The 576,716-nt window shown below is 36.3% G+C and overlaps 3 protein-coding genes and 1 pseudogene across 8 annotated transcripts; 3 read left to right on the top strand and 1 right to left on the bottom strand.

Annotated features, from left to right (window-relative positions):
* Window positions 1-115,946: 115,946 nt before the first annotated feature.
* PODXL (podocalyxin like) lies at window positions 115,947-135,309 on the top strand. The gene is made up of 8 exons (XM_031940222.1): window positions 115,947-116,075; window positions 121,545-121,992; window positions 123,133-123,584; window positions 124,100-124,171; window positions 127,734-127,887; window positions 128,073-128,134; window positions 129,296-129,463; window positions 129,962-135,309. The coding sequence occupies exons 1-8, from the start codon at window positions 115,947-115,949 to the stop codon at window positions 130,160-130,162; spliced, it is 1,686 nt and encodes a 561-aa protein (XP_031796082.1). The 3' UTR covers window positions 130,163-135,309.
* A 3,805-nt stretch (window positions 135,310-139,114) lies between these two features.
* MKLN1 (muskelin 1) lies at window positions 139,115-428,568 on the bottom strand. 6 transcript variants are annotated; one of them, XM_031941074.1, is made up of 21 exons: window positions 427,981-428,227; window positions 383,392-383,461; window positions 374,035-374,133; window positions 323,513-323,582; window positions 314,181-314,283; window positions 287,173-287,315; window positions 285,594-285,682; window positions 274,608-274,717; window positions 266,560-266,752; window positions 242,971-243,048; window positions 240,352-240,417; window positions 215,343-215,455; window positions 202,603-202,815; window positions 196,010-196,231; window positions 195,003-195,132; window positions 171,799-171,946; window positions 170,477-170,591; window positions 164,754-164,893; window positions 158,437-158,539; window positions 151,920-151,974; window positions 139,115-147,183 (listed from the first exon to the last, which is right to left on the bottom strand). In XM_031941074.1, the coding sequence occupies exons 6-21, from the start codon at window positions 287,205-287,207 to the stop codon at window positions 147,062-147,064; spliced, it is 1,932 nt and encodes a 643-aa protein (XP_031796934.1). In that variant the 5' UTR covers window positions 287,208-287,315; window positions 314,181-314,283; window positions 323,513-323,582; window positions 374,035-374,133; window positions 383,392-383,461; window positions 427,981-428,227; the 3' UTR covers window positions 139,115-147,061. The 6 variants fall into 6 exon arrangements, with proteins under 6 accessions (XP_031796934.1, XP_031796932.1, XP_031796929.1 ...); XM_031941073.1 differs by lacking the exon at window positions 314,181-314,283 and adding an exon at window positions 428,485-428,568 and having other exon boundaries at window positions 139,961-147,183; window positions 427,981-428,121; XM_031941072.1 differs by lacking the exon at window positions 314,181-314,283.
* Window positions 428,569-429,043: 475 nt separating this feature from the next.
* Window positions 429,044-507,882, top strand: LOC100918401 (annotated as a pseudogene).
* Window positions 507,883-526,955: 19,073 nt separating this feature from the next.
* Window positions 526,956-528,691, top strand: LOC116419529 (cuticle collagen 13-like). Its single transcript, XM_031940221.1, has 4 exons — window positions 526,956-527,002; window positions 527,282-527,364; window positions 527,860-528,026; window positions 528,104-528,691. The coding sequence occupies exons 1-4, from the start codon at window positions 526,956-526,958 to the stop codon at window positions 528,689-528,691; spliced, it is 885 nt and encodes a 294-aa protein (XP_031796081.1).
* The last annotated feature ends 48,025 nt before the right edge of the window (window positions 528,692-576,716 follow it).

Below are 576,716 nucleotides of genomic sequence, written 5' to 3'. Positions count from 1 at the left end.
TATTACTTACCAATGGTTACTAGGTTAAAATAAGAAGACATGTCACTGGTGAAATTTTCACTATGTCCAGTGGGTGTTAGGTGGCAAAATGGATAGAGAACTGGACTTGGAGTTGGGAAATCTCATCTTACTGAGCTGAAATCCAGTCTCAGACATTTACTAGCTGTGTGACCCTGAACGAGTCATTTAACCCTGTCTGCCTCAGTTTCCTCATCTGTAAAATGAGCTGGAGAAGGAAATGGCCAACCACTCTGGTATCTTTTCCAGGAAACGCTCCCCCTCCAAAACGGGACAATGGAGTCAGCCACAATTAAAATGACTATACAACAATACAACAACCACTGGGTATTTGTCATGATAAAAATTCCATATACTCTGTTCTAACCTTTCTCATGCGGATGGAACTTTAACCAGCCATGCTATATACAGAGAGCCTCATCACTAGACTAACCGTGAGATGATGAGTTTTTCTGCCACAGGCAATCTGAAAAGCTATTTACAAAGTCATGGATAGAAGCAGTATTCACATCAACGAAATCCTAAGCTCTTTTCAGCAAATAGTAACTGAACGAATCGTCAGGAATCATTACCATATAAATCTATACAAGTCAGCAGTGATGGAGAGCCGTAAAAGATGCAGTATCACAAACTGAAGAAATAGGTTTAGTTATTAAAAAAAAAATCCAAGCCCTATTTGTACTGAAAGGGATTGATTGTGATACAGTGAAAGGAGCTCTAGACTTGGCAGCCAGAAGACAAGTCAAAGTCTCCACTGGCTCATTCATATTAACTGTAACTCTGGACAATCACCAGACTTGGGATCAGAAAAGGTCTGGTTTTGAATCTCACCTTTGATGCTTATTAGCCATGTGATCCTTTATGTCCTCTTAAGTTTAGTGTTCTTCATCTGTAAAATGATAGCAAGAGTCCTTACAAGATCAAATTTGCCTCACAGGGTTGTACTATTTTGCAAAGATCTTTCTAAATGTGAACTTTTCTGAATGCATGTAGTCTGTGCAGCCCAGGACCAGGAGGTGAACACTGGTGTAGATTTGTTCCTCCTGGTCCAGCAAGGTTACTTGTGTTAATATGAAACACACACACACACACACACACACATACATACACACACACACACACCATACACACACGTATGGTTACAAAGCAAAATTGGCTAAACCTTAGACTAGATTTTGGCTCAGTAATATGGTGATGTCTTCACAAGGTTCTTGCAGAAAGTGAAAGGACGGGATTATAATAACTAATATGGTTAGTATCCTCAATTTTCTTTTTTTAAATTACTTTTTATTGACAGAATCCATGCCAGGGTAATTTTTTACAACATTATCCCTTGCACTCACCTCCGTTCCGATTTTTCCCCTCCCTCCCTCCACCCCCTCCCCCAGATGGCAAGCAGTCCTATACATGTTAAATAGATTACAGTAGATCTTGGATACAATATATGTGTGCAGAACCGAGTAGTTCTCTTGTTGCTCAGGGAGAATTGGATTTAGAAGGTATAAATAACCTGGGAAGAAGAACAAAAATGCAAGCAGTTTACATCCATTTCCTAGTGTTCTTTCTTTAGGTGTAGCTGCTTCTGTCCATCCTTGATCAATTGAAACTAAGTTAGATCTTGTCTTTGTTGAAGAAATCCACTTCCATCAGAATACATCCTCATACAGTATCATTGCTAAGGTATATAATGATCTCCTGTTTCTTCTCATTTCATTCAGCATCAGTTCATTTAAGTCTCACCAATCCTCTCTGTATTCATCCTGCTGGTCGTTTCTTACAGAACAATAATATTCCATAACATTCATATACCACAATTTACTCAACTATTCTCCAATTGATGGGTATCCATTCATTTTTTTTTTATTTAATAGCCTTTTATTTACAGGATATATACATGGGTAACTTTACAGCATTAACAATTGCCAAACCTCTTGTTCCAATTTTTCACCTCTTACCCCACCCCCTCCCCTAATGGCAGGATGACCAGTAGATGTTAGATATATTAAAATATAACTTAGATCACAATAGTATACATAAAAACATTATTTTGCTGCACAAAAGAATCAGACTGAAATATTACAATTAGCGTGAGAAATCAAAATGCAGGTGGGCATAAATATAGGGATTGGGAATTCAATGTAATGGTTTTAGTCATCTCCCAGAGTTCTTTTCTGGGTATAGCTAGTTCAGTTCATTCTGCTCCATTAGAAATGATTTGGTTGATCTTGTTGTGAGGATGGCCCTGATCCATCAGGACTGGTCATCATCTAGTATTTTGTTGAAGTATATAATGATCTCCTGGTCCTGCTCATTTCACTCAGCATCAGTTCGTGTAAGTCTCTCCAGGCCTTTCTGAAATCATCCTGTTGGTCATTTCTTTTTTTTTTTTTTCTTTTTAATTTAATAGCCTTTTATTTACAGGATATATACATGGGTAACTTTACAGCATTAACAATTGCCAAACCTCTTGTTCCAATTTTTCACCTCTTACCCCCCCCTCCCTAAATGGCAGGATGACCAGTAGATGTTAAATATATTAAAATATAACTTAGATACACAATAAGTATACATGACCAAAACATTATTTTGCTGTACAAAAGAATCTACTCTGAATTATTGTACAATTAAGCTGAAGGAAATCAAAATGCAGGTGTGCATAAATATAGGGATTGGAATTCAATATAATGGTTTTAGTCATCTCCCAGAGTTCTTTTCTGGTATAGCTAGTTCAGTTCATTACTGCTCCATTAGAAATGATTTGGTTGATCTCGTTGCTGAGGATGGCCTGATCCATCAGAACTGGTCATCATCTAGTATTGTTTTGAAGTATATAATGATCTCCTGGTCCTGCTCATTTCACTCAACTCAGTTCATGTAAGTCTCTCAGGCCTTTCTGAAATCATCCTGTTGGTCATTTCTTACAGAACAGTAATATTCCATAATTTTCATATACCACAATTTTTCAGCCATTCTCCAACTGATGGACATCCATTCAGTTTCAGTTTCTAGCCACTACAAAGGGCTGCCACAAACATTCGTGCACCTTGGTCCCTTTCCCTTCTTTATAATCTCTTTGGATATAATCCCAGTAGGAGCACTGCTCGATCAAAGGGTATGCACAGTTTGATAACTTTTTGAGCATAGTTCCAAACTACTCTCCAAAATGGTTGGATTCGTTCACAACTCCACCAACAATGAATCAATGTTATGGGCATCCATTCATATTCCAGCTTCTAGCCACCACAAAGAGGGATGCCACAAACATTCGTGCACATACAGGCCCCTTTCCCTTCTTTATGATCTCTTTGGGGTATAAGCCCAGTAGAGACACTGCTGGATCAAAGGGTATGCACAGTTTGATAACTTTTTGAGCATAGTTCCAAATCACTTTCCAGAATGGCTGGATGTGTTCACAATTCCACCAACAATGTATCAGTGTCCCTGTTTTCCCACATCCTCTCCAACATTCCATATTATCTTTCCCTGTCATTCTAGCCAATCTGACAGGTGTGTAGTGGTATCTCAGAATTATCTTAATTTGCATTTCTCTGATCAATAGTGATTTGGAACACTCTTTCATATGAGTGGTAATAGTTTCAATTTCATTATCTGAAAATTATCTGTTCATATCCTTTGACCATTTATCAATTGGAGAATGGCTTGATTTCTTATAAATTAGAGTCAATTCTCTATATATTTTGGAAATGAATCCTTTATCAGAACCTTTGACTGTAAAAATGTTTTCCCAGTTTATTGTTTCCCTTCTAATCTTGCCTGCATTAGTTTTGTTTGTACAAAAAACTTTTCAATTTGATATAATCAAAATTTTCTATTTTGTAGTCAATAGTGATCTCTAGTTCTTCTTTGGTCATAAATTCCTTCCTCTTCCACAGGTCTGAGAGGTAAACTATCCTATGCTCTTCCAATTTATTTATAATAATCCTCAATTTTCATGGGGCAATGTTTCTAGAAAAGAATACAAAAGGGAAAAATACAAACACTGAACAAAGAAAGAAGGAGTTAGCTTTCTGCAACCACCCAAAACTATGATAGTAATTGCTAAAAAATACATTTTCCTGCATACAATTCTTTATAACAATGGTGATATGCTCTTTTCTAAATAAATGAAATAATCCATGAAAGGCAGTACATAAAATAAAATTGGTAACATGCAAAACATTTTCTCACTAGTAATTCCCAAGAATTCTGTGATTTGTGCTAATGTCTCAAATTTTAAAAAGTGATTTCATATTTTTCATAACATATGAAATCTATAGTACTCTAAATACTGCAAAAAATGCAGCAAATAGAATTTTAAAAATTAAAACTTTTTAAACTACATTTTTATCTTCCACTGTGTCAGATGGAAGTATGAGAACATTGGACTGTATAATATACTGCTGTATGCCTCTTTATCTTGGATGGCCCCTGGAAATCATGGGAGAGTTTACTAAGACTTCAGCTACTGCTGCTGGAAAACACGTATGGGACCTCATTAGAGGTCTCATCATCACCTCCAACACTCTCCTTCATGACTGGTGGATGAGGTTGGATATAGTGAAGGATACATATTTTCCTCCTTTATTGTGGATATATGGGATCATCTATTTGTTAATCCCAAACTCCAGCCATTCCAGCATGAAGTGAAACTACTGCCTCTGTTTTGTTTTGTTTTGTTTTTCAATAAGCCACATCACGGACTCCGCTTTCTTGGACTTAGAGTCCAAGAAATCAAAGGATTTGGACTATGCTTTGGGGGGGGGGGGTTAATGGCATCATAGTCTCAAGGATGCTCTAGAACACTTTTTTTCCCAGCTGCCTTCTCAGTAGCCCTGCGGAATGAAGGCATGGCTGGGGCAACCTCAAACCCCTCAGTTCCCCAGCTCAGCTTCAGGACTCTGGGTGCTCTGCTTTATTTAAACAGATGCTTCAGAGATAAAGACAGGGAGAGGGGGTAAAAAGCTCAAGGCCATGGAAAGTCTGAGAGTCTGGAATGGATGGAGGAAATTCAAATAGAGTGAGCTGTGTTCCCTAAGAAACCTGAAAGGAAGTGCTGAGATGCTCTCACGTGGAGGCAAAAACGTAGCAGCCTTTAGGCTCTAAATCTAAAGGCCCAGAGACAGGTGGCTGTCATTTGGGGAGAACTGGGGCTGGCACCAGTTTGGAGACTGTCTGGCTTTTCCAGGTCTGCCTGTTCAAGCTCAGAGGCTTGTCAATGAGTCCAGGAAAAAAGAATCTCAGGGAGAGGGATGAGTCATCGATGCTCAGCCATCTGTGGCGGGCTGCTCACCAATCGTGGGGACTACTGGCCCCGAGCCTCCATTCTGGGGAAAAGGGGCTTGGAGAATTCTCCTTTGCCCAATAACTTGCCATATGATCCCAGAGATGCACTTGGGGTTCCCAGTCTGCATGAATAAAGTAAGTATTCTTCATGCCCCTCAATACCCAAAGCCAGAATAGATTAAAGTTGCACTGTTCCTTCACCCTGACAACTCCCCTTATTTGAAAAATCTTATATGACAGGCTCTGAGGCTTTATTCTTACATAGTCAGGTTGCTGCTGCTGAGTCATTTAAGTCCTGTCTGACTTTTTGTGACCCCATTTGTTTTTTTTTTTTTGGCAAAGACAAGCCTTCAAAAATATCAACCAGGCAAAAAGGATGGGATTTCTGATATTAAAAAAAAATGTGTTTTTCATCCCATGCCCTGACATAATTTGCCAGCATCTTCCCTAGCTTTTGGACAGGGAAAAGATAGTTTTTCAATATGGAAGTAATAATAATTGATGACACTTATATAGCACTTGAAGATTTACAAAACACTCATTTAATTCTCAGAATTGTATTGTGAGATAGGTGATACAAGTACAATTAGGCCAATAGCATTGCCCTGAAGTCAGGGGAAACTGAGATCAAATCCAGCCTCAGACAATTGACATTATTTTTGTGACTGGGTAAGTCCCTTAATTCTGACTGATTCATCTAAAAAAGCATAATTAGCCCCATTTTGCAGATGAATTAACTGAGTAGTAAAGAATAATTATCTTATACAAATTCATCCAACTAATAAGGCATAGAATTAGGACTTAAATGAAGATCCCCTGACCTCCTATGGCAGGTCCAAATCTATTCCATATTGTCTCTAGGGACACATCCTTGGAGATAGAGTCTTACTTAGTTCCCCTGAGCCTCATATAAATTTGTATTCACAAAAATGGGACATTGATGCATTGTTGGTGGAGTTGTGAACGAATCAAACCATTCTGGAGAGTAGTTTGGAACTATGCTCAAAAAGTTATCAAACTGTGCCTACCCTTTGATCCAGCAGTGTTACTACTGGGCTTATATCCCAAAGAGATTATAAAGAAGGGGAAGGGACCTGTATGTGCATGAATGTTTGTGGCAGCCCTTTTGGTGGTAAACTGGAAAATGAGTGGATGCCCATCAGTTGGAGAATGGCTGAATAAATTGTGGTATATGAATATTATGGAATATTATTGTTCTGTAAGAAATGACCAACAGGATGATTTCAGAAAGGCCTGGAGAGACTTACACGAACTGATGCTGAGTGAAATGAGCAGGACCAGGAGATCATTATATACTTCAACAACAATACTATATGATGACCAGTTCTGATGGACCTGGCCATCCTCAGCAACGAGATCAACCAAATCATTTCCAATGGAGCAGTAATGAACTGAACCAGCTACGCCCAGAGAAAGAACTCTGGGTGATGACTAAAAACCATTACATTGAATTCCCAATCCCTATATTTACGCCCACTTGCATTTTTGATATCCTTCACAAGCTAATTGTACAATATTTCAGAGTCTGATTCTTTTTCTACAGCAAAATAACGGTTTGGTCATGTATACTTATTGTGTATCTAATTTATATTTTAATGTATTTAACATCTACTGGTCATCCTGCCATCTGGGGGAGGGGGTGGGGAGTAAGAGGTGAAAAATTGGAACAAGAGGTTTGGCAATTGTTAATGCTGTAAAGTTACCCATGCATATAACCTGTAAATAAAAGGCTATTAAATTAAAAAAATATTTGTATTCACAGCAGGTTATAAGAACAGCCAGAACTTTTTCACATATGCATGGGTAATTTTTCAGCATTGGCAATTGAGAAACCTTCTGTCCAAATTTTCCCCTCCTTCCCCCCACCCCCTCTCCCAGATGACAGGTAGACCAATACATGTTAAATATGCTAAAGTATATGTTAAATCCAATGTATGTATACATATCTGAACAGTTATCTTGCTGCACAAGAAAAATCAGATCTAGAAAGAAAAAAAAACCTGAGAAGGAAAACAAAAATGCAAGCAAACAATAACAGAAAGAGTGGAAATACTATGCTGTGATTCACACTCAATTCCCATAGTCCTCTCTCTGGATATAGATGGCTCTCTTCATTGAAGACAGTTGAAACTTGGTTTGAATCATATCATTGCAGAACTTTTTCTTTAAAAAATTTTAAATTTTTTTGTATATTCTCATATTTTCCTTAAATATCCCTTTCTATCCCACCTTTCAAGAGAGCCATCACATGTATCAAACATATAACACACATGTCAATATTTTCTAATAATATAAGCAGCATTCTGCACTTATAATCTTCCCTCCTTTCCAGCAAAAGAAGAAATTTGCACTTTTGTATTTCCTCTCTGGGGTCAAAATTGGTCATAATAATTAAATACCATTATCTTCATTTTGTTGCTCACTTCACTTACGTTATTATAATCATTTATATATTATATATATATATATATATATAATATATATGGTGTTGGATGGTTTCTTTGTCTTAATTCATACAAAGTCTCATGATTTTCTGTATTCTTCATATTCATCATTCCTTATTCTGTAATACTATTTCATTATGTAAACTACTATCATATCTATTAGAATAAATTAATAAAGAAGGATTTATTAAGCACTTACTATACTCCAGACACTCTAATAATTACTGGAGATACAAATATATAACGTAAGATAGTCCTTACATTTTAAGAGGGGAAGACAGACAATAATGGGAAGCAGTAGCCAGAGAAGGCAGTTTGGGGATAGTCATATGGAGAACAACTTGGTCCAAAGATCAGTCAATTGACATACACTTTCCATGGATTTGATTCCTGTGCTCAGAGTTATAGCAGATGGCAAAGTTGTCCAAACTTTAGTTTGATAGTATATAAAAGTGGACTGGTCGGGGGTCTGAGACCATAAAAAATGTAATAAACTAGATAACTCATTCACCAATTATATGACTGGGCCTAGGAATTCCAAAGATGGATGGGCTAATTTCCAGAGAGACTAGGGACATGGATTCTGGAGGGCCAGCGTGGTAGTTTGGTCTGGAGGATAGTTGTCCAGATGAGAAGAAATATGGCAGCAGTGGAAGGGAGATGGCAAAATGGCTAGTTCTTTTAAAATAAATACATCTGTGAGAAGGTCAGTAGCCACAATTTTGGAATACCTACTTACAGAATAAATTAAAATTGAAAAAATGATCATTTGTGGCACAATGTAGGCTATGATTATTTCTAGAAATAATCTTTTATTACCAGCAAATTTTTAAAGGCAGAAATTTTGTCTTTTCTCTCTCTGGAGTCTTCTTACTATAGACCATCAATATAGTCTCTCTATATCAATAATTATTATAGACCATAGTTATCGATAAACTGTTGAATCAATCAATAAACATTTACTAAAAACCTACTATATGCCAGTCACTGTGCTAAGCACTTGGGATACAAAAAGGGGCAAAAGACAGTCCCTCAACTTTGTTATAATCTAATGAGAATTTACCATCTGATCTGAAAAATAAAACTGAATCAACTCCTAGAGTCTAGAAGAACCTGTATCTACTCTAACTTCGTTCAGTGCCTTGTATAAAAGAAGCAAATGATTTCTCTCTCCTTTTCTCCCTTCCTCATCCTCCTCTTGTCTCTTTATCTCTCCAGTGTGTGTAGGTATGGATGTGTGTGTGTGGATGTGTGTAGAAAAGGATATTTTTTTAATCCACAGATAAGCCCCAAACCTCATTTTAATAAATCCCATCTTATATTAAAAATGAATATTTTTATCAGAGCTTATCTAAAGATTAATAAGAAATAACACAATTAAAAGATAATCAAAAACAGGTAAGAAAACCTGTATGATATATTCCCAGTATGAACTACCTCTAAATGAATGAGAGTTGATTATAAACAATAAACCTTTCAGGGGTATAGGGAGGAACCCCTGGTCAGAATTTCCATGCGCTTCTACTCTTTCTAAGAATTTAGATTTTTTTTTAAAAAAGAGCAGACATTTATATAAGTGTTGCAAAGTTTTACATTCATTGTCTCATTTGGTCCTCCTAATTCTTCAAGACAAAATATAAAAGTGTCATTATTATTATTCCCATTTTTATAGCTAAGGAAAATGAGACTCAAGAGTTTTATGATTTGCCTATCATTATATTTGCTGGTAAACGTCAGAAGCAGGATTCAAATCCAGGTCTTCCTTAACTAAAACTCCAGAACCAGTAGAGGATGCTCATTTCCCTCTCTTAAGTTCCATAGCAGAGCAAATGCCTGTTAATTCCCTGGGTACATCTGGCCCTGAATAGGATGCTCCAAAAAGGATAAACCTCAGCAAAACAGCTTCACAAACAAGGCACTCCTTCTTCCTAACACCTTAGCGAGAATTGAGATTATACAATTTTTATATTTTTATGGGTTAGATCCATCTGGGATTCACAACACCAAATCCTCAATACGTCTGTCACATTTTTGTACATCTATCCTTGACACAGTCACGTTAAGCCGGCACACGCCAGCTGAACACACGTGTATATTATGGCTCATTTATCAATACTCAAGGGGCTCTGCAGCTTGCCGCTCCATGGTCCTCGGGGTCCCCAGGACAGAAGGAGGGAGGGAGGAAGGATAAGGTGGTGATGTCTCATGGAGGCCACGCGTCGGCCAGACTCTGCCCGGGAGCCACCAGTCACCCTCAACGGAGCCTCTGTTGTATCCCTCCCTCATGAAAAGTGCTTGTGTTGTGGGACAGAGTTCTGTTGAGACTTGTATTACAAGGCCCCCTTTCACGCCACGAACGCCCGGCTTGGCTCTACAAGCAGCCTGCACTCCCCGATGGGCATGGGCAAGGGGCACCGGCAGGGGAGAAAGGCCCTCTCCGTCTCTTCCACGGTCCTGCCGACACTGCCCGCCTCCCTCTCCTGCCTCCCTCAGCTGCTCTCATCTTCTCCTGGGAAATCCTGACAAGGGACGGATCAGTATGACAGAGGGATAACCCCAGCTCCTCAGGGAGCCCAGCCCCTTTCTGTCAACAAGCATCCAAGCTCCCATCTGCCAAAACATGACAATTAGCTGCAGAACGCAAACGAAGCAAACAGAAGGTATCCTTTTCCACCAAGTAGTCAAAAGAAAAGGTCTAAGAGATTCCAGTCTGAGAGACTGCATAGACCACCGAACTCCGGAAATTATTTAAATGATTTAGATGGCAGCAAGCGTTTAGTGAGCACCTACTGGGTACCACATAAGAAATAGAAAATCAGAACTTCTTTACCTGGTATCCACAAAACCTACCACCCCTCCCAAGGAGTTCATGACTAGACTTCGGAGTCTGTGAATCTGGATGGAAGAAAATAGGCTTTATTTTCACTAAATGTAGCATTTCTTTCCATTGTGAATTTAAAAAACTATCAAATTATTCTGAGAAAAGGTTCGCAGACTGCCAAAGGACAGAGAAATATAGATGATGCGAGGAGAAGAAAGTAAAAGAGAGAACAGGGTCCCCCAAACTGGATTAGAACAGGAACTATCTCTCTGCTCCCCAGAATGTACAAGCTCCTAGTAGGCAAGATGGAGATGCATGCATCCCTGACCCAGGGAAATTACAAGTCCGATAACATTTTCACTGACCATCTCCTGTGTCTTGAGTTCTCTCATCGTCATCATCTCCATGTCCTGGTTTCGCGGGGCTTCCTCCAAATCCCCGCTAACAATTCTACTTTTGTGAGACCATGAGCTCCTTGAGAGCCCAGGCAGGTTTCTGCCTGTCTGTATTCTCAGCATTTAGCACAGTGTCTAACATACATCAGATGCTTAATAAATGCCTTTTGCTTTGATTTAACACAGTAACATATTTAACAAATTAATATAAATAATAATGTATTTCTGTCTGTAATAATCTTTATCTCCTTGGGTACTGAGATGAAAGTCGATAGGGTGCTACACAAGGAGTTGGAAAGTGTATGTGAATTTGAATAGAAGGAAATGTTTTATTTTCACTAAATGTAGTATTTCTTTCAATCTTGCCTCAAATACTTACTAGCTTTGTGATTTGGATTTGATACAGTTGATAATAAAAAGATTCTATGTGGCCAAAAAGAGATGAATGCATAGTGGTTTATGTCATGCTATACACAGCATATTGTGCTATGGGATTTCTTCCCTTCTAGGGGAATCCAGTCCAATTCAAATCCAATAAGCATTAGCTACAGTGCCTAAGGCACCTTGTAAGCCTAGAGCTACAAAGCTAAAGCTAAATAGATAAATAACCCCTGCCCTTAAGCTGCTTACATTCTACTGGATTGTGGGTATGGATTCTCTCTCTCCTTTCCACTATAAGAGATCAAGCTAAATGATCTCTTTTCCTTTCTGCTGTTCTGTGAGTCCGTATGCCTGTGAAACAATAATTATGAACAGTTCCAATGTCTAGCTTAAAAGGAGAGACCAGACATTGAAAGATCAATTAGTTATTCATCCTCCCTCCCAACATTTTCAATTAACTGTTGAAAATATTCAGACATTTGCATGGTTAGGAGGTGAGAGGTGATTCATAAAATCATTCCCAAAGAATTTGAACATAATAATTACAAGCTATCACAGACAGGAAGTGCTATTAAGTTGTTTAGCTTGAGATTTTCAGTCTCAAAATGGTTTTAGACTAATTGATTTCCCTGTTTTTTGTCCCTTCTCACTCATTCTCAAACTGAAACCTTGTAGTGAGCTACAAGAGGGAACAGCTACTCAGAGTGAGGGAGATTGGGAATAATGACAAGATCAGTAGATGTTTCCCTCCCAGACTTCCAATGCCCATTTAGCATCCCGCAGCTATAATCCTCTTCTTCAGGATCCAGGATCATGGGATCCTATAATATCTTTTTTAAGTCTGGAAGCCTCAGGAAGTCCTTTCTTGATTCAGAATCTCCTATTTCAATGGAAATCCATTTCTTCTTGCTCATCTCCTAATAGAGATAAAGAAAACATGAAACCTGGAAAGACCATGTTAGTTCGACATAAAAATACAGATGAAACAATTATTTACAGCCTTTGTTGGTATAGTATTTTATGCTGTCAAAATCCTTACGTTATTGTTTCATTTGGTTCTCACAAAAAAAAACTTTTAACAGTGAGAGACAATAATGCATTGCTGGTGGAGTTGTGAAATGATCCAACCATTCAGGAGAATAATATGGAACTGTGCCCAAAGGGCACACCCTTTGATCCAGCAGTGTCTCTACTGGGCCTGTATCCCAAAGAGATCTTAAAAGAGGAAAGGGATCCACGTGTGCAAAAATAATCATGGCAGCCCTTTTTGTAGCGGCATGTAACTGGAAACTGAGCAGATGCCCATTAATTAGAGAATGACTGAATAAATTGTGGTATACGAATATTATGGAATATTATTGTTCTGTAAGAAACGATCAGTAGGATGATTTCAGAAAGGCTTGGAGAGATTTACATGAACTGATTCTAAATTAAGTGAGCAGAAACAAGAGAACATTGAACACAGCAACAAGATTATGTGATGATCAACTGTGATGGATTTGGATCTTTTCAACAATGAGGTGATCCAAGACAATTCCAACAGACTTGAGATGGAAAGTGTCATCTGCATCCAGAGAGAGAACTATGGAGACTGAATATGGATCAAAGCATAGTGTCTTCACCTTTTGTTGTTGTTTGCTTGCTTGCTTTTTCTTTCTTGTTTTTTTTTTTTCTTTTTGATCTGATTTTTCTTGTTCTACATGATGAATATAGAAATATGTTTAGAAAAAATGTACATATTTAACCTATAACAGATTGCTTGCTGTCTTGGTGGGGATGGAGGGAAAAAATTTGGAACACAATGTTTGCAAAAATGAATGTCGAAAACTATCTTTGCATGTATTTGGGAAAAACAAAATACTATTTTTCAAAGTAGGCAATGCATGTTTTATTGCCCTTTTTTTTTATAGATAAGGAAACTCAGACTCAAACAAATGGTCTCCAAATCACACAATTAGTAAGTAGCAGAGCTGGAACTTGGAGTCATTTTCTCTTTTTATTTTTAATAAATTTTTTATTGATTACTTTTGTTGTTTTATTACATTGCAAACATTTCTCCCAGCAAACCTCTTTCTTCTCCCTCCCAGAAAGCCAAAAAAATAAAAAATAAAACAAATATTTTTAAAGAAAAAAGAGAAAAAAATTCAGTAAAACTGATCAATACATCTCCCCCCAAATAGTTTAAAAACATGTGCACTGTACCATAGCTGCAGACTTCCCACCTTTGCAAAGTTAGGGGGGAAGAGAGGATATTTTCTTATATCTCTTCTTTATAATCATCATTCTTTGTCATTCAAAACCATTTTCTACTGACTCCTAAGCCAATGTTCCTTCCACTATACTAATGTTCTTAGTGATATAGGTTTTTAATCATTCCTGGGGCTACAAAAGGGAAATGGCTCAGTGCTCCTGAACTCTATTACTGGGAAAACTGCTCAAAATACATCACCTTACTACCTGTCAGTCTATAGCAACACTGTCACTCATGAAGAAAAGTATATTAAAGTAAATGGAGAACCTCGATCTGACATCTGGCTTAGGTACCACCTGCCAAGCCTTGGGGAGAAGGGGGTTAACTGTGTGTTGAGGGGCAGACTAGGCAGCATATAGATAAGCTGCCATTTCCCCCACAAAGCAGAGGGCCAGGGAGCTAAGCTGGAGGGCTGGGGGAGAAGCTGTTTGAAGGAGACTCTTTGGAAATTCTTTAGATTTTTCTGCCTTTGTCTCTGGGCATTGAGTCAAAGAAAAAGAGACCTGCAGACTCACTCTGCTAATGTTGCCAAAAGTACAGGGCTTCTCTCTTCCTAGAATACCAAAGAAAGCCTTAGGCTAGGAGCAAATACAGTGTTTTCTGAGTTTCCCATCCATGTTCCACGTTCCTACCTGGGACAAATTTTGTTAGTGGTGTTGGAGAAATCAGGATTTTTTTCTTCTTTGTAATGATAACACATTTTCACTCTGACATCCCATGACTTGCCCAGCATCATTGTCATTCATTCATTTATATTATCAAATATCTTTTGAACACAATCCACTCTGTCCTAAGGAAACATAGAAAAAACAGTTTTTAAAAAAAAGTTGAATGATATAGTTCCTGTTTTCAGGGAGATTACAGTTCAGTAGGGAAGAGAGGACATGAAAACAGATAAAAATAAATGAATTATTGCTATAAAATCAAAGGAGGGAAAAATAGCTCCCAGCTTAAGAAGTCAGGAAAAGTTTCTTGGAGGTGACTAGGATAGAGGGGAAAGAGTTAAATGTGGAGTCACAGCATTTGACATTTACTACCTGTGTGACTTTCAACAAGTCACTGTATAATGAAAAGACTGAATGATGTAGTCCCTTCTACCCATAGATCTAAGATTAATAATCATAATTAATAGTCTATCATTTAAAGCATGGGTAGATGCATGGGGTAGGTGCCAGCCCTACTTCAGGAGAACCAGAGTTCAAATCTAGTCTCAGACACCTACTAGCTGTGTGACTGGTCACTTAACCTTTGCTTGTCTCAGTTTCCTCACCTGTAAAAAGGACCGGAGGAAAAAATGGCAAACCCCTCTAGTATCTTTGCCAAGAAAAACCCCAGTGGGATCATAAAGAGTTGGACATGACTGAAAACAACAAGATGTCAATAGACTGAGATGTGTGGAGAGGTTTGGGGAAGAGCAGTCCAGGTCAAGCATATAAGGCACAATATATTCCAAGGCATCAAAGTTAGAAAATGTAGGAAGTATTTGAGAGGCAAAAAGTGAGAGTTTGACCAGAGAATACAGAGAATGGTCTGTGAATGGGAATCTTGTGAGATCAGGAGAGAGCCAGATTTTAGAGTATCTTGAAATAGATAGATAGATATACTACAAATGTATGTATGTGTGTGTGTATATATATGTGTGTGTGTGTGTACGAGTTTGTATATTTGTAATTTTGATCAGAAAGAGATCTCAGAGATCATCTAGCCCAGAAGGTCTTAACTTTTTGTGTGTGTCATTCCCCTAAAATCCCCAGATTTCTTCACCTTTTCCTTAGGACTTTCCAGTCTTTTCTTTTTGCTTTTTTTTAGGCAATTGGGGTTAAATAGCTCACCCACATCAAGTAAGTATCTGAAGCCCAGTTTGAACTTGTGACCTCCTGACTCCACAGGGTGCTCTATCCACTGTACCACCTAGATGCCCCCAGCAGGTTTTTCAAAATAACTTTTTTAAAATTCATAAAATACACCAAATCACAAAGGAAATCAGTCTTGTATGTTAAAATCATTATAAAAACATTTCTTAAAAAAAAAGTCTATGGACTCCCAGTTAAAAATCCCTCATCCAGTCCAACCTCTTCATTCTACAAACAAGAAAACTTTGTCAGAGAAAATTTAAATGATCAGACAAAATCCCATATTTCCTAATTGGCAGAAGACAGATTTAAACCTTTGATGCCAGATCCAGATTGCCAGACTCAGGAATCTGATATTTATGCCAAAAGCAATAGGGAACCATTGCAGGTTTCATAAGCACTAGGACCATAGTTTGACAGCAGAAACACAGGACGGAAGGTAGATTATTTTAGAAAAGGAAAGACAAATCTACTGACTGTGGGTAGAGAAGAATTGATAAGTAGAGAGGAAAAGATCAATTCAAGAAAGATAAAGGTTAACTGATAAAATAGGAGCAGACTGAATGGATAAGATAGAGTATACCAGGTCAACTTTGCCAAAAGACAAGGCAATAAGCATTAATTAAGCTCTTACCACGTGCCAGGCACTGTGTTAAGAGCCAAGAATACAAGCAAAAGAAAAAAAATCCTCAAGGAACAGAAATTTCCCTAAAGGGAGAAAATGGTGCAGTAAAGGGAGCTGAGGTGTATATGGTGGAGGAAGGAGGGGCTGGCGATGATGCATGGGTAAGCCAGGGCAGGGGCATGATGTTGGTGTCTGCAAAATTATCTGGGAGGAGAGAGAAGAAGGTTTTCTAACATTCTTTAAAGATACCCCTCCCCAAAGGGGAAGTACCAGGATAATTCATCAATAGGACAACAGAGGCTGGTATAGAAGAGAGATATCCCAAAATGAAAATATGGAAGGGGCAGATGAATGTTCTTGTGTGAAAAGGCTCCAGGTGGCGGAGAAAGTTCCAGGGCAACACTGCAGCAGAAAGAAATCATTGTGAAGGAAAAGATAAGTGATGATACAAAGAAATTTCAAAGTGAAGAAAAGAGGCATTGAGAATTTTTATTCTATTTTTGAAGATCAAAATGTGGCTTTTTGTGACATTCCCCTCTCCCCCACCCCAAAATCAGAAGCTCAGAATCATTAAAATCTCAGATTGAGAAAGACTTCAGAGGTCATTCTGTACATCCATCCCTGAACAAAAATGCCTTGTACTACTGTTTCAGTCTCTGAAAGTAAGACCTCCAATGATGGGGAGCTCACTACCTACAAAAGAAACCCATTGGTTCGAAAAGCTTTATATTTAGCCTCTGTTTGACCCTATATTTCTCTTCATTGTAGCCTGAGATTGAATTATTAGCCTTTTTAGCTTCTATGGCACTATGGGATTCTTACTAAGCTTGCAGTTTCCTAAAAACTCAAATCGTTTTCATAGGAACTATTGGCTAGCCTCCTCACTTCCACTGTAATTTTCTGCAGTTGACTTTTTTTAACCCAAATATAGGACTTGACATTTACTCCTTTTAGCTTTGTCCCATTTATCTAACCTGGCTCACTGATAAGACTGCTTAATCTTATTCAAGTGAATTACTTTGCATAAGCCATTTCTTGGTTCTCTATAAATCAGTTTCTAACTCCAGTTAAAAAAACTGGACTTCCTTCCCTGCTTCTCTACTTACTACCTGTTTAACCTTGAACAATCATTTAACCTCTCTAAGTCTTAATTTGTTATTGAGTTGTACAATTTTTCATAACCCCATTTGGGATTTTCTTGGTAAAGATTAGAGTGGTTTGCTATCTGTTTCTCTAGCTTATTTTACAGATGAGGAAACTGAGGTTAAGTGACATGCCTAATGTCATACAATAAGTGTCTGAAGCTGGATTTGAACACAAAATTTATTTTCCAGATTTCCAGCTTAGAGATCGACTAACTGTGCTTTCCTGGTTGCCCAATGAATCTTAGTTATCTATCTGCACCTTATACTTCTCGGGATTCCTGGGAGTATCAGAGGTGATAATGAATTGCATTTAGATAATTCTAAGCATTTCATAAAATAGGAAAGGAGTGAGCAGAAAATTGTGAGCCCTCCTAAGGCAATGGGAATGAAGTGTCCAAATTTTCTTGTATAGCCACAGAGAAGAGAGAGCTCCATGGGAGAAGTAAATTTTAAAAACACAATAATTTAAAAAAAAAAAAAGTTTAGACTATAATTGCACTTTTCCCAGGTGAATCTTTTGGAGAAAGTTTAACAAGGTGCAACTCATACTGCTTTTATTTCTCTTACTCAGCCTCATCAGAGACGCTATTGATCATCTGCCATCTGACCCTAATCCAACCTCAACCTGAAAACTGGAAAATTCAAATAACAACTTGTTTTGTTTCATTTTCCCTACACAAACTGAGATGACCTGTATGATGTTATTTTCCCATTTCACTCTCTGCTTCCTCCATTGACAAGTTTCTGTAGCATCCATTCATCTTGGGTATATAGTTTGCTTACCTAGGACATTTCTGTGTTGTTTATAGTTAAAACCAAATGACTTTGTTGTACCTTCTAGGTTATAGGCAATGTCTCCAAAAACATATCCAATCATATTTTTAGCCTAAGGGATAGGGGAAAGAAGCTACTTTTCCATGAGAAGAGATTTTATAAACTCACCTGATTGAATACATAGCTGTGACCTCAACTTGCACTTTAATGGGAAAAAAAATCAGGACCATCTGTCAAGATTCCCTAGCTATTATTCCTTTTCTCCATCTCAGAAAATCTCTTTAAACATCCTTTCCTTTTCCCTCTTTGTCTCAGGGGAAGAAGTGTCACTCCTTTTTCTTCCCAAAGGTAATCCCCCTTCACTTGTACCCTTAATTTCTTTACTTCCCCTGGGACTTGATTCTATGAACTAAATCTCTCTTTCTCTCCTCTCCCCACCTCTCTCATAGATAGATAGATAGATAGATAGATAGATAGATAGATAGATAGATAGATTCTCTCCTTTCTTTTACATGTGTGTGTCTCTGTTTTGATGTCGCTGTCTCTGTGTATGTGTGTCTATGAGTCTCTCTCTTTCTCTATTCTTTCTTATTTCTTTCCCTTTCAAACTGATGTTTTCTTTTTCTCCTTCCATTTGCATTCCCAAACCTCAAACCATGAGGTTCTCCGCCCCCCCCCCCCACCCCTCAGAGTCAAAGCCTTTTTTCCTGCATTGTTATTCTCCAAACACCCTCTTTGGACCCCAGTTGACGGGCCTTTTGCTGTCCAGTGCTGAACGTTGGCTCCTCTCCTTCCAGATCTGCTTTGGGTCTGCTTTGTAGAATATGCAGACAGCCTGTTGAGTTTGAGCTCTTAGCCAAAGGGAGTGTTTCCTTCCCCACTAGCACAGTTCCTGGCACATGGCTGGTGCCTGATAAATATGCCTGTTGCTTGATTGACTGATCATACATTTCCTGGAGGCTATCTTCTATGCAGCTTCTTGTGCATGCATAATCATGGATGCTGGCACTTCAGCTATATTAATATGCTAATACTTTCATCATGAAATAAAAAATTCTTTTTCTTCAGAATTAGAAGTGACCAAAAGGCATCACGTACAGAGACCTTGTCTCCCTGGTCTTTCCTGGTTCATTTATGGATTGGCTCTAAGTTAGGGAAAAATTCTAATCTATCCTCTAATTGCCAAGGATGAATGGAAAGGGAGGAAATATGACTGTCCTGGGAGCAGAATGGTTGGGTTCTAGTCCTGGCGCTGCTTTAAACCAAGTGGCCTAAACATGCTTCTTTCAATTTTGCATTATTCCCACCCCACTCTCATCAATTCACCAGTTGAACTGACCATGAAGTGAGATGTCAATAAGTCAGTCAATAAACATTTATCAGAACTCACTTTGTGTCAGGCACTGTGGTAAGCTTGAAGACATAAAAAGGGACACAAGACAACCCCTCATAATCTCATGGGGAAGACAATAAACGAACAAATATGCACAAACAAACTATAGACAGGATAATAGGAAAGAGTTATAGAAGGAAGGCATTAGAGTTTAAAAAAAAGATAGGGAAAGTCTTAGAAGATGGGATTTTAGTTGGGACTTGAAGGGAGCTGGGGGAGTCAAGATTGAGGCATGAGAAAGGAAAATATTCCAGGCTTGTCTGGGGCTTAGAGATGGCCATCTTGTTCATGAAACATCCTGGAGGCTACAGCCACTGAATCAAAGAGTATATACATATTGGATATTGGGTGAAAAAAGATTGGAAAGGTATGAAGGAGCTAGGCCATGAATGGCTTTGAATGCAAATCTGAGGATTTTGCATTTGATCCTGGAGGCATTAGGAAGCCACTGAAGTTTGCTGAATGAGATAACATACTTAGAGCTGCACTTTAGGAAAATCACTGGTGGTTGAATTAAGGATGGAATGGGGAAACTTAATGGCGGCAGTCCCACCATAAGGCTACTGCAATAGTTCGAGTATGGGGTGATAAGGGCCTTCATCATAGTGGTAATGATGTCAGATGAGAGAATGGAGTATATTGAGGGATATTGCAAAGGTAAAATTGTCAGACCTTAGCAACAGAGTGGCAACAATGAGGAGCCGAGGATGACTTCCAGATTGTTGCCTTCAACAACCCCAGATAAGGTAAGAAGTAGGGAAGGTTTAGAGGGAATAAAATAAATTGAATTTTGGTCATGTTGAGTCTATTGGATATATAGTCTGAAAGGCAATTGGAGATATGAGACTGGAGGAGAGCAGAGAGATTGGAACAGGATATATGATCATCAAATCCATGGGAGCTAGTAAGATCAGCACATCTGAGATCATCTCATGAGCTTCCATGACCATACCTTGTGGCTAACCCTCTCCCTGGACTTGATTAAAATTTGAAAAGTGTACAGCATTTGAAGTCAGAAGATTGAGATTTCAGATTCTGGTTCTGCCGTTTCCTACCAGAACAACCAAAAACCTCTCTGAGCTTCAGATAATTCATCTGTAAATAGGATAACATTGAATGAAATGACCTCTAAGATTCCTTCCAGCTCAAAATCTATGACACAGAATTGGTTTCTAGGCCTCTATTCTAAACCTTTCCAACTTGGTAGTTCTGCCATTGTCTGTGCTATGCTGACATACAACTCAAGAACACAGAGTCCCCTCCATGCCCAACGAGGAATCATAGCAGAATGTTAGTAGAATCAATAGGACCTTGAAATGATCTCAGTGCTTAATGAATATTACTCAACACATAAATACTGGACTCTCTCTTCCTTGATAATTCATAAATAAACTAGCAACTCTATTGAGTAAATGTACTGTCTTTTCTACAGGAAAATGTACCACTGTCCACAGGACTTTTATGTTGATTTTCTATTTATAGAGACAGAATACATTGAACCATGCACACTCCACCCTATGACAAATGGCACCCATTTAGAAAACAATTAACTGACCATAAGAGTATTGTCAGAACTTTTTCTGGACAGGAAGCTGACTGACCTGTGTAAGGATCTAAGAACATGACCATATCCTCATTACCTCTGAATCATATTCATCACTTTCTCCTCACCCCATAGAACCAACAATGGCCAAGTTTCATCAATCCTACTTCCACATCCCGTTCTCTCTCTTCATGCATCACTGATACCCTACTTCAGGCTTCCTTCACCTTTCACCTGACCCATTAAAACAACTTTTTAATTGGTTTCCCTGCTTCAATTCTCTCATCTTTCCAATTCATCTTGCCATAGCTGCCAAAGTGATTTTCTCACATTATGAGTCTAACCACATCATCCCCCTTTCTTGAACTAGTGATTCCTCCAATAATCTCTAGGACCAAATATAAAATCCTCTATTTAGTATTTAAAGTTCTTTATTGCTTGCCCCAATCTATCCTAATCATTATACATTATTCGCTTTGACACATCATAATCCAGTAAAATCTTTCTTATTCTTCCTCACATGTAATATCCCACCTTTCTTCTCTATGCCTTTATACTAGCTGGTCACCCAATGCTTGGGATGGCCACCTTCCTCATCTCTACCCACTTTGAATCTCTAACTTTTTTCAAAATTCAATTTTAGGGCCATCTTCTCCATGAAAAATTTCAAGATTCCCCACCTTCTGCATCATCCATATACATGATATGGATGGATACATGATATATTCCCTGTAAACAATGTCACCCTGATAGAAATTTAGCTCTTGGAGAACAAGAATAGTTTCATTTTTTTCTTTTGTCATAAGTGCCCCTGTCCTACTTATTGATCTGTCAATGAATTGTTCTAATGATGAAGGTTAGGGTAAACCTGCTCTTACTAAAGTCACTAAGATTTTTATTAAATTCTTGTCATTCTTCAAATAAAAATAACCTCAGAAATGATCAGCCATTTGTGTGACACAGAAGGATTTTTAACGAAATGTAAAAATTTGGCTCAATTCATCATTTCTAAATTAGAAGTGATCAGAATGCATGATCTACCGTAGGGGTTCTTAATCTATGATTCACGATTTTTTTTAAACTGGGTCTTCCTATTTCATTCAAGCTTGAAGTACAGGGGTTACTCATGGACCAATCCTGCTGCTAATTGAGAAATCAGTGGTGCATTAGATAAAATGCTGATCCTAGAGTCAAGAAGAGTTTGTGCAAATTCAGTGTCAGACACTGATTATATCACCCTAGGCAAGTCACTCTGATTGCCTCAGTTCCCTCAGCTGTAAAATGTGAATAATAATAGTAGCAAGATTCTTGTGAGGATCAAATGAGGTAATATTTGTAAAAAGCACTTAGCACCAAGCCTGAATAGTCGATGTATATCGATGTATATGGATGTATAAGTATATAAATACTTATTCCTTTCCCTTCTCTTGATTGCCATGGAAGGTCTGATGTGTTCTGTTTTGTCCTGAGCCAGTTGTATTCTCTGATGGGCGCTCCCCTCCTCCAAATCCCTTCCTCCGAGGAGTCAACATACTGATGCCAGACAATACACATACCTATTCATTATAGCCCATCATAGCTCAGACCTCAAGAGATTTATACAAGTTTCTTTTTTTTTTTTTTGTATTTCTTTTTTTTTGATTTATACCAGTTTCAATCACCTCCCTATCACTGAGAATCATGAACGTGTTTTTTAAATATTTAAAAATTTAAATAATAAATTAATTGTATTTCAATCTTATTGGTTTCTTTTGTAATCCTGTATATTTTATTTTGTGCAATTAAATATATTTCATAGGCACCACCATACTAACAAAGGGATCTGTGACACTAGAAGGGTTAAGACATTTGACCTACAGAAACCCTGCCTCCTCATCCTTTTCAGATTTTTGTGTAAATTCCCAGATAAGGGAAAATCCTAATCTATCCATCCTCCAGGTGCCCAAGGTAAGCTTAACTAGGACTCTTCTCTCCAGGATTCACCTCTTCTCATGAGTCATCTCCTCCTGTAACCAAGTCACTTTGTTATGACAGGACCCTACAGTTAATGGGGAGTGAAATTGGAGAAGAATGTCTGGAAGTTTGGGGCTTTCATCTCTAAAACAAATAACAAATTCCTTTGGGCTACTGCCGTTGGAACGAAACAATGATATGCTTTGGGAGATTGTAAGGCGTTACCCTAGCAACTCCCAGGCTGTTTTTGGGCAAAATCTAGTTAAAGAGGAAAGGGAACAAAAATAATAAAGAGGAGGGCCTGGATGAATTCCAGGAATTGGGGGGGGGGGAATCTTCTTGGCTGTGTTGTTATGGTGTACAGACGTGTTTTGTTAGTCCAATTTTTGGCTCAACTTCCTTCTTGCTCTGGGATCTTGTTTGATGGTGGGTAAAATCCCCTTACTAGAATGCTAATCAAAGACCAAGGGATAAAATGGCAGTTGTATAGAAGAAAAGCATTGTTGGGAAACACGCCATGACGTCTTTAGGACTGATCCTAGAAATCACAAAGGTCCTTCAAGGAAGGGTTATGGGCAAGAAAGCCACTGACATGTTAAATTTAAACTGAAGACCGAGGGGAGCTCCTCCAAACTTGGGAAGTTGGACAGCCCTTGTTTCTCAAAGCGGGGGAGACTCTGGGTCATCAGGAAAATGTGTGGCAAAAATACATTTTTATTGGCAACTGAAGGAAAATGGACAGATTATTCAAAGAGGATTTTTCCAGGAAGGTACTCCCAAGGATATGGCACTGATCACAAGGAGGAGGGGAAAGGAGAGGGCCTATGCATTTACTCAGCATCTACTCAGAGCAGGCACTGTGCCAACCAAGCACTTTTGTGGGTATTCTCTTATTTGATCCTCATTAGAAACCTCTAAGATAAGTGTTATTATTCCCCTATTTCATCATTGAGGGGATAGAGGAGGCATACTAAACTGGGAATGGCTCAGCACAGTTCATCCTCACTCCCAAGAGGAAAAAAACCCCTCAGAATAGTAGCAACAACTCATCTAAGAACAACAATCCCTGGCTAAGATGACAGGAAAAGATAATGATGAATGTTGTGGGGGATGTGGAGAAACTGGGACATTGATGCATCGTTGGTGGAACTGTGAATACATCCAGCCATTCTGGAGAGCGATTTGGAACTATGCTCAAAAAGTTATCAAACTGTGCATACCCTTTGATCCAGCAGTGTTTCTACTGGGCTTATATCCCAAAGAGATATTAAAGGAGGGAAAGGGACCCACATGTGCAAAAATGTTTATGGCAGCCCTGTTTGTAGTGCTCAGAAACTGGAAAGTGAGTGGATGCCCATCAGTTGGAGAATGGCTGACTAAATTGTGGTATATGAATATTATGGAATATTATTATTCTGTAAGAAATGACCAACAGGATGATTTCAGAAAGGCCTGGAGAGACTTACACGAACTGATGCTGAGTGAAATGAGCAGGACTAGGAGATCATTGTACATGGCAACAGCAAGACTATATGATGAACAATTCTGTTGGATGAGGCTCTTTTCAACAGTGAGGTGATTTAGACCAATTCCAACGGACTTGTGAGGGAGAGAGCTATGTGCATCCAAAGAGAGGACTATGGGGACTGAATGTGGATCACAACATAGTATTTTCACTTTTTGTTATTGTTTGTTTGCATTTTGATTTCTTTCTCATTTTTTTCTTTTTGATCTGATTTTTCTTGTGCAACATGATAATTGTGGAAAGATGTATAGAAGAATTGCACACGTTCAAGATATTGGATTACCTGCCATCTAGGGGAAGGGGTGGGGAAAAGGAAGAAAAAAAATTGGAACACAAGGTTTTGCAAGGGTGGATGTTGAAAATTATCTATGGAAAAAAGAAAATGATCTATGCATGTGTTTTGACAATAAAAAGCTTTATTTTTTTTAAAAAGAACAACAATCTTGAAAAGTAGTTTTTATGAGTATTGCATCCCTCCCTTTTTAGATAGGGAAACTTTAGCACAGAAAAATGACTTGCCCATTATCACTGTCACAGTTAGTAAGCTTCAGAACTGGTATTCCAATCTATGTCTCCTGATTCCCAGGTTCTTTGTTCTTTCTACTACATCAAAAATGCATGAAGTTGTAGAACTCCCAGGAAAGTTCCAAATTAGAGTAGTCAGAAGAGAAGAGTAAGAACAGAAAATCAATGTTACCTGATTGATTATTTTTGCTGACCTTGAACACAAATTTGGGGATCATCTCTTGCACCTTTGGCTGTAACACTACCAAGAACCATTTTCCCACTCTCTCTACTGGTTTCCCCAGAGCACTAATTGCGACTCCAAAAGATTAGTTTTCTTTCTGTTGCTCTCCCAGCACCTTTTCCCCAAGGACGTCTAAGCTCTTCTCAGAAAACCAATCTACAGCATCAGTGAGCAGTTCCCACACCAGTCCTGAGGGAATAGGGAATGTTGGTTGGAGGAGTAGTTGGGGGAGGTGAGAGAGGATGAGAAGGGAGACAGTAAGAAGCAAGAAGTGGAGGCTCTGGGAGCATCATCCTTCTCCCTCTTCCAGCCCTGCCACTGCAATGGAAAGAGTAGAGCTCAGATCTTCCCCTCCTTTAAGGAAAGGGGGAGGGATAAAGTCAGAAGGAGTTAGGGTTCTGCTCTCAGAAGAGTTTACAAAGGTCTGAATCGGGAAAACATTTATGTCCACAAAAATCACATTGTCCACCCACATACCACAAAAGCCACAAATGTCCTTTTGGCCAACTTGAGCATCTCATTCCAAGCACATGCAAAGCCCAGCCACCTGTCACTGGAATCATCTCAAAATTAAGCCGAACAACGGTTCTGCAAGAATCAGAAGAGGTCATAGATGCAACCTCAGTGCCACAATTGGTGAGAAATGTTAAGGGGAGCATACTAACTTTGTCAGAAGATCTGAGTTCACAGTTCTGTGCCTTAGTTTCTTGATCAGTAAAATGGGAGCTTGGCAATACTTGCATTGTCTACATTACTGAATTGTTAGTTCCCACATTTCTGCCTGTTGAAATCCAAATTACCTGTTCCTCCTCAATTGTCTTATACCAATCTTCAGCATATTACAGCCTGTGAAATCATTATTCATATATTTGTCTTAAGTTCCCTGAAGGGAGAAAACATGTCATTTTTTCTTTGTTGCATCTCCAGTAGCACTTTGCACATAATAAGTAATTAATGTTTGTTGAATTTATTTTTTAAAGAGGTAATTGGGATTAAGTGATTTACTAGTAAGTTAAGAGTCTGAAGCCACATGGGAATTCAGGGTTCCCCTGACTCCAGAACTAGTGTTCTAACCACTGTGCAATCTAGCTGCCCCAATATTTGCTGAATTTAAAAGAAAAAAAAAGTTGAGTATACCTTAATCCAGTCACAACTACAGGAAAGGCATAAAGGCTTCTTCTGCTCCTAGGAATCAAGCAATCGACAGGTTTTTATTAATTTGTAGAGAATACTTTACTCCATAAAAAACCCTCCCTAATAATAATTAATTTTTCTATATACTAAAACTTTTTACTAACATTTGTTTTTGTTTTTTTTAATAATTAAATATTTTATTTTCCCCAATTACATGCAAAAAATTTTAGCATTCTTTTTTCAAATGTTTGAGTTCCAAATTTACTCTCTTCTTCCCTGCCTCGCCCCCACTCTTTGAGAAGGCAAGCATTTTGATATAAGTTATACATGTGTAGTCATGCAAAACGTATTTGCATGTTTTTACTAACATTTTTAAGCTCAAAATAAGCCTTTGAGAAAGGTATACAGCTAGCATTTTACAGAGGACCATTAGCTTTAGAGATTAAGTGACTGACTTGTTGCTCATGGATAGACAAGCTAATATAATAAAAATAACAATTCTACCTCAATTAATCTACTTATTCAGTGCCATTCTAATCAAACTGTCAAAAAATTACTTTTTAAAGCTAGAAAAACGATAACTAAATTCATCTGAAAGAATAAAGAGTCAAGAATTTCAAAAGAATTAATGGGAGAAAAATACAAAGGAAGTTGCCTAGTTATATCAGACCTAAAACTATATTATAAAGCAGTGGTCATCAGAACCATTTGGTAGCTAAGAAAGAGAGTAGTCAATCAGTGGAATAGGCTAGGTTTACAAGACATAATAGTCAATGACTATAGAAATCTAGAGTTTGATAAACTCAAAGATTTTAGCTTCTGGGACAGGAACTCACTATTTAACAAAAATCACCAGGAAAACTGGAAAATAGTAAGGCAGAAGCTAGGCAGTGACCAATACCTAACACACTATATCAAGATGAGGCCAAAATGGATTCATTGATTTAGACATAAAGGAAAACAAAGAATAGTCTACCTCTTAGATTTCTAAAGAAGGAAGCAATTTATGGCCCAAAAAACCTAGAAAACATGAAATGCAAAATGGATAATTTTGATTATGTTAACTTAAAAACTTTTTGGACAAATAAAACCAATGCAGCCAAGATTAAAAAAGAAACTGGGGAAAATTTTACATTCAGTGTTTCTGATAAAGGCCTCATTTCTAAAATATATAAAGAATTGATTCAAATATATAAGAATCCAAGCCATTCTTCAATTGATAAATGATCAAAAGAGATGAACAGACATGTTGAAGTTAAAGTGATCTGTAATCATATGAAAAAATACTCTAAATCTAAATCTAAATTAGAGAATACAAATTAAGGCAACTCTAAGGTACTACCTCACACCTCTCAGATTGACTAAGATGACAGGAAAAGATAATGATAAATATTGGGGGGATGTGGGAAAACTGAGACACTGATACATTGTCAGTGGTCTTATGAAATGATCCAACTATTCTGGAGAGCAATTTAGAACTGTACCCAAAGGGATTCCAAACTGGAAATAACCCTTTGATCCAGCAGTGCCTTTACTGAGCTTGTATCCCAAAGAAATTATAAAACAGGAGAAAAGACCCACATGTGCAAAAATGTTTATAGCAACCCTTTTTGTAGTGGCAAGGAACTGGAAAATGAGTGGATGCCCATAAGTTGGAAAATGGCTGAATAAGTTCTGATCTATGAAGGTAATGGAACATCATTGTTTTATAAGAAATGATGAGCAGGCTGATCTCAGAAAAACCTGGAAAGACTTACATGAACTGATGTTGAGTGAAGTGAGTAGAACCAAGAAAACATTGTACACAGCAACAACAAGATCATGTGATGATCAGTTCTGATGGACTTGGCTCTTTTTAACAATGAGGTGATTCAAGGCAATTCCAATAGACTTGAGATAGAAAGTGTCATCTGCATCCAGAGAGAGAATTATGGAGACTGAATGTGGATTACAGTGTAGTATTTTCACTTTTTTGTTATTCTTTGTTTGCTTGTTTTTTTTTTCTTTCTCATATTTTCCCCCTTTTGATCTGATTTTTCTTGGACAACATGACAAATGTGGAAATATGTTTAGAAGAATTGTATATGTTTAACTTATATTGGGTTACTTGCTGTCTAGAGGAGAGGGAAAAAGGAGGGAGAAAAATTTGGAACCCAAGGTTTTGCAAAAGTAAATGTTAAAAACTACCTCTGCATATATTTTCAAAAATAAAAACTCTTAGCATTATTTTTAAAAGGGATTAAATGACTTGTACCAGGTCACAGAACTAACTTAAGAAGAGAGAATAGAATACACATCTTGCTGAGCTGCTACTTCTTTTTAGGGAGCTCATAGATGGAATGATTTCATTTTTGCCTTAAGATTCCAAAAACCTATAAGGATCCTTGGCACACAGGATGGGATGAGAATGGACCTATCATGTTTTGCATAACTGCACATGTGGTTTCTTAACTATGTGTGAGGATAAGGGAGAGAACCCAGTACTCAAAAATCTTAAAAATAAATGTAAAAAAATTGTTTTGAATATAACTGGCAAAAACCATTAAATAAATAAAGAAATTTAGAGAATGGACCTATGATTTCTGGTTTAGGGAATATTCCTAATGAGGAAATTCCTCCTGCTAAAGCAAATCTTTCCCTACTCTACAATTTATACTCTTGAGAGAACGGAAAAGGATACTGAGATGTTAAATGACTTGCACAGGGTCACACAGCAGGAAATTGGCTCTTCCTGAATCCTGAGGCTGAGCATTTCTCCAATTTGCACCCTGCCTTTGTAGTTTGTGCACAGTAGGCACTTCATAATTTCCTGTTGATTGAACTAAAACAAACAGCACATGAAATCAAAGGTCACCAACAATATCCTGCAGTTTTATAATGCTTTATACTCAGTAAGTGGGATGGATAATAAATGCTGTAAGATTTTGGAGGAGAAGTCAACATATATTTCCAGCCAAGAAGAACTTCACAGCTTCAACAAGGAGACAAAATCTGAGCTGAGTTTTGAGGGATGGGTATGTTAGATTGAAAAAAAAGAAGGGGAAATGGACTTTAAGCAGAAGCAATGAAGTAAATAGAAGAGAAAGACATAAGCATTTCTTTTTCACCTACTCTGTGCCCCAAACAAAGCAAATACATTTTACAAACACCTCATTTGACCCTTGCAACAATCCTGGGAGAAAAGCACTATTATTCCTATTTCACATTTAAGTAAACTGAAGCAAACACAGGCTAAATGATCTGGCAAAGGTCACACACATAGCATGTGTCTGAGTCTGGATTTGAATTCGGATTTTTCTTCAGGCTTAATGTTCTATCCACTAAACACAAAGAGAAAAAAAAAACTAGAACACATTTGGGAACTGTATGCAAATTTATTTTACTAGAGAAGATGGCCCATCTAAGGGAGAAGTAGGAAGATTGTGGAAGTTGGAAGGGACTTTAAAAAAACGCCAACAAAGTCAAATTGTAGACAAATTGTTTGAAGGGCTTTTGGATATCAGGGTGGGGAGTTTTGATTTTAGGTTGTAGAGAATGAAGAAAAATTAAAGGTTTTGGAGCAGGGGAATGACAGGAAGAAAGAGATATTTTATAACCCTCCCATTTAATCCACACTTCTCAAATTGGAAAAGATAATAAAGGATGGAAATAATCAATGTAGAGGAAGTAGGGGAGGACAGGTACACTAATATGCTTTCAGTAGAATTGTAAATTGTTCCAACCATTTTAGAAAACAATTTGAAACTTTGAAGGAAAAATGACTAAATTGTTTATACCCTTTCGCCCAGCAATTATCACTACTGGATCTGTAACCCAAGAAGGTTGACAGCAGACGAAAAGGCTCTCTATATTCCAAGATATTCCTAGCAACACTTTTTATGATGACAAAAAAGAAAAGGAAAGAAAATCTGCACCCATCAACTGGGGAATGGCTGAATAAATGATAATATCAGAGTATAATGCATATTATTGCACAGAAAGAAACAATGGTTATATAAGGAATTCAGAGAAACATAGGAAGTCTTCACTTTTTGGCCTGATGCAGGCCATACATAGTGAGTACAAGAATATATGTGTATGTGTACATATATGGCATATATGTTTTGTTTTTACTTAATAGTATTTTATTTTTTCCAATTACATGTAAATATAGATTTCAATATACATTTTTTGTAAGATTTGAGTTCCTATGCCCAAAAAGCTATCAAACTGTACCCCCTTTAATGTCTCTACTGAGTCTGTTTCCAAAAAGATCATCAAAGAGAGAAAAAGAACCACATGTACAAAAATGTTTGTGACAACCCTTTTTGTAGTGTCAAGAAACTGGAAATTTGAGTGGATGCCCATCAGTTGGGGAATGGCTAAATAAATTATGGTATATGGATATCATGGAATATTATTGGTCTGTAAGAAATGCTGAGCAAGCTGATTTCAGAAAAGCCTGAAAAGACTTATAAGAAAAGATGCTAAGTAAAGTGAGCAGAACCAAGAGAACACTTTACATAGCAACAGCAAGATTATGTGATGATCAACTCTGATGGACTTGGCTCTTCAACACTGAGGTGACTCAAGGCAATTCCAATAGATTTGGGATAGAAAGAGCCATCCCCATCCATAAAGAGAATTATGGAGACTGAATACGGATCAAATCATACTATTTTCACTATTTTGTTGTTGATTGTTTGCTTGTTTTCCTTTCTCATTTTTTTTTCTGTTTGATTTGATTTTGTTTCATCTTGGGATGAAAAATTGTTTAACCTATTATTGGATTGCTTGCTGTCTAAGAGAAGGGGGAGGAAGGGAGAAAGGGAGAAAAATGTGAAACAATGTTTTTCAAAAATGAATGCTTAAAAACTATCTTTGCATGTATTTGGAAAAATAAAATACTATTTTAAAGAAGATTTTTGAGTTCCAACTTTTGTTTCTCCCTCCCTTCTCCCTCCCCAAGCCAGAAAGCAAACTGATGTAGGTTATACATGTACAATTATTTTGAACATATTTCCATATTAGTCATGTTGTGAAAGAAACATCAGAACCAAAAAAAAAAAACAGTAAAAATTGTATGTTTTTATCTGTATTCAGTCTCCATAATTCTTTTTGTTTGTTTGTTTTTTGTTTTTTTTTTAGTTTTACTATTTTTTATTTTTTTTTATTTAATAGCCTTTTATTTACAGGATATATGCATGGGTAACTTTACAGCATTAACAATTGCCAAACCTCTTGTTCCAATTTTTCACCTCTTACCCCCCACCCCCCTCCCCCAGATGGCAGGATGACCAGTAGATGTTAAATATATTAAAATATAAATTAGATACACAATAAGTATACATGACCAAACTGTTATTTTGCTGTACAAAAAGAATCAGACTCTGAAATATTGTACAATTAGCTTGTGAAGGAAATCAAAAATGCAGGTGGGCATAAATATAGGGATTGGGAATTTCAATGTAATGGTTTTTAGTCATCTCCCAGAGTTCTTTTTCTGGGCATAGCTAGTTCAGTTCATTACTGCTCCATTAGAAATGATTTGGTTGATCTCGTTGCTGAGGATGGCCTGATCCATCAGAACTGGTCATCATCTAGTATTGTTGTTGAAGTATATAATGATCTCCTGGTCCTGCTCATTTCACTCAGCATCAGTTCGTGTAAGTCTCTCCAGGCCTTTCTGAAATCATCCTGTTGGTCATTTCTTACAGAACAGTAATATTCCATAATTTTCATATACCACAATTTATTCAGCCATTCTCCAACTGATGGACATCCATTCAGTTTCCAGTTTCTAGCCACTACAAAAAGGGCTGCCACAAACATTCGTGCACATACAGGTCCCTTTCCCTTCTTTATAATCTCTTTGGGATATAATCCCAGTAGTAACACTGCTGGATCAAAGGGTATGCACAGTTTGATAACTTTTTGAGCATAGTTCCAAACTACTCTCCAGAATGGTTGGATTCGTTCACAACTCCACCAACAATGCATCAATGTCCCAGTTTTCCCACATCCCCTCCAACAATCATCATTATTTTTTCCTGTCATCTTAGCCAATCTGACAAGTGTGTAGTGGTATCTTAGAGTTGTCTTAATTTGCATTTCTCTGATTAATAATGACTTAGTCTCCATAATTCTTTCTCTGGATGTAGATGGAATTTTCCATCACAAGTGACTACAGGAATATAAATGAAAATCACATTAAAAGTTTTTTGAACTCCAATTAACTCTAATAAGTCAACCTCAATCCAGGAGAACTAGTAATGAAATATACCTCCTTTTTTTTCAATGTGAGGTAGGGGACTATGGGTGTGAAGTATGCCGTGCATCTCAGGACATCACTATGTAAATGAGTTTTTTTTAAATGTAGGAAAAAATTAAAGAAATAAAGGATTGTTTTAGGAAGATTCATCAGGTAACAGTGGGCAAGATGTTAGAGAGAGGAAAAGGGCAGGCAAATAATTTGAAAAACCTCTAAGATATTTTAGGTATGTGATGACAAAGGCCTGGATCATAGTTATGGGAATAGAAAGGAAGGAGTGTAAACATTGTAGAGAATCTACTTTGTGACTTACTATAGCTTAGGAATGAGGAAAGGAGAGAGTCAAAGATAAGTCCTCAGATTTCATGCCTTGGTAACTAAAATAATGATGGTACCATTGAGGGGGAAAACCAGAGAACTAAATCATAGGGGAAAGGGAGAACAGGGAACTGATTTGGGGAAAACTATATATCTGTATGAGACCAGATTTTCCTCATATACTTTAACCAAAATAATATATCACAGCAGATTGAATGCAAAAACACATATGAGAATCTGTCTTCTATTAAGCCAGATTTGCAGAAATATGTAAAATAATGCCATTCATGATAATTTTTTTAGTTTGAAAAAATACTTATTTTTCATGAAAAAATGTTAACATGTAATTTGTTATTATTATTTGTAATGAATTAATAACAAACATTTTAAATTATTCATTTTAAATTTCTAATGCAGTAAATATTAATAGATATAAACTACACAAACATAAGTTCTTCAGGGTCCTCAATAATTTTGAAGAGTATATTTCAGAGTAAGGGCAGCTAGATGGCACAGTGGATAGAGCACAAGTCTATAATCAGGAGATTTTTGAGTTCAAATCTAACTTCTAACATGTACTAACTAACATGACCCTGGGTAAGTCACTTAACCCCAAGTGCCTAAAAAATAAAAATTAGGAACTTAGAGTCCAGGATGAGAAAGGTGATAGTGCTGCCTGAACCACTTCTAAAAAGCCAATTGATTAAGATGAAGTGTTTACAGATAATGGGGTAAAGGGACTTGAAACTAGGCTAAGAATCCCAATGAAAGGATGCAGATGTTTTGTATAGAGAAGAGCAGCTCACACCTAATAGCTATCTTCAGCCATCTGAAGGGATAGTTCAGGAATTGGGAGCTAGCCTTTACTTCTACTACTTGAGATGACATAAAATGTAAGCCCTTCAAGAATAAATTCATCTCATTTTTTGAAATTTTGTATTTCTAGCACCTTGTACACTGTCTTAGCATTTCAAAACTGCTTATTGATTGCTCAATTGATTGAAGAGGAACTGAAAAGAGGTCAATTTCAGCCAGACCAAAGAAAGAATTTCCTAATACTTAATATTTGTCCAAAAGTAAAAGGATCCCTTCTGGAGGGAAAGGTTTGCCCTTTGCTGAAGGTCCCCAACAGATACTGGATGCCCACTTTACAGAGATCCTGTAGAAGAGATTCCTATTCAGATTAGAGTTGGTAACAAGACCATCAATATTCCTTCTAACTTGAAGTTGCTGCAATTCTAATGTATATCACTTAAGTATTTTTTTTGTTGTTCAGTCATTTCAGTACTGCCTAAATTTTCCATGAACCCATTTGGGGTTTTCTTGGCAAAGATACTAGAAGGTTTGCCATTTCCTGCTCCAATTCATTTTACAGATGAGGAAACTGAGGCAATAAGGGTTTATGTGACTTCCCCATGGTCACATGGCTAGGAAGTCTCCGAACTTAGGACTTGCTGACTCTAGTTGTGCCCCCCAGATACCCCTAAATATTCTTAGGTCTTTCATTTTTTCTCTCTCCTAGATAGTCTGTTCACTTCTACTCACCATATAGAAATACACCTAAAAAGGTAGATATTGCTTATAAATACAATTGACTACTAATCAAAAACATGGAATAAAAAGAAATCTCTGTAACTTTGGAAGGATAAGATGGTTAAAGATTTCCCTCCCTCATTATATATGGAGCTTAATGAAGATTTGTTTAATTGAGTTAAAAATGGATTGATTGGAATTCAATTAAATTGATCTACTGTGACTCAAATCCCTAGTATTCTAGCTTTTGTAAAGTTAGACAATTCCGTTACCCAACTATCCAATCTAATCCAAAAAGCATTTATTGCATGCTCAACTTCTGAGGGGTACCCTACTGTAGCACACACAGAGAGCCAGTCTTAGACTCAAGCCTGTTTCTGACACCTATTATCTGTGTGACCATGGTCAAGTCATTTAACCTTATAGCATACATATCAGAAAAGGGCCATTTCCCTTTTTCATCTTTCTCTTCCCCCCACTTTCCCAATTTCCCTTCACCTATGAAATCACTTTGGGGGGATCCAAAATCCAAAATTCTATCTAGCTGGAGGGATAAATTCTTTTTCTAATTTCATTTCCATTCCAGCACACTTGCTCCCTCCCAGTTTAGCATCTTTCTGTCTACAAGAGTTAGGATTCTGTTCCCTACAGAACCCCCTTCTTGCTTTTTCTCATGTAAAAGCTCAGGTTATCTATCTATCTGTCATGTTTATCTTTGCTGGGCTTTCTTCCTGAAATAGCCCTGGGTTATCTGGCCCAAGAGAAAGCCGGAGACAGAGTCAGAAAGACCTAAGTATCATAATTCACTCCTGTGCTCCTCCCAGGGTTAGGGGAAGCTCAGCCCCTAGCAGTTCTATGTTCCTTCCTTCTTTAATCTGAGTCTGAATTCCAAACCTTATTACCTAGCATTGAGGCTGTATCTATGAAGGAACCTTTAACTCCTACCTCCTAAATGGAGGTATTCCTCTGGTCTCTTTTCTTGGCTCTCTGTTTGTCTCCTTACCTTAGGAAGAATTCATTCAGTACTATTTTAGAAAAGTAAGCTGTTTATAACCCATAATAATAATCATTATTATTAATAATTATGATGATCACATTCATAGAACCTATTTGTAACACACAGTATTTATGTGTATTTCACAATCTAAAAATATGTGGACAGGCTAAAATTATTAGTGAATCTAATAAGGAAGAAAGGAAATAAGCATAAAAAGTACCTAATATATACCAGACACTATGTTAAGCACTTTACAAATATTATTCCATTTGATCCTCATGATAACCTGGGAAATATCTGCTATTACGATCCCCATTTTATAATTTGGGAAACTGATACAAATATACTTGTTCAGTGAGATTATAAATAAATTAGATGAACATAGGATAATTTACCTCTCAGAATTGTGGAGGAGGAAGGAATTTGTGACCCAAAGAAGAACTAGAGATCATTATTGATCACAAAATAGAAAATTTTATCAAATTAAAAAGCCTTTGTACAAACAAATCTAATGCAGACAAGATTAGGAGGGAAGCAACAAACTGGGAAAACATTTTTACAGTTAAAGTTTCTGATAAAGGCCTCATTTCCAAAATATATAGAGAATTGACTCTAATTTATAAGAAATCAAGCCATTCTCCAATTGATAAATGGTCAAAGGATATGAACAGACAATTTTCAGATGATGAAATTGAAACTATTTCCACTCATATGAAAGAGTGTTCCAAATCATTATTAATCAGAGAAATGCAAATTAAGACAACTCTGAGATACCACCACATACTGCTCAGATTGGCTAAGATGACAGGAAAAAATAATGATGAATGTTGGACGGGATGTGGGAAAACTGAGACACTGATGCATTGTTGGTGAAGTTGTGAACTAATCCAACCATTCTGGAGAGAAATCTGGAATTATGCCCCAAAAGTTATCAAACTGTGCATACCCTTTGATCCAGCAGTGCTACTCCTGGGCTTATACCCCAAAGCAATATTAAAGAAGGGAAAGGGACCTGTATGTCCCAAAATGTTTGTGGCAGCCTTATTTGTAGTGGCTAGAAACTGGAAACTGAGTGGATGCCCATCAATTGGAGAATGGTTGGGTAAATTGTGGCATATGAATGTTATGGAATATTATTGTTCTGTAAGAAACAACCAGCAGGATGAATACAGAGAGGCTTGGTGAGACTTACATGAACTGATGCCAAGTGAAATGAGCAGAACCAGGAGATCATTATATACTGCAACAACGATACTATATGAGGATGCATTCTGATGGAAGTGGATTTCTTCGACAAAGAGAAGATCTAACTCAGTTTCAATTGATCAATGATGGACAGAACCAGCTACACCCAAAGAAAGAACACTGGGAAATGAGTGTAAACTGTTTGCATTTTTGTTTTTCTTCCCCGGTTATTTCTACCTTCTGAATCCAATTCTTCCTGTGCAACAAGAAAACTGTTTGGTTCTGCACACATACATTGTATCTAGGATATACTGTGACATATTTAACATGTATAGGACTGCTTGCCATCTGGGGGAGGGGGTGGAGGGAAGGAGGGGAAAAGTTGGAACAGAAGTGAGTGCAAGGGATAATGCTATAAAAAATTACCCAGGCATGGGTTCTGTCAATAAAAAGTTATAATTATATATATATATATATATATATATATATATATATATATATATATATATACTTGTTCAGGGTCACATAACTTATAAGTGTCTGAGGCTAGAGTTGAATTAAGGTTTTTCTGACTTTCTGACTTCAGGCCTATCATTCTATCCATTGTACTATAAGCTGCCATCTGTTTTGCACCCTAAGGACCACAGGGCCTTTCCAACTGACTTGTAGCTAAAACCTCCCATATGTACTGTCTTGCCCTATTAGAATGGAAGCTCCTTGGCAAAAAAAAAAAAAATTGTCTCACTGTTGTATTTGTATATACGGTCCTTAACACAGTTCTTGATAGATAGCACACACTCGATATATGCTTTTTCATTCATTCATACATTCATAAAGCTCTTTAAGTTTTAAGAAATGCGTGTGTACCTTATCTCATTTATCTGATCCTCACATAGTAGTACTATGGGAGAAGGTTCTAATTATTCCCATTTTACAGATGCAGAATGTGAAAATGAGAGGGTTTAAGTGACTTATCTAGGGCTACACAACTATTAAGAATTAAAGGTAGAATTCCTGACACTACTTCAGCATTCAATCCATTTTGTCATACACTTACCATAATTACAGGTCAAAGATTAAAAAGTCTCCATAAATACCAAGACATTCAAAGCAATACTTTGTCTAGAGAAAAGGGGAGAGGCAGCTAAGTGGTGCAGTAGATAGAGTACCTGCCCTGAAATCACTTCATAGCTATGTGACCCTTGGCAAATCACTTAACCCCAATTGAGAAAGAAAGAAAGAGAGAAAGAGAGAAAGAAAGAAAGGGAGAAAGAGAGAAAGAGAGAAAGGGAGAAAGGGAGAAAGGGAGAAAGGGAGAAAGGGAACAAGGGAGGAAAAAGGGGGACGGGCATGCAAAGATTAGGAAATAACTGAACAAATTGTATGAATATAATGGAATAATAATAATAGTAGTAATGATAATATGGCTAGCTAGTAAATATAGTGCACTAAGAATTATAAAGTGCTTTGCGAACATCTCATTTCATCCTCACAACAATCCAAGGAGGTGGATGCTACTATTATCCCCATTTTATAGGTGAGGAAACTGAAGCAGACAGAAATTAAGGGTCTCCAAATTCTATCTAAGGCAGAATTTGAACTCAGGTCTTATAGTTCTAAATCCATTCTAGGACTCTATCCACTGAGCAACAAGGAATAAATCTAAGGGATTCAGAGAAATTCGGAAAGACTTTTTTTGAATTGATATAGAGCAAAGCAAACAGGACCAAATTACACCATAACCACAATGATATAAAGGAAAACAAGTTCTGAAAGACTTGACCATTGTAATCACTGAAATGCCCAGAAATGACTCTAAAGGACTGATTGATAATGGCACATAGCTGCATTCTCCCCATGGGAAGGCAGGATTACACTCTGTTGTTATGCATGCATGGTGAATGTGAATGTATATTTTGCTTAACTGTGTACATAAGGAAAAAGCTCTGGGGAAAAGATGGGAAAAGTTTTGGGGATGACAACAATGAAGAGGAAAAAAAGACATCAATAAAACTTCTTTCACCCAGATCACTACCAGTCCTTCAGTACAGACCAGATCCCCTTTTCTCTTTTCTTATGTCCTGAAAGTCCCCAGAGACTGGCCTGCCTGTTTGCTGTCTTTTAGAGTTGACCACCTGCATTTCTTTCTCCCCAGGTCATTATAGAACTCAGGACATTATCATAACTTTTCTCCTCCTACTAACCTATCCTTAAAAGCAAGCACAAGCTTTCCAGCTATTTTTAGTTTTTACAGCTAGTAACTGCAGAGAACAGACAAAAGATAACAAACAATTGGGAAAGTTAACGAGAAATCTTAAAGGTCTCCCAATAAAAGTTATCCCTGGTGTTCACTGGAATGTAAATAGAGCTGCTCCAGATGAAGCCTAGATTTCCTCTTAGTTACCACATTCACCTATTCCTTTATTCTTACCAATTGCATTGAGTTCTTCTTATCACTCTTTTATCTGTCCTAGTAACAACTTAGATTTATAACACTTTAAGAAATTTATAATTTTCCTCGTACAATAACAGGGTGTGTATCGTTATTTCCACTGTATAGACAAGATAACTGAAGCACAGTGAGTTGCCCCTAGTCACTCAGTAAGTTTCAGAACTGTTACAGTCCCTGATGTCAGATGGCGTGTTCTTCCCACCCCATCAGAGTTGCTTCTCCAAACCTCCCACTTAGGGATCTATTTTCTTCTTTCTTCTCCTTCCTCACCTTAAAAATGTGTTGGATTATTTATTTTTAAATAACGTTTTATGTTTCCCAAATACATATAAAGGTAGTTTTTAATATTCATTTTTGCAAAACATTGTGTTCCAAATGTCTCTCTCTGCCTCTTCCCTCTCCCCAAGACGGCAAGCAGTCCACTATAGAATAAACATATACAATTCTTCTAAACATATTTGTATATTCATCATGCTCCACAAGAAAAATCAGATCAAAGTGGGGGGGGGGGGAACCACAAGAAAAAAAAACAAGCAAGCAAACAAACAACAATAACAAAAAGGTGAAAATATTATGCTTTGATCTACATTGAGTATTCATAGTTCTCTGGATGCAGATGGCACTTTCAATCACAAGTATGTTGGAATTACCTTGAATCACCCCATTGTTGAAAAGAGTCAAATCCATCATAGTTGATCATCACACAACTTTGCTATTACTGTGTATAATGTTCTCTTGGTTCTATCCACTTCATTCAGTATCAATTCATATAAGTCTTTTCAGGCTTTTCTGAAATCAGGCTGCTCATCATTTTTATAGAGCAATAATATTCCATTATATCCATATACCATAACTTATTCAGCCGTTCCCCAACTGATGGACATCCATTCAATTTCCAGTTCCTTGACACTACAAAAAGGGCTGCCACAAACATTTTTGCACATGTGGGTATTTTTCCTTCTTTTATGATCTCTTTGGAATACAGACCCAGTAGAAAATGCTTAGATCATTTCACACCTCCCTCAACAATGCATTAGTGTCCCAGTTTTCTGACATTCCTGCCAACATTTATCATTATTTTTCCTGCCATCTTAGCCTATCTGAGAAGTGAGATGATTATTTACTTTTTAAAAATAAGTTTTACTGGTGCCTTTCATTTTTAATATTGGTGTATTTTCACATACAGCTGTGCCCCACCTCTAGCACTGAACCCTCCCTGGAAACAAAGAAAAACCTTCCAGCTAAAACCATCAATATAAAGAGACCATGTTTGGCAGTCTAAGCAACACTCTGTCCCATTTCTTTGCTGTCAGAAGCAAGGTCATTTTTATGATCTTTTCTCCACTTCTCTCAGGATAAGAATTGGTCATTTTACTTACTCAGAGTTGGAGGGTTTTTTGATTAGGTTTTTTTTTTTTTTTTTAGTATTCTCTTCATTATAAATCATGATATATCAGAGCTTCTAAAACTATGAGTCACAGCCTGTCACATGGGATGATGCAAGTGAATATGTGGGTTGTGAAATCATGATTTGTGATCATTAAATATTTGATTTGTATATTTATTTTATATACATAAATTATCCAGGGGTCATGTAAAAATTTCTTGGCGAAAAGGGGTCTCAAGTGGAAAGAATTTAAGAAATGCTGGTATAATTGTTTTCCTATTTCTCCTTCCCTTATTGCCCATCTCTTCATCCAAGTGTCCCCTCCCCTTTGCCATTTCCCTGAATCCTTCAAACCTGTCATTTCTTCCTGCATAATAATGTTCCACTATATTGATATTCTCCAGCTTGCTTCTCCAATCAAAAGGATCTGCTTTGTTTACACAAGTACTACTCCTGGGAACACCAAGGTCATATACTCCAAGAAGGTGAAAGTCAAAAAGAAAACTCCTTTTATAACATGTTGTTTTGACTGGTCTATAGGTACGCATTATACCATATTCATCAAATTATGCCTATAACTGGTACATGTAAATTACTCTAGATATAAATATATATATATATATATATATGTAACTGATGGATAGACAGACAGACAGATATAGGTGTACATGGTCTTCCCTCATGACACAGTTTGTTTGTTCTATATGAACCCCAATTGCTGGTCCTGCCTTCCAAAATTATCTGGTAGTTAAGTAATTTGTCTTTACATTTTTTGTATATACTTCTATAGATATTTATCTCCACCCCTGGAATATAAATTCCTTGAGACTAGGGACTTTTACTCTATTCTTGTATCCCCAAAATCTATCATAGGGACTGACAGAGAATAGGAACTTAATAACAGATTGATAGTCAATTGATGTTACAGCATTGAATGATGTTAAAACTGTATAGTCTGGACCAAATATATAGCTTACATTCAGGCACATATTATTTATCATCACATGTCCTAGCTGTATACGATATACTTCTATTACCTGGATGCTCATAGTTACCTTTAGGTTCCATCGGATCACAAGATGATAGATAGGCAGTCACACAGTCATACCCAGGGTCCAATATGTCACTCTAGCCTCCCCAGCCTGATAATCAAATGACTTCTGGCTCAAACTAGTAAAGTTTCACTGAATGGATTTTTGTAATCCCAATTCTGGACCCATGTTTGACTGTGTCTATGTCCTAAAGGTCAGATCTTGCAATTGGCCTGTATTCTTGGGGAGCATTAGGAGAGAAAGGGGCTGTTCTCCATCATACCAAAACCTCCTTGGTATGCTTTCTCCACACCTAATGCTTCATGTTGTTCTTCATCTGGATTTTTTCCCTTTTCCACATTGGGTATAATCTAGAACCAATTGTCCAAGCAAGAACAATGAATAGACTTATCTCAGTGTTCCCTGCACCAATTTCCCCCTCAGTTCTACTCTCTCATTTACCAGAATTTGACTAATAGACAATAAATACAACAGATGGTGGCAATATTTCATTTTTACAGGGTCCCAGAGTCTCTCTTATTTTGTTGACTGACAGATTATCCAATCTCTGCACTATCTGATATGTCTCTACCCTGATCCACCACCTTGTGTTTTCCCAGGACACCAAGATTTCTTAGCAAGGATCTATCCTCTGACTGAAATTCTCAACCTTTATACTGTGTTGGCTTTGTATGTTTATTCTCTTGAATTGAGACCACAGATTAGAGAATAATCCTCCATCAATTGAGCATTCAAGCAAGTGACAAGACAGTCACGAATCTCTTTCTTGTCTTGTGAGACTCCAGTGTCAATAAGCAAGCGAAGATTCTGCCCACGTACACCTCTACAGGTGTAGGAGAAAGCCTGTGGAGTCATTCCGAATAGCGTTAAGGCAGACACGTCCACCAAGTCTCTATGTTTCGGAACCCCAAGAGCCCATCCTGTTCAGGGTATAATGAAGTACTTTAGATACAATTTTCTTTAGAGATAGCACATATAGTGCTAGATTTCTTGATTTCTCCTAGGCTGAGCATTTTCTTGAATACCTTGCTCTCAAAATCTCCGTCTTGATCAAAATAAATCCTGGCAGATAACCTCAAAATGCGTAAATATAGTCATTTTCAGAAATAATCTCCCTACTCTTTAGAACTGATTTGTAACTCAATCAACTAACATTCATTAAATGTGTTTAATGAAACACCTACTATGCTCCAGGCACTGTACTGAGGTCTGAGACTACAATTAGTTCTGCTATAACCCAACAAATGTATTCCCCAAAAGCACCTCTTTATGCAAAAGCAGACAATTAAAACCACAGATTTTATGTGGGAAATGGGATTAGGAACAAAACATCCAGGTGATAAATAAACAAAAAACAGGAACCTAAAAAAAAAAAAAAACTACACAGCTTTACATAAATTAAATGATTAAGAAATTTATATATACTACCATAAATCGCGTTGCCATCCTCAACCTTGGGCTACTGCTAGGTCAGAAAGAGGAAAATGTGGGGGGAAGATTAATGCTGCCCTTTTTTCCTCCCCGTTTATAATGTACCTGCAGATATACAATAATTTTAGCACTTTACCTTCACTAAAACCTGAAGATTGAAGTCAGTGTTGGAATTTCTAGGTCCCATAGGAAGCTGCAGTCTTGACAGGAGGCTCCTGGTCACTGACAACTCCAGCTGCTGCCCCTTAAGGAGAACATTGTCTGAGGACCTTTGTGAGGGATGGGGGATGGGAGGACACCATTTCCACACAGGTACACCGGGACAATCTCCTGGGCTTTTCCTTTAGCAAACCCTGCAGGGGTCCTCAAACTACAGCCGGTGGGCCAGGTGCAGCAGCTGAGGAAGATTATCTCCCTCACCCAAGGCTATGAAGTTTCTTTATTCAAAGGCCCACAAAACAAAGTTTTTGTTTTTACTATAGTCTGGCCTCCAACAGTCTGAGGGATAGTGAATTGGCCCCCTATTTAAAAAGTTTGAGGACCCCTGCTACAGGTTTGGAGTCAGAGGGAGTGTTGTCAATCTGGTTATGGGGCTGGGGCAAGGAAGGAGAGTTACCTGTCTTCCCACATAACTTTCCCTTCTACTCAGGCCCCTGTTTCTGGCTCTCCCAAATATTATGGTCCCCCCTCCCCAACAGGCTTTGCTGACCCCATCTTGGCAGGGCCACCCCCCTCACCCCTCCACCCTTGCATCCAACCAGTCCAAAGAAGAAATAAGCAAACACCAAATTCACATTATGCCCAAACCATTCCTTAATACATCAATCATATTGAAACAAACCCATGTTTTTAAAATAAGTGTTACAGTAGAATTGACCGTAGAAAGAAAAGCAAAAAACGATTCCTGATCCCAAGAAGCTCACAGCCTAATGGGAGGGACACGAGATGCAAACATCTATGTCCAAATGAGACATGGATACAGGATAAATTATTGGTAGTCCCAGAGTGAAGGCATTAAGATTAAGGAAGACTAGGAAAGCGTTCTTGCAAGAGATGGCAGAGAAAGCCAGAAAAGCTTAGGAAGCAAAGATGAAAAGGGAAATAATTACTAGCAAAGGATTTTATATTTTATCCTGAGATGATAAGGAATTACTGGTGTTTTTTTTAATAGGACAGTGATATGATCAAACCTATACTTTAGGAAGACACTTTGATAGCTGAGGGGAGGATGGACTGGAATAGAAAGAGGCATGGGGCAGGGAGATCAGCCAGCCATAAGGAGAGATGGCCTTGCACCAAGTCATAGGAGTGCCAGGGGAAAGAAGCAGCAGGTTTTATCACCTGTTCTCTAGGAAAGAGATTTGAATTCAGCTTTTTCATAGTGTTGTTTTCATTTAATTTATTACAGAGAGGTAGCAATTGAGAGAGAGAGAGAGAGAGAGAGAGAGAGAGAGAGAGAGAGAGAGAGAAAGAGAGAGAGATAGAGAGAGAGACATAGAGACAGAGACAGTGAGGGAGAGATAGAGAGAGAGACAGACAGAGACAGAGGGACAGAGACAGAGACAGAGAGAGAAAGGAGAAAAATTTGCACAAGTTTTGCAAAGTTGAATATTGAAAACTATCTTTGCCCATATTTTGAGAAATAAAAAGCTATTATTATTAAATAAATAAATAAGCAAAACAGAGAATTTTATTTTTGATCCTGAAAAAAAAGTTCACATCAGTAAACTTGTCTGTGAATTCTTTAGTCAAGGCAACTCAAGAAACAAAGAAATATACAAAATGACCCTTAGTCCTAGGTAACGCCTTCCTCTTTACTGTGATAGCATCAGAATGATAGAAAAAGAGCTAGTGGTGGTTAAGAATTACCCAGTTTTGATATTAATATCTGCTGGCACTATAAATGTGACAACCTTATCAAGTGGTCAATGGGATCACTCACTCCTAGGGGGATTAAATCATTTTAGTCTTCATATAACCGAAACCAAAAGACAAAGGGAAGTGGTAAATAAATAGAAGAAGAGTTCATAGGTTCTCCTTAGAGAAGTTAATCAAACCAACTTCATCAATTCCTTTACTGTGAATCCAAGGACAAAAATGAATACCATTTCATGGATTTATTCAATCATTTCCTATATTTCAGTAGTCCTTATAAAAATTTGCAAGAAGATCATGAAAGTAACCATGAAAATTATCGTAACCTATATAGTTTATATATTGCAGAGCATGAGAAAATAGGAAAACTCTACAAAGAGCTATGAAAAGTATGAAATTAAACCAACATATGCTTTACTACTCTGTGACTTCAAAGGCAAATGTAAAAATGAACAATGAAAATTTTGTTGAGAAACATGGTTTGAGTTAGAAAACATGAACATTAAGATCTATAGATAATACAAAAACTTTTTACATATAATATTTCTTCAAGAAATGAGTCAGGACAGTTCCAATGATCTTGTAATGAAGAGAGTCATCTACACCCAGAGAGAGGACTATGGGAACTGAGTATGGTTCACAACATACATTTTCACTTTTTTTATTGTTGTTTCCTTGCATTTTATTTTCTTTCTCATTTTTTTTCTGGTGCAGCAAGATAATTGCATAAATATATATGCCTATATTGGATTTAACATATATTTCTACCATGTTTAACATGGATTGGACTATTTGCTATCTAGGGGAAGGGGTGAAGGAAGGGGTGAGGAATTGGAACACAAGTTTTGCAAGGGTTAATGTTGAAGAATAATCCATGCATATGTTTTGAAAAATAAAAAACTTTAATTAAAAAAAAGAAAGAAACGAGTCAGGAAGTGGCTAGAAATGCCAAGCACCAAACATCATCACAAAATATGAAATTGGCTATATATTAATGAGGTATGATAAGTTACTAATATTAAAATATTTCACAATTAACTGTCTATATACAGTCAGTATACTTCTCTACGAGTTATTAGAGAAGACATGTAAATCAATACCAAATTAGAAGGAATTTTTATAAAAGATATGGCTTAACTCTAATCTGACCTATTTAAATTATGCTGAGAAATGAGAATTAGATAAAGAATAGACAAAGACTGACAGATCCCATAAGCATTTCCTAAGAATGTTTAGCCATGTAAATCATTCACAACAAAGAGATCAAAAGATACTAGAAAGTATCTCAAACAGGAGATATTTCATTGCTTTAACATGGGAAAAGATAACAGTAGTCAAAGATATCATAATGTCATTTACAAGATCTTGCAGAGGAAGATAGTGGTAGATTAAGAGTAGTATCATCTCAAAAAGCATCCAAAAGCAGTCAAGGGAAAAAAATGTTCAAAAAAGCTTCTTGACAGATCCAAAATTATCCCAATGGCATTTAAGAATAAAACCAGAAAAAAGGCCACAAAGAGACAAAAATGGGAAAGATTATTTTTTTAACTTTCATTATTTTATCTGTTTATTGGCAAAGAAAATTGGAGGTTTGTTTTCAGATCAGTCTTTTTTTTTTTTTTTTTTAAATTTAATAGCCTTTTATTTACAGGATATATACATGGGTAACTTTACAGCATTAACAATTGCCAAACCTCTTGTTCCAATTTTTCACCTCTTACCCCCCCCCCACCCCCTCCCCTAAATGGCAGGATGACCAGTAGATGTTAAATATATTAAAATATAACCTAGATACACAATAAGTATACATGACCAAAACATTATTTTGCTGTACAAAAAGAATCAGACTCTGAATTATTGTACAATTAGCTTGTGAAGGAAATCAAAGATGCAGGTGTGCATAAATATAGGGATTGGGAATTCAATGTAATGGTTTTTAGTCATCTCCCAGAGTTCTTTTTCTGGGTATAGCTAGTTCAGTTCATTACTGCTCCATTAGAAAATGATTTGGTTGATCTCGTTGCTGAGGATGGCCTGATCCATCAGAACTGGTCATCATCTAGTATTGTTGTTGAAGTATATAATGATCTCCTGGTCCTGCTCATTTCACTCAGCATCAGTTCGTGTAAGTCTCTCCAGGCCTTTCTGAAATCATCCTGTTGGTCATTTCTTACAGAACAGTAATATTCCATAATTTTCATATACCACAATTTTCAGCCATTCTCCAACTGATGGACATCCATTCAGTTTCCAGTTTCTAGCCACTACAAAAAGGGCTGCCACAAACATTCGTGCACATACAGGTCCCTCAAAAATGGGAAAGATTATTAAAGAAATATATTATTCTTTTCATCCTCAACAACATAACAGTAAAGCTACCATTTTTTTTAACTCAACATGACAGTCTCCAATGTGCTATGTGATGAGGAAGAGCAGTAAAATTAGGCAAGATATACATAGCAGAAGTCCATGTTTGAGACAAAGGGTTTTTAAATTTTTTTTATTTTCCCCAGCTACACGTAAAACAATTTTTACATTTTTTTTCAAACTTTGAGCTCCAGAGAACCAGGAGATCATTATACATAGCAATAACAAGACTATATGATGATCAGTTCTGATGGACATGGCCCTCTTCAACAATGAGATGATTCAAGCCAGTTCCACTTGTTCAAAGATAGAAGAGAGCCATCTATACCCAGAGAGAGAACTGTGGGAACAGAATGTGGAACAGAACATAGTATTCTCATTCTCTCTGTTGTTGTTTGCTTGCATTTTGTTTTCTTTCTCAGTTTTTCTTTTTCTTCCTCCATGATCTAATTTTTCTTGTGCATCAAGATAACTGTATAAATATGTATACATATATTGGATTTAACATATATTTTAACATATTTAACATGTATTGGACTCCCTGTCAGCTGGGGGAGAGGGTGGGGGGAAGAAGGGGAAAATTTGGAACAAAAAGTTTTGCAAGGGTCAATGTTCAAAAAATATCCATGCATTTGTTTTGTAAATAAAAAGCTATAATAAAAAAGAAAGAAAGAAGGAAAGAAAGAAAGAAGGAAGGAAGGAAGGAAAGAAAGAAAGAAAGAAAGAAAGAAAGAAAGAAAGAAAGAAAGAAAGAAAGAAAGAAAGAAAGAAAGAAAGAAAGAAAGAAAGAAAGAAAGAAGGAAGGAAGGAAGGAAGGAAGAAAGGAAAGAAAGAAAGAAAGAAAGAAAGAAAGAAAGAAAGAAAGAAAGAAAGAAAGAAAGAAAGAAAGAAAGAAAGAAAGAAGAAAGAAAGAAAAAGAAAGAAACACAAATGCCAGACCACATAGCATATGGACATTATTAACCAAATTTTTCCATGGTGACATTTGGTATCCAATAGCCCTATGCTGACAATTTCATTTTTTAACAAAACTTTTTATTTTCAAAACAAAACAAAACAACAACAACAAAAGCAAAAAAACAAAAAACTTTGAGCTCCAGATTCTCTCCCTTCCCTATTCTTCCCCCATTGAGAAGGTACATGTGAAATTGAGCAAAACATTTCCATAAAAGTCATATTGCAAAAGAAAACTTAGATTTCCCCCCCCAAAAAAACCCTGAAGAAAAAATAAGGTTTTAAAAAAAGAAAGCTCCAATCTGTATTCAGACACAATCAGTTCTTTTTTCTAGGCAAGAGTAGCATTTTTCATCATAAATCCTTCAGAGTAGTCTTGTATCATTGTAGGCAATACAGTTTTGAAAGCATCAAGGGATCAGTTCTAAAAGAATCTTTTAAAAAGAGAATATCTAGCACTTGGAGGGAAAAAAACAACTCAGACTTATTGTAACAAAAAGGGGGGGGCAAGCAAATGTTAATAAGTATCAAACAATATGCCTACTTTCTTAACTCCACAAAAATATAAGAATAAGTTATGAGACAGATGCATTGAGAGAATCTTTATAGAATGTGTGAAAAGGAAATAATGAGGCTAAGTTCTTTTCAGAACTAAGCCCACCATGAGGTTACTCCCTCTCTCTCCCTTCTCATAATGCCTTTCCTCTAATGGTATCTTTCTCCTTACTCTAGCTAACTCTGGTTAGTCTCTTGTACAAATCTAACCTGCCAGTCAACGGCTTACTTCCACCTCACAGAGTATTTCTTTTCTCCTAGTTAATTGTGACTTCCCTTGGGGAATTTAGCTTTCATATACTCTCCCAACTCTATTTCATATTTACCATTCCTGGGGTCTATTGTATCCCTTCATGTTGTCTGTAACCTATTCCCCTAAACAAATCTACCTTTTCCAAAGAAAAAAAAAAGAAAAAGAAATAATGACCAATCTTTCACAAATTAAATTCTACAGAAGGTTGTATCTTTGCATCATACAATTGATTGAAATGTACAGCAGATATGATAGTTTATTGTGTTAACTACTAAAAAAAAAAAGTAATTTAGTAAAACAAAATGTCTTTTTTTCTAAAAGGCTCTTTCCCAATGAGGTATTTCCCATACAAATAAAAATTCAGACACTCTTTGAAATATATAACAGAAATAAGTTTGCTTGCTGACACCCTCCCTTTTCACATGCCTTTTGCAAGGCATAAAACAGGGACAGGTAGGGTTGACAAAGGTATTTGTCATTGTCATGGGAGAGGTGAAGAGTCCAATGGAAAAGGAACTCCCCAGAGAAGATGAGTTCTTCCAGACGCCCTTGTTTGTAGATGCCATTTTCCTGATTACATCAAGTGTTGGATTACCGTAGACCCTTGTAAATGAGCTGGAAAACGGATTAGTATACAGAGAGACAAAAGAATTTGGAATCCAAGGCTGGGACAGCCCACTTCAGGAACAGAACAACTTTAAACACACACACACAAACACAGAGGGGCTAACTTTTGTTTTCTTCCATTGATCACAGATAAATACATTCTGGGTACAACTGATTGATAAAGGAATCTGAGGCTGGTTTTCCAGAAAAGTTGAATTCTACTGAATCAGCATAGGGAAAATGGAGATGGAACTGAGGATGGAGGTTACTTCAGACTCCAAAGAACTTAGTCCTTCTCTTATCCACCATTCCTGCATCCCTTCCATTTGGATTTGAAGGATCTCAAGCTGCAGTAAGAACTGAAAGCACAGGATGGCATTCTATTGATGGACATTGAATCTCAAGTGACAATTGTATTTTAGCCATTCTCTGAGGGATACATGTAGCACATATCTCTAAAGTCAATGCAGGGACCTGGCCATTCCATAGTAAAATTTGTCCATGGAATGAGCTTGAATTACACTCCAGAAATCACAAATGGTAGCAAGAAGATGGTCTTCATGTTCCCAATGAGATTTTACCAGTTTGATCGCTTGCCCAAGCAATCTCTGGGGTCCCCATCACTTTTCAGCAGCTATTTATTAATATAAACTACTTATAATAATTTATGTGTTGTCTGTGTGATCTCATATGGAAAGAGGTCTGATGGAATGTGGATTTAAAACTAGAAGGGTCTAAAAAGACATTTAGTGCAACTCCCTCAATTTGCAATTGCTGAGCTCCAGTCCTAGAGATGTTAAGCAGTTTGTCCAAGCCTTCATAGGTAGTAAAAAGCAGAGTCAGAATTTGAACTCAGGTTTTCTTACTCCAGTTTCCAACACATTGCACCAGACTGCCTGAAGAGCACAAGTTAGTATCTTAGTAGAGAAGGAGGGATGACCCCAAGAAACAAGAAGAGTTCATCACATGGCTATTCCAGGAACCAGCAAGATTCTACTATTGCCAGGCCTAGTAGGGAAATGTTTCCATGTGTGATTGCTCTGCCAGGATTCATTCTGACTAAGGCCGACTAAAGCTTGAGAGTAGACAGGAATTAAAAAAAAAAAAACCAGAAATAACAGTACCAGCCTCAAGAAGATCTGCAGGCAGAATATTTGAATCTCACTCCTTTGAACGTATTAGGCACCTCAAGGTCTGAGCAGAAGGCTCCTGGCCTTTCTGGTGTGTATGAATTCCAATTAGCAGCTACACAATACCAACATTAATGTGAGCTTTTGGAATTTAGAATAGATTATACCTGATTTGGAAAGTATCAAAACAAAAACTTGTACAAAATTAACGAAACATAAGGTTTCATCACTCAAAGGCAGAATTTCTTTGCCAAAAAAAAAAAAAAAAAAAAAAAAAAAGGAGGAAGAGAAATGAAAGCTATTTTTAACCAGGTTTTTCAAAAACTATAAAAATAATTTTGGGAAAAAAGCAAACATCACATAACTGAGCCATGGTTAAGCCTGATAATAGGTGTGTCTTATTATTTCTTCCATCTGGAGATTTGGGTTTTTCTTAAAGAATATTAAAAAAGAGAAAGGTCAGAACCCCTTTGAAAAAGATGAATTAAACACAATAATGACTAATGTCTATATATATAGTGCTTTAAAGGTTTTCAAAGTACACATTAATCAGTTTTAACTCTAATACTTGTCCTTGGAGGCAGGTGATATTATCTAAATTTTCTCTAAATGAGAAAACTAGGGCAGAAGGGCTGAATGACTTAGCATGGGGAGCATAGCTATTGAGACTGCCTCCAAAACAAGTAGAGAAGGAAGTAGGTGGATGAACTCTGTTTTGAAAAACTGCCTTTCCCCATGGTCTATAAGAGCAGTCTGAAAATTTGGAACACAAGGTTTTGCAAGGATAAATGTTGTAAACTATCTTTGCATATATTTTGAAAGTAAAAAACTATTATTAAAAAAAAAGAAAGAGTAATCTGTTAAATTGTTCTCCTGTAGTCTTTTTTCATGCCTTATATTCCTTAGATTTCCAGGACAAGTGAGTCAAAAGAATGAAGATTCTCCCTTCTCCTTTACTTCCAGTCAACCAATCAACTTCTACCTCCCTTCCCTACCTTCTACTAAACAGAAAATGGTGGTGACCAAGAAAAGAATCACATAGCAAGCTCTCTATTGAGTCCTTGAAAGGGAAGTTCCTGGATCTGCTGGCTACCTTCTGCCTTCCTGTTTGCTTTTCTGAGTATAAATCAAAAACAACAGTCTGAGAATAGACATTTCCAGATTGGGAATTGCCATATAAGTAATCCTGAGTTCTAGAGCTCCCAAAAGACCAGTAGTACTTGAGCTAAGAGTAAGATATTAAATTACCAGAAGGAAAGTATTTTCAAAGTAGCGTGACTTTCAGAGGAAGGAAAAGGATTCTCCAGGACTGTATTGTGCTGAAGAACTAAAGCCCTGCCATAAGGATCAAGAAGATTCAGACCTTTGAAAACCTCCATGATGTAGGTATGAGTTTCTTAGAGGATACAGGTCCAAAGTAAATAGGAACCATTTATTCAGCACTCTCATAAATGTTTTTATCTCCCTAGGGGAGCCTAATGGGCTTTATATTTGTCTACTTGTCCATAGGTTCCTGTGAATTCTTTGTATCTTATGTCTTTCTACTTTGGAGAAAATAAAGGCTGTCCCATATCCAGAACCCATGTGGCAATCTATAAACAAGAGTTAACCATGTGTTAAAATCTAAATACAAGTCATATTAACCTTAATTCAGGTTTATCTGGAGTTTTTTCTCTAAATTTAGAGTTATAAGACTCGTTGGGGACCAGTCCCACATTCATGTAAACCCAGAATCATTGAGGGCAAGGGGAAAACTAGGCCATAGACAACAAAAACAATAATAATCTTAACAATTATTTTATAACTCATACAGAACTTCAAAGTATATAAAAAGAAAGAGAATGGTATTCACTGGGGTACATATGCTAGACAAATGTAAGCTTGATGAATATGAAAAATGCAGAAAATTAGGGTTAATTATATGTACTGATAGAAAATAAAAGAAGCAGAATCAGGAGAAAATATAAAAGATGGGCATGAGGATGAAGATGCAGCAAAGGAAAAGAATACTTTTCAACATTTGAAGACCTATGATCAATACTATAACCATTACTGATGTCAGAGAACTGATAATGAAACATATCCCTGTCTTCTTGGCAAAAAGATGGTAAATGATAAATTATAGTACATATTGGAATATAAGTTTTCTCACACATCCAATGTATTTTTAGATTTTATTTAACTATATTTCTGTGCTACAAGGGAAACATTAGGGTAGTAGTTGGAAATATTAGAAAGAAACAGCAATGTAAAAAAAAATAGAGCATCTATAAATAATACTTTTTTATTTTCAAAAATATGCATACATAGTTTTCAACATTTACCCTTGTAAAAAACCTTGTGTTCCAATTTTTTTCCCTTCACCCCCTCCTCCAGATGGCAAGTAATCCAATATATATTACATGTGCAGCTCTTCTATACATATTTCCATAATTATCATGCTACACAAGAAAAATCAGATCAAAAAGGAAACAATGAGAAAGAAAACAAAATGCAAGCAAACAGCAACAACAAAAGGGGAAATATTATGTTGTGATCCACACTCAGTTTCCACTGTCCTCTCTCTGGATGCAGTTGGCTCTCTCCATCACAAGACCATTGGAATTAGCATGTATCACCTCATTGTTAAGAAGAGCCACATTCATCAGAATTGATCTTCCCGTAATCTTGTTGCTGTGTATAATGATCTCCTGGTCCTGCTCATTTCACTCAGCATCAGTTCATGTGAGTCTCTCCAGGCCTTTCTGAAATCCTCCTGCTGGTCATTGCTTACAGAACAATAATATTCTATAACATTAATAAATCATAACTTATTCAGCCATTCTCCAATTGATGGGCATCCATTCATTTTCCAGTTTCTTGCCACTACAAAAGGGGCTGCCACAAACATGTTGCACATGTGGGTCCTTTTCCCTATTTTATGATTCCTTTGGGATACAGGCCAAGTAAAGACACTGCTTTGGAGTTTGCACAGTTTGATAGCCTTTTGGGCCTAGTTCTATATTTCTCTCCAGAATGGTTGGATCACTTCACAACTCCACCAACAATGTAGTAGTGTCGCAGTTTCTCCACATCCCCTCCAACACTGATCATTATCCATAAAAAAACACTTTTTAAAAAAGATTATAAGGAATTTGAGCAAGTTCTCTGTCAAATCTGTTCTTATATTCCCATCTAGCTTTGTATCCTCAACGCAATTCTCAATTCAATTAATATTCTGCTTTTATTAACACTCCATCTGAGCTATTTCCCCAACCTGATATTCACAGGCTTTCAGGTTAGGTCCCCAGATGGCAACTATTACCTGAGTATTCAGATTATATTTGATTGAGGTGATACAAGGAAGAATGTGCCCCAAGTATTGAAGAGAAATATTTGTTCTTATGCTTTATTATAGTATCTTCATAGTAAGTACCCCATATGAAAGTTAATTGGAGAATCAGAGCTGGAATGCTAAACATTGATGGTTAGCAGTTAGGGGAAGCACCCAGAAATGGGCTCATACTTCTCAGGAGTACTCTAGAACCCCGAGGGAAAGGTATACTCATCCCATTCTGAAAGAAGGATTTGTTTTGCTAGATTTAAAATTATTTAGAGCATGAATGACTAAATGAATGAATGATGGCACTAAGAGAGAGCCTTCTCTCCGACTTCTCTCCCAAGATTATTTGCAAAAAGCTAGTATCAATTTACATTATTCAGATATCCATCTATTTTCTGACAGGCATTTTATGAAGTGGAATTATTTTTGTGGCTGTTTGTCAGAGTTGGAAGGGAAGGAGAAGTATTTCAGCTGTTTTCTGCATAAGGAAACTGAGTCAGAAAAAGGGGATAAAACCCATGTAAGACCATGGAGCGAGTCGATATCAGAGCTGACAGTGGAGCTGAGCCCTTCGGCCTTTGGGTTTCCCCTTTGGAGCCTAGTGGGCCCACTACTGCTCCCCCTGCCCAGCCCTGTCTCTGCCGGCCTCCCTTGGGCCTCATCTATTAAAGATCATCACTCCCTGGACAGGGAGAGAGAGAGAACTTTTCCAAAGGATGCATGTGTGTATTGTTGGGAGCGGTAGAGCCTTAAGTGAAGTTCGGGTCACAGCACAGACTGACAAAGGGCAGGAAGTTCAGGACTTGAGGCTGACATTTTGTGCACAAAAGCCTTCTGGCCCAGCCAGGTGAGCTGGGGCCTGGTGGGCCGCCACACTGCATTTCCTCCTCTTTGTTGGCTTGTGTCACAACCTTCCTCTGACTCCAAACAGCATTTTCTTTTGTATGTGAGTGTCTGTGTTTTTTTTTCCTTTATTTATGAGAGAGAAGCACCTCAATATAGAAACGGGTGGACCCTCGTATTGACAGGATGTGAGCATGGAGCTGGGCAAGGTGCCCATCCAGGCCGGGATCTTCCAATCAAAATAATGTGGTCATGAAGACTTAATAATAATCAGACCTGGTATTTATATACCTCTGAAGTAAAGACGATCCAAGCATTCTATCGGCATGTTTTCATTCACCTTTTATAAAACATTTTTATCCACAGTCTAGTGGAAAGAATAATGAGTTTGACTGCAGAAGTCACAAGCTCCAATCCTGACTCCAATCTGACACTTATTGCCTGTGCAATCTTAGGTAAATCATATAACCTCTTCTGTAAAAAGAAATTAATAATACTTATAACACCTGGCCAGAAGGTTGTGGTGAGAAAAGCAATTTGTGAAGTATTTTTGGAATCCTTGGCAAATAACGATATGGCAAGTCACAATGGAAAAATAAACAAACAAAAATCCCTTTTTGTGCTTCAATTTCCTCATGTGTATAATATTTGGACTGCCCATCTCATAGGGTTGTTGGAAGGAATGCATTTTGTAAATTGTAATGTGATACAGAACTATCAGTCAGTCAATAAGCATTTATTAAGTATTTATTACGTAATAAGCACTGGGGATACAAAGAAAGGCAAAAAACATTTTCTCCCTTTCTCCTTCCCCAGTTTGCAATGAGCTATGGTTTTTACTCTGCATAGGCTATTGAATTCTTTTTTTATTAAAGCTTTTTATTTTTCAAACATATGCATAGATAATTCTTCAATATTAATCTTTACAAAATCTTGTATTCCAATTTCCCCCTCCTCTTCCCCCAACCCAACCTCTAGATAGATGTCCAACATTTGTTAAACATGGTAGAAGTATATATTAAATCCAATATATGCATGCATATTTATACAATTATCTTGCTACACAAGAAAAATCAAATCAAAAAGGAAAAAAATGAGAAAGAAAATAAGATGCAAGCAAGCAACAAAAAGAGAGAATATTATGTTGTGATCCACACTCAGTCCTCTCTCTGGGTGTAGATGGCTCTCTTCATCACAAGATCATTGGAACTGGTCTGAATCATTTCATTGTTGAAGAGAGCTACATCCATCAGAATTGAAGATCTTATATTCTTAAGGAATTTCATGTATGAGAGATATCTCCTCAAAAACACTATGGATTCTTTCCTTTTGATTCAATTCAACAAATGTTTATTTAGGACCAGACATTGAAATAATCCCTATCCATACAAAGATAAAAAGGGACCAGTCCCTATCTTCAAGGAGCTTACTACATTCTATAGAAGGGCAGGGAAGGAACATTGCTTTTATTTTTTTTTTTTTTTCCTTTTCCCATTTTTATTGTAGAAGGCTTAATAAAGATTTGTTAAATGAATGACTTCTCTGCCCCTAAAACATCCTTTCCCTTCCATCAACTCAAATCTTTTTCTGTCAAACTTCACTGCTAAACTTTCCTACCAAAAACCTCTTTTTGGAAGCATCCAAAATGAAACTATTGAGTCCAGAAGCATAAATAATGCTGGTACTGCTTCTTCTAAAACTTGAAAATTATGTGGTTTCTCTTTCTCTCTTTTATAACTGCATCTGACTCTTTTCCTTCCTATCACCCTAAAGAAGAAAAAGATATTAATGGATTTTGTGGGGAATTTCCTTTTGTTTTCTCTCACAATAAAAATCAGAGGATCAAGAGAGGAACTTTGACCTCAGGTTATTCTAAATTAGACAGGATTATTTTGAACCAGAAATTGCAAATGGATTGGGAAGCATGGGCAAGCAGATGGTGCAATGCAAGAGTACTGGGTCTGGGGTTAGAAAGACCAGAATTCAAATCCAGCCTCAGATACTTACGAGCTGTGTGATCCTGGGCGAGTCACTTAACTCAGTTTACCTCAGTTTCCTCACCTATAATATGAGCTGGAGAAGAAAATGCCAAACCATCCCAGTATCTCTGCCAAGAGAACTCCAAATGGGGTTGTGAATAATTGGACATGAGGAAATGACAGAACAACAGAGAAGTGAGGGCTATAACAAACTGAGCACTGGGCTGAAGTCAGGAAGGAAGCTGAGTCCTAAGCCCAGTGCTGCTACTTCTTGGTTGCTTGTCTTTGAGCACTCCACTCTAAACACCCTGTGCCTCAGTTTCCTCATTTGTAAGATTAGGAGTATAGGTTGGACAGAGGAGCTGAAATCTCTTCTAGCTTTTATAGAGGTCTACTCTAACTGTCTATTCTGTGACAAAGATATTCTGAGGAGCTCTGGACTAAATATCCCACAGAGTTGGAAAAGACTTTAGGGGTCCTAATCCTTAACAAACCTTCATAAAATTCCCTCTGTGACATTTCATATCACTAAGTAGGCATCTAGCTTTGGCTTGAAGACTTCCAGCAAGGGGAAAAACGTTTCTTTTTGAGAGAGCCAATTCACTTTTGGATGCTTTTACCAAGCTGAATGTGGTTCTTTTCAACTTACATTCATTGATCCTGGTTTACTTGGGGAAAGCCACACAAGTCAAATCTATCTTCTGGATGAAAGCCCTTCAGATCCTTGAAGCTCTATATCATCTGTGCAAACTCTTCAACTTATCAATGTCCTTTCTAAAAGGTATATTCCAGAACAGAAAACAATTAATACTCCAAAATACAAAAAAAATATATTTATCACCTCTTACTCCTGGATACCATACCTTTCAACTCATGCTAAAGGAATTTCCCACCTACCCCCAATTGTCTATTTGCATTCTGCAACTTTAAACATTCCTTACTCATCTAGTGTTTGATAAACCCAAAGACCCCAGCTTCTAGGATAAGGACTCACTATTTGACAAAAATTGCTGGGAAAATTGGAAATTAGTGTGGCAGAAACTAGGCATTGACCTACACCTAACACGGTATATCAAGATAAGGGCAAAATGGGTTTATGATTTAGACATAAAGAGTGGTGCTATAAGCAAATTAGAAGATAAAGGATAGTCTCAGATCTGTGGAGAAGGAAATAATTTATGTCCAAAAAAGAACTAGAAAACATTAGATTAGAAGGGAAGCAGAAAACTGGAGAAAAAAATTTACAATTTTAAAATTTTGATAAGGGTCTCATTTTTAAATTAGAGTGATAATCAACTCAAATTTATAAGACTACAAGCTATTCTCCAGTTGATAAATGGTCAAAGGATATGAACAGATAATTTTCAGATGAAGAAATTAAAACCATTTCTAGTCATATGAAAAAATGCTTTAAATCACTATTGATCAGAGAAATGCAAATTAAGACAACTCTGAGGTACCACTACACACCTCTCAGATTGGCTAAGATGACAGGAAAAAATAATGACCAATGTTGGAGGGGATGTGAGAAAACTGGGACACTGATACATTGTTGATGGAGTTGTGAACTAATTCAACCATTCCGGAGAACAATTTGGAACTATGCCCAAATTGTGCATCAAAGGATCCAGCAGTGTTCCTATCGGGCCTGTATCCCAAAGAGATCATAAAAAAGGGAAAAAGACCTACTTGTGCAAAAATGTTTTATAGCAACCCTTTTTGTAGTGACAAGAAACTGGAAACTGAATGGATGCCCTTCATTTGGAATGGCTGAATAAATTACAGTATATGAATATTATGGAATATTATTGTTCTATAGGAAACGATCAGTAGAATGATTTCAGAGAGACTTAGAGAGACTTACATGAACTGATGCTAAATGAACTGAGTAGAACCAAGAGAACATTGTACAAGATTATATGATGATCAATTCTGGTGAACATGTCTCTTTTAAAAAATGAGGTGATTCAGGCCAGTTGTCAATAGATGAAGAAAGCCATCTGCATCCAGAGAGTGGATTATGGGGACAGAGTGTGAATCACAATATAATATAGTAGCCATTTTTTCTTGTTTGCTTGCTTTTTGTTTTCTTTCTCATTTTTTTTTCTTTTTGATCTGATTTTTCTTGTGCACCACGATCAATGTGAAAATATGTGTAGAAGAATTGTACATGTTTAACATATATTGGATTACTTGCTATCTAAGGGAGGGGATGGGAGAAGAGAAGGAGAAAAAATTGAAACACAAGGTTTTGCAAGGGTGAATATTGAAAACTATCCATATATTTTGAAAATAAAAAGCTTTTTGAAAAATTCCAAACTCTAGAATGAACAGCCTTTATCTCAGAACTTCCAAACAAACCTCAAACACCTCAAACAAGAAGGGATAACTCATATAAAGAAAGTATCTGAGGCTAAGAATATGTACTAACTTTATGAGAATTAAATAAATGTTCCTATTTTGAAAGTTCAGGATAATGACATAGTTTTTAAAATTATTATTAAATAGATTCTTTTTGATCTCTTTGCTTTTTAAATCACTTAAATATCCCCTTATACTCCTCCCTCTTCCCACTGTCATGGAGCCATTCCATATAATAAAAAGAAAACAAAGAGGAAGAGAATAAAAATTTAACAAAATCAATTAACAAATTGAAAAATTCTGATATTATTGTATAACATTCCATATCCAAGGACTTATCCCAACTTTTCTATAAAGGGGTAATAGGAAATATCTTTTCAATGACCTTCTTATATATGCTTATATGTGAATCAAAAGGTGAGGACATTTCAACTACTTTATCTGCATAATTCCAAATTACTTTCCAGAATTGGTGTACTAATTTAATAACTTTACTAGCAATTCTTTAGAGTGCCTAGCCACTGTTTTCATGGATTTCCAGTGAAGTATAATTTGTTTTCAAAGAGTTAGTTGAGCTGGTGAAGATGTTAGTTGACAAATATTGCTGTTTCTTAATGGGTTTTATTTGATCTAATACAGGGAGAATGTATGATAGGAAGAGAAGACAGACTGCTGAAGTGATAAGGGCAAGTTGGAAAGGTGAACAGAGTATCCCACTAGTACCCTTCAGATGTTAGGAAAAAGTAAGGGAGTCTTTGAGTATGTTGGATGGATCCCCTATGGAGAACCCGTGGGAGAACATGAATAAGAGTCACACAAAATAACATGGTGTGGATAGTCTATGATATGCTTCATTGAGGGGACATCTCAGATAAATGAGATGCTAGATCCATTTGAGTAATACCAAGAAGCTTCCTAGTCTAAATAAACTGAGGAAATAGGAAAGGGGAAAAGGGAAAAATGTTGGGTTATGTCCTACTTTTGAAAATGTTTTCAGTAAGAGAATAGTACAATCATCATGGCCATTAACACCAAATATTTATCAAGCAGCTAATATGGTAAATAAAATTTAAAGTCAATGGAAGGAAAAATTATAAATGGTTAAAAAACAAAGTTCATTTAGCTGAACAATTTTTTTTATGAGACCTAGCCTTTCTAAATTTTAAAAAGTCAAAAAACAAACAAATCCCAAACTATTGTTAATTAAATGTCTGGCTAATGTTTGTTATAGCTAGAAAATTAATTTTAGGTCAAATTTATGATACATTAGAGTTGTATTTATTATATACATTATAATGCATTTAAGGCCTTTGTACAAAGAATGTTTATAGTATAGATATTTCTGAGATGTAAAAGTTACAGAGCCTAACTTTATTGTTAGCATTTTATAGATTTACAGGTACTATATCTTTGTTTTCATAATATGCTATTGATTACACGTCAAAATATCTATATTTTGATTTCATCAACCAAGCTCACAATTACGCTCTATCATCTTGTCCTGTATGATTCTTTTCCATGTCTTCCCAAAATACTTTCATTTTTAAAAATCTACCCAATATGCTAGAAGCTTTCCTCTGATTTTTTTTTTTTTTACTATTTTGTAGGGTATGAGACCAGAACTTGAACTGCCCATCTACTAAGTGACTGCTCACTTCTTTTTCTGGTCACATATGTTATTGATGACGACATTTATAATAACAATAAGGACTATTTACATAATGCTTTAAGATTTACAAAATATTTTCTATGGAGCATCTTAACAAAGTATTATGATAGAGATGAAGGAATATTGTTCAATTCTAGAGCAAAAGCCAAGATTTTAATGTGAGTCTCTAGAACTTCAGGTCCAGAATTCTTTCCATTATAACATGCTTCCTTGATGCTATTTCTCACATGCAAATCATCTTTAGGAATGTATTACAGCATATTTGTACCCATTATGCATCTTTCCATTTCTCTTTGGATAATCTCTAATTTGATTTTTTTTTTTGGTATTATTATATTCTGTGATTTATAGCCTGGTAGATCCACCAAGAAAATATTGAATTTTTTAAAAGCCTTTGAAGTTTCTTTGATAAAAGTCTCTTATCCAAATTATATAAGGAACTGTTTTAAATTTATAAGAATAAGAGTCATTTACCAATTAATAAATGGTCAAAGGATATGAATAAGTGTTTCTCAAAAGAAGACATCTATAATTTCAAGAGAAAAATAGTACAAATCATTAATAAGTAGAGAAGTTAAAAATTAGAATAACTCTGAGATTCTACTTCACACCCATAAGATGAGTAAACTTTGTTTTTAAGGAAAATGACAAATGTTAGACTGTGGGAAAAACACTGATAGTGGATTTACAAATTAGTCTGATTATTCTAGAAAGAAATTTGGAACCATGGGCAAAAAGTTGCCAAATTGTGCATATACTTTTACTCAGTAATAACTCTACCTCAAAGCAATCAATTAAAGAGGAACAGAACCCATATATACAAATATATTTATATCAACATCCTTATATTGGGAGAAAATTGGAAAATAAAGCTGTATCCATCAATTAGGAAATGACTAAATAATTTATGAATATAAATATTATTCCATTAACTGTGTGACCTGTTTACCTCATTTTCTTCAATATATAAAAAGTAGGACCTACTTTGAAAGATTGTATGAAGATCAAATAAGAAAATATTTATAAAATACTTAGCACAAGCATATTTGTGTATAAATGAACTGCACATGTTTCACATATATTGCATTACTTGTCAACTTGCCTTACAAGATTTTGTAAGGGTGAATGTTGAAAATTATAAAAAAATTATCAAAATTATCAAAAGTTAGCAAAATATCAAAATTATCAAAATATGTACAAAAAATTTTGAAAATAAAAAGCTTTAATTAAAAATAAGTAAGTAAAATGCTTAGCACACATAGAGGGTACTATATAAATGATAATTATTTTCCTTTCTATTTTAAATTAGTCTTGGTAGTCTTGAAACTACAATAACAAATCTCCCTTTTAGGGAGACTGTCACTTAGAGAAAAGCAACAAGTTGGAGCAGCACTAGACCTGAAATCAAGAAGACTCATCTTTGTGGGCTCAATTCTGGCCTTAGAAATTTATTTGCTATATGACCCTGGGCAAGGCACTTGACCCTATTTGCTTCACTTCTTTATCTGTTAAATGAGTTGGACAAGGAAATGGCAAATCATTCCAATATTTTTGCCAAGAAAACCCACAAAGAGTCAAAGACTATGAAAAAAATTAAAACAACAGCAATAAATATTTGTCAAATTACTTGTCATTCTTATTGTAAAAGACATCAGTCTATGTTACTCTTATGTGTGGAATTTTTGTTTTCAGCAGACTGATGCTTTCATTTTAATAAAATAAACTTGAATGAAAAAAATAACTATGCCATCTTAATAAATGCTTTTCCCTAAAATCTAATTAAATCTACTAGCTGATTGTTAAATGAGGAAATACAACAGTAGGAGCTCATGAGTTACCATAGTAAGAAAAGCCACACACAAGGGTTACTCCCAGAGTCTACAAAGAGAGTGAAAGAAATTTCCACATTTCTTAGAGAGAAATCCATTTTCTTTATATTCCTGTTTGTTTTCAAAGTCGAGTCTACCCTGAGGGTAGAGGCAGGGGCAAGCCTGGACAAACTTTGCTGAGTGATGGGAGGGAGGGACGGGGTGTTAGAGCTATTGATTTATTCCTTGTTAATCCCTTCCCCCTACCCATCACCCACACTGACGCTTCCCATTAAACCTGGGGCTCCTCAGAGTTTTTACTTGCTGGCTCTGGTTACATATTGGCCATCTCATTCCTTTTCATGTGTCCAGCAGCTGTTTAGTAAATATTTGTTGCTGAAGTAATTCTATATTAAATTTATCTGTGTATTCCCCAGTGTTAGAACCATAAACTGCATATCAGTAAATGCTTAATGGTTTTTTTATGTTGATTTTTCAATGTGTAATTCTTTGGATACCGGAATTGCAGCTGGACAGGTGGCCTGGGAAAGAAAAAACCTAATCTGCACTTAGGAAGACCTGAATTCAACACTAGTCCGATTTTACTAGCAATGTAATCTTGGGCAAATTATTTAATCTCTGCCTTAGTTTTTTTTTTTTTTTAACTGTAAAATGGGAGATCATAATTGCACCTAGCTCTCAGGGTTGTGATGAGATAATATTTATAAAGGGCTTTATGCAGTACTTGGCATTTATTAGGTGTTATGTAAATGCTAATTTATTATTATTATTATTATTAATTCCTACTCTGACCATGATAGAAAGAGATGCAAATTGGGTGCTTAAGTGACTAGAGAGAAGAGTTACAATTCTGGGGAAAATTTTGTTTTCTATTATACCAATGTATTGGGGAGGGTCAAAATCAGAAAGGACCCTTGAAGGTCCAGAAAGAAACTCCAACCTATTCGGTACCAGGTGGATTTGGGGCAAGGAAATAAAGAAAAAATAAAAGCCAGAGGAGATGGTGGAGTCCTGAAAGGTTAGGGTGGTCTAGAACTGGACTTTGAAGCAGCATCCCTCCACACCTGGAGGGAAGAGTAAAGAAAGTATCAGAGATCAATTATATAGTAAAACAGTTTAAAACTGTGACAAAGAAAGATAATATGAGTGACACGAATGTTTGTGGCAGCCCTTTTTGTAGTGGCCAGAAACTGGAAACTGAATGGATGCCCATCAGTTGGAGAATGGCTGAGTAAATTGTGGTATATGAATATTATGGAATATTACTGTTCTGTAAGAAATGACCAACAGGATGATTTCAGAAAGGCCTGGAGAGACTTACACGAACTGATGCTGAGTGAAATGAGCCGGGCCAGGAGATCATCATATACTTCAACAACAATACTATATGATGACCAGTTCTGATGGACCTGGCCATCCTCAGCAACGAGATCAACCAAATCATTTCCAATGGAGCAGTAATGAACTGAACCAGCTACACCCAGAGAAAGAACTCTGGGTGATGAGTAAAAACCATTACATTGAATTCCCAATCCCTATATTTATGCTCACCTGCATTTTTGATTTCCTTCACAAGCTAATTATACAATATTTCAGAGTCTGATTCTTTTTGTATAGCAAAATAGCGTTTTGGTCATCTATACTTATTGTGTATCTAATTTATATTTTAATATATTTAACATCTACTGGTCATCCTGCCATCTAGGGGAGGGGGTGGGGGGTAAGAGGTGAAAAATTGGAACAAGAGGTTTGGCAACTGTTAATGCTGTAAAGTTACCCATGCATATATCCTGTAAATAAAAGGCTATTAAATAAAAACAAAAAAGATAATATGAGTGACAATAGGAAAACAATGAAATTTTTCTTCCTCTAGGCTAAATTTAGCTCCTGAATAATAAGTCTGAAAAAGCCCAGAGGCTAATGAATGATTATTTGTAGGCTAACTTCTCCCAGGATTGCTTTGAATAATAATAGGTCCAAGGTTAGCTTGTCCTTTCTTCTTAGAAGCATCTCACTCTCCACATCTCCCCCAGCTAGAGATTTCCTTGGAGCTGCAGCCAATGAGCCTCCACTGAAGAGTGGAGTGGAAATGGCGAGCAGGAAAGCTAAAGTTATTTCTCAGGTTCTGCGGCGTCCTTTGATCTGCAAAAGTCCACTGTTGTTGGGCCTGTTTGCTGCTGGCCAACTGGAAAGGGACAAATAGAGGGGCAGACGTGTCAAACGCTTCAGCAGATGGCTGCACGCTACCCACAGAATTGCCGAGTGCTGCCCGAACTAGATTAAACGGTAATTAGGAAAGATTAAATAAAGAAAAACATGATAATACACTGATAATATTACATGTTAAAACTAAGCATGCAGCCCACAGGGACCCTAATGTACAGTTTAGTGGCCCTGTTTCTACTTAATTCCCCTGAACTATACAACAATAGGAGGAATAATACAGCAAAATCTGTATTAGGGAAAAATTCACTTTATTGAAAGGATCCTTTGTGGATTAGGAGTGGTACTGGAGGTAGAGATAAATTGGTCACCGTTGTTACAGAGGAGACTCAGGAATTTTATTTCTTCATGCCCTAAAATTTTGGAAAGTCTCTGAAATGGGGTTGACATTTTCCTTTCCACGAAGGGAAGCAAATGAGACATATCTAGTGACAGAACTGTGATATACAATGGGGACGACAAATTTTATTGGCTATTCCATTACTTTATATCTTCAAGATAGCAATATATATGTCACTGATTTTGCCTTGCCAAAAGCAGATTTGGATTATTCCCACCATCCTAGTCATGTGCTGCTGAAGGAAGCTATGCTGACCAGATACATTACAACTTACCTTATATAAACTTACCTGGGTTTTATTGTCAGTCAACAAATATTTATTAAGCACTTACCATGTGCTGAACTGAAATCTAGCCTCAGACAGTTATTGGCTGTCTGACCCTGGACAAGTCACTTAACCTGTTGCCCTCAATTCCTCATCATAGTTGGAGAAGAAAATGGCAAACCATTCAAGTATGGCTGGTAAGAATGGGGTCAAAAAGAACTGACATAACTGAAAACAAACAAAAACAAAAAAAATACTGAATAACAATAAAGAGCTAAGTGCTGGAGGTACAAAAAGAGGCAAAAGAGGCAAAAGAGCCATTGCTTTCAAAAAGCTCACAATTTAACAGGAAAGACAAATATGTTTAAACAAGCTAGGTACTGGATAAGTAGGAAAACCTAAGAGAGAAGGGTCTCTAATTAAGAAGGATTGGGGAATGGTTTTTGTAGAGGGAGGAATTTTAGTTGGGAATTAAAGGAATTTAGAAGATCCAGTAGATGGAAATGAGTGGGAGAACATTCCATGCATAAGGGACAGCAGATACAATGCAGGATCCAAGAGATGGATTGTTTTGTCTTGTTTGCAGAGGACAAGAAGGGAAGTATCACTAGATCAAAGAGCATGTGGTCAGGGATGAAGACTAGAAATGGAGGAAGGGGCTATGTAAGGGTCAGTGTTGAAAAATTATCCGTGCATATGTTTTGAAAATAAAAAAGCTTTAAAAAAAAAAAGAAATGGAGGAAGGGGTGAGAGAGGTATATAAAGACTTTGAACAAAAACAGAGAATTCTACATTTGATCCTGAAGGCGTTGGGAGCTACTGAAGTTTATTGAGTGTGGGGCTGGGAGAAGGAGGTGATATAGTTAGAAATGGACTTTAGGAAAATCACTGGAGTGGCTCCATGGAGGATGGGTTGGAATGGCAGATGCTTGAGGCAGGCAAACCCACCAGCATACTATTGTAACGCTCTCCAGGTTGGGTGCAAAAGCTGGCACCAGAAGCAGTGTCAGAGAAGAGAAGTGGGCATGGGTGGGCATGGAAAGGTGAAACTGGCGGGCCTTAAGTGAGGGACAGTGAGACAGATGGTGGTCCCGTGGACAGTATGGAAAAGTTAAGGGGCAGGGGAAATTGTAGGGGAAAAGATACTGAATTTATTGAAAGAAAAATTCTTCATACAGGCTTTCACCCTGATTAATGAAGAAAAACTCAGGACAAAGAGAATTAAAAAGATTTTATTATGTCTTTCATTATAAGTACATCAAGGTAGCAACACATTGATGACCCGCTGAAAATCAGCAATGTCATCAAAATGAGGATGACTCTTATAAGTAACTAAGACAATTCAGATCCACTTCAGGAAAGAAAAAAAAAAGTTGGGTCACTGCATCTCAGTTCCCCAAGATAGCAAGAACTTGACAATTTGCAGGTAGGGGTACTTGACACAGAGCAGGTGATAAAAAGACTGCAGATTAGGTGTTTCCTTCCCCATCAGAACTCCTCCAATACTTTTGAGAAGCAGGACTGGGAACAGTGGGTAATTGAGTTAATTTAACTTTTAAGTTCTGTTTGGGACTTGTTAAGTTTGTAATGTCTGTTGTATGTCCAGTTCGAGGTATCTAAAAGGCAGTTGGAGATGTGAGATTGGAGGTCAGCAAAGAAGTACAGGTAGATTTGGAATCATCAGCAGAGAGATGGTAATTAAATCAACAGGAGGTATGAGATCAGAAGGCCCAGACAGAAAGAATCCTGTGTGATACCTACAATTAGAGGAGGTGATCTTCATGAGTATTCTGGCAAAGGGAACTGAGGAGCACTCAAAAAGGTAAGATACCAGAAAAAATGGCATCCAGAAAACCTAGAAAAGAGAGTATCAAGAATAGGAGGATTAGTAATGTCACAGGCTGCAGAGAGGTTGAGCAGAATAAGAATTTAGAAGAGGTCATTAGAGTTGACCATTAAGAGATCACTGGTAACTTTGGGAAAAGCAATTGCAATGGGATGAAGTTGGAAACAGGATTTTGAGTTAAGAAGAGAGTGAGAGGAAAATAGAGACACCAATTGTAGACAGCCTTTCCTAGGAGTTTAGCCACAAAGGACAGAAAAAAAATACGAGACAAGTCAGTAGGAAGGGGAAGATCAAGTGAGGTTTTTTGGAGAATGAGTAAGACATGAGCATGTTTGTCTGTGATTGGAAGGAGCCAGTAGATGTGGATAAATTAAAGATAAATGAAGGAAAGAAGGGGGAAGATAGGCAGCCAACCTGGAGGAAATGGGATGGATTGGGATCAGCTGTGCAGGTAGAGGGAGATGAGATAAGCCACCTTTTCACATGAGATAGGGTGATGGAGAAAAGAATGGCAGAAGGCAAGAGTAAAGGGAGAGGGAAGAGGGAAGAAGAGGGAGTTATCAATATGAGGCAAGGTTCTCAGCTGAGAAGGGGAAGGGAGCCTTGGAGGAGGTATGGTGAGGTTTGGAAAAGTCTCTGTGGGGAAGATAGTGAGTTGAAAAGGGATTTGCTCTATAGGAAATAATGAACAGGTTAATTCAGAAAAAGTCTGGAAAGACTTAAATGAAGTGATGGTGAGCGAAGGGAGCAGAACCAGAGAACATTGTACACAGCAACAAGAAGATTGTGTAATGATCAACTGTGATGGATGTAGCTCTTTTCTACCGTGAGGTGTTTCAAGATAATCCCAATAGACTTGTAATGGAAAAAGCCATCTGGAGACAGAGAGAGACAGAGAGAGACAGAGGGAAACAGAGGGAGACAGAGAGAGACAGAGAGAGACAGAGGAAGGGAGGGAAGAAGAGAGAGGGAGGAAGGGGGAGAGAGACAGAGAGACAGAGAGAGGGAGGGAGAAAGAGAGGGAGGGACTGGGGAAAGAAGAAGAAAGGGAGAAAGAGAGGGAGGAAAAGAGGGAGGGAGAGGGAGAATTATGAAAACAGAATGTGGATCAAAGCACAGTATTTTCACCTTTATTGTTATTTGTTTGTTTGTTTTTCTCATTTCCCCACTTTTGATCCATTTTTTCCTCTCAATATGACAAATATAGAAATATGTTTAGAAAAACTGCACATGTTTAACCTATTTCATATTGCTTGCTGTCTTGGGCAGGGAAAAGAGAAGAGAGGGAGCAAAATTCAGAACACAGTTTTTTGCTTGTGTTTGGAAGAGATGCATCTGAGTTAATGACCTTCATATTTCACTGAAAAAAAAAAAAAAAGACTTTTCACCCTCTGTCTTCTCCCTTCCTCATCTTATACACTCAGATGACATGTCTCATTATGTCCTCCTTTACTGGTCTCAGATAAAGAACTGACCCTTGTTTTTGCTGACATCCCACCTTTCCTGACAGATTCAACCTTATCTTTTCCTTTCTGTAGAAGGCTTCCCAACAGCCAATAAACATTCTCAAGTCTTCCTCTGAATCCAGAAAAAACAAAACAAAACAAAACAAATAAATACACAAAAACCCAACTTTCTTGGATCCACCCATCCCCACTATCTTACCAAATCTTTGCTCCCTTTTGTGGATTCTACTTCTTTCAACTTCTTAACTCTATATTCTTCCTTTTAATCTTATCATTCAACTGGAACTTCTCTCTCCTAAGTTAAATGAGTTCTTAATTGCCAAATCTAGTGACCTTTTTTCAGTCCTCATCTTTTTTGAAATCTCTGTAGCTTTTGATACTTTATCACTCTTTTTTACTTCATATTCTCTTCTCTCTAGATTTTCGTGACATTGCTTTCTCCTATTTCTCCTTCAGTATGTCTACTCCTCAATCTACTTTTCTGGGTCTTCATCTGAATTCTATTCACAGAATAGGTACTACCTCGGGCAAACTGAAACCTTTTGAAGACTTTAGCTTAAAAAGCCACAGTCTCCCATTTCATCCAGGACCATCTTCAGTCACTGACCCAGATGGTTCTGGAAGGGAAAGTGAGATAGGTGACCTGGCACAGACCTCCCTCAGTTAAATCCAATTCACTTGCATAATCTCCCTAGTGACAACAACCATCAACAACAGCAAACAATCTACTAACTATGGGTATCCCCCAAAGATCTGTTCTGGGATTTCTTCTCACTTTCGTTTCCTGTGGTGATCTTATCAGCTCCCATGGATTTAATTATCACTTCTATGTTGTTGACTTTCAGATTTACTTATCCAATCCTAACTTCGTTTCTAACTTTGAGACTTGTATCTCTAATTGTTTAGTGGATATTTTATACCCAATAGATCTAAATTTGAATCCATTATCTTTCTTCCCAAACTCTCCCCTCTTCCAAATTCCCTCTTACCCGAGTCTGACTATATCACTCCCTTTTCAGTAAACTTCAATGGCTCCCTGTAACTTCTAGATTTAAATGTAAAATCCTCATTTCACAAATAAACTGACATTTGGAGGAGTTATTCTCTTTTGCTGCTCCCAAAGAGCCCCAGGTTCCCCAGGATTCCAGTGCTTGTGAGCCTTGAAAACACTGAATGAGATGAACTTCACCGACCACAACCAACTTTAGAGACCAAAGTTTTACGTTCCAGTAGAGCTTGTAAGGTCTACCATCCCTAGGACTTTTGAATGATCTTCTCCCTATCACTATGACCTCTATAAGGAAAACGCCATACTTTTTCCGATGCCCTGATGGATTCTAAAGCTCCTCCAAGAGCATCCTCACATCCCTTCTTCTGACCTCTCTGTGAGCGTTTGCCATATGTGAGTTCTCCTTAAGGCTGGGGACTATGTCATTCATAGAAGTGTTTGGCAAAAATTGTCCAATCACTCTACAGGACCCCTTGGACTTGTCAAAGATATACGCTGACATTTTTTCCAAGAAAAATCCAAATGGGATTAACAGGAACAGCTGAAGTAAGTGGGGGGTTAATTGATAGCTCAGGATTACACATGTTTGAGACAGAATTTGAACTCAGATCTCCCTGGCTCCAAACTTAATACTCTATCCAGTGCATCATGTAGGTGCTTAATAAATGCATGCTTGTCTCTTCATTGCCCAAAGTGCCCCAAGAAAGTCAACTGCTCAGGTCTCAGTGCAACCCCTCGAGGGGGCCTCTTTGGATTTCCATCTGGGCTAGAGAAGTATTTTCCTGGTTTTGTTTTAATAGACCTATTTACAAATGCTTCGGCTTCTGGGCTGCAGATCTGCGCTTTGCTCTGGACTATCTCCCGACTGCAGGTTGCTGGAATGGGGCAATTCAAACTGCAGTTGTGAGCTTGTAATGTTATCAAATTGTAGTCGTGACCCCGATAAGAACACTGCTTCGGAGGTTAATGAAGTCATGGGAACCTCCAGGCTCAAACCCCAGCCCTCTCGTGTTTATTACTTTTAGTCAATACGGATGGCGAACCCATTTATCTCTGTAGCGTTGCAGTACTCTTAGCCAGGGGACCCTGACTGTGCTGATAAGTGCTTAGAGAGACAGTTATAACGGATCCTTGCCTCCCAAAGACTTAGAGCCCCTGAGAAGGGAGTGTAGATACTAAAAGGATGGAGGGGGGATAATGGAAGGGGACAGATCTGCATTTTACAAAGTTGGCTGCAAGGAAGTATGAATTTTTTTTTTAAAAAAAGCCTTTAAAATCACTCAGTAGCTAAAATATCCTAAAAGACCCATGGGGGTGTGGAAGAGATGTGGTTTGGGTTTTGGGGACAGGTGGGAGTAGGGAGTGGGAGGAAGATGAGGAAAGAGGCTCAAAGACCTAGAATGATTTATCTTTTTTTTTTAATTTAATAGCCTTTTATTTACAGGATATATACATGGGTAACTTTACAGCATAGAATGATTTATCTTAAAAAATACCCCCCTCTCTCACCAAAGGCACCAAGCTCAGCACATATTCTGAAGGTCTCATCAGCTGCTAATGAAAACAGTTGGATGTTACAAGATGTCAGATAATTCAGCCATCACCTGTGGGTGGGTAAGATTTGTTGCAGTATTCCCAGTGCCTAGGTTATAATAGGAGCTTTAAAATGTTGGTGGAATTAATGTGGGTTTTTTGTTTTGTTTTGTTTTACGTGGAGTAGAAGGACAAGTTTGGATCATAGAGGTGATGGAGTTTGGACAAAGCATCAAGAATATATGCATATAGGAAAAATAACTGCACGGATATGTATACATATGTTGTATTTAACATATACTTTAACATATTTAACATGTATTGGTCAACCTGCCATATGGGGGAGGGGGTGGGGAGGAAGGAGGAGGAAAATTGGAACAAAAGGTTTTGCATTTGTCAATGCTGAAAAATTACCCATGCATATATTTTATAAAAAGCTATAATAAAAAAGAAAGAAGAAAGAATATATGCATATATCAAATATGCCTGTGAGTTAAGAAAAAAAAATCTGCTTGTCTATGTGATAATATTTTCCTTTAACTAAAAATAAGGAATGCAACTGGAAAAATTAAATTCAATGAATCCATTTATGAAGAAGGATTTTGCAAAATGAAACTATTTCTGAGAATGTCCAGATGAGTGGACAGCCACAGAAGCTATGCTTTGTGCCAATCCTGCGCCTCCCTCCCCCAAATACATACACAAAACTCCTGTAAAAGAACCAGTCCCTTTCAATAAATGTTTTCACTGGTCTTTGTGAAGGGAGAAGTCTTAAGTGATTTCATGCCCCTTTCTTCCTCTGCAAAATAGATAATTGTTGTAAGGGAAGCACTTTGTTCTTTTAGATTTTATTTTGTTTTGTTTTTAGCCAATAAATTTGTTGCTCCAGATCAGTAGCAAAATAGAAGCCGTAGAAAGTATAGCGAGAAGAATATACCGAAGAAAATACAAAGTAAAAGAACTCTCCCACCGGAACAAGCTCAACCAAAAGAGTTCTAGATCTCACCCTGGGAAACGGGACAGGATGGAGACTTCTAGTTTTCCTCCTGCTGACTTCCCCCCCCCCCCCCCCCGCAGTCTTTTTTCACCAATCTAAAGCAGAGCTTGCATCTTCCAGTTTTTCTCTCAAAGCTGGAAGCTGGAAGAATCCCAAGTGACTGCAGAACCTGAAGGGACTAGAAGGAACTGCCAAAGAGAATCTTAAGCTCAAAGAGAGCAAAGCTCTTCTTTCTCCCCTTCTCCTCTTCCCTGGTCCTCCCAAAGGCTGGAAGCACTGATCTCCACCAAGGAAGAGAGTCCCACACCGATGGACTTTGGGACTCAGGTTGCATTCCTCCTTCCCTTCCTCAGTACAGGGGTACTGAAATTCTTTTCAGGCCTTTGTAAAGATCAGCTTGGGCAAGTCTAGAACTTATGACTATACAATATAAACACATGCATCAGTGCTTTAAAATGAGAGTTTTTTTGGGGGGGAAGTCTAAATTATGGTACCATTAAAACATATACAAATACATATTAGCAGTAGATGCAGTAAGTAGACATAGCACTATATAGAGTGGGGGAGAGAACCTTTTTTCTGCCAAGGGCCATGTGGATATTTATATCATTTGAAGGTCATACAAAATTATCAACTTACAGAACTCAAGCAATAGGAAGTTGCTGTACTTAGCTTTCAGCTCATCATCATTTGTGGTTGCTTTAGCAAATGATTTGGCCAGATGTTCCCCACCTTTAATACAGAGCATCAATTGGGGGAATATTCCAGTGACATGTGTGCATGCAAATTCTAAAAGCCAATGATGAGAGTTTTAAAGTATTTCAAGTTATTATCATTTTTTTTACATTATTATAATTATTGTGTTAATTGTTATCCTGGTTCTGCTTATTCAGCTCTGTATTAATTCGTGTCTTCCCAAGTTTCTTTGAATCTTCACATTAATCATTTCTCATAGCACAATAATTATCTATTACATTTACATAACAGAATTTGTTTAATTTGTTCATAATTTGTTCCCCAGTTAGAAATCACCCAATTTGCTTCCATTTGTACAACTGCAACAATATATAGGTGTGTGTCTATCCTTTCCCTCTTTATTACTTTCTTAGATTCTAATTTTGAATAGCAATTACAATTATTTACCTTTCTCCTTTTTACCTCAGACTATCTATCCCCTTTCCACTTCTGAAATGAGGGGTGATGGAAGAGGGAGAAGATGAAGATTAAAAATAAGAACAGTCAGTAAAAGTTTGGAAATTGGTTGAGGATACTTGAGTTTATAGCAATTAAATCTGATTCAGTAAACATTTATCAAGCGCCTACCAGGTGCTAAGCAAAATGGTGCTAGGCTCGCTCTGGCTTTTTCAAAAGAATATAATCTCCTGGCTAAAATAACAGGAAAAGATAGTGATAAATGTTGGAGGGGATGTGGGAATATTGGGACAGTAATACATTGTTGGTGGAATTGTGAACAAATCCAACCATTCTGGAGAGCAACCTGGAACTAAGCCCAAAGGACTATCAAACTGTGCATTCCCTTTGACCCAGCAGTACCATTATTGGGTCTGTATCCCAAGATATCCCAGTGGATAGAAGGTTGAGCTTGGAGTCAGGAAGACTCATTTTCCTAATTTCCTCATTTCCTTCAAATCCAGCCTCAGACACCTAGACCCTTGCAGTTCTGTCCAAGAACATGATGGGTTGAAAAATAGACCTTCATCAGTTGACCTCACTGGAAAAAAAAAATCAGAAAAGGAATTATTCTCACAAGTCAATGGAGTTGAATATTCAGTTCCAATAAGAAACAAAAACATGGTACTATACCCTGGAGACACGAGACAAAAAAACCCAAACTCCCTTCTCTCAAAGAGCTTTTTGAGTGGTTTTTTGAAGGGGGAAACCTAGGAACAGATATAAAATCTGTTTACTTTTTAAAGAAATTTACATCTTGTCCCCAACCTATTTCCAACAACAGTGGACGTAACTCTGTGATGCAGCCAAATAAACCTTTTCTTTCTTGCTCACATAAAACACTTCCTCTTCTGTATCTTTGAACTGGTTATCTCACATGCTTGAAATGCTCTCCTTACTTCTACCTTCTTTCTTTAAGGGGAGGTTCAATACTTTCTTCTGCAAGAATCCTTTCTTTGTCCCTCTGTCCCCATCCCCATCTCCCAACCCAGAGGTCCTAAGAACCTCCTGGAGAATTAATTTCTCCCATTGCAGTTGATTTGACTGCAAATCAATAAATCTGGGAGCCAGGCTAAAAGGCGAAAATTTTAATTAACATTAACTGATGGGCAATTGCTTGGTAGGTAGCAACTCTGGACAACAAAGTGAGATATACGTAAGATTCAGGGTTTTCAGGCAATGTTACCAGCAGCAAAAAGCTTTTTAGTGAAGCTGCTCATTTAGTTTATTGAGAGATTAATATGGCCAGTTTCGTGACCCTAGGCAAGTCACATAATCCTGTTTGCCTCAATTCCTCATCTGCAAAATTAGCTGGAGAAGAAAATAGCAAACCATTCCAGTATCTTTGTTAAGAAACCCTCAAATGGGATCACAAGAAAAAAAAATTAATCCATACAAGATGTCACATGATGGAATGTGGGAGAGTGGGAAATAAACAGCTCAATCTTGGATTTGTACATTTTTAACCTTGTCTCAAAAGTCACCAATGATCAGATCTGTTTGGGTTGGGGATATTTCCCAGTGGTTAATCTCATCTGATTATCTTTCGGGGAGGGCAATTTCCTAGCTGGTAGTGGAAGTTCTTTATGACAAAATCTGAGTCGAATATGAACTGAGAATTTGTCTTCATTTACAAAACCCTAAAATCTTCATTTCTTTAACTACTAAAACTCTTTCTGGAGAGATGTTTCCCAACCCCGCCTCCCAAAGGCACAGCATACAGATTTTAATTTGTATATATTTATATTTTATATAATTTTATTTTTATTTAATATTTAATAATGATCTTTAACATTTACATAATACCTACTATGTGCCAGACATTATGCTTCCCATTTTACAAATATAATCTCATTTGATTTTTATAACAACTTTGGAATCATTTCTATTTTACAGATACGAAAACTGAGATAGGCAAGGATCTGGGATCACTTGGTTTGTCAGCATTTTAGGCCATTTTTGATCTGAGGCCCTCATGACTCCAGGCCCAGTTCTCTGAAAGTATGTCACCTATTTTTGCTATATATGTGTGCATATATATACATATACATATATATATATATATATATATATATATATATATATATATATATATATATATATATATAGGACTGCTCCATTGCTCCATTATCACCAACTCCTCCCTCCATTTGAATACTCGTTCCTAGTAAGTAGGAATTGTTTCGTTCTAAGTGCATCCCCAGTGTCTGGCACAGACTCCTGGAACAGACAAGCAGCTTAAGTGGTGATTGATTGGGCTGAGAGGCCACAACAAACAAAAGCTGTGATCCCCAAAAGCTGACATGATGTTTGAAACAACTTGGACTTTTTTGCATATTTCTCTTTCTGTGTTTCTGGCTTTCTCTTTATTTTCTCTTTTACCCCTGCACTGTTGGGCACAAACTATTTGGCTGATAGTTACAAAGTTAAATTAAGGCTGTGAGCAAGTCAATTGTCAAGCTGTAGGCTACCTTAAAAGAGGAAGTAGAATAGAAATTTATGGTGTAAAAAGAGCAGCCGTTGCAGTGAGGGTCAGAATTCAGAGCTATTGGGTTTGGCTTCTTTCAACTGTAATCTTGACATTGATATGACACTAGGGAAAATAATTTATTTCTGCCTCATTTTCCCCTTCTGTAAATTATGGCTCACCAATCCCTCCCCTTCAGCATTCATTCACTGTTGAAGTATTTATTGAGCATCTACTATCTGCGATTCACTGGAGTAAATGTTAAGTGCAATAGATAAGTCACTAAGTCATGGCTCGGATTTTTTAGAAATTACAAGGGGGACTGACGGGATGGAAGTGGGAAGAATCAGAGAGAAGACATATATTCAACTAATTGTAATGTTGTGAATATCAAAAGAGTTTATGGAATACTATTTACAATCATGCTTTAATTTTCTACCAGATCAATCAACCAATGCTTATTAAGTACCCACCCTGTGACAAGGCACATTGCTGAGTGCCAAAGTTCACACCTGTCCTTGGGGAGCTTACACTCTGAATAAAGCTCTAAACAGGAAAAACAGGAATTGAGAGAGAAGGCACTGGAATTAACAAATTTCCTGGAAAAGGCAGTATTTTATTTTTAACTTGAAGGCAAGGAGGTCCAGAATAAGAGCTGAGAGGGTAGAGCATTCCAGGATAAGGTTTCCTGGGGGAGAGTTAGAATAGCTCAAAGTCCGGTTCACTTTTGAGTTGCTCTTTGTGGCTCCCAAGGGCAGAACTAGGGGCAGCCGTGGGAGAAGTGGCAAAGATAGATTTCAGCTCCTCCTAAAGAAAGACAAATTTCCTAACTACAAAGGCTTTCTCAGGGGGGAATGGGATAAACATTTCCATCACTGGAGGCCTTCAAATAATGTCTCACTGACCAATTTGTTGGGGTTGTTACAGAAGATTCTCGTTTTAGGAATCCCTGAGATGAGAGGACTTCTGAGATCCCTTCCAAGTGATAGACTCTGGAGGCAGCTAGATGGCACAGTGAATAGAGCTACAGTCCTGGATTCAGGAGGACCTGAGTTCAAATCTGATCTCAGACACGTTGACACTTCCTAGCTGTGTGACCCTGGGCAAGTCACTTAACCCTAATTGCCTCAGGGGAAAAAAACCAAAAAAAAAAAAAAACCCAAACAAGTGTTAGACTCTGATTCTGTTCATTTTGTAAAGTGGATGGACCTTAGTCACTAAATACATCTACCATCTCTGACCCCTGTTTTGCAAATGCTTTACCATTAGTATTGGGAGGGGGTACAGATCAGGGAGATGGCAATCTATTGTTGGAGACAAAAAAACATTTTTTAATAATTTTTATTATGTAGTTTATTAACACATAATTATTAGCACTTATTAGCACTGTTTTATTAGCAGTGGGCAGGCAGCAACATCTTTATAGATGAAGGACAAAATATTTATTAGTTTCTACCTCTCCCTTTTATTTTAAAGTTCACACAGCTTGGCAATTAATAGCACATGTATCCCAATTCCAGTCTTTTCAAAATACCATCCTTATGACTTGTTATTGCCTATAACTGTCATTTTTAGTGGGAGGGGTTTGTTTTTTTTTAATTTTTTTTTATTAAATAACTTTTTATTGACAGAACCCATGCCAGGGTAATTTTTTACAACATTATCCCTTGCACTCACTTCTGTTCCGATTTTTCCCCTTCCTCCCTCCACCCTTTCCCCCAGATGGCAAGCAGTCCTACACATGTTAAATAGGTTACAGTAGATCTTAGATACAACATATGTGTGCAGAACCGAACAGTTTTCTTGTTGCTCAGGGAGAATTGGATTTAGAAGGTATAAATAACCTGGGAAGAAGAACAAAAATGCAAGCAGTTTACATTCATTTCCTAGTGTTCTTTCTTTGGGTGTAGCTGCTTCTGTCCATCCTTGATCAATTGAAACTAAGTTAGATCTTGTCTTTGTTGAAGAAATCCACTTCCATCAGAATACATCCTCATACAGTATCATTGTTGAGGTATATAATGATTTCCTGGTTTTGCTCATTTTGCTCAGCATCAGTTCATGTAAGTCTCTCCAAGCCTCTCTGTATTCGTCCTGCTGGTCATTTCTTAAACAACAATAATATTCCACAACATTCATATACCACAATTTACTCAACCATTCTCCAATTGATGGGCATCCATTCAGTTTCCAGTTTCTAGCCGCTACAAATAGGGCTGCTACAAAGATTCTTGCACGTACAGGTCCCTTTCCCTTCTTTAGTATCTCTTTGGGATATAAGCCCAGTAGTAATACTGCTGGATCAAAGGGTATGCACAGTTTGATAACTTTTTGAGCATAGTTCCAAATTGGTCTCCAGAATGGCTGGATGTATTCACAATTCCACCAACAATGTATCAGTGTCCCTGTTTTCCCACATCCTCTCCAGCATTCTGCATTATCTTTCCCTGTCATTCTGGCCAATCTGACAGGTGTGTAGTGGTATCTCAGAGTAGTCTTAATTTGCATTTCTCTGATCAATAGTGATTTGGAACACTCTTTCATATGAGTAGTAATAGTTTCAATTTCATTATCTGAAAATTGTCTGTTCATATCCTTTGACCATTTATCAATTGGAGAATGGCTTGATTTCTTATAAATTTGAGTCAATTCTCTATATATTTTGGAAATGAGGCCTTTATCAGAACCTTTGACTGCAAAAATGTTTTCCCAGTTTATTGTTTCCCTTCTAATCTTGCCTGCATTAGTTTTGTTTGTACGAAAGGGAGGGGTTTGTTGAATGTCTGTGTCTTTGTACACAAATGCACAAACTTATGTTTTGTGAGTCAGGCAACATGCCTTGGATACAGAACTGGTGGGTTTGAGTTTGGAATCTGATACATTTCATTTGGTGAGCACAGAGTGGGGCTGGACTGAGAAGCAAATCTGCTGACATGAAGAGGGAGGTTTTTGTTTTTTTTAACCATTAAAGTCCCATATGCACACAGAGAGAATCGCAGAAAACATCCTCTCTCCTTCCTCTATGGTACCTGGCAAATGAGGCCAGAATGAGCCATGCAGAAACTTCCTGTTAAAAACAAGCCAGTCAGCTAGTTCCCATGCTCAGAGCTTGGAAAACAAGACACTGCTGCAGATCTAGCTGCTTTTGCACAGATGGGAATCCCTAGATCAAACCCCTGAGCTCAGAGGATTTTCAAGGCTCCCGGACCCCTGGATTAAACACCTCTATCCCATGTCTGAAGATATCACTTATCCCTTGTCTGGCAGGGTGGTTCCCTGCATCTCAACTATCTAGTCTTCTCTCCAACTAGTTATCTTGCCTTGCTCAGGGAGAAAAGTAAAATTACTGCCCTTTATTAATTGATGAAGTTTCCAGGCCCTTATCTATTTTCATGACTAATGGAAATACAACTTCCTTCTTGTTCTTCCCCCTATCCACACCACTAGGACCCCTCCCTGCCCACTTGAATCCCTCAGACCACTCTGCTTGATTTCACCTCTCTGTGGACCTGACCTAACTTGCATTAGCGTTTTATTATATGTGTTATTAGTATCCTTGATAGAAAATTTCCTAGTAGGCATGGAATAGGTTCCGTCTCAATCTCTCCCTTCCCCCTAATTTCCACAGAAAAGCAAACTCCCGGGAGGCTGGGACTTGGCATTCTGGTTTCTGAACCCCAGCCCACAGCACGACGTGCTACATAATAATTGCTTGGTGATTGATTGACTTTTTCCTCCCGAGTTAGCTCGTTTCTCCGTCAGCAGTGTGTATAATAAATCTTTATTGTATCGAATTGGGGGGGTCATAGGTACAGGAATCTTTTCTAGTTTGAAAGGAAGCCTCGCTTTATCAGGCTTCTTTAGCCGACTTTTGGGGAGCTAAGTTCTATTTACCGGTAAAATCCAACTGTAGGACTTTCCTTCAGCTCGCCGCACACTCAGAAGTTGGGAGCGATTTTTAAAACAAAGCCCTACTCTTTGCCGGGCTCTTCGGGAGTCTCAGGATGCGAGTGAATTCCTGGGAGATGCGAGCCGCCGGTAAAGCATCGCTGGAGGACGTTGCGCGCGGCGCTGGGCAATGGGGCCGCTGCGGAGAACGCGCCTCGGTGGCATCTGGCTACCCCCGGGGCAGAGCGCTCCGAAAAGGCCGGTCCCCGCGGAGCGGGTGCCCGGGCGGCGCGCCCGCCCCACCTGCGCCCCTGCCGCGGCTCTCCCGGGCTCCGACTCCGCCGCCCCTCTCCCCGCCCTCCCGGCACCGGCGGAGGGGCCCCCGGCCCCTCTCCTCTCGCCCAGGGCGGAGTTTCCTCCTTGGGCTCATTGTTCCAAACCGGAGTGCCCGCCCAGCCCCGCCGCCGCCGCCGCCTCGGGCGGCTCCGGGGGAGGGGAGGGGAGGGGAGGGGGTGGGCGGGGGAGGGCCGGCACTACGTGAAGAAGCGCCCCGCCGCCGCCGCCCCCCGCCCGGCACTGCCCTCCCCGCCTCGGACGCGGCCGCAGTCAGTTCTCGGGCTCCCAGGCGGCCGCCGGCTCCGCGCCCGGACTCTGCGCCCACCCCGGCTCTGCGGCAGCAGCGGGAGGAGGAGCAGGAGCCCGAGAGAGGGGCCCGCGGAGCAGGGGCGGAGAGCGAGACGCCCCAGCGAGCCCGCACCGCCTCCCCCGTCCGGGAGCCGAGCCCTCCAGCACAACTCCCGCGCCACCTGCCCCGGAGGCCCGGCCGCGAGCACAGGATGCGCCCGCCGCCGCTGCTGCTGCTGCTGCTGCTGCTGCTCGTGCCCAGCGGACTGGGTGAGTGCGTGCCCGCCGGCCCGGCCGGTCCCCGGCCGTCCCCCGGGGCTTGCGGGGAGACCCCGCTTCGCCGCCTCCCCCCGTTTCCGTCCCTCAGCCCTCATCCCCGCGCCAGACTTCGGGCGCGCACCCCCGTGGGAGCCCCGGGGCGGGGGCGCTTCTCGGCCGCCCCCCTAACCCCGCAGAAGGGGCCGGCGTGGCGAGGGCCCCGCGATGGTCCTGACCTCGCATCTACCGGATCCCCACGCCCCACCCCCGCCCCGAGAAAGCAGGTGCAAATCTTCCCGGGTCTCCTTGAGTCTCTGCGTCCCCGCCAGGAAATAGCTGGGAGAAAAGGCCTCGGGGAACTGCGGAGGGGCTCCGGGCTGAGGGGCCGTTCTTATGCCTCTCGGGTTTCATCTAATCCATGGTTCCCCGCCCTCCTTCCTCCGAACTGACCACTTTCCTTTTTGTGAGCTGGAGGCAGTTCGCCCCCCTGCCCCCCACGATTAACCCGGGGTGGGAAGGATGGGGATTGAGAAAGCACGGGTGGTGGGGAAGGAAGTTTCCAAGGTAACTCACCTGCAGGAAGATGGCCTAGGTGAGGTAGCTCGCCTTAGTCAGGGAGCGTGTGGGGAGGCAGGTAATGGGGCCGGTTGTAAGTAAATTTTTGGTTAAATAATTCTGACTGGCCACTCGGGCATCCGGAGTGCTGACTGTGGTCCACACGTGAGAGCCTTCCTTAAGGGAACAAACTCCTTCAGCAGGTAGAGGCCACCTGGATGGGACTCTCCAGCTCCTCTATCCACACAAAGGAACTTAATTATCGCACATCTGTAGGGCCCCCGGGCTTCGCCCTTCCTGTACCTCCCTATTAGTTCTACTTCTGTCCTGGGGCAACCTAGGGAGGAAGATGAGGATGATGCAAGGAGGAGGGAGATCCAGGTTAGTACTGGGGCATCTCTCTCCCTTCGAAGGACACTTGAAAGCTATGATCATTTCCAGAGGGAGGAGAGCCATCAGCCATCGTTACCTCCCTCCCCGGGAGCCACTGGAGTGATGGTGACACAGCAGGGGCGGAAGGGAAGAAGAACCAGAGAAGTGGAGTTGGGTGGTAAAAATGCCGGGCTGAGAGGTCGACGTGGTGGTAGGCTGAAACAAAGTAACAGCCGAGAGACTGAGGCCGGGAACGCTGGCGAGAGGAGCTCGCGATGGGGAGCTCTCCGCCACTGGCAGCAGTTTAGGCAGCAGGGAGAAAAGGGGGGAAAGCTCATGTTCTTGATGCGGCTGACAGGTTCTGGGGAAGTGGCACCCCACAGCGCCCCTCAAACCGGTGTCCAGTTATAGGGTGAGGGTCACTTAGCCCCGGGATTTGTCCGTCCGTATTGTGTTGGAAGCCCCAGTCCAGGGCTCCACAGGAGCCGAAAAGGCTGCCTGAGAAGGGCTAGCTCTTTGTCCTTTCTGGGTGACCTTGGACCGGCCAGCATCTTCGTGCCTCAGTTTATTGTATTTTAAAATGGGGCATTTCACACCATCTTCCTGAGGGAGACACATGAGACTTGCCCTTCTGATCTGAAGAGAGGGGAGACAAATTTTATAGACTGATAAATCCAATTTACAGGATGTTCAGTGCATAAAGAGATGCCGGCGGGGCTGTCAGACTTTGCAAAGTGAGCAGATGCAGCCTACCTTGGGGTCTTGTGCAGGCTATGGTTGTTTTTATTAATTTTTAAATAGTAATCGCCCTACCAGTTTGAAACGGTTATTGTGTGGAGGAGATGATAAAATGCTCGTGAGAAACCACAGGAAAAAAGCGTAGCCGCTGCACAAATGTCAGCTGATGTTACTCTTACTGAGAACAGTCATATAGTGAGTGTTTCTCTTGGCCCGAAATATCCATCCCCAGTTAAGACATGTGGATAAGGTGTCATTTCTGCCCACCTCCTCCCCTGGAGAACACAAAGTAAAAGTGTTGGATGCAGGGCATGCACTGGGGAAAAATGGGGGGTGTAGGATGGAGAGGGAAAGAAAACTTCATGAGGAAAGGGGATTGGGGTGAGGAACCTTTTGAATGCAGCATTTCTGGGGTGTGAAGCACCTGGGTATGGTAGGGGCCAGCCAAACCTTTGGGAAACCTTATAAGGTCCTGTCTCCTGTCCTCTTTTGTCTACGTGGGGACGGTGGGATGCTCCCTTGGGTGTTGGTGGACAGGGAGGAGGGAGTCTGGAAGCAGCACCTCCATCACCCACTGTTGCAAACAGCTGGGAGCTTCTAAGGGTGGCAGGGAGGAGGGTGTGGCTGCAGTAAACTGCCTCTGGTCTCTGGCCAGGCATCTGCATGAATCCCTGGTGTAGACCCTGGGAGAAAACCAGAAGATGGAATACAAGTTTAATGTAGCAAAGATTCATACCACTTTTTCTGATAAAAATGAAACCCATGCTTTTATTTATTTTAAAGGCAGAGACCTTATTTATGAACCTCATCTTGTAGACATTTCCTAATTCACAGCAAGTACTTAAGATTTTCCGGGGGGTAGGGTGGAGGGATAGTGGTGGTTCTCTCTCTCCATAACAAAGTTTTATGCTGAAAATTAGCCAGGCAGATTGTTCCTATATGGACACCATTTAAACCCACATTGGGGCAGCTAGGTGCCAAAGTGGATAGAGTGCCTGCTTGGAGTCAGGAAGATTCCTTTACGCCAAGCTCAAATTTGGCTTCAGACCCTTAATTGTGACTGTGACAAGTCACTTAACCATACTGGTATCCATTTCTTCATCCATAAAATGAGAAATGGCAAGCCACTCTATTATCTTTGCCAAGAAAACTCCAGCTCTGAGTACATGATAAGGTATACACTTGCCCCTTCTGCTCAAATTGGAAAGCAGGCTGAATAGAAACATGGAACCATTTAGGTAAAGACGTCTTTCCTCAGCTAGTGACCCCCCTTCCTGACTCCAAGAAAGATGGAAACATCCATCCAAAGGGATTAAATGATTTTCCCCAAGATCTTCTAGGAAGGGAAGTTTCTGACTTTGGATTAGAATCCGGGTCCAATTGACTCCAAATATGGTGAGTAGGTTTTTCCCCAATACATGTGAATAATTCCCCAATGGTGTGAAACCAAAGTCTTGGGACTCTACTCTTTTGGGGTCATTTGGGATGGGATACTTCATTGCAACTGCTTTGTCTGGCGGAAAAACTTTTTCCAAACTCAGGTAATAGCTCAGGCAGCAGTGTCCAGTGAAAAGTACACCTTAGTAAAAGACTCGGTTCTAGTTAGTATCTACCCTCACTTAGCTTCTTTTTTTGTTTCTTTTTCTCCTTCAGTACTGTTCCCTCTAATTTTCAACATTTCATGGAATCATACTGAAAGGGATGTTAATAATCCAACCTTCTTATTTTACAGATGAGGAAACCGAGTCACATTGTAGTTTTAGGCAACTTGGATGAAGATCACATGGTTAATAAATAAATGAACCCTAAAAAAAAAATTAAAAAAAATAAATGAACCCTGGTCTAGTTGACTTCCAAGTCCAAGATTTTGTTCACAATTATACTCTGCCTTTCTATGTGTCAGATTCCTTCAGTATTTAAAAAATGGTTATCATTCAGCAGTGTAGGGATTTCCCTAACCCTCACTTAATGAGAGAGTTCATGAGTTTCTGGTGGGCTAACCCAACTATACAACAGTTGGTAGTGTTGCCTATTCTGCAGTGTTTGCCTAGTTTTTGAGAATACAGGGTCATTGTCAACGGAAAGTATTGGAGTAAGACCTAAGCTGGATCGCCATACTTAACCAAGTTTCTTACATACATACCAGAAATATTTGCATCTCAAAATAAATTGATAGCATAGTTAACCTGATAGACTCAACAAGTATTCTTTTAAAAATTAATTTTTTTTTTTTACAACGTTATCTCCATTTCCCAGTATACCTTTCCTTCCCAGAGAACCCGTCACTTATGATGGAATAAAATGGTGGAGGGACAAATTGAGAAAAACCAGGTAAAACAAAACTGATGCTCCAAACTCATAGACTTCTGTGTTATGAAGAAGAAATGCCCTTCTCTTATCTCTTCACTGGAGCCAAGGTTAGCCATTTTTAATGTCACAGCATGGAGTTTCCTAAGGATTTTGTTTTTGTTTTTTAAAACACTTGCCATCATTTAGTTGCTATGCTAGGCTATCATCGCTGTCCACTGATGAGAAGTGGGTGGGCAAGAATCAGGAACATCTGCTTTCTTCCCCACCTCACTTCAGCTGAATATATCTGTCCCTGGCCAAATCACCTTTGTTGCCAGTTAAAATACCACCTTTTGGCTTGTATTTGTATTCTAATTTAACATGATTCCCGATACTTAGTAACTGCTTAATAAAAGCTTATTGATCTATTGTGATTAAATAAAATAACCTTAAAGCACCATCTAAATATGAGCTATTACTATTATCTTTCTACAGTTATTCAAATTGTGCTAAAAGCAACAAGACTAAGGATGTATTTGGGCATAATCAGGGAATGTTTCCTAAAAGGCTCATTTTTTTTTTCTGGGTTTGATAGATAGAACGTTTGTAGAGTGTATATAGTAAATAGTACTGCAATAGGCAGGACTTTGAACTTTTGAAGGAAGGCATATAAGCAAAATTCTTTACTAATAAAACATTTTATCTCGTGAGGTGGCTTTTATGCTCATTTTAAGATTGAGGAAACTGAGGCAGACTGATTAAGTGAATAGCCCATCAAACTATAAAATTCTGAGGGTGAATTTCAAGGCTGTTCTTCGGATGACAAGCCTGCCCTTATCCACTGCACCACAGCTGATACTTTTGAGACTGAAAACATGAATTCCTGCCCAGTCTTTTGGACACGTTTGTTAATCCATATGAGTTTCTCCAGAAAAATAGTTACACCTTCTACCTCTAAGTTACTGTGAGAGTCAAAAGAGAATATGGATGACAGTCAATAAATGTTTATTAATCAACTATTCTTTTTGAGGAATTCTCCTAAGGTTTGGGCAAAAGACATCCCTTCCCTCAAGAAGTTTGCAATTTAATTGGGGAGGGGGACAAGAAAGGGAATGACCCTACAAAAGAAAGCTAAAAAGCTTTCTGTTTAGGGACATGGTGGGGAATTCTGGAAAAGTGGGGACTGAATGCATTCCCATTCAAAGAGTGCTCCTTTGTAAACCTATGTAAATGTAAACCACTATATAATGGTGACTGCATTCCAAAGGAAAGAATGGGGTTTATAAAGGGATGGAACTGGTAGGGGGCTTGGGGAGACGATGTGGCTGAGTCCTAAGAATGCAGTCTAGGAAGATGGGGACCACAAAGCCTAGAAGGGGATGAATGGGAGTGATGGGCTATTGAGGGAGGGAATTCCCTTGGTGGAAGCTCCACATCAGGAGTACACTGGGATGTTTTGTTTGTGAGATGAGCACAGACACCTTAGAGTCACTAACTCCAATCCATCAAGTGACAGATGAAGAAGGTTCTCAGATCAAAATGACTTGTCCAACAATTCCAAAACTGAGGACTCAGATGAACTCTTGGAGAATGTGTGGGATGTAATTGTAAATAGCGGGTTAGCGGAGGTGGTGGAGATTTTAAATGGCAATCTGCTTTATCTTTTGGAACTTTTCCTAACTATTCAGTGAGTATCGTTGGACTTGTTTGTTGTTCAGGCATTTACAATCTGCGTCTGACTCTCTGTGACCCCTTTTGGAGTTTTCTTGGCAGAGATACCCGACTGGTTTGCCATTTCCTTTTTCAGCTCATTTTGCAGATGAGGAAACTGGGGCAGACAGAAGTAAGTGACTTGCTCAGGGTCTTGCAATTAGTAAGTGTCTGAGGCCAGGTTTGAACTCTGGAAAATGAGAATTTCTGACTCCAAACCTGGTGCTCTATCCAGTGCATCACCTAGGCAGCCCAATGTCAGACCAAGCATGGGGAAGCTTTGTTTATTCTGGAGTGTGAGGACATCGAGAACGGGGGCTCAGATGTGATGGTTTGGGCAGGAGCAGTACGGGAACCCAACTGGCTGATACCGGAAAAGAACCGCCCCCCAAGCCTGGAGTCCCACTGTAGGTGGTGGGAAAGTTATCTATTAACATCACTCTCAGTACTGTGTATTGTTCCTCTTGGGCTTTTCCGCAAAGGAAACTAGAGTGAAACTAGTATTTGATCTGAGACTTGAGTTGCCTGCTGGGTGGGGCTCTCCATCTGATTCCTCTTTGGGAATTGGGAAGACTGGGGTGAGGGTTGGGTAGAGCAAAAACACTGGAGGAACATTGAGGCAGAATTAATTAAGGATTGGGAGAGGAAGGTTTCCTGGCTGATTCAGGCCCCTACCAAAAGGATTTCTTTCATATGAGTTGTGCATCCTGGACTGCAAGATCTGCTCACAAGCCTCTGGCTGTGTCTCCCTAGAGATCAATTCTCCCAGTATCATCTTGGTACTTGGAAAGAGCACTGGCTTTGCCAGCTGGGCCTTGTTATGTTATTGTTGTATATATGTGATATATATTTATATTTAAATTATACAATATATGTATAAAAGTTAAATTATACATATATATATATATATATATTTTTTTTTTTTCCCCCCCTGTTATATTCTACTCCTGTGACCTTAAATAATCTGCTTAATTTCTTTGGGATTAAGTTTCCTTATCTGTAAAATGAGAGCAGATTACATGAGCTCTAAGATTTTTTGTTTCCTTTTCTCCCTCCCTCCCTCCCTTTCTTCCTTTCCTCCCTCCCTCCCTCCTTCTTTCCTTCCTTCCTTCCTTCCTTCCTTCTCTCCCTCCCTCCTTCCTTCCTTCCTTCTTCCTCCTCCCTCCCTCCCTCCCTCCCTTCCTTCTTTCCTTCCTTCCTTCCTCCCTCCTTCCTTCCTTCCTTCCTTCCTTCCTCCCTCCTCCCTCCCTCCCTTCCATCCTCCCTCCCTCCCTCCCTCCCTTCCTCCCTCCCTCCCTTCCTTCCTTCCTTCCTTCCTTCCTTCCTTCCTTCCTTCCTTCCTCCCTCCCTCTCTCCCTCCCTCCCTCCCTCTCTTCCCTCCCTCCCTTCCTCCCTTCCTTCCTTCCTCTCTCCTCCTTCCTCTCTCCCTCCTCCCTCCCTCCCTTCCTTCCTTCCTTCCTTCCTTCCTTCCTTCCTCCCTTCCTCCCTCCTTCCTCCTTCCTCCCTTTCTCCCTTCCTTCCTTCTCTCCCTTCCTCCCTTTCTCCCTTCCTTTCTCCCTTCCCCTGCTTCCCTCCCAGGCAAGTGACTTGCCCAGGATCACACAACTCTCTATCCACTCCACCACCCAAGTGCTCCCTCTAAAGTTTCTCTGTGCCCCAAATCTGTGATCCCACATGCATCCAGAACTGCTTTGGGGTCTGATTGAATTCCTCATGTTTTTAGCTGAGCATATCTATTTATGGGCCACATGTCTCCAAGATTAGTCCAGATGGGGGGGAGAGCAGAAGTGGTCATCTAATTAGCTGGCACACATGAACCTGTGGGCCTGACCACCTGCTCTGGTACCCTTGAGTAATTGACTTGTCACCAGGATGTCATGCTGGTCTGCTTAGATTAGTTAGTAATTAGAATTGAAGCCAAATATAATTATGTAATTAAATTTATGTTGTACCTCTTGCCTCCCTTCTCCCACCACTCCCCCAGTATTTTTTATCATATGATTCACCTCTGGAAAACCTCTGTTTTCCTCCATTTCGGTGCATTTTAACTACCCCCACAAGGAGTAACCTAGAGCCAGCTGAATTGAACTGATTGGCAAAGTCGGAAAAAATCAGGGCTTGATTTGTCATTTTGTTGATTGTCTAGACTTAATAAAGTGATAGGAGAGGATAATGTTTGTAATTTTACTAATGCAGATTAAATTTAAAAGGACATTCTGTGCACATTTTCTTTCCCAGAGTTAGTTTACCAGCACACCCTGGCTCTCCCCCTAGAGAAATAGAAGGGTATTATTGTTTGATATGTCCAAGATTCCATCATCTCTAACACCCAGAAAGCAGTAAGGAAGTTAGAACCTGGAGGAAGATCTCAGATAGCATTTTACAAAACCCCAGAGAGATTTAGGGATTTGTCCCCAAGAAGGACTGGCCTTTGAACGCAACTCTCTTGACTCTTTCATTCACTTATTTTTAGTTGCACCCAACTCTGTGACCCGATTTGGGGTTTTCTTGATACAAAAGTGGTTTGTTGGTTCCTTCTCCAGCTCATTTCACAGATAAGTAAACCGAGGCTGACAGAATTAAGTGACTTGCCCAGAATCATACAGCTGGCAAGTGTCTTGAGGCTTCCTGAATCCAGGCCATGTACTATTGATAGGGCCACCTATCTGCTCTCTTAATCCTGTCTTTTCTCATTTGTAAAATGGAGATGATGCTGGTCATTTCCTCCTTCATTGTACTGTGAAGGTTTTTTATTTTTTAAATAAAGCTTTTTCTTTTTTTTTTTTTTGTAATTTCAAGATTACTTTATAAATTATAATATTAGTTAATGTGAATACTTCTCTCCAAATATATAATTATGAAAAAACTAATAAAATGTGTTATTTTTTTGAAATGTGAGTTGTTTTTTTTTTTTTTTGAAAAGTGTGTTTTCAGTCACCACTGTCTTGGATATAACTCCTATATTGTTGTAACCTTTTTTTTTCTTTTTTATACAAAATTTTTTATTTCTAAAACACATACATAGATAATTTTCAATATTCACTCTTGCAAAACTTTTATGTTCCAGATTTTTTTTCTCCCTCACTTCCCCCCACCCTCTCTCCTGGACAGCAGTTAATCCAATATATGTTAATCAGGTGCAATTGTTCTATACTATTTCTGCAATTATTATGCTCTACAAGAAAGATTAAAAAGGAAAAAATGAAAAGGAAAAAAAATGCGAGGAAACATTAAGAAAAAAAGGTGCAAATGCTATGTTGCGATCCACATTCAGTCCCCACAGTTCTGTTTCTGAGTGCAGATGGCTCTCTCCATCACAAGTCTATTGGAACTGGCTCTAATCATCTCCCTGTTGAAAAGAGCCGAGTCCATCAGAATTGATCAGTGTATAATCTTGTTGCTGTGTACAATAATCTCCTGGTTCTGCTTATTGTGGAGGTTAAATGAGCTGATGTACAGCAAGTGTTTTGGAGCTTTAAAAGCCATGGAATCCTTAGTAAGGGGGAACAGAGGTGATAGAGTGCTGGTCTACCAAATCCGGATGATCCAGATTCCAATTCTACCTGTGTGGTTCATTAGCTTGTTGTCCTGGAAAAGGGATTTAGCTACAGCAGGCCTTAGATCAGAAGCATACACTTAATGTGGCTTTCTTATTCAAAATGTGGCCGCAGGAATTCCCAGCACGGACAGTGGTCCATGTTTCTGCTTTGCAGATCGTTACCATCATACCAGTTAGCTACCCCATGCTTTTGGCATTATCACAGGGTCCCCAGTGTGGCAATAACATGAGTCTGAATGTGAGCATCACCCCTAAATGAGGACAGGAGTCTGGTCCTCCTTTCCCCCCTCACCAATTCCACCTGTTATTGAATTGGAATCCTTGCTTTGCCCCATTCCAGTCCAAACACTGGGAATTTTCAACATTTTTTTTTCTTGTTCAAAAACTGTCTTGTTTTTCTGTCAGACCAGAATGTCCCACTGTGATTATAGATTCAAGTTCTGATTCATATCTGAGCATGGAGCTTTTTTCTTTTGTGGGGTGGAAGATGGCTTCTATTTTTTCTTTTTTCTTATTTTTTCAAATACATGTAAAGTAGTCTTCAATATTCATTTTTATAAGATCTTGTGTTCCAAATTTTTCTCCCTCTCTCCTTCCTTTACTTTTCTCCTCTCCAAAATATCAAATAATCTGATATAGGTTAAATACATGTAATCATTTTAAACACATTTCCATATTTGTCATTTGTGCAAGAAAAATCGAACCAAAAGGGGAAAAAAAGCATGAGAAAGAAAACAAACAAGAAAGGTGAAAATACTATGCTTTGATGCACATTCAATCTCCATAGTTCTCTCTTGATATGATCATCATTTTCTATAGGGGACTCTTCTTCCCTTCCTCCCTTCCACCCTCTTTCCTTCTCTCCTTCTCTCTCCCTTTTTCCTCCCTTCCTCTTTGTCTTCTTCCCTCTCTCCCTCTCTTTCCTTCCCTTTCTGCCTCCCTCTCTCTTTCTCCTTCCTTCTCTCCCCTGCCCTCCCACCTCTCCCAAGAGATTCAAACCTTAGAACAAAACTAACCCAACATGTCAGCAAAATCTGACAGTAGATGTAAAGTTCTACATCTGTTTCCCCATATAAAAGAAGTGGTTGGTTGCCTTCTCATGTGAGCTCCTTCCTTACAAGAGAGTAAAAAGGATATTGTATATACAGAACTACAGGTTTTCTGTGTTCCAGGCTGAGCTGAAAGCTAACCCAGCATCTTCAGGATGCACTAAGGTTATCTGTAAAATCGCCAGAGCAATCTCTCTCTTTAGGTACTTCCTGGAGATCTCAGCTTTCCTTGGTGACCTGTCCTGCAGGACTGATGTGGCTGTGATGGATAGATTTCTTTGCTTGAAGCAAGAACAATAGATGGATATTTAGTCTTTGTGCTACAGAAAGATCTTATTATAAAAGTTTGCACAATTTCCTTTTTTTTTTTTTTTGCCTTCACTCTGCATCAGTTCATAGACATTCTTCCAGATTTTTCTGAAGCTATCCCTTTTATCATTTCTTATGGCAGAATCATTCTACTAGATTCATAAACCATAACTTTTTCATTGTTTTAAATTAGTTTATTCTTCTCACCCCCTCATTTAAACCATTTTTAAAACAAGTATATAGAGTAAAAGAAAATAAATCTCTAGCCACTAGCTCTAAAAATGTATTTTTTTATTTTAAATCATCACTAATCCACTAGGAAGTGGTCAATATGGCACATTCATTATCAGTTTTGGGGAATCCTGACGGGTCCTCATGATCAGAATTCTGTGTTATTTTTTGTTTTCAAGAGTTTTTAATTTTTCATTTTTTTCACTTAAAAGTTATCTTGGGAAAGAAGAATTGGGGAAACCTTTAAATAAATACTACATATTCAAATAAAACAAATTCTAATATTGATTGTATCCAAAAAATAAATCTTCTCAATCTGTACTCTGAATCTATCACTTCTCCATCAAGCGGGGTGGGCAGCATGCATTAATGCCATCATTGGATCTTTGTAATACTGGCAAATTTCTGCATTGGTTGGAGTTCTTATTAAGACTTTCAGGGTTGTCTTTACAACCTTGTTATTGTATATATTTTTCCTCCAGGTTCTGCTCAGTTTACTCTGCATCAGTTAATATTGATCTTTTCTATAGACTTCCCAACATTTGTGTTGATTTGACATATTTGCCAACTGGATGATACCTATAACTTTTCTATGAAGTATTTTTTTCTTAAAGTGAAGTATCTGCCCAATATGTGAATCTCTTCTTCTGTTTCAAAACTCAAGACACTCATCCAACTCTTTATGAATCTTGTGGTTGAAGACCAACTTGGTTGTGATCATCTTGTAGCTTATAGGCTACTCTTCAGAGATATGTGGTACCAAGCCTTTAGACCTTGCCATATTTTGTATAACCTTTGAAAACCTGGGTCAACAAATCAGTTCTAATTGTTCAATAATGAAGAGAACCAGCTACACCCAGTGAAAGAACACCGGGAAATGAGTGTGGACCACAGCATAACATTTGCACTCCTTCTGCTTTTGTCTGCTTGCATTTTTGTTTTCCTTCTCAGGTTATTTTTACCTTATTTATAAGTCTGATTTTTCTTGTGCAGCAAAATAACTGTATAGATATGTATACATATATTGTCTTTAACATATACTTTAACATATTTAACATGTATTGGTCTACCTGCCTTCTAGGGGAGGAGGTGGAGGGAAGGAAGGGAAAAGTTGGAACAGAAGGTTTTGCAAGAGTCAGTGTTGAAAAATTACTCATGCATATGTCTTATAAATAAAAAAGCTATAATAATAATAAAAAAGAAAACTTGGATCAAATGAAGTTCCAGAATAAGGCTCTCTTAACACATGAACACATGAACTATAATATAATATACAATTTAGTCCTTCCCTCCCAACTCGCTGCCTTTCTCCATCGTATCCATTTCTCTTTTGGGACATAAAAAGCACTCAGCTAGTATTAATCAAAGTGTCTTCTCTATGCTAGGCAGTGTGTTAAGTTCTGGAGTGCAAGAAAGGTGGAAAATCGGTTTAATAGAGGATGCATAAAAACAGCTGTGAATATAATTTTTACCATTTGGGTAAACTGAGGCACTGAAGTGCCAGTCTTGTGCTGCAAGTCTATTGCCTCTTCCCAGCCTTTCCTGGCTCCCCAGTCATGGGAAGGGTCCTGGGCTTGACCCAGCAGTGTGCCCATTGGCCACACCCAGCCTCCTGCTGTTCCACCCGGTTGCATTCTCATTCTGTTTCACAAGTTGGGCTCTGTGTTTCCTTGGGCTCAGGGTTGCACCCCATCCGCCAATTGTAGTGGCAGGAAGACCATGCCCCTTAACGTAGTGAGAGAAGAAGATCTAGGAGAATGATGCATTTGGAGATTTGGGAGCTAGGGAATTAGAATGGTGGGGGACTGTTAGAGGGCCCTGGGGGAGCTGGCTTCTGGGAACTTGTTGGTTAGATATAACCAATGATCAAAATATGGGGATTTAAAGTGGGTTTTTAAAAATAATTTCTCAAGATTTCTAGCCTATTTTCCTTACAAGAATTCTGAATTTTGTAGTGCAAGTATTACTATTCCCATTTTATAGATGAGAAAATTGAGACTTAGAAAAGTTTAATAAGTGTGCCAGAATTTGAACCCTGATCTTCTTCTTAAGTCCAGGATTCTATCTGTGTAATTCCAGGCAAGTCACAGAGTTCTAGGTCTGCCCTTGTTCTTAGGAAAGAAGCAAATTTAGATTTGAGCTATTCAAAAGTGGAATGGGCTGCCTAGAGAGATGAGAATGGTCAGCCTTAATGGAGATTTTAAAGCAAAAGCTGGAGATAAGTTCTTATACTGTTTATATCTCAATGAATTGAGATACGTTCTCATCTAGACTACAGGACTAGAAGGCAACAGAATTCCTCTTCAGATTCTGAGAAACACTGTAGCCCTTCCCTAGTAACTCCCGAGGAAATTGGGAAATGCAGGGTTCCTAAGGACAAGCTGTTGTAATATATGAACATCCCAACCAAGCGCCCTGCGGCGGTCAGCAGCCATTTCCCAGAACATTTCGGTCACAGTGGGAGATGCTTCTTACCAGGTCCCCCCCATCTCTGCCAAGGTCCTACTTTTTTCTGAGGAGACAGCCTACAGATTTGCCCAAGCCCCAAGCTTTGCAGAAAAAAGTAGCATTAGTTGCAGGCTGATTGTACTGAGTCCAGTGTTCACAACACTGGGCAAGGCATACCCAGCCAGCATTTATGTTAGTAACATTCTGCAATCCAGAATATTGTGCATCAAAAGTCTTTTGGGAAATGATTTTGCACAGCAGATCTCCTGTCTTTTGGGATTCACAACCGACTGAGAGGCAAAGAAAAAATACAACGTGTCTTGTTGAGTGGGAAGTTTTCTAACAAAGTGTTTCCCATCCATGTGTTAACAATGATAGAAGCTCCAGGGATACAAGGGACTCGACAGAAATAACTTTGTTCAGGGATTTCACCAAGCATCGAGTTAAAGTGTTAGTAAAACAGGAGTATGATGTTCTAGTAGTCTAGTAGATGTCCTGACTGATGGAGCAAGAGCCATTCTAGCTGAGTGCCCTTGGGCAGTATGACTCTGTCCAGGACTATAAATTAGAGATGGGTTTCCTCTCTGCATTAGGATAAAGGTCTTTTTTTCCAATGAAAACAGGTCTTGCCCATCCTAAAACTGATTGTGGGAGGTTTTTCCAAATGGCTTTGAGCTGCAGATGTCATTGTATTAATTAGGTTGCTTCCCCAAATGGCAAAATATATAAGAACTCAAAATTTATAAGTAACCATCAACTTAAAAAAATCATATATTGTAAGTTGAAGACATGAAATTCCACAGGTCCAAAGGCTGACTGACAAGAAGACCGATTTGCTTTGCATTTGAAAATTTGTGTGCATTGCTTTCATGGGTCCCAAATTCTTGCTGTTGCCAAAAAATTCTTGCTTTCCTATCACAAGACCAAAGTTATATGTTGAATTAATTATATATTAAAAAGGAAAAACTCTACATAAGGTTTTCAGTTTCATGTATAATTTCCTTCCTATTCCACAATGTATATAGAAGCTAATTTTATTACTTATTAGCTTAAGCTTAAAATAAAAAAAAATATACTATCATAGATTTCAAAACTGTTGGAATCATTTCCCTCCTGTAGTTGAGGAAACCGTCCCCACGAGGCTCACTCAATGTTCAGGTAGCATATGGCAAAACCAGGCTATGAATTCAGGATCGTTGGCCCCCAGAGTACTGAGCCATAATTTCCAGTCAGCTTATGGATATGAACCATCAGGTATATTACTGTCTCAGAAGGGAAGAAGAATTACAGGTAACCCAGGGGACAGTGGAAAGGTGCATGGTTACATTTAGTAGACTGCACCATCATCCCCAACAGAGAATTGGTCTTAGAGAAAAAGCTTAAAAAACACAGGACCAGAGAACGGGACAGATGGATCTTCCATCAAAATGGAGAACAACAGCCTGAGAGCCAATGTTCTCAGAGAGTAAAGGCGCCAGAAGCTTGGCCCATGGAGGATGTAGAAACAGAAATGGAACAGTAATTGCCCGGGCATTTTGTGTACCTAATCAGTCCCATTGATTTAACTATTTTTCTTTCTTTTTTTTTAAAACCAGCACTAAATGATTTTTATGATTACAGCTTTGCAGTACTTCCCTTTCTATCCCACTTGTTTTTTTTTTTTTTTTTTTATCATTTCCCTTGAGACTCTTGATTTTTTTTTTTTTTTTTATTGTTTTTTTTTTTTTCCTTTTTTTCCCCACTTTTTTTTTTTTTTTTTTTTTTCATCATTTCCCTTGAGACTCTTGACCTTTTGTTCATTTGAATAAATTTTGTTTTTTTCTCTCTAGCTCTGTAAAGTTATCCTTTGGTAGTTTGATGGAAATAGAATGTAATTTAGATAGCAGAAGATGAGTCCACAACCATTTACCACTAAGCTGTCTAGCTGATATTGATGTAAAACCCAAAGAAGGACATAAAAATTTTATTATGTGTACCCTACAAAGAAGAGCATAAAAATTCTGTGCTCTGCTCCTTGTGGGCAGGGACTATCATTTGTTTCTGTGTTAGGTATACTTGTGGTATATTAGTAAATGTTTATTGAAAGAATGAATAAGAGATATTCTGTAAATTACATATAAGATAAGTGAGTTCTTTCTGTGATCGCTGTTTAATAAATGTTTATTGAAAGAATAAATAAGAGACAATCTGTAAATAATTATTTACATACAAGATAAGTTAGTTCTTTCTAGAGTTTTTGTACCAGGTGGTGGAAAATGGCACAAGATAAGGTAACATTTCTGTTCCAGTTTGATTGCAATATAGAATTGTTAAATAGAATAGAAAATATGAAAAAGTCAGAAAAGATCAATTAAAGCCAGATTGTGGAGCTGTTTGGAGAGGGATTATTATCCTCTGAGTACTTGGAAACCCCTAATTTGCTTTTAATTAATTAATTTTGGTTGTTCATTTACATTCTTTTTTTTCCTGATAAAAGCCTCATGTCTCTTTTTTATTTTTTTAAATTATAGCTTTTTATTTACAAGATATATGCATGGGTAATTTTTCAGCATTGACCCTTGAAAAACCTTTATTCCAACTTTTCCCCTCCTTCCCCCCACCCCCTCCCCAGATGGCAGGTAGACCCATACATGTTAAATATGTTAAAAGTATTACATTCATTTTTTACATATTTTCTTATAAATCATGTTAGGAGAGAAAAATCATAACAAAAGATCAAAAGGGGAAAAAAAAGGGAACATAGCACATATTGATTTACATTCAGTATCCATAATTATCTCTCTGGATGTGGATGACATTTTCCATCCCAACTTTATTGGAATTGCCTTGGATCACTGAACCACTGAGAAGAACCAAGTTTAACTTGCACAATCTTGCTATTGCTGTATACAATGTTTTCCTGGTTCTGCTTGTTTCACTCAGCATCATTCCATGGAAACCCCTAATTTGTTACCAGGAGAGGGACCCACAGGTCAGATCTGTGCAATTCATTTTCAAGATGGGCTGGCTCAGTGTGGGCAATAGTTTTCCTACTATAACATTGGGTTTCCCCAAGCCATGAAGCTCTCCTCTCCCTTCATTCTGTCCATCTCCTCTTAAAAGATGCATGTTCTCTATAGTCTCTGCTTGGGGAATGCCTGCCTTCGAGCTCCTGAGCCATTCCCAGATATTCTCACAACTTCAGTCCTGTCTAACATTACCTGGAACAGCTTACCTGTTGTTGTCTCATCCCAGCCCTTGTCCCCTGCTTTTTCTCCATGTCATCACGATTTTATTAGTCTTGATGTTAACATTTTAAAAAATTTCTCTTTTACGGTGATAACTTTTGGTATAAGGATTAATGCCATTCTTTATGAATTTGGGAAGGGGGATTTTTTTTTTCCTACGGGGGAAGCATGGAAGAGCTGGACTTCGTAGAGATGCAGTACTGTAGCATCTTGCTACCTAGCAGGGGTCTGGCGGTAGGAGATGTTTCATACCTTAGTTTACTCATGGCAAAAATGAACTTTTAGAGCTCTTTAAAGTAATTATGCATGATTTTCTTCATTCTGAAAAGATTAAATAGAAGTGGACATTCTATACACAATATATTTTTCAAAATATAGTTAATTGTGTCCTGTATTAGGATCTTTTAGTCCTATCTCCTGTAACACCATTTCCAGGCCCAGGAGCAATCCTAAAGTTCAGAAAAATGTAGTAGAATTAAATGGGGAGGTCCTTCCAATAATGAGAAAGTTAGAGGTATTTTTTTTTTTTTGCATTTAGTAAGCACACATCTTTATGACATATAACTGATTTAGAGATATAAGCAATATAAATCATACTTTTAAAATTGAGTTTTATTAATACACTTTAAAAATTGATTAGCTTCCTTCATTGACTTTCAAAAGCTTTCTCATATAAACTCTGACCTACTTCCCTCAAAATGAAGTAAAATTAAGAAAAACATGGGCCATCCGTGTCTGGTGGCAAATTCCTAGTTTTGCATCTCTGCCAAAAGGAGGGAGCTCTGTTTCAAGTCAAGACTACTCACTGCATTAGAATTCTGACATCTTTCAAAAATGTTTTCCTTTACATCCTTGGTCATTAAAACTGTTTTTCTTGTTCTGTTTACACGTCTGTCCGACTTGACCTGAACTCTCCGCATTCATTATTTCTTAAGCCTTAGTAACCTGACATTTCCTTCATAAATCTTGTCAGCCACTTCCCTGTTGAACAAGCAGCCATTTCACCCAAGCCCCTGCCCAGAACTCTGTCCATTTTGGTGAAGCTCCCAGTGCTACCATAGGGGTGGCTGGTTTTCCAGTGAACTGTTGATCATTTATTGGAAGGGTTTTACAACAACACAGTGCTGACTTTTCCTTCTTCTGCTCTGGTGGGCAAAATAGTGATTTCTAGTTTTGTTTCTGCCTTATTTCCTGTCCTATCCCCTGTTGCTCTGAAACTCCAATTCTGCATTTCGGGAAAAATCCCAGGCCTGGGCTCAGAATCCAGTTTTTGTTTGTGTCAGGGCTGTGATGTCACAGTCTGACACCACAGACAATGCAAAGCACAGAATGCCGGAGCTAGATAGAGAGGGGGAAAAAGGAAATTCATGTTACTATACTGGAAGGTTTCCTAAGTGCTTCTCTCCCTCTCCCCCAGATACTCCGTGAAATAGCCAGAACATGAATTTTTAAATTTGTCTTATTTCAGAGGAAAAACTGAAGTTCTGAGATGTAGAAAGATAAGAGATCAGGGGCAGATGAGACACTCCATGGTGCTCTCAGCCTTAGCCCATAGATTGATTTGAAGAGGGAAAATTGGCTCCAGTGAATATGTTTCTTAAATAAATTTCCCCCCCCCCTTCCCCCACCCATTGAGAAGGCAGTTATACATGAGAGATCATGTAAAACATTTCATATTAGCTATGTTGGAAAAAAGTAAGAGAAATAAAATATATTTCAACAATTCTAGATTACTTTTTTTCCCCACAAAGTCCTTCGAAATTGTCTTGGGTCATTGTATTGATCAGAATAACTAAGTCATTCACCATTGACCATCTCACAGCTTTGCTTTTACTGTGTACCACGTTCTCCTGGGCAGTGAATACTTTGAAATAAATTAGCCAAATTGTTGATTTGCAACATCTTTAAAGGATCCTCATCCTGCCTTTGGAGGTTTGCTTTGCCTTTATACCTTAAGAGGACTAACCTCAATGGGGACTATGTTATTTTCCCTTTTAATCTCTAAACTTGCTCCATCCACAAGTTGTTTTTGTCCTTATTGTTCAGTTGTATCTTTGTGACCCTATGGATCATTGTACCCCAATACTGTTCCATTCAGTTACCTTGGCAAAGATACTGGACTGTTTTGCCTTTTTCTTCTCCAGGGAATTACCAGTAAGTGAATTGCCGAGGGTCACATAGCTAGTAGGTGTCAAATTTGAAATCTGATTCCAGGCCCAGTACTCTATCCATTGAGCTACCTGGCTGCTCCCTTGACTCTTGCACTTGGGTTCAAATTATATTTTTTATAAAGCTTTTTATTTTGAAAACATATGCATAGTTTTCAACATTCACCCTTGCAAAACCTTGTATTCCAAATTTTTCTCCCTCCTTTCCCCCCTCCCTAGACAGCAAGCAATACAATATATTTAAACATGTGCATTTCTATACATATTCCCACAATTATTATGCTGCACAAGAAAAATCAGATCAAAACGGAAAAAAAAATGAGAAAGAAAACAAAATGCAAGCGAACAGCAACAAAAAAGGTGAAAATACCATGGTGTGATCCACACTTGTCCCCATATTCTGCTCTTCATCACAAGATCATTGGAACTGGTCTGAATCATCTCATTCTTGAAAAAAGCCACGTCCATCAGAATTAATCATCATATAATTTTGCTGTTGCCATGTATAACGATCTGGTCCTGCTCATTTCACTCAGCATCAGTTCATGTAAGTCTCTCCAGGCCTTTCTGAAATCATCCTGTTGGTCATTTCTTACAGAACAATAATATTCCATAACATTCATATACCACAATTTATTCAGCCATTCTCCAATTGATGGGCATCCACTCAGTTTCCAGTTTCTGGCCACTAAAAAGAGGGTTGTCATAAACATTTTGGCACATACCCTTTCCCTTCTTTAAGATCTCTTTGGGATATAAGCCCAATAGAAAAACTGCTGGATCAAAGATTATGCAGTTTTATAGCCCTTGGGGCATGTTTCCAAACTGCTCTCCAGAATAGTTGGATCAGTTCATAACTCCACTAACAATGCATCAGTGTCCCAGTTTTCCCACATCTTGGGTTCAAATTCTACCTCTGTCCTTTAATATTCCTGTTTCCTTGGACAGACCAGTAGAACTCTCTGGGCTTCTTAATCTGTAAAGTGAATTCACCACACATTCATTAAACATCAATGCATGGAGCCCTGTGCTAGGCCCTGGAGATAGGCCTTTGATTAGTGAAACAACCTCCTGCTAAATGGTAATTGGAGGAAAAAATGATCCTTAAGTATATATAGAATAAATGTAAAGGTAATAGGGCCTTAGCGGTTGAGACTCCAGCAAAGGTTTCAAGGTAAGGATTCTCAAACTAAGGGAATAAGATACATTCCAAGGGAGGATGGCCAAGTCTATATGGGAAACAAAGACAATTCTTGGGCTCTATTTTTTTTCCAAATATTCAGTAAGGCTGGAAAGTTAGATGAAGGCCAAGTTGTGAAAGACTTTTAAAAGTTGAAAGGGAGATGCTTAAATTTTGTTCGAGGCAATAGAGAGGAGCTGGAATTTATCAAGTAGGGATTGTCATGTCAGATGTATTTAAGGAAAATCACCTTATCAGTAGTGTGGAGAATTGATTGACATGGTTAGAGAATTGAGGACTGGAGGGATTTACTAATGGGGGGAAAGAGGGAAGAGATAATAAGAGTGTGAGACAAGAGGAAAGGATGTGATGTGGGAGAGAGTTAGGAAGATAATGCTGGGGTTGTGAACCCGGCATATGGGGGAAATTGGTTTGGACTGGCTGACTGTTAGAATCTGTCCAGCTCTAAATATATAATCTGTGAATTACAGCCAAATAACATGACTTCTTGCCCCTGCAGAGTAGAAGTGGGGGAGATGTGTTTACATATTTCTTCTTTGGGACCATGCTTATTCTTTATAAATTTGCAACCTTTGTGTTTTATTGTTTGGGACTTTTTTCTTTTTATTGTCACACTCATTGTATGTGCTGTATTTATTGGCTGTCTTTATTTCATTATTCATCAGTTAATACAAATTTATTTAACCATAGCGAAGACTTGGACAATTAATGTCCATTAATTGGAGAATGGCTGAACAAATTGAGGTACATGAAGGTAATGGAATAGTATTGTTCTATAAAAAATGATGAATAAGCTGATTTTAGAAATATGGAAAGATTTACATGAACTGATGCTGAGCAAAACAAGCAGAACCAGGAATACATCTCACACAGCATCAGCAAGAATCAGCTATGAAAGACTTGGTTCTTAGGGGTTTAATGCTCTAAGGTAGTCCCTGAATAGAAAACATCATTTGCATCCAGAAAGAACTGTGGAGACTGAATGTAAGTCAACACGTTAGGTTCACTTTTTTGTTTTTTTTTTTTCTTCTCTCCTGTTTTTTCCCCTTTTGTTCTGATTTTTCTCTTCTGACATGATTCATAAAGAAATGTGTGTTTAAAAAGTTAACATATGTATAACCAGAAAAAAAATTATTTAACAATTCCCCAGTCAGTGGGTATTTACTTGGTTTCTAGTTCTTGGATACTACAAAAAAAAAGGTAATGCTATGAATATTTTAGTGTATATGATTTCTTCTTTTTTTTCTTCTCAGTGATTGCCTTGTGATAGAAGCCTTTAAATTCAAAATTCCATCTATAATTTTTTCCCCTTAGTTCTCAGATTCTCTTGTCATTTTTCTCTTCCTTTCAGATTCTCCCTTGAGTCTCCTGGCTTTTCAAGATAATTGTCTAAGAATGTGTCCAGTTTTATAGCTTTTGTGCCATCATAGACAGTCACATTAGGGTAGTGAGGAATATGGAGAATGCTATTCACCTTAGAATCAGTTGACCTACCTAAATTTCTATCTTCCCCCATTAATGACAATTAAAATACTTATTTAATCCCCTCCATTTAAAATTTTCTATTGTTTCTTTTTTTAAAAAAAACTTTCAGTAATATTTTATTTTTCCAAATACATTTAAAGATAGTTTTCAATATTCATTTTTGTAAAATTTTGTGTTTTAAATTTTTCTTTCTCACCTCTCACCCTTCCCAAGACAGCAAGCAATCTTATATAGGTTAAATATTCTTTTAAACATAGTTCCATATTTGTCATGTTGTGTAAAATATTCAGACCAAATTGGGAATTTTCCATCCCAAGTCTGTTGGAATTGCCTTGAATCACAGCATTGTTGAGGAGAGCAGAGTTCATCACAGGCGATCATGATTCACTGAGCATCAGTTCATGTAAGTCTTTTCAGGACTTTCTGAAATCAGCCTGCTTGTCATTTCTTTTTATTATTTCTTTTACCATTCCTTTAAAATGTTGAGTTCCAGATTCTCTCTTCCTCCAACCTACTCATTGTACAAAGGAGACCCAAAGAGTTTTAGGTTGATTGGTCCAAGATAACTGGAGCAATTGGAATTTGGCTCTGTAAACTGTACCATCATGGTAGGGATGGGGAGAGTGGGGAGGGGAGGAGGAATGTAGGCTGTCTCATTGCCCTCTGCTGTGTACTAGGTGTGTATCAATTTCCCTGCCCCTCAAAAATTCATGTCTTAGGGTTCGGAGGGGGAGAGGACTTGCCTTTAACATTCTGTGGTCTGCTTCTGTTTTGTGGATAGGACGGTTATTTCCCAGGGAAGAAGCTCTCAGTAGTTCATGGCCACTTCAAGTGTTTCCTTCACTTCAAAGGGTACGGATGCTTTGGTGGTTTCCCTCCCAGTGCCCTGAGTAAGGGTGTAGCCAGACAGAATCCGACTCAGCATCATTAGGGGTTCAGGACCTTCCAGGTTTAGACAGCTAGGCCAGTTAAAAAAAAAAGGAGGAAGGAAAACGGATGAGGAAGAAAAGGGAATGGAGGGAGGAAGGGTAAGAAAATGAGGGGCAAGAGGAGTCAGCCTTTCTTATCCCTTTCAAAGCTGAGTCTTGATGGCCTAATTCATCCTGTGGGCTAATTAGCAGCGGCGGGGGGTGATGAGCAGGCACTGGAGTGTTTGGGCCATCCCCTGTGACTTACAGAACTTCACAGAAGAATATCTCCTTTTGAACCCCATTTCCTTTGAGCGGAAGGGTTAGGGAAGAGCCGCGTCATTCTGTATGGGGTGTCCATTCCTCTGACTCCCCCATGATGTCATAAGCAGCTGGCTCTTCCCTGGCAGCCTGTGGAGGACCCGCCGGCTCCCTGCTCTCAGGACACCTGGCTCCAGCACAGGATTCTAGCTGGGACCTGAGCCTTAGCCCGCTTCCCTGGGCGGCTCCCAGAGGAAACTCCGGCTTCCTTAGTTAGTTCCAAAGTCTCAGGAACAGTACTTGCCTTGGCTTTGTTTAAAAGGAGCCCTGCCTAGCTCGCAGCGGAATTCTCCACCCCCCTCCACGGGGAAATGGGGAGCGATTTTTCAGTTGTTGGATATTTATTTACCTGTAAGATTTCTTTTCAGCTGCCTCAGTTGTCTTCAAAGCACTGCATGAGTCTGATTATTATTATTATTGTTACTGCTTGTATCAAGAGAAATGCTAATCCAGGTCCCTTTGGAATTAAAGGAGTAAACTCCAGCTTAAGGAATACATACTCTTGGTTTCCATTTATGTTTCATCTTGAAAGTGGATTGAAGATATGGCTGTTTGGGGCAAAAGTTAGTCAAACCACTGCTGAGCATCTGTGAGACAAAGTCAATAAATATTAATTTTATCTAATAAGTGCCGGACATTGGGCTAATTAAATGCTGACACCTCATCTCTACTCTTTCCTAAAAGTGATGAGGAAAGAGGGGAAAGGAAGGCAAAGAAGGGGGTGGGTGGGTAAAAGGAGAGCAGAAAGAAGAGCCAGGAGGAAAGAAGGGATATGAGGATAGAAGAAAGGTAGGGGAGAGATAAGGAGGTAAGGAAGAGGTGAGGGCAGAAAGATGAGAGAGAAAAGGATTCATGGACATAGCCAGCCCTATGATATTTTGAAAACTGGGTTCCTTTTCAGAATGTTTAAAATGCATAGAATCATATGTACACATGTGTGTATAAATACATATATCTAATATATATATATATGCTTACAATGAGTGAAATGTAATTATCAAAGTATATAGATAACAGGTTAGTCCTAAAATTATACAATTCTTAATCTAGATCAGTCCCCTAATTTTATAGGTGAGGAAACTGGCCCGCAGAGATGAGATGCAACTTTTCCATTGCCACATAGCAAGACAGTAGCCAAGCTAGGATGGGACTGTTTTACAGTAGCCAAGCTAGGATGGGACTGTTTTACAGTAGCCAAGCTAGGATGGGACTGTTTTACCCTAGGCAAGCTAGGATGGGACTGTTTTACCCTAGGCAAGCTAGGATGGGACTATTTTGTCCTTGCCAAGCTAGGATGGGACTGTTTTACCCTAGTCAAGCTAGGATGGGACTGTTTTACCTTAGGCAAGCTAGGATGGGACTATTTTGTCCTTGCCAAGCTAGGATGGGACTGTTTTACCCTAGGCAAGCTAGGATGGGACTGTTTTGTCCTTGCCAAGCTAGGATGGGACTATTTTACAGTAGCCAAGCTAGGATGGGACTATTTTGCCCTAGGGAAGCTAGGATGGGACTGTTTTACAGTAGCCAAGCTAGGATGGAACTATTTTGCCCTAGGCAAGCTAGGATGGGATCGTTTTACCCTAGGCAAGCTAGGATGGGACTGTTTTGTCCTTGTCAAGCTAGGATGGGACTTTTACAGTAGCCAAGCTAGGATGGGACTGTTTTACCCTAGGCAAGCTAGGATGGAACTGTTTTGTCCTTGTCAAGCTAGGATGGGACTGTTTTACAGTAGCCAAGATAGGATGGGACTATTTTACAATAGCCAAGATAGGATGGGACTGCTTTGCCCTAGGTAAGCTAGGATGGGACAGTTTTACTAAACTACAGTTACCTCTTTCTTCCTTGACACTAGGCCTGGGGTACTAGGTCTTTCTCAAAGCTTCATGGAAAAGTAGCTAATGCAGGGACTAGAAAGCCTTCATTTAAAAGTCAAAGAAATCATGTGAGCCCTCCATTGCGAGTCTCTTCCCTTAGAGCCTTGGGGAGGCCTAGCAAAGGATCAGTGAGCAGTGTTCCCAATTACCTACTTCCTGAGAGTGGGACAAAGAGGTCAGGCACCCTGCAGAGAGCATCCTGCAAAAGCAAAGGATTAGGTCTCAGGTCAGTGGTTTATTGAAAAGCTATGCTATTAGATGCATGATACTAGAAGGGCTATTCTTGTGTTGATTGGAGGGGTTAGATCCTTTTGCCCCTTCTCAATCAGATGGACTTCCTGGAAGGGAGATGATGCTGGAAGATTAAAGGACAGTAATTCATTGGGCCATGAAAAGAATAATTCCTGAAAAGCTTGAATCTTATTGTCACACATACAGGAACAGGTTCTTCTGGGAAAACTTCAGATACCATTGAGAGCTTGTTAAATTGCAGGAGAATTCAAAGATTATCCTGAGGGAAATTCATGGGGCATTAGATTCTGTAGCCAGAAGAATACTCTGAAAGGAGGACCAGAAGTCAGTCTCCCGACCTATCTGGTTCCCTTTTTACTTCACACCTTGCTATGTGACCTCTGGAGGCCTCATTTATAGAATGAGAAAGGTCTAGATCGTTTCTGAGGCTCCTTCCAACTCTAAATCTGATTCTGTCATTCATTCTGGACCCTAACAACTCAGATTCTGTAAAGGATTGTCCTTGAACCTGCAGGAAATTCCTGGAAGGGGGAGGATTCCCTCCAAAACAAAGCTAAAAAAGATTGGAAACTTGGAAAGCTGTGCCTGACTGGTTTGGTCATTAGTGTCCGCTGAACGGAAAAGGGTCAGTCACTGGGGAACTCAGAGGCCGTATTTCAGAAAACTTTCTCACTGTCCCAGCAGCGCTTTTCAAAAGTTATTATCCTTGGACTGCCCCCAGTCTGTTGGGGACTTCCCTTTGGCCTTGGGTGGCTGTTGGATTAAGGCAAGGAATGGGAGCCTGGCCAGTGAGATCTCTAGCAACAGCACCAGAGCCGGGGCTGCTGGCAGGTTGTTTCAGAGCCTTGGGCTCTGTGTGTGGGATGGGGTAGTTTGGGGACCAGGGATGGGTGAGTTCTGATGGAACTGAGCAAGGTTGTTTTCAAACTAGATTCCTCTGGGGGCTGTGTGTGGGATACTGAAAGTATGTGTACTTTAGGTATGGGAGGGGTGAATGTACTGGGATACTTTCACACTGAGTAATCCATGATTTCATTGCCATGGGTGACTTCCTCCACAAGTGCCCTTTCAGTCCTCTTCCTGCTCCTTCTTAAAACCTGCGACTCCTTGCTTACCTGTAAATCCTCCTAAAAGGTGTGTCCAATGCCCTTTCCCCTTGTATTGGTTATGTTCGACATCTTTCTCTCCCTCTTCCTCTCTTCCTTCTCCTCCTCTCTCTCTCCTCCTATCTCCCTCCTCTTCTTTCCCTCCTCCTTTCTCCCTCACACTCTCTTGCTCTCACTCCTTCCAACTACCTCAATACCTGAATTCTTACTGCCTGCTCCCCCTTTTTTTCTGATCACACATAGCCTCAATATGTTTTCCCCCTAAAACTGATTGGCAAATCACCTGTAGAACCATGGCTGCTGCCCATGTAGCTCACACAGTGGACACTAATTTACTCTTGACCATCAGTTGTCCCCTTTGAGGATGGCTGTTCCTGGAATCATATAGCACTCTCAGAATTCTAATCACACATCACCAAAGGGAAAGGTGTTTATATGCTTTGGGATCCGTCAGGAAAAGAGTATGATTTCACATGAATGGTCTTGTTCTACAATTCCTTGTACACACAGATCTGCTTTTTTTTTTTTTTTAAACCACCTCTTCTCCCTTCCTCCTTCCTCTCAACTGTTTCATTCATATCTCATTTTATCTTTTATCATTATATCAATTTATCTTTATCATTCATATCTCATATCTTGTCTGTAAGAAAGATGTTAGTGTTGATCATGAACAGATTGAGAAACTGAGACAGAGTGGTCGTGTCACACGTTCACACAGCTAGTTATTAGAAAGAGTTGATACCAGAAATCAAATTTATGATCTTTTCTGATATCCTGATCCCCTGTTTCCCCTCCAGACGTGGCTGTTTATTCAAATGAGATGATAAAATGTAAAGAGCATTTTAAATGTTTAGTTATTATTAAAAACCTCTATGGGGAGACGGGAGGTAAGGAAGAGAGAGTTCTGCTCTTCCTTGAAGAATTTGCCTCACAGTTAATTCCTTATCTATCTATCTACACAAATACACATAAACATACATATACAGTATATACATATATATATATATATATTTAATATTGGCAAAGTATTTTACAAACATCATCTCTTTGTCCTCAGGACGACTCCAGGAAATGTTTTCCTTTGCAGATGAGCTTGGTTAGTGCGTAGGACCTCCTCCCCACCCCATCACCTCCCCAAAGCCCTTCCCTGCATGCTGGCCAGGCTGGCTGCTCTTTGGGCATGCTGCCCAGAAAGACAGAGCAGTTGAATATCTGGATTCACATGGTCTGGAGCAAGGAAGGGGATTAGGAGGCACCAGGAGGGGTATTGTTTTAAGGAGGTTAATATGCTCTTTCCAACTAAAGACAAGACCCAGCAGGCAGAATGTTGGAGCTTGACTGACCCTTAAGAAATTAAAATTGACACCTCCATTGGCAGGAGGGGAATCACTCAGCAAGGAATTGGGCCCCTTGGGAAGGGAAGACCCTTAGAACTGGCCCCTTTATTTCCCCCTCCTTCTCAGTCTAGCCTTAGAAGGGGATACTGGAAGCAAATCTGGCTCATTCTGAGTCATGGACTCATGGTCCATTGTTGCGTATCCTGACCATGTCCCCCTTACCCTTCACTCACCAAATTATAATAATGAATAATCCAAGGAATTTATTTTGTAGTTTCCTCCTGAAAAGCTCAGAGTGTTTTCCGTTTATCTTCTTGCCAACATCCTCTAAGGGTGTTTGCTTGGGGGACTGGTCTGAAAAAATTGAGTCATTAAGGCCTTTACTGCATTTTTAAAAAAGTACAGATAGCTTTTGCATGAAACAACAGAATATCCCCTCCTTTTACATATGAGAGTACAGAGAAGTGAATTGTTGGTGGTTGAACTGAGACCAGGGTTCTTGAGACCCCAATATCATTATGGATTATCCCTAGGCCCCAATTGGGGCTTTTAAAAATTTCCTTCCACCTGTCCTATTTCAAAACTGTTCTGCTTGTCTTTGCTCCACTCTATTCCCTTCTTTGCATTTTAAAGTGTTTCAGTGGCTCTCTTTTGGGGGAATCTGTTGCTAAATCCTTCATCCCACTACTCTTTACCAATGACAAAATGAATCCGAAGTCCCAAAATGTTTCTCTGCACCTTGCATCCATCACCTGGTAAGAAATGGATAAAAAAGCTTCCTCATTGGTCCTCTGGAATCATAGTTGGTTACTGCATTTAGTAGGGCTCTTAAACTTTTCAGAGTTGTTTTTCTTTACAATACTGCCGTTTTGGTATCAATCTTCCTGATTTTTCTCACTTTGTTGTCATTTCAAACTAGCTAACCATGATTTTCTTAAATCTTCATTATTTTTTTTTACAGTGCAACAATTTTTCGTTACATTCATGTGTAACAATTTGTTCAGCCATTTCCTAGATGCTAGTTCTTTGCTTCCCCTCTTTAATTTCTTTTCCTCCCTTTAATTTAAAATGAAATAACGTGTGTGTGATGCTTCAGAAAATCTCTAGGGCTACCTTAATAAGTGGTGGCTGTAATCTGGAATGGAACTACTTGTGCAAAATGATGGAGAAGATGGAAGATGAATATTCTGTATAGGGAACTGGCGGGCCAGTTTGATTGGAAGAGAAAGTACAAGAAGGTAAATAAAATGAGATAATACAGAAAGGATAGGTTAGCATTGTGGAGGAGTGTGTGTATGTGTGTACACACTCTCAAACTTGCCTATTTGAGAAGTTCTTCAAGAAGCTTTAGGGAGCCATTGAAGAGTTAAGTGATGGATGTGGGATACCAATTTGCTTACTAGATTGGAGACTAGGAAGGTGTGAAATAATCTGAGTAAGACCCTGCTGAGGGTTTGAGTGTTTTATCTTTCTAGTAAAATATAAACTTGAAGGCAAATGTTATGTTTGTATTCTCAGGACCAAGGAGAGTGCCTTACATATGGTAGCCACTTAACTGAATACTAGTTGAGTTAGTAATATTGTTGGAACCTATTATCCCATCTCCCGGGTGCTAACTTATAGAGGACATGTGAGTGAAAATTATGAATTATGAGGGAAATTGAGAGATTTTGAGTTAGAATTCTCATCAGCAGATTGACCATAGGGGATGAGAAAAAAATCAAAAGGTGATCGCAGGGTTGTGAATCTGGAATGATGGGGTTGCCTACAAGAACCATATGGAACTTTGTAAAAAGAGGAGCATGCATTTGGGGACATTGAATAAGTTTGATTTGGTATAAGGACTAGTTATATAAAGCATCCCATATTGGGCATGGAATTATAAAGGTCCTACTCGTGAGTGGCTCTAGTTGAGAGAAACATAAAAAGATAAGTCATATTAATAGCATAAGGAAACTTCCAAATGAATGTTGACATTTAAATGCTATAGGGTCCAGAGGAACAAGTAAATGTGTCCTATTATCAATACTCAGACTCAGTTTTGCTTTGAAGGTCTGGACACTTAAAGATTGAAGGGAAAGACTTGAAGCTAAGTGGAGAATAATTTACATTGATCTTTCTCATCTAGCTCTGGCTTTTTAAATCCTTTTTGCCCAGCACATTCCCCAGGCAATCTCCTGTCTTGTCAAAATGCACTCAAGGAAATCATAAAGCATATTCTAAAACCAAATATAAAATGCTCTTTGGATTACCTCCTCTTAGACTGTCTGCTTAGTCTCTAAATTTGCTTATAGTCTTAAATTGATTATAATACCAGGGAAAGAGGTGAATTCTAGCTAGCTGCTTATTAGCTTGTATGTCTTTGGGCAAATAATTTAAATTTATGACTTGGTTTCCTTATTTGTAAAATGAAAAAGTTGGATTAGAATATCTTCACTCCCTTCCTACTCTAAATCTAGAGTATATTAAATTTATTCTCTACTTCCAAGCTAAATTTGTGGGAGGTATAGGGCTGAAGGATGTTGAAATGGTGTGGTAGAGAAAGAAAGCTAATTAAATAAAGGCAATAATTCATAAGTAAACAAGTGTAATACAAGGAAATTTGAGAAAGAAAAGGGCAGTAAGACAATTCATGATTTGGGAAGAAAACTTCTAGATGAGGAACTTGTCCTGAACCTTGAAGAAATTTCCAGGATTCTGAGGGAGAGTTGCATTTCAAGCATGTGCTAAGTCAGGAGGTAAAGTGCTGAGTGAGAGGTGAAAACTTCCTTGATTTCTGGAGCCAGTTTTAATCTAAAATTGGAGCTGGATTGAGGGACCTTTCAAGCCTAAATTTGTACTTGCTTTTTTAAACATTTAAGTGGAGACACTGAATATTTTTGAACAGGAGAATGGTCACATATATTTATTTCTGGAGCATGGGTTGGAGAAATATATAATTAATAGCTATTATAATGTCTTGCATGTAGTAGGTACTCAATAAATATTTCTCAACTTCACAAAGAAATTTAATAAAGGGGCCATCAAAGTAGTCCAGGTCAAAAATGATGAGGGTTTGAACTAAGATAGAAACCAATGTGAGAAGCTAAGAGATGTGTAGAAGTAATTTGATTTGACTGAATTTCTGGAATGAGAGAAGGAAGAATGAAGTTTGACTTAAAAAGTTATAGACCTGGAAGGATGTTGGTTTCCTCAACAGGAGGGGTAAGAGGAAGAGGAGGGGTCAAGGGTGGAAAAGAGTCAATAATTTTTCTTGAATAGTTTGAAATGTCCACCCTACCCCCAAATTAAGGACTCCTGTGTTGGTGAGATTATTTTTGTTTGTTTGTTTTGAATCTATGAATTCATCCCTTCCTGGAGTCTAACCTTAAATTTTTATAAAGTTGTCTGGGGCATTGAGCTTTAGTGATAAAAAGTATGTTTTAGAGCAGAGAACCTAACTTTTTTGGTCTCTAGTTCCTTCTGGTTCCTAGTACCAAATTTAGGAACTTCAGGTTAAAAATCTCATCTAAATGATACCCAACAAGCCATAGTGGCCATAGGCCATACCACTTGGTAGCCAAGTGGCTACCATATGCCATAAGTGGCATACCAACAGGTTCTTGGTTCACTGCTTTTCAAGAGCTATTAGGATTGTATATGTAAATTTGGAACTCATTTCAGCCTATACAGGAGGATCTAAAACCTCCAAATGAGAAACGTGTATGGAAGAAAGGGCTTTCATTTTTTTATTGATTGCTGTGATTGTTGTCTCTTTTGATCAACTTATTTTCACTTTGCATTAGTTCATGTGAGTCTTTTCAGGTTTCTCTGTGTTCATCACACTTGTCAAAGATGTCCTTTGTTTTATATTTTGTTAGATTTATGTTTACAGAAGAACTGAGCTAGAGAAAACATAGTTAGATGTTCTTAGAACGCTTTTGATGGGGGTGTGCAGCAGAGTTATTGAGAAACTTAAGACAAAAGTAGTTCTAAAAGAGGGAGAGGAGAGAGAGAGAACTATGTGCAGTCCTTTTTGCTTAGGTGGAATCTTTGCATGGAATCTTGGGTAGCATGGTTGAGTGACATTTTAGGGACAGTTCCAAATTGCTTTTGAGAATTGCTGGACCAACGAACAGTTCTATTAGCATTGTATTAATGTGCCTGTTTTCCTCCAGAACATCCAACGATTGCTATTTTCCCTTTTTGTCATCTTTGTCAGTCTGATATTTATAAAAACAAAGCACTGCTTTAATTTATGGTTCATTAATTAGTAGGGGGGTTGAGTTTTTCCCTTCAGTATCTTTGCAAGTGTTGAGTCTAAGATGGCATCAAACAGAACAGGTTTATTTCACACACACACATACACACACACAAAATACAAGGACTTAAGAAACCATTTGATAGTGATTGCGTTTTCTTAGAGTTGTGTATATAATTATTGCAATTAATATTTAAGTTTCCTTGTCATTGGGGAAAAAGAAAATTGAGTTTGTCAAGAAATCAAGTAACATGGATACCTGGTGAGTCCCAGTATTGTAGTTATAGTGACAACTTGTCATGGAGTCCTCCCACAAGAAAGGAGAGATCTCATCTGTGTCCTCCTTCAGCCGGCACTGTACACATTTTTGGGTACAGGTGTGTTCCTCTGTGGTTCTGTGCCTCATAACTTATTAGTTCAGGGACTTCCTAGTTTTTTTGTCTAGGAATTGGGCTTGGATTTGCTTCCCTCCCTGTTAGCCCTTCCTCCCCGCAACTAGTTTATCCCCAGTGTTCATATTGAGTTTAGCCTTGAAGGCCCTGGACCTGTACCTTCACTATTTAAATCTTTTGCTGATGAACAGTAAGGTAACATTTTGGGACTTTTTCCCCATGATGTTCCCCAGTGTCCTAGTCATTCTCAAACCCCCAGAACTTCCTTACTGCTCTTCAAAACAATTCAGGTCTTATTAATTCAGTGCCCCTCTTCTACCTCCTCCCTTGATCTACCTCTAATTAACTCCATTGGTCTTTAAGTACTACTGAATGGAATTGAGCAAGTTTTTCAGCTTGAAAAGTCAGTGGGATCCAGAATAGGTTGTATTTCATTAATCAGTCATTAACTCTAGCTCTCTGGGTAGTTGGGGGGGGAACAGGGTATAGAAATTAGACTTCTCTTCCATTCCAAACTCTTAGTGGCTGTGTAAGTAAGCTCTGTTCATCAGCTGTAAAATGACCTAAAGAAGGAAATATCTAGTATCTTTATCAGGAAAGTCCCCCAATAGGGTCAATAATCCCATTTTCAATATATCCTCTTCTACTGAACCCTCCCTTCTAAGAAAAACAGCAAAGAACAAATTGGCACAGGGGCCACTTCCTACATCTCACCCCAGTAGTTCGCTTCTCCAAATGAGAGGAAGGATCCCAGATGGTTTATTACATTTCATCTGAGTTGGCTGCCTTTTAGTGTTTGCATTTACATTATTGCATCATTGTGGGATTTGTCTATTTGTTATGCACCACTTCATGCTTGTTTCTCTGGTTTTTCTTGGTTCAGTGATATTTGTCAAGCACTTAAGCCAGTGACTGGCATATTATAGGTGCTTAATAAATGCTCACCATCTCCCTGCTTCCTTTACATAATTTGTACTTAAAACTCATTTTCTCTCAAAAATTTGTGTCTGGGATTTACTTTCCCTCTTTATCACCAATAGTACTAGAAAGATTATTTTTGTAAGGAGACTTTTCTATCATTAAATTCCCTTCAGATTTAAGCCAAGAAAGGAGAATTGATAATTATTATTAAATATATCTAGAGTAAAATAAAATATTTTTGGGAAATATTTAACAAAACAAATGTCATAAAACAGCTGTTTTCTAAATCAGTAGGCTACAGGCAGGAATCCTTATTTATAATATAGTAGTTTCCATTTCAATTTGAAAAGGACATCCCTGTTCCAGGAGACTTAAATAGCCTGCAGGGGAAATATTGACCAGTTCATATTCCTATTTCCTTGGTATAAAATGCTGATTTAAACCTAACTTGTCCAGCTTCCTAGTTGGACAACATGGGTCTGATATGGGTTATACATATACAATCAAGTTGAACTTACTTAGTCATGTTGTGAAAGAAGAAATCGGAAGGGAAAGACCACAAAAAAGTTAATCATCCCCTCGTATTGCTCTTTGTATAATATTCTCTTGATTTTGCTCATTTCACTCGAAATCAGGTCATGTAATTCTTCCCAGGCTTTTCTGAAATCTTGTTGAAGTGACGAATAAGTGATTTGAACTTCTTTGGGGCTTTGATGCCTTTTTCAGAAACTCCCTTGGCGGATGCTACCCTTCCCAGAGGCACAGAAGAGTGGGGTCCAAAGGTTGTTGTCCCCTTTTCTCCTAATCAGAAATATTTCCTTGAATAAGGCCCATAAAGTTCCATCTTTTCTCCAGTCATTTGAATTAAGATTTCATTCCTTGTTAAACAACTGCAGTACTTTTTAGAAGTAGAATGGATTGAATAATGTAAGTCATTAATTAGCACTTGCTTGTAAATTATTGAATTAGAGCCTTTCTTAAAACAGCTCTCAGAAAAGATAGGGTAGGCAGCCTCTGATGTATAGGGGTGATTGGACTTTCCATGGCTCTGAGCATCCTTCCATTCCAGACCTCTCAGGTCAGGAGGCAAGAGAGCTTTGGGTCTCAATTTCTTCAGGTGAAAAATAGGGAGCTTGGATTGTGTGTATGTGTGCTTACATATATGTATTAAATATTTATTTTCAGAATATATGCAAAAATAACTTTCAGCATTCACTCTTGCAAAACCTTGTGTTCCATATTTTTCTCCTTCCCTTCCCTCATCTCTTCTCTTATACAGCAAGTAATCTATCTATTACAGGTTAAACACGTGCAGTTCTTTTATACATATTTCCATACTTATGTTGGGTAAGAAAAATCAGACCAAAAAGGGAAAAAAGGAGGAAAAAAAGCAAGCAAACAACAAAAAGGTGAAAATACGGTGTTGTGATCCATACTCGGTCCCCACGGTTCTCTTTCTGGATACAGAAGGCTCTCTCCAACACAAGTCTAACGGAACTGGCCTAAATCACCTTATTGTTGAAAAGAGCCACTTTGGACTGTTTTAAAGGCTTCTTGAGGCCCCAGATCCTGTGCTCTTAGCCCACGGGCAGCAAAGGGGACGCCAGATACGAGGTTTCTTTCATCGGTGTCGTAGTGGGCTCTGAAGGGGCGTCCCAGGAAGGGAGGCAGCCCCTCGCACCGGCCTTTGGGCCTGCCTTTGTAAGCGGGGTCCTTGGTTCTGGACACCATGGCGCCCGAGTGAAGCGGATCTAAATGAGGGAGGCTGGGCCAGGTCCCCTGTCTGTCTCTCAGCCAGATACAGCTGGGAGAGGGCCCTGGACGCAGTGGGACACGCAGCCTTTGTAAGCCCAGCCTCCAGGCCGGGGGATGCTCCGGCCCCACCACGGGGCTCCCAGGCGCCTGCGCCTTCCTCCACCCACCTTTAAATAGCTTTCAATAGAAAAGCGATTCAGGCGGATCCCCCTTCCCCCTGGAGCCTCTCCCTCTTCCAAGAATGGGCCCCAAGGTTGCTGCCAGGGCCAAGCCCTCTCCAGGGGGAGGGCAGGGGAAGGAGGAGCTAGTTTGTTCTCTCCGTGGCCCTTCTTTCCTGGCTTCTCCGTGGCCTCTTGGGTCCCATTCTCCATCCCGGCGGGACTCGGAGCCTCCCTTCACCACGGCCCCGCTGACCGGGCCTTCTCGAGCCGCTCTCTCCCTCCCATCTGCCGGGTCCCAGTGTGTGCGTGGGGTATGAGGGGAACATCCTTGGGCCGCAGCTTCCCTAGCCCCGAGCGTGGGCAGGACTGATGGAGGTGGGAGTTGGCAGAGAGGAGCAGTGGGGAGGACTTGGGATGTCCTGCTCCCAACTCCAGCCTTTCCCAGAGTATTTGGGTGCCGGTTGTATCTGGGAGGGCTACAGGTACAAGAGAGAGATAAGATTAAGAATGGGCTGTGGGGAAAGCTGATAACCAGAAGAAAGGGGAAAGGCCTCAGGAAGCAGCTGGGGAAGGCTGATGGCCCAGCAGATGAGTGCCCCGGGAAAGAGGGACCGCTCTGGGCATCCCCTGGGGACTTTCAGAGGTGGCAGGGCCCAAGGCCGGGATTACACCTTCACCTGGCCTGGAGGAGCTTTTCGAACCTGGGTATCTCTCGCCCTGAGGCAGGGACACAATCAGATTAAGTCCGGGCCCTGACTAGGGGGCTTGGCCAGCCAGCTGAGCCGAGAGATAAGCCAGAACAATTCTCCTTTTGAAGAATTCCAGGAATTAATCTCCCCTGAGGGGAAGAACCCGGGGCTCCTCTGGGAACAGGCTGAGGTCCGAGCATTGAGAGGAGGCTGCCTCAGCCTTTAATGGTGACTGCATGGGAGGGCCTGATGTGGAGCTGTTCATTGATGAGCAGTCACAGACAACACTTTATACAGAGAAACTAGCAGGGGAGACAGAGATCCTAGACAGAGGCTGGCCGGCTGGGCAGGACATTATTATTTCATACAGCTTCCCTCTGATCTTGATAATGCTCCGGCCCAACTGGGCTGGCTAAACACTCTCCCCCAAACACCCCACACTTTGATGCAAATTCCCAGGAGATTCTGAATTCAAATCCCCTCCCAGTAGGTCTAATTCCCTAGAAGTAAATATCCAAATAAATACAAACCAATTTTCACTTAAAGCCTGTCTCGGAATTTTTCCAGAAAAACTTCCCACACTGACCTTACATTTTTATTCTTGGACAAAATAAAAAAGAAGAAAATGTGTTCTTGGAGCTTCTGTCACTTGGGAAAAATTATAAACATCCCCAAAGGGATGATTAGTGAATCTCTGTAGTGATCACTTAGATAGCGGGACTTCATCAAGATCAGGCCACGTGGACTAGATTGTTTTATGAGGGGACTGCTACATTTGTTAAATATAGTTTAAAAGGTTAAATAATTGCTCTGTGGTTTAAGAATAATGGTCCAAGGGCAGGTAGAGCCAGGAGGATATCAGCTTTAGGTTGCAGCTACAGAGAGGATGGTTAAGTTCCCCTTGGGGCAGGAAGAGGGCCTCTCGGAGCAGTCTGCTTTTTACAGGCATTTATCGAGGAGCAATTTGTGCATTGCTGGATTTTTGGTGTTTTAGAAGATGAATTTCCCTGCCCCTGCAGAGAACTTAGTGGTCTGGCTAGGAAATTCTACACGTGCTTCAGGAATAGCAGAACCTTATCAGGCAAGATCAGATACAGCTCTAACTGCTGCTAAAACTAGTCCAGAAGGCTTTCCTAGGAGGTAATGAGTATTAGCAAGTTTTGAAATTGAATATTATGTGCAAGCAAAAGACACCAATAAAAATTTAGTTTTGTAAAGTTTTATAGGAATGGGGCTAAGGCAATGTGTTGGATGTCCTTCCAGTATGAGATCTTTGGATGGTCGTAATAATCTCCCACACTGACAATGGTCCTTTTTTCTGGACAACTGTAAAAGATGTGCTTGTGGCGAGACCAAGGTAATAGGGATTGGGTGTCTTCTAGAATCAGACAAATTAGCTTCGTAGAAAGGGATTTATGAACGATGGTTAACAAGAATGCTGTGGGGTTTATATATGACAGCCCCTGGGGAAGGCTGTGACAGGCCAGACCCAAGTTAATGAAGTTTAACCCTGATCTCCATCTGCTGGAGAGCCGCAGTATAGTGGAAAGAACGTTGAATTTGCAGTAAAGAGATTACTTACCTAATCGCCTGCTGTCTTTGGGCTGGCAAAGAATTATTTTCTTGTAAAATGATGGCGTTAGATAAGGTCCTCTTGCTGCTTCAGGGGGGTGATAGGATCAGGAATCCCCACCATCCCTTTCCTCCTGTTCCCCAAACCCTGTTTTGTGCCGCTGCTGAAGGGAATGATAGCTTTGGTTTGGAAGAGCAGCCGTTTGCTCCATTATAGAGACAGCCATTCAGATAATGGTAAGAATTGAATTTATAAGAATTATTATAATAAGAGTTGATCATATGTGTATATATATACACATACACAGTACATATATACACATACATGTATACATACATGCCTACACATATTATTCCAACACACTTTAAATATGTTAATGCATTTGATGTTTGCAATAACCCTTTGAAGTAGGTGCTATTATTTCCATTTTATAGATAAGGAAATTGAGACTCCCTAAAAGTTAAATGACCTGGACTGAAATGGGATTCAAACTGGTCTTCAAGGCAACCAAGTGCCTATAGATGAGTTCTCATTTGGACTTCCTAGCAACCTTGTGAAATTGTCCTCATCATTCAGATTGGGAAACTGAGACCCATAGAGCTTCAGGTGGTTCATCAAGGGTTACAAGCCAGTGCCTGGCAATTTGAACTTGGGTTTTCATGACTCTTAAGTCATGTACTCAAACTGCTCTAGGATCAAAGGATTGTACTAGGGCAGAGCTGGAAAAGGACTACCACTAATCTAGCCCCAGCCCCTCTTTCCATGGAAGAGGAGAAACAGATCCAGAAGGATGAAGGGACCCACTAGAGATTAAAGAGCCAGTTAATGGCAGAACCAGGATTAGAAAGTTCAGATTGCCTGCCCAACTTCTAGTCAGGGGGAGTGAGGGGGGAGGAAAAGGGAATGGGGGTTTTCATTTCCTATTTTACTAAATTTCTTGATTTCTATAGGTTTATCCTTAGATGAGAGAGGTGGAAATGCTGGCTCAGAACCAGCAACAACCTCCTCCCCCATCCCTCCACCTCCCACTTCCCCCCAAAACAGTCACTCCCACCACCAGGCCCCCACATCCTGGGGCATTCTTACATATTTCCTTTTCCAGCTATTAATAGTCCCAGAGTTACTCCTCGTATAGGAGGAAAGCATCCAGATCTGAAGTGAGAGGAAGCTGGTGCTCCCCTAAGGGTGGAGGGCTGAGAAGGGACCCAACAAAGAGAGCTGATTGGGCCGATTTTTTCTCCCCAGCTCCATCCCTGCCTTCCTGACAGGTGGAGCTCCCAAAGGAGAGCGGAAGGTTTTCCACTTTGGCCATATCCAAAAACAATTCACTAAACCTTGTTAAGACAAATGAGTGAAAAGATGGAAATATGTCTAAAATGATATACACATTACATGTATATCAGATTGCTTGCTCTCTGGTGAGGCCGGTGGGGAGAAGAGGGAAAGGATAAAGGGAGAAAAACTTTGAAACTTTTTTTTAAGCTTTTCTAATTGAATTTATTTTTTTAATAAGGTTTTTTTAGTTTCAAAATACATGGAAAGATAGTTTTCAATATGTGCCCTTATATTCCAAATTTTTCTCCCTCCTGCTCCCCCAAGACAGCAAGTAATCGAATATAGGTTAAATAGGTGCAATTCTCCTAAACATTTCCATATTTATCATGCTGCACAAGAAAAATCAGATGAAAAAAGAGGGAGGGAAAAAAGCAAGCAAACAACAATAAAAAAGTTGAAAATACTATATTGGGATCCACATTCAGGTCACATAGTCCTTACCCTGGATGCAGATGGCTCTTTCCATCACAAATCTATTGGAACTGGCCTGAATTGGAACTCAAAATCTTATAAAAATGAATGCTGAAAACGGGGCGGGGGGGAAGTGAGTGGAAAAATTTTTATTTAACACTTACTGTTGATCAAACCCTGTGCTAATTAGGCATTAGGGACCCCCCCAAAAAACTGTCTTTATTCCTTATTCTAATTGATTATAATGGGGGTCCAGTAGATAAAGCAACAGGCTAGCTTCAGAAATTTGCTAGCTGTGTGACATTGGGTAGATCACAACTCCAGTTTGACTCAGTTTCCTTACTGATAAAATAGGAATAATAAAAGCACTTACCTCCCAGCATTGTTCATGAGGTTCAAATGAGATACTTGAAAGGTGCGAACACAGTGCCTGACAGTGTGCTGACGCAGATGCACATAGTAGGTGCCATGTAAATGATGTTGTTGTTAGTATTATTTTTATGAGACACTTTGAAAAGGCAAGATAGGCTTTGTTTTTTTCTGCCTTTCATTTCTTTCTTTTTCTTTCTTTTTTTTTTAAATTTAATAGCCTTTTATTTACAGGTTATATGTATGGGTAACTTTACAGCATCAACAATTGCCAAACCTCTTGTTCCAACTTTTCCCCTCCTTCCCCCCATCCCCTCCCCCAGATGGCAGGATGACCAGTAGATGTTAAATATATTAAAATATAAATTAGATACACAATAAGTATACATGACCAAAACGTTATTTTGCTGTACAAAAAGAATCAGACTCTGAAATATTGTACAATTAGCTTGTGAAGGAAATCAAAAATGCAGGTGTGCATAAATATAGGGATTGGGAATTCAATGTAATGGTTTTTAGTCATCTCCCAGAGTTCTTTTTCTGGGCATAGCTGGTTCAGTTCATTACTGCTCCATTGGAAATTATTTGGTTGATCTTGTTGCTGAGGATGGCCAGGTCCATCAGAACTGGTCATCATATAGTATTGTTGTTGAAGTATATAATGATCTCCTGGTCCTGCTTGTTTCACTCAGCATCAGTTCGTGTAAGTCTCTCCAGGCTTTTCATTTCTTGACCCCAACCTGTCTTTCCAACCCTATTAGACATTGGTCTTTACACCTTTTGTGGTCTGTCAGGCCCTTATAAAAGCCCTACTGTGTGTCAGCCACTATTGTGAGTAGTTGACTAGAGCAAAAAAGGCTAAAGGATCCTAGTTGACTGTGTGTGTGTGTGTGTGTGTGTGTGTGTGTGTGTATGTGTGTATATATGTGTCCACTGTTCCATTAGGGACAGGCTAGGAACCGGCAAACTCCATACTTTGTACTTGTTGATTGGCCAGTTCCTTGCCCATTAATAATCTAGAAAATGAAGTTAATCATAGCACTTACCTCCTACTTCACAGGGTTGTTGTAAAGAACAAAGAAGATATTATGTGTAAATTGCTTTGCAAACCTTAAGGTACTATCAAAATATTAATTGTTAGCGAATATCCCATTCTGCACATCAGGATAAGCAGAGGGATATAATGGAAGGAAGAATCCCAAATTTCTAAAGCTTGAAGCTTGACCCATCATGAGCTCTTCACAAATTAGAGATTGATTCTTCAGGATAAAATATTAAGGCTTGGTGGGGAATCATTACCCTTCATTGACATCTTAAATGAAGAAGATTTATTCAGATATTTGGGGGTCAGGCTAGATGAGCTCTGGGCCCAGGAGTAGAGGAAAAAAAAATACTCTTCAGCTTTATCTAGAGCCATGTTTCTTTCCCTTCTTCAGATGCACAAATTAAGAATCAGGTATGAGTTGTGCAAGCTTCTTTCTGGCCTTTGTACATTTGTGTATGAGTAAGGGAAAGAGAGGTAGAAAAATCACAGAAACATGGAGGGTAAATTCATCAGTACTTTAAAAAATGTATTGATCTCTCTGTGTCTCTCTGTCTCTCTCTCCCTCTCTCTCTCTCCCGTCTCTCTCTACCTCTTTATCACAATTTTCCCCTAGTATCCTTCCTCCTTCCATAGAGCCATCCCCTAAAATAGATAATATTTGGAAGAATAAAAACAGCAGGGCAGATCAGTGCTTTGAAAAGTCGCCTCACAAACATATTACAGAACAAGGATGACAATTCCAGGTGATCTAGCTTGTCGCTCACTTGTCTTTTTTATTGGAATTATCAACAGGAAACAATGAGCCAATCTCCAGCACAGCGGCAGTTGCCACCACCATCTCTGCTGAAAGCCACAAGACCACCGGCAAACCTCAGACCGTCGCCTCCCCCCAGCCAACGGGCCCTTCAGAAACCAGGAAGCCGACCACTGCTGCCATAAGGCCTACCACCACTCTCCAGCCTACAAGTCCAGCACTTCCCATCGTCCAGACCACTTCCAAGCCCAACCAGGAAGGGGGGGACCTGACCACAGTGAGGGGAGAGCTGACCACTAAGGCACCTTCCAGCACAAGTGCTTTAAGTACTACCTTGGAGACTAAGAAGGAGACCACCGTGGCACCCACTGCAGCCCCCGGGGCTCTGGGAACCCAGGCACCCGTTTTGTCCTCACTGACGACAGGGCCCTTGCCTTCACCATCAGGTAGGCAGTTGTTATTTTTTGTACGGGCTGGAGGGTGAGAGTTCCAATAAAGACCTAGCAGTAAGAAAACGTGAGAACCTGCATTCTACTTCCATCCTTCTGAGGCGAGAACCTCATTCCGCTCTCACCTTAGAAGGATGGAGAATTGAATTAAAATTGGAGGCAGCCTGTTCTCTCTCTGTCTCGGTCCCAAATAAAAAAGTTAACCAGCACTCCTGGAGGGAGTCTGATGGAACAATGAGCAGACTTGCTTCTCTCTGTCTCTCATTGGTTCCAGGCCTCCTACCGCGCATGGTAACCTGTAACGACGGACCCCCTTATCCCAAATTTAAAAAGTTAACTTGGTTCCAAATAAAAAAGTTAACTAGTTCATGTCCTAGATATTTTGTGAGAGATTGTCCATGTCCTCTGAAAATCATAGCTTTTTTCTCCCCTTTTTCTTTTGGGGGGGGGGGGCCAACAGGATTAAATGACAGCCCCAACCCTCACTCTTAAAGAATCCCCATTAACATGAGAATGCCCTTAACAATCATTTGTAAGACACGATCTAGTTCACAGCAAAGATATTTAATTAAAATTTCTTTGTAAATCCAAGAACTGAAGAATATTTCCCTCCTAAGCCTTAAACTTACTCTCCCACATTGCCAGTAATTAGTATTCAATAAGAATTTATCACCTAAGCCTCTACTTGACTAAAAGCTATAGCTGCTCTAATATTTCTGATTATAAGACTTGTGTGAGATAGATTAGAGATTTTAATTTGATCTCATCCTTTTGGGGATGTAATCTTCAACACCGCAGCCTCCCCAGGTCTTCAAGCCCATGTTTCCTGGCTTGAGTCAGGAAGAGCTATCTGACTTTGAAAGGAAGACCTGAAGTTGATCTTCGTCCCTTACTAATTGTGACCCTATTTAGGCAAGTCTGTCTGCCCCAGTTCCCTTATCTGTCCTATGAGGATTCTGCCAGCGGTTATGAAGAAGAATTGAGATTCTGAAGCACTCAGCCCAGGGCCTGGCACATGTGCTACCAACAAGAGGAGAGATGGTGTCAGGATTTGTTCCTTTGGGCTGTGGAAATAAGAGAAGCGGGGGGTCTTCCTCATTCCAGGGCCCTCAAGACATCTGTTTCTTTCCTCTGCAGCTACACCAAAGCTCCAGGAGGGAACCACCTTGCCAGACGCTTCCATCCCGCAGACCACATTGAATCCCACTGCATCCACCCACAAATCTGAGAGTCCACCTTCTCTGACCAGTGCCACCCCAGTGCCAGGAGCCTTTCCTTATCCTGTCTCGACGGGGACCAGCGTAACCTCCAGAACTCAGCCAACTGAAAATACCTCAGAGACTCCAGTGCCCAAGAGCACAATTTCAGTTTCCTCTGAGCATCCCCCAGCTTCAGTCTCCTCTGAGGGTCCCCCAGCTTCATTTACTTCTGAGGGCCCCTTGGCTTCCGCTACCCCTGAGACGGTTCCCAGGGAGACAACGATAGTTTCTGAGAGTTCTACCTTCTTTTCCACCAGCCCCTCTTCTTCCCTCAGCGAGCCCCCTGCCACAACATCTGAAGCTGAAATTTTTTCACCCATACCCAACAAGGTAATTACTGCCGGTGGCTTAAGGAATGTGAATATTGGGGTGGAAAGAAGAGACTTGTATAGAAGAGACTGTGTTTCTCTTTATCTTCCTCCTTGTAAAAATGAATCATCTTCACTCCAAATGATAGCAGATCACGTGGAGCCCCTTCTAACTTTGTCGAACTTTTTTGACCCTGATTCCACACAGGAATCAGCCCCTGAGGGGCACAGCACTGAGTTGAGGCCATTTTTAGCAGCCCTTTCTCTTCTTCCTATGACCATGGGTGCCTCCAAGACCCCGAAATCATTTGGTGATCAAAACTAGAAGGTCAGAGTGACCACTTACTCTCTACTTCCCTTACCCCATTTGTGACAATAAGGGTTGTCTGAATTTCACACTCCTCATGCAGTGACTTGACCTTCACTTAGGACAAGATTGACTGGGCTTTCTCCCCCCAAGGATCATAGCTGGGAGCAGTGATGGGTGGGGGTAGAATTGCAGGGTTTGGTGCTAAATTCACGACTGCTTGCTTTCAGATAACCTGTCAAGCTGACAGCTACACAACAGAGAATCTGCTTATTCTGAAGATCACCAACTTCAGCGTCTGTGTGAGTATTTCTCGCCCACCTGGCTGGGCCAGCTTTAGTGCTGTGAACCAAGGGTCCTTTCCTTTACCCCTTTCCCCTCATCTTGGTCCTTTCAATAGGGTCAGAGAATCCAAATGCAGTTGGGAAGAGCTGGTCGCTTGAAAGCAACTTAGAAAGATGTTGGATCAGTTTCCCCATCAACCTTTAGGGAAAGGTTCTAAGATTTTGTTTTATTCCTCTGGTCTGGACCTGTTATTTTATTAGGGAAAGGAACTAGTGAGGGCATCATTTACCAGTGTAAATGCACATGTTCTATAAGCTGAAAAATTATCTGGCCACTGAGATATTTAATAACTTGTCAGGATGACACAGCCAAATTTGAAGCAGATTTTCTGGAGGAAAGTGGACATCCACTACTCCATCCACCAGGATTTAAGATTAGGGACAGCCTATTATAGTAATCACTTTTAAAACACACACACACACTCCAAATTTCAATCCATAAAATCCAAAACAAAATTTTCTTTAAAAGGGTAAGAAATGGAGGCTAGAATACTAAAATTTTTATCAGTGCATTTTAAAAATTTGATGCAATTGTGTGCCCTCCACCCAACCTCCTAGTAAGCAACACTTTAAAACTTTAAATAAAACTCTAGTTTGGAGTTCAAATTCAGTCCCAGACACTTACTAGCTACTTTTTCCTTGGGAGGTCACAACCCTTGTTTGCTTGAGTTTCCTAAACTTACCTCTCAGGGTTCTTGTGAAGAAAAAAATGAGATAATAATAATTGTGAAGGACTTAACGTAGTGCTTGGTACATAGCAGGAGCTATAGAAACATGATTATCATCACAAGTGTTGCCCTCATCACGCTGTAATTTGTGTCCTGCTATACTATATCTACTGTGTATGTCACAGCCTCCCCTCCTTCGCTCCCTTTCGCTTTCTTTGAAGCGAGCAGAGGGAGTCATTTTTCATCATTGCAACCTCAGTCCCTTCTACCTTCAGCTTCTTGCTTCTCATCTCAGTGGCTCAATGCTCCCCTCTGCTGGCAGTCTTCTGTTTTTGTAGCTGCCTACCCCAAATAAGTAGGGAAAGCCTTTAGGCATCCAGATCCACATTTGTTCAACAATCATTTATTACAAACCTGCGATGTGGAAAGGTCTAAGACAGAGACAAAAGGTACCTCAGACTGTTCTCTTAAATTATTGATAACCTGCCCTTAGGGAGTAGAGCCGGTTACAAATTGCAGAGAAATACAGCTCTACAAAAGAGAAATCACAGCTCTGCAAAAAATTCGGAATTCCAAGGGCTCAACTGGGATCCCAGGGGATGCTTTATAGGTCCAGTAAAAAGTTTAGTTTTCTGTTTAACCTACGCCAGACTGCTTGCAGCCTTGGGAGGGGAGGAAATAAAGGAGGAAGGGGAAAAAATTGGGACACAAAATCTTATGAATGTTGGAAACTATCTTTAGGTGTTCTGGGAAAATCAAATACTATATATATTTTTTTAATTTAATAGCCTTTTATTTACAGGATATATACATGGGTAACTTTACAGCATTAACAATTGCCAAACCTCTTGTTCCAATTTTTCACCTCTTACCCCCCCCCCCTCCCCTAAATGGCAGGATGACCAGGAGATGTTAAATATATTAAAATATAACTTAGATACACAATAAGTATACATGACCAAAACATTATTTTTCTGTACAAAAAGAATCAGACTCTGAATTATTGTACAATTAGCTTGTGAAGGAAATCAAAGATGCAGGTGGGCATAAATATAGGGATTGGGAATTCAATGTAATGGTTTTTAGTCATCTCCCAGAGTTATTTTTCTGGGCATAGCTGGTTCAGTTCATTACTGCTCCATTAGAAATGATTTGGTTGATCTCGTTGCTGAGGATGGCCTGATCCATCAGAACTGGTCATCATCTAGTATTGTTGTTGAAGTATATAATGATCTCCTGGTCCTGCTCATTTCACTCAGCATCAGTTCGTGTAAGTCTCTCCAGGCTTTTCTGAAATCATCCTGTTGGTCATTTCTTACAGAACAGTAATATTCCATAATTTTCATATACCACAATTTATTCAGCCATTCTCCAACTGATGGACATCCATTCAGTTTCCAGTTTCTAGCCACTACAAGAAAATCAAATACTATTAAGAAGAAAGAGAAAGTTTAGCTTTGGGGCCACACTAAGGTCCATTCTCCTCCTTATGAACTCCCCTGGCATCTTAGGGAACAAGAGATGCTGTTTTCTTCCCAAATATAATTCAGGTCCTTCCTTATCATCTGAGGATTAGGAAAAACGAGGCCAAACAGGCCAAGGGAGCAATTCCCATGTGTTTTGTGTCTACCTATCACTTTTCCTTTACCTCATCCCTTTGTTTTCTAGATTTTTAGAAAAGAAATAAGACCCTCTTATTCTTCCCGTCTATAGAGTTGACTTAACTGTTCCAAATTAATTCTTTTCTGAGATTAGACATTTCAGGATGTGATGGGGCAAGGCGGTTAGTGGAAGAACTTTCTCTCTGCCTTTCCTGTGGCGCAGTAGATAGAGCCTCAGCTCTGAAGTCAGGAGGACCTGAGTTCAAATGTGGTCTCAGACACTTAACACATCCTAGCTGTGTGACCCTGGGCAAGTCACTTAACCTCAATATCCTCAGCAAAATAAAATAAAATAAATGTCCTCCTGATGCTCTTTCTCCCAGCCACTCTGATAGCAGAGAGGGTAGCAATCCTTAGCATTTGTAGCAACCCTTTTATTTTATTTTATTTTATTTTGCCCTCCATCTTTTGATCTTGACCATTATATGTAGTAGTTTGGGTGAGTAGCATTAAACATATTTTCTAGATACGACAACAAATGGTCACTTAGTTGAGATTAAATATAGAAGTATCTCAGATGCGGGTCATCAGGTCTGACTCTCTATCCCCAGTTTTATATCTAGATAAAATTTTTTCATAAGGAAGTAAATGGCAGAGCTGGGATTTCAACTCGGGACTTCTGACCTATAATATTAGGTTCCACTGTCAAACTGTGAAACCTCCAAATGATGCTGGTCAGGTAGCTTCTGAGGCAATCCAAGTTTCTCCTTTGGGATGAGGGAGAAGCCAGGAGGTTTGTCATCAGCCGAGGGAAGGGATGAGGTGCTAAAAGTAAAAGGCAAACAGGAGGTTTAACTTTGTGCTTAAAATAGAACCATCACAAGGCAGTAATAAATCCCTAAGAACAAGCACCTCATTCCTTTGTGGTGTCCACAGAGGGAATTCACTGCATACCTTGCCAGACTATTTTGAAATAATGTTTTTTCCTCTTGCTTATATGGGACGGCTCTCTTGGAGAGGCAGGTGGCGGGAGTGTTTAGGAAAGTTTAAGTGATATTTTAAAAATCTTAAATTTAAAAAAAATTATGGCTAAAAGGAGGGAACTGGAGCAAAGGGTTAGACCAGGACACACCCCCTTTTAGTTGCTAATTGCACTGGGGGGAGATCAGGTGGAAGGGAAGATAATTCATTCCTGTTTGCTCCCGGATCAGGAGCTAACCTTAGGAGAGTTCCCTTTGTTTTCCGGCCCAGGATGGCGTCAAGGATTCCCGAAACCATCCCCTCTACACAGCCCTGTGCCGAGCGGGAAAGCCCAACTTCAACAAGGACCGAGATCTGTGTCACGTGCAGCTGATCTCCCAGCCAGAGAAGCAAGAGGTGGCAGTCCTCAATGTCTCTGTGCAAAGTGAGTAGGGGTGGGCACGGGCTGGAAAGGGGTACACGAGGGCGGACCTTCATTCCCCCTGACTGAGCCACAGAGAGACCCTTCCCCGTCTGGTCTCTTGGAGCCTCACGCAATGATCGCCTGGCCCCTGCCCCCAATCCCCCCAAGCCCAGCATCTTCTGTTCAATGTCCCCTTCTCTCCACAGCACACCTGCAGCCCAAGGAGCTGTATGAAGTACTGAAGAAGCGATGGGATGATCTGAAAGCGGTAAGCAGCCCATTGGGAACTTCACAGGGCTTCTTTAGAAGTGCCTTCCCCTCCCTGCATCTCTTCCCCTGTTCCCAGAATCTTGGAGAAGGGAAAGCCCTCACTACTGCCTCTTTAAGGGGTTCAGGACATGTCTAGAGTGAGGTGCTTGGGAGGAAAGGTCTCAGCTGCTTCCTCTTGGCCAGCTTCAAGCTGGTGTGAAAGAGCTAAAGGGAAAAAGAACAGAGTCAAGGAACACATTTTTTCAAACAAGCATTTATTAAGTATTTGCTGTATGCCGGGCAGTGGGGATACAGGGACAGGTACAAAGAACAAAAGAAAAAGGCAAGGGACTTAAAAGAACAAAAGAAAAAGGCAAGGGGCTTAAAAGAACAAAATAAAAAGGCAAGGGGCTTAAAAGAACAAAATAAAAAGGCAAGGGGCTTAAAAGAACAAAATAAAAAGGCAAGGGACTTAAAAGAACAAAAGAAAAAGGCAAGGGGCTTAAAAGAACAAAATAAAAAGGCAAGGGGCTTAAAAGAACAAAATAAAAAGGCAAGGGACTTAAAAGAACAAAATAAAAAGGCAAGGGGCTTAAAAGAACAAAATAAAAAGGCAAGGGGCTTAAAAGATAGCAAGAAAATTTGATGACGTTATTACTGGTTTCCTTTGCAATCGCTTATGCATTTAAAAATGCAGAAATGCATTCTGAGAAACCCTACTCGATGCCCAAGGGGTCGATGACACACAAAAAGATTGTCTCTCCCTGCTCAGTTTCCCCAAGTACAAATAAGAACATGCAAAGTTGTTAGAAATACAGGGTGGTTTTGGAAGGAAGGAGGGCACTGTTTGGTGGGTCTGGAAGGGGTTCAGGCAGGGAATAGTGCGTGAGTCCAGTTTTAGGACTGGAGGGAGCTGTGAGGTAAAGGTCAGGGTGGACGTTGTTCCAAGCAGCGGGCAGTCCCAGATGGCGTCGGGCCCCACGAGGAACGCCTGTTTGACTGGATCAGGGCGTGCCAGAAGGGTACAGATGCCCGTGGAGGCTGGAAAAAGGGACTTTTCTGTATAGTCCCAGAAGCACGGGGAGCCACGTCTGTTCAGTGGACAGGCTTGAGGCTTGAATGCTTGATGCAGGTGTGATGGGGGTCCCAGAACCCGACTAATGAATTCCTTCCTGCGCAGCTGGGAGTTAGCAACATGACCTACGGAAAGGAAAGTCTGGACAAGGATGTGGAGGACCGATTCAGCATGCCTCTTATCATTACTATCGTTTGCATGGCGGCCTTCCTGCTCTTCGTGGCCGCCCTGTACGGCTGCTTCCACCAGCGGTTCACTCAGCGCAAGGACCAGGTGAGAGCCCCCTGCTTGTTTCTCCCCAGCCTCCCTCTGGGACACTGATCTGAGATGGGCTGAACCCCAGCACTTGCTCACCTCCAGTCCCTCCCCCTGCCCCTTCCCGCCTCCAAGGGCCTCGGGCCTCTCTCTTCCCTTAAATGGTCTGAGGATGCTTGTGTTTTCAAGTGTATGTAAAAATATGTATGTATATATAAAAAAAATAAATATAAAAGGAAGGGCAGTATCTCTAAAGGCTTCCACTAAAATGCTGAAACAAGGATTTAAAGAAAAAGGGCTGGTCCCGATTCATTTCCTCCCCTTTCCAGGAAAACAAAACCAAGCTCTCTGTGGAGGTCACCGCCTAGCGTTGCCTCTAGAGGGAGCCGGCCGCTTAATGTTGTGGCCAGAGACTTGGCCGTTGTCACGGGAGAGGGGGCTGCAGTCGCCGGGTTCGTGAGACACTCCAGCCCCCTCCCCGGCTTTCCCTTAGTCATCTTCCCATCCCTTTCCCAGCAACGCCTGACCGAGGAGCTGCAGACTGTGGAGAATGGTTACCATGACAACCCCACCCTGGAAGTGATGGAGACTTCTTCGGAAATGCAGGAGAAAAAAGTGGCCAATCTTAATGGCGAGCTGGGGGACAGCTGGATAGTCCCCCTCGACAACCTGACCAAGGACGACCTGGACCAGGAGGAGGAGGACACGCACCTGTAAAAGCCGCCAGCTCGGACCACCGCCCCGGGACTCTTGAGACTTAATCACCCAAAGTGCCACTTGAGCAAGGGGAGGAAAATCAACTCTCCTTCCCACCTTGAGAGAGACATGAACAGGGAAAGAGACCAGGAGGGAGCAGATGCTGCCGCGTTTTGGCCACCCTCCCTCTCCGCCCCTCCTCATTTCAGGGGGGCTTTCACTTTTTCATTTTCTAGCCAATGGAAACGATTCAATTTAATATGCTAGAGGGGGGAGGGGGGAAGGAGGTGGGGATGGGGAAGTAGCCACTGCTCTTTGGAACGGCCCTAGAGTTTGTGGTCAGGACAAGCCAGAAAGATGTAATGGAAAGCAAAGATGGTGGCAGTTTATATCCATGTGGAAGTATGGGTGGATGGAACCCGTTTTCTAGTCTTTTCTCCCCTTCTCAGGAGCAAAGCTATTTGTCCTCCCTCCTTAGCCTCCTGAGGGGCCCTCCTTGCCCCTGGACTCATAAGCCAAGTTCTGGTGTCCTCATCACTTTTCTGGAGGTGGGGATTTTTCCCACCAGACAGACCCAAGTGTGAATTGCTCCTGTTCAAGGAAATCCATCCCCAGGGGAGAGGCAGGATCGAAACTTCTGGAATTGACACTGGCTGGCAGGAACCCGGCACCCAGCACCCGTCTCTCGCCCACTACCCTGTGGGTGCCTGCCTTGCGTCCAGCTGACATCTCTCCACTCTGCTGAAGCCATCGCAGACATCACGCTCGCTAACCTGCACATCGTACCTGCCAGGGAGAATGATCCCAGAAGCCACGTGGCCCCTCTCTCCAACCACTGAAAGAGAAGCTGCTTGGGGGGACAAAGCTCCCCACTCCTGGGGATCCTCTGTCGGCGCAGTGTCTTTTAAGAGACAATCAATGCAGCAGGAAAGGGTAGGACCCATCCCACCCTACATGTGAAACTCAGGGACTCAACCAAGTTGCTGGGAATTATTTATGAAGGAGGGGAGAGCAAGTAGCAGACCCTTACCTCTTCCCCCCACAAACCACCCCAAGATCCAGGCGTGCAAAGGTTTTCTGTCTCTCATCAGTATGGGTCTTCTGTCTCCATTGGTGGGTATCACAAGCCGTCCTTAATACCTTCTGGCCATTCTTGTCCATATTCTTCTCTAGAGTTTTCCTACAAAAATCTACTTAGTGGGTTAGCAGCTTCCCCCCCCCCTTTTTTCCCCCTAATCTCTTCTGGTAGATATCAGGATGCTACTTGTTCCGTAGCTACTCACTATGGATGGTGTCTGAGAGCCCATGTATGCTTGCCATGTGAGTCACACTAGAAGATTTATTTTCAGTCCCCAAACAGCACACACACAGGGAGGGGAGTAGTTGCATCCAGGGAGGATGTCTACTCAGAAATCCCTAATGTAGACCGCATCACGATGCTGGCAAAACCTCTACTGAAAAAGACTAAGAAATGTAGTCATTGAAAAGTTACCAGAAATGGCAGCTTTTATTCACATTATGTTCTTACAACGGACAGGAATGCGTCTACTGCCAGCCTCTGGTGCGAGTCGGTGGGAATTCGGAACCTTTTCAGTTGGGGCGCGGCATCTCAAAACTGACTTCAGGTTTCTATGACTGATGGTGGTTTAGAGCTTCAGTTTATGGACTTTCAGGAAGATCAGGTGCCCCTGAGCATCCCAGTCTAGTCAAAAAAAAAGTTGGCCCAGTTTTCTGAGGTAATTATTATTAACTTTTAAGTTGCTAAGTCAGCTGCACTCCAGGTTCTAGAAACATGTCAGTTCTTACAGTTTAGCACCACTGAGTCCTGGGGAGCAGTAATTAATATTCAGTATTTATATTTTAGCCTATTTTCAGCCCTATTTTGATGATCTGCTCTAGGTTTCGTGTGGAGTCCCTGAGGGTTTCAGAACTGATCCTTCGCCATCCCCCACCGAGGCCTGCACATTTCCTAAAGCTGCCTTTCTAGGTCAGAGCACACTTACCCTCTTGTTTTCTTGAAGCGGGAGTTTCAGAGGAGTTTTGCATGGAGTTTGCACCTGTGCCCCAGGCCTCCAAATGCTGAGGCTCTGGAAGTTGTGGAGAAGGAGCTGTCTGAGTGCCTTTCGTGGCATTAATCTAGGGGATGCAAGCTGGTGGTCTTTTAAGTGCCTCTTTGTCCAGGAGGCAGCAGGCCCTTTACACAGTTCTGACTTGAGTCCATTTGAACATGACTTCCCCAGAGAAGGATGTGTCAGTATCGTCTGATAGGGGATATCAGAATTCTGGTTGAATTCACTTTTTTTAGGGATGAGATTTTTTTTTAAAATACCAGACTTGTGATTGCTTTGGAGAATTCCCAGTCAAGATTTTGGACAGATAAGCAGTTACTTTGCAATATAGAGGTTCAGTGACTTGGGACAGAGCACAGCACCCAACAGTCAATGCTCGACCGTCAGGTTTTGAACATAGATCTTCCCTATTCTGAGTCAGACTGTTTTATTGCCACTGCCAAAGTTGCCTCTCTTGGGCTAAGTTTAAAGTGTCCAAAGCACAAAGCCCTCCTCAGCCCCCCAATGGCCTCCTACCTCTGACCATGAGGTGGGATGACCCCAGGAAAAAAGGATCTTTTCAGCCCACATCTGGCTTTCAGACTCAAGGGTTCTAATGGGCCCTTGGAGCAAGCCCAGATTTAGAGGGATGTTAAGCTAGCCAGCACCCATTTACATACAACCACATGCCTCTTTTCCACTGCTTTTTTGGGCTAGACTGGTGAAACAAAGAAAGGAGATGTATCGAGTAAGTTGGTACAAAATGAAGAGGTCTGTTCCCTTGTGCTCAGTATTAAGACTTGCTCTTTCTCAAGTGGCCATGCCTTATTAATGGGTGAAAAAAGTCTGCGTTGTCCTCTGGAAACTGGCTTACTTTCCTAGGAAGAAAGACCAAACTAGAGGAACTCTTGTTGAGTCACAGGAAGCTTTTTTTAGGTCTTCAGGGTGAAGCAGCTGAAAGAGCAACTGAAGCACTGACTGGGAAAAGCATATATAGCTCTGTTGGAAGAAGTTTTGGGAGGCTGGAAGACCTCAATCATGGGCATCCTTCTGAAATTCCCCAGAAGGCTCCAGGATCTGGAAGGTTTTTTTTCTTTAATCTAGTAGTACTATGCCTAGGGTACAAAATCTAATTCCCCCCCCCCCCCTCCAAAGAAAAGCCAGTTGAGAGGTTAAGATCTCAGTTATTGGTTTGAGGAACACAGTTCAATTCAGCATAGGTACCCAAGAAGGCCATGTTAAAGAATCTTGAATTTCATTTTTAAAAAATAAAAATTGTCTTTATCTTTTGTTTTTACACTGCTTCAATTTTCCTCTGGATCTTCCCCCTCCCTTCCTCTTCCATAATCTGTCTCATAACAAAGCATTCTTTTTTCTTTTTAAGAAAAAAGAAACTTGGCAGATGACAGGTTTCCGGAGGCTGCCTGATAATTGAGCTAGATGTCATGAACAAGCCACCAGCTGCCATCCAGCCTCAGCAAGTAAACTGGGGAGAGTATTGACAGATCACTAACTAGAAATATAGAGCTTTCCTTCCCATTTAAAGGAAGCTAGGTCATTATATGTAAGTCAGTATACAGATCTGATCTCCAGAAAGGTTTTTTGGTTTCTTCCCTACTATCAGTGAAGCTCTGAGAAGTGTTACTTAAATGCCCCAATTCTTGATCTTCCTAACTTGAGCTGTAGACAGAATTTTTTTGGGGGGGAGGGTGAAGTCCACTGTGTACACATATTTTTGGAGATATAGATATATGTACTACATGCACACACGTGACTATCATTCTGTCAAAATTAAACGATGCATTGGGACAGACCTAGAATTCCCTCTGGGAGACCCCCCAGAACAGGGCTTCTTCTCTATTCTCCAGGGTTTTTTTTTTTTTTTTTTTTTTTTTTTTTTTTATCAATAGCATGTCCAGAGGGACTATCAATGATGGAGGAAAGCCAATGTACGGCCTGGTATCACGTATTTGTCATGGAGGGTTCACAGAATTAGAATTTGTCTTAACTCTAGATCATACTATTTCCATCCTTGTTGGCCAGAAGGAAAGAAAGGTTCTTCCTATTCTCTGGGAGCCTCAGAAACTTTCAGGTCACTGCAAAGACATGTATCTTTATTAAGTAATAAGTAAGGAGCTTAATCTCAGACTCAATTTAATTGTGACTCAGCAAGTGGGATCAATTTAATTGTGACTCAGCAAGTGGGATTACCAGGGTTTCTGGAATATTGGCAAGGCAGGTATCTCATAGCCGGGGGTCTCCTGCCTCCCTGGCTTGAGACTGGTTTAGTTTCTCCCGGCAAAGCTCCAGCCCAAGTTGGGGGGTTCCTCCTGATAAATGCTTCAGACTTGTTGTGGTCTAATCATTCACCCACAGAGAGCTTGTCCTCTTTGTGGCTCACCAAATCTTTTGAATTAGGTATAAATGCTGATCCATCTGAAATCAATTTGTTAATGGTTTCTCTAAATCTAAGAAACCTTCTGAGATTTGCATGAGGGCAGAATAGTGTGGTTGATATATCTGAGCAAGGGAGGAGAAAGGACCCAGAAGGCTGAGCAGAGATTCAAGAGGGCACAAAAAGATAAATATACATCAATCGCTGCCTTCTTGCTGCCTCTTGAATCAAGCAGCCCCCAGATCACAGGTCAGACTGAAGGGAACATTGCTCTTGGTTAGAAGGGTTGAGGCAGATGGAATTTGAAAAAAAGCAAAGTTTTTCAGATATATCTTGGGTGGTTGAATTCTTTAAAATCATTCTCATAATTACACATGGGAAAAGAGTCCCTGTTAGGTCCAGCATTTTGGTTAGCTAGGTTAGAAATGGGTGGGGGATGAGGAGAGGACTTGAATCATTCCTTAAGCTTTCTCACTATAGAACTCCTAAGGCCCAGACATAAAACTAAAAAAAAAAAAAAAAAAAAAAAACTGTTCAGAGGGGTCTTACATTTTTTAATGTCATCTATACTCTCCTGGCTGCTGAGAGTGAGCAGGAACAGACGTCTGAAGTACACTGGAATTTACTGAGAAACTGGATTGTAGAGATTATGGTGAATTCTTTCATTTTCCTATAAAACTATATTTTGGAAAACTATGCTGTCAATTAAAGTTCTTTTGTGTAAAGTCGGTCTCCAGCTCTGATGTTTCATTCTGATTGGTTAAAACTGCTAAGATTGTGTTAGGGGGTCCGGTAATTTCCTTTCTTCTGTGTAATTTTAAGGGAGATCTGGGAAGACACCCTTAGGAAGAACTGCAGAAGAGAGTCCCCAACGATATTCCATCATGTAACCTTGATTGGCTACAGGATCTCAACATCCAGCTGAATGTTAACTTTGCTGATTCACAAAGGAGAAAAACGTGAATGGCTCAGCCGCAGGAACTATGTTTATTTTAAATAATGGGACACCCTAATGTGGAATGGTTGGAGCGAGCAGGGCACTGCTTGGGATTCAGCATGTTCTTTACCATAGTAGGTTAGCAGTAGGGTGTGAGATAAATATCCTTTCCTGATCCTGCCACACTTTGAAAATTTAGACATGAAGGAACATAGGGAGCAGGATCTTGGCCATCCAGATAGCAGATATTGTTCTAAAAAAAATGACTCAGTTTATTGCTGGTCACAGATTGGACCAGAGGCTCTGTGGTGTTCCTGAACAAACCCGTCACCTTTACTTCCTGCTAGCCAAGAAGCAAGGTTCTAAGTATTGTTCTGACCCCTGCAGCTTGCTTTTCCTGTACCGAAAATAACGTAGGAAAAGCAGCTAGTGCTATTCATTTTATGTGGCCTGGGTTCTGACAGTCCCAAAGGTATCCTGGGTGAGTCACTTACGGGTTTGATGAAGGAAGTTTTAATCCAGTATTCCAATCAATTTAAAAGCTCTTAGTCTGCTTTTAATTTTTGAAAAGTAATTGCAACCCTTGATACAACCCTATCTTGTATTCCTCCTTAAGGATACTTAAGCAGCTGGGTGCTGTAGTAGTCAACTAAGCTCTGCCTTCCTGACAGATGTGGAACAGCTTCTTAATGAAAGTCAAGGCAGAAAAGTTGAATGGCTTGTTCAAGGCCATAGCATCATTGATAGTAGTGTTGGGGATGATACTTGTTGGACAGATCTGACCCAATAAATAAGTGCTGTCGTCTGTCCTAAAGGCAGTTTTTAAACGAACCGCGCACACATCTCGGTGTGCAACACTGGGAATGGGCTATCATCTTCTGCCCTTCTGTGGGGTCACCAGCTGCCTCCACATAACAATACAGATCTTGGATTGGTCATTTCTAATTCCTCTTTTGCAGCAGGGAAAGATGGATCGGGTGCTTCTCTCGATGTTGGCTACTCTACTAGGGAGGCAGAGGAAATAAGTGGTACTGATCACTTTATTTGGCCACTAGAAACAATCCCAGGACTACACAAAATCCCCACTTTCCCATTCCAGTATTAAAATGGTACAAATGTACCAAAAGGTCATTTAGATTTAAAAGATTTAAGAGGAACATAACTTTCCAGATATTCAGTCATTCCAAAGGACTGTCGATAAAGAACGTGGGCTATACACAGCAGAGCATATAAAGAAGCTCTGAGCTTGGGAGTTGGGAAGGCCCAGGTTTATAAAAAACAAGAACCACATCTTAAGACACTTGCTGCAGCACCTTGGGCAAGGTTTTTAACCTTAAGTCTCGAGTTCTTCATCAAAAACCAAGAACAAAAGCATTTATACCCAGGATTGCTTTGAGAATCAAGTGAGAATTTGTATGAAAAAGATGTTGCCGTGCTCCAGCACTATATTAAGTGTGAAATAGTGAGTAGGCTGGTCGCCTTTCCTGACTTCTCTAGTAGGACCACAGCACTTCTGAGGGGAGAGGGTAGATTCTCTTAGGAAGGATCTGCATTTATGCCTATGGAAGTCTCCCTACTTTTTGCCTGTTGTGATGAGGGATTCCATCCTAGGAGCATTAATTAGGGAAGAATTTATGGCCAACATTATTGAGACTGCTAAAAGTCATCCCAACTAGAGCCAGTAAAAATAAAGTAAGGGAGAATAGACCATTTATTTCCCACGTTCCTGGCTTTATCCTCCATCACTCTTTCCTGTAGCAGCTTCCAAATGAAGTAGGGAAATTGATTTACAAATTTAAGAAATTTTCTGCCCCAAACAAGCAACATCCCATCCTAGAAGAGCTAGATATGATATATGCAGGAGAACACAAGCCAGATAAGAAGGGACAGGAAAAAAAAAAATCTTTAGCTTAGAATCATGGAAGTAGCTTACGGGATTACATGTTTCATGCAGCCAAACCTGAACCATGTACAAGAACCTAGAGAATTAGTGCAGCAATTAAAAACAATTCTTTAAAAACTCAGGACCTTTATGACCATCCCACCCCATTTCTAGAATATTCTTTTTCTTTCCCCGAGAAGCCATAGGCAGAACTTCAAGGATCACTACACCCTTGACTTAAATTCCTTTTATAGGATGTACTGCGAAAGAGATAAGCTCTACCTAAAGAAAACTCAGTATATAAGGATTTGATTGTGAGATCAGATTATTTATTTGCGTTAACTTCACAAAAGAACTTACTACAGAGGATCCTTTAACTACAGAGCCCCCCTAAGTGTTTATGAAAGTTCAATCCAAATCTGTCTGTTGTGTTAAGTGAGTTTTTAAAACCTACTTCTTTATTTCTATGTGTTGTAGTTTAGACAATTCTCAATAATTTGTTTAAGGACATAAATTATCTTCCTCCCCTACTTTCTTGATCTCCCTGTTAGGAGAGCCTGAGTAATATTTAATGGTCAATTTTAAAGGGAACTCTTAAAAAACAAGAGGAAGAAAGACACATTTAGCATTTCCCATATACAATGTTTTATTAAGAAAAAAAAATGAACAAAATACATTCTTTCTCCATATGTACATTACATACAACATAATTCTACAATTAAGTGTTCAGCAGATCGCTCATTCGTTTATTCACAAAGTAGTGCTCACATATTCACCAAACCAGGGATCAGAAAATTATTTGTGCTCAAAAGAAAAAAAAAAACCCACAAAGAATTAAGTATTTTACTGCTCACAAGAGAAACAGGAAATGTTGGAGAGGTGGGGAGGGGGGAATGGTGTAAGAAAGAGGAGAAAAGAGTGTTCCGGGAAAAGAGCCCAGCACAGATGTCCCAAACCCTCAGTGAGACAAGATAATGATGTCTAGTGAGATCTGGTGTACTACAGTCTGACCTGTTTTCCAGGTGCAAGCCCACCTCCTATTTGTTTTGGCTTTCTACAGTTCCTCCTGCCTTTCATTGATGGCCGGGGCATCCTTGGATACAGCCCTGAGTGCATAGGTGCAGGGAAGCAGGATTCGAGCACTAGACAGACCACAGTGGTTTTTCTCTTCTATACAGTGATGAGTCCCATACTAATAAAGATGTGGGGTTCTGTCCAGGTCATCAATGCAAACTTCTTAAAGGGAGAAAGTTACCGGCTTTCACTAAGATCTTTATTTCTCATCCACATAATTTAACCTCTATTTCTCTAAGAGAAAAACTTTGACAGCCTGTGAAAAGAAAAGTACTTTTTTTAAAAAAAGAGACATTTGTAGTTTTTAAGCCATAAGGGGTAGTTTCTATCTGAAAGTTTCACCTTGTAAATGAAGATGACTCAGATGTTTATGTCAATACATAATTCTTTAGTCCAACCACTTGGCAGAATAACCTGTTAAACTGCAACATCTACCATAAGCAGGACAGCACACAACCAACAAAAGTGATTTTGTACTGGCAAAAAATTTCCCAAGATCCCAAGAGAAATGGGAATAACTTCAAAGTACATAAGCTTTATCCTTGACAGGCACCAATGAATGAATCTCCAAGTATTAACAATGAGACTACAAATAAAAGTTCTCTTGCAAAATCGGTTTATCACAAGCTTTCTATCATTTCTAGGATGCTTAAAAAGCTAAAGGAAATATAAAACTAAGAAGTGTCATTAAAAATTTTCAGCACTAAAAAGTCATATGATCTAGAAGTATGTCTGTCAGATCTAAGATCCATTACAATGTGTTGAGGTGTCAAGACAGATTTTGGAAAAAGGCTTCTGGCTATAGATTCCATGTGATTTCCCTATTGGGCCCTCTGTTTTCGCGGCTTATGGGCTCTAACTCCACCTCAAAGTATTAAAGGTTCTTCCTACTGGCTGTGGAAAAAGAGTTGATTCTTTTACCCTACCTTATCTCCAACTTGCCAGCAAACATGTTATTTTACACCAGGATGCCCAAGTCAATTAAAAAGACAAATATGACTCCATGTATTAAAGTCAGCTTTCTTTGATTGCCAGTTTCCCTCAAGTCAATTTTTTGAAAAACAAGACCCTACCTTATCACACATGGTCTTTTGAGTGCACCTAATAGAGCTTTATTAAGGACTAAATGCATCAAGCCCATATAGAAAGCTGATCAAACACACATATAGCTTTCTAAATTAAGAAGATCAAAATAATGACATTATTGTGAAACTTCTACTGGGCTGTATAATCCATGAGGCAATAATTAACACAAATCATTCCTTTCAAAAGGCACCTTATACATTCTAGAAGTTTAAGTTGGTTTGAGGACCACCACAAACACCACATCTCAGGGGCAGAGACAATTTCTTGAGAGAGGAAAAAAGCAAATAATGTTTTCCTCTGGCATACTTTCAACTGACAAAGCACTCATTTTGCAAACCAAAGACTAAAACAGCCACTTTGCTTTTGCCATCAGAAGGATGCAACTAGGTGAATTCTATTTTTTTGCTTTCCTCCATCCCAATTTAGTTGTAAAAACAAAATAAAGCCTTTAAAAAGCAGATGAGCTTCTTTTGCATATGAATTAAGACAGGTGTGGGCAGATATTCATTTCACTAAATCCCAATATCACCAAGTGGCAACAAGATTCTGTCCTTGTGATCACACAACTTGTAAACTTGACTTCTGAAGCTATTGAAGGGCTTTCATAGTGCCATCACATGCGTGCCAATGAGCTACCAAACTGACAAAAGCAATTTCAGGGCTTCTGGGGACAAGAGTCTGGGTGGCCTACCCTAAATGCAAGAGCAAATCCTTTGCATTTTGTACATTGAAAAACATTTTTCTGAGAAGGGGTCTGTGACAAAAAAAAAAAAAAAAAAGGTAAGAACTTCTATGACTTTTAATTAATGCTTCAGACAAAGGCATAATCATCTTAAAAGGAAAAAGATAAACAAAACCCAAATCACTTAGGATCTTGATGCCAAAGTCAGAATTCATACATTTCATGGAAAAAATAAACAAAGACCCTGAATTTATATATGATTAGTTTATTTTAAAACATGGGCACGAGCTTTATTCTAAGCAATTTAGTCTAGGATTTATGTAATCATGAAATGACAATTCTCCTTTTCCCCTCCCCTCTTCATCCAGCTAGAAAATGAAGGCTAACCAGATGCCAATAATTAAATGCAATAATTACTTTTTTTTTGAGAGCTGTTTGAAAATTGCGGTGGAGGGGGAGAGAATTTGGATTGGCTATTTGAGCAGCCACCTTAATCATAAATACAGGCCTGCTTAGTATATCAGAACACTTTTTCTTTGTTGCCAATTAATTTGGCATTCATTAAGCATCAAATGGAACTGAAGACTGGTGACATTCGCATTCATTAAGCATCAAATGGAACTGAAGACTGGTGATATTGTCAGGCTAGTATTTATGTGGCAGACAGCACAGAGATCCAGACCAACTGCCATGAATGCCAGCCACCCAGATGGTACACAGCTCACTACAGCACAGGGTTCCATAGACAACCAAGTTCTCTGGGACACCAAAATTTGCACAAGAAAAGTTTTATTTCTGTTTTCTATCATCAGCAAAGGTCTGCATGACTATTCATCAGAAAACGCTCTCACCTAGATCAGATCAAGACTCCACATCACCTGTGTCCCTGTCCCTTCATCAAGACCTCTAACAGCTATTTCAAGTACAAGACAAATAATTTCCACATCAGACCAGTAATGAAATGCCATTCTCCAAAGTTATAGTGTTTAAATGGACATTTTGGAGGCAAAAAAACAAAAAAAAAAAGTCCCTTAAGTCACCTCTTTTCATAACAATGCAGCACAAACTAGAAATTCCAGTTCCTTATTCCTACTAAATCATTTGTATTAATGTTTTCTAGTCCAAATTAAACTGGCTAATTATCTTTCTAGTGACTACTCAGAAAATTAACAAATTTTTCACAAGGAAAAGTTTTTTTTCTGGAGGAAGAAATAAAGTCAGTGTTAATTTCAATTACTTCTTGGACTAATACTTTTAGACCCCACCTTGCTCAGGGAAGAGTGCTAACATTCCCCAAAATGTAATCACGTGGAAATGCAGCACTCTTAGTGCCCAAAGAGTTCAACATTAAACCCAAAACATGGTCTTTCCCAATCCCTTGTTCTGCCTTTATGCTCTATTTCATATTTCTTGATAAGCCCTGACTCCTTCTAGATTCTTTCCTTGTCCAAATCTAGACTGGAGGATGAACAAATCCAAACTCATTACTGGAAGTGAAATTCTAAAATGGTAAGCAAGATGTTAGCTTTTGTATATGGTACCTCTGTTACCATTTTAAACATTCAGCATAGAGGAGAGCAGTATTGACCAGGTCACTAGCATACATATAATATTTTGTCCTCTAAAGTTTATTTATTTCTTCAAGTTCTTGTCAAAACAATCAGCTGTGTGGCAAATTAAAAAAACCATTAACATTTTTTTTCCCCTTGATCAAACCAGACAGTTTTTGGGGAAATGCTGAGATCTTATTTACAAATAACAAAATACTCCAATATGGAGGATGTATTAACACCATCTTTAATTCTGGGTTCCAGTTCAAGTTCTAGAAGGTTTTATTTAGGACAATAAACATAGATTATTATTTCCCCCTTGGAAGAAGTACCTCTTATTAGATCCCTCTGATTTACTGCCTTTATGCTATAGTTTATGAGTTTAGGGACACTGACACTTATCTGAAGATTAGAATCTTTGTTGAGAATAAGCTGTGGCCACCCAAAATTTCATCTACTATCAAAACTCCCTTCTATTCTTCTGGTGAAAGGGTACATATTTTTTAAAGAAGAAAAAAAATGAACCATTGAATATGATGACTAACTAATCCACAGCGATTTGTGCTGTTGCTCACATTTAACACTTACCAGAAATAAAAAGAAACAGTTCTCAAGTCACAGATCTCAAATCTACTTACTTTTGTGGCTAATTTTAAAGACAGACAAAATACCACTGACACTTAAAACCCAGAGGTAGTTTGATTAGAAGAAACATTATTAAAAACATAGGAACAAGAACATATAAGAAACTATACACCCCCTCCCCCCCATTGTGACTTGAGTTTCACTAACCTCTGATCTCAAACATACAAATTACTAAGATATAGAGCAAATGAGTCTTAAAAGCTAATGTTTTTTTTTACCTGCCCTGGGGAACTCTTATTATTACTAACTGACCCCACCTCTATTGCTTTTAGATGATTCCTAAATGTTAAGAAATATTTTCCCCGTTTATCTGCATATAAGGAAACGAAGGAAGCAGATTTGTTTCATCAGAACAATTGTTTCTATTTTCTTCTTCTTTTTTTCTTTAGATAGTTTCTCTCTTCTGGGCAATGCTGACAAGCTAGTATGGACTTGAGGAAACCAAGAAAAAAAAATCTAAGAGAAATAGGCTTCTCTTTAAAAATGATGTTTTTTTTGTCACTATTAAAACTTTTTTGTGAAATTTCCCAAGATGTTACCTCTTCAAAGAGACATAGGAAATCAAAATGATTAAAGCAAAAGGCAAATAATTAAGGGTTGCCTAATATTAAAAAAAAGCCATTATTCCCAGGAAACAAAGCTGCCAAACTAGCTTAGACATACAAGTCTGCTCTTTAACATTTAAATTTTCATCTCTAAGCTATAAAGACCCTCTCTATTTACAACACTGTATCACTAACTAAGCCTTTGGCTGAAGGAAATGTGAAAATTCCTAGGAATTTTAAACCTAGTGGAATGCAAATGGACTGAATTCAATAAAAGATATAATTGAGCCAATTAGGTGAATTCTTGAAGCGAATCTCAGGAAATAAGCAGACTAAGATATGGTTAACTGAAAAAGTTTTAATGAATAACTAGTGCCAAGAATGGTGTACTGCTGTACTAAGAGCCATTAATATCAACTCTTCAAGTTGTAGGTGTATAGTTTTGTGCTCTTCTCTGAATCACTAGAAATCAATCATTCCTCAAATGGTATTAAAAATGTTCAAATGGCTAAGGAGGTAAGTTCACTTTTACAATATTCAGCTTTTATGTAAATATTCTTCATAATACTTACACTTAAATGACCTACAATTACCATTTAGATCCCAAGTGCTGACAAATAAGATTACAGGATAAATCTACTACGTAACTACTATCACAAGGTAGAATAATACAGCAATCTTAAACCTGAAACACATTCCCTATGAACTACTTACATCCCCTACTAAGAGTAAGGGTTGGACATAATTTCTCTAAAAACTTCTAGCTCAACTTCTGAAATTTTATTTGTTTGTTTTCAAATTTCTATTCTCTGAAAAGGCATTTTCTCTGCTAAGTTATCCTGAGGTGGCCCTTATAAAGCAGACAGAGAAATTTTCTGGAATGATTAAGATGTCTACAAAATAATTCTTTTCCCCCCACTACGTTTAGTACCCATGAAAACCATTCAAGAATGCAGTCTTAATGGCTTAAATAAATCACCATGCTGTGCTATAAAATCAACACTATATTAATGTTTCCTATCCACTTTTATTAATGAAACATAGTTTCCTTATGCTTAGACACAAAGCTAGCCTAAGAAAATGATTTGTTTGATACGTACATTAATACTGATGGTCACATTTAACAAGAAGAGGTAGGTACATCAGCCTGAATTCCTTTTGCTCAACCAAAGAAAAGGTCAACTTTTAATTAGCCATGCTGGCCACATGAGGTCTCTGTCACTCTATTCTATAAAGCTGCAAGTGCAACTAGGATGTGTATCTGCAAATAAAACCATTTCTTGTAAAGCATAAAATCTGTAAATAGTTTCAGAGATCTGATTCATTCCTGGAAGAAAGTACCTATTTCATTGCAAAAATAAATGGGACTGAGCTGAAAGATATATACATTAGTTTTTGGAATAAAGTGATCACCAAGTCTGTTTGGGAGTATTACAAAAGTGTCACTCACTAATGCTTCTCCCATCAATATTGGAAGCACTAAACTAAGGAATTAGATCAAGTTGTAATTTACATAAGTTAGGCACTCTGAACAATATGTTTGTTATAACAAACTGGCTTCCCTATTTTAATTATAATATGACAATCATTCTTTTGGGGAAATAGACACATAACCCCTTCCACAGATACACCTGCAGGTTTCAAATCAGGCTTCATGTACAAAATGAAGACTACACATCTTCCTGAGATTACTTGGCATTATTAAACCCCCAAGCAGAGATATCAAAAATATCATGTTTTGATGACATCTAAGCAATGTCCCTTTCCCTGACTGCCTAATATTTTAAAATTTACTTGGAACCCACCACCTCACTGAAAGAAAATCATGTAAAAATTACATCAGAAAAGGAAAAGAATAAAATCCAAGTATAGTTCAGTAAAAGATGAAGCTAAGAAAAGCTCATCTGTCCCCCTCCCCTCCATAAAAGTGCTAAGGAAAAAACTGCAAAAAGATAAAAGATCACTAAGGATAGGAACTCAGTTTCCTCATCAAAACGATCCACAAATGAATTAATGAAATATAATAAAGATCCACAGCACTGTGATTATAAGCAATGGAGTGCAGCAGAATTTCATTTGGCTATATATCTAAAGTATCTTATAACTAATCATTTCATCAAGTGAAATAAGCCAATTCCTATTAGGGACGCTAAAGATTAAGCACCCAGTAGAATATAAAGTAACCATCAAGTTTAGGTATTTTTCTTCATCTGAAACAAAACTCAATGGGGTATAATGAAATCAATTGGTTAGTAGCAAAGCCCAAGTATTACGTTTCTAAATGGCATAGAGTACAATGAATTTTATCAAATTTCTCAAATGTGTAAGTAAACTACATTTACTCAATTGGAAAGCCAGTTGGTTTTGCAGACATAATTGATGATGAACCACATGACCATTTGACAGATAATCTATGTTACCATTAAGTTATTAAAATCTAAAGTAATTTCCCCCCCACAAAATAAGATGTATATCTAACTGCTTAATAAATCTCTGATTGCTCTGGGGTATTCAGAAAATTAAAAAAAAAACTTAAAGAATTAGAATCTATTGTAGTGAGAGGAAATGTACTGCTATTAATTTTCAAGAGAGGTAAAATCATGTGTTAAGGAGAGATTAAAAGAGGGACCTTTGAGTTTTATTCCTACATGATATTTTTTGAAAGCACAGGTCAGTTTCTTCTTTCCTTTCCAATACTGCTACCCAGGGACATAATTTCTTTAAGTGACTCTCATACTGAAGAGTAGTATCTCTCTTTTTTTTAATGTTGAGCCTGTTTTAGTTGAGCCTGCATAGTAAGTCATATGCTGTATACATACTATCCAAGGATGAGCATAAGGCCAAATGCAGGCTTCTTACATTATTTTCCATTGACTCACAGCACCACATATGAAAAATTTCATGGAAAAAAAAAGTTGAAGTAGAAAAACCTACTTGTCATACCTGTATTTGAATTTATTAAATGAAGTGATTTCTGCACCATTTCTTTTCTCCTATTTAAAAGAAGGGTCTAGGTACTCAAGGAAATGACTGTAAACTGCATTCCACTGGACAATGACAAAAAGAGCCTTTTTACCTTTTTAAACTATTTTCACAAATCAAGCACACAGAAACAAGTACAAGGAGTTAAAGGGTGGGTGGCTCTGCCAGTCCAAATGAAAAGCCGTGGCGCACAGAAGGGCAGGTTGCAGATGCTGCCCTGCGCGCTCCACAGGAGAGCGAGTGAGATCTATTTTAAAGTTACCTCATGGAGGCCCTTGGACTCGACAAGCAGGCTTTCTTCCTTCTTCAGCTATTTCTCAAATGGTTACCTTGTTCAAACTTGACCTCTACTTTCTCAGTTTAAAGCTTATATGAGCAAAAGCCAGATGTTATCAACATCAGTAACTACAAAATATACTGTATTTTAAGATGGTATGCCAAACTCAGCCAGGTGCCTGGGTCAAAGTTTCACATTCTAGTTGAGAAGAGCAGGAATCTGAGCCCTGTTTTTTTTTTTTTTTTCTCATATTGTACAATGTAAGACTCGAGTCAACATGGACATATACATTACCTTAACAAATACCAAGCATCCTGCAGAATTACATAATCGCCACGAAAAATGTCAGGAGTTAAAGCAAATGACACAGCTGCTTACAAGTAGCTGTGAGAAATAGAGTGAAGGAGCAAAGGGCACAAGAAACCAAAACAGCCAATTAAGACACACAAAACAGTCTGTTGCAGAAAAAAGTATTTTAAGTGGTGCCTATCCCATATGCCCTAACCATTCCCTCCTCAAGATAAAAAGGGACAGCTACCTGAATTTTTTTTTTACATTCAATAACTCTTAAAAGTCAAAGGAAAAAAAATTAAATGGAAAGAATACCAATTCTGTTTTATTAGCCTAATTAGGTAGAGGGTGAAGAAAGTGTGGTGAGCTGAGGGTATGAAGGAAGAGGGTCAAAACTTAAAACAGTGAGATCCCTTCAAAGATCTGCATCCTCTATCACTGCAACCTGTCAGTCAACACAGTCAAAATCCCAAATACTGAACGTAGACTTCTTTTCTTCATAGGTATGTGTCAAATGATTCTTCAGTTACAGTGTGATGAGGTCTACCAGGTTTCCTTTGGGAGGGGTCATGCTGTCTGGAAAGAAATTTACTAAGATATCAAAGAGCTGAGTTCTTTGAGCGTAGGTGTGATCCACGTCCGAAAAACCTAATGGGGAGAAGCACAAAGAAAACACATCCAATCTATTTGAGAACTCAACCCATGAGAGACAGTAAAAATAGTTCCAAACTCTCCTTGTCTGGGCCACTAAAATCATCAGACATAACTACTTCTCAATTTTCATACAAATAATATTTTCATACAAATAATTGTCATACAAAAAAATGTACATTCATGCTTGTTTTCAGACATACTAAAAATTAAGAAGGCTTATATAGTGAAGTTAAAATGAAATGAACTTCTGGGAATGGAGAAGAGGCTAAAAACCAGAAAAGTGTCAGCCAGAAACGGTTTTAGGAAGTTCTGAGAATGAAAATACACTTGGTTCAGGTAAAGATACTAAAAAATGACTGAAGTTTCCCCAAAGTGAGCAACAACTTATCAAAAATGTATTTCCCTTTATCTTTCTCTACTATTTAATTCTTGGATTTCAACTCATTCTTTAGTATTCAAAATGATACTCAATTTTTTTGGAAAATGGGTTATCTCAATGAAGGCATAAATATATCTGGCATTACTTAGAAATGGTACCACAAAAGAGCCATACAAATCATACTTTTTCATGTAGGCTGTTTCAAATGGATCAATTTTTATTCAAGTTTGGGAAGACCAGACTCAGGAGTACAATTATGAGTCTACTATATTTTACCTTACAAAATACAAGAGCAGAACATAACTTTGCAAGGATAATGGTTTCCTGCTGCAAGATAATCATTACAGCAAGATAAGTCCATTCAATTTTAAGAAAGAAAATATGGATCCAGTTTCTGTGTTCTAGTGTTATGGTATTTTGTGAAGAACAAATTACTCAATGACTAAAATGGACTTATAAGACTTGTGATTTTGATCTCGACGGTTTACTTTCAAGCTCTGTTTGTAACATAAAGGACTAATGCCGGGAAATCTCATTTTCCTCCCAAAATGGCACACCAATTGTTTCATCTATGCTTCCAGCATTCAATACTAAACCTATGGACACGAAATTTACCAAGAAAAGCACGAGGCTAAGTTTAGTCTGGTATTAACAGTAAAAAATGAAGCCTCAAGCATAGTAGTATTGTCATCTGTAAAATTCATAAACATTCATTTAAGACTGTTAGTATGCTTTTGCCAAAAGACACTGTGCCCCTTCCAGAAGTAGCAGAGAGAGAGAAAACACAGAGAGAATATACATTTCATTGAGTTATGCACTTAGGTAGCATGAGATAGTATTAACCCCTTATTAAATGTTATAGAATTTCAGGATTGTAAATTTTTCCAAGGATAGTGTGAAAACTGGGTAATACCAATATGCCCTTCAGGCTCTGGATTTTTCCTATTTGTCACATGCCTTGCAAAAAAACAAAACAATTTACTAAATCTCACCAGTGGTCTCCAGACTTTACCAGAATTCTACAGGACATAGCTTCCAAAAATGGGCTGAGTCTAATCTTAACACTCTTGCAAAGTCATTATTTTACCAAAAATAACCAAAGAAAAAGGCTCATATGTTATTTAACTGTTTCCCAAAGAAACTCACTTTGAAAATATATGACAATGACTAACATCCATAAACTACTTTCTACTCTTTCACCTTTATAAATACCGAATAGACAATGGAAAATATTTAAATATTATTTAAATCCGCCAAAGAAAAATGTATAATTTGGGTTTATATCTGACCAAGAAGAATCAGGTACATATTTAAAAAAAAAAAAAAACCTCACAAACTGGGAATGTAATTGAGGTCAGCAGTTTGAGAGTGAAGTAAAAGCAGTATTCATCAAAACCACACAGTATAAAGTGATGATGAGTAACATCTGATTTTAATTTTGTTTCTTGATAGTAAAAAAAAAAAAAAAAAAAAAAAAAAACAAACAAACAAAAAAAAAAACCGTCCAATATAAAATGAGATCTCTAATAATTCTAGAAGCTTATGAGGAGAAAGAAGTGTTTCATCTTTAGAACACAAGTATTCGTGAGGGGAGAAGGGGAGAAGAAATAAAAGGGGTGGAAAGAGAATTATTGTATCAAATGTTTACTTGTAGTAAAGCTGGCATGAAAACTCAATTCTTGAGCTCTCATATTGGATTTCTTCATGCTTTTCATTCAAATTCACCAGTGTTAAAAATGAGACATTACAAGTAAAAAGGACAAGGCAGTGGAAAACATGGTAGGGATTCTCCTCTTGTACTGTTTTCTTCTAAGCTTGTACTGTTTCATGAGCTGCTGTGGCCAACCTTCTCATATAGATAATTTGGTCTAAAATTTAAGTACTACATGTAGAGCAAACTAGGATTGCCTTGGTGCTATAATGAAACATCAGAATAACACATTGTGTGTTATTCTCACTATATGAGAAACATAGACAACTAAAGTGCTATAATAATAATAACTAATAATTACTATTGTTATTCTAATTACTGCTAACATTTATATAGCACTCTGAGGTTTGTGAAAACAGTTTACAAATATTACCTAATTTAATCCTCACAAAAATCCTGGAAAACAAGTTACTTTCATCTACATTTTACAGATGAGAATACTTTCCCAGGGTCCTAAAGCTAGAAATTATATGAGGCTGGATTCAAATTCTGATTTTCCTGACCCGAGGCCCTTCCCCCTATCCACTGAACAACCAGCTGATACCCCTGAGATAGTAAAAGAACAAGATAACCCTCAGAATACTATGTAGGATCTTTTCTGGAGTATTTGGGAAAACTGCATAGTATGAGAAAGCACTTAGTTCTGCATCAAGATAGAGACTATTCACAGCAATAAAGTCTCCCCAAAGTATCTGCAATGAATCTGGCTATGTTGGGTCATACCAAGGGGAATAGGAGATATTACTGGGTATAAAATACATTATCCATGGGGTGAAAACTAACTCTTTTGAGGCAAAATTCCTGGCATTTAAAACTATTTGCCACAATCACTTTATATCCAGTTACTATCTAGAAATGATTATTATCCTGGAGGCTCTAATAAACCAAATGAAGATATTTTAGCACGCAGACCATCTCCTAATATCATAAAAATTATGGCAACTGGTTGAGGTACTTTGGGCTCTTTTGCTAGACCACAACTAGGCACCAAGACACCCCATTTCTATTAATAAACATGCAGAGGGTACTTCCTAAAGAATGGGACCCAATGGTCTCTCATATAGCACTGAGTTAGAAAATTCTTGTGATTTCCCAAAGTGATGGGGAATCACAACTACTTTATTATCATATTTCTTAAGAACTCACCAGGACCATACTTTGCAGAGGCAGGTGTCAGACACTCCTGCAGCATATTACTTGAAATGAAGCTAAGGGCACATGGCTAAGGGTTTCTAGGTACTAGGGGAGGTTCCAAGCGTTGATTCTACAGCAGCCATTCACTACCTTTTTTCTCTCTCTATCCCACTAAAAACAGTGGAATGAAGAAAACAATAAAATGTAATCAAATTGTTTCAATAGAATAATGTGAGAAAAAAATGACATTTAACAGATGCCCCAAACTGTCATTTGCAATAGGTATTCCAAAAGAAAGGTAGTTATAAAATCAGCTAACCATAAGTTCACTTCTACTATAAAATTAATTCAATAGATCAAATATTGGCCAAATGCTAACACTAAATAATTCCTTAACAACAGTGGGTCAAGTTAAATTATTTCATGAATATAGTTTACATTAGTACAAGAAAGTTGTAGAATTCCAACATGTAGTGTCTAGATATTAATGATTAAAACTCAGAATAGTGAGATAGATAGCAATTAATGCATTTTCCTAATAATAAAAACTGAAAAAAACCCCCAAAAAACTACATAAGATATGAGTGCTAGATAATTATCATTATTAATAATAATAACATGTTAACATTTATCAAATACTACATGCCAGGTGCTGTGCTAAGCACTTAACAATTATTATCATATGAAAGATAGTGCTATTAAAATGCCCATTTTACAGTTGAGGAAACTAAGGCAAATAAAATGAAGCAATGTGTCCAGGGACACAAAGCAGTCTGAAATCAGGTCTTTCTGTCTCTAGGCCCAGCAGTCTATCCTGCGTCCCAGTTAGTTGGCCCCAGACTTATGATTTATAGCTTACAATATTACAAATAATTCATGTTTTGGTGTTGGAAACCATTAGCATAATATAATAACACTAACTAAAGCAGCTTAACAATGGAGACCTCAAAATGTACAAAACAGAGCTCTGAAAAAAGATATTTCTGAGTACTTTCAAACATTAGCTGGTAAGATCCTGAAGAATTGGTCTCCATGTCTGTCCTACATACACTCTTTGCTACCTTCAATTTCACTGCCCACAGAACAAGCTTCAACCATCTGCACACTTATCACAGTAAATGCATTAGCAATACTGCCGCTGGATTCCAAAGCAACGTGATACAAATTACTTTGTTTTGACCAAGCTTCTGTTGCCTTCTGTTTGCATAATAGCACAGCATCTGGTGTAACAGGAGCTGCAAACTGATCCATGGAGACCCAGATCTTAAGAACACTGGTGACTGACACTTGGAAAATAAACTTAAAGCAAGAATGCTACAGGGACCAGACATGTTGCCTTGAAATTGTGTGTATTCCACACCCTAAAATAGTAAAGGAGAAATGCCATTTGTTTGATGGATTAACATCTAACCTCGAAGACAATGTATTTGAAAGATACCCAAATGCAGTCTTCCCCAAAGTGTATGACATACTGAATAAATGAATAGTGCTTTAAGATATACATACCCAGTGCTGTGAAATCTGAGCCAGACTTGAACAGAGCTGAAGCTAGGAGCTGAAACTGGAAAGAAGAAAAAATTAGAACCAAGTGTAAAAGCTCATATTAGAGCAATAACCCTGATAACTCTAACCCTTGAACAGCAATTGAATAGGCCTATCTGTACAATTTTGATCAACTTTATCACTGAAAAGTGGAAGGAAAAGTAGCATATATGCTTATTTTGCTGCTGGACCACTTCTCATCTGTACACACAAAGCAGAATTTATTTCCTCTTAAAAATCAATAGTATATTAATGTATTCATATGTAGCACGTCTTTGGATTTCAATAATTATTAATTTTTATATGAATACACATTCTTACTTTCCCTGTCATCTTACTCTAAAAATAACTTCATTAACTGCACAAAAGACAATAGTTTTAGAAGAAAAAAATGATGTCAAACCAACAACTAACAAATGGATTACATATTCCAGAAAGTTGTTTATAAATTCATGGTCATGTTCTCAGAGCAGTCCAGCAATCTCTTTAGCTCTTACTGAACTTATCAAATATTTTATATTTATTACAAATCTTACAGAGGCAATGAAAAATGATGGGAACTTCTAGAATACTAGCAATCAAGCAAAAGTGGGCAAAAGAAAACTTTTCAATATACTTTGAAAGCTGGCATTTGAAGAAAAGATTTAATTGGAGGGTGGGTTCATATAGTTCTTCACTTGAGACACCGGTGTCACTAGGTTAAGGCAGTTAAAGTTATTGGGGGTGAGCAATTAGTCTCAGTTGTTTGGATGTATGTGGTGCTTACAGGCAAACCTTTGAAACTCAAGGACTATTTTAGAGATTTGGCAAGGTCCTGATTGAAAATGAAGTGACATCAATTTTGATGATAGCTATATATAAAATAATTATTAAATAAATTAAAATTGTAGAAATTTAAAATTTAGACAAATCATTATGCATATGAAATAATTATTAAATTATGTATATAAAGTAGTTATTAAAGACCAGTCATGATGCTTTTTCTTTTCTATGAGGCCTATTTGGGATTTCCAAGAATTTGCTTCACCAGGAACTATGATGAAACGCACACATACACACACACACACACACACACACACACACACACACACGTGCGCGCGAGCATCTCACTGTGACATGAGCTGGTCCATGGCTAAAGGAAAAGGAGGAAAAGAACAGAAAAGAACAACTGAGATTCAAGTTGAAAAGCAAGGACACAGTACTGGCAAAGAACTTCCAGATCTTCTCAGACTCCTGCCTGATCACTAACTGGTCCTGCATCCTGTCCTACGATTAATATCTCATTTGATGCAACTTTTTCTATTGTTAAGAACTTACCTCCAGCTTAACATTACATATAATGAAACTTGTCTTGACTTTATGTCATGTCATTTGGCCCTACTGTTTTCCAAGGCTTCATTTATGAAGAAAGAAGATATTTATAAACTGTCTTGTTCTGGACTCATTAATCACAAATTTATCATCATCTGTCTCTTCTAAGATTTATGACCCTTAAATTCTTTTAGTATTTTGTTTGCTTTTTTCCTGCACATCAACACATTATCCCTTTGTCCATGACTCTTTTAATCCTAAGAAGCTTTGAAAACCAAAATGTTAGAAAGCAATGCCTTTCCCCTCCTCATGAATAGGCTCCCTTTTATTTATAATTAATGACCAAAATGATTTTTCCATAATTAAAGGATATATTCTTTTTTGTTTGTTTGTGTCCTAAACTCTGCAATATCATTAACATAACCTCTCCATTTTGGCGTAATTAAATATTATTTCTCAATTCACTGTATTAATAAAACACAAATACTTTTCAAAACTATTAAATTACATAAGAACATAGGGAGAAAAACTACCAAACATATAATTAAGTAGGACCTATGGCCATGGTATAGTAGATAATTATTAATAATTCTAATAGACAACATTATAGAAAATGGAAGGCTAGATAATATAGGTTATTTGGGGGAGAAAGAAATATTGTTTTATTTGGAATATTGAATTCCTAGGTTAGTTGCAAACAAAAATAATTTTCACCAAGCAGTTCTGGTTTCTTATCAATTACTGATCCCTTCCCCCTGTAAAGTATAGATAAACACTATCAATGATCTGGATATTGCTTCTAATGGTATGTTCTGGAGAAATTCTCATGGGATTAAGATTTCAATTTTATCTTAAAAGAAATATTGTTTTATTTGGAATATTGAATTCCTAGGTTAGTTGCAAACAAAAATAATTTTCACCAAGCAGTTCTGGTTTCTTATCAATTACTGATCCCTTCCCCCTGTAAAGTATAGATAAACACTATCAATGATCTGGATATTGCTTCTAATGGTATGTTCTGGAGAAATTCTCATGGGATTAAGATTTCAATTTTATCTAATCTAGAGTTTAGATTTTACAGACAGCAATAGAATAAAGAGCCACTTCTAGTACATAATAGTAAGAGGTTGGCAGTCAGGAGCAGATTAATGAAAAATTTTAGAGGATTGGAAGAGATCTAAGCAATTAACTAGAGCAACACATTTTTAGGTGAGGACACAGATTTAAACAGATGAAAATGGAAGAAAACTATACAATTAACTAACATGACAATGGAAATAACAATCCATATATACAAAAACATATACAAAACATAGCATAACTTCAGCAGAGAGGAACAAAACAATGAGAATTAAGGCACAGAAAAGTATTGGCAGTTATTCTGGTTATAGCCAGTTTCTAATACACTAGTTGAATTTAAAAAATAAGAGACCTAAAGTGTTTTGCTAACAATTCAGAAGATGGTTATCTCCAGATATTTACACATATTACCAGATTGCTGGCCCAAAAATAATATACTGTATTTTTTTCCCACAGGAAAACAACAAATGAATGAGAATGTAGTCTTAGCAGGATTAAAAAAAATTTAGTATAATGGGCTCATTGCTTGAGAAATATTACCATCTAGGTTCTAGATGACATTGTTCACCTTCTCTATTGTCAATCAATAAAGAGAACAATTAAGACATAAATAAAAAGTAGCTTTGTCTTAATCTGGGGTACTATCTTTTTCTGATTCTGTTCTTATTTTATTCTTATATTAATCTGTTCTTATTATCAGCCATTTGCACTGCTGAGCCAAACAAGTGCCTTAAGAACAAGCTGTCTATTTTCTTTGGCCGACTTATAGCCAACACAGCTGAAATGATTTATTTGCAATGCTGTTATGGTTTTTGTTTTGTTTTGGTCTGGTTTTTTATTTTACTTTTTAAGAAAGAAAAAAGTTAATAACAGTTTTCGGGGTTATGAATTCTTCTTCTACAAAGCATCAGCCTGAAGAAAATGCAGAGACCTCTCTCTAAACCTCAATCGGTGATTTATAAAATGGATCCTCCACAACAAAATGGCAGGCATAAGATATAACAGGGATGGGACTGAATAGTTTGCCACTGGGAACAACCATAATAATCTTTCCTTTCTCCCATGTATCCTAAGTTGTCTGGAGGCTCAAGGGGAAAAGAAGACTATTTCCTTTTAGATGAGTTCTAAATGGAAACATGCCAGGCAATCCCATAGCCCAGGCTTTTAACCGAAGGGACTAAGTGATAAGCTATCAGATTCTTGTTTTCACAGGACACAACCAGGAGATAGTCTCATTTGTTTTGGTGCTAGGATACCTGCAGACCTTGGTGTTTGCAACTGCAATTTACCTGGTGCTTGGAAGTGATTTGCGAAATCTGAAACCTGTCTTAGTGCAGAACAGAGCAAAGGACCTGCAATGAGGCTTTCCAGATACCAGAAAAAGAGCAGAGTGAAGATAGTTTGGAAGCATGAATGCCAGGGACAAAACTTATTCAGCCAGTATCAATTCTATAAGTGGCAGACAGAAAGATTTTGAACTGCAGTTCAAATGATGCAGAATTGAGTTGTGAGTAGTGTCTTCAGAATGAGTAAAGACAGAAAAAAGCACAACAGCAGACTCTTATAAACTGATAGAGAGGCTGTAATGCAACTCATTAGGCAAAGCTAAATATGACCTATCAGTCAATCAGGCAAAATAATCTTGAAGAATTCTGCCCTTTATGTTTGTTGTATAAAACAGAACTGACAAAATGAGAGAAAATGAAAAAATATTTCTCATAACTTGGTTATATTCAAATTGGACTGTTATATTACAGCAAACTTGGTAACCGTTACTTAGGCTACAATGACTATTGGCATTCCTCCTCTTTCTATTTCCTCAGAACCAGAAACAAGAGTACATATTAAACGACTTAGCAACTCCTTAAATAAAAGAAATGAAAAAATAAAAATTTTGAGGTTTTTTCTTACATCCGCATGCAAAAAGTTTCTCAAAGCAAAACTTTACACTCAGAAAGACTTTCTGTGAGGATCAAATCTTTGCTTTGTTATTTGCGATTTACAAAGTTGTGTTGTATTAAAATATTTTTATTCAATGAGGTTCTCTCCTATATGCCATTTTGACATTTAGTGACATCACATTTTCCTTCCATCTTTCTTTAAAATCATATTCCTGACTGAGACATCTGTAAATTAAAGGAAAAAGATAATATAAAATCTATAGTTAATGTAAGGTTTGAAAATGTATTCTTTCTCTGTTTTCTAAAGATCCTGTAGAATATATTGGATTCTCAGTTTGGGACACAAATTAATAACTTATATTTGAATTTAATGGTCATCTAAAATATTAACTTCTGGATTTTTTCTCTAATTTGTATCAATCATTCTACATTATTGGATGAAAATAAGATTAACCTTGCTTTTGGGGGGGTTTATCTACAAGAATTCCAAAGGCTGTCAACCAGAAAGTAATAGATATATTTGCAAACCAGCATAGCAATTTGTTACTATTCTTCACAATAAAGAAACGAAAATATTATAACAAAGCAATATTATTTTAATTTTCCCCAAGAGTCACCCCAGAATTTCAGACAAGGCATGCAACAGTTCATAATTTATCATTCTGGTTGCTAGGCTTAATTTTTTCCTCTACTAAGAAAGAGGAAAATTAGTCAAATTTGATCGTATCAAAATTTCACCATTTAATGCCCAATATTAGTATAGTCCTTAGAAAAACACACCAGAAAACTGTAAGATTGTAAATGACCAATTATCATAATCAGATTAAGATGGTTCTTTATTACAGTATCAACCATGAGAATATACTTTTTCAAATGTTTTATAAAATGGTCTATGATGTCTCATTTACTTCATTTGCTTCAAAAGCAAATTTCTGAATTATCTACAGAGCTTGTCTGATTGGGGGAAAGAAATGAGAATTTATATAGTCCCTACTACATGCCTGGCACTGTTCTAAACACTTTACAAATATCATCTCATTTGATTCTCACAACAATCTTGAGAAGTAGGTGCTTTTATTATCCTACTTTTAGAGTTGAGGAAACAGACAGAAAGAGATTAGATGACTTGCCAAAATTAACACAGCTATTAAGTGTCTGAGGAAGACTTATACCCAAGTATTCCTAATTCCAGGTCCAGCACTCTATCCACTGTACCAGCTAACTGACTCAAATTAGAATGGAGAAATATCTGAAAGGCATTATAATTCCTTTTGCCTCTTCCTTAGTAAAGGGATATAACTACTTTGGAGAGAGACTGCCCATGTCTCTTCTGGGATCTTGGATATGGGATTATTCACCTGTGCCAAAAGGTAAAGCAAGAAAAAAATGAGATGGTAGTCCTGGAACACATTAAAGCAAATTTGTCAAAAAGAAAGCAGTGAAAGGAGATTTTTAAAGGTCCGAGCAGAAACTCACAAAAGGTTCAAAGACAAAGACAGTAGGGGAAAAAAGGGGAGTTAAAAACAACCAATGAAAAAAATAAAGTTTTCTATAGATAATTGAACATTTGAGAAAATACAAAAGAGGTCTAGAAGAGGAAGAACTCCAGAGAAAGGTAAAAATAGTGAACTGAAACTGTCTCAGGGCAGCCTCAACCACACAGTTTGTTTAATTTGGCATGGATTATGATATTTCACCTTTAAGAACATTTTGTTAATGAGTTCACAGCCTACTTCTTTTCATGTAAATAAAACAATTATATTGAAACAATAAAAACAAAATCATGGAATAGTATGTTAGAACCATTGTAAGTAATAACAACTTCCTCAGTTATTGGTACGATCAACTCTTTGTAATCTATACTAAAAGAAAGGAATTATGGCACAGAAGACACAAAAATAAGGAATAATGCTACCCTATCAAGTAGTTTGTATTTAGTGTTGGAATGAATTTATGATTTTTGGAGAACGAGATTTGTATTCCTATGCTAAAATAACTTTCCATTTTCTGCAAATACACCAAATTACAGTTTTGGGGTGAGAGTGGGGGAAAGCAACCCATTGGTATGCCAAGCAGTGGATGAAAGCTGTCTGGGAACTGAAAAGATAGTCCACAAAATGGATAATTCACAAAAATACAATTGAAAACGAATTAGATTTCAACATAATTTTCTGAGGTTTGTTCCTCACCTCTTTTGTTTCCTCTGGGTCTGAATGATCCACAGTTACATAAAGGTCATTCTGCAAATATTTCAGAGCACTAAGAGGATCAGTCTGGGCTTTTTCTTCAAACCTAGAAAATGATAAACAAACAAAAAGGATAATTGGATATAATCAGTGATATAGGAGATGTTCTTCAATTACAGGGAAAGTAGGGGCAGTGGGGGAAGGAGAAGAATACTAAGCAGTGAATGTAGTTTACTCACAAATTTTTGTTATGAGGATTGAAGCCAAAAGGATGTAAGAGCTATACAGTGTTCTAAGGCAAGAGGTAGTTTTGAAGACGGTCTTAGATCATCTAGTATTAGTGACATTAAACCCAAGTTACTTTTCAAATCTGCCAGTGATTGGGTGGGAATATTCCTTATGAAAACTGTCAAGTTTATTCTTTGATAATACCATTAGGTGGGTTATAAAATACTATAAAACTCAAAGCACTAAATATTGTTCATAATAGTAGGAAGATAATACAAAGAAGAAACATTCTAAAAGAGACAAGTTAAAAAATGTCTCCTATGGAGAACTGAACCTATGATTTTTTTTTACTACTCTAAAACTCCTACCATGGAAACCCCTTACATTCATATAGCTTCAGCAACTCATCTGTCTTAAGAGTCTTAGTTGCCTTGGGCACTGAAAAGTTAAGTGATTTGGCTAAGGTCTCACAGATCAATTCACAGCTCCAGCAGCAGTACTTTCTCATAGCTCTTTCAGTATTTACTCTTTTTTGTTTTTTATCATCTTTGTCAATGTTATGGATTTTTAGAAAAAAAATCTCATAGTTGTTTTAACATGCACTTCTCTTATTAGTAATCTGGAATATTTTTCCACATGTTTCTTGATGGTATCCATTTCTTTTTCAGAAAACTGCCTGTCTATATTCTTTTACTACCTATCTGTTGGATTAGGGTTAAGTTCTCATTCATAAGCTTGTAACAATGTACTATATCAGACATTTAGTGGAGATTTGCCATGAAAATTTTGTTCTAATCAACTCTTCTTGATTTAGCTGCACTAAATTTGTGTATACTTATAATTTTTATATAATTTTGTATAGTTTATATAATTAATAAATTATAATTATATATAATTAATATACTAGATTTTGTCTCTTATGATTTCTTTGTCATGTTTATCTAAAAATGCTTTTATAGCCTTAGTTGTAAAAGTTAACTCCTTCCATTCTGCTGTTAATTTTTTTACATGATGTGACCTTTTCTATTTAAGTCTAGCATCTATTTAACAAATTGTTTTAAATAGAATAAAATATTGGTCTAAAATGGATTTCTACATTGTATTTTCCCCAATAGGTCTTACCAAATAGGTAGCCTTTACCCTAATAGTTTGTTTTGATGTTTTGTTAAATGTTAGACTACTATGTTTGATCATTTATTAATACAGTCTATTCCACTTTTCTATTTTTCAATAAGCATTTTGATGATAACTGTTATATAATAAGCTTGCAAAATTCTCAGTTTAGCTGAAAGAAATAAATCTGGAGGAAAACATCATTGATCTTATCATTATATGAAAGGATGACAGAAAACATGAATAACTAACATACCTCTAAAAGACTTTTCTGATCAATAATCTTATTTATGCTTAAGGTATCAATTAAAAAGAAGTTATTGAGTATTATTTTTAAAATAAAATTTTATTGACATCTTTTGTTTTTATATACTCTACATTTCCTAATATATCCCTCTCAATATTTCCAAGTCATATTTTATTTTAAAAAAAAGAAAGAAAAACAAGTTTAGCAAAACTAACAAATACATCAAAAAAGTCTGATAATATTTTCTGTTGTCTATAACCCTAGTCAACTAACTACCTCTTTCTTCAAAGATGGAAGGGAAGTGACTTCTCCTATCTCCTCTCTGGAATTAAACTTGGAGGTTAATTTTTTTTTCTTTTCTTTCTTTCTTTTTTTTTGCTGAGGCAATTGGGGTTAAGTGACTTGCCCAGGGTCACACAGCTAGGAAGTATAAAGTGTCTGAGACCAGTTTTGAACTCAGGTCCTTCTGACTCCAAGGTTGGTGCTCTCTCCATGGCGCCAGCTGCCCCAGAAGTTATATTTTCACAATATTTAATTTCTTATGAAAATAAATTTTCATTGTTGTCTTTTGTTTACATAGCATCTATAATTCTCACTCTATTACTCTATCACCTCCAGCCTTCTAGGGAACCATCAGCTATAACAAAAAATGGCAAAAAAAAAAAAAAAAAGTCCAGCCATACTGTCCCATGTACCAACAAGCTAGAGCCCCACCTCTGCAAAGAGCAGGGAGTCAGACCATCTTCCAGCTCTTCTTCAGGGACTAGTCATCAGAGTTCCAAAGTATTCTGTTTCTATTGTTTTGCTGTTGCTATTTTTTTCCATTCATATTGTTGTAGTCATTTGTTATAGAATTTTCCTGGTTTTATTTACTTTACTGTGTATTGGTAAACACATTTTCTATGTTTCTCCATATTTATCATATTGATGGTTTCCTATAGCATAGTAATATTTCATTATATTTGGTACATTTTGTTTGTTTAGCTATTTCCCAGTGAATTGGTACCTACATTATTTCTAGTTATTCACAACTACAAGAAATGTTGCTACAAATACTTTATATTGACATCCTTTGGGAACATACTTACCAGCAGATTCTGTGTCAAAGGGAAGAAACATTTCAGTCACTTTCTTCAAAAAATCCCAAACTGCTTTACAGAATGGCTGGCTTGGTCAATTTACAGTTCCACCAATAGTGCCTTATCATGCCAGTCCTTCTACAATCACGCCAACATTGATTATTCTCTATTGTCACCTTTGCTAATTTTCTGCGTGTGAGGTGACATTCCAGAGTTGATTTGATGTTCATGACTCTCAGAAATAATTTGGAGCATTCTTTAATATATTCATTAGCAGCCTGCAATTTCTTTTGGAACTGTTCATATTTGACCACTTCTGCTGGGATCTTAACTATTTCCTAAAAAAGCATTTGGTGGGGCAGCTATGTGGTGCAGTGGATCCTGTGGATTCCTTTTAGATGCACCAACCCTGAAGTCATGCGGATCCGAGTTCAAATTTGACCTCAGACATTAACATGTCCTAACTGTGTGACCCTGGGCAAGTCACTTAACCCCTATTGCCTCAAAAAAAAAAAAAAAAAAAAAAAAGCATTTGACTTGGCAAATCAAAATTCTCTGGTTACTCTCTTCTCCAATCCAAAAACGGAACTTTCATGCACATGTCAAAATTATATGAGATTTCTCGAAAAATGTAACAAAAATACCTTTGTTCAATAACCATCTGGTTATATGTGAAAAGGAGACCTATTCTTGCAAAAAAAAACATCTCCTTCAAGAATAATGCTCAGTGTCCAAACTGAAGAGTGATTTCCCATGGATGAAGAAATCCCCCAAATGTTTATGAAGAACATTGTGCTGATTTGCAAGGAGTCCCAGAACAGTGTAGAGTGGAAGATACATAATGAACTAAGAATTCAGCCTAACCATCCACATGGCAAACATCAAGTAGATGAAGATGCCTAATATTAGACTATGATAGGCAATTGAATGAGCAATCTAAACAATTTATCCATCAGCACATATAACTTTTTGGCTGCAAATAGACAATGGACTGAGTCCAGAATGCTGCACTCACTGCCTCTGGAAAAATGTATGTTTTTTGAAAATGACCCCAAGCTTCTATCTGAAACACAGATTTGTCTTTTTAACATTAATATTCTTCCAGGAATGCTGCATAGTTCATGGGATAGCATAGGCTCTGAAGAATTATAGTTTCGAGTCACTGAGAGGTCCACAGAGACACATCATGGGCCTAAGTAAGCTGCAACACATCACCAGCAAAACATTATGTAAGGTAAGGAGCTTTAAAGATATAATCAGAGAAATGTATGTCTGGAAAGAGAGCCAACTAAGACAAACAGTGAGAGTGATAGATGAACAGCGTGCATTGGTATCTTTTGACATTAAATAATATTAATCAAATCAATCAAAATTAATAAGGTTAAAAAGAACTTGAGGAAGGTCCTCAGCAAGGGGAATGGCTTCCATTGAGGATTTCTAGGAAGACACAGGCAAAAGGCCCTGTGAGAGAGTAATGGTTGAATCAAAATCTTCAATGTTGAAGGGAGCACTCAAATTAACATGATCACAAATCCACTGAAGTGCCAAAGTATTGAACTCCAGGGGCAAATTGAAAAATATTATCAAACAAACTTCTGCTCAGTATGCCTTCAAAATCCCAGATTCTGTCTCTTTGGTCCATTAATCTTTGTTGGGGGAAAGCAGTCCTATGGATTCCAGCTGTTTCTACTTGACATTGCAATCAACCTTCTGGTGTTCTGGCTTGGATAAATAATAAATATGGTGATCATATATATATATATTTTAAAAATTCATTTTTGTGTTTTTCATTGTGATTTTAAATCAGCAATAGTCAATATGCTTTTTTAAAAAGTTTATATGACTTGCAGTTCTGGGTCAGCTTACAAGTCATTTCATGGATCTTTGGATACTTTTTATTTTTAAAGTTGAGAACAGGTTATCACCCCTACCTTCCATCAAAAGAGAAGTTAAGCAGAACAATATCAATAATAGCTGAAAGATGTATGACACACAGGCCAGCTGTTATTGTTATTATTATTGACAGGATATACATGGCTTTTATATTTACAAAGTATTTTACACATATTATCTCATTACCTGCACAACCCTCTGTGAGGGGTATTATAGCTGTTATCCCTATTTTACATGTAAAAAAACAAACTAAAAACTTGAATATTCTCAAAGAAATCTTAAGGACTAGAAATGAGACTACTTTTCCTTCCATCATATTACAATGTTCCTTTCTTTTCCTCCTAATAAATTATAAATAGGAAGGCAAGGCCTACATTCCTTACAAACTTTACTTTCCCTGGAGACCAACACAGTGTTGGGCTGCAAACATTATGCCCCAAAAGCTTTAGGGGAGTTTTAAAAGTTATCTATTTATACTTATTAAATGGTTAGTTGTTTTTTTTTTTTTTTTAAGATAATGGCTTTATCTTTTTTTCCTAATCCTCACATCCTGAAGATGAAGTAGAAATCTCATGTCATTCATTTCAACTCAATATATTTTCCATGTATTTTTCCCACATATTTTTAAAAGGTCTCTATTTTCCATTATTTTGATATTTGAATTCTGTAGGTTTTTCTGGTTTTGTATAAATTTAATATAAACATAACCGTCTTATTTAGTAGAAAGATAAAGCTTTTGTGGACCCACAGATATAAAGGAAATATCCACGTAAGGAAACTATATAAAGTGAGAGTCCCATATATTTTAATTTAAGTTCATATAGTATTTAATACAAGTGTTTTTATTTCTTATACATATCAGGACCTGTTTTTTTTTTCTTCACTTTCCACCACAAATTTCTATAAAAGCCTAATGTAATGGTAGCAGGAAAAAAAAAAAAAAAAAAAAAAGATGCACTTATAAAGTTAACCAACTGATAATATCTGATTAATGTTACCTCAATTTATGCAGCTGTGCTATGTTTTCTATTAGCTGGAAAAAAATACACCACATGTAAAGCTATGGAAAACTATGGAAAGTAAGACTTGGCTACTGACCCTCAACTAATAATAATCAATAAGGATAACCCTCAGGCTAACAGAACAGAGACACAGCCAGACCTGCATTTTAGAAAAGTCATTTTGCCACTCTGTGAAAGATGACATGGATAGAGGAGAAATCAGAGGCAAGGAAACCAATTAGCAGAATATATCATAACAATTAAATTGGATGTGATTAGGGACTGAAGTAGGCCATGTGAATGGAAGGAAAGAGAGGAGTCAGAGATGACCTGGAGGCTACAAAATTAGATGACTGGAAAAATCATGGTGCCTTGGACAGAGTAGAAAAGGAAGAAAAAAGGTCAGGTTTAAGGAGAAAGAAAGAGTACTATTCTGTATATGCTATGCTGAATTTAAGTGCATATGATATGACATCTTAGAAAATTTAATTTTCCTCCTAAGTTACCCAGTTCATAATAAAACTAGTCACTTTTTTCTAGTTTTGAGCATTGGAAATAATGTTTTAATCTTAATTTCAAGGTGGGAGCAAAGGAAAGTGAATGAAACTTATGATAAATTATAACACAAATACACTGTAAGGTTATTTGATTTTTTTTACAGAATATGTCTTCTAAATAGCACTGGCAGGTATGATAGGTTCAAAAGATAATGTTTTATAGGAAAAAAGAAAATCTTTCAGATGACTATTGCTTTTATACCTATGTTTCCTGATGAGGTATTTGCAATGCCTCAACAAGTATTCCTTTGAAGGACGGCAGAGTTTTAGTGACCAGAAGTCATCTAATCTCATCTTTGGAGAACAGGATTTGCCAGGATTTCCACCAAACAAATAATGAACCTACAATAGAAGAAACAAATGAGATTTCAAAATACTTTGCATACTCAAATATGTCCATATATCATAGCAAATTTAGGTATTTAAGTTTAACAGAAGTGACTACCAGAGAATTTCCTTATATCAGTAAGCTAAACATTTTTAAAAACAAGCTAAAATTTTCTGCACAAATTAACTCTCTATTCTCCTTAATTAATTTGTGTAAAAGTTCTATTTCTATACCTCTCAAAGTCTTCATTTTGCTTGGCAAAATGTGTGTTGCTGACAGCTACATAAATTTCTTTATGTATAAAGATAGTTTAAAAGACAAACAGAAAAGAAAATGAGACAATCCCTTCCTAAAGTAGTTTACACTTCAGTGTGTAACACTAAATTGGAAACAAGTTGAGAATTCATTTTTAAATGTCTAGACAAAAGACATCATCAAAGCCGGTTATTCATCAAATTCTCAGATCATCTAATGTTTATTGTGATAATACAAACAAATAATACAGAGAGCCATAATAACAAAAGATAACTTTTTCACAAGTTTACAATCCAGCTAAGCAAGTACATAGAATATAAAACATATCAGAAAATAAAAATAGTATTTGTACATGAGAATATTTATTCCTGTTTCAGCATATTATGCTTTCACTTCTGGAAGCTGCAACCAGATGAAAAGTGGTTCTATTTCCAAGCTAGCCCTTGTAGCCATTTATGAAGGAAGCAAACCTTAGGGGAAATGGGTAAATCCAAAAGCCCCACAACTAGCAGTCACTCCCTCAGCCCTTTTTCTACTAAGCCCTCGTAGTTATCACTTACAGAAGTCACTCTCTCCATCACTACCAACATGAATTGCCCTAGCTAATATAGGAAGCTAGCCCAAGGGACAGAGAGGAGGCAGCATGTACCAGGAAGACACTTCTCCCTGGGGGAGATAGAACAGGAATGACCTGAACCTAAGGGCCACAGAAACAGCAATGTTCTAAAGACCACTTGTCCTCACTTCATATAGCCAATCTTTTGCTAAATCTTGTCAATTCTTTCCCCATCGCATATCCTGAACCTAACCCCATTCCATTCAAACAACCATTTAATTTGGGGTTCTTATTACCTGTTGCCTGGACATCCTTTAACAATCTTCTAATTGGTTTCCTTATCTAAACAATCTCTCTCTCCACTTCACTCCACCCCATCTACCAAAGCTTCCAATGAGATATTCCTGAAGCACAGGTCTGGCCATATCACTTTCCTACACAGTAAAAATTCTCACACATTCCCATCACTACTGTTTCACTTTTTACACAATTCTCTCCTTCACACTTTGGTTCAGCTAAATTGTTTCTCAAACATGACATGCTATCTCCTGCCTCTGTGCCCTGACACCAGGTGTCCCCCGTTTCTGACATAAGCTTATACTTCGCCTCTTAAAAACCCTAGTTTTTGTGCTTCAGAACCAATATCTACATGAAACCTTTCCTGACTCCCAGTTTTCCTTTCTCTTCCCAGGCACAAATAACTCTGTATTTATTTTGTCCATAATTGTATATGTTATTTCCCCTGAGAGAATATAAATTCCTGTAGGCAGGAATTGTTTCATTTTTGTCTTGTACTCCCAGTGCCAAGTACAAAGCAGGTATTAATTATTTTTGGCTGATTTTTAACTTAGTAGATAAATTTTGGAACATGTATGGGGCCCAAAGAGGTTAAATTACTTGCTTATAGTCACCAAGCCAGTATCAGAGAGTAGATTTGAATTCAGGTCTTCTCAATGCACATTAACACTTATCAATTACAGGATGCTGCCTCTTTTTTCCCTCCATAATAAAAATAATAAGAAGAGAGCCTTTTCTCACAAGAAAGTTTATAATCCAACTATATATATATATTATAAAATAGACCAGAGACTATAAACAGCATATGTAAAAAGCACCAAGAGAATATCAGAGCAAAGTAGTTATTACATGGGACTAAGCTAACGGAAAAAGATTCCTATAGGAGATATCTCAAGTTATGTCTTAGAAAGTGATGGGTATAAACTTCATGTCAGCACCCTTACACCAACTTTTAGCTCTGTTTATATCAACTACCATTTTTGAAACAGGTTCTAAAACATGTTGGGCTTCAATAAGAGCTGGCAGGAGTCAAAGACAACTTTCATACAGGATCATGAAACTGCAATTTTTATACCATCAAAATCACTTTATTTTAATTATTTTCTTATAAAACTACCTCTTCTTCTAAGAAACCATATGGTTGTCCATATTTAGTTCCGCACAAACATCAATTTCTTTCAAGTAGGTGAAAACTGAACTTCTTTCGCCCTCACACCATATTCTGAGCCAAATTTCTACATCCAAAAAACAGCTCCCTTAAAGCTTGGGACAAAACACATATTTTTGGCATCTTTCCACGGAAATGTTCTTTTAAAGAAAGAGAATAAAATCCACAGCAAAAAAAACAAAAACAAAAAAACCCCACCTAACGTTAAAATTTATAAGAGAATCTAGTTTGAAAATCATGTCTGTAAAATATGTAGAAAACAACACACCTTTTTAAATATACGAATCTGAGAGGTAAAAATCTCAACTCGAAACATGACTTAAAAGACGTTTAATAAAGTGCTCCTATAGACTACAAAGAATAAGTTGTTGAACATGTACTAAAAAACTTTAAAATTCACTACTGAAAATCTGCCATCAATAATATTATTAATTTGCATTCCACAGAACCATTTTAGGAACATTTATTAAATGTCTATTAGGTACAAGTTGCTAAGTACTGTATGTGAATACACACACACACACACACACAAATATATATATACATATACATATATACACATATATATATATATACACATATATATATATTATATATATACATAAACAAAAAACTCATTTCTTTCTTCCAGTTTTTTATTTTTTCCCCCTAAGAATCTTTACATTAATATGCAAATTACATGGGTAATTTACCTAAGGTGTTCTACAGTTTATGAAGCACTTTACACACATTCATTAAAATTTGAGGCTTGCTAAATCCTTGCTAAAATAGCATGGATATTATTCTTTCCATTTTATAGATGAAAGAACATTACTTCTTCCAAGTTAAGAATAAGAAGTAACTCAAGAGCAAGCTTGTCTTTATTTCTAAGTCCAGTGGCTCTAGTTTCTATGTTGCTTCTCCTTATCAATGATGTTAAAGGAGAAAAATAATGTCAAAGGTGATTCTGAAACTAAATTGCAGGTAGAGGATTTTTTAAAAAGAACAAAAAATTTCAACATTTATTTTTACTATTTATACTTGTCTTGAGAATACACACTCTAAGATTATTATTTTTTACCTATTATGTTTGGTGCAGTAAGGAAGAGAAGCTTCAAAACCATGAAGATCTGGATTCAAGTGGTGACTGACTGATTCTGGGCAAGTCATTTTATTTTTTAGCTCTCAAAGTGAGAAAAAGTGACTTAAGTTTGTCATGATTTGAGCTTATTTAAATAGAAGATGCAGAACAGCTATAGCTCTGCATGACACTATCCTTCAGCAGCAGTTCTCTACATTAAAGAAATTATGATCTGAACCATTCACCCTCCTTTCAAAACACATTAATAATTGAATTTATGTATTAGAGTAGAAATACTAAAAGTGGACAAGGTGATCTGAGAACATGTTGCAGAATCCATAAAAAATTTATACAAAGCTAATCAAAATCTGATTCCAATAGTAAGTGACAATATTTCTCACTTTTAATTTACTGAAATCCTATACTGATGTCCTAGCATAGCATAGAAATGTCCAGGATTCTAGGGCAATAGTGTTAAATTCATATTGAACTGGATCCTAGATCCAAGTTAGAAAATCACAAAATAGTATCACTTATGTTGTACTGACTTTTTATTTATCTATGTAAATATTTTCCAATTATATTTTCATGTGGCTCAACCCATGAATTTTGACACCTCTGTTATAGGTAAATCAGATGATTGCAAACTTTGTTGGATCCTACACCAACCAGAAAAGGACTAATGATGGAAAATTCATCTGTCATCCGAAGGTAAGCCAACCTAATAATAACTATTAATAATTGGCTTCAAAGTTTATAAAATACTTTCTTCACAACAAACCTGAGGCAGATATTTTTAAAGGACACTGAATTCAGAGAGCTCAGATGAGTGAGTTACTCTTTCAGAACTAGAAAAAGCCTTTGAGGTGAGCCAGTCTGATCCCTTCATTGTACAGCTAAAGAAGCAACAGTAAGATAAGTGACTTCCTTATAATCACACAACTAGGAAACCTTAATACAATCTGGATAGAAATGCTGATCTCCTGCCTCCAGATTCTGTGGTCTTGAAATTCATCAAGAGAAGGTTAACCATGAGATGAATTTTGGGGCCACAACTATTCATGAAAAATATTATGAAAAGGCTATGATGTGTCAGTGGAGTAAGTATTCAAATCATTGGGAACTATAAATCCTTAAAAGTACTTTTAATTATATTTAATTTAATCATAATTGTAATGGAAACACAGCTTGTAATTGTTACATGATCTGATTAAGCAAATTAATTTTAGGGTTCCTATGGGAGCTTGCTATTAATCATATTGTCTATCAGATATAATGACAAAATAAACAGCACACTTTTGGGAAAAAAAATTTTTTTTAAATGTTATGCTATTATTTGGATAAGACCAAATTAAAAAAAAAAAAACTTGTTTAAAAGGAATATTAATAACTACATATTGCAATAAAAAGAATCTAGGAATAATTAGCCATAGTATTAATGGGCATGCTACTTATATACAAGCTTTTCATTTATATATAAGCATTCTTTGAAATTTCAAAAATATTAACTAGTTTTCAATGACATTATGGAGTAGTGGCTCCTTGTAGAATAAAAATTATTTACTTTCAACTCAAGACTAAGATAAAGAACTCTTACTGAAATCCGATGTTGTTCTTTCACTTGTAGATGTCAGATCATGGCCCATTTATTCACTTTCTCTCCAACTAAGAGCAAGATTATTGGTTCTGTGAAAATACAAACCACTAAACTAGAGCTAATGGCTTTGGTAAGTCAAAAGAAATCTTTTCAAACACTTGAGCACTATTAGATGTCAGAAGCTATCAATTACCCTTGCCTTCATTGTTGTTACTGGGACTGATAGAAGAACAAATGACTCATTCCAACCAACAGACATAAAAAAATTATTCCTTTGGATGAAAGTAAGAATTTATATGATTTATTTCCATGCAAACTAGAATTTACATCATATAATTATGAAAAAAAGAAAAAACTCAACTTTTACCTGCTTTTACAGAGATGGTAAAAGTCTCCCCTTATGACACATCATTTATCAGTTGTGAGCAGCTGACAGGCAATTTACAATTACTAAGGAAAAATATGTCCTATACCTCACAGTGCTGTTAGCACTGACTGAATCCTAAAAAAGTTCAGGGAGAAAAAATATCAAATGCCAATCATGCTGCTTATATTTTTCTCCAATAAATTTTAATACAACCAAGAAAAACCCAATGGCCACAATACCTTGGGGAGGCTAGTTTGTAAGCCACAGATATTTTATATGTAGGCAACACAACAGTACCTTGTGTAATTCATCATACACAAGTTGGTGGGCGAATCTTGGGCATGGTTCCTCTTCCTGTAGACTTTTACTGGGATTATCCTTTGCAGCTTGATCATTTTTATAGACACAAGACCTGCAAGACAAATTGCCATTAAAGCACTGCCTCAATAAAATTGGTGTTACAAACATACAACAAATGGAATTCAAGCACATTAATAAAACCACATATTTAATAAGCAAATTATTAAACTACATGCTGACAGATGGGAAATTCTATTTTTGTGTGATTTTTATTTTTAAAAAATTTTATTGTCATACTGTTTTTACAACATCTTTTATTTCTTAGAAGATTCCTACTTCCTCCATCTGCATCCCTTGTTATAAAAGAAAAGAAAGAAGAAAGAAGCAGGTCAGCAAAACTAATAGATGAACCCTATGTGATGCAAGAAAGTATGAGCTAACCGTTCATTTTGAAGTTCAGATCTTAATCAGAAAGGCAATCTTAAATTTCTCATTCAAGTTTGTTCCTGAAGCCCCAGGCTCCTTCAAGAATACTTAGAGAAGTAATATATAAGAATTCCAAATAGAAATCAGCACCTATTATAACATCTTCTATACAGTAGGTGCTTAATAATATGCTAAACTGAAGCAACTCATTTCCAGGGCATTTTCTAAGGTAGTTTAAAAAAAAAAAAAAAAAAAAAAAAAAAAAAAGATGTTTTTGGAAAGGTCAGAAAAAAAGAAATAAAAGGAATGTTGTGCTTAATGGCAATAAAAGGCTTGCATTTAGGTTCTTTTGCTTTTCCATCACCAAATAAATGACCTATTTTGAAAGCAGTTAATTTTCTTGTTGCTGAGTCCTAGCCTAAATTATATTAGGATTTTTTGAAACTTCTGTATTCATTGGCATATCAGTTCATAGATCAAAGAATAATCAAAGTGGACCATCTAGGTAAACTTTATCACTTTTCAGATGATGAAATTCAGAGATCAACCTCATGAAGGAACTGAGCGGGGAATACAAATCCAGGTCTTCTTACTCCCAGCCCAATATTCTTCTATGCTTACTTAAGCATATTGATAAATTTATTTTCATGTGTAAGACTTTTAGGTGCTATCCAGCAATGTATTTAATCTTTTCATCTCCCTACACAAAGAGTAAGGTATTTAATAAATACTTTTTAATTGAACTATATTGTGTGTAAATTGGCACAATGGTAGTCTTTAAATGTATTTCTTTATAAATTAACAGATCTTCCATTCTTTCTTCTAAGACTGAATAGATGCCTATTACAAATAAGATCTGTCCTGGGATTTCAGCCCATGAAACTGTTTCTTACCAACTATTCCTCACAATATCATAAATCCAGAAGGAGTTCCTGACATTCTCTTCTCTCTTCTCTTTGTCTTTGCTGAGTCCAGACAGGACGTGTATTTCATTCAATTCTGGATCAATGGTTGCTCTCTGTGTAAAACCTGTCATTGGAACTATTAAATGGGAAGGAAAAATAACAAAAATTCATATTAGATAATGAATACAACACCAAAAAATTAATTCTAAGAAGAGAAATATACTTGTTTCTTGGATTAGTGGGGAAAGGGGGAAAAATTGAGCAAAGAGAACAATTTGATAATTTGAATCACTTTTGATAAAAGGCAAATGTTCAAATGTCCAATTTACAGGCTGAAAATAAGAATCCAAACCTGGACTTGAAAGAAGCAAATCTTCATGAAATGTAGAGAGAGGGTTACATTCAAGTTCTCATAATTCATATAAGTCCACTAAGAACAGTTTTTCTGTGTTGTTTTTTGTTTTGTTTTAGACTATGATTTTAATGGTTTAGGAACTCTCAGCATGAGAAAAAAAATCCCTCTACTAATAGTTATATGACACTTTTTTTCCCCCAAATTTTATACAACTGAGAGGAAACCAATAGCCAAAATATCTTGGGGGAGGCTAGTTTGTATGCCATTGATTTTTTATATGTAGACAATACATACTATCTTGTATAATTCATCATAAACAAATTGGCGGGTGACTCTTGGGCATGGTTCCCCTTCCTGAAAACTTTTACTGGGATTATACATAATATGTATATGTATACACACACACACACACACACACACACACACACGTATGTATAATAGTGTTTTAACAATGAAAGGCTAAAGATCACAGAACCAATACATGTCCAAGGTGGGACTTGAACCAGTTATTATGTGCACATACCCACACCCACATGTCATGTTGAAATACAGCCAAACTGAGAAGTGGAGAATGTTTCATGTCAAAAGAATAAAGGAAGGTTGAAAACACACACACACACACACACACAAATATCATAGTACAGAAATATATCTAAACTCAGAAAAATTGTGTGTGTGTGTGCGCGCGCACGCGCGTGCGTATGTGTTTATGTGTGTGGAAGAAACAGGCAGGGAGCAAAATATTGGAGTGGGAATAATTTAAAGCAAAACAAACTTCATGATTTTAAAAAAGGAAATCAGAAGTGGGAGGGGACAAAGAACCAAAATCTAAAAGTTGACCTTAGACTGCTTCTTAGGTGAAGAATGGCTGAACAAATTTTGAGTTATAAATGTTATGGGCTATTATTACCCAATTATTAGGAATACAAAAGAGAGACTGTCAGAGAATCCTTAGTCGTCTGAACTGAAACAAGAGTGAAATGAAGAGAATCAGGAGAATAATTTATATAAGAATAATGCTGAAAAACAATTTTTAAAGTCTTAAGAATTCTGATCAATGCAATTGTCAACCATGTCTCCAGAATACCTCCGATGAAGCAAGCTAATCACCTCCTGACAAGAGAGGAGATGGACATAAGGTGCAGGAACACATGGCCACCATGTGGCTTTGTTGATTTGATGATGCTTATTTGTTTTGAGGCTTTTTTTTTTCTGAGTCAATGATAGAAGCACAGAGAAAAAGACAGACAGAGCTACAGAGAGTGGAAAAACTCAGACACAGAGACAGAAACAGAGAGAGGGATAGAGGGAGAGATAGGATTAATAGTGACACAAAAGATGGCCAAGAAAACATTTTAAAATGTGCAAAAAAGGAAAGAGAACTTTTATAAATTTTGAGTATTTCTTCATAATATTTTTGGGTGTCCAGTTTTTTCAAATTACATTTTATTTTTAGTTTAGAAAGGCAGCACAGCATAATGGAAATGGAATTCTTCAAAGCCTAGGAAGATGGGATCAAACTTAATAAAATTTGACTATGTAACCACATAGATAAATTTCATGTATGTTAGTATATAAAATGCTTAAAAAGTGCCTCATTACTCTACTGTGAGGAAACAAGTTTATTTTACTATCTGTAGTTTCTCAATTATCCAGACTCTTGGCTTCCTTTAGTGATTTTAAAAATTTACATTTTTATAGTTGTTATACATATTTTAATGGGATGATATTCTGTTTTATTTATATATCAGTTTTTTTTTCATTTAACTCCCAAATGATGGCAATGTTGCTAGCCTTTTCTTACCAATAAAACTATACATACATACATATATACATATATTTTGGGCCTTTTTTTTTAACCTCCTTAGGATATACGAGCAATTAGTTTAAAGGGAAAAGTAGGTTAAACGGGAAAAATTTGGTCCTTTTTAAAACTCAAAACTGCAAATTGTTATCTCAGTTCAACTTCTAGCTCCAAACAAGCATATTATTGTAACTATTTTCCCAGAGATCTATTAACATTGAATATTCTTGTCTTTTATATCATCTTTGACAAACTATAAGAAGTGAGGTAAAACCTCAGGGCTGTTTTAATTTTTACTTATCTTACTATTAATTATTTGGGCATACTTTCAAAGACCTTTACTAGTTTGTAAGAATCTTAAAATTTCTTTTTTCATGTCCTCTGATCATCTAATTAGTGGAAACTGCTCTTGGCCTTATATAGCTTTGTCAGTTGTCTATGTATTTTGGCTCTTTGACTTCTGTTAGTGTTATTTGGAGCAAATTTTTTTTCCTTATTACAAGAATTTCTCTTTGCCCGTTTTATCTTAAATTAAAAAAAAACTAATCCTTATTTTTTCTCAATTAATAAACATCTGCATTTTTTCTCCAACCCCCAGTGAAAACATGAAAGAGAAGCAATATCATGTCAAGCAAAATACCTTGTCCAAAATTTATTTCTCATTCACTCTATTTAGATCATCACTTCTCTATAAGGATGTATGAAGCACAGTATATAAATCATTAATCTTCTAAAATTGTGGTTGATCATTATATTGAAGAGAGTCAATTTTTTCAAAATTGTTCATTTCAAAATTGTTCATGTTATAGTCTAAATTATTCTCCTGGTTCTTCTGTTCATTTTTCTCAGTTTAAAGTGAGGTTCATGTGATCCTTGCTCTTACTCAAACCCCTTGAAAATATGAAATTAAGTTCACCAATTGTATCCTTCCCCTAACCTCTCTGCTTTCCCTCTTAAGGTAAAACCTAAAAAAGAAAAAATTCCGAGGTTACCAGTCTATGGTTCATTTTTCTCCCCTCCCTAGAATGCAACAACTGATCTTTTTTTTTTTTTCCTTTCCTTTTCTTCTTCTTCTTTTTTTTTTTTTTAAATTTAATACCCTTTTATTTACAGGTTATATGTATGGGTAACTTTATAGCATTGACAATTGCCAAATCTCTTATTCCAATTTTTCCCTTCCTTCCCCCCATCCCCTCCCCCAGATGGCAGGATGACCAGTAGATGTTAAATATATTAAAATATAAATTAGATACACAATAAGTATACATGACCAAACCGTTATTTTGCTGTACAAAAAGAATCGGACTCTAAAATTTTGTACAATTAGCCTGTGAAGGAAATCAAAAATGCAGGTGGGCAAAAATATAGGGATTGGGAATTCAATGTAATGGTTTTTAGTCATCTCCCACAATTCTTTCGCTGGGCGTAGCTGGTTCAGTTCATTACTGCTCCATTGGAACTGATTTGGTTGATCTCATTGCTGAGGATGGCCAGGTCCATCAGAATTGGTCATCATATAGTATTGTTGTTGAAGTATATAATGATTTCTTGGCCCTGCTCGTTTCACTCAGCATCAGTTCGTGTAAGTCTCTCTAGGCCTTTCTGAAATCATCCTGTTGGTCATTTCTTACAGACAATAATATTCCATAATATTCATATATCACAATTTATTCAGCCATTCTCCAATTGATGGACATCCATTCAGTTTCCAGTTTCTGGCCACTACAAAGAGGAACAACTGATCTTTAAAAGACTTTTCTGATTGCACTGATGGTGGAATTCTGAATTGATCCAACCATTCTGAAAAACAATTTGGAACTATACCCAAACAGTTGGAAGGTTGTACATATTCTTGTATATAGTACATACTATACTACTGCACATACAGTAATATTATTAATAGGTCTGTATTCCAAAAAAAATCAAAGAAAAGCAGCTCTTTTTGTTGTGGCAAATTTTTTTTTTTTTTAATGTTCTAGATTTTTTTTTAAATTAAAGCTTTTAATTTACAAAACATATGCAAGGGTAATTTTCCAAACTTTGACCCTCGCAAAGCCCTCTGTTCCAAATTATCTGCTCCCCCCCTTACAGATGGCAGGTAGTCCAATATATGTTAAAAACATTAAAATATATGTTAAATCCCAATATATGTATACATATTTATAGTTATCTTGCTGAACAAGAAAAATTGGATCAAGAAGGAAAAAAAAAAAACGGGAAAGAAAACAAAATGCAAGCAAACAGAAAGAGCACAAAAGAGCAGAACCAGAACACTGTACACAGTAACAGCATTACTGTATAATTATCAACTGTAAATGCTTCAATTATTCTCAGCTATATATTGATCCAAGATCATTTGAAGACTTATGATGAAAAATACTGTCCATCTCTAAACACAGAATTGATGGAGTTTAAATGCAGACTGAAGCAAACTTTTAAACTTTTTCTTTATTTTACTGATAGGTTTATTTTGTTTGTATTTTCTTTCATAACATGACTAATATGGAAATGTTTTACAAGAGTACACATATATAATCTATATGAAATTGCATGCCTTTTCAATGAGAGGAAAAAGGAAGGTAGAAGGAGAGAATTTGGAACTCAAAAGTTTAAAAAAATCGTATGTTATAAATTGTTTTTACATATAACTGGGGGAAAATATTAATTAAAAAAAAAAGGATTTACTGAAATCTGCATAGAGGCCAGCCTCAGGTCTCTAGGTAAATTTCTCCACCAAAGCCATCTTCATATAGTTTACACAATGCATCTCACAATGCATTACACTAATTTAAGTATAACTAAAAAGAGGCACCTTTAGGTTTTTCTGTAAAAGGATAAAGCTCAGAAACAAATTACTAAAATTTCTTTAAAACATTAAAAAAAAGTTTGTGATACTGTTTTCATTGACACATAGAATTTATTATTCCATTATTCATATAAAATATATGAATTTGTAATTGTGATAACTACAAAGGTAAAGATTTTTTTACATGCAATATTAAAATATTTTAGGTTTATTGCCCCAGGGATACTGATAAGAATGTAGATATAGAGATATGAAATGCTGTGGCTGGAAGATTTGAGTCAATACATCACTTATACATTTCCATGTTAGTGGCTTATCGTCCAAAGTTTACAAATAGTTCTTTCTAAATCAATTCCAATCCCAATCCCCATTTATAATCCAAAAATTGCACAAAAGGAGGAAAAAAGTATTCAATTTCTTTATCCACACTGCTGAGTATTCAAGATATTTCTAAAACAAGAAAACAAACACTAAGTATCCTTCCTCAAATATAAGTTTTTTTTTTTTAAACAAATTATTGCTTTAATAAATGACAGAAGTCACTCCTGTGTACTTCGAATTCATTTTTACTAATGGGAAATGAATGTGAAATTACATAGTACTATTTCTCAAAAAAAAAAAAAAATAATCTGGAGGAGTTCCTTTTTCACTGTCCTAATGAACAATTTCTTATTGATTAAAAGAGTGACTAAATTGTAACAAAGTCAACATAATGAAAAGTTCAATTAAAATTTTAAATGAAATGCAATATTAAATATGTGTGTGTGTGCGGATATATACATAGAGATAAAGGGGGGGAAGGGATTTTTCATACACACATTCACTCTAATAATTATTAGAACAGTGTTATTTCCTCCCTTTTACCAAAATACCAAGATTTATATGCAGAAATATAGTTTAACATGGATAAGAAAAGAAACTTAAGTCTTTAAATTTTGCTGCTAGGAAACTTAACTGAGTACCAGAGACTACCAATCTTTGTAAATTGATGCAGAAAGAAAAATGACACAGAATAAGTAAACAAATATCACGTGTTAGTCATAAACACATTCTGAAAGGATGGTTGTCTGGGGAAACAGGATTAGGAATTATATAACAATTATTACTGTCAACCTATTTTCATAGAAACTCTTTAGGAGATCATGATGATAACCCTCCAATCCCTTCAACATTTTTATTCTATTATAAGAATTTTGAAAACTTTCAATAGCATAATTGAATACGAAACAAAATGACTGGATATTTTATATCACACATACTGTTCCCCCCCTCCCCGAAATACAAATAAGCCAGTCATTCTTAAAAAGCTAAACAAAGTTTTACAGAAGTAAATGGAGGAGTAGGAAAATGTTTTTCTGATTTTACCCTAGCCCCATTAGATAAATCAGCTTTTTATGAAGACAAAGAAGGTTCAAAAAACCACAAATTAGAGTTGAATCTACCATCACAGCACTGTTCTATATCAGCGTTCTAACAAACAGAAATAGTATTATTAAAAAGTACAATTAGGAGATTTGGAATTTTTACTACAAATTCAAAGACTACAGAATGTCAGGTAATGTGTAAGCTGTAAAGATAGGATATATTTTCTAAACCAAAATTTGATTATTTAATGAAGAAATAAAGCTGCCAAATATCTTGATAAATGATCTTGATTAATGATCACTGCTTTTAAGTTTTTATTGATTTTTTTTAACATCTCATAAAATCCAGTATCCTCTGTTTCCCTCCCAAAGAGTCATTCCAAAGTAACAAATTTTTCAACGACAAAAAGAAAAAAAAATTAACAAAAAAGTCTAAAAATATGTGTAGCTATTATGGACCTTCCACCTCTACAAAAAGGTGGCGTATGTATATCTACTCAAAGCTTTTTTTGGGAGCTGTTTGTTATTTACAGCATTTTGCTTCTGATTTTTTATGGTGGTTCTTTCCTTTTTTATTGTAGTGACTGTGTATGTTATTTTCTTAGTTCTGCTTACTTCACTCTCTATTATATAATTAAGAGCTTCTATGCTTCAGTGTTTACTACATTTATCATTTCCTATAGAACAATTACATTCCCGTACCACAATTTGTTTTATCATTTCCCAACTGCTAGGTATCAATTGTTTCTAAATCTTTGCTATTGCAAAAAAAAAAAAAAAAAAAAAAAAAAAAAAAAAAAAAAAAAAAAAAAAAAGTGCTATTGTAAATATTTTGACATATATGACTTTCTACTCAATGACCTCTTTGGGATATAAACCTACAGAATTCTGAATCAGAACAAACATTTTGGTATGCAATTTCAAATTTTGAGGAAAAAGTGATTAAAATGTCAACATACTTTGATAAAGATTCTACTTCTTAGGATAAATACAGAGAAAGTCAGTAATTAAAGGAAAGGTCCTATATATTTATAAAAAAAATTATAGCAGCAGTTTTTGTAGTATAACAGAACTGGAAGTAAAGTAAATGCCCTCTAATAAAGGAAATGGCTAAACAGAGTAGTACATAAATGTACCAATGAGGTGTTCTAAGAAATGCTGAATATAAAAACTTTAAAAAAATAGGAAGTGTTAAACAAATTCCAAGTAAAGTAAGCAGAGGAAAATTACATAAAATGAATACAGCAATGTAAATGGAAAGAATGGTAAATTCTTGCAAAATTAAAAATATCAAGCTTGGGCCATAAAAAGACATCTCCTACTTCACTACAGAGGTGTAAGATAATAGGTGTGTAAGAGCGAATATAAAATCATATTTGTTCAACATTTTATTTCTGCTGAATAATATGAATAATAACTAATATGATTATTTAGCTTTAATTGTTTAAATAAAATTTCCAATTTCTTTAAACAAAATCATTTGCCTTTACTTTGTCTTGTCAATTTGTTCTCTGAAACATAAACATCCAAAATTGTAACTTGTTCCCTGGGAGAACACAGTTTATAACAAATCAAAGTGTCAAACTAAAGATTTATATCATATTATGCTAATACTGAAGAAAACAGCATATTGTTACAGCCCCAGAAGGTTAGATGAGATGAAATTTGAGAGGTTTAAATACTATTTATTTCTTGCTACTAAAAAGAAAAATTAAGCTAAAGATTCTTTGGAACATTAGACATTCTGGCTTAGATAACCCAGTATACAAGGATGATGAGTGAAGTTTGTATGGAATCTGATGTTAAGTATGACTAAGTAACATAAAACTACAAGAAATCAAAATTCTACAAATGCATAAATGTAACACCTAATTTGAGATGTAACAATCCAACTAATTTTCTCCTTTGGTTTCAACAGTAAGATCTGAAAAAAATCACAATGACTCATTAATAGTAATTTCTAACAAATAATGAAGATTACTGAACCACAGCAAAATGTGATAATTACATGGTAATCCTTTTAAAATACCATTATTACACTGGTATTTCCCTGGAAGTATAGTTAATATGTTTTTTTTTTTTTACAACCATTCACCTAAAATTATTAAAGAATTACAATAGTGCATTTTATATTACTTTGTCATCATCTTCCATAATCAGTACTTTAAACTCACCTGTGAACTACTAAATCATTAAAAGGTCATTTTTAAAATAACATATTCTTTTGATTAAGTACTGCTCCAATGTCTCATTATGGCATGGAATTGACTCTCACTTCTTTTTCTCCCCAACATTTTTAATTAATGCCTTTTGTTTTTCTTTCACATCAGTTATTTCCCTTTACTACTCTATCCTCTACAATGAATCTCTCCTCATAAGAAAGAAAAACAATTAAACAAAATTGGCTAACAAAACAATTAAGTCTGACTAAATATGCTACACTTCACACTCATATAATTCTCTCTCTTACTAAAAAGAAGGGATTTATTACATCCTCTGTACTCTGGATCTAAAATTATTCACCTCAATTCATTTGAGTTCAGCTGCCTTACAGTGTTGTTTTAATTTTAAAAAATTATTGTCATGAATACTCTTGGGTTTTCTGTTTTTTTTTTTAAATAATATATATATACACATATACATATATACTTATACATAGTAACATATATACATATACACTCATATATACATGTATGTGCATGTAGTACAAATCTTCCATTTCTCTGAATTCCTTCTATACCCTGTTGATTATAGTGAAAGAATATTTTGTTGCCATCATTTAAATTTTCTGGTTCAGTGATTCTGAGTTCCCAAAAGCTATGCCTGGAGAGTTCAAATTATAACAGATTGGCATTTTATGTTTTGTTTTGAAATACCAAAAAAGTTAACCAGTATCTTTTTCCCCCTTTTCCAAGAAAGCCACCCAACATAACAAAATATTTTTAAAGAAAAAAACATAATCAGCATAACAAATAATCTAAAAATACTACAGTGTACTACACTAATGGACTTTTCACTTCTACAAAGGACTGGGGGTGGGGTGGGGTGGGGTGTGGTCTTCTCAGATATCTTATTTTATAAATAAGCTTTTTTTTTTGTAATTTTGTAACTTTCAATTTTGATTTTTTGTGGGTGTTCTCTTCATTTACATTATTGCATTATTAGTGTATGTTGTTTTCTTGGCTCAGCTTGCTCTATCACTTCATATAAGTTTTCTTTCATATTCATTTGGTCAGTAATATTCTATTATATTCATGTACTACAATTTGTTTAACCATTCTCCATTTGATGGGCATCTATTCCATTTCCAATTCTCTGCTATTAGAAAAAGTACTGCTATAAATATTTTGGGACATATGGCATTTTATTCTTATAATAGCCTCCTTGGAAAATAAGCCCATTTGTGTAATCTCTAGGTTAAACATGTAGATATTTTAGTCAATTTATATTTAATCCTAAAATGTTTTCTAAAATAGCTATATTGATTTACAACTCCATCAATAATGTGACTATCTATAAATCCCCTAACACTATTTTCATATTTTATCTTTTTTTTTTGTTTGTTTTGGCCAAGTCAGAGGGTGTGAATAGAAATTGTTTTGATGTGCATTTCTCATGTTATTCATAATTTGGAGCTTTTAATCATGTGATAGTTTGTAGATCTTCTTTTGAAATTTTTTTCATATCCTTTGACCAATCTTACTGAAGGAAGACTTTTGGTCATACAAATACCAAAATTTGTGTTATCAGTTATTTGTTTTTCTTGGATGCCAAACCCTTACCTAAGAAAATTGGTAGAATTTTCCCCCCCATTCCACTCCAGACTTTCTCTATTATGTCCCAGACACAGCTTTATGCTGGAAGCTTCCTATACCCCATGAAAACTCACACTGAATATATTCTCCCCTACTATAAAATTCTTCCTCTGATTAATAGGATCATTTCAGAACCTGTTTTAAGGAGACAGCAAGGCCTTATATCTTCATGTCTCTCTCTCCAGACTGCCCATGAGGCTCTCTAGACTTTCCCTACCACTATATCCCCTTCTTTCAGCTTCCTTTTTCTGTTTGTCTTCCATCAGAACATAAGCTTTGAGGAGAGGGTATGCCTTCTAATTTAGGAACTGACACATACAAGAGCTTAATAAATGTTTGTTGCCTACTTCCCTATTCTATTCTAGCGGCAATATTTTTTTTCTGAGGGTAAATTTCTTTCTCATTGAATCTATTCAACTCATCTACCTCCTATATTTTTTAACTAATATCAAGTGGCTTTGATAATTATTGTTTTATAATATAGCCTGAGGTTTGGAAGTGTCATTCCCCCCTTCAATGTAAGTTACTTTTATTATTCCCTTGATACTCTAAATAATTTTTCATTCCAGATGAACTTTAATATGATTTATCAAGTTCTGTGTAGCATTTTTTTGCTAATTTCATCAGTATGACATTAAAACTGTGAATAGAACATAAGTATTGTCCTTTTTATTATAGTATCATGGCCAAGCCAAGAGTACTAATATTCCTCCAACTATTTTAACTTGTTCATTCTTTTTCTTTTTTTTAAAATCAAATCAAATTAAATTTCTTTTCTTTTTTATTTTCAAAACATATACAAGGATAATTTTTCAACACTGACCCTTGCAAAGCCTTGTGTTTCAGATTTTCCCCTCCTTCCCCCCTTCTCCTAGATGGCAAGTAATCCAATATATGTTATATATATTAAATCCAATCTGTTTAAATATATTTACACAATTCTCTTGTTGCACAAGAAAAATCAGATCAAAAAGGAAAGAAAATGAGTAAGAAAACAAAATGCAAACAAAGAACAGCAACAAGAATAAGAATCTTATGTTGTGGTTCACACTCAGTTCTCACAGTCCTCTCTCTGGGTGTAGATGGTTCTCTTGATCATAAGATCATTGGAACTGGCATCAATTATCTCACTGTTGGAAAGAGTCAAGTTCATCAGAATTGATAGTTGAATAATATTGCTGTTGCCATGTATAATGATCTCTTCTGGTTCTGCTCATTTCATTTCGCATCAGTTCATATAAGTCTCTCCAGGGTTCTCTAAAATCATCCTTCTGATCGTTTCTTATTTTTCTAAAGAATATTTTGTGACTGAATTTATATAAGGATTTTGCATGATATGATGCCAGATCAAACTCCAAGTATTTTATGCATCATGCAATTATTTTGAATGGCATTTCCTTTTCCATTATAGTCTTTCAGATGGTTATTATATAATAACTAACATTAATATAGCACTTTGCTAAAATACTTCACAAATATCTTATTTCAACCTCACAACTATGGGAGGTAGTGTTAACATCATTACCATTTTGGAGATGAAGGAACAGAGGTTAAGCTGCCCCAAATCACACAGAAAGGAAATGTTTAAGACTGCACCTGAACTTACACCTTCCTGACTCAAAGTCCAAGATTTTACCCTCTCAACTACTGATCGGACTGCTATAATTTTATTGATTTTTGTGGGTTTATTTTGTAGCGTGTATTTTGCTAAAGTTACTGTCTTAATTAGTATTTTTTCCAATTCTCTGGAATTTTCTAATTAAACCATTGTTACAGAAGAATTCTCTTCTTTTTGTTTAGTCATTTTTTAGTCATATCTGACTTTGTGACCCCATTGGGGCAGTAGTGGTTGTTTTGGAGAGACATTGGAGAAGTTTGCTCTTTCCTTCTCCAGCTCATTTTACAAATAAAAAAACTGAAGAATAGAAGGTTAAGTGACTTGCTGAGAGTCAAAGCTCATAAGTATGTAAGATCACATCTGAACTCAGCAAGAGGTATCTTCCTGATTCCAGGCGTGCAAAATCCATCCACTGTGCCACCTAGCTGCCTATAATCTCGTCTCTAATCATTTTTATGCCTTTCTCATTTTAATGTTACTGTTATTATTTATAAAATTATATTAGGGAGGTATGATAAATCTTTGGAAAAAACTAAATGGAGACAGAAAGGAGTACACTTTCTTTTCAGCAGTTCATGAAACCTATACAAAAACTGACCATATATTAGGACATTAAGACCTCAAATTCAAATACAGAAAGGCAGAAATAGTAAATGCATCCTTTTCAGCTCACAATGCAATAAAAATTACATTCAATAAAAATCCAGGGGATATGGACCAAAAAAAGTAACTGTAAACTAAATAATCTCATCCTAAAGAATGACTGGGTGAAACAGCAAATCATAGACACAATTAATAATTTCACCCAAGAGAATGACAACAATGAGACAACATACAAAAATGTGTGGGATGCAGACAAAGTGGTAATAAGGGTAAATTTTATTTCTCTAGAGGCTTAGTTGCATAAAATAGAGAAAGAGAAAATGAATGAATTAGGCTTGCAACTAAAAAAGCTAGAAAAAGAACAAATTAAAAACCTCGAATCAAACACTGAACTGGAAATTCTAAAAAAGGAGAGATTAATAAGATTTAAAGTAAAAAAACTATTGAATTAATTAATAAAACTAAGAGTTGATTCTATGAAAAAACCAACAAAATAGATAACCCTTGGTAAATTTGATTTAAAAAAGGAAAGAGGAAAATCAAATTGTTAGTCTTAAAAATGAAAAGAGAGAACTTGCCACTAATGAAGAGGAAATTAGAGCAATAATCAGGAGTTACTTTGCCCAACTTTATGTCAATAAATTTGATAACTTAAATGAAATGGAAGAATACCTTCAAAAATATAGGCTGCCCAGATTAACAGAGAAGAATTGGTTAAATATTCTCATTTTAGAAAAAGAAATAAAACAAGCTATTAATCAACTCCCTAAGAAAAATTCCCAGAACCAGATAGATTTACATGTGAATTCTACCAAACATTTAAAGAACAATTAACTCCAATTCTATATAAACTATTTGAAAAAATAGGGACTGAAGAAGTTCTACCAAATAAATTCCTTGACATGGTATTGATACCTAAACCAGGTAGGAAGAAAACAAAGAAAGAAAATTATAGACCACTCTCCCTAATGAACATTGATGCAAAAATATTAAATAAAACATTAGCAAAAAGATTACAGAAAATCATCCCCAGGATAATAGACCAGGACCAAGTAGGATTTATAGCAGAAATGCAGGGCTGGTTCAATATTAGATAAACTATTACCATAATTGACTATATCAATAACCAAATTAACAAAAACCATATGATCATCTCAATAGATGCAGAAAAAGCATTTGACAAAATACACCACCCATTCCTATTAAAAACACTAGAGAGTATCGGTATAAAGGGACTTTTCCTTAAAATAGTCAGTAGCATCTATTAAAAACCATCAGTAAGCATTATATGTAATGGGGATAAACTGGAACCATTCTCAATAAAATCAGGAGTGAAACAAGGTTGCCCACTATCACTATTACTATTCAATATTGTATTAGAAATGGTAGCTTTTGCAATAAGAGATGAAAAAGAGATTAAAGGAATTAGAGTAGGTAATAAGGAAACCAAATTATCACTCTTTGCAGATGATATGATGGTATACTTGGAGAACCCCAGAGATTCTACAAAAAAAAAAATTATTAGAAATAATCCACAACTTTAGCAAAATTGCAGGATACAAAATAAATCCACATAAATCCTCAGCATTTTTATACATCATCAACAAAATCCATCATCAAGAGATACAAAGAGCAATTCCACTTAAAATAGCTGCTGATAGTATAAAATATTTGGGAACCTATCTGCCAAAGGAAAGTCAGGAACTATATGAGCAAAACTACAAAACACTTTCCACACAAATAAAGTCAGATCTAACTAATTGGAAAAATATTAAGTGCTCTTGAATAGGCCAAGCAAATATAATAAAGATGACAATGCTACCTAATCTATTTCTTTAGTGCTGTATCAATCAGATGCCCAAGAAACTATTTTAATGACCTAGAAAAAATAATAAAATTCATCTCGAAGAACAAAAGGTCAAGAATTTCAAGGTAACTAATGAAAAAAAAAATTAAATGAAGGCGGCCTAGTTGTACCTGACCTAAAACTATATTATAAAGCGGAGGTCACCAAACCATTTGGTATGGGCTAAGAAATAGAGTAGTTGATCAGTGGAATAGGTTAGGTTCACAGGACAAAATAGTTAATAACTATAGCAATCTAGTGTTTGACAACCCCAAAGACCCCAGCCTTTGGGATCAGAATTCACTATTTGATAAAAACTGCTGGGAAAATTGGAAATTAATATGGCAGAAATTAGGCATTGACCTACACTTAACACCGTACACAAGATAAGATCAAAATGAGTTCATGATCTAGGTATAAAGAATGAGATTATAAATAAATCAGAAGAACATAGGATAGTTTACCTCTCAGACCTGTAGAAGAGGAAGGAATTTGTGACCAAAGAAGAACTAGAGATCATTACTGATCGCAAAATAGAAAATTTTGATAATATGAAGCTAAAAAGCTTTTGTACAAACAAAACTGATGCAGACAAATGTAACGACCATGCTAGCATCCAGGATACCTCAGAATCAGCCGGAGTCAGGATAAGCAAAAGTCCTTAAGTCTTTATTCTTGGTCTTAGATGCAGGACTGAACAGGATGGAAGCAGAATTTCTGCAACCGCCTTCTCCCTCATCTACCACTAAAGAGTGACTCTGTCAAGTCTTACTCTACCCCCTAGTCCCTCCTACAATCCTTTGTATACATTAATCATTGAGCCAGCACAGGGTAGTGGAAAGGACCATTTTCCAAGCATATGCCCATAGAGTATTGTCCAATCAGTAGTTAGCCTCAAGTGCTCGGCAGTCCTGACCTCAGTGCATCAACTCAATAGTTTCAGCCCTCTACAGACAAGATTAGAAGGGAAGCAATAAACTGGGAAAACACTTTTACAGTCAAAGGTTCTGATAAAGGTCTCATTTCCAAAATATATAGAAAATTTATAAGAAATCAAGCTATTCTCCAATTGATAAATGGTCAAAGGATATGAACAGACAATTTTCAGATGATGAAATTGAAACAATTTTACCCATATGAAAAGGTGTTCCAAATCATGATTGATCAGAGAAATGCAAATTAAGACAACTCTGAGATACCACTGCACACTTCTCAGATTGGCTAAGATGACAGGAAAAGATAATGACGAATGTTGGAGGGGATGTGGGAAAACTGGGACACTGATGCATTGTTGGTGGAGTTGTGAATGGACCTAACCATTCTGGAGAGCAATTTGGAATTATGCTCAAAAAGTTATCAAACTCGCATACCCTTTGATCCAGAAGTGTTACTACTAGGCTTATATCCCAAAGAAATCTTAAAGAAGGAAAGGGACATGTATGTGCAAAATGTTTGTGGCAGTCCTCTCTGTAGCGGCTAAAAACTGAAAAATGAATGGATGCCCATCAACTGGAGAATGGTTGGGTAAATTGTGGTATATGAATGTCATGGGATATTATTGTTCTGTAAGAAATGACCAGAAGGATGAATATGGAGAGACATGAACTGATGCTAAATGAAATGAGCAGAACCAGGAGATCATTATAAATCTCAACAACAATACTATATGAGGATCAATTCTGATGGAAGTGGCTTTCTTCAACAATGAGAGGATCCAAATCAGTTTCAAATGATCAGTGATGAACAGAACCCAGCTACACCCAGCAAAAGAACACTGGGAAATGAGTGTGGACCACAATTTAACATTTGCACTCTTTCTGTCGTTGTTTGCTTGCATTTTTCTTTTTCTTCCCAAGTTATTTTTACCTTCTTTCTAAATCTGATTTTTCTTTTACAACAACTGTATAAATATGTATACATATTTTGTATTTACAAATACTTTAACATGTTTAACATGTATGGGACACCACCTGCCATCTAGGGGAGAGGGTGGAAGGAAGGAGGGGAAAAGTTGGAACATAAGTTTTTGCAAGGGTCAATGTTGAAAAATTACCCGTGAATATGTTTTGTCAATAAAAGCTATAATAATAATAATAATTAAAAAAAATAAAAGAGCTGGCTCTCTTAACCTAGTTAAAGAAAAAAAAAATTATATTAGGTGAGAAACCCCCAAAACAATGGACTTCCTTGTTTTACTTTTATATTTTTTGGTAAATACTCCAGTCTCTTTCTATGTTAAGTGATGCATTCTTTTGGTATGAGAGATTTTAAAAATTTTCATATCTTTCTATGTCTATAATTTGTAGAACTTTTTCCGTAAGCAAGTGTTATACTTTGTTAATAGCTTTTCCCCATACTGACTGAGATAATTGTGTCTCTAAAGGTTTTAATTATAAGGAATGATTTCTTACTGCTGAAGTCTAAAAGAATTGTACCTGAATTTCTTGAATTGATGTTGATTATTCCATTCCCCTTAATTTACATATTCTTCTATACCCCACCTTTTCCTATTCCCTCCCTCTCTTATTTCTTAATAAACATATAAGATTTTAAAAATACTTTTATAGATATATATGTATGTTCTCTTTTAATCATTCTAGACATGAGTGAGATTCCAGAACTATTTATCCTCTTCTCCCTTTTTACTTTCTCTGTACCCGTTCTTGCTCTCACACCTCATCCATATAACCTAATTATTCTTTTTATTTTTTCCCACAAGTTTTTTGCCTTTTAGAATCAAATCATAGTCAGCTCTACCTCAATATCTCTTTTGAACTACCAACTTACTGTCAATCTTAGACATATGGCTTACATTTCCACATATAAAAAATAAACAGTTCCTTCAAATTAATCTCTGATGTTTACCCGATATTTCTCTTAGATCTTATGTCAAATTTTCTATTAAGTTCAGGTCTTTTTGCAACAAAATCCTGAAGGTCTGGCAATTCACTGCAATTTTTTTTTTTTTGGTATTCAGGATTATGCTTAATTTTGTTGGGTATATTTTTGGCTGCAATCTTAGTTCTTTTGCTTTTTGATTATAGTGTTCTAAGACCTGCAATCTTTTAATGCAACTATTGCTAGGTCTTGTGTGATTTGAAATGTGACTCCAGCATATTTGATTTTTTTTTCTTGTTACTCATAATATTCTCTTCTTGATCTGGGGGTTTCGGAATTTAACTATGATCTTCCTGTAGGTTTTCTTCATAGGATCTCTTTCAAGAGTGATTTGTGGATTTTTCTATTTCTACTTTATCCCCTTGTTTTAACACTTCAGGACAATTTTCTTTGATTATTTCTTGTATTATATCAACCCCTCCCCCTTTTGAACCATAACTTTCAGGTAGCTCAATTATTCTTATGCTTTCTCTTCTTGATCTGTTCTCCAGATGTGTTGTTTTTCTTATGGGATGTCTCACATTCTCTTCATTCTTCACATTTTGTTTTATTATTTCTTGAACTCTTATAACTTTGCTGACTTCCTTCTAGTTTTCAAGGAATCATTTTCTTAAGATTCTGGATCTCCTTTTTCTAGCTGACTTTCTTTATATAATCTTTTTCTTTTTCTTGGGTTGTTCTTAATGTTATTAAAAAATTTTTCTTCAATCTCTCTCATGTCTTTTAAAGTCTTTTTTGGGATATTCTATGAATTCTTTTTGGACAGGTGACCATTTGACATTACTCTTTGGAACAGGAGAAGTGTTTCTTATTTTAGCATTCTCTTCTGAAGATGAACCCCCGTCTTCCCTACTCCCACAGTAACTTTCCAAGGTTGGTTTCTTTCTCCTTTACCTGTAGCAAAGAAGTAGACTGTTGGTGTAATCATCTCTAGTCCTGGGGTGGTGGGTGCCTCTGATTTAAGGTCCTCCTTTTCCCCTCTGGCCTAGAATATCAAACCAGGAACTCCACTCTCCTGTTAGTGCCTATAGCTAGCAGTTTTCCTGCCCCACTGTTTCTGCACTAACTAGGTAATATTATCCACATACTGAATAAACTGGACATAAGCAAACTTTAATATGGAGTTCTGATATTTTTCTCATGATCCAAGATGACTTTGTACATACCCAGAATTTAAAAAAATTCTTGCTCAATGTCACAGAGGTGTACAAAACAGAGAACATGTTTAGTAGGTGTAATCAAGTATCTAGCAATTTACTTGGAGAGGGTATGTACAGTGCTGTGGAAAAGAACTCCTAGCCTGGAGCTACAGGACAAAAGTAAAGTAGTAAATCTGCCATTTAGTGTGACACATATGACTTTTAGATAACATGTGGTCCTGTTCTAGCTCTAAGTCTGTGAGAAAATGACGAATTTGCAATAACAAAAGATTTTTGTGATTTTATTTTGTTTTTGCCCACCAGGAAAATACTTCCCCAAATCTGCAGGTAACTTGAACCAAAAACAAACTCAATAAACAACTCTAGGATTTAGGTGCATTTATATTTACTCACTTTACAAAGTTGCAAGGTATTAAATATTTCTTCATAATAACAGATACATGAACATTTAATACTTTACCTGATAACCCTAAAAATACATGAAACAATGAAAAATTAAATGATGTGTGGAAAATGTTACTCTTTATATATGGTGATTAGGGGCAGCTAGGTGGTGCAGTGGATAGAGGCCAACCCTGAAGTAAGGAGGACCTGAGTTCCAATCTGATCTCAGACACTTAACACTTCCTAGCTGTGTGACCCTGGGGAAGTCACTTAACCCCAAGTGCCTCAGGGGGAAAAAAAGGATAATTGAGTACACAGTAAGAAAATCTGATGGTACTTTATGAAATCAATCAGTTAATCAACATGCATTAATTATCAAGAGCTTATTATGACTAGGAATAAAGTCTGTATTTGTTTGAGGGGGAGTGCTTTTGCTCAGCTGATTAAAAATAATTCAACCTGAATTTTTTTTCAGTGAAAAAATTTTTCTTTTGCAAACAAGAGAAAAGTTCAAAGTTGCTTATTTTCTTAAAAGAATAAGAACAAAACAATAGAGGTCATCTATTCATAAATATAACAAGCCATTTGGATGCCGCTCTTAATATTAATAAAATCATGAGTTGGTATTTTTGGAAAAAATGTGTAATTATGCAAAAAAAAATTCTTAATTATATGTGCCTGTTGACTGTAATGTTTGGGCTATATTCCAAGTGGGTCATTGAATGTAACTGGAATAAAATCTGAGGCTTTGAATCAGGTAAGAAATTAAGAATGGTTTGATAGTACTTCTCTAAAAGGAAGTAGGGAGTTGGGGAGGAAAGAAGAAAAGAGAGGAGTAGTTTGGCCTCTTAGCTGGTTCTATGTGATGACAACATTTAGCTCCCAGAATATTTTAAAATCAGTTGGAGTCAGGATAAGGGAAAATCCTTGATCTTTATTCTTTGCAGAGGAGAAGGGGAATGGCAATACAAAGTGAGAGCAATCGTGGCAGCAATCAGGCCAGCAGTGCCTCTGGCTCTCACACTTCACCCACCAAATCCTCTACTCAATCTCCTATACAACACATCAAACTTGCACAGAGTGGGCGGGGGCATTTTTCTCCAAACATATATTAATAGAGTATTGTCCAATTGCTAATTAGCCTTAAGTGCATCAGCTCAGCTTCAGCCCATTACAGTTCTATCTCAAAGGGAAGGGGTGAGAGAAGGTAGAGGTCACAAATGGATGGAAGAAGCTCCAATGGGGAGGAAAGAAGGCCCAGGCTCAGCCCCAGCCCCAACTTAACTGGTATCCCCAATGTCAAAAACTATGACTCAAAGCCCCCGAGCAACAGGAAAGAGAAGGCAGGTAAGGACCATGGGTATACTACACATACTGAATCTACTCTGCTACAGACTGAGACATATTCAGGTCATTATTTCCAATGCAGAAGACTGCTGGCTTTCCTCCCTGGATGGATAAGCCCAGTAGACTCTAGAAGGAGTAAGGGGCACTGTTTTTGCTAGGCTATTTAATATGAATCAGGAGATAATTCTAAAGGAAGGGCTGATGCTCCCAAGTGAGCACTGCTCATATCTCAGAGGGTCATATTCCCTCAAACTGATTGAAAGAAGATTCAGGAACTAAAGAGCTAGGAGAACAAACTTCTTGTCTATGCTCTGACAATTTCCTTTGTAAAAGAAGAGAACTAGACAAAAGAGTGTCTAAAATCCTTCCCAAAGCTAACACTTCATGAACTAATGAGATCTCAGTTCTCTTTAATGCTGCTTCACTTCACTCTCAATGTCCATTTGAGTTTTCTGAGGCCTCAGCCAAATCCACTTTTCTTCTGGAACCTTAACTTCCTTCTCGGTAAAATGAAGGACTGGGACTACATCGGTGGTTCTTAATTTAGGATCTGTGAACTTTTTTATTTCAAATATCGTGATAACTGTATTTCAATATAATTAAACTCCTTTGTAACATTGTATTTTAGACATTTAAAAACATTATTATGAGAAAAGGTCCAAAGGCTTTTTATAAAAATGGCAAAAGAAGTTTTCTATAACACAAATAAAAGTTTAAAAACTAGATGACTCTTAAAGTCTTCTTTGGTTGTTAACATTCTTCAAAACATTCAGTTTTGAAAGAGAAAAATGACTTCAGATCTTATTTTAGCAATTTCCCAAAATGTACCGATTTGCAATAGACACTGCTCACACCTAAATAGGTTTCTTAGATGTTAAATGGGAAGAAACTAAATAACAATTAACAAGCATTTATTAAGTCTAAGTCAGGTACTTGGTATACACAGACAAATGTGAAATGACCCCAGCACCTAGCTATTAAAAATAACTAATTAAAATAGTTAACTGCTCAAGTTTCCTTGCTTCTCATTTTCAATATTGTACCCATGGTTCTCAAGACTCTGTCTACCTCCATGGAATGGTGTCTACCACCCTCCCCATAAGTAAAGATACTTTTTAGCTTCCTGGTCTGAATACAGTTTTTAGTGGATGTCTCAGGTATAAAAATTTCTAATTATGGCTCTGTTACTTCTAGTAAGAAAAGTTCCATTGGTAAAAACAAAAACAAACAAAACCACCTTTACTACAAGGTAATTTGGAAAATCAAAAAGCTGACAAAGAAAAATATGTGCACAAAGCCTGAGGAATGGCACAGGAGTAGAATGGAATGTGACTGGACCACAAGGAATTAAGAACATGACTAACTGAAGCAGGAAAACTCATATGAAATGAAATAGAAGAAAGCAAGGAAACAAAGCCCCCACATAAATGATGATTGCAACAATGTAAATCAAAAGAGAAAGTTAAAACTAGTTTGAAAAAAAAGTCAAGGTCAGAATTATATCACCAATGTTAATAGATATATCTTGTTATCAATAAATGACAACACAAACACACAATTCCCTGAAAATTAGCAAAAACTGTAAAAGGAGGCAACAGTTAATGTTGGGAGACACTGTGGAAAAATAAGCACACTGGTACATTGTTGCGGGAGTTGTGAATTGGTACATTCATTTTGGAAAACAATTTAAAATTAATGCAAGTAAAATGACAATTCTTCAAAGAGACCATTTAAAGAAAAAAGTGCCTCTATATGCCACAATATTTATAGCAGCACTTCTAAGTGACAGCAAGGAATTAGAAACCAAGTAGATGCCCATTAACTAAAAATGACTGAACAAATTGTGGAACATGAATGTAATAGAGTATTACTATGTGATTAAAAAAAAAAAAAGGATCAATGCAATGAATACAGAGAAGCAAAGGTTTTTATGAAATAATACAGAATAAAATAAGCAGAACCAAAAAAACATGTATGATAACTGCAACAATATAATGGAAAGAACAAAAGTGAATGTTGTGAAATTATAAATAATCATCACAGCTTTAAAAAAGATATAAGAAGATACCCACTTCTTTGTAGATAGAGAAGTGCACAGGTACAGTATACTGCAAATATTTTTAGAAGTAGAATACTTTTGGTGATTTTTTCCCCTCTTTCTTTATTTTAAAAATATTATTTGTTATATAAAATGGCTCTCTGGAAGGGGAAGAAGGAGAGGGCAAACTAGGGAAAAGTTTGGTGATATATAAAAAAGATATATATAAAAATTTTATCTTAAAAATAATGATTTTACCATCTATTTTAAAGAATATGACTTGTAAAGAGGCTTTCTGTACAAATACAAATGTACAAAATGTACAAAAACATTTAGGAAATATTATATAACACTGTTTAAAAGAGTAGGAACCAAAAAACTACAAGAAGCCTCAGAAGGCTTTTGTATGTGTATGTATGCATGCACGTGCATGCACACAAGCCCATATGGGCACACATGCATGCACACACACACAATTTGACTCTCAATAACTCTAGTTATATGTATAGCTATATAGATATTTGGGGATAAATATTAAACTATGTCAGAAATAGAGTTAAAATTACATTTTATGCTTTCTTTTATGTTTACAAGAGGTGGAGATGCAAAATTTGTGTATCAAGGCTCATTAAGTAGTTAGCACTAGATTTCTGGGCTTGTTAAAATGATTACTTAAAAATATAAAATACTACTAGACACCACAATATTCTTAGGTAACCATTAAAATCACTAGTGATTCCTCCAGGAAATTTCAAATTCTAACTTTTTTTTAGTTCAATTTAATGATCTGCAACTCCAAAAGTCCCAACAAATTCTGTAGGTTTTAGAGGAGAGCAACTTCTTCAAATTCTCCCTTAATACACAAAAAAAAACCACTTTAGAAAACAGACTAGAAAGGTCACTGTGGAAGAAGCATAAAGTGGTGGAAAGATGGAACTTTGGAATTCTGTATACAACATGGCTTTTTTAGGTGTTCTAGAAAAAGTCTTTGTTCTCTACTAGACATAGTAGATTTCATACATATTCAAGGATTCTTTTTATGCTAGCAAAAGCAAGAATAAAACTTATGAACTTTCACATCCCTTCTATTCTCAGAAAATTTCATTTTCTAACTCCACTAGTCAAGAAAAGAAAATTCATTAAAAATCTCTTACCCATCCCAGAGTCTTTCTTGGTGCCATCTGATATAATGTCCACGTGGTCACTGTCTACATCATAACTGAAGAAATCATTCAAGTAGGTTTTTGATCGTTGACCACCAAATACATATAAACAACGATTTTTCTGAGAATTTAAAAAAAAAAAAAAAAACAGGGCAAAATAAGTGAAGAGAGAAGTAATGATGTAGCATGATAACTGAAGTGATCAGTTTGACCTACTCTTTGGTGACCAGATCTTTAAGAAATAGTTCTAATGTTTGAGAAAAAGCTTTGTCTGGTGAGCAGTGAATTGGAGGTACAAACCTTGCTCAAGTTATATAGAAAATTGTTGTTATATTAATAAACTTAATTGTTACATTTATAAACTTAAAGAGCAGAGCAGGGAACCTTGGGCAGGGGAAAAATATCTGGGTGTCAATAAGAGCCTGGGTTCAAATTTCACAAAATTATCTGCCTAACTGTGGATGAGTTAGTCATAACTTTTAAAGCATCATAGGCAAGTCTTTAAGGCTTTAAAGTTATATGCAGCAGGAATTCCTCCACAAGGACATGAATAAAAATCATGGAAGAGGGAGAGGGTAAAAATAATTAAGAGGAACATAATTTATTATTCCCTTTCATTAGTGTGAATATGTGAGATGAATTAGCCTTAAGATGGAGAGGGGAAATAGTTCTTGTATTCAGGTGGGTAACAGTGAACCTTAATCTAAGAATATCTAACTATAGAAATGGAGAATAATATATAACTATAAGTCTCCAGGCTGACAGGTAAAGTCCCACACAAACAAATAATGAATTGATAAATAAATATTTTTTTTCCATTGTGAAATCACTAGAATGACAAAAATAAGGAAGAATCAGAGCTGTATCCATTATTTATATGAACATTAGAAAGATATACATTTAAAATTTTGTTGTACAAAATTAAGATTCTACTCTTTCTTGATCAAAGTGGGAAAAAAAATGTACAGATTTTATATTATAATTTCAATTGTCCTTACTGAGTGGAAAAGCATGCAATGTCCTATTCGGGACTGGATGTCCTCAGGTCCAGCATTACAAGAATCCTCTCGAAGAAGTTTCCATGTTTGACACTGGCAGTTAAAAGCAAATAAACCACTGAACTGAGGTTCACTGGCTCTACTATCATCCACACTGCCATTACATGTCAAAATTCTTCCACCAAATGTATAGATCATATGTTTTTCAGAATCCATACACATCTGCATGAAGAAAATAAATTTATTTTAGGAAGTTTTTGCCAACATGTTAAGGACTTAATGTGATTACTTTTTGTGTGAAGGGTACTTTAGAGTTGTAAAACTGTTCTTTTTTAATGGCTTATTCAGTGCTCTTGCAATTCTCTTTTCTGATATTATTATTTAATGTATTTGCAATAATTTAACAACATTTTATATGCTATGTAATATCATTTAATTGCATTTTTCATTATATATAATTATTTTCTATGCAGAAGTCAGTTCATTTCAACTAACACTGCTTAAACATCTCTTTTATTTGCATGGCACTGTACTAGGTGCTAAGGACATCAAAGCAAAAATGAGATTACTTTCAAGGAATTTCCTCTGAACTGGGGAGACATTATTTATATAGATCAATAAATACAAGGTATTTCAAGGAAGAAGGTCCTAAAAAATTTAGAGTATCAGGGAAGACTTCATAGAGGGGATGCCACCTAACATATCTTGAAGAAAAAGATTCAAGGAAGTAGAGATGAGGATAAGATGAAAATTAATTCTAGAAAGGTCAGTAAGACTATACACAAACATGGCCATACTCTTGATGTTCCAATAACCCACAATTGTTCCACTTCTGTCTATAAACTTTGATACTCATTTATCTGACCATTATTTATCATTCCATCTTTTCTTGTGCTTTATGATCTCGAATTCTGTTCTTTATCTTTACCAAGATGTTCAATCCCCTAAGTCCTCAGGTTTTTAATAGGGTGACTAGTATAAGAGTACTTGCACTAGTCATATTCTGCTCCCTTCCCTACTGCTACATTTTGGTGAGTCAGTTCAACTTCAATTATCTTATTCATTTGAAACTCCTGTCTTTTTAGCCTATGACTGATTTTGCCTTACAAAGTCTCAGTTTTGGTTTACTTTCATTTATGTGCTACAAAATGAAACTGGAATTATCCTAAGTAGAGCCATTACAAACCTCTTTATCCCTTATTAAACTTTCTATTTCATCCTTTACTCTTAACTAAGCATCTTGACTCATACTTCACAGAAAAAAAAGATTTGAAGCCATGCACCAACAGCTCCCTCTCCTTCTACTCTCATCTCATCATTGGAATGCAGTCTGGTACTGTTTCCTCCATCCTCTTGTCTCATGATTTTGTCAGGGCTTTTTAAAAAATTTGTTTAAATTTTTTTTTATAGATACGTTTGATTCTATCACATCTTCTCTAGCAGATTTTCCTTCTATCATCCTTACTCTCTCTTCAATATCAATCTCTTTATCTAATGATTTTTTTCTCAATTGCCAAAAAGTACATCTTTGTGTTCTCTATCTTTTAAAAAAAGGAAAAAAAGAAAATGCTCTTCAGCTAAACTCCTTGAGAAAAGCATCTACATCATATTATTTTTCCTTTTTTTTTTTTTTTTTAAACTCTTGGGCCCTCTTAGAAGTCAGTTTAACTTTAGATTACTGCGTTCCTTAACTTCTCTCCCCTCCTTATTTCAATCCTTAACCTCCCCGCCACCTGCTCAGTGCTTTGCCTATTGCTCTGTAGGGTTAAGATGAATTTCTATACTCAACTTGTGTGTGCGTGTGTTTGTGTGTGTGTGTTGCCATATTTGAACCAATTCAGATGAGAGTGAGATTCAAGTGTTGCCTGTTTCCAAATTTTCCAATCTAAAAATTTCCTGGCAGGCCTCTTTTATTTGATATAATTTCCCCTATTCTTCCTTTTCTTCTCTCTCTTTCTCACCCTTTCATTATTCTTTTGAGATCATCTCAACACAACAGATTCACAGCCAGAGGATCTGTCTAAGCAGTCTTAATGATGACTAAATTTTTATGGGGTTACATGAAACTACTGCCATGATCACAGAGTTCTGTTCACTTACGAATATAAACAGTTTGATCCTATTAAATATTTTATGATTTCTTACTCATGTTTACTTTTTTATGCTTCTTTTGAATCTTTAAAATTTATCTTTCCTTCATCTATTTTCCAGGTTAGTTATTTTTCCAATGTGCTATTATACATTTTCTCCTATTTTTTTTTAAAAATCTGTTTATATTGTTTTATTTTTTTCTGATTATTTCATGGATTCATTAGTTGACTAGTTCTCAACTTTTCCCCCCTATTTTCATGCCTTTTGTTGTACATTTGACATTTCACGAGATATCAAATATAATAGTCTACTATCATATTATTATGTTGTAATAATATAATATAATATAAACATATTAGAGAGATAGAAGGAAACAGTTCTAGTTCAACTTTCATTTTACTGATGAAAAAAACTAAGAGAATTAAAAGACAAGTTACATAGGTCATTAATTTTGCAATTCTGATTTTTAAGGAGTTATATATTTCAGTAAGGTTTTGTCTCTCTCTTACCATGTAGCCAATTTTGATTTTTAGACAGTTATAATTTTTTCCTGCTTCTTTTGAGAATTCTCTTACAAAGCTTTCACTCCTTTTGCTATTTTCTCTCTGTTGCTATTATGTTTTTTGCCTTTTTTGAGGGGTGACCTCTTTAGCTGTTCTAGGAATTCTTGTTGAATTTCTCTCTAATCTGCATTTTTTTTCTTTAATGCTTTGTCATTTTCATCTTCTGGGTTTGGACCTCTCAATCTTCCCTGTCATCTTAGAACTTTTAATTGTCATTTTCTTTTTTTGTTATTTGCTCATTTTCCCAACCTATTTCTTTTTGGACTTTATTGGGTTCTGTTCACCTTTGGTTTTGAAAGGGATGAGTAGCCCAAGTTTATCATTTTTATATTCTGCTGCTTTCACAGCTAAGTGTTGGGGACCTGTGGGTTTTTGGTACTTCTAAGTGGTATGATCTTAAAAGAATTCTGGTCCCTTCTTTTCTACGCTGTTCTTACCTTGGTAGGGCTCCTGCTTCTTTATGATCACAACTGCTGCTCTCTTTCCTGAGACTTAAAACTGCAAATAGGAATGGACGACAGAGATGCCAAATGCTGCCTGGTCCTATTTCCAGAGTTCATAGAGGAGTCCCATGGTGTTTAATCTCCTTTCTGAGCCCAGGGACTTCTAGCACTGTTACTGCCTCTAAGATCCACAGCCCATGCCAATTCCATTGTGCCATACTACTGGCTAAATATCAAACCAGTATTCACAAACCACCCTTTTTGGCCTCCTAAACTGTCCTGTACTAGATATATCACTCCTAAGGGTGTATTAAAAATATCACTGTTACTTTTTTTTTTTAATTTAACTTTACACTCAGAATTAGGGTTAACTTGCCTTTTCAAGTAATTCTGAAGGGTATGTTGGAAGACTTCAGGAGAAATGCTCACTTCATTCTTCTACCTTGGATAAGTCTCCACTCTAGCATTTTTTCAATCCAAGTCACACAGATTCACATATTTCAATTAGGTTTTCTATCCTCTCTTGGAAATTGTAAATATTCATTTTTAATTTTAACTTTTTTCCAGAAAAGTTATTTCCAAGAAACAAGTCATTTCGATTCAAGCACTAAGCAATAGTAACTTGTTTACTTTATATCTAGGAAATCCATAAGTGTCAATCATTCTTGGCTTACACTGACAACTTTCTTCCAAACTTGGTTTTAAATATACTCTGAATATGAACCTTTAAAGTCAACAAATATGATGATGTTTTTCCCTTCTAAAAAAACATTTAGTCTCAACATTTAAAAAAATTTTTAATTCCAAAATTCTTTCTTTTCCATCTCTCCTCCATTCACTGAGAAAGTAAGCAACTATAAGAATATAATAAGAAACTATACAAGTGAAATCATGTAAAATGTTATTTATCTTATTAACTATATCATTCCAAAACAAAAAAAGCAAGAAACATGAAGAAAGGGAAAAATTTATACTTCAATTTGCAATCAGAATTCATCAGTTGATGAATGATTCATCAATCATTCATCTAGAAATGGATAACATTTTGTATCATGAATCTTTTAGAACTGTCTTGGATCACTGATGATCTCCTGGTTTTGCTCACTTACTTTGCATCAGTTAATAGAGGTCCTCCCAGATTTTTTCTAAAACCATTACCCCTCAACATTTCTTATAATATAATAGTACTCCATTACACTCATATGACCACAACTTCTTCAGCCTTTCCCCAAATGATAGGCATCCTCTCAATTTTAAATTATTTTGCCACCACAAAACGAAATAAGTATTTTTGTAAATATGTCAAATATAATGAAATTTTGCACTTTAAAAAAATTAATAATGCAACACTGTTTTCCACACAAATCTCAAAAATTGTGGTCCTATAATTCAACTCAAAAATTTTTAATGGTTCCCAATTATTCTACAAATAAAATTCAAATTTCTTATCCTGGCTTCCAAGATCCTCAGTGACCTACTACTTTCACTATCTATCTTTTATTTCAAATGAGGTTGCTAGAGCTTTGCTCTAGCAAAAATAGATTACATACTGTTACATGCTTTCCTGACTCCCTGATCATGATGTTCCTTATGCTTTAGAGAAAAAAAATCACGGGTGTACGTATCAGCAAAAATCTGCCTTTTCACTCTCCTACCATGATCACCAACAACAAAAGAAAAACAAAATCTATTATAAACACGTATAACATGTATAGTAAAGCAAAAGTAATTTTCACATTGGTTATGTCCTAGGCATGGCTGTTTCATTTTGTACACTGAGTTCTTTAAAACTCTACCCCCTCCCCCCCAATCAGGAAGTGGGTGGTATGGTCCTTTGGAATCATGATTGATCACTATATTTACAAGATTCATTAATACTTTCAAAGTTGCTTGCCCTTATATTGTTGTCACTGTATAAAATGCTCTCGTTTATGTTTACTATTCTGTAGCAATTCTCATACAAATCTTCCCACATTTCTCTGAAATTATTTACTTCATTATTTCTTATAGCAACTATAACATTCTATCATATTTATATAACATAACTTATTCATTCATTCCCCAATTATGGGCAATTCATCCCATTTTCATTCTTAGCTACCTCAAAAAGAGGTAAAAAATTTTCATACATCTTTAGAGTCTGTTTTGTATAAGACAAGTCATTCTTTTCATTTGTTCTCCCTTTACCCCTTTCCTATTTCCCTGTTGAGAGGAATATAATTCTGTACCCAAATCAATATGTTTTTTCCATTTTTGACCAGTTCAGATGAGATTAAAATGGAAATTGTGTGCCCTTACCTCCCATCTCCTTGACTGTGTGGATATCTACTTGCAAAGCCTAATTATTTGAGATAATATTTCCTTCTCCCCAATGAATTGCTCTTCTCTTCTCTTCTCTTTTCTTTTTTTCCCTTAAGATCATCAAGACTTAACAGACCATCTTGTCAGGCACTGTCTAATTAGACTCCTTCTATGAGCCCTGGTGAAGAATGTAATTTGAATGTAAGCAGTTTATCCTTGAATTAAACAGAATTCTAATCAGTCCTGATGAAAAGGCTATCATGTTGCTTTTTTACTTTGGAATTTCTTTCAAGAAGTAACTATAGACTCTTTCTAGTTTCATTCTGCCTTCTAGTTTTAAAATACATGAGCATTTTCCTTTTAAGATTTCTTGAAATATGTTTAGGCTCTTTTTTGTTCACAATGTTCAGACAATCTGATAAAATTTTTCCCCCTCAATCTGTTTTCATAACCTTTGTTATGAGATACCTTGCATTTCATTCTAATTTTTTTGAGTCTTTTGTTTTGTCTTGGGAGTCACTGTTTTGGTCCAGCCTTATTCTAAAAGAGTTTAATTCCTTTCATAATTCTTTTTTCAATGGTTTTCATTTCTTTTTCAATTTTTTTCAATTTTTCAATTTTTATAAAAACATTTTAAATTTTTTCTTAAAAAAAAAAAATTCTTGCATCTCTTCCAAAAAATCTAGTTGTAATTTGTTTCTAAGCTGTGCTATTCTTTGCAGCTTTACTTATAGATATTTTGGAGTCACTCTTTTTCTTCTGTGTTTGTGTGTTAAGTTTCCTTGCCACTATAACACCTATTTATAGTGGTAATATTTTCTTGTTGGTGCATTTTTTTAGTCTGCTTTCTTACATCAATGAAAGGGTTGGGTTATTACACTTTTGGAGGTTAAGATTAGGCTCATTCTGTTGCTGCTTACTTGAGGTACTGAATGTTGTGTTACTCTAGGATTTCAGCGATACCATGGAATAGGGATCTCCGAGCTTTTGAAGTTCCCAAAGGGATCAGATCTAGGGCAAAGTCCGATTACTGACTCCCCCCCTCATCTGAGTTGTCTAAGTTCCTTTTGAGTCTGTTATCTGAGAATACTCAAGATGGGAATCAATAGTTCAGACATTACACATAAAGTAAAACTGAACAGCAAAAACTTATGAAAAGAAACAATTATAACATATTTTTATCATTCTACTATACCTGATGATCAAATACCAACTTGGGTCCTCCATCAGCAGCAGTATCTTCACTTAACAACATCCATGTGTTTGTATCAATGTCATAGCGGTAGAAGTCACTTTTCAGAGATTTGCTATTCCTCACAGAGGAATCCAAGTAACGTCCCAGTGTATAGATCTGCCTTCGTTGAATGTCAATACACATTTTATGACAAGATCTGGCACTAGGTCCATTCTGCTAGAGGAAGAGGGAAATCACCATCCGGTGATTAGAAACAGACATTTATTAAGAAACTCAGAAATATTTATTAAACTGATGGATACTATTTTCTTATCTGATACTATTATGCCAGTAAATAAAACAAAAAAAGATGACAATATATTTATTATTTGGCTGAGAAGAAAAGGTTTCTTAAAATGTCTACAGTATACAGGATGTCCCAAAGCTGTTAAGCAATTAGATTTTATAGGCATTCTGTGATCACATGCTACTTTTCACGTACTGTCTTGTATCAAAGTTATTTTCTACACATGTAGTTATTTCCATGGACAGATGGCAAAGTGTATAGTGTCAGGTCTATAGTCAGAAAAACTTGTCTTCCTGAGTTCAAATCTGGCCTCAGACACTATGATCCTGGGCAATTCACTTAACCCCATTTTCCTTGGGTTCCTCATCTGTAAAATAAGCTGGAGAAGAAAATGGCAAACCATTCCAGTATCTTTGCTAAAAACAAAACAAAATGAAAATAAAACCCCACAAAAAACCCCACAAAACCCAAATGGGGTCACAAAGAATTGAACATTTCTGAAAAAAAAAAAAAAAGACAGGATTACATTAATTTGATAGTGAATGCTTTGGGGACAAGGAAAACATAACTCCATTTAGCTTCAATAGTTCCCCCCTTCCCAACCTGAAAAAAAGAAAATGCTCCATAAATAGTTGTTGAACATGTTCACAGACATATGAACCATGATGGCACTAACAAAGTACCTCAAATAATACAGCCCAATTATATGGAATACAAATGTTATAGGAATTTAGATAAAGGAAAAGATCATTACAGACAAGCAAGGGAAATTTTCCTGAAAAATGAATCATGAAAACAGTATAGACTATGTCAATGGAAACAAAAAAGGACAAATATTCTAAACTGGGGACATGAATAAAAGTAATACATATGGTATAAACAGATCTGAGAAAAAAGAAGAGAAAATTAAGAAGTTGTTAATACTATTACTATGGTATAAAAGTTTGTACTAGGGGAGTAGAGAAATTAAAGTTGAATACTAAAATAAAAGTAGTTGATGAAAGGACTCTGAAGGACTAGCTAAGGAATATAAACATGATATCAGTCAAAAGACAGACACTGTAGTTTCTTAAGCAAGAGATAATATGACCCATTCAATCTTTAGGATTAAGTCACTTAGTTTCCAATTAATTTTTCATCTATATGTTTCAAAGGTCCTTTATTAAATGTAATCTTTAATTCCTGACTCCAAAAAAGGATATCCAAGGGATCTTTACAAAGTCTGGTCATGAATGAGGGCATAAACCCTCAAGTTTTGAGGGAAACAAGTGTAATGAGGGTTTGTAAAGGTGCTTTGAGGAGCATATCATAAGGATATGCCATTCTATATTTTCTAGAGTTCTATCACATCTAACTTTTCTAAAATTCTTTCATTTCTTTTACTTTTTTGTTAATTTTACAGTTAGATATTTTTAAGTCTGCAAAAGGTAAATTTCCCAATAGTATAGTTTTACTATTTCCCCTGTAACTCATTACATTTTTCCTTCAATCTGAATGGTATACCATTTAGTACACGTACATTATTTTATTTTTTAATACAGGGATCAGTTTTTACTGTTTTTTGTTTTATTTTTAACATTTTCTTTTAAAAATTTTAGTTCCAAATTGTCCCCTCTGTGCTACCTCTTCCCCATAATGAGAAATCAATATATCAATTATATATGTGAAATCAAACAAAACATATTACAGAAAGCAGCAAAAAAAAAAAAATTAAAGATGTGAGAAATTTATACTTCAATTTACACTCAGAGTTCATCAGTTCTCTTGCTAGCGATGTACAGCATTATTTCATTTTGAGTCCTTTGGAATTATCTTGTATCATTGTATTGCTCAGAGTAGTCAAGTCTTTCACAGTTGATTATCCGCTCCTGGTTCTTCTCATTTCACTCTGCATCTGTTCATATAGTTCTTGCCTTATATATAGTGTTACAGCCCTTGAAACATAATTCCAGATTATGCTCCAGAATGACTGGACAAACTACTCCACCAAGAGTTCACTGATGTACCTTTTTTTCCCTCACCTCCTTTACCATTTGCCATTTCTGATAGGTATGAGATGGTCCCTCACAGTTATTTTAATTTGCTTTTTCTTTAATCGATAGTGAGAGAACATTTTTTCATATGACTACAAATAGTTTTGAGATATTCGGAAAACTGTATCTTTATATCCTTTGACTATTAATTGGGGGATGGCCTTCTTTTTTATAAATTGGACTCATTTTTCTATATATTTTGAGAAATGAGGCCTTTATCAGAGAAAACTTATATAACTTTTTCATTTTCTTTAGTACCTTTTAACAAAATGAAATTTCCTTGATTGTCTCTTTTAAATAGGTATATTTCTTTCTTTTTCTCTCAGATTATGACTGCTACCCCTGCTTTTTTTTAAGCTTTAGCTTAAGTATAATAGAACTATAGGGTTCCAGTCCTTTATTTTAACTTTATGTGTATCTTTCTATTTAAAATGTGTCTCTTTAACGTTGGATTCTGGCTTTGAATAGATTCTGTTATCCCCACTATGGGACAGGTCATCCCATTCACAGTTAGGATTATTGTTAATTTCCCTTCATCCTATTTTCTTCTGTATCCTTTTTTCTTCCTGTCCTTCCTCAAAAGTCTCTTTTGCTTATGACCACTGTTTCTCTTAATCGACCCTTCCTTTTTTTAAACCACTCCCATATCTCATGTCCTTCTCTTACTACTACCCTTTGGGTATACGTGAGTGAATGAGTGTGTGTGTGTGTGTGTGTGCATTTTCCCCCGCTTTGAACTAATTCTAATGAGAGCAAGAACACTCTGTTCACATATCTCCATTTCCCCCTATGTTTAGAATCAATATGAATTGACTGGTACCTTTTAGGAGAATTGTAGTTTTGCTAAATTGCAAGCAATCTGATAGAGGTTACACATGTACATACAAAACCTGTTTCCATGGAAAGAGGAAAAAAAAAAAAAACTAGCCCAAAAGAAACCTATACATTCAGATTTCATCACTTGCAAGCCTCTTTTATATGAGATTATCTCTCCATTATAACTTTTCCTTCTTCCTTCCCTAAATGTATTCTTGTTCAACTTTCCATTTTTCTTTTGAAATCATTCCAACCCAACAGATTCACACCAGGGACTCCTAATTACACTAATGATGACAAAGTTTTTATGGGTTACAAATTTTATCTTCTCATTTAGGAATGTAATCAGTTTAATCTTATTAAGTACTTTATAATTTTTTTATTTGTATATCTTTTTATGTTTCTCTTTAGTCTTATGTTTGAATGTCAAATTTTCTATTTAGCTCTGGCTTTTTCATTAAGAATAATTGAAACCTCTCTATGTTAACTATTTATCTATCTCCCTCCTTCAATCCCCCAGGATTATACTCAGTTTTGATAGTTAGGTTATTCTTGGTTATAACTTTAGATCTCTTGCTTCTTGGATTATTACATTTCAAGAGCTCTGCTCTGTTAGCACAGCATCTACTAAATCTTGTGTGATCTTGTCTGTGGTAACATGCCATTTAAATTCTTTTTTGATTGTTTGCCTTTTTTTTCCTCCTTGATCTAGGCATTGTGAAGACTGGATAAAATATTCCTGGGAGTTCTAAATTGGGATCTCTTTCAGATTACTGGTGAATTATTTCAATTTCTACGTTGTTCTCTGATTCTAGGATATCTGGACAATTTTCCCTTTTAATTTCTTGAATTATAATGCCTAAGCTCCTTTATTAAAAAAAAAAATCCTTGGTTTTTAAATAATAAAAATCTTAAATTCATTTCTCCTAAATCTATTTTCCAGTTCAGTTGTTTTTGTAATAAGATACGTCAAATTTTCTTTTATTTTTTTGTAGTCTTTTGACTTTATTGTTTCCTGATGTCTCAAGGAGACTCAAGCTTCCAATTTGGCCAATTGTGATTTTTAAGGAATTACTTTCTTCAGTATTTTTTGTGCTTCTTTGTTATTCTCTTTTCATACTTTTCTTGCATGGCTTTCAATTTATTTTACAAATTTTATCTTCTATTATTTTTATGTGATTTTTAAAAACTTTTTTTTTTTCTTTTAAAAGAGAAAAACTCTTTAGGTCTTCTAGGAATTCTTTTGGGGCTTGTGTCCTATCTGTATTTTTCTTTTGAGGCTTGTAGATGTTTTCAAGTCACTGTCTTCCTCTGAAACACTTCTTGAGTTTCTCTGTCACCACAATAGCTTTTTAGGGTCGGCTATTTTGTTATTTGCTTATTTTCCCAGACTATTTCTTTGCTTTGAACTTTGTCAGAGCTGGGTTCTACTCATCCTATACTCATACTCATCTACTCATCTACTTGAGGAGATGTCTAACTTTTTTTTTTTTTTTAAATGTCCTGCTGCTTTTCACAATTCAATATGAGGGCCTGTAAGGTTTTGGTGCTTTCAACATGGTGTGATCCAGGAACGGATTTGATAATTGCCCTTCTTCTCTATACTCGAGCCCTATACCCTGCTCTCTCACAACCACAAGTTCTCCTCTCCACTGTGGAACTGTGGTTAATGGACAACAGAGCTGTCAAATGGTTCCTGACTCTGGATTCAATGCTTGTAGGAGAGATCCCTGGAAACCTCTTCTTGAATGCATGTAGAATCCCCTAGCTTCTCTAAGGCATTTCTGTCTGTAAGAAGAAAGACAGGGCATATCGTGCCCTGGGATATAAAAATACCTCACTTTGACTTTTAATTGACTTTCCTGCACAGAATTAAGTTTCAGTTTTTATAAAAGAGGTTTTTGGGAAGGTTAAAAGTTTAGGCTTTTCATTCACTCATTCATTTTGATTCTGACTAAAACCCTTCCTTTTAATACCAAGGTTGTTTTTATTTTTTCTTAGTGGTGTTCTATGGCTGCCAAGTCATGGAATACTACAGTGTCTGAAAACTCAAAGTGATGTTCATACAAAGGATAATGCAGGTACCTAGCAGATATAAGTAATCTATAAAACATTACATTACCCTGGTCAAAAGTAACATAAGATATGAGATAACTGGAAGAGAAGAAGGACTGGTCACAGAGCCAGAGTAAGAGATATCTGATTAGAAAACTTGTCTGTTCCAACAATATCTACTCTATGTTAAAAGAATTTGAGAAAGAAAGATCTCCAGGAAGTTACGTGGACCTTCCTGTTGCATATATTTAGGAAGATATGGATGAGAGTCACACAGAATAGGATATATGGATGGGTTATATCTCACTAGAAAAAATTTCTGAATCTCTAAGATCATGGATCTTTTGGAATACTTAGAATATTACTCCAACATGTCTAGATTAAAAGTCTCTGCTACACCTTTCAGTTTAGCAGTCACAGTTCTTTAAAAGACATCTAAAAAATCTAAGTTGTTCTTAAATTTTATTTCTTACAGATGGATATTTGCCCTAAAATTATTACTAATCTGCCCTAAAATTACTATTAACTAAATGCATATGATATGCTGAGAGATTAAAATAAAAAAACACAATTCAGTGTTTCCATAGTTGTAAGGAATAGCTAAAAGACATTTTTTAAAGTAAGCACTGAAATGTACATTTCTTGGAACTCACTTATCCATATGGCTCAGTAAGTTGTAATGAGTCATCAGCTTTACAACATACAGTACCAATGTTTCAATGTATTCTGTCTTCCTAGGAGTACAAAAGACTTACTTTTTCTTTTCTTTCTTTTCTTTTTTTTTTTAATGAAAGATTTGAATTATAAGATCTATTCTGCTATTCTGACTTGCAAACTCTGTGTTGCTGTGAATATATTTTCAACACGCAAGTATGATTCTAAGTAAGAGATCTTAAGGGAAGTTAGAAAGACATATGCTACTAATAAAGAAGTATAGTTCAATTTGCAAACAGTAATTAAATGGTAGTGGAAATCCTCAGACAATAGCAAATCAACTGTATGTAAAAACCAGTAGATTGTCAGGATGCCAATCCCTGTTTTTTTTTTTTTTAATTATATGAAATCAAAATAGGGAAAGTACTGAACTTTAAGAACTCAATTATTGTTCTTTCCTTGAATCTTTTAAATTTACTTAATATTTCCCCCCAGTTACATTTAAAATAATTTTTTTTTTTTACATTTCTTGTTAAAACTTTTGAGTTCCAGGTTCTCTCCCTTATTTCCATCTCTAACTTTAAGAAACCACATATGAAGTTATCCTTGAATTTTTTTAAAGAAAAAATTCCTACCCTCAATTAGCTACCATAAATTTGGATAAGGTAGGAATGGCAAATTTAAAAGGGTCAAAGACAGCTTTTTCTCAGGTCAAACATACTGATAAAAAATTATAAATTTCCTCCTAACTTTGCTTTTCCTTCCTCAAAAACTCCAACCATGTCACAGCTTTAATTTATCCTGATTTCTTATTAAAGTAAAAATTTTAAGCTTAGCAAAGTACTTGACCTAAAGGATAACTGTCAACATTTGTAGGCTTTTCTTCCTGTCAACTATTTAAAAAGCAAACTTAGTTTAGGTTGAATAATATATTTGTAATGACACAAAATAACTCTGACAATCATAAACACAAAATCCTTAATCAAATTATTTTAGTACATTTTTTTTAAACATTGAAGTAAATCAGATGCTTACAAGGAGCTGATTTGATAGTATGTCTGAATAAAAACCAAAGAATATCTCAAGAGTTTTTAGGATTCCTAATTCAGGGACAGGTCATCTTGAGATGTCTTCTAAGTGAGTAAAACAAAAACAAAGCTGTAACTCTCAGAACACCAGATATTAACCCCAGAGTTAGCCATACCCAAGTCAAAACAATGATTAGGAAAACATTTTCATCAACCTTTCTTGTAATGACTAAACTGAAGAAGTCCCCCCCGCCTCCCCAGGCTTCATTCTCCTCAATACTTATAACAATTATTGACTACTTTTTGATGGTTTCCTAGAGTTTCTCACCCTTGGGTTTCCTACTTATAGAACTTCTCCTTTTCTAATTCATTGCCTGGTTCATTACCTTGGACAGTAGGAAAGAGGGAAGAAAAGGATGATTCATTACCAATTCTCTGAAATCTATGACTGCCTACTGTACTAATCAGTTTTTAAGTGTTACAAAATTGTCTGAATTTATGGTGCTATTATTTATTCTCATTGTTATGCTCATTTAATTCTATATGACTTCAAGTCTTCCCATGTTTCACTGAAACCCATCTTTTTCAGCCTTTTTATAGCACAAAATTATTCCATTATATTAATTAGTCATAATTGTTTAGCCATTCTCCAATCAATTCTGACTCTTTATCATTCCTACTGACAATAAAACTAGTTCAGGTCATGATGACTCTTGTCAAATACTCATAATTGTCTTTGCATTACTCTAGGTTAGAATTTTAATGAGCACAAACTTAGTCTTTAAGTTAACTGCATAGTTAACTGATATATAATCAACTGGTGGAAGATTAAAGGAGTAACAGAGCAACCATATTACTGCCACTCTGGAATTGCAGAGTTGATCTGGCTCAGAAATATATCTCCATATGTAACCACACACTAAATAATAGGTTCCATTCAGAGTGTAGACTGAACCAGGGAGGATTATAGTCTGTTTCATACTAAGATATCACAAAGGCAATATATGCTTTACAAAAGCATTAGTTTAAATTAAGCAAAATTTTGAATATATCATTCATGACTAAGTCAAGTTAAAGATAACATAGCAGTGGGTACTATTTCTTCAGTAGGAAAGGCTGTAACCCATAGTTATCAATCATTTTATCTGTTTCAGAATACTTGTGTTCCTTTTTTCCTCTATGAAAAGAGGCCTAATCTAACTCACAACATTCTAATTCTAATTCACAACAAACCTTCTAAAGGGTTTCTCCAGCACAAATGTCTTGGTTTAACTCCTGACCTCCACTTTCAGATTCTAATTCATGTCAGTCATACACAAGCTCTTCTACTAAACCTTATTTTTATTTAAATAATCTATTAACTTTTCATATTAAACCTATTATAGTGCTGCTCCTTTCATTTCTTTGCAAACACACAGAAATCTAGCTCTTCTTCATTCCCAGCAAGACTCTCCAGGATATGAAATAGATTTCTTTCATGCTCCAATAAAGGACAGAGCCAGAAGAAATGAAATTAATTTTTATACAATCCTTTGGAGGAAGGGATGAGGAGGATAGATATAGAGGATTTTATGATTGTCATTTCAGTGATTATAGTTACAAGGCTCCAGTTTAGCCTTAAACACAAAACATCTTGCAAAAATAACAACACATAAGCAATTGCTTCCCCTTTTTGTGCTTAGCTCATTGTTTTTTCTCTTTAATAGGTGATAAAGGAAGAATAATTATAAAGAAATCTGGTTAAGATTAACTAAGTAAAATTTTTTTGAGTATCTGACAAGAATCAAACATTTTACATAAATACCAGTTACTTTTTGTGCAAATATTAGGGAAATTATCTTATGGAATACTAAAAATATCTAAGACAAACCTTTCTAAAAATAAAATAATTATAGTATACTAGAATCATAATAGCAGCTGGCATTTATGTAGTAGTTTGCAAATTCTAAATTCTTACCATACAATAAATTCTCATTTGATTCTCAGAACCATTTTCTGAGTTAAATATAATAAGTATTTTTATCCTATTATGTATTTTATAGATAAGAAAACAGAAACTAATAGGTACAAAGAACTGCTCAATTAGTAGATACTCAAAGATGGTAAAACTATTTTACTCCTAACTCCAAATCCATAGGTAAGTGATTGGAGATATCTGTATCTATATTTAAACTTATACCTACACACACACACACACACACACACACACACACACCCCTTTTATGTGCAGGAGATACTGTATTTGGTGCTAGAGATGAATCAAACAGCCCTAACCTCTAATTTTATTGAATATATGAAAACATATACAAAAATAAATATATCACTTTGGAAGGAAGCAAACTAGGAACTGACCAGAATTGTAAAGGCTTTATATATGAGGAGTGCTTAAGCTGAGTCTTGAATGAAATAAGGGATTCCAAAGGATAAATGTAATAAACTGCCTTCTCTGAAAAAGAGTTCTAGACTAGGAGTCAGGATAACTCATTTTGTATTCTGGTTCTATGATTTCTCATTGGTGTGGTATTGGCCAAATCACTTAACATCTCTATTTAAAAGTTTCCTCATATTTAAAATGACAAAACTGAATTAGATCATCTCCAAGAAAACATTTAAAAAATCCTATGATTCTTCAATTTGCACAATATTAAAAATATTATAAAAACAAATTTCTTTTGAAAGACTTACGAACTCTGAACAATGCAGTAATCAACTATGATTTGAAGGTACCAATGATAAAGAATGCAACTCATCTTCTGATAGAAAGGTAATAGACTAAATATGCAGAATGGGATATATTTTTGAATATGGCCAATATGGTACTTTGCTTTGCTTGACCACCTATTTAAAAAAAAAAATGCTTTCTTTGTCTTTTCAGGGACGTGTAAGGAGGGAAAAATACCTTGATAATTGGGAAAATATTGCAAATGAAAATTTTAAAAAATATGTGCTCCTTCTCCTTTTGCTTTTTGAGGGAGAGGGACCATAATTTCATGAGGTCGAAAAATCCATGAAGAAACTTACTATACTAACAGAAATAATGCAAGTTGCTAACTATTTTGTAGTTTAGTCTTAATGTTGCCTGGGACATGGAGATGTTAACTGATTTGCAAAGTCACAATTAGTGTTCTTCTGAGGTAGGAACTGCAAATTCGCATCCAAGTCTTACCCACTCTGAGTCAAGTTCCATATCCACTAAGCCTCACTGCAGAAATGGTAGAAATCATTTAGATTACTCCCTGAAGAAAGATGCATTGTACCAAACTCTCACTAGCTTCAGAAAGCTGCCTATAAAAGAGGTAATGAACAGCAATTGTTCTAGGAAAACAAGGACATAAGAAAAAAAAAGAAAAAATACAAAGATGAAATATCTGTGGTCTAACATAAGCAAATTACTGATTTAGAGGTAGGCACATTTAAATAACACCATGATCAAAAGTTTGGAATTCAAATCAATGTTACTGTCTAAGAAAAAAAGATTTAAGAGAATAGTAAAATTTTATTAAAGAGAAAAGGTAAATAGCTCACAAAACTTTGTCCAGTCATATAATTTCTTTGAATTTCATTATTAGAATTTTTTTAAAAAAACTTGGAACCACAAAAGAAGGAATCCTAATCTTTCTCTTCACTGCAAAACTATGCTCCATTATCAGTATAAGTCTGTAAACAATTTAATCATGGAAAAAAGCTTCTTCTTAGAAAAACAGAACATAACATTAAGGAGAGATTATTAACTGCAGAACCACATATCACTCTCTTAATGAATGTTTGGAGCAAACTACAGTGGGTGAAAGACAAAAATGAGAGTTCACCATTAATCTAATTTTAATATTGGGACAAGAACATTCATATATCTTAAGTCAAAATCCTAAGGAAAGATCACTAATATTCCAATGAAATTATTTTGAGTCTACAAAAATTTATCACATTCTAAAAATCATTAAGCAATGTATTGTTTTTTTTTTAATTATACCTTTTTATTTACAAGACATATGCATGGGTAATTTAGTGCTGAAAAATTACCCATGCATATGTCTTGCATATGTCAAATAATCATTTCCTTTTACTTCTATTTCAGAGTTCCTATCTTTCAAAATGCAGCTCAAAAACCTTTAGAGCTTTTCCTGATTCCCTCAACTGCTAATGTTCTTCCCAAATTATGTTGTACTTAACTGCTTTGTATGTGTTTGTATCTATTAACTTTATAATTATGTTGTATATACTTTATGTGTACTTAACAGCTTTCTTTCTCTGAATGTAGGCTCATTTCAACTAGGGATCTTTTCACTCTATGTATTTGTATATTCAGTGCCCAGCAATATTGTCTGGCTTATATTCTGTGCTTAATTAAAGCTTGATAAATTCTACAGAAATCTATTTCCTACAAATTGATACATTTTCTCTTTAAGTCAGAAATCTGCCAAGTCATGATGCTTTGATCAATATTATCTCAAAATCACATTTTTCTGTGCATTATTAAATGTACACAAATACACACACATCCAAGTACCTCTGTAGTGTTATCAAACCTATTTGTAATGTTATTTAATTGTACACAGTTTTTCCTTTGCACTTCTTCTATCCTAGCCACTATCGGATTTCTGATCATTTTTTTTTAAGAATCCAAGAAATATCAGGTAACATGTATATATGAATTCTAAATGATAATCATATAAAATATGTCACACTCTCTAAAACACACATTTTTAGCCCTTGCATTGAACTGATGATAGTATGTGAAGGGAAAAGCTTTCACCATTAGATCTGTATATATGTATTGTATATTGATACAAATATTTGATAAGATAAATATATTCTAAAGCTTAAAAAGTGATATTTAATATAGTTTTTAAAAGTAATATGAATTAAAATTAATTTTGTTTTAAAATAATGTCAGGTAGAAGAAAGGCTCACTAATGCTTTGTTGGAACTGTGAATGTATCCAACCATCCTGCAAAGCAATTTGGAATAATGGCTAAAAAAATTTAAAAAATTATACATATCCTTTTACCCAGAGATTCTACCACTAGAATGTCCCAAAGAAAACATAAATAGGGAAAAGTATCTATATATATATAAAAATGTTTATAACAGCATTTTTTGTTGCAGTCAAAAACAAAACAAAAACATCAAAAACCAGAAAAAAAAAAAAAGGGTGCCCCTCAACTGGGGCACTAAATAAACAAATCATATAATAAAATTATTTTAAATTTAAAAATGATAAAAGACAAATACAGAGAAATTTGATAGACCCTTCATTTTCTTAACTCAAGATTCCAGAGTTTCTTGACTTCTTCCTCCCATGAAAATGGATTGACCTTATTAAACTTCCTGGCCTGGGGGACAAAAAGATCCCAGTGTCCAATACAAAGGGACTTGCAGATAAAATAGTAGAGAAATTCTTTATTTAGGATAAATAGCCAAAGAACTAGGAATTGAATCTAGAACCTTCTTGTTGCTGGTCAGTCATTTTCTCAATCTTTGCCAAATGGGATTATGAAGAGTTGGACAAGTTATCTGAAGCCATATTTGAACTCATGAAAAGGGTCTTTCTGACTCCAGACTTAGTGCCATACTCATTCTAGCACCTAGCTAATCCTCTAGCTCACTTTACAAATGAGGAAACTGAGGCAAACAAGCTACTAAGTGTCTGAGAACAGATTTGAACTCAGGAATATAGATCTTCCTGACTAGGCTAAACGCTCCATCCATCCGCTGTGCCTCTTAACTACAGTACATGGTACCAGAACTAAATCTGACCATATTACACTTAAGATAAAATATACAAATCATCTGAAAAAGAATATATCATACACACATATTATTTCCCAAACTGTAACAAGATGATATATGAAATACTTCAGAACTTGCCTCTTTCTCAGTGTCTCTAGATATACAAGTCCATTGATTCTCCTTCACACTGTATGCCCAGAAGTCAGCCAGATCTTGTGTTCCATCCCAGCCACCAAACAAATAAACAGTTTCTGTAATAATTGGAAAAATATAGTGTTGTTATTTTAAATAAGACAGACATTGTCAAGAGACTACCTCCTTTCTTTTCTATAATTAGCCAGTAGTTTTCTTTCCTTTTTTTTTTTTTCTTTTTAAAATTATAACTTATTATTGACAAATCATATGCATGGGTAATTTTTCAACATTGACCCTTGCAAAAACTTCTGTTCCAACTTTTCCCTTCCTTCCCTCCACCCCCTCCCCTAGATGGCAGGTAGTCTCATACATGTTAAACATGGTAAAGTGTATATTAAATATAATATATGAATACATATTTATACAGTTGTCTTGTTACACAAGAAAAATCTGATTTAGAAAGAAGGGAAGAAAAACAAAAATGTAAGCAAACAATAGCAGAAAGAGTGTAAATGCTATGTTGTGGTCCACACTCATTTCCCAGTCTTCTTTCTCTGGGTGTAGCTGATTCTGTTCAGTACTGATCAATCGGAACTGATTTGGATCCTCTCATTGTTGAAGAGAGCCACTTCCATCAGAATACATCCTCATACAGTATTGTTGTTGAAGTGTTATAATGATCTCCTGGTCCTGCTCATTTCACTCAGCATCAGTTCATGTAAGTCTTTCCAGGCCTTTCTGAAATCCTCCTGCTGGTCATTTCTTACAGAACAATAATATTCATATAGCACAATTTATTCAGCCATTCTCCAATTTGATGGGCATCCACTCAGTTTCTAGTTTCTGGCCACTACAAAGAGGGCTGCCACAAACATTTGTGCACATACAGGTCCCTTTCCCTTCTTTAAGATCTCTTTGGGATATAAGCCCAGTAGTAGCACTGCTGGATCAAAGGGTATGCACAGTCTGATAACTTTTTGAGCACAGTCTGATAACTTTTTGAGCATAGTTCCAAATTGTTCTCCAGAATAGTTGGATTCATTCACAACTCCATCAACAATGCATCAATGGCCCAGTTTCCCCACATCCCCTCCAACATTCGCCATTATCTTTTCCTGTCATCTTAGCCAATCTGATAGGTAGTGGTATCTCAGAATTGTCTTAATTTGCATTTCTCTGATTAATAACGATTTGGAGCATCTTTTCATATGGGTAGAAATAATTTCAATTTCATCATCTGCAAATTATCTGTTCATATCCTTTGACCATGTATCAATTGGAGAATTAGCCAGTAGTTTTCTATAGAAAATTAAGATACCCAAACACAGCTTTGCATAGCAGATTTTTCACATTATATTCAGGTCAATAAATTACCATCATAACATTTCCATCAGACCTATCCACATTTATCAACTTTTTGTTTTTTAAAACTCTGTAACTCTAGATGGTAGTAACAGAAGTCCCAAAGATGTTTTTTTCTGCTCTTTAGCTTCTTTTCTACAAAGTAAGGAAACTGAATTGGACAACATTGAAAGTCTCTTTGAAGAATTATGCTTTTCCTAAGTTGCAACAACAACACATCAATATTTTGCCATCACTGTGGCTAATTTTGTAGTTTCTTTCCAAAATAAATTTTCTAAAAAGTGAAATATTAGGAATATAATCCAAAACATTCTTGTTGCTCTTCAGTCATGTCTAAGTCTTCATGTCCCCATTTGGGGTTTTCTGGAAGGGACCTTAGCTACACCTCATAACAAACCCTCAATAAACACATGAAGAAATAGAGTCGAAGCAATTTGCCCAAAGTGACAAAGGTAAATTTGATTTCAGCTCAGTTTTCTGACTCTTTCCAGGGCTCTTTCTGTAATGGGCTGAGGCTTGAGTTGATGCACTGAGGTCCCAAGCACATGAGGCTAAATAGTAATTGGACTATACTCTATTAATATACATGCTTGTATAAAGAATGGCCCCCGCCCACTCTCTGTGCAAGTCGTCATGTGTTGTATAGGAAATGACGATTTTGGTGGGTGGAGGCAGAGAGATAGGAAGAGAGGCTGGGGGAGATTGGCCTGGGTTCTATTCTGGTAGCTGCTGGTCATGTGGCTTCTGGTCTAGCTAGCTTCTTGATTCAGCTGCACACATTGCTATCGCCCATTCTCTTTCACCTCCAATCTTTCTTCACTGAGAATAAAGATTGACGATTTTCCCCTAACCTGAATTCCTGACTCCGGCTGATTTTAAAATATGCGGTCATCACATCTTTCCATTACATAAAGTCACGAATATTTTCATTAACTTCGTAAATATCAAAAAATGCACATCTCTGGTATGACCCAAAACTGGGTAAACCAAAATCCCCATAGCAACTTAAATTATTAAGTGTTTTGCCACTTCAGATGAATCTAGAAATCATTCCTGGTATAAGAACTTTTGTTCTCTGATTAATCTGCCAACTATATTGACATATATTTTATCACAAAGTTATTTAACTTCTCTCTTTTGCACAGTTGATTTGCTGAGAGAGAGAGGGATATATGTGCGTGCACATGTTTTCTCAAGCATGTGTTTTTCAAGTAAGAAGTACCAAAATCAAAAGTAAAGAACAATTCCCGTTCACAAAACTCTTTCTGTTTGTAACCTCTGAATACTTGCTTAAGACTGTAAGACTCAGAAAAGGTACCAATCTACAATGGTAGAGGAAGTTCCTCAATGGCTGCTTCCCCAATACAATCACTAAAAACAAACCAAAAACCTTTATTTTTGTTTTCACTACAATTTTCCCTATTTCATCAGTTTTTATTTTGCTTTGGACTGTTTTTTTGGTTGGGCTTTTTGGAGGGGTGAGAGGAAAGGGTGCTAGGCAATCAGGATTAAGTGACTTGCCTAAGTGTCTGAGACCATATTTGTTTTTTTTGTTTTTTGTTTTTATTTAATAGCTTTTTATTTACAGGTTATATGTATGGGTAACTTTACAGCATTAACAACTGCCAAACCTCTTGTTCCAATTTTTCACCTCTTACCCCCCCATCCCCTCCTCCAGATGGCAGGATGACCAGTAGATGTTAAATATATTAAAATATAAATTAGATACACAATAAGTATACATGACCAAACTGTTATTTGGCTGTACAAAAAGAATCAGACTCTGAAATATTGTACAATTAGCTTGTGAAGGAAATCAAAAATGCAGGTGGGCATGAATATAGGGATTGGGAATTCAATGTAATGGTTTTTAGTCATCTCCCAGAATTCTTTCGCTGGGTATAGCTGGTCCAGTTCATTACTGCTCCATTGGAAATGATTTGGTTGATCTCATTGCTAAGGATGGCCAGGTCCATCAGAACTGGTCATCATATAGTATTGTTGTTGAAGTATATACTGATCTCCTGGTCCTGCTCGTTTCACTCAGCATCAGTTCGTGTAAGTCTCTCCAGGCCTTCCTGAAATCATCCTGTTGGTCATTTCTTACAGAACAATAATATTCCATAATATTCATATACCACAATTTATTCAGCCATTCTCCAACTGATGGGCATCCATTCAGTTTCCAGTTTCTAGCCACTACAAAGAGGGCTGCCACAAACATTCGTGCACATACAGGTCCCTTTCCCTTCTTTATGATCTCTGAGACCATATTTGAACTCCAGTGCTCTTGATTCCAGAGCCAAGCTGTCCCTTCATCAGTTTGTTTAAAAAAAAAAAATTCTTATTTCTTACATCATTATAGTTATATCTAGCAACACTTACTTTTCATCTGGCAGAGAATTTTTTAAAAAGGGGAAAAAAATCAGCACAACTGATAAAATGTATTGAAAAAGTCTGAAAACATGTGCAATATTTAACCACATGTCCTCTCCTATCTTTTCATTCAAATCATGCTTGATCTTTATGATTTTGATTTATTTACTTTTAACTTTTTATAATTTGGGTATGCTTTCCATTTATGTTGCTACAGTCACTGTGTATGCTATTTATTGGTTCTATTTACATGTATATCTTTTACATCACATTTACCATTTCTTATACCACAATAACAATTCCATTCCATTTATGTTCCATAACTTGGCACTCAAATCTTAGCACAGAAAGTGCTGCTATAAATATTTTGATATACATGGGGACTTATTTCTTAACTATTTGTAAGAATATATGCCCAGTAATACACTCTCTGGTTCAAAGGGTATGGACATTTTAGTCACTTTGTTGGCACAATTCCAAATTGCTTTCCAAAATGGTTATCATTTTGCAGCTTCACCAACAATGTATTAGTGTAACTATTCTTTCACAACTTCTCCAACACTGACTACTGATGTGTTGTCATTTTTGAAATTGTGAGATAAAACTTCAGGATTGTTTTGATTTCCTTTTCTCTTATTATTAGTGATTTTGAACATTTTTTCATGTGATTTTGAATACTTTGAAATTTTTCTTGAAAAGTGTTTCTTCACACTTTTTTGGCCATTGGGGAGTGGCCATTAGAGTATGCGTATTTGTGTACATATGTATATATAAATTGTTGATAGATAACACTTATAATTATCAGAAAATTCTAATACAAAAACTTTCCCATTCAACCAATTCCTTTCTTAGCCTAGATGCATTGATTTTTGTTCTTGTGGAATCTAATTTAAATTGCTTATTTTACCACGGGTAATTGCCTCTTCTATTTATTAGTTTAGAATACATCTCCAACTCAAAGTTGTGAGAGCTATATGATATAGTTCTATTTGAATTTGGGGAGGAGGGGGCTCATGCAAAGCAGTCAGAGTTAATTGACTTGCGGGGGTCACAGAGTAAGTGTTAAGTGTCTAAGGACAGATGTGAGTTCAGGTCCCCCTGACTCCAGGGTCAGTGCTCTATCCTGTGCATCACTTAGCTGCCCCTCCCTTTCAATTCTTAAGAATAATTACTTTTGATATTAAAGTCATATGTCCATTTAGAATGTACTGTGAAATATGGTATAAGATGTCGATTTAATTTCTGCCAAAAAGCTTTCAGTTTTCCCAGCAGATTTTATCACGTAAGTAGTTTTTTCTTAGGTAATTTGCTTTTCACTTTAGCAAACACAGTTTCTGATGTGTTTATCTGGTGTGTTTCTTTCTTTCTTTTTTTAACCAATCAATCATATGGTACTGATGACTACTTTTTTATAACATATTTTGATGTCCTTCATCCCTATTTATTTTCATTATTTCCCATTTGTTTTCAATCTTTTACTTTTCCAAATGAATTTGGTTATTTTATCAGATTCTATAAAGTATACTCTTGATAATTTAATTGGTATAACATTAAAAATGAAAATTAACTTTGGGAATATTGTTATTTTATTATATCGACACAACATAGTTAAGTTCATTGGATATTTCTTCATCTAGTAAAGTTATTTGTTTTTTTTAAAATTTTATTTTATTTAATATTTTCCCCCAGTTACATACAAAGCAAAAAAAAATTTTTTTACATTTGTTTTCAAAATTTTTGAGTTCTGGGTTCTCTCCCTTATCCTCACTCACAATTAAGAAAACACATATGAAGTTATGCAAAACATTTTCATAAAAGTCAAGTTGTGAAAGAAAACACAGCTCTCCCACCCTAATGAAAATAAAAACTGTTAGGAAAAATTAAGTTAAAAAGAAAAAGAGATAGAGAAAGAGAATGCTTCAATCTGTATTCAGACATAATCAGTTCCTTCTTTGGGTATGGACAGGAGTTTTATCATAAGCCCTTCAGAGTAGTCATGGATAGTTGTATTACTGAGAATTAACAGTCATTTACATCTGATTATTCCAGAACACTGGTATTACTTTGTATTTCACTTTGCTTGAGTTCATGGAAGACTTATCAGATTTTTTTTTTTTTTGAGAGCATCCTGCTCATTTTTCCCCACAGAACAATAATATTTCATCACAAACACAGTTCATTGAGCCATTTGTCAATTGATAGATATCCCTTTCATTTCCAATTTTTTTTTTTGCCCTGAGAATCGCTATGAACATATTTTTGTACATAATACTTCATTTTCCTTTTTTCTTCTTGAATCTCTTTTGGTGTTCATGCTTAGTGGTGGTATTATCAGATCAAAAGATAAGCATGAATTTATAGCCCTTTAGGCACAGATTATATCTTTTGACCATTTATCAATTGGGGCATGGCTCTTATTTTTTATAAATTTGATGCAGTTGTCTCTATGTTTGAGAAATGAGGCCGCATCACAGAAACTTTTTTCAAAAACTTTTTGATAATTGCTAAATAATAATAATATTAAATAATAATAAATTGCTAAATGTATACCCTCCCCTGGTCCAATTATTTTTTCTTCTTTCACTCTGTCCCTCCTCAAAATATTTTGCTATTGATCACCCAGTCCCCCAATATACCTTCTCTTTTATCATCCTCCCCACTTCCCATATTTTATTCCCCTCTAGCTTTCCTACAGGTAAGATAGATTTCTATACCCCTATTAAGTATGTATATTAATTCCCTCTTTGAGCCAATTCTCATGGCTTCATTTCCCTTTTCCCCTCCCCTGTAAGCTTTCTCTCTCTTTTTTTTATGGTAGATAATTTGCACCACTGCACTTCTTCCTTTCTCTTTCTACCAGTTTTTCCTCTTTCATCCCTTAATTATATCATTTTTAAAAAAGATATCCCTTCATATTCAACTCATACCTGTGCTCTCTGTCTTTATATACTCTTTATATAACTGCCACAATAATTTTAATGAGTTACAGTATCATTTTCCCATGTAGGAATGTAAACAGATAAATCTAATCAAGTCCCTTGTGCTTTCACTTTCCTGATTATCTCTTTATGCTTCTCCAGAGTCCTGTATTTGAAAATCAAATCTTTCATTTGGCTCTGTTCTTTTCATCATAAATGCTTGAAAATGCTCTATTTCACTGAATGATCACCTTTTCCTCTGAATGATTATACTCAGTTTTGCTGGGCAGGTGATTTTTAGTTGTAATCCTAATTCTACTGCTCTTCAGAATATCATATTCCAAGTCCCTTAATGTGGAAGTTGCTCATTCTTGTGTTAGCCTGACTGTGGCTCCACTATACTTACACTGTTTCTTTCTGGATGCTTGCAACATTTTCCCCTTGACCTGGAAGTTCCAGAACTGGGCTATAATATTCCTGAAAGTTTTCATTTTGGGATCTCCTTAGAAGATGATCAGTGGATTCTTTCAATTTCTATTTTACTCTCTGGTTCTAGAATATCAGGATGGTAGCTTACACTAGGATTGCACACTAGACTCCCGTCTCTGCTGACCTTCCAAATCCTCCCTGGTGTCCCCAGGCAGAGAGATTCAGAAGCCTCCAGCACTGATGCTGATTCTGAGGTCCCACCCTACTGATGCTAGAGTTCTGCCAGGGCTGGGACTAGGGCCATGCTGGTGTAGGCAAGTCCTGGGATTGCGCACTGGGCATTCACTTTGGTTCCACAGACCTTCCTGCTAACCTTCCAGGTCCTCTTTGCTGCCTCTGGATTGAGAGATCTGGAAGTCTCCAGGATTGTCATGGAATCAGAGGTTGGGCCAGGGCCAGGCCTGTGCTGGCAAGATTATACTGCATATTGGGTTCTCTGGAGTCACAGACCTTTGCTGTTGATCTTCTAAATTGCCTTTGGCTGGCAAAAGTTCTACTCCATCTTTCTGGATGTTGTGATGCTCTAAAATTTGTTTACAGTCATTATTTAAAAGAATTTTGAATGGTATGGGTGAGAGGTGGGGTGAGTTCCTATCTTTACTCTAGCATCTTGGCTCCACCTCTATATTTCTTCAAGAAACACTTTCTAACTTAATATAGACAAGTCTTTTTTGGTTTGGTTTCTTTTTTTGGCAGATTGATCCCCAGATAATTTGGCAAAGGATCTACCATAAAAAAGAGGCAAGAAAAAGCTCTTACTGGGAAGGGGAAGAGGGAAGTGAAGCCATTAGAATTGGCTCAAAGAGGGAATTTATATATATATATATACACACACACACACATACTCAATAGGGATATAGAATTTTAAGTATTTTGTTATTATTTGGAATGGCATTCTCCTATTTTTTGCTTCTTGGGGGTTTTGTTATTATTTTTGGTTTTTTATTATACAGAAATGCTGTTGATTTGGGGGGGGATTAATTTTGTAGACTGAGACTTTGTAAACCTATTTCATTATCTTATTAATATCCTTGCTGATTCCCTAGGATTTTCCAGATACGTCATTCCATCATCAGCAAACAAGGATAGTTTCATCCCTTTTTTACTTATGACTGTGCCTTTAATTTCTTTATCTTGTCTTTTTTAATGTTTCTAAAACTGTATCAGTTAACAGTGGGGATAATAAAAAGTCCTTGCTTCCCTCTGGAATGAAAGCTTTTTATACTTTTTATGATATTAAAAAAAAAAGTCTTTCCATGTCTATACTTCATATGGTTTTTGGCATAAAAGAGTGCTATACTTTGTCAAAGATCTTTTCTGCATGATTCTAAATGATCATATGGTTTTGGGATATTCTAGTTTTTAAAATGATTAATGTTAATTTCCTAATGTTGAACCATCTTTGCATTACCCATATAAATTCTACTTGGTCCTAAGAAAAAGCTTTTCAGTAAATAGTTATAATTTGTTTGGTAGGAATCTGTTTAAAATTTTTATCCAATATTCATTAATGATATTAGCCTATAGTATTCTGTGTTTTAACTTTCCTTAGCTTAGGTATCAGAATTATATTTGCCTCATAAAAAGACCCTGGTAGAAAGGGTCCCACATGTGGAATAATACTTGTGGCAGCCCTTTTTGCAGGAGCAAGAAACTGGAAACTCAATGAATGCCCATCAGTTGGAGAATGGCTAAATAAGTAATGGTATATGAATGTTATAGAATGTTATTGTTCTGTAAGAAATAATCAGCAGGATGATTTCAGAGAGACCTAGAGAGACTTATGTGAACTGATGCTAGATGAAGTAAAGAGAATCAGGAGATCATTATGGACAACAACAAGATTATCTGATGATCAACTGTGATGGACTTGGTTCTTTTCAACAATGAGATGATTGATGCCAGTTCCAATGATCTTGTGATAAAGAGAGTCATCTGCACCGAGAGAGAGAACTATGGGGACTGAATGTGGTTCACAGCATAGCATTTTCATTTTTTTGTTGTTTTTTGCTTGCATTTTATTTTCTTCATTTTTTTCTGGTTTGATTTGATTTTTCTTGTACAGCAAGATAATTGTATAAATATGTATACATACATTGGATTTAGCATATATTTGTACCATGTTTAATATATATTGGACTACTTGCCACCTAGGTAGGAGAAGGTAGGGGAAAACTGAAACACAAGATTTTGCAAGGGCTAATGTTGCAGAATTATCCATGCATATGTTTCAAGAAATAAAAAGGTCTAATAAAAAAATGGAAAAAAATAAAAAAATAAATAAAAAGACACTGGTAGGATGCTTTAATATTTAAGAATAATTTGTGAAGTATGGGTCCTGAGAATCCATCATAGCTAGGAATTTTTTTTTCTTTGGTAATTCCTTTTCAATTTCCTTGTTAGGGGTTTTATTTTTTTTTAACGGTATTTCCTTTATTTTCTAAATTTTAGTCCTAGAGAACAAGGACTATCTCACTTTTTCATACTTGAATCTCAGCACCTGGCATACTGCTTGTCAGAGAAAATGTCAAGTATGAAATACTATCTATATAGAGACTATAACTCTATGGAAAGTTATAAGATCATGAAACTACATGGGAGAATACATGCATTTATTAATTGTTTATTATGTGCCAGTACTGTCCTAAGCACTGGGGAAACAAATGCAAGCTAGAAGAAAACAGTCCCTGTTTTCTTACATTTTAATGGGGGGAAATAACAAATAAAAGGAAGCTGAAGGAAATCAAGGGGAAATGATGTTTTTGAGGTCCAGTAGAAGTTAGGAACAAAGCCAGGTACAAAACAAAGGCAGACCAGCCCTGGCTCTCCATAAATGGAAGTCTCCCAAAAAAACTGCCCAGTTGAAAAGAGGATCAGGCCTTCCAGAGATAGGAGAGTGAAGAGGCTCCACGGATTAAGGGAAATTCCAGGATAAGCCAAAATTTGAGGAGGCATAATTCTGAAGTCCAAAAAAAGACAGGTCTACTGAATTTTATACTTTCTTCATTTGTAAATAAAATGAAGGTGTTGAACCAGATGATCTCCAACATATCTCCTATTTCTACCATTCTACAACACGTCCATATTCCACAGATATACTAGCCAATTCTCTCAACAAGAAAGAATTATGACACTCACTACCAGAATATTGCCTGGACATTGCCTCGGTTTCAACTAACTTATATTCTTATGTTTTTGGATACTTTTATATCAAGTGAGTTTAACCAGTGGAGGTAAGGAAGCTTCAGGATAAAAAATTGCACTGGTCATCAAGGATAGATTTTTAATGGTGCAGTATTAACCAGCTTTTTCCCAATATTTTTGAAACATCTACCTAGAATGTAAATCCAGTGGGTCAGAATTTTGTTTAATTATATATAAATACTGAATCCAGAACCTTTATTGCACCTAATAAATAATGAATAATGATAATTTTTCAAATAGCAAAACGATCATATTTCAGGCCTTAAAAACATACTTTTTACTATTAGGTAACTAACATTTAAAAGAATTCCAGAACATTGAGAATTTTACAGAATTTTTCTTCAAAAGACTTTTTATCAAGCATAAAAATCATTTGCCAAGCTTTTACCAGAAAGTTAATTAACACAATTGAGTTATGAACCTCTGGAAAAAATGAAAATAGAGGGGGAAAAAAGATGTATATAATTGAAACAGCAATTGACCTTTTGTTTAGTAGTGTTTCTGGGCATCCTTCTGATAAGGTTACCCTAGTTCATTAACTTTAATAACCTTTCCTCTTGGGTTCTGGGTTCCCAATGTTCCTTCTGAAAAGCAGGTCTCTTTGTACACATAAATTCTCACAGAGTAAAAAATAAATAAATAAAACAAAAATAAAAACAAAACCCCCACCAAAAAACCCACATTTACCACAACAGCCTCATTGATGGCTGAGCAAAATAAAATCTGGCAGAGAAATAGTATCTTATTGGAGTCCAGCCAAAATGTCATTCTGGTCCACGAAAGCTTTGTGGCCCCAGTTAAAGTTTAAGAATAAATCTGAATGAAACAGATAGAAATAGAACCTTTTCATATACTTGAATGAAAATTTAATGAAAACTAAATCATTTAGAATCATTCAGGAATATATTATTGGCATGAAAGCAAACACCAGAAAAAGTACTAAATAGCATGCAAATGATACAAAAAAAATAAAAGTATACAGAAATAAGTTGACTGATTTCTGATTTCTCCTATCCAAGAGTGTTAAGACCATTTATAAGAATGAGGAAAGCCAAAGGAAATAGAGTGGGGGAAAGAGAGAGAGAGAGAGAGAGAGAGAGAGAGTGTGTGTGTGTGTGTGTGTGTAAGTGTGTGTGTGTGTGTATAGGATAAAAAGTCAGAGACCATTTGACAAATTTAAGCTTGATTAGAGCACTGGTGCTATAAATCCAATCCAACAAACATTTATAAAACACCTACCGGGGAAAGGCACTGAGCTTAATGACCAAATAATAAATAGTTCCTGTCTTCAAGGAGTTTATGTTCTTCTGTGTCTGGTAGGAAGACACAAAACATGTAAATAGAGAAAGGTATACATACTCATTTAAAAATGAATATTAACACCAAGAAGCAGAAGTAGAAGGTCCCTGCAGGAGGTGGTGTACGAGTTGAACTTTGTGCTAGGGATTCTAAGCCGGAGAGGTGAGAAGACTGTACATTCCAAGAATGGAAGGCAGTTTGTGCCTCAAGGCAGGAAAGTGCAGAGCTTTAGGGGCAGCAAGTGGGCTCATGTGGCCGGACAATAGCTTGCTTAATAAGGAAGAGGTATGAAATAAGTATGAACAAGTAGGCTGAGCCAGATGGTGCAGGGCTTTTAGTTTTATCCCAGAAGCCAAAAGGGCATTGCCAAAGGATTTTGAGCATGGATATGACACACACCGGCCTGCACTTCAGGTCATACTGGTGACTATATGGACACTGAATCTGAAAGCAGAAACTGAAAGCCAATGCTCCAACCATGCAGCTACTACAGCAACACAAGGGAGAAGGGTGGAATGGGTCACAGAGAAGGAAGAATAAGATAATACTAATGCTGAAAACCTGGGTGATTTAGTAAAAACTAAATCATTTGGAATCATTCAGGAATATAATATTGGCATGAAAGCAAACACCAGAAAAAGAAAAAAAAAAGTTTGGAGAAGGTGGTGTTTTTAAAATAAGATGAATTGTTTTGGATATGTCTAAAGGATGCCTAACAGGACACTCAAATTGAAAGTAGATATAGAGATTTAAAAAATCTGTATACAAATACATTAACTCACAGAAGCTTATTAAATCACTGAAAGAAGGTATAGAGAATGAGAACCAGAATAAACATTGGGACACACTGATACTTCAAAGAATATAGATGATGCTCTAACATAAGAGATTGGGAAAGAATGTAAGGATAGGAAGGAAGAAATCCAAAGGAAAACAATGTTATCAAAACTCAGGAAGAAGTGTATACAGAATGAGGGAGAAGATAAAACTAGAAAGGGAAGAAAGAGCCAAAGTATGTAGGGCAGGAACTCCGCCTAAGCATTTATACTTTATTCCATAGGCAATAAATATATGCTGAAGGCTTTTGAGATAAGGAGCACTGTGATCAGAATTGCAATGTGAATGATATATAAGATTAAAGAGGTGGAAAAGACTATAAACATAGGTGGAAAAATTAAAAAGCCATTATAACAATCCATGCCCAACACTTCAATTAATATATAAAAATTAAATTTAAAATTGGGTTCTAGCTCAGATCAAGATTAAACCATTACTTAGACCAAAAAGGATGGAGCTGTGAAATGATCCAATCATTCTAGAGAGCAATTTGGAACTATGCCCCACGGCCATAAAACTACACACCCTTTGATCAAGCAGTGCCTTTTACTGGGTCTATATCCCAAAAAGGTCTTAAAGGAGGGAAAGGGACCTATAAGTCCAAAAATATTTGTAGCCATTCTTCTTTAGTGGAAAGGAACTGGAAACGGAGTGGATGCCCATCAGTTGGGAAATAGCTGAATAAGTTATGGTATGTGAATATAATGGAATATTACTGTTCTATAAGAAATAATGAACAAGCTGATTCCAGAAAAGCCTGGAAAGACTTAATACAAACTGATGTTGGGTGAAGTAAGCAGAACCAAGAGAACATTGTATACAGTAACAAGATTATATCATGATAAACTCTGATGGACGTGGCTCTTTTCAAATGATGGAAAGGGCCATCCACATTCAGAGAGAGAACTATGGAGACTGAATGTGGATCAAAGGAGACTATATTTTCGGGGTGGGGGGAAAGGAGGAGAAATCTTAAATTCTTATATTCTCTCATTGTCTATTTAGTCTTTATTCCAAAGTAAAACTTTTGTCTGCTTATTACTAACCTGAATATATTCTCTCTCTCCTCTCTCTCTCTCTCTCTCTCTCTCTCTCTCTCTCTCTCTCTCTCTCTCTCTCTCTCTCTTTTTCCTCACACACACACACACACACACACACACACAAAGGAAAAAAGAAAAAACCTTAGAAATTTCAAGGCAACTGTACTTTCTAGTCTATATACTATAAAGGTTCTCAAGGTTCAAACTACAATTGTGCCTGCAGATTCTGCAATTTGAAGATAAATTATGCTCTTATTGGTTTAATTTTAAGTACATAATACTCCACAAATTGGCATACTGTCACTTCATTTCTGAAATTACAGCAACTCATTTCCTCTAGTATTGGTAGCAAGAAATATGAATTATGATCATTCACTGATTGTCAAGAAAAGTCCGGTTAGCTAGAACAGTATCACACCTGAGAAGGCAGTTCTGCTTCTCATTAAAGTAATTATTTGCGTGGTTTTTTTTTTTTTTTAAATAATAACAGCTTTTTATTTTTTAAGATACATGCAAAAATAATTTTCACTTCACCCCTGCAAAACCCTGGGTTCCACATTTTTCTCCTTCCCTTACTTTCTTCCCTCCCTTGGATAGGAAGCAATCCAATATAGGTTAAACAAGTGCAATCTTATAAACATATTTCTACATTTATTATGCTGCACAGAAAAATCAGATCAAAGGGGGAAAAGAGAGAAAGAAAATAAGTAAACAAACAACAACAAAAGATGAAAATAATATGCTCTGATCCACATTCAGTCTTCATAGTTCTCTCTGGATGTGGATGGCACTCTCCATCACACGTCTATTGGAACTGTCTTGAATCACCTCACTGTTGAAGACAGCCAGGTCCATCACAGGTGATCATCAAATAATTTTGCTGTTACTGTATACAATGTTCTCTTGTTTCTGCTCACTTCACTCAGCATCAGTTCATGTAAATCTTTTTAGGCTTTTCTGAAATCAGCCTGCTCATTATTTCTTACAAAACAATAATATTCCATTATATTCACATACCATAATTTATTCAGCCATTCTCCAGCTGATGAGCATCCACTTAGTTTCCAGTTTCTTGTCACTACAAAAAAGGCTGCTACATTTTTGCACATGTGGTTTACTTTCCCTTTTTTATGATCTCTTTGGGATATAGATCCAGTAAAGACATTACTAGATCAAAGGATATGCACAATTTTAGCCCTTTGGACATAGCTCCAAATGTAAAGAAATACTGTTAAAAGAAAATAATTATTTACTAGATTTGTAATCCCTTTGCTACTCCTGCCTTGTGTGACTAAGGTTAAATAACAATTTCTTTGACACTAAGTTTCTTCATCTACTTTGGAAAGATTACTTAATACTAATTTGGAAAATAAAAGAAAAAGCAAATTTACTTTTTAGACTAAAAGTACAGTGAATATAGCATTTAGTTTAAGGACAGAGGATAAACTTCTAATTATATTGAGTTTAACCCTAAATGATGAAATTCTATTAACTACAGAATGAATGAAGAGATTAAATAACTTATTGAGGGTCATACAGCTAAGAAGTACAGGGGTTACTTGAACATAGTCTTTCTGGATTACAAGACCTCAGTTCTCCATCCAATACACCAAACTGCCTCCCTAGCATTTATTATAATAATCTTAATTCTTTAGCTTTTGGAAGGGTGCGGGAGAGAGGGATACAAGTGATGAAATATACCCATTTTCCACTTACTTCATTTATTCCATTTACTCTTTGCCTTGGGTTATCTTGACAAGTGAATGGAATTTGGATTGAATTTGAAGATCAAGCAATTAAGACTTTAAATCACATTAATGGGGGTGACAATCACTGATAAGTTTGAAAATAGAAACCATAAAGACCTCAGATAATCCAGCAACTGACTTGTTTCCTTGAGACTTAAAAGCACTCAAAGCTTTCCTACCTTTAAAAACTCTCACTAGACCCTGTTGCCTCCTAAAGCTATTGCTCTATATGTTTTCTCTTTTCACAAAAGTTTAGAAAAAGAGCATATTATTTTCATAACTTTCACTTTCTTCTCCTATGAAACCATTCTCCAATCTAGTTTTTGACTGTCTTACTTAAGTTGCTCTGTGCAAATGAGCTGTTTAATTCACAAATTTGACGGCCTTTTTTCAATCCTCATTCATTTTCTCCTCCCTGCAGCATCTGATGCAACCCCTTGTCTATCTGGATACTCTCTTTTTGGGGGCCAGGAGGGAAGATTGTGACAATGCTTTCTTTTAGTTTTCTTCCTATCGGACTATTCTTTTGAAATCTTCATTGCTTGATCATCATGCATGCCATGCCCTCTCTATGTATATGCTAAAAACTCTACACGCTTTCTTGATGACCTCATAAGCTCCCGTGCATTCAAATAATATTTCTTATGTCTTATATCCAGGTTCAGTCTTTTACACAAGAACCAAGTTTTATATCACAACTGATGAAAGATGGGCAGTGAAAAACTCTCAGATCCTTTCTTACCCTGCTGCCCTCATGGATTTCATCTTATTCCTACTAGCCCCCATCTTCCTCCCAACCCCGACTTTTCAGCTTTTTTTCATGTGATGTTTCCTTGCGAGCAGAGACTATCTTTTACCCTTCCTTGTATCCTTAGCACAGACCAGATATATAACTGGCATTTAAACTTTTTAAAAGTAATTATGGCATTTCCAATTGGACATTCTATAAGCATCTCCAATGCCAATTCATAATTCATTACCTTTCCCCTTAAACTCACCCCTCTTCTGAATTTCCCTCTTTTTTTCAGGGGTATCACCATCCTTCCAGTCACCCAAGTCAGCAACCTTAAGAGTCATCCTTGAATCTCCCAAGTCTGTATTTCCTCTTTTCTCAACCCACACAACAATTACTATTTGAGGCTCTCACAATCTCTCACTACACTACCATGATTGCTTCCCTGCCTTTGGGCTCTCTTCTCTCCTGCATGAGGTCTGATCCTGTTACTTCTCTGTTCAAGAAGTTCCTTGCAACGCTGTGCCCCTAGCCTTATTACTGCTGTTATCTTTGCCTTCCAAAGGATTTTTCTCAGTTAGTTCTGGAATGACATAACTTTTATATAACCAGACAACTCAAGCACTCTCTTTTTACTTCCATCTCTTAGAGTGTTCACATATCGCCCCCAAACCTCAGCTCAATACCAGCCCACAATAAAGGTATATAACAATCTCCCCAACCTCTTGAAATGATTTTGTAATTCTTCTCTATTTTCTTGTGTGTGTACATGCTGCCCTGTATGCCATCCCCAAGAGAAAGCTACCAACCTGAAGATAAGAAGTGTTTTTATGTTTGTGTCTGTTTCGGGTCAAGTCAATAAACATTTGTTAAACATCTATCGTGTGCTAGACACTGCCAGGCACTTATGCTAACCTTTGGGGAGACAAAGAAAGACAGAAACAATACCTGCTCTCAAAAATTTCATATCTAATGGGGAAGATAATGTGAAAATAATTATATATAGATGAAACAGGGGCACCAGGAAAGCTTATAGAAGTGAGTGAGATTTTGGCTGAGACTGGAAATCCGGGGAAAGAAGGATGGAGAGATATATAAAAGACTGAATTCCAGGCCTGGGGGAGGGATGGCCAGTGAAAACATCCAATAAGAGAGAGTATTTTTTTTGAGGAATTGCAAAGAAGTCAGGGGTCCTGCATCAAAGAATAAATGGAAAGGGGAAAAGATATAATAAGACTGGAAAGGTAGGAGGGAACCAATTTATGAAGCACTATAAAAGTTAAATGAAGATTTTATATAAATATATATATATATATATTCTGGTAGTAACTGAGAACCATTGAAGTTTACTAAAAAGGTCTTTAAATAAGTAAGTCTGTTGCCCAGAAATTCCTTAATTCTTAGTAATCAGATGAAAGGCACAAATGCATGCTTCAAATACTTCTTATGCTACACATAGCTACAGAAAAGCAGAGATACAAAGACATCTGTAATATAGGAGCTTAACTCCCATGTTCCCTTCAAATCCTTTATCTTTTAAAAGACTATAAGATAACTCTAGTAAAACATACACATTGCCATCAGAAAGACAGTGAACACCACTTTCCCTTAATTACTAAAAAAGAGCCAACAAACAGCTTCCAAAGTGAATTTTTAAAATTCCTCTTGGCTGCTTTTGTAATAGTAGGGTTTTGCCAGAACACTAAAACTCATTCTCAAGAAAATGAAATAAAAAGCTTCTTAATTGTATATTCTAAATTCCTATGGAAATCACACAAAGAACTTCATGATACAGTAGACATTTAAATAGTCAACAGCATACTTTTCATGAAATTATTCCTTTCCATAGCAAAAGTCTGAACACTGCTTTTTCTGCCTTCCTCCTAGACCCTACATATCATATAATGTAATAATGTAAGGGTAAAGGGGCAGGGTGTAGGACTTATAATAAACAAATCTGATAGACATGCAAAATGAATAGAATAACACATTATTTCCTAATTATCTATTGAGGTTTGGATTCCCCTTGGATAGTTTACTCCAACAAAACTTCATAAGAAATCTTAAAAAAACAAACAAACAAACAAACAAAAAAAAAAAACTAAAAGGAAAATCCATGCAATGATGAGTTTTTCTTTACAGGTTCTCCATTCTTAGAATTGTATCAATCTGAACCTACTATTGTAGATTAAAAAACTATCAGTAAGTAATATAAACAGGAAAAACACCCAAGAGGACATTTGGGAACAACTGGGAAGCAGCTATTATTTAAAATGTTGAATAATTTCAAATAAATTGGTATCTACTTAACTCTAAATTTTCAAAAGTATGAGCAGACATGTTGCACCACTATTTACTTTTATTTTTTTTATTTTTGCTGAGGCAACTGGGGTCAAGTGACTTGCCCAGGATCATACAGCCAGGAAGTGTTAAGTGTCTGAGACCTGATTTGAACTCAGGTCCTTCTGACTTCAGGGCTGGTACTCTATACACTGCATCATCTTGCTGCCCCAAAATCATTACTCTTTACACCAGTAAAGGACAATTATCTCTACTTTTCTTGGATTAAAAAAAATTTTTTTTTACTTTAAAAAAATTTCTTGTGGCTTTCCTTCCTTTCTAAAAGTTACACTAAATTCAAATTTCTACACAAAAAGTGGAAAAGGAAACAGTAAAGTTATCATTATAAGAAAAAACAAACTAAAGAAAAATGGTTTCCCATTTAAAATTCATTTTAAGCTAGCAAGATTGTTTATAATCTCACTTCAGTAAAAGCAAGATAATAAATTTTACACTTCTTGCTTCCTTAATTTAATGATTTACTAATTCAGCTTTTGTCAGTGTCTAAAAAAAGAGGAAAGTAATAGCAAATATCTTTTCAGGATGTAACATAAATATAAAAGTGGAATTTAAGACTATCTCCAGAACTGCTTCAAATCTTGCCTTGAGGGAATTGACTACCTGTAGTATTTGGAGCAAGTCACCAAACTTCACTGGATTTTCACCTCTGCAAATGACAAGCATAAATAAGAGTATCTCTGAGGCTCTTTTCAACAATAGATCTATGACTCTGAGCATCTGAAATATTTTATTTTAGAAATTAAGAATACAAATAATAAAAACTCATGTGACAAAATACTCGGCCAAAAGAGAAGAGTCCCAACTTTAGAATTCGAACAGCCACTTGATCAAATGACTAAAGTTCTTTAATTTGTAATCTTCCTGGATGAGAAAAAGTTAATAAAATTTCCCAAAATTTCCCTAAAAATAAGTTAAACTTTTTAGGTGAAATAATCTGAATATTTAAAAAAAAAATTCTGTAGCACTTTCCCTCTAACACTATCTTAAGGGTATGTTGCACAGAATCTTACATTCTTGTTATTAAGAACAACAATTCACATTTATATTTGCTTTAAATTCTAATAAAGTACTTTCTTCCCAACAACCCAATGAAGTTGACACTACAGATATTATCTTCAAAAGCCTAGGCTCATTGACTTGCTCATAGTAAAGCACCTAGCAAATAAGTGTCAGAAGCCGGTACTGAACACAGGTAGGTCTATTTCTGAGTCTGGTACTCTTTCTACTGCACCAAAATGCCAGCTGTAATAAAGATGAGATTGTATTACAATAAGGATTTATCTGCTCTTTTGGTTAGAACCAAGATGAACCTGAAATTAAGACAAAATGGTTGAACATTGGAAGGTGCGCGCGTGTGTGTGTGTGTGTGTGTCTCATATTTTAATAAGATAAATGCTCTTTTCAATTTCTTTCCAAGCCAGCAATAAAAGGACTTTTACATGAATAAAATATGATATATATAAAATATATTATATATGTATACACACACACACACATATATACATATAATATTTTAATAAGATAAATGCTCCTTTCAACTCCTTTCCAGGCCAGCAATAAAAGGATTTTTAGAGGAAAAAAACATCAGAATTCCTTTTGGTTCTGATCTTAAGCCAAATTAAATAGAGGGAGCACCAGATGCTGTCCTCCAAAATAACAAAAAGCTATAAAACATTAATTCAAGACCAAAACCAATTCAGAGTCAAAAATAACCACAGAATTCTTCCAAGCATGTATCTGATATAAAAGTAAAAAGGGAAAGGTAAAGACCATTGCAAAGTTTAAAGTTCAAAGAATATGAGAGCATAAAAATGGATTCCCTATTGCTTTCCTCCCCCCAAAAAAATCAACCTGTTAAAAATATATCTATTAATACAATCTATTTACCAAAGACTATCATCAAGTCTGAGTACAGCCTCAAACTGTTCTCACAACTCTACACCATTACCTCCAAAACACAGACAGCAACTCAATGTGCACAGCCTTTCTAAAAAATAAACAAACCAGTGTCCACACAGTTTTCAGTGAACAGCCAGAAACAGTGCAGTTTTGGGCTGGAATGCCAAAAAGATTAAGACCAAGGCCAGAGACTCCAATAGTTACACAAATTAAAGAGATTGTAGCTGTTCAGATGTATACTAGAACTAATTAAATAGCCTTGCAATTTCTTCTTGAATCCTATGCACAGAAAAAAACTTTTAAACTGCAACACAAATTGGATTCATATAGTGTCCCTTCTTAAATAGCTGCCTTAAAGGATAAAAGAATTTGGCTTGCAGACCAAAAATCCTTATATCATCCCTTTAATATCCATGTGAGGGGTTTCATTTGCCAACTTTAAACCCTCCCAATAACAAAGTTTATCTGTGGGCAACAGAAGGCTAGTGCTTTTTTATCTTCAAAGAGTAATTCATAAATTCAGTATTATTTCACTGAGTCTATGGATCCATATAACTAATTTTCAAAATTACAAGTTAGTTCAAAAATATCATACTTTTGTTTGAACCCTTTAAAGGCTAGCCATAAAACAGTTTTGATTATTACATCCTACTATAACAAAAGTTTCTCCCTGTTCAATCCATACCAATCCTATTAGCCAAATAAATTCTCTCTCCAAAAAAATTCAAAATGGAAGAAAAGAAAAAAAATATATATTGAAGTATATTTTAGGATGCAAGTGGAAAAAGAACCTTATCATTTCAAAATATGGATTTGAACCTGAAGCAATTTCCTATGAGGAAGGAAAAGATATTTCCAAGGTATTTGAAATTCACCTATTTGTTAAAATAAAATGTTATCTGGAAGGAAAAATTATTATGAGCCACAAACATCTAGGCTCAAAGAAGAGACAGTCCCAAAGTATCCCCTAAAATTGGACCTTTATCTCATTTACTAAAATACATAGAGAACTGACTCAAATTTATAAGAATTCAAACCATCCTCCAATTGATAATTGATAAATTCATAAAGGATATGAACAATTTTCAGCTGAAGAAATTGAAACCATCTCTAGTAATATGAAAAGGTGCTCTAAATCACTATTGATCAGAGAAATGCAAACTAAGACAACTCTAAACTACCACTACACATCTGTCAGATTGGCTAAGATGACAGAAAAAGATAATGATGAATGTTGGAGGGGATGTAGGAAAACTGGGATACTGATGCAGTGTTAGTAGAGTTGTGAACGGTGTCAACCATTCTGGAGAACAATTCTGAACTATGCCCAAAAGGTTACCAAACAGTGCATACCCTTTGACCCAGCAATGTCTCTGCTGGGATTATATCCCAAAGAGACCTTAAAGGAGGGGAAGGGATCTACATGTGCAAAAATGTCTGTGGCAGAAACTGGAAACTGAGTGGATACCCATCAGCTGGAGAATGGCTGAATAAGTTATGGGGTATAAATGTTATGGAATCTTATTGTTCTGTAAGAAATGACCAGCAAGATGATTTCAGAGAGGCCTGGGGAAACTTATATGAACAGATGTTGAGTGAAATGAGCAGAATCAGGAGATCATTGTATACAGCAATAGCAATATTACAAAATGATCAATTTTGACAGACATAGCTTTTCTCAACAATTTGATGATTGAGGCCAGTTCCAATGATCTCGTGATAAAGAGAACCATCCACACCCAGAAAGCTGACTATGGGAACTCAGTGTGGATCACAACATAATATTTTCACTCTTTGTTATTTCCTTGCACTTTGTTTTCTTTCTCATTTTTCTTCCTTTTTTAACTGATTTTTCTTGTGCAGCATGATAATTGTGGAAATATGTAAAGAATTGAATTTAACATATATTGGATTACTTGCTGTCTAAGGGAAAGAGTCGGGGTACGAAAGGGGAAAAAATTGGAACACAAGGTTTTTCAAGGGTGAATGTTGAAAATTATCCATGCATAGGCTTTGAAAATAAAGTTTTATTTTTTTTTTTAAACGGGCCTTTAGCAGCCAGAGAAGAGCATTAAACCAGAGTAAGATGCTGAAAGGGGAAAAGAAATGATGGAATTTTATAGATAAGATACTTAACACGTCTGTCAACTTCTAAACTAGTAAACGTCAAACAATAACTTGGCTCAAGATTTTGTGGAAGCCTAAAATCTATTTTTTCTCCTCTTAAAAACAGATTATGGAAGTCCCATAGCAAAGTCAAGTGTCAGGAGACACCAGGAATTAGATACCAGGCATTTTAATAATCCAGAATCCCAAATTCCAGCCTATATTTTGGGCAAGTTGGCCCTGTTAACTTAACAAAATGTATGTATATGAAGGGTCCAGCATAAAAATTCTCAATCACAGTTCCAGACCAATTTAATCAAAGACTAAGTTTATACTATGTGTATCACTCCCCTCTCCCAACAGTTCCTGATTCTAATGTATATAGAAGAAAAATAGGAAACAACAGAGAAGGCACTACACTAGATTTAAGAAACATTGAGAAAAGTTTCCAGTAAAAGATGAGATTTTAGCTGGGTCACATAGCTAGTAGTTTAAGTATTCTTAATTCCAAGTCCAGCAGTCCATGTACTATATCACCTGCCTTCTAACACTGATTTGTCTTTGAAAATGGCCGATATTAGAAGCACATGTAAGATAGTTGAGGAAAAATGGCCAAGTAATGTTCCCACTAATGGTGAAGCAGTCTAGGCATAGTGATGTGGAGTTTCTGAGCTTCTTTCTTTTTACCTCTGCTGCACATGCACCTGGCTATTAGAAGTTATTAGATGCTGTGTTTCTATGATTTAGGTGTACATACAGGTCTACAGTCATATTTATGGCATCCCACAAATCAAATACAGCACTTGATAAAAAAATATGATCCAGATTTCAGAAAGGCCTGGAGAGACTTACACGAACTGATGCTGAGTGAAATGAGCAGGACCAGGAGATCATTATATACTTCAACAACAATACTAGATGATGACCAGTTCTGATGGACCTGGCCATCCTCAGCAACGAGATCAACCAAATCATTTCCAATGGAGCAGTAATGAACTGAACCAGCTACGCCCAGAGAAAGAACTCTGGGAGATGACTAAAAACCATTACATTGAATTCCCAATCCCTATATTTATGCCCACTTGCATTTTTTATTTCCTTCACAAGCTAATTGTACAATATTTCAGAGTCTGATTCTTTTTGTACAGCAAAATAACGTTTTGGTCATGTATACTTATTGTGTATCTAATTTATATTTTAATATATTTAACATCTACTGGTCATCCTGCCATCTGGGGGAGGGGGTGGGGGGGTAAGAGGTGAAAAATTAGAACAAGAGGTTTGGCAATTGTTAATGCTGTAAAGTTACCCATGCATATATCCTGTAAATGAAAGGCTATTAAATAAAAAAAAAAAAAAGATCCAAAAATTTGGACCTTAATTTTAATGTAAAAATTTAATACTGAATTCATTTCTTAAAAAATTTGACTAGAAATAAAGATCCCAAAACTCAAATATTCAATATGATAATATGCTAGGTGGTATAGGGACTAGAACCCAAGACCTGTGTTCAAATGTAGCATTAGATCCTGACTACATGTGTGTGGCCCTGATAAAAGTTGACTTTAATTTGCTCATCTGTAAAATGAGGATAATAATATCACCTTCCCTTCAGGATTGGGCAAGATCAAAATGAGAAACTTTGAAAATGTTAAAGGACTATCTATGTAAGTGCTAGCTATTCTTTTCCTAACCTGGCAGAAAGTTTTCTTCTCAAAAAGTGATGACAAAGATTAATTGAATACCTAAATTCAGTAATATATTCTCTCACTCTATCCCTCTCTCTTTTCCAATCTCTCTCTCTCTCTTTCACACACACACACACACACACACACACACACACACACACACACACACACACCCCTCTTGACAATAGGCCATCTATGTACCAAGATGAGATTTTTCAAAACTCAAATAATAAAATACCATTATTCTATGTGTTTGGAATTTTTTTCTTTTCCAGATGGTAAGATCAAACCTTATTTTAATTTTGAACCACTAAAATATTATAGACTTTAATCTACTTTCATTAAAATAGGTTGAAGAAACATAAGTATACATCCTGAGTACAAAACCAAAATAATAACAACATGAAGTATGCTTGCAAATAAACTTGAGCCACCAAATCTGTATCTTACATATTTATTAATATCCCTTGATCCAATGCCCTCATTCTAATAATTCCCAGCTTACTGGGTTAAAAGCCACAAAATCATATCAAAAATACATGAAAATCTAACCAAAAAATAGAAACAAGATAAAATACCACACAGTAAATTTCATTTAAGTCATATGCCAATGCTTATGTTTATAACTGTTTCAAATAATCTATAAATTCCCTCTTTAGTTCTCAATTAGGTATCGTCCACAATACCCATGCATCCTGGTAAAAAGCATAGTCACACTTGAAAGGAAATTATTGGGGGCAGCTAGGTGGTACAGTGGATAGAACACGAGTCCTAAAGTCAGGAGGACCTGAATTTAAATCTGGCCTCAGAAACTTAACCCATCCTAGCTGTGTGACCCTGGGCAACTCACTTAACCCCAATTGTCTCACCAAAAAAAGAAAAAAAAAAGGAAATTAACACATTGAAGTTAACTGACTTTTAATAAAAATTTTCTATCAGAAATAACGCTTACCTGTCTGAACATCAATAACCATTTGATGTCCACCTCTCATTCCTGGTCTGCTATCTTCTCCATCTCCTAGGATGATAAACATGTATGAACAATTGGAAAATCCTTTCAATTGGTTTAAAAAAAACAAAAAGGTTCTTTTTATAGGCAGGTGCAAACAATGCTTTATGGAAATTGGCCCATACTGTTCTCTTTGAAGTATTCTAAAAATGAGCAGTGTGTAAACCAATCAACATAAAACTGCATTACCTTGAGATTCACTGTTCAATTTACTTTCAAAACGTTGTCATTAGAGGCCATTTTCTATTTATTGAAGAACATTCTATGATACTTCAGATACAAAAGCAGCACCCCAAAAAACTTTGGTCAAATTCTCCAGTCCAAATAAAAGGAAAAATATAATGCAATTATAATTATCTCTCACTGTCTATGGACTGTCTATAATTGAGTTGTATGGATTTTTTTTAAGGGAATAAAATAAGGTGAAATAAGCAGGTTTTAAACTTTTCAGAACATAATATAGTAACCACTAAAACCAAGATATTATAAAGATAAATGAATGATGTAAAATGAGTGGAGACCTCTCATAAGAATGTGGCTTTGACCTATGCCCTAATTGTGACTTGAGACTTTGCAATAACAAGTGGAGCTATAGCTATAAAGCTGCAGGTGTTTGACTGTCTTGGATGAACATTTCCCCTCCTATTTCCCCATTTTTAATTAGCACTTAAGTACTTGATGGTAAAGAGCTTGTTATTTACTAGTATTTTGTTTCTGTGATAGTTTTCTAAAGAGTATAAGCCTAGACTCCCCCAGACAATGGGAGAAAAGGTCAGAGGTGGGGTAGGGTTTTCTGTGTTAGGGTCTATATAATCTTGTGTTTTGCAATTTGTGCTTTACACTTCTTTACTGACATCTTGGCTGTTGAGAGTTGCCCTTTCTTGCAACATCATAATAAAACCTTTTTTTGCTTCTTACCTTGAGAGCCTCGGATTTTAATTTGGATAAGGGTCACTGTTATTGTGCTTTAAATTTTCAACAATACCTTAATTTGGTGGCAAAAAAATTCACTGTTCATTTTATTTCACTCTACTACCAATTTAAAGACTATGTTTGATTTGATTAGTTTTCAAATGAAGTCACAGACAGTTGCCTCATTCTGGTGTGACAATACCCCTGGATTCTCAAACCTAAGCTAACAGAAAGGATATTTGGGGAGGTCTTAAAAATGGATTGACAGGTAATTTTTTCTTCAACCTCTAGAATTCATGAAGACAGTCTCCTAAATTATTGAGGAACTTCAATCTGGGCTAAGCAATGATGTCATAAGTTCATGATGTACTTAATTAACTGAATAGTAAAATGTAAGTAAAATGATGAACTTTGTGATTCACTGTGACTTTTATGCTCATCACTAAAGCTTACTAGAAAGGTTCAAACATATTCACTTAAATATGTCCCCCTGAGGATATCACTGGGTAGGTGAAAAGAGAGGAAAATAAATGGAAAAGAATGTGATATAAAAATAAAAGGCAGCACATTGACTGGGAAATAGTTGAATAAATTGTGATCCATGAATATAAGAGAATGTTACTGGACTATAAGAAACAATAAACATAGAAAAATCAAACAAACAGGAGAAACTTTAGATGAAATAACAGAATGTACAATTAAAAGTAGAATTAACAAGAGACAATAAAACAAGAAATAATATTTTGAAGGGACAAATATTTTTCTATTAGAAGAGTTTCTAATATCAAGAAATGCAATTTTATACATATGGAGGCACAATCTCTACTTTAATAAGAAGAGAGATTATAATGTCTAATGTAGCCTGACCAGGAAGCTGAAAAGCTTAGGATTGTATTTTCAGCTCATATTAAAAAAACTGACATATATTGACAAGTAAGAGTCCCTAGTTTCAGCTTTTTAGTGATTACATGTTTCTCATCTATGTCAAAATAGTGAGCAGAAAGATGACGTGTTAACTTTTAATTCCTAAGAAATCAGATAGGTGATTTAAAAGACAACTTTGATTCAAGGCTGATCATCCACAAAACCTTTGTTTTTCTTCTTCCTTTCTACTGAACAGTTTTTGAGGATTTTTCATCTCAGTTGAAGTAAAGAGCCAGGGAAAATAAGAAAAATAAAGCTTCAACTGATTAGTTTTTCTAACTTTGGGACAGGATTGGCAAAAAAAAAAAAAAAAAAAAAAAGAAAGACTAGAAAAAAAGGCTTAATGAATTTTTTTTTGCACTATTGTCCATGCTACTCCTATATTCTATAGTAGTCTTAAAAAAAACCTTTTGTTTATAGCATAGGCTAAAATGAGCATATACAATGACATATGCATTATATGTATATATGCATATGTATATACATATGTATATATGACATATGCAATATATGACAATGCAACAACAACAACAATTAAATCCTTAACCAGCTTATTAAAAATAACAAAAACATATTTGGTTAAGCACAAAGGGGAGCATGGCTAGTTGCCCTAACCATTTAAAATTGTACTCTTACGATTTATGTTAAAGGGCTTCCTAGTGTGGCAAAACTGCAAAAACAGTTGCATTAAACAAAAGCATTTCAATTCTGAAATGTATGGCTCACCTTTGGTGCTCTTAGGAATGATCTGACTCCACCGTGGCTTATATTCCTGCTGACTGATATATTGATTGAATAAGCCATCTGTAAGTATTAAAAAAAACAAATTTCCTCTTAACTTGCTTATACTTCTGTTATTTTAGTAGAAAAGACAGGATTTTATAAGTCTATATTAAACAAAATTGCTATTCAAGATTTTCTCCCCAGGAATACATAATATAAAACATATAACATGTCAGTCAATTTAGTGGCATATTTTCACAAAATATGTCTCATTTCATTTTCCATGCCATCCTAAATAAAATGGTACTACATCAGTTGCCATAATCATTCAGAAACTCTGCCTGAGTGGCAGCTCATATCAAAGTTGGTATGCATCTCATTACTGTGACACCTGTTAGTTACAAATATATTACCACATTTAAATTAGAAGGAAAAACACTAGTATGATCAAATAGCAAAATGGTCTTCTATAGCCATTCTGAAGGGAGAAACAAAAAAAATGAGGCATTGGGAAGAACAAACCCTGTTATGTTTAGCTGTTAATAGAAAAAGAAAAAAAAATGTGGATAATCTGAATAAATACCCTATATTGCAAGAGATATTTGAAATAAATTTTACCATTAATGTAATTTATGAATCTATGGGGATGGGGAAGGCACACAATAATTACTGGGAAAATCTGATTGGAATATTTAATGGTAACTTCTCAGCTACTCTCCTCATTTCTAATATATTTTTTCTAAGCAGAGCATAGATTGTAACCAAAAAGTATTGCCCCTTGTGGCCAAAAAAGAGAAAAGAATGAAAAACTTCACACATAAGGCCACACAGATCACTGATCAGAATTGGAATCTGAGAGATCCTTTAGTCCACAGACAAAGAAAATGAGGATCAATGAAAGGTTACAAATCTTGAGCAAATCTGCTGAACTAATAAGTAACAGAACCAAAATTTGAACTTAGATCTTCTGACTTTAAATTCAAAATTTCCGGTTTCTAAGTATTTTTTGTAAAACTATTATGTCTGTGACCTTCTCTAAATTATTCTCTTCTTTGGCTCATGATTTCTTCAACTCTAAAATGAAGTCCATTAGGCTAAATAAATATTAGTCACTTATAGCTTTGAATCCTGTGGAATCTAGAATTCTACATAATTCTCTAAGATAAGACAAATCAATAAACATAACATTTAAAAATGTTTAATTTATGACAAATGTGAAGTCAAGGGAAAGGGGAAGAGAAGTACAGACAGGTACCATAAAGCATAGAATCCAAGCTCAAAGTAACTTTAAAAGATTATCCAATACACAGGTTATAAAGTTTTTTTTGTGTCATGGCCCCTATGGCAGGGTGCTAAAACATATAGGTCCCTTTTCAGAATAATATTTTCAAAGGCATGAAATAAAATACACTCATTTTACCATCAATTATAGTGAAATATGATAATATCAAAATATTAAAAAGATAAAATCATGGACCCCAAGTTAAGAACCCCTAAACTAATCCAATCCCTACTAACAACTGGGGGAAATAAAGGTGAAGGACATAGAAACTGTCAAGTAAAAGGGAAATAGAGGAGTGAATTAGAATGAGAAGAAGTGAAAATGAGATAGTTGTTCAAAAGTACAATTTATACCAGAAAACTAACTGCCAAGACTTCCAGATCACATGAACAAGATGGTGGACTAAGCATTTTCTTTTATTCCCATTACCTCTCAAATTTCTCCAAAAGAGAAACTATTACACCAAAAATAAAGCAATTTCAGCTATTTCGAAAGTGTATGGCATGGCTTCTTGACACTTTTCAGATTTTACAATCCCTTTTTGCCCAAGAAATTTTTATGCAACCCCAGGTATATAGATATATAAAGTGGATATACAAATCAAATATTTGCTGATAAATCATAAATTTTTTAAAAAAATATTTGGTGTATATATATAAATTTTATTAATTATTAAAAATGAAAATAAGTTTGCATACTAATGAGATGGTTGTGTTTGTTTATTTTTACATAAAGAATTAATTTTTGGTAGATTATGGTATCTTTAAATGCTGCCAAAATTTTTACTAATCCCCACATTAAGTTACATAACCCTATATGGCACCCAAAATCCCAAAGCAAGTTTTTTTTTTTTTAAATCTAGGAACTAAAGCTCACCTGAGCTCACTCAGTACCCTTCCCAATTTTCCATACCACTAACAAGGCTGCACTAGGCAAATCCAAGAACACAATATAAGCTTACATCAAATTCCATTTCCACATCCCAGTGCCGTGGAGATACTAGATCTAGGTTGTGGAAATCTGCTCAATAGCCAGTTTGGCAATAGTACTTCAGAATCAAAAGCCTGCTAAAGACTACACCCAGATGCACTAGTGCTGCAAAGCACAAAGATGCCAGAAGAAAACAGACTCTGAGCTCTGAGTGGGACAGGTCACTGGGAGAGGAAAGAGTACATGTAGGAAGCTGTGCAGCACTCCAACAAGCCTGAGGGAAAGAGCACAGAACCCAATTAGTGATGCTGATGGCTGGCCAAAAATTAAATCCAAATGGAAGTATTGCCACTTATGACAAAAAAGGTACAGCATACTCCTGACAGAATGCCACATATAAGTCATTAGATTAGAGTGAGAAAGGTCCTTAGACACCCTTTAGTCCATTCCCCTCATTCAATAGAGACAATGTCCTAGGCCCAGAGAGGGAGGAGGCTGAGGGAAGGGAAGGAAGTCAAAAAATAAGTGATAAGGAAAACAAGGTGGGAAAAAGATTGAAGGTACCAAAGATTTCAGGGAAGAAGACATTTCAAAGATTTTGAATTTACACAGAAAAATCAATGAGAAAATGAGCAACAATAGAAGGAAATATGGCCTCAGCTCTAGTAAATGAGTTTGGGCAACTAAGAATAAATACTGCAAAATAAAGGAAAATAAATCAACAGTTGATGAGTCAGAGGACCCTGTAGAATTTGAAAACATATAACCATAACATTCTATTCTGAAGTAGTTTAAAAGATAAATGAGAACTATGAAAGAAGAATCTATACCTTGCACAATCAAATAATAAGCAGAATAGAAAAACTTGAATCTACAATAGCAAGCCTCACCAAAAGGAAGAAATCAGATAATTATAAGTGAGAAAAACAAATTAGGAATTCAAATACACAGAAGCAAAGGACAATATAGAAGAAGAAAAGCAACAACAACAACAAAAGAACTTTATTAAAAATAGGATTGCCTCCGATCTTTCTTGTGCAGCAAGATAACTATATAAATATGTATACATATATTGTATTTAGCACATACTTTAACATATTTAACATGTTTGGGACTACCTGCCATCTAGGGGAGCGGGTGGAGGGAAGGAGGAGAAAAGTTGAAAGAGAAGTTTTTGCAAGGGTCAATGTGGAAAATTACCCATGCATATGTTGTTTTGTATATAAAAAGCTATAATAAAAAAATGTAAAAAAAAAAAAATTAAGATTGCCATGCAAGTAAAACACACTTATCTTGAGGGAAGAATAGGTATAGACAATCTGAGGATCATAAGTTTCCCAGAAGAACATTACAGGAAAAAAACCCTTAACACCATAATGAAGAAAGCATCGAAGAGCATAACCATCCAGAACTTCTGACTACCAAACTGAATTTCCAATCAAAAGAAATCAAGGATCATTTTCAGAAAACAAAACAAAATAAAACCCAATACTGCAAAGTCCAATATACAGAATGGTTAAATTCAACGATTCAATTCAGAAACAAATTCTGTTAGCTTTAGGAGAAAGACCTTAAAATACAAAGGAAACACTATCTGAATAATGCAAGAAAAAGGAGAATGGAATTATATCTTCTAAAGGGCACAGGAGCTCACAGTCTAGGGTGCCCTACCCTGTAAAAAAGTGGACATTCAACAAAAAAGAAGAGATTAAAACATTTTTAAAAAAAAATCAGAACCACAGATCAGTAAGAGTGCTTAAATGTAAAGGAGAGTAGAGGGGAGAAGGGAGGAGATATGAAGGTGGAAATTTGGAAGAAGTAACAAAAGACAGACATGGGACATTATGGGCAAAATAGACTATCATCCTGTCTCTCAGTGAATGCTTTTTTTTGGTGGGGGGGGGAGAACTACAATATGACATGGGAGGGTAGGTGAAAGGCATGGAGAAGAGCAGGGGGATAGAGGAATGAGAGATGTCAGGGCCAAATCAAAAGCAAGCAATGAGAAGGTGATCTCTGTGGTCAACTGAAGTAAGTAGGGAAAAAAGACTAAGGCCAGTTATGGATGGGAGGTGATGAAAAAAAAAAAAAAAACAGGAAAAAGGAAGAAATCAGATAATTATAAGCATCATGAATGAGAGAATGAGCCTCTAGAGTAAAATGAAAGAAAAGATAAATAATAAAGAAAGTAAAAGTAATTCTTATTGAAAAGGGGCACGAAAAAATTTAAATAAAATACCAATGGAAAAGATTAACAAGCAGTGAAAGAAGAAATGGTAAATATCAGATTTTATATTCTTGGGCTCTTCAATCTTGAATCGCTTGCTCCTTGAAAGGAAAGCTAAGGCAAATCTAGACAGTATACTAAAAAGGAGAGATATCACCTTGTCAATAAAAATGCATATAATCAAAGCTATGGTTTTTCCAGTACTAATGTATGACTATGAGATTTGGATTATAAGGAAAATTGAGTGGCACAGAATCAACCCTTTCAAATTGTAGTGCTAGAAAATTTTTTTTGAGAATCCTTGGAGAGCGAGGAGACTAAATCAGTCAATAGTCAAAGAAATTAATTAAGACCTATCATCAGAAGAGCAAATACTGAAGTTGAATTCTTTGGAGATATAATGAGAAAAGATAATCCGTTGGAAAAGACCTTGATGTTGGGAAAGACTAAAGGTAAAAGTAAAAGGATGAAATAATGTCATGAAACAACAAATGCAAACTTGGACAGACTTCAAGAGATAGTGGGGTGAAAGAAGGGCCTGGTAAGCGATAGTCTATGGGGTCAAGAATAGTCAGATACAACTGATGGACTGAGCAACAATAACAATAAAAAGGACTAGTTGAAAGAGACGAGAAGAAAGGGGAATCTACTTGACTGAGAAGAAAAAAAGAGGGAGAAGATATATAACCAGATAAAAGCAAGACGAATATAAAAGAAAAGAGGTGTAACAAGCAAGAAGAGGAAATAAGAGATAAGGGGAAAAGAGGGCAAGGAGAGCAAGCCCACCTAAAAAAAAAAAAAATCAAAGTGAAGTAATAAAAGGAACATAACAAATTTCATTTTAGTTTAGTGTTTACAAGAGAAGAGAGGAAAAAATCATAATCTGAAAATAACTAGCTGGCACCCATGGCTACACCAGTTTAAATACATTATTGTGGGGGAGGGAGATAGGGAACTGAAACCAAACTACAAGGTAAGAAGACCTGAATTCAAAATCTGGCCTCAGACACACTGAGTCAAAGGACCCTGTGACTCTCCCATTCTCAGTTTCTTTATCTATAAAATGGGACTAATAATAGCATCACTTTCCAGATAGGAGGATCAAATGAGATAACATTTTTGAAGTTTCTGTAAAACTTAAAATAGTAAAGAAATATTTATTATTGTTTTGTTGTTATTAATAATCTATAATCCATATCAATCAGGAATAAGATCAGGTCTATAAATGGCAGCCCTACTTCCAGTCTAAATAAGAAAAGGAGATCCAATTCCTACCCAGACCATTTCCATCTTCATCAAAAAAACATCTGGAAAACAAGTCAAGGAAACATAATTTTAAAGTTGTTGGATTCCCACTAAACCATGATTAAAAAAAAAAAAAAAAAAAAAAGGCCTGAAATATATTTCAAGAAATCATAAATTTCTAGAGCTATCAGAAACAGAAAATAAAACAAAAGATAGAGATAATTCACTAGTAACCGCCTAGAAAAAAGCCCCAAAAGAAAAAATTCCTAGAATGTAATTGCCAAAATTCAGAACTCCCACGTCAAAGGACAAAATACTGCAAGCACCCAGAAAGTAGCAATTAAAATTCCAAAGGACCACAATCATGATCACACAAGATTTGGCAGCTTCTACAATAAATGAAAGGAGGTCTGAGAATACAGTAAGGTAAAAGAAAGAGGCTTCCAGTCAAGAATAATTTATATTGTATGCCTGGCCTGAAGTCAGAAAGACCTGAGTTCAAAGCTGCCTCAAACATATACTACATATTTGACCCTGGGAAAGTCATCAAATCCTGTTTGCCTCCATTTTCCCATCTATAAAAGGAGTTAGAGAAGAAAATGGCAAACCACTCCAATATGTTTGGCAAGAAAACTCCAATGTGGTCATGAAGAATCTCAGAGAATACTGAAACAACTGAACAATGACTGTAGAAGGATCAGCATAAACCCATGGGAAAGAAAATAATCCTGTAATAGAATAGACAAAAATGACAACAGCTGAATTCAAAATGCAAACACCAGTATGGAGAGAAAGTTGGAAAGATAACTTTATTTAAGCAACTGGAAGGTGTTAAAAGTGTAATGGAGAAAGGGGAGTAGAAAGAGAAATGTTTCTCTTCAAAATTTGAATGTTTTCAAAAGTATGGAGGAAGTTAAATAAGAAAAACAGAGATCCTAGAAGTGAATTATTTCTATTTTATAGTGTGAAGAAGGAAAAGAAAAAGGAGAGCAAAAGGAAGAAGAGGAATGTATAGAGGAGGAACTTGCCACTTCTAATTGGGATTTATGGGAAAAGATATATAAGCATGGAATAAGAGGTAAGAGAAACAGACATTATGTGAATATTCTTTGAAATAGACAAAAGAGAATTGAAAACATATAATGCCTTCTATAGAACTATATCAAATTTAAGAGGAACACAAGAGGGGATAGGTTTAAAGGATATTAATAGAAAGGATAAAACCAGGAAGGGAATTATTGCAAACAAAAAACTTTCTGATGGTGAAGGAGAATTTAAAAGGGAAGAAAAGAACAGAACTAAATTTCCAAGGGGATACCTTAAATCTCCTCTTAGACAAATGAAAAATGGCTGAAGAGAGGTGATATATATATATATATATATATATATATATATATGAATGTAACACAATATTATTATAGAATAAAAATGGCAATAGATAATATCAGAAAATCCTAAATTGCATGAAGTGATACAAAATAAAATTACTCAAACCAGCAGAGCAAACTATACAAAGTTATACTATATGAAAAACAACAGTGAAAGACTCAAGAACTATAATCAACACAATAATCATGCATTATTTCCCAAGGATGTATGATGAAGCATGTTATCTACCTTACAACAAAGGTAATATTCTAAATGTATAGGAAAAATTACACATCTTTGGACATGGTCATTGTGAATATTATTTTGGCCTGAATCTACTTAGGTGTTATAAAGCATATTAACTTTCTCTTACTTCTTTTAAGGAAATGAAGATTAGGAGTGCTTGGGCAAAGGAACTTTTAACAATACTGGTACAAAAAAAAGAGGGATCATTGAAATATCTTTAATTGTTGAAGAGACAGAAGTTTAGAACTAAGTACAGACAAGTGAACGGTTTAGTAAAATGTTTTGTGTGAGATTATAACTGATATTCCTGTCTTTTTTACATCAGTTGAAGAATAAAATTCTATTCCAACTTTTAATTTTAACTCTGTGTGCCTTTCTGTTTCTATTGTGTTTCTTGTAAATAACATATTGTTGGATTTTAATTTCTAATCATTTTATTATTCACTTTTATTTTATGGGTGAATCATTAATATTCTGTTATAATTATTAACTGTTTATTTCCCTCCATTCTTCTATAATCTACTTTGCTTCTGATCACTGCCTCCTTTAATCTTCTCCTCTTTTCACCACTCCTCTCCCCCACTTTTTCTTAGTCACTTCTTTTACCTTTCTATTGGGTAAGATGGATTTCTATTTCTAAGTAGGTGTGTGTACATGTATATGTGTGTGTATGTGTATGTGTATGTATATATATATATATATATATATATATATATATATATATATATATATATTCTTCCCTCTTTGAACCAGTTCAAATGAGAATTAGGTTTGAGCATTGTACTCCCCTCTTCTCACTGTAAAAGTTCTTCCTTCTATGCCTCTTTTATGTGAGAATTCAATTTGATGTTGTTTTAAAGTTGTTTATTTATAGTAAAATAGTAGAACTGTGCTAGAATGCTCCCTTAATCCCCACCATATTGGGTCCTTTTCAAGCAGAATATTTTTAGAATTTATTATTTAATCTTTTTTTTAAGATTATGAAGATTTATGAAATACTCATAATTTTATGCAAATACCTCGTGTTCTGCTATGGATATAGAAATAGTGTTTTGTTTTGTTTTTTAAGCATTTAAGTTCAAAATTTTTAAAAACATGCTCTATAAGAAATAATCAGCAGGATGATTTCACAAAGGTCTGGAGAAACATGAATTGATACTAAGTGAAATGAGTAGAACCAATAGAACACTGTACACAGCTAACAAGAAGACTATATGTGATCAACTCTATGGACTTGGCTCTTTTCAACAATGAGGTGATTCAAGTCAATTCCAATAGACTTGTAATGGAGAAAAGCATCTACATCCAGAAAGAGGAATGTGGATCACAATTCAGTATTTACCACCTTTTTTGTTGTTGTTTACTTGGTTTTTCCTCTCATTTTTTCCCTTTTTGATATAATTTTTCTTGTGCAGCATGATAAATGTAGAAATATGTATAGAAGAACTTTGTTTAATTTATAATGGATTGTTTGCTATGTAGGAGAGAGGAATAGGAGGAAGAGAGAAAAATTGGTAACAAGGTTTTACAAGAATAAATGTTGAAATCTTTGCATGTATTTTGAAAATAAAAGACTACTATTAATTTTTAAAAATTTAAAGTAACATTTAAAAATACAAAAGATCTTATGATCCCATAAGTTGTTATTATTAGCTTCTGCAATAATAATAATTTGATTCACCATTGCTGACATTTTTAGTCCTCATAATTCTTAATGTAATTAGGCAAAATCTTAAACTTTTCGGAGATTTATTTGTAAATAGAATAGTGTATACAGTTTATGAGGGAGAATGGAATCTGAAAGGCTTGTATAAGCAGAATACCTTATAAATCAAAATAAAAGTTAAGTCAGATATAAATCATTGAATTACCAGATTCTCAATTCAAATGCCTTGCAATCAAACCTTAACATCTTAATCAAAACTATCTTCTCTGCTTGCCTCTTCAACCACACAGTGCTACTTTTCCTTTCAGATCTCTCTCATCAATAAACCCTAAATTATTTAATTTATATTCAACATGCAATGAGTCCTTAAAATTTCAAAAAAATTTTCCTAACCTGTAAAGTGGAAAATTTCACTGCCCCCAAAATGAGCTTCCAATAATGGATCATGCTCAATGAAGGAAGGAAACAAGCATTAATTAAGCACCTCTTATGTCAGGCAGTGTGCTAACCATTTTATAAATGTTATCATTTGATCCTCACAATTTTATGAGTTAGGATTAATAATTATCTATTCCATACAGCTGATTGAAGAAACCAAAGTATACAGAAGTCAAATAACTTGCTAAGAGTCATAAACCTAGTAAATGTGTGAGGCCAAATTTGAACTCAAATCTTCCAGGCACAGGCCTTTACTTAACCTTCTATGGTACTGAAGCTTCCAGTAGTAAAGGTCATATCTTTTGTCTCTTAATGGTATTGAATTTTAAAAGTTTAGGTAGCACAGTAGATAGAGCAACAAGCCTAGATTCAGGATGACCTAAGTTTCAATTTGGCCTCAGACATTTACCCTGTGATCATGGACAAGTCACTTAACCCTATTTTGCCTCAAAAGTCACTTAACCCTATTTTGCCTCAACTTCCACATCTGTAAAATGTGTTAGAATATTTTTGCCAAGAAAATCCCAAATGAGGTCACAAAGAGTCAGTCGTGATTGAAATGACTGAACAATATAATATATAGAATAATTCTCCCTATTACTCAGAATATCCAAGTCTTAAATCAACCCTTAGTGTAGTTTACCATCTGTGCTAAGACAGCTTGACAATTTCAAAGTCTGCCCTACTTACTAGAATTGGCAGGTTATAGTCAAAATTAATAGGAGAAAGTCAAATATGCCCAAAGGCATTATATTTAACCTTGCAGGGCTATTTTCTACAATTTAAAATATAACACATAGCAAAATTAAAAACATTAGGTTTTATGATAAATGAAAATTAATAAATCAACAATTTTAGAGCTCTTTGAGTGAAATAAGACTGACCTATCTATGGGTAATAAAGACTGCCAAGTACCTAGGATTATAGGCATTACTGAAGGCACGATGCTTTTGCTTTTTAAAAAGAAAAAATTTTCTTCTGTGACCACAAGATTGACATTTCTTTTGAGTTATATTATCAAGTTTCTTGCATTATAATAAACTATTCATCAAACATCCACTTCAAATAAAACATTTCTAATACATAATGGAAATTTGACAAGTCACACACCATTTAGCATGTATTATTTGAAGAAAAAGAATTTCATTATTCTCTTTTCCTTAAATGAGTTTTAATGTCTTCTCTAGCTTGAGGGACTTTTTAAAAAAAATTAATTTTTTTTTGCTGAGGCAATGGGGTTAAGTGACTTGCCCAGGGTCACACAGCCAGAAGTGTTAAGTGTCTAAGAACACATTTGAACTCAGGTCCTCCTGACTTCAGGATTGGTGCTCTATCCACTGAACCACCTAGCTGCTCCTATGAGTGCCATTTTTTTTAAAACAATCTGGATAAACAATCTTCAGCTATTTGAATGTAGTTATTTTCAAATCTAGATATAACTCTAACTTTAACAACATGTTCGCTCTGGAGTCAGAGAAAATGGGTTGTAATTCAGTCCTGTTACCTACTACGAGTATGGTTTTGTCAGAAAGTTATTCAATCTCTGGGTCTTAGTTTCCTGTAAAAGGAGGCAAATGGACTAAATGACTTCTAAGGCCTCTCTTCTATATTCTATTATCCCAAGGTTGGACAATGGATTACATTTAAATATTATCCTTTTTCAATTACCTGCACTTAAGGTAAAATATTATATGATGAGGCTTAGGAAATGGTTTTTTGATTGAAACATGTGAAAGCTTCCAGATGTTTTATTTAGAATATTTGGGCTTTTTATGCAAAGTAATATTCTCTGAACCTTCAAAATCAGAACAAATGTGAGAGAAATTATATCATAACCTAAGAAGAAAATATAACTTCTGCCTTATATTAGAATATACCTATCAAAACATGAAAATTTTCTTCCTCTGGGTCTTTGATTTCTTTTTTATAATGCTTCCTTTCTTCTCCAGAACTATCTTGGATACCAGAAACATTTTCATAAACTGGGATAAATTCCCTATTTCGCCTCCTCATATTTGAATAGGCCACAAGAAACTTTAAAAAACCTGCTCAATCTATCCATGAAAGAACCCTTTATTTTTGGAGAACGTATGGCTCAGTATAATCAGTAAAGATTTAAGAGTGTAATGTTAATAAATTTGGGTCCCAACTCTGTTGTTAAAAATTATATTAAGTCATTTAACTACTTCAAAAGAAAACTAGTATGAGTCTTTGTTAATAACAACAATGTTATTTTGTAAATAAAAATACTCTCTAACCTACTTAATACACTATTGTTGCCTTTTGCTAGGAGAACCTGGTTTATCAAATAAGGCTGAATAAACAATAAATGAAGAAGATCAGATATGGGGCAGAATAGATTTTAGTTATCCAGTTCTAATAAAACAGTACTAGTTATGGACCTTTGTTTCAGACAGACTAAAAAGAGAACAGAACAGCAAATACACATTAAAAATTTAGCAAACAGAAAATCCTGTGCTTTCTTCCTTGAAAACAGCTTGCTTGATACAAATGAACATTTATTTTTACAAGGAGAATGGGGACAATTTAATGTTTTAGGTGTAGACCTGCAGAGGGGGCAGTGTCAAGATAGCAGAGAAAAGGCCCCAGGGACTCATTTGAACTCTTCCAAATTCCCCCAAAAAACTTTTAAAATATTGCCTGAAAACAAATTCTGAAACAGCAATAATCATAAAAGGTTGGGGCAAAACAATTTTCCAACCCAAGACAACTTAGACAACAGGAAAGGTCTGGCACACCAAAGTGACAGTGAAGTACTGTACATGCAGAATGGACCCCAACAAAACAGCAGTAAACACCAGTGGCAGGACTCTATTGCCCTTCCCATCCTCAGATCTGGGTGGGTAGCCCCAGGACAAGGAGTGGGGGCCCTGGTCACAGTTACAGAGTACAGGCTATGAGAGTAATAAACATATCTTAGACCATACCACCTTGGAAGAAATGAAAACTTAAAAACTCCAATATTAGTTTAGAAAAAAACTGAAGAAAAATCATAAAGCATGGGAAATTGGATCCGCCATCCTCAAGGCAGATCCCCACTTTAGTACAGAGTTAAAAGTGGGGATCACTTATATATCACTATATATATACACACACACACACATATATAAATACACACACACACACACACACACACACTTTAGAAGATTAAGGGAAGCAGAGAACTGGGGAAACAATTTTACAGCCAGTGTTTATGATAAAGGCCTCATTATGATAAAGGAACTGACTCAAATTCAAAAGAATACAAGCCATCCCTCAAATGGATAATGGTGTAGGATATGAACAGTTTTGAAATGAAGACTTTAAAGCAATTTCCAATCATATGACAAAAATGCTCTAAATCACTATTGATTAGAAAGATGCAAATTAAAATAACTCTGAAGTATCATCCTGTTATGGGCCAGAACTTGAAACAAGGTACTAAGTGGAATTGAGGAGACAATGGTTAAATCTAGTTTAGCCTTGATTTAATCCTACAACAAATAATGGTTTCCTAGTGATATAATGATTGGTGTATACTTAGTATGGAGCATATAAGCAGGGACTGAGAGCCACAGAGGAGAAGCTCTCAGGGCCGGAAAAGACAAGTGTACTAGAAGCTCTCAGAGGCAGAGACAGTTTCATTCCATCTTCCACCTTTGTTGTGGCTGGAGGCTAAAGCACAAACCTTTGGATTCAGAGAAATTCAGAGGGCAGAGAAGACAGGCAAGGCTCAAGCTCTTGGAACCAAGGAGAGAGGTAGGCCTTTAAGAAAACTAGCCAAGCCCCAAGTGAAGGAGATAGGACTTGGATGGAGACAATAAACGACTTGGACTTTAAGCCCTGGCTACTCTTGTGGGGTTACTGAACTGAAATGAAGGCTGTTCCCAAGAGCCCAGAGACCCCAAGAAAAACCAAACAAGAGAACATTACATTTTGGCATCCAAATGCGGGACCAATTACCTTCATCTGTGACCCCGAAATTAGGGTGAGTACAAGAAGGAAACTTTGTAAGGGGCTAAAGTAGTATTTCAGTTAAAATGGGACAAATGTTTAGAAAGGAGATTTCTCCCCATCAAAAGGAAATTTTGTCAAAAGCTTGGTTAAACTCATTAAAAGCCAAGGTTTGATTGTAACTTGGGAGCAGATCATTGAACTTTTTTTTTTTATTTATTTATTTTTATTTAATAGCCTTTTATTTACAGGATATATACATGGGTAACTTTACAGCATTAACAATTGCTAAACCTCTTGTTCCAATTTTTCACCTCTTACTCCCCCCCCACCCCCTCCCCTAGATGGCAGGATGACCAGTAGATGTTAAATATATTAAAATATAAATTAGATACACAATAAGTATACCTGACCAAAACGTTATTTTGCTGTAGAAAAAGAATCAGACTCTGAAATATTGTACAATTAGCTTGTGAGGGAAATCAAAAATGCAGGTGTGCATAAATATAGGGATTGGGAATTCAATGTAATGGTTTTTAGTCATCTCCCAGAGTTCTTTTTCTGGGCATAGCTATTTCAGTTCATTACTGCTCCATTAGAAATGATTTGGTTGCAGATCATTGAACTTTTAGAAACATTACAATACACATCTCCTTGGTTCTCTAAGAAAAAAGAATTAAATCCAGACAAGTGGAAATTAGTAGGAGAGCAACTATGTCAATACTACAATGATAATGGACCTGACTCAATTTCCAAAGAAACACTTTATACATATAACTTAATACAATTGGCTTTAGGAAATTATATAAGTTATAGAATAAGAAAAAAGAAGAAAGTACAGGAGGGGAAGGATCCAGATAAACTAGGTGAAAAGGATGAAGAATGAAGTTAAGTACAATTCTGAGTGTGGTGCTTCACAGACGAAGCCATTAGGGCATTCCCCATCCCCTGACCTACTTCCCTCAATTAACTCTTCATGGGTGAAAGGAGAAGGAGGAGGGGGAGAGGCAATAACACAATCAGCACCACCTATGAAGCAGCCTATGACAAGATTACAAAAGGCATTGGTGAAGGTTAAGAAAGAAGGACAAGATATATCTGATTTAATAAATGTATACCCTGTTATTGAAGAGCTTAACTCTTCAGGTCAAAAAAGAAGATACACTCCTTTTGATCTTGAAAAAATTAAGGATTTGAAAAAGGGTTGCACTCTTTATGGGGCTATATTATCTTATGTTAAAATGTTACTAGATAGTTTGGCTTATGAAATCTTAACCCCTAGTGATTGGAAATCCATAGCAAGGACATGTTTAGAACTTAGACAAAACATGTTGTGGCTTTTGGAGTATCATGAATTATGTAGGATTCAAGCCCAACACAATAAACAAAGTGGAGTTAATATACAGATCACCTCTGACCAACTATAAGGTGAAGGTCAGTATGCAGACAATTCAGCATAGACTAATTACCGCCATAGAAGTGTATGAGCAAACTGCTACTGCTACAATAAAAACATGGGGTTCCCTCCCAGGAAAAAATCGAGGGGAAGCCTTCACAAAAATAGAGCAAGGTTTCAATGAACCTTTTGCTGATTTTGTGGGGCGTCTGCAGACAACTGTCACAAGAACTATTAGAGAAAATGCAGCTATAAGAATAATGATCAGACAACTGGTTAAGGAAAATGCTAATGAAATTTGCAGAAGAATTATATGGGGACTACGCAAAGATGCACCTTTAGAAGTTCAGGACTCTGATGTGATCAATCAGCAAAAAACAATCAGATGGGAGAAAGAGATTACATGATCAATCAGCAGAAAGGCAATTAGATAGCAGAAAGGGATTACAATTGGAGAGTATATAGGCTTTTAAACCCAATAGAAGAGCAGTGTCCAGTGCTAGCAGCTCTAATGTAATTGCCAGATGATGAGGAGAGATTTAGAAAGTGGTAAATAGAAGGGACCAAATAGGTTAACTGCTTGGGAGAAAGGGTTTCCTTGTATCTTTACAGATGGAGAAGGAATCAGATGGATGCCAAGGAGCACCTGGAGAGAGACAGAAAAAAAGAGAAAAACCTCGAAACAAAGGAGAAGACCTAAAAAGAAAAATCTGACAATGAAAAAGCAAAGCTGATAATGAGACTGTTGCAGAACTTCAAAATCTTCAGGAATCATTGGATTCCCTACACACATGAATAGATTCCTTTTGGACTATTTCTAGCACTTATGGACATGTATAATTCCTCATGTTGATTCATGTTGTCACACCACTACCAGCCTGTGTTACTATGTGCTTATGTAATAATACCTCCCATGCTGATGGATTTATATATACCTGTTTCAAGTGGGACCCTTCAGAAACCTGCTAATCTGATTTGATTCCCCATTTCCTTTGGTGTTTTCATCTCCCTTCCTGAGATGTCAGGGACGGTGTGATCATGCCCTTTTATAGTGTTTTCACCCCTTTTTTGAGCAATCAGGGAAGGCGTGATCACCTCCCTTTTTGAGGTTCTCACCTCCTTGAGAAGTCAGGAAGGTCATGACCACCTATGTTCTAAAAACAAAAGAAAGCGGGAGATGTTAAGGGCCAGAACTTGAAAGAAGGTACTAAGTGGAATTGACGAGACAATGGTTAAGTCTAGTTTAACCTTGATTTAATCCTACAACAAATAATGGTTTCCTTGTGATATAATGATTGGTGTATACTCTGTGGAGCATATAAGCAGGGACTGAGAACCACAGAAGGGAAGCTCCCAGAGCCAGAAGACAAGCGCACTAGAAGCTCTCAGAGGCTGAGACATTTATTCCATGATATATCTTTGTGGTGGCTGGAGGCCGAAACCTTTGAATTCGGAGAGATCTGGAGAGATTCAGAAGCCAGAGAAGACAGGCAAGAGCTCAAGGTCTCAGAACCAAGGAGAGAGGTAGGCCTTTAAATAACATTACATCATCCAATACCTCTTAGATTGGCTAAGATGACCAGAAAAGATAATGATAAATATTGGAGGGAATATGGGAAAATTGGGACACTGATGCATTGTTGGTGAGTTGTGAACTGATTCAGCCATTCTGGGGATCAAATGGAGCTATACCCAAAGGACTATAAAACTGTGTACACCTTTTGATCCAGCAATCTCATTACTAGGTCAGTATTTCAAAGAGACAATAGGGAAAAGAACCATGTACAAAAATATTTGTATCAGCTCTTTTTGTAGGGGCAAAGAACTAGAAATTAAGTACTGAATAAATTATGGTATATGAAGGTAATGGAATATTATTGTTCTATAAGAAATGATGAGCAGGCTGATTTCAGAAAAACCTGGAAAAACTTACATGCACTGATATAGAGTGAGCAGAACCAAGAGAACACACCATACACAGCAACAAGATTATGTGATGGTCAACTGTGATGGACTTGGCTCTTCTCAACAAAGAAGTGATTGAAGGCAATTCTAATAGACTTGGGATGGAAAATGCCGTCCACATCTAAGGAGAGAACTATGGAGACTGAATGTGGATCGAAGCATAGTATTTTCACCTTTTTTGGTTTGTTTACTTTTTCTTTCTCAGTTTTTTCCCTTTTGGTCTGATTTTTCTAGCACAACAAAAATGGTAATATGTTTAAAAGGATTGCACATACTTAACCTATATCAGATTGTTTGCTATCATAAGGAGGGAAGGAAAAAAATTTAGAATGCAAAGTTGTACAAAAACAAATGCTAAAAATTATCTAGAAAAATGAACATATCAAAAATAATTCTAACTATAGAAAGTTACTGTGGTAACAAAGGATTGATGATGGAAAAAATGCTATCCATCTCCAGAAAAAGAACTGATATAGTATGAATGCTGACAATGATACTTTTTCTTTATTGGGTTGATTTTTTTTTATGTGTGCTTTCTTTCACAATATGACTAACATGGAAATGTTTTGCATGACTGCAACTGTATAACATATCAAATTGCTTAACTTCTTAATAAGGGAGGGAAAGGAGAAAAGGAAGAAAGAAAAGAATTTGGAATTCCAATTTTTAAAAAAGAATATTAAAATTTGTTTTTACATGTAAATGGGGAAAAATAAAATGTTAAATCATTAAGAGATTAAAAAAAAATCTGTAGACCAGCAACAATACATGCTTAAGTTGTATTATAAAGTCAGCCAAACAAAAAAGATGACATATAGCATGTAAAGAGAAAAATAACCATATTTTAGGCTTGTTAATCTTATTATATTATGAAAGCATCCCCACATGCCCATCCAAACTCCAACTAGCCCTGTTCCCCCCAAAAAGGAAAAAAAAAAAATTGGCAGGTAGAAGCCCAGAACAATCTTAAAATTGGTAAAGATCTTTTTGCATCCCTTTCAAACCTCATTATACCTTTGTTTCAATTTACCTATGTTCTGATAAAATTTACAAAAGGAAACCACAAGAGTTGGGGAAGGAGAACTTGGCTGCCAAAGACTAAGCAAGTCAAAATTAAGGCTAGAGAGAATATATCCACACACACTAGACCTATTGGAAAGACTCAACACATCCATGTGTTTGAATATGCTACTACTTATACAATCAGTGTCTTTAGTTCAGCATTTCCACAAGGTAAGAACTTGTTAATTCTAACTCACATATCATCTATACAGAGTTTTCACCAAAGTCAAAGAAAAAAGAATAGACAGTAGAGCTCAAAGATCATGTGAGCAAAGCCAAATAAAATGCTTTTTTAAAAAAGGTATATACCAGATATATTTTTATTGATTTTTCTATTCTTTAAAATAAATATGAAGCAATAATAATGAAATTTAGATAATGTGCTTGTCAATGACATGAATGAAGACACAATCTTTACAAATTAAAACACAACTTCCTTGCCTACCAAACATTTTTTAGTTACTAAAAGTAACAAAACTAGACTGATCTTCATTTTTGAACATTGCAAATGACAAAACAATAAAGAAAAATGTCACCAAAAACCAGTAGGGGATGGTTAACAGCTTAAACAAACAACAAACTGGTTACCCTGCTAGTAGCCTACAGTTTTCAAAAACTGCAACATTAGCTCCATGTTTTGTCATGTCTTCATATAATATACCTTTTCTCCTTCTATCCCCAACATATGATACACTGATTTCCTACCGCTATTTAGCATAATAAAATCAGAAGCCTGTAGTTATTCTCTAAGACAGTGGTTGGTCTGTGAACTTATTTTAAAATAAAGTTTTGTTTTTATTTTTTAAAACTGTAAAATACTATTCTAAGCTTGATGGCATACAAAAACAAAAAGCTGTTTTTGGTCCATCCCTGTTTTGAGCAACAGAAAGTAATGAATGTCATACACTATTTAAAATTTCAAGAAGAAAAAATGTCAATGAAAATGTGAGGAAAACAATGAAAACAAAAAAATTTAAAATACTTTTATATGAATTTAAAGAAATGCTATATTGCCTACTACAGGTAAATAATTTTGTGTGATTTTCAGTTTATACTTGGATAAATTTTTCCCTTTCACTGAGCTTCTTTTATAGATATAGCATATATATTTGGGTCACCATAGTAAATAAGATGCTATGGTTTTTTTACATCATACTTATTCTTAAGTAAGGAATCTTAACCTGGAATCCATGGATCTGCTTAATATTTTGATAAATCTGTTGATAGTATTCAGTCATGCCAGATTCTTCATGCCTGTGGACTATCTATCTATGGAGTTTTCTTGGCAAAGACACTCTGGAGTAGTCTGCCATTTCTTTCTCCAGTGGATTGAGGCAAACAGAGGTTAAGTGACTTGTCAGGTTCACACAGCTAGTATGAACTCAGGTCTTTCTGACTCTAGACCCAGTGCTCTATCCACTAAGTGACCTACTCACCTTTTGATAATTGGTCAACAAAATTGGTTTCAATTGTGATCATAATGATCATATTTTATACATTTAAAAACAGCTCTGAGAAGTCATTCACAGGATTCTTAAGACTGCTCAAAAAGTCATTAGCACACACACAAAAAGGTTAAGAACCCCTCCCTGCTCCAGAACAATAATTTAACGGCCATCCAAAATCTTTCCCACTGGTTAACAATATCAAGAAAGAATAAGGAGTCAACCCCTTCATGTCACAGCAAATATGAAATGATCCTCCCCAACAAAAGCAAATACATCTTCAATTAATCTGACATGTCCTTTTCTAACTCATCTGCCCATTTTCTAACATGATCCTTTCCTAACTCATCTGCTGAGAAACATTGCTTACTGTTCTAATGAAATATTCAGAGTCCTCACATGATAGCTTCTTCAATACTTACAATCTTGCTCTTGTGGGCTTTCTTCTGTGGCTATTTTGACAATTCTCTCAGAAATATTTTGAAGTTCCTCAATCTAAAATAGATAAGCCTGTGCTAATCATCTTTCTTGACCACTAATGTTCCAATAAAAAAGATCAGGAGTCTAATTCAAGCTCTGACACTAAGATGGAGGGTGACCTTGGTCATTGTACTTTTTCAAATTTCAAGTGTCTTTATGTGTAAAATGACAAGGATGAGGTTTAGAAAAGATGTAATTTAAGATCTCTTCCAGCTCTAAAGTTCTGAATGTTAAATATTTAAAAAGAATTAAGTAAAATCCTTTAATAGTATTATTATTAATATAGTATTAATAGTATTATTTAAAAGTATTTTATTTGTTGAATAAGAATACTTTCTTTAGTATGATCATAAGGTCATACTGTAATTTTAAATTAAAGAGTTAGAAAACACTTAAATGAGGACACATGAATATTCTCTCAAAAAATGTTTTTGAGTGAAAAAAAAAAATGCCATTTATGAACAGCACCAAATCCAGTCAGCATCACTGTGGTTTCAAGTTAAGTTATCAACAGAAAAATAAGGCATAACAGTCAGATTTCCTTGAATGAGACTTTCTAAGAGATTTCAGCCACATATAATATTCTCTCAGTAAGTTTTTCTACATTGTAAAAAGTAAGAATCACCATTAATTATGCCCAGTAAACATTTATCACAATTGGCATTATGAATCTGGGGTCATTTATAATACAGCAAAATTCTAAGAGACTATGCAGATGCTTTAATAAACAAGGCTCCTTGTAAAATTGGCACATATAGTACCTATTTAAGCCATTTAAAAGAACTAAGAACATAAGTAGACTAATGGACTTACAGCAAGTTGTTTAAAACAGCAAAACAAAAGTACAGCTCCACACTCTGCCAATTACCATCTCATTGAACCTCAGCTTCCTCCTGTCCTAACACTGCATCACAACTTGCTGTGCCTCCCTCACAAGGGCATGCTCTAGTGATAGTCTATGTTTATTTAGTATTTGACAGTTTGCAAATGAAATGAAATACATAAAAATGCATTGTAGACTATAAAATGCTACACAGAGATGCTATACAAAAGTCGGGGGGGAGGGGATATTATTTGATTTCTAAATTCCATCTATGAGAATGCAGCAACATTTGATAAATATTGACGGAAAGGAAACAGTGTCTTTTTAAATATGGATGCCTGAAAAGCACTGCAAGTCAATATACTAAGGAAAGTAAAGCTATATAGGTTAAAAATACAATAAAATTGTACAGTAGATAAATACAAATGTGTATATATAATCTGTCAGTATTTCAAACTCAGATTTCAAGAATTCAGAAATTTACACTTAACTCCCGTCCCTCATAAATATCTATTTTTTCCTCTTTTCTGAAATACAAAAGTAGCCCTGAGCTTTAGTATGACTTTTCTGCATCGGAAGTAACATTGCAGTCTTCAGTGAGTCAGTTTTGTCTTTTAAAGGCTATTAGACATAGTTTTTCCCTAGCAAAACTATACAAAAGGTAGCAACTATTACTTCAGGAATACTCAGTAATTTAAAGGAATGTAAGTTTAGAGAATACTCTTAAAATACCAAGAATCCTGTTAGGGGGGAAAAAAAAAATGTAATGCAGATCTATAGCTTTTAAATATGGACTATATTTAAATGGCGGCATGGGAACAATACCTTAAATAGTAGTTATTTGTTTTCTTCTCTTAAAAAAACTGAAACTGGAAATACTTTCTGTAATTAAGTCTTTTCCATTTAGCCAATTTGGCCTTTCTGCTTTCTCCTACTATGTTTTTAATAAGAAAAGAAGCCAAAAGGACTGCTATTTTACTTCCTTATTTGTCCAACAGCATCATCAATGAAGCAAGCAGAAACGTGGAAGGAATGACTGTTAATTAGACAATTCTGCAGAGCCAGCTGAGGAGAATCCAAAGCAATATAAAATATGTCTTGAATATGTCTCTCAAAAAAAGTAATTCAAAATTTCCCCTTAAAACTTTTCCTCTTTAAGAGCAAGAAGAAATTTACAGTGGAAACTCAGAACTGGAATGATGGATTTTTAGTGGTTTCTCGACTCTTTATAACCAGATTATATGAAGTGTGCCTACTGACTAGCTTGTACTATATGAAAGATGTAAATAAATGCATTTAAATGGAAAAATTGCTATTAAAAACACAGCTGTCAATAGTAACTATGTTTAGCTTAATGATTAGATACAATCACTAGCAATTATGGATTTCTTCCTTTTCTCATAAGAACCTAAAAATAAATGACTTCTTTAAAAGATAGGAATCATATCTAAACAATAGTTTTATATATATATATATATATATATATATATATATAGGTGCTGAGTATTACAGTATACAGAGTAGGTGATTAACAAATGATTAAATATAAAAATAAAAATATTAAATCTCTACATGCCTCTATTTAAAGGCATGTCATATAATTTTAAATTCTTGTCATGTTTCGATGTCTTAGTGATTTTTATAATGGAATATTCCCATTTATCTTTTAACTCCAAATTTTACTTTACTTCTATGATTTTTGTAGAGCTCTTTTGTTGTTCTTTTGAAATTAAGTAAAATTTAAAATATATCAAAAGATGTTAGAAGGCAAGCAATAAAAGCTTAAAAAAAATGCTAACTATATAGTATTCCACCCAATGTCTCATATGGTGAATGCTCAACAATATATGGTGATAATGATAATGTCTTGAACATTTTAGTAAGGAAACTGAACATCCAGCTGCCTTTGGCCACTTCAATTTAACAAAGGATCATTAACTATTAGGCTTGAAAATTTTTCTTTAATTTACTCTTCTGTAAAATAATAGTATTGATGATACTCTGTCTTGCAAAATTGGCAAAAACTGATGTTTGATAAATATTTAAATACAAGCAAGACAATACAACTTATTTGCTGAGTGCCTCATACCTTTTAGTACTGAGTTAGATACTATAATGAATTAATAATAACAGTTCATTCACATGTATATGAAAATTGATAAGCTTTAAAGTAAGTTTCTAGCATTTGTCTATTTCTTAACACATGGATGAAATTTATAGATTATTTCAGGCACAGGAAGCCAAAAATAACACCCAGGTTCACATAATAATGACAAAGCAAAGGCCTGAAGTGATGTCTTCCAACTACAAGATCAGTACTTTATATACTATATGACTGTATTAAGGTTTTTTATAAAATAACAAGACTGGTTTTCAAATAAATATATAAGAATTCATACATTTTTTCAAAGTAATTATCTTACAAGGCAACATATTTATTATAATTTTATTTACAATTTTGTATAAGATTTTAAAAACATTTTGTTTTAGAACCGTTTTCGTAATGATCTTGTAGTCTACACAAGAAAATCATAATTACTTCATTAAACAAATCTTCACTAACGAGAAAGCTTTTTTTTTTTTTTAAATCAAGAATGAAGTTTGCTAAGAGTCCTTGGTAGTCATGATCCTTTTTTCTGACACTTTGGTGATGCTTAGGATCCCTTTACAAAATACTGGTTCTTATTTGAAGTAATTTGAAGAAATTGAAGGAAATGCTAAATTTCAATTGAACGTTAGTGAAAATAAAGATGCTAAAGACTGCATTGTTAAGATTAATGTGTATTCTTCCAAGATGCCTATCCTAGTTCTTACTGAGTACAAATACTCATCTGAATATAAAAATATTACTATCATCTGTTTGAATACTTTTTTGATCCTTACAGTAAAACCCCCTTCCTCCAATACTACTTTATAAAGAGTACAAGATGTAAACATTTAAGCATCATATGGTCAATATAAATTGAAGAATTAATTTTACACACACACACACACACACACACACAGCCACAACTGAGGTTCCATTTTGCAAAAGCAAATCTAAACTTACATTCTAAATACCTTACCATTTACAGCTTTTTCAATCAACTCTTCACAAGCATCAAAATCACCCTTCAATACCAGTTTGTCATGCAGATCAGTTAACATGGGATGTTCCAGTGCAATCTTGGTTTTTTTCTGTAGTGATTCAAATGCTTCAGTGTAGTTGTGTTGACGGAAGTGTTTTAGACAAAGGCGAATGGCTTCCTGTTCACGGTACTACTAGAACACAAGAAAAATTAAAAGGAGGAGAGATTTGCTTTGTTGCAATTCCTAATGATTCTAAATATAAATTTAAAAGACAGGAGATCTACTACTAACAAGAGAGAAACACTAATTCCCCCCCCCCTGCAATATTCCTAAAATATAAATATCTTTTTTCTATATAAATGCCAAGCCAGTAACTTTTTTGTCCAAAAACCTGACAATTATGATAAGAGAAAGTAATATAAGTAATCATTTCTAGAACTATTTGAAATTATTTATACAAGTATTCCAGTGATTATTTCCAGTTTGCAAAAAAAAAAAAAAAAAAAAAGTGGGTCTTTTTCACTAAAAGAAAAGCAAATATATGTAAAGATTACATAAGAGTAAGTATAAACATGAGAAAAGCTTCATTATACTCTGAAGGTAAAGTAGGTCATGATATTTAGTGTACTTTGCTGCTTAAGAAATATTACATAAGAGCTCTCAGGATTTCAGTAAAACAAATTATTACCACTTCTACATAAAGAGTATACTACACTCCAAACAAGGTAAGGCAAATACCAGCCATGTGAACTATTCAGTTTCTCTGCTTCCCACTATTTACATCTACAAAAAGATAGTATACTAAAACTTCAATTTATCAGATATGCTCTCCTGCACAAGGTATACCAAATAAATGATTTTCTCAGCCCAAATTGCCTTCGGAATATACTGTTACAAAGAGGATGCTGAGGCCAGAAATACAAATCCTATACTTTCTAAAGCTATCATACTATACGATAAGATTTAATCATAACAATGATGATGACCAAAAAAAAAAAAAAAAAAAAACCAACACAAGATGCTTTGAAGGAACTTTCAATTGCTATTCTACACTAGTAAGGCAATACTATCACTTAAAACTCTTGAAAAATATTTGCCCCAAAAGGATCAAAACAGAACAAAAAAGACAGGATACAAGATTCTGCCAATAGCCCTTTTTCTCTTTCTCAATTTTCTCTCTCATCTACTTCTATGACTTTATAATTTATATGAAAATCCAATTAAATGAATTTATGCAACATTTGAAGGTGTTTACTGTGTATACTTAAGATACCATATCTGCCCTCATAGAGAGAACAATCTAATAATATATGTATATAAATGTCTCTCTGTGCATGTGCATACATATATACACATGTATGTATTATGTACTGTATGTATGATATATATATTATATGTATGTACACATATCCATAGACTAAAATTCATCAAAGAAGCACAAAACACAAGGATTAAGTTCAGAAAAGGAAGTTATTATAAAGATGAATTCTGTGACACTCTGCTTTCCTTACAATTCTGACAGACATACCTTGATACAGGAAAAACCATACCTTTGACTATGTACAAAAACCAAAAAAAGAGTTATTTGCCATGATCAGGGAATTATAATGACAACATTAGACTCTGCTCTGTTTTATTTTTTTTACTTCAAAGCCAAATTTGCCTGTGATTTGAATTATCTTTTAATGTCCTTCTTTAGCATTCCCATTGATGAATGTGATATCTTTTTTTGTGTGTTATTTCATCAAGATGTTACAGATCTTCATAAAACTGATCACCTTTAGCCTCTCCTAATGTTAGAGGGTTTGCTTTGGACTTGGACAGACATCATCTTCTCATTTTTCAACTCCTCCATTTCTTCTAAGAGATTCTCACCCACAGTAATAACTATATAATGACCACCTGAATTAAATTCATTCATTCCTGTCCATTTAAATTCACTGACATCCAAAATGCTGATGTTTAAAAAGTTCCATCTCCTATATGATAACATTAAGCTTACCTTGGTTCATAGACCTTACACTTTAGAAACCCATACAATACCGCTCTTTACCATATCAGTCTTTCCTTTTGTCATCAGATGCATCCACAACTAAGGTACCTTTTGGCTTGATACAGATGCTTCATTAGTACTGGAGTTTTTTGTACTTGTCCTTCCCTCTTTCCCAGGAACTTATTGGACACCTTCTGACCTGAGAAATTCATCTTCTGAATTCAATGCTTTAATCATTTTAGTAATATTCATAAGGCAAAGATACTGGAGGGATATTCTTGGCAAAAATACTGGAGGGTTGAGCATTTCTTCTCCAATGCATCAGAACTCTCCATGATAGCCTGTCCATCGTAGGGAATCTTGCATGGCATAGCTCATAGTTTCAACGAGCTACACGAGCCTCTCCACCACAACAAGGCAATGAGCCAGAGAATGTGAGTGAAGGGGAGAGGGGAGACACAAGAATATGAATAACACTTGGGGAATAACAGACATATTATAATGGTTTCTGAGAAGGCACATACACATACATACGTACGTACATACATATATACATATACATATATATATACATATACATATGTATATATATATGTATATGTATATATGTATGTATGTATGACTGTATGTATGTATATATGTATATATATATGTATGTATGTATATATGTATATGTATATATGTATGTATGACATACGTATGTATGACTTAGAATATTTGTTTGATCAGCCTGAAGAATGGGCAGAAAAAATGAAATGTTTTAGCAAAAAGTGTGGGTCAGTTGTCTCCAAAGTGGGGATCTGGCCTGACCTCAAGGGTCATGTGATCAATCAATTGGAAGCAATAGCCAATTACGGAGCTTGTTTCCAACATAACCACGTCTATGATTACTCTTCCACATCCCTGTGGATGCCTACTCCTCTATGTATTAGCTCTCAATCTTCCCCCTTCTGAGCTTATTGGGTTTCACAACATACTTATAATCAAACTACAACCCAAGCTCCCACAATAATATTACAACTCAAACCCAGTATATCCATTCCCAACTCTGAGATTTCATCTTTCAGACAGTGACAGTGACTACAAGCCGACTTTATCCAGTTTCATTTTGGATGGAGAATTGCTAAGAAAAGAACAGAAAGATGGCTTATGACCTATCATATATTTTTTCTTTCCTCACCTTCCACCAAACAATACCCACATTCAAAGTATAATACTTTCTATTAATCAACTAGGTTCATATTCTCAGTGTCTTCTTTCACTCTTTACTGTTCCCTAATCTCATAGAGTAAATTAGTTCCCAAATCTTATATATTATTCATATTTCTTGCATCCTTCCCTTTCTCTCTAATGACACAGCCACCACTATTGTTCAAGTCATCGTTATCTTTTATCTAAACTATTGCAATACCCTACTTATTGGTTTCCTTGCTTCAAATCTCTTCCTCTCTAAACCAAATCATGTGAAGACATAATTCTCAATATAATTTTCTTGAAGTACAAGTCTGACTATGGCATTCCCCTAATAAACTCCAGGGGAACCTTATTGATTCTAATATCAAATAACTGTTCACTTTTATCATATCATTTAATTGTGATTTTTATATGTTGAATATATACTAGTATACTAGTATATGCATATACTTTATAAATAAACATATATACAGTGTGCATGGATTCTTTAAAATGTTTTATTGATGGGAGTTTGGCCTAGGCCAACAATTCCCAAACTTTTGGTCTTGGGATTCCTTGTGCATTTTTAAAAATTACTGAACACGGTGCAGCTAGATGGCACAGTGGATAGAGCACCAGCCCTGAAATAGGAGGACCTGAGTTGAAATCCAGCTTCAGACCCTAAATACGTCCTAGCTGTGTGAACCTAGGCAAGTCATTTAACCCCAATTGCCTCAAAAAAAAAAAAAATTACTGAGTACTATAAAGAATTTTTGTGGATTACATCTATTTCATACTTACTGTGTTAGAAAAATAAATTGAAAAAAAAAAAAAAGAAAGAAAAATAAATTGAAAACAGTTTAACATGTTTATTACTTCATTAAAAATTAAAATGAGAATTCTATTATATATTATTATGAGTAACATTTTTATATAATGGATTCTCATAGCTGCTTCTACATTTAGTCTGTTGAGATTAGCTATCCTGGTTGAAGTCTATGGAGAAAGTATGGCCTTGTCAAGATATATAAATGGAAAATGGAAGAGTATTTTAATAGGCAAATGAGTATTTGCACTATTAATGCTAGTATTTATTTGAAAAAGCTTTTGACCTCCAAAGTGACTCAAAAGCCCCTAGGAGTCCTCAGAGTCCTCAGATCACACTCTAGAGAGCTATTAGTCTAGGTAGTGACAAAAAGACTTGCAAGAGTGTGGTGGAGAGTAAGAATGGAAAAATCTCTGCCCTGGGGATATAAAGACAAAATTAAGAAAACAATCATAAGCCTCAAGAAGCTTATACTTTACTGGATACAAATATATAAATCTGAACAATAAAAATTAATTCCTGTGCTCTAAAAGGAGAAAACCACGCTAAAGAACAGGAAAAAAAATAATAATAAAAATGAAAGACCATCAGATGTTAGACAACATTAATAGATTCAATTAAATTCAACTGTACAAATAAAGTATTCATTGAACATTTAAAGCTGACATTAGTTAAGGAATACAGTACACACACATACACACAAATTAAACGCTCAAGGAATTTACAGCCTAATGGAGAAGACAAGAAACAATACATGATAAACGTAGTATTCAGTTATTTTCAAATGTATTTGACTCTTTATGGTGTCATTTGGGAGTTTTCTCCACAGAGATACTAGTTAAGTTAGCCATATCATTCTCCAACTCATCTTACAGGTGAGGAAACTTAGGCAAATAGGGTTATGACTTGCCCAAGGGCAAATTTAGTGTCTGAGGCCAAATGTGAATTTTAGGTCTTCCTAAATCCAGATCCAGAGTTCTATACACTTAGCTACCTGATAAGAAAGTGAAATCATCAAATGTCAAAATGGATAATGCCAAAAAGGGCAACCGTTTTAAGAGACAACAAAAGAATTCCATAGGTAAAAATATATAAATGTCATGCTTTCCTATCTCTTTTAAGTAAAATTTTCTCAACCTAAGAATTATCTATCAATTTTGCCTTTTCAGCCATTCTCATGAATATGCCACAAGGAAAACAAGCTCAAAGCCACAAGAAGCAAGTTAAAGGCAAATTGACAATTGGGACATACTACCAATGGATTCCAGTTAACTAAGTCAATACTTCTAGTGACTATTATAAGTAGTATTTTAAGAGTTTCTAAATACAGAGGATAATTGTTGTTTTTTCTGTGTTTTAAAAGAGCATCCCAAGGTGATATCTTAACTCATGCGTGAACTGGACTTAAGTGAGGCAGAGTTGTACAGTCACTGAAGTCCAATGGCAAGACTAACATCAGGACAAATGGCAATGACCCAGGATGCAAAAGACGGCTTTGGCATCTTCCGTGTCTGATCAAACGCTAAGCATTCCACAGTGTCTGCTTCAGCTGCTTTCATGATCACTGGAACAAAGTATTCTCATTTGCCTCTTCTGCTAAAGAAAATCTTCACACGCTTGGGTAGACACCTTACTCACCAACAAGTCTAAGGCCCATCCAAGACAGTTTAACAGAGTGTGATCTCTGCACATGCTATGTAAAAGCTACGTAAAATGCAGCCAAAAGTGGATAAATAGCCTTCAAAAGGACTTGGAAAGTCCTTACACCAGAGATGCTAGTCCTCCATGAACATTCCCTATAACCCACTGATAAGGAAAAGTGATTATCTTTCAAACTCTTGTCACCCTAGACAAAACTGCTAATATGGGAGAACTACAAATTAAACTGAAAAAGATTTATCTCTATCATCACAATGACCTAGACACAAATCATTTCCTTTACTGAACAAACAGAAGGACATAAAGACAGCAAGGTCTATGAGAGTATAAAACAAACATCCTGACTTCCCTAGGAGCTATCTTCTAAACTTCAGAAAAGTGGTTTAGTTTTTAGGGGATTCAATATCACTGAGTTAGCAAACAATCATAAGATGGTCTAAGCATAGAAGGAAATAGGAAATCGAATCTCAAGAAATTGTCTTATATATCAATCTAAAGTAGGGCAAATCTGATGAAGGGGGAGGAGTCTTTTCTATTGTTGCAAAGCTGAACAGTAGCTATTGAAAAAATAACTACAAATTTGAGCAGTATGGCACCAGAGTAGAATCACTAGTCAGTAAACATTTCTTAAGGTTCTACTATGTACCAAGTACTGTACTAAGTGTTGGGAATTCAAATAAGAAAAAGATAGCCTGTATCCTCAAATAACTTACATTTTCATGAAGAAATACAATTCACAAAGGAAGTAAAAAAAAAAAAAAATGGGGGTGAGGCAGATGGTACAAGTATGATAATGATATCTAGAAAGTCTGAAGCTGGGTTGAGAAGGGAATGAACTTTGGGTAGCCTTGGCCCCTTCCCAGAAGGAAAACCTCAGGAGGAACTCACTAGTGGGAGGAGGATGGCATAACAGATATGTTTTTAAAAATCGACTACATACGAAATTCTATTTTAAAGTAAAAAGTAAGCAATTGCTGTTTGTACTTTTATACAAAAAGAACTGGTTAACTAGGTAGCATAGCAGATAGAGTACTGGGCTTGGAGTCAAGAAATCCTAAGGTCAAATCCGGGAACAGATACTTACTAGCTTTGTGACTCTAGGGAAGTCACAACTTCTGATAGCCTCAGTTTCCTCATTTATAAAAGGATATAATAATAGTGCCTATTCCCCAGGGATTTTAAAAGAATAAAATAATATTTAGAAAGTGATCTGTTAAACTTTAAAAGCACTATGCAAATCTTATTGTTATTATTATCCATGTTTCAATATCATCTGTTATGGTAGGAAAAAGAGAATGAAGATGAGGGAAGCTGGTCCAAGGACCATGCCTAAGTGTGAAGGGGCAGGCCAATTCTCCAAAAGCTTCCACAGGTGTGAATCATAACAACCCTGAAGGAGTTTGCAGGGCAGCCTTTACTGATACAGATGTTGCTTGTAGATTGGGAATGAAATAATTTGGAGGCAAGAGGGAAGAGGAGAGAGGACAGAGAATGCAACTGCCTCTCAGTCTCCTTGTATCATTATCATCCTGTCACATGAAGGGATCTATTCTGCCGGTCTGAGTTGGATCCCCAGCAGCCACTGGCAAGTGGCTCCCATAACAGGAAGCTAAAGTATTGGAAGCAGTATTAAATGAAGTCTAATAAGAAATGAACATATGGTATTTTCAAAGTATAATAATGCACAAAATATGATGTAATATACAATAATCATTTTATTTAATAAAATAGAAGCCTAACCTCTAAAAGTGTCAGTTGAGTACCAAGTAAAACAATCTTTTCCCCCGTTTTGAGCTATGTTCAAGCGTTGTTCATTTTAGCTGTCCCTTCAGCCTCTTGACCCTGGAACATATCTGTTATGCCATCTTCCTCCTACTAGTGAGTTACTCCTGAGGTTTTCCTTCGGGGAAGGGGCCAAGGCTACCCAAAGTTCATTCCCTTCTCAACCCAGCTTCAGACTTTCTAGATATCATTATCATACTTGTACCATCTGCCTCACCCCCATTTTTTTTTTTTTTACTTCCTTTGTGAATTGTATTTCTTCATGAAAATGTAAGTTATTTGAGGATACAGGCTATCTTTTTCTTATTTGAATTCCCAACACTTAGTACAGTACTTGGTACATAGTAGAACCTTAAGAAATGTTTACTGACTAGTGATTCTACTCTGGTGCCATACTGCTCAAGAACAAGCTTACATATTTTGTATTAAATATATTCTTTTACAGTCAATATATATATTTTATCTCCTGGTTTAGCAATGATAATTAACAGTGATCCTCTGGATGAAAATTCAGTGTCAAATGTATATAATTCTCACCAAATATTTTTTTATTGACCAGTAACTTACAGGGATTTGGAAATACAATAAAAGCGTTTTAAATTAAGTCCTACCTTGCTATACCAGTTGAGACAGGGTTGCACAACATCAGGATCATCAATGCCATTAAGTTCAACATACCAGATGCTAAAATTAAAGCTGGGTCCCCAGGACAAGAGTGGAACTTAAGAGAAAGGAAAAGAGAAGGAAACATTTTAAAATATATACATTCCAAATAGAATACTACAAAATAACAAAAAAAGGCTACTAGTATAGGAAACTCATGAGTAATCTATAATCTAGAGATTTGTTTATGGGAACCTTCTCCAATGGGATAGCTCAGAAGGTAAATCACATCCAAACTATGATTAAATAGATCAATTATGGGAAGCTGCCTAGAACAGATAAGAGATATAGTGTCTTACATGCCTAAAAAGACTGGCAGAATTATTAAGTGAGGATCTGAATCCAGATCTGCTGGACTCAATGAACTCAGAATACTCTTCACTCTGCCATTCTACTATATAGACCTCACACACAGAAAAACTGTGAAATTCAAGGAAAGATACATCTGACCAGGTATTTTACCTTTTTTTGTATTTCAATTATAAAAACCAATCTCTACAAAAGCATAAGTTAAAAAAAAAAAAAAAAAAAAAAAAAAAAAAAAAAAAAAAAAAAAAAAACAAAAAAAAAAAAAAAAAAAAAAAAAAAAAAAAAAAAAAAAAAAAAAAACCCCGGTCACATCAATATTCAAATGACAAACAAAAGAACCCGTAGACCACATCTTTCCCTAAAATGTTAAAGATGGTGATAGTTTTTTAAAGTCTGGTTCACAAAAATCTATTCAATCTAGAATACATCTGAAGTACAGAACTAAGAGAGAAGAAGGGGGGGGGGGGGATAAAGAGAGGGACAAGGAGAGTCCTGAACTTAAGTCAAGAAATATGGGTTCTTTCTTATATCTGCACCTTCTTCTCACATAGAAAGTTAACATAAAAATAGTACAGGCTTTCATTAACATCCACCCGAACTAGTAAAATATCCTTCAAGTCAATTTTCTCATATCTCTTCCTGCTCTAATCCAAACCTGACACTACTGCCAAATTAATCTTGCTTAGAACTGTCTTGTCATATTTTCTCCCTGAAAAGCTTCCCTGATATCCTAATGGCTATGAAACTCCCTTCTTAACATCAAATTAACAAATCAATTGGCCCTCCAATCACGTCAACAAACCAATAAACCAATAAACTTATTAAATAGCTACTACTGTGTTAGAAGCTGAGGAAAGAAAGATTCTAAAAAAGAAAGAAAGAAACAGTTCCAGATCTCATAGATCTTTTATTATATTATCTTAGATCAAACAAGATAACATATCTATAGAATACATACAAAATAAACTAAATTGAGAGGAAAGGTAGCAGCAGTAAAGGGTGGATGAAATCAAGAAGCGTTTCGGGTTGAGGATGGTGTTTCAGGTGAGTTCAGGAAACAAATTTTAAGAGGAAATAGTGAAAAGGGAATGAATTCTAGGCACAAGACACAGTCAGTGCAAAAGTACACAAGATGGAGAAAGCAAGTTAGCTGCATCAAAAAGTACATAAAGAAACAGCTAGCTGGCGTAGTGGACAGAGCACCAGCCCTAAAGTCAGGAGGACCTGAGTTCAAATCTGCCCCCAGACACTTAACACTTCCTAGCTGTGTGACCCTGGACAAGTCACTTAACCCCAATTGCCTTAGCAAAGAAAAAAAAAACCCTACATATAGATGTATAATGTATAATAATGCAGAAGAAGTAGGTTCAGTCAGGTTGTGAAGAGGTGTAAATGACAGAAAGAAGTTTCTATTTGAAATTATTTGCAAATAAGGAAAAACTGGAGTCTGGGGAAAATATGATCAGATCTTTACTTTAGGAAAATCACTTCTGCATTAAATAAAGAAGGGAAAATACTTGAGGCAAGAAGACCAATTAAGAGGCAAATAAATACAACAGTTAAGGCATAACACTGAATTAGGATAGTAACCACATGAATGGAAGAAAGGAATCATAAGATGTGTGAGATACTATGGTGGTAGAACAGAAATAACAGGCAACTCACTAAATATACTGAGTTGTGGAAAGTGACAACTCAAGAATACTTTTAAAAAATGCTTAAATTAATCAAAGTCTAGGATCATATACTCACTAGCTCTGTATCCTGGAGGAAGTCACTCAATTTTTCTGCATCTAAGCATTCACATTGGTAAAATGGCAATAAACAATATGGTACAGTCAAAAGAGTCAAGAAAACTGGGTTTGAATCTTTTGTGTTTCCTTCTTACTACTGAATGACTACACATAACCTCTCCTGGTGTCTGTTTCTTTATTATTAAAATAAAGGAGTTGCTTGATCTTTAAAGTCCTATTCTTAACCCCAAATCCTACAAGTATCCTATGGATATTTAATATAGTTCTGAGTCCTCAGTTAGCCCCTATAGTTGCCTATCATCACTATACAAATGACTACCAAAAAACAGCAACAACAACAACAAAAAAACTATACCCAACTCTAATCTCTTCTTAATCCCTCTATCACCTATTAGATATTTTGAACTCAATGACCCATTTGCTGTTCAGTACTTCCAGGAGTGTGTAACTCTTTGTACTCCATTTGGGGTTTTCTTGCCAAAGATACTGGGGTTTTTGCCATTTCCTTTTCCAGCTCATTTTGCAAGATGAGGAAACAGGCCAAGAGAGTTAAGTGACTAACTCTGGGCCCAGGGTCACATAACTATGTTTGAGGCTAGACCTGAACTCAGGTCTTGCTGATTCCAAGTGTTAAATTCACTGCTCCACTTAGTTGCCCCAAAATGTCCCACAGACATTTCAAATTTACCATGTCCAAAATAGAACTCACTATCTTTCCCTAAAGTCCCTTCCCTAATTTCTGTGATATTATCACCTAGTCTCCAAGATTCACAATCTAGAATTCATTCTTTATTCTTCACTCTTACTTTCTTCTTCCCTAGCCAATCAATTGTTAAGATCTGTTCATTCATTGCTAAAATCTGTTCATTCTCCCTCCACACTCTCTCTTAAAGCCCTTTCCTCAGACAACAACTACTCTAATTCAGGCTCTCCTCTCCTATCATTTGTAGTATTACAAACTAACTAGACTTCCTGTATTGCAGCCTCTTCTTTTACCAATTCATTATCTAAATAGTTAAACTTTATATTCTTAAAGCAATGGTCCGACCATGTCAAAGAATTCTTTCTGCCCCAAATGCACCAATGGTTTTCTATTGTCTCCAGAACAAAATACAAATTTCCCTGTTCAGAACCTTATTTAAAACCTGCCTTATGCTCCACTTTATGCACTCCATGTTGCAGATTATCTAATATCCCGTCCTCCTCTTTGTGTCTTTGTAGCAGTAGTGCCAAACAATGCCTATTCTGATCTGTCCAAGTTGTTGATGTCTTTCCTCCTGCCACCTAACAAAAATTACTTTGTATTACACCTTGCAATTGTCTCTGCCCTCAAACAACTTATGTTCTTGGAGGAAAGGAAAATAGACATGAACTGATGCTGTAAGCAGAACCAAGAGAACATTATGTGAGCAACATTATGTGATCATCAACTATAAGACTTTGGTCTTCTCAGCAATACAGTGATCCAAGACAATTCCAATAGACTTGTGATGAAAAAGGCCATTGTCATCCAGAGAATAAACTAGAGAGATTGAAGCAAACTATTTTCACTTTTTTGTTGTTCTAGTTTTCTTTTACAACATGTTAATATGGAAATATGGTCAAGCGATTGTACATGTATAACCTAAATCATATTGCTTACTGTCTTGAGAAGAGAGTAGGAAAGAGGAAAAATTTGGAACTCAATATCTTACAAAAATGAAGGCTGAAAACTATCTCTACATGTAATTGGGAAAAAAATAAAATACCATTAAGTGGGAGGGGAAAAACATGTATGGTTTATCTTTGCCCTTAAGGAGCTTATAACCTAGTTAGGAAGACAAAATAAATATTTGCAAGAGCAGAGACAAGGAACACTACAAAGATAGAGTACTATACAAATGACAAAGAAAGAGATCCAAAATAAATACCTCTGGACTCCAAAATTTTTTTTTTATATTTTTAATATTTTAAAATTTGAGTTTTAAAACTAAATTTAAAAAACTTTTTATTTTGTATTTGATTTCCCATCTCCAAATATAGGTAAGCTCAATGAAATTAAGAATACAAAAAGTTTGACTAAAAGACCAAATTACTTAAAAGTTATACAGATAGTCAATTATATTTAACAAATATTTATTAAAAGCCTACTATGTGTCAGGGACTATGCTAAGAACTAGGAGTAAAAAGACCAATAATAATAATAGTAATTCCTGCTTTCAAATAGTTTACCTTGTTGGAGGTAGGGAGACATACATCCACTGATAAGTAAACATACATAAAAGCAATAAGGCGTAAGTAGGAAAGAAGGAATGGCACTTGAGCTGAACCATTCAGCAAACTAAAGATTTGAAAAAGTAGAGATAAAGCATTTAAGGATTGAGGTCAGGTTATAGTCCAGAAAATTTGGGAGTTGAAGTTGCACTGTATGCCAGAGGGAGAGAAATAATCAGCAATAGCCCCTTCTATTTTTATTTAATGCAAAAAAGATTAAAGATCTGTCTCAGGATTCCTAGAGTGGATCTCCCTCTTTCTAGGTTAGAACTCATTTCCCTTATGAGTACAAAATTAGTTCCTTCTTTCTCTCAAATCCTTTGGACCATTTCCGATCCTTACTTGTTAAGATGTCAAGATTTTAAGGTTTAATTCCAGAAAGAAAATTGTGTTTTGTTTTAAATTGTAGATGTTTCTCTGATAAGTTGCAAAAGAAAGAAGACCATCTGAGTTCTGGATCATGGCAGATCCAATTATGTGGAGTTTCCTTACCAAGCTCCTACACAGGTACAAGCTGGACTGCTAGGACCTCTGGGATGTGAGTTGGACCAAAAGGCTGGACCAAACTCAAAAGAAGTCCTATAGGCAGCAGGAAAGAGCACTTCCATGTAATGAAGAATGAGGAGGAAATCAACCACTAGGTTTTGGTCATGGGTACCTTCTACACCTACTCTCTGCCTGTAAGGGGAGGGGTGCCACAGCTGTGATAAACAGCACCCTAATAAACTGTACAAAGACAAAAGGCTATTGGGGGGGCTTACGTGCAAAGGTAAAAGGGACAGGATTATAGGAATAGGTCATTTGATTTTAGGGAATAGTGGTGCTGGTGCTATTAAGAAGGCAAGCACAAATAGCCATCTTTTTATTATTTATATTTCAGAGCCTTCCACGAACATGAATAGATAGAAGAGGGAAAGAGGATATTCCTAATTCCCCTAGTTGTTAGTCTTCATCTCCCCTTACCCTCTCCCACCAATTACTTTGTATTTATCTCTAATCTGCTGATCTGTGTACAAGTTGCAGATAGCAGAATAAAAGTTCCTTAAGGGCAAGTGTTATTTCTTACAAAATAATTTTCATCTTTGTAACTCTAGCAACTAGCACTGGGCCTAGCATGTAGTTCAAATGAATTGAATTAAGTATATTCTAATCAATCATGAGGTGGACACACACACATACACATGAGTGACTGTATATTCTAATCAATCATGAGGTGGACACACACACATACACATGAGTGACTGTGAAAAGGCATGGAGCCAAAAAGATAGAATGTTTAATATGGGGACAGCCAATTTGGCTGGAATTTAGAGTGGGTGCAAGGGAAGAACTCAACTTGGAAACACAGCCTGAAGTCAGATTTTGAATGATAAATATAGACATTTGTATTTTACCCAGAAACAATAGAGAACCGCTGCAATTTTCTAGGAAGCATAGTCAAATCTGGGCTTTTAAGAGAATCAATTTGGTAGTTGTATGAAGATACAAGACCAGGGAATCCAACAGGTGACTATACCACTGATCAAGAATTAAAATGATTTCACAATGGTAAGCAAGATAAGAGTGAAGAATGAAGAATGATTTTTAAGTTATAAACTTGGACTTCTGGAAAAATGGTGACACAATGAACTGAAATGGAGAAGTCAGGAGCAGGAGTGGTTTTGAGAAGAAAGATGATGTATTCTAGGACAGATATAGACATCATTCCAACAAAATAATGCACATTAATACATTAACTATCTCCAATTTAATTACCAGTGATCACATCATGCTCCTCATTTTTTCTAGTTTATTGTTTATATATATTTTACTAACAGAATTTTGATGAGTTCACTGCATTTGTTTACTTCTGAATTTTGTGATTCATTTGCTCAGCATGCAGCTAGAAGCTTTGAATGTTTATGATACACCTGATGTGCTCAAGGTTTTTACAACAATCTAGTAGAACAATTTATATTTCTACAGCATTTTAAGATTTACAAATTACCTTCCATAAAACAGGGAAGTAAGGAAGTGGGAATGCATGATTATCACGCATATTTATATACATGGCAATGGAAGCCTGCAGAAGCTCAGTGATCTGACCAAGACCACGATACCAAAGAGAGAAAAGAGACCAGTAAAAAATGGGAAATGAGCTCAGATTTCCTGACCAAAGGCAACCAACATTCTTTCCTACTCTCATAAAGCTTATGTGAAAAAACAAGAATCACAGCCCTGGAATACTGACAAAACAATTCAATGCAAAGTACAAATATGCATATGCAAATATGACCTATAAAAAATAAGTATGGTCTATGTATTCTAGACATCCCACTAATAACATATCCACCAATAAAAATTATTATCATATTATTAGCTAATACTTGGATAGCTTTAAGGTTTACACTATAGAAATGAGCAGGGCCAAGAGATCATTATATACTTCAACAACAATACTATATGATGACCAATTCTGATGGACCTGGCCATCTTCAACAATGAGATGAACCAAATAAGTTCTAATGGAGCAGTAATGAACTGAACCAGCTATGCCCAGCAAAAGAATTCTGGGAGATGACTAAGAACCATTATATTGAATTCCCAATCCCTATATTTTTGCCCACCTGCATTTTTGATTTCCTTCACAGACTAATTGTACAATATTTCAGAGTCTCATTCTTTTTGTATAGCAAAATAACGGTTTGGTCATGTATACATATTGTGTATCTAATTTATATTTTAATATATTTAACATCTACTGGTTGTCCTGCCATCTGGGGGAGGGGGTAGGGGGAAGAAGAGGAAAAATTGGAACAAGAGGTTTGGCAATTGTCAATGCTATAAAGTTACCCATACATATAACCTGTAAATAAAAGGCTATTTAAAAAAAAAAAAAAAAGGTTTACACTATAGTGTTTCATTTGATCCCTACAAATCATGATGGTATACCCAACAGATGAAAAAAGAGGATCAGAAAAATAAAATAAAATGTCTACAGTTCTTTGGTTAATAGATGACAGAGCCAGAATTTGAATCCAGGTTTTTCTGACTTTTTTTTTTTCAGTGCTTTTGCCACAACCTAAGAGTTATCTAAAAAAAAAAAAAAAAAGTTTGCCAAATTATCCTTAATTTTTGATGAACAGATAACTTAAAACTAAGACTCACAAGATCTCTTTTCTAGTAATTTGAACTAGTCAAATTGCCATGGAGTATATTACCTGTGCCAATAAATGTTACCTTTTGGAAGACAACAAGACAACAAAGGTACAGGGAAAATTTGTCCTGATCCATTCAAAGGATGAAAAAGATGGCATCAATTTTCCATAAAATACATTTACAGAAACCTATAGATAGTCCATCTTTTCATAAAAAGAATTTCTCATATAACCAAAAAGACATCCCTATAAAATTAAGGAACAAAAAGCTGTTTTAATCAACATACAAAACCACTTCAAATTACTTGAGTACATAAAATATGAGTAAATGAATCCACCCACTAAATTTAAACTGCAAATTTCCTGCATTACTAATGCAAAGAAATTCTCAATCTAAGAAGTCCCAGTTTCATAATTTTGCACACATACGTGATTTAAGGTTCTCCCTTTGCAACTAATACATATTTAAAATAAAAAATTTAGTGAAATTTGAAGAGTTAAAACATTATGGGTAGAGCAAGGAGGACAACAAGTCTTGAAATGTTCTCTATTTATTTTATCCGCTTTTCCAAGATAACTCTAAGCTCTTCAGAATACTTATTTTATATTTCCTATCTGAAAGGTCTCCAAACTTTTCTGCAGAGATTGGTTACCATTTTAGTTTTTCAAAACCTCAAATTTGGTGGTGTAGGTGCTAAAAATTAGGCCTCAGTTGGGCCTCTCCAAGGTCAACCAGGTCAAACAAGAATGTTAAATTAGGCATTTCTGCCCTAAAACATTGAGAAGCACTAATAAAAGTATTAGGGAATTATTAAATCCTCAGTGAAATGAAATTAAAGACTGAGATAAGAAATGCAGGATTGGTAATATTTACATGGTATACCTACATGGAAGCAGAAACAGGCAAAAAGAAAAATTGCAATTATTAAAAGACACTGAAAATGGAACAAATCAATATTAACAAATGCTATTTAAATAAAGTCCAAAAAATGACTTAGTTTTGTGAAGACTCAGATCTTGGAACTACAGGTGACTTCAAGAGATCATCTGCAACTATTCCCAATCACTTAATATATTATTCTTCATTTTACAAAGAAATTAATAAAACTGATACTCTTTATTATAAGATAGGTTTCACCACTCTGGCAGCTTTGTACAATTCCACTTTGCATAAGAGAAGAATACTGGACTTATGGTCATAAAAACTAGGACCAATTCCAAAAGTTATGTTCACCTCAATTTCCTGAGCTGTAAATAAGAAATAATAATTTTAAATTGGTTATCTCACAGGGTTGCTGAGACCAAAGTGCTGTGAAAAACTTAAAGAGCTATATGAAAATGTATTATCATAATGACCATTCTCTGTATGTTTGTTGTTATCAAAAAGCTTTTCCCTAACCCTAAGAAAACAGGAGGTATACAAAGGTAGGAAAGAAAAATGAACAAATGTAATTCACCTATAAATTTAGAGACATAACATGCATAGGCATCAAGAAGATTAGCTTGTAGTCATTCTGGTTGTATTACTGGTTCCTACTCCTTTCTTATTTTTTAAAACACTTTACCTAGACAATATGTTGTTATGCACAGAATGTTAATAAAATACCTATCTAGTTAGTCAACCAAGAAGAAAAAGTTGACTTCTCTTGAAAATTTTCAAGAACAGAAAATTTGACAATTTATGCTATGCTCTCTTCAAAATGAGGTGATAAAGCATCTGGAAAATGTAAAACAATGCATAATACAAAATACATTTAATGTAAATACAAATATATTAATTCACAGATCTTTCATGATAAAAAGATACAACATAAGACCAATAAAATTATATAAAATACAAAAAAGTACTACAAAATCTAAGAAATAAACACTTAAATTTAAGACTAGAAATACAATCTAGGAGTTGATCAAACTAAGCTGTTCAAAAGCAGCTGCTTCCTCACTAAACAAGGGTAACTACCTATTAATAAGTGAGAAGTAGGAAATAAGGGCAAAAAGAATTCAAGTAGAAAAGAAATTCTAATTAAGAGGCAACAGTACAAGTATATTAATATTTCAACACTGCTCATGGATTGTAATTCTTTAGCAGAATTATTGTTTTTCTGTCCTTAGATCCTCAAAGCTGTTATTATTAGTCAATAGGTTTATCAACAGTGCAGGAAAATATGTCTACAATGTCCTATGCAATGGAAAAATTCTTGTCTACATAAGAAAATACATCTGGGGAAAAACAATTTCAGAAGTCACTGTAAACATTCCATTAACTTGTCGTCAAATATATTCCAATAAGAAATAGTATGGGTTTAGTTTCACTGTCTCTTTGAACCTTTGAGCTGGACAGGGCCTCAGAATCCATCTAGTCCAACTCTCACCTGACACACAAATTCAAGCAATTGTGAAAAGTAGTATCCATTTTCTAATACTGAGTAAAAATATGGCTCTTGATTACTACCTTCTATAATATCAAATTATATTAATAAATAATACAATGAATAAATTACAAAATATATTAAAAATTAATTACTTAGTTGAACAGTAAATTCCCTTAACCTAAGTACCAATAAAAAGCCTCTTTCTCATCTGAACCTGGTGAAATGGTGCAATTATTACTCCCATGTTATATCAGAGTAGTTAAATGATTTGCCCATGGTCACACAATCAGTAAGAAGCTGACCCAGGACTTAAACTGAAATCTTCTGATTCTTAAGTACATTACTCCTTTCACTACACCACACTGCTTCTCCATTAGAATAATGACTAGAGTTGCAAATGAAAAATACTATCCCAGAAGCAAGATTTTTTTTCTAATTAATACATGGGTCTAAGCTAATCACAGAAGAAAAATTAAAATAAATGAGGGAGAGGATTGTTGTGAGTGCTGGTTCTCCTTTCTTCCCATATATTTGGTCTTGAGAAATCTCTCATATATCTCTTTTTAAAAAAATGTCATTGAAAAATTCTTAGTTAAGAAAGAATAACAGCTACATAAAAAATCCCTGACAGATAAATTATTGCCATCTGCACAAAAGCACTTTATTTTTATTTGGGAAGAATCTGGGTAACCCCATCTCATTTTAACAACAAAAACTATTTAGAGAGTTATAAATAACAATGACACTCAACTTTCCTGGAAAACTCAAATTAGTGCAAAATATTCTAAAAATGTATCTAATTTTAAGGCAGCCAAGTGTTGATATTTCCACACCAAAACGAGCTGCCTAAATAGTTATATGGGCCTTCAAGAAGTCACTGGCATTTGATGTCCAGATATGATATATTTCTTACAGAAGTATCCAATTTTATAGCCCAAGACCAGCACTACTGAATTACAATATAGCTCAAGTGATTTTACAAGAAACTTTCAAATAAGAAAGCTACAAAAAGAAATATTCTACTTGAATAAAACAAAATTTATCAGTTTCAATATGGGAAATAGTATATAGAAAATTTATTTTTATCCCAGAATGCTAAAAGAAATTACCTATTTTAATGAATCGACATGGGAACATCTGTTCATCGATTTTATGCTTCAAGGTGAATGTCTCTTTGTTATAATCATTCTTTAAGCCACTGTGAGAAAAAATAAATAAAGTTACCAAATCTGACTTCATTGCTCAACACCACTAGATACAATAAAGAAAAAAGTATTATAATGCTAGATTCATTTCATTAATGTTTAGTAAGTGCTAAAGGCAGTGTGGAACTAGTTGTTAAAGGATGGGACTGTAACTTTAAGCCTCCTAATTCTATATCCAGCTTTATCACTGAACCAGTATGACAATGAGCAAATTATTTAACATTTCTATGCCTCCTTTTCTCCCATTTGTAATATATGTGAAACTTATGTGAACCCACTCAGCAATCGTATGATGATATTTTAAGAGATGTTTGAAATACTTAAATTTCTATAATGCATTGTTATAATTTCTAATTTGGATGTGACTGTCAAAATCCAATTTAGCATTATATGAAACAAAATAATTACTCTTATAACTACTTATAATGTCAAAAGTTTGTTGTGAATTTAAGAATACAAATGTAAGGCTAAAATATGTGTACCTTAGGTTCAACTACTTTCATCTATACAACATAATCTCTTGAAAATCATATCTCAAAGACTTAAAAAATAGATGACACAAAGGAAGGGACTATCAGTTATTATAGAAAAGGTAGGAAATGTATCCCATTTATTTATTTGATTTAAAAAACTTTGATAATCAATTAATATTAGATATTTCACAAAAATGAAATGATTAAAACCTAATCATTAATTCACTGCTTCTTTCTCAATTTCACTCATTTTCAAAGATCTATTGTCCACTGGTTGTAGTTATTCCAATAATATTCATTCTTTCTTCGTAAGTTCAAATAGTTCCTTAAACAACTGACATCATCTTAACACCAATGAAATTAAAATAGTTAACAACAAGATATCACAAATTTCTATTTACATTGGATATGAAATATTTTACTTATATATTAAATATGAGATTAGTGTCAGGGCTCATGGGTGGCCTTAAATTTCCACAATGATTTATGTAAATTCAAATTGATTGTAACTAATTCACTGGGGTCTTAGAGGAGAATGCAAGGGAAAAAAAATCTAAATCCATTCACTAATTCTTGTTCCTTTCTATTAGCCAAAATTCATAATATGACTTCCCTCATACTAACATTAGACTGAAAATTGTAGATCTCACTATAACTTTCAAGTCTGGAAATAATGATTGATGTAAGTATATCATCACTATAATAAAGTCTGCTTTATTTAGTAATGACTACTTAAAATTAATAGAGAACTACTAAAGTATTATTTTTTTTCCTTTTATAATAAAAGGAGGAAAAAAGTAAAGAAAAATTCTTTGGTTATGGTAAATATACTATCTAAAATGTTTTAAAACATTAATTTTAAGGTGTTACTACATTACAAATCACATTGAGAGGGAAAAAAATCATGTCAAATACAAGTTCAACCTTGAATAATCACAGCTATTAAAAAACAGTGCTGTGTCACCCACATTATTTATGTTAACTGTTTACTTCCCCAAATCACAACTTACCTAGATAAAAGTTCCGTCATATTTTCTTCATTCATCCCACCGAAGACTTTAAATTTCTTTAAATTACAAACATGAGTCTTCTCATATTTTCCAAATGTGATACTCTGGACTATAGCAGGCCTTTCAAGCTTGAGAATCAGGTACTAAATATAAGAAACAACAAAATTAAATTGAAGTTTTCAAAATCAATTATTAAAACAAAAAAAAACAAAAAAAAGTATCTACTGAATTTGTATGTCAAAAATATTAAAAAAGTTTTCAGTATCCCACTAGATTCAAAAGTTAGGGAGAAATTTTTTAAAAGACAACTGGGTTGGAAGGCAGTGCCAAAACAGCAGAGTACAGGCAGAAATTCACCTGAACTCTACCCCAAATTCCAATAAAAACCTTTAAATAATGGATTCTATACAAATTGTAGAGCCACAAAACTCACAAAATGAGTTTCTAGCTCAAGACAACTTAGAAGATCGGCAGGAAAAGTCTGTTGTACCAGGAGAGAACAGTCCAGCGCAGCCTGTACTAGGCAGACAGGGCCCCAGGAATCCAGGAACAGGCTTTGAAGGGACTGATCAGTGGCAACAGTAAGCCCATAGGTGTAAGGGGATCAGACAATGCGTCAGAAGATTTACAAGGGTTCCTCTGCTGCCACCATGGGGCAAGACTGTTGAGTTGCCTGTACTTGAACTTGTATCATAGTCCTGGGTTTTAGTCCCAGTGTGAGGAACACTAGCAACTGTGTGTGGCCACGGGACCAGTGTGACCATGTCACAGTTCCAGGGTTGAAAAGCATTCCTGTGGTCACTCACAAACCAGTACACAGTACAGGAGAGTTAGCTGTTCACACAATTCTCAGGGTCAAAAACTTACAGGTTCCCAGAATTACCTCTGTACAGAAAACCTGAAGATTGAGACAGTGCCCCCTCTCTTTGGGGCAAAAAGCCCCATTTTAGCACAAACTTAAAAGTCAAGGAATAGGCTAGAAAATTCTGAAAGCTACTAAGATGGTAAGGAAGATCTAAACACATTCAGAAGAAAGCAAAATCAAAATTCCTGGATCCAAAGCTTCACATTAAATTATAAATTGATTCCAGGCAATAGAAGAGCTCAAAAAGAATTTTAAAAATCATGTAAACAATGAGACATTTCAAGACAATTCCAATAGACTTCTGAAGGAAATGCTATCCACATTCAGAGAGAGAACTATGGAGACTGAATGTGGATCAAAACACAGTATCTTCACTTTTTGTTATTTGTTTTTTCTTTCTTCTGTTTTTTTTCTCTCTAATTTTTCTTGCATGGCAAGACAAATATGGAAATAGTTTAGAAGAATTGCACATGTTTAACCTATAGTGGATTGCTTGCTGTCTGGGGAGGGGGAGATGGAGAGAGAAAAATTTGGAACACAAGGTTTTGCAAAGGTGAACATTCAAATTATCTTTACAAGTATTTAGAAAAATGTAAAAGCTATTATCATATAAGATGCTTACAGGTAATCCAAGCTAATATAATAAAAATGATGATTCTACCTAAATTACTTATTCAGGGCCATACCAAAGTACCAAAAATTATTTTATAAAATCAGAAAAAATAACAATTCCCCTGAAAGAACAAAAGGTCAAGAATAACATGGGAATTAATGGGAGAAATGCAAAGAAAGGTGACCTAGCTATATCAGACGTAGCAATAGTCATCAAAACGATTTGACACTGGCTAAGAGAGTGGTGGATCAGTGGAATAGGTTAGGCATACAAGATATAGTAGTCAATGATTATAACAATCTATTGCTAAATAAATAATATAATAATAAATTTATATTATATTATTTATTAAAAAAAAATAAATCCAAGGACTCTAGCTTCTAGAATAAGAACTCACTATGTGACAAAAACTTCTAGGAAATCTGGAAAATAGTATAGAGAAAACGAGGTATAGACCAAGATATGGTCAAAAAGGGTTCATAACTCAGACATAGAGGGTGATATTATAAGCAAATTGCAAAGCAAGAAATAGTTTACCTAGTCAGATCTTTGGAGCAGGGAGGAATTAATGATCAAGGAAGAAATAGAGAATATTATGAAAAGTATGATTATATTAAATTAAAAAGTTTTTTGCACAAACAAAACCAATGCAACCAAGATTTAGAAGGGAAGCAAAAAGATGGGAAACAATCAAGACTATTTGGTACTGGTTAAGAAACAGAGCAGTGAAACAGTGGAAAACATTAAGTATAAATGGCAAAGTATTAAAAAGCTCTTTCTCCACACACTAACTTCTGGATTTTTTCAAGGTAAAGTACCATATTTATTGACTATCTTCTAGTGTTGAAGACACTATGTGATATGGACTGGTCTACACTTGTGTACTTTACCACACCATAACACACACATACAGACACACACAGAGACACACGGACGCACGCACACACACACCCCTTTTTAGTCATAGTCTCCACTAGCCCATAGCAGCAGACCTGGGTATAGACTAAGCAACTGCATAGGGCTACGGAGGCAGTTATTATTTATTGTAATATTTATGTATTTCTTTACCATTTAACATGTAAACAATTATACTGCCCTGTTTATTAGGTTCCCATCTTCTTTTTACATGTCACTCAGTTTTTGAGTATTATTCCCTAACCCCATTTTCCCTATAAATCCTTATTTTTTTATTGTGCAATTTGACATAGCATGATGACTTAGGAACATCTTAAGTCACAACAAAACTGACTTATGATAAGAGAGCAACGCTCAGAAAAGAAGATAGATTGGGGAATACTCACAGATAGGGCAGTAAGAATGATCATCTAGCTATAGACTGACAAATACTAAACACATAGGAAAACCATGGAGGAAAAACATAGAGAAGAAAGAGAGTTAAAGGTGAGGAGGGTGGTTAATAACATCAAATGAAGTAGAGAGATTAAAATGGATAAAGACTGAGAAAATATGATTAGACTTGACAATTATTAGATTATTGGTAATTTTGCGGTGTCTGGAGGATCAGAAATCAAATAGCAAAGGGTTAATTAAAAAAAAAAAAAACAATGTAGAGGTAACAAGTATATGTAGACAGCTTTTTCCAAGAATTTTGCAGGAAGAAAAAAAAAATCAAACACAGGATACCAGTAGATAAGTCAATAGAAAGCATCTTAACTCACTAGAATGAAGGATAAATACTAAATCTTTAAGGAAATTATGAAACCCTCAAGAGAAATATTTCATAATAAAGAAAAAAGAACAAATGAATTATGAAATACAGAATCCCCTACATTCTCAGAATAGCATGGAACAAAAAGTTTTCAAAATGGTTCGAAAGATAAATAAGAACTATAAAATAAAAAATTATGAGGTTCAAATGAATGACATGAAATGAAGGTCTTAATGAACATAGATTCAAATTCAGAACTCTCTATGAAATTTTTTTAATTTAGGAAAAGTAATTAGGCCCTAAAATTCTGAACTACAGATTCTAAATTCACTTGCTTAATTATAAGAAGTTAACTAGAGGTACCCTTCTTTTTCCTTGTCACAGTGACCAAACCTAGTGTGGAAGAAGTGGCTCTCAATGAAAAACACACGAAAAGTCATTCCAATTTATTTCTGTACCTCTAGACCATTCTTTCTTGTCCAACATGAACAGGTGACCATCTTATGATCACTTAAGTCATTAACTATGATAGCTTCTATAATTGCCTACTGCCTAACTTAAGGAAAATCCCATCCATTTTGAGGGGAGATATTCCTTTCTTCACCCAACTTGTAACCCCACTGATATATCAATTTCCTTATCCTAGCTTATGTGTCATATGTCAATTGACAGAATTATTCTGTACTTGGTATAGTCATTTCTGATTGTCTAGTTATCTAGCCATATAAAAATAAGGCCTTAAAAGGAAGAATCATCTCAGATTGTGAGGAAGACTTGAGGTAGATTTCATTGTAACACTGGCTCAGAAATCTACTTCAGTCTCTTTTATTGTAGATGGGACAATTTTAACCCACATACAAATGTTTAAAAAAAAATTGCATCTACAGTGGAAATATTCTCTAAGTAAAAGGGAGATTAGTATATTTGAAATACAAAAATGCCAAAGAGAAGAAAATCTTGAAAAGGAAGAAAAATCACCAACATTAAAAGAACTCATGTTTAAGATAAGATAAATGAAATGAAAATGAGTCAAAGTAATAAATGAAAAATCAAAAAAATTCAACATCATAACAGTCCTCTGATGTCATCAATATGGACATCCTTTAGATGATCATAAGTAACAGATGGCCAACCATCTACATCCTCTCAAAAGTTAACAAAAATCCATGAAACATGCTACAGACCTTCCTCAATTCTCCCCAATATGGATGGAGAGGGCATTGGCAGAAGTCTCTGGGTATCTATCTATTCCTCAACTTCACTATGTGAGCAGCCCATTTTCTCTATCATACAATTTCTTAATGACATCCTTTACCCTCACCCCTTTTGGAAGTTCTTTGCTGGTTCTATGCTGTACACTGTTCACACCTACAATCTACTTTATACCACCAAAAGGCATATAGACACAAGAGCCCCGAAAGTGGCAGCACCACCGGTTCTGTTTCAGACCAGTTGCCACAGCTATCCTTAGAGGAGATGGCTTATGTGGGAAGGAACCAGTCATTCCCAATTGACAACCATATGGCACCAACAGGGCAGGCAAGCCAGCCTAACTGAAGAAAATGGGAGGTAGCATGTGCCAGACAAGTCAAACTACAAACCAGCTTGACTACCTGTGATCCTAAATGGGAATGCAATAGCCTTTGAAATGGCAATAAAATCTAGAATCTACATGAAAAGCGACTTCTAGGGAACTGAAGCTTGGCAACTGTTCCTGTAGATGCCAGCTACTGAAAAACGAAAATTCTTGTTATCAAAATTCCTGGAACTTTCACTATCAGTGGAAATAACATTAAGGAAACGCTATTACACCAACTGCTTTGCCAAGGATTATGAGATCTTTCCATCTAACTTGAAATTAAATTTAATGTATATATTGGGTGCACTCTTTGGGAATAGGAATTATCTTATTTTTATATTTATTTCCCCAGTACTTACATAGTGTTTTGGACATGACAAGTATTTGAAATTCACTTTTCCACTGTTCTCTAGGTGATTCTTATTTTCAGTTTTTTGGAGTCACTGATATTCCAGGTTTTACTACCAAAGACCATAGGTAAAAAGTATATATCCCAAAGACAGACCTTTGCTGTTTTGGGAAGTTTGGCATCAATAACAAGACTCTGCAATTTCCCCAAAAGCAATCTAAGCCAATCTAAACCAAAGCCCATTCTTTTCAGTTCTGGTCAAAGAATAGTGTAAAGTTGAAAAGGCAAACTACTAGACAGAGGCCAAAGTGAAATCAGAGCAGAATTAACAGCCTGTGAAAGAGGTAAGGGAAAACAGAGATTTTGCTAAGAGAAAATAATTGGAATAAGAGGGGTGAAGCATAGAGAAAAGTAGAATAACAGAAGGTTATGGTAAAACTGAATGCCAAAGTACTTAGTAAGTAGAGAAATAAATGGAGTATACATGGATAATGGCAAGATTTATTATGTGTGACTTACATGTGACTGAAGTAAAGTGAAGCAATGTGTCACGGGAATTAAGAAAGCTGAGGAAGTAGGAGTTTCATAATTTTGAAGGAGCATCTACATTAATATTAAAGGAAGTAAGGGAAGAAAGGAAAAAAAGTTTTTTTATCATGTTAAATTTATTTAATATATATTTTTTAAAATGTCAAAATTATATATAACAAGTTCACAGTTGCATAACAATGCACTTTAATTAATGATATTTCTTTTAGAGGGAGGGGAGGAAGAAAATGGAATGAAGCCAAGAGGAAAGGAAGGAATTTATTTGCCTGAGCTCATCCAAATTCCCCTTCAAACTACTTTGAACAACACCTCAAAACAAATTCTGTAGTGGCAGAACCCACAAAAGAATGAGTTAAAATTTTCCAGCTTAAGACAACTTAGAAAATCAATAGAAAAGGTCTACCATGCTAAAATGGGAGGGGAGTACAGGTTTTATCAGTCCAGACAAAGTCCAGTAGCAGGCCTTGGAAATGACAGAATAAACTGCAGTGGCAGCTGATTCTGGACTTCTTAGCCCACAGGTGGTAAAGAAATCGGGCAATTGCTCACATGGAGATTACAGGGCTGCCTTTGCTGGCATTGGTATAGGACTCTTATTATATTGCCCATACTCAGATCTAAGTCTCAGTCCCGAGTGCCATCCCCAGCACTAGCAAATTAGGGCTTGAGACCTTAGAGAAGTGAGGACCCTGATCATAGTTCCAGGGTACAATAGAGCACTTCTAATCATTCCCAAACCATAGAACAAGCCAGGAGAGTAGTAAACACACCTTTCATATGATCATATCACCTTGAAAAAACTGAAAGCTCACAAAGCCCCAAAACTAGCTGCACAAAAACACTCAAAGCTTACAACAGTGCCTCCTCCACTCTGGGAGTAGAATGAGCAACTCCAGAAACAACTGTAACATCAAATTAAAAGTCAAAGATGAGTAAACAACAAAAGAAGAACCTGACCACAGAAAATTACTTTGATGACAGGGAAGTTTAAAACGATAACCAAGTCTAAACCTCAAAGAAAAATGTGAATTCAGACCCTAAAAGAATTCCTAAAAGACCTCAAAAGGAAAAGCCAATAAGAGAACTAGAGGAAAATTGGAAAAAAGAAATGACAAATGATGCAAGAATAGCATAAAAAAAATCAACAGCTTGGGTAAAGAAAATACATGTATATATAAACAAAAATAAACCTTAAGAAATAGAACAGATCAAATGGTAAATGATAAAAAGAGGCACAAAAATCCTACAAAGAACTAAAAAAGTACACTTGGACAAATGGAAAAATATATACAAAAATACACAGAAGAAAAGAACTCCTTAGAAAGTAGAACTGGCTAAATGGAAAAGGAGTTACAAAAGCTCACTGAAGAAAATAATTCTTTAAAAATTAGAACTGGACAAACAGAAGCTAATAAGACATCATGAAACAATACATAAAAACCCCTCCAAAAATGAAAAAAATAGAAGAAAAGGTGAAATATCTCATTAGAAAAACAACTGATTTGGAAAATAGATCCAGGAGAGTTAATGTAAGATTTATTAGACTACCTGAAAACCATGGTCAAAAAAAAAAAAAAAAAGAATCCAGACAGCCATCTTTCAAAAAAACATCATGGAAAACTGCACTGAGGGTAAAATAAATATTGGAAAAAAAAATCCCTCCATGACCTCCTGAAAGAGATTCCCAAAATGAAAACTCCCAAGAATACTATAACCAAACTCCAGAGCAGCCAGAAAGAAACCACTTAAATTATCATGTGTCTAAAATGACACAAGATTTAGCAGCTGCTACATTAAAGGATCAAAAATCTTGGAATAAGATATTCCAGAGGATAAAGAAGCTAGGATTACAAACAAGAATTACATAACCAGCAAAACAATATAATCCTTCAGGGGAAAAAAATGGATATTCAATGAAATAGAGGACTCTTAAGCATACCTGATGAAAAGGTGATAACTGATTAGAAAATGTAACTTTCAAATACTCAAGAGAAGCATAAAAAGGTACATAGGAGAGACTTTAAATTCATATATAGGAAGAAGCACAATGGAGAAAACTATTTCTCATAAAAGAGATGCAAAACAGCTTTTTATAGAGGAAAGGGTGATAGGGGAAGTAAGGAACAGCAAATGAAACTTATTCTCACCAAATCTGGCTCAAAGAGGGAATACAGAAATCTATCTTACCCTATAGGAAGGAAGAAGGGGGAGGGGAGGGAAGAGGAGAGAAGCAGTACTGATAAAAAGGAAGGTAAGATTGAGGGAAATGAGAGGCAGAAATAAAATACTTTGAGGATAGGCAGGAGGAAAAGAGGAAAGTAGGATAAACAGGGGAAATAGGATGGAGGGAAATATAGTTAGTAACGATACCTTTAGAAAAAAAAAAATTTACAAGTTTCTCTGATAAAGACTCATTTCTCAAATACACAGAGAATAGAATCAACACTTCCCAAATGACAAATGGTCAAATAAACAGGAAGTTTTCAGATAAAAGAATCAAAGCTATCTATAGTCATATGAAATGCTCAAAAGCTCTACTGAACAAAGAAATGCAAATTAAAAGAACTCTGAGGTACCACCTCACACATTATCAGAATGGCTAATTAAACCAAAGATTTAAGTTTTGAACTGATCCTGATCCAACCATTCTAGAGAACGATTTAAAACTATGCCCAAAGGTCTATAAAAGAGTATGCTCTCTGACCCAGCAATATAACTACCAAGTCTATATCCCAAATAGATTAAAAAAAAAAAAAAAAAAAAAAACAGAAAGGAGAAGAACCTATATGTACAAAAGTATTTATAGTAGTTCTTTCTGTGGTTACAAAGAATTGGAAATTGAAGGGTTAATCATCAACTGGAGGGCAGATGAACAAATTATTGTACATAATTGTGATGGAACACTATTAATAAGAAATTATGAACAGATTTCAGAAAAGACTTACCTGAACTGATGCAAAGTGAAATAAGCAGAACTAGAAGAACATTATACACAGTAATAGCAATAGTGTACAATGATCAATTGTAAATGACTTAGCTATTCTGATCAATACAGTGATCCAAGACAATTTCAAAGGACTTATGATGAAAAATGCTACCTATCTCCAGGAAGAAAAAAAAAAAACTGATGGCACCTGAAAGTTGATCAAAGCATAGTTTTTTGTGGGGAGAGGGAGGTGTGCTTTGTTTTCTTTCACAACATGACCAATAAGGAAATTTTTTGCATGACTACACACATATAATCTATATCAAGTTGCTTGCCTTCTCAATGAGAGAATGAGAGATGGAAAGAATTTAGAATTCAAAAATTTTGCAAATAAATGCTAAAAGTTGTTTTTACATTTAATTGTGAAAAAATACAATATTAAATAAATAGAAATTAAAATCTGGAAGAAAAAAAAAGAAAATTGCTATACTATAATAGGACAGTGCCTATGTTTTTTGCCCAAGTTACATTTTATTTATGACTTTTACATTGAGACTTTGGTCAAGAATACCACCCTAAATTGTTGCATTATATTTATGGAAAAATACACTCTAACTTTATGATGATTTGTTTTGCAGTTTAGTTGCTAGAAGGGCATTATGATGAAAAGTAAGGCTTACTTGTGCATAGAAAATACCAGATTACATTATTTAGAGTTGTGTTTTACCTATTATGTACAACAAGTTCTTCTCATTGTTTTTGATTCAAATAATAGTTCTGTAATTGTGGGAAAGAAATAAGGGAAAAAGTCTTAGTGTTTAAGTAGGGAGACAAATCGTTAAGACCAGGACTAGGAAAATAACTTTGGCAGCTGAATAGATGATGAACCAGAGTGGGCAGAAACCTGTGTCAGGAAGTTACAACAGTTCTGCAATAGTTTAGGCAAGCTACTGCAATAGTCCAGACATGAAGGAGGATCTGCAGTAAGGAAAGAAATATTCAGAGTTGAAGATGACATCTAGTTTGTGAGTCTGAAAGTCTGGAAGGTGATGTGATATACCATAAACTGTAACGAAGAAGTTAAGAGGGAAGAGGGTTTAGGGAGAATTCCATTTGGAACATATTAAGTTTAAAATGTCTATTTAACACCCGGCTCAAGATTGCCCAAAGGCAATGGAAATGTGAGACTGGAGTTCAATAAAAAGATTAGGAATGTATTAGTAGATCTGAGAATTATCAGCAAGGAGATGATAATTAAATCCATGGGAGGTGATGAAGTCACCAAGTAAAGCAGTAAAGAGAAAGAAGAGAGGGCCCAGGACAATAACTTATAGGGCACTACAATTAGTGGATATGACCCGCATGAAGATTCAGGGAAGAAGACTGAGAAAGTACAGTAAAATAGGAGAGAAATAAAGGGAAAGTGGTATCTTGAAAATCTAGAGAAACGAGAATATCAAGGAAAAAAAGGGTGATTAGCATTGTACTACTATGTCTCCAACAGAAAGACATAATGGAGAAACTAATAAATGTATTTAAAAAATTTTGACTTGCTCTCCTGTCTCAAGCACAGAAATAGAGATGACCACTAAAGAAAAGTAATTTAGTTTAAACGATCTAGTGCCATGTGTGAGGATGTGAATAAGTGTGTATACACATCTACATATGCACATACATACATTCTGAATTGATCATTTTCCTTACATTAATTAGATATTAAAAACCAACTGAATAAAGTGACAACAAAAATGGTCTCATGCTTTAAGTTCAATTTTCACAATTGAAATATAATTTAGAAGGATTTATACCCGGTATCAAAAGAATGGTATAGTGTTTCTCAAGACATTACCAAATTACATCTACTCAAAATGAAAAGCAACTTGATTTTTCCCTAGGACATATTGCTAACAATCTGCTAAACTTGCCAGCTTCAATGTCAACGGCATAAAAATCAGATAGACTGGTCCACATATTTAATCATTTGAAAAGAGGCAAGAATATTATGTATTTAAAAAAAATTTTCAGTTTTCAAGCTCTAACAAGTCTCTGAAATAATTTCTTGAGCTCTTCTTTGACAAGTGAAGAGATTTAATACTCATTAATAAGGTATGGATAAAATACTCCTGCTTTAAGAATTAAATAGTACAGCTGGATAGTTCCATGAATAAAGTACCTTGGGCCAGAGTCAAATCTGACTTCAAACATGGCCTCATTTTTACTATCTATGTAATCTTGGGAATGTCACTTAATCTTCCTGTGTCTCAGTGCTCTCATCTGTATATTAGAGACAATTAACAATATCAGCTATCTAGCAGAACTGTTGTGAGACTTAAATGAGATATTAAGCAAAAAGAAAGTGCTTGAGGCAACTATGTGGCGCAGTTGTTAGAATACTCTGAAATCAGGAGAACCCGAGTTCAAATCTGGCCTCACACACAACACTTTCTAGCTGTGGACCCTGGGCAAGTCACTCAACCCCAATTGCCTCAGGAAAAAAAAAAAAACAAAAAAAAACAATACCCTCAAAGTGCTATATAAATGTTAGTTATCATGAGTATTAGCTATTAAGAATATTAAGGTATATGATTTTTAAAGAAGAAGAGGGGATCTGATGCTGAAAATGACAAGTACCAAAATACACACACACACATACACACTATATTTTAACAGAAATGACTTGTTATTGATACAGGAATCATTCCTGAATCAACCGTATAGTCAAACTACTGCCTTCTTATTACAAAGGTTAAGATTTAGAAAAAAATTAAATAAAAATAAAAAAAGATAAAACAATACCAAGCTGACCTTTATGTCCTCAACTGGGGAATGGTTGAACAAGTTGTGGTATATGATTCTGATAGAATATTACTGTGCCTTATGAAGTGATAAGTGGGTTGCTTACAGAAAAACATGAAAAGACTTACATGAACTGAGGCAAAATGAAGTAAGCAGAATCAGGAGAAAAGTATATCTATTAACAACAGTATTATGCAATGATAAACCATGAATGATTTAGCTAATCTCAGCAACACAATGACCCAAGACAATTTCAAAGTATTTACACAATGAAAAATGTTTTCTTGACTCCAGAGAAGTAACTGATGGAGTCTAATAGATTGAAGGACATTTTTTATTTTCTTCTTTCTTTCTTTCTTTCTCTCTCTCTCTCTCTCTCTCTCTCTCTCTCTCTCTCTCTCTTTCTTTCTCTCTCTCTCTCTCTCTCTCTCTCTCTCTCTCTCTCTCTCTCTCTCTCTCTCTCTCTCTCTCTCTCTCTCTCTCTCTCTCTCTCTCTCTCTCTCTCTCTCTCTCTTTCTCTCTTTCTCTCTCTTTCTCTCTCTCTCTCTTTCTTTCTTTCTTTCTTTCTTTCTTTCTTTCTTTCTTTCTTTCTTTCTTTCTTTCTTTCTTGGGGGAGGTGGGAATGGGTTGAGTCTGTTTTCTTTTACAACAGACAAATAAGGAAATATGTTTTACATGAAGTCCGCATGCATAACTGGATCAGATTAGCGTCTCAGGAAGGGAGAAAAAGGTGAAATAGAGAGAATTTCAAACTCAAAATTTTAATAATGAATGTTAAAAATTGGGTTTTTTTTTTACAAATAATTGGAAAAAATAAGTATTTTTTAAATGCTTCATGACCAGATGGATTTAGAAGTATATTCTAACTTTTACTGAAAGAATGCTTCAAATCATTAATAAAATTAAAGCAACCTTGAGGTTTCACTTCATAACCTCCAAAGAGGTATAGATGACCAAAGATAGAAATAGTTGGTGTTGGGAGTAGTTGTGGGAAAATAGGCACACACTAGCACACAGATGATGGTGCTGTAAATCAGTACAACCATTGTGGGAAAATAATTTGTAATAATGCAAATTGAGTGACCAAAATGTTCATAAGCTTTGATTCAGAAATGTCATTATTAGGATTATTACTTATTATTGGGGGGGAAAAAAAAAAGAAAGTCGTCTTATATGTGAAAACAGTTGCAGCAACATCTGCAGTAGCAAAGAATTGAAAACAAAACAGATGCCCATTTGAATGATGAATGGCTAAATAAGCCATGGTACATGAATATAATGGAATGACTAATGGCACCATTACAGAGAAGCATAGACAGAAGAAGATCTACATAAACTGATGTAGAGAGGTAAGTAGAGCCCTGAAAACAATATGCATGATGACTAAAACAATTTAAAAACTGAAAGATCAATAACAGCAGCAGCCAAAAGTGAATTTTGTAAAACTGTAAGGAATAAGCATAACTTAAAAGAAGAGATATGAAAAGATACTTCCCATACCATTCCTTTGCAGAGGCGAGCACTGCATATGTTTTCAGACTTTTTTTTGACACTGATCAGTTATAATCATTTCCTCTTCTTTTTTCTTTTTTTTTTTCTTAAAAAAAAATACTATTCTCTGGGAAGGGAAGGAAGAAGGATACTGGGGAAAAACTATAATGATATTAAAAAAAAAAAAAAAGATTCAAAACACTTAACTCCAGTATGCTATAAACTCTTTGTAAACATGGGGAAAAAAGGAAACTCTTCCAAACTCGTTAATACAACTGTGGAAGAGAAATGGAAAGGAAGAATTTATTAATTGGGACATATGTACTATGTGCTATATACTATGTTAAAAGCTTTATAAATATTATCTCATTTGATCCCCCAACCACCCTGGGAAACAGGTCTTATTATGATCTCCATTTTACAATTGAAGAAACTGAGAAAGAAAGTGATTTGCCCAGCATCACACAACTAGGAAGGTTTTGAGACCAGATTTGAATTCAGGTCTTCATGATTCCAGGCCAGCACTCTCTCCACTCTGCTACCTAATTATCTTCACAAAAGGGGGAAAAAATTTTAAACTGAAAGTCAATATCCCTGACACAAAAATATTAAATATAAGCAAAGAGGCTACAAAAATAATGACAAGATTATACACTATGACCAAGTTGGATTTTTACCAGGAAAGCAGGATTAGTCCCATTCAACTAAAATTATAAATTTAATAAATCATATAAATAAATCTACATAATCATATCAAAAGATACTAAAAACTAAAACCTAATGGTGCTAGAAATGCTACTATAGAAATGAGACAAGAAAAGAAATCACGGGAACAAAGGCAAAGAGCAGAAAAAAAAAAAAAAAAACCACCTCTTTTTGCAGATGACCGTGTACATTTAGAGAAATTTAAAGAATCAACCAAAAATCAACTGAAACAATAAATTCAGCAAACTTAAATCACCACTTAAATCATCAGCACTTCTATATATTACGTATTTGAGCACCTGGCACAGTACTTGACATATCAGTAGGTGCTAACTAAATATATATTCCTTTCCCTCTCTTACTACCAAATCCATAAAGAAGAAACAGAAATTACTAACTATACAACATATAAAATATTTGGAAATCTATGTAACTGAATTATGTAACTGCAACTACAAAATACTCTTTATAGAAAGGTCGACCTAAATAATTTTAAGACTATTAACAGCTCATGGGTAGGTTGTGCAAATTTTTAAAAATGACATTATTAAATTTACCACAATAATCAAAGTGAAACTAAAAATGAATTTATTCTAAATGACAGACCCATCAATTGATATAGAATGTACAAATAAGTTCAAATTTGAATTACTGCTTAGTGAGAAACTCAAAAAAATCTATTACTATGATCAATCAACACAGACTAATGATACAGATGATCTTTATCATCAAGCTGCTTGCTCTAACTGATTATATATGAAAGTTAAAAGTTAAAAAAAATATGTAATATTTACCATAGTACTAAATATTAATTTTAGTAAGAACAAAATAAGCTAATTGCCCCCTCCAAATTGAACTTTTTGAAAATTCGAATACTTTAAGAATTGTTTAATCATTTGAAAATTTCAACAATTGAATGTAAAACTATGTTAATTTCCTTAAATTTTAAAAAAGTAAAATCTCTATAATAGATAATTACATGAATGATATGAAAAGAAAAACACTGCAGCAGTTTAAACTAGAGGACAATCATAGATAAAAGAGTTTAAGTCGCAAAAAAAGAATACAAAGTAAAAGGGCTCCAAAGAAAAAATAAATAAAAACCAGATGATTGTGATATGTAAGCAGTATAATAGTAAACAACTTTTCACTGATGTCTTTTGGTTTTTACACCATCATAATTTTCTCCAGGATTCTTCTTCCTCTTAGAAAATAATGTTATGTAATAGTATTTTTTCCCCAAGCTTTTTATTTTTTAACATTCAGTTTTTAAATTTGAGTTCCTAATTCTCCCCTTCCCTACCCATTGAGAAGGCAAGCAATATGATATCTATAAAACATGTGAAGCATGAAAAAAACATTTCCATATTAACACTGTAGCAAAAGAAAAAGAAAGTGAAAGTGAAAAAATATGTTTCAAACTATACTCAGAGTTCATCATCTGGAATTCAGAAGTATTTTTAAGGAAAAAGGGAGGGATCAACACCACCAATCAATACTGCAAAAAGTATCAAAGCATGTGCAACGTGCAATATCTTCTTATATCTCTTCATTTCAGTGCTGCTTGTTTTTTATAATTTTGTTGCATTTACTTTTGCCTTTTGCATGTGTATATATGTTCTTTCCATTTACAGTGCTATAGATATGTATGCTGGTTTTTTGACTATTTCACTTCAATTTATATCAAATCATATAGAACTTACCATGCTTCTCTGTATTTATTATATTCATCATTTCTAACAGCATTAATATTCCATTATATTCATAAACCACAATTTGTTTAACTATTTCCCAATCAATGAAATTCTATTCTGTTTCCAATTCTTTGCTACCACAAAAAAATGCTACTATCATTGTGTATATATATGGGGATTTTTTTCTTATCAATGGCTTCCTTAAGGCATAAACCTAGTAATGGAGTCTCTGGTCAAAGTCACAGTCACTTTATTTGTAATATATCAAATTGTCAGTAGTATTATTGATAGGGAAGATCATTGCATTTGCTTTGTTTCCACTTCAGCTGGAAGAAAGCCTAATAAAATTATGTTAAGAACTTATCTAGATCTTTAAAATGAAAATTGTTTCTGTTGGACAGCCAAGTGATTAAATAAGCAAGCAATTTAAACTAGAAAGCATATAGGGCTCACAAATTCTTAAAGCCAGATGTATTTCTTTTATGCCTAAGTAAATTATCAAGTCATTTGGGGGGAAAAAAAACAAAAAACAAAACCTTTAAATAATAGTACGTTTCAAAACTTTAAATACTCCATATATCAAAAACCACATTTTTATATCTTGATCTAAACTGTAATTTGAGAAGTTAGTGAAAAAAAGCTTTTATGATCTTTGTTGTTTCTCAACCTGAAGAATTTTAATCTTAATCTTCTATTATGAAAATTATTTCTCATTACATATATATAACCCTAAATGCTTCTATATTCAAAAGACAAATGGAAGGAAAGGGGAGTATAAAAAAACCAAATAATTCTTGCCCTCAGGAAGTTTAAAATCTGTTACTTTACCAGCAAACATTATTTCATAGGTACATCAGTGTCCAGGGCAAAATATGAACCTATACCTTCCTAATTTCAAATCTAATTTGGAAACTAAGTAACTCCTTTGGGAAACTGACTAGTTGAATTTTTATCTAAAGTCAACACAACTGTCCTCGGAGGATAAAAGATCATCCATTAGAAAATAGGTATGGCTGGGGTAAAACAGCAAAATGTGACATTTCAAAAGAAGTCTATGGCTTTTCAGGAACTCATTTCTGAAGACTATCTCTTGAATAATTTCAAAATATTAACTAAACACGGTCAGTTTGAGCAATAATTTCCATCTATTACTCCTAAAGGATATCTATGGACCAAATATGTCTATGTTAAAGAAAAAACAGAAAGCCTATCAGTTTTTTCATGAATGAATGCTTCAAGTGTCTGTAACATAACTCTTTGATAATTAGAAAATTTCATAATTGTTAATGAACAGAAAATCAGACAATGTTTCATAAGTAGTTCTGTAATGTGTTATCAGTGAAAGATCATTTCAGAACATGATAAAGAGCAAGTTAGCTGACAGACAATTGAAGGCTCAACTTAAGAAAGTTAGTGCTTCTTAATAGTTTCAGGATTGTTTTGCCTGATCAACAAGGAAAGATCAACAGTGAAAGATGACATTCAGAATATAAAATGTTATTACAAAAGTGATTTCATGGAAAAGTTGGTCCATTGTGCAAGCTCTTTACAATGTTGATTCAAAATTTAGATGCAATTTTAAAACTGCTGTAGAAATTTAAAAAGATAAATAAATATTAAGGAAAGCTTAGGGGTAAATTATAGGATTTGCTTATATCACCATCAGTGTCACTTTCTTCAACTGATAACTGAAAATTTTTAGGCTCTAGAATACCCTAAAACATTTTAGTACAAAATCTTAAAATTTTGAGGATTTTTTCCTTCATATATCAAGACCAATCTTAGAAGAAATAGCAAAAAAAAAAAAAAAAAAAAAAAAAAAAAAAAAGGCTAGGTGAAAACTGGCAAAGAGCTATTTGTACTGAATTATGATATCAATTTAACTAATCAAAGGTAATGTTTTAAAATGCTCTAGAAAGTCAAATTTCAGAATCAGACCTACCTTGGAAAAGGGAGTTGTCCCAAATAGGAGCTCACTATTTGTACCAATGTTATCAAAGGTCCTAGTCCCTAACCCCTAGAAAAAAAACACTTAGGGGAGCAGCTTTAGCTTTACAATTCCAATAATTAATTTTACAAAAATGCACACTTATTATACCAATGAAAAGCTAGTGCAGATGTATGTTATCCATTTGACTTTTGTGAGAAACATAGTAATTCAAATGTAAGCTGTCATCAGAAAATTTTTTCAAGAAAAATTTCCAGGGGCACTGTTTAGGAAGGAGGTTACTATTCAGAATTCTGTTCCATACCATCTTTATTAGCAGAGAACTATTCTTAAAGGACACTTACTGATAATTCATATTTTTATAGGACTTTGAAATTCACAAAAAGAAAACCCTCAAAACAACTCTTTTCAAATGACTCCCCCAACATTTAAATGACTGTAGGCAATTATTAATTGTCCCCTAAGCAATTCACCCCCACAATTTCTCTCTTATACTTAGGGTGGTAAGAAAAGAAAAAAGGAGAGGAAAAGAAAAACTCAACTCAAGAACTGTAGGGAGTAGTAGCTTCTCCATCCATCTCAAGATTTTTGGTAGAGAAGAAATATGAGTATAGCCTGGCATGCACCTTAGATTTAGAAAAAGCAGATTTCAAAGATTTCCTTGTAAAGATAGGAAGAATTATAAAGACTAAAACGCCCCAAAGGATGAGAAATGCTCAAGAATGAAATTCTGAAAACACAAAGAGAAACAAATCCAATAAGAAAAAATAAGGTTTGTTAGAAAAGATTGATACGGATACACAGGGAACTCTCCAACTATCTTTTAAGATTTAAAAAAGAAATGGAAGTGGAAACAAAGTCAGATAACTGAAGGCAAAAATAAAGAGTACAGCATGGTCCTTTAAAATAATCTGAGGAAAACAAAGAACTACAAAAAAATTAATAATAATATTTTTTTATGTAGTGGAAAGTGAAAAAATCTTAACGGACTTTTTGAAGTGGATGGGACCATGGTAACTGACAACAAAAAGAAAGGAAACTAGTTAATTCATTTTTTCTTTTACAAAAGAGAATGAAAAGAACAAAAATGAGAAAAATGGGAGTTACTATCCAAATTAAATAAGATAGTAAATAAATACTTATCTATCCTTGATAAATTCAAGTCACTTGGCACACAAGAACAACCTTTGTGGGTCCTGAAAAACTAGGAGACGTAATTAATAAACCAATAACAGTAATATTTTAAAGATCATAGAAAATAGAAAAGATACCAGAAGAACAAATTTGTCCCATTTTTCAAAAAGAGAAAAAAATAATCTGCAAACAGTGGTCCAGTGAACTCAACTTTAATTATCTAGATCAGATAGAGTTAGGAAACACCTAGAAGCACTGATTATAATGAATCCTAGTGGCAAACTAACCTCATTTCCTTTATTTTGACAGGATTACTAACCAAACAAATGAAGACAAAGCTGTGAATATAGTTTGTCTACATTTTAATAAAGCTTTTCACAAATATCTATTCTTATGGAAAAGATGGTGTGGTACAGATTAGATAATATCAATACAAATGTGATATGAATTTGAACCATTGACAACTTTTCACTAAGTCCAAATGGTTAGCCACTTCAATATCCACATGACTGCATTGTTATCTAATGGATGAAGACATACAGAGTATGCTGATCCAAACTGCAGATAACAAAAACTGGGAAAAAGAGCTAACACTGGAGGGAAGGACAAGATCTAAAAGAATTTTGGAAAGCTGGGTCATTGAGATGAATTTAATAAGATAACATTCCATAGACAGAGATGTAAAATCCTGTATTTTGGTACAAAAAAATTAACTTGTATATAAGGGAAGAGGCAAAGATAGCTATTAGTCCTGAAAAAGATCAGGAGGTTCTAGTGGACTGCAAGTTCAATAAGTCATCTGTGCAATGTAAAACAGAAAGAGCTAAATGTGATCTTGGACCATAATAAGAGAGACTGTTTCTAGGAACAGAGGGTGATAACACTGTAATGTTTTTATCAGATGTCATATGACGTAACAGAACAGGTTCTGATCTGGGCACCATAGTTTAAAAAGAGAAACTGATAAGGTAGTGAGTACCCTAGAGAGTAACAAATATTTTCAATGATCTTTCAAATGTTACTGTCATTGGTTTATTAATCATGTTTCCTAATTTTTCAAGACCCATGAATGTTGCTCTTGTGTGTCAGGTAATTTGAACCAAATTCCTTCATCTCTCTAAATTACAGTTTGTTTTCTTATTTATATAGTAAAAGATGGTGGCAAAGTGATCTTAAATACCTTCTAATTCTAAATTCCATGATTCCATAAGGGTTTTAGCCAAAATATTTGCAAAGGAAAATAGTTGAGTACTGATTTGTATGCCTGCTTTTAACTGCAGGTCTCCAAATTTCTAATACATTTTGTCCTTTAGTCCCCATTTTGGTGTGAGGGTAGGAGATGGACATACTCCATAACAAACAGAAATCCAGACTCTTCCATTAAAGATTGAATCTTCCCTTCTCATAATGAAAAACAAGTATGAACATACATATAGCAATCATATTTGATAATATGTACAATATCTTCCCAAGCAGTCCCATGCTTCTCTGCTATCAGGTAAGTCATATGTTTCATTATTGGTTATCTGAGATAAGGCTAGGTTTTCCAAACATTCACAGTTTGCTGAAGTCATTGTGATTTTGATTATGCCTCTTGATTTATGCCTCACTGGCTGAAGGAGCACAGTATTTAGTAAGAGATCTGCCAGGTGGTGTGCTAAGTATTGAAGACTTAAAGAAAAGTTAGGAGCATAAAAATAAAGTCTCTTGACCTCAAGGAACTTACATATTAATGGGGGGAGGGGACAAGAAGATAGGCTGGTAAATAAGTAGACACTCAGAAAAGAAAGTAGAAGGAAGGTCAACATTAAAGGGAAAGGTTCTAGCAGTCTAGTAGGGGCAGGAAGAGGTATACAAGGAAAAAATCTCCTGTATAATGTGATTTTTAAGCTGAGTCATAGGGGAAGCCAGGGATGTCAAAAAGCAAAGAGTTCTTCTCTGAAGAGAACTCTAGAGATAGGTGACAATCAGTGCTGCTGTCTAGATGTGGAATGGGATATGTGAGGAATAGTAAAATATTCTGACTCTCTGAGCATAGAGTGTGTGGAAGATAGATAAAAGGGGGGCCATTGGGTGAAAAATAATAACTCAGGCAAGATGAGAAGAACCTGAGGCAAGATGGTGACTCTGAGTAGAGAAAAGGGAATTTACATTAGACATGTTATGAAGGTAGAAATAAGTCATACAAACGGCCCCAAGTTTATCTGGATCTTTACATTCATCATTCCTTACTACATAATAATATTCCATTACATTCCTATTTTTGGACTATACCAGTGATTAAACTGCTATAAAAACTTAAGAATGAAGAAACTTTCATGATTATATTAACCTGAGATCTGTCTAGGAGACAGAGTTTAAGTCACTAGCTCAGAGGGCATAACATGGGACCTAAGTGTTAGAAGAAGGGCTGAGGCCCTCTTCCTGACTCTGAAGTCTGCTCTCTATTATGATGATCTGAGTGACAGACTACTGCTTCTTTGCTAACACAAAAAAATGTTGCTAGGAGTACTTTGGTATTCATTAGAATTTTGTTTTTTTAATTTCCTTTGGGTCCAGTAATGAGATTACTCAATTTATGAATAATAAAAAGTTTAGTTACTTTCTTGTCCCTAATCAACAGGTAAATACACCCCCCTCCAAAAAAGCCAAAAAAACCCTGTCTTCCCACAACCCAATATCAACTGTCCCCATTTTTCATCATCTTTGCCAATTTATCCAATGTGAAGCAAAACCTCTCAGCAAAACCTTTTCATTTGCACCTCTCTTATTATAAGTGGTTTAGAACATGTTTTCAAATTGTAATTTATAGTCTACAATTCTTTTAAAAACATCTCTTGATCATATTAGGGATTGGCTCGATATTATAAATTTGTATCTATTTCTTACTTATCTTGGATGTCAGTCTTTTTTATCAGCAATATCTAATGCAAATTTTCCACCTGTCAGTTTAATAATATATCTTTTTACTCTGTCTATACTGATTTCCTCTTTAATTTTGTGTAATTTGAAAATGTCTATTTTAGTCTTTATAATCACTTTTTTTTGGTTAAAAATTTTCCACTTAAAATGGCTGAAAAAGCTAAAGTATATGAATATAATAAATATTATTGTTCCATAAAAAATGATGAGCAGGATGATTTCAAAAAAACCTGGGAAGATATGAACTGAAGCTGAGTGAAGTGAGCAGAAGAAAGAAAACATTGTATACAGTAACAAAATTATCTGATAATCAACATGATAGACTTAGCTCCTCTTAACAATGCAAGGTAATTTTAATAGACTTGGAATGAATGGAAAATGACAACTCCATACAGAAAGAGAACTATGGAAACTGAATGTGGAATGAAGGATAGTATTTTCATCTTTCTGTTTGTTTCTTTCTTTCTCGTGGTTTTTTCCTTTTGGTCTTATTTTTCTTGCATAACATGTCAATTATAGAATTAGATTTAAAAGGACTGCACATATTTAACCTAAAAAAAGAATACACTTACAAAAGAATAGACTTTCTGGTTTTAATACAAAATATTTGTGATCGCTAATACTTTTTTATAGTTTGATATCTGGCAATGCAATGAACCCTTCAGTCATACTTTTCTTCATTAGTTCACTTTTACTATTCATTCAGTAAATGTGTTCCTTCCTCCAAAAGAGTTCAGTTATTTATCTACATAAAGTCACAGGAGGGAATGGGTAACTAAAAAACTAATTTTCTAAAAGACTCAGGCCACCAAGCTGTATTTCATTTATTTATACAAACAATCCAATGGCTTCTTCACACTCAGACTAAATAATTAGCAAAATAAGCATGAAATAATATGTAAAAATGTGAAGAATGTTGAACTCTGAGAAATCCAACAATTTAGAATTCTAGATCTACTGTTAAATTAGAAGAAATAAGGATTAACTGGCTACTGTCAAATTAGAAGAAAATCTATGGAAAATACAGATGCATTTGTAAAGGTTTTGGACAAGAGGCATAAAAATTGATTAATTCTAAGAGGTTCTTTTCAGCAAAAAAGAAAAAAGAAAAAAAGAAAGAAAAGAGTCCACAATTCTGTAAGCATACTGAAGTTTATTAAAACATGCTGCAATGTTCAGTTTTGACACTGGGTGGTGCCCCAAGAACTCTGAGTAAGTAGTCCTCTATCCAAAATGGTGTTTATCTGTAAGTAGTTTCTTAGATGCCTATTAATCTATAATAGTTAATATAACAGTATTTCTCCACTTTCCTTATTGTTCCATGTTTCTAAACACATGGAAAGATCAGTGAAGAAAATTAGTTTTACACATTATTTCAACTCTAAGACATACTAGGACTTCAGGAAAGAAGATATTTTATCCATGTATCACAAAAATAAATACTGAAGTATTTAAATCAAGGCACTATTGATATACTATAATCTCACTCTTCACTTTGTTATGGTATCACACTAATAAATTGGCTATTAACATTTCTTTAAATTCCATGATGAATATTTTAAGCTAAGTGCCTCCACAAAGCATGCCACAAGAACAACAACCTGAACTCAACTTTAGAATTTTAGGGTATGGCTGAGATTGTAATCATTTCAATGTGGATGTGCTCCATATATGTTATTAAACCATAATCAACTGTGTTAATGTTTGTGACTCTTAACCACTAATATAGAAATATTTTAAAACTCAATGCCTCCCAAATATAAAGTAAGGTTAGATACCTAAGCACTGACAGTCTATATGCACATCTCAACTGCCTCCCCTGGGTGAAAAACCACACTTTTGGTATTGAAATTCATTGGAAATAAGAAAAATAATCTTTTAATTTGTTTATTTTTTTTTTAAGCATCAAAGATATGTTGCCTCACCATTTAAAGTTCCTGTTCTATCACTTCTACCTAATCCAGCACACAACTCCACACCCCTCCCTCTTTTGTTCTAACCTATGACTTGTCAAGAGCAGCTAAGTGGCTCTGTGGATAGATTATCTGGCTTAGAATTCAAATCTAACAGTAGACACTTACCAGCAGTATAACCCTGGGCAAATCACTTAACCCTATTTGCCTTAGTTTCCTCCTACGTAAATTGAGTTGGAGAAGGAAATGGCAAATGATGCCAATATCTTTCCCAAGAAAATCCGAAACAGGTCATGGAGTTGGTCTTGACTAAAAAAACAAACAAAACAAAACAAAACAAAACTTAATTATTGTCAAGGTCACTACTATTCTCAAAACCTCAGTGACATCAAAAAGTCTGCACTCTCGGTTCTTCTCTTGCACTTATATTCATCTTCTATGTAATCTCTTGACAAGTCTTATTGTGGAGGGAGAAACAACTCTACTAAATATCCCCTTCCCTCCACTTATCCAGAAACCATCTAGTATAAATCCTCAGCAACTCACACATGAAAAACCTCTCTGGTTGATTTCCCTTCCTCAAATCTTTCATCTTTTGCTTTTCAATCTATCCTCCTCTCTAATGCACAAGTTAGCAAATATTTGCTTTCTTACACTTTCTCTCTTACCTCTGACTCCTCATTTTTTTTCTCGTTTATACACTGTTGTTTTGAATTCTTTTGTTCTCAATTTTTATGTCTTAATTGCTTAATGAATACTTATTTACTTTATTTTTATTCTTCTTTTATTTAAAAATTTTTATTAATTAATAATAAATTGATTATTAAAATTATTAAAAAACTTTAATATTTAAATCTCTTTCATGTTATCTAAATAAGTGTGTCTTGGAATTTCTAATGTATCTTTATATTACTTCTGATACTATTTCAGTATGTTCCTTTTTTTATATTTTTTTCTGATATTATTATTCTTTCATTTTCATACTGTCCTTGAGTCTGCCTCTTTATCATTTTTTAGTTAGCAGCATCTGTTAAGAATTCCTTTCAAGTCTATAACATGCTTGGATAGATATGTCAATCTGTCATTTTATTAAGTGTTTACTATCTGTCACGCACTATGCCAAGCACTGAAATTACAAAAGAAGCAAAGTAGAGTATCCCTGCCCTCAAGAAACTCACTATTACATTTGGAAAAACAATATACAAACCACTTATGTACATAGAAAATATATGTAGTGTAAAGGGAAGGTAATCTTAGTGGGAAGGTATTAGATGTTGGGGGAACAGGGGCCAACAAAAATCTCCTGGAGGAAGAACTCATAAAAATTGAGAACAAAGGAATTTGAAACATAAATGTATAAACCAAAAGGACTAAGAATGTAACATAGAATAGCAGATAAAACACTGAGACAAATAAATTAGAAAATAACTAAAAATAATGTAGATAAAAGTGACAGATTTGGAGGAGAGAATAAACAGAAGGCACCAAAATAACTGGAACCTCAGACAACATCAAAGTAAATCAATTTGGTCACTTTCAAAAATGGCTCAAGAAAAATTTCTACAATTATCAGAAACAATCTTCTGTAAGTAGAAAAAAAATCACAAATTTCTAATAGGCAGAAGTAAATTTAGCTTAGTTTTCCCTTTATAAGGAATATAAGGTTAAATATGACCAAGTGTAGTGAATAAAGCACTGAACTTGGAATAAGAAAGCTATAGGTTCAAAGCACTATTGAGCAAGCCACTGAATCTCTGAGTCTTGGTTGTATAAAAAAAAAGTTCTATAAAATAAGCAGCTGAACAAGATTTCCTCTAAGATAACTTCTAGCTCTCAAATGTATGATAGGAGATTATATATCAAAAAATCACTTTAAGATCTTTGTATTTGGAGGGAGTAAATCAAAGAATTTGGGAAATGATATATATACAATTTTAAAATACGGGCTTCCATCCCAGAATCATTTCCCACAAAATTTAAACATTCTGTTGAAGGCAAATGATGAAAAATTTTAAAATCAAAAGGAGCTCAACAAATCTACAAACCATACTTAAAAATAACTTTTTGAAACTGAGCTTGATTTAAGTACTTAGAAAACCAGATAATTTTCAATTGTAATTAACTAGTAGTCTTAATATTTACACTTCAAAATTTCAAGAATACCTGTCGTTTTACTATAGAGTGGAACAATTCGTGCAGAATGCAACCTGCACGACAATAGATGGTCTTCATAAGCAATGAGGCCAAAAAAAAATTCCTCATGTGGTGGTCAATGATCTGGTGGAAAGTCTCTCCAAACTTAGCTCAGTTGTTCATTAATAATAGATAACAGTCTGGCAGATCTTCTGTCTTTAAGAATTCAGTCACCTTTCCAATGAGACATCAAAGCATAGCATCAATAGGACATCTTTCAATAGCATAAGAGCCAGTGCAGGGAGATAAAAATAATTACAGTATTGTATTGGCTAAATGATTGAAATTAGACTTGAAAAAGAAAAAAATGGATTATGTATCCATGCTATAGGTCAGGCATGAGAGGAGAAAACAGAGAATGGAGGTGGTGCAGATGGACAAAATTAAAAGGGACAGACCAAATTACCAAATTTCCTATTCCCCTCTTCTCAGCAATAGAACAAGGCAGAGAAGAAAAAGGAGAACCCATTACACCTCCAGGAGGAAATCCAGGAATGTAGGACAAAAGGATATTTGCATACCTGGTAAGTAAGGTCTATTGCAAAGATGCCTCCCAATTTGTAAATAGTGACAGCAATTCAGATAGGACAATTAAGCCTACACTACACAGGAGTAACTATAAATCCTGTGATCAAAATCTCAGGATTTAGATTTCTTAAGAAAACTTCCACAGAACTTGTTTAATTTTTCATTATGATTTTAGTATCTGAGGCATTTATTGAACAAATGCCTAGCTTCTTCTGTCTATCAATTCTGATTTTCTTTTCTAGCATTGCTCACCTTTCTTCAAACAAGAAAAAAATTCTACTGTGAAGAAGCTAAGTTCATTTATTTTTAGTTTGTTTTATTTTTAATCGCCACTATTTAATATCCAGATGAACTATCAACTGCTCAAAACAAAATGCTTTCAAACCTAATGCTTTCTTAGCTTTATTCCTGTTACTTCCTTAAGTTAGTCCTGGGACACTTACTTAATAAATTACTCAATTTAAAAAACTGTCACTGGTTTACTTTTGAGTAAGCCAAGGAGTACATGAATATTTTAATCTGCATTATGAACCTGTCTAATTACTATTAGCCACTGTTAAAAGCATGCTATTATTGTTTCTGTTTCACATTATTATTAAAGCATTATTTACATTTTTAAAATGCTTATCAAATAAAAATGAACTTTCTTTGTATAGGTACAGAACTCAAAAGTGATAACTGACAATTAATTTGTTCCTTTCCACATTCATGAATTTAACATTATTAATAATAGCATGCAAAATCATAATTCAAGATATTATTTATAAGCTTACTATAATTTATTAAACATTCTTAATACATCGTAATTAGTCACTAAAAGAAACTTGAGACTTCAATAAAAGATATAATTGCCTTACCCATCCAATTACTTTGCTTATTTAAAACAATAATTATTTTTGAATTCTACAAGAATATAGTCACCTAATAGAAATATTAAGACATCATATTCAATATTCCTAAGGTTAATAAAACATGCTTTCATACTACATAAATTTTATTTTTTTGAGCTACATTTCTCCATAAAAAATTATCTATAAGTCCCATATTAGGGAATGTTTATTAAATATCATTTTGGTTTTGTGAACTAATAAATTCTTTGCTTTTACTGGAACAATGATACTTATCTGTGCTTACCTAGCACCTTACTTCTTCTGATGACCCAATCTGCGGATGAGCCATGGCTTTTCATCTTTCTGTCCTGCCACCTATCTTTTACTCATTTCACTGTTCATTCATACTTCCACCAGAGAGCAAATAAAGAGAAGAGAAAGAAAATGTGTTTCACTACTTGTTAATAAGGCCTTAAGAGTGTGAAAATAGTTACATGTATGGCACATAAATTAATTAGGTGATAGCTCTAACTAAAATTCTCATGGGATTCTCTTCCATCCAATTTATCCCACTATATACTCAAGAGGAAGTCCAACTTCATTTTTCTATTCATATCCATAAAGCTGAGAAGCAACTTAGTAATCTATAATTCTGGAAAGTCACTTTTATATGCCATGACTTCCCTATAATAACAAAACAGGAATCATACCTAGAAGGGATTTAGCAGTACCACATGGCATTGTGAGAGAAGAATGAAGGGGAGGGAGAAAAAGAAGAGAAGACAGAGAGAACCAGAGTCAGAGAGGGAGAGACAGAGAGAGAATCTGCCCAACCAGAGCTTTATGAAAATTAGATCATTATTTTCATTTTACCAACTAACTACAGTTTTCCTAAATGTCAAAGGGTTTTTTGTTGATTTTGTTTTTTGCTTTTTTTTTTTTTTTAAACAATTAAGAAGAAGCTAAATAGCATCTTCATCATTCTAATCCAGTTTGCAATACAGCACTGTGAGTCAATGGAATTATGGCTCTGTCGCTACCTGTGTGACTAAGTTGGTTAACTTCTCTGAATCTGTTTCCTCATCTGCAAATTGAAAAGATAGACCAACAAGATCTTCAAAAACCCTTCAAATTTTAAAGTTGTGTTTCTATGATCTCCAAAAATTTAGTATTTAGTTTCTCCCTCTCTCCTACTCCCAAATTACTCCTGTTCATCAAGAGAATGAGCTACACAATATCTTCTATTCTGTGTTCTCAGGAAAGGAACTTTGTTTCTTATTAAAAGGAGCACAGGATCATATATTTTAATTGGAAGGTCATCTTTTCCAACTTCTTCATTTTGTAGATGAGGAAACTGAGTCCAAAAGAAGCTGCATGACAATTTTAAAGTGCTTCTTGTTTTTTAGAGTTATTTAATTAGTATTACAGTTGACAGATACTGGGCCTGGAGTCAGGAAGACCTGAGGTCAAATCAGATATCAGACATTAGTTTTGTAGGTCTGGGCCAGGGACTTAACTTCTGTCTGCATCAGTTTTTTCAACTGTAAAATGGGGATCATAGGAGCACTCCACTTAACAAGATTGCTGTAAGGATCAAATGACAAAAGTGCACAACATGGGGCCCATGATAGGCACCATGATAGGTGCCATATAAAAATGTATTTCCTTTCTCTTCCTTTTACTCAACATCCCATAGGAAGTGACAGAGTCAAAAATCAAACTCAGAAACTCCAGCTCCAAATAAAATGAACTTTTTTTTTCCCATTCAGCAAGTGAGAAGTCTCAGGGCAGTTTTAGTTTTAATAACTTCAAAAGTATAAATTTTACAAAAATACAAAAACAACATTTGAAAGGTTATTGAAAATTTTAGAATATTGATGTAATTCTTATTAAATTTCAACATAACCACCACCTTATACTCTGTATCACTCCAGTAGATTTAATTTAGTAAAAACTTCTACCAGCTGCTGCTCAGTAAGGATCGTAGTTATAATACCCAGCCTTACAATCATCCAAAGGCTGTGAAGTATGAAAGGGAAGATTTTGGTGTGACCCCACAAGAAAAAGTCTAATGGAGATAGATCAGATGATCAAAGTGGTAAGACAAGATTACATGGTCTGAAAAAGTGTCTTCAAAAACTGCCACACAGCCCTTTTTGTAGTGGCTAGAAACTGGAAACTGAATGGATGTCCATCAGTTGGAGAATGGCTGAATAAATTGTGGTATATGAAAATTATGGAATATTACTGTTCTGTAAGAAATGACCAACAGGATGATTTCAGAAAGGCCTGGAAAGACTTACACGAACTGATGCTAAGTGAAATGAGCAGGACCAGGAGATCATTATATACTTCAACAACAATACTAGATGATGACCAGTCCTGATAGATCAGGCCATCCTCAACAACGAGATCAACCAAATCATTTCTAATGGAGCAGTAATGAACTGAACTAGCTATACCCAGAAAAAGAACTCTGGGAGATGACTAAAACCATTACATTGAATTCCCAGTCCCTATATTTATGCACACCTGCATCTCTGATTTCCTTCACAAGCTAATTGTACAATAATTCAGAGTCTGATTCTTTTGTACAGCAAAATAATGTTGTGTCATGTATACTTATTGTGTATCTAAGTTATATTTTAATATATTTAACATCTACTGGTCATCCTGCCATTTAGGGAGGGTGGAGGTAAGAGGTGAAAAATTGGAACAAGAGGTTTGGCAATTGTTAATGCTGTAAAGTTACCCATGTATATATCCTGTAAATTAAAGGCTATTAAATAATAATAATAAAAAAAAAAAAAAAAAAACCAAAAACTGCCACACATCTACAATATATAATAGGGTATATACTCGTCTTGTTAAAATTTTTAAAAAATGTATTATTCAAATAAGTCAAACTGAATATAAAATAAAATTAAATAATCTTTCAAGTGATGCTGTGCCTCATCTATAAAATGGAAATAATAATAGTACCTACCTCCCAGGGTTGTTATGAAGATCGAATAAGATAATAATTGTGATGTGCTTAGCACAGAACCTGGCACACAGTAAGCATTATAAAAGTTGTTCTTTTGTGTCAGAAACAAAATTTGAATTAGATCTTCCTGACTCCAAATCCAGCACTAGTTAATTAGTCAAAGACAGAAAAAATCTGTCTGTCTCTCCCCTCGTCCCCACTATATTATGTATACTGTACATATATATGTAAGTAAATATGTATACACACATCTATGTATACATCAACACTCCCCAAATAGTCCCACTGACACTTTTTGTGACAGCAAAACAGCAATATGGGAAATAAAATAGATGCCCATTGGTTGGAAAACGGCTACACAAACTCTTTTACATAGTCATAGTAGTATTGTAGCACCATAAGTAATGAAATATATGAAGAACTCAGAAGAGCATAGAAAAACTTACAGGAACTGACACAGAGTAAAGGAAGCAGAACCAGAATAATTATGACAGCAATGTAAATGGAAAGAACAGAAAATAAAACTTAACTTTAACCAAGCTTGACCTCAGAACAGAATTAAGAAAATACAACTTCCTTCAATTGGGGGGAAGAAGAATAGTGAATAATATCTGTGCTCCTTTTCATTTAAAAAACAAAAATCAACAAAATATTGTAAAACATCCTAAAAATTTACCAAATACATTAAGTACCTGGTAATCTCATAAAATATGTATTTGTCTTTAGTTCCACAGGTCAAATAATCACAAATGCTAAAGCAAAGGCCTAAAACACTGTCCTCTACATTTTTCAGATCAGAAAAAAATGAAGCCTATATTAGGCTTAGCAAATATTCAAGTTTCCTGCTATCCAGTTCATTTCTTCATTTACAAAACCAAGCTAACTCTCTATAGAGCAAATCATTAAAGTCATCTGTGTAATTAATGTTCTCATGAAATCATGGTTTACCATGTTACTAACAAATGGCAAGTAACAAAAGTATAGGGTACATCTTTTTTAAACAAACTTTCTCAGAAAGAGACCAAAATGACAAGGGACTTAGAACAAAACCTGTGTATAATAATTTAAAAAATTTTTCTTACCTGTTGTATGACCTAGGATATGTTCCAGTTCATCTGAAAAGTATGTTTTCCTAAACTATGTGGCCCTTATGAAATTCATGTACTTAGAAAAGATAAAATTACTAATTTAAACTTGGTTTGGATAGAATGTGTATCTATTAATTGGGAAACTGATAAACAAACTAGGTTATCTAAATGTAAAAGAATATTAATATGCAATAAGAAATACGAGGAATTCAGATAAACATTGATTATATGTAGATGTATATAGGAAAAACATACCCAGTGACTATAATAATGAAATTGAAAAGAGCAATAAATGGAAGTTGGTCTCTGAATAATTATAATAAACAATTTTAGATCCAGAGAAGAGATAATGAAGCATTCCTTCTTCCTCTTGGCAGAGTAGAGGGTTTAAAGGGGCAAAATGTTAATGCCAGACAGATACTATTTCAACTGTTTTTTCTTAACTATTTTTCTGGGTTAGAAAGGATAATTAAATTCAGAACAGGGTGAGAAAGGAAAAAGGAGAGGGCAGAAAAATATGCAGAAATATTGGTGATGTCTTTTAAAGAAGTATCAATCTTTTTTTTAAGTGTGCAAAATGTATTGGGGCTAAATTTATCATAAGAGAAATGAAGAATTAACAGCTATTTCAATACTTGCAATACTCGGAAAAAGAACAAATACAGGATAGGTATAAAAAATAAAATTCAAATGAGAGTCTTCATATTTACTGCTGGAATTTCTGGTATGGGAAAAGAAAATAATAATCAGGGGAAAAAATTCCTCCAATGAAATTTATGAAAAATGTGAGAAATGTCAAGTCTAATGAAGAAAAAAAGAAAACACATAGATGAAAAATTTTATTTCAAACAAAAAAGAAACTCCCATTCTTAAAAGCAGCTACTCAGAATGGTCTAGAATCCATTTAGAAAACAAACAATATTCCTGATTTCTTCAGTAAGATATAGAGCAAAACCACATTTATTAATAAGCAAAATGGAATGAGATGTAAATAAAACCATTTTTCCAGATGACCAAAGCTGGCCATTTTAGGCACCAAATTTGGAAATCAGGAAGTTCTGAGCTGAATGAGCCCCTAAAGATCCTCTCGTATATCAACTTATCTTCTCAATAAAGACCAAAGGAGTGACATTCACAAAGGCAGTCAGGGGCAGGAATGGACTCAAACACAGGTCTCTTGAGATCAAATAAAGTAGTATTTCCACCCAGTAGACTACCTTCTTTGTATAACAAGGGTAGGTAACTTTTTTGCTGCCAAGGACCATTTGGTTATTTATAATATCATTTGGGGTCCATTCAAAATTATTAAATAAGTAGGGGAAGGTTGCTGTCATCTGCAGTTGCTTCAAGGGGCCAAACCAAATGATTTCTGAGGCATTCCCCACCCTTGCTTTCTACGAACTATTTTTGACAGATCTAAACATTATGTTACAATCACTCATTAAACCATGGGTGCAGACTGCAATCCATTCATTTCTCCTCATCCTGTACAAGCCTAGAAATAATTCTCCACAAGGAATCCACCCAACTTTACTCTTAGACCTCTTCCTCTGGATTTCATGACATTATGTGGCCATCTGTGGAGCTTTTCACCTAACCCTCTCCTGCTCTATGACAAACTCATATACCTTATCAATTACAGATCCTTCTGATGATGTCTGTTACATGGTTTCTCTTCAGTAATTCTTTGTCAATAATATATTGCTGCCCATGCACATTCACTATGAATCACCGCTCCTCCTCCTGCCCTGTGGGTGATCCACAATTTTATAAAGAATGATAGTCCCAAAACTTCAATCATAGAGCACTACTTGAAATAATTTTGGTATGAAAAAAATGAGGCATCTGTTTCACAGAGAAACATAATCCATTAAAAAGTTTTGAATAATTTCCAAAGGTAAGCCAGCCTGTTCACTCTCCTTTTCAACTGGAAGCTCCTTCATTGTCAATACACAGGGTCTTGTCCAACAAATTGGATGACTTATAGATATGCTTTGTCGAAACCTTCCAATTGCATATCATAGTCTAGAAAACAATAGGTTTTTCAAGTATGGATAATAGCATAACATTATCTACAAACAGGGGCATCTTAAAGAACTCATCATCCAAAAAGAATGACTCCCTCCTTTGAACAAAACATTTTTCATGTCAATGGCAAATATTTTTGGTAAGGACAACTATCTGATTTATGATTAAATTAATATTAATACAAAGGTGGTTAAGCAATGCTTATGTTGTTACATTCTTAAAGGAATTACTTTGACATGCAAGGGAAATTGTTGGAGGAAATAACATTTTGCTTTAGTAAATGAAATGTTTTTTAAAGAAAACAATGATAAGAATCTAAGAAACTGTATTCTCTATAATGTCTATTAAATTGTATAACTACAATAATGTGATCTGCAACAGAATACCCTTTGCAAATCTGCCAATTCCAAATTTTCTAATGTCAGTAAAAAAAAAAAAATCAATAAAATATCCTTGATATATGGGAATGTATCAAGTCTATAGCTCATAAACTATGTGATCTGTAGTTAATTCTCATCAGGATTTTACATAGAGGGCAAAGTAGGCATATTGGTCAAAAGTTACTGGTATTTTCTGTCTCTTATTTGGTCTTTTTTTTGGGGGGGGGGGGCGTTAATGAAGCTTTTTCCTCCAAGTATGTGCAATCTTCTCCTTTCCAGAAATTTTCGATGGAAATTTTCTTTAAATATATCAACACATGGGGAGTTTTTCCCTTTTAAGAAAGCTCATGTTTTCTTAAAAGAATAAAGACACTATAATTTAATTCATCACCATGAACAGCATATATAGTAATTACTAAATGGCAATATAGTATGGTAATTACTTTTTAGATATGGAAGATCTTTTTTCTTACACTAAATAAACCCAATTACTACATTCTTTGAATTATTTGTCGTTTTATTTTTAAGGTCCCAGGCCAAATCCCACAAGGTTTTTGTTTGGGCCCAGGCAGCCTCAGAATAAATATAAATATAAATGAAATAAATAAAATAAATGATTTTTTTTTTGACTAGGTAAAAAAAGGCCATTCTTAGCCTCATTTCTTTCTTACCTAGCCTTATAATGGGCAGTTACATGATTCAAATGACATCTATTAAAAACCTTAACTTGAAAAGCCTTCAAGGTTTCCTACTGCATCAGTACCATCTCCAGTTATCATAATTTACATCTGGCCACTGGACTCAGATGGCAGGAGAAAATAAAGCTGGGGACTTTGCACAGCCCTCTCTCACTTAAATTCAATTCACTTGTATCACCTCCCTAATGTCATGGTTGTCTTCAAAACTGGACAAAAAATAAGCAGTTAAAAAAAAAGTCTCATTTCTTTCTGTTTTCAGGATTTGCAGTTACTATTTTTCCCTTCCAAGTTGCTTGCCTCTAACAACATCTTGATCATCTTCCTCCATATATAGAAACATTTCTACAATGCTGGGAACTAGGAAAGGAGATGATAAGAAAGCATATTAGAATTACATCTAAAATAGACGCAATGAGGACCTAAAAGCTTACTATGATTTATGTGCACAAACTTTTTTATAGATTTTGTAACTTCTATCTTGGCTGCAGAGAAGCTTCCTTGCCTTCTTCTCCACCAAGGGAACTGATGCAGGAAGAGATTCTTTTTGATTATAGACCAGGAAGTTCAAGGAGTTATGTCATGGGCCCCTTTGTTAGTGTGGTAAAGTATGTAAATTCTTTCTCTGAATGGTGTTCTTAAAGGCATAAAACACACAAGATTAGAAAGAAAATTAGCTATATGAAAGTACAATTATTAAAAAAATGTTTAAATTCATGAATGCAATAGAGCATTGGCCCTCAAGTCAGGAGGATCTGAGTTCAAATCCGACCTCAGACATTTGACACTTACTAGCGGTATGATTCTGACCAAATCACTTAACCACAACTGCCTACCCAAAGAAAAATAATAAGGAGGAAGAAAGGGAGGGAGGGAAGGAAGGAAGGAAGAAAGGGAGGGAGGGAAGGAGGGAAGGAAGGAAGGAAGAAAAGGGAGGGAGGGAAGGAGGGAAGGAAGGAAGGAAGAAAGGGAGGGAGGAAAGGAGGGAAGGAAGAAAAGAAGGAAAGGGAGAGGGAGAGAGGAGGGGAAAGAAAGGATGGAGGAGGGAGGGGAAGAAAGGAAGGTGAGAGGAAGGGAAGGAGGGAAAAAGGGAAGGACAAAGAAAGAAAGAAGGAAGGACAGAGGGAGAGAGAGGGAGGGAAGAAGAGAAGGAGAGAGGAAGGAAGAGAAGAGAAAGAGGGAGAAGAAGGGGGAGCACAGGGTTGGGGGAGGAGAAAAGAAGAAGAAGGAAGGGGGGAGGAAGGGGAAGAGAACAGGGAGGAGGATAGGGAGGAGGAAGGAGAAAAAAGAGGAGAAGAAAGGAAGGAGAGGAGGAAGAGGAAGGAAGAGAGGAAGCTGTTTATAGAGTCCAGATTAAGAATACTTGTTCTAAATTATAGAGGTTATTACTATATAGAAAATCAAACAGTGTTAAAACAAAGTTATTCCTCTACAAAAGTAAAAAAGTCAGAAAAGGTCTAATGTTTAATAACCACCCAGGATTCAAAAGTTATGAATAAAAAAATTATAAAATCTGTTTGTTCTTCAAAATATAACTAAATATAAAAATTTAATATAACAGTGAAGAATTACTAATAGAACAATTTTTTTTTCCCAATTAAGATGAGAAAAAGGCAAACCTAGTTAGATAAGCAACAGAATACAGTGGAGCGCCTAAATAAAGTAAAATGGGAAATTAAGACAAGAAAAATAAAATACCTGAAAATTTGATATGCAAAAAAAATATATCACAAAAAGAACAAGACAACCAATTACACTACAATTTTTCTAGAAACTCACTCAATATTATTTCCTACTGTAGTAAATTCAGTAATAGGAGACAATTTTGGGCCTCTCTGTCAGAAAAGTACAAGATCCTAACATTATCTAAATAAATCAAACATTCAAAAGTAATTATTACAAATATTTGTTTCCTACTACAAAGTACTCTCACAGAATCAACTTCAAATTAAAGTCAGCAATATGAAACTCCAATCTACTAACAATACCTGTAATTTACAAATAGGCAACGAAGAAAAAATAAAATCAAGATAAGACAAAAATGAAAACTTCTGTCCCAATAAATACTTTTACACTTCAGAGCTATGGTTTAACATATATCAACTAAATTATTCATCAATTAAATATACATGAACTACATTTCCTAAAGTACATGAAAAAATGGAGTCCTATATAAAATCAGTACCATTTTTTCATTACTGATTTAGAAAAAGTAAAGAGGATTCTAAAAAGTACTGCAGGTTAACTTCCATCAAACAATACAAGTTTTGCAACACTTAAGAATAGGGTAAAGTTAATTTCTTTGCTGTGCAGAAGTCTGGAAAAATTTACAAAAGAAGCAACACATTCTAGGTGCCAACTGACCCACTTAGTTTCAAGAATTGATGGTGCTAAATTAATCCTGACTTATGAATACTGACAACCATTCTATGCCTATAAAGCAAAAATCAGATTCTTACCTGGGGAGGATAATTGCTCTCAGAAGACCATCGTGAAGATTGGTCATTTGGCTTATCCACTAAAATATTCCTAAAATAGAAGAAAAGAAAAATAACTTAAGTTTAAATCACTCTTAAGAATTGACTCTATTGGCAATATTAAAAATGAATCTTTTATCATGAATAGCAAAAAAAATATGCAAATGCTTGAAAGTAAAGCAATTAGACCACAGAACAATAACCCAAACACCAATGCAGTACAATCTCATTATCTAGTAAACAGAAATCCCTTTCCTTATAGGCCTCTCAGTGGAATCACCCGTATCTCATGTGGGAAGAACTGCTTTCATCAGATCAGGCTCTATTTACTCCTCAAGAGGAAAGTACATATTTTCTCCCTACAATGTGACCTTGGGCAAATCAGCAGTAGTCTAGTAAATATCAGATTTAAACAAATACCTCACACCACACACAGATATATGATTCTGATATAAAAAATCACATCATAAACAAATTGGAAAATAAAGAAAGAAATATCTTTTATATTTGTGAATATGGAAGAGTTCATGATTATATAAGAGACAGTAAGGCTCAGAAGATAAAATGAGTAATTAAGATTAGATAAAATTTAAAATATTTTGCACACAACCCAACCATTCTCGAAAGCAATCTGGAACTATGTCCAAAAGGTTATAAAACTGTGAATATCCTTTGATAAAAGTGTTTCTACTGAGTCTGTATCCCAAAGAGATCATAAAAGAGAGAAAAGGACCCATGTATACAAAAATATTTTAGCAGCCCTTTTTGTGGTGGGCAAGGAAATGGAAATTGAATGAGGAATGGCTAAATAGGAATGTAATAAAATATTACTGTGTTCTATAAAAAATGATGAGCAGATTGATTTCAGAAAAGCCTGGAAAAACTTATATGAACTGATGCAGAGTGAAGTGAAATGAAGAGAACAAAGAGAATATTGTACACAGCAATAAGATTATGGAATGATCAACTGTGATGAACCTGGTTCTTTTCAATGAGATGATTCAAGGTAATTCCAATAAATGGAGATGGAAAATGCCAAACTCACCAAGAGAGAAAACTATGGAGACTAAATGGGAATCAAAGCATAGTACCTTTTTGTTTGTTTTTGTCTTTTTCGTGATATTTTTCCTTATGATTTGATTTTTCTTGCATAGTATGACAAATATAGAAATATATTCAAAGAACTGTATGTATTTTACCTATATGCAGATTGCTTGGGGATGGGGGAAATAAAGGAGGGAGGATGCAAAATCTGGAACCCAAAGATCTACAGAAATTAATATTGAAAATTATCCATGTTTTGCCTGTTTGGAAAAATAAAATATTGAAAATTTAAAAATAATTTTTAAAAAAGATTGCACAAACAAAACTAATAACTGTTAAGATTGGAAAGGAAGTAGTTAAAGGGGAAAAAATCTTTGCAACAAGTTTCTCTGATAAAGATTTAAATTTCAAGATAAATAAGGGACTGATTCAAATTTAAAATAATAGAAGTCAGATAGTGAAAAAAATATAAAAAGATAGTTCTCAAGGAAAGAAATTCAAACGAATACATAGTTTACATTATGATAGAGAATATAATCGTGTTAAATTATATTAGAGAATTTATGCCCACCTGCATTTTTGATTTCCTTCACAAGCTAATTGTACAATATTTCAGAGTCTGATTCTTTTTGTACAGCAAAATAACGGTTTGGTCATGTATACTTAATTGTGTATCTAATTTATATTTTAATATATTTAACATCTACTGGTTGTCTTGCCATCTGGGGGAGGGGGTGGGGGGTAAGAGGTGAAAAATTGGAACAAGAGATTTGGCAATTGTTAATGCTGTAAAGTTACCCATACATATAACCTGTAAATAAAAGGCTATTAAATAAAAAAATAATAATAAATAAATTAATTAATTATATTAGAGAAATGCAAACGTGAGATTCTACCAAGTTTGCAAAGGCCACAAAAGAGGGATATGACAAATATTGGAGGTTTTTGAAACTATGACTCAAATGTTATTTAAACACTTTGATCCAATAATGCCATTACTATGCCTATAATTCAAATGGATCACAGAAAAAAGAAAAGGATTCTTAAATACCAAAGTATTTATAATAACTTTTTTTTTTTTAATAGTGGCAAAGATCTGGAAACAAGTGTTCTTTAACTGGGGAACATCTGAAGATGAAGATATATATATAATATATAATAAATATATATATTATATATGTGAATTCATATATATATATGAATATAAAGGAATAATACTATTGTAAGAAATAATGAAGGGAATGATTTCAAAGGTATTTAGAATTTGTATGAATGGACTCAGGCAAAGTGGACAGAATCAGGAGAAAATTTATACAATAACATTGTAAAAAAAAAAAAAAACAACAATTCTGAACTCTGATCAGTATAGGGAATGAGCAACCATGATTACAAAGGATCAATGATAAATAACACTATCTAAAAGAAAAATGGCAAATTAAAATATACAAAATGAGACACTTTTTAAAAAACATAGTCAATGTGGGAATTTGTTTTGCTTAATTGCATGTCTGTTACAAGAGTTTCCTTTTGCTCCCCTTTCTTCTGCCTTCAGAAAATGGAGGGAAATGGAGGATAGAAAATATAAGTTAAATGAAAAAAAAATTAAATCTAAGTGAGAGGGACTGAACTCAGGTAATAGCTATATGGAGTGGAGAGAAGGAGTTGGATGAGATAATAAAAATATAGAAAAGAGAATATTGGCAACTGATTAGATATGTAGGAGGAGGGATGATGAGAAGTTGAAGCTAAAGAGACAGTTACAAACTTGGGGAATATTTGTGGAATAAGATTTAAGTTCATTTTTGTATTTGGTCAGTTAAAGAGGTAGAACTGGAGCCCTTTGGGAGGGGGTTGAGTAGAGCCAAAGAGGTGTCATTTACATATAGAGGATAGTTAAATCTGTGGAATCTGATGATGTAACCAACATAGCAGATGATGTATGAGATTGATACTGAGGGGGATGCAAAAATTGATCTTTCTCAGTCTCCTTTACTGAATCTTCATTGAGGTCACACTTACTAGGTCTCTATCCTAGGGCCTCTTCTTTTCTCCCTCTACATTATTTCACTTGGGGAATCTATTCCATCAGCTCATGTCAATTCAATGACCTTCAGGCTGATGATGCTCAGATTTATTTATTTAGCTCTAATGTCTCTCCTAAACTCCAGATTCAATTCTCCAATTACTTACGAGAAATCTCAAATTAGATATCGCTCTGATACCTTAAACAATATGTTTAAAATAGAAGTCATTTTTTCCTCCCAAACTTGCCGCTCTTAACTGCTCTATTATTGATAAGGGCAGCACCATCCTTTTAGTAACCCAGGCTTGAACCACAGGTGCCAACCTCAACTCCTCACTCTCTTTCACCTTTGTTATGTAATCAATTATCAATTCCTACAGTTTTTTCTTTTATAACATCTTTTCTATTTATCCTCTTCTCTTTTATTGTCATCACCCTGGTGCTGGTCCTCATTGTCTCACATATATACTAGAGAAATAATCTTTTGGCTTGTTTCTCTGATTCAAGCTTCTCCATTTAAGTGTTAAATTGTTCCTAAAGCATAAATATGACCATAGAATCACTCTATTCAATAAATTCCAATGGTTCCCTACTGTCAAATGATCAGGATCAAACAGAAAATCCTATTTTTATTTTAAAACTCTTCCAACCTGGCTCTTTCCTACCTTTCCAGTATTCTTACACCTTATTCCCCTCCATTTGGACCTCCTGTTGTTCTTCAAACATGACACAATCTCCTAATTTTGAGTCTTTTCACTGGCTGTTCCCCTATCTAGAATCTTTTCCCTTCTTATTTGCATTCCTGGTTTCCTTTGCTTATTTCAAGTATCAGCTCAAGTTCTACTTTCTACAAGAAGTTTTTCTCAGGCTTTCCTAGTCTTAGTACTTTCTAAGACTATTCCTTACTTATCTTGCTCTTCCCTACTAGACTGTGAACTCCTTGAAAACAGACTGACTTTTTTTTTTTTGGGGGGGGGCTATCTTTGCATAATACCTGGTATATAGTAAGCACATAATGCTTACCAATTTGACTAGGTGGCATGTGAAAGAAACAAAATACAGAAAAAGTACTGAAAGTAAATGCGAGAAAGAAAAGAGTGCTTTCAGTTGGGGAATCATAGCTTAGAAATGGAAATGCCTTTGGAAGTTAAACCTCTTATTTTACCTATTAGAAAAATGAAGTCCAAGGATGTAATGTAATGTGCCTACTATCATAGAAAAATTATATGGCAACAGTCGGTATTCAAACCCAGGGAATATGACTTTTAAAAAAAGGAACTTTCTTCTCAGAAAATAAGCAAATGATAAGAAAGTCAAATGAAATTTAATTTCAAAACTGAAACAAAGTCAAATTTCACAAAGTATATTATATTAGAGGGAGAATTAAGATATCAACAATTAGAAACAAGAATGAGGGACTAAGAAAAAAGCCAGTAAGACAATGAATTACAAATAAATTCCCTTTTGGATCCACTTGAAGAAATATAAGGACTTAGGTAATATTATTAGAAAAAAATTAGAAAAATGATATGAATATTATTGATTATAATATGAAATTAGAAACAATATAGTCAAGGTATCAATTATTGGACTAGGATTTGTACGGGTACTATATTCAAGCTGTAGAAATTAATGAAGAAGATGGTTTCACAAAAGTTTTTAATATTCCATGGCTATAAGTCTAAGATAAATAGAATTCCTGCCATTCTCTCTGTTCATAGAGCTACTCAGATGGATTAATCTCCCACCACCTAGTGGCAACTAGGAGTACTGCATAGTTCATTAACAATGAGGTTTTCCCCTTTCCAAGGTACTGAAACCTATGTCTACTAAATTTTATCATCATGTTTCCCAAAATGCAGTTTTAGTTGTCATTCCCTAACCCTCCCAAAAAGACTTGGAAATGGATGTGATGATGAGTTCACACAAGAGTGTAAAATACAACTATAGCATGTACTATAATTATACCTACTAAAATAAATCATATTGCATAATATTCATGTTAGTTTCCTCATTTGGAAAATTAGGGAATTGGACTGGATGATTTATAAGACTCCTTACAACTACAAATTTCTATAGTTTTACAATTCTCCAGAAAATTAAATTGAAATGAATAAATGAAGAAACTAATGTGCCAAGTAAAAATAAGATTATCATGAACAGTGTCAGGAATCAACCAAGAAAGGGATTTTCTGAACTAAAAAGTTACTCCTTGGAATTTAGTACTGTTAAATGTGTCCCACTAATTGAATAAAATGGGGCAGAAACCCTAACAGTTTAATTTATTATATGTAATTTTGAGAGGTAGTAAGAAATATCAGAGCTGGATTTGAAATCAGAAATAACTAGATCCAAGTTCTTCCTGCAACATATAATAATGACTATGTGACTCTAGACAAATGACGTAAAGTATCAGTGACCTAGGCAGCTCTTTAAGAGCTTAAGTTGGTAGAAAATGTATCCTCATTGGGAATTCCCTATGCTAAGGACATCCCAGATCTAGACTCTTCTACCTTAAATGGCTATACACTTCAATTTACTGGATGAACTACAGTAAACAGAGCAATTGGAGGAATACTACTAGAGGAAATGAAAATAAAGTCTAGAATCAAAGAATACCCTTTCTGGAGAGAAAAATTCATTCTAAACATTTGAGCTAAGAAAAAAAAAAAGTAATAAAAACAAGAGCAGAGGAACCAAGAAACTTCTGAGTTTCATCACCAAACTCATTACTATTCAGACTCTATACAAAATATCCTTCAACTTAAGGAAAACAAGAAGAAAAAATTAGAAAAGGAAAGAGATTAATGTGACAGCAGTAATCAAAGAAGCTTCAAATGATCCGCTGAGAACTCCATCCCCTGTTACAACCAACCTTAACCTTCCTACCAAGAGCTGCCTACCCTCTGGGATTAAGAGCTTCAATCTTTCTTGGGCACCAGCATGTAAAAAGAATGCCCACTCAATTTCTCAACTTTATGTACAATCTTCCTACTCCAATTTTCTTGCCTGTTTCTGGAAAATCTGAAGAATTTCTTTAGTGACATATCCAGTGAAGGAAAACACTTCAAAGGCCACAAGAATAAATAGTGCTAAACAAACTTCTATGGTAAGACAGAACAAGCATTAAGACCCTCAAAGCTACCACCAAAGATAAGCCAAAAGCAAATCTTGGGGGAGAGATAACAGATAACAAAAGAGAAACATAGGGAAAAAAAAGAAAATTAATTCTTCATAACACTGACATCAATTGGTCCTGGCCCCTAATTTGAATACCTACCAGTTAAGTTCCAGATAACCAGGAATAACGGTGGGTGAATCTCAGAAAGGTTTCTAAAGGTTTCCTTAGGGCAAGATATCACACCAAACAATACAAGTAAACACTCAAAAATGCAGAAAACTCAGAGATGAAGATGATAAATTAAAGGACCCACCCCTAGTATGGAAGGAAACAAACACCACAGGGATGAAAATAAAAAAGGTTAATAATAAAGCTTTCTTAAAGTACCCCTTTCTTTTGTTCTTTAGAGAATCCTCTTCAACCCCTCATAACCATAATTTTGGGCCTTGAGCAAAGGGCTTAGCCTGGAAAACACTTACAAAGGACTAGGAAACCCAGAAGAGAAAGAATGATAAAAAATTAGATTTAGCCTTCACTAAAGTGACAAATCAGAATCTCCCTCTAATAGTTTTTCAACGGATAACCCTCACTATTTGAGGAAAAGAAAACTCATCAAACTTTGATGCTGTGACAGAACAAAGAAAAATCATGCAGAGAGGTGACAACAAAGGACTAGGCCTGCTGACAGTAAAGGGACTGGCAATAACTAGATTTTCAGCAAAGATACCATAGAAAATTGAGCTATAAATGATAGGATATGCAGAAGCTAACTAAGGAAAAGTGAAGAAGCATTTTTATAAGAAAAATTGCTTTGTACAAAAAAAAATAATAAATAAAATAAAATTCCCCCAAATAGTGAAAATACCATGATAAAGTCTGCAAAACCCCCTGTAACAATGGTGGAATATCTCCAACAATTTCAGAATGATTCAGAAAAGCAATCATTTAAGAAAAAAAAATTAAGTGAGATAAATTACATTTCTTAAGTAAGAAGTTAACCCATGTAGTCAAAAATTAAAGAAAAAGACACTAGTAATGATAGTAGGGTACTTTAAAATAAACTAACAGAAATGCTTTGCAAAAATGCAAAGTTAGAAGGGAAAAAAATGGCCCAAAGCAGCAAAAAGATCAGAAAAAATGAATTTAAAAAATATATACTCAAATCAAAGATAGGTGACAAAGAACTAATCTAAGGATCACGAGTTTTCCAGAAAAAAAAAAATCACCAAAATAAAAAAACAAAGCCATCCTCCAAGAAATATAGGAAACTGATAACAAATTACTGATCTAGGGAATCCACAGAACACTTAACAAAAAGAAATGCCAATTTCAAATTACTGCACTAACTCCAAAGATTGAAGCTAAGCTTCTATGACATGGGATCATATATCTAACATTAACCGCCACTAAGAAAGAAAATGTGGTTTGGTACCAGTGTACAACTCAGAGATAACTGTATAAACTTTTTTTGAGTTTATAGTGGTATATAGTATAAGTTATTGGTTGAAATAATCAATATTTCTAGCAATCCCTGTGATTTCTTTCTATTACCCAAGGGGGGAGAGGAGGGAAGGAGGGAGAAAATGTAGGAAGAAAATGAGGGAGGGAAGCAGGGAGGAAGGAAGGGAGGGAGAGAGGGAAGAAAAGAGGATAGAGAAGGAGGGAGGGAAGGAGAAAAGGGAGCAAGGAAAAAAGGAAGGGAGTGGGGAGAGAGAGGAAGGAAGATTTAAATCCACTAATATGGTATATGGAAATCACGGTTTATTATTCTGCAGTAAATTTTTTCAAGAAAATACTGGAAGAGCTTTAACAATGTAAATGAAAAGAAAATTGAACTCTTAATGAACAGAAAAACCCTAAAGAATAGATCCTATGGTCTTAAAGCAGGTCCCAGAGGTCCTAAAGAACAGATAATGAAATATACTTTTTACCTCACAACAAAAATATAGGGATGGAAAATTTATCTATTGTCAGATGTCACTATGTCAGATATTTTTTGCTTATTAAGCCTCTTTGCCATACTGAAGAGTTCAATGTGGGGGCAGGGAAGAATAATTCTAAAACACCAAGCAAAGTCTCAAAGAAAACTAGAGTTTTCAAATAAGTTCAAATAGAATTCCTAAGAGAAATGAGAAAAATTAAAAAAAAAAAACTAATATTCTATAAATGAGAGTTAAAAACTGGGAAAAGAAATGAGAGTTACTGAATAAAGATAAAAAAATTTATTTGGTGAAGGAAGTGTAGATTTTTTTTTTTAAAGATATTAAGAAAATTTAAAAAAATAAAAGAATATCCCTCTTTAAATTGCCTTCTCTTCCTTTAAAGACTCACTCAATGTGCTCTCTGGAGCCTCCCTAATCATTTCCAAATTCAAAGGTATCTCCATATGTTCAGATTTCTCAAAGCACATCATCAGGATTTTTCTGCCTTAATTACAAGAGGCATGTGATCAAATTGATGAACTACAAAGAAACTTTGAACAGCAAATACAAGAGTCAATAAAAAACACATTAAAATGTAAACATAAGCAAAAAATTTATAAGGGAATAAACTGCTTTTTTGTAGTATGGGTATATGACACATATATCTCCCTCAGAACCTTATCATTATCAGAAGTCATAAAGAGAGTCTAATTAGACACAGTACCTGGGAAAGGTTCTGTTAAGTCTTCATGTTCTTAAAAGAAAATTGGAAAAAAGAGGTAAAGAGGACTACACTACAGAGGAAAGGGGTGATGTAGGACAAGGAAAATTACTCCATGTAATCAGAGAAAACAAGCAGAAAAAGACTACACAAAAGAACGAAGAGTCGGGGATAGTGGCCAAAACTTGAACCTCACTATAATCTAACCAGTCAAAGGAAGGGAGCATACACATATAAAGTTGCAATACATTTAACAAGAGGAAAGAGAAGAGGGGAAAGGCAAAAGAAGAGAATAAGGAATACAAATTAAGAGAAAAATGAGTATTAAGTAAAATTAACTTCAACTAAGAATATATAAAAATATTTAGTCTTTTCTCAGAGGCAAAGAATTAAAAACTTGGAAAGGGGGGGCATGCATATCAACTGGGTCAAGGCTGAACATTTTTATGGTACATGAATGTAATAAAATACCATTGTGCCATAAGAAATGATGAATAGTTCTGAGAAAACTGAGAAGACTTGAATAAGTTAACATAGAGTGAAATGAGCAGAAGAGCAGAAAAATTTATATAATTACACCAATAATATAAAAGCAAACAACTCTGAAAGACTTAGGTCAATGCAAAAAATCAACTATAATTCCAGCAACCTCGTGATGAAACATTCTCCCTACCTCCTGACAGAGAGGAATAGATACCAACTAAAAATTAAGACATAATTTTGTTTGGATATGATCAAATTAGGAAATTTGTTTTGCTGACTATTATTTTAATGTAACATGATCTTATTTTTCTTTCTCAGAGGGATGGAGAATGCATTTTTTTTTGCTGATAGAGAAAAATTAATAAAATTTTGGAAAGCAATATGATTGAAAGCATTCTATTATTTGGTTAAACCTTGCGTTAGTCTGGGGGTCCTGGAGATAGGAAAGAATTTTAAATAACAATTATTCAGTTAACTTGATCAATGTCATTAGCCAAGAGGGTGAATTTCTTTTTTAGATGCTTTTTAATGAATGCTATACAATATACCAACCAAAAAAGATCATGAAACATAAAACAAAAACAGGTCTTTCATCAGGTGCCATATTCCTCTGAATGTTATTTACTATATATGATGCAAAAACAATAAACAAAATTCAGCTGCCTAATTTCAATTCACCACATACATCCATTCTTTCTTCTTTATGTGGTTTCACTTAGTGGATAGATGCTATTTATTCCTTAATTTCCTATTAATTCCTATTAATTTTCCTAATTCCTTAAATTCCTATTTTAGTTTTGATTTTGAATGAGTGTGAGCAATAGTAAAAAAGCCAGTTTGTTTGGATCACATTACAGAATGAGATGCAATATTGCAGAGGTAAGTTGGAGGCTGAAGTCTCATGAGCTTTAAATATCAAAGAAAAAAGTTTATTTTTGATCTTAAAGTTAATCAAAATTCCTAGGGTAAGGGAAGAAATGATCAAATCTAAGTTTAGGAAAATCACTTTGGTAGCAGTATGTTGAATGCATACAGAAAGGGGAAAAGACTAAGAGAACATTGTAATAATCCAGGAAAGAGATAATAAGGTAGGTCCTGAACTAGGGTAGAAGTTGTGTAAGTGAAGAAAACCTGGGTACAAGATCTCTTAAAAGACAGAAATAAGATTCGGTAACTTCTTGTATATACTGAATGAAATAAAGGAAGGAGTCGAAGGTGAAACAAAAGTGCAAACCTACATGCCTAGAAACCCACCCTCCACATATATGAAAAGATCTACAAGGGTGACTATACTTAGGGGACAGGTGGATGGAATCTCAATCACTGATGCTTTGGGTACCTAGATTACAGCTAATCACTCCAGAGAGACAACTATGGTTCAGAAGGGGAGAAGTTGGGAGATTTTACAAACATAAAATAAAGCAATGGAGTGCTGATCCAAAAAGAGCCATTGTGATTATGTTGGAGACCACACCCCCCACAAACATGGGGATGGTGGGATGTTTCCTGTCTAATCACCGTCACGATGACTAATTATACACAGTAGGGAAAATAATGAACAACTACACTGTGTCATTTGGGGACCCGTAATTTTTAAGAGCCAGAAAAGCCCCAAATGAAACTTATAAAACAGAGAGAAAATCACGAATATAGAATGATGTAATACTCTTTCTGTTGCAGCTTTTTAAATGCCAGCACTTTTGGATCAATACTGATTTGTTACAAAATTTGTTAGAAAAACCACTTTGCAAAACTTCACAAATGAGATTATAAATAAATTGGAGGAACATAGGATAGTTTATCTCTCAGACTTGTGGAGGAGGAAGAAATTTGTGACCAAAGACAAACTAGAGACCATTATTGATCACAAAATAGAAAATTTTGATCACATCAAATTAAAAAACTTCTGTACAAACAAGACTAATGCAAACAAGATTAGAAGGGAAGCAACAAACTGGGAAAACATCTTCACAGTTAAAGGTTCTGATAAGGCCTCATTTCCAAAATATATAGAGAATTGACTCTAATTTATAAGAAAACAAGCCATTCTCCAATTGACAAATGGTCAAAGTATATGAACAGACAATTTTCAGATGATGAAATTGAAACTATTACCACTCATATGAAAGAGTGTTCCAAATCATTATTAATCAGAGAAATGCAAATTAAGACAACTCTGAGATACCACTACACACCTGTCAGATTGGCTAAGATGACAGGAAAAAATAATGATGATTGTTGGAGGGGATGCAGGAAAACTGGGACACTGATACATTGTTGGTGGAGTTGTGAACAAATCCAACCATTCTGGAGAGCAATCTGGCATTATGCCCAAAAAATTATCAAACTGTGCATACCCTTTTAACCCAGTAGTGCTACTACTGGGCTTATACCCCAAGGAGATACTAAAGAAGGGAAAGGGACCTGTATGTGCCAAAATGTTTGTGGCAGCCCTGTTTGTAGCGGCTAGAAACTGGAAAATGAATGGATGCCCATCAACTGGAGAATGGTTGGGTAAATTGTGTAAAATGAATGTTATGGAATATTATTGTTCTATAAGAAATGATCAGCAGGATGAATACAGAGAGGCTTGGAGAGACTTACATGAACTGATGCTAAGTGAAATGAGCAAAACCAAGAGATCATTATATACGTCAACAATGATACTGTATGAAGATGTACTCTGATGGAAGTGGATTTCTTTGACAAAGAGACCTAATTCAGTTTCAATTGATCAATGATGGACAGAAACAGCTACACCCAAAGAAAAAAAAACTGGGAAATGAATGTAAACTGTTTGCATTTTTGTTTTTCTCAGATTATTTTTATCTTCTGAATCCAATTCTCCCTGTGCAACAAGAAAACTGTTTAGTTCTGCACACATATATTATATCTAGGATATACTACGACATATTCAACATATATAGGACTGCTTGCCATCTAGGGGAGGGGGTGGAGGGTGGAAGGAAAAAATCGGAACAGAAGTGAGTGCAAGGGATAATGTTGTAAAAAAAAAAAAAAAATTGCCCTGGCATGGATTCTGTCAATAAAAAGTTATTATAAAATAAATAAATAAATAAATAAAAGCTTCACAAAGGAAATTCTGAACCCCTTACTACTATCTGTATACAAATAATTAGTATAATATACTATCTTCAACTTCATTCTAAAAGAACAGTATATATTAAATGCTAGGGTTTTTTTGTTTAAATAATCAACTTACTGCCCACATTCTGTCTCCAAAGAGGAGATAGAGATGCTTAAGCAATTTCAGTTTTTCTCTAAGGATTCCAAAGGGCTTTGGAAACATCATACCTACGCATACATCACCATCCCTGAAATTTATCTACCTCTGGGGAAGAAGAATAGCAACAAAATAAACAAACACTCTAGTATGAAGAAGTGGAGATAGGAAACTCTCACTAACCACAATCAAATCCATGTAGTTCACAATATTACAACAAAACGAAGATGTGCTAAAAGATATAGAATGTGTTTTTAAAAAAAAAAATATATATATATATATATATATATTTTAGTACTCAATTTCTGAATATCTCAGAAAAACAAATTTGTGTCAAATTTGTTAGGAATTAAAATTTCTGCTTCTCACAAAGGAAGAATTTGAAAACTAAGTTTGAACAAGAAAGAAAGGAAAACTAAATTTGAAACAAAATTTGCATTAGCTTATTAAATAATATTCCTCAAAAGTAGTACAAACATAGTGGTTCTTTTTGTGGGAGCAAAAAACTGTAATGTGAGATTGGGAAATGGCTGAATAAGTTATGGCATATGAAAGTAATGGAATATTAACTGTTCTATAAAAAATGATAAACAAGCTGATTCTAGAAGGGCCTGGAAAGATTTACACAAACTGATGCTAAGGGACACAAGTAGAACCAAGAATACATTATACATAGAAACAGCAAGATTGTGTGATCAACAACTATGAAAAACTTGCTTCTTCTCAGCTGTTCAGTGATATAAAACAATTCCAATAAATTTTGGATAGAAAACACCATCTGTATCCAGAAAGAGAACTATAGGGAATGAATATAAATTAACACATGCTATTATGCTATGTTCATTTGTTTTCTTTTTCTTGTTTTATTTGTCTCATGGTTTTTCCCTTTTGTTCTGATTTTTGTATCCCAACATAATTCATAAAGAAAAAATGTATTAAAAAAAACTAGTGTACATGTATAATCAGAAAAATAAAGAAAACTAAAAGAAAAAAGTAGTACAAGTAAATAATATATATTGCTAAAACTTGGAAAGGGTTGCAACTGATACAGATTTCTGGGGGAAAAAAACAAATTACTTTTAATCACCCTAAAATGCATCAAAAATACCAATTGCTATTAAATGGTCAAATGATGTCAACAGACAATTTTCAGATGAAGAAATTAAAACCATTTCTAGTCATGTGAAAAAATGTTCTAAATAAGTATTGATTAAAGAAATACAAATTAAAACAACTTTGAGGTACCACCACACACCTCTCAGATTGGCTAAGATGACAGGAAAAGATAATGATAAATGTTGGAGGGATGTGGGAAAACTGAGATATTAATGTACTGTTGGTGGAGTTGTGAACTGATCCACCATTCTAGAGAGCAATTTGGAACTATGTCCAAAGGACTATCAAACTGTGCATATCTCCTTTGATCCAATAATTTCTCTACTGGGTCTGTATCCCAAAGATACAGGAGTCAAAGGTGTAAATGAAATGGAAAAGAACCCACATGTGCAAAAATGTTTGTAGCAGCCCTTTTTATAGCGGCAAGGAACTTGAAACCAAATGGATGCTCATCAGTTGGGGAATGGCTGAATAAGTTATGGTATACGAATGATATGGAATATTATTTGTTCTAAAACAAACAATGAGCAGGATGAGTTCAAAAAGGCCTAGAGAAACTTACATGTCTGAATATGAATGAAGTAAGTAGAACCAAGAGAACAATGTACACAGTAACAACAAGATTACGTGATGATCAACTCTGATGGACATGGTTCTTTTCAACAATGAGGTGATTCAGGCCAATTCCAATAAACTTGTGATGTAGAAAGCCATCTGCATCCAGAGAGAGAACTGTGGGGATTGGATGTGAATCACAACATGATATTTTCACCTTTTTTGTTGTTTGCTTGCTTTTTTTTTCCTTTTTGATCTAATTTCTCTTGTGCCGCATAATAAATGTGCAAATATGTATAGAAGAACTGTACATGTTTAACATATATTGGATTACTTGCTGTCTGTGGCAGGGGATAGAAGGAAGGGAGGAAGAAAAATCTGAAACACAAGGTTTTGCAAGGGTGAATGTTAAAAACTATCTTTGCATAGATTTTGAAAATAAAAAGCTATTATTACAAAAATAGAATTTAAGAATATTTTAAAATACCATTTGCTCAGAGTCAATACAATAATTATTCATCAATCTTATTTTAGATTAAGTTTTCAAAGGTCTTTCACAAGGCAAAAACTGGTTAACCTAATCAGACACACCTAGCACTTGAAAATAATAAAATATTTCTTAAAAAAAAAAACTCTATAAATCAGATTCTCCATTAATTCAGATTGGCTTCCTCTTACAATGACCACAAAAAAATTAATGAAATTTTAGTATATTTTCAATTCAAAATTTTATAAACTATCTTAATTCAGTACAGGCTGGACTTCTACAATCCCATCCCCTTAAATGTAACATATAAATACCTGAATTCCGTTTATAATTGTTACTATTTTTCAGAGATTGCAACCTATATTTAGATTAATCCATTTCTTAATCATAGACATATATATTTAGGGCTAAAATATAACTTTGAACTTACCTAGTCCAATGTTCTCATTTTATAGACTAGGAGAATGAGCCCCCAAAAGCTTGCTTAAAAGTCACCTTCTAAATATAGCAAAAGAGCTTAGGTACTTTTAGATTCTCTTAACTTGAAAACTAGAATACATCCCCTCTCTATGGTGTCTTCATTAGGTCAGAATTTAATGCTGTCTCAAACCAAACAATTTAACCAAACTTCTTCCCTGCCTCTGAAAGGCATCTATAACTTTTAAAGTACCATGCTACAGCCAGCAATGGCCAAAAAAGTGGCCTCTTATAGAAGGATGTGGAACTTTAACCTAACAATTTACTTCTAAAGGGATAGAGTTCCATAATATGTGTTTTGTAAAAAGCTTGCTGAATTGAATCCAGTCATTCAGACAGGCTCTTTAAGCAATGTTAAGGTCAATAATATTTTTTTTTATTAACGAAAATGCTTCATAATGATGCATCTCATTAGAGTGTAATAAGATCTTCAAGAGTAGGGTTTTCTATACTGGAAAGACTCACATGAACTAATGCTGAGTGAAGTGAGCAGAACCAAAAGAACATTGCACATAGTAACAATAAGATTATATGATGATCATCTGTAATGGACTTGGCTCTTCTCAACAATGAAGTAATTCAAGGCAATTTCAATAGACTTGGGAAGTCTATTGCTTCCTAGAGGGGACTTGCATCCAGAGAGAGAGAATTATGGAAACTGAATGCGGATCAAAACATAATATTTTTACCTTTTGTTGTTGTTGTTGACTTGCTAAATTTTTTTCTTTCTCGTGTTTTTGTCCCTTTTGATCTGATTTTTCTTGTATGACACAACAAATGTAGAGATGTATTTAAAAGATTTGCACATATTTAACCAATATCAGATTGACTGTGGTCTTGAGGAGGGAGGTAATTAATGAATGGAAAGAAATTTTTTTCTTTCCAAAGTTTTACAAAAATGAATGTTGAAAACATCTGTACATATATATGGAAAATTAAAAACCTATTTTTCAAAAAGAGTAGGGTTTTCTTTCTGACCCTAGTACTTAGTACAAAACCTGGCACTATAGTTTCTCAGAAGTTTCACAGAATCAAAGAATTAGCAGCCACATAAAACAAACTTTTCATTTTTAAAGAAAACAAGGTCCAAGAAAGTTAAGCAAGTTGTCCAAGTTCACAGAGTCAGAGGCAGACAGGATTTAAATTGAGATCATTTGATTGTAAATTTAGGGCTTAGTATATATCATGCTTCCCCTCTAGAAATAATACAAAAGGCAGAGAATAAGTGGTATCTCAATGGTACCTCAAAGAAGTGGCTCTAGAGTATGAAAAAAGCCTACAATTCAATCAAATGACACAGAAAACAAAAAAGTATCTAGGGATTTTGAGTTCTACGTCACACCTTAAAAGCCTCATATTGTGAAATCCAACTTTGTATTCTCTCCTTCCTCCTGCATTTTACATTCAACCTGCTCTTTGTTCACATCCTGATTTCCAGTCCTTTAATAACATCTGTTGAACTGGCATGATCTATCTCTGTTCTCCAGTCTATCCCACCCATTGACATTATTTGCTTCCATGCTCAGTCATGACTCTACAATTTGAATTAAAAAAAAAAATCCATTACTATTTTTCTTTTCTATCACTTTAATTTCTGAATATTAACCTTATTTTCACATTCCCCAAGAAACAAACTCTTGTAATAGATAATGCAAAAGAGAAAAAACAAACAATGCAATGTAACTAACATACTCTCCAATTTTACAAAGGAGGAAGTGAAATAGGTTTTCTCACCTCTTCTACAAATGTCCTGCCATTGTAATAATGAAATAGTCATCATCCTGGAATCAGTTATTCTCTTGACTTACTGCTATATCAATCTGCTAATCCTGATCCCTGGATAACATCCATCAAATTTTAACTTACCTGTTAAAGGTCAATGGGAAAAGTCACTAGAGTGAATTAACTTCATTCAATATAAATGCAGTACATAACCTCATCTGGGATTTCACTACTGTTTAACAATTCTTCAACTGTTGTTTTGTTTTGTTTTATTTTGTTTTTTTTTTTTTAAAGGAGGGAGAAAATGAATTATCACACTTCTTTATTGGGGGCCAAGTAGAAATATTAAAATCTCATGGCTAATTTCAGTTTCAATTGTTGTTCTTTCCATTTACATTGTTGTGGTTCTACATATTCTTTTGGTTTTACTTACTTTACTTTGTATTAGTTTACCTAAATCTTACAAGTCTTCATATATCTTGTGAGTCTTCTCTATAGTCATCATTTTAACCATCTCTTCATATATCACAATTTGTTTAGCCAGTCCCCAATAAATGGAAATCTACTTTGTCTCCAGTTGTGTTTTCCCCCAACACACAAAGTACTAATATAAATATAAATATAATAAATATGTTGGTCTTCTATTTATCTTATTTTATATACCTAAGCCTTTTGTTCTTCCTTTAAGTCTTCACCAGCCACAAATCAAAGGATCACAGATTTGGAACCTCAGAACACAGAAGAAAAAAAAATGTCCCAAAATGTTAAATGCTTTATCCAAAGTAACAGGCAGATATAGGATCTTAATACAGATGAGGACTTCTTACACTGAATCAATGTAGCTACACCAAAAAACAAACAAACAAACAAATCTAGCATGGTTTTTGATAAAGGATGTAGCAATGACAAAAACGTAACAACAAATAAAAATTTTGTATTTTAAATAAGGGACACTTTGGGGTTCCTTCTCATTTCTCTCAGGGCTACTTTTACTTATATAACTTATAATGATCTTCTACATTCTCTTAGAAATTGAATCTTCCAAATTGAAACTATTTCTAGTCATATGAAAAGATGCTCCAAGTCATTATTAATCAGAGAAATGCAAATTAAGACAACTCTAAAATACCACTACACACCTGTCAGATTGGCTAAGATGACAGGAAAAAATAATGATGATTGTTGGAGGGGATGCGGGAAAACTGGGACATTGATGCATTGTTGGTGGAGTTGTGAACGAATCCAACCATTTTGGAGAGTAGTTTGGAACTATGCTCAAAAAGTTATCAAACTGTGCATACCCTTTGATCCAGCAGTGTTACTACTGGGCTTATATCCCAAAGAGATTATAAAGAAGGGAAAGGGACCTGCATGTGCACGAATGTTTGTGGCAGCCCTTTTTGTAGTGGCTAGAAACTGGAAACTGAATGGATGTCCATCAGTTGGAGAATGGCTGAATAAATTGTGGTATATGAAAATTATGGAATATTACTGTTCTGTAAGAAATGACCAACAGGATGATTTCAGAAAGGCCTGGAGAGACTTACACGAACTGATGCTGAGTGAAATGAGCAGGACCAGGAGATCATTATATACTTCAACAACAATACTATATGATGACCAGTTCTGATGGACCAGGCCATCCTCAGCAACGAGATCAACCAAATCATTTCTAATGGAGCAGTAATGAACTGAACTAGCTATGCCCAGAAAAAGAACTCTGGGAGATGACTAAAAACCATTACATTGAATTCCCAATCCCTATATTTATGCACACCTGCATTTTTGATTTCCTTCACAAGCTAATTGTACAATATTTCAGAGTCTGATTCTTTTTGTACAGCAAAATAACGTTTTGGTCGTGTATACTTATTGTGTATCTAATTTATATTTTAATGTATTTAACATCTACTGGTCATCCTGCCATCTAGGGGAGGGGGTGGGGGGTAAGAGGTGAAAAATTGGAACAAGAGGTTTGGCAATTGTTAACGCTGTAAAGTTATCCATGCATATAACCTGTAAATAAAAGGCTATTAAAATAAAAAAAAAAATTCTATGACCCCCCCCCAAAAAAAAAGAAATTGAATCTTCCTCTGCTACCAAGAAGCATCCCCTGGTCTCCTACCATGGGCCTTCCAAAGAGAATAAAGATAACCCAACTAACTCCCTACCTCTCAGAGAAATCTGAGGTCATCTATGTGAACTCTTTCAATTATACTCCTCTATTCTTCAAAGCTTCTTAGCATCACCATACATTACCCTTCTCTTCATCAGAAAAAAGGCAACCCTCTCCCTAATTAAAGTTAATTCTTCTAGCTGTATCCTTGATTTCTGTTCTATTCCAAGACCTTGCTCTAAAAATCATCCCACCTCTCAGGCATTTTCAATCTCTCCTTTCTCACTGACTTCTCATTAACTTACAAAGATTCTCAGAAGTCTCTTCAGAAGCTATCAATAAGAAATGCTACCTCTGGCAATAGTACAAGAAAAACAAATTAAGAGAATATGAACAGGCAAAGAGGAAAGAAAATTATCATTATATGAAGATGATAGAATGGTTTACTTAGAGAAATCTAGTGGCAACAAAAATTAATTCAAACAATTAATTCAGTAGAGTAGCAGGCTATAAAATAAACCTACAGAAAAGAAATTTCACTCAAAGTTATTACAAAATATATGAAAAATCTAGGAGGCCAGCTACCAAAACAAACCTGAAATTAATAAAAATACAACCATAAAACATTCTTTACAAAAATACAAACTCAGACAACTGAAGAAATTGTTCATACCAACATAATAATGCTGAGTCATATCAAAAGGGTAAGAGGAAGAAGGAGAATCAATTTAAAGACTTAATGCCAAACTAAATTATCAAAGGGTTACTTTATATAACTAGAATTGTTGGGGAAGAGGGCAGAATGATCAGAACCTAACAGGTTTATGAAGCAGAAATTACCGAATGTAACTGATAAGGATAGAAATAGTAACTGAATCTGTAATTTCACTGTTTGAGAAAACTGTCTATCAAAGCAGACTGCCACATTCTCCACAACTATATGTATCCACTGTGTCATGCTGCCTCAGGTACTGATAAAACTATAAAATTCTCTATCATTAAATTAAAAGTAGAAAAATTTATCTATCAAGTGAACAGATTAAGTAAACAAGACCCCAAAAACAACAGAACATAGTACCATAATGTACAAAAGAACAAAAACACATGAACTACTAGAGTCATTAGTATTTCCTATTAAGCAAAAACTACTGGGAAAAGTGGAAAGCAGCCTACAGAAATATTTAGAGCAAAATCTCACCAAAAACAACAACAAAAATAATAAATTTTAAAATAGACCAAATCTAAGAGGCTACATAACAAGGATATTAGTGGGAAAAGGAAAGATATATACTACTTTTAATAAGTTGAATTAGGGAGAGAATTCTTAAACAAATGATAGAGAAGATCACAAAATATAAATGAACAATTCTGATGATCTACTAGGGAAAAACTTTTCCCATAAACAAAATCAATATGATTATAAATAGAAAGCAAACAATTGGGTAAAACATCTTCACAACAAATTTCTCTGATACAGGTCCAATACTCAAGACAACATTCTACTGTAGAACTTATATTTTCTAAACTTTAAAAAAATGTATTTGTTCCACAATGGATATAGCACTGGATCTGCAGTCAGAAAGACGAGTTCAAATGTGGCCTTAGATACTTATTGCCTATGTGACTCTGGGAAGTCACTTAACCTCTGTTTGCCTCATTTTCCTCATCTTTCTCCCAAGATTGTTGTAAGGGTCAAAATAGGTAATAATTGTAGAGAGCTTAACACAATGTCTGGCACATAGTAAATTTTAGCTATATTATTAGTAAATATTATTAGAGTAAATGCTAGCAGGTATATGGTTGGCAAAAACCAAAAATAGAAGAGCAAAAAGGTATGATCTGGCCTGAAACATCTGGAGGGATCTGGGGAAAGATGTGAGCAAGCCTTCACACATGAGCAAGTATTAGCTTTTATAAACTGCAGTAAATACTTTGTAACCAATAGACACTTTGAAGGCTTGGTCCATGGCATGGTCAATAACAAACTCACTGACAATAAGAAATAAAAAAATCTGAGCAATTTAGATTTGCATGAGTGAATGAAAAGTAAAATAAAAGCAAAATTTACACAGCTAAAAACAAAACAAAAGGGTCACTAATGGGGCAAATAGGTGAACAGTAGATAGAGCACTACCTCTGGAGTCAGGTGGAGCTGAGTTCAAAGCCAGCCTCAGAAACTTGTCACTTAATAGCAGGGTGATGCTAAACAAGTCACTTAACCTCAACTGCCTCACACACAAAAAACAAAAAAGGGTCACTAAACAAAAAGCTGAAGTTTTCTTAATAAGTGAAAAGTGAATTCATAGAGAAGAGATAATGAAACATTTTGACAGAAGATCAAAAAGGTAAAATGTCGCATCTTTTATCACACAAAATCACTACTTTGGTTGCTTCTGTTTAATTGTTTCCCTTTGTTGCCAAAGAAGGGTGGGAAAGATTTATCAACTAAATATTGATTGTTTTAAGTCAATAAAACTTTTTCATCAATAAAAGTAAATGTAACAACAAATCTTCTTCTAACTCAATTATCTTTGGAAGACTGGTAAAAAGTAAAACACAAGATTAAAATTCCATAGGAAGTGACAGAAAACAAGCAAAAGGAATAGGACTTCTAGGGATTCAAGCATGCCCAAAGATATCTTGTTTTTATAGAAATGGCAGAAGTTGAAGTTCATCTAGTCAAGTATATCTCCCTTTCTACAGATTACCATTTTATAGATCCAAGAAAATCAAAGAAGAAGGAAAATAAAAGACAAATATTAGAAATACAGACATTGTAAATGCCCAATTCTGGCTACAGTTTTTAGATATGATGTGATTTTGACTAGAGAACAGGATCTATTGGGGTACTAATGGCTATTTCACTTCACAGACGTCCTATTAATTTTTTTTTCTATTAGCTGAGAGAACAAAAGTAATTTTCAAATACAAAGTCTCTGACTTCAATAAATTTATATTCTCAAGTCCAAATAAATACAGAAAGAAAATAAAAATGTTTGACCAACTTTTGGTTTAAAAAAAAAAAGTTTGCTTTTCTAAATTCAAGTATGGAAGAAAAAGTTTCAAATGTACCGAGTTTTTCAGGTTCATTCATTCAAAAGAGTAGCACATCTTTACACGTGAATAGAAAGGGGGAAAAATTCATATGTAGTATTTGAAAGCAAGACTTTATTCTGATTTTTCTTTCAATTTGTCACTGACAAAACAATTAGAAACAATTAGTCACTGCTGGTAAGAAACAGGGATGAAAATTAAACTAGTGCACTTCTAATGATTTCACATACACAATTTGCTATCTTTTCCATTCATCACTATTACTGCCATCCCTTCAAACTTGAAGGGATTATGGCAGAGGAGAACTCCTGAAAAAAGCCTCAACTGTTTTGGTAAATCATAAGGCAAAGTTCTGTCCAGGGAAGGAGAGATGTGAGACCTTTGAGGAGGGATGAAAAAGCTTGAGTAGGTTGCTATCAATAAGACAGTTAGGATGTAAAAGAATTGTCTTGATCCACTGAGAGACTAATTAAGATTATATAACAAAAACTGGTCTACTGTCTTTTCCAGACATGTGATTATAATTTTTACTTTCAAACTTCCTCTAACTTGGAAAACCCTTCCATATCTTTCTTTTCCTCCTTCCTGTGCAGGAAATTCTACTCTTCCTTCCGAGACCCAGCCTTCTTAACTTCCACAATCTGTGATAACCACATAAAACGATCATTTGTCCTATCCAAGGTTTTTCTCCTGCCTCCTTTACTAGGCTTTACATCCTTGAAAACACTGATAATAATGTTCACTGTATTCCGAGCACCTCTGCACAGCACTGGACACATGACAGCACTCAAATGACATAGGATCCTGTAATGATAACAACTATGACCAGAGATCTGAAGAGATACACACATTTCAAGAGCCAAATGTGTTATAATGTAGCAATGCAAGATAAGCTAGATTCTTTCCTCACTCTATTTGGAAACCAAACCAAACAAGAAAAGCCCTTCTATGGAATTGTACAACTGTCATATGTCATGTACAAACAATAAAAGAGATTTAACCAATGTAAGGGGAATTGGAGTCATTGCTTTCTGTAGTAGGTAACAAAGAGCTAGAAACAAAGTAATACCCATTAACTAGGAACAGCTGAACGATCAACAAGCATTTATTAAGTACCTACAATAGGCCAAGAATTGTGCTGAGGATTTTGTTATGAAAAAGGCAAAAAACTTCACTGCACTCAAGGGGTTCAAATTCAAATGGAGTAGACAGTCTGTAAACAACTAAATATAAAGAGGATAAATTGGAGGTAACTAAATGATGCTACAGGAAAGTAAATTTTATAAGAAAAGATAAACAGCTAAGGTAAAATCTTAGGTAAAAACACTGGACAGAATGAAGACAAATTTGTATGACTCTGGGAAAGTAACTAACTTAAACTCTGTCAAAGTAGTCCTCATCTGTAAAATGGAAATAAGAGCACCTATTTCACAGGGTTGTTGTGAAGATCAAATTAGGTAATATAAGTATAGCACTTCATAAAACTTAAAACACTATATAAAGACTACAATAATGTTAGGTGGAAAGACTGCCAACATCACAAAACCAAAATATTTGAAACTGAATACCATAAAATTATAATGACCCAAAAAGAAGATATTATAAGAAGGCACTTCCCTTCCTCCTTTGCAGAGCTAGAGAACTATGAGTATGGAAAAGTCCAGATGGTAACAGATTTTTTCCATTTGTTTTCTCTTTCATTTTCTAGGGGGGAAAGAATAAATTGAGAAGTAAACAAAAAAAAATCAATAAAATTTATTTTTAATACAAAGTTGTTGCTAGAAAACCTGAAGATGCTTTATCTGAACTTACAAGGCACAACTAAAAGAAACAATAAAAATACCTCTTAAATTTCCTAGCAGTTCCTTTCAGTACCTAGAATCCTAAGTTGTCCTTTATAACTTTATGTACTGATAGGTTGTGTATAGCATCAGTAAACAATATTCTTTTCCAAAGAGGATGTAGACAACCTACACATAAGCGTTCTGTACAAGGGACACAACATCATGAATTTAGAGAGGGAAGAGACCTTAGAGACCATCTACTCTAATCATCTTTTTTTCTGATCAAAAAGCTGAGGCCTATAGAACTTTGTAACAGAGGTGAGAACAAGAGGAGGTAAAACTGTAAGCAACTCAAAGTATCATGACATAACAGAAATAGCAATAGGGTTTATCTTCAGATTATAATTTAGGAACTATATAGAAGAGTGGACCAGAAATGAGGGAGTTTAGTCATTAGTCAATGATTCCCAATGCAATCTTGGACTAGTTATTTTCCTACTATAGGGAATCCACACCACTACTAACAACTAAGTAGAAACACTTCTTATCATTTATCTGAGCTCACAGTTAGGAATGGGAAATGCATTCTCAGCTCAAGTCCTCATTCAGTGCAGACTCAACTTCCTTCCTAACTAAGTAAATTGCCAAAAATCAAATAAAACTTTTCTAAGAAAACACAAAAGGAAAACTCATCCTCCACTCCCTCTCCCCCCCAAAAAAATCACTAAAACCTTTGTAAACCAATGGAAAATAATTTTTTCTACAAACCATGGAGAAGGGGGGAAATTTCCAGGATAAGGTTACCCTATCTAACCCTATCTTCTAAAGACACTGAAAAGATCTACTTAATGGTGTCAGTGTAACACTTTGGCAATAAGTTTCTTGCTCCCTAGTTCACATATACAGGGAAGATAAAGAGAGGAATGTCTTGAATTGCTGATGCAAGAGTTCTCCAGGCCAGCCTTATTTACTAGGATCTGCTTCTACAATGGTAAATTAGAGATAACAGAGCATCCTGACTTGTCAGCTGCTTCAATTCCACCTTTACCACAGCCACTCAAGTCTTTGCTGTAAGGATGTAACATTCTACTGCTTCTGCTTTCAGGGAAGTTCTGTTCTCCTTGACACCAAAATCCAGCAGAATGGAGGGTGGCTGTTATGGTTTTTTTTTTAGATTCACAACACCTAAGGTCTCAAGGACTATTAACTCTCTTATGAGTCAGACCACCTAACATAGTTTGGGGAGGGGAAGGAGAAAGGAGGGGTTGTCCTTTCTAGACTTCCAAATCCATCTAGATCTCCCCACTCTTATAAAAAAAAACAACAACAACAACAAAAAATACTTTCACTTAATATTATACACTTCAAACTACTTTCTTCCAACCTTTTATGAGCCAAGCTTCCAGAAAAAGCAGTCTACTCTTATTGCCTGCATTTTCTCACTTCCTACTCACCACTCAACTTTGTGCAATCTGGCTTCTTTATCGACCAGTCAGTCCAATGAATTTGTTCTCCAAAGTTACCAACTGCCTATTACTGAATCTTAGGCTTTTTCTCAGTCCTGATCATTCTTAATATCTTTATGTCATCTGACACTGTTGACCACTGTCAGGAGGAGGTAAGTGACAGTGAAATAAATGCTAGGCTTAGAGTAAGATTTCAATTTAAATCTGGCTTTAGAGATTTACGATGTGATCCTAGGCAAGTCACTTAACCTTTGCTTCCATTTTTTCAACTGTGAAATGGGAATGTTAAGCATCAATCAAGTTGAAAAGCCCTTTGCAAGCCTTAAAAGTGCTATATAAATGTTAGCTATTATTGACCATCCTCTTTCCAGATATCCTTGGCTCCCTAGGTCTAGATCAGTGGTATCAAATGCAAATAGAAATAGTAGCCACTAAACCCCGATGCCTGTGGGCCATGTATTGACTTAGAAAAACACATTCATATTATATATGTTTTATTGTATTTTTAGTGTATCAAATATTTCTTATTTTTAATCTAGTTCTTTAGCCACACTTAGAGTCTTGCAGGCCACATACTGCCAAGAAAATATGCTTGATACATCTAACCCTACTTAACTGTCATTCATGTTTCCACTAGACTGATGCTTTTCAAGGCTCTTTTGAAGGTTCTTCATTTATATCCTGCTTCCTGTGTATGAATATGCTCCAGGGCTTTAAGAAGTTTTATTTCAGAATCTTAGTCATGAAGAAATCAAAAGATTAAGAGCACATTGAAAAAAAAAAAAATATATATATATATACATACATATATATATATATATATATATTTACTAGAATTATTTCCAATATTATTTAAGCAGTTTGTCAACAAGATTCCACATTGTACAGAAAGAACCTCAATAACTAAGTTTTCATGTTTTCTTATCATTGTAATCAAATTATAACATGTTGAAATAACTCTAGCTATTCTCAAGCACCATAATGTTCATTATCTATAAAACCTTCATTTGACATTTATGATATTCTGTCTTATGTTATGAATTATACTGTGGATGGTGAGGTTCTCCAGATGCTCCTTGGGGATGACACTATGTTGATTGCATCAAGCTCCACAACATTTCAGAGCCACGAGGAAGAGATCTTTAAACAATTATTCAAGGAATTTGGTCCATCCATATACATAAGACCAAATAAATGAAGAATATTACATAGATTTCAACATGCTCTAAAATTTGTCCAATGGTATGTATATTTGGGATAGACGATATAAATGGACAATGAGCAGAGTCCACAGTTAAAAAGGAGAATGGACTGGATTGCTTTTGGGAAATGATATAGCACTTTTACTGATTTCAAGTTTCGGGTAAAGGCAAAGGCTCATCTTTTTTAAAACATTTTGCCAGTGTTGTTGCATGCAAGCAAGACCTGGAACAAAAAATGTTACCAACAAAGAACTAAAAACAAACACAAAGAAGGGAAGGAAAAATGCACATGGTAGCTGTAAGCAGGCTGCACAATGTAACCAAAAAGGAACCCTAAAGAATTACATGACTTACATGTCACAGAATGGGAGCTAACAGGTAGAAGGTCAGAGCATTCATGGTCTTCTCTAGAAGTCAAAAAGATACTTTCTAGCACCTTGAATAGACCCCTGTGTAGAACATTTATTAGGACACCAGTAGGCATTAAAAGATTGCACCTATGTACCAGATATTATACTATGCCAAACATTTTACAAATGTTATCTCATTTGATCTTCTCAACAACCCTGGAAGATAGGCGCTACTGTTATTTCCATTTTAGATGAGGAAAATGAGGTAGACAGAATAGCTAAATGACTTGTCCAAGGTCACACAGCTGGATTTGAATTTGAAGTTTCTCACTCCATGTGCTGTGCCCTATGCACTGCCACAACCTACATGCCTCAACCACAAATAAATTTAAGTATTATGAATTATCTTTTAGATTTGTCCTGATGCTCCAATAAAAGAAGCAAAAAATTCTAGGAAACCAAGAAACAATTGCAACACTTTTTTTTAAAGCAATCTTTACAGAGCAAAAAAATCACTTTATAATACTTTTAAGAACATAAAAAACAAAGTTTGGCTGCTTTTAAAATCTGGCAAAGAAGCTTATTAAATAAAAAAACATAAAAAGCATTATATATAACTTGTTTATAAAATTATCAAATCTGGTATATTTAGAGATCTGAAGACAAAGAGAACAATAATCAAAAAGGAATCACTAACAACAACAGCAGCAACCTGCCCCAAAGGATTAAAAAAATTACAAAGAAAAAAGTTTGGGTTCCCTCTTTATCACACACTCCAACTTCCCCCAGCAAACAATTAAACTAGATTACAAGCTCCTTAAAGGTCTTCAACTACTTGGCATTTCTAATACTTTTCCAGTCCCATGCCTTCACTCTCTTCCCATTTCTCTTTGCTGACCTAGGGAAATGATTATTAGAAGTCTAGCAGAAGGATCCTGTATTTAAAATAGATATATTTTAGCTATCCTTTAATATGACTGCCACCACTCTTGCATTGCTCCAGTGCAAAATTTTTCAGTCCCCAATAAAAACATTGTTGGTCTCAGCCACATCATGTCCAAGTTCTTACACAAGTCAGTAATGACTCAAAACAATTTAGGAATTCACTAACAACCATGAACCAGCACCCAACTTCAAGCATAGCTTCAGGATCAGGTACACTTGTTTAAGCCCATGCTTTTTATTGTCAGTTCAATATGGTATTAATCCTTCTTCCACAAAGTTACATTTATAATCTTACCTCCAAAGAAGGAACAAACCTTTATTGTATCACCAAATTAAACCATGCAGTTCCCATTTCAAATACCTGTTAATAACATTTAGTTGGTTTCCCTGATCTTACACCTTTCAAGAAGGAGAAAGCTAAGGAAAGCAGAGGCAATGTACTAACTATCATGCCCCTACTCCAACTGAGGGCCAAGATGTTTTTCTGAGTTCATCCTCAAACTGGAATTTGAATACCAAATATTTTAAAGGATATGCAGAAATTTGGCAGAATAGGAAAGGGAAAGCATTCCATACGTTGGGAAACAGCTTAAGGAAAAACATGAACTACAATGTACATTCATATTTTAGTTTGATTGGAGTTGGAGCATAGTAATGTAATGAGGAAAAGATGAAATTGACTCAGTACACATTAGGAAGAAAACTGAAGAATTTTTAAAACTGAACTATAATAAAGTGGGGATATAAAAGGACAGAATGGAGTCAGAAGAACCATTAAGAAGTTATTATAATAATTGAGGCAAGTAAATGGAAATGAAGAGCCTGATAATAAAGTGGTGGCAGTATGAAGATATGTTTAAATAGGTTAAGTTTTTAAGTTTAAAATTTGAGGAAAGAGAAAACAACTAGGGAATTTCAGAATTATTTCCTGTAGAAAAATTTGAAGGAAGATAAAGATTCTAAGTATCAGGAAAGAAGACTGCATTTCCATTTTGGAAATTTCCAGCACAAACCTATGCAAAAGCTGGGGGCAAGTTAGGGGAACAGCAAGTAGATCAATGTGGCTGAAATGTAGAGCAGATGATATAAAATACGCCTGAAAATGTAGGGTAGTCATCTTAATTTGTATTTGATCCTAGAGGCGATAGGGAGCCACTGAATATTCTTGAGCGAGTGATTGATAGGCCAGTACTTTACCAAGATTATTCAGGCAGCTGCTAAATCATAGATTACAGAGAGACAAGATTGGTAGAGAGGAAACCAAATAAGATTCAACAGTAAGAGTGCAAGGGTGGAGGTGATCAGGACCAAACTATGGTACTGTCACATGAGCAAAGAGAGGCAAACAGATATTTCCCAAGATATCTGCTTCCAAGCCTCGCTATCTGAGTGGCCATGGCCATAACACTCAATCTCTCTTCAAGGGAAAGTTTCCGAGATTGCATCAACAGAAATCTTGGGTTTAAGAGATATAAAAGAAAGAAAAGTTAAAGGCAATAAGTAAAGTCTTCAATTTAAAAGACTAGACACTGGCAGAGACAGCAGAGTCAGGAAGAGAAAAATGTTTTTGGGAGCAGCTATCAACATAACCCAAAAATCTAATATGACCATAGGTCATTTGGCATCATTCACTGAGCTGGATCCTGTGACAGGCAAAAGATTTCCAACCAAACTGGGGTCTGATGGACACAGCAATGGACTCAGAGAGAAAAGAACTGAGCTGTTCTCCTCATGATGCATTTTTGGACACCACATTAGAGCTGTAACATTTCTAAACATTATGAAACTATGGAGTTTGGGAGGATGGGAAAGAAATTGGACACATTTTAAAATAACGTCATCTCTATATCATATTGACATACCTGTGTAAAACTCCAGGTCAAATCGGGAACCTAATAACTGACATTAGTTTGATCCTCACCACAAGGGCAAACTATGGCTATGATTCTCATTTTACAGAGGCTCAGTGATGGCTCATTTGACCGGAACCTTTTTTGACTCCACTCTCTGCACTACACAATAACGCGGGTCTGCTTATAAAACAATCATTTCCCCGGGGAAAATCTAGACGGGAAAATATCTTAAAATAAAAACTTTTTTCGAGATGGGGAGGGGGATTAGGAAAGACTTCTTCAATTTCTTTTTTTTTTTTTTTTTTTGAGTCTTCACTGTCCAAACCTGAGTCAATTTCTTTACTTATATGTGGGGAATAATCAAGACTCTCGCCGCTAGTTATTGAAATGAGGACATGAACTCCCTGGGATCTCTCCGGAAGAGCCAGCCTCGATGTGTCTATTCTAGGGAATGGGTCGGAGGCGAAGCCCCTTTTGCTCTCGGCCCAAAGGGATGCTCTGCATCTGGCCCAAGCGCCTGCTGAGTGTTTATTGATTACCGGGCGGTCTGAGCCTGACCCATCTACAGCCGCACCACGAAACCGGGAGCCGAGCGCCCGCAGCTTCCCCAGCCCCGCCTCCTCCTCCTCCTCCCGGGATCGCCAAGAACTGGAAGTCGCCGCAGCCCCCGAGGGTTCCCCGTGAACACCGCTCCCGGCGCCCGCTCCCGGGCCGCACGCCGTGCCCCCCCCGCCCCGCCAGCCCGAGTCCGGCCCGAGCGCCGCGGCGGGCGGCCCTAACGCCTGCGCCAGGCCCGAGCGGGAGGACGCCGCAGCGCCGAGGCCAGGCCCCGACCGGGGGGGGGAGGGGGGGCAGAGCAGGCCGCGCCCCCCCCCCCCCCAAGCAGCAGCAGCAGCAGCAGCAGCAGCAGCAGCAGCAGCAGCAGCAGCAGCAGCAGCAGCAGCAGCAGCAGGCCCGGGCCTCTCCTCGCCGCCCACCCCGCCCCGTCCCCCCCCCCCCGAGCCGAGGCGCGGCCCCCGGGCAGCGCCCGCACTCACTCGGGGAGGTAGGTGGAGGAGAAGGAGCTCCACTTGTGCAGCGCGTAAGGCAGCAGCCGGCTCTCGGGCGCCGCAGCGCCAGCCCCGCCAGACGCCATCTTGTCAGCTCCCTACCCGCCGCCGAGGCCGCGGCCGACGCCGCCAGCGCCGAGCGGACGGCAGGGCGGGGGCGGGGCCTTCCCTTAAAGGCGCCGCCTCCCCGCTCGGCGCGCCCCCGCGCCTCCATGCCGCGCTCGGCGGCCCGCCCGCCTCCTGACTCTCTCCCCAGCATCCTACCCTCCGGTGCACCTGGAGTCACCGAGCCCCCGCGGGGACACCGTCTTCGCTTCTAGCCGAGGGTATCTCGAACCACGATTCTTGTCTTTCATTAAGCTGATTCTAGGGCAAAGAGACTTTAAGGGTCTGGCAGGAAGCGGGCACAGGTGCAGAGGAATGAGGAGAGAGACGGGTGTCTGAGATAGAGAGAAAAAAGGTGGTATGCTCCCGTTAGGGTCACCTTCTTTCTTTCTTTATTTATTTCTGTTCTCCTTCCCTCCCCCCCCTTACATTTCTGCCCGCGTGCCTAGAATAGAAACCAGAAGCGAGGGGGGCATGGCCAGGAGTGGTTCTGGACGCCGACTGGACCACCGGAATCTGTGGAGGGAGGGAGATAGATGCTCCAAAGCGCCGGTGGCGCATCCTGGGCTCCTCGGTCTGCAGCGTCCTGCAGGCACGTGAGGGGCGTTTGAACGAATGCGGCTTGAGGGGAATTGTGCTGCAGGATTGTTCTGCCTTTTAGTGTCCTCACAAGACGGTCAAGAAAACCCTTAGGGAGTCACCCTGCGACTTGTCCTCGTCAGCAGCTCGACCGGTAAAGGTGGCCTGCTACTGCAACAGAAATTTGGACTTACAGAAATGAAATCTCAGATAGAAATTGGGCATCGTCCCCTCTCCTCCCCGAGCCTCGCCCCCCGGCTTAGAAAGCCAGCCTTCCCGAAGTACCTGGGGGACTCTGGCTGGACCAGGTCTTCTTTGTACTCAGCTAAAGAATATCCTTAGACTGTATAGATTTGTTAGCCGGATGGTCATTCCGTTGGATGCTAAAATACTTGCGACTTTCCGGGTGCCCAGCCTGTAATCCCTGCAACCAGAGGAGGCTGAGGCTGGGAAACCGAGGTAGCATGAGATTTGTACTTCTCTGCTCCATGCTAAAGTCCGTGGGGGGTGCAAATAGGTCTGGCATCGATATGGTGGATATGCTCTAAGGAGGAGAACAAAAATGTAGGTGGGAAAAATTCAGGAGGTTGAAGCTGTCTTAATGATGGGTAAGAATCAGGAATGACCTCTGGCCTTCCAGCCTCAGCAAGATAGAGATAATTAGTCTCAGAACAAAAACTTGTTTTTCTTTGATTTTTTAGCTTGTTTTTACCTCCCAAAAAATTGTCACTGTTATCATTTGGAGTTTTCAGAAGAGGAAACTTAGGTACAGATAATTATTTGTGCATGGTTTCTTAATGAACGACAAAGTCAATATGCTTTTTAAAAAAATAGAATCATCAATTCTGATGGCATGGCTCTCTTCAACAATGAGATGATTCAAACCAATTCCAATTGTTCAGTGATGAAAAGAGCCATCAGCACCCCTGAGAAGGGACTGTGGGAACTGCGGTTCACAATATAGCATTTTCACTCTTTTTGTTGTTGTTTGCTTGCATTTTATTTTGCTTCTTTTTTTTTTTTTTTACTGGTTTGATTTGATTTTTCTTGTGAGGTATGATAATTGTATAAATATGTATGCATATATTGGATTTAACATATTTCTGCCATGTTTGATATATATTGTACTACTTGCCATCTAGGGGAAGGCAGGGAAAATTGGAACACAAGGTTTTACAAGGGCTAATGTTGAAGAATTGTCCACGCATTGAAAAATAAAAAGTTTTAATAAAAAATTAGAATCATGTAATTGTGAAGCTGGACGAGACCCTAGCACCGTATTGTGGGAAAAATGCTACATGATATGTAAATGGAGCCTTTACTATATGCGTGGTCTTGGACAAGCCCAATTTCTGAATATCAGTTTTCTAATCTTTATGTGAGGATGGACTAGTTGATCTCTAAAGTTCTTTCTAGTTATAATCTAAGCTCTAAAAGATCTCTCATACTCTTATTGTATCATACTCATGTTCTTTATCTCCTATAACTCTTATTTTATAAATAAGGAAATGCTATGAGAAGGATACTTTTAGTGTCTTCACTGAACAGCCAAGAAAACCTTTAGAAAGTCACATAGGACTTGTCCTTTTTAGCAGCTCAACTGGCAAAGGTGGCCGGCTACTGCAACAGAAATTTAGACTTACAGAAATAGAATTTTAGATAGAAATTGACATCATCCCCTCATCTCAGCTTAGAAAAACAGTCTTCACAAAGTACCTGTAGGACTCCTTAGAGTAGAAAAGATTTCAGCCTAGTGGGGTTAAATAACTCGCCTAAAGTTGTAACTAACCTATAGGGAAGATAGTATAGAATATGGGTCTATGGATACCCACTCCAATATTATTTCAATATTGTTTTTATTACACCATGTTTGTTTGCTTCTATAACCATCTTATACTACCCACATTTCTTCAGGTCTTATTACCATTTCCCCATTTCCTGGAAAGCATTAAGAAGCCTAGTCTCCACTAAAATGGCCCATGCCTCAAAAAAATGGTTAAAAGAATATATTTTTTGTATAATTATATATTTAACAAATATATTTAAAATATATACACATATATACATATTTACATATACATACATATACAATGCAAAATTGTAACAATGGAATAACATCTAAATTGGAATGATGCACTGGACAATTGTCCTCCACCTCAACCCAAAAAACCCTGAAAGAACAGTTGAAGGAGAACAGTACAGAATGAAACAGAAAAGTGGAGTACCACAGAAGAAATAAATAATAAATAAAGTAAAAGGTAAATAACTTGGGGTGGCTCTTTGATCAAACAGATGACTGAATAGTTTATTTTCCATATATAACTTTAACCCACAAAAAACTCAAAAGAAAATATGTGCCTAATATGAAGTTGAATTCATAAGATGACAACAAGCTTTAAAGAAAGAAATTACATTATAGAATTAAAACACATAAAGCTTCAATTAGCTAGCTCCTGTGCAATCAACCTCACAAACTTTTATGTCTCAGGGTCCATCTGTGGAGGACTTGCCAGTCTCTGAAAAGTGGTGACTTGATCAGAAACCCTCCTTCCCCCATCACAAGAGACAGAAGAAATTAATTCTGCCAAGCCACTTGAAAGAATGTGAATCCACAGTGGGAAGGAAGATTTTGAACTATTTTCTTAAATGAGTTAAGAAAGTTTACTTTGGGCAGGGAGCAAATCCCCCACATTCCCCAAACAGAAGAGGATGAGAACATTCTGTGCCATAGCAATAGAAGGCCAAAGGAACAAGAATGAAGGAAGAAGCCAGAGACAAGCTGCTAAAAATATAATTTTTTAAAAGGCTGAAAGAGAGCCAAGATGGTGGAATAAGGGGTGAATCGCTAACTCTTCTATGTTCACCTTGGAGCAAGCACAAAATAGCACCCCAAGACAGGTCTTGGAACAGTAGAACCAGGAAGGACAAGGGGATAGAACAATCTTTTATCCCAGGAAACTTGGAAGATCAGCACAGGGAGTGTCTCACTCAGGCAAAGGGGGACACAGTCCAGAAGAGGAAACTTCCCAGTGAGCTGGCAGCAAGCCCTATTTTAACAAACCAGCAGGAGATCCTGAGCGCTAGTGTAATGAGTGCCAACACAAAGACCCCACATGTGCCTTGGCATAACTGCGGAAGTGGATAGATTCCAGCTCCGGGAACCTCCACAAGTTTAAGTGTAGCCCTGAGGCAAGCAGGCAGGCTCCAGAGGCCAGACTGCCAAGTGTTTCAGTGTAACCCAAGGAAATGCAAAAACACCCCACCAGAACCCACTAGACACCACCTTTAGGAACCCAGCTTAGCCCATCTAGCCTAGATAAGGTGCCAGACCTCTATAGCCTCCAGTAGCACCAGCCATCCCCCATCTCACCCTTTCTGGGCAGAGTTTCCCTTAGGCCTCAGGGCAGTCTTAGCATACCAGATAAATAGCTAGGGCCTACAGTCGCCAGCACAAAGAGCCTGAGACGGAACTCCTAACTGAGGAGCAGAGCTCAAATTCAAAAGAAAGGAAAGGGGAGGGAAGGGAAAGACAAAAAGCAAAAGAAAATGACTACAGAAAGTTATTATGGTGACAAGGAAGACTGAGACTCAAACTCAAAAGAGAACAATGTCAAAACACCTATGGGCAAAACCCCAAAGAAAAATGGGAAGTAGTCTCCATCATGGAAAAACTCAAAAAGGAGCTTAAAAAATATAAAAGAGGTAGAAGAAAAAAATGTGAAGAGAAATGAGAGTGGTACAAAAGAATTATGAAAAAAGAATTAACTTGGAATACTGCTTAAAAAGTAGAAAAGTGGTCAAGTGGGAGAGGATATATAAAAATCCACTGAAGGAAACATTTCCTTAGAGTACAATTGGTAGCTCAAAGAGGAAATAACATATCTACTCAATATCGTTATAGAAATCTATCTTGCCATGCAAGAAAGTAGAAGAGAAAGGCGATATGCCAAAGGAGGAGGAGGAGGATAGAACAGAGGACATAATGAAGGAGGGAATGACCAGACACTTTTGAGGAAGGTCAGGGTAAAAGAAGAGAGAACAGAATAAATGGGGGGAATATAATAATTGGGGAAAGAATTTTGAAGCAAGTTTCTCTGATGAAGGACTCATTTCTCAAGTCTATAGGGAACTAAGTCAAATTTACTTTTTTAAAAAGCTATTCTCTAATTGATAAATGATCAAAATTTATGAATTATGCCCAAAGGGCTATAAATAAGGCATATCTTTTGAACTAACTAATAACTACTAATAACAATACATGAATCCAAAAAGAGATTTTTAAAAAAGGAAAAGGACCTATATGTACAAAAATATTTATAGCAGCTCTTTCTCAGGGCAAAGTATTGGATTTTGAGGGAATGCCTATCAATTAGGGAATGGCTGAATAAATTGTGGTATAAGATTATGATGGAAATTATTGTTCCATGGAAAATGATGAGCAGGATACTCTCAGAAAAACCTGGAAAGTCCTCCATGAACACAAGCAAAGTGAAATGTACTGTGTAATAGCAATGTTATGGTGTGACCAGGTGTGAATGACTTTGCTATTCTTAGCAATGCAATCATTCACAACTACTCTGAAGGACTTGTGATGAAAAATGCTATCCATATCTAGAGAAAGAACTATATAGTCTGAATACTGACTGAAGCATAATTTTTTAAATTTTATTTTTCTTGAGAGGTTTTTTTTTTTTTTGGAGGGGGGAAGAGATATATGTTTTCTTTTGCAACGTGACTTTTATATAACTTCACAAGTACCTTCATAATGGGGAAAGGGGATGGGATGGAGAGAAAGCCAGAGAATCTAGAACTCAAAAGTTATAAAAGCAAATATAAAAAAATATTTTACATGTAACTGGGGGAAACAAAAATATTAAATTTTTCAAAATCTTAAATATATATATATATATATATATATATATATATATATATATATATTTAGCCAAATGAAAGAGTATAAAAGCTAATTGAGGAAAATAACACCTTAAAAGTTAGACTTGGGCAAGTGGAAGCTGTGAGGTATCTTGGTGTCCTGTGAGATACCAAGAAGCAATCAAATTCAAAAGAATGAAAAAAATCAAAGAAAATTATATTACCTCATGGGAAAAACAACTGTCTTGGAAAACAGATTCAGGAAAAACAATCAGAATCATTGAACTACTTGAAAGCCAAAATCAAAATGTTATTAAGGAAAACTGCCCTGATGTCCTGGAACCAGAAGGGAAAATAGGCATTGAAAGAATTCACAGATCACCTCAGGAAAGAGAGCCTCAAATAAAAACTCCAAGGAACATTATAGCCAAATTTCAGAACTATCCGGTCAAGGAAAAAGCCTTGACTACTCGTGACCAGAAGGAAACAATTCAAATATTGAGAATCCATAATCAGTATTACACAAGTCTTGGCAGCTGCAGCATTCGAGGATCAAAGGTAGTAGTACATGATATTCCAAAAGGTAATGGAGATAGGACTACAACCAAAAAATCAGTTACCTGGCAAAATTAAGCATAATTCATCAAAGTGAAAAAATGTTCCCTCAATGAAATAGGATTTCAAGCTTTCATAAGGAGAAGACCAGAATCAAATAAAAAATTTTACTTACAATATCAAGACCCAAGAGTAGCATAGACAGATAAAAAGGGAAAAGAACATATAAGGGATTCAACAGAGCTAAACTATTTGCTTCCCTTCATGGGAAGATGATACTTCCAATTCTTAAAAATTATATCACCATAGTGCAGCTAGCACAGAGCTTACAGATATAAGGTGAACTTGAGGAAATGACATGGAAAAAATTTTAAGAGATCAGAATGAAGGGAGAAGTAAAATGGTGTAAATTATTTCACATGAAGAGGTGTGCAACACCTATTATAGTGAAAGGGAAGATGAGAGAATAGATTTTTTTTTAATTGTTTAAACCTTATTCTCATTGGTATTGGCTCAAAAAGGAAATAATATATACAGTCAGTTTAATGTAGAAATTTATCTTACCTGACAAGAGAACTGAGAGGGATGAAGATTAAGTAAAGGTGGGTCCAGGGACTGAAAGAAGGGAGGACAAAGAAAACACTGATAAGGAAGGAAAGGATGAAAGAAGAGAGGACAAAGAAAGGAAGAATAGGATGAAGAACAATATACAAGTAATAACTATAACTGTGAATGTGAATGGGATTAACTCTCCCATAAAAGAGAAGCAGATAGTAGATCAAAAACCAGAATCCTACAATGTGTGTTTATAAAAAAATACATCTGAAGCAAAGACACATACAAAGTAAAGATAAGGGGCTGGAGCAGAATATATTATGCATCCACTGAAATGAAAAAGAAAAGCAAGAGGAGCAATTCTGATCTCAGACAATATAAAAATAAAAATAAACTGAATTGAAAGAAATAAAGATAAAGAGATAAAATCTTGCTAAAAGGTATCAAAGACAATGAGGCAATATCAATACTAAACATATGTGCATCAAATGGATTGTCATCCAGATTCTTCAAGGATGGCTCCCCCAATCAAATTAGAAGAGCAAAGAATACTCTAATACTCTGCTCTGTCAGATTTATGGAAAGAGAAAGGTTTCATAACCAAACAAGATAAAGAGCATTTTGAAATGCAAAGTAGATACTTTTGATTATATTTAAAAGTTTTTGTACAAATAAAACCAATGCAACCAAGATTAGAAGGAAAGCAGAAGCTGGGATAGCAGGTGTCTTTGACAAAGGCCTCATTTCTCAAATATATTCCACACTAAGGAAAATAATTCCTTAAAAATAGAATTGAGCAAATGGAGGCTAACAACTATAAGAAATCAAGATACAATAAAGCAAAACAAAAACAAAAAAAGAAAAATATGAAATATCTCATTGGAAAAACAACTGACCTGGAAAATAGATCCAGGAAAGATAATTTTAAAAGTATTGGTCTACCTAAAAGTCATTTAAAAAAAAAAAGAGCCTGAACATCATCTTTCAAGAAATTATCAAGGAAACCTGTCCTGATATTCTACAACCAGAGGGTAAAATAGAAATTGAAAGAATCCATTGATCACCTCCTGAAATCCAAAATGAAAACTCACAGGAATATTATAGCCAAAATCTAGATCTCCCAGATCAAGGAAAATATAAGCATCCCAGAAAGCAACCATTTATTATAGTGGAACCACAGTCAGATTTCAACATTAAAGGACTGGAGGGCTTGGAATATGACATTCTGGAAAAAAATTAAACCAGAAGAGAAATTAAGGGCTAAGAGAATGTACAGGGAGAAAGGAAAAAGAAGAGTGGAATGGTGCAAATTATTTGCTGGAAAGTGAGTGAACTTTACTCTCATAAGAATTGGCTTAAAGAGGAAATTAGATATATATGTATATATATACACACACACACATATACTCAATAGGTGTATAGAAATCTATCTTTACTCTGCAGGAAAATAGGAGGAGAATAGGATAGGAAAAGGGGAGAGAGTGATAAAAGAGAAGGCATATTGGGAAAGGAAGTGGTCAGTACCAAAACACTTTTGAGGAGAAGCAAGGTGAAAGGAGAGAGAAAATAAATGGGAGGGGGGAAATATAGTTAGTAATAGTAATTGTAAAAGAATTTTGAAGCAAGGTTCTCTGATAAGGCCTTATTTCTCAAACACATATGGAAATGAGCCATATATATGTGTGTGCGTGTGTGTGTGTATGTGTGTGTGTATGTATATGATCAAAAGATATGATCTATGCTCAAAGGGCTATAAATTCATGCATATCCTTTGACCTAATAATGTCACTAGTAGTCATGAATATCAGTAGAGATATGGGGGAAAACATAAAGGAATGTGACCTATAACATAGGTCACTCTTAGGGCAAAAAATTGGAAATTGAGTGGATGCCTATCATTTGGGGAATGGCTTAATAAACTGTGGTATACGGTTGTGATGGAATATTATTGTTCTATGGGAAATGATGAGCAGGATGCTCTTAGGAAAAAAAATATGGAAAATCCTCCATCAACTCAAGTAAAGGGAAATGTATTGTATACAAAGTAATAACAACATTCTGGAATGACCAGCTGTAAATGACTTTGCTATTCTCAGTAGTATAATCATCTGTGACAACTCTGAAGGATTTATAATGAAAAATTCTATCCATACCCAGAGAAGGAACTAGTTGTATCTGAATACAGATTGAAGCATTCTCTGTATCTCTCTTTTTAACTTAATTTTTCTAAGGGTTTTTATTTTCATTAGGGTGGGAGATTCATTTTCTTTCATAAAAACTTGACTTTTATGGAAATGTTTTATATAACTTCACATGTGATTTCTTAACTGTAGGTGGGGATAAAGGAGAGAATCTAGAACTCAAAAATTTTAAAAACAAATGTGAAAAAATTATTTAGAATAATTGGGAAAAAAGATTAAATACATAAAAAATTTTGTAAAGAAAATAAAAGGCTGAACGACAAAAACAATAAAAGAAAAAGGCTGGGTACAGGCCTAGTTATTAAGCAGATAGACCAATAGTAAAAGAAAGAAAAATGTATCTAAAAAACAACAACAACAAAAGACAGATCATTACACATTGAACTATTGTGCTTTGAAGGGAAATAAATGACAAAATCTTCCAATAGGAAAAAAAATTATGAGGACCTCAGAGATTCTGGAACAATAAAAATTTAATTTCAAAGTAGTTTTTAACTTTGAATACATTAAAAAGATATTAGTTTAGAATCATTTATTAATTGTCTACTATGTATCAGTCATGCTTTAAGCACTGGGGCTACAAAGAAATGCAAAAGACAGTCCCTGATTTTAAGAAACAGTTTAGTGAGAGCGACAACATGAAAACAACTATGCATAAATGATAAATTGGAGGTAATCACCAGAAGGAAGGCATTAGTATTAAGGGGGATCAAGAAAGACTTTTGTAGAAGGTGAGTTTTTAACTGGGATTTGAAGGAAACTAAGAAGCAGCAATAAGAAGGGAGAGCCTACTAGGCAGGAGGGATATGAAGAATCCATTTGAGAAAAGACCCGTTTAAGAAGATCAGTATCACTAAAAAGCAGAGTACATGGTAGGGAGTAAGGTATAAGAAGATTGGAAAGTTAGGAGGGATCCAAATTATGTTAGAAGAGAAAATGAGTTGGAAGTTAGAGATCTCAACAGAATTTCAGAAAAAATAATGGCAGAATGGACAACTTTGAACAAATTATAAAATGCAGTCAGCACTCAAATTGGTAAGGGGTAAGGAGATCTGAAGAAAGAATCATCTGGTCTAAAAAGTGGTAAGTGATCATAATAAGGGCCGCCAGAGATAGGATTAAACTTCCCATCTTGGATTACAAAGTGAATCTCATCACACTATGTTTCCCTTTTCATTGTCATGTCCAGGAGTGAGACACAGTAGAGGCAACCACCACCAACAAAACAAAAAATAAGATAAATTAATATATACATATATAAAACAATGGGTAGTAAGGAGGATAGGGTAGCATATTTAAAGGCAATTCCAGAAGTAGAATAGAAGATTTGGGACTCTAGAAGTTCTACTTTTAATGAAGGAAAAAGAATAAAAAAGCAGTAAATAAAGGTAAAACCAATGCATGGGAGAATAAACTACCTAATGAAGGAATTCATCCTCAGAATAGACTACATAATGAAGAAATACAGAATAAAAAACAGACACCCCCCCCCAAAAAAAACAAATGGTAATTTCTTAGAAGAGAAAAATAAAAGAATGTGACTTAATATAACAAGTTGGAAGGGAACAGAAAAATTATGAACCATATACTTATCTGAATTGGGAAAGAGAAGAGCCAAATTAGGGGTGAAAGAAACATTTTAGAATGTTTTTAAGGGAGAAATTAATATTTTAAGTAAATTCAAGTAATTTAAAATGGTAGGAAAACAAAAAGCCAGGATGAAGAGTTTATGAAACTAGAGTAGGATCAAAGTAATATAAGCAAAACTAACCAAAAGTATAAAAAAAATTTACTTAAAAAAGGAATGGGTAAAAATTAATACAAAAGAAATAAGTGAAAAACACAAATCTAACAATCACTTTAAATGCAAATGGATTAAGCAATCCAATAAAAAAGAGGATAGGTAAGAAACCAAAACTTACCAATTTTTTGCATACAAAAAAATCCAAAAAACAAAGAGAATTTAAAATGAGTCTCAAACAGTATTTAATATTTAATAGAATTTCTTTTAAAAAACAGGCTGCATTCATGTTCTTGTTGTAAGCAAAAAATAAAAAAATTGCAATGTTGAGAAAGATAAAAAGAAAACTAAACTATGCCTAAAGTTAGTCTTCAAAATGAAATAGTATCAAAATTGAGCACGTACACTAAATCACAGGACATCTGAATTCATAAAGGAATATTAACTGAATTACTAAAATATATAAATGGTAATAATAACTATAGGAAACTTTAATGTTCTCCTTTTAGGGCTATATAAATCTAATAAAGAAAAAGGAAAAAGAAAATATAAACCAAACAATGTTAGAACTGTTAGATTTGGAAAACATAGATTCTTCTAAATGGAAATATAAAAACTATGGATATTATTCAGTATCATGTGATACATTTACAAAAATAGACAATGTGATTGAAAGTTAAATAGAGAAAGTAAACAGATGTAAAAAAGGCTAAAGTATTAGATACAGTATCTATAAACCATAATAAAATAAATATAATAGCTCACACAGGGAATAGAAGCAAAAAATAAGACCAAAACAATGACTTAATAATGACATCTTGTATAATAAGTGGGACAGAGAGAAAAACCCAAAGAAGCAATTAGCACTTATGTTATAAAAATAATGATCAGCCTTTTGACATTTTCAGTGATACAGCTAAAACATTACTCAGGGAAACATACATTTAGAAAGTTAAGACAAGAGAAAGAACTAATGAGCTTTTTTTTTTTCTTTTTAAAAGAAGGGAAACATCAAATTAACAAGGTAAAAATTCAGAGGAGGAAATAAAAGTTAAAAATAAACACTATAGAAATGATAAAAATTTAATTATATTTCTTCAAAAAAAAGTAATAGTTAATAAACCTTTGATTTAGTAGAAAAAAGAGGAAAGAATATCAAATTACTAAAATAAAAAATTAAGATGAATTTACAAAAAATGGAAGAAATAAAAATTAGCATCAGAATTTACTATTCATAATTAAATGCTAGCAAACTGAAAACTTAGAATAAGTGAATGATTGTCTATTTTAAAATATGCACTACTTTAAGACAAAATCAAATAGAACTTATCCTTTCTTGCTTAACCATATCTCATCATGGTCTCAATAAAAAAAAAAATGAGATACTTTATCAAAAACTTCAGTCAAATCTAGATAAAGTATATCCACATTATGGTAGTCATGTAAACAAATAGAAATAAGTCAAGCAGGACCCTCTTGTTAATAAAAGCATGTTGACTCTGTAAGAGTCACTTTTAAGAAATTCACTGATACTGACCCACCTTTCTTTTGGAAAAAAAAAAATTCCCAAAGAATGAGTAAATACATTGAGACAATGAATATTTGTAGTTAAGTAGTAAAATAATGTCTTTTTAAAAAGCTCTCCCAAATCAGTATTACCAGATATACCAAAAACAAAAGCCAGGAGGGAATAATAAAAAGAGAATTCTCATTTAAAAATAACTAAATAACTAAATAATTCATGAAATTTTTTGTGAATTAATCTACAAAAATATATTCAAGACTTCTATAAATAAAGTTACAAAGAAATCTTGACAGAGAACAAGAAAGACAAATAATTGAAGGGATAGTCATAGTTAGTCTGCAGCTATATGATAAAAAATGATGTTGCTACCTGAATTGATTTACACACTTAATGCCATGTCAATTAGCTACCAAAGGGTTTCTTTATAGAGCTATATAAAATAATAATAAAATTCATTTGAAGGAATAAGAGGTCCAGAATATTCAGGGAAATAATGAGAAAAAGTAGGAATGAAGCACTTTCAGAATTCAAACTGTATTAAAAATCAATAATCATCAAAGCCATTTGTCATTGGTTAAAAAAATAGAAAAATGTATCAATGGAATAGACCAGATGAGCAAGAACCAAAACAATATCCATCTTGCTCCCAGTTTTCCTGAAATGCTTCACCATGGTCATCTTCCTTCCATATCTCCCTACCATGGGTATAAACTACTCAGTTTTGAAATTCTTGTCCTGATGCCTTCTGGCCCCTGACCATGTCTCACTCCAACCATCTTCCTACCATGAGCATGAGTATTCCATTATCACCACTACCACCCTCACCCACCAATTTCTTTTTTTGCTCTAGAAATAAACATCAATGGCTAATATTTATTTAGTGCTGTAAAGTTTACAAAGCAGTTTACAAATATTATCTTATTAAGTTCTTACAACAACTTTAAGAGATAGATGTATTATTATCTTCATTTTACAGATAAGGAAACTGAGGCAAGCTATATATTAAATAACTTTGCCCCAGTCATAAGGCTCAGAAGCACTGAGGCAAGATTTGAACTCAGGTCTTTCTCATCCCTCGTTTTTGGAAAGGTCGAACATCTACTTAAGAAGTACTTTTTCATTCATTCATTCATTCATTCATTCATTTGTAGTAGCAAAGAACTAGAAACAAGATAAGTGGAGAACTGGGTCCGGGATTAGAAAGACCTAAATTCAAATTTAGTTTTAGGCAACTTAGTACCTCTATCACCCTGGATAGGTCACTTGGAGATTATTATGGCATCTACCTCAGAGGATCAAATGAGATAATGTTTGTAAAGTATTTCACAAAGAGCTTAGCACATAGTAGGTGCTTAATAAATGCTTGTTTTCTTCCCTTCCCTTCTTATTAGTTTGTAATATAGCTAAATAAATTGTGGTACTTGAATGTAACATAAATTATTGTTCTTTAAGAAATAACAAATATGACAATTTGGGGGTCAGAGAACCTGAGTTCAAGTGAGATAATATGAATGAAGTGCTTTGTAAACCTTAAAACATTTCTTAAAGGTTAGCTATTGTTTTTTATCTTAACTGCTTACTTCTTTTGTGACCTTAGACAAGTCACAACCTCAGCTTCTTTATTTGTAAAAAGAAGGAATTGGGCCTGTCTAAGATACTGTCCAACTCTTGTTCTGTGATCCTATGATATAAAAAATAATTCAGAGTAAAGTAAGTAAAACTAGAAAAACATGATATACACAAAGACAGTATAACAGAAAACAAAATAAGACAAGTAATTTTTACCTAAAAGAGAAGAAGTGCCTGGGGCACTGGACAATGTGGAATTAGTTTCTTTACAAAACAAAAACTGATAATTGAACTAAAGTGTGCTGCAGCTAGCTCATACCAGTTTTGGAGAGCTGATTGTTAAATTTTTAGCATGAGCACTTACACTTTGGAGTAAATTGGCTAGTGCTACAAATCAGGAATTGATTTATTGTTTTACCAATTGTCTAGACTTAAGAAAATGTAATCATGATTGAACTTAAAAGTATGTTGCGTGTACTTTTTTTTGGAGAGTCCATTGTTAAACATTTAACTAGCATGTCATTAAGAGTAATATTTTCTTAAAGTCATAGAATATTGGTGTTGGATGGACCCTTAGAAATTATCTAATTGAATTTTCTGATTCTAACTATAAGGAAATTGATAACCCATAGGGAAAAAAATGATTTATCCAAAGTCCCATACCTCTTAATTAACATACCTCTAAATTAATAGAAATTAATATCTTATGGGAACTAAAAGAGGCCTTAACACTCATCTAATCCACCCTCATCCCACATCTTATAGATGAGGAAAGTAAGGGCAAAATATGTTAAGTGACCTCCCCAAGGTCACAGTGGTAACAGAACCTCTCTTATCTTTCAAAGTAGAAACATCCCTAGAAGAGATTTGGCAGTGTACCCATAGAACTGATAAGCATACTCTGCTAATTTTCTGCAAGGTCAGAATACTATAGTTTCTAAGGCTTTTGACATAGTATTACTCACATGCCTGGGAAATGACTGCTGAGTTATTATCAGTGATATTTGAACGCTACTGCAGAGCAGAAGAGGTGCCATAAGACTGGAGGAAAGTGAATGTCCTAGTTTTTAGGGTAGAGAAGGCAGTAAAATCTGCATTTGTTATAGGACAGTGAAGTTGACTTTGATTCTTGGCAAAATGCCGAACATGCTGTGAACATATATAAAAAAGGAGATCACAAGTGGTCCTTGAAATATTGATTACAGTATTCTAGAAAAATCAGGTTATCACCAATTATTAGATCTTAGGTAGCCCTATCACAGTGTGGAGTTCTTCTTACTCCAACACATTGCCTCAAAGTTCTTCCTTGCTTCTTAACACACTAGAATTACCCTGTCTAGATAAGAAAAAACATTGAAAATTGGACTCTGACCCATGTTGGGAGTGAATAAACGATGGCTGCTTCTAGAAGTAATTTTGGTGATCTGAGAGGGGCAAGAAGGGCTCAGGGAACACCTACTGTTTCCAACTCAAAGAACCAATTAGCCCAAATGCATATATATTCTTGGTTTCTTACCTAGGAAAGCGAAGTCAACAACCAAGGAAGGGATCTGTGGTTTATTAAAGATTTTGACAACTATTTCAGATCTAGTTAAACATTCTTAGAACCTTGTTTTTATTTATTTTTTTGATGTGAAACTTAATTCATTCTTTTTAACAGAACCCATTTTGGAAGGCTATTCTAATTAAATTTCTCAATGGTTAAAATTAATCAGACAAGGACAATGGAAAGCTAGAACTAAATGAGACCTTAGCAATGATTCTAACCCATTTATTTTTACAGTTGAGGGTACTAGGAAGGAACATGGCAAAAAAGAAAGAACACGGATTCATCATCAGAAGCCTAGGTTTGAGTCCCTATTTTATTATGTAATATGATATATACATATATGTAGTGTACATGTAATATATTTGTATATGTAATATATACATATATATATGTGATGTGATAGAAAGAAAGTAGAACTTAAAATACTTAAAGGAGTCATGGGACCTGAATTTTACTTATTTCTATAACTTGTAGGGCAACCAGATGGAGCCATACTGCCACTAGTGCTGGAGTTAAGAGGAAGACTCATCTTCATGAGTTCAAATCTGGTCTCAGATATTTACTTGCTGTGTAACCCTGGGTAAGTCATTTAAATTGTTGCCTCCATTTCCTCATCTGTAAAATGAGCAGGAGGAGAAAATGGAAAACCACTCCAGTATCTCTGCCAAGAAAATCCTGAAAAGAGGTCCCAATGAGGTGGACCTAACTGATCAGCAACAATCAATCTTCCACTTTTTATCTCTAAGACCCTAGACAAGTTATTTAATGACTAAATGTCTCCCAGTAAAATGAAGAGAATTAGACTAGACAACCTTGGAGGTCCTTTCTAATTTTAAATCTATGATCCTATGATTCTATATGCTAGCTGCATAAATGATATGGGATAACATATCTGGCCAACGTTTTTCTTTTTTATAAAAAGAGAAGGTCAGATGAAATTACATTTAAGGTCCCTTCTAATTATAAATTTTATATGAAGACCCAGGAGGTGAAATTACTTATCCAAGGTCATATGACAAAGCCAGGACTAAAATCCAAGTCTTTTGATCATCAGTCCACATAAAATTGCTGGAAAGATCAGGAAAAATTGAGATGTTTTATCTGTTCTAAAGATGAAGTCCAAAGGGCAGATACAGGAGGGAAAAAAATATTATGTAAGAAAAAGACCCATTTTAAGTCAGAAAGAGATCTTAGTCCTGTTGAATTCTGTAGTATCTGAGAGATGAAGGTCCTGGAGCTGGTCTGTCTTCTCCCAGGAGGTGGCAGCAGCAGCAGCCTCAGACCACCCAAGAGGTCAGAAGGTTTTGCCATTTGAGCAATTTACTGGTTTTGGTTTTCGTGTGTGTGTGTGTGTGTGTGTGTGTGTGTGTGTGTGTGTGTGTGTTTAAAGACTTGTATGTGAATCAGTGAATCTCTATTATGTATAATTTTTTTAAAGTATATGTTAAATTTGACCTGTTATCACCAACATGGTGTCACTTGGTTGTGTTCCTTTCTAAAATTCTTTTATTCTTAAAAAAAAAAAAAAAAAGATCAGTATTTGTTCTCCTCTACACTCTCTTGTAAAAATAAAAGCCTACTTTTATAATAAATAAGTGTAGTCAAACAAAACAAATTCACAGATTGCTTATGTTTAAAAATGCAGATCTCATTCTGCACCTATAGTCCATCCACTATCTGCCAGGAAGCATCCTTTATGATTATAACCAATCACTATATTGATCAGAGTTTTTAAATTTTTCCAAATTGTTTTCTTTTACAATGTTGTAATGGCATAAATTGTTTCCTTCATTCTGTTCGTTTTTACTTTCTATCAATTCATAAGGGACTTGCCAGGTTTCTCTGAATTCATTCCATTGATCATTTTGTATACCATAATTATATCTTATTAATTTAATTTATTATATACTATAATTTATTGAGCTATTCTTCAATTTGATGTACATCCATTTTGTTTTCTGTTTATTGTTAAAACAAAAAATGCTGCTATCAATATTTTTGGTACATATTTTTAAATTTTTTTAAAGAGTATATATGTATCTTTTCCTGTCTTTGATTTTTTGGGGGTATATGTCCAATATTAGTATTACTGGGTCAATATACATTTTAGTGATTTTACAGGTATAGTTTCAAATTGCTTTCTAGGATGTTTGGATTAATTTTAAGCTCTACCAAAAGTGCATCAATTAGTCTTTCCTCTTACAAATAACTATTCTAATTTTCCTTTTTTGTCTTCTTTATTGTTCAGATGAAAATGATGTAGAATCTTAGTATTGTTTTAATTTTCCTTTTTTATCAATAATTTGAAACATTCTTTCATATTGTTAATAGTTTGCGCATCTTCTTTTGAGAACTTTCTATTCTTATCCTTTATTTGTTGGAAAATGGCTCTTGTTCTGATAAATTTATATCAATTTCCTATATATCTTAGGTATCAGATCTTTATCAGAAAAATTTGCTACTCTCGCCATTAACTATTTCCTTTTTTAGACTATTTATTTTTTCCTCTGAGGCAATTGAGGTTAAGTGACTTGCCCAGGGTCCTCCTGACTTCAGGGGTGGTGCTCTCTCCACTACGTCACCTAGCTGCCCTTAAAAAACCAAAACTTTTCAATTTTATGTAATAAAATTGCACATTTTTATGATCATTTCCCTGTGTCCTTTGTTGTTGGATACACAGGAGCCATCTGACAGTGGTTGCTGGAGATCCAACCCAGAATGGATCTCCTCTTGTGAGAATCGATGATATAAGGAGACTGAGCAGCAACAGGCTGTTGCTGTTCTTTGATCTCTCTCCTCTTCCCTCTGCCGCCAATTTAGCTCATTCCCAGTCAGCAACACATGTGTCAGCAAAGGCTGCTTTGCAACTCCTTCAGATGTTATGATCCACAGCTGTGGAGGCTCTCAGAGAATTGATCTGTCCTTTAACACTTTGGCCAAAAATTATTCTTATCTGTAATTCTAAAAGATATCTATTTTCTTCTCTAATTCGTATATGGTATAAGCTTTTTAATCTATCCATTTGGAGCTTTTTGTGGATAGTATAAGATGTTAATGTAAACCTGATTTCTCTCAGAGAATTTTCCAATTTCCTCAGAAATTGTTGCATAATTGTTGCATACTGGGTCCCTCACCCATTAATCAGTACTCTTTGATTTAGTGAACACTATGTTACTGTGATTTTTATGTCTTGTGTGCTTGGTCTCTTCCACTGCTATTTTTTAACCAGTACCAAATTGTTTTGATAATTATTGCTTTGTAGTATAGTTTGAGAACTAGTAGTGCTAGATACCTTTCCCTCCCACTTTTTCCCATTATTTCCTTTGATAGTCTTGATTTTTAGTTCACTAGATTAATTTTATTTTCATTTCATATAGTTCTGTAAACTAATCTTTTAGTAGTTTGGTAGAGCATTGAAACTATAGATTAATTTAGGTAACATTATGATTTTTACTATATTAATATAGCCCAAACATAAGTGATTAATCCTTCTCCAAGTCTTCTGTCAAAAGGATTCTCCTATTTATATAATTCTTATGTGTATCTTGGTAAGTAGACTCCTAGATGTTTTATATATGATGCAATTATTTCAAATAAAATTTCTTTGCATCTTTCTTTTACACTGAGTTTGTTGGTAGTATACAAAAAGGCAGATTTTTGGATACTTATAGTTATGATGTCAGTTAATTTTTAATTAAACCTCTGGACTTATCTAAATAAGGGAAGGGGAAGGGAATAAGCATTTATTATGCACCTACTATGTGCCAAGCATTCTGTTGATCACTTTGTAAATATTATCTAATTTGATCCTTACAATAGCCTCAGATGTAGTTACTATTTTACAATTGAGGAAGCTGAGGCAGACAGATTTGAACTCAAGTCTTCCTGACTTCTGTCCCAAGGCTCTAACTACTATGCTACCTTGGTACCAGGTGATATGATAAACCACCCTATCATTTTCCAAGAGTATGATGCTTATGCTTATTCTTTCAACATTTTTTTCTTGCTTTATTGGTATATCTAACATTTCTACAACTACATTAAACAATACTGGCATAATGGACATCCTAGCTTTACTGCTAATCTTATTGGAAAGACCTCTAGCATTTCTTCATTATGGATAAAAATCTTCCTTGGTTTTAGATAGTGTTTACCATATTCAGAAAAGGTCCATTTGTGCTTATGTTATTTAAAGGGTTTAATGCAAAAGCTTTTTCTGCTTCTAATAGCAGTTTGTTGTTCACCTCAGAACTCAGAAATCCCTGACCCTAGAGTCAGGCCACTTGTTCCTTCCCCTCCACAGTCTACTGATTCTACCGGTTCAAACCAGGTCAAGGAATGAATTGGCTATGATTTTCCCTATAAGTGCCTGGACTCCGTAAATACTTCAATCTAAGCTTGACCTTGAAGCTTTTGTGAGCAGCAGGGAAACCAGTGTCATGTTAAGAAGGAGAAATAGCTTAAAAAAAAAAAAAAAAAAAAAAAGACTGCAAGAAGTGACTTAAGCAAAAATACTCACGCAAAATTTAGATCCGGTGGAGCTCATTGGTTGGCCCAGCTCACTACATTCTTTCTGAATTAAGTAAGTATTGTTGCTTGCGTCCTCTTCTTTCTGGAACTGAAGAAAGAAAAAAATCCTAGGAACAACAGCAAAGCATTCTATTTTTGTGCACTGCTCTCCTTTGTCCCCTGGGGGGCTCTTGACCATAATATTCCAGCTCTGCTCCATACCTTCCTTTCCTCCCACACCCAGCCCCCATTGCCTTGAATTGGTCTAAGTCTGAGATATCCTTGTTTAACTGGACATGAATAACCTATGGCGTCATTTCTCCATCTATAAAACCAGGAGTCTGAACTAGATTCTTAAGGGTTCTTTCAGCACTAACAGTCTTTTGATGAAGAGAATCATACAGATTGCTTTGTTCCAGCTCACCTGGTCTGCCAGGTATTCCTGCAGATTGGTGGTACACTTGCCATTTTCTTCTCTTGGCATGACTAGCCTTCCATACCTGAATACTTTGTCTTTACCTACTTGTTTTAGAAATCTTAGCTTCCTTTGAGGCTCCTTTCATGCAACACCTCCTATGGAAAGTCTTTCCTGATCCCCTCCAGTTCAGTGCTATCCCCCTTTTCAAATGGCCTTATGTTTACTTCTCTCTGTACAAATTGTACTCCTATGTAATTAAATTGTTTTCCCATTTCTTTTTTTTTGTCCTTGTATCTGTAATTCATTGCATATACCAGGCACTTAATAAATATTTATTGAATTTAATTGATTAGGAACAATTTGATTGCCCCCCCAATTGATGAATAGTATAATCCATATTTAATCTAAGCCGATGAAACAATTCATGAATAATTTCCTGCACCCCTTTTTCCCACAGTTATTTAAAACTAGCAAACGGGCCTTCTAGGGAACATTTATCCATTGCCTCAGACGATGATCTCTCAGTAATCTAGGTTTGGAGATATTCATCGATTCCAACATAATCCAGAGACAATGACAGCTGTTCTTAAACTTTACTGTCTAATGAACTCCACTGACAACCTGACAAAAGGCCTAAAGATGCCTTCTTAGAAAAATGTTTTTAAATGCATAAATAAAATATATACTGTTATAAGGGAAACCACTGATATGAAAACACAATTATCAAAAACCATTTTTGAAAAAAGCCTTACAAATCTCAGGATAAGAACACTTGGTCTAAGGAAAAGGGGGAACTAGCTTTCAATTAGCAGCTAGCTGGCACAATAGATAGAGTGTAGGGTCAGAATTAGGAAGATCTCTCTTCATGAGTTCAGATCTGGTCTCAAACACTTTCTAGTTACATGAGCTGGTTAAGTCACTTACCCCTTTTTTGCCTCATTTGTAAAATGAATTGGAAAAAGAAATGGCAAACCAGTCCAGTATCTTTGCCAATGAAACCTTAAATGATGTCAGAAAGAGTCCAATATGATCGAAAAACAAATGCATAACAAGCTATCAATTAGTCAAAAAATATTTATTAGGTGCCTACTCTGTGCCAGATGTTGTGCACTGGGAATAGACAGCAAAAATAATCCCTGTTCTCAAGTAGTTCAATCTAATGGGGAGATAATATGGAACAAGAAAATACAAACAAAGATCAATTGGAAGTAATCAGCAGAGGGATGGCAGTAGCATTAAAGGGATTGGAAAGATTTTTCTTGTGAAAGGTGGGATTTTAGCTAGGACTTGAAGGAAGCCAGATAAGTCAAAAGATGGAAATTTGGAATGAAAGGAATCTACAAATGGGAGAAACCCGTGAAAATGCATGGAGTGAGAAGTGTCTGTGGAAGGAACAGCAATGAGATCAGTCACTGGATCATAAGGGAGTAAGTTGTAAGAACACTGGCAAGGTAAGAAAAGGCCAGATTATGAAGGGCTTTAAAAGCCAGAGAGAGTATTTTATATTTAGTCCTGAAGGAAACAGGGAGCCACTGGAGTTTATTAAATAGCTTTTTCATCCCCTTCTGCCTAATATCACTAGCTTCTATCTTATACTGGCTAATCAGTAACAATCACTTTCAATTAGTCCTGTCCAATGACCATCCTGCTTAGCAACACAAAACCAAGGAACTGTCCTTATAAGATAAAAGAAGCACAAGAAATTGGAGTGATCATTCATATCTTTTAATTGGGATACAACTTGAAAGTAAGATAAAAAGGGAAAGATGGCAGAGAAATGGTAGTGACAGACCATAGCTGATGTCACAGTAAGACACAGCATAGTAAGTCAGATCTAGTTGGAGGATGGAGCAGAGCTGGGTCTATGGAGGAACCCCACTGGCCCCAGGGCAAAGGAGAACAATGGATTGGAAATCCAGGAGAACAGTTCAGAACAGCAGCACATGCCTTGGCTTTTCCAGACCTCCTTGCCAAGGCAAACATCCCTTGTCTTCCCCAGCAGATTGTTTTCTCTGTCGTCTCCAATGTCACTTATCTTTAATCTTTCTCTATATGCTGGCTACTTTCTTATTGCCAACAAAGGTGCCCATGTCTTCCCCAATCTCAAAAAATTCTTACTCTATCCATCCATCCCTATTGAGATGTCTTTCCTCTCTGTTTTCTTTCCTCTCACTTTCTTCCTAGTTTTCTACAATTTGGCTTCTAAACGCATCATTTAATCAAAAAATTGCTCTGCCCAAATTTACCAGTGATCTCTTCATTGCCAAATCTGATGACACTTTTCTTCCTTTAACTTCCCTAAAGCCTTTGACACCATTGATCATCCTCACTGCTGTATCTGGTTTTCCTCTTATCTCTCATATCTCTCCTTCTCAGTTTCCTTTGTTAGATATTCATTCATTCATTCAGGTGTTTCTATAATAGCCTCCAAGACTCTGTCATGGGGTCCCTTTTTTTCCCCCCACTATACTATATTACTAGGTAATCATATTATCTCTCATGGATTTAATTTATCATCTTTATGTTAATAATTCAGAGTTTTATTTGTCTAATTCTGACCTCTAGTCTCACATTTACAACTGTTTATTGGACATCTTGAATTGGATGTTTCATAAACATTTTAAAATCAAGAGGTCCAAAATTGTACTCATTATTTTTCCCTTTAAGCCCTCTCTTTTCCTGAACTTCCCTATCACTGTTGAAGAATCCACCATCTTCCCAGTTACCCAGGCTGACAACCTGTCATTTTCTACTCCTTACTCTCTCTCATATCCACCTACCCAAGTGTCCAATCAGTTGTCAAGTCAAGGCATCTTTACCGTAATAATATCTCTTATATTCACCCTCATCTTTCTTCTGACACTGCCACCACCGTAGTGTAAGCCCTCATGACTTTACAGTTGAACTACTGCCATAGATTTTTTAAATTTAATTTAATTTTTTAAAATAATAGCTTTTTATTTTCAAAATATATGCAAAGGTAGTTTTCAACATCCACTCTTGCAAAGTCTTGTGTTCCAAATTTTTTCTCCCTTTCATCCCCTACTTCCTCCCCTAGATAGCAAGTAATCCAATATATGTTAAATATGTCTAATTCTTTTATACATATATCCACAGTCATCATGCTGCATAAGAAAAATCAGATCAAAAAGGAAAAAATGAGAAAGAAAACAAAAGCAAGCAAACAACAACAAAAAACGAAAATACTATGTTGTTATCCACATTCAGTCCCAGAGTCCTCTCTCTGGGTGCTGCTGGTTCTCTCTAGCACAAATCTATTGGAATTCTGCCATAGACTTTTAACTGGTCATCTGCCTCAAAAGTCTCTCCCTATCCCTACCCAAGATCCATAACTGTGTAATCTTTCTACACCTTACTTACCCTTACATAGTTGAGAGGGATGTCTGGGGGTACTGAGATGTTGTATTTGTCCCAAGATCACAGAGCTATCTATTAGGGGCCAGATTTGAACCCACTTACTGGAAATGGAATTTATTTCATAATGTTTAATGTACTTATTGAGTTTTTTTGTTCTTAATTTTTAAAACAGACCATAATGGATTATGTTTCTTTTCCTAAGGACAAAAACTTAGTAGTTTCTTCTTTGTGGATCTCATTATTTCTTTTAAAAAAATTGGTTTTTTTGCCTGCAGGACAGTAACCCTAAATAGGCAAAAAAAGTTCCTTGCTCTAAAGAATCTAAGCAACAACAGCTGACATCAGTACATAAAAGGAAGCTGGACTAAAAGCAGTAGCTGTCAAGCGTGCACACCCTGGACGGCAGATTCAGTTGCAAAATTAACATCATCATTATTATTATAATTATACGAGGAGAGGCATTTAAATAATTGTTCAAAAGTGTCTTCTTCAGGAAATAACTAAATCAGAGCCAGCTGTCATAAACTGTTCTCTATAATAATAATCAAGCATACACAGCTCCAGCATTCACAGCAGCCCCACAATAACAAATTTGTGTTCTCATCTAATGTCCTCAAACCACCTACCAATGACAAACTAACCTGTGTTCCAGATCCTATATCTCTCCCAGTGAGTGACCTATGTTTTGAAGCAATTGTCCCAGAACAACCCTGAAGATCACAAATTAGTGGGCAAAGATGGGGCAGACAGAGTCAATAACAGTCAGGTGTGTATGGTAGGCCACAGGCAAGAAGCATTATAAGAGTAAAATGAGGTACATAATACAGAGGGAAAGAATGTAAAATTATGTAAGGACAGTTCTTTGCTGTCAGCTCCTAAAAAGAGTCATGGAAAATAAGAAAAAACCGTTGGAAAACAACAATAATTGATGAGAAACATAACCGTGAAGAAGGACATTTTTCACTTATTGGCTTGCAAATTGTAAGCAAAGAGGACCAGTAAGGAAGCAAGAAAAGATCTTGCTTTTATTTTGCTTATGAAATCAACCAAAAATATTTGAGGTTTTCTCTTCCCAAGATACAGCTGTGAAATGACTAATCAGATTCAAGTGGGCATGAACCAGAGACTAAATGTGCCTCCTTATTAGGAATGAAAAAAAAAATGGTGATATGCAATGTTCATTCAAAAGAGCACCTTAGGTAATCAATCGAGATTAACCAGATAAGAATACATATGTATATATTTAAAAAACAAAGCAAAACATGTATAACATTTAAAGGATTTCTGTTTGGGGGGGGAAGGGATGGAAAGAGGAAGGAGAAAGAGAATTTGGCTCAAAAATTTAAAAAAAAGTTTTAAATTATTTTAACATGTAATTGGGGAAATATATCTGATGTGATGTGATTTGGAGATCCCCTGACCTTGGGGTTTGTGTTCTAATGTATCAGTGGATCCTGAATCTTCTGGCTTTGGAATCTTGCCTCAGGAAACTCCCAGTCTGATTCTGACCATTCCTTAGCCAGATAGCTTCTGACCTCAGGAAACTCCTGCCCAGTCTGTCTGATTCTGAATAGACATTTCTCAGTTCATTGCTGACTGATAATCTGGTCAGTGATAATCAAAATTTGGAGACCACCGTCAGTTCATCTGGAGATTACTCCTTAACCTTGTCCTGAGGTCATAGAATTAATATATCTATGACTGAAAGCGGTATAAGTGTATCTCCTTGCTTCAGTTTCTTTACTGAATTCCCTTACAATTCAGTCTGCCTGATAATGGCATACATTACTTTCAATAAAATCTTTGCCCCTTGACCAGGAGATGGGCTCAAGCCTACTTTTGAGATACCTTGTGACACCAGTGTGAGATTTTTGGGGTCCCCTGTTCTCAACCTCAACATATCTATAATCTATCTCTATAACTATATCTATAGACAAAACAAAAAGAATTCAAGTCTCTTAAATTCCAGTACTAGGATCTTCTTGTATGCTGTTTATGTCTCAGCAGAAACCTCTATTTTCCTAAAGCAATTCTGTATTAACTTAAATGTTCTCCTTTCTCCATCCCTCCCCCCCCAAATTGCTTTGAGTATTTCAGTTTTTTTCCAGTTTTGGTAAAAATTCCTGTTCCCAAACTAATTGCTTTGTCTGCCAGCTGCAGAGGATCTCCAAAAGGCTTATTAGTAATTGAAGTAAATAGCTCTGACTTTAAAAAAAAAAAAAAAAAAAACTACCCTAGATTATAAGGTGAGCTAGATGACAGAGAGTCAGAAAGACTCATTTTCTTGAGTTCACCAGTGTCAGACACTTACCAGTTGTATAAATCTGGGCATGTCACTTCATCCTGTCTGCCTCAGTTTCCTCATCTGTAAAATGAGCTGGAGAAGGGATGGCAAACCACTCTGGTATCTTTTCTGAGAAATCCCCAAATGGGGTCACAAAGATTCAGACACAATTAAAATAAGTGAATAAGAAAAAAGAGCTAGAAGGGATCTCAAAAGGCATGTGATCCAAATGCCTTTGTTATATAGATGAAGAAACTGAGACCTAGAGAGGTTGAGTTGGTCAACAGCACACAGGCATTAAAGATTACACATGGGGTTGCAAATTGTGTTCCCCTTGACTTTTGAGGGTGAACTTTGAAACTCTCCTCTGATTGAGACCCACCCTTCAGGGTATTAAGTGGTTTCATTCAGGTGGAAATCTTGGCAGAGACTAGCTGCACCCTCTGTTGAGTTGAAGATTAGAACCCAGGACCACTCCCAGTAGCTTGAACTTAAGTGGTCTTATTCAGTTGGAGATCTGGGCCTGATCTTCCTATAGAGTGGCTTGAAACTCCAAGATAAGTACTCTCTTTTCAACTGGAAATCTAGGCTTGGGGGCATTGAATCTCATTGAAGAGAAGCCCTAGCCTCAGTCTTCTTATAAAAAGACAATTTTGAATTCCAAATCTCTGCAAAAATCTAAAGTAGGATTATGCTTTGCCAAGGGACCTCTCTTCTTGGCACAGCTGCCTGCCAGGACTCTTGCCTGCTGTGAAGGTACCCTCTTCTCAGTGTTAACCTTTGCCATTTTCCCTGATAGGACTTTTTGCCACTAAGAAGTCTGTCTTCCTAGCAAATCTGGCTTCTCAGTGCCAATAAAAATCCCTTTTCTTGTCACATTCAGATTTTGGGTTTGTGAATTCTTCCACATTGAAGGCATGGGTCAGAGGGGATTCTCACACCCCAATTCTCTACCACTAGACCCCCATAAGGGTGGGTTTCACATCCAGTTCCTTGAACTTTAAATCCAGTGCCCTTTCCAGTGTACCATAAAGCCTCAAAAAGAGGAGCTCTCAAAGAGTTGTTAACAGGACCTTAAAGAAGTACTCACTGTTTTGATCAAGTCTTTGAAAGTCTTAGAAATTATGGTTCTGATTACAATAACTTAGTCCTCAAGTTATTGTTAACAATAACAAGTGATTGTTATTGATAACACATTTCTATATTCCTTAAAGGAGTTCAAAAGTGATTTTTTCACAAACCCCCATAAGATAAGTAGTACCTGTCTGTTTATTCCCTTTTTACAGAAGAGGAAATGGAGGGTCAGAGAGATTATTTGACCATACTCACTGAACCAGTAAGTGTTGGAACTGGGACTCAGGTCAGTAGTTTCTCACCTGACACAGCGGCCAGAAAGAGCTTTCTGACAAAAAGGATTTGCTGCCCCTCAAAAGCAGTGAGATATGCTCTAAATGAAGGAAGGATGATGGGAGTGAGAGAAAGAGAGAGAGACAGAGAGATGGAGAAAGAAACAGAAACAAGGAGAGAGACAGAAAGAAAAAAAAACTTTAAGGTAAAATGCTCACAGGAAATGAAAGGGAAAAATACTACAAGTGTGCCTACTCAACTTTTTCTAATCAACTCTTTCCTCCCTAAACTGGAATCTATGCATCAGCTTTAGAGTTGGGAGAAGTTTAGGGCTAGCTTTGGAGAGAAGGAAGTAAGGCCCCTCCCAAACAGCTGCAACTTTTATTCAACTTTATTCTGTTGCATTCCTCTCTCTCTGTACACATCTTTCAAAGCAGCCCCATTAGCTGAGGATGTGAGATACTTGGAGCCTGTTTTCTCTAGTATAAGTATAGTATATAAGTATATATATATATATATATATATATATATATATATATATATATGTATACTATACTATATATAGTTTTCTCTAGTATACTATTACCATAAAAACCACTCCAGCTTTAAGACTGAAAGCACTTCCTGAAGGAATTTTTTAATTGTTTTGGAGTCATTTTCCAATTGAAAACACTAGTTTCTTTACTGCAACAATTCAGCAGCTTCAAGTTTGAGAAATAGCTTCTTGGATAGAATTCTAAACCTGGAGTTAAGAAGATCTGAGTTCAAATTCAGCCTCAGATACTAGCTATATAATCTGGAGCAAGTGCCTTAGCCTCAGTTTCCTCATCTGTAAAATGGGGATGATAATAATAGAACTTACCTCCCAGTACCTGGCATATATTTAATGCTATATAAATGTGAGCTATTGCTATGGGGAATTTAGAATTTGCTGGAAGTGGGGTAGTCTTTCATTGTATTCTATTGCACTTCTTTGTCTTTGCCATGTTCTGTTTGGCTGTCCATCCTACAATCCCAAATTCAAGCTGCAGATTCCTCAGAAACACCAACGGCCCAGCAGTGCCCTTAGTGAAAGTAACACTTAGTAAGGGCTCAACTAGTGTCTTCACTGGTTGACCAGAAACCCAGGAGTCATACTTCTAATAGGAAAGGGTAAGAAAGGAAAACAAAACAAAACAAAAAAACAGCAACAACCAAAAAGAAAGGAGATGAAATAAAGCAAATGGGATTTCATGATACAATGAAGAAATACTGTGGGATAAGGGAGTCCCAAGATAAAACCCCAGAATAGAATAATAAAGAAATAATAATAATAATAATAAAGAAAAGAAAATTGATGAAAGAGATAAACTTAGAATAAAAGCTAAGAAACCTTAGTAAACAGTGAGGCATTTAAAAAAAGAATGGAAGAAATAGAACTCAAAAACTAATGCAATAAGAAATAACAAAACAAAATCATAAGAAAGAAAAACTGGAAGGATATGGGAAAAATCTACTTTCAAAAACAAATGACCTAGAAAATAGGATTGGAGAGAAAATATAAGAAATGGAGGGCTCCCAGAAAAGTACACGGAAATAAAAAAAAAAAAACCTGAACACAATATTTCTGTGAGTCATAAAGAGATTTGTTCAGAAGTATTGAAACTAGAGGGGAAAGAAGTGATAAAATTCACAGATTACCACCAGAGAGAGATGAAATTGGGACTGCCAAATTCCAGAACTTCTAAACCAGAGCTAAATATTAGATATTTAGGGATAGGGATAGAATATTAACAGATCATAAATAAAGAACCCTAAATTCTGCTAGCCAGGATTAGGCATTAATATCAATAAGGAAAAGAAGAGAATAAAATATGTCATAGCAAAGATAAGTAGAAATACACTTGTACCTCAAATATTAATTATCCTGCAAAAGTAGGGAGTAAAAAAATGAATCTTACCAAAGTCAATCTCTTTCAAATATTCTTCTTACAAAAATCAAGCTGGGCAAAATCATCCTTCAAAGGAACCCTAAGAAAAATATACACATCTGAACATCTCTGCAAGACAAAGTGATGAACAACTTTTTGCACACAGAAAAGAGAGAATATACTCTTGCCTCCTCAAAATCCAAACATTCTCTAAGAATCAGTGAGAATAATTCCTCCTAAATATTTCACTTAGCAATAGAAAATGTTTGAAAAAAACTGAGGTATTGAGAAAACATGAAAGCAAATATATTAAGTACCATAATGGAAATCAATAGGAAACTTTTCATTTGAAATTCTAGCTAGTCTCATTCATGCCCCTAGATAGATCACCCATTTCTTGCAAGATATGTAAATGAACCAATTTATTTCATATTTTTAAAAAAATATTCTATTTTGGAAGGGATGTGGGAAAAGTGGGGCACTAATACATTGTTGGTGGAGTTGTGAACTGATTCAATCTTTCTTGAAAGCAATTTGGAACTATGCCCAAAGGGCTATCAAATTGTGCATACCCTTTAATCCAGCAGTGTTTCTATTGGGCTTGAATCCCAAAGATATCATAAAGGAGGGAAAGGGACCCACATGTGCAAAACTGTTTGCTGCAGCCCTTTTTGTAGTGGCCAGAAACTAGAAACTGAGTGGATGCCCATCATTCGGAGAATGGCTGCATAAATTGTGGCATGTGAATGTTATGGAATATTGTTGTTCTATAAGAAATGACCAGCAGGATGAATACAGAGAGGCCTGGAGAGACTTACATAAGCTGATGCTAAGTGAATGAGCAGAACCAAGAGATCATTATAGAAGCCAGCAGCAAGATTATACAATGATCAATTCTGATGGACGTGGCTCTCTTTAACAGTGAGATGATTCAGGCCAGTGACAATGGTCTTGTGATGAAAAGAGCCATCTGCAACCAGAAAGAGGATTTGGGAACTGTGTGTGGATCATAACATAGTATTTTCACTCTTTTTGTTGTTGTTTGCTTGCATTTTGTTTTCTTTCTCATTTTTCTCCTTTTTAATCTGATTTTTCTTGAGTAGCATGATATTTGGGGAAATATTTATAGAAGAATTGTACATATTTAACATATATTGGATTACTTGCTGTCTAGGGGAGGGGATGGAAGGAAGGGAGGGAAAAAATTTGGAACACAAGGTTTTGCAAGAGTGAATATTGAAAATTATCCATGCATATGTTTTGAAAATAAAAATCTCATTAAAATCTCTTTAATTAAAAATAAATAAATAAAATAAAATTTATATTGGAAAAAAATTCTATCTAGTGTTGTTGAGCTGTTTCAGTCATGTTGATACTTTGTGACCCCACTTGGATTTTTTTTTTGCTATAATACTCAAGTGATTTGCCATTTCCTTCTCCAGTGTATTTTATAAATGAGGAAAAATTTAGGCAAACAGGGTTAAGTGACTTGCTGAGGGTCACAAAGCTAATAAGTGTCTGAGACCAGATTTGAACTCAAGAAGATGAGTCTTCCTAACTCTAGGCCTTGCATTCTATCCACTGAGCTATCCTGTCATCCCAATACCAATAATTGCAAATGAGATCAGTAAAGAGTTAATTTAAAAATCAGTTGGTTCTGGATACAAAGGAGCATCAGCGCTCAAGATAAAATTTTAATACTTAGGTAAATCGTCCTTATAGTCAACTCCTGTCCCCAGTACGATGATTTCTAGATGCCCAGTTGAATCAGGGCTAAGTCCTGTTCTTTGTAGCAGGAAAAAAAGTACTATTGCTTCCCTATGGGAAATAATTTCATCCTTGGAAATGGGGTCATCACTTTGTGCCCTCCTTCTAATGATGGGACTTCTAGACCAAGCTCAGATAATCCCCAGGAGAATAATTGGAAGTTGGCTGCATAATAAAACCTCATTAATTTGTACTCTACTAATATAGAATCTAAGGTAATTTGATCTAAGTTTGAGCTGAAGTTTACCTGTGCCTTATGTGTGTGTGTGTGTGTGTGAGAGAGAGAGAGAGAGAGAGAGAGGGAGACATAGAGAGACAGAAAGAATAAGTAACCAAATGGTTAGTCTAAAGGAGAATGTAGATTTAACCTGCTTCAGAGAACAAACTGTTTTTAAGCCTCCTGTGCAAGAAATGGTGCTAATTATAAATGAGTCATTGATTCATCGTTGCAGGCTCTGTTAGTAACAATGTCCTACCAGTTAGTTTCCATTACTGTATGCCTCTGAAAATAATGAAAACAGAACTTCTGTACTACATATTCTATTTTTAAGATTTTTTACCAGAAAAAAAAAGATTTTTACCCGTATTTAACATAGTGCCTGCCACATAGTAGGATCTCAAGAAGCATTTATTCATTGATATTCTCCTTCAGATTATCCTCTGTTGTCCCATTAATTAAAATTAATAAAGTTTCTCAAATTTGTATTTTGAAAGTTTTTTTAAAAAATGACTGAGTAGGACCTGCATTTGTTTTCTGTGTGGCATTGGAGTCTTACAAAAGTTTGCTAAACTAGAATTCTGAAGACCTGGATCTACCTGTCTTTTTTATTGATTTCTGATTGGGGCAAGCCACTTTAAATGATTGCATGGACCTCATTTTCTCATTTATTTAAAAATGAGGTTAGACAAAATCACCTCTACAGCACCTTCCAGCTCTAAACCTGCCTCAACTGCCATTTCATCCCTTCCCCTGAATAGAAAGCTTCAGTCCCACATTTCCAACTACTTCTTGGTCTTAGATGTCACACTGGCACCCCCAACTCAACATGTCCAGAATAAAATTTATCATTACTATAATAAATAGTAATGATACCTTTATCATCTCTTACTGACTTCCCTATTTCTGTTCAACCACTCTCCCAAGCTCTAGGCCCTGCTATGACCTTAGAGTCCCTCTATTTCCTCCTCTCCCACATACAATATCCACATCCTGTAAATTCTTCCTTGGCAATATTTTTTGCATCTGTCTCTTCCTTTCCATTGCCACTCCCATAGCTGTAGTTGAGGCTCTTATCATCTCTAGCCACATTGCAGTAGCTTTCTAGCAACTCTTTCTGGCTCTATACTTTCTCTTCATCCAATTCATTTTACAGATTAATTCTCCTAAAAGTACTATTTTGATTGTATTGATCTCCTGCTCAGAAATCTGTAGCTACTCCCCATGGCTTATGTTTAGAATTCAAAGCCTATTCTATTCTATCCTTAACCTATCTTTCCAGCTATATTGCTTGCTGCTCCTTTACATAAAATTATTGAATTGCATGATTTAAATTTAGAAAGGATCTTAGAAATCCAGTCCAACCTCTTCTCTCTGTTCCACCCAGTCTGAGATATTTGCTATTCCTCAAATGTAAATTTCAGTTTATTTCTATATTTTTGCTCCTTGAATTACTGCTACCTGAATTTCCCTTCTGACTTACCTACCTCCACCAAAAGAAATCCTGTCCATCATCCCTACTCATCCTTTAAGATGTACCTCAAGCATTAATGACAATCCAAACCAATCTAACCAATTATAAAATATATAAAAATATTTACCATGTGCATGGTACCAAGTACCATGTACTATCAAGGAAGAGGAATACAAGATTAAGCCAAAAACAGTCCCTTCCCTCAAAAAGCCAACATTCCATTAATGATAGAATCTTCTAGCCCATTTTTTTTTGCCTCTTCTCTGATGCCTTCTCTCTCTCTCTCTCTCTCTCTCTCTCCTCCCTCCCTCTTTTTTTTTTTTGCTGAGGAAGTTGGGGTTAAGTATCTGAGGCCCAATTTGAACTCGGGTCCTCTTGACTTCAAGGCTGGTGCTCTATCCACTGTGCTACCTAGCTGCCCCTCTTCCCAAATTTCTTTAACTGAGAATTAGCCTTCTATTATTCTACAGCCTTACAAAATTTAATTTTTATGTCTCATTTGTTGTTTTTTATCAAATTATTTGTATATCTCTTATTCAGAAACTATATTCTTTTTATTAGAATTGTTTGCATATCTATTACTGTCCTATTCAATCATAAGCTATTTGAAGAAAAGTATAACTTGGCTATCAGTCACAGTGCCTAGATCATAGTAGATATTATGTGGCAAATGTGTATTCTGTATCTCAGTAAAGAGTTTTTGAACAAATTTTTCCATATCTCTATATGTAAAAGGGAAAAAACATTCCCCACTGACTTATTCCATAGATTTAAAAATGATGTTGTATTTACCAAGAGAAATTTCTGTACCTATATTAGCAGTAGATACCTGGCACACTTGCTCCTAATATAGCAACTGCTAAAGGAAAACAAAAATGTTGCTCTTCTTAAAAGAGTAGAAACAGCTTGCCAGGCAAAGAGAAGAGTAGGGAGAAAACTGAGGTAATAGAAGGTGCCAAACTGTTGGTTCACCCTCTAAACCTTAGTCTGTGTCTTTTGCCACATCTACTATACCCTCAAAGCAGTATAATTGTTTCCATGAAAACTCATTTTGGGGAAGAAAAAACCAAATCTGTTATTTTTCACTAGTTATTCCACACAAACATCATTTGAAGAAGAAAGGTGATGATCTGACTTTGCAGATGGGTACTTTAAATTTCCAATAGGAGGGAATAGGTGAAAGAGCAGAATTTTTGTACTAATTGGAGTCACAAAAAAGTATCATCCATCTAGAGCTGGAAAAGGTTCTTGAAAGTCAGCTAAATTCTACAAAAGAAGAAACTTCAGTATCTGACTGAGATCACACAGATAGCAAATGTTTATAGAAAGATTTCAATCCAGGTTTCCTTGACTTCAAGTTGAATACCCAATCCACTGCACTATAGGAGATGTACAATCTGACCAATCTGAAGTACCTTATAAGTCATACTTCTATCTCATTGACTACCACAACAAATTTATACTTTGGACTTTACATACATTTTTTAGCATCATGGTAATAGAATAAATTTTATAATTACTTTTTCTGCTTTTTCCATGGACTGTGTTTTTTTTAAAGAGGAATTTAGAGGACATTGGATTCCCAAGATGAGTGATATAGTTCCTGTACAGTGCCTGGGACCAGGTTTTGTTGGTTTTTTTTTTTTAGTTCTCACTGATTTCCTAGAAGCTGTTCTGAAACTTACATGATCTGAATACTTAGACCCACCATAAACTGCTGGGGGGTTTTCTCTACCCATGAACACATAGCAGTAATTTGGTTTTCTGATGAGTAATACAGTAAAAATCTTTTCTTACTTGCAAGAGTAGTTTTCCAGTTTTCAGAATCACTGATTGAATAAAAGGAGTTCATATTCCTTTTCCTTGGTGAACAATCTTCAGGGATAGCAGAAGAGCACTACAAACCAGGAGTATCCTCTATGCCAATTATTCTTGCATCATCTTTCTCAGCCTCTGGTATTTAATGTGCTACAGCTTCACAGTCTGCATGACATTGAGATCTTTAAACATCTTGTATTTATAAACATTTTCCAATCATGTAGCTCAAAGAACTGACTGCCTATTGGGGATAACCCCTTAGGGCAGGGGCATAGATGACTTCCTGAAACTTCCTGAAGGAGCTTTTGTCAGCGCCTTCTTGGCACTAATCCCCCAAAAAACTCTAAAATTTAGACTAGATGCTCTTTTATTCTCTTTTTAATTTTGATGATCTCAAAATTCCAATTTGAGGATCCTTGGGGATCCTTTTATTCAGAGACCTTCTGTATACATTGCTCAGTGATTATCTGTTGTCCCCTTTTTGCTGCTGCACCTGGATCTTGATATGCTCATCAAATCTGCAGATGACAAAGTTAAGAAAGATAGCTAACATGTTGGATAAACAAAATCAGAATCCAAAAAGTTCTTGACAGGTAGAGAACACTGGGCCAAATGTAATAAGATGGAAGCTAATAGGAATAAATATAAGCCTTACATTTAGCTTCAGAAATCGACTTTTTAAATATAGAACAAGGGGTACATGGCTAGACAATAGTTTGTTTAAAAAAAAAAAAGATCTGGAGGTTTTAATAGAACACAAGCTTAATATGAGTCAACAATGTGATGTGGTAGCAACAAAACAAACCAATACAATCATAGATTACACAGAAGAGCATAGTGTCCAGAGTGGAGGAACTTAGTGGCATTGTGGATAGAGTGATGGAATTGGAGTCAGGAAGACATAAATTAAAAACCTTTATCAAATACTATCTGTGTGACATCTGTGTAATAGTGGTACCTACTTCACATTGCTGTTGTAAATGAAATAATATTCTTTTTTTCCCCTGAGGCAATTGGAGTTAAGTGACTTGCCCAGGGTCACACAGTTAGGACGTGTTAAGCATCTGAGGCTAGATTTGAACTCAGGTTCTCCTGACTTCAGAGCTGGTGCTCTATCTACTGCACCACCTGCTGCCCCGAAATAATATTTTTAAAGAGATCTGTAAACCTTAAAGCACTATATATGCAAGTGATGTTCTCAATGTACTCTACCTGGTCAAATCATATTCAAAATATTATGTGCTGGGCACCACATTTGAGGGAAGAAGCTGGAGAGTGCTCAGAGGAAGCTAACCCAAATGGCAAAGTCTATAGTGTTTAGGTCATAGAAAGAACAGGTGGAGAAACTATGGAATATTTAATCTGGAGAAGAGAAAAGGGGGATTTGATAGTTGTCTTCAAGATGTGAATTACTATAACAGAGAAAAGGGGTAAGACTTTGCTATCTTGGCGCCAAGTCAGAACTTGGTACAAGTGGAAATTAGAGAAAGATTGACTTGGGCTTGATATAAAGCAGAAATTTCTTAATAATTTCTGTTGTGTAATTGTGCCTGACTCATGACCTCATTTGGGGTTTTCTTGACAAAAATATTGGAGTGGATTGCTATTTCTTTCTCTAGTCCATTTTGTAGATAAGGACACTGAGGCAAGTGACTTGGCAAGTGACATTTTAATTTTTTATTATGAACTTGACAGTTAATAACAAAAATGAATGTTTCCATATACAAACACAGAAAAAGATGATTACATTGTGAAACCATAACTCTAATTATAGTTTAGTCTTTTAAAAATATGCATCAAATTTAACAAAGTAGGATCAATACTATATCCTGGTCTGTGTCTACTTTTTAACTTTTTTTTTAACTCTCTGCTGAATATTTTAATTAATTTAATTATATAAATTTTATCATTTAATATCATTTAATCAATATTCATTGATACCATTTTCCTATTTTTTTTTATTATTATCACAACCATCCTCACTTACCACGCACTGTAATCTTCTACCCACAGATAAAGCTCTCAATTGTAACAAGTATAATCAAGAAAAACAAATGTGTCACGTTGGCTCTGTCTGGAAATGTATCTCATTCTATGACTGTAGCCCATCACCTTTCTCTGCCAAGGGCTGGGAAGAATGCTTCATCATCAGTCTTCAAGAATTGTGGGTGGTCATTGCATTGTTCAGCGTGCTCAAATATCTTGCAGTTGCCTTCTTTTATAATGTTGTAATCAATATATAAACTGTTCTTCTCGTTCTGCTTTCTGTATTAGTTTCTCAGAATTTATCCTTTTTACCATTACTTAGAGCACAAAAATGATCCATGCATTCCTACAACATAATTTGTTCCATCCCTTCCCAATTGATGAATATTTTCTTTCCATTACTTCCCTACAACAATGTTCCCTACAACATATACTATCAATATGTTTGTGCGTATAGGTTCTTCTCATCTGTCTTTGCTGTCTTTGAGATATAAGCCTACCAATGGCATTGTTGGGTTAAAAGGTAAAAATAGAATGAGGGCTTTGGGGTTATATTTCCAAATCACTTTCAAAGATGGTTGGACATCTTCACAGCTACACCAACAAGGTGGTTTTGCTATCCCTCTTACCATATTTATTACTTTTATGCTGTTTGAATTGGTGTTTTTTTATTTGGAGTACTTTGAGATACAGTGGTCTTCTAGGCAGGATAAGGTCTCTTCTACCCCAGAGGCTGATTCTAAAGTCAACTCTTGAGAAGGAGGTCCATCTCATTCATTGTCTTAAGCCAACTGAGTCTCAGGAATAAAAACAACCTCTTCCTGGGCCTGGGGTGGGAGGTAGGAGAGGGGGGAATAGAGGGTAGAAAGGGCAGAGCTTTAGGGAAAGGTGCCAAAGGATAGGAATGAACCTGCTGGAAGCCTGAGAGAGGAAGGAGGAGGCTCCAGTAGAAAATTGTAAACCCAGCAATCAAATGTCCCAATGACAAGAGAACAAGCTCTTCTAGTTATCCCTTCACTAAGACGCCTGCATGTCCCTCACTGGACCCAAAGCCTGCCAAGCAGAAAGAGAGTAGCAACTTCATGAAGCAATAACAAGGACAGAGCGTTCTATTCTGCCTGAGCCTCCTGGCTGGTCACTGTTTCCACTGACTTTTGTTTTCATGTATCATTCCCCTCACTTGTATCTCAGATTCCTCAGAGTTTTGGAAAAGCAACAACAGTTATGCAGTGCGACACCCCCTAAGGAGCCATCTGACACACTCAGGCCTTCTGAAACAGCAAGCCCATAGGCAGGACTTCCATTATTTTGGCCACAGACCACAGCCCCAGGCCCTTCTGCTGCCCTTCTCCATTTCCCAACCTTGGATTTCAGAGCAAGTACCACATAATGGACTAGGAAGTCACATGATCTTTTACCCTTATCATTTTTCCTTTTCGTAAACTCAATCTGAGTGGATAGGTTTCTCTAACAAATACACCTTGGTGGTGTTGTATTTTTCTTAGTCAATAAGTTATTGGAATCATAGAGTTTTGAACAAGCTTAGTGATCATCTAAATAATATCCTCATTTTTACAAATAAGGAAACTAAAGTCTAGAAAGAGGGTAGAATTATAGATTTAAGGGTGGCCAACCACCTCATTTTACAGAAGAGGAAACTGAAATCCAGAGATTATTAACCAATTTACTCAAGGTCAGCAATAAATTGCAGAGCTACAAAGCTAACCTAGTTCCTTTAATCCAGTTCCCAAAGCCAGAGACCCAGAAAGAGCTTTTCCCACATCAGGATGCTTCACATTATTTTATTATTATTTATTATTATTTATTTTCAGCTCTAAAATTCTGTTTTGGATAGTTCTTTCTATCCAGTACCTGTGTCTTTCTTATCCTAGATATAGCATCTTAAATGTGTCCCTATGGAGATGATTTTTGATTTTATGGAACCATTTTCCAATTGATTTGAAATCATTCTGATGCTATCTTCCAGAGGATGAGCAAATCTGATGAGAAATTTTAGTGGAATTCTCACTTTAAATTACATGAGATGATTACTTTTTCATTGCTTCTGTTTACTTATATGTCATATCATCATTGATTAAATATAAGTCAAGATTATGTGGCATCTTTTAAAAAAATCTTCAAACACTTAAAAACAGTGCTAATGATCAGAAATTCCAGTTTATTTTTATATTGTTGCATTAAGAAAGACATAGTATCTAAACTAGAGAGGTGATTGACCCGATGTACCTAACTGTGTGAGATCATACCCAGAGTATGGGTTCAGTCCTGGGTGCCACATTTTAGGAAGGACATTGACCAGCTGGAGACCATCCAGGGGAGATCAACCAAATGAGCACCTGCTGAAAGAAATGGGAATGTTTGACCTGGAGAAGGGGGGAGGGGAGGGAGGACATAATAACTATCTTCAAGTATCTGAAGGACTATTATAAAGAAGAGGGATTATACTTTTTTTTTCTTAAATCCCAGAGGACAATGGATGGAAGATGGAGAATAAATTAAGTCTTGATGGGGGGGAAAAAACCTTCCCAGCTGTTGGAGCTGTCCCAAAGTACACGGTTTGCCTCTAGAGATAATGGTTTTCTACTCACTGGGCATTTTCAGGCAGAGACTAGATGAACACCTGTCTGGTATAGTGTAGAAAAGGTTGTTATTCAGATATAGTTTGGACTAGATGGTTTCTGAAGCCCTTTTTGGATCCTGAGATTCGGTGATTTGGTAATGTACTCTCTCATTATCTATAACATGAGGTTCCTTCTAGTCCAGTATCTATAGTCCTGGTAATAGCTTTGCTCCCTCAAATCCCCAGTTCAGCCAATATTTCACACAACAAAAAACAAAAAAACGTGAATGACTCAGTTGATTTTCTAGTTGCTGAAAAGGTGTGGCGTCCTGCTAGAAAACTGTTATTTAGGATAGTGATATGTTCCTCTGTTCCCAGATGACACATTTCTTTGTTATAACTTCTTGTGAATGTCATTTCTCTTAAAGTCTCTCTAGAGTCATGACTCTGATTCCAAACTATGTTTTCCTTAAAACTAAAACCCTGCAGTTTCTTGCTATATAAAGATGCGATTGATACTAATCATTGTGTCTGATCTGGTCCTCAGGTGGCAAGAGGGGTAAGCAAGGACAAGAAGAGCTAGGTTTGTGCTGGAAATGAACAAGCATGCAGGGCAGGTCTAATCAAAGGGCCATTAAGTGAGTAAACAAGCTTGGCAGGACAGAATGAAGGCAGTCAACAGATCAATGGGGCTGAACAGTAAACACAGGCAAAGTCCAAGGCTACTAAGTCCCAAACAAAGAGGAAGAAAATTCAAGGGGCTAAGCAAAAAATGATGGCTGGAGTTCATAAGGAGAGGAAAAAGGGAATGAGCATCTAGATAGAGCCTACTATGTTTCAGGCACAGTTAATAAGTGGATGAGGTCAAGATCTAAACTCAACTCTTTCTTATTTCAGGCTCAGTGCTCTGAATACTGCATCATCAAGCTCACACAAGCCAGAGGTTGTTCATTTGTGTATATGTAATATCCCTCTCCTAGACTGTGAGTTCCACAAGGCAGGGTCCTTGTCTTTTTTAATATTAGTATTTCCTGTAGTAGCCAGTTAGCACTGTGTCTTGCACACATTAAACACGTAATACATATTTGTTGAAGTTGAAACCTGAAGTTAAGAGCTAGGAGATAGTCCTATACTTAGGAAGCCAGAGCATCTGAGCTTTAGGGGTACTGAGGTAGCAGCAGCTGTAGGCAATTGCCCTGCAGCTTGCACTAGACCATCCTTCCCTCTGAGTCTGCCCACAGACAGCAGATTAAAAAAGGAAGAAGCAGGATTTTTGGACTGCTCCTTGTACAGCTGGCCTAATTTACTGATGCTGCAGAACTCATCTTGGAAGGAGGGACAGAGGCAGTAAATCATGTGAGCCTTTTTAATGGCAGAACAGTGTGGCTTTAGGGGTCTGTTATTACTGGGTGACTTGTCCTGTGTATTTCTGTATTTCACCTCCCCTGTGTGTGTGTGTGTGCCCTGGGAAATCAAGTGATTTGCTGTCATAGCTGCCCTACAAGTTGCCTAACAGAGTACACAAAAAGAATGACTATCGGAATTTGTGAGAGCTGCATCTTTGACAACACCCCATCTTCTGAATCCTTTGGATTTTTCTTGGATGTATTTGTGTCAAAGGTTTGGGGACTCTGGCAAGAGATCAGAACCAAACACATCAGGAAACACACAGGCAGTAATTAGGGTGCTGGAACTTGATGTGACATGGTGATACTTTACTCCGAGTCCAACTCAAAATCAGTGATCCTCAAGAGGTGTGGGAATTCTTGTGGCATGTTGTAGCGCAAGGAGCACTAGGCTTGGAATCAGGAAGACACAGATTCAGATCCTGCTTCTGACACTTACCAGCTGGGTGACCAGGGGAAAGGTTTCTCTGAGCCTCTCTTTGCTCATCTGTAAAAATGAGGACAATGATTCCATCACAGGGTTGTTGCAGGGAACAAACAAAAGCACCTCTTTAACTTGAAAGTGTGATATGCATGTCAGCTGTCATGATTTATAAAGACAATAATAGATTCTACCTCAGAAGACATAGGATAGAGAGACCTCTGGTGTTGGGTAAATCATCAGCTGATAGAAACCGAAAAAGTCCTACCTCTTTCTGGAGGGTGAGTCATCCCTGTTAACCTTCATCTACCCACAACAACAAAAAAAAAAAGAAATACGGAAAAGAGATCAGTCAGGACTCTCATGACTTTCATAGATTGGAGCCAATTGATCTAGATAGGCTTAGAACTAGGGCAGAGAGCAAACTGGCCCATGCCAAGATCAAGTCACGGGTCAGCTGTGCTGTTGTGTTGGACAACCCCTCAGAGCCAGATCCTAAGATGCTCCTGGACACCTGGGCTTGTCCATGTTCTCCATTCTTCCTTATCTGTTGGGGCCAATCTTTGCTGTGCATTCACAGCATGTCTTCTGTTACATCTGGATCTCTGAAGACTGAGCCGATCTGCTTCTCTGGACTCTGCCCTTTGCTGTTTTTTTTCATTGTCTCACTTGTAGATATTTAATACGTGTTTATTTAATTAAGTCAAACTGAACTGAATTCATTTTGGATTAAATCCTCTGATGCTGACTTTAACACAACTACCCAGACTACAAATACCCAGAGTCATGACCTGAGCTTCATTTTCTTGATTCACTGTGCCCAGGGACCTTCCATTTTCTACCTGAATTTCGTGGTTACACTGTCTTGCCTCTGGGCTGCACTATTTATTTTCCAGGACATGCCAAACTATCTTGGCTTCTAGTTCTGACCCATCCTGTGCAGGCTTCTCCCAGTGCCACTGGCACCAGAGACCTGCGTCAATGTGATGGACAAGTAAGGTCAAAGGTCTCTGTGTCAGAAGATAGGAGTTCAATGCAGAATTGGAAAGGGAAGAGAAGCAATAAATCTGTCACTAGTGTGGCCAGATTCCTTGGACAAGTCTCAGCATTGGGAGAAACAGCTGGGTAGAAAAGAAATTGCAATTCTATACGGAGGCATTTAGGGACACTAGGAAGTAGAAAGGTTTCTGGTGTTGGTAGCAAAAGGAAATGGACCAGAATCAAGCTTGGCTGCTAGCATATGCACCATAGGAGAGTCAGAAAGTCATGCATTTTGATGTGTGAGAATGTATGGGAATGTAAGTGCATGCAGAGAGAACAGAGGGGCCTGGGAGGTACACAACAACAGCAATCTGGTTCTTGGCTAGGTTATTTTTCCCCTTAGTTCACTGCAATGTGTAAGGACAGGTTCATAGACATTCATCTTGATAAGCAGGTTTGGCTGCTGGTATCTTTTCCCCTCACTAATTTAACAAGCATTTATTAAATATTTACTATGTGCCAGACACTGTGCTAAGGGCTAGAGATACAAAGAAAGGGAAAAACATGGTCCTTGCCCTCAAGGAATTCACAGTCTAAAGGAGAGAAGATAATATGAGCACAGCAGGACATACAAGTCATATAAAGTATAAATGGAAGGTTATTTCCTATTTATCGTTCAATATTTTATTTTTCCCAGTTACATATAGGACAATTTTAACATTTGTTTTTAAAACTTTGAGTTCCAGATTTTCCCTTCCTTCTTTTCCACCCCTCCATTGAGAAGGCACATGTGAAGAGAGAGAAGTAATCTCAAAGGAAGATTTGAGGTGGAGGGAGTGGAAACTGAAGGAACTAAATAGAATCTGAACTGAATTTTGAATTAAGCCAGGGAAGATCGGAAGTTCAGGGGAAGTGGAGCCAATAGGAAAATCTGAATAGAAATGTCCTATGTTAAGAACAGCCCCTAGGCCAGAATAGTTAAATCATAGAGAGTGTAGAGGGGAATAAAGTTTAAGAACTATGAAAGAGTAGAAAGGGACCATATTCTGAAGGGCTTTAAAGGCCAAACATAGGATTCTATATTTGCTCTCTAGTAAGAGAGAGCCACTGGAGTCATTTGAACAAGAGGTCTATACTTCAAACAAGAGATACAAAGAGAAATTCCATTTAAATCAACTATCAATGATTTAAAATATTTGGGAATCTATCCACCACATGAAAGTTAGGAATTATGTGAACACAACTGCAAAACACTTTCTACACAAGTAAAATCAGGTCCAATCAATTAGAAAAATATCAAGTGCTCATGGGTAGGCTGAACTAATATAATAAAAATGATAATACTACCTCAATTAATCAACTTATCCAGTGCCATACCAATCAAACTCCCAAGAAATTATTTTACAGATCTAGAAAAAAATAATAACAAAGTTCATCTGGAAGAACAAAAGGTCAAGAATTTTAAAGGAATTAATGAAAAAATGCAAATGAAAGTGGCCTATCTATACCAAACCTAAAACTATACTATAAAGCAGAAGTCATTAAAACCATTTGGTACTGGCTAAGAAATAGAGTATTCGATTAGTAGAATAGGTTAGGTTCACAATAGCCAATGACTATAGTAATCTAGTTTTGACAAACCCAAAGACCCCAGCTTTTGGGATAAGAACTCACTATTTGATAAAAATTGCTTGGAAAAATTGGAAACTAGTATGGCAGAAACTAGGCATTGACCCACACCTAACATCATATACCAAGATAATACCACATACTTTGGAAATGAGTTCATGATTTAGACATAAAGAGTGATATTATAAGCAAATTAGAAGAACAAAGGATATTTTACTTCTCAGATTTGTGGGGAAGGAAGGAATTTGTGGCCAAAGAAGAACTGGAGTTCATTATTGAACACAACATAGATAATTTTGATTATATTAAGTTTAAAAGTTTTTGTACAAACAAAACTAATGCAGACAAGATTAGAAGGGAAGAAATAAACTGGGAAAACATTTTAACATTCCAGGGTTCTGATAAAGGCCTCATTTCTAAAATGTATAGAGAATTGACTCATTTATAAAATTTCAAGCCATTTTCCAATTGAGAAAGGGTCACAGGATATGAACAATTTTCAGATGAAGAAATTGAAACCATTTTATCATATGAAAAGGTGCTCTAAATCACTATTGATCAGAGAAATGCAAATTAAGACAATGCTGAGGTACACACCTCTCAGATTGGCTAAAATGACAGGAAACCGTAATGAAGAATATTGAAGGTAATGTGGGAAAACTGGGACACTAATACATTGTTGGTAGAGTTGTGAATGGAGCCAGCCATTCTGGAGAACAATTTGGACCTATGCCCAAATTAAATATATCAAAATGTACAACCCTTTTTGTAGTGGCACGAAACTGGAAAGTGAGTGGATGCCCATCAGTTAGGGAATAAGTTATGGTATATGAATGTTATGGAATATCACTGTTCTATAAGAAACGATCAGGAGGATGATTTTAGAGAAACCTGGCGAGACTTACAGGAATTGATGCGAAGTGAAATGAGCAGAACCAGAAAGATCATTGTACACCGCAACAAGAAGATTATACGATGATCAATTCTGATGGACGTGGCTTTTTTCAACAATGAGATGATTCAAGCCTTTTCCAATGATTTTGGATGAAGAGAGCCATCTACACCCAGAGAGAAGACTATGGGAAATGAGTATGGATCATAACATGGCATTTTCATTTTTTGTTGTTTGCTTGCATTTTATTTTCTTTCTCATTTTTTCCTTTTTAATATGATTTTTCTTGTGCAGCAAGATAATTGTATAAATATGTATACATATATTAAATTTAATATATATTTTTTACCATGTTTAACATATATTGGATTACTTGCCTTCTAGGAGAGGGGGTGAGGGGAAGAGGAGAATTGGAACACAAGGTTTTACAAGGGTCTATGTTGAAAAATTATCCATGTATATGTTTTGAAAATAAAAAGCTTTAATAAAAAAAGAGGTCTATGCTTCAGAAAAACAACACAAAACATTTGGCAAGAAATTTGAGATAGGAAGGTTCAAATGTACTTTTTTTTAAATGGAAGAAATGTGGGCCTACATTTAGGCAGCAGAGAAAACCCCCGCAGAGTATTTTGTTTCACATTTCTTATTAATATTTGCCCATCTAATTATCAGGTAAAACTAAATATCACAATTGGAGTTTATTCCCCTACTACACTTAGTGACAAGAGAGCGAGGACCATGTTTTATCTGAACTTTGTTTCTTTCTATTCACTTGGCCTAATACACCTCACACAGTAGGTTCTTAATGAATGTTGCTGTTTTGCACCTTTGTAATTCCTATGGTCTTATCTCAGATCCCACCTGGTAAAGCTAAATTGATTTAGTAATCTTGGCTCTGGGTTGACCATTATTCTTCAGTCCCTTCAGGGAATTTTTTTTTTTTTGAGATATAACAGCAATGGGTAGCAGGTTTTTTAAAAAATTGGAACTTTTTAAAGGATATGGATCAGGTCTTTCAGGACACTGAAATGTCAGGCACAGCATGACAGACATGGATAGCACTCCCTTCAGAGTGCTCCCCAAAGATGGTAGGAGTGACAATGATGATGATGACATGCCATTTCTCCAAGAGCTAATATTCAATTCAACTCAGATATATTGAGTACCTTTCAAATATAAGTAAAGGCATTGTGCCATAGTGAATAGACTACGGGATTGGAATCAAGAAAACCTATGCTCAAATACTACCTCTGATGTTTACTATGTATGTGATTCTTGGCAGGCCATTAACTTCTTTTGCCTTTTGCAACTCTTCAAGACAACTATCAAGTCACAGATGGTTTGCAATCTATGAAAATGTTCATAGGTGATAAGGAGAGGGAAGGGGAAGGGAATAAGTAATGTTTAAGTGCCTACAGTGTGCCAGGCACAGTGATAAATACTTTACAAACATCATTTCATTGGATTCTCCCAACTCTGGGAGGCAAGTGCTATTATGGTCTAGTAAGAATCTCAGACAGATTGAGAAGACTGAAATAGACAGAATTTAAGTGATTTGCCCAGGATCATATAGTTTGTAGAGTATTTGAGGTTGCATTTGAACTCAGATCTTCCTGACTTCAGACTCAGGGCTTAATCTACTGTACCACTTAGTTGCCTAAAACATGGTTCCTTTTGGCATTTGAACATAATATGCAAGACACTATACTAGGCACTAGTGGTGGTGGGATTGTCAGAAAGAGGAATATAGAAATGAACAGACCATGGCTTATCTTTGAGGAGATGACAATCTAATAGAAGGAATACAAAAATAACTGTGACACAATGAAGGCTCTGAAGTAAGTTTTATATGATGTGATGCTAGAACATTTGTTTTTCAAACTTTTCCAGATGTCTTTAAAGATAAATTGAAAATCTCTGGTGTGTGTTCAACCAACTCTCTCTTTTCTCCCTCACCTTTTTGTTCCTTCTAGAGGTGAAGGGGAGGAGGCTAGAGGTTGAAAGAAGTCCTGGCTGCAGATAGACATAGAGAGCGAGGGCATGTCGCAGAATAGCCATGCTCCCCAAAGCTGTGTAATGTGATCCTTTTTGGAAGGGCATTGGAACTGAGGAGAAGGAGGGGGTAGGATTACTGAAAGGTGCCCCGGGGCATGGCCACAGAATGTTACAGCACGACTTCAGTACCTTGAAAAATGGTGCAGGGCCTCAGGAGGAGGAAGTAATAACAACAACAACTCATAGAACTTTGTTTTATAAAGCATTTTCCCCTATAACAATCTATGAGGTAAATAGAGTGAGGCAGCAAAGGGTACAGTGGATCAAGTGTCCATCTTAGAAATGGGAGCACCTGGGTTCAAATCCTATCTCAGTCATGTCTTAGTCATTTAATAGCTGTGTGTCCCTAGACAGGTGTCACACTCTCTCCCACCCTCAGTTTCCTCACTTAAAAAATGGGAATAATAATAGCAGCTACTTCACAGCATTGCTGTGAGGGTAATCTATGTATTTTGTATTATGTACTTTATGATCTTTAAACTACTATATAAATAGTAGTAACTTATACTATGTAAATTTAATACTATATTTAGATGCTAAATCTAATATTTTAAATGTTAAAAATATAGTTTCAAATATTAAATATTTAAATATTAAATTCAATATTTTAATATTATATAAATCATTTTCATTCACTTTATAGGTAGAAAACATTGAGCCTCAGAAAGTTAAGTGGTCAGTGTAAAAATCACATAACTAAGGACAAAAACTGAATTTCTAATTGAAGTCTCTTGATTCCAAATCAGCATTCTTTGCATCTTGTATCATTGGCTTTTGAGGAAAGGGATGGAGGTCAGCTTCTCCAGGAGGTAAGGCAGTATCAGGAAGCTACAGAGGAAGTTTCACTAACCTAGCTTCTGTGGTTATTAAGATTCAGGAAATTCTTCTGCCTAACCTTTTCTTGGATCATTTTTATCCTCCTGAGAAGGCTGTAAACAGTCACTTCTCTGCCTGCTTGTACATCCATATCCCAACCTACTGCAACTGCTTTGGGATTTAGAGGCTTTCATAAAAGAGCCAGCCAGACTAGTGATGCTAAAAGCAATAGGCCTTTATTACAGGATCCTTTTAACTCACATGAGGGAAAGCATAAGTAAAGCCTGACTTGATGACCCAAAGACCAAAGCACGGGGTAAAAAACAGGCAAGGGAGGAGTTCAGAGAATGAGCTATATCAATATGTCAGGCATCAGAATGGGAAGTCCCTGGGCTCAGATTCTGTGATCATCAGGCCGCAGCAGGATAAGAAGGAAGAGTCAAGGCTGGTAACATGAGGGACTTCCTCCAGTTTTGGTGCATCCAGGTCATATCCAACACTGTTCATTTCTCATAGTTTAAAATGGAACAAAACTGGTGAGGGCCAGAGATTTTATAGCAAGGGCAGGGCTGCCATTCATATGTTGAGTTGATATTCTCTCTGTGATGTCATAGGCAGGGAGCTGTGGGGGATTGGCCAGGGAAAGCTCCCAAAGTACCATGGCACATGAAAATTTCCAGCATGAGTCTATGCCCTGATTGCCTTTCATATCAGGAGGATTATCCCTCTTCTCTTTTACCTCTTGGAATCCCTTATTTCCTTCAAAATTCAGTTCAAGTGTGTTTCCTGAGTCCTGTTTCTCTCCCCATTCTTAATATGGTCCCTCTCAAAATTATTATATTAATTTATACATTCTATATGTGTTTACATATTTGTATTTGTATATATGTATGTATATACATATACATACACATACATATATACTTATATGTATACACACATCAATCATATACATCATATATATTGCCTTCTCAGTTAGAATGTAGGCTTCTTTGAGAGCAAAGTTTGTCTAACTTTTGTCTGTTTCTGCTTAGCACAGTGCCTGCTCCATAGTAAGTATTTAATAAATGCTTGTTTATTGATTGATTTGGGTAGGCTAGATATCCCACTGCATAGATGAGATCATCTATATCTCTTCCCTCAAAGCTCTAGGGGTACTGCAGAGGGACAGTGGGAGTTTTCTATAATGACAGCAGGTCGGGCCCATTCTGATATCTTGTCTCTAATATTAATTGCCAAGTATAGTTAATTTCTCCTTCATATTTTTAAAAGTTTTAGTGATTGGCACCCAGTATCATTTAACTAATTGGCATCAATTAGCTTTACACAGGGATATCTACTGAGAAGATAGAGTAAGAACAGGAACTACAAAACATATAATATCTCAGAGCAAAATCTCTACATACCATCTTGGATCTTGGGGAGAGTGGGCTCAGCTTTAAAGCAGTTGCTAGGAAGCACTGGCCCTTACCAAGTCCATTTCTAAATGCACCTTGGTCAATGGTTGAAATGCATTGACTCTCTCTAGGACATTTTTAATCCATTGGTTTGCTGGGTCAAGCAACGTTTCTGGGGGCTTTGCTCCTCACCAGATCTAGCTGTTCACAAAAATGTGGTATTGACTCTAGTTCTCAAATTTCTGGAGGCTCAGTCTGCTGGTTTTTCAAAGACTAAACGTTGCAACCTACTTTATGTTGTTGTTATTCAGTCATTTTTCAGCTGTATCTGAATCTTTGTGACTCCAATTTGGAGGTTTTCTTAGCAAATAAGTAGTTTGCCTTTTCCTTCTCCCCCTCATTTTACAGATGAAAAAACTGAGGCAAACAAGATTAAGTGACATGTCCAGGGTCACACAGCTAGTAAGTGTCAGAAGTCAGATTTGAACTCAGAGAGAAGCTTCCTGCTGGACCCCTCCAAAAAAAACAGGAAAGAGCAAAGAAAAGAGGTCATATATTAGCTCTCAGTGCAAAAATCAAAGTCCAAGTCTTCCCTACCATGCAGAAGCTGATCATATGTTTTCCCTTCATCAGAGGGAGAAAGGGGCAGAATGATCAGGTTAGTGCCTTTTGTAAGCACTCTCAGATCTGGCTCAGCAGCCAAGAAAAAGAATCCTTTTCTTCATGGGGTAAACAGACTGATAAAAAGGAAAAGAAAAGAAATTCCTGCGCACGTTCCAAATACCACATGAGGAATATGTCAAGCAGAACATGCTGCATATGTTCATAGAACAGGGCTGTCATTGGACAGTTCCAGTTTCCCTTCCTCACCTTCCATTATTGATTAAGGAAAGCTTCCTGTATGGAGGTTTTTAGATTTGGAGAACTCCAGGAATTGAGAAAGGCAAGAAATGTCAGGCAAAAGGAGGGGGTATAGCCTAAAGCAAGGATAGTACACCTCAAAACAAAACAAACTAGGTAAGTTTTTTGGAATGCTACGATCTACCTGCAGCAAGGCCAATTAAATCCTGTTTGTCTAGTGCCCTGCCCAGCAGTGCCAAATGTCCACAGGAAGTGAACAAATGGTTGGGGGTTTTATTTTTTATTTTTTTGGATCAGCATGACAGGCTGGAGGAGGGTAGAAAAACTGAATGAATTAAGAAGCAACTTTATATTTTCCAGTGGTGGTACTTTTAATGATTACAAAATCTGTGACTAAACACATTGTTAGGGGACAATTATTGGCAAGCTGAGCATTTCAGTGACCAATTAGGAGCCTGGATGCTTGCCTGTATGGGTCATTAGGAAATTTTTTTGTTTACCAGATTCTCAAAATTGAGACCTTCTTCTCTGGGTAGCCTCTGGGTGTAAGGACAATAAATAAAGATGTGTTGATTGAAAACATTTAAAAAATAACTCAATGAAACTTTTAAAAAAAGAGTAAGGGATAAATGAAGCCTAAAATAGTCTATTTCATAATGATGTGGCCAACTCAATATAACATGGAACTTAAAAACTGGTTCTCATGTCCCACACATCCAATTGAGGCTCCATAGAATGGAAAATTGAAGATATGGGGACCTTCTCTGAAAAAAAATTCCCAATGATTTCTGATTCCCCTAAATAGGAATAATCTGGGAACAATTAATAGAAATAAATGGCTGATCTTAAGACTCACAGAAGTACAAAGGGAAAGAGATGACCTATGGGGTTTCTAGGTCTCCAATCATAAGAAATAATTGACTAAAGTTGACTGCCCTGGAGAATCTTTTGTAAAACTTAGCAAAGAGTGGGGGAAATGCTTGTATTATCTATTTCAATATCTCTCCTGGGTTTTTTTTTAAAGGTTAATCTAGTTCTGTTATTATTGTGTCTCCATAGAAGAATATCAAGCTACCTGAGGGAAAGAACAATCTTGGCATTGAACCTAGCACAAAATATTGCCTAGGTAGTTGCTTAATACATTTGCAAATATTTAGAATTATGCCCAAAGTGCTATAAAACTGCATACCTTTTGATCTAGCAGTGTCACTATTTGGTCTGTATCCTAAAGAGACATAAAAGAAGGGAAAGGACCCTCATGTGCAAAAATGTTTGTAGCATTCATTTTTTGTAGTGGCAAAGATCTGGAAAGTGAATGGATACCCATCAATTGGGAAATGGTTGCCTAAGTTATAGTATATGAATGTAATGGAATAGTATTATTCTAAAAGAAATGATGAGCAGGCTGATTTCTTGAAAAACCTGGGAAGAGTTACATAAAATGATGCTGAGTGAAGTGAGCAGAACCAGGAAAACATTGTACACAGTAACAAATTTATGTGATCATCAACTATGATGAATTTGGTTCTTCTTAGCAATACAGTGGTGCAAGACAATTCTAATAGACTTGTGATGCAAAATTATGAAGATTGAATATGGATCAAAGCATACGATTTTTATCTATTTTTTTCCTTTTTCTTGTAGTTATTCCCTTTTGACCTGATTTTTTCCCCCACAACATGACAAATACAGAACTATGTTTAAAAGGATTGTACATGTAAAACTGATATCAGATTACTTGCTGCCTTGGGGCGGGGGAGAAGTAAGGGAGAGAGGGACAAAAAATTGGAACACTAAGTCTTACAAAAATGAATGCTGAAAACCATCTTATGTGCATTTGGAAAAATAAAATACTATTGAGAAAAAATATATATATGTTTGCTGAATTGAACTAAATTCTGAATTAGTGCAATGAACTTGTATCTAGCCGTTACATAGGGCATACGCAGAACTTCTTTGAGGGCAAGTAAGAGGCCCAATAGATAGAATACTGGGCCTGGAGTCAAGAAGACAAGTTCAAATCCAGCCTTTGACACTTACTAACTGTGTTACCCTGGATAACCCATTTAACCCTGGTTTGCTTCAGTTTTTTGTAAAATAGATAATAATGGCACCTATCTCTCAGAGTTATTGTGAGGATCAAGTGAGATAAGATTTGTAAAGCACTCATCACAGTGCCTGTTACATAGTATTTATGTAGCATATAAAAGTGCTATATGTTAGCTACTATTATCATCATCATTGTTATTATTAATATTTCTAGCTTCTTGCTGATCATAGATGCTAGAAAATGAGTGAGGTACTTTGGGGATAACAAAGTCCCTGTCTGCTTCCATGTTGACTCAACACTGGAGTAAGCTTTGGGGATGACTAAAAACAGTCCCCTTATAAACAACTGAGCAAGGAGAGACAATGACTCAATAGATCTTTAAAAATGGAGTGACTCTTACTCTGTTGCCCTTTTCCTTTCTCTCTCCAGGTGACACCATATAGCTCTGAAACTTATGTGAGGGAAAAGGGAGGGCTGGTTCTTGATGGACTACCACATCATGGTGACTGCTCCCATATGTCAGCTAGAGCAGTAACACTCAATTACCTAAGTTTGATTCTGGGATCCTCCTGTTTGTTTTCCTGAGAAAGTGAAAAAAAAATTACGTTTTCTATGGATATGTCCAGATTTGGAGGTGACCCGGTGCATTCAAGAGATCCAAAAGTACTATGTGGAGTTGATTGGTGGCAGAGGAATTTTTCTTTATTGGATATTAAGCTATCCCACAGAATATTTTATATTCTGATGAGAGTTAAATGACAGCCTCTCATGTGAGAGGTTGATAAGAGATGAGTATTTTTAATGAGTTGTGAGTTAAGTTATTAAATTCTCTTTTATGTTTTTTCTCATTGCACATTTGTGTTTGTGATTAGCACTTTTCTGTATGTAAGAAAGAAATACCTGTCCTATATCTGACTGATATTACTACATACAGAGTACTTTTCTATTCTCCCCTGTGGGGAGATCCTAGAAAGGAGCCCAAACATAAGTATTAAGTAATTTTTCTTCCGGGTCATGAGGATGGGATTGTGGAGACAAAACAAAGACTTTGAGAAAAGGGAACCTAACTCTTCTCATTATAGGTCAGACTTTCTCAGGACTAAACCACGTGGGTCCAGAATAGCAGTGGCTTCTAGGGAGAAGGAGAAGGCTGAGAAACTCCTTTTCGGCCCAGAAGCAGTTTGATACTCACGGTAAGTACATTTAGTATCTTTCTCACAATTACTGTCCTTCAAGGTTTAATTCAGGCACTACCTTCAATTCAAATTTTCAATTCAATCACCACCCATTCAATAGTTCTTTCCTCTACCATGATTTCCCCCCCTTTGCTTTAGCTCCAAAACATTAAGTGCTAGATGGATAAGGGCCAAGGTCAGGGTTAGCTATAGGAAAAGCATCCCCATACCTTTATTCCAAAGCTTGTCTCCTCTAAGCCCCAGAGGATATTCCAGAGGCAGAGCACATCCAAGAACAGTTATGCTTCCCAGAGTTCATTATCAGTGCTGTGTAATGTGATCTTTGTTGGAAGGACATTGGAGAGAAATGCATTTTTGGACATGGCCATTGTGAGTACTTGTTTTGCTTAACGATGCGTATTTGTTACAGGGTTTTGTTTTTCTTTCTTTTTTTTTTTTCAAGGAGAGAAAATAAATGCTTGGTAATTGAAAAATTAAGGAAGGACATTGAAACTGAGGAGCAAAATAGGAGTAGATTTATAAATGGGTGTATAAAAGGGAATATTGGAGTAAGACGTCATCGCTTTGGATGCATTGTAGAAATGCACTCTTTCCTGTGGTTGTGAAGTTTTTAATAACAGATGAGTTTCTATTTGATCCTAAAGGTAATAGTTTGGTAAACTATTGTGTTGCCAGATCTCAAATTGTATTATAAAATAATAATTATTAAAGTCTGGTAATGGAAGAGAATAGACAATAATGAACTAGAATGTTATCTATTAGTATGATTTACAATGAACCCATCCTCAAATAGAAATGGCAATCCACTCCAGGATCTTTTCTAAGAAAACCCTGTGAGGTCCTGAAAGTTTGGACACACTGCAATGACTGAAGAACAAACAAATAATAGGGAGTTCCTGGAGTGTATTGAGAAAGGGAATAACATGGCCAGATTGACACTTCAGAAAAATTATAGCCAAGAGTTGCTGCTACTGCTAATGGTGATGGTGATGATAAAGAGGGCAAAGCCACTGAAAGATATATGTTGTAAAGGGTGACATCATAAGCAAATTAAGAGACAATGGAATAGTTTATCTGTCAGATTTATGGGTAAAGGAAAAATTTAGGACCAAAGAAAATACAGAGAACATCAAAAGTGTAAAATATATAATTTTAATTTATGACTAAAAAGGTTTTATACAAACAAAAGCAATATAGTCAAAATTTAAGGAAAACAGAAAACTGGGAAAACTTTTTGTTACAAGTATAACTCATAAAGGCCTTGTTTCTCAAATATACAGAAAAGTAAGCAAATTTATTTTAAAAAATAAATCATTCCTTAATTGATAAATGGTCAGTGGATAGGAATTGAAAGTTTTCAGATGAAGAAATCAAAGCTATCTATAGTCATATGAAAAAATGTCTAAATAACTATTGATTAAAGAAATGAAAATCAAAACAACTCTGAGGTTCTATCTCACACCTATCAGATTGGCTAATATGACAAAAAGAGAAAATGTTAGCTGTTGAGGGGATGTGGGAAAACTGGGACACCAATGCACTGTTTGTGGAGTTGTGAACTAGTCTAACCATTTTGGAGAGCAATTTGGAACTATGCCCAAAGGGCTACAAAACTGAATATTCTTGGTTCAGCAAAACCACTACCATATCTATATCTCTAAAAATTCCAAAAACTGTACAAAAATATTTATAACAGCTCTTTTTATGGTGGCTAAGAAACTGGAAATTAAAGGGATGCCCATCAATTGGAGAATGGCTACACAAGGTATAGTATATGATTGCAATGGAATATTATTGTGCCATAAGAAATGACAAACAGGAAGATTTCAGAAAAAAACATAAAGACTTATGTGAATTAATACACAGTGAACAGAATCAGGAAAACATTGTATATAATGTGGGATGAAGAACTAGGAATGACTTTGCTGTTTTCAGCAATACAATAATCCAAGAAAATCCTAAAGGACTAATAATGAAGCACACTATCTGCCTCCAGAGAAAGAATTGATATTGATTAAATATAGACTGAAGCATGCTGTTTTTCATTTTCTTTCTTTCAATTTTTTCTTTTATTCAAGTCTTCTTGTGCAAGATGACTAATATGGAACTATTTCACAAAATTGAACATGTATAACTTATCTTTGCTCACCAAAGGGATAGAAGGAGGAAGAGAGAATTTGGAATTCAAAAATTTAAATAAAAATGTTTTAAAAAATGGGAGAGGGATATCTTATGAGGCTAGTGAGCCAGGAAAATTAGAAGTCTAGACTGAAATTTCATCTATTATATTCCTATCCTATTCCAATTTTAAAATGAATTTTACGTCGAAAATGATTTAATGTGTTCCTTTTACTAGAATTTGAAGTGGATTAAAGCTGAGATTCTAGTCCTTAAAAAAAAAGAAAAAAAAGATATTTGTTGCTCCATATCATCCAATGTTTTTGTAGTCAGAAGCAAAAAGAATGAGTTGTGCATGACACTTGGAGAAAAAGCTTATCATGCAATTTGGGGGTGGATGAACAATCATCTCACTCATATCTACTACTCCCCTTAGTAGTGCATTCTTTTTAGCTATAGACAATCTCTACATCTATGAACTTCTGCTACAAATTTCTTTTTTACTTCCTAACTCCTTGGATTTGCCTGCGTAGGGCCCCATGATCTGCGCTTTAGTTGGCAGGGCTTTCTGTTTACTTTCTTCTATTAAGACTTTGGACCCCACCCTCTTTCCTGGGAGAATTCTTTCCTTTGGGTTCTCCTAAGTGGCCCCCTATCACTGACTGGCTGATCTTTCCCCCTGGGACTTGATTTTCAACATATAGTCCTGGCTTATATAATAGTGAGAAAAGGAAGGAAAGAAAAAGAGAAGAAAGAGGAGGGCATGAAGGAACTTTCAATACATCTAATCGGTTACTTTGCTTGCATTTCTCTTTTGCCTATCATTTAAATAACTGCCAAAAAACATTTTCCTAAGGCACAGCTGTCTATGTCACACTCCTAATCAGCAATTTTCAGTGGCTCCCCGTTGCTTCTAGGATAAAACAAAAATTCATTAACCTGGCTCTGGAAGTCTTCTACAATCTGATACCAACCCACTTTTATAGCTTCATTTCACATCAGCTTTGCAAATGACATTCTAGCCAAACAAGATTTTCAGCTATTCTGTGAACTTCATAAGCGGACTCCCTTCTCTACACATTCATGTAGGCTTTCTCTCACTCCTGAAATGAATTTTCTCTTCATCTCCACTTCTGGAATCCTTCCTCCAAGGATTAGCTTAGAAAGAACCTCTGGCATGTAGCTTTTTCTGATGCCATTAGTAGAGAGTATTCTTACCCTTCTCAGATTTCTATAGGGCATTTTATCTGGATGTATTCTTTACCCCATTACTCTCCACGTGATATGTGTACTTCAGTACACGTGATGTTACAATGTCCACTCCCAAGGGAATGTAAGTTCCTTGAGGGAAAGGACTTTTTCATTTTTAAGACTTTGGTTCTCTGTCACCTAACATAATGCCTTGCACATAGTCGATGCTTATTCAGTGTTTGTTAAATTAATAAATTAATATGATATTTTTTCACCTTAAAATGCTTTCCTCATAAGAACACAGTAAGGTAGTCAAAACAAATATTATTATTATTCCCATTTTAGAGATGAGGAAACTGACGTGCACATGATTAAATTGGCTTGTAAATAGAAGGGGTAAGACTTTAATGAACTGTTCTTCTGGTTTCCAATCCAGGAAGCTAAAAGTAAAGAGGAAGAAGAGCTACAAAAAAAGAGGAAATGAGAGAGAAGAGAAATGAAGTGACAAGAAGAGAGATTAAAAAGAAGAGACGATAAAAGATCAGTTATACTTTTGTCCTACTTGTTGTTCAGTCATTTCAGTTGTATCTGCCCCTTTGTGAACCCATTTGGGGTTTTCTTAACAGCCATTTTCTTCTCCAGCTCAGTTTTCAGATGAGGAAACTGAGGCAAGCAGGGTTAAGCAATCAATCCAGAGTCATACATATAGTAAGTGTGAAATAAAATTTGAACTCAATGTCCTCCTCACTCCAGTTCTAGTGCTCTATCTGTTGTACTAGTTAGCATCCTTTTCCTGTTTGGTAATATTAAAAATAAAAAAGGTAATAAATGCACGAAAATCATGGGCATGTCTATATATTACCAATTCAAATCAGAAAACATTACTTATAGAGAAATACTGTTTTAACAAAGTAGCTGAGAATTAACTTACTGAGGGACACACAAGAGTTAAAGACAAATCTAAAAATTAAGGAAAAATCTAATTATTGAAGAGATATTCATTGTCGATAGGATCTCAGATTTAGAACTGAAAAGAAGTCTCTCATTTCATACGTAAGGAAACTAAGGCCCAGAGAAGCTTAGAAAGTGACAGAACCAGAGATTCAGATCCTACTTTTTGGATTCTAAACTAATCCTCTTTCCATAAAACTTTTAATGCTTCTACAATTTAATGCTATGCTGATCAAAATTCCTTAAGAGGCAGCCGGAATTGGAGAGGCCTCCAAGTCAGGAAGACAGACCTGGGTTCAAGTCTGGCCTCTGATGCATAATACTTTATATAATGCTAGACAAGACTTAATCCCTGCTAGTCTAAAAGACTAGAAGCTGCATAGAAGGTACAAGGCAACATTTCCAGAAAGAATTATCTTGAGCAATGAAACTACAAGTTTAGTCTCAGTCCCCATCCCTAATGATCGCCCCACCAATGGAATACTTCATAGAACTAGATAAATTAATTTTTAAAAAATAGAAGGATAAAAAGTAAAAAAAAAAATTAAGGGGAAAATGTGAAAAAGAAAATGCAGGGGAAATGTACTGCTAAATTTCAAATTATATTATAAAGATAATTATTAAAATTGCCTGGTAATAGAAAAGATTAGATAGTAATGAACTAAAATGACATATATATATATATATATATATATATATATATATATATATATATTAGTTTGGTCTGTGTCATTAGTTTAATATACAGTAAACTCACCATCAAAAAACACTATGGAAAGTATTCATAATTTGAAGGAAAAACTGTCGGTAAAACTAGTCAAAAATTTGGTAGGAAAAAAATGTGAGCAGACCAGTATCGCATACCATGTACCATAATCAATTCCAAATGGATCAATAATCTACATATATGAAAATCACATTTTTTTAAAAAACCTAGGATATAATGGCAATCAGTGAAACAAAAAATTTTTTAAAGTACCCTCAGTCCTATGCAGTCCTCCTTCCACTTCTGCTGTTGGGAGCAGGAGGAGAGACCAGAGAAAGAGAAGGGAAGCAGGGAATACTAAGAATCTATGTTTAGATCATCAACAAACTTTAATTTGATTGTTGGTACTCTAAATGTGAGATATTTATCCAATGACCTACTCATGGACACATTTCTGGAGGAACTGAATCATACTGATCTTGACATTCTTGACACAGACCAGCAGCCCTCATAGTGAAATCTTTCAGGGGACATCTGGAGTCAAAAGTAGTTTCATATTAATATGAAGACATTTTAATTTCTAAATTGCTAAATATCAATAGCTGTAACTCACATAAACACTCTTCTGGGGATCTTCACTAATTTTTAAGAGCATAAATGGGTCCTGGGATTGTTCTATACTATACTAATTCAAGGAACACTGATAACAAACTAGAAAGGTACATTTACATATACTGGATATATAAGTCAATTTAGAAGGTGAGGTGGGTGGATTGATGGATGGGTTGGAAGGTGGGGGATGGGGTAGTGGGTTTAGTATTTCAGCAAGATTAGGGCTAGAAACTAGTCTGTAGAGCTCACAGAATTTGCTTGTTCAACTGAACCTACATTTGCTCTGATTCTTAAAATTCTGCTCTTGGCTTTTGAGTGTCTAAGAAATCCCAGGCTGAGTCCTGAATACCATGTAACATAGTTTGAAAAATAAATAGTACTGCACTAACTTGGGCAAGCAATTTGGGTGCCACTGGAACAATTCAGGACAAAGGTTTCATCCATCCCCTCCCCAACTAAGGGAAGGTTCAGAGTAATCTAATTGAACCTAAAATTAATACGACTCTGTTTTGGTATCATGAAAAGTATCATCATATGAAAAGAGGCTCTTGAGAAATATTTTTGAAAAGGTGATGAGCCAAGGTGTGCTTTGAAACTATGTTTAGCTTTCAGTAATCCAGGGTACAAGCAGGGATGTGCTGGAGCCAGCTCTAGCCATTTTGTGAGAGCTGATTGTTAAATTTGCAGTGTGAACATTTACAACGCAGAAATCTCAGTCACTACAGATCAGTTCTTGACTTACTGTTTATAATCTAGATTTAAGAAAGTGTGAATAATTCAATTAAGCTTAAAGGTATGTGATACAGTTTCCCCCAGAACTCCAGTTATTTACCACCTGCATCCCTAGCTACTTTATTTGAGGGTACTTAAACCACATATAAATAATTTTTCTATTTCTGGATGATCTTTAGTGAGTATCATTTGGCAAAACATACACTTGATCAAAGCAGACAGTGGTAACAAAGTATCAAATTAATATTTTTACCAATTTATACTCACTAAAAAGTTTCAGGACACAGAAGCATTAAAAAAAGATGATTTCATAATCCTCCTAAATCCCACCCCCTATCCCAAACAGATCATGAAACAAAATGGTCGCTCTCTTATCCCAGTGTTGGACTGGATCTAGCCTCTATATAACAGGATTATTCCGAGATTATAAAATATTCTGTTCTGTTCCTTCTGAGCTCCAAAATGGATTTGAACTCTCAATTGCCCTTTCTGACCTAGGAAAATGCCTAATCCCCTGCTGTATTGTCTCCAATTTTGGGGATGGGAAAAGATCTTGAAGAAAACGCAGTGAATATGTTGCTTGATATTACATGCTATGTCTTGCAAAAACCAGATACTGATCCTTCAAAATGCAAAGATAAAATTCTCTCCTAAAACAGAATTGTGCTCTCTGGAAAGCCAGCTTTGCTTGAAGGCACAACGCCAATAATGTGAGGCATCCTGGGTGTTCAGTGATCGGAGTTGTGGGAGTAAAAGCAAGGAGCTGCTAAAAATTAGCCAAAAAGAAAGTACAAGGAAGAAGGGAAAACAACAACAATAACAACAACAGCTCTAGCTCTCTAAGTCTGGACTCCTGCAGCTGGTTCTGCCTCATCTCCTCCATCCTCCTTTGGGGTTTGTTTGGACTGCTTTGTCACGCTGTTCTGAGTGTGCACAGACTCATGGCTCCGTTGGGGGCCTGAGCAGAGAGTATAAAAGGGGATAATACACAATCCAGTAGACTGTATAGAGGTTAACACTTATGATTCCCTTTTGCAAAGGAAAGCGTAGCCCTAGCAAGCTAGTCACTAGGGTTGTGTCTCCTATGATTTCTTCTGCAACGTCAGCCCTATTTCCTTTTTTTCTCTGCTTAAAAAGTTTGCTGAGCTATTCAGAGAGGGAGACAGCATGGTCCACTGAGGCACAAATTGTGTGGTATATCTGCTAAATTCTGGTAATATAAATGGCCTCCTTGATTAAAGATATCCAGCGTAGCTCACAAAACATTATGTTTCCATAAGTGTTTCTTATTTGTCTACATTAAACAACCCAAATCACTTGTGACCTTTTTGGGGATGCCTAATCAGGGTACTTTTGCAATTTCCTTCCTGGATGTTAACATCTTGATTAGAAATCTTTAGTCAACTCCTTCTGGTGGGCTTTTGATTGATAAGGTAGCTTGAAGCATTTTCTTTCACTGAAGCATTCTGCTTGGGCCACCCCTTTATTCCCCTGCCCCCATCCTGCTGATTCTTCTCCTCTCTTATCCTTATCACTATTCTCTCTTCTCTTCTGTGGGGTTATTGGTTTATGTGGAAAGACATCTGACAATTAAATTGGAGGTAGTCTGGGGGTTAGTATGCTAGAATAAAAAAAAAAAAAACATTCAAAGATCACATTTGCCCAAGCTGAAGCCTTACATAACAGCTCCCAGAAGAATCTCCCTGGTGTATTCCAAGTGGAAAAAATAAAGAGAGAGAATATTGCTGGTACTCAGCAGATACCAGTCAGGATCAATCATGAGACCAGTCTTCTTATTCAGTGCCCTGGGGTGGGGCAGTTCACGCCCTTGTTGCCTCATTTTATTGTGATATATGGATTATATGGTATATTGTGATAAATGGAGACAAATATCTTTATATCAATCATACTATGATAATATAATTCTTATGTCAATGGAGGCTCCCAATACACTGGGTAGATCCTCTATGATAAATTTATGGAGTGTCATGGAAAATAACCACAAAGCATAAATTGGTTGCTATCCGTTTTTATTTGGAGGAAATATCCAAAATGAGTAAGATCATAGATCCAGCTGAGTATGTATGACATTATGATTGACCCTACTGACCCCACTTCACTGACCCTATTTCTATTTCTAACCTTAAAGTGTTAATAAAGTGTTTTTCTCATAATATCCCTATGAGTTAAGTAGTTTAGACATTTTTATTCCCATTTTATAGATGACCAAATTGAAATTCAGAGAACAGCTCAAGATCATGTAAGTGTCACATAGGTGGCAGAACCAGCCCTAACACCCAGATTTGTAGTTGATTTGAGAGCTGGAAGGGACCTTACAGACTAAATCCCTTCATTTTACAAATCAGGAAAATGAGTTTCCCAGAAGATCAATGGACTTTGTCTAAGGTTACTGGAATTTTGCAAAGCATCATTGAAATTGGAACCAAGATCTTTTGACTTCAAATCATTTTTTTCTTTCCATTCTATTTGCTGCCTCCCACTGTTAGTAGTATATGTGTTTTAAGTCATAGTGAGTGGTCTTGAACTGAGTCATTATTATTCCTTTTCTATTATCTTGTGACATGTCTGGTTGAGGTCTAGGAATTAGACTTGATTGTCCCTGGCTTTGGAATCAAGATTTTCTCAAAGTAAACTGACTTCTATGCACAATCAACTACTGACCTTCACCTTGTTAGCACCTTATTCCAATGAAAGAATAAATCCATCATAAACTACAACCCAATAAACAGAGACTTTGAAGCTATTAATCATTGAAAAGACACATAGGGATTACAAATCTTCTAGCTACATCCATATGCAAATGATTTAGCTGTATCATAGGTAAACAATTGACTAACAATGAACTGGTAACTTTCCCAGAATAAATAATTTCTATTCTCACCCCTTTGCTAGTTCTATATTCTTGCGCCTGGTTCTTTGCTCCACCCCCTACCACCCATAAGCTCAATACTGAGACTCTCCCCACTGGGAAACAGCCTCCTTTGGCTATTTAGGGCAGAAGGCTGCCAGCAGGTTTCCAGCTTCACAAAGTCATTTCTCAATTTATAGCTCAGCTGTCTTTGCAGCACGGGTTTATTTCCTGCAGGATTATTACTACTGCCTATGGACTTGCCTTAATTTGTACTGACTCTCTCTGACTTCCTACAGGCAAATGCTGTCAGCAGCCACCTGTAGACCTTGGATGCCAAGGTCAATAATCTCTATCCTTTATTAAGAGGATAGAAAAAGTAATCAACAAAGGGTTAACAGTTCTATCTTAGAGACTAAAGTTTAAGAGCTCACCTGCATGAAGGTTTCTCTTTGGCATAATAGTTCAGGTCTGAGCTGCAAATAACAGACCAATATCAAGAACAGCCCATTTCTCCTACATGCAGCTGCCAAACTCATATCCTGGCTTATGGGGCAATGTTTTCAGAGCACAATAAAGCTGTTTAGAGCTCTTGGGACTGCATTCGTGCCAGGCTCCCTGTCCAGAATGTTCTTTGAACTGCTTAATAATAACACTACAATCTGGTATTTCTCCAGTATCTTTCTTCTTTGTAGAGCTCAAAGTGCTTCCTGATATTATCTTAATCCACTTTGCAAGTGGAAGGGAAAAAAAAATCCCTTTATCTTATAATGCTGTGGAAAGAGTTCTGAATTTAGACTAGACTTGGGTTCAAATTCCAGCTCTGCCCCATTTCTATCATTGTATCTGAACTCAGTTTTCTCACATATAAAATGATAGGATTGGATTATGTAATCCAAAGGGACCTCTAAATTCTTTTTTTGACCCTAAATATATGAGCCTATTGTAATTTCTTATGGTTGTTGTTCAGTCATATTTGACTTTTCATGACTCCCATTTGGAGTTTCCCTGGTAAAAGTATTGGAATAGTTTGCTATTTCCTTCTCCAGCTCATTTTACAGATGAGTAAACTTAGGCAAACAGGATTAAGGAACTTGCCCAGCGTCATACAACTAGGAAGTGTCTGAGGTCAGATTTGAACTCAGAAAGACTCATCTTCCTAATTCCAGGCATTGTAATCCGTTTGCTGAGCCATGCTGTTGCCTCTTTTCATGCTCATCCTCTTTTAGTGCTGAGAAGTCTAGAAAGAACACTTTTGGGGTAAAGGAAAACATCTAAGTCACATATCAAAGTATGTAAAATATTGTCTTTGTTGTATAAGAACGTGCCTGAAAGGAGCAGGAAGAAGGTTATTTTAATAAGAACTGTGAAATATGTATATGAAGCAGCACAGCTTTCATATGGGATTTTAGTAAGATTGTTGTTGTGTTTTTTTTTTAAACCACAAAATATACTGTGATATAAATATGAACATTTACTAAAACTTGTGAATGATAGAAGATAATACCTCATGTGTATATGAGCATACTGATAGCCTAATGGAGCCAAGATAACTTTTATTTATTGGAAATTAGAAATAAGTATAAAGAAATAGTTTGAAGGAAACAAAATTTGTTGGAGGAACATGCTGAGAATCTAGAGTTGCAAAGCATTATGGTCCTTTAGCTCATTAGCAAATAACTCTTTTATAACTAAAGGGGATAAAACAAAACAAAAAAAAGAATCTGTAAACATTTGGAGACTGAGATATTGTTGAAAAATTTCCAAGGGAAAATATGGGGATTTTTTTAAATAAAAAGAAAGTTACAGAGAACTAAGAGGCTTTGATTTAAATTACTAAAAATATTGGAGACATAAGATAAGAACCTAAGATTGAAGGAAGAAGAATCTGGCATATAAAGATTGAAGAAACAGAAGGGGAGCAGAAAAGCAATTTGTTGGGCTTGTTGGAAAAGGGGTTTGACCAATAGAAAGTCTAAATACAGGAGGCTTTAGCTATTCTTTTTTTTAATTTTTTTTTAATTTTTTTTTTTTTCCTGAGGCAATTGGAGTTAAGTGACTTACTCGGGGTCCCACAGCTAGAAGTGTTGAGTGTCTGAGGTCAAATTTGAACTCAGGTCCTCCTGACTTTAGGGCTGGTGCTCTATCCACTGCACCAACTAGCTGCCCCGAGTTATTTGATTCTTAATTGACTGAATGAGGAGTGTGGTTTTAGTTACTGCTCTTCAGCATTATCTATAGTTTAAGAGAAGTAAAATTTCTTAGAAGTATATGCTATTCCTTTCCTTCTCTGGTTTGAAGGGGAAAGCAGTAAAGGAAAAGGATAAGAATTATTTCTCTCTGTGTCTCTTTCTCTGTCTGTCTCTCTCTCTTGATCTTTCTGTCTGACTAGATATCTATCTATCTACCTATATCTGTTGCTGCTTGATTGAAAGAGCAGGCTAGGCTTGTTTGCCATTCTCAGAGAGTCAACCTGAGTTGTTTGCTAATAAGTTCTGTTCTGATTGGACAGTGCATCATCTGTTGAGTGAATTAATTACTGGCTGGGCCTGGCTATTTTGTCTTAGCAGAACCAACGTCTTTAGCTTTGCAGTTCTCTGCTTTTTAAAGGGTACTGCTATTTACTTTAAGAGAGTAAGATTTTTCTAATTGGCTTTATAAGAGTGACTATAAGTTGAAAGATTTTGAATGTTATATTCATATATAAAAGGGAAGATGATGTGTCTAGTTGGAGAGGACCAACAATCAGTTAATAGAGATGAGGTTTTAGGGGTGTAGATATTCCTCAGCAGAAAATGGCATTAAAGTTTGAAGTCCAGAGTTGTGAGTAATCCAAAGTACATTGATTTTTCTCCTTCATGTGATTTTCTACCAGATCCCTGTAAGTGTGAACCCACTTATCCCCACAATATGGACTCTATTGATGGCAAAATGTTTATGTATAAATTACAATGTATATTTATTATTCATGCATTTTACTTAATAGATAATGATATATAATATCTTTAACAACTGTGATATTATTTATTTTGTCTTACTGCTAAAAATGGTCATGTTTAAGATCTAAAAGTATTATTATTATGAATGGCTAGTTTGTATAAATATAACACTTGGTATATGGGCTGTCTACACCCGCTGTAGCCCAGTGTGATGCGGTATATTATGAATAATTACTTATATAAATAGAAATTTATCAGTGAGTACTCAGAAGTTATAGTGATGGAAAGGAGAAATGTTTTTTCCTCTCAACATGGTCACCTATAGGACCCTGAGAGAATTTGCATTTAACTCTGTAGTGGTGATCTATCTCTGGGAACCTAGACGTGCTAGTGTGACATCAGGATGGAATGAGCAAACCATCTTAAAGAATGAGTTGACAGACATCTAGACAAACTCCAAGTGAGAAGTGACAATTGGTTACATGAAGATTCTATGATCTTACTGCCTGATTTTCCGAGAATATGGACATGACCAGTAGATTTTTAAGATTTAGGGATGCAGGAGAAAGTGAGGCAGGAATGTAACAAACTCTCACACACATATATACATATAATGCATATATTTACATACATATGTATGTGTGTATACAGGCACACATATATTCACTCTATATACACATACATAGATATATATGTAGGTATACATATGCATAATACATGGTATTTTATTTATATATGTATTGTGAGTATATGTGTACACACACACACACACACACACATATACATTTAGAGCTATTCATTTGTAACCAACAATGGAAAGAGAACTTGGTCCCTGAGATGGAATTGTCCCCATGTTGGAAGGCAGTAATTTTTCTAATCCCCCTACCTTCATGGGTCATTTTACTTAGGTGGAGATACTCAACAGTAAGATATGCCATATTTAGCGGGGAGAAGAGACACATTCTAGATAGACCTATATACAAAGAGGCAGTCACTTGAGGCAGCTTCAAGGAGCAGGACTTCTAGTAGAAGAAAAAAACTGGTAATGGACTCAAAAAAGCTCTCCATGGTAATTAAGAGCCCGGTTTTGTTAGAATTCCACAAGAAAGAAGGAATATTGAGGTCCTGCAGTATTAGGAATTGTAAGATGGCTTGGCCCTCCTTGTGCTCTTGACATGTGCCTCATTTCGATTATGCTCTAAGTTTGTTTCGGTTTTGTTTCTTAGAAGTATACACTATCCCTTTCCTTCTTTCTATGGGTGCTACATATATTTGTGGGAGAGTATGGCCAGGTTTCTGGAGTATCAAGAATATTTTGTAACTATTGTTCTTATTATACCATCTTAGTAAATGCCTTTGCTAAGAGCTAATTATGTCTACTGGCTGATTGCTAATAGAAAACTTACTGGTCAGGGCTCATGAATCATAGTTTTAGAAGAGTAGTCCCAAAGGAGCCTTAAAACCTGAGAATTGTCCTTCCATGAAGGACTCAACTTATAAACTGTAATTGCCAAGTTGGAGAGGTAGCCCAGAGGGGGTACTATACTAATTTAACTTCTCCATCAGCATGGCCTCATTGATTATTACCTTGCAAAAACTCACTGAATCATTAACTAGCCTGTCCTAATCACTCTATATTCTAAGATAGAAGCATCAAACACACAGCCTCATACAGCCTGTTACAATACTTCCGAGTACCCTTTGAACCAGATTAAAATATAGTTGGGAAATACTTAACAAAATAAATAAAAATACAGTAAAAATAAACATTTCATTTTAAAATCAAGTCAATTCATGGTCCATAGAGATCTTTAGATGTGGCTTAGTGACCCCCATTTCTATTTGAGTTTGATACTACTGCTCTAAGATTCAAACCTAGAACTGCCCTGATATCTTCTGAAATCACTGACAAGTATTTTGACTATTCCTTCTGATATTTCTTCTTATTTATCCATGTTTGCAAATCCATGTTCCTACTATTGACCTGAACTTAGATCAAAAATATATGACTTGCTTTATTATTTATGTGGAGATTGAGCAAGAACTGGAAGTTACCTCAGAGACCATCTAGTCCAAACCCTTATTTTTTACAGACAAGGAAAGTGAGGTCCAAAAAGGATAGCTGAATTTTCCAAGAATATGCAGGTAATATTTGAGGGTAGGATCTGAACTCAACTTCTCTAATTTTAGAATCTAAAGTCTGTGCTTATTCTATTATGCAGATTCATTAATATCTCTAACTAGATCAATAGTTTTTAATATTTTTTCATGTCCTTCATCTCAAACATGTCTTACCTTTTACTGTCTGCTATAGAAGAGATGCTCTATAGGAATTTAGGGACTCCCAATTTATAAATTCAGAGCATTATAAATTTTTCATGGATTAGTCCAACAACTATTTGTTGAACACCTATTATGTGCATTGTCAAGCCAAACAAAACAGAAAGCTATTTCCCTAGCTCAGCATGCTATCTCCTGCCTCTGTGAATTTGCATAGATTATCTATCCCAACATGCCTGGAATGTAAGCCATCCTTACTTGTCTTAGAATCGTTATCTTCCTTCATGGCTCAGCTCACATGCCACATCTTTGTCTTCACTCAATAAACTTTCCTTTATTTCCTCAGTAGTTGATATTCTCTCCCTTATCAATTTACTTTGTATTTACTCACCTGTGCATTGGCTATAGAGCGTATATTCTCACAGAATAGCTTTACTTTTTGTTTTTGTATTCCCAGTCTCAAATAAAATCCTTTCCACATGAATTTACTTAATAAAGATGTTTTTAAAAATTTATTGATGACTTTCATTTTTCTATCATAGACATTTCCCAATATAGAATCTTCCCAACCCCCTCTATACAGAGCCTCCCTACCCCAACCCACTCTGATAACTCCAAAAATAGCTAAGAAAAACCAACCAACATATCAATACCATTCACAACCATAGCCTTCCATTTCTCTCCTGTAGGACGCCATATGTTATATCACTTGGTTTTTGTTTTTGGTGTGTGTGTGAGACTGAAATGGATTACTGTAATTGGTCAAACTTCTAGTCATATTAATATTTATATTACTTAGATGACTGTGACTATCATTCTCCTGGTCCTATTTAACTTCATTCTGTATTAGCTCATATAAGTCTTCCTATATTCTTTGAATTGCTCAATTAATGCAATTAAATTAAATTGAAATGAATTGAACTGTACAAGGAACTATGAGGGATACAAAAGAAATATAAGCTTTAGTCCCTATCCCCCTAAGAGCTTAGGCCCTCATTGAAAAAAGACAAAAATATAGGAAAAATATAATTAAGAAGTTTTAAGTGGCATAAAATGGTGATATAAACAGTAAAAACTAGAAGAGCTTTGATGAGGAAATTATTATGGTCTGGAGCTGTCTCATAAAACAGGTGAAACGTTAGTTAGATCTTGAAGAATGGCTAAGATTTGAATTTAAGGACAATCCAAGGGAAGGAAGAGCCTGGGAAGGAGGGTGGCGCATCTGGGGAATGAGGAGGAGACCAGTATTTTAAAAAGTGGAGGATCTGCCTAGAGGAGGTATTTGAAAGTAGGCCAAGATTACCCTGAGCTTTGGATACTAGACTAAGGAGGTCAGAATTTAGCCCGTGCACAATGGAAGCTCCTTGTAGGTTTTAAGCAGGGAAATGACTTGATAAAATAATGTTTTAGGAAGATAATTTTGGTGACAGAAGACAGCTTTCACCCAGGAAGTTAGACAGACAAAGGGGTTTAAAATGAGGAAATAAAGAACATATGGTCTCAGCCCCATTCCATTTGTTCCTCCCTAAATAGGCACAATTGCAATTCTCATCTGTAAAATGATAATACTGTCTGCCCTGATGAAATCTTGGTAAATTGTAAAACACTATATAAAAGTAAGCTTGTTACTATCATCATCTCAGCCACTAGGGGGGTTTTAGCAATACATCAACTAGGCATCTTACAGAGCAATAATGATGCAATAATGTTTTTATAACAGTTCAGAAGGTGGTACTTGCCAATATTTGCTGAATCATTTGGTGACTATAGTTCCAACAAATTCTTGTGATATATTTATTGGAGGCCCATACAATTAAGATGTAATTATCAGATTATTCTGAATAATTAAAATGAAGTAATCAGTGTCTAGTCTTTTTAGAATATTTTCATATATACTGATTATTTTATTTTATCCCTTCAGCAATTATATAAGTTAAAGAACAATAATAATGATTGATGTAGTATGTTAGGGTTTGCAAAGCACTTTATTTTGTTTTGTTTTGTTTTTAGCCTAGGTCTTCCTATGTTACCTAGGCTGAAAGTACAGGAGCTATTTAAAGGCCCAGTCCCAGTCAAGCCAGTATAGGAATATTTACCTGTTCTGTTTCCAATATAGGCTGGTTGAACACTCTTTAGGTAACTCAATGGCCCCTTGTTCCAAAGGGCTCATGATACTAATGCCAAACTTAGTGAGTTCATCTAATTGGCTTACCCCATAATATCTCAAATCCAGAACTCCACAGATACACCAGCTTCAGCCTTCCAACTAGCTGGAATTACTATTCCTGGATCAAAGCACTTTTACCTTTTGAGCATCTCATTTGATCCTCACAAACACATAAGGTATATATCTAACTATATTTATTGTCATCACTATTTTCCAAATGAGAAAACAGGCTTGGAGAAGTTACATGATTTGCCCACAGCCATAATTCCAATTTGGCATTTTTTTCCCATTGTACCACATTGTTTCATTAATCTTATGTGATCCAGGGCAAGCCACTTAACTCTGCCTCGGTTCTCTCAAGTATAAAATAGGGATAATAATACCTGGACTAAATGAGAAAATATTTGTAAAGCACTAGGCACAGTGCAAAAGACAGTAGATACTAAATAAACGTTTATTTCCTACCTTCCTTCCTTCCTCCTACTTATAGATAAAAAGACTATGGATTAGAGAAGTAAAATGATTTGCTCAAGGTGATACAGCTAGTTAATGATGAGCAAAATCTAGGGTCCCTAATGCCCTACTAAATGTTCTTTCCCCTCGATCAATGCTGTTTTATTTAATTGCATTCACCTAGTGTGTACTCAATAAACAGCAAATGAGGAAAATTGAGAATCATTAAGTCAGATTTAAAAAAAAATTTGAACTTATTCTAAATTTTAAAAAAAAATTTGTTATCAGATTTTTAAAAAATTTTTGAACTTATTCTTACTTCTAAATTTTCTCCCTCTTTCCATCCCCTTTCCCACATATAGATAAGGCAAGAAATATAATATTCATTATACATATGAAGTGATATAAAATATTTCTATATTACTCATAATATAGAGGATAAAAAACAAGAAAAATAAAGAAAAAAATGCATCCATTTACATTTAGAGTCCATCAGATCACTATCTGGAGGTAAATGGCATTTTCCATCATGAATCTTTTGTAATTACTGTGAATCACTGTATCAATCAGAGTTGCTAAAGTCTGTATTGAAGAATTTATTATCATCATAATTTTACTCTTATCATGTATGTATTTTCCTGGTTCTGCTTACTTCACTTTGCATCAGTTCATCAGTCTTCCTATATTTTTTCAGAAACCACCCTCTTTGTCATTTCTTAGAGCATAATAAATAGTATTCCATCATAATTAAATAATATAACTTGTTCGGTTATTCCCCATTGATGAACATCCCCTCAATTTCCAATTCTTTGCCAACAACAAAAAGGGCTGCTATACATATGGGTCCTTTTCCTTTTTTCTTTATTTTCCTTGGGATATAGACTTAGTAGTGGTATTTTTGAGTCAAAAAGTATGTATAGTTTTATAGCCCTTTGAGCATAGTCCAAATTATTCTCCAGAATAGTTGGATCAGTTCATAACTCCATCAACAATGCATTAGTGTCTCAATTTCTCCATATTCCCTTCAACATTTATCATTTTCCTTTTTTGTCTTATTAGTCAATCTGATAAATGTGCGGTGGTACCTCAGAATTGTTTTAATTTGCATTTCTTTAATCAATAGTAATTCAGAGTATTTTATATGATTATATATTGGATTTTTAATCATTTTATATGATTATATAGCTTTGATTCCTTTGCCTGAAAACTGCCTGTTTTTTACCATGTTTTCAATTAGGGAATGGTTCTTAATTTTTATAAATTTGATTTAGATCTCTCTATTTTTGAGAAATAAGACATTTATCAGAGAAACTTGTTATGAAAACATGTTCCCAGTTTCCCATTTTCCTTCTAATTCTGACTGCATTGGTTTTGATTCTGTAAAACCTTTTTAACTTAATATAATCAAAATTCTCTATTTTACCTCTCACAATCCTATCTCTTGTTTAATCATAGTCTTCCCCTATCCATACATCTGAAAGGTAATCTTTTGCATATCACTCTAAGTTGTTTAAAATAGCATCCTTTATGTCTATATTTGGTACCTATTTTGAGTATCTTGGTATCTTGGTATATGTTGATACATGTTGATCTGTGCCTCATTTCTGCCAGACTACTTTCCAGTTTTTCCAACTTTTTTTTTTTTTTAGTATTGTAAGTTTTTGTCCCAATAACTGGGATCTTTATGTTTTATTAAACACTAGGCTACTGGGCTTGTTTGCTTCTATATATTGTATACTTAGTCTATTCTATTAATCAATCACCCTATTTCTTAACCAGTACCAAATTTATTCAAATCCTTAGAAACAGAATTAATTTCCGCAATTGGTAGGAAGTTGCACAAGAATACTTCCATAGGAGATAGAACTGGAAGGAATTGTAGAGTTTGTCCAATCCAATGATGTCAAACTTAAATAGAAACAGATCCCTGGATGTAATGTTCGGGCTAGCTTTCTGGAGGACGTCAGGATCAGCCTTGATCTTAGTGCAGGAGACAGGAGAACCACCAGAAGGATGGTCAAAAATGGAATCTCCCTCTTCCAGTTCTTCTTAGCCCTTATATACTTTATTACAATTACATCATTACTGATGTACTTACATCAATACTGATTATATATGAACTATGGAACCATTACATCACCATACTCTGTACTAAGTATATATGTGAACTAGAGAATCATCATCTCATCAATTCCACTTAGTTAACACCTTGTTTCAAGTGTACTTCTCCAGAGTTCTGGCCCTCTACACCTGGAGACTGCATATTGACTTGAAAAAAACACAAATTAACATTGTCTATAATACATTGCATTTTAATCTATTTTTTGTCAAAATTTTTCTAATTACATTTTAATCTGGCTACAATGGCACTTAGGTAGGTCCTTGATGCTGTTTTTAAAAATGGCAAAAAAATTGTGGGTTTGATCTGATCTCATTCAACTTTCTCATTTTGCAAATAATGAACCTGAAGCTTAGAGAGATAAAGTGATTTGCTGGATCTCATCCTCATAGTATGTAGAATTGAGTTTTGAATTACTATCCTCATTTTCCAAATCTAATGCCTTTTCTACAACAATACACTGCATCCCCAGCAGAAAAGGAAGTAAGGGAAGGAAAAGTATTTAGTCACAAAAAGAGATTCTATAGTATATAGCAATCAGGATAAGAAATAATCTTATTTTTCTTTTCCTATCTTTGCATAGAGGCAGGGAAATGCACATGGAATGGGTACAAAATATGGTAATGGTAAATGAAGCCTCCATTTCTTATAAGACCTTGATCTCAAGGCATATTTGCTGATTAGAAAAGAGCAGGACTTCACTTTCCCAGGATGCTGTATGGCCTTGGGTCTGGCACTGACTGTTGGAGAGACATGAAGACTTCTGGAAAGGAGGATCCCATGAGGGAGGCTCCCTGAAAGGGGGCCAGGCAGGGCTTTTGCTGTCAGGCCAGCTTCAAAGCAGTCTTGAGTAGAGAAGCAAAGAAAGGAAATCAACTAGATGTTGCAAAGTATTGGGATCTGATCAGCCATATAGTCACTGCCTTCATAAAAAGGCATTTCCAAAACCCTACCAACCAACCCCATTCTTGCTTCTCTGTAAAAGGCAGCACCCACTATGAATATGGCCTTCTATCACTTTATGTTGCTTTACTGTTCATTTTGTCCTGCATAAATAGTTCATGTTCCTCAGCTTAATGATACACTTAGTTTGCTAAGGTGTGGAACTGAATAATCCAAACAGAGAGAAGGGGACAAACAGAGACTCCAGAAATTATCAGTTCATTCAGTGGGGAACAGAAGGGAAGGGTTGTGATAATTAGCAAGATGATAGGTTCAGGAGCTGTCTCTCATTCATTATTAACTGTATATGATCCTGCGCATGTGACTTTACTTATTGGTACCCCCAGGCAACTAAGATCATGTCACAAAATGCTATAAGTTGCAAAACAGTTGTGAATCTTCATTGATAGAGGAGGTTTGCTAATTAGGACCTCCTTACACTAGAGAAATCATAAGTCTTGTTGGAAGAGAGATTCAAACAAATTAGGCTACAAATACTGTTATAAAAGAACATGTTTTAAATGCCTAAAACTGCCAGTCCCTTTGGGTATTTATCTTGTAGTAAATCACATGTATTATTGTGAAGGCTCAAAGCTTTGGTAGAAACTAATACACAGGGGGCACAATTGTCAAATTTTGCCTAAGGCCTACAAATAAATGACTTGAGTTGGCTCTGCTGCCGACTTTTACATTCTCTGATTCCCTTAGTCACTGTCCAGTTGACTAAAGTATGAAACCTCTGTGTGTGTGTGTGTGTGTGTGTGTGTGTGTGTGTGTGTGTTGGGGGGAGAGGGTGCAAGGAGAGGAAGACCAAGTATAATAAGTTAATAGTAACACATGGTTTTGTCATGACTATTTTTTCATTTCTTCAAAGCACAGCATTAATACCACAACTTAGAGGCACCAAAGAGGCATTAATTCTGCTCTCTTTATCCAAATTTCACAAAAGAAAAAAAAAAAGAATAGAAAAGCCACAGAGAGGAAGTTACTTACCTAAAATGAGGGGGAAGGGAAGGTGCAGTGTCGATAAGAGAACCCAGGAGTCCTGGCTCTCAGCCCTGTGTGCTGCTCCTACTTGGGGATGGGGTGGGGCAGCCCTGAAGAATAGACAGCAGTAGGCTTATGAGAACAAGTCTGGAAGAAAGGAAGGCAGTTTAGGAACATGGGCAGCATGGGAAAATCTGCTTCTGCATTTTGTAAGGGGAGGGCTGGGAGGAGGAAGAGGAAGAAGAAGAGGAAGAAGAGGTAAAAGAGAAAGAGATAGAGAGAGACAATCAGATGGAGAGAGAAACAGAGACAAAAAGAGGAGAGAGGAAGAGAGGAGACAGAAAATGGATGAGGAGAGAAGATGAGAGAAGAGAGGAGAGTAAGGAGGAGGGAGAGAGAGAGAGAGAGAGAGAGAGAGAGAGAGAGAGAGTGTGTGTGAGTGTGTGTGTGTGGCTGCCCATAAAGGGAGAAGAGGAAAGTGAGAGAACACTAGCTCTAGATGGAAAGTACCCTGAGCTTCCAGTTCCTCTGTGAGCCTCTGTTGACAAAAACACGCCAACTCTGACAGTGGCTGTTCAGGAAGGCTTGTGTGAGATTAAAAAGGAAAAAAAAAAAAAGTCCTCATTGCTTGTCAGCCTATTTCCTTAGGAGCCCCTCCTAAGGGGCAGGTCAAATCTCTATTCTCAGAGTTGTCTAGGGTATGGCGAAGAAGGAGCAGCCCAGCAGACGTATGTGTGTGTGAGTGGGGGGAATGGGGGGCTGGAAGGGGGCTGGGAGTGGGGATAGATGGAGAGGAGGGGAGAGAAGGAGGCAGAGGAGGAGCTTCAGGCTGCCAGGAAACCAGTTAATAGAGAAGAGGTTGAAAGAGATCCAGCGGATAAAGAGACATTCAGAGTTCAGCTAATGAACGGGATGACTCATTGACTGAATCAGACAAAGATTAGCATGGAAAGGGGGCGGGGGTGGCGGAGGAAATTACTCAAAGGAGCATTGCTGAGGCAAATGTTCAAACCGAGCTGGGAGGCCAGGGACACGATGTTACTCAGAGCACAGCCTACGGCCCTGGGGCTGGAGGGAGGGGGAGATCCGCAAGAAAAACACAGGGAGAAAACTGCGTCTGAGGCCAGAGAATGAGAGAAAGGAATCTGGAACCTCCTGTGCTTGGAGAAATGATGAATTCTCTCCAGGGACGAGGACCTCCCAGGATCTCAGAATGCCCACCTGTATCGCTTTGTCATCCCATCCCTGAGAAGGAGAGGTGATGAAACTGACGCCGCTCTTCTTTTTTTTTTAAACAAATGACATAGTAATCAGGGAAATAAGGCCCTGTGATTCTCTTTCTTTCCCCCATTAGATTGTAAGCCCCTTGAGAACAGGGACTGTCTCATTTGCCTTTCAGTATCCCCAGCACTTAGCAGGGTGCCACCACAGAGCAGGTGTTTAATAAATGTTTATTTATAATCAGTCAATGAATGATTGAGCATGTCACATAAATAATCTAACATGTTTAGATTTTTTTATTATAAAAACTTGGCCAGGCATAATCATCATATTGGGGAATGGGAAACTGAGATATTATACAAAAAGCCTAAAGTCATATAGCAAGGATTTGGCAACCCCTGGAGGACCAGTCCTATAGTTTCCCTCCCCAGCCTATATATACACCAACTTGCCAGCACAAGACTGAGGTATCAAGTATGTGCCAGGAATCAGTCCATCAGTATTAGATAACAACTATGTTCCAGACCCTGGACTAAGCTTTGAAGATATAATGATAAAAATGAAACAGCCTCTGTTTTCAAGAACCTTACATTCTAATGGGAGAGGCAAAGTATACCTTTAGTACATGCTCTGGGATGACTATGTCAATTCAGCTCATACAAGCAAGCCCAGAAGCTATTATTTCTCCTCTCAGGAAATAAGGAAAAAATTATTTTAAAAGATCTGTCATTTTACTAATACCCCAATTCTGTGAGGCTCCTAATATGGTAAAGGCTCCCCTAGCTTGAAACATTTACTTTGTCCCTGGTTTCCTTCTCTAGTTTTGGCATTCCTAAAACACTATGACCTGTTCTGGCCCACAGTTTATTCCCCTTTTATATTTCAACTTCATCCCAGTTCCTACCTATCCTTAGGAGGGGTTTTCTCTCAGACCTAGTCATTACCTTGCTTACCAGGACCTGTCAACACACTCGGTTTCATCTACGGATCTGACACAAAACACCTGGGACAAGTGCTGAAATGACATTATCAATCCGTCATGCTTGGGGTAGGTGCTTTGAATTGTTTTTATAACAGTAAGGTCTGGCTGACCCATCCACAGTTTCTTGCTTAGAGGTCTTTGTAAACAATGGCATGCTCTTTAGTAATGTTTGCAAGTGGAGAATGTGGTAACAGTAGAGAAGCTAGTAGGATTGTGAGTAAAAAGAAAAAGCTGGAATTAAGGATCATGGTTTCCTATAAGAAAAAATTCACCTCCCCTCTTTTTGCTCATTAAAAATGGTCCCAATGTGGCACAAGCTCAATTTGAATATTTAACTCCATATTTCATCAACACAACATAAAAGTGCAAAGAGTGCCCACAGGTCAGGGTTGACTGCCCTCTGGCATGGTCCAACTAAAGACTCTCAAAGGGTCTATACCTTTTTTGCCTTTATTCAGTCTTATAGCTCCAATGTTGGCAGCTGAGTTCTTGTATCTCTATGACTCAAAGTTTTCCACGGGCACTGAAATCTATGGTGTATAGTCTTAAACAAAACTCAACATAAATGGTTTTAAAAAAACACCTTGTTTTTTTTCCTGCAAAGAGAATGGCAAGGTTTGTGTCAGCCAAAATGGATCACACAAATCACAGACTGCTGTGTGCAATCATGAAATCTGGCAGCTGAGATTTGGAGTTGGAAGGGCCATCTCATTCAACTCCCTTCATTGTTACAGACAAACTGTATAGTTCAGGGTTAAAGAAGGAACTGGAAACAGAGGTGAAGCCATGATTTACCTAGCCTTTTGTTTTTGCTCTTGCTTCATTTTCATGTCATTCAGGGAGTAATGCTGGAGATGAGGGCAACCTTGGCTCCTTACAGGTTTGGAGGGGGAGTGAAATTCCTGAAATAAGGGTTAGAAACACGGACTGACAAATAGGGATGTCACAGAAGTTAAAATGAAGTTTTTTTCTTCCAGAGATAATGTATATAAAGTACTTTGTATAAACCTTAAAGCACTATATAAACATATGCTTTAATTACCATCATCATCATTATTAAATTACCTGTGACAAAAGACCTGGCTTTCTGGGATGGGGGGAAAGAATAGCTTTAATGCCTGGAGTATCCTGATGGAATCTTGTTTACTTCCTGGTAAGGTGCAATGACTCATTTGATATTGTTGTTTGGGTGTCCTACTCTTGTCTTCGTGACTCCATTTGGGGTTTTCTTGGCAAAGATGCTAGGGTCATTTGGCATTTTCCTCTTCAGTTCATTTTATAGATAAGGAACCCAGAATTAAGTGACTTGCCCACAGTCACACAGCTAATAAGATTTGAGGCCAGATTTGAATTTAGATAGGTGAATCTTCCTTGTTCTAAGCCCATTGCTCTATCCACTACACCACCTAAATGCCCTGATGACTCGGAGACCTAACTATGCACTAGCCTCTCTTTCTAGCCCCTGGTAGCAGAACACAATAGATAGCCCGGAAGAGACTAGCTGACCCCACAGAGACTGTCTTCTTGCCTGATGTCCAGCACATGGTAGCGGAGAGCAGTTCAGTGACCATGAAGCCACCAGAGATAACAAGCAGAGAGCAGCATGAGAACCTCATTAGAGGACACTGGCAATTGTCCGGTTATAGTGGTATAAGTCTTCCTGGCTATGAATATACTTTAGCCCCATGTTTCCCTTAAGTACATTCCCTTGTGATATATATGTAATGCTTTTATGATTCATTGATACTGGCTTTCTGTGAATTCCTCTAAAGATGTGCAAGATCCCCAGGCTCCTTGTACTCCCCTTTAACTCAGTGGCTTGTATGTTCTTGTAGTTAGTGGGGCACAGCTTGTGCCCCATTATGCTCATCTAGAAGGCTGAGATAAGCATCCTTGGTGGCCTGTAAGGTGCAGATGCCACATCTTCCTGACATATGATCAGAAAAATGGGTACAGAAGAGAACCCCCACTTTTAGACCCCGCTTTGAAACTTCTGGTCCAAACAATCCAGAAATCATAACCTGCTCTCCCTGAGAAGACTGACCTTCACCCACAGGAAAGTCTAAAAGCCCCTTGTAGTGCCTTTCCAGTTGATAGCTTCTTTCTCTGACCCCAGGATTACGGGGGTATTCTTCACTCTTGGATTATGCTAGAGGAAGCTGTCCCTTCCTAGTTTTATTATGTTATTCACCCAATTCATCACCCTCTTATTATTGCCATCCACTGGCTACGGTAAGTGGCAATGCAGTGTCAATAACTCTGTCCTTCCTTTTAATAATAATAATAATAAACTAATATTTTCATAGTACTTACTATGTGTCAGCCACTTTGCTAAATGCTTTACAATAATCGTCTCATTTGGTTCGCATAACAACTATATGAGATAGATGCTGTTATTGTCTCCATTTTACAGATGAGGAAACTGAGTCAAAAAGGGGGTTAAGTGACTTGCTCAGGGTCACACAGCTAAGTAAATGTTTGAGGCTGGATTAGTCTCTACACCTTCCTGAGTCTAGGTCCAGAGCTCAATTCATTGTTCCAGCTAGATGTTGCTGGTACCCAATGAACCAGGTCTGAGCTACTGGTAGGTAAGTATGAGGTACTGTCCAAAGTTAGGACTAATATCTAAGGCAGTTGTACTATTATCTTGGTGAGCATGGGGTTGTGATTCAGGATGTGAATGCAAGGGTTGTGGGTCTTAATTTTATGTTCCAGTGTCAGGGAATTCCACCTTCTTTAGTTCATGAGTTGCTAACCAAGATTGGGATTAGATTTGTGACCCACCCTTTATGACACACATTGAGTTCATGCTCCTAGTGAACAGGGATTCCTACTCCTTGAGAACTGCCCTATTAGCAGAGGAAATGGACAACATGCAAAACATCTGGCCATATATGTTAACTTTATTTGAGCTCTCCACAAAGATTCTCTGTGTCTTCTCTCCCTGACTGATAATATGGTAACCTATAACAAACTATAACCCATGTATTCATAAGGGGACTCTTTTAGTGACGCTTTATTTGCTAGATTATTTGATTTCATGGATTTTGCTTTGAATTAATGTTCACTGGTTGGCTGGTAGAAGTAAACACATTGGTTGTAGCTTATGTTTTGAAGGAGTATTCACCTACAGAACATATCAAACTTAGAAAAGCTTTCTGGGGCACATATCTGAGGAGGAATTCTACCTGCTACATTTTATTCATTGGCTACTAAGAGAAAAGGATCATTGTTGTTTCAGGACCTTGTTTAATGGTGTCTCCTTCACTTTTCCCCAGGAGTGGGAATGCATCTCTCACCTTAGAGACTTTATTTCTTCTGTTTATATGTCCTTTTCTATGCCATTTGGACTATAGTGGCATTACAAATATGATTATATATTTATAATTAAAATGTATTTAAAAATAAATTTTATTGGCATTCTTTTATTTTATTTTTATATCACCTATATTACTTATGTTTCTTTTTTTTTCTCTTCTTCCCAGAGTCATTTTTTATAATGGAAAAAGTTTACTGCCCAAGATGGAATTTTAGTTTGTATTTTAGTTGATGCTGACTTTTTATTATGATTATTAATCTTGTTAAACTTTTTATTCTTCTTATTTTTTATTTTTCTATCTCCTCTTAATTCTTATGCCTTTCTTTTGTTAATTTTTTTTCTTATTTTTATATATTTGTTTATATGTTATCTTCCTAGTTAGATTTTGAGCTTTTTAGGGCAAAAGCTATCTTTTACTTCTTTTTTGTAGCCCCAGCACTTAGCACAATGCCTGGCACATAGTAGATGCTTAAAAAATGTTGATTGATTGAATAGACATTTATTAAGTACCTATTATGTACAAGGCAGGTGCTAGGCATTGGAAATATAAAGACAAAAACAATCTCCTGATTCTAGGTCAAGCCTTTTTTTTTTTCACCCACTATACTAAGCCGTCTCTCCTATGACTCTTTGAAGGAAGAATTCACTATCATTTAGCAACTTTGGGAAGCATTATTGCCTGTTCTCTTAAACTTTCTGGGCAAATATCCTGTTGGAGCCCAGATTTTATACTGCATTTCCTGAGGATGATGGTTCAAAGGTAATTCCCAGGGAATACTTTGAAGGAACAGTCCCATAGCAGTCAAAGTTTTTGTCTTTAGATTGGACTCTACAATTGAAAATTGCAGTTGTTAGTGATAAGCACATGTCCTGAAAGACAATAGCAGGGTCAAAACTTTAATGGTTAAAACAATCCCTTCATTCAAGGTTTCTTTCTCACTAAGCCAACAGAGCAACATAAATATGAAATCCAAACAAGAAAAGCACCAGACCTAGAATGCTGAAGAGCACCTAGGCAAATGTTAGTCCTCAAATAGTTCATGTTATCATTCCATTACATTGTTCTTTTTCCCTGCTTAATATCTCTTCCCTCCCTGGAATGTGAGCGCACTAGGTTCCTTTAAAATGTCAGACTGGAAAACAAAACAAAGCAAAACAAAACCCAATAGCTCCCCCAAAGCCTGATTACCCAACTGGCCACCACACTGAAGGCTTCACAAATAAGTCAGTCAGTTGGATTTTGTTAGGCTTACCTCTAAAATCTGTTCTGAGTCTCCACCCTTTGGGGAACTCATTTCAGTGGTAAGCAATAACAACACTGTTTGTTCCCAGAGAGCGGAAAGTAAACCCACAATGGACTAAACAAATAGTTGAATGCAGAGAGGAAAATCCATTCTGTAGAGCAATTAATCTTTGGGAAGGCTGGACTATGTGAGACTGAACAGGAGCTCAGAGGATGGAGAGGGAGAAAGGAGAAAGAGACAGAGAGGGGGAAGAGACAGAAATGGAAAGGAAAGAAGAAGGAAGAAGAAAGGAGGAAGGAGGAAAAAGAAGAAGAAAGAAGGAAAGAGAGAAAGAGGGAGGGAGGGAGAGAGAGAGAGATTGCCTGAGAGAACATACTTTCCAGGTATGTTGCTATTGCCATACTCACAGACTTGGAAGATGGAGTGTGCTTCTTTCTTCACACCCACAAAGAACTCCTCTATTCTTTGTATCCAAAGCATGGGAAACTTGGACAATTCTTTAAAGTTCTCTTAATGACCAAAAAATGTGAAAATTCCCTACTTGTGGTAATGCATTTTGTTTTCCACCAGGCCCTAAGGGATGCTTTAAATAGCATCAGTAAGCATCAGAATGAATTAGACAGCAAATGTAGGTTAGCTTTATTTAGACAGATAAAGACAAGCAGAGAAAGTTGTCTGGTTCAAGGGCAGTGCAATATGACATGGTAGCATTACTTAAAAAATGGGAAACTACTCTGGAGAGGGGTATATTGGCAAAGAGTGAAATTCCTTGCAACGCCAGAGGAAATAGATATATTCTACGTCAGTTTTCATAATTAGGAAGCAATTCTAGGATTATAAAACCTGAAATCTCATAGAAGAGTTCTATCACTGAAAAAAATGAAGCAAAACTTTACCTATTCATCTTACCTTTGTTCCCATTTTTTTTCCTTTGAATAACACATATTTGGTGTTCTTATATCATCAGGGATAGTGGCCTTCCCAGAATTCCCAGATGAAGGAGGTTGTTTATGGGCATCATCTGGGAAGGCCAAGAGACTTAGAAACACATGGACTCATTGAATGCCACAGCTGGAAGTAACCTTAGACCTCATCTCATTCAATCTCCCTTCCTTTTTAGATGAGGAGCCTGGAGTTCGTAGAGGTTAAACTATTTCCCAATAGTCACAACACTAGTTCTAGTTCTCTGATTTTTAAAGTATCTACCTTAAAAAACAAATTAAATAATATTCATTAATGGGGCACAATTTGAAGTATAAAGTTCTAGGTGCGGAAAATGAAAATAAATTGAAAGAAGTAGGAACCTTCCTGTTCTGCACCTAGGATTTCTTTTAGAAGATGGAAAATAATTTCAAAATGATGGACAATATATTTAAGATAAGGGCATTCATATATTGCTAACTGGCCTTTGTACTTCCCAATGACATCCCCCTTGCAATATGGTGATGGGATCCTTAAAAGACAAACTCTCAAGAAGTCAAACAATCAAGCAGACTCATTTCTCACCTGCTTCAGATTTATCCATCTTCTGGGATAGTTTCAGAAAACCCTTGGGAGACCTGTATAAACTGATGCACAGTGAAGTGAGCAGAACCAGGAAAATAATCTTCAAAATCATAATGATAATTACTGTGAAAGATTTAGTAGCTTATCAATACAATGAATCACCATAACTCTAAAGGACTCATTATATATATACATATATGTGTGTGTGTGTATTTGTGTGTATGTATATATAAAACTATCCATCTTCAAATAGAGAATTGATAGACTCAGAGTGCTGATTGAAGCATATTTTTCTTGCTTTTTTTCAGAACATGGCTAATGCAAAAATGTTTTGCATGGCTATGTATGTATAATGGTTACCATGGGACTTGCCTTCTCAACTGGGTGAAGGAGGGAGAGAATATGGAACTGAAAATAAATTGTAAAATAATTATTCATTTTTTGCAGTACCTGATTTTTTTTTGGGGGGGGGTTACATTTGGAAGAAACTGGCCTACATTTGTAAATGCTTGCATTAAATTAAGAAATAGAGTAATATGTAAAGTGGAAAGGAGCTTGTATCATTCTTAGCAAGCTTTCCATTTTCAGAAGCCTGAGAAAAGACTAAAATGAAGCATTGGGAGGCAGCAGAAACTGCTGATTACAGCAACTCAGACAATGAGAATGATTGGGCTACAGAACATGTAGTAAATGTTATATTCAGATAGTTCTGTGGAAGTTTTTTTTCTCATTTTATTATCAGCTTCATTCCTTTCTGAAAATCAGTGCTTTCTGTATCTTCTTGGGTTTGTGAAGGACATCCATATGAAAAAATAAAGAATATGAGTTGTAAAGAACCTTGGGGACCATCTAATTCAATCTCTATGTAAGAGGTAAATTTTCTTTTCAACAATCCTGAAGAATAACAATTCAGCCTCTGCTTAAAGGTCTCTAGAGGGGAAGACTCACTATTTCCAGAGGTAATATACATCATTCCACTTCTAGGTGATTCTTTTCTCTTATACTGAACTAAAATCTGGTTTATTGTAATTTGAGCCCACTGATCCTAGTTCTGTCCTGCCCTTTGGGGCCAACTCGAACCAATCTAATCCTTTTTTCATATGACTACCTTAGAAATATTTGAATAATACAGTCATACCCCCCCCTCCCCCCCCGCAAGCTTCCTCTTCTCTAGGTTAAGTGTCTCCATTGTTCTCTCTCAAGGCATTTTATCTCTATCCTGTACTTGATTTTTTGTACCCTAATTAAAGACTTTACATTTATTCCTATTAAATGGATTCTTCATATGGGTTTTTGCTACTACTCATATATTGATAAAACATAAGAGTTTCCATATTCCTTAAAATTCACTTGATTGTAGTCCTATTTATAAAAAATTTAAAACATTTTAATATAAGTTCAAACTTTTTCCCTGAATACAGACTATTCCAAAATTCAATATACCAAACATAAATATTTTATGAGCAAATCAAATTATAGTAATGTATCTTTTCCTATTTCTAAATAAACAAAGTGACTACAGAGCTATATAGAGTAGTAAATTATTGAATATATAATTTCACATATATGTGGGTACATTCATAAACAAATATGTGCATGCATGTGGGCATATTAAGAGTACTAAAACGAGAATCAAAAACTTGGGTTTGATAAAGAGATAAAAAAGTGAAAAGGACCCATGTGTGCAAAAATATTTGTAGCAGCTCTTTTTGTAGTGGCAAGGAACTGGAGATTGAGTGGATGCCTATTGGGTGGGAAATGGCTGAATAAGTTATGGTATATGAAGGTAATGGAATATTATTGTTCCATAACAAATGATGAGCAGGCTGCTTTCAGAAAAGGCTGGAAAGACCTACATGAAACTGATGCTGAGTGAAACAAGTAGAACCAGAAGAAAATTGTACATAGTAAGAACAAGATTATGTGATGATCAGCTGATGAGGAACTTGACTTTTCAACAATTCAGTGATTGAGAGCAATCCCAATACAGTGGAGATGGAAATGTCAGTCACATCCAGAAAGAGAACTATGGAGCAATGTGGATCAAAGCATAGTATTTTCATCTTTATGACTGGTTGTTTGTAGGGAAGTTCCCTTTTAGTCTGATTTTTCTTTCTTTTCATAACAAATTTGGAAATGTGTTTAAAAGGATTGGACATATTTAACCTATATCAGATTGTTTCCAGTCTTGAGGAGGGGAGAGGTAAGGAAGAGAAGGAGAAACATTTAGAACCAAAGTTTTACAAAAATGAAAGTTGAAAACTATCTTTACATGTATTTGGAAAAATAAAATAAAATTGGTTTTAAGTCTGGCCCTATCAAATCTGCTAACTACGTGATTTGAGACAAGTAGCTACATCTCTCTGAATTTCAGTTTCCTACTTCATTAGATTATTGTGAGATTCAAGATAATATATGTTAATTGTTTACTACTATATAAATGAGAATTATTAATATATTTGCATTTTTCCAAAATGTGCTATTTTTCTTCTCTTCCCATGGGAATAAAAAGCAATAAACAATAGTGGAATGGCATCCTCTATAGGTTGAAAAATTCGCATCTCTAGATCTTTTTTATGGCATCATAGGGGAGAATTATTGTATCACAGGTTTGGAGCTCATCTAATCCAATCTTCTAATTTTACAAATGTAGAAAACAAGACCTAAACCAATTAAGTAACTTGTCCATATATGTAGTATGCAACAGAGTCATCATTTAAACTCAGATCTTCTAGCTCTAGTGCTGTTTTCTTATATTATAAAGGGCCCACAGTCATTCACTCACTTGATTTTTCAGCCTTGGAAGAACATTACAAAACTTAGGCTTAAGAATAGATCAGGTCAAGATAGCTTTGTAAATAAAAAGTCTATAGGGAATCCCAAAGCAAACACCAGGGCCAGTGAGGGACAAACAGATTCAGGGTAAAACATATTGAAGTTATATCCCGACCCTGTATAGTACTGGCTTTTATTAGAATCCACCAACACCTTCCTAAGTGGGGTCTTAAGTAGGCATCAGTTGGGATCTAACCAAAGAAATAGCTTGGGCCATTATATAAAACTCAAATTTGCTTTGGAATCTTTGTCACCTTGCTGTTTAGACCAATCTTATTATGCTTCTCATTCATGCTTTTGTGCATTCCAACAAATATTTATTCATATAACAAAGGAAGTGATATCTTCACTTTGTTTCCATTTTACATCCTCCTGCTTTTCCCTCTTTTAGGAGTCCATCTTTGAGAATGTACCAAGAATTTATTAAAATTGGAAAATACTGTTAAAGTTAAAATAGCACCTTTAGAAAACTCCACTAAAACTCATTGTCAAAAATAAATGTATTTTATTTGGTTTTTTTGGAAAGCTGACAGACCAGTTAAACATTTCAAGTGGCTATCAAAACCTTAGAAAAGTGATGGAAGACACAAGAGGGTATATGGGACAATAGCCCAGAAATAGACAGGACACTAAAGGGAACTTCTTCAACCCCACAATCCTAACAAGTAGGTTTCTGTTCTATGTTCATTTGGCTAATAGAAATATATATATTTAGCTTCTATATTATGTGCCATAGAGTTTGCTAGCCTTATTGGGGTTACTAAGTCACTAAGACCAGCGTCTGACTTCAAGGAACAAACAGAAGAATAAGACATGTTCACAAATAACCAGAATATAAAGCAAACTGGGATGATAATAGAAGAAGTATAAGTAATATTCAATGGGGGATCAAAAAAGAGAGACAGTCTGCATTTCATTTTCTCCATTTGAGTAGAAACACCTGTGAATCAGTTACTGCATTTGTCTCAAGACCCACAGCAGCACTCTACAAATGTTCCCAGAATACTAAAACTGTGAATAAAAGGAAAACTCTCTAAGGTACTAAAGCCTTGCTATTAAAAAAGTTTTTGCAAAGGAGAAAAAAAAAGGAAAAAAAGAGAAAAAAGAGGAGAGAAAAGGAGAAGAGCTACAAGGTTGCTTCATATGTCTGTCCAAATTTCTGAAATACGAGATTCAAAGGAAACCCAGCCAATCCCTACATAACCAACCTGTTCTTGTGTGACATTTCCATTTTTAAAAGAAAAATATTCTCTCTATAAATTACACTTTTTTACAACTGTAGGGACTTAATCATAATGAAAACCACCCTTTACTTATTCTGGTAAATGGAATAAATATTTCCACACTAACTAGAGATGCGACCATTTTAATAGCACCCCTAGGGTTAGCTGTCTTGTTCCGACTCTCATCATCATTAGAAGTATGTACTAAACTCATCTAATAGTGCTCATAATGACAAAACTCTCTGTTCTTTGGTTAAAACATGGTATAGATGAGTAATGGGTTTACATTCAGGATGGATTTATTTCAAATCCTTCATGTGGCGCTATTTGGTTAAAACATAAGCAAATCACTTAAGCTCTTTCAACTTCAGTCCTCTAAAGTGTAAAATTTTTTTTTTACCTATAATACCAACTTCTTGGGGTCATTGAGGAGCTTGGGTGAGATAATTTTTGTAAGGGGGTCTTTGTAATCAATGAAGAGCAAATTAAACATCAGCTATTATCTTTACCCCAGAGCCTAATTCTCATACCCTCATAGGTAGAAAACTTCTTTTGTACCAAAATAAAAGATAAAAGTTGCTATAAATTATGGTCAGGAGGAGAAAAGGACAGGACAGAACTATGATTTTATCAGTGTAGGAAACTCAGTGCAAAAATTCCCTACATAAATAGAGATGGATCACTTGTCTATAACTGGGCCTTGAGAGGTTAGGTCATTGGCCTTCAGTTCCCCAGTTATTTTGCCTCAGAGCTAGGTCTTTTCGACTCCCAAGTCTGGAACCCTCTAGGTTATATGTAATTTGTAAATGAACAGTCCAAACAAATACTGCCATGAATTCTTCAGTATATGATGATATAAGGTATTCCAGCAGCATGATCAGTGGTCCTCATCCCATAAGAATTGCATGTTTTGTTTTTATTTTGTGGCATCTGTGATTCTTCAATATGACACTGACCTTCTTCCTCTTCAAATTCAACTTCCTTTCCTCATTCTCATTCTTTTGGTAGAGGGTATTTTAATCAGCCCCATCTTGAACCCTCTTGATCTTCAAGATTCTGCCTTCCATTTCAGGTTCTTGAATTTCCTTTTTTGTCTTCTCTGAAGGTGCAGGTGGCTGCAAATGCTCTCCCCAGTCCAAATGCACCTGACATAACACATACTCATTCCTCTTTCCACTTAGCCACAAGGACATGGCCTGGGGCAGCAACCAATCTCTTAGTTTCAATTGTCTCCTAGTGGCAGCAGTTATTGTTGAAGGCTTTAGAAGAATCTCCAATTGGGAGTGGAGGGCAGTAAAAACAGATTATACATGCATGTAAACTAAGTATATTTTTAAAATTCAGATTTTTGGTTTTAAAAAAATGAAACTTCAGACAGGCGGGGGCAGCAGTAAGAATAGATTAAACAAGTACGTATAACAAATAAAATTTAAAGCTTAGATTGTTCGTTTAAAAAAATGAAGGGTAACCAGTACAAATATTTTTGCACATATGGGTCCTTTTCACTTTTTTATCTCTTTGTCAAACCCAAGTTTTTGATTCTCGTTTTAGTACTCTTAATATGCCCACATGCATGCACAGATTTGCTCATAAAATGGAACCAGTAACCAGTTCAGAAGGCATTGGAGTCTCATTCCTTCATTTTACAGTTGAAGAAACTGAGGTCTTGGAAGTTTTAAGTGTCTTGTGAAAGATTGCATAGGTACTGTGTCAGGGATGAGACTTGAACCCAGATTCCCTGACTCTAAAACCAGCACTCTTTCCACTGCTTTTTCCTAGGTCTTACAACATTTTGTAAGGGTAGCAGTTAAAATGATCCAGGTAAAGAAGAGACAAATGATAAATGTACATCAGACAATATTTATTAAGCATTTACCATAAAAAATAAATGTTTAAAAATAAAATTTACATTAATATTGTTTTTTGTGGTTTTGTTTTTAAAACACTAGACTATTCTGAATAGGATGACCCAGAGCCATAGTGAGGGCAACAGTGATGGCAATGGTAGGGTGCTGGAGCAAGGAATGAGAGGTAGGAGCTGAAATCAATGGTGCTGTACCTCCCCCTCCTTTTAATTTATTTATTTTCATTTTTTAACTTCTTCATTAATTAATTTATTCATTCATTCATTTGTTTGTTTATTTATTTGGTTTGAGGCAATAGGGATTAAGTCCAGGATTGCATAGCTTGTAAATATTTGAGGCTGGATTTAAACTCAGGTCCTTCTGATTGCAGAGCTGGTCTTCTATCCACTTTACCACCAAACTGCCCTTGCCTCTCTCTCCCTTTAGAGAAAGTAGTTGCATTGACATTTAAAGGGGTCAGAAGCTGCCAGTAGTACGGAAGAGCACAGGATCAAAGATTTAGAGCTGGAAAGGACCTTAAAGACCTGCAAATCCAATTCCTTCATTTTACACCTGAGGTACTTGTCCAGTGTTTGGAATATGATTTAAATGCAAGTCCCTCAGAATCTCAGTTAAGGATTCCATTCGTTACCCAGTGGATTCTCCACCCCTTGATGAGGGTGAACAGCAGAGGTAAGGGTGCTGGTATCCAGAACTGGCTCAGCCATAACCCTGTCAAGGCATCCCTGAGATCCTTTCCACCCCTGAGATTTGCCCCCGCTGAAGAAGGTATGAGTCAGGCCTGAATTAAGATCCTCTGGAGTCAATGGACACCATGACTTACCTTAAGTCTTTCCTTGGAATTTATAACTTTAAAAACCTCTCAAAACTATGATATTATACTAAGTATGTCAAATTAAAATAATATTAAAGCCATCCCTTTTAATGAAAAACATTATTCTATTATTTTATTTGTAAGTTGTTTTGCTTTTTTAGCATTTAATTAGTATTTTAAGATTTAAAAGTTACCAGATGTGTCTCAGGAGGGACAAGGAAATGGGATGTGCTTGTCTTCCTTTTTCGGCTATTTCCTGATTTCCCCTTTTCCCTCCCAGCACATCTCAGACTCATATGACTTTTGCTGATGATCCATATTTTGCTCCTAACCCCATACCAGTGGTCCTCTGTGATCAATCTTTTTTCTCCAATGTTCATGGTTAAGTAGGTCACAGATCTCTAGCCAGGTAAGGAGTGGAGGAAGAAGCTGCCATAAATTTCTAATCTAGACATGATTCCCCTTCAGCAACCTAGAAACTCTGCTCCTCACCTCCAGAAAATAAAAGGGATTACTCTCTGACCAGAAGAAAAAAGAAAACAAAACAGGATAGTTTCACTTATATAGGAAACTTCTGAAACAAACAAACAAACAGACTTCTTCTAATGCAGGTCAGCATTGCTCAGAGCCAAACCATTATTATGTGTCAGAAGCAGAATTTGAATGAAGATTTTCCTGATTTCAAGATTATCTCTCTTCAAGATCATGGAAGCAAATAGAAGATTTGGTAATAATATATCTGACATTAAAGCTATCTATAGTTATATGAAAAAATGCCCTAAATCATTATTGATTACCGAAATACAAATTAAAATAACTCCAGAGTACCACCTCTTATCAGATTAGCTAATATGAAAAAGTATATGATAAATGTTGGAGAGAATGGGGGAAATTGGAATACTAACTAGTGCATTGTTGATGGAATTGTGAACTGATTTAATCATTCTGGCTAGCAATTTGGAACTATGCACAAAGGGCTATAAAGTTGTGCACACCCTTTGATCCAACAATACCACTACTTAGTCTGTATCCCAAAGAGATCAAAAAACAGAGAAGGACTCACTTGTACAAAAATATTCAAGGCAGCTCTTTTTTTTAAACAAAGAAACCTTTTTATTTTTTTCTGGTAATACATGTACATTCAATTTTCTTTGCACATTCTATGAATCAAGTCTGGAGAGAAAAAATTAGAACAAAATGGAAAAACCATGAAAGGGAAAAAAAAAGGAATAAAAGGGGGGAAAATGAACATAATGTATGCTGATTTCCATTCAGTTTCCATAGTTCTCTCTCTGGATGCACATGGAATTTTCCTTTCAAAGTTTATTGGGATTGCCCTGGATCACTGAACCCACTGCTGTGAGAAAAACCAAGTCTTTCAGAGTTGATCATTACCCAATCTTGCTGTTACTGTGTACAATGTATTCCTGGTTCTGCTTGTTTCACTCAGCATCAGTTCATAACAGCTCTTTTTGTAATGGCAAGGAATTGGAAACGGGGGATTTCTATCACCTGGGGAATGACAACAAACTGTGGTATATGCATATAATAGAATACTACTGTGCTATGAGAAATATCAGAAAAACCTGAAAAGATTTACATGAACTTATGCTGAATGAAGTAAGCAGAATCAGGAGAACATTATATATAGTACTAACAACATTGTTTGATGACCAACTGTAATTGACAACTTTTCTCAGCAATAAAATGATCCAAAACAATTCCAAAAGACTCATCATGGAAAAATGCTATCCACATCCAGAAAAATAACAGTATAATCTGAATGCAAATCAAAGCATACTATTCTCATGTCTTTGTTTTCTCTTTCTTGTAATTTTTTTTTCTGATTCTGCTTTCACAACCTGACTACTGTGAAAATATGTTTAACATGATTGTACATGTATAACCTATATCAGATAACTTGCCATCTTGGGGAAGGGGAAAAAAGAAGGGAGGAAAAGAAATTGAAACTTAAAATCTTATAAAAGTGAATGTTGAAAACTATCTTTACCTCTAATCAGAAAAAGTAAAAAAACATTAAGAAGAGAAAAAAGTAAAAAACCATTGAACTAATAATTTAAAAATGTATCTGTGATTTCATCAAAGTGAGCATTCCTTCCCCTTAGTAAAAATGGCAACTCATTTATGTAGTCCTTTTCCCTTGTGATTCTTGTCCTTGTGTTCCATAAAAACACCCACCCACTATGCTACAGGTCTTAGGACCATAAATCTAGAATCTGAAGGGATTTCAGAAGGCATTGGAGTCTCATTCCTTCATTTTACAGTTGAAGAAACTGAGGTCTTGGAAGTTTTAAGTGTCTTGTGAAAGATTGCATAGGTACTGTGTCAGGGATGAGACTTGAATCCAGATTCCCTGACTCTAAAACCAGCACTCTTTCCACTGCTTTTTCCTAGGTCTTACAACATTTTGTAAGGGTAGCAGTTAAAATGGTCCAGGTAAAGTCATCCTACCATAGGACTGACCCCTCTCCTTTTCTGAACAGTCAGAAAACAATAGCATTTATTAAGCACCTACGTGCAGGACCAGCTAGAGGGTGCCATAGTGAATGGAACAATAGGCTTGGTATTAGGAAGGCTCATTTTCCTGAGTTCAAATCCAACCTTAGACACTTATTAGCTGTGTGATCCTGAACAAATCATTTAATCCCGCTTGCCTCAATTCCCTCATTTATAAAATGAGCTGGAAAAGGAAATGCAAACAATTCTGTCCTTGTCAAGGAGATCCCAAATGAGGTCAGAAGAATCAAATGTAATTGAAATGATTGAACAACAACATATGCCAGGTTGCTAAGCATTGTGGATACAAAGAAAGGCAAACCCCCCCCAAAACTAGTTGCTGTCCCCAAGAAGCTCATAGTCTAATGAAGGAGACCACAAGCAACCAATTATATACAAGATATGTATGTATGTATGTGTTTATGTATGTGTATATATAAATATGGGATAATATCAGAAGGAAGATATTAAGATGACTTTAACTGATACTATATCAGAACAGTGTTTTCATTTTCTGAAAGTTAAATATAGCTTTTTAAAACAAAAGAGAAACAATATGAACCATATGCCTTTATATAAGATTCCTTTTATTTTTTTAACATAAATTTTCATTGATATCTTTGGGGGTTGCCTAAACTTTCCCTCTCTCCCTCCTGGTAAGATCACACCCCCCCTTTTATTTATTTATTTTAGAAAAAAAAAGACAGAAAAAAAATTTTAAAAAACAACATATTATCATGTGCCCAGCAGAATATCAGGGAAGATTCAAAATATAGTAAGATCACTTTTTAATTCTATTTGTTTTTGTAGATGATATGGATCATCATGATGGTATAGATATTCAAATAGAACAATTTTTATTTTTTTTTGTCCTGGACATATATGGATGCCTTTGTCTAAGTTGATAAATTGGGTTTGAAACAAATCCAACTTTGCTGGTGAAAAACTGATCTTTATATACTAATGGGAAGAAATGTTCTCATCATGCATGGCTATATCACCAATGGAAAAATTCTGTTGTTCTATTAATTGGAAGAATAAGATTCTTATTCCTGCCCTCCTTACCAGAGGTAAGAAGTTTCCTGAATCAAAAGCTATTTTCAGCAGTCCTATCTGTACTATACTGCCAACCTTTCATAAAGGTAGAAATACTTGACCACATCCTTGTCTCCAAAAAATCTCCCAATTTAGTGCTGAGTCCATCCTTCTCCCAGAAAACAAAGCAATATATGACATTAAAAAAGCAAAATGCACAAGATCAATTTTCTTGATGGAGATTCCAAAACGTAGGCTGACTACTCCTGGATAAATGCAGAGAAAGTAGAGGGGGTTTACTTGCTCTCCATTCCCTAAACTGGACAATGACAAACCTATTCTCAGGAAAAGCTATGTCTGTTGCTCATGTGAGATGCAAAAATAACAAGACAATCATCATCTCCACCAGGAGGAGAAGCACCCTTCCCCCAATTCTAGAGAACCAACTGAGTCATAATAGATTCACACTCTGATGCAAAAAGAAGGTAGAAAGGAAGAGGCTGACACATGAATGAGTTAATTTCTCCAAGGTTTGGAAGGGTTGTTGTTATTGTTTTAGTTATTGCCCTTATTTCACCAGAAATACAGACCCATTTTTCATGAGGATAGAGCAACAACAACAATAAAAATCTCAGCAGGGAAAGAACTGGCAGTTCTTTCCCCAAATTATTCAGAAAGCCTGGATAGCGCAGGGATGAAGCAAAATGGGGTAGTGGAAAGAACATGAGGAGATGAGTTCAAATATCAATTCTACCACTAACAGGTTGTATGATCTTATACAAGTCATTTCCCTTCCTCTGGGTACTTCTTTCTTCCTCTATATAATGATAGTTTGGGCTAGAGGGTCTTAATCTGTAGTCCATGAACTTGGGGTGAATTTTTAGAAAATAGTAAGATAATTATTTTAATTCAATTGATTTCCTTTGTAATCTTGTAGTTTTATGTATTTTAAAACATTTTGGGAGTAAGGGGATCCATAGGTTTTACCAGATTGCTAAAGAAATCTAAAACATTTAAAAAGTTCAGAACTCCTAAATTACCTCCGAGGTTTTCGTTGTTATTTCATTCTGAACTTAATAAACACCAAATAAAATAAATATTTCTTATACATTGTGGGACAAAAGAAGAGGCTTGCACTTGAAACTGATAATCTCTGTTATACAATACTTGTTAGTTTTTTAAAGCACTAAATAAATTCAACATGTAATTTTCACAGCTGTCCTGTTTGTCTGGCCTTCCTTCTATTTTTTTTCTCTTTTGGGGAAAAAGGAGGAGATTCCATTCATGATCATCCTCTTCCCACCCTACCAAGAAAACAAAAACAAAACACTCTTAGTAAATATATATAGTCAAGCAAAACAAATCCCCACATTTACCATGGCCAAAAACATATATCTCTCTCTGCATCTTGAGCCCATCACTTCTTAACCTAGAGGTCTTGAGTCACTGCATTGACTAGAATCTCAGAGGTTGCTTCCAGTTGCCTGAAACCTATAATTCTATGAAGGCATATAAGTTAGGTCTCCCTCAACTCACCATAAAGATGTTCCCCAATAGAGGCTGGATCCCAATAATTTAAGTGATGCAAAAGCATAGCAGAGTCTCTTAATGGATTCAGAGCTCCTTTCAAAAGACAGGCCTGTGGCACTTCTCAGTTCCCTGATTATTAGGAGCTGAATGAGTCTCCCAGTGCAGAAATTGAAAGCACTAGAAGTCAGCAGTTCTGAAACACTGCAGAAAGGGCTTGTTTACATTTTTCCCCTCTCAGGCTGAAACGCGTCTATTTAAATTTTAACCAGAGACAATTATAAAACCATGGTAGGCCAGAGACAGCAGCCAGCATAAGTTGATGGCAGATTCCAAAAGCTGAGGGAGGTGGGGAAATAAGGAACTATCTCTCCATCTTCTCTGAACTAAGAGAAGAGGGAATAAAAGGGTAAGAGGAGAAGGGAAAAGGGATGAGCAAGATAAGTGCTTAGCTGCATGGAAGCAGGCTCCAGAAGTTCTTAAATCAAACTGAGAGAGTTGGACACCTGGCCCAGTGGTCCAGAATCTGGGCCATATCCCCACTACCAGACTTTCACTGCTGACAATAACTGAAACCTCTGTTGTTTATCCCTTTATTCTTTTCCTGGGTCAAAAGTGTATTAATGCAAGCAATCAGCTGATGAAAGAGGCCTGCCATTACAAGGCAGCCAGCTGGAACAGACATTTCCGGCCCTCAATGACACCAGCCCTTTTCCCCGAAGGCCAAGCCTCTTCTCCACTTCAGCCTTTCCTGGCAGGACTCCCACTTCTGGGATATGCTGAGCATTTCCATGACATCATAGGAAATCCCCCACTTGGAAAAGGACCCCCATCCAGTTATCATGGCCTTGAACTGATTAGGATGCGAGGTCTCAGATCCTGAAGGACTGGGAAAACTTAGGGCAGAAATTCAGAGACATTCTTCTCATTTAAGGGGCTTAATTCACCTGAGAACTTGTAAATTTTATCAGCCTGGCACATACAATAGGCAGTCACCCATGAGGAATTATTTGAAGTGAGTCCCCTATCTAACAGGAAGAAATTCCCCACTAGAGATTCCTTCTTTGGTTCCTTGAAAGTTTTTTCAGTGTCTTCTGTTGCATAGGGTATGTTCCTCTGTTGCAGAGGTTAACTCCCTACTTACCAAGTTCATGTTTTTTGTTGTTATTCCATAGCTATGATTTCACCAAAATAGGGAACTTCCAATGAGAGACTCTCCCTGCTAGGAAGATTAAAACCTTCTCTGCAACTTCGGGGACACTGAAGGTTTAAATGATTTGTCCAGTGTCTCAGGGTCGTGTCAGAGGTAGAATTTGAACCCAACTCTTCCAGTTTCTAGTGACTGGATTCTATCCATGCCATCATGCCTCCTTTCTGCTTAAATTGCCCCGCTACCCAGGATAACAAAATGAAAAAATGAGTACTTTGTTCTCATATTGATGATGTTAGGGGTATCCCTACTTCCCATTCTTCGGATAATGATGTAAGCATGTTCATGGGTAGCACTAGCTTACCAATTAGCATGGGTAGCAATTACAATTCCAAGTGGGGGTGTTATGAATTGCTCCCAGCTAGTGCCCCTATCCCCTGCAATGTCATGCTTAATAATTGATAACTTCTGGCTATTTAAATGGGTATGAGTACATTCCCCTTCAAATAGTCCCATTGTCTCCTCAGATTATCTCTAAACTAGCATTTTCCAATAGAAGACCACTGTTTCCTATCATAGACATAAGGCAGATTCCACTTCATTTAATATTGACCTTTGGCAGCAAAGGCATTGTAGCCAACATGACTAGGCAGGATATTACCTGTAAGGAGCTGGAAGCTAGAAAGAGATAACTGAGATTACTGAGCATGGCACCAAGGTCAGACAGGATTTGGGGAGTTTGAGCCCTTAAACTTTCTTTCTGGTGCTATCTTCCCTTAACCATGATGAGAATAGTGACGTCAAGCCAATGTTCATATTAATGAAGTTTACTTTTACTCCTGCTGTCATACTTTACTACTGTGAAGGGAATGGAAAGAACAGGAGACTGATGGCTTTAATTCCCTCCTGATTATTCTCACCCTTATCCTTCTCTATGTCTTCATACTCCTTCTCCTCTTACTACTACTACTGCTACTATTTCTCCTCCTCCTCTTCCTCCTCCTCCTCCTCCTCCTCTTCCTCCTTCCTTTTCCTCTTCCTCTTACTTCTTCTTTTCTCTCTCCTTATCTTTTTCCCTCTCCCTCTCTCTCTTTCTCTTTCTCTCTCTCACCATCTAAAAATGCCCAATGAGCCTAGGAAAGTAGTACAGGACCATTTTGTTCATAGGAATAATTGCATACTGTATGTTTAGAACTATTATTCAGGACTACATTTTGTGTATATAGATGTCATTCCTTGGGAATATGTTATTAAATATGTTATTAATATGTTATTAAACTAAGGATTTCCATGATGGTTCATGAATTTTGTATTTGTTAGTTCAATTTGTACTACATTAGCATGTTTACTACTTTAGCTAAAAATTACTTGTTAGCTTCTAGCCTAATAATCTCTATTAAATATTTTTCCCTCTGGAGTTTTTGTGGCAGCCCAAAGCCAAAAGATCTCAGCAGTACTGGTATGTCAATGGATTTAGGAGTACAGTAGATGCAATAGCTGGTAAAATTTAAGAGGTTGCACCCCAGACTAGTAGTGCCCTTAACATTGATATTGACCTATATAAAGTATGTCTTTATTGTCATCCGTGGATAAAACTTCTGTTCTAATACTGAAGATTATTACTTGATGGAACATGAATTGTCTTTGTTCTGAATGTTTTGGGTCCAATGACACCACATTAAAATATAAATATTTACTGGGTGTGTTCAATGGCCTAAATTCAACAGTTAGTGATAATATTCAGGATTAGTTTTCAATGTGTCAACTTCCTGAGAAAAACCAACTACTATGGGAATGAGATATTATACAAATACCTAGATGTTGAAGGAGGAAATTTGGAAAAGATCTCAGGAATAGATGAGATTAAAATTCACAGATTCAAAGAACCTTCGTCATGCTTAATCTGTCTCTATCAAAAGATTATATAGGTGCCAGCTATCCTAATTCTTTCTTTATGTTTATTAAAGTAAATTTTTAACAAGTAAAAAATCATTTGGAGAAAAAAAGAGCAGAAGCTTGAAATGTTCAGTAATGTGGAAAGATTTTGTAGTTCTAGGTTAAAGAGTCCATAATACTTTACTCTTCCAGATTAACTGACTATAATTTTGATCATCCAGTAACCAGTAACCAGTAACTAACTTTGTGCCATTGATCACAAGAGGGACCAGATGGTATGGGTTGCTCAGTACAAAATCAACTCCACTAATAGAAAAACAAACTTAAGTGAATATTCTTATTGATGAGGGAAAAAGGAATGAGTCAGCAGTCATGTCTTCATATATGAGTAAGACCACATTATTGCTACTTCATGAAATGAGGATTTAATTTCCTAAAATTGGTTCACAATGGGAATTCTTTTAGTATTCTCTGACTTAGGTAGAAGAAAGCTGCATTCAGTCTTCTGTTACCTTCAAAATGCATACCCATAGCTCATCAATTAGACTGAGATAATTGTCCAAGATAATTCCAAGACAGCTGTGTATAGCTTAATATTCCTTTAAATGAGTCAACTGTCATGGTGACTTCAAAGGAAGCATTGAGTAGGGTAGCGGGGGATCTCCCCCAAAAAGTTCTCAGGAATTACTTGCCTATGGAATGATTCATTGAGTAGGGTAGCGGGGGATCTCCCCCAAAAAGTTCTCAGGAATTACTTGCCTATGGAATGATTTATACTGTTATTTGCTTTTCTTTGTATCTTTCTAGAAGAGTGCCTTGTATATGCACAAATATGAAAAGACTCTATGATTTCATCATTGCAGGGAATTTCCAGGGAATTTTCTCCACCAATGCAAATTTTTATTCATCTGTGACTTAGCAGATAAGCACAAAGCATCATATGAGACAATTTAACTTAAAGAATTTACCCAAGGTCACAGACCCAGTAAGTGACAGGGGCAGAATTTGAACCAAGTCTTCTGACTTACAGCCTAAGCACCCTCTGCCATATATCTTCTTTTAGTATAGTGAACACTTAATAAATGTTTGTGGAAGTGAATTTAATTCTAAGAGGTAGGAAGTAAATATGCATAGCCTTCTACTCTTAGTAAATTGATTCAGCCTACTTGAAGGAAGGAGTGCTATCTTTGTTACATTATACATTGTTTACTGCTCCAAATCTAGATCAGTTCTGAAAGTGTCAGTTTGTGTTCAAAGAACTGATCTGGAGAATTCCATAAATCGTGGACAATTCTAATTCTGATCTGGCCTTTAAGACTAGAAAAGCAAGGTTCTATAGAAATCTCAATGGAATGGAACTGCTCAGACTGACTGATGACTTAAAGTAGATCTGAACAGTGGATTAGCCCCAGAACTAACTCAGTATCTCAAAATTCCCTTAGATGACTTAGGGATAAGTCAAGGCTTCATTCTGACCTCATCGTTTAAAGTCTTCATTTTATGACCTTGATACAAATTTACCTTTTTAAGCCATCTCCTACAGAAGGGGTTGCATACAATTATATCAAAGATTTTAAGCCTATCTGTATGTCTGTCTGTCTCTCTCCTCTCTTTTCCTCTCATGCTTAGTCACAACAGTCCTGGTGTTTTCTTGTTTGCATATTTTAAATAAACTTTACAAGCTTAATAATATAATGTACATCTCAAAGTAGTTTTTTTTTTTTTTTACCAAAGATTAAATAATAAAAATTACAGGGCATAAATATAAATCCAAAATCAGTTATCAGGCACAATGCCATAGAGAGTTCCTGTTCCATTCCTTTATCTAGTCTTTGCTGTTTTTCTTTGTAGTCCCTCTTTTCCTTTCTGATCCTATATCCTGGCACTTTGCACAGCTCCTACATCCATTCATCAGGACCTCCTTTTTCACTCATCACAGTGAATCTGTTAAGTGCAAGTCCACTGGGCTAGACAGCATGCATGAGTCTGGATTGGTCTTTTTTGAGTCACATGCCAGCAATAGATTGCAATTTCCTTAGGTGTGCAGTGAAGAGAAATGCTGATTACCCATACACCATATAACCTTCATCTTTATGAAGAATAAAGAGGCAAAATCACAAAGGATACACTATATATAGTTAATATTACAATTCTATATGCCATATCAATCATAGAAAGAGTCTCTAAAGACTTTTTAGAAAATAAACATTTGCAATTCTGATAGGTTTTCCATTCACTCCAGGAACAGAGTGGAAGGAACCTTAGAGTTCACCTCACCTAGAACCTCTATTTTATAATGAGGAACTAAGCTTTGGGGAGCTTAAGTGATTTGCCTAAAGTCACACAGAATTAATAGCAGAGGCAGGACTAGAACCAAAACTCTTTTTACTTCATAATCCTAATAAATTGGTGGAGGGAAACCCAGAGTATTAGGGGAAAAGTATGTCCTCTAAATGGGAATAAGGTAAGAAAAATCTTATCCTTGACAGGGAGGAGTTTTGTTCATTTCAAGATTATTTTTAGTGATCTTTATTAGGGATGAGGAGTCTTGGCTTCCCTGTAATTACTGCTGCTAAATGGGTAGGCATTTTCCTCTGTCCATGGTCCTATTCCTGGGGCCCGCAGTCTCTTAGAACAAATCAGGAAGAGAATACAGAGAGGTAAAATAGAGAGATTAGCTTCTCTGAAGGCAATGGAGTTTGCTGAGTAGTTCTGTGATGGAATGTACATGAGAACTTATTTTAGTTACCACAGGGCTTGGGTCCTTGCCAGACTAAGAAAGTGGTCCTTACCTTCTGGAAGGGAAATCTGCCAGGAAGTTAAGATGTGTAAGTAAGGGCTGGGGGTGGCTAGGAAAGGAAGTCAGCCTGCTCTAGCATAAAAGAAAAAATTGCTAGAGAGCTGCATGACATATTGAAAACTACCCTGGGAAGTTGACTTTGGAAGAAAACCCAACCTGATCAAGTAGGGCTTAAGTGAAAAAGACATAACTGCTGTCAAAGATGGTGAAAGAGAGGGCTCAATCACTCCCCAGCAGACAGGTTCAGATAGCAATCCTCAACAGTAGTAAATAATGCCTAAGGGATCAGGGAATAGTTATGATAAGCCTTCCAGATGACTTTATCATTTCTCAAAATTTTCATACTTTCAAAGGGTTTCTTTATGATCTATTTCTTTCATTATTTTTTCACATATCTCTTAAAGGCGATTATCATTCTCTTATAGTGAAAGAGAAGAGTGCTAAAGTTGATCCAAAGTCCCCAAATACATAAGCATTAGTCAGTATTTTAGCTAAAGGTTTTGGGTATGACATTTCATAAAATCATAGATTTAGAACTAAAAGGGACCTGTGAAACCATCTAGTTCGAACTCATCCTTTTATAAATGAGGAAAGACAAACTCTGAAAGGTCCAATGCTTTTATATAGGGACACAAGGTAGTAAATGATAAAAGCAGTATTGGAATTCAAGTCCTTTGATTTCAAAGGCAATGCTTTTTTATTGTATACTACTGTCTCATGGGAAAATAAAATTATTGTCAGCAGGGTAAAATGTCATGAAGTCTTTCATTCTTTCTATTTCTATTAATACCTATTGAAATCCTCCAAATGTACCTCACAATATACATATGTACAGGAATATAGAAGGAGTACAAAATATTGAGAAAATGTGGTCTAATCATAGATGACTTAGAATTTGACACATAACATTTTAAAAATTATTATAGGAATACAAAGAAAGACATTGAAATAAAGTTATGCATAGGGAAAATTAGAGGTGGGTAGGACAGCCCAGTAGAAATCTGGTAAATTTGGACATTTGGAGTTACCTGTTTAAATTCAGACTCTGTCACTTATGCAACTCTAAAGTCACTGAGGCAAATCACTAGGGCCTCTTGGAGCCTTTCCTTTTGATTAAATTTTCTTTTCTTTTTTATTATGAACTTAACAAGAATCAACAAACATGAACATTTTAACATACAAAAAGAATAGAAAAATAAAACTGTATATTATTCCACAAACACTTCTATAAGCTTGTTTGTGTGTTTATTATGTTATTGTTGTTTGTCCTTAATTCTTGAAGAGGACCATATATTGTATATATATGCATATATATAATGTATATGTGTATGTGTATACACACACACACACACAAAACCAGGTCAACAAATGGCTTTCTCTCAAACCTTTCTTTCCTTTTTCCTTTTCATCATAATCAAATATAGAAATATTAAATCTACCAAAACTTAAATGTCATAAAAGAAATTTCTTTTTAAAAAAATTTCAGTTGGAAATTCTTAGCAAAATCTAAACATTGCCATATTTTAAAATGTTTTTTTTAATGGAACAGAAGTCATTATTTGCTGAGGAACATAAATAATTATGTATAAAACTTAGTTGGTTCATTAAAATGATCATACTTATCACTGCCATGTTTGGTATACTTAGAGACATGAAGGACTAAAGAAGATTATATAATTTGGGGGAGAAATTATTTTTTCAGGTTTATTTTTTTTAACTTTATTTGAAGAGAAAAATATGAAAAGTCCATAATGGAAAATCTGATAAATCCATGAAATTTTTGGTTTATTTTCTTGAGTCTCATGTTTCTAAAAGTATTCTTTTCTTTTTTTTCATGACTTTGAATTTTGTGGCATCAAAGAATTGAAAACAAAGTAAATGCCCATTGTTTGGGAAAGGAATATCATGAAGTAGTAGTATATCATAAGAAATGATGAATATGAAGAATTCAGGAAAGCATGTGAAAATCTATGTGAATTGAATAGAGAATGAATTAAAGAGAAGCAGGAAAACAACATACCCAATAACAAAAATATAAATTCAAAGGAAAAAAAGATCAAACTAAATCTTGTATAATTATAATGGTCAAGCTTGACCCTAGAGGACAGTGGAGAAAATATATATTTTCTCAACTAGGAGAGGTGAAAGATTATAAGTGTGGAGCAGTGTGCTTATTGTTAGACACAGTCAATGTATTTGTTAGATTTGTTTAATTGCTTTTTTCCTTTTAAAGGTATTATTTTCACCTAGAGAGACTTATATGAACTGATGCAAAGTGAAGCAAGCAAAATCAAGAAAACATAATATACAGTACAGCAACATTGTGAGATAACTTAGCTCTTCTCCGAAATACAGTGATCTAACACAAGTCCAAGACTAATGATGGAAAACTCTATTCAGCTCCTTAGAAAGAGCTGGATTCTGAATACAGATAAAAGTATATATTTTCATTTTATTTTTTCATGTTTTTTTCCCTTTGCTCTGTTTCTTCTAATATAAAATGATTAACATGAAAACATATTTACATGATAGAACATTTATATTTACTACACCTATATATGTATAAAACCTATATCATGCATATAATAATGTATCACAAATATATAATCTATATCAAATTGCTTACTCTCTTATGGAAGAGGAAGGGGAGGGAGGGAGAAAGGAAATTTGAAATTCAAAATTTTATTTAAAAAAATTAAAAATTTTATCTTTAAATGTGATAAAAAAAATCAAATACTATTTAAAGTGAAAAGAATATTATTTTTAAAGGTCAACTTATGGTATGCTCTCCACACTTTATGTGAGTATACTTATAGCTACAAGTTAGGGAAAATGGTATAAAGAAAGATAATTTTACCCTGATTAGATGCTATTCCCCCTTTGGTGCCTCCCTTAACTTTTCCATATTCTTTGCCACTCTCATCCCTCAGGTAGCTATCTGCTTTCCCCCACTTCCTTTGACTCCTCCCCAAAATACAGTGCTCCACTTGACCCTTCCCTGAAGGATAGTATAAAACTGTTGTATACTGTACAAGATTTGGGACACAGATACATAAATATGTCCATTGCCTACCAGCTGTGCCATGACAAAATTAAGAATTTATAATTATGCTTCATCAATAATGACTTCATGAAATCTGTACTTTCATCGTCATGTGTGCTCCTTCTACTAATGTAGATTGCAACCCCTCCACATTTTAGTTGACAGATTCTGTGAGCTGTCAGGACCTCCCAAATCCATCACTGGGCAGTCACCTTTTTATTGACATGCCTTTCCAAATTTAGCCCAGCTGGCCCGGGGGTAACACAGTTTGTTCCTAGATTTGTACTTAAAGCCTGTCTACCTTGGTAGTCAAGTCAAACCAGCAAGAATTCATTAAGCATTTGTTCTATTCTGAGCGCTATGTAAAGTGCTAAAGATACAAAAACAGACAAAAAGACATTCCTTGACTTCAAAGAGCTTACATCCTAATTGGAGAAGCTTAACACATAAAAAGATCGCTAAGAAAAACCTTCGTAGAGTTTCAGTGCAAAATTGGGGAATAAAGAATGACTCTCTGGGCTTTTACTCAAAATGGAAATGCTGGGGAGAATTCACCAATGGGAGGAAAGTGCCACAAGGGAGGGAAGGAAAAGACAGCTGAGGCAGAGTGGTAAAATCCCTGACTGCAAACATTCCATTGGTATAGCCTTGGGGACACCAAGGACATTTCCACAACCATAATGCAGCAGAGGAAAACTTTAGTGGGGAGACCATTGTGCTATGAAATAAAAATACTTGGGAAGGTCACATGTCAAGGGGGATGATGGTTGTGAAAGTACTTTTTAAATTCTAAAGTGCTAATTGGTTTTTAAAAAAAGTATTATTACAGGCAGTATACAATGATAGAAAGAGAATCCTGAGGTGGGAATTAGTAGAGCTGAGTTCAAGTGTCAGCTCTGTCATTTATTTTTACCCATCCCTATGATGTTGGGTAAGGTCTCTTCTGGACCGTAGCCTTCTCATCTGTAAAATGACTAAGCTGGATTAAAAGATCTCTTAAGAGACTTTCTAGCTCCCACAGTCATTATTATTAGGACATTTGGTGCATTGCTCCCTGGTGATGTTGACTGCAGCAGATATCAAAACGCGTCTCTGTTAAAAAGCTCTGCCCCCAAATACCTCCCACAATTTATTCACAAGGGATTCCTAGCCTTTGAGACTTTCTGAACTGGCACACAGAACATAACAGAAGAAGAACATAACATTTCAAAGGTACTTTGTCCTTAGAGTTCATTTTTATAAATGCCTTGGGAACATTTCTCGTCTGAACAAGTCCTAGGATGCAGGACACCTAGGGTCTCTTTTTATTATTTCTGGATGATAGAGTTGAGTTCCTGAATGACCTTTTCTCTGCTGTTGATGCTCCTGTCCCCAGGCAGCTTTCCCACTTATAAAATAAAGATGACAGGAAGAGTAGAGTATTTTGTGGCCATGGGAAAGTCACTTAACCTATTAGTGCCCCAGGAAACTCTCAAAGACACTCAAAGAGGGGGTGTTTACCTTTGTCTATAGAGGGAGTTTCCAATTACAAGTCCTCTCTTACTGAGGAATCACATATGAAGAACAAAAATTGAGAAATAAAAATGATAGCATGTGACTACTCCCAAAGTTATTGATATAGTGCTTTGAGTTCTACAGAAGAGAAAGTACAATATAATATATTATTATTACTTCCCATGATGCTCTGGATTTTCATTAGTAATTTCACTAACAAATATTAACCTAATTTTATTGAACTATTAATTTCCAATGTATTAAAGCATAAACATTGAGGAATTAGATTTTTGACCCTATAATCAGGTAATTTTTTTCCCTTGTAACCACTGGAATGCTTTCAAAATGCTAAAATAGGAAGGATTAATACTCATTTTAAAGAGCTACTTCATTGTACTACTTTATTGTACAGAAATGTAGTTTTGAGGGAAAGATTTTAGTCTGTAGTTTTCTCCAAAGATGTAATATATAATAAATGCATTCTTTTACATATTGTATAGAACTTTATTGTAGCTTAGCTTTGGGAGTTCCTGCTTTTCTTTGTTCCTTCACTTTAAGTGAATTGTAGCAAGGATCATCGAGCATATTGTTGGCAGCTAGATGGGAAAAGTTGAGTTCAAATCTGAACTCACATATTTACTAGTTGCATGATCCTGGGAAAATCACTTAATCCTGTTTGCCTCAGTTTCCTCAGCTGTAAAATAACCTAAAGAAGGCAATGACAAACCACTTCAATATCTTTGCCAAGAGAATCCCAAATAGGAACATAAGGAATGACTGAAACATAACAAGAAAAACAAGAAGGATCATGGAGGATTCTGCTTTAGAAATTCCTTATGTCACTGCTTCACTTGGAATGGGGTTGGCATCTACATGCAGTGAACTGGCAGCCTTAGGAAAGCTCAGTATACAGAATGACAAGATGTTAGAATAGGAAGTAACTTTAGAGATCACTTATCTCAATTTCCCTTTCACATGTATGTGTATATGTATGTGTAGACATATAAATAGAAATCAAGTCCCATAGAGATATAATGGCTTGCTCAATATACAACTCCTAAAAGTCAGGGACAGATCTGATACTCAAACACAAATCTTCTGTCCTCCAACCTAATATACCATTATAGTATTTAATACAGATCAATAAATATTGATTAAGTGCCTGATATGAGCAAGCTACTGTGCTAACAAAATTGAGGGATGGGGAGGGAAGAGGAGATATAAAAATAAAAATAAACCAGTCCCTCTCCTCAAGAAACTTACACTCAACTCAAGGGGATATTAATATACTCTTTTTCTTCAACTTTCTACCAGTGCCTCTTTCCAGGCTTAACTCAAATAGCATCTATAGGAGATCTTCCTTCATCTCCCCAGCCAAAAGCATCTTTTCCTGTAATATTTGTAGTTGTTCAGTCATTTTTCAGTAACTTTCAATCCTGCCTGACCCCATGTGAGGTTTTTGTGGCAAAGGTACTAGAGAGGTTTGCCATTTCTTTCTCCACCTCATTTTACAAGTGAGAAAACTGAGGCAAACAGTACTTACTCAGAGTCATACAACCGGTAAGTGTCTGAGGCTAAGATTTGAACTCACAAAGATGAGTCTTCCTGGCTCCAGGCACAATGCTCTGGGCACTACGCCACCTAGCCATCCTCTCTATAAGATTACCTTCTATCTACTCTGTATGTATTTTTCATGTATTGTTTTCTTTACATGCTATGTCTCATTCAAGCTCCTTGAGGGCAAGGACCATTCTTGTCTTTCTTTGTGCCCCTGTGATTAGCATAGTTCTTGGAACATAGTAAGTGCTTAAGAAATGCTTGTTGGATGAAAAAAAAATGGCAGTATATCATACCTATAGTATGTAAGATTTGATAATCATTTCAACTAGACAGATTTTAATCTGAGAATTGTGGTCAAAGAGATTCTTAAAAACTACTATAAATTGGGGCAGGTAGGGGCAGTAGATAGAATATCAGCCTTGAAGTCAGGAGGACCTGAAGTCAAATCCAACCTCGGACACTTAACACTGCCTAGCTGTGTGACTCTGGGCAAGTCACTTGATCCCAATTGCCTCAGCAACAAATAAACAAATAAACTATAAATAACTACTGATTAGAGAATGCAAATTAAGATAACTTTGAGATAAATGTTGGAGGGGATGTGGGAAAACTGGGACACTGATGCATTGTTGGTGGAGTCATGAAATGATCCAACCGTTCTGGAGAGCAATTTGGAAACATGTCCAAAGGGCTATAAAACTGTGCACTCTTTGATCCAGCTGTGGTACTATTGGGTCTGTATCCCAAAGAGATCATAAAAGAGAGGAAAGGACGCATATATTTGTGGCAGCCCTTTTTGAGGTGGCCGAGAATTGGAAATTGAGTGGATGCCCATGAGTTGGGGAATGGCTGAATAACTTATGGTATATGAATGTAATGGAATATTATTGTTCTGTAAGAAATGATGAGTAGGCTGATTTCAGGAAAGCCTGGAAAGATAGACTGATGTGAAGTGAGCAGAACCAAAAGAACATTGTATACAGTAATAAGATTATGTGGTGATCAATTATGATGGACTTGGCTCTTTTAAACAATGGAGTGATTCAAAGCAATTCTAATAGACTTGGGATGGAAAATACCATCTGCATCCAGAGATAGAACTATGGAGACTGAATGTAGATCGAAATATTGTATTTTCATCTTTTTTGTTATTTGTTTGCTTGGGTTCCCCGCCCCCCTTTTAATCTGATTTTTTTCTTCTATATCATATTGCTTGCTGTCTTGGGGAGAGAAGTAAGGGAGGGAGGGAGAGAGAAAAATTTGGAATTCAGTCTTACAAAAATGAATGTTGAAAACTATCTTTACGTGTACTTGGAAAAAATAAGAGAGAGAGAGAGAGAGAGAGAGAGAGAAGGGGGGAGGAGAGGGAGGGAGGGGAAGGGAGAAGAGATTCCCAGTCATCACATGAAGATGCTGAAAGCTAAAGAAGCCAGTGAGTCAGTGAAAACAAAGTTGGAGTGAACCCAGCAATCCCAAAGTCATGAGAAAAAGAAGGAATGTAGATTTGAAGTATACAAACCAGGCCTAAAGTCAATAAAGGAGGATTTGTCAGTGAAGTTCAGATAAGGAATAAAAGAGAAAGTTGGATGACTAGGGCAATGGGGTATCTAAAGCCACTGATGCCTAAGTGAATGAATTCTAGCCTCACTCAGGTTCTTAACTTCCATTAATCCACCCACACTTAACAAGTGTTTGCAGCAGCTATACTTACATAACAATGAGGTACAGATAATGGAATTCTTGATTGTTTATTGGAGATTTTCCCTAATTTTTTCTGCTTAGAGGTTTGATCCAAATGAAGTGAGAATCCCCACTCCCTCAAATTTTAATTTGGGGAAATCTTCAAAACATGGTTGATGATAGATATATAGATTTGGAAATTGAAGGAACCTTAGAGATCACCAAGTCAATGTCCTTCATTTAAAGACAAAAAAACTGAGGCTAGGATTCAAAATCAGGTCTTCTCAATTCAAATCTAGGACTCGGATGCCATTCTTTTTCATCTGTATTTCCATCTTAGAAAGTCTGATCCTTCACCTTGGAAAATACGTTGCAACACAACAAGCCATATAGTTTTTATTTCTTTTTTGACAACTGTCTCAGGGACATCTCCACTGGCAATTCAAACTCAACATATCTAAAACAGATCTCATTTTTTCCTTTAAATCCATCCTTCCTCCAAACTTCTCTGCCCACCATCTTTCTTTGCCTGTTTGGAATCAATGTTGACTCATCACTCTGCCTTTGTATCTAGAAAGTTTCCAGGTCTTACTAATTCTACCTCCAACAATACATGTTTTCTTCTTTTTTACTCATTTATTGCTATGTTTCAAGTACTTATCATCTCTTGCGGTCTCTTAACTAATTGATCTTAATTCAAATCTCTCCCTTCTCCAATCCACTCTCCACACAGTTACCAAATCTGTATTCCTAAAGACATAGGTTGGACCCTATCACTTCCCTATTCAGAAAACTTCAGAGGATTCATTCCTATGACCTCTAGAACACAACACAAAATCCTCAATTTTGCATTAAAGCTCTCCATTGTCTAGCATCTCATCTGCTTTTCCAGACTTTTCATGTTAGTCTTAATTTAAACACTCCAATGTCGTCAGACTAGACTAGCTAGACTAGCTGTTTTCTAGCTGTTCTCAAACTTAAAATGTAATCTCCCACCTCTGAGATTTTGTGCTGCCTGTCTTCCAAGTTTCAATGTACTCCCACCTTACCTCCAATTTTTAAAATCCCTAAACTAAAGTATCAGCTTTAGTGGCTGAGTTGCCACTCCAATGCAAGGCTTTTCAAGATGATTTCCTATGCCCTTGTAAATATTCTCTTTCTCTTGAACTTACTTTATATTTACTTATCTGAGTTCATTCTATTTCAAATACTTAGAATGTAAGTTCCTTGAGGGCAGGAATTGTTTATTTTGTCTTGATATCTTTAGTTCCTGGCGTACAGCAGGTGCTTAACAAAATTAATATTTGATGATTTACATTGGAACCATCTTATAATTCTGAAAAAATTATACAAGAAGAGGTCAAAATGTCACAAAACCAGTTTTTATTTAAAAGTGATCATACAGATGGGGAGAAATATGAGCTACACAGTGTTTCTGCCTATATGACTGGTTCTGGTATTAAAAAAAAAAAAGTAATGAATGGTGTCAAGCCTGTTGATCAGGTTTTTGTTTTAATGACTGACTACCAGAACCTCTTTGAAATGATTTGGTTTGAAAAGTTTGACACAGCACATGGATTTGGTCTGGGGACATGGAATGGGAAAGTAAATTATGGCAAGCAAAGGTTAAGATACTTACCTAAGGTCACACAGCTTGTAAGTGTGTAAGACTGGGGTTTTCCTGGCTGCTGGCCCACTGCTCTTTCCATTGCACTAGCTGCCTTTGCGTAGAAAAGTGGGCTAGGAGAAAGAAGAAGAGAGGAGTTTAGCAAATTAGAGGTTGCGTACAGAATAAGGAAATTCCAGGAGTGGGTGTGAAAGGACTTTTCCAAGGATAGGCCCCAAGTTCCAAGAGAATGGAGGTTCAGGCCCACTTTCTAATTTTGAATGTTCATAATCATTTCTCCTGCATTCTTCTCTGTTGCTTTGTCTTGGAATTCTAGACAAACACGTTCATCTTTCTACTCTAAATGGAGCCTAATTGCCCTGTTGGCTAGACTAAGCATCACAGCCTAGAATAAAAGATTCCAGGTCAGAAGCCTTAATGCAGAAAATCCTTTAGGGTTGGCAGAGACAAAGAGGAAGTTGCTGGATCTGGGAAGCTGAATCCTGGAGCTTGGGTGGGGTGCATATTAGACCCACAGCAAGAAGGAGCAACAGACTGAAATCCACAAATAGAAAACACCTTCTCAAACCAATTCTCTGGCCCAATCTCTTCTGACAATGACTTGGTCATTAAATATCTCATTTTCCTACAGCAGTCCATTTTCCTGGCTTTTCTAAGTCATTAATTATGACCATGTTTTCCCAAATGTGGAAATTCCCCTTGCACAGAAGTGGCTGCTACTGGCCAACCCTCTTTTCTGAAGAACTCTCCACCAGTATAAAAACATTTTTTGTTTTCCTCAATTGCCCACAGGGAAAATTTCATCACTATCCCCTACCCCACCTTTTTTTTTCTCTTCCTTTAAGACCTTCTGGCAATTTCCAGGAATCAAAATAAACCAGGATTTTTTCGATCATTGGGAAGGTTTTTTTGATAATTGATTTCCCACATCAGAAAAATAACTAAACTTTCCATCTAATTTTCTGAGTGTCTTTTAGCAACAGAAAGTATTGCAGCTGAAACAAAAATGAGCCAAAATGCAAAGGTGAACATTTTTTGACCAAGGTGATAGTTCAGAGCCCCAGTAACTCTTGAAGAATGTGGTCCGGAGATTAAGGAAATGATTCTCATTTTTATCAGCAATTTATACAAAATTCACTCAGAATGTCTTGCACATTTGTGTTCCCCATTGAATCTATTCTGGGCATCTGGAAGGCTACCCAGAAAGCCCGAGTTCAAATTCTGACTCAAATACTTAATAGCTGTATGATCCTGCAAAAATCACTTAACCTATTAACCTCACTTTCCTCATTTGTAAAATAGAGATTTAAATAGCACCCGATTCAATGACTTTATTGTGAGAATCAAATGAGATAGTACATATAAAGTGCTTTTCAAATCTTACAGCACTATATAAATGCTAGGTAGGTGAACTAGGAGGCTATCCATCAGTGGATAGAGTGGTGGGCTTGAAAAACTTTAATTCAAATCCAGCCTCAGATACTTACTTGTGTGACTTCAGATGAGTCATTTAACTTCTGTTTGCCATAATTCACTGAAGAAGAAAATGGCAAACCACTCCAGTATCTTTGCCAAGAAAACCCCATGGACAATATTGAGGTGCTTATGGTCCACGGGATCATAAAGAACAAGCTAACGATTATTTATTTATTTATTACTTGCTTGATTTTGGTCCTTGTTTAAAAAATTATATTCAACATGTCCATGACAGATGAATTTGTTTGGACACATTTGTTTGGAGTTGAAATACTTCGTTGCAACTACAAATCTATGCTTTTAAAAAATGGATTTGCCAAGCAAAATATTGTAAAAAGCAATAGAGATAATGCTCAACTTCCTGAAGACAAACTATATTCTAACCTAGTGCCAAGTAAATAGTCAGCCTTCCATGATGCTTTCTAAAATAAATTCCAATATTTTAGCAACATTCATTTACACAGACTACATTAGGGTCTCATTTGTTTAGTAGAGAAGGATTAGCAAAAAATTTGTACTTGGAAGTCAATAGTCAAGTGTAGTTGGTTACAGTTATTTGAGAACCAGGTGTGGTAGACTAAAGAATCTGAGAAATTTGATTAAATTCCAACTTTGCTGTGTGATCTTGGACAAATCATTTAACTTCACTGAGCTTCAATTTCATCATCTGCAAAATGAAAAAGTTGAATGAGATGATTTCCTAGGTTCTTTCTACATGTAAATCCTATGTCATTTTTGACTCATCCTTAAAAACTCATTTCCCCCAAACACCTCAACTTTTCAATTCATACTTTTACTAATAATTATTGACCTCTCCTTACTTAATCTACATTTGAGGTACTAAGCATAAAAAAAATCAAGTAGCTAATCAAAAATATAATAGTAATCAGTAATATTTCCATTTTTATGATTCACTAAGCACTTTTTGAATTGCCTCTCTTACAATAGAGCAATGATGGTTGATTGTACAAATAGAATTGTTACTGTTGTGAATTGATTGTGAGACATGGGAAATATTGGCACAGGGCTGCCCTGCATGGCATACCCACATCAAAGAAGGTGCTGTGTTTTATGACAAAGCATAACTGCAGTACCTCAAAAGAAACATGAGATATGCAAATTTAGAGACATTTCCATTCCAAATGTTTACGTGAATTATTTGTGCTCAACCTGTGATAGAGCTTTCTGAGCTCATACTGTCTCAGTTGGACAAACTGTACCTTGACCCCAATACAATGATGTCATTTTGGTCTTTTTTGAGCAAGAAGGACAACAATTATAATAGCACCAAAGTCACCCACACCTTATTTAGGGCCTTAAAAAATTTCTTCCTATAAAAGATATTCCGTGGGTTCACATCTACTAAAAGAACCTCATAGTTTATGACCCAAGCAACTAGTTCATAGCAAAGGCATTTAATAAAATACTACAGCAGTTAAGCAAATAGAGTATCTACTAGGTGTCAGATCCTAGGTCCTACACTAAGTGATAGGGATTCAAACATCTCACCTATAAATCTGGGGCACACTCTCCTACAAATGTGTGCACCATTAGAGTAGAAATATACAGTGAATATACATGAAGGACTTTCCCTCCCTTATGTTTACATGGGCGAACCAAAGGATCTTATGTGACCCCTGTATACAAAGAAGAAACTAAAATAGTTGACACTGTGAGGCTGCCAATGTCTTCTGGTGATGCTGTAAAGAAGCTCCTGCTGATCCTGCTTCTTGTTGATCTGTAATAGGATGTAGTCCTGGAACACAGCATCAACTAGACTCATCATCACTGGAGACTTTGCTCCACTGAGCATATGGTTGCTGAGCTTGTTTCTCTGCTAACAGCTTTTGGCTTCAACTGTAGTGTGCAGATGAAGTGATGTTTCTTCATCATGAGACAGGTCTCTATCATCTATCTCTCTTTTATCTTAGAGCTTAGGGACTTAAACATCCATCTTGGTTTTTTTCTTTAATGAAAGGACAGGTCTTGTCACACACCTAGTTATAAGATAAGGAAGAGACTTTTCTTTCCTCTCTTTCCCTAAGGAGAGGAATTTGTTAGATCCCAGAATCTCTACTAATATTATTCTCACCAGGAGAGTCCATGCCTTCAGGGGTTAAGTTCTTTTGGAATGTAGAGCAGCTAGCAAGCTAAGTACAGCCCATAGATTTAGTCTATCTTTGAATATACTTTCTTATATTCACTGGGAAAAACTTTTTTTTTTTTTTTTAAACCCAAGCCTGTATCTGATTTAGGGTTAGAAAGTTCCTTTTAACTTCCACCAGTTTCTTTCTGATTGCCAACCTACCCTCCTTCAAAATAAATTTTTATATGGTTCTTACCCTTCAACAGATTCCTAAAATCTATCTGGGCCTGAATTTCCATAATTTTTTCTCATCTCTTCAAGATGCTTTGGTTTGCCCATGCAGCCAAAGGAAGGACAATGATGAAAGCAAAATATCCTAGACTGAGCCAGGATAAGATATCACCTTCCTCCACTTGAATTCTTTGTTTCAACTTCCTGTCTTTATTATGGGTAAGTGGCTGGTGACAAACAATCTTCATTCCTGGTTTTTTAAGCAGCCTTACTATAAAAATTCATATTTTTGTGGAGCAGTAAGCACTTTCCACAAAAAAGGCTGTGAGATATGTAGTGTAAGCATTGTTATTTTTATTACTTATGTTGTTCAGATAGCAACAATGTAACAGTAAGCAAGAGACTAATACCTATTAGTTCACATTCAACAAAAATATCTAATAAAAATTTGTTGGGAAGTTGTGAGCTGCACAGTAAAACTCAATGTGGTAGGGGCTTCAGGAAGAAACTTTAATAACATACAGCTCTTGCTCTCAGGAAGATTAGAATCTAGCAAGAGTGATAAATTTGTATAATGGTAAGCAATACAAGAAAGTACATAAGAGAAGTGCAAAGTACCAGAGATCCAGTAAGGAAGAGTTTACTTCCAGCTGTTTTGGAGGACAGAAACGTTGACAGAACGAACAAATGAATGAAAAGGCAATATTTCCGAAGGGTATAAAAAGGGAATAAAAAGGGCATTTCATATATAAAGAAAAATTTTACATGGGAATATGGGAAAGCTTGGGAAGTGTTTGAGAGATGAAGATTTGTCTAGTTTGGTTGGAATAAGGAGTACCTGACCAAGATCCTTTGGTTCTCCCATGTAAACATAAGTGAGGGAAAGTCCTTCATGTATATTCACTGTACCTGTGAAACAAGCCTGGAAAGATAGGTTGGAGCCAAATTTTGGAGGCCTTGGAGCCCTAGACCTATTATTAAAAACTAATTTGAGGAAATTTAATTAATCAAGCAACAAGCATTTATGTATCTACTAGGTGGCAGATTCTAGGTCCTACACTAAGTGCTAGGGATTCAAAGACTGAAATGAAATAATCTTTATCTTCAAAGAATTTCTATGGGAGGGACATTATAACTTATATGTGTGTATATACACACAACATACTCAAAAGAAATACAAGGGTTTGTTTTGTTTTGTTTTGTTTTGTTTTTGTTTTTGTTTTTGGAAGAGATGGGGAAGCAATGGGAAATGGAGAAAGTGTCCATTTGAAAAATGGTACTTGGGTTAAGCTATGAATGATTGGCTCAGGATCTGAATAACAGTTCTTGTCACTTCCTGAAGGATCTGAAGATGTTTAACCTGGAGAAGAGAAAACTTGCCAGGTGTGTGTGTGTAGCGTGGGGGGGCGGGGGAGGGAGGAGCAGGTAGATGGCTCAGTAGATAGAGAACTGTCCCTTTCCTCACAAGGTCCTGAGTTCAAATCCAGCCTCAGGCACTAAATAGTTATTAGCTGTGTGACCCTGGGCAAGTCACTTAACTCCAATTGCCTCAGGGGAAAAAAGAGAAAACTTGGAGGGGGGTGCAATGACAATTATCTTCAAGAACTTGAAGAACTATTGTGTAGAAAAGGGATTGAGACTTGTTTTGCTTATATTCAGAGGAGCAAGAAGTTGCCAAGTGAGGCTGTACATACAGGAGTATCAAAGGCATAAGGGAGTTGGCTTTATCTGGAAAGAGAGCCAGATTGTTCTCAGAGACATAAGGGAAAGAACATATTGCCTACAGGATCTTGCTCAGTACTAGGCACATAATGGATACTCAATGAATACCTACTGAAGTGAATTGAGAGAATAGTTTTCAATTCAATTTAATAACAAGTATTTATATAGCTTCCCATTATATGTTATTGATGTAGTTAATTATGTTGATAGTTTTCTTAATATTGAACCAGTCCTACATTTTTGTTATAAATCCTATCAGGTCATAGAGTGTAATCCTTGTGATATATTGCTGTAATCTCCTTACTAGTATTTTATCTAAAAAATTTATATCAAAATTCATTAGGAAAATTGGTCAATAATTTTCCCCTCTATTTTGGCTTTTCCAGGTTTAAGTATCATCACTTATGTCATAAAAGAAATTTAGTAGGATTCCTTCTTCACTTATTTTCCCCAAATAGTTCATATAGTATTGTGATTAATTTTTCTTTAAATGTTTGATTGAATTCACTTGTGAATCCATCTAGCCTTTATATGTGAGGCACCGTACAGGGCACTAATGATACAAAGACAAAATTTTTTTCAAAGACCTGTCTTTAAGGAGCTTACTTTTAATCAGCACAATACAACATGTACAAAGATGAATAAATTCAAAATTATTTCAAAAGGAAGAGAAATTTTCCAAAAACATTTCAGAAGTTCTATAAAGTCAGACCTCTTGTATTAACATTTTCTCCATCACTTTCTTAAGTCTAAACAATTAACAAAACAGTAAGTCAAGCCTTGATTTATATAACATTTGCTGATTTCTGAAGTATAAATGCTTACATTGAAAATTTAATCATTGACTCTTGGGAACTGGGTGGAGCAGGTTCCAGCACATCCCTACAAAATACTTATGTTTGTCATATCTTTTGCCTTTGCAACTCACAGGTTCAAATATTCATTTGATTGAAACTCTTATTCAAAATTCTTAAACGTTCTATTTTTTCCTAAGTGACATGGTATCTTAGGGGTTTCTATTAGGTGATAAAAGAATTAGAAGATTTAAGATTGTGTTTGCAGTCTTTCTATAAAGTTAAATCTATATTTTGCACCAGAGAAAAAAGAGTTAATAGGAAATATTGATTTGCAATTTTACAATAAAGAACTGAAGTGGGAAAAGAAGATAATTGGTCCATCTTAATATAGTGGAAAAAGTACTGGATTTAAACCCTGGATGTTTGAATATCCCTTCAGTTCTGTCATTGCCACTTACTATTCATGTCAACTAAGATAAGATACTTATCTACTTAGTTTTCTCATACTATCAACCTCGTGGAGGTGAGAGAGGCAACTGTAGTATAGTGTATAATTAGGAGAACACAGGATTTGATGTTAGAAAAACTGGTCATCTGTCTTCTTGGAAACAAAGGACCACCCCCACCCCCACCCCCACCAACAATAACAACAGAGGACCTGCGTTTGAATCTTAGCTCTGTCACTAATTAGCTGTGTATGTGACTGTAGGTTAGCAATATCATCTTAATGAGTCTTAATTTCCTAAACTGTAAAATGGGCATTTTAACATTTGATTTATGTACCTCACAAGATCATTGTGATAAAAGCATTTTTTAAAAATAAAGCCCTTTGTAAATTGTAAAAAGTGTTTTATGTTAGGTGGCACAAAAGATATAACAATGGATAGAGCCTGAAGACTGGAAGACCTGAATTCAAATCCTACCAGACATTTAGTTCCCCATGAGAGTCGATCCTGGACAAATCACTTAACCATTGCCTGCCTCAACTACAAAATGAGGATCATAATAATACATCCCTCCCATGGTTGGGAGGATCAAATGAGATGTTTGTAAAGCGCTTACTTAGCACAGTGCCTTTCACATAGTAGGTATCGTACAAATACTAATTACTATTACTATTAATCTGACTTCTTATCTAGCCCAAACCTGGAAGCGCCTTCCCAGAAATTTATAAAGTCTCCATTAAGATGCCCTTTCTCTTCCAAAAGAACTTACTGTTCTGCTTGTGAAGTCAGTGCCAGAATCCTACTATAAAAGAGCACTTATATCCATAGCTGTTTCATTCCAGGCCTTTCTTTTCTTTAAGGGAGCCAAGAAATTGGAAAAAGAACATGGATTGCAAACATGCGAATGAGTCCAAGATCACTGCTATCCCCCCTATAGGCTGTTGCAAATTCACACATTTAACACACCAAATTCCCCACCAAGGAGGGAGTTAGTTCATTTTGATTTGAAAATCTTTTTATACCCCTGATTTTAGCGACTTTAAATTTGCCACCTGAATATAACATTAACATAATCCTCTGCTTTTCATTTGATGAATGCACCTGTTTCTTAGACTTCATTTTCCCAGGTTTATAATCATCTCTTCCAAAGGGTTTGCCTGGACTTTATGCATTGCTACTGAAAAGGCAGCTGCAACAAGCTAATGGTAGATACAGTATTTAAATAAGGCTTTATGAAATTGTTAAAGCTTGCAATGTGGCATTTATCAGCATGGAATAATGACAGTGCAGTTTAGAGGTAGTCAGGATTAGACAGAGCCAGGAAGCCTAGGCTCTAGTTTCAGCTTTGCCCTTTGTAAAATGAAAGGATTGAATTAAATGATCTCTTCCAGCTAGAAAATTCTATGATTCTATAATTTTTTTTTTCTGAAAACTGCTTACTGAAATGGCTCCAGCTTTCTTGAAAGGCCTTTTTCTAAGGGGACAGGAGAGGTTGTTCAATTTTTTAAACATGAGTGCATCTAGAAGCTAATTATAGCTGTTGGTAATTCTATATTATTGGTTGTAATAGGGAAGAAGCAGAGCCAATAGGGAATCAAGATTGGATTGCCTTTGGGATGATAGTCTGATGCAAACTATTGGCCAGTGACTAGAAAGATAGAGGGGGGAAAGAAAGGAAGTAGTCCACCAACTAAATCAATAGTTAAAATCAATCAATCAATCAATCAACAAGTATTTATTAAGGATTTACCATGTGCCTGACACTATGCTAGATGCTAGAGATATAAGTGCAAAGGAGGAAAATTCCTTCTTTCGATGAACTCATATTAAATTGGGGAGAAGAGTATATATAAAAAGAATGTAAATATGATTTACATACACACATATGTAAAATCCAGGGGCTGATTAGGGAATGCTGTAATCAATTTAGTGAGTTTTCCAAAATCAATTTCATGAGATTATAGGGTTTGCACCACTCTTACAAAGGCATACCTCCTAATAGAGAAGGGATGGATTCAAAGTGCAGACTGAGAGATTTTTCTTTTGGACATAGACAATGAAGTAATTTGTTTTGCTTGAATATGTATATGTTCATAGCAGGTTGATTTTTGTTTGGTTAGTTTTTGTTTGTTTTTCTTTCTCAATGGGGGTGGGAAGGAGAGAAAGCAAATTTTCATGAAAATAAAATAAAATTTAATGTAAACAACAAAGAAAAATAGAAGGGAGCATCCCCTCATGGAGCTAGCTATGTGTTGGACCTCCTTGACTATAGTACAGTATTGGACTAGTGACTGAGATTTTTGCTTGATTATTGGTTGACTGAAGTAGAATGAAGATCATCTCTTTTCAGAGAAACCATCCTCCCTGTCGTCTATAAGAATAAGCCACCACTTTTACATTTCTCTTCCTTTGATTTCCAGACCACAATATAGCAAATTGGGTTAGAGAAATTGGTGGGGGGGTGTTGCAGAAGGGTTTTCTCTCTTCCTCCTCCCCATCAGTAGCAACAATAGTGATTTACAATAGAAATACAGAACACTGGAAAACATGGGTTAGCACAGTTTCCGGGAGGGTAGTTTCTAAACCTGCTAAATCTGGCTGTCTTTGGCTTTTCTGTTTCCTCTACTGGGTATTAGTCAGTGAATATTGATCCTAAGAAGAGATTTTTCCAGACTTGCAGTTTACCTTGTTTGCCAAGCTGAATTCCTTCAACAACTCCTGAGTGGAGAAGCAGATACCTTTCTCAGAGAAGGAGATGAGAGCTGACAGATGGAGAGCTAAAGTTATGTGGGGAGGGGCTTCCTGTTACTTTCTTCATGAAATTCATTTGTCAGATGAAGCAGGTCCCAGGTGAATGGGGGTATTTGTTCAGTATGAAGTATCTTTGCCTTCCAGGAGAGTTTAATGAATATAATAGACTATTAGAATGTTTTATGTTTCCTGTATTTGTTTATACAAGACTGTCTGTCCTTTGTGTCTTATGCATTTTCTATAGTAGAGGAAATAAGAAGCTGTCTCATACCTAATACTCATTTGTACACTGAATAAATACCTTTAAGGGAGAGTATCTCGGTACTCACATATAGGGAAATTGTAGATTAAAAAAAGACTATACCTAATCTTGTTTTAAAAGGAGTCAAGCCCTGGGGATTGTGTGAGCTCAGAAATGAAGGGAAACTGCAGGTGACATATATACAATCAACAAGCATTTATTAAGCATCTACTCTATGTCCCATGATAGGCACTGTAGAGACAAATACAAAAATAAATTATTTCCTACATTCAAAGAGCATACATTTTATTAAAGCAGGAATCAATGAATACAGACAAGTATGTGCAAAATAAATTTTAAGACTGGGGGGATGATGTAGCATGGGAAGCAGAGTAGAGAGACAGGAGCAATTAGTTGGAGAAAAGGAAGAATTCATATAGAAAGTGGCATTTGAGCTGAGTTTTTAAGAAAACTATAGATTTTAAAAGCTGGAGGTAAGGAAATACTCATGCTACAGGCATCAGTATGGCGTGGGCAAAAGTATGGAGATTGAGAATGCTACAGGAAGAACAGTAAGAAATTCAGTGTGGCTAGAACTAGAAAAGGAGTTATGTATATAGGAAAACTGTATTTGTAGGTTGGAGCCAATGAATGAAGGTTTTTGAATGCTCTTAGTCATTTCATAATTTTTTCCAAACTAGTGGTTGTTAATCTGGAATCCATAAAACTTCAGGAAGTACATGAATAGAATATAGAGGGTCTGGGAACTTGAGTGAGAAAAGTTACACCTTTATTTTCACTAATATTTGATTCCTTTTGTAATCCTATTTTATGCATTTAAAAACATTATCTAAAGAAGTCCATAGGTTTCACAAGACTGTTAAAAGCATCCCCCAAAAAAGATTAAGAAGTTGTGCTCTAGACCAGTGATTCTCAACATTTTTTGTTCCTTTAATCCCTTTCAACAACAACAAAAAATATATATGTTGTAAATCCCCAGGGAAATAAAAACTATTCATAATAAATATTCTTTACAATTAATTACTACTTAAGACACTATTGAAGAATTTTTAGTATGAACCCCTTGGATCATTCTTGGGAAATGAACCACTAAATGGGAACTACTTGTCTAGACTGGAGTGGGGAGCCTTTTTTCTGCCAAGGTCCATTTGGATATTTATAACATCATTTGAGGATCACATAAAATTTTCAACTTAGGAACTCAATCAGTGAGAGGTTGTTGTTCCTAGCTTTCAGCTCATCATCATCTGTGGTTGCCTCAGCAAATGATTTTAAGGGTCTTGTAGGGCTTTCAAATCAGATGTTCCCCACCCTGGTCTAGGCCCACCTTTCATCTTCACAGTTAGATGGCCTGACTATTTAGATGACCTTACTACTTTTTCAAGATCAACATTCTTTACAATCTTATTTTGGCTACATAAGGATATTTGAGAGGAAGGGCAGTGGGGAAATCTCATGTAAGGTCTGCACCAGACTGTAATCAATCTAAGACAGCTAAGTGACACAGTGAATAAAGTGCCTGGAATAAGAAAGACTCCTCTTCCTGAGTTCAAATCCAGTTTCAGACACTGAAAGTAGATGTGTTTCTAACTAGGTGTGTTACCCTGGCCAAGTCACTTAATTCTGTTTACCTCAGTTCCCTCTTGTGTAAAATCAGCTGGAGAAGGACACAACAAACCAGTATCTTTGCCAAGAAAACCCAAATGAGGTCATGGACAATCAGACATAGCTGAAAAATAACTGAACAACACATCTAGGGATGGATGTGGGAAGAACAGTAGAATAACCAAAAATAACTTGAACTTGGAGTTAAAGGATCTGCATTTGAATCTCCTTTCTTATACTCTCTTGTTTTGTGGTTAATAAGCAATTCACTTAACCTGTCTCTCAATTTCCTCTTCTGTAATAAAGCTTGTAGGTCCTAACCTCATGAAGCTGATGTGAGGAGAGTAAACCTTAGAGGGTTGTATAAATTTAAGTTATATGTATTAGTTCAGGCCTTATTTACCCAGTTTTTATTTTTTCTACCAATAAAGGTGTTAAGAAAGAGCATGATTAATTAGATTAATTAGAGCTTCTCCTTGTTCCAGGAACTGAGATAAAGGGGGGTGGAGGAAGACAAACCTCTAAGAGAAGCCAGGAGCCCACATAATCTACTAAAATATAATCAGCCCCTAAATTATCAAGTGTCAATTACCTGCCTCCTTATCTATTTATGCAAATGATCACAGTCAACTCAACATACAGTAAGTGTCTACTATATACACACAACAATAAAAAAGATAATCATATAAGTCTACCCCAAATGGGATCAATAAGAATAGGACTAGATTACATCATTTCAATAAACAAAGAGCAACAAAAAATGTGCAAAATATTTTACTTTTCCTTAAATTTAGGATTCTCTGGGATCAAGTTTAAAGGAAATATAATTCCAGGGATATTATGGAAGCAATATGGAGTAGATAAGATCACTAGTTCAGGAATCAGGAAACCAGGTTCTAATCTAGCTTTGTCACTAACTTGCTTTGTCATCTTGGGTGAGTCATTTAACTTTTCCATGCTTTATTTTCCATTCCTATGAAATAAATGGTCTAGAGTAGAAAATGGCTCAGATTATTATATTTTTTTAATTGGTAAGGAGCTAACTTGCCCTAGGATTTTGATGTAATAAATACAGTTGGCTCTTGGGTCCCAAAGACCTTTTGCAGGGACTGCCTCTGGCAAACACTAAATGTGTTGACCATAGGCAAGTGACAGTTAAGTTGTCTTAGGACAAAGGCAATATGGTTTAGTAAACAGAATGTTGGATCTGAAATCAAGAAGATCTGGATTCAAATGCTGTCTCTGGCAAACACTAGCTGTTAGGCAGATCACTTGGCCTTCCTATGTCTCAGGTCCTTCTGTAAAATGTATGTGATTGATAAACGGTAGATCTGTAGTACTGGGAGTGTCTATGTTCCTACACCAAGGTCCCTACACCGACAACAACATTCTACTTTCCAAGATTCTGATAAAATCACATTAAATCATTTATTTTAAAGTGTGATATAAATGTCAGCTATTTCTGTCAGTCAAATGAATTTTCCTCTTGAATGTGTGCAGTTTGAGAGTCAGTTCCACAAATTGATTTAGAAGTTGGATATTTGCCCTCTTAAGACCTGTGGGATCCATTTAAGAGACTTTAGCCATTCTCTTCTAGTCGAGGGGTTTCATTACCTAGGGCCTTTGAACTTTTAAAAAGTATATATTGATAACTATGTTTCAATCTAATTGTATCCTTTGTAATCCTATGAACCTGTTTTATGCCTCTGAAAACATTATTCTGAAAGGGAGTCCAGTCCATAGGCTTCACCAAACCACCTGAGGGATCCATGATGAAAAAAAAAAAGTCATGAACCACAATCTAATTTAAAACACTTATTTTGTAAATGAAGAAACAGAGAAATTAAATGGTTCAATCTGAAATGTAACACAACCATTTCAAGCTAAATGGTCAGGTAACTCATCCCAACTTCTCTTTCTGTGGTCCACAGCAACATTTCCAACCATAGACTTTGAAAGGAAAGGTTTCATTTGATCTATGTTGGCCTAAATTATTCAACAAAAGCCTGATAATAACATGTTGATGGTGGGCTATTTGTTACTCCCCAATGTCTTTTTTTATTCTTTTTCATTTTATAAAAAATATTGACTTTATGCTTGTCAGAGTCTAGTGCTGCATTGCCACATTTCCTATACTTCCATCCTTTCCCCCTCCCTCACTGTGCTACTCTGAGGACTTTGATTTGAAAATTGATAATAATACAGCCAAAGAATTTACTGAATGCAAAAAGAAGAGAACAAATGGTGCTTAAAATATCTGCCCAGGCAGCACGTGCATTACTGATCAGTCCAGGTTTCCTAGGCATGACCTTGGAGGTCAGAGGCAGAGCCCAGCTGCTAGTACACAGTGATAACAGGTTTGGGCAGCTTTTGTTTCACTTTGATTCAATGTTACAGGCAACACGTGGGTTAGTCAGGATAGAAGCTCTTGGATGCCAGGAAAATTTCCTTCCTTCTTCATTTTTTTTCTTTTTATAAGAATAAAAATGTTTTTAATATTTTGGACCAACTAGAAAGTAATTTATTCTTATTAGTAATTGTAACAATAACAGTTATCTAGTAACTTTAAGGTTTATATACATTGTCTCATTTGATTCTCTGAACAACCTTCTGAGACAGATATCAAGTCCTAACTTTTTCAAACTCTCTCATTCTTTTCATGGCCACGTTTTTAAATCCATCCCTTGAAATGTATATGAAGACACCAAAATGTTGACTAAGAGTCAGAGTCAATTTATATTTGGAACAATATAGGATGCAATAGGGGAACTGTGGCCAATTTGAATTGGAGGCTGTCTCTGGCATGGCATTATTTTTTTTAGAGGTCATCCATCAACTTCCACCTGGGTGGAGTCAGGCAGCCTTTGGGTACCAGGTTTCTATCTTCACAGTTCATTAAAGGTATCTATCATCTCATCCAGTCTGGACAGAGCACCTCCTATTACATCTGGGGCTCTTACTTTGAGGTCTGTGAACTTGTTTTTATTTTTGTTTATTTTTTAAACAACATTCTGATAAACTGTATTTCAATAGAGTTGGTTTCTTTTGTAACTCTATGTATTTTATGCATTTAAAAACCTTATCCTGAGAAGGGATCCATTGGCTTCACTAGATTGCCCAAGGGGTCTGTGGCTCAGAAAAGTTTAAGAACTCCTATTTTGACTCACCTGCTGGAAGAATAGACATTAAGTTCAGGAGCTCACTTGCTGCTAGCCCTGGATGGGATTTTCAGTTCAAGATAAGCTGGTCTCATGAAGTTGAGGAACTCTATAGGGTCTGCCTGGGACTGTTTTCTCCAACAGCAGAGTTCATTCACTATGTCATGCTCCAAAGCTGCACCCATCCATCCATCCATCCATCCATCTGCTACTTGCTGTGCTCCAACAGAAGATACTTCGTTCTTTTGGAAGGGTTCCCAAACAGTGGGTCTGGTAGCTATTTACATTTCTAAGGCTTTGGTAGACAAAGGTGGATATCAGTACTAGACTGACCCTGAACTTTTCTTTCCCCATCACATCATCTTCCTTAGCCTCAGAGGATCATATTTGTAGCTTTGCCATTTTCACAATAATTTTTAAAGAAAGAAATTACCAAAAGAGAAGAGAAGGGTCCCTGTAAACCAGCAGAGTTTAGAGCTAAAGAATATGTTAAAATTTTCCATGATGGAAATTTCCCAGCTACCAAGCTCTTTAGATTTTTTTTTTCTTTTCAGGGCTGCAAGCAAAGAATGGAAATTTCCCATTGCAGCATCAAGGGCTGCTGTTCTGCTGACTGTCTCGCTCAGTTGGGGTCATCTGCTTCCCCAAGACATCAAGGAATGCCAAGGTAAGTCTTGGAGAAGCCAAACCCTTCCTCTGCAGGAGGGAGTATATTTGTCCTGCCTCCAAACTGTGACCAGTGGGGACAGGCAAAAAAGGCAGTCACTGCTCCATCCATCCACCTGGGTGTGAGCAGGTGAGTTTTGCTGACTGCTAACACCTGTGAGCCTCTCACCTTTATTTGTCAGTCTCTCCCTGGCAGCCGGCAGGGTTCTTGAGACCATCCTTAAGTGACCTGCCCTTTACTTCTTTATTGAAATTGCATGCAGATTTTTAGATCCCCTATGGATTTGAGAGCTCCTGGTGTTTATGAAAGCACCCACTTAACTGGTCAATTATAAGCATCTGTGTCCCTCCCAAAACTAGATTCTTTTTCATAATATGTAGGTTCAAAGAAATTCTCCATCTCAGCTCTTCCTGACCTTTCTGATTCAATAGGCACCCAAAGAAAAACTTCAAATCTGTCATAGGCCTTCCCCGCCTAGCAACTACTTCAAAGAAAGAAATCTCAGTGATGGCAGTGATTTCAAAAGCAATTAGCAATAGAGGAATTGGCAAATGGGATCAAGGATGGTGGCTGGAAGTATTTATCCCAGAAAGAATGTTCCAGGTTTGCACATGCACATGAGTGTGTGAGTGGGATGGGGGGGAGGTTGTGGGAGGAGTGGATGGGTATTGTGGGTGGGGTAGGGTGAATAGATTTTTGGTTTCCTTCAAGGTACTAAATTCCTTTGAGAAGCAATAAATATGAGAGTGCCACTTGGATGAGGCATCGTGGTGCAGTGTAAAGACTTGTTGGAGTCCAAAGGTTTAGGTTCAAATCCTGGCTCTGCTATTTATGATCTATATGATTTGGGGTAAACTACACAGAATTTCTGGGGTTTTGTTTCCTTCATTATAAGTGAGCTAGTTGCATTTGATAATCTCTAACTCCCTTCTAACTTTAAATCCTGCAGTCTCTATTGCTTTCTTGCTAATAATAGTCCATGGATGTTTTTTTTGGGGAAAAAGGACAAGGAAAGTGATTATTGCCATTAGTATTTGAAACTAAATGTCAATATAGTAATTCAGAAAGTAATATAGCAAGAAATCCAAACATAATTCAGTGCAAAAGTAAAGCTGCATCCCATATTGTTTTTTTTTTTTTCCTGGTCTAGTCTGAGAGATAATAATCACCATTAGCAGGGTCTTCTTTGAATACAACGGACCATATTGCTCAGGAGAAAAATGGAAGGGAGCTAGAGACTGTAGGCAAATAAACTTATGTTGTTGGTTCTCCTTAAATTCACAGAATCATAGACAGTCAAGATAAGAAAATGGTGTCTCAGAAAGAGAAAGGAGCTTGCCTAACATCAGGAAACTATGACTCAAACTCAAGTCTTCTGACTTCCAGGTTTATTATCAAATGTTAACTACCTTCCTCTGTATTTTTTTATGCAACTGAAAACAGTTGACTCAATTCAACATATATTAAGTGCTTACTGTATGCATAGTCTTTTTTTTCTAAAGACAATTATGTAAATCTAAAATAATAGAAAGTGAGTACAACATTCTTTTTTTCCTTAAACTCCAGGTTATTCTGGTATCAAACTTAAGAGACATATGTATGATTCCAGGGTTTTTCAAAAAGCCAATGGTTAGTTAAGCTCAGTAAATGATTATATTACTCCTATTCTTCCCCCTCCCAAAAAAGGACTAAACTAAACAAAAACAGAACTAGTCCATCAAAGCATGTTGAACTGAACCAATTTGACATTTGAAGAGATTTCCTTGGTGTGCTAACAGTCTTTTCTTTCCTTCCTCCCTTTTCTCTACTTCCTCTTTACCCCCATCATTAACTGAAAGATTTTGGTCCTTTTATTCAAAGCTGAAATTTCTAAATGGTGATTCTGATCCATAGGCATTGTTTGTTTGAGAAAATAGATGTATCATGAGCATTCTCTCCATAATGATCCATGGTAAGAAATATATTTTTAAATTTTGGTTATTTTTCCTGCTGTTTTGGAGTACTCATGCCTTCCATTATTATGTAATTAGGAATTTACTACTGGTAAGTAGTTCAAACACTATAACATCAATCCAAGTATAAGAACATTAAAAAAAAAAACATAGACCTACGTCTAGGTCTGTGTCTGTGTGCTAAATCAAATATATATGATTGTCTTGTTAATAAAGTTTAGTTAAAGAGTTGTCCTTGACCTTTTCTCATCTTTCTCTCTGCCTTTTTCTTTAGCTGCTTCATTCACTCCTGTTTTATTAATTATGACCACCAGGCAGATGAACTTCCAAACCTCCATCTCTCCCCAATTTCTCCCCAGAATTCCAGTCAAAATTGTCAATTGTCTATCAGATACATCCACCTAACTTTTCCCCTTCTTCCAATTAGGAATAATCTTTTCTTCCACTGATCTTGCCTAGTAATTTTCTTGTCTTATGTTCTTTTTTTATACGTTCTGCATTCTAGTTATTAGAATAACCACAATTTTAATATATCTGTGTATCATATGTTCTCTGTAGATTGAAAGCTTCATGAGGACAGAGGATATGTGTTCATTTTCTTTGTACCTCCACTAAAGTCTAACACCATGCTTTGCACAAAATAGATTCTTTCAATATGTTTGCTGAAAGACTGAATATGAATTTTAGTATCAACAATAATCCCTAACAGTTTGTGAAAAATGAAAGAAGCCTTTGCACTTTAAGCAGAAAAAAATTTAAAAAGAAGATACTTTTTCAAACAGATGTTTTAGGTTTCTTTTTTCTCCTCCATTTACTAACAGAATGCAATTCTTTTTTCTCCTCCATTTACTAACAGAATGCAATCTCTATTCAGTTCTCTGTACCATCTGAATCTTACATGATACAATCGAAAATCTTTTTAAACCCAGTTATTTCTCAAAACATCACTCAGAAGTACACTAATATCCTTCTTCTTTTTCACTGTCAAGATGAAAAAAAAATGGTGGTACTGAAGTCAACTTGCTTAGAATTTACCACATACGTGCCATTCATTGCCAGAGGCATTTCCTCAAATTCTAGTTTACAAATTCAACCAATCAATCAAACATTGGTTAAGCTCCTTCTATGTTATCAGGCACTGTGCTAAATGCTGGAGATACAAAGGGCAAAAGACAATCCCTTCTCTCAAGGAACTAAATTCAAATAAAATAAATAAATAACTGTAGAATTCACGAACTGGCTTTCATACCTGTAGGGAAGAAGGGTTTGATAAGGATCTCTACATCTACTGGAGCCTTATTATTTAGACTTGTTGATTCAAGTTCAAAGGAATAGAGCTTTACCTAGGACCACTTCCTTTGTGGTCTATAAAAATGAAATACAAGGTGACTCATGCTTTCTTTTCCCAAGATTCCAAAGTTCCTTGAACTTCCAGCCTGGAATTCAGCAAAGAAGGAGTGAAGGGGATTTCTCCCTTCTCTCCCTCAGGAGAAAAAAAAAAGAGTCCTTGCCAGAAGAGCACACATCTGGCTGACAGGGGAGTTTCTGAACCCCTAGTTTCTGGCAATTTCTTCTGCCTTTCTTTTTCCTTTTCTGAACATAGGTAAGAGATCAGAGTTCCTAAGAACTGACTTTCTATTCCAGTTTGACTTTCCTAAAGGGAGAAGTTTGTCTTACCAACGTATTATTGAGAGAAGAAAAGACGATCCTTAACAGCTGAAGGACTAAATCTGTGCCATGATAGGGAGAGAGATCTGGACCTTGTCAAGCCTGCTGTTGCTGTGGGTTGCTGGAATGATTCGGATCTGGGGTAAATGGGGGAGCATTGCTCATCAGTCCCAGAAAAAGAATGTTTGCCAAGATGTTGAGCTTAATGGGCTATTGGAGTGCTTTATATTTCTATATTTGTGTCTGGTCTCCTTTGAATCCTTTATTCATTTTCTGTGGTGGGTAAAATAACACAATACGTATATGTGGGAATAGAGGATAAAGCAATGAACTTGAAATCAAGAAATCTGGATTCAAATTCTGCTTCAGACATGTAAATAGCTATCACTCTAGGAAAGTCATTAATCTCTTTATGCCTTAGTTTCCTTACCTCTAAGATGAGGGGTTTGAACTCAATGGTCTGTGAAGTCACTTCCATATCTAAATTTAGGATGCTCTTATCCACATATAAGGTTTACCTAAACTTTATTCAGGAATCCCCCATACACATCCCCTAGAGTGGAGACAAAGGACCTAAGAAACCAACCCTTCAGGGTTATGCTGCCAGGCCCAACCTGGGAATAAGGGGACAGTTGATCAATAAACATTTATTAATTAATTTATAATTAATTATAATTAATTATTAATTAATTAATTAATTATTATGTGCCAGGCCCTGTGCTGATCACTGGAGACAGAAATATGAAAAAGAAAAATAGTGCCTGCCCTCAAAGAGCTTATAAGTCTATTATTGGAAGATAACTGGCAAAAGGAAGAAGAAAAGGGGAAGGAGGGAAAGAAAGTATTCAGTGTATGCAGGCAAAATCCAAAGGAACATACATTCAGGTGGGCACAAGCCTTGCTGTAAGTTTATATTTATGTGCTCTTCTTGGTCACTATGCAAGTCTATAACTCTCAGAAGCAGCTGTGCTATTATAAAAATTGCTGCCATTTTGGAAAGTATCATTTTCCAAAATCAAGTTTCCTATACACATTTCTCACATACTCAAAAATCTCTCTGGGATTCCTTAGGGAAGATCATTCAGTATGGAAATTCCCTTCATGTGGACAGGAGCCACAATGGTTTTCTTTTTTTCAGAGTACCCAAACTATATTCATCACAACCATTCCCAAACTCTTGGAACTTCCAGAGGAGAATTTAAGCCTGGCAAACTATTCTGATGGAGCCTCATTAAGCACTAAACTTTGAGATTACATTGATAGTTTTCTTTCTTTTTTAAAGATGCACTTGGAGATTCAAGACTTGTGGGTGGGGCGGGATAGGATTCATATACTTATTGCTGCAGAATCCAAATCCTGCTTAAACATAGGATTAAAACTGTTCTCTTTGATCTCTTGTGGCATTTTCTATGTAGGGGACCATAGTTTGACAATGAATGGAGAAGAGAGTGCCTGGATCTAGAAATTGAAGTTGAGTGCTTTTAAGACATTTTCTCTTTTGTTTTTATGAAAATGTAATAATAGAAAATGTCTTGCTGAGCACTCACATCTTCCTTCCTATAATTAGGATGGCACCTGCTTCCTAAAAGTGTATCACAGAAAAACTGGAATTGAACAAATTTAAAAATCATCAGGTCTTATCCCTTGGGGCAATATAGGAATTACTTATCCTTTAGAGTAGAGCCATGCAAAGTTTTTGAAATGAAGGAAACTTTTTGATTAAGAGATATGAACCTTTTTAAAGTGCTTACTTTTTTTTTTTATTTCTTTCAATTAAATTGTATTTATTTTTCAATTTAAAAATTCTTCCTTGGGGCAGCTAGGTGGCACAGTGGATAGAGCACAAACCCTGAAATCAGGAGGACCTGAGTTCAAATCTGCTCTCAGATACTTAACACTTCCTAGCTGTGTGACCCTGGGCAACTCACTCAACCTCAATTGCCTCAGCAAAAAAAAAAAAAAAAAAAAAAAAAAAAAAAAAAAATTCTTCCTCCCCAGAAAAAATAAAAAACAAAACCTTGTAACAATACCACACTGACTAGGTCAAAAAAAAATAAGTCTCAACATGTACCAAATCTATCACTTCACAGTTAAGGAGTGGGTAACATGTTTCATCATGAGTAAGAATTAAAATTTTAATGATAAACAAGGTACCTTTGTATAATTCTAAACTCACAACAATCTATAACCAACAATTCATGCATCCTAACATGGATGCATATGAAACAAAAGTTAGTAAATGTTAAGGTAACAAAGTGTGGAGATTTTAAATGACATCTCTTTCCTTTTTACGTGCTTCTGTATCTGGGTCAGGTTAAAATAAATTTTAATATATTTCTCCTTATAATGGCAACACTTGCACTATTCCTAGTGTAGGACTTGTTGCCCTTTGGGAACAAATGAACCTGCATCAAGATGAAGATAAGAGCATTATTTGGAGCTACAGTACAAGGAAGGAAAGAAAACTAGATTCAAAAATAGCACTCTCACACAAGTAATTACTTGTGTGTGACAGGACAGGACAATGAAAATCTTTCTCCATTTATGTTCATATATGAAATAGTCCTTGGAATCCAAATAAGCTAGGACTCTGGGTTCCTCTGGAACAGTTTTTAGAACCCTGCTTTTGTCTAAAGGCAACTGGTAGTATAGTGAATAGAGCACTTGACCTTTAGTCAGGAAGAGTCAAATTCAAATTCAGTCTTAGCCGCTTATTAGCTGTGTGATCTGACTCTGGGTAAGTACTTATTAACGTTGCCTGCCTCAGTTTCCTCATTTGTACAATAAGGATCATAAGAACACCTCCTTCCCAGGATGGTTGTGAGGATCAAATGAAGTATTTGTAAAGTGTTTAGCATAGTGAGCCCTGTATGGCACATAGTAGGTGCTTATTTCCTCTCTTCCCCTTGCTTTAGAGGGGCTTCCATAGCTTACTTACATTAGCATAACAACTCATTGCTGCCTCTCCTGATATGATTACATTACTTTTATGACTATTATTGGATTATCATTGATAATAATTTGCTCTCCAGAGAATATATAGAGAAGTGGAAGGATGAATAGCTATCATAATTCAAGGTTATAAAGGGCTTCTGAAATTTTATGATGAAAATAGCCAGGGTTATATATGATTTTTCCTGAAAAAGGCAGACCCTGAATATTATCTGTAAAGCTTTATCAGTTGCAGCACATATAAAGGAGAATGGGGCCTCACATGGCTTAGTGTTACTGCAGCACACAAGAAGGGGAATTGGGTCTCACGTGGCTCATTCCTGGTCTTGCCTGTGATACTAAGTGGTAGAAACTTTCCTCTGTATCTCAGTGTATCATTCTGTTAAATGGGGGAGGATAATAGCCACTACCTGCTACACCATGTCAATTGTCACACAGAATCAATGAGGCTGTTTTTTGTATTCCTGCTATCTCCCTGTTGAGCTATGGAGGTTATTCATCTTTTCCAGTAATTGAAGGATATCTTTTGATAAGTAGCAGAAATATGGTTATTATTCTTCAAGCAGCTATCAACAAATGGTATAGGTGCAAGACAAGGAGATGAGTGACAGGATTTGCCTAATGATAGCAAAAGCCAAAATTTTCTCTCCTAGTCTAGAATTTTTGAATTCTTCACTTAGTTCCCTGAGGATGATACTAATGAGCTACCATGCATCTCTAAAGAAGAACTGTGGTTCACTGCATTGATTTGCCAGTTTACATTGCGAGGGCGTATCTCCGGATGGAAAGCTAGAATTTCCTGGGACTCATCCTAGCTGAGCATCAGATACCAGGTTGCCCCCAGCACAGAACTGAGAATCACCAGAAAAGCACTAAATGGATGAATTGTTACTTTCAGAGAAAGAATTAAGTGCAACGTTTCTAATTATTCTTCATTTCAGACAACGAACTGTTCCAGTTAGCTCGGGTAGTAGTTGAATGGAGAACAATATTGAGTAAACCCTGCTAAAGAAGGCTGAATATGAGTCAATGAAATTATTGAAAATTTAGTCCCAGCTTTATTTTAGCATGTTACTGGCAAGCCAATAATGAGTACAGTAGGAAACAAAAAGCAAGAAATATACATACATTTTGAAACATGAAAAATCCTTTTAGTTCAATAAATATATCATTTTTAATTTTGAACCAACAAAAATTATTTCTGACCTAATCCAGGACCTCAAACCAGCTGTTGTTAATATAAAGAATGAAGATGCTTAACTGCTCAGAGAAGGGGGGAGAAAACAACAACTGATAAGCTGTTAAAATGTTTTATGAAATATGAAAATGTGGGTTCTTTTAGAACTCTGATTAATGCAATTATAAACCATGAGTCCAGAGGACTGAAGATGAATCACACCACTTACCTCCTGCCAGAGAGGTAATGGACTTAAAATTCAAAATGAGAAATGCATTTGTGGATATGGCCAATGTAGAAATTGTTTTTGCTGTACTACATATCTTTCTTATGAGGGTTTGGGATTTTTTATTGTTCAACTGGGATGAAAGAAGTGGGAGGGAGAGGTAATAAATGTTTATCAAAATAAATGCATATTTAAAAAGAAAATAAAATGTGCATCCTGATTTTTGATTTGGAGAACATGGTCATCCAGAATAAAAGATCTGATATCAATACTGATAGCAGCACATTTTAAGGTAACTAAGAATTGGGCGGGGGAGGGAGAGAGGGAGGGAGACAATGTCCATTGATAGGAAAATAGCTAAAAAAGTTGTGGTACATAAATGTAATGAAATATTATTGCTACTATGAGAAATGATGACTTTGAAGAATTCAGAGAGTCATGGGAAAACATATGAACAGATGTAGAATGAGGTAAGTAGAGTCAGGAAAACAATATGCACAAGGACTACAATAAGGCACATGGAAAGAACAAAAAACATATCAAAACTAGAGGATAGAGGATCAAAACTCCCTAGAGGAAAAATGAAAAAAAAAAAAAGCACTTTCCTCCTCCCTCTCTTGAAGAGATGGGGGAATATGGGTATTAAACTTTGTATCTACAGTCATATTCAGTTGATATTTTGGTAAGTTTTTCTAGACTGTTTTATCCTCTTTCTTTGTTCCAAGGAGTGCTTTAATAGGTATGGAAAGGGAAGGTTATTTTCAGTATGGAAGGTAATATAAAAACAAGATATCAATAAAATTAAGAATCTTTTCAAATGTCACCATACTATCCCCTACTGTCATGCTTACTCCATTCCTGTTAAGTATGCTTATATATTCCAATTCTTAGGCTATTTTCTATTTATTAGAAATCAGGAAAGAAATTTCACCAGATACTGATTCACATCAGTAAACAAATGAATTCAATGTATAATTTAAGTTTTGCCTGGATAGAATATTTTTCTTCATTTCCTTTTCCACATTTCTGGGCAGGTTGGCTTGTAAAATAATGTCATCTACCATTTTTTTTTGCCTGGTGATAGATTAATAAGGATAAGCAAATAGGTTTTTTTAAAAATGTAGTTATTTATTATGCATGTAAATGTAGTCACTACTATCAGTATATAAAATAAAGATGATACTAACATATCTAAAAAACAAATTTCCTAAAAATAAATTCCATAAAACATTTCACTTTACAAAAACTGACAAGGAATTTCTATTTAGATTTTACATCTTTTATATCTGATACACTAACAGAAAAATGTTATATAGGTATTTATTTAAGCATTAATGCCATAGGTCAAGATCAACCAACAATTCCCAATTTTCAAGTGAGAACTTTATCAAGTCTTTATCTTTTCTTGAAAATTCAGCATTAGGTTTACAGTTGCCTGCTTTTACCTATACTCTCAACAACTTCTAATGTCTCAGAAGTTATGCCCTCTGGTCTTGCAAGCCTTTTAGACATGTAGATTTGAATTAACTGAACATTAATTATGGCAGAATGAAGTGACCTTGTTGATGATGGGAAAGTATGTCTAGTTTCCCTAGATATAAAATGAGAAAATTGTAACAGATAATTTCTAAGGTGAATTTTTTTTGTTTGTTTTTTTTAGCTCTAGACTCTATGACTAGCTTTAGCTTCTTAACTTCATTTGGGCCATCATAGTTACTTGATAATAATTTTAATGCTTTGATGATGCTCCAAAAATCTCTCCCCCTTTCAATCTGTTTTATACATTATTGCCAGATGCCAGACTTCCTCAGGCTCAGCTTTCATGATGTCACTTCTCTATTCAAAAATCTTCAATATATTACTGACTACAGAACAAAGTCCAAATTCCTTATCCTGGTTTTCAAGGTCTTATATCACCCAGACCTAATAAACTTTTCCAATTTTATTTTTCATTATTTTTCTACCCTGTTCTAACTAACTTAATCTATTTACTATTCCTAGAACATCCTATATGAATGACCACTTCCATGCCGCAATTTTTATTTCAAATTCCATTCCCTATTCTATTTAAATTGATGCTGATTTATTCAATGCTGACCCTCATGCGTGGCCTACTTCAAGTATGTATTCCATGAAGTTCCTGCATGACCAACTCAATCTAATACTTTTTCCTTCTGAACCTAGAGAACTTATTGTCTGTTCTGTTGCTTATTGGCACAGTTATGAATATTTGTATATGTATATGTACACACATATATGCATGTGTTATATATAAGTATATGCACATATGTATCTTCATATATACTGGTACATAAGTATAAATGAATATATGTGTACATAGAGAGATGGATCAAGGACCACATATTATACTTGTTTGAATTCTCCACAGTATATAGGTGCTAAGGATAGAATAGATATTTAACAAATATTTATTTGATGAACTGAATGAATTATCTTCTGATCCTGAGGATGACTGTCCAAATAGAATAAGGAAAACAACTGGACTGATTAAAAAAAAAAAGGATTCAGGATCTTTTGTCTCTTCTATTGGAACTTCCTCCTCAGCCCTCCACCAGATGAGTTAATGGTTTCCAGTGAAGCTGTTTTTAAAAACCTTTGGAAGGAAGACAAGATCTCAGCCAAAGCCTCCATACACAGACCTAAGATAGTTTCTTACCTTCTTATTTCTTTTTAGCTAAAAGACAAATATTTGGTAGCAAACCTCTGGGTTCCAAAATGTTTTCTTTGTTTCTTAGTTTTTAGTGAAAATATGGATTATCAAAGCAGGAACATGTTTTTTTCAGATGCATAAAAAATTCAAGGGTGAGACTTTTCCTCACCTCTTCATTTGGTACTAAACAAAATGACAAGATTTGATTTCTTTTGATTATTTCTTAGATCCTGTGAATCTACACACTCCCTCCCAATTTAATAAAATTTAGATTTCTAAAATTTAATCTTTACTGAGCTGGTTCTTTGGATAGAAATTTACCTCTAGTATAACTGAGTATTAGTTAGAACTTTTTACATAAAAGCTATAGATTCAAGCTAAACTTTAAAAAATGTACTCAACATTGCACAGAAAGAAAAAGCAACCACTACATCCACTTTTACATTTAATTTTTCTTGTAATTTTCTCTCATAGTGCTCTTAGATTCTGGGTTCTCAATTCAAAGCTAGGAATGAAGTAAAGTCAATTCCTAGATAGGGCTGTAGCCACAGAAAATTGATAAGAGTTTTGTCCAACAGTTATAATGGGATTGAGCCTCCCTTAACTATCAAGGGAAAAATTTTTTGGAACATTTAATTCAGCTTCTCCAAATCCCATTACAACAAACTCCAAGAGAATGTCTGATTCTTTTAGTGAACCAAGGAGTGTTTTAAATAAATGGGTCATCAATTTAGGCAACTCATTTTGTGAGACAAATATTTCCATTATTGTAACTGGATTTGACCTTTTGCCCTCCATGGTCAAAAGTCTAAAAACATTTTGTAAAACATGAAATGCTTTCCAAATATATTCAGTATCTAGTCAGAAACAAATAACTAGTTAACAAAATATGATTTAATCATTTAATGAAATGAAGGGTTTAATTTACTTTTATTTAGACACCTGTAGTAAATTATCTTGAAAAGCATTGTAATGTAGGGAATAGAAAAAGGGCTTCAGAATCAAAAAGACTTGGATTCAAGTATTATTATTGATACATATTGGCTGTGTGACTCTAGGCAAGTTATACTTAACCTCTTAGAGTCCTTAAGGTTGCAAATTTATGGTGAAATTGCTTTGGTAGAAGGAATTCCGCCAAAAATACTTAATAGGGTTATTATAAGGTTCAAATGAGATAAATTTATCTTTTAAATTTTAAAGTCAAATAGAAAGGAGAGAGAAGAGGAGGAATGGAACAAGCATTTATTAAGCACCTACCATGTGTCAGGCACTCTGCTAAACACTTTACAAATATTACCTCATTTGATTGTCACAATAACCTTGGGATGTAGGTGCTATTAACACCTCCATTTTACAGTTGGGGAAGCTGAGGTAAACAAAGGTTAAGTGAATTGTCCAGGATCACAGTTGGCTGAGGCCACATTTGAACTCAAATCAAGTTCATCATTGTCATCTTTGCCTTCATCTTCATCTTCATCTCCTTCTTTGTCTTTCTTCTGCCTCCTCTTTCCTCTTCTTCTTTTTCCTTTTCTTCTTCTTTTCATTCTTCCTTTTCTTCTTTCCTCCTCCTCCTCTTCCTCTTCCTCTCCTTTCCTTCTTCATTTTCTCCTCCTTCTCTTCTTCATTTTCTTTTTTTCCTTTTCTTCTTCCTTGTTTTCTTTTTCATCTCCTTTTCCTTCTCTTTCTCTTCCTCTTCTTCCTCCTCCTTTCCTCCTCCTCCTCTGTCACCTTCTCCTCCTTATCTTTATCGGCCTTTTTCTTCTCCTTTTCTTCCTCCTTCTCTTCCTATCTCTTATCATCATCATCTTCAGTAGTAATAATAGGAAGAAAAGGAATATTTTATTTAAAGAATATGAAAACTTAAAAAAACCATGGAACATCTAGAATTGAGGCAACTGATTTTTTTAAACTGAAAACTTAATGCTACTGTATGACTTTGAATGTTGAAATATAAGAATATCAGAAGAGTCAAAGCTATAGGTGCTCCAAAGGGCAATAGAAAGACACAAAGTGTTACAAATAGACCTCAACACTTTACCAATAATAATGTGTGCATGAGAAGTGGCATTAGAACACATCATAAAAGACATATGTGACTGGCAGAGGAATAGGTGATATGACTGATTAAAAAAGCCAGAGTGAAGACTGGGTTGAGTGGTATACTGGTAGCCATGACATAATGAAAGGACCAGAAGAAGGAACCCAGGATGTTGAGCATATATTATATAGAGGATATACAGAAAAAGGGAGAAGAATCACATAGGATGAAAAAATATGGAAGTGTTATGCTCTGCTCCAATGGGGAGAGCTCTGGCACTAGAGAGACCATCGATCCAATGAAATACTGACATAGCAGCAGCAGCAGCAATAATAAAAACATTTATAAAATGCTTTAATATTTGCAAAGCATTTTGCAAATATTATCTCATTTGATTGTTATAACCATTCTGGGATGTAGGGGCTGTAGTTAACTCCATTTTGTTGATGAAGAAACTGAGGCAAACAGAGGCTGTACCCAGGGTCACATAGTTTTTGAGGCAGGAATTGAACTTCCTGACTGAAATGTATCTAGCTTTCCCTCTATTGAGTCAACCATACTGGAAAATACAACTTGAAGTGCAAAGAATCACGAATTAAGGGGATGGATGTGGTTTACAGGAAGTTCTGAGGTTTTAACTACACATAGCAAGAACAGGATAACTGAATTTTGATCAGGCCAAAAGACATTTTACTTCAATTATCTAGATATATAAGGAGAAGTTTTTAGCCTGGGTTACTCATACCATTGCTAAATTTTCCACATTCTTTCAAGAGATGTAGATAGAAGACATGGCTATATGTAACCAAGGGAATTATTAGTCATCATAGTTACTGACATTAATAATTTCATGAAAATCAGAGTTGAGGCCCATCCTGTTGTATATGGATATACACACAGCCATAGACAGCACAGTCGTGGAGTTTTTCCCAGGGGTTTGCTGTAATCTTGCTCTAGCTTCCAGTATTGTGTGATGGTAGCATTCAGGCCACGAATGACATTGGCAAACATCTCTCAAATCAAATACCCATTTCTCAACAAAATGTTTCATTAGGGGGCCCTTAACTGCCAAAATGTTTGTTCCTGACAAAAATGTCTATTTTTCAATTTGGAGTGGCAGTTTGCTTCAAACATTTTTGCATAAACAAATATTTGGAGATAATAAAAATAAACTTTTTTTAGATGTCTCTATTGAGTGATATTTTGAATGCTGAAAAGTGCTTCTGGATAGACCAATCTATGAAATCCATTAGTTTTAGACTAATATTGTTTTGGTTAGAGACAAATCTACACACAGTTTTTTGTGTTGAGAAAATTCAAATTTGGTAGTTCAAGCAAAATTTTATTAGTCTATTTCATAGAATCATAGCATTTTGGACTTGGAAAGGACCTTGAGGGACCATCTAGTCCAACTCCTTCATTTTATAGCTGATAAAACTGAAGCCCAGAGAAATTAAGATATTTTCCTATATTCTAATAATCAATTAGTATTTATGATATGCTTATTATGTGCCAGGCTCACATTATAATGAGAGAGAAAACATATAAAGAACTAGTCATGTATAGTATATAGGTATGTATGTATGTATGTATGAGATATAAATATAGACATATATAAAACACATATGTATTATATATAAACATGTATACAAGGCAACAAACATTCATACACAATATACAATACAAAATTTATGCACACATATATTAAGTACTCTCTAATATATACTTGTGTATATGCACAAATATGTGTATATATATATATATATATATATATATATATATATATATTTCGTCTCTATGGGAAAGTCTCCAAGCTATGAGAGACCAGTAAAGACATCCTAATGGAGGTTTGGTCAGAAGCTGGTTCTCCTGAGGTCCAGACCATTATGTGATCTACACCTATTGCTTCTCCAACTACTCTCCACACCTAGCTTATAGAATATTATTTGGAATTGCCAAGGAAATTTTAAAAAATTTAACAAATATCCCTTTCCTTTATGTATGTTCACTTACAGCCCTATTTTTCATATTAATATAATGGAACCATCACCCTTTTGTGGTGGATGGCTAATTAACTAATAAATGAGCTTTAAAAGAAAGAAAGGGTAAAAACCTCATTAATTTGTCTCCCAAGTCCTGGTGGCTAAAACTTCAAAAGAACATCTTTGCCGCACAGAAAAATGACTACAAGAAAAAAAATCATAGCACAACTGATTTTTATCATGTTTTGAAATCTCATAACTTCTCAGAGTCTGATTTCTTAACTAAACTTAAATGTTTTGGGGATTCAAGTCCAAACAAAAAATCAGTTCATAGGATTATGATCAATCAACAACTCCACAACATTTCCATGCCTCATAAAATATTCAGAAAGCCTAAAAATTTAAGGAAGAAGAGCTTGAGGCTAAACATATTTTCCTAATTTGTCCTAATTCAAACAGTTAAACTTGAAAATCAGCTCAAGAGGCTGTTTTTACAAACTAAACCTGCCCTTTGGTATTTGAATTTAAATAATGAAAATTTGCATATATATATACATATATATACACACATATATATGATGCATGCAACAAACATATGCTAATATGTATGGAAGGAGGGTAAAATAATACTATTAAGAGGATAATAATAGCTGGTATTAATCATTGTAAATAAGTGTTCTTTGTAAATAACAAATACTGCTGCCCTTGGGAGAAAGGATGAGATGACAGAATGTAGAATTTGTTTTCTCATTAAGGCAGAATTCATGACTGGGGAAAACCAATGATGTGGCAAGGTTCTCTTTTTCCTACCTACCTCTGACCATTTACTCCCTTAAGGAGAGGGAGCAGATATAGTAAAAGAAAGAACAGGGGAGACTTTATTTCTTGCTCAAAAGAGATGAGCTTGAAGTGAAAGTCTTTCAAAACAAAACAAACTGAAAAAAAATGAGATCAATACTTTCACTCATTCCATTGGACCTCAAGAGCTGAATGTAATGGAAGTGAGGTTAGACTATTATATCATTTCTGCCTTCTGATAAACTATCCCCTCAACTATTTGAAACACAGAGTTGGTGTTTTGATTTTTCAATGCGTTTTTTTAATTTGTTTTTTTGTTTGTTTTAAATAAAATTCCCTACTGTTACCTCCATTTTTAGCATTTAAAAAATCTCCCTTCAGGCAGTGCTTTCTTATAGCTAACCTGAATTTCTCAAATTGCTATTTATGTAAACTCCATCTGAGGGCTGGTAGTTATATAATTTTTGGTTCCACAAGAGCAGAGATCCTATATTTAAACTTCATATCTCTCTTTGTACCTAAGAGTGGTCTGTAAACAGTAGATTAACAAGCTGTTGTTTTGTATGCTAGTCAATTATAATAAAACCTCTGCATATATTTGAAAGTGATTTTTGGTTTATTTTATTTTTTTTAAAACCTTCCCAAAGTCCTCTCTTTCTTGGATCTCCCTGTGACAACTCTTTGGTGACCCTGCCAAGGTCAACAGAACAGATCCTCTGCCCTGGTTGGATCACTTTCAAAACCACGCCCAGAAGCTAAGTTTCTACTCCCAGGCTTCTTAAAAACATCTGCAGCAGGAGAAGGTCCTTAGGTTTCTTAAATAAGTCCAGGCAAAAGTATGAGTTGCCAGTGGCTGCTATCTCTAAGACATAGAGAATGCCTTTTCTAGTATCTTTAGAACATGATTGGTAGTAATAATTATATGCTGCTGTGAAAATATATAGCTTCTAACCAAAATGTTCCAACTTTGTGGATGAGTTATCAGGATATGCTGGGGAAATTAACTGATATCAGAAAGTGCTTTGATTAATTCCTCCTAGTACAAGGGAATACCAGGAGAATATTATTAAGTAGTCTAAGGTTATTCTTGGTGACCCTTTCTTTTTTTTCCCCATAAATAACTTTTATGATGCTTCCTAAGGGTATTCAATATTCTTTCACTGTTTCCACTCTTCTGACCAGAGGAAATTATCTGATGAGTCACTGATACCTTCATGTGAATTAGCTTAATGTATTATAATTAATTTGCATTTTTTAAAAAAAGAAGACCTGCAATAGAATCAAAAGGAATGAATCTCTGATGGTAGAATTTCAAACTGTAAGTGGAAATAATATGGGAAACTAGATTTTAAAAATTTCCCTCAATTGTAAATGAATTACTAATTTGCATTCTTCAGAATTCCTAATTGTCTTGTTGTTTTGAAAATATATGATGACATACACAGATAAATAGAGGGATTTTTAAATCATGATTTATATATGTATTGATACACCCAAGTAAAGCAGCCTCTATCACATAGTTCTATACTGCCAAATGCTTTGCAACAGAATACTCTTCCATAATACATTTATGTGTCTTCCATAAGTTAGGGGAGAAAACTTAATTTTTCTAATACTTTTTTCATTCATAATAATTTTCATTGGCAAGGAAAGAATCATAGAAACTGGTGCCTGGGGGTGACATTTCCAAAGTCAATATCACTATTTCAATGACAAACATTGGTTGAGCACTTTCTATTAATGAGTCCAGGCAATTCTACAAAGCTCTAAGCTACAGAAAGAATACTGACTTGCCTAGATAGAAGTTTCTGCAGTACAAGTTCCCAACTAGTAAAAACAATAATAAATATAGTACTTAAAATTTTGATAGAATTTTCCATACATTATTTCATACAAATAAGGCTTCATTTACATGATATGATATATGTAAAGTCAACAAGCATTTATTAAGCTCCTACTGTGTTCCAGGTACTAGTGCCAGGGAATTAAAAAAAAGTCAAAAACAGCCCATGTTCTCTAGAAGCTCATAATTGAATGGAGAAGACAACATGTAAACAACCATATTAAAACCAACACATATTTTATGTATATGTATACATACATACGTACATGTGTGTATATATATATATGTGTGTGTGAGATGAATTGAGATAATCTCAAAAAGAAGGCATTAAAGTTAAGGACGATTGGAAAAGGCTTCTTAATTGAAACTTGAAATCAGGGAAGTCAGAAGGTAGAGATGAATAGGGAGAGTGTTTCAAGCATGGAGGACTTGAAATACCAGTATCCATATCGAATTTAATTTATATATACATACATATAAAAATCACATATATGTATATATCTATTTGAAGTTAAAGTTAAACCTAAAAACAAATCTAAAAATGAAATAGTAAATAATTTTACAGTTAAATTAACATCACCAGCATCATATAATCTTCTTTACTATTAGGTTAGAAACCAAATAGTAATATATTAGCTCATTATCATACATTAGACTGGATAAGGGTAATAGCAATCTTTGTAATGTGTTAGGTCATAATTTATAATTTAAATGCTAAATACATTAGTCCTTCCTTCCTTCCTTCCTCCCTCCCTCCCTCCTTTCCTTCCTTCCTTCCTTCCTTCCTTCCTTCATCCTTTCTTAGGCTGCTTGGTGGTCCTCTGCTCTCAGAAGCTCATCATAGTAGTGCCAGACCTAATGAAGATAGCTGATGGGTTTTAAGTCCACTTCAATTCAGAACCTCTAAATTCAAGAGATTCTTTAATCTCAGACCAGGCTTACAGGCATATACCACCATGTTTAGCTCTTAGTGTGTTTTTGATATCTTTTGTTTTGTTTTGATTTTTCACAAAGTTTTTCTGGGAGAAAAAGCAAAAAAAAATCACTTTACCTGATATACCCAAATGATAGAAATATATATTTAAGTAAATTTTAACATTTAAAAATTTAAATTATCACAATTAAAATGTAATTCATTGTTATTTTTTGCTGCAAGAAATGTCAGACCTTCAAATAGTTTCCTTAAATGGGCAAAAGCCTATTATTTAATATCCTTCAGCTTCACAGTTTTAGTTTTGAACAGAAACAGATGATATTCCATCTACACACTAATACAAAATTGAGGTTTGAAGCTTGGACATTTTGCCATTTGCCCTAAAACGAATCTGAAATTTATAACTCAGGACTAAACAGTTAATTTTTTTTCTTCTGCTTGCATAACACAAAAACAACTGAACCAGTCTGGCATAAACTTTCCCCTCCAAAGTCACCTTTGTGCTGAAACCAAGCACCTCAGGTTTCAGTCAAATAACTTACAGATGAGAACAAGCTTCTAAAGAAAAGAAAATTCTCTTGCAATTTTAGCTACAACATTAGTTATGGGCAGCTGGGGACAAAACTTAAAAAAAATTAAATGGGTCAGAAGACGAGCTTTCTTCTTTTTCTTGTTTTCAGATGCATTGGCAATTAAAAAAATATCAACAAGCTGTAAGTTTACACCCTTAGCTCCCCTTGCATTTGTGAAATTATTGTAGCTCCAAGGCCATGTCTATGTGATGGAAAACAGATCTGAAAAAATCAATCTGGGAGTTTTGGCCATATTAATAGCTGATTTGGATGACTCTAAATTTGAACTAATCAATTAAAAAATTTACTTAGGATAATTGAACATTCCTCCCTTCTCCCCAGTAAATTCAATGACTATAAGTAGATTGCCACAACAATTATAAAGTATTCTAATTTAGGGGTTCTTACCCTTTTTAAAATCACGGAACACTGGGCAGTACAATGAAACTTAGTCCCTTTCAGAATTGTTTTTAAATGCATAAAATAAAAATTCATGGGAAACCAGTTTTATTGAAATATCATTATAAAAATGTGTTTAAAAATAAATCTACAGTTTCCAGGGTAAGAGTGTTGATCAAATTTTCTTACCCCACTTTGTCTCCTATACTAATGGTTTCAGCAAGAGTATTAGAACTCTGGCTATATGAGAAGAGAGGTGATCTTGGAACCATAGTCGAATAAATGAACGATTTAGTTCATGGATACATGCTGTTCTCAATTATTAAAATAATTTTATAGATTAGTGAGAGAACTACTAGTCCAGTATTCTTTCCAGGGCACTTTGTTATTTTCCCCAAATTATATTTTGAATGATGGTATCAAGATAAGACTTTCCATGAACTTCTTTCACATTTGTCTTTACATCTTTCCCAATTAAAATTTGACTTTATTCTTATGAGGACCATTATGAAATAAATTGGCATTTTTTTGTAGTACTTTTATCTTGCATGTGTAATCTACAGTAAGCTCCACATTTTGAACTCCACCATTTTATTCAATTATTGGAAGAAGCCCTTTATTTAATAATGCTTGAGAGAACTACTTCTCTATTTTGATAGAATTGTAAAGTTATTTATCTGATAATTCCATACACCAAAGCAGCAATCCATCCATGTCTTGTCATCTTGCCTGATCAGTTTTTTTTAAAGCAAATCTTTCATAGAGGATTTCCCCCAATGAACTAAAGATATTTCTATGGTTTTTTAAAAATAGTTCAGGGGTATCAGTGTAATATGGGCTGGCCATCTGTTATTCCTCGCTCTTGCTACCTAACTATACCCACTTCCTTTTTTTAGTCATTAGTGATGTTTTTATGCTTCTTCTTTCATAAAAGTTCTTTTTAGTAATATTTGAAATCCTCCTTACCCTCACTATGCATTTCTCCATTAACCTTTGGACTAGCTATAATTTTGATTTTACAGAGATCATAATATTCTCTTACTCTCCCATACAGCATCATTGAAAGAATACCTGTGCTAAAAAATGAGGTCAAGAAGCATTTTGGAATCATTGAAGGCATTGTGTAATTTCTCATAAGTAAATCCAACTCTCTTGCTTTCTGCTCAGTTTTGGTTTCAGTTCACTGTTCACCTTCAAGATAAATGTCTTGATGGACTAACTCAATGGGCTGCTCATCTAACTGCATTTCTATAATCTCGATCATTCACTTGGCAGTCTTCCTTTATGGTGCTACTTAAAGGATTGGGTTTTCTACTCTTTCACATATACTTCCATTGAATTCCATGTACATTTGTAAATAATTGTCCTATTTCCCTTTTCAAACATGAGGATCTCTGAGGAAAGAACTGTATCATTTCTATTCTTTCAGACTTAATTCTCTGAGAAGGAATTGCTATTTTTCAATGGAGAATTAGAGATCCAAGTTAACTCTTCTTGACTTGCCAGGTGTGTGATCTTAGGCAAGTCACTTTACTTAAACAAATCTTAGTTTCCTTTTCTATAAAATGAAGCTAATGGTGTTTAAAACAACTTATTTCACAGAGTGGTTGCAAGGAAAACACATAATTAAATGTTACATAATAATAATAATGATAATGAGAGCTGACATTTCTACAGCACCTACTAAATGCCAGGCACCATGCTAAGCACATTACAAATTTTATATCATTTGATCCTCAATCATCCTGGGAGATAATTGCTATTATTAAATCCTTTTTTCAGTTGAAGAAACTGAGGCAGGGGTTAAGAGTCTTGTCCAAGGACAGATAGCTATATAAATCTGAGCAGTTAGTGATAGTAATAGCTAATATTTATATAGCACTGTATGATTTGCAAAACAATTTACCTATATTATATCATCTGATCCTCACAACAACTCTGGGCAATAAATGCTATTGTTATCCCCATTTTTACAGATAAGGAAACTGAGGCACAAAAAAGTCAAGTGTTTTGCCCAGGGTCACACAGCTAGAAAGTACCTGAGGCCTGATTTGAATTCAGGTCTTTCTGACTCCAATTTCAGTCCTCTATCAACTTGTTATCTCATTGCCCTAATACAGCTAACATATGTATTATGTGTCACATAAACCTCCACAATAACCCATGATAAAGTTACAGGTTTGTTTAAAGTCTAACATTTAATCTACCTGGTTCCAAAAGGCAAAGACCCAGGTTCTTCACTTGCTCAGAAGAAACAAGGATGTGACATGCTACTGATGGGCATTTTGGAGCCAAGACTAATCCAGAGGTTAAGAACTCTCTGCCAAAAACACTAGGAAGAGAAGGGAGATTAAGAGGCTTTTTCTTTATAGCAAACAGGTAGCTGCTTCCTGCTTTCATCTTTAAAAAACCCAACAAAACCAAACCTAATGTTTATACTTCCTTTGACTTAAGAATAAATAGTGACCAACAAGTAAAAGATAAACATGAACAAGTTGGTTCTGGAAATGATTTCTAGACTTTTTTTTTACTCCAAGGAATTCATAGTTAAGCAGTGAAAACCTCAACTTCTGCAAATTACATAGTATGGGGACTGAGAACTTTAATTAAAGTTGTGGCCTAAATGCCAGCATAGTATTCATTTGCTCATAATCCTGTGGGGGGTGGGGAGGAGGAATTGTATGTGAGTTGTGGTTTTTCAAAGAAATTTACCTCTATATCTAGTCAAAAATGGAAAATTTGAGAAAAATTTTCCAGTTTTTGTTGACGATGGGGAGAGGTGTGCGTTTGTGAGATTTTGGTTTCTGGTAACTAAAAAAAGTATTGAACAACAAACCAAACCATAGCATATGATAAAAGGAAGCTCTGGACCCTAGAATCACAGGAAAGAGGAGTAGCCTGGGTACAAATCTGGACCCTGGGAAAATCCGGGTGCCAATCTTGTGGTGCAAGGGCAATTGTTACCTGTAGTCTATTAGGAACAGGCTTCAGAAATGGTAAACCAATGGTGTTAGCTAGCCTGACTGATAGCATTCCATAGGGGAAGGTAGAAGTATAGAATAATTCTAAAGGAAGGTTTTGAAGACCTTTCTGAAACAAAGTAGTCAATGTGGACATGGTAGTTCTTGAACGTTTTATTTCCTTTCCTTCTCTGTAAATTTTTTATGACATGATATGGAAGTGTCTGTTACCTTAAGAGGATGCCCAGCATCACTCTGCAGTACCAGTTTTCTAACTTGGACAATGGAAGCAAAAGGTTTTGGACAAAGTGGTCAATGACAGGTTGACTGACCAAAAAACTCAAGTTTCCTACTATTTGCCTAAAACTTCTTACTAAAGCTTATACCTTTATCCTGAGGATATGTTCATTTCAGAAGTCCTGGTCCCTGACAAATTTATATATGACTTGTCCAAGATAAAAAAATCTACAAAACGCCATGCAAAACCTTTTATTCTAGGGGAATAAAATGCAATTTCCATCAGTATCCTTGTTCAATATACTGATAGCATAATATAAGAGTCTTTATGGAACATCAGTAAAGATTATATCCTCCTCCAAAAATATTTACTAAATAGATACAACCAGGAAAATGTACTCTAGGAAACTTTCAAATAGAAGTATGCTTATAACTGAAGTGTGAGACTGGAATTTTAGAGTTTAAAGAGAATGGCTTTCCTGACTCTGGACTTCCCCATGTGCTTCTATGATCTCATCTTCTAATTGATGAACTTCCATTATGAGGAAGCCCTATGCCAGCCCCATGCTCATGCCTTCACTTCTCTTCCAGGTTCTCCTTATACATAACTCTCCAGATTTCTCTACTATGTCCTAGCCACTCCTCTTTTTTTCTCCCCCTCCTCCTCCTCCTATTTAGCTTTTTAGCTTTATGTACTGCTTTCTTTGAATAGAATGTAAGATTCTTGAGAGAAAAAACTTGCTTTTTTTCTTGATTAGGAATTTATATTTCTAGAACTTAGAACAGTACTTGGCACATTGTCAGCAGCACTTATTGACTGACAATAGCATAATGAAATTCTATTACTACCACTTAGTTCTTTCATTTTAAGAACAGAGCCTCCAAAGCATTTGATTGTAGGAAAAACAGAACTTTATGACACAAAACAGCCAAGCATTGAAATAGATATATGTCTGTTAAGAAAGCAAAAACTCAAAATCTCTTTGAAGGAAAGAATACTTTCTTTTCTCTTGCTATTCACCCTAAAAGTTTCCATAAAGATACTAGGTTTCCAGATATAGTAGTGGAGAAGTAGTCTTAAAACTATAGTCAAGTACTTAGACCGCTTAGTTCATGTCTATAAGCAGCCATTAACTGGATTTTTTGGTTGAGATGATTTCTTCAGCAATTTTAATAAACAATATTTGTATATTTAGTTTTATAAAACAAACCAATTGAATTGATACCTCTCCCCCCAAAAGTACTGGATTGACTTTTTTTTAACTCAAAGTTTTTGGTTTTGTATTTCATTTTAGAGATAGACCCTTGACAATTTGAGTAACTAAGTAACTCATTTTCTCTTTCTCATAAAATCATATAATCCTTGTGTTAGGAGTGAACTCAGAGATGATCTGGCTCAACTTTTACTCAGAGGAAGCAATCCCATTTAAAGGTCCCTGACAGATGGTCATCCAAACTGCTGTAAAATACCTAGTTATGGTTTGGAGGCACTACCTCCAACAGTGTCCATTACACTGTTAGGCAACTCTTATTATTTGGAAGTTTCTTTGACAATTATTAATAATAATAATTATACTTACATAGTACATAGCATTTACAAAGTGTTACACATGTAATCTTATTTGATCCTCACAACAATCTTGTGAGGGAGATGGTATTATAACCCCTATTTTACAGTTGAAGATACTGAGATCTAGGGAGATTAAGTGATTTACTGAGGTTTTACAAATAGCAATTATCTGAGGCAGAATTCAGACTCGGGTCTTCCTGATTCCCTGATCCATCAATCTATCCATTGAACTATCTAGCTCCCTCTGAATATATTGAGCCTAAATCTGACTCCATAAGTGACCTCCAGATCTCCTTGTTATGCTCAACGACCAAAAGGTTTTAGAGGTTAAAGGAAGCTTGGAATGCATCTAGATCGTGCCATATTCTAATACAACTACATGTCCCCATCCAGATACCTCACACCTTCCTGGCTCCTCCCCTGATGAGTTGATAAGTCCATTTTAATATACAAAGAAAGTGAGGGTCCAGAGATGGAAATTGGGATAGTTACAAAAGCAAAGTCACTTAGAGAAGGTCTTTCTTTAACTTGTGTGAATTTGTCTGAGGAAATAAAAAAATCTAGGGATAAAAAGTCTCAATTTGATAAAGAGAATATTGGCAGAACCCAAGGGGATTTTAAAATGAGGAATTGGGAGAGTAGGGAGAAGACAACTTCTACCTGAAACTAAAGAAGTATGCTTGAAGCCAAACAAGAAATGTTGCTTGTTGGAAAGCCACCAAGTGGACCAGCCTGGAAGTAAAATAGACAGTTCTAACCATTTCACTTCCTTATTCAAAAACAAGATTCTTCTTATTGCTTATAGCACAGAAAATATAAAGTGCCTGGTATTTAAAGTCTTCCACAATTATGCTCCAGCTTAATCTTCCAATCTTATTTCATACAATTTCTCTCTATGAAGTCTATGTTACAGCTAAATTGGATTACCAGCTATGCCATTTTCTTTCTTGGCCGTTTTCCCAACCTTATGTTGAACTTCATCATCTCACACCTGGACCATTGTGGCATCTTACTCATTCAGCTCACTTCTCAAGTTTCTCTTCATTCTAGTTTATCCTTCACTCATCAATCAAATAATCTGTCTAAAAAGTGGGACTGACCATGTTACCAGCTTTTTCAATAAACTCCAGTAGCTTCCTATCTCCCCCAGGATCAAATATAAAATGCTCTTTTCAGTTCTCAGACTTCTTCACAAACCTATCTTCCTACCTTTCCAATCTTCTGAGTTCTAATCTGGCATGTCAGTCCCTTCATCTCTGTCTGCCTCACTTCCTTATTTGTAAAATAGGGAGTAAGAACACTTATCTCCCAGGGTTGTTGTGTTTAGCACAATTCTTAGCACATAGTAGGTATTTAATTAATACTTGTTTCCTTTATCCCTCCCTTCTTCCATCCTCTCCTTTTTCTTCTTCCCTTCCTTCCTTCCCTCTCTCCCTTCCTCCTTCTGTCCCTCCCTCCCTCCTTCCTTCCCTTTCTTCCTTCCTCCCTTCCTCCCTCCCTTCCTTCCTCCCTTCCTCCCTCCCTTCCTTCCTCCCTTCCTCTCTCCCTCCCTTCCTTCTCCTTTCCTTTCTTCCTCTCTCCCTCTCTCCCTCCCTCCCTCTCTTCCTCTCTCCCTCCTTCCCTTCCTTACTTCCTTCTTTCTTTCCTTCCTTCCTCCTTCCCTTCCTCCTCTACTTCCTCTCTTCCCTTTTCCCTTCCCTCTTTCTTCCCTTCTTCTCTCCCTTCCGTCCTATCTTCCTACCTTCTACCTATCTTTTTTTTCTTTCATCTCTCCCTTCCTTTCCCCACTTATATCATAGCCTAGTAACATTGGCTTCCTCATGTTCCTTGCATAAATCACCTATCTTCCAACTCTATATGTTTTCAGTGACTGTTCCTATAATGCACAAATTTCTCATCTCTGCCTCCTGGCTTCCCTGACTTTCAAGTATCAGCTAAAATCCCACTTTCTGCAAGAAGTCTTTTCTGCTCCCCTTTAATATTAATAGCTTCCCTCTGAGTTACTTCCAGTTTCCCCTATCTATATTTTGATTGTACATAGTTGTTTCTATGCCATCTTCCCAATTAGATATAAACTCCTTGAGGACAGAGACTATTTTTGTCTTATTCTGTATCCTCAAGTTCTTAGCATAGGACCTGAAGCACATATAGTGCGTGCTTAATAAATGCTTGTTGTCTCAACTTGATTTGTATTCAGTAGCCATACCTCTATACCCAGAATACCTGCTCTCTCTTCATCTTTCCCAGTTAAATTTTCTCTTCATTCCAGGTTCAACAAAGGACCTCTCACCTCTGAAAAACTTGTTTGATCCCTTCAGCTAAAAACAATCTCTCCCTCTAAATTTTCCTAAAGCACTTTGCTCCTTTCATGGTCTATATATATATATATCATATTCCTTTGGGAATATACTTTTTATTTACTATTGGACTACAGGATTTTGGAGGATAGGGACGATCATTTTTAAAATAAATCTTTGTGTCCCAAATACCTTAAGTATAACAGGCACTGGATAAATGTTGAATTTCATTGGAAAAAAAGAGAAGTAAAAACCTGATGGTAACACTCATAGACAATTAAACCTGGGAGGATCATTTCATCCAATGCTCTCATTCCACAAATAAAGAAACTGAGTTCTGAGAAATGGTTTGTCCAAGGCCATGTAGCTCATTAGTAGCAGAGCCAGAACAAGCATTCAGTTCTTTTGGTGAGATTAAGGCTTCTCAGGTGAAGGTCTTTGCAAGAGAAAGTCAATTCCTAGGATAGTGAAAGCAGAATTTATGTAACTTAGATATTTAGCTAGCTGGATCTGGGATCTCCTTAGTGTGAGAATTTCTCTCCCTGTTTCCTTTTCTCACATACATTGTATTTAACCTTCTGTTTAATTTTAAAGTTTTGTATCATGTCTCTTTTTATTTTAGAGAAGTTGAAACAAAGACTTTAAAAGTTGCTACATCAGTGCCAGTCAACAACTCCTATTAATAAAAGACCCAAATCCCTAGAGTACAGATTGCTGACTTTGAAAAAAAAAAAAAACAGTGCCAAATTGTGGCTGCTCAGGGTCGAAAAATGAAATCTGAAAAAAAACAGAGGGAAAAAATTACAATGATATAAATTTTTTTTAAATAAGTAGCGAACTCCTGGCTGTTACTTGTCCAAAGTTAGCATAGTTAAGTTAAAGGAATGTTGGATTTGGGGTTAGAGAAGATAGGTTCATATCTCAGTTGCTATTTACTAGCTCTATTACCTTGAATAAGGTCATAGGGGGCTGGCCCTTAGTTTTCTCATCTTTAAAGTAGATTAGCTGCTCTTTAAGGTCCCTTCCAGCTTTAGGTCTGGGATGTTCTGATCTTCCAGGGGCATAAAAGCCGGCCGTTTTTAATGTTTGTTTTATTTTGTTTTGTTTTTTAAACCAACAGGCAGAATAGAACTGGATAGGTGCAAAAGAAATTACTAAACAGTTTCCTAAGATTCCTGTAGGAAAGTAGGAGTAATAACTTCTTACTCCCTAGGACTGTGCCAGCAGCCGCAGCCCCGAGGGCCACTGCCTGCCCCTGAGTGTCCTAAGAGGCTTGAGACCACCAAGGCTCCATCATGGCTCCCAAGCAACCCCCTAAGCCTGCGTTCCAGGAGGGAGAGCGAGTGCTGTGCTTCCACGGGCCGCTTCTCTACGAGGCCAAGTGCCTGCAGGTGGTCCCGGAGGACAAGCAGGTGCGCTACCTGATCCACTACAGCGGCTGGAACAAGAACTGGGACGAGTGGGTCCCCGAGAGCCGCATCCTCAGGCACTCAGAGGCCAACCTGCAGAAGCAGCGCGACCTTCAGAGGGCCAACCAGGAGCAGCGGGCTCGAGGGGCTGCCCAGGGCCGCCGGGTCGGCGCCGCGGCCTCCCTGCAGCAGCAGCAGCAGAACGTGGAGACGCTCTTCCAGAACATTCGCATCACGCCCTCCACCTCCTCGGCCACGGCCACCTGGGAGGTCCCCGGGCGCCAAACCAGAAAGAGCAAGCAGAAAACGGGCCCGGGGAAAGGGAGCGGCGGCGGTGCCGGCACCAGCCCGGCCAGGGGGGCCCCCCAGCCTCTCCAGAGAAGGAGGACCCGAGGCCACCCGTCATCCAGAGAGGAAGCGGCGTCCTCCACCCATGCCGAGGCCAGAGTCCAGATCCCTGAAGAGCTGAAACCGCTGCTGGTGCAGGACTGGGACCTGATCTCCCAAAAAAGGCAGCTGTTCACTCTTCCGGCCAACAAGAACGTGGACTCCATCCTGGAGGAGTATGTCGCCTGCAAGAAAGCATGTGGCAAGGGGGATAACACGGAGTACGCCGCGGAGGAAATGGTCAACGGGATCCGGGCCCACTTCAACGTCCTGTTGGGCACCCAACTCCTCTACGAGTTCGAGAGGCCGCAGTATGCTGAGATCGTGGCCGCTCATCCTGGTGTCCCCATGTCTCAACTCTACGGAGCTCCACATCTGCTGAGATTGTTTGTTCCAATTGGAGCAATACTGGCGAGCTCCCCTTTTGATGAGAGGAGTCTGGCTTCGTTGTTCAGCTATCTGCACGATTTTTTAAAGTTCTTAGCAGAGAATCCTTCTGCTTTTTTTAATGCCAGTGAGTACAAGGATGCTCCTCCTGAGTATGTTCAAAAGGTTGCCTAAGAGCATAAACCTATTTGTTATATTTGGGTTTATAAAGGTGTTTTGTTAGTTCCTAAAATTGTGTTTGTGTATTGAAGGATTCATATATGTTTCTAAAGTGTTCTGTTTGAAACCAAGTGAAATTCAAGCTAGTCCCTTCTTTAAGGAGTTTTTTTTTTTAAACCAGTATATGAGATAATGAATATAGAGTGACACAATGTAGGATGTTTTATTATGTAGTTGACAAAACTTGCTTGAATTCTATGGTTCCATCTCTTTAAGTGATTTTATACTCTATGTTAATGCAAAGTGATAAAACAATGATTTCTGGTTTCAGAGAGTTAACTCATGGGGTCATGGGGTCCGATTGAGAACTTTTTTTTTTTTTTTTTTTTTTGGTGCTCACTTTTTTTTTTTTGATGCTTTAAGTAACTATACCCCTTTTGTGAAATGTGACTATTATTCATAGACATTTCTCTTTGCCTAGATTGGGAAAGAGTGGTAATCTTTATTTTTTTTTTTGTGTGTGTGTGTCTATGTGAGAATTTTGTATTCTAATGAACATTCTGACTTTCTGAATGCTATTATTGTATAACTGTGGTTTTCTGGGAAAATTGGTCTTGTAGGAGTTATTTTACAAGTCTTTTTTCCCCCATTGAAATTAAATAAAAGGGGATTGGACTAAACTTTCACTGAAGTTCCTTCCATTTCTGATGCTCTGGGGGGAAAAAACCCTAAGTGTTTAATTTTCTAGAAGGATTTTTTAAAATTTCTGATCAATTGAGCTACTTACAATATACTGGCAAGAACAGAATTCATGTCAGGATTTGGCTCTGTATAATAAGGAAAGAAAGACTAATTTATTAAGCACCTACTCTGGTCTAAAGACTTTCTAAATGCTTTGCAAATATGATCTCATTTAATTCTTAGGACACCATAGATAAGTAGATTTGTATATCAAATTAACTGACACTAAGGAATATTAAAATTCTTAGTTTGATCATTTTGTTACCAGCAAGAAATCATCATTACCATCATCACATTTATTTGCAAAGCTCTTAACAAATATCTCATTTGATTCTTCCAACAACCCTGGGAGATACGTGCTACTATTAACCCTATTTTACTGTTTAAGAAACTGAAACAGAGTTTTATTTGCCCAGAGTCCCATATCTAGTAAATGTCTGAAGCCACATCTGAACCCCATTCTTCCTGGCTTCAGGCCCAGTGCCCTATGCACTGCACACATTCATTAATAATTCAGAATTATTTTCTCCAAGGTAGGTGGTACAAAAAGATCAGGGTGTCCCAAAAGTCTTACTGCAGTGATGAACAAGTTTACATTTTCACAATTTTGCATCTGTAGAGACTTTTGATGTGGCTTTTTGGGTCAGTATCTATGAACAAACTGATTTAGTCATCAAACAGTTATTTAGCATTTAGTGTATGCCAGGAAGCTAGGTAATTTAGATCTCTTGGGCCTGGAGTCAGAAAGACCTGATTTCAAGTGATCCTGATCAGATACTAGTTGTGTGACTCTGGGCAAATGACTTGACCTAAGTTTGCTTTAATCCATGGGAGAAGGAAGTCACAAACCACTCCAGTATCTTTGCCAAAGAAAATCCCAGGCATAATATTGGGATAATATGGTTCACAGGGTGAAGAGACAGACATAACTGCATAATAACAACATGCCAGGCACTGTGCTAAGTTGTGGGGAAATAAATGTTAAAGACAGTTCCTAATCTCAAGGAGATCACTGTCTAAAATTCTGAGAGATTATATTTCTTGCTTGGGTGGTTCAGTTGGGCAGGCAGTTTCCCAGCTGGGACTCAAACCACGTCATCCTAAATCCAAGGCCACAGTTCTTTCACTAAACTAGAATTTAGTGTACATAACCCCATGTCATAGAATCATGTTAGGGCTTTCTATTCGACTTTCTGGAAACTACCTTTTCCTACTTAAATTTCAGTTAAAAATAGTTACAAAATTGGAGACAACTTGGACATGTCATGTATAATAAAAAGAATATGTTAAACAATATTCGTTGAGGAGAACTTTTGAAGACTCCTTGTGTCTATATAGTTTCCAAAGAGGCTGCGTAGGAAACTGCCTGAAGATGAAGGCTCCATCAAGGGGAAGAGCCAATCTATGCCTTCATTATAATGTCTCACTTTTTTTGAGTTCACATGCATGATAGTAATAAGTAGCATTTATATTCTGATTTAAGATTTACAAAGCACTTTACATGTACTAGCTCATCTGATCTTCACAACAACTCTGGCAATTGGTAATCTTATCTGCATTTTTACATATAAGGAAACTGAAGTACAGAGAGAAGTGACTTGCTCAGGATCACATAGCTAGTTTATGAGGCAGAATTTCAACCAAGGTCTTCTTAACTCCATATTTAGTACTCCATCCACAGTGCCATCTAGCTGAGTAGTGATAGCTGATGCTTCTTAAAAAATTATTATGACTCATATAATAAGTTTTCAACTAATCAATCATAAAACTATTTAAACTACTTAAAACCAATCACTTGCCATATCCTTCCTATTGGTGTGCTTCAGTACCTCTAAAGTATGGAGTGGATTGTGCATCCAACAGTAGACAAAATGCCAAGAGCACAAGATTTATTTGGGTGACCCACAAACACAGCCCCAGGAGCCTAGATTTTTGAAGACTGGAGAAGAAACCTAAATGGGACAAATGAGAAATACTCTCCTAACTGTTCATCTTCCTGAGGCTATATAGGACATGCCAAATTGGTTCATTTATTCACTCACTCATTCATTCACTAAAGCTTTAATCAGAGCATGTAAGGAACTGTCACAGCTAACTAACATGGATGGATTCTGGAGCAGGTAATCTTTGAGTCTTTGCATAGCGCTTACACATATGATAGATACTTTTTAAGCACATGGGTTAGAATTTATTTTTATAAATATTTATTAAATATCTAGGCTGGCAAATAACACAGTGGGTAGAGTACCAGGTCTGGAGTCAGGAAAACCTGCATTCAAATTTACTAGCTGTGTGATCCTGGACAAGTCACTTAATTTGTTTGCTTCAGTTTCTTCATTGTAAAATGAATTGAAGAAATGCCAAATTACTTTTGTACTTGTGCCAAGAAAACCCCAAATGGAGTCATGAAGAGTTAAACATGACTGAAAATGCATGTTTGGAACCTTAAGTTGCTTAGGATGAAAAATAGTTTCAGTCCTAAAAGACCTAGGACTATATATATATATATATATATATATATATATATATATATATATACACACACATACATACATAACACAGATAAATAAAAGACAAGCTAGAGAGTTAAAGGGCTAAAGGATGTATAAGATGGGATTACTGTGATTAGCTAGACTTTATCAGAAAAAGATCTGGGGGTTTTAAAAGACCACAAGCTCAATATCAACAGTATAATAAGGGCCACAAAATTAGAGATTTGATCTTAGGCTGGCTTGAAAGGCTGGAAATGAGAGGAAATCACTCTACTTGGCCATGGTTAGCCCACATTTGGAGTCTAGTGTTTAGTTCTGCAATTTTAGAAAAGAGGTTGTCTTCAAGAGCATTATGTAGGTGAAGAAATTGAAGGTGTTTAAGCTAGAAAGCAAGAAGACTTCTGAGGGATAGGACAACAATCGTCACAAATATAAAGAACATGATTGGGTTTGTTTTATGTAGTCAAAGGATTGGAGGCAGTGGGTGGAAGTAGGAATGATGAGTTAGGACTAATTTAATTAAAAGAAAAGCTCCCTTACCATAACAGCTATATAAAAGTAGGTAGAAAGGACTGACTTAGAGCACCAAGATGGCATAGTATATAGAACCCTGGGCCTAGAGTCAGGAAGATACATTTTCCTGAGTTCAAATCTAGCCTCAGACACTATAAGTCACTTAACTCCATTTGTCTCAGTTTTCTTCATTTATAAAGAGAGCTGAAGAAGAAAATGGCAAGCTCTTCCTGTATCTTTACCAAGAAAACTCCAAATGGACTCATGAAGAATTAGCACTGAAATAAAAATTACAGAATAAACTACTTAGGAGCTTTGGATTTTGTCCTATTAGAGGTCTTCAAACAGTGGGGCCTGCTTGTCAATGGGGATGGCCGAGGGAATTCTTTTTCAGACAGGAGTTGGACAAGATGGCTTTCTAACTCTTGGTAGTTCTGTGAGATCTGAAAAAATGTTATCCACTTTCTGCCAGTGGAACCAAGGAAGGATTTCATGGAGGGCAGAGGTTGTTTCATTTTTGTCTTTGTACCTTCAGCTCCTCGAATAGCATCTTACACATATAGAAATTTACTAAGTGATTGTCAAATAGAATCAAATTAGAGGAAGTCATACCTGAGCCTATCCTTGAGGGAAGGGAAGCATTATGGTGGGTATAGTTGAGGAAGGCATGAGGGATAGCTTGCATGAATGTAATTATAAATAGTTCAAGCTAAATCTGAGATTTATTTTTAAGTATGCCATAATGATAACATTTAGCATTTATTGTAGGACTTTTCCTAATGTTCACTCCTAACATCTCCATCCCAGGAATGAAAAAGAGGCATATGAAAATACTTAGTACTTTTTTGTTTCCTCAGTGGCTCCTGGGAACATGAGGTCCGAGTACTGCCATATGACTAGAGGAAGAGGAGCTGTGGTATGGGATGTTCCTACAGTCCATCATTCTAGCCTGTATATGGTAAAACTGTGAAATGGGAAAGACAGATCTTCATTATTTACTACTCTCCATCCTTCATTTCATTTGTACCTTTTAGTGACCTTACATTTTAGGCACTCAGCCTCAAGCCCCCAATCAATCAATCAATTAGCATTTAGCCTTTTGGGATCCCTAATGTGGAGTCACAAGCTGGTTATACCTTTCTTAGGTTATAGAGCCTTTCTAGGCTTTTCTGTCAAGATTATGCCTCCTGCTAGGACTCAGCTTGCCTGTCACTTTATTACTTCTGTGACTTTGTCATTCAGCCTCACTAGAAGCCAGTTTCTTCATCTGTAAAAAGAGGAAGTTGAACCAGCTTTTATATAGCACTTTCTATGTGCCAAGAATCGTGCTAAGTGTTTCACAAATATTATCTCATCTGATCCTCACAACCATGGGAGGTAGCTGTTATTGCTATCTCCATTTTATAATTAAAAAATCAAATAAACAATTTTGCAATTGAGAACACCAAGATTAAGTGATTTTTCTTTTGGCTGAGGCAATTAGGGTTAAGTGACTTGCCGGGGGTCACACAGCTAGAAAGTGTTAAGTGTCTGAAGCTAAATTTGAACTCCGATCTTCCTGATTTCGGGCTGGTGCTCTATTCACTGCACCACCTACCTGCCAGAGATTAAGTGATTTTACAAGGTCTTTTAATAAGTGTCAGAGACTGGATTTGAACTCTGGTTCTCTTGACTTCAAACCCAGGACTTTATTGTGTTACCTGACTGCCTAATAATATACAAATTATTATAGCAGCCCTCTGGAAATAATGCCTTAATCCAAAATAAGGATTGTAATGTTGAAAATGTGCAGCAAGCTGCTGGGCAAGGATAGAGTGTATCAGGGAAGAGGTGATATATTTTTAGGAAATTAGGTTTTTAGCATGCCACAGAAAATACCACATAAGGATTCATACCAGCCTATTGTTGTTGTCTCCTTAAATGCTAGGACTAGTTAACTTTTGATATATAGAACTACAGCAGGACTAGGACTATAGTAACCCATATAACTACATCTAATAGATGTAGGATCAGCCTCAACCATGGCTATGAAGCTGCACAACCCCATAGCTATAAGTGCTACAGAATAGCTCTCACTTTGAGGTTAACTGCAATTATTCTTCTTTCCCAATAGCAGACATTTTAGCATTCTGCCAGCTGATGGTCAGAATGTCCCCCTCTCAATACAACTCTATACTTAGACAAAATGTAAGAATTTTTTTAAAAGGGGGAGGGAGCGAAGAATTTATTTTCACTACACATGAGAAGGGATATAGGGCTCTCCTGAGCTTTACACTGGGTAGAGGGAATAGAGTCTAGCTGCTGTGAATCCTCCCAACACCTTTTGAGGAAGTGAGACATTTAGCAGTTAAGTAAATTGCCCAATATCACACAGTAAGTCAGGAGTAAAATCAGGTGTCCTGACTTTAAATGCTTCCCCCTCCCTCCTCCCAGTTATAGGGGAAGATGAAAAGACGCAGGCTAGTTAGCACATTGGCCATTTACTAAAAGCCCTTCTCATTCCATTGTTCTTTTGTAAAGAAAGTCCCATGGGTACTGGATAGACCAAGTATTTTGGTTCTTCTCTGATTCAGTTGCAGTTATGTAGAACCATTCATAAAGATGTGGATGAAGACTTTATTCAGATGAACACCTAGATTTAATGAAGTGGACCAGGGCCAGCCATGCCCTGCAATAATACAGTCAAGGAGGTGGTCACCACAGGTGCCGTCCTTTTAGGGCACAGTCACTTTACTGCCACCTGCTGTCCACTTTCATACTTGCTGGTTTATCCCCACTCCTTACTCTCCTGGCACACCAATGGGTCCCCCACCCTTACCCCTGCTAGCTGGTGGGGAGATATGAAAACTCTGGTTTTGAGGTTTTATTTATCTTTGCATCTTCTTTAATGTGATGTACATAGTAGGTGCTTAATATTTACTGAATACTGGGTGAATGATGCTAATCTGGTGATGATAGGAAAGTACTTTGATCTGAATAAAAGAAGATAAATGGTTAATCCTGGTCCAGGACCCTGCCATGACAATGAGGGCTTGGAATAGCATTGAGATTGTATATTGGAGCCAGCTTCTCATATGGACTCTGTTTAATTTTAGCCTCCATTCAGAATTATACTCACACTAGGGTATTGTCCTTTCAAATGTACAGAACAGAAATTCTTAACTATCTGCAATTTGTGATGCAGTACACAGACAAGATGAAGAACAATGGCATATTATATGTTATACATATACATATGATAAATTAATTATATATTTCTTGCTTGTACATATAAGCTAAACTACATAGATCTTGTAGTTCTTAGCTGGTGATTTTGAAAATACTTCACTTCATACAAGTTTGCATTGGGTTTATTTTAAACAGAGTTTTAGTTTCATTTCCATTTAACAAGATTGAAAAGAAAAAATGAAGTGATAATGCACCTGTTTTTCAAAGAAGATATCATTAGCCATTTTGTATTATCCAATTCATACCAATAATATTTTTAGGATGTAACTAATGTCATTCTCATTTTAGAAATAAGGCATAAAACAAACTGAGGCACAGAAGGGAGTAAAATGGTAGACTCAGCTGGACTCAAACTGAATCCCACAAAAGGTTAAATGACTCATACAAATTGGTCTCAACAGCACCAGAACTAGATTGTTTTTTATGTTTTGTATTGCTTCAACTAAACTTCTAATTAAACTACCTTGATTCTGAAATTTAAATGGAAAGTATGTTGATATAATGAAATATACTTGTAGAGTTAAATCAACTAAAAAATATTAAGTGCTAGTATGGTGCTACACAGAGTTGAAGAACAATGCTTCTTATTTTCATGGATACCCAATTTACCCTCCACTGGTATGGAACAAAGCTCATCCATAGCTGCCTTTCCTTAGCAATCTTTGTCTATATACTCCTGTAATTCCTCCCCTCAACAAGTTAGGGACCTTCTCCTAGATCTCTTTAAGGTATATGGGCCCTATATTATAATTGCTTGCCTTCTCAGTAACAGAAGGTAGAGAAGGAGGAAAGGAGATAATCTGGAACTCAAAAGTTTTAAAAACAATTGTTAAAATTTTTTTACATGTTACTTGGAGAAAAATAAAATATTAAAAAAAAGAAAAATATGTGGGTGTCAGTGCTGTATACACTCTATTGCTTAAAACATTCTCTGGCACATAGCAGGCACTTAATAAATGCTTATTATTTTATTAATTGAATCATTACATTTTCTAGTTGTACATCTTATTAATGGTATCTTTGTGGACAAAATGATGCAAATGTTTATTCCTAACTGTATTCCTTTCCATTGAGTTATCGACATTTTTTATTGCTCAGAGACTGAGCTATTTCATGATTCCAGTCATGATAATTCTGTAAGGATAATTATATTTTAAAAATGGGAATTTGTTTCAAGTTAAAAATTGACATTGTTGAAAACACTGTACAATTCCCCAAATGCAGTGTAATCTACTCTAATCTTCCTGTTAAAGACTGGGACTAGTTCATTGTTCAAATGCAGTACATAGCAGTACATAGCTATACTAAAAGGTAAGTGCTATGGGTTGCCCATTCAACTAAATTTAAGAGTCTTTTTGATAGTATTCTTCAGCTACTTGGTAGAAGAATGAAGATTGTTTTAGGCTAAATGCTTCTGAGTGATCATAGATCTCATTTTGGAGACTGCAAAATTCTTGATGTAATCAGTATAACGTTCTATACAAACAAAACCATTTTTATGAAATTATTCTTCCATTTGAAGCCTGAATTCTAAATTCCCCATACCTATGGCAAACACTTTTGGTGAGCTTATTATGTTTCTCTATTTTATTCTTTGCTTGGTAGGGCCATCAGAGGATCCTCAAAAAAGTTACCTTTATTTGATCAATGAATTTTGTATGATCTTAACACACGCATAGGAGACAACTTGGAGGAGAATCTTTAAGGAAGCATTTTGCTCTATTTGACAAATGCTTTTTTATAATTAACAAACAACAAGGTGTTGTTTATTGTACTGGCTGGCTAATCTGGTTTCCAATATTTTTTGGCTTCCTCACTATGGTGATTGCTTTACATTAATGGTCCATCATAAGTGATGATAAGTCTGTGTTGATGTCTGTTCCTTTATCTATTTTCCTTTTCAATATATGGTTTAAATTGTTTAGGTTGAAATTGTTTTGATTACTTTTTTTCCCCTTCTAATGTGGTGTTTTTATTCTTGCTTAATTTAATAGCTTTCCTGTATATAAGTAGCTATATCTGAAATGACTCCCACATCAATACCTGTTATTTCAAGCCATAACAAAATCATATTTTGTGAGGTTATTCAGAGTTTGCCATATCTAGCATGTCCCAACTCCTCTTGAAAAAAGAATTAATGATGAGTATGAAACTTTTATCTTCATTTACAAGCTTTTGACCTATTTTGTTTCTTGATGCTCAGACATATTTTCTAACATATTTTTCAACATATTACTCCATGCCTACCCTTATGTTTAAGTCATGGAGTATAAAAATATGTTAATTTTATTTAGAATTTCTTGATTGCCCAGTTCTTTGTCAAATTTTCTATTTATCCTTTGCAACAAAAAAATCATTGAGTCATGGATTTTGAGCAGGAAAAGATTTTAGAGTTTTTATGTTTCTGCATCTATGCCTTTGTATTCTGTTCTCACCTCTACCTATTGGAATATTTCTTTCAAAGATTAGCTTGGGCACAATCTTCTACATAGAACCTGTCCAGATCCCTTTAATTTTTAGTTCCTCCCCCCCATCAAAAACATTAACATTAACTTAAATTTATGCATATTGTTTCCCCAGTTGAATGTTAGTTCCTTGAGAGCAATTGCTGTTTTCTTTTTTTGTTGGGGAATTGTATTTCCAGTGCCTAGAACAGTTTTTTGGCACATAGTAGATCCTCGGAATTTTAAAAAATGAATGATCTAGATCATTTATAGATGGAAAAAAATGAGGCCCAGAGAAATGACAGTAGTCCAAGATCACAAAGGTGATGGAGAGCTGGAAGAGCTGGGATTTAAACCCAAGTCTTTTTTTACTTCAAATCTAATGATTTATTTACTGTATACTCTGCTTCTTTTGGCAACACTTTCAGAGTCCCATCTTTATTTTCTGAGATAGGTCCCTATCAGATGTGACAGAACTCTTGACACTGAAGTTTCTTCATTCTTTTGATGAATAAACTAAAATTATCTTCACATTTGTCTTTTTGTGCTTGCTCATCATGAGCACTGGAATGTGAAGTGATGCTTCTTGTTGCCTTTGGACAAACAAGATAACCAACTTCACCAACATATTCATTTGCCTCTTCAAGAAAAACTGGTGAGCCATTCTTCCATTTAGTTGTAATTTCCTGAAATCTTCTGCTTTCATTTACAGTGCAAATGTCAGTATTGATGATTCACTTCCTCCAGTAATAGATCACCAAGTTGATAATTGAATAAGACTCTTTTATTTAGACTAGAGGACCAATATTAATGTTTATAGAGAATCTAAAAACTGATTCTTAAACCCACTGACCATTTTTCTGTTACCCATAGAGGGGGTAAAAAAAATGACATAAAGCCATTTTGTACTTTTCTTTGTTTTAAGGGTTGTCTTAACCAAATTCGTCAACTAGTAGCCAGTCTATTGATAAGCCTCTCTGCTTAGCTGGGGACCTAGATATAACAATATAATGTAACAATACAAGAAATGCCATTGGCAATCAAGTTGATTAAGCAAACATTAAGTACCTGTAATGTATAAAGCATTGTGTTTAGTACTAAATATATAAAAATAAAAATGAAACAACTCTGATGCACCTGTTAAACAGGTGGATGCAACTCATGAACAGAGAAGAAAATGTGAGATGATTTATGAAGGGAGATAATCAGAAAAGACTTCATGTAAGAGGTAGGACCTAAGCAGGCACACAAGGAATCTAGCAATTGCTAAATTAATATAACACAAAATAAATGTCATGAGTTCAGAGTCCACTGTTGACCAGAGAGATCTGGGAAGACTTCAAGGAGGAGATGGATGCAGAGGCTTTGGATAGAGGTAGTGAAGCGGGCAGAACTTTCTAAGCAGAAGGAATTGTGTAAGCAAAAGCAAGAGCATACAAATTGTGTTTGGGGGATAATAAATAAATTAATTTTACTAAAAGAGACAGGTTATGCATGAGAGTAATTCTAGAAAATTCTAGAAAAGTGAGCTGAAGTTTGCTAATGGAAACCTTGAGTGCCAAGCTAAAACAGATAGACTTCATCATACAGGAAACGAGCAGTCACTGAAAGATTATGGGCATGGAATAACATAATGAAATCTGTTTTAGGAAGACTAATCAAATTCAATGTACTGGATGGATTGATGGGGGCAAGGGGGCAAAAAAAACTGTAGATGGGGAAAAGTAGTTATGAGGCAACCATGGTAGGCTAAGAATGAGGCTATGAGGATCTGAACTATATATTAACAACAGGAACAGAAAAGAAAGATAAATTGAGAGATATTGGAGGGAAAAAAGATTAGAACTCAAAATTGATTGGATATGGTGGTGTATTTTTAAGATCAGTTGTAAATGTCTGTCTTCTGTTATACAGTTAATTATTGGATGCTACAATAAATGAAATAGATAAATGGATGGATGGATTAGTGGACAGAGAAATAATAGTGATGAACTCTAACAATGATTAACCTTAAGGTATGCTGTTTTTGTCTTTAAGCGTGGGAATAAAAATGAGATGTGATAGAGGTCATTGAGCATTTTGAAGTTCTAGTTATTTGGAGGAAATCATATGAAACCAAGAGTGATTAAGAGAAAAAAATAATGATATGTCAGTTTTGTATGACTTTGTAGATTCTACAATGAACTGTTGTCATAGGAAGAGGTATATTAATCTATTCATTAGATTATATCTTACGTTTTGTGATACTGTATCAAACTAACACCTTTCATGTAGAAATATTCTCAGGTTGAATAATTTCAGAGGCACATTGTAATGTTTGATTCATTATTTTCATTTAATCTCAAGCTTTTCTTCTTCCATGAAGCCTTCCTTGACTTTGCCTATTCATGGTGATCTTATTTTGAATTTCATTATCATTTGAGTATAAATATCTTTCCTCAGAATCCCTAACTTGGCATCATGTTACTCTGGAATAATTTTCTTTTTCATGTATGTATAACTTCAACTTTTCTTGTATACACCAAAGCATACAGCATGGTACTATGTGGGTATTAGTTGCTCAAACTAGTTGGTAGCAAAGTGACACCGTTGATAAGAATGCTGTATTCCAAATCTTGTCTTAGATACTTAACTTGCTGAGTGACCCTTTTATCTTTTCTCAAATGGGATTAATAATATCAACTACCTAACAGAGGTTTAAGGATCAAAAGAGATAGTAAATGTAAAGCAGTTCATAAATCTTAAAATACTACATAAATGCTAGCAATTATTACAAGTAATAAATGTTTATTGAATGAATGAATATCCACCAGAATGTGATTTGAAAGACAATATCATGTCAGTTTGTACATTCCAATAAAATCAAGTAGTAGAGATTTTTTCATATCTAATTTAAATATATATGTATATATAATAATAAGGCAATGATGTGCTTGAATGGAGTAAGAAAACATTGGTTCTATTCCAAAATAGGTAAAATGTGGTCAAATATATGTTCAAATAAATATAAAAATAAAAATTATGATTCCTACAAAAAATAAATTGATACTATCAGAAAACTGTAACTGAAAGCCACCCTGGACATGATCAGAATGTACAATTTTGTGAAAATAAATAACAATAGGGTACAGTGGCACTTTAATAAAATCTGTAAATAAATAAATATGTATATATACACACACACGTACATATAAAATATCATTTTACTTTAATATATTTGTTTCTTATTCTGGAGTACAAAACTAATGTCATAAGGTGATCTCTTGATGGGGAGAAAACAAGCTACTCATTTGACTGCCTCTCCCAGCAGCCCCTAAGCAATGCCAATGCCAATGCCTTTTCCGTTAGCATTTTTCTCTCTGTAGCAGCGGGGCCTTTCCAAAATAATATTGATAAGCTGAACTGGGTTTTCTAAGAGATTATCAATCTCATTCTTCCCAGGCTTCATATTTTCCACTGTTGAGAAACTAGCGTTAGGCAAACCTTGTGAGCTTTTGTTGAGAATACAAAGAGGTAGAAGTACTGGAAGCTGGTTCCTCTATGGTCTTAATTCTCATCAACATGTGACAAAATGGAGTCAAATAGAAGAAGAAAGGCAAATTCCTATTTTTGTCAGTACCTTGGACTTAAAAAAAAGGATGGTGACTCATAAAGATAAGATGAGGTGATGGGTATTACTCATCAAAATGCTTTGATTCAACAAATATTTATTGAGCTCCTATTACGAATAGTATGCCATACTAAGTTCAGGGCAAGTTAGAGGAGATGAAAAATAACTAATGCATAATCCTGTTCTCAAGAATATTATAATTTAGTTGGAGAAATAAGAAAAATTAACAAATATTATAACATAGAAAATGAAATGTCATAAAAATCTGTAAGTATCCTATGGGAGTTCAGAGGAAGAAAAGATCAAGTCTAATTGGAGAGAATAAGAAAAAGCTTGGTGACCAGAATGAAATTTGTGATATGCCTTGAAGGATCAATGAATTTTGATTGGCAGAGATGGGGGAAGGGCATCCCAGGAAGCTTGGAATACTATGACATCTCAATATTTAGTGGAAGAACAAACCATAAAGAGAAGAAAGATTCTATTTTTTTTCTTAAAATTGAATTTATTCTAAACCTAGATCAATAGGAATCTGCATTTTTTTTTTGTTTACTCATTCAAGGGCAAAAGCCATTGCATCTTTTCTGGAGTGTATCAATTTCCAGTTTGTGTTGAACAACTTCCTGTAAAGAACTCCACAGTCTAGTGCTCTCAACTAAGAAAACCTGTTTCTAATATCAGGAAATACTCAACTGCTAAATTCCATAATAGAGATGACTAGAATTGTTGATTATGAACTGGTTTTTGAAAAAAGTTCATATTCCCCGATAATAAACATTAGGCCTTTGCCCAACATTTGAAACCCTAAAATCTCTAAAGCCTGAATTTGAAATGTTACCCTACTCCTGCTAGCAAGATTATTAGTTTTTCAAGTAGATGATAAGTTTCTTGAGGATTCAATTCATATCATCAATTCCCTTATTGTCACCTTTCCATTCTTATCAAAGAACTTAGATGTGTCATAACTGTTGGTTGTAAAATCTGATGATTAAATTTTCATGTTTCTTAGTCCATCTTTTTTTTACAATAGTGACCTTTGCTTTAGCTAAAGGTACTGAGACATAATAAAATTAAAGTGATGGTCTGGCGATTAACACTAAAAAGATGATGGGTCAGGAACCCATTTTCCCCCCATTATTATTCCTCCCAAAGCCTTCTTGAGTTGGATAAAGTATAAAATTATGTGCTAAAAGAATAAATATGCCTAGATCCATCTTAAGTTGAAAGCACATGACAAGAAAGGCATGGTTAGATCAATGGTTTCTTTTGAATATTAGAGCTGTAAAAGAAATTGAAAATTATCTGGCTCAAGTCCCTCATCTTACAAATGAAGAAACCGAGGCTTAGCAAGATTAAGTGAATTGTTAAGTGGATAAATGAATGGCAAATCCAGATCAAGAACCCAAAATTTCCTTCTTCTAGGCCAATACCCTTTTCATTTCATCATATAAATCTACTTTCTTTTCCTCTAATTAAATAAATGCATTACATCGGAGACTATCTGCCCAAGTATAAAGCACAATGAGTTCCATACAATTTATAAAAAAATATTAAATACCTACTATATGCTGAGTACAAAGCTAGGAAATGAAGGATACACAGTTATATTGATGACTTTAGAACAGATTTTTTTTGGAAGGAAGGGAGGAAAACATCATTCTTGCCTTAAAATATATGGAAGGCTATCATTTGGAAGAGATATTAACCTTTTGTTTGATTCTGAAGCGAAGAGCTAGAACCTATTAATTGCAAATTTTAGTTTAATACAGGGAAATAAATCCTAACAGAACCATCTAAAAATAAAGTAATTTGTCTTGGGGTGGGGAAGCCAAGGAGAAGCTAATAAGTTCTTCCTTGGTTAACTCCAAGTGAAGGTTGAATGGATATTGGATCTATTTTAGAAGGATTCATACTTCATATATGGGTTGGACTATATTACCTCTGAAGTTCCTTTCAATTCTTGAGATTCAATGTGAATTGCCCTTTAAGAAACAAACTGGGGACAGCCAGGTGATACAATGGATAGAGCAATGGCCCTGAAATTAGGGGGAGAGGGGAGAGAGAGGAGGAGGAGGAGAAGAGAAAGAGGAGGAGGAGGAGGAGGTCAAAGACAAGGGGGGAGAGAAAGAGAGACAAGGGGGGAGAGAAAGAGAGACAGAGAGAGAGAGAGAGAGAGAGAGAGAGAGAGAGAGAGAGAGAGAGAGAAAGAGAGACAGAGAGAGAGAAACTATATATTTCAAAAGTATAAAATCTTAATGTTTTCACTTATCATAGAAATTCATTTTTTCATTCAAGGTCTGGATCATGTGTTACCTACTTTGATCCTTTCAACTAAAAGAGATATTAAAATTTTTCTTATAGAACTTCATCTAGTTCTTTTACCCTCTTATCACACTTTGGATGATGGATTACAAAAACCTGCCTTGTATTAAACTTATTTTGCATGTATAATGCTCCTTATTAAATCACCAACAAATAAGGAAAAAGGTATTTTGTTTTTCATCCTTCTATCTTCAACACTTAGCATAGTTGTTAACTTCATATCCTTTCTGCTTGAAATTATCTTCTTCTAAATTTCCATTTCCTGGTTTTCCTGGCTTTCTTCAAATCCCAGTTAATAATTCCCATATTCTACAAGAAGCCTTTCCTAATTCCCCTTAACTCTAGTGCCTTCCCTTTGTGATTATCTCTAATTTATCCTGTATATATCTGTTTGTATGTAGTTATTTGCATGTTATCCCCCTCATTAAGGTGTAAACATCTTGAAGATAGGGACTTGTCTTTCCCCCACCCCATCTATGTATCTCCAGCACTTAGCACAGTTCCAGGCACAGAACTGGAGCATGATAGGTGCTGATTGTTTTCCCATGTTGTGCCTATATTAGAAGCTTTATAAATGTTTGTTGAGTTGATTTGAATTACAAGAAAATATCTGTGGTAAAGTTTTATCCTCCTTCTTACACTTGGGTCTCAGTTTCTATAAAATTAGGGGTTTGGAGAAGAAAGTTTCCAGCTCTGGATCTGTTATCCTAAGATCCTGTAATTCCTTGTAGACAAATAAATCTATCTTGACAAATTAAGTGGTCAGCCTCACCAGTCTAGTCTGCTTGGCCATAGCCATGAAATAAATAAAGAAAACCAGTAAGGAAAACAAATCAGAATTATTTAAACAATCAGGATGCTATACAAAAGCAAGAAAGCATTTAAATAATGACACTAATTTTAATACTCACTCCTAAAATACTGATCTACATAAAAATATAGTGATTAAAGTACCTGGAACCTAGCCTCTATCTCTAGCAATTGCTTTTGAGGCAGAAATTGAGCCTTTTTGGTACTGTGATTTCTCTTTTCAATACTATGGGCTGAGAGTTTTGGGTGAAGGATAGCCTAGAACTAGGTAATTATTTAAAATATTGTTATTAACTGCACTAATGACAGATTTGATATGTTTCTATGGCTCCAGTTTATTTTTAAGTGCATTATTTTTCATTTTGGGGTGTTTCAGTTCCCTGACAGTATAGGACATTGGAGCTGAACCGGTTAGCAAGCAGTATTTTTAAAGTCCCCGTAGACTTTAAATGTCAACCTGTGAGACTGCTAGGGTTTGGAGAATACAATAATGAAGGAGAATTCGCTTTCTCCTTTAATCCAACACTTCCCCAAACATATACTAAGGGGGGTCGGTGAGGCTTTTCTTATCGATTGTTTAATAGCACCAAAGGCTGTTTCTTTCAGGCTTTGGGCCAAGAATATTATTTTCGGGACTAAAGTGGGGTTGGGCAGATTTCCCATCCCATCCCTTTCTCTAGTCCTGGGCAAGGCAAATTATAAACAAGTGGAGCAAAACTAAAGCCTCAGTCTACAGGAATCCAGTGTTTCCTCCTCCTGTTCTCCTAAAGCGCCAGGGCTGATGGGATAAGATGAAACTGTGATGATGAAGCATCTCAGGCCGTGAATCATTCCCTCTCGTGGTCCGGCTTTGGGTTCAAGCTGTAGAGCTCTGTGTCCATCTCAGCTGGGCTGGCGGCGAAGACCCGCTCTCCCGTTCCACATCCTACCTCCCTGCCCATCTCCCACCTGGGTCGCCCTACTTACCATGGTCCCCGAGGTGGGTGTCACCCGGGATAGGAGGGCTGCCACCTGTCCCGCTATAAGGCGGCTCTGGGAGAGCTGGGTTGCCTCCAGCCCCTCGGTACCGGAGATCGGGTTCCTCCCCTCCTCCCCCTTGAGCTCCAGCCACCGCCGCTGCCTCCTTCCATGACACAGCAGAACAGCAGCTGCTGCAGTAGTCCAAACCCAGTGGCCCAGGAAGCGCAGCAACGCAGGAAGGGCGGGGGGCGGAGAGGAGAAGGAGACGTAGAAAGGAGGGGAATCCCCCACTCCCCTGCTTCTAGAGCACCCGTTCCCTGCCCACCTACAGGGGAGCAAGGTGGGGCTAGAGCCTCCCAGGTGAGAAGCAAAGAGGCCAGAGAGAGGAAGGCGGTGAACACGATGGAGCATAGGCAATTGGGGTCACGATGGATGAAGACCTGCTTGAGGGGATTCTGAACGGGAACCTCAGTAGGAGAAGTGTTTTCATCGAAGATGTTGGTGGGCAAGGGAATTGGGTAGGCGACTAAGAGAAAGATAGTGCTTCTGGGAAGTCAGAGAGGTTCGAGGATGGTGGCGGTGGGGGGAGGCAGAGGTGAGATGAGAAGGTTTGGGAAAAGATGAGCTGGTGGAGGAAGGGAGAAAGGGAAATGGAGAGCTTTGAGAGGCCCGAGTTAAGATGCTAGTAGATTAAGAACTCAAATTTAGTGCCAGGAGAAAGAGAAAGGGGATATAAATATGAAAGAAAAGCATTAATTAGGGAGGGGGGAACCTGTGGGAACATTTTAGGATATGAAGTGGTGCAATGGAAAAGTTTTATCACTGATGTGAAATGGGATAAGGATAGAGTCAGCCTGAGGGGAAAACTGATGGAAGGATGCTCCGAGCTCCTCCACCTTAGAGTTTCTGCTAAGTTTTACATAATTCCGTCTACACAGGGAATATTTCTTATTTCTCTCCTACAAAATACATAAGGCATCATAGCATTAACTTTGCGGGGGGTGGGATGGGAGGTGGAGGGGGAGAATGACATTCTTTCTGAGGTTTGAAATTTTCTGACAGTGCAGAGGTATGTGGAGAAATAAAAAGTAACAAGAAATTTGTGATCCATCAGTATAGAAAGCATATGAAACTGAACTTCCTCCATCAGCGCAGACAGCAAAGTGCCCTCCGTTGATTAAGATTCCCTCTCCATATTTCCCCTCCTCTTCCTCTCCTCCCAGTTTCCTAAACCCACCAAGTGAGAACACATTTTGAGAACTAAAAAGTTAAAATATTGGGAAAGAATATGTCAGAATGTTCAAATTACCGAATACATTCTTCATTGTTTCAAAGGACATTCATAAGTCCTCTTGGTAGAAATAGTGCTTCCAAATCTAGCCTATATGAGATTTTCCCTAATTTTAATATAATCAAGCATGAAATTTTTATATGAAATACGTTTTTAAAATGATATTTCATCCCACAAAGACACCCTAAGTATTTTACAATGTTGTTTCACTTATCCGAAAGAAGGTGGCCAGAAAAATAACTGAAAAGAAAAAGTAACACCTTAGTTTCATCTGTACCTTCCGGGTCATATCTGAGAACTTTGCTTCCTGACACAAACAAGTTTTTACTGCTGTCAGCACCCAAACCCTAATTTAGCTGCGGAAGAGAAAAACTGCATTGCCTTTTGCCTCCCTCATGCATCATCGACACAGTTACCGGGGGGATTCTAATTCTAGAAAGCTTTAGGGCTGGTAATGATGCGTTCAAGGGAGCCTGGTTATTAGTGTTGTAGTCTTACTGTTTGGTCGTTGCTGCTCCACCACAAATCAGATTGGAGTTTCAGAGGGAAAAGTAAAATTCTGTTTTTGTCTTATTTAATTTTTTTTATTTTTCAGCCTTTTGAAATGACTCATATCTGTTGGGGAACTCATTACGGCCAGGGAAACATAAAATAGGAAATACTGAGATGTCATTTCTAACAGCGTGTGGGTTTTGTGAATGTCGGAAGGATTTAAGGAAGCACGGCTCTTCTGTTTAGTGTAATAAGGCACTCTTTAAAAGAGAGAGAGAAAGAGAGGAGACTGGTCCCTAATTGTTGGTGCGCCCTGGCTTTTTCTCCCGCAGCCCCGGGAGCCCCTCGAGGATGCTGCGAGGTGGGCTTGGTGGGTGGTGCTGAGACCCGCGCTGTTGCCGCCGCCGGTCCTGCCGCTGCTGTTGTTGATGCTGCTGCTGCTGCTTGCTGCTGCTGCAGAGTCACGTGGGAGTCCCCTTTAAGTTTCCATAGAGAGGCCTCTCCGGTGTCACATGATGGACATGATATAATGAAACAACATTGTGGAGCGGAGAGCATTCGGGGAGCCCAGGGCTACAAAAACAAGTGAGTGAGAAGAGGTGGGAGGAAGAGAAACTACGCCACCTCCCCTGCAGACCAGCCCACACGCAGCAGCCGCCTCCGAGACGAGGAGGAGAGGGGTCCGTCGTGGGGGACGAGGGATGGGGGAACGGGCAAAGGGTGGAGGGCAGGGGTCCTCAGCCCCGCATCCTGAAAGTCCCCCTCCCCCAGGAGCGGGCAGACACCAACTTTCCTCTACTAGCCTCCTCCAGGACTGCACCTGTCTCCAAAGTCGCGATAGTCAAAAAGGGGAAATTCTAGAAGAGGAGCCGCCGCGATACATGCGCATCTGTTTTTTTCCCCCGTTTGCACTTCGCTCACATGGAAGAAAACAGAAGGATTTTTAGCAGCGTGTCAGTTACCCGAAGGTAAGTTATTTATAGGAGGCAAAGCTGGTCCAACAGGACTTTGGGAGAAGAATTTTCTTTCCTTCGCTTTAAGGAGACTTGCCATGTAATTTAAAGAAAAAGAGAAGATGATGTCGGGAAAAGGCATCTTTTAGGCTCGGTTTCTCGGGTGGATTTTTTTTTTGGGGGGGGGATGTACATGGGTAACACTTTCCCCTCCTCTGGCTTGTGCTGCCCTCCTCCCCCCTCTGCCCCTTCCCATTCTTCAGCGCCCCTCGGTTTTCCCCTCCTTTTCCCCAGAGGGGTCCCGCAGCCCCAGGAGCCGATTTGGGGAAGCCGGGAGAGGGAAGGTGGGATTGGTGGCATCCGAGAGGGATTTCGAGGTGATTTCGCCATGTTTGGGTGGCTAAGAAGACTTTGGTGCCCCCCATCCCCCCAGTTAGGTGGCTTGATGCCACATGGCTCCTCCGGAGCTGCTGCTGGGTTCAGAAAGTGGTGGCTTTTTTTTTTTCTTCAATGTCCGCATTCCAGCTAATGTTGCGCAGATAAAATTCAAACTTGAGGTAAACAGAAGAGGAGGAGGAGGAGGAGGAGGAGGAGGGGAAGAGGGGGGAGGGAAGGGAGGAGAAGGCTGTTTCCATTTCAGCTACCCACCTCTCCACCCCTCGGAGAACAACATCCCAAACCTAGGGATAACTATTTCATTTCTTTCCCCTCCCACCCCCACCCTCAACCTTTGCTGTCAACAAAAATAAGGGGAGGGAGGGGGCGCGCGCGTCCGGGGGTGGCGCCTTCGCTCCCTCTTGGAAAACCTTCGCACCACATCCCGGAGATGCCTCCCTCATTTTTGCTTCCTTTTTCCTCCTTTCCCGCTGGAGAGCACGAGGGTGCCTCGCCTGCCGAAGCCCCTTCGCACTTTGCCCGGGCAGCCGGGCTCTCTTTCAGCCGTCCCGGCGCGCAGGGGCGGGCGGAGGGCTCCGGGGCTGGAGTTTTGCAGCCCGGGGGGGCCACGCCAGCCGGCGGCAGCGCTTCGGATGCTGAGCAGGTGTGCGGCGGCCGAGCCGATTTCCTTTTAAAAATAACTTTTTTTCACTTTTTCCCCGTGCCTTTTCTATGTGCCAGGACGGTGTGGGAAGTTTGCGAAACCTTAAGGGACCAGGGACGGACCTTGTTCTCCTCGGGGCTGCCAAGTATCCGGGAGAAGAGAGCCTCCTCCTCCTCTTTCCCAGCCCGCGGGGATCGGAGCGAAGACTAGGTGGGTGGGTGTTCCAGGGCGGGGATGGGAGGGCTGCTGACAGCTTGGAAGTCTTCCCTCCGGGTCCGCCTGCCTGCCCACTCCCGGCTTCTCCCACCGGCCTCCATCCTTTACAAACGGACGGAGCCGGGGGCGAGAACGGAGAGCGCCCACTGCGCACACGCGGGCGGGGGTCCCAGCCCTCTTCAGGAGCGGTTGCGTCAGGGAGGAAGCGACGGACCCCTCGGAGGTGGGGAAGGACGCGCGTGGGGGGGAGCGGGCCAGAGGAACGGAGCCCGCTGGCCGGGGCCGCATCCGGGGCCGGGCCGCTCCCACGCAGGACGGGGGTGCGCCGTGGGGGCGGAGGCGCGTCCCGGAGCCCCGGCCCCCGGCGGCGGTTTCCGGGCGCGGTCCCCGGGGGCAGACTCTGCCGCTTCCATTCCCGGCAGGGAGAAAAGGACACGGGCGGAGCTTGAGCGTAAACAGGCTGTCAGCCGCCCGCGGCTCCCCGCCCCTGGCTGACGCGGGAGCTGGGTCCTGGAAGCGGAGCCGCCGCCGCCGCCGCGACCGGCGCTGCCGTCCCCCGGCGCGCGGCCGCGGCCCGGTCCCGCCGTCCCTTGGCGGCGGCGGCGGCGGCGGCGGCGGGCGTGCGGGCGGGCGCGGGCGCGTGCTCGCTCCCGCGCCGCCCTCCCTCCCTCCCTCCGGAGCGCGCCGCCGACGCCCGGCTCGGCCGGCCTCTGTTTTTGTTTTGATGGGACCCGCGTGCAGCTGACGCGTGTCGAGTCACGTGTCTGCTGGGTGGGAGGGGAGGAAAAGAGGGCGCGTTGACGTCCGTAAGACCCTGCTCCTGGCGGGGGCGGGGCCGAAGGCGGGGGCGGGCCCGGAGGAAGAGGGTAGTTAGCGGTGGTCCCGGAGCTGCCCGCATCCTCCGGCAGGTAGAAGCATCCCGGTAGGGGCCGAGCCGGGCTGTTCGGAGTGGCGTAGAGCCTCGGGGTAACTGACGCCGGGTCCCCCTATGCTCTGCGTTCTGGGGGGCGAGGGAGAGCGCTCAGAATTAACGAGAGCCTTGCGTGTGCCGCCGAGCGACAACTGACGCAACTTTGTTACTCCGAACAACTTCGGAGGCTTAGTCCGGGGGCCCCTAATGGCTCAAAAGGAGGAGGAGCAGAGGCTGGAAAAAGAGAGATGGGGGGGGGGGGTTCGGGGGACGGGGTTGCGCCCGAGCCGAGTGGGAAAGGAAGATGTTGGTCCAGCTGTTTGTGGCAGCCTCCTCTTAAGGAAAAAGTGATGTACATTTCCTTCCGTGAAAATGTACCCCCATCAACTTGGGTGAACGCTGCGTTAAGTCAAATTGGGAGGCTAGATGTAGATATCCACACTGATACACCATCACACTAAGCTTAGTTAGGGAAGAGTTTGCATATTTTAAAAATAGGTATTATATATACATATATGAATATATACATATATAACGCGTCCTATAAATATATACACATGCATACAATTTACATAACATGAATATGTATAAATATGCAAATATGTATATATTTACATACAAATATATTTATATTTATACAAATATATGTAGATATGTATTACGTATATATATATATACACACAGAGAGAGATGAATGTGTTTACATCTACAGCTAGTTTATATATATAGATACGTACATAAAGAGATGTGTATATTCGTATATTATATATATATATATATATATATATACACAGATATGTATATGTATGTTTAAACATGAATATATACATATATGTATTATGTAATATGTGTATATGTATATGGACATATACTGGGGTATTCCAAATGTCTTAGTGCAATTTTAAGCTATTAAAGCTTAACTATAAAACTGCATTAAGACTTTTGAAACACTGTATATAATTCAAGGGGTCTTAAGCACATTTGGGACAAGTGAGCTTTAAAAAAATTTGGTTGACCTATTTAGATTTTCATAGATATATCTGTTGTTACATCATTTAAAAGTTTGTTATACTTCCATGCAACGTGAAAATTTGCAGCACAGCTGGGTGTGTCAGAGAGCAAGACAGGAATGTATGTGGTATAGCACAAGCTGTATTGTGGAACTCTTGAGGAGAAAATAATTGGGTCACGCTGTCTGTCCCGGAACAAACATTTCTTTTGCCACGTATGTTTTGTAACCATTTGGGCTGAAACAAGTGATCATTTATTTTTGTAAACACTTGTTCACTGAGAGCTTGCATAAATAAGGTCTCTTCAAATAAAACAGGGTAAAGAAAAGTTTTAGTTTAAGGTGTTTATGTGATTGAAAAGAATTTCCAAATGATGAGTATTATATAATGGATACCTTAGTCTTTTGAATTCCATTGCATCCCTGACACTTGCCTTTAGGTGCTATGCTATTTACCAGATGAAGGTTAGAATGCAAATCTGATTTTCAGGTCCCAGCAATCTCGTGGGGTAACAAGATGGAACAATAGAGATCTAATAGATATGTGCCTTGTAAAAAAATTTAAATGTTGATTTGGCATATGAATTTTGTATTGGTATCTTACAGTGCCCAAACCTTCTCATTTTCAACCATTTTAATCTCTTTAGTGCTTTAGCATAACAATATACTAAGAAAAAAATATGGGTGGCTTTAAATAGCAAATACAGAGTTCTTTGGTATACGTTGTATTTTGTTTGGTTTTTCCATGAACGTCAAACTATGGGAATAAAAAGGAGAGGAAGTACATAGATCATGGCTTTCCCAGCCTCACTTAGATCTATTGATTACTTTTAGCTCCAAAACAGTTTTTTGGTTATAAGATTAATTTAACATTGACTAGGGAGAGGTACGTGGTCATCATCATTAAACTTTTTACCTTATCTGGGTGGAGAAAAACATTACTGCAGAAACTACCAGATCATCCCTTGTCCATTACTTGCTGCGTCAGAGCTTGGCGGCTTTCATTACGTGATGTTCTCTGTACATGTGCATAAGGAGAGGGGAAAAAATTGTCAGTCTTGCAGTGGTTACAATAATAATTAGGTTTAGGTCCTTGTAAAGAGGACCTAAGCATGTCCTTTATTAGTGTCATAGATTTAGACGTGAAAAGGACCTTGGGGCAGTTCTTAAACTATTTGTATTGTGGACCTATTTGGTAATCTGGCAAAATCTTTGGATGGCTTTTCATACTAATATGCAAAATAAAATACACAGGACCACAAAGGAAATCTATTATGCTGAAACAAAGTTATCAGTTTTTCATTTAGTAAAAGTTAGATAGCATGTTAAGAGACTGCTCAGAGAGTGTATTGTCCAACCCACTCATTTTACAGTTGAAAAAATACCTCAGAATTTTCTCTCAGCAAAAGCTGGAAGCAGGAAAGTTCAAAATCTGACTTATAAAAATTGCACTAAAACTTTTGGTACACCTTGTATTTTAACTAAGGACCTCAGCCAATGGTTGAAATAAATGAGTGGGTAATATTGAAGGGAAAAGCTCCTATAATTTATGTTAGATGTTGAAATCTCAGGCTGTGTATTTTATTGAGTGGGAGTTGGGCCAGTTGCTAAAAGTTATTTTATTTGCAGATTATAGGGGAAAGTAACATAGTGGAATTTTGTTGCTATCATTTTTGATTTGGTGGTTCATTCTTGATGTAATGTTGCAATACAGTATTTTTCTTTTAGTATAATAGAGAAGTTTATTAAGTTTATATAAGTTTAGGACTTGCTCTATTTTTAAATCTTAATAACTTAATTAGTTAAACAAAATAAGATACTGCTTCATAAAAAATTCAGTTTATCCCTTGAGGGTATACATCTGGTCATAGGCCAATGTATTTGATACTGTATTATATACTTTTTATCTGTTTAATGAATCTAGTGATCTATTTCTTTTTAAATTATGTCAGTTATCTTGTAAACTTTCCACGGAAGTAATGCTCTTGATTCTTTCCTTTTTTTGGGGGGGGGGGAGGAGAAGTGCAGAAGTTGCTAATCATAATGATTAATTTTCTAGCAAGTGGATTAGAGGAGCTGCATTAACGAAGTTGTTCTTTATGCTTTTTAAATAAGTGGGAAAATTTGTCTTATTTCTAACCCTGCTTCTGAGGGTGTATTATGAAACTGGAATAGCAGCATAAATATCAGTTACTGTCTTTATTTTTACATAATTTTCTTCTTCTAGGAAATTAAAAATTATTGATGTGAAGTACGTCTGGAAGATTACAGACTTAGACTTGTAAGCGCTCAAGAGATCATCTGGTTCATCTTTTATTTCCCAGGTGAAGAAATTGAGAGCCAGGGAAGGGAAATATTTACCCAAGTTCTTACTCAATTATTATTAGTTTGTTGATTTTTATGATTTCTATTATCAAATACATATTATTTGTTATCCTTATTTGGTAGCTTGAAAAACCTCATTTTAGAAAATTTCATAGTCAAGTTAATAAAATGAATACGTCTGCAATTTGAACCTACGTCATTTAAATTATTCTTTTACTTTGCTTCGTTAGCCCATGTTTCTATTGATTCAGATGTAGGGTCAAAGTCAATGATAATGTATAATATTTAGACTTGTACAACCAAAGATAATTTTGAATAGATATGAAAAAGAGATCCAAAATATTCTTTTCTCTCATTATCAGTGACAGTGAAAAATCCAACTTTAGTGCAGAACAGTAGAATAGAAATATTTATTTTATAGGCTTCTAAATCTCAGTTTGTGGCACATCTGACACCCAACTTATAATCTCTTCAAAGAGGATGTTTATAACATGAACAGAAACATTTTTAACTCTACAGACTATGACTACCAGAATTTGAAATGTTGATATAAATAGGTAGGAGACACATAGCATCTGTTTAGAAGTCTAAGATTGAAAATCCTATAAGTTTTATTTCAGGTGATAGGTTCTATTTTGGCTGGAAGATGATGTAGTCTAATGTGCATAAAAGTGAAATATTTTTAGAGTGCTGTATATAATCAACTCCATCACATGTATATGGATTATCTACTTTTTGGATTAGCTATAAGTCAGATTTTAGGCCTGCCTGCTTCCTTCTGTTTTATGATGTATTCCTGGAATATGTACCCCTCCCCCCATTTTTTTTTGAGAAAGAAAAACTGATTTTGACTAAATTAAGCAATATATAATTAAGATTATAAATCAGTCACACTTCAGATTGCATATAGTCCATTTGTAGAGTGCTAGACTTGGAGACAGGAAGACCTGATAACCTTATAGAGATACCTGGGAGCTCTTGTCACTTAAAAAAGTCACTTAAACCTAACCTAGGGAGGCCTGGGCTTCAGTTCCTCATTTGTATAGAGAGGTGGCCCCCATAGCTATAGAGGAAACTTTCAGGTCTAAATCTGTGATTTTATAATGTGCACAGGTATTCTTTTTCTTTTTAAATATTTTTAAAAATAATTAAACAATATACTTTCTCTCCCCATTGAGAATAAAAGAAAAACAAAGTTCCAGTTACAAACATGTATAGTTAAGCAAACTAATTGGCCTTGTCGGGGGGGGGGAGGGGGGGGTGTAATGGGGGGGGGGGGGGAGAGAAGTCTCATTCTGCAGTCTGAGTCTTTCACTTCTCTATCAGGTGGTAAGTAGTATATTGCATCATTAGGCCTCTAGAATTATGGGTAGCTATTACACTCATTAGAGTTCCTAAATCTTTTCAAGTTTTTTGTCTTTATGTATTATGATCATTATGTAACTTATTCTCCTGATTCTGTTCATTGTTTATGTAAGTCCTTTCAGGTTTCTCCGAAACCATCTTCTTCATTTCTTGCTACACAATAGTGTTCCAGTTCATTTATACACATATTTCCATTCTTCTTTCAAGATCAAGACAGAACAGTCATGCCCTATCCTTTTTTTTCCAGTTAGTCTCCCTTCTATCATCCCTGACAATAAGAGAGAGGGTACACGAATGTATCATTTCTCCATGTTAGAACATAAGCACTCAGTCCTTTGTGTTTGCTTGCACTTATTTTTCTTTTTACTTTTCTCTTGATTCATGCTTCTGTTTAAAGTGTCTCTGAAGCCAGAGTCAACCTTGCCTGTAAGCCTTTGTTTTCTAGGATATTGTATTCCACGTTCTCTGTTTCTTTTATTGTGCTGGCTGCTAAATCGTGTGTAATCCTGTCTGTGGCTCCTTGACATTTACATTCTTTACTTCCAGTTTTAAATATTTTTTCTTTGACCTGGAAGTATTGGATTTTGGCTATATTGAACTTTGGAATTTCCATTTTGAGGTTTCTTTTAGGAGATATTTTCACTTTTTCACTTTGCCCTCAGATTCTAGGATAGCATGATGGCCAAGTGGATAGAGCACTGGGCTTGAAATCAGGAAGACACATTTCCATGGGCACAAATTCAGTGATATTCACCTACTAACTGTTTGACCCTGAAGGAAATGACTTTTTTCCGAAGGAGCCTGGATAATTTTATTTTATGATTTCTTGAAATGAGATGTCTAGGTCCTTTTTTTTTTCTTCATGGTGTTTGAGTTATCTAGTAATTCATAGATTTTCTCTTGATCTATTTTCCAGCTCACCTTTTTTGTTGTAAGATACCTTACATTTCCCCCCCTTGTTTCAATCTTTTGACTTTGTTTTGAGGCTATTTAGAGTCATTAGCTTCTATTGGCTCCAATCCAATTTTGAGGAAGTTTGTTGCTTGGATAAGATTTTGTACCTCTTACAACAAATTTTTCCCCCAGTTCTTTATTTTAATATTTTAATTTCTTTTCCATTTATTTACTCTAGTGCTTTCATTTCATTTATAAAAAATATTTAAAAATTTAAAAACTCTCACTTCATTTCTTTTAGGAATTCTTGTTGAATCTTTGCCAAAGCTATATTTTTTCTTTGAGGCTTTACTTTTATAACTGTTGGGGAGTCATTCATTTCTTCTGTATTTGTATTTTGTGTCTGTCACCATAAGAGTTTTTATGGTGGACTTCTCTTTTTGTTGTTTGCTTATTCTTCCAAGCTATTTCTTGACTTTGGACTTTATATTAGGGCCAGGCTCTACACATTTCTGGACAGAATATCTGGGCTAGTGCTGCTGCTTCTTGGGTCATTAAATGTTACGTTATTATCAGATCTCAGGGATAGTTTAATCTGGGGATCTGCAAGTTCTCACTGCTCCTAAAGTCATATCTGACCCCTGGGCCCCTGAACTGAGCTCTGTAAGTTCCTAACCTGGGTTTGGTTCTAAGTGACAGGCCAGCAGGCTTATCTGTTGGGGATTTCAGTTGATTGCTGTTAGACTCACTACTCTGATCCAGGTGGAAAGCTTTGCTGGTTCAGAATAACCGAACTGCAGGCTTCCCTTTGGTCTGGGATTCTTGCCCTGGTTATTTCTCTGTAGAGCAGAATTCAGTTTTTGCTCTGCTTCTGGGATAAAAGCCACATAGCTGCAGCTTGTGCATCTGACCTTGCTCTTTGCTCAGTTCACAATCTAGGGCTCAGGATTATTCCTTACCCTAGTCAGCCATCCTTAGGCACAGGTATTCTCTTCCAGCCCACCTTGGGTCTGTGCCCTAGAACTGGAGAGTGAGTAACAGAGCTGCCATTTGGCATTTGTCTGCACCCCACAACAGTTGGGTCCCCATTGATGTTGGATGTGGGGGCTTCTCCTTGCCCTGGTACACACTGCCTCTCCCTGCCCTGGAATGCTTCACTTCTGGCCAGAGCTTGTCCCCAGTGTCTGCAGACCTCTTCATCTGTTTTCCAATGCCAAACTGGGCTGAAAAAATGAATAATTTTTTTCTTGGATTTCCTGATCAGGATTCAGTCTGGTGTGTTTTCTAGATCTGTTTAGGGGAGGGTTTTGGGGGGTGGGGGACAGGGAGGAGCTTGGCTGTATCTCTTCCTGATACTCTGCCATCTTGGCTCTACCTGATATATGAATTCGTCATTCATACTACTTCACTTCTTCCTCACTATAAATCCATGATTATGAACAAATTTATTTTATGAACTGCCCTCCTTCCAAATCCCATTTAAAAATGAATGAAAAGAATGTTGCTGCTTTTGTTGGGATACCCATGAATTGATAAGGTAGTAGACTATTTAGTTAGAAAAATTAGGAACTGGTTGAATGTCCAGCCCCCAGAGTAGTTTCTATGTTGGGTTTTTTTTTGGCCAACTTAAAAAGAGGTTGCATAATGTAAGAATATGAATTTGATATGTGCTTAATAATTTTAAAGATGATTTGGATAAAGGTAGAGAGGGCATTTTATTACATTTTATTACATATTATTACATTTTCAGATGACTTAAAGCTAGGAAGGATAGCTCACACAAGATGACAGAGATAGGATTCAAAGAGATTGTGTTAGATTAGAATATTTTGTCCAAGCTAATAAGAAAAAATGTACTAGGAGTAAATACAAAATTCTTATAACTTGGGTTTGAAAAAATTAGTGGGAGGCATGACTAGAAAGCAATTCATATGAAAAATATCTGGGGGTTTTAATCAACTCATTTCAACATTTCAACTGTGATATCTGTCAAGAAAGCGAATATGGTTTTAGTCTACATCAAGAGCAGCATATATATCCAGGGATAAGTGGGTGAGAATCGTGTTATACCGAACCTGGTCAGGGAACATTTCAAATCTCATGTTTAGTTTTCTAAGTGACTCTTTTTAGGAAAGATATTTGATAAACATGAGGATGTTCCAAAGATGGTAAAGAGGTCATGCTATATAGAGTGGGGAAGAGAAGGTTTTGAGGTAAGGATATTCATCTTCAAATGTTTGAAAGACAGAGGGAAGAGATGCAGCAGAAGCACCATGTTTTACATGGGACCTTCCCTCATCTCTTCCCCCTTCCCCCCCACTGTAAGTTCCCTCCCTTCTTAGCTTCCTTATGTTTAACAATGCTGTATTTATTCTGTATCTATTTATATCTGTATATGTTATCTTTCTTAATAGAAGGGGACCCTTCTATGAGCAGGGATTTTTTTCGTTTTTTTCACCCTCAACACTTAGCATTGTGCCCATGAGTACATACTAACATAGTATGTGGACATTAATGCTTATTTATGATAAATTGCTTTATTCTGCATGGTCCCAAAGTTAAGAACTAGGAGCAGTGGATAAAAGTTACAAAGAAGTAAATTTAGGTAAATTATTAGCAAATACCATTAGAAAAAATGGAATAGCTTTCCTTGGGGAGGTGTAGTGGCTTTTCTCTATCTATAGTTTCTCAAGGGAGAAAATAGCTAACATTCATAGAGTACTTGAAGGTTTGTAAAGAGTTTAGGATACATTGTATTATTTGATCTTGACAACAACCCTATGAATTCAGCCCTGTGATTATTATTATTTCCATTTGGCAGATTAAGAAACTAAGAGATTGAATGAGTTGGTAAGGATCACACAACATTAAGTGTAGCTGAGATAGGATTTAAACTTGGGTCTTGCTGCAGTGTAGCTACTATATCCAGCTTCCTCTAAAGTTAAGTGATTTTTCCTTAGAAATCTCTGAGGTTCTTTCCAAATCTGACTTCCTGATTCTGAAATGTGTTGATAAACTAATGCTATTACTGAACAATAGAATTACTTGCTAGCCTTTGTATATTTTATGTATATAAAATTATATATTTAATAAAAAGTAAACGTTTTATAACATTAGCTGTTTTTAATCTTTATGATAATCAATTTCTAATGAATCTTTTATTAGTATAAAATTAAAATTCAGATTTTAGTAAGAGACTAGCTCTAAAGTATTTATCAAGTATTCAAAAAACTATTTCTTTTTTTCTCTTGTCCATATAAACTATATATATGTAAAATATAGTTTTTCATGTAAAATGCAGTTTTAAAGCATGAAGAAATCATAAGATCATAGATTTAGAGCTGGAATGAATCTCAGATATCATCAAGTTCAACAGTTCAACTTTCTCATTTTGTAGATGAAGAAATGAGTCCTGGGAAGGTTAAATAGTTAACACAGTAGCAAGTCAAAATGTCAGGATTTGAATCCTGGGCTTCTGATTGCAAATGTAGCACTGTACCATACTTCTTATTAGAATATAATATATATTACAAATCTTAAATTTGAAATCTTTGGCAAACAAGGTAAAAAGGTGTGTTTTACCTGATAGAGGTCCATCTCTTGTTAAATGACGGAAATCATATCTGCCATCAGATTGCCAGAGAGAGGGAATTATGTGCATCTACAAAAAAGAAAAACAATAACAAAAACAACAGCCTAACCAAACCCCAAAAAACCTGGTGTATTTTTAGTATTTTTTTCTGGGAAATAAATGTAGTTGGCAAGCTAACAATTTAGGAAGAATGATTAGATTTTTGTGTAATTGAGTACATATCCAGTTCTAAAGTTTTGAATATCCACAGGAATGTAATGAGGTTGGTGAAGATCTTAAGATCATGCCATTGTGGGATAAATTGAAGGAACTAGTATGATTGCCTTGGAAAGACTGCCTAAAGAGGAGCTTAATAGTTGTCTTCTAGTATTTGAAGAGCTGTTGTGTTTTAGTGGGATTAGATCTCTGCTTCTTGGCTCAGGAATATTGAGGAGCAGTGGGTGGGAGTTTCAAAAAATTAGGTTTGGCCTGGTATAAGAAGAGACTTCCTAACGACTAAATCCTACATTCTCTGGATGCCTGCTGTCTTGGTTCAGCTACTCGTTATCTCTTACCTACTTTAACTGCCTCTTAATGATTCTCCTTGTCTTACGTCTGTTGTTACTCTGGTCTATTGTACATGTTTCCAAAGTAATTTTTCATAAGAGAAGATCTGACCACATGACTCCCTACTCTCAACCAACTCCAGTGGCTTCCTTTTGCCTTTAGAATAAAAATATTAATTTCTCTGTGTAGCTTTAAAACTCTTACCCTTTATACCCCATATTTATTGTTTTTTTCTGATTATACATGTACATTAATTATAAAATTCATATTTCTTTATGAATCATATTGAATTCATCCTTTCCAGATCCTTTGGACGTTAGTCCCTCTCCTCTGCTCCAGTCAGATCTGTGCTCCCTGCTTTCTGTTCCTCACATCAGATAGTCTGTCTTTGCACCGGCCTTCTCCCATGCTTTCAGTGTGTTCTCCTCCTTAGCTCCATCTCAAGAGAGGACCTTTCTTCCTTAAGATGCCCCCAGACACTGTCTTCTGTATGAAGCCGTTCCTGATCCCCGCAACTGCTAGTACCCTTCCTTGTATTTAACACTTTAGTGTTTTTCTTCATTAACTTTATATTTATGTGGCATATATTTTTAAAAGTACTTATTATCTCTTTTACTGAAATGTAAGTTCATTGAGAGTAGGGATTTAACCTTTTGATCAATCTCTACATTGTGCTAAGCACTAAATTTGCGCTGGACCCTGCCCTCAAGGATCTTACATTTTAATGGGGGAGATAATATACATAGGGAAATGGTAGTTAGGAAAGTCTGTTTTGGTTTGAATTGTTACCAGTATAGTGAATGGGGGCTATAGGGAAATATATTAATATACCCCTATCAGGAATTGGAGCAGAATTAATTTGGTTGTGGTGCTATAACTAGATAGAAGTGAATTGGAGGAGAGAGAAGGTGCCAATGGACTCAGAGTCAGTTAGCTAGCAGAAGAGCTGGGGCCCCAGGGCAGAAATGATGGAGATGGAATCTCCATTGGTTTGGATCTCCAGGGCATAGGTTCTAGTTTAGTAGGGTTGTTGAGCTATGGCTTTGGGTAAGTTATCTCTCTGGGCCTCTGATGCCTTTTAAAATGAAGGGTTGGATTTAAATAATGTTTGAGCTGAAAGTTGAGTTGTTGTAAAAGGATTCTTTTTTGGGTATCACTTGGAATAAGTAGTCTCTGAAGATCCTTCCATTTCTAAGATTTAGGGCAAGCCAATGAAAGAATTCATTATTATCAGTGTTGAAGATCTACAAATGAACTATTTTAAGTAATTAGTTTTTATTCTTTATTTTTGCAAAATATTTTAGAAGTTTAAAGTGGTTGAATATGTTGAATTGAACATAAATGTTTTGGGACTCAGTAGCAAACTATTTTGTCTCTTTTGCTTTCTCTCTTCTAACTATTTCTCTGTGTGTGTTGTATGTGTGTGTGCGCGCAAGCTCCTGTATATGTGTACTTTTTATTTACTATACTTTGTGATCTCTGTACATTTTATTTGACTATGTGGTCTGCTTAATGTTATAACTGCCCAGTGATTAATTGCTTGGCATAATATTGACTGACTCCCAAGGGAGGATTTTGATCCCTGTTTATGTTTCTAAGGTGAATGAGGCATGTTGGGATGGTGATTGTAAAGATTAAAGGCAGATGATTATTCCTAAATGAAAGAGATTTGTCAATATCTATGGGACTCAGTTGGATATGGAATGACTCAATCTGTTTATAATGATGTTTTGCCATAGGTCATTAAGATGTGCATATGAATTATAGAACATTTTTATTCACTAATTCTCCTTTGTCCATGTTGATATGCTGTAGCAAATAAGAATGACCCAATCTTTTGGTTGTTCATTACTTGACATGCCTACATATATATTTGATTAATTCATTCAGCAAGCATTTATAAAGTGCTTACTATGTGCTAAGCATTGGACCAAAAAACACAGTCCCTGCCTTCAAGGCGTTCATAGTCTTATGGATGGGAGTCAATGTGCATGGATTTACACATAGTCTTGTATACAAAATTGATACTGTGTAAATGGAAGGGAATTTCAGAAGGAAGGCAGCCACAATAGGGGTTCAGGATGAGGAGAGCAGATCAAGAAAGGTCTTCTGAAGAAGTTGGGATTTTTTTAAGTTAAAGGAGACCAGGAGAACTGGGAAGCAGGGCTTGAAAAAGCATGGAATCTGGTCATGGAGTGTAGTGTGTGAGTAGGGCCAACGTTTCTGTATCACAGAGTTCATGAAGGGAATCAACTGTAAGGGGACAAGACTGAAAAAAAAAAAAGGGACAAAGTTGTAAAGAGATTCAAATGGCAAATATGTGATTTTATATTTGGCCCCAGCGGTGCTAGGTAGTCACTGGAGTTTCTTGAGATCTGTAAATCAGGAAGATTACTTTGGAAGCTGTACAGTACAGGGTGAAAAATTTGAAGCTGGGAGAGCAAGCAGAAAGGAGGCTGTTGTAGTAATCAGGGTGTGAGTTTGATGAGGTCCTGTGCCAGAGTGGCAGCTGGTTTAGTGGAGAGAAGGGGACAAATAATAGAGATGTTGTAAAGATAGAAATGACAAGATTAGATATGTGGGGAGAGTGTGAATGAGGAGCAGAGAAGGACAATGAGGTTTGAGCCCGGTGATTGAGAGGATGATGATGTCGGTGATTGAGAGGATGATGATGCCCTTCACACAGTAATGGGGAAGAGGAGAGGTTTTGGAGGGGTAGGGGAAGAAAATGTTTCCTCTGTTTTCTCCAAGATGTCTAAGTCACCTTTGGTGACTGGATTAAGGAAAGAGCCTGGAGCTGGATATTCAGGTCTAGGAATCATCCACATAGAGATGGAGAATTGACCCCTTAGGAGCAGAGAAAGATCCCTGGATAAGATATGGTATACATTTATAAACACAGACAGCATCATGCAGCAAATTAAATGCTGTGCATGGACTGAAATGACTGTTATTACTTCTTACATTCCTGAGCCAAGTTTTAACCAAATAGATTTAGGTTCCCAGCTGGTCTGGAATAGGGTGATCCCAGAAGTCCAACTCTTTTTGAAGGTCCCAGGTATAATCACCTTAGTGGTGGCAGTGGGGTGGGCAGGCCTGAGGAGGGCTACACAGATTATCTGGAATTTTGAAAACTTAGAAAAAATTCATTTAGCTCTGGAACCATCTCAGGCTTTAGTCTGCTCTACAATGGGTTTGGAGTGTCCTGGGAGGTTCTCAGATGAAGCTAGCCACCACCATCCCCCACCCTCCCCACCCCCACCTCGAATATCAGATTAGGTTTTTCATTGCATTGCTGTTGGATGAAGGTAATTTGTGTAATAGAAAACCATTCGTTTGAACAAGGTGGGGCATGACAGAGGCAGCCCCGCTCCATACTTTATAATAACTCAAATTTGTGTAGTGCTTCATGGTTTACAAAGCATTTTTTTCCCTAAAAGCCTTGTGGTCTAAGTGGGATGAGAAAATTGAGTTTCAGAGAGATTGTATTTTTCTCCTAACCACACAACTAGTGTCAGAGTTAGGACTGAATCCGGGGTGTCCACATGAATCAATTATCTTTCTGTGAAATCAGGCAACCTTTCTGACCCCAAGACATCTTCAGTGCTTTTCTCATGTCCAAAGAACTTGAATCAGAAGCTTGGGCACATTGCTTTAAAAAGTTGACAGTTCTTGATTTGTAAGATTCTTTCCTTTCTCTCTTGATTTACATATCCCTTGATCCAATCACATGTGTCCATTCCCTTTTCTTTCTGTGTATAGGTCTCATTTTCTTCTCTCCCTTATGCCTGGAAAGACCATTCCTCACACTTCTGCTCTCTAAAATGCTCTTTATCTTTCCAGTGACAACTGAAAACTCTTTTGTCCGTATCACCCTCCTTGGCTGTCCCTGCTAGAAGGAATATCTCTCCTGTGAGCAACTTTGTGTTGTATTTGATGAAGTTGTATAGGACGAAGTCTCTCCCCTTACTACGCTCTGAGTTCCTTGAAGGATGAGACTGTATTTTATTTGTTTCCCTATTTCCCTCAGTGCTTTAGCACAGGGCCTTAGAAATATTAAGCTGCAATGAATGTTAACAGAATTCAGTGTTGCTGAGTAGATAGTTATATACACTTTTAAAAGTCTGTATAACTGTTCTTCTGGAACACCAACCAGAGTGTAAAATTGCTATCCTTGGTCTTTATCTTCTAGAGCTTTCTTTGACCTTGAATACATATTTCCTGTTTTGAGATGGATATTATTAGTACTGAACCTTCTGGTTTCTTTACAGCTGTACCAGACTGCTAATTAGCTCAGTTTAGTGAAGGCCTTGAGGATTTGCTTAGATTTTTGTTGTTGTTGCTCTTCACCAATAATTTTCTCCCCATTCTTGAGTTTTCTTTTATCTTGCATTATATTGTTAAGTTTTTAAGTTCTGCATAGAGAATTCAGACAGCTAGGTGGCACAGTGGAGAGAGTGCCAGGCTTGGAATCAGGAAGATTCATCTTCCTGAGTTAAAAAATGGCCCCAGATAACTTACTAGCTGTGTGACCCTGGGCAAGTCACTTAACTCTATTTGCCTCAGTTTCCTCAGCTGTAAAATGAACTGGAGAAGAAAATGGCAAACCACTCCAGTATCTTTGCCAAGAAAACACTAAATTGGGTCACAAAAAGTCAGTCCATGACTGAAATAATTTAATAGCAATAACAAAAGGGAATTCAATTAGATTTAATTAATTAAATATTTATTAAATGTGTTCTTCATGAATAAGGCATTGTAGTTGGTGATGAAGATACTGAAGCCCCAAACAAGCCAGTTCCTGTTCTTCTGGAATGATAATACAACAATACATATAATACAAGAAAAAATGAGGTGAGATAGAGCACTAATGGGATTTGGGAAGGTAATTGGGGAAGACTTTACATAGGAACTAGGATCTGAGTTAGAGATGGAAATGAAGCATTTCAGGTATGTATGATATGGTTGGTAGTCTAGGTGGGCTGTAATACAAAGTTCATGGAAAAGGAATATATCAGATAAGGTTGGAAAGGTTGAAATAGAGACACTGTAGAGGACCTTAAATGGGAAGGCTAAGGGATGTATATGCTATCTGGTTACTCTTGTCTCCCAGGGTTGTTTTGAGGACCAAATGGTATAACATTTGTCTAGGGCTTAGCACATTGTCTGTCACATAGTAGGTGCCATATAAGTATTAGACCACTACTTAAAAAATAAATCAATTACTTAAAAAGTTTTTTCTACTTCATAGATGAGTTTTAAACATTTGTTTTTTCTGAAATTTTGAGTCTCAAATTCTCTCCCTTTCTCTTTTCTCTCTTTCTTGAGAAGGTAAGTAAATTGAATATAAATTACATATATTCTCTAATTTAAAACATATTAGCCAAGTTGGAAAAAGACCAAGAAAAACCCAAGAATAATAAAGAAAGTTTAAAAAGTATGCTTCAATCTGACTACATCAGTTCTTTTTCTGGTGGTGAGTAGCATTTTTCTTCTTAAGTCCTACAAAATTGTCTTGGATCAATGATCAGAATAGTTAAGTCTTAAACAGCTGATCATTGTACAGTATTGCTCTTGCTGTGTTCAGTCTTCTCCATTCTGCTCCTGAGTTTGCATCAATTCATTCAAGTCTTTCCAAGTTTTTCTAAAAGTATCCTTTATATTATTTCTTAAAGCTCAATAATATTCCATCATAATCACATGCCCCAATTTATTCAGTTATCCCACAATTAATGGGTGTTCTCTCAATGTCTAATTCTTTGCCACCAACTATATATAGAACTACTATAAATATTTTTGTACATATGAGTCTTTTTCTTTTTTCTTTGATCTCTTTGGGATACAGACCTAATAGTGGTATTTCTGGGCCAAAGAGTAATAGCTATTACTTTTGTTACCTCATAGGCACTGGGATTCCATTAATAATTTTTGAGCAAAAAAGTGACATGGTCAGACTTGGGCCTTTAGAAAATTATTTTAGCAACTGTTTCAGAATGGATTGGAGAGAAGAATGATTGGAAACAAAAAGACCAGTTAGAAAAGCTATTTCCATAGTTTTGGTGAGGGCGATCCGGGTCTGAGCTAAAGAAGTGGCAGTGAGAATAAAAGGGGATGGATTTCAGAAATGTTATGGAGATAGACTCTATGGGACTTAGCAGTTGTCTCTATTTTGAATATATGGAGGTGATGAGAAAGGAAGAAGTAAGACTGCTTGAGATTGCCACTTGGGTGATTGAGAAGAACGGTGGCCGCTTTCGGAAGGGGGGAGGTTGGAAAGAGTAAGGGGTTTAAGGGGATGATAATGAATCCAGTTTTGGATTTGACCAGTTGGACATACTTATGAGACCTCTACAGGAAGCTGATAATTCGGGCAGGAGATAGGTTAGAACTGGCTATATAGATTTGGAGATTCATTGTTGATGCAGACGAGATTTGAACCCACGGGATCTGTTGAGAGTGGAGAAAAGGGTCCCGGACAGAGCCCCGGGAAACGCCTGCCACGGAGGCCCCGGCGGCTGGAGATTTCGGCGGAGAGATCAGAGACAAGGGGTCCCTCAGACAGGAGACTCAGGAGCGCCCCGTGTTGTAGAGGTCAGGGCGGAAGACCCGCTAACAGCGTCAGGCGCTTTGGAGAGGTTAAGGAGAGTGAGGGCTGAGAAAAGGTAATTGGATTTAATAGTTAAAGAGATTGCTGGTAACCTTGGAGATAGCTACTCAGCGTTGGGCCGAGAGCCAGATTACGAAGGATTGAGAAGTGAGTGGGTGAGCAGGAAGGAAAGGCGAGAGGTGGAAAAAACGGAGTCATTCCCTGGGAGCTCCTTCCTCGGCCTCTGTGTCCCCTTCTATCGCTCCGGGTCGCTTCGGGGAGCCAAGGAGCCCCGGAGGCGGGAAGGCTCATCACCCCGAATTCCCGTGGGACCTCAGACTCGTACCGGCCGTGCGCAGGTCACCTTACTCTGCCGGCCTCCGTCTCCTCAACTGTGAAGTGAGCTGGAGAAGGAAACGGCAGACCGCTCCGCCATCTTTGCCCCCAACTGGATATCCCTTGTTTCACGTGATAAACTGGACCGACTCCTTACCAAGGCTAACTCGTTCCATCCCTTCTCCTCCAACAGACTGTCCCCCTTGTCATCCTCCCTCATTCACTTATTTTTAGTTCTCCCTATCTCCTGGCTCATTCCCTGCTTCCCACAACCATGCCATCCGCAATAGGTGCCTCCATATTTTTCTATCTCTTCTCAGTCCCCTACAGTCAGGCTTCTGACCTTATCATTCCACCCAAACTGCGCCTCCGCAGTTACTCAGGATCAGGTGAGTCCAGCTGCCAAATTCAGGGCCTCTTCTCCATCCTCCTTCTCCTCGGCCTCTCTGCAGCCCTGACGCTATTGATACTCTTCTCTCTAGATCTTCAGGATACCCCTCGTCCCCGATTCTCCCCTCCTTCCCGATTCTCCTCCTCCCTCTGGGGGTGCTACTTCTCTGGTTACTTTGCTGAATCTTCCTCCTGTTCAGCAGCCGGGAGTTCTGCTCTGGGCCCTTTTCCTTCCTCTCATTTCCTGCTTCATTTGGTTATCTCATCAGCCCCCATGCATTTTCTCCATGCTGATGTTTCTTCAGTCTGTTTCTCTGCTGACCCCCAATCTCCCATCTCCATCTGCCTTTTGGATATCTTATGTCCAGTACATAGCTTAAACTTAGTAATCGTCCAAATTAGAATTCATCATCTTTTAATCATCTTTCACCCCTTCTACCTCCCCTGTTAGTTTGCAGACCACATCTTCCCACCATACTCAGCTGGAAACCCAGCAGTCACCCTCAGCTCCTCAGCCTTTCACCAGCCCTTCTTTCCCTACACTTACACTGCCAGCATCTGATGGTTTCACCTTTGCAACATGGGCCAATCAATTAATAACATTAGAATGGAGATTCAGCACCAGAGAGATTTTCCTAAAGTGAAGAGCTGACCACTTACTCCAATACCCATTAAACTCCTGTGGCTCCCTGTTGCCTCCAGGATCAAATACAAAAATCTTGTTTCACATTCAAAGACCTTTTAAATCTTGCCCCTCTTACGTTTCCAAGTCTTCTCACATTCTCATCCTTTCCTAATACTCTTTTACCTAATAACACTGGCCCTTTGGCAGTGCCAGGAAGGAAACACTCCTTGGTTCTTGACGCCAGGCCTTTTTCTCTGCTCACAATCACCTCAACTTCTTTATTCACTTCCCTGGCTTCAAATCCCAGTTAAAATCCCCCCTCCTTTTTTTTTTTTTTTTTTTAACAAGAAGCCTTTTCCATTCCCTCCTCTCTCTTAATTTTTCCTGTGTATCCTGTATATTGCTTGCTTTGTATATTTATCTGTTTGCTTGTTGTCGCCTCTATTAGATTTTAAGTTTCTTGAGGACAAGTAATGTCTTTGACTCTTTGGTGTCCTCAAAATGCCTAGTATATAGTAATAAGATTGATTTCTCTTTAGGAGGTTTGCATTGAAAAGGAGAAATAAGATGATAAATTTGAAGGGATAGTAGAATCAAGTGAGTTTTCTTTTCTTTTTAAAGAATGAACTAGACTTGAGAATGTAGGCATTGAGGAAAATCACCAGCAAATAGGGAGAGACTGAAGATAGAAGGGATTATAGGGCAAGAACCAGAGGAGGAAGATTCAAGGGCAAATTAATGGATTGTCTTTGGGAAGAAGGACCTCTTCTTTCCAAGGAGAACACTAGAGGAGGAGAGAAGGAGTTAGAATATAGAATGAAGTTAAGAGATTTATGGAGTAGGAGAGAACAGGGTGGTCATACATAGGGATGCTGAGAAGTCTTATTTTAGGCAACTTTTGATTTTGAAACTTACATTATTTCTTGTCTTTAGTTTTACATAATTCCCTAAAATAGATGTTGAAATTTTCCACTTGAGTTCATTTTGAAGTATTTGTGACAAATATACTACCCCAGTTTTAGTTATTAGAGCAGTTAACAAGTGAATTATTTAAAAGTAATAAGTGATTATTTCTTTTTTTGTATTTTGTCTTTTAAATTTGAAGTTTATTTTGTAACTGGATAACAATGATGATGCTTTTATAACTAGCCTTTCTTATGGCCAACTAAAATGGCCTTTTTGCATTCTTGCATATTTTGCATAAATTAATTTATATATATATATAAATAATGCATAAATGCATAAATTAAGATCCTCCTCTTCCCCCACCTTTTCCCACTTACTTTTTTGAAAGTTAAATTATCTTGTTTATTGTGAATAGCTTCTAAAAATTCTTTGACTTTATCAGTTGTGAATTCTCTCCCCCTGCCATCTCATTTCACTTTCTGTCCCCATACCTTTAGATCGTATTATTTTAACTTTTTGGAAGATGTAGCTATTATCTGTTCACTGGAACTCCAATCTTTGTTAAGTGTTTAGCAAAGACAAGTCTTGGATTATAGGAGAATGCAAAAATGAAATTTTTTTTTTTAACCACACTTTGAAACTGAAGATACTTTGTGTAACCCTGTGGTTTCACTGCACACAATCTGAAAGCTACTCTCTTAGTCAGGAGTAGGCAAACTCTAGTACAAGAAGCAACATGCTGCTGGTACCCCCATTTCTAGATTCTCTTTCTTATTCTGCACTCTCTGGTAAATTACATTAATGACATCTGTAATGTTTGGACTAGCTTTCTGGTGGTGCTTCAGATGGGCCTTGGTTTCAGCAGGATAGACACCACAAGAATAGTCAAGAATAGAGTCTAGATTTTTTATTCTGGCCCAGGCTTCATCTTAGTGCAGAAGGTGTGAGAGCCACCATGAGGCTGGTCAAAGATAGAATGTCCTTCTTCCAGTCTTTCTTAACCTTTATATCCCCTATTACAATTACATCATTACAGTATACTGAATATGTGTGAACTAGAGAACCATTATCTCATCCATTCCACTGAGTTAACACCTTGTTTCAAGTATATTTCTTTCTACAGACATCCAGGGCTAATGGGCTAAAGATGTTGATCTCAGGTACTGAGCATACTGTTGGCAAACTGTTGGTGCTTCTTATTTCTAAATAATTTCTTTTAATTATTAAGGAAGATAGTAACTCTTACATGTATCTGTATTATTGCTTTGATACATCCATGATATTTGATAAATCATTATTAAAATACACACAGTATTCTAATGGTCAAGAAACATGATAGATTTCAGTGCTTCGGCTACACTTTTCTGTAGTTGTATTGGTAGTTTTCTAAGGAGATAAATGTTTCTTAAACCTTTTGATGTTATGTTCTTAAATATCTTTTCATTTGTAAAAATGTCTTCTGTTCTATTTTTTAGGAGGTAAGTATTTTACAGATGTAGGGGTAATTAGGGGGTGCAGAGGGGTCAGAACGCTGGGCCTGGAGTCAAGCAGACTCTTCTCCCTAAATTCAAATCTGGCCTCAGTTATTTACTAGCTGTGTGACTCTGGATAAGTCACTTTACTTCAGTTTCTTCATCTGTAAAATGAGCTAGAGAAGGAAAGGGCAGACCACTCTAGTATCTTGAGGCAAACCACCTCAAATGGTTTCATAGTTGGACATGACCGGAAAACAACTGAATGGTATAACAACAAATATTCCAAATGTATTTTTTAAAATGTAAAGGAAGAAAGTAATAACCTTTTTGTCATTCAATCAAGGAACAGTTATTGGAAGAATCAATTTATTGTTTCAATTGGTGCCATTTGCTGTGATCAGTGGCTACTGATCAGTTTAAATTTAAGGATCCTAAGTCATACTCATCAAAAGTTGCCCCTTTATGACTAGTTTCCAGAAAGTCTATATGTCATGAGAGAAGTTGGGTAGATGAGATAACTGTCCATAATGTATAAATGGACTTGACCTATTAAAAAAAAATTCCAAAACTCCAACTGGTAGGTATAGCATAGACTCTGCACTATTTGTTAAATACAGTAATGTGGTTTAAAAAACATCATCTCTGGGTCTCTTTTTTTCCCCCTGACTCATTATCTTTTTGAGTGTTACTTACATGATGAATACTATATTTTAAAATGGTCCCATCTGTGTATTTTGTTGACAGTCTTCATAATCCCTTAAAGATTCTAATGATTTGTTTTTTAACTCTCTGCTAGTTATTTATTGAATGAATGTAAAAAATAAGTTGTGAAAAGTTTAGATATTTTGGGGTTCTCACAGATCTCATTTCAAATTGATTTTAAACCAATCCTTCATTGTTATTCATCCTTCATTTTCAAAGAGGACCAATGAGGTTTTGTATTAAAGGACATTTTTCTAAACTTTAAAAAATAAAATCATTTTAATTAATTATAGCTTTAGAGTCTTAATAAAAGCACCATTTACTTTTGCTGACCTTCCTTGTGATGTTAGGAGCACAAGAATTACTGGTCTTACTATCCAAGACCCTGTCCTGTCTGTCACTTCTGTGAACTCAATAGGCCCTTCTAGCTTTGCCATCAGTAACCTGGCTAGTGCTTTTTAGATGAAATTGTTAAGAAACAGAAAAACTGATAGTAGTCAGGTGAGCTTAGCTCTAACTCTGTCTCTGTACCCCTCTCTTGGGCTTTGGCAAAGTTACCAAATTGTCCTGGGAATCCATTTTCTTCTTGGCAAAATGAGGGGCAGGTAGTTGGTGCAATAGCCCAGCCTAGAATCAAGAAGACCTGAATTCAAATCAAGCTTCAGATGCTTCTCTCTGAGTGATCTTGGGCAAGTGACTTAACCCAGTTTGCCTCAGTTTCCTCATCTATAAAATGAGCTGGAGAAGGAAATGGCAAATCACTCTCATGTCTCTGCCAATAAAACCCCAGATGAGGTCATGGAGAGTTGGACTTGACTCAACAACAACAAAATGAGAGATAAGACAAGTGCTTTCAGAAATCTTTTCCAATTCTGTCACTTAGATTTATTTATAAGCTTAATAATTATTAACAAAAACAACAAATAACCATACTAAATTAGATGTAAAATCCTATCTAAATTTTCTAATTCAGAATACTTCAGAAACAAAAGAATTAACAAGCAATAATGTGTTATGGAATCTCTAGATCTGTCTGAAATTCTTTTATCTTTGGCCCTGTTACTCCTTCTTTTCTCTTCTGTTTTCCTGTTTCTTTCTTTCATCTCTCATTTCTCCCTTTTCCTTCCTCTCCCCTTCCTCTTCTTTTAAAAATACAGTTGTAGTCACTATATAGATAGTTCTGGTTTTATTAATTTTACTTACTATCATCAAATTTGGTCTTTCCACATTTATTTTTATTATACTATAGTCCATCATATTAAAATATCATAATTTATTCAATTGTACATATCAATTATTTCTGATTTTCCCTGTTACAAATAGATCAGCTATGAATATTTTTGTAGATTTAGATCCTTTTTCATTTTATGATGTTTGGGGGGATATGAGATTTGTTTTTAAATCTAAGTTAACGGCAACAAAAATCATTTGTGAAAAACAGATTTAAATTAATTCAGCTGTAATATATGCAGATTTTATTTATATTACATATGGCATCTGTTTTTAGCCAGACAGGGATCCTTTGCCAGCATATTTAAATTTCATATTAGTGAATCACAGTTTCCAATCAAAGCACATGATCAGATTAGATACCAGATCATTATTTCAACATTGAGAAATGGCACCATTATTATTAGTTGATAAGCCTGTTTCTCCAGTTTCCTTGTTGACTATTAAATTCAAACAGATATTCAGAGGGTGAAGGACATTTTTCAGTGTTTGATTGAAATGGAATGAATTCCCCTGCCTATATGCAGATAGACTGGTACCTTGCTTGAGGTATTCTCTAGGCCTTATCTTCTTAAACTGTGCTTCTATAGAGTCTCATAACTGAATGTGTGATTAGTGAAATTTATGATTTATTATTGATAAATGTTTAGTTTTATGCCTGTTTTATATACTTATATACTCAGAGTCACATAAGAATTTCTCAGGTGAAAAGGAAGCATGAGTAGAAAAGGTTTAAGAAGCCCTGATCTAGACTACATGGTCAAGCTACTTTTTCAGAATGAAGATAAAGTTGGTGCTAACAATGTGTTCCAGGCCATGTTTTTTTCCATTTTTTTCTTTCAATAAACACCTGTTAAATACCTTTGTGAATCATAGTACTACATTAAATAGGAGAAATTTGAGACAAAGAATGTCCTTATAATCTAGTGGTGGGGAAGAAAACAAAACTCATATGATAGAGTTAACCTGTGGCCAGAATGGTGAAAGGGTCAAGGTTATGCCATGGAAGGATCACTGGAGAGACTGATCATGGAGAAGAGAAGATTTGGTGTATTTTTATGAGATGGTGGGACCATGGAAGTTATTTGTAGTTATTTAAAAGGATTGCCATTTAGAAGATGTTCTTTGAGGCTTCTCCCAGCAGGAGGAGCAATGGGTGGAAGGAACAGAGAGAGAGATTGAGGCTTGATAGAAGAAGAATCCGTTCTCCAACACACACTGGATAAGTGGTTAGCCATTTGAAAACACCTGCTTCCCCCAGAGTCAAGTCAGTTCCATTTTTATGTAGACTAATTGTTAAACCAGGTCTTTATTAAGTGCCCACTATTTTCAAGGCAGGATACAAAGACAAAATTCTGCTGAGGGGACGTTGCATTTATACAGTGTACAAATATGTAGTTACTTCTGTATAGTAGTAGAAGTATAAGGACCTAGATTATGTGAGGAAATGACATGATATATGAAAAAATAACAAAGACAATGTGGTACTAAGGTATTAAAGGAAAAGTAAAGAATTATTTCTACTTTATTGTTCCTTTAGAAAGGATGAAGAATCTTCTTTATCAGTTTGATAAAATTTGGGGAGGAATCCTTCTATCTGCTAGCTGAGGGATCAGTCACATCCCTAGTGATCTTTAGAAAGCTAGCCATGTTTGCAGGCAAAGCACATTTTCTTTAAGGGGTCAGAAGAGGCAGGTGACAACTCTGAGCAGTGTTAGCTATGATAGTGGAAGGAGGCAGGGAATGTCTCTCTCCTCCCTCTACCTCATCACCTGAGGCATCTTTCTGTGAAGTGCTTGCCCTATAGGAGACATCAGCCAACAGAGAACAGGCCCAGGGAAGGATCTTTGTGCATTGAGAAGAGAGGCAGTTCTAGTACTCTGCAATTGCGCTCTGGAGAGGCACTTGCCCAGAGATGCTGTGTCCGGGGAGAGCAGTGATGAGGGCTCCACTGGGAAAGAAGACATAAGGGTCCTGTAGCGCCTGAGCTGTGAGTTATCTGGGTACAGGGGTTTCCTTTAGGTCTGCTTTCCTATTTGTGTGCTCTCCATGTGCTTATTCTTTCTGCTGAGTGCGTTTGTGAGGGAGTGCTCCCCTGGTTCATAGGGAGAATAGTTTTTGTAGTTCATTCTAAGCTATTTAAACAAATGCCTTTGCTTTGAGCTGATGGTGTGACTCAACTGGACTTGAAAGGCGAGCCTCCTGGTGAAACCTCATGAGCTCCAGTGGTATGAGTGTGGAGCCACAGAAAACCTTTGCTTTCCTGGGAGACCCATCCTGTGCATCAGTAGCAGAGCCCACAAGGTGGGGCTACATCATAAATCCCACAGGAAGGGGGTTTGTTTCTAAGATTTTTCTCACTACATAAAGCTGTTAATTTTTCAGTACTCCTCCTTAAGTTACATACCCTTCAGGATGTGGTGTATGAAATGCAAAAAATTAATTCCCGAGTTGATTTTTTTCAGCTGTGGTATGATTAGCACAAACATATTGATTGGTACTTGACGCATCTTCCGACAAAGGTCAAATATATATTTTTTTAATGTTTATTAAGCTGTAGAGTGTTGAATTGTGGTTCTGTGGCCATTAGGCATCTTGTGGCTAATGGAGATTAATGGATTTGTCTTGAATCATATCAGAATTCTATATATGTACTTGCTTATCAGTTATCAAAAGTGTATAAAAGGCACAATTTTCAGAATACCGGTAAAACTTTTTTTTACCTCTTGATAGACTAAATTTCATTAGAATTCATCTCATCAGCCTCTGTAGAAAGACTTCAATGTTGTCACGTAACTGAAATCTACCTTTCAGTTAGCATTAAATCTTTGTTAACATTATAATGTTAACAATGACATTTCATATATTGTAGTAACTCAGATTGATGATATTAAAATTAAACTCACTATCTTATCATACTGTAGTAGACTGATCTCAAGACCTTATTTTGAGCAAGAACTTTAAAATCTGCACATTTACATTACAAGGAGACTTGCCTAAGGAGATAAAAGATGAGACATGGACTCTCTTTCCTCAGGAAGAGCTTATGGTTGAGTTCAGGAGTATGCAGGTGTAGAAGAGGCAGTTCAAAGCTGCTCTGGAGTCCCAATTGTCTAAGGTTCAAAACCTTCCTCTGGGGCAGAGGTCTGCGGTGGCCAGAATGAAGATCATTGAATTTACTAAGTGCCCCAGGCAGTTCTTTAGGAACAGGCTACAGAGTAAGGTGCTGATCTTTCTACACTTCTCATATCACTTTTTGGTTGCCTAAGTCCTGAAAAATCAGTGATGGCTGGACATCCAGAAGACCTGGATTCAAATCCTGATCTGTATAATGCCTTAGGTAATTTTCTTCAATTTAGTGCTGGGAGTAAGTTTCATACTGGGATTTCTGTAAACTGATGAGATCACAGATCCTTAGCTATATATTTGTATGTGTCTGCATATGTATATGTTGAGTTTTACATATACCTTTATGTGCATATGTGTATATATATACACATGGAAATAGATTTATATTTGTATGCAATGTAAATATGTGCATATAAATGACTATATAGATGTATACATGCACATGTAGATACATAGGGAAGAAGAAAAAGCATAAAAAAAGAAGCATTGGCAAGCCATGGAGGATAGTGGGGTCGGGAAGACCTGAGTTCAAGTTCTCTCTCTGATGTAGACCAGCTGGGGATCCCTCTAAGATGCCTCAGTTTTACAGGTTAGAGTTCCTGCATGATTAGAATTCCTGGGAGGTTCTGATACCATTGAAATTGCAGGTCCATTACTGACCTATTTTAATTCTAAATTTTAAATAATTTCCCCTGGAAATCCAGGTTTGGAGCATAATGAGGAAGAATGAAACCAAGCCTTATCTTTGAGAGCAGATCGCGTTAGTGTAGAACTAGAGCTCTGGTTCTTTTGCTGTTGTTCAGTTGTGTTCAACTCTTTGTGGCCCCATTTGGGGTTTTCTTGAATGAGACAGTGGAGTGGTTTGCCATTTCCTTCTCCAGCTCATTTTTACAGATGAGGAAATTGAGGCAAAAAGCAGGGCACTTGTGGTAAGTGTCTGAGGCCAGATTTGAACTTGCAAAGAGGAATCTTCTGACTTCAGGGCTAATGTTCTCTACTCTCTGACTCCTGGCTGCCCTTACTCTGGTTCTTGCCTTGTCTCATAGCACAGAGATTCAGCTTCCCTTTGGGGAACACTTTGGACATAAGCTGTAATCTCAGTTTAGAGATTTTTCCAGGGACTCCTGGATACAGATGTAGTGAGCCAGAGAGTACCAGGAGAAGCCTGAATCTCTACTCTTTGAGCACAAGCTCCCAGGCCATATGAGTCGGCAGTCTGTCAGTCACTAAATATTTCCTGGCACCTAGGTGGCCCAGGGGATGGAGTGTTGGTTCCTGAGTCAGGAATACCTGAGTTCAAATCTCTGTGACTTTGGCTAAGAAATGTAACTGCTTTAGTTTCCTCATCTGTAAAATGAGCTAGAGAAGGAAATGAGCTGAGCAGTGTGCTAAGAACTGGAGATACAGAGATAGGTCAAAGACAATAAATCCCAAAGGAAAGACACTGAATACAAGGGGATCAGAAAAGGCTTCCTGCAAAAGGTGAAGGGAGCCAGGGAAGCCAGGTATCAGAGGTGCAGAAGGAGAACATTCCTGGCCTGGGACCACCAGTGGAAATGCCCTGAGTGCACAGCTGGAGTGTCTTTTTAGAGAGACAGCCTGGAGACCAGGGTAATTGGAGCACAGATTCAGTGGAATGTAAAAAGATTGCAGAGGTTGGGGGTGCAGGTTAGGAAGGTTTTGCATGTCAAACAGAGGACTTTATATTTGATTCTGGGGGTGATAGGGAGTCACTGGCTTTTGGAAGTAGAGTAGAGGATGGTCTGGAATAAGGAGAAACTTGTGGCTGGCAGGATTTGGCTCAGTGTGCAGTAGGCGCTACATTAAAGGCTCCCTTCCTTCCCTCCTCCTTTCCTCTTGCCATTGCAGTGGGCTAGGTATGAGACAGCCTGTGTCAGTTGATGGCAGTTAGAGGAGAGAAGAAGCTGTGTTTGAGAGATGTGAGGAAGGTCAATTTGATGGGGTCTCCATAACAGATTGGGTATGGGAGTCGAGGACAAAAAGTTAGGTTGTGATCTGGGTGACCAGGTGGATGGCAGTACCCTCAGAAGTGATGGGGAAATTAGGAGGAGGGAAGGGGTTTGGGGAAAAGATAATGAGTTCACTTTTGGATCTGCTGATTTTAAAATGCTTATGGAATCTTCAGTTTCAGATGTCCAAAAAGCAGTTGGAGATGGGAGGCTAGAAGTCAGCAGAAAGGGTGGGGGGGGGGGAGAAGCAGTCTTGAGAATCATCAGCGTAGCGATGAAAATTAATTCCATGGGAGCTGATGAGGTCACTGAGTAAAATAGTATAGAGGGAGAAGAAAAGAGGACCCAGGAACAGAGCCCTGAGGGACATTCATGGTTACTGAGTGTGACCTGGAAGCAGATAAAGAATTCTGGTTCTGGACTAATGCAAACTACTCAAAAAGAATGGAGACAGGCTTTTTCTCATGTCCTGACTCATTCTGTTCCAACTCTGTTTTCCCAAAGAAAGAGGAGACAGAAGAGGAAGGAGAAGTATTATTTTGCCATTTAAAGCAGTTTTTTCCCATGTCCCCATCATCTTCAGCACAGTGATGGGAGCTATTGGGACCAAGCTGAATCCTCTGGTCATTTCCTAGCAAAAGACCCAACTATTGGGGCCCAGCCTCCTAGCCCCGAATGTCAGGAGAAGGGCTCCCCTGATTATGATCCACAACATGGTACATACATGCACATATACATGTAGCATAAACATAGTATACATGTCTTTATACAGGGGGATATGAACATTTACAGTTGAAGCCGCAGGACCATCTGCAGTAGCCACTGACTTTTCCCTTTTCTCTCCATTGTATTTCTGTTCTCTTGAAGTTTCTCTCCATGACTGAGGAATTTGCATGACGTAGTGCTGGGTTAGGGCTTCAGTGTTAGAAATTGGGAAGATCTGTGAGTATTTTCCCTTAGTCTCACAGGGATTCCATGGGAGGTACTTGACCATGTACCTCAGTGCTAAGGCAGGGAGGAGGTGAATAATAAGAGCTAACATTTCTCTCTCACTTTAAGGTTCATAAAACACTTTGCATATATTATTTCTTTTTATCCTTCCACAAATTTAGGTAGGTAGGTGCTATTATTATCACCAGTTTAGAGATGAGAAAACTGAAGGGATTTGTCAGGTGTTCTTGATGCTTCATCCAGTACACTACCCACTGTGCTACTCATACCTTCTCTGGGAGTGAGAACCAGGGATCTTTGGCTGAAAAGGGAGAATGGGGAAGTCTTGACAGCTGTCTTTTGTCTGCTGGGTTAGCTTGGAGACCTGACACCAGTGCTAGAAATAGGTCGACCAGTCCTTAGTAAAGTTGATTTGGATGGTTTTATATAAGCAAAAGGGTAAGGTTTTTTTTTTGAGACAAGGGTGAGTTGTAGAAGCTAGAAGAGAGGTACAGTAAAGAACCCAGTCGCAAAGTAGAGAAGAAAACCTGGACCTGACCATCCAGGGGGTGAATCTATGTGTGAGCACAGATCCACATTGGACTATGGAGTGGTTATATGTGCAGTCAAATAGCTGTAAAAGTCTTCATGAAAGTAGGACATGAGCTGAATCCTCAGTGTTGTGTAGATATTTTCTCCCTTTATCTTTTTTTTCCCTATCAGAATGTAAATGTTTTCAGAAAAGCACCAGCATGTGTGTGTGTGTGTGTGTGTGTGTGTGTGTGTGTGTGTGTGTGTGTATGTGTGTGTTTGAATTCCTACAGTTTAATATAGTGCCTGGCACATAATAAGCATTTAATACCTATCTGTCTGCTGATCTGTCTATTTTCTGTGTCTTTTGTGGGTTACTAAAAAGGACAAAGGCAGGAAAAATGATGCTTCAAGATTTATCTGTAAGTGGTGTAATGGTTGTCAGAGTGGTATAATTCCACTGTGTAGAAGGCAGAAAGCCTTGATTCAAGCCTTGGCTGCTACTTACAGCCCCTGATTCATGCTTTGGTCAAGTAATTTAACTTTTCAGAGCTTCACTTTTCCTTATCTAGAAATGGTGATAGATCATACAAATATTGTAGTTTTCCAGTGTTATGAGGATAGAATGTGGGTTTGACTACAAAGCAATAAAGAGAGAGTGTGTGTGTGTGTGTGTGTGTGTGTGTGTATTATTCATGTGGGTTATATATGCATATATACATATACAACCCACATGAATAATACACACACACACCGTATATATATATATATATATATATGTACATATGTAGGGGGGAGAAAGAGAAAGATCACTCTGACAACATAATTCTTTCAGTCAAAGGCCTGGACAAATGGAACAACTAGAATATATCATATTATAACATTTCTGTAAGCATTTAAAAAAATGGACTAACTTTTTGGATAAAACAAGTTGAATCCATAAAGTAGTCAGAAATTGAATCCATAAAGAATTGAGTCTTAAATTTTCTCTACTAGATGTACTTAACAGTACTGAAATCTTAATTGATAATTATCCTTGGGAAAAGACTTTGTGTTGATGAAAAATTTAAAAGAATCTCAAAAATTAGAATGGAAATACTGTCTATAAACATAAATTTAAGAATGTTCTTCATAACTGAAATATTGGAAGGACTGAAAATTAATATTGATGACTTTCAGTTGCATTGGCACAAAAGTATAGTAACTGAACTGAATCAGTATCATCTTAAAATAGGAAATATGGCAATATAATTAAGCCTAGCTTGGCATTCTCCTTTAAAGTCCTACTCTGATGCCCAGTTGTGACACAAAAGTGATACTGGTTTCTCTAATGCTAGTCCCAAAGAGGCTCTGCTAAGCTGTAAAAGTTTTTGGAATGGTCTGTTATCCTGGCATCAGCCTTGCTAAGTTTAGAGAGGATCAACCTCAGAAGAGAGGCTAATTAGGCAAGTTATGATTTTTAAAAAAAAATTTATTTTTTGCTGAGGCAATTGACTTGCCCAGAGTCACACAGCTAGGAAGTGTTCAGTGCCTGAGGTCATATTTGAACTCAGGTCCTCCTGACTTCAGGACTGGTGCTCTATTGCCCCACCTAGCTGTCCCAGTTATGAATTTTTTTTGCCTATTATATCTCACAAGACTTTATTAAGGACTCAGATAATCCAGAGAAGGGAATGGGGGCCATGAACTGCATGTTTGAGGAAGGGAGAATGTAGGAGAATGTTTAGTGTAAAGAGAAGTCTTCAAGGAGAACATGATAGCTCCGTTCACTTCTTTGATGTGCTGTCACATACTGAGGGTTCTTCTGCTTGACCCTGGAAGGAGAAGTAGGAGCACTATTGACTTGGTTTGCAGATTTAATGACCACATTGATATTTTCTATTTTCTTGCCATCTACCTTGCACTTGTACCTTCCTGCTACACCTCCAGAGACCATGTCCTGGGGGACTTATAACAGTCAGCTTTGGAACTCTTACCAATAGAGTTCATGCTGTGCTCATTTGGTGAGTGCTTGAGCACAGACTCATAGGGTCCACTCTGTCTGGCCATGCTCTTAGGGTATTGTTCTTACCATTCTTCCTGAAGGCTAGTCTATCTTCTTCCTCATTCTTCTTTTCTCCTTTTCCACTAATTCCTTTGGAAATCAAAATCAAATCACTATAACCTTTGCTATGAGACAGTTCATCAGTCAATTCCCTTGTAGTTACATTCATCATCCTTGTGATTTCCTAAACCCAACCTTATCCACCATTTTTTTCACTTAATAGTATTTTATTTTTCCCAATTACATGTAAAGATAGTTTTCAGCATTCAGTTTTATAAGATTTTGAGTTCCAAAAATATTTTTCTCCCTCCCTTCCTTCCCTCTATCTTCCCCAAGACAGCAAGCAATCTAATATAGGTTATACATGTACAGTCATTTTAAACATATTTCCATATTAGTCATGTTGTGAAGGAAAAATCAAAACAAAAGAAAAGAAAAGGGAAAAGGTGGAAATAGTATGCTTCAATCCATATTCAATCTCTATAGTTCTTTCTCTGGATGCAGATGGCATTTTCCATCCCAAGTCTCAAGGAATTGTCTTGGATCACTTTGCTGAGAAGAGTCAGGTATATCATAGTTGATCATCACATAACCTTGCTATTATTATAGTGTTCGATATTCTGGTTCTGCTCACTTTATTCAGCATCAGTTCATGTAAATCTTTCTAGGCTTTTCTGAAATCAGCCTAATCACCATCATTTCTTATAGAAGAATAATATTCCATTACATTCACATAACACAACTTTATGGGCATCCACTCAGTTTCCAGTTCCTTACCATCACAAAAAGAGCTGCTACAAACATTTTTGCATGTGTAGGGGTGCTTTTCCCGTTTTTATAATATCTTTGGGCCTATCTACCACTTTCATATAGAATGTAAGCTACTTGAAAGCAGAGGCTCTTTCCCTTTTTATACTTGTATCCTCAATACTTAGTAAGGTGATACATAATGAGTGCTTAATAATGTTTTTTCTTTCATTCATGATAATTTTTAAAAATCATAGTTTCAGAGAAAGAGAGAGAGAGAGAGAGAGAGAGAGAGAGAGAGAGAGAGAGAGAGAGAGAGAGAGAGAGAGATATCTCTTTCATGTAGTATAATTAGTACCTTCATCCTCCGGAGTGAATTCTGTGGTACTAAAGGGTAAATGACTCCTATGAGACCTTAGTTTTCTAAGGCTCATCTCAGATGATTGAATTCAGCAAACTATTTTATGATTCCTGCTAAAGTTTCTTTGGCTCCATTTTCCAATAAATTATTGTAGTTTCTAGGATTTTGAAATTCTTTTGAATGCAGAAGTAGAGGCTACGTACCAAAAGCAGATAAGATGACATCAAGAATAGTCCTAAAGTAGAAAATCTAGCCCAGCTGCTTTTCATGCCCTTACTAGGAAATGAATAGGAAAAGAGATTTTGTTTTCATTTTTCTCTTCAGATTCTTTGGTAAGCCAAATCAGCCTCCAGAGAGAGAGAGGGTTGGGCTAAACTAGGAAGCTAAGGTGGAAAGACATTTTTTGTCTTCCCTTCCTACAAAGAGCACATCTAGAGAATATGCAGTAATTGTATCAGAAGCACCCCACCCCCCTATATACATCCCCAGGTATATGTCCTAATTGCCCAGGTAGGACTAAGACTGACCTTGAAATTTACTTACCTCCTCTTATCTTCTCTTGTCACAGCAAATGCAATTTTCATAACATTATCTTTTCATTCTCATTATCTGAACTCTTACTGACAGCTGTGTTTTTCATTCCTTCTGTTTCATTTTTATCTTATTCTTTGACTTCTGGAAGCTAAAGTTTTTCCCAGATTGAAAAAAGGCTTTTTTATCCTCTTAACATGTTTATTTAAAAATTTAACATAGCTCCAAACACAGAGCAATTTCTTGGACAGATTGTGCAGAAGGCAAATGAATCTGAAGCTGGAGCAGCCAGAGCCTATGTCCTACCTTGCCCCCACTGTTACAGCAGCAGTGTACTTGGCAGCATACTTGCTGGTGTTCCTAGAACAGACTCTCCAAGATCTTCGGCACCACTTAAAACATGAAGATTCTAACTAGGCTGCTTGTTTTATCAGCAGCCACCTGGAGTTAATATCATTATTGCCACTTGAATGTTTTGGACCTCAGATCTATGAAATTTGTAGACATGAAGATTGACTGTTAATAAAATTCTCACTCTATTTCTTAAAAAATATTTCATTTTAGTTTCTTTGGCACTTGTAAGCAGAAATACACCTAAATTCTCAAAAATTTGTTTTTGACTTTTTAGAGAGTAATATGATGATTTAGGATAAGGCAAGTTTTCACTTTTTTCTATATTTCAAATTCTAAAGGATTGTTACTATACATATCCCTCTGTCCTTGCTCTTTGCACAATAAATTTAATAAACTTTATTTTTATATTCTTTAGGGGAAAAAAAACAGAAGCTGCTTCTAGTACCCAATTTATTCCCAGTGTTCTAGTCAGGGGGACAGGAACAGATTTATCAGCTTGCAGATTTGAGAGTTGTACTGCACTGTTTTTCTTCTGTACAAAATTATTCTTATGTTATGATACAGTAACAGATAATATATTGTTTAAACATATTACTCATCATTCTAAAAATTACTAATTTTAGTAATGCTTTTCAACATAAAATTTTTCATTTAAACAAAATCTTCAAATCAAAAATGTCCTTGGGATAAAACTTGAGTGGGTTGTGGAGGGAGGAGGCAACATATTTTTCATTAAAAGTTTTCTGTTTATTTCCCCAAGACTTTTTATCTCTCTTGTAATAGCTTATCCAGCTGTAGTATCTTTTCTAAATTGAAATTGTGGTCATATTTGTTAAGTCTACTGTTTTATTACTTAAGCATGTCTGATTGGGTTGAATGGGAGGGTGGAAGCAGCAGCATGGCAGAGCTGAGGGGCTCCAGGCTGAGTTGGTCCCTGACTAGGGTCACTGATAAGGAAGCGATTGTGATCTTGCACCTTGGGAAAGCAGTTCAAAGATCTCTTGGAGGTGTAAGACCCAACAAGATTAACTTGTTTTGCTCTTTGCCGGTAGGTTTGTCAAAGATGGAGATACATTAAATTAGCATAGGATCAAAGATAGGCTCAGTGATCATTTGATGACCCCACAGAAGCCTAGTCAGGGAACTATGACAGCTCCTCCTTCCATCCTCACCAGACAGAGAACAGGGAGCCTTTCCCTCACTTCTGGAGCCCCTCAGCCCCTGCCTTCCAGACCCCAATGCCCACTAAGAAGAAAGGGCATGGAAGGCGCAGAGGCAATCCAGGTGTATCTGGCAGTTTTCAACCTGTTCCGATCAATGCAGCTAGGATGCGGGAGATGCAGGGCCCTCTCCAGAAAATTTCAGAGAATCCCCAGCTAATGCAAAACATGACCTTGGCCTTATAGTCGTGAAGTATGATCCAGAGCTCCGGCTTTAATGCTTAGGTGACAGTCAGAGTTGGTGAGGAGATTTGCAGCTGTAGGAGCTGCTCGGGCTCCAGCTCTCTGCCTGTAGAAACAGCAGATGCCAAGCTCAGAACCAATGTCCGCTCTCATGGGTGCAGGCCCTGCTATGGATCCAACGGCCGGTGCTCTCTCTACAGGGGGTAGCAGTGTCCCAGAGCCATCACTTTCCCATCCACACTAACTAGTGCCTTCCCAGCAGGGGGCACTGCCAACCCCCAGCAGCCGCTGATACTGTAACACACGATGTGGCTTTTGACTAGAGAAGGAAACTCCCAGATGCGGATGCCAGAGATTCGATTTCAGCATCAGCTGGAGCACCTGGCCGGGAGCTTTGTGAATGGGGAGGGGAACCTGCAGATCTGCATTGCTGCTGATGGGGCTAATACTGCAGCCCTGGAGAGGCTGGTGGGCCCTCACTTTTGGGTCCATCCCCTCTCTCATCTGCGCCCACACACGGACCTCCCCAGCATCCTTTGGTGCTTCTGACAGCAGCCGCTTCTCCAAGTCACAAGCCCCTCCTTGGGGGAGCAGGGGCGGCAGTGGGGGCACTACAACCCCATGCCTCTGTCGAGTTACTTTGTTCTAATTGTACATCTCTCCTCCATTCTGCTTCTGTCCAACTTTGGCAGAGATATTTAAGCAATTTTGACTTTTATTCGGATTTCCCAATTCCCTCCCTGTTCCCTGGCCCCAATTCTCTATCACTTATCACTAACAGAACTGAATCACCGGATAACCTGATCAATTGACTTAATTTATCAGGGGACATTGGTCTGCCCCCCTACTTAATCAGAGAGTCTTTCTGTGTCTAGTTCTGGCTGTAGGTTGGCTCCCTTTTCAGAGCCTCTCCCAACACTCTTATCTCTCTGATGATGGGCTGTGAGTTTCCAGGTTTCCAAGCAGGACAGGGCAGTGGACCAGCCAGTTCCTCCTTTTGTTCTCCCAGCATTTTCTGAACACTGTGTGCATGCAGTGCTTTTTTGGGGCTCTGTTGTGAGAGGAAAGGAGTCGTCTCCTTGTTAGGGGACTGAGATGGATCACTGTTTCAGACTCAGAGACAAGGTGGAGCTTGCCTGCTGGTTAGGGATCTAGGTGGGTCTAGTGTTTGGGGGCAGTGAAGCTACCTGGAGGAGAGAGTGGATGTCTCAGGAGGTTAGAATGAATAGAGGCAGAAGCTGGAAAAGCCAGCTCTAGGGCCAAATTGTGGTCTCCACAAATTGTGGAGAATTTGAATCTAGGAAAAGGAATTTACTCATTCTCAATATTGGGTGAGGATGATTTTCAATACTGACCCATAACTCTCAAACACAGAATGAATGTTTTTACCCTTCCTCTTTGCTTTCTCCGTACTCTTCTTCCCTAAAGATATGTTCCATGTGCTCAAGGCCTGCCCAGCCAGGTCCACCCCTGACAGCTAGAGTTTATCCCATAAAGGACTGAGATTTGTTCCCTGACCCTCAGGCATGTGGAGGATATGATTTTCTAGTTTCAGATCCCTTGTCTCCAAAAAGAAATTAGGCTTTGCTGATCTGGGAGAAATCGCTGGTATGCAGAAGTCTTGATGCTGAATTAGGATGAGTTCTCTTCTTAGAAAAGGGGCAGTGATATTACCTAATAAACCTCTACACCTCCCTCCAGTATATACAGATATATACAATCACCCCAACCTTTGAATACTAAGTACTTTGTGATCATAGGATACTAGAAGAATGGGAGTTCTCATTCTCTACCTCCAGAACTTATTCCTTTCTTATTTCTGTTTACTCTTCCCAAATTCTTTCTTTTGTCTATGCCAAAAAAAAACCCATTTGAAGGAGGAGGTGATGATGTAGTCATATGTTCAGCAGGTTGGAGACTATAATAATAGATAACAGGCATCTCATCCCCATTGAGTTCCCCAATCCCATGTAAATAAATTATGTGATTTTTGTTATGGAGAGAGAGGCATTCAACTTTAAGTGATGATCAAACATCAGTGGGTAATGGTACTGAACACTTAAAATTTAAATGATGATTCTGGTTTTCAGTTCCCTTATTTAGCCTTTGATATTCTATTATTATTCCTATGTATTTACTGTGAATTCATTTTAGTACTTTTGTCACTTTGGTGTAGCAGTGATTAAGAGCTTTTTTCCCAGTATACTTCTCATGTTTTTCCAGGTTAAAAATTAATTTAAATACTAATCCTGGGAAGTGCAGTTATTAGCGTTGCTATATTTATTTTTTAATATTGTAAACAATAATTGATGCTTGGAATTTTTCAAAAACTGGTCATACAGTTTTTAGTTTAGTTTTAAATTAATATATATCTGGATTATATAATTTCATTTTATTTTCCATTACAGCCTTAGCACTAAACATTTAATCTTTAAAATAGCTATAAAACTTTAAATCCAGCAGTTCCCTTTTGGACTTAATTTGATTATTTGATTATTTTTTTTAAGCCTTGAAATAGTTTGTTCTGGACAGCATCACCTCATGACAAGCATTTGATTTCCTGCTTGTAGAAAATGCCTTAATAAATTGAACTATTTAAATATGATAAATCAGACTTCATTTTTATTCATATCTATCCCATGGGTTTGTCTCTCTTTGAAGTTGAAATACTGACAAATAAACAAAACATGTTTAAATTATTTGGTAAACTCACTGGTCATTCTTAACTACAAAGAAATCAGAAAAATTCACCCCAGTGATTCAATTAATAGGAGTTCTCCCACCTCCCTTGAGTCCTAGTACCAGCCCTTTCCAGATACAGTCAAATCTGTGACTTGATGCCCTGCGGGACTCAATCTGTGAAAGCTACTTGGCCCTATTTTGTAATTAGCACCTTGGGACTGATGAATAGCACAAGAATCTGTCTCCCGGGTTCTCCCATTTTCCCCATAACTTGAAAATCCTTTCAGTTTACTTCCCAGATGGTCTTAGAGAATCAGTCCTTGCATTCTAAATAGCCACCTTTCCCTCTGATTCTAGTTAGGGTTCTTTGCTTGGAGTCAGACCTCAAGCCCCCACATTCACTCATGTGGTGGTACTGAGTCTTGCAGAGAATGACTACTGCCTATCCTGCTCTCTTCCCAAGACTGGTTTAAAGAGTAAAGCTGGAGCCCACCTGGGATTCCTTTCTGCCTCCTGAAGCTCCTGGGAAAGGGCAGGCTAGTTCCCAAGGGCCACACCAACATGTGATGGTGTTAGAATGAATATGGGACTCCCAAAGCCTGACATTTCATTTTCTCTAGTGCTGGCCCCTGTACCCTCACTACCAGGATACCTCAGATTTTTCTCTGTCCTCGTGGTGGGGGGGGTTAGACTCATATTTTGTCATTATGTCTCCAGCTGGAAGTCAGAAAAACCCAAGTTCAAATCCAAGTTACACTTAGTAACTTGGGCAAGTCTTTGCTTCTGTTTGCCTCAGTGTCCCCAGCTGTAAAATAGTTATAGTAATAGCCTTGGAATCGCTTATTAATGGTATATTCAAAGGTTGTTGTGAGGAGCACATGAAAAAAGAATGGCAAAGCTTTTAGCACAGTGTCTGGCACATAATAGGTGGTCTAATCCCTTCTCCCTTCCTTTTGCTTTGATCTTCATGCCATCTGATTTATTTTTCTCTTTCTTGATCCTGGTCACTGTAATTCTCTGACTTTGTCATACAGTCTGCCCCTTTTGTGTTCCTCCCACAAGATCTTCTTTTTTAATGTGACACTTTATATTTATTAAAGATCTGTTTTTAATTTAACTGTGTATTGAGACACATGCCCTCCTAATCTTAATTTGTGACAGATTACTTCCCTGTTTTCTCTGAAGTTCTTGTTAAATAAGGAATGGTTCTCCAAGAATGTATGTTAGTGAACTTTTCTAAGCTCAGGGTTGCTGTGTTTTATTTGCTTCTGGGTTGTTCGTGCTATCTTTCCACTCATCATTGACTCTTCTCTCTCCTTTACCCTTTCTCCCAATCCAATAAGTTCCTAATAAGTTACACCTTCTTTGCTAAGTCTAGATAGGAACTAGTGGTCTAAAATTCCATGGGAAAATTGGGCCAAGAGGGAAAGGATGTTTTTAAGAAATAAATGCAGATTGTACAAATAATTTTTGTGAGGAAGGTTTTTAATCAATCATTGTAGGTATGTAGAGAAAAGAAATTAAAGAAAGGAAAGTTAACTGAGAATAAATAAAAAATAAGATTTTATTGAAGAGTGGTGAGTGCTACAACTGAAAATGAGCTTTGAATTTGGCTTTTGGGAAGAGGAAGTGCAGAGAAAAGAATGTGGTCATTCATTTTTTGCCTTGCTGGCAGAAGTGCTTATGGCAACCTGGAGCCATATTTCCTTCCTAGATGGCAGCTCCCTTGCTCTCCTTCTTCAGTACTTGGTTGGATTTTTGTGGCAAAATTGTGGCACTGATGGGATGTTAGCTGCTGACCTTGCTCTACTTCTTGCTCAGTAAAAGACAAAATAAGCAGAGATAGGACTCTTCAAACTGGAGCCAAAGTAGGCAGTATTCATATGTGTTTACCTTCTCAACAGAGCGAGGAAAGAGATGAAGTATTAGTAGGGACAGATAGACATTGATCTCATATGGCAGTCCCATTTCTTAGGAACTGACCAGGAGATGCTATAAGCAAAGGGGCATAATATACATACACATACAGTCCAAAATGAGATAAGCCATTGAGGTTCATGGAATGTGGAGCTGGCCAGGACCAGTCCCCTAGGTGGTAATTGTACTCTTGGCATGTGGGGTAACCCTTGTACTTTTATTTATTCATTATTTGATAGAGGGTTTGACTGGGATACCTAAGTTAGAATCATATCTCAGAAACTCAGAGGCTAGCATCAAATATTTCCTAGATGTGTTCCGCTCGGCAAGTCACTTAATCCTCTTTGCCTCAGTTTCCTTATCTGTAAAATGACCTGGAAGAGAAACTGGCACTACGCCAGTATCTTTGCCAAGAAAACTCCACCAGGGATGATAGAGAGTTGGATGTGACTGAAAAGACTGAACAATAACGTTCTTATATTGTATAAAAGAAGAGAGAGCATCTTTTGTTTTACACACATATTTATTTATTTTAAGTTACTTCCACATTAGTCATGTTGTGAAAGAAGAATCAGAACAAAAGGGAAAAACCACAAGGAAGAAAAACAAAAAAATAAAAATATTATGCTGCACATATTTATGCATTGTATTTGGCACCCATCCCCTTACTTTTTATGCTGTTGATTAAAATAGGGAAGCAATTAAATTGATTGTAATGGTCATTTTATAGCAGCAGCAAGATACATTGAAGAAAGGGAGTTGAGCACCTTTTAAATTTAGTCTTCCACTAATATGTTATCTTAAGCTAGTCATTTCATATATTTGGTCCTCAGTTTCTTTATCTATAAAAATGAAGAGTTTGGATTAGATAATTTCTAACATTTGACATTCTATCATTTTGAGATGAAGACTTGTGGATGTTCTGAAGGGGACTTTTGGTAATTTATAAAATCTTGGAGTTTGATGAATTAGGTTCTTATGTATAGTTTTGTAAGAAATTTTACAGCTTTCCTTTGATTGAGGAATAATTTCCATCACCACTCTTAATACTTAAAAGCTTGATTATTATGTTCAGTTTTTTTTTTTTTTTTTTTTGGTTCACAAATGGAGTAGATTTCAGGAAATAGAGAAATTTTTCTGAAGTGGTTGAGTAGGAGCTGGACAAGAGAGGAAAAGGTATGTGTGAATAGATTACCCTTGTGGAGAATCTAGAATGCCCTTGAGGAGGAAATCAAGTGGTACAAAAAAGATAGTGGGTCATATGATCTTTTATTCTCATCTCCAGGTAAACCCTATAATCCAGGACAACTAGATTATTTTTGGAATCACTTTGGTATAAGGGAAGGTAAAGGGGGAGACATTGACATGATTGGGCAAGTTGAGTTTTAAAATTTCAAATGTATCTCTTGGGAGACATTGACATGGATGGGCAAGTTGAGTTTTAAAATTTCAAATGTATCTCTTTTAAGGACATTGGCAAAAAATGTACCCGAGTTGTTAGTGCATAATTTCTTGTGACCCATTTTAGATAATTTTATTCAACAATTTATATGATTATACTAAATATACAAGGCTCATTTTTTCACTATTTATGGTATTGCACCAATCTTTCAGCACTATTTGATTTATTTATTTATTTATCTATTTATTTAAACACCAATGTTTAGTCTTAGCATTAGAGCCAAAGTGAAATGGTTGAAGTGAAATACAAAGTGAAATACAACATGGATACTTGGGCTACTGTTTTGTGTCTGATTTAGCAATTTTGTTTTTTGCTGCTCTTTTTTAGAGTTCCTAATACCTTAAAAGGGCAGTGAAGTGATACAATGGATAGAATCCCAGGCCTGAAGTCAGGAAGACCTGAATTTAAATGTGACCTCAAACACTCTTACTAGCTGTGGCCCGGGTTGTCTCAGCTTCATCATGTGGCAAGTGAGCTGAAAAAGGAAATGTCAAACTGCTCCAGTATATTTGCCAATAAAATCCCAAAGACAGTCACAAAAAGTCAGAGATGACTGAAATGACTAAATAGCAGCAATCCCTATTCTTGGGATACTAAGGTTTTGGTTCATTTCAGGTGCTTAATAAAAAGGCCAGTTGGTTAACTGATAGATATTGAAATGTAGTATGGGACCAAGTTATGGAAAGTTCTAAAAGCAATGGAGAATGATTTCTGTTTGTCCAGAGAGGTAATTTTAAATGTTTTTAATTGGTAGGGCTATTATTATAATTATGAGCAATAATAAATATATTGCATACTTATTGTGCAATATATTGCATTACTTATTATTAACAAATATATTGCACACTTACAAAAAGTCAGCAAAATGATTTTACATGTCTCTTGTATAAGGAAGTTTTTTGAAAGGAAAAAAAAGCTCAGATTTCTGTAGCAACTCCAGTAGGTTCATTCTTCTAACACCCCCTTGCATTGAGAGGTTGAATTTCCAGAGCAGAGTTGATTACTTCCCTCAAGAATTCTATGGGTAACTGAGGCTCTGGGGTTTCTAAGGTCACAAGACCCTACTGTGTCCTCCATTTTCCATTAATTTTAGTAACCATTTTATTGGATTTTAGAAAAGTGTATTTACTATGAAGGTATAGCAAGAACAGAGCTATAAACCATTCCCGCCCCCCACCTGGTAACACATTTTCCCCTTTCATACATGAAATCCGAGGAGAAAATGAACTCCTAGTAACTGTTAGGTGCCCGAGTAGAGAAGGGGCATCTCCAGTTGCTGTTCCCAGAAAAGTTTCTCTCTTTTTGCTGAATCCTCAGGAGGTCCCCTTCACTCTGCTGGGCTCCAAGAATGGTGCCTTTCTAGAGTCCATAGCCAACACTCACCCTGAGATGTCAGAAATATTAAGGATGCTGACCTCCTCTGGAGATTGTCTTCCCAACTCCATTTTGAAAGTACTTCCTCTGTTTTCAACTATGACCACTCTCAAAGACTGATATTGACTCTGATTCACCTCTGATGGTTCTCAATTATCTGAGCGCTCCCCTCTCAATCTAATTATTTCTCCTAAGATCAACAAAGAACAAGCATGTAAGAAAGTTGCCATGTACACTCACAGATGCATGGCAACCAGGAGAGAAAGGGCAGTTAGCTTTTTTTTTTTTTTTTTTTTTTTTTTTTTTTTACTATAGAGCAACTTAGCAGTTCTTGCTCACTGCCAAGGAGAAGCAGCAAAAAAGGGCTAAATAGAGGGACAGAATGCTCTTTTTGTATGTACACTCAATTCTGGCTCCACAGCTCAGGAGTCATCTGTCCTGACTCCTCGGCCAACCTCTTAGCAAATCTCCATATACTAGAGCAGAAACAAGCAGGGGATACATAGACTTTCTCTGTGTAATTCACCAGGAAAGGCAAACCTGAGTATGCACTAAAAAACCCTTGGTCCTCTTTGGCCAATTCCTCTCAAATATTTTATTTTAACAGTTCTCATTTTATTTTTCTTTGGTCTCTATCTCTCTTGAGATTTGTGCCTTCCAAATAATTCCTTCAAAGTTCTTTTAAATTCTTATGCAAGCCAACAGAATGATTCATGATTATAGTTATTTTTAGATCAAATTTATGAAATAGTGGAGATGTATTTTTATTTACAATATGTACATATGGTACATTGGGGCTTCTTGTATAATCAACATGAATAGTATATTTATGCCAATTTTATGAGAGCGTTGGAACATAATTTTACTGCTTCAAATTATTATAGAGGTTTATAGTAGTTACATTTTTGTTTTTATGAACTAGTAATGAACTACATCTGCAATTTATTTTATACTTTCTGCTCAGTCAGGAATGTAACTCCCAGATAGAATATTATTCCTATGGAAAATTATGATTCCCTTATTATCATTCACTCTGTGAAATAGTTCCCCAGTTGTCTGATCTTAAATTTCTCTGGGAAGGTTTTATGAAGTATACTTGTGTTCCATTCATAGTATAGTGTCTTCTTTAAAGAACATTTTGAAAGTATTACCTTTGATACAGTGTGCATTGCCTTTTTTTTAACATTATGCAGGACATCTTGATATAATTTAGATCATATATATCTTAAATCATACTTTCCTATGATAAAAGTAAATACTCAGAGAATAATTGAATCAAATATCATAATTTTATGAAAAAAGATATTATTTAGTGAGAATGAAACAATTTCTTCCTAATGTTTGTGATAAAATGAAATGAATACTTTCCATATAATTTGAGAACATATCTTCTCAGAAGGACCTGCTTGAGTATAGATAGATTAGAAATACTACCCACGACTCCCTTTTTTGGTGGTGATACTTAAAATATTGCCACTGATGAATCCTTTCTTTTTTGGTGGTGATACTTAAAATATTGTTACTGATAATTCCTCCTTTTTTTTAACTAAGCATGACTTTTCATTTAGTTTTTCATATAAAATATATATAATCCAGAAAGGAATTATATATTGTCAGCGATAATGTGGTATGAGCTAGTTTAATCAAATCCAGTGTTTATGCTGAGACAAAAGCCATGGAAAGCATGTGAACATTGGGTATAACATTAGGAGCAACCAAAAACAGGGACATAAAATTGAGCTGGAAGAAAGGATGCTGAAGACACATTTGTTTTACCTTATAATTTTTCTTCAGTCTTTCTCCAGAGCACCAAAAAGGTATTCTTTAGAAAAAGATTGATAATAAAGAAAATTAGGTAAAATGGATGTCTGATTTAGTGAGAAGACTATTTAAAAATATTCTTTGATGAATGCTTGAAGAGAGGGGGACACAGAGGTCAAAGAGAAGCCGCTTCTCAGAACATAGCAGTAGAATTGATGAGAAGCAGTTCAAGGAAACAAAAAAGGCTTAATGAGGAAGATTCTGTCTGAAGAGGCTGAAGAGGAACAGTTGGGTGTGGGAGACTGAACAACATGAAAATGCTAAGGGATACATTTCTGTAAAATTTTACTTGACTATATTACTGATTTTTTACTTTTTATTAATTTTTTTTGGCAGGAAAGAATTTTGCCTGGAGAGGGAGTTGGTAATATTACCCATAGATAGAAGTCTTCTGGGCTGAAATCATACCCAACATGAATGGAATTGAGAGATATAAATACAGATAAAATAACTACAATAATATCATCCCCCCAAAAAAACCCCACATGAACAGAATCAACTTAGAAATTTTCAAGGCTGTTAACTGACCAGGGAAGGGTAGGTAGAAGGGTAAGAGAAATTATGACTCATTCATTTGGGACTCAGGAAGGGAAGCTACAGCAAAGAGAAATGACACAGAGGATGATGAATCATTTCAAAGAAGTGGGGTCGTGTCAGTATCCATATTTCACATATTTGGAATTGGTGAAGACCAATGTCACTAGGGCCATATTGCTTTGATAAAGTAGCTAGTGAAATAATAGAATTTAGATTTTTCTTGGTAAATATCTTAAATTTCAAATTGCAGACAATCTAAACTGAAAGGAAAGTTATTTTTAAAGCCTAACTTTTGCTTTCTCTCTGCCCCCATGATAGAGATAGGAGATATAAATAGAAATATTGGTCAGGACCTATTGGAAAACCTATGATTTCACAGAAATTGTGACCAGGTCTAAATGGCAGCTCGATATTTTGACCATTTACTGATTTTTTTAATTTTAAGATATTACTTTTATGTATAATATGGCTTTGGCAATTTGGCAAACTAATGTGTTTCTTAGGGATTTTACACACACCACTATTGTCACTAGCTTTTGAGGCCCCAACATTAGCACTTTGCCTTGTCTGTAGTACTATTAGATAGCAACTCCAACTACTATTGTCTTCTTTGAGAACAGTTAGACTTTCCTTGACTGACTGACTTATGTACACTTTCAGAATGACTGTAAGGATACATATAGAACCAAAAGCCCAATTTTATTTTTGTCTTGTGTATGGGAACTTCTTATCAGAAAAGATACTGACCAATCCGGGAACTTTTTTGATTAATCCTTTCAAATGACCAAAACAGACTTGTATTAATTAGAACTCTGAGCATCCAAAAGATCAGAAACCTTTTGGCACGTAGAGGAATTAATACAGATTTTTTCATATTTTGTACCTGAGGTTGGCTAGACAGGAACTTGGAAGTGATGGACATAAAGAGTAGATGGATTTATAAATTCCTAGGATTCTTTTCCCAACTACTAATCCCACAGACACATTAGGTTCCCCCAGGATTAGGCTACATTTTCTGATCAGTATTCTAGCAAAGCACTGAAGGACTGTAAGTTTCTTTCTGTTATTAGCTATTAAGAGCTAGGCTCTCTGTTAAGCATTGTGGATACAAATACAGACATAAGGTAGTCCCTGCCCTCCACTGGGGAAAGACTTTTAAATTTATTTTCTTATATACTGTATTATGTAGATGGTTTTGCTTTCAATGCTACCATCGAATTCCTTAACCCTAAGGAATCTGTACATTAATTGTGGGATTTTACAATCATGTTAATACAGTGCTCTACTTGACTTTTCAAAGCAACTTTAATTGCTGCTGAAATGTGTATCTTCATATCTTTATTCATGTGATTAAAATAAATGAATTAATGAGATTTAATTTTCTTTTCCCTTTGCTTTTAATCTGCTTTTAATTTTATTGGCATTTAGATGTAACTAACATGGTTAAACAGCATTGAATGTATAATATATTATAGGCTAAATCAACATTAACACAGTAGTGATAAGTAGTATTTATTTTAGATGTGTTATTTCATATTTGTATCCTGGAAAATGCCAGGATATCAGACCCTAAAAGTGAGTCCTAAATAGCTTTCCTGCGTCATTTGGCAGAGAAGCAGATGAATCTGGTACTAAGTACCAACCTTCAGCTGAGAGCGAAATGTCACAAAGGAATGTGACTGGATAATTTGCTATCTGACTGTGATCGCTGGGCTTCCATTTTTAGAGAATCTTCAGGTGTTATACAGGTTCTCGACAGCTTTCTTATAGTGCTTCCCATCTAATAGTAGACAGAAAAGCTAAGAACAAAAACCGAGATTTCTGACAGTCTAAGACAGTGAAGCTCCTGGCTCATTTGCACTGTTCTGCTTGGTCATATGAAATGAATGACGCTGGTAGACAAAATCCGTTGCTGAGTCACAAATTAGAAGTTATTTTGGAGGTAGACAGGATATAGCATGATTCAAAATGATATTATATTGATAGTAGCTTCAGTGAGCAAATTTGCCCCATTACAATAGTCAGATTCAGTCTCTGGTTGGAAAGAGGAAGGTTTTGGGAGAAAGATCCTAAATCCTGTTTTGAGCATGCTATGTTCTAGGTGCTCACAGGCTATCCAGTGTTTTCAATATATAGTTGGTGATGTGGCAGTGGAAGGCAGCAGGAAGACTAGGGTTCAGTATTTAGGTCTCTGGTAGTTACTTATACCAATGAAATGTATGGTGTAGGGCAATGGTGGTGTTAAATTCAAATAGAAACAGATCATTGTAGTCTCCACATCAACTTAGGAAATCACCATTTAACATTGTTATATTGTATTTTTATTTTTTATACTTTCTAATTACTATTCCTTTTTTTTTTGCTTGTTTGTTTTTGGCTCCTTGCTTGTACCTGGAAGGTCAAAGAGTGTTTGACACCTCTGGCCTCCGATTCTTTGAAGGACATTAGGTTTTTATGGATCAGTTCTGATTCTATCTCTCAATTTCTTTTTGACTCAATTGCTTCTACCTTTAAGACCATTTAAAAATTTTCTCAAATAGGAGTAATAGGGTTCTGCAGATTCCACAAGTCACTTAGGGTATAGAATGATTAGATAGCAAGGATTCACAGGAGCCTATAACAAATGCAAAAACATGATACATTAAACTCATTAAACTCTTTAGCCAGAGGTTCCTGAAATATCCTGTACCATTTGAGCTATTTTCAGTAATTGTAGGGCAAGCTAGCAAGGACCAGATCTCCTGACCCCCATGGCATAGCTTTAGTCCTTAAGATGCCTTCTTTTAAGCAGGTTGTTAGAAAAATTTTCTGTCTTCCCTGAGTGCTGGGAACTAAAAAACTCATACCTGGGGTTTCACATGAAGTAGTTTCAAAGCTTGAAGGACTCTATCCTTGAACCTGTAAAAGGGAGGGCAGGTACTCCCTTTTCTGACAACTGGACAAGCCCAGTCAGCTGAACATGCTGCTAATTCCCATTAGAGGCTCCTGGCAGTAAGAAAAGGGAAAAACCCTTTCTTCCTCACTTCCCTTCCTGTATTCCAAAAGGAGCAAGAAGCAGAAAAGATGCCCCAGAGTAGCTACTCAGGTTCTGGCACCTGAAGCTTGTTCTTTCAGATAAAGCTACTAGGAACCAATCAGAATCCTTTTATGGATTCCTTGAGAAGGGAAGCAGCATTTAGCTTCACCTTCATGGATAAGTGCCTTTCAGATGTTTCTAAATAAAGTTTTAATTCTTGTAATCTTGTAATTTTTTTATCATAAACTTTGGGGGTAGCAGAGGCAAAAAAAAAATTGTATCATTCTTTATTAAGCTGGCTTTGAAGGGAATTCCAAAGGAATTCCAAAAGAAATTCCAAAAGGGGGAGTTAATTGCAAAAAGGGAATTATAAGAAGTGGGGAGAGAGAGGTGATTACCTTTGGTTGTTTCCAAAAATCATATTCACCTTTAAAGATGGAAAATTGGCACCATTGAGGCAGGCTCAAGAGGCCTTTTGGCATGAGGTTGTTGTTTCAGGCAGGAGATGAGTTTCCTTGGCAGTAACCTGAGGAAATAGATCTGGATCTAAGGTCACCTCAAGTGACTCATAACTCAAACCCCAAGGAAAAAAATAGTGGTGGTGGGAGGAGACTTTAGGAACTAGGATGAGTTGAGCATTTCCATGGCTGTTTGGGGAGGAGGGACTAAACAACATAGGACAGGAAACTGCCAAGAGAAGCAGGAATTCAGGTCTCCCTACCACTCAGCTGTAAGCACTAAAGGTCACAATATCTCCCTTTATCTGCCATTCTC

This window comes from Sarcophilus harrisii, chromosome 5 (assembly GCF_902635505.1).
Source record: "Sarcophilus harrisii chromosome 5, mSarHar1.11, whole genome shotgun sequence".
Taxonomy (NCBI): Eukaryota; Metazoa; Chordata; class Mammalia; order Dasyuromorphia; family Dasyuridae; genus Sarcophilus; species Sarcophilus harrisii.
The sequence above is the reverse complement of the archived record's forward strand: the minus strand, read 5'-3'. Positions and strand labels throughout refer to the sequence as shown.

Coding starts and splice junctions, on each gene's coding strand:
- PODXL (XM_031940222.1), top strand. CDS start 115,947: ATGGCCCAGCAGATGAGTGCCCCGGGAAAGAGGGACCGCTCTGGGCAT. Junction 127,888..128,072: donor CCTCAATGTCTCTGTGCAAA/GTGAGTAGGGGT, acceptor TTCTCTCCACAG/CACACCTGCAGCCCAAGGAG. Junction 129,464..129,961: donor TCACTCAGCGCAAGGACCAG/GTGAGAGCCCCC, acceptor TCCCTTTCCCAG/CAACGCCTGACCGAGGAGCT.
- MKLN1 (XM_031941069.1), bottom strand. CDS start 354,350: ATGGCGTCTGGCGGGGCTGGCGCTGCGGCGCCCGAGAGCCGGCTGCTG. Junction 243,049..266,559: donor GATTGAAAAAGCTGTAAATG/GTAAGGTATTTA, acceptor TAATACTTACAG/ATGGCTTATTCAATCAATAT. Junction 147,184..151,919: donor CTCAGATTTCACAGCACTGG/GTATGTATATCT, acceptor TCTCCCCATTAG/GTTTTTCGGACGTGGATCAC.
- LOC116419529 (XM_031940221.1), top strand. CDS start 526,956: ATGGAAGAAAACAGAAGGATTTTTAGCAGCGTGTCAGTTACCCGAAG. Junction 527,003..527,281: donor AGCGTGTCAGTTACCCGAAG/GTAAGTTATTTA, acceptor CCTTTTCCCCAG/AGGGGTCCCGCAGCCCCAGG. Junction 527,365..527,859: donor CATCCGAGAGGGATTTCGAG/GTGATTTCGCCA, acceptor TTCCCGCTGGAG/AGCACGAGGGTGCCTCGCCT.